At 42.6% G+C, this 576,716-nt stretch overlaps 4 protein-coding genes across 26 annotated transcripts; 3 read left to right on the plus strand and 1 right to left on the minus strand.

Annotated features, from left to right (window-relative positions):
• The first annotated feature begins 1,095 nt into the window (after positions 1 to 1,095).
• SDHAF4 (succinate dehydrogenase complex assembly factor 4) lies at positions 1,096 to 56,792 on the plus strand. 10 transcript variants are annotated; one of them, XR_015132569.1, is made up of 6 exons: positions 1,096 to 1,217; positions 25,560 to 25,709; positions 43,397 to 43,527; positions 45,095 to 45,329; positions 54,796 to 54,897; positions 55,260 to 56,792. XR_015132569.1 is itself a non-coding variant. In XM_086316764.1 (4 exons), exons 1-3 carry the CDS (start codon positions 1,154 to 1,156, stop codon positions 43,504 to 43,506), a joined length of 324 nt encoding a protein of 107 aa, XP_086172890.1. In that variant the 5' UTR covers positions 1,096 to 1,153; the 3' UTR covers positions 43,507 to 43,527; positions 45,095 to 49,140. The 10 variants fall into 10 exon arrangements, 5 of the variants coding, with proteins under 5 accessions (XP_086172890.1, XP_086172891.1, XP_086172889.1 ...); XR_015132571.1 differs by having other exon boundaries at positions 45,098 to 45,329; XR_015132568.1 differs by having other exon boundaries at positions 54,796 to 56,792.
• A 45,581-nt stretch (positions 56,793 to 102,373) lies between these two features.
• On the plus strand, positions 102,374 to 292,201 carry SMAP1 (small ArfGAP 1). 13 transcript variants are annotated; one of them, XM_086316778.1, is made up of 12 exons: positions 102,374 to 102,726; positions 172,975 to 173,108; positions 185,601 to 185,721; positions 191,791 to 191,876; positions 203,129 to 203,204; positions 212,233 to 212,313; positions 218,464 to 218,544; positions 260,734 to 260,824; positions 280,885 to 281,012; positions 287,625 to 287,796; positions 288,663 to 288,967; positions 291,262 to 292,201. In XM_086316778.1, the coding sequence occupies exons 3-12, from the start codon at positions 185,650 to 185,652 to the stop codon at positions 291,403 to 291,405; spliced, it is 1,236 nt and encodes a 411-aa protein (XP_086172904.1). In that variant the 5' UTR covers positions 102,374 to 102,726; positions 172,975 to 173,108; positions 185,601 to 185,649; the 3' UTR covers positions 291,406 to 292,201. The 13 variants fall into 13 exon arrangements, with proteins under 13 accessions (XP_086172904.1, XP_086172896.1, XP_086172895.1 ...); XM_086316770.1 differs by lacking the exons at positions 185,601 to 185,721; positions 203,129 to 203,204 and adding exons at positions 208,938 to 209,027; positions 211,594 to 211,663; XM_086316774.1 differs by lacking the exons at positions 102,374 to 102,726; positions 203,129 to 203,204 and adding exons at positions 208,938 to 209,027; positions 211,594 to 211,663 and having other exon boundaries at positions 172,973 to 173,108.
• On the minus strand, positions 287,792 to 391,420 carry B3GAT2 (beta-1,3-glucuronyltransferase 2). Of its 2 annotated transcripts, XM_086316784.1 has the most exons (5): positions 390,242 to 391,420; positions 354,539 to 354,683; positions 292,698 to 292,846; positions 292,528 to 292,608; positions 287,792 to 287,913 (listed from the first exon to the last, which is right to left on the minus strand). In XM_086316784.1, the coding sequence occupies exons 1-5, from the start codon at positions 390,839 to 390,841 to the stop codon at positions 287,818 to 287,820; spliced, it is 1,071 nt and encodes a 356-aa protein (XP_086172910.1). In that variant the 5' UTR covers positions 390,842 to 391,420; the 3' UTR covers positions 287,792 to 287,817. The 2 variants fall into 2 exon arrangements, with proteins under 2 accessions (XP_086172910.1, XP_086172909.1); XM_086316783.1 differs by lacking the exon at positions 287,792 to 287,913 and having other exon boundaries at positions 292,202 to 292,608.
• A 102,813-nt stretch (positions 391,421 to 494,233) lies between these two features.
• Positions 494,234 to 494,924, plus strand: LOC147365572 (anaphase-promoting complex subunit 15). The gene has a single exon (XM_086316786.1). The coding sequence runs from the start codon at positions 494,268 to 494,270 to the stop codon at positions 494,631 to 494,633; it is 366 nt and encodes a 121-aa protein (XP_086172912.1). The 5' UTR covers positions 494,234 to 494,267; the 3' UTR covers positions 494,634 to 494,924.
• Positions 494,925 to 576,716: the final 81,792 nt, after the last annotated feature.

Genomic DNA, 576,716 nt, shown 5'->3' on the forward strand with positions numbered 1-576,716 from the left:
TGGGCCCAAGAGCAAGCCAAAAACTTTGCTAAAAAAAAAAAAAAAATCAAAGGGACTCCACTGTAATTCTGTTTAGACTTCCACAGGTCCCATGAAGCCTCCTGCCCTGCCATACATTCTGCGAACGTCACTGGAACTGCTGGACCAGGAACGCAGATGCACAGTTCTACCTCCCTGCGGGCACCCCACTCCAGTACTCTTGTCTGGAAAATCCCATGGACGGAGGGGCCTGGTGGGCTGCAGTCCATGGGGTCGCTAGGAGTCGGACACGACTGAGCGACTTCCCTTTCACTTTTCACTTTCATGCATTGGAGAAGGAAATGGCAACCCACTCCAGTGTTCTTGCCTGGAGAATCCCAGGGAAGGGGGAGCCTTGTGGGCTGCCGTCTATAGGGTCGAACAGAGTCGGACACGACTGAAGCGACTTAGCAGCAGCAGCAGCTGGACCAGATGAGAGCCTTCTGCTCGGTGCTGCACTCAAACTGCATCTTCCAGTCCACCCGGAAAGTGGGTGCGAGTTCACTGAACAAGCAGACATGTAAAAAAGAGAGAGAACTGAGGGGAAAGAAACCTATTGCACGAGCTAAAGAGTAGCACTTGCCCGATCTTTGTGGCCTGGACCAGCGAGCTCCCAAGAGACCTTCACCTTCAAGTTGAGGCGAAGCAAATGGATTAAGATGAACAAACGAAGGCATGCCTCCGTTTGAGGGGATCCACCTTCACCCACGATTTGAGGTTTTCATCAACATGGGGTTCAGGGTAGTTTGGGTTGTTCTTCAAGAGAAGGCTGAGCTGTTCCACTTTTTCTTGCAGACCGCCCAGTGCCGGAGCGCGGATTTCTGGGGTGGCGTCGGGTCGGGCGCGCTTGGCCCCACGTTAGCTTTTGGAGAAGGGAATGGCAATGCACTCCAGTATTCTTGCCTGGAGAATTCCATGGACGGAGAAGCCTGGCAAGCTGCAGTTCACGGGGTTGCAACGAGTCGGTCACGACTGAATGACTGCAGAGAGGCCAGCTCCGCGCCGGAGAGAGCCCCGCCCCCTCAGGCCCCGCCCCCGTACCGCAGGCCCCGCCCCAGTCGCGGGGCGGGCCGGGACGACGCGACCCGCGAACACCTCAGGGCAGGCAGTTGCGGACGCCGCGGGAGCGGACGCCATGGCTGCGTTAGGACTCGCTTCGTTGCTGGGCCGCGTCCCGGCTACAGCGTGGAGAGCGGCAAGTAAGGCGCCCCGGCCTGGGGCCGAGGTCGCGGGCAGGGTCGCGAAGGCCCAAGCACCGAGAGAAACGCGTCCGGCCGGGCGGCGGTGTGCTGCCGTCTCTGGGGCCCTCGGGACCGCAGAGCCTCCCTGGCCATCGGACTCGTGCGCGGGCAGGTCCTTCCCGCCCGGGCTCAGATGGAACCCGAGCGGCACGGTCACAAGTCCCGCCCGGCCGCAGGCCTGCTTTCCGCCGGCCGCCGCTCTGGCCACCAAGGCGGAGCGGAAGTTCCGGGTCCTGGAGGGCGCGCTAGTGCGCGTGCACGGTGCGAAAAGTGGGCCCTGAGGCAGTGCACGCGTCGTGTACCTAGGGTATTTACATTGGAAAGGATTTATGGCAGTTTGCAGTACAAAATACGGAAAAGCACTGAATTTTGGAAAAGTAGGCCAAGGCAAATAAGTATAATAAAAATTAGATGAAGCCAGGAGACTATTAAAGTATGCATGCTTTCAGTAAAAAAGACATTTTTTTTTAAAGCCTTTTTTGTTGGAAATTTTTCTCGATATATGTTACAACCTTAACCCACAGAATATTCTAAGCATAGTTTTAATTTAGGACATCCTGGAGAAGTTGAAAGTTGAAAACAGTTCCAGCCGGCATCCTAAAGGGCCCAAGATGTTTGTTTTCATACATATATATATATAGTTTGTTTTCATTTATATATAGCTTGTTTTCATTTCTTTCATCATTTCTCCCCCAGACATACTGCTTTTTGTTTTGTATTTTTTTCAGACTAAACTTTTTACTCTGTATTGGTGTGTAGCGTATTAACAATGCTGTGGTAATGTCAGGTGAGCAGGAAAGGGACCCAGCCATACATGTACATGTATCCAGTCTCTCTCCAACCACCTGCTCCTGCCCCATCCAGGCTAGCACATAACATTAAATAGAGTTCGATGGGCTATACAATGGGTCTTTGGTTATCCATTTTGAATATAGTAATGTGTACATGACCCAGACATACCACTTGTTGATTGTAAAAATTGTAAATGGTCCGGAAATGAATAATATGGAAAGTAAAATCCCCCTTGCTATACAAACCTCAAAGTAATAACTGTATACAATTTTGCTCTGTGTTTATTCAACATCCCTTTTTCACTGAGGTTAAAAGCTCAACAATGAAATGTTTCATATCAAAAACTTATACAACATATATGAGTTAAGAAGCAAAGCCAACATTTATGAACCCATTCTCCAGTTTAAGAAATAGAATGTTTCCATTGCCAAGCTGTGTGCTGCTTCCTGATGCAGTTGTGTAACTTTATAGAAATGACTTCATGCCTTTTGTATTTGTTTTACCATTTTTTCAAACAACATTGTTCTGAAATCCATCCATATTGTTATGTGATGTTGTAATTAGTAAATGGTGAAAATGTATCATACCTTTAGGGGGTTTCCCAGGTGGCTCAGTGGTAAAGAATCCACCTGCCAAACAGGAGATGTGGGTTCCATCCTTGGGTGGGGGAAATCCCCAGGAGAAGGACATGGCAGCGCACTCTAGTATTTTTGCCTGGGAGATCCCATGGACAGAGGAGCCTGGCAGTCCCTGGGGTCACAAGAGAGTCGGACACAACTTAGCAATTAAACACACACACATCATACTTTTTTCCTTTCCCCCTCTCAGTGGACATTGTGTAATTCGGGAAGCACCAGATTTGGCTGCCACACATCTGTGGGTGCGCTTGCACAAGAGGTTGAATTCCTGGAATGTATGGTAAAGACCTGTTCAGTTTTACAATGTGATGCCAAATCATAAAGGCATTTTTCATTCCTACTGGCAATTAATACTTCTGCCAGCAGTATATCAGAGTTTCTATTGCTCCAAATACTTGCCAACATCTGATAGCATCAGAAAATTTAATTTTTGTCTGTGTGTAGGGTGTTGAAATAGTATTTCATTATGATTTTGCATTTCTCTGGTTAGAGAAATGAAACATCTTTTCAAAAGTTTTTTTTTATTTTTCTGGTGAAATATATCTTCATTTTATTGGGATTGTTTGTCTTTCTTATCTATATTCTTTACATATATTTGACCTCTATGCCTTTTTTAAGTTGCGTAAGTGTGGCAAATAGCTCTGTTTGAGGATGGCAGGAATGACAAGTGCTTACTGAACTGAGAAGGCATCTTGAGACTGAAAAAGCGAGGCAGGGAGGTTCATATAATCAGTGGGTCAGTTTATCATAGGGTGACTTATAGGCTGGGATCAGGCAGACAGCCATCAGGAACCATTAGCAACTGTACTTCACACTGCCAAGGGGCCAGTGGGACAGTTTTATAGTTAACCTAGGGTGTGAAGGTATGTGGGCTTCCCTGGTAGCTCAGCTGGTAAAGAACCCGCTTGCAATGCAGGGGACCCTGGTTCAATTCATGGGTTGGGAAATTTCCCTGGAAAAGGGATAGGCTACCCACTTGAGTAGTAACCCACTTGGGCCTCCCTGGTGGCTCAGATAGTAAAAAATCTGCCCACAATGTGGGAGACCTGGGTTTGATTTCTGGGTTGGGAAGATCTGAAGAAGGGGATGGCTACCCACTCCAGTAGTCTTGCCTGGAGAATCCCTATGGACAGAGGAGCCATGGGGTCAGAAAGAGGACACGACTGAGCAATTAAGCACAGCACAGCAGCATATGAAGGTAGAAGGTGTTGTGGTGGCTGGGAATATGTCAGCTAAGGTTTTCATCCTTGTTTAAGGGGACTAACAGTTTAGAGGTTACCTGATCCTAATGATTATTTAACAGTATCTATTAACTGCTGAGCCCTTGACAACAGAGAGCAGTTTACCCCATACAGTCCTGGGTAGGGTCGGCGGAAAGACTGGAGGAACTATGTAGCCCAAGATGATGTCACTTAAGATATCAGCTGTATAAGCTAGGTTGTGAGCTGTTTTTGTCACTCTTATGGTGTCTTTCTAAAAAAATTATCTTCAGAGCTTCCCTAGTGCTCAGTGGTGAAGAATTAGCCTGCCAGTGCAGGAGACACAGGTTCGATCCCTGGTCCAGGAAGATCCCAAATGCTATAGAGCAGCTAAGCCTGTGCACCACAGCTTTTGAGCCTGTGCCCAAGGGCCAGTGAACTCAACCACTGAGCCCATGTGCCACAATTGTTGAAGCCCATGCACCCTGTGCTCACCAACAGGAGAAGGCTCTGCAGTGATACGCCTCTGCACCACAACTAAAGAGTAGCCCCTACTTGCTGCAACTAGACAAAAGCCCAAATAGCAAGAAGACCCAGCGCAGCCAAAAATAAAATTTAAAATAAAATTATCTTCAGCAGAAGATAGAATAAAATTATGAATCCGATTGTACAATTACAGAGCTTCAAAGGAAAGGTATCTTTTGGTAAACAAATTTATAATGCTATCTTCTTGTCTTGATACTTTTGTTTATTATCAGTGCTTTGTAGTCTTCTGAAAGAAAGCCTTCCCAACCCTAAGGTCATAAAGATATTCTCTCTCCTATATTTTCTCCTTAAAGGTCTATAGTTTAGCTTTTTTGTATTGAACTCTTTATTCCAGGAATTTATTTTCATGCATGGCGTGAAGCAGGAAACTGATTTCACTTTTTTCTCCTGTCAGTAACCAGTGTCTGTTATGTTGGACTTCCCCCCACCCCCCGATGAAATGCAGCTGTCTTACATATGCATGGACACCTGGGTTTATTTCTTGGCTCTCTTTTCCGTGTCATTGATCTGTTTGTTCCTGTGATGTAATACCTATCTTAATATCCATACTTTTGTAACAACTCTTAATATTTAGTAGGGTAAGTCCTTTCATGTTGTTTTTCAGAAGTGTCTTGGCTATTCTTGGATATCTGCTTGCATATAAAATTCTTTTTAAAAAGTTTCTGCTGGAATTTGGTTACAACTGCTCAGTATTTTCTAAGATTATTATTTTCTAATTGCTGCTTATGTATGGAAACGCAGTTGACTTTACTGATTTTGTATCTGGTAACCTGGGTAAATTACTTTATTAATTTCAATAATTTATTTGCAGATTTTGGTGGGGTGGTGCTGGGTAGACACAAATATTGCCTGCAAATAATGAAAATCTATTTCTCCCTTTCCAATCTTTATATCTTTTTATTTTCTCTTGTTTTTCTGTTCTTGGTTAGGTTTTTCAGTACATACACTGTTGACTAGAAGTGGTGATAGGCATACTTATCTTGTTCATAATTATAAAGGGAATATGTTCATATTTTAACATGCAACATTAGCTGTAGATGTGCCCTTTATTAGGTTAATGAAGTTTCTTGCCAGTTTCTAGAAGGATTGGGGTTTTGTTTATTTGTTTATGTAGTTATCTGTTTTTTTAAGACAAAAGAAATCTTGAAAAATTCACTTTTCTTCATCTTGTTTTTAATTCATTTTTCTTGTTTAATACAATGGGTTGGTGAATTACAGATTTTTCTGTGCTAATTAACTCGGATTCCTAGAAAATATTCAGATGTATCCGGATGATTATGTTACTATAATATTGGGTGTGGTGTGCTGATATTGTGTTCAAAAACTGCCCTGTAGTTTTCTTCTCTTAAAATTTCCTTTGCTGGTTTTGAAATTAAAGTTATTCTAGCCTGTTACAATGAATTCAAGAGTATTTTAGTCCTTTTCTTTAAGATTGAAATAAGCCATTCCTTGAGTGTTTGTTACAGTTTACATGGAAAACTATCTGGACCTGCCCTTTGGTGTGAGGTAGGATTTTAAATCTGGAAAGACTCTGATGCTGGGAGGAATTGGGGGCAGGAGGAGAAGGGGGACGACAGAGGATGAGATGGCTGGATGGCGTCACTGACTCGATGGACGTGAGTCTGAGTGAACTCCGGGAGTTGGTGATGGACAGGGAGGCCTAGCGTGCTGTGATTCATGGGGTCGCAAAGAGTCGGACACGACTGAATGACTGAACTGAACTGAACTGAAGATTTTAAATTACTAGTTTAATTTCTGTAATGATTATTGTGGTTTTTTTTTTATCAGATTTTCTCTTCTTAATTAAGTTTTGATGAATTTTCCTGGGAAAGTGTTCATTTTGTATACTTTAAATATATAGGCATAAAGTTCTAACTTTTGCTCTATGTGGGCTATGTGAGCTTCCCAGGTGGCGCTTTTGGTTAACAGATTTGTAATGTTATCTTCTTGTTTTGATACTTTTGTTTATTATCAGTAGTCTTCTGTAAGAAAGCCTTCCCAACCCTAAGGTTATAAAGATATTCTCCTATATTTTCTCCTTAAAGGTCTATCAGTAGATGCACAGTTTTCTAATGCCTTTTTCCATGACTACAATACCACCTGTTTTATACTCAGTTCAGTTCACTTGCTCAGTCATGTCTGACTCTCTGCGACTCCATGAATCGCAGCACGCCAGGCCTCCCTGTCCATCACCAACTCCCGGCGTTCACCCAGACTCAGGTCCATCAAGTCAGTGATGCCATCCAGCCATCTCATCCTCTGTCGTCCCCTTTTCCTCCTGCCCCCAATCCCTCCCAGCATCAGAGTCTTTTCCAATGAGTCAACTCTTCGCATGAGGTGGCCACAGTACTGGAGTTTCAGCTTTAACCTCATTCCTTCCAAAGAAATCCCAGGGCTGATCTCCTTCAGAATGGACTGGTTGGATCTCCTTGCAGTCCAAGGGACTCTCAAGAGTCTTCTCCAACACCACAGTTCAAAAGCATCAATTCTTCGGCGCTCAGCCTTCTTCACAGTCCAACTCTCACATCCATACATGACCACAGGAAAACCATAGCCTTGACTAGACGAAACTTTGTTGGCAAAGTAATGTCTCTGCTTTTGAATATGCTATCTAGGTTGGTCATAACTTTCCTTCCAAGGAGTAAGCATCTTTTAATTTCATAGCTGCAGTCACCATCTGCAGTGATTTTGGAGCCCCCAAAACTAAAATCTGACACTGTTTCCACTGTTTCCCCATCTATTTCCCATGAAGTGATGGGGCGGATGCCATGATCTTCGTTTTCTGAATGTTGAGCTTTAAGACAACTTTTTCACTCTCCACTTTCACTTTCATCAAGAGGCTTTTGAGTTCCTCTTCACTTTCTGCCATAAGGGTGGTATCATCTGCATATCTGACGTTACTGATATTTCTCCGGGCAATCTTGACTCCAGCTTGTGCTTCTTCCAATCCAGTGTTTCTCATGATGTACTCTGCATACAAGTTAAATAAGCAGGGTGACAATATACAGCCTTGACATACTCCTTTCCCTATTTGGAACCAGTCTGTTGTTCCATGTTCGGTTCTAACTGTTGCTTCCTGACCTGTATACAAATTTCTCAAGAGGCAGGTCAGGTGGTCTGGTATTCCCATCTCTTTCAGGATTTTCCACAGTTTATTGTGATCCACACAGTCAAAGGCTTTGGCATAGTCAATAAAGCAGAAATAGATGTTTTTCTAGAACTCTCTTGCTTTTTCCATGATCCAGCGGATGTTGGCAATTTGATCTCTGGTTCCTCTGCCTTTTCTAAAACCAGCTTGAACATCTGGAAGTTCACGGTTCACATATTGCTGAAGCCTGGCTTGGAGAATTTTGAGCATTACTTTACTAGCATGTGAGATGAGTGCAATTGTGTGGTAGTTTGAGCATTCTTTGGCATTGCCTTTCTTTGGGATTGGAATGAAAACTGACCTTTTCCAGTCCTGTGGCCACTTCTGAGTTTTCCAAGTTTGCTGGCATATTGAGTGCAGCACTTTCACAGCATCATCTTTCAGGATTTGGAATAGCTCAACTGGAATTCCATCACCTCCACTAACTTTGTTCGTAGTGATGCTTTCTAAGGCCCACATGACTTCACATTCCAGGATGTCTGGCTCTAGGTCAGTGATCACACCATCATGATTATCCGGGTCATGAAGATCTGTTTTGTACAGGTCTTCTGTGTATTCTTGTCATCTCTTCTTAATATCTTCTGCTTCTGTTAGGTCCATACCATTTCTGTCCTTTATCGAGCCCATCTTTGCATGAAATGTTCCCTTGGTATCTCTCATTTTCTTGAAGAGATCTCTAGTCTTTCCCATTCTGTTGTTTTCCTCTATTTTTTTGCATTGATTGCTGAGGAAGGCTTTCTTATCTCTTCTTGCTATTGTTTGGAACTCTGCATTCGGATGCTTATATCTTTCCTTTTCTCCTTTGCTTTTTGCTTCTCTTCTGTTCACAGCTATTTGTAAGGCCTCCCCAGACAGCCATTTTGCTTTTTTGCATTTCTTTTCCATGGGGATGGTCTTGATCCCTGTCTCCTGTACAATGTCACGAACCTCATTCCATAGTTCATCATGCACTCTATCTATCAGATATAGGCCCTTAAATCTATTTCTCACTTCCACTGTATAATCATAAGGGATTTGATTTAGGTCATACCTGAATGGTCTAGTGGTTTTCCCTACTTTCTTCAATATCAGTCTGAATTTGGCAATAAGGAGTTCATGGTCTGAGCCACAGTCAGCTCCCTGTCTTGTTTTTGCTGACTGTATAGAGCTTCTCCATCTTTGGCTGCAAAGAATATAATCAGTCTGATTTCAGTGTTGACCATCTGGTGATGTCCATGTATAGAGTCTTCTCTTGTGTTGTTGGAAGAGGGTGTTATGACCAGTGCATTTTCTTAGCAAAACTCTATTAGTCTTTGCCTTGCTTCATTCCGTATTCCAAGGCCAAATTTGCCTGTTACTCCCAGGTGTCTCTTGACTTCCTGCTTTTGCATTCCAGTCCCCTATAATGAAAAGGACATCTTTTTTGGGTGTTAGTTCTAAAAGGTCTTGTAGGTCTTCATAGAACTGTTCAACTTCAGCTTCTTCAGCGTCACTGGTTGAGGCATAGACTTGGATTACTGTGATATTGAATGGTTTGCCTTGGAAACGAACAGAGATCATTCTGTCATTTTTGAGATTGCATCCAAGTACTGCATTTCGGACTCTTTTGTTGACCATGATGGCTACTCCATTTCTTCTGATGGATTCCTGCCTGCAGTAGTAGATATAATGGTCATCTGAGTTAAAGTCACCCATTCCAGTCCATTTTAGTTCGCTGATTCCTAGAATGTCGACATTCACTCTTGCCATCTCTTGTTTGACCACTTCCAATTTGCCTTTATTCATAGACCTGACATTCCAGGTTCCTATGCAGTATTGCTCTTTACAGCATCGGACCTTGCTTCTATTGCCCGTCACATCCAAATTGTTTTTGCTTTGGCTCCATCCCTTCATTCTTTCTGGAATTATTTCTCCACTGATCTCCAGTAGCATATTGGGCACCTACTGACCTGGGGAGTTCCTCTTTCAGTATCCTATCATTTTGCCTTTTCATACTGTTCATGGGGTTCTCAAGGCAAGAATACTGAAGTGGTTTGCCATTCCCTTCTCCAGTGGACCATATTCTGTCAGATCTCTCCACCATGACCTTCCCATCTTGGGTTGCCCCACAGGCATGGCTTAGTTTCATTGAGTTAGACAAAGCTGTGGTCATAGTGTGATTAGATTGACTAGTTTTCTGTGAGTATGGTTTCAGTGTGTCTGCCCTCTGATGCCCTCTCACAACACCTACCGTCTTACTTGGGTTTCTCTTACCTTGGGCGTGGGGTATCTCTTCACGGCTGCTCCAGCAAAGCACAGCCGCTGCTCCTAACCTTGACGAGGGGTATCTCCTCACCACCGCCCTTACTGACCTTCAATGTGGGGTAGCTCCTCTAGGCCCTCCTGTGCCCGCGCAGCCACGGCTCCTTGGGCGTGGGGTATAGTTTGGCTTTTTTGTATTTAACTCTTTATTCTACCAGGAATAAAGTCGCCTGCAGCGCAGGAGACTTCAGAGACTCAAGTTTGATTCCTGGGTTGGGAAGATCTCTTGGAGAAGGGCATGGCAACCCACACCAGCATTCTTGCCTGGAATATCCAACAGATAACACTGGAATCATGATAATTCTCTTATATATAAACAGTATAAGACTAGATTTTGGTGAATTTTTATTTTGAAGTCTGATAGTATATACCTTTTAACTGGAGAGGTCAATCCATTTGCAATCACTATAAGTCACCTACATCTAAATATTTAGGTTGTGAACTTTCAAAGATGTGAATGTGTGTTCCATCCGCGTTGGGTGAGATTGAAATTGCAGCTTGCCCTGCATCTATTGCTGATGATTCTTCAGCTCTACCATCTTCCACCTCCTCTCCTTCCTCCAGTTAGTAACTCTTGCCTTTCACTTGATGCCAGCCCTTGTATGACAGTTGTTGAGCTGTCATACTATACTTTTCAAGGTATTGTACCATAAGATTAAAAATGTTTTATTTTTGTGTTTGTTTTTTATGTATTATTTTTGTGAGAAGTTTTATAAACTTATAGTACAGTACTATATAGCCCACTGTGATAGTTGGGTGAAAACTGAAAGTTGCTCAGTTGTGTCCAACTCTTTGCGACCCCATGGACTATACAGCCCCATGAAATTCTCCATTGGGTAGCCTTTCTCTTCTCCAGGGGATCTTCCCAACCTAGCGATTGAACCCAGGTCTCCCACATTGCAGGCGGATTCTTTACCAGCTGGGCCACAGAGGAAGCCCAAGAATACTGGAGTGGATAGCCTATCCCTTCTCCAGGGGATGTTCCCGACCCAGGAATCAAACTGGGGGCTTCTGCATTCCAGGTGGATTCTTTACCAACTGAGCTACCTTTAACAAGGGAAGACTAATTTTGTTGGACTTACAAACAAGTAGGACTTAACAGACGTTCTCGGACTGGAACTTTGGTATGTAGGGGACTTACTGTATGTTGTGCTTAGTCACTGAGTCATGTCAGTGTGTTCAACTCTTTGCAACCTCATGGACTAGCCCACCAGGCTCCTCTGTCCATGGGGATTCCTCAGGCAAGAATACTGGAGTAGGTTGCCATGCCCTCCTCCAGGAGATCTTCCCAACTCAGGGATTGAACCCAGGTCTCCCACACTGTGGGTGGATTCTTTACCATCTGAGCCACCTGGGAGGCCCAAGAATACTAGAGTGGGTAGCCTATCCCTTCTCCTGGGGATCTTCCCAACCCAGGAATCATGTCTTGCATTGCAGGTGGATTCTTTACCAGCTGATCTCTGTTGGACTTACGAACAAGTAGGACTTACCAACACTCTCAGACTGGAACTCTTTTGTATATAGGGGACTTACTGTATATTAACTGATAAAATTGACCTTATTTCTGCCATCTCATTCTTTGTACCTTCTATTTGTCATACTTTCAATTAAATGTTTTCTTCTTTCATTTTTTTCCTCTGTGATTTCAAAGATACACATTGCTTTTTATCGGTTACTCTTGAAATCTGAATGCATGCTTGAGGAAGTTGAAGTTAATTAATATCTTCATGTTCCTCCTAAACAGTACAAAGCTTAGAAACACTTTGAATTTATTCACCCTCCTACTCTGTTGTTCAGCCTTTTAGGGGTGTGTGTGTGTGTCTGTATGTTTTCTTGTGTATATGTTAGGGTAGAATTGTGTAGTAACACAAATCAACATATTACATTTTTATATAGTCAATGTTTAAAACTTCTATTTTTCTCTTTTTATCTCACACTTTACTTCTTGAATCAGTTTCTTACAGTACATTGTTTAGAAGTTCCCTTTGGTAATAGTCTTGTGATAAAGTTTCTCAGTGCTTTTTTTTTTAAGCATGTATTTTATTTTTAATCTGAAAATATGGTTTATTTCTCTCGTTCTTGCAAGGTTGTTTCAATAAACGTATCATTGTCTCACAGCTCTATCTCTTCTGGCTTTCTTTATAGCTATTGGGAGGTCCTCTTGTCTAATGTTTGTTCCTTTATTAGTAATCTCTCCTTTACCTAGCTACTTTTTATATCTTCCTTTGATGTTGGCTTCTTCATCGTACTTATTTAATTTTTCTTTTTACTTGCTGCTCTCTGTGTTTCCTACATCTGAAGATTCCTGTCTGTTGGACGTCTCCTGGTCTTTTCATTATTTCCTTCTGGAACTATGATTAAACAAACATTTGTTAGCCCTCATTTTATCCTCCAAGTATTTTAACATCACTTGTGTTATTTTTGTCTCCTTGTTGCTATGCTTTTTTCTGTATAATTTCTTCAGAACTTTATTCTGGGCCACTAAGTCTTTTCAGCTGTATCTATTCTGCTATTTAGGCCTTTTATTGAACTTTAAATTTGTGGTTGTTGGGGGTTGGGGTTTTTTTGTTTGTTTGTTTGTTTAATTATTGGCCTAGTGAATTCACAGTCTCTTACTCATTTTTCTCTTTGGCTCCATTTTTATTTCCTTAAATGTATTACTTATTTTAATTTTGATTTCAGTGTATAGATATTTATGGTCCTAGCTCTGTTGTTTGTTGATTTGGCATGTAACAGCTTGTTTCCTTGAATGTTTTATTGGTATTCCCTCTTTGAGACTTCCATAAGACGTGAATTGAAAAACTATTTGTCCTCAGAGGATTTGCTTCTGCCATGTGTGTGAAAGCACTTCAACTTCAGACTTTAATCTACTTTATAGAAAGATGCTCCCCTAAGGGTCTTTGAACCTTGCACATAGTGTGTAATCTGACATAAACACAGATATGGTCAACCAGTGGCTTCAAAATATCAAGAGGGGCTCCCTTTTTAACATCGTTACACAGAACAAAGGTGTTCATTAACTAGAATTTGTCTTCTAGTCCCTTGCTCTTTGGACCAGCAACGGGAGCATCACCTTGGAACTTGTTAAAATGCAGACTCTTAGGTCATACCAAACCTATTAAGAATCTGCATTTTAAGAAGATCTTCCCCAGGTAGTTATATGCACGTTTAAAAATCTTCCAAATCACTCTCTTTACTCAGTGCATGACCCTTCCTGGGTTCTGGCCTCTAGTAGGCTTTTTATTTTGCTTGGGTTCAAACAACTGTGCTCTCCCAGCTGTCCTGAGACCTCTGTACACTAAACTCTAGGGGAGAAAGACCCAGGTTATATACCAGCTTAACTCTTTATCTTACAGGAATGCTTTGATACTCTTAATCATTATTTCCTTTCTTAACATTTCTTTCTCGGATTTAGGAATGTTTTTTTGTGTGTATGTGTATACACACACACACACACACACACACACACACACACACATATATATATATATATATATTTTTTTTTTAACCTTTTTGGATGATTTTGGCTGTAGGGTTTGGGCATCTCTATCAAATTGCTAGAACAGAAGTTTTGAAAAGTAATTTTTATTTTTTAGTGACAATTTACTCTTTCCCTTTGCTTTTATTAGTTCTCTTAGAAAGTCATCTTCTTGCCTGTAATGTTCTTATAGACACAATTGTAAATAGGCTTTGGATAAGGCCAAAGCATCCCTTGAAAAAGAAGATGTGAGCTTTATGATGAATTTCCTCATTTCTGTAAAGGAGCCGAGTGTCCTGTCTAATCATGTACTGTGCAAAAATTAGAGAAGTTCTTTTCCTCTGCATTTTGTCACACGTCTACCTGATACAAAAATGGTTCTGTTTATGGTTCCGTGTCTGAGAGCACCTTGAGAAATCTGATCTTTTGGCTTTTCCTTGTAACCCTTACAGGCGGGTCACTGCACTGTCCACATTACAGTCTAAGGGAATGGAAAAAGAAATCCAGGGCAATTGATTTGTTGCAAAATTGAGGTGGCCTAAAATTTGCACATGTTTTTCCTAACCCAGCCCACTGGCCACAACTTGGACGTGTGGCTGCTTGGCTACAGGGAAGGCTGGGATATGTGATCCCTAAGTGAGTGGCCTGTTGCTCAGCTTGATCACAGACAGTGGGAGTGGGCATTCTGGAACTCATTGGAAGGGTAGAAAGCAGCTCGGCTGCTGGACACACTGCACAGTCTCTACCACATCTGCCCAGTGTCACTTTTCCAGAAAATGATCATGTTCATGCTAAACAGAATTATTATAAATCGCAATTATACTCATACAAATAAGTTGACATTTTTTCCAGCTCCTAACACAGTGCCTGGCACATTGGCACCTAAGGCATAATATTACTTTTATTGTTTACTGTCGTATATCTGCATCATTTAAGAAGCAAAATTTTAGCTTCAGATTTTGTCTGTGTTATACTTGATAGCCAGGGATTTTGTGCCATTTTTATTTTTGCATAAATGCTTCTGAATTTATAGAAAATTTGAAACATACCATACACTTACCAACGGAGAAGGCAATGGCACCCCACTCCAGTACTCTTGCCTGGAAAATCCCATGGATGGAGGAGCCTGGTAGGCTGTAGTCCATGGGGTCGCTAAGAGTCGGACACGACTGAGTGACTTCCCTTTCACTTTTCACTTTCATGCATTGGAGAAGGACACTCCAGTGTTCTTGCCTGGAGAATCCCAGGGACGAGGAAGCCTGGTGGGCTTCCGTCTATGGGGCCACACAGAGTCGGACACGACTGAAGCGATTCAGCAGCAGCAGCAGCAGCATACACTTACCAAAAACAAGACCTGGAGCTGACTGTGGTTCAGTTCATGAGCTCCTTATTTCAAAGTGTGTTAAGTCAGTCAGTTGTGTCCAAATTTTTGTGACCCCATGAACTGTAGTACACCAGGCTCTTCTCTCCATGGAATTCTCCAGACAAGAATATTGGAGTAGGTTGCCATTTCCTTCCCTACCTTATTGAAAATTCAGGCTTCAATTGAAGAAAGTAGGGAAAATCACTAGACCATTCAGGTGACCTAAATAAAATCCTTATGCTTATACAGTGGAGGTGACAATTAGGCTCAAGAGATTAGATGTTGAGGTAGACCCATTGCCTTCAGAACTATGGACAGAGGTCTGTAACATTGTAGAGGAGGCAGTGAACAAAACCATCCCAAGAAAAAGAAATGCAGGAAGGCAAAATGGTTGTCTGAGGAGGCTTTACAAATAGCTGCAGAAAGGAGAAGTGAAAGGCAAGGGAAAGATACATCCAACAGAATGCACAGTTCCAGAGAACAGCAAGGAGAGATAAGAAGGCATTCTTCAGTGAATAATTCAAAGAAATAGAGGAAAACCATAGAATGGGAAAGACTAGAGATCTATTCAGGAAAATTAGAGATACCAAGGGAACATTTCTTACAAGGATGGAAGTGATATAAGAAATGGTAAAGAACTATTAATAACAGAAGCAGAAGAGATTAAGAAGTGATGGAAAGAATACACAGAAGAACTATATAAGAAAATTATTAATGACCCAGATAACCATATGGTAGAGTCACTCACCTAGAGCCAGGCATTCTGCAGTGAAATCAAGCGGGCCTTAGGAAGCATCACTACAAACAAGCTAATGGAGGTGACACAATTCCAGCTGAGGTATTTAAAATCCTAAAACATGATGCTGTAAACGTGCTGCACTAAATATGCCAGCAAATTTGGAAAACTCAGTAGTGGCCACGGGACTGGCAAAGATCAGTTTTCATTCCAGTCCCAGAGAAGGGCAATGCCAAAGAATGCTCAAACTACCATATGTTTGCTCTGATTTCACATGCTAGCAAGGTAATGCTCAAAATCCTTCAAGTTAAGCTTCAGCAGTACATAAACCAAGAATTTCCAGATGTATAAGCTGGGTTTTGAAGAAGCAGAGGAACCACAGATCAAATTGCCAACATTCGTTAAATCATGGAAAAAGCAAGGGAGTTCCAGAAAAACATCTACTTATACTTCATTGACTACACTAAAGCCTGTAACTCGATCACAACAAACTGTGAGAAATTCTCTAGCTTGTTTATGTACGTGTACACATTATACATGTGAGATATCTCTAATTCTAAAAGGTATTATTAGAATTGGAGTTACAAAGAGCTCTATTTAAAAAAAAAAAAAAAAAGAATTCCTAGTACTACCAGACTGAAAACCACAATCACAGAAAACTAACCAATCTAATCATGTGGACCACAGCCTTGTCTAACTCAATGAAACTATGAGCCATGCCGTGTAGGGCCACCCAGGACAGATAGGTCATGGTGGAGAGTTCTGACAAAATGTGGTCCACTGAACAAGGAAATGGCAAACCACTTCAGTATTCCTGCCTTGAGAATCCCATCCATGAACAGTATGAAAGGCAAAAAGATAGGACACTGAAAGATGAACTCCCCAGGTTGGTAGGTGCCCAATATGCTTCTGGAGATCAGTGGAGAAGTAACTCCAGAAAGAATGAAGAGATGGAGCCAAAGCAAAGACAACGCCTGGTTGTGGATGTGACTGGTGATGGAAGCAAGATCCAATGCTGTAAAAAGTAATATTGCATAGGAACCTGGAATCAAGGCATAGGTCCATGAATCAAGGCAAATTGGAAGTGGTCAAACAGGAGATGGCAAGAGTGAACATTAACATTTTAGGAATCAGCGGACTAAAATGGGCTGGAATGGGTGAATTTAACTCAGATGACCTGAGTTAAATTATATCTACTATTGTGGGCAAGAATCCTGTAAAAGAAATGGAGTAGCCATCATAGTCAACAAAAGAGTGCGAAGTGCAGTACTTGAACACAATCTCAAAAGCGACAGAATGATCTTGGTTCTTTTCCAAGGCAAACCATTCAATAGCATGGTAATCCAAGTCTATGCCCTAACCAGTAATATGAAGAAGATGAACAGTTCTATAAGGACCTACAAGACCTACTAGAACTAACAAACACCCAAAAAAGGTGTCCTTTTCATTATAGGAGACGGAATGCAAAAGTAGGAAGTTAAGAAACATCTGGAGTAACAGGCAAGTTTGGCCTTGGAGTACAGAGTGAAGCAGGACAAAGACTAATAGAGTTCTGCCAAGAGAATGCACTGGTCGTAGCAAACACCCTCTTCCAACAACACAAGAGAAGACTCTACACATATACACCACCAGATGGTCAATACTGAAATCAGACTGATTATATTCTTTGCAGCCAAAGGTGGAGAAGCTCTATACAGTCAGCAAAAACACAACCGGGAGCTGACTGTGGCTCAGATCATGAACTCCTTATTGCCAAAATCAGACTGAAATTGAAGAAAGTGGGGGAAACCACTAGACCACTCAGGTATGACCTAAATCAAATCCCTTACAATTATACAGTGGAAGTAAGAAATAGATTTAAGGGACTAAATCTGACAGACACAGTGCCTGATGAACTGTGGACAGAGGTTCATGACCTTGTACAGGAGACAAGGATCAAGACCATCACCAAGAAAAAGAAATGCAAAAAAGCAAAATGGCTGTCTGAGGAGGCCTTAAAAATACCTGTGAAAAGAAGAGAAGCCAAAAGCAAAGGAGAAAAGGAAAGATATGCCCATCTGAATGCAGAGTTCCAAAGAATACCAAGGAGAGATAAGAAAGCCTTCCTCATTGAGGATAATGTTTGCTGTGGGTTTGTCATATATAGCTTTTATTATGTTGAGGTATGTTCCTTCTATTCCTGCTATCTGGAGAGTTTTTTATCATAAATGGGTGTTGAATTTTGTCAAAGGCTTTCTCTGCATCTATTGAGATAATCATATGGTTTTTATTTTTCAATTTGTTAATGTGGTGTATTACATTGATTGATTTGTGGATATTGAAGAATCCTTGCATCCCTGGGATAAAGCCCACTTGGTCATGTTGTATGATCTTTTTAATGTGTTGTTGGATTCTGATTGCTAGAATTTTGTTAAGGATTTTTGCATCTATGTTCATCAGTGATATTGGCCTGTTTCACAGCAGGATCCTCTATGACCCACCTCCCAGAATATTGGAAATAAAAGCAAAAATAAACAAATTGGACCTAATTAACCTTAAAAGCTTCTGCACATCAAAGGAAACTATTAGCAAGGTGAAAAGACAGCCTTCAGAATGGGAGAAAATAATAGCAAATGAAACAACTGACAACTAATCTCAAAAATATACAAGCAACTCCTACAGCTCAACTCCAGAAAAATAAATGACCCAATCAAAAAATGGGCCAAAGAACTAAATAGACATTTCTCCAAAGAAGACATACAGATGGTTAACAAACACATGAAAAGATGCTCAACATCACTCATCATCAGAGAAATGCAAATAAAAACCACTATGAGGTACCATTTCACGCCAGTCAGAATGGCTGCAATCCAAAAGTCTACAAATAATAAATGCTGGAGAGGGTGTGGAGAAAAGGGAACCCTCTTACACTGTTGGTGGGAATGCAGACTAGTACAGCCACTATGGAGAACAGTGTGGAGATTCCTTAAAAAACTGGAAATAGAACTGCCTTATGATCCAGCAGTCCCACTGCTGAGCATACACACTGAGGAAACCAGAAGGGAAAGAGACACGTGTACCCCAATGTTCATCGCAGCACTGTTTATAATAGCCAGGACATGGAAGCAACCTAGATGTCCATCAGCAGATGAATGGATAAGAAAGCAGTGGTACATATACACAATGGAGTATTACTCAGCCATTAAAAAGAAAACATTTGAATCAGTTCTAATGAGGTGGATGAAACTGGAGCCTATTATACAGAGTGAAGTAAGCCAGAAGGAAAAACACCAATACAGTATAATAACGCATATATATGGAATTTAGAAAGATGGTAACAATAACCCTGTGTACAAGACAGCAAAAGAGACATTGATGTATAGAACAGTCCTATGGACTCTATGGGAGAGGGAGAGGGTGGGAAGATTTGGGAGAATGGCATTGAAACATGTAAAATATCATGTATGAAACGAGATGCCAGTCCAGGTTTGATGCACGATACTGGATGCTTGGGGCTAGTGCACTGGGACGACCCAGAGGGATGGTATGGGGAGGGAGGAGGGTTCAGGATGGGGAACACATGTATACCTGTGGCGGATTCATTTTGATAGTTGGCAAAACTAATACAATTATGTAAAGTTTAAAAATAAAAAAAGAAAGCCTTCCTCAGCGATCAATGCAGAGAAATAGAGGAAAACAATAGAATGGGAAACACTAGAGATCTCTCCAAAAAAAATGTGAGATACCAAGGGAGCATTTCATGCAAAGATGGGCTCGATAAAGATTAGAAATGGTATGGACCTAACAGAAGCAGAAGATATTAAGAAGAAGTGGCAAGAATACACAGAAGACCTATACAAAAAAGATCTTCATGACCCAGATAATCATGATGGTGTGATTACTCACCTAGAGCCAGACATCCTGGAATGCGAAGTCAAGTGGGCCTTACAAAGCTGGTGGAGGTGAAGGAATTCCAGTGGAGCTATTTTAAATCCTAAAAGATGATGCTGTGGAAGTGCTACACTCAATAACCAGCAAATTTGGAAAACTCAGCAGTGGCCACAGGACTGGAAAAGGTCAGTTTTCATTCCAAAGAAAGGCAATGCCAAAGAATGCTCAAACTACTGCACAGTTTCACTCATCTCACATGCTAGTAAAGTAATGCTCAAAATTCTCCAAGCCAGGTTTCAGCAATACATGAGTCATGAACTTCCAGATGTTCAAGCTGGTTTTAGAAAAGGCAGAGGAACCAGAGATCAAATTGCTAACATCCATTGGATCATCAAAAAAGCAAGAGAGTTCCAGAACACTTCTGCTTTATTGACTGTGCCAATGCCTTTGACTGTGTGGATCACCACAAACTGGAAAATTCTGAAAGAGATGGGAATACCAGACCATCTAACCTGCCTCTTGAGAAATCTGTATGCAGGTCAGGCAGCAACAGTTAAAACTGGACCTAGAAAACAGACTGGTTCCAAATAGGAAAAGGAGTATCTCAGAGCTGTATATTGTCAGCCTGTTTATTTAACTTCTCTGCAGAGTACATCATGAGAAACGCTGGGCTGAATGAAACAGAAGCTGGAATCAATATTGCCAGGAGAAATATCAATAACCTCAGATATGCAGATGACACCACCCTTATGGCAGAAAGTGAAGAAGAACTAAAGAGCCTCTTGATGAAAGTGAAAGAGGAGAGTGAAAAAGTTGGCTTAAAGCTCAGCATTCAGAAAACTAAGATCACGGCATCTGGTCTGTTACTCATGGCAAATAGATGGGGAAACAGCAGACTGTTTTTAGGGGCTCCAATATCACTGCATATGGTAACTGCAGCCATGAAATTAAAAGACACTCCTTTAAAGAAAAGTTACAACCAATCTAGACAACATATTAAAAAGCAGAGACATTGCTTTCCAACAAAGGTCCATCTAGTCACGGCTATGGTTTTTCCAATAGTCATGTATGGATGTGAGAGTTGGAATATAAAGAGAACTGAGCACCAAAGAATTGATGCTTTTGAACTGTGGTGTTGGAGAAGACTCTTGAGAGTCCCTTGGACTGCAGGAAGATCCAACTAGTCCATTCTTAAGGAAATCAGTTCTTAATATTCATTGGAAGGACTGATGCTGAAGCTGAAACTCCAATATTTTGGCCACTTGATACGAAGAGCTGATTGATTTGAAAAGACCATGATGCTGGGAAAGACTGAAAGCAGGAGGAGAAGGGTACAACAGAGGATGAGGTGGTTGGATAGCACCACCAACTCAATGGACATGAGTTTGAGTAAACACCGGGCGTTGGTGATGGACAAGGAGGCCTGGCGTGCTACAGTCCATGGGGTGGCAAAGAGTCCGACAAGACTGAGCAACTGAACTCAACTGAGTACTGCCAGTCCATCATAACTGTCTCTTCAGAGAGCAATATGCAGGTAAAGAAGCAATAGTTAGAACCAGACATGCAACAATGGACTAGTTCAAAATCAAGAGTGAAGTACATCAAGGCTGTATATTGTCACTCTACTTATTTAACTTATATGCCAGTTACATCATGCAAAATGCTGGATTGAATAATAAGTCATAAGCTGGAATCAAGGTTGCTGGGAGAAATGTAAACAACCTCAGATATGCAGATAATACCTTTCTAATGGTAGGAAGTGAAGAGAAACTAAAGAGCCTCTTGATGAGGGTGAAAGAGGAGAGTGAAAAAGCTGGCTTAAAACTCAGCATTCAAAAAAAAAGATCATAGCATCCAGTCCCATCATTTCATAGCAAATAGATGAAGAAAAAGTGGAAACAGTGACATTTTATTTTCTTGGGTTCCATGATCACTGTAGACGGTGACTGCAGGCACAAAATTAAAGGCACTTACTCCTTGGAAGAAGAGCTGTGACAAACCTGGACAGCATATTAAAAAGTGGAGACGTCACTTTGCCAACAAAGGCGTGTGTAGTCAAAGTTATGGTTTTCCATTAGTCATGATAGATGTGAGAGTTGGACCATAAAGAAGGCTGAGCTCCAAAGAATTAGTGCTTGCAAATTGTGGTGCTGGAGGACTCTTGAGAGTTTCTTGGCCTGCAAGAAGATCAAACCAGTCCATCCTAAAAGAAATCAACCCTGAATATTCATTGGAAGGACTGATGCACTTCTGTGTCTGAAGGTGTATTCTTGATGTTTCCACAGATAGAGATGTATTCCACGTCCACCTACCCCTCCACCATCTTATTCTCACTATATTTATTTTCTTACTCGTTGAATTTTATGGGCCCTTTCATTGAGGAAGAAGACTAATTTTAATTTGCATTACAGTTGGTCATTCAGAGAGTCAGCAATGTTGTCAGTCACTGAGATCCATGCAGTGGATATGCAGAGTGTATTATTTTGAAATTGTTAATGTAGTTTGTGATGTTAACTTTTTGTAATCTTGCAAACAAGTCATGTAAATTCCAAATTGGCTGTGGAAGGTATATACGTATACACAAACAGACACACACACACATACATACATACATACAAATAGTTTTATGTGTGTATATTTGCGTGTGTGTGTATATATATATGTATATATATATAATTTTTTAAAGCAGGGGTAGGATAATGTAGTGATTGTTAGAAAATGAATAAAATATATGTAATGAAAGAAAATTCTAATTATTTGTAATACTACCAGGAGCTTCTAGATAATTCTATAATAATAATAGATACAATTTGTCACTATGCTAGGTGCTTTTAATGAATTGCCCTATTTAGTCATCTCATGAGATAGGTACTATTATCTTCAATTTAGAGAGGGAAGAAATGGATTTTAAAAGGGAAAATAACTTGACAAGGATCAAACAACTAGTAAGCAGTTAGTTTCCTATTACTGGTATAATGAAATACCACACACTCAGTGGCTTAAAAACCCTTAACAGTTCTGGAGGTGAGGAATCTGAAATGGGCCTCTCTGTGTGGAAACCAAGGTGATAGGGTTGTGTTTCTTCTGGAAGCTCCTGGGGAGAATCCGTTTCCTCCCTCTTCCAACTCCCAGAGGCTGCCCAATTTCCTTGTCTTGGTGGCCCTTTCCTTCATCATTGGAGTCAGCAACATCTTCAGGTCTGTCTCCTACTGCCCCCTCTCTGGTTCTCTTTTCTAATTCTCTCTTCCCCTTTTAAGGACCCTTGTGATTAAAGTAGACCCACTCAGATCGTTCAGGACAGTCTCCCTAGATCAGGGTCATCTGATTAGCAATCTCAATTCCATTTGCTACCTAATTCTCCCAGCATCTGACCTAACCCACACAAAGATTCTGAATATTAGGTTCTCACCCTATTTCAGGGCCACTGAAGTGCTGCCACAGTGGTGTGACTGGAACTAGTACCCACCTCTGTCTCTAAAGCCATTCCTTCACAGACTTGAAACCCTGCCTGCCCCGCCCCACCCCCCCCCCGCCCCCGCCATCCCAGAGGTTGTTTTTCAGAGTGGTTTTGCCCTCATTGAAGATTTATCTCAATAAGGGTTGGATAACTTCCATAATACTGAAAACTTTTGTTGTTGTGGTTCAGTCGCTCAGTTGTGTCCATCTCTTTACAATCCATGGACTGCAGCACACCAGGCCTCCCTGTCCATTACCAACTCCCGGAGTTTACTCAAACTCATGTCCATTGAGTCGGTGATGCCATCCAACCATCTCATCCTCTGTCGTCCCCTTCTCCAGCCCCCAGTCTGTCCCAGCATCAGGGTCTTTTCCAATGAGTCACTTCCTCCCATCAGGTGGCCAAACTGTTGGACCTTCAGCTTCAGCATCAGTCCTTCCAATGAATATTCTGAAAACTTACCTTTCTCATTGTAACATAGAAAGTGATCACATTTATACATTGCAGGTGCCCAGTGGGTTGCTTGGTGGTAAACAATCTACCTGCCAATGCAGGAGACATGGGTTTTATCCCTGAGTTGGGAAGACCCCCTGGAGAAGGGAATGGCAACCCATTCCAGTATTCTTGCCTGGAGAATCCCATAGACATAGGAGCCTGGCAGACTCCACTCTATGGGTCGCAAGAGTCAGACATGACTTAATGACTAAAGCAACAGCAACAACAGGTGCCTGGTACATTTAAAAATGTTTAATTTACAGAAAAAGAGGACCATTATTAGAATTTAAGAGTCCTAAATACAATTCCTTGTGACATCTTGAAATTTAAATACTAAGTATTATCATTTAAAAGTTCAAAACCTCGAATAGCCAAAGCGATCTTGAGAAAGAAGAATGGAACTGGAGGAATCAACCTACCTGACTTCAGGCTCTACTACAAAGCCACAGTTATCAAGACAGTATGGTACTGGCACAAAGACAGAAATATTGATCAATGGAATAAAATAGAAAGCCCAGAGATAAATCCACGCACATATGGACACCTTATCTTTGACAAAGGAGGCAAGAATATACAATGGATTAAAGACAATCTCTTTAACAAGTGGTGCTGGGAAATCTGGTCAACCACTTGTAAAAGAATGAAACTGGACCACTTTCTAACACCATACACAAAAATAAACTCAAAATGGATTAAAGATCTAAACGTAAGACCAGAAACTATAAAACTCCTAGAGGAGAACATAGGCAAAACACTCTCCGACATACATCACAGCAGGATCCTCTATGACCCACCTCCCAGAATATTGGAAATAAAAGCAAAAATAAACAAATGGGACCTAATTAACCTTAAAAGCTTCTGCACATCAAAGGAAACTATTAGCAAGGTGAAAAGACAGCCTTCAGAATGGGAGAAAATAATAGCAAATGAAGCAACCGACAAACAACTAATCTCAAAAATATACAAGCAACTCCTACAGCTCAACTCCAGAAAAATAAACGACCCAATTAAAAAATGGGCCAAAGAACTAAATAGACATTTCTCCAAAGAAGACATACAGATGGCTAACAAACACATGAAAAGATGCTCAACATCACTCATTATCAGAGAAATGCAAATCAAAACCACTATGAGGTACCATTTCACACCAGTCAGAATGGCTGCGATCCAAAAGTCTACAAATAATAAATGCTGGAGAGGGTGTGGAGAAAAGGGAACCCTCTTACACTGTTGGTGGGAATGCAAACCAGTACAGCCACTATGGAGAACAGTGTGGAGATTCCTTAAAAAACTGGAAATAGAACTGCCTTATGATCCAGCAATCCCACTGCTGGGCATACACACTGAGGAAACCAGAAGGGAAAGAGACATGTGTACCCCAATGTTCATCGCAGCACTGTTTATAATAGCCAGGACATGGAAGCAACCTAGATGCCCATCAGCAGATGAATGGATAAGAAAGCTGTGGTACATATACACAATGGAGTATTACTCAGCCATTAAAAAGAATACATTTGAATCAGTTCTAATGAGGTGGATGAAACTGGAGCCTATTATACAGAGTGAAGTAAGCCAGAAGGAAAAACATAAATACAGTATACTAACGCATATATATAGAATTTAGAAAGATGGTAACAATAACTCTGTATACGAGACAGCAAAAGAGACACTGATGTATAGAACAGTCTTATGGACTCTGTGGGAGAGGGAGAGGGTGGGAAGATTTGGGAGAATGGCATTGAAACATGTAAAATATCATGTAGGAAACGAGTTGCCAGTCCAGGTTCGATGCACGATGCTGGATGCTTGGGGCTGGTGCACTGGACGGCCCAGAGGGATGGTATGGGGAGGGAGGAGGGTTTGGGATGGGGAACACATGTATACCTGTGGCGGATTCATTTTGATATTTGGCAAAACTAATACAATTATGTAAAGTTTAAAAATAAAATTAGAAAAAAAAAAAAAAGTTCCTACTACTTAGTTACTCTTAGTGACCTGATTCTTGGTATTTTGGGCATTGTTTCAAATAGGAATCAAAATAGTTTTTACAATTTTGATAGTGATTAGCTTATTTCACAGCTCTTCTTTTCAAATTGATAGCATCGGTTGCCTCCAAAGAAGGAAACTGGCTGTCTGAAAGACAGGGGCAAAAGGAAGAATTGTCACTATATTTCCTTTTGTATTTTTAAATTTTGATAAATGTGAATGTATAAGGTTAAAACAAGTAATTAAAAGTATTAAATTTTGGAGTAGAATAAATGAACAGCTTCTGTTTTTTCACTGTCTTCCCTCTGCCAGGATCACCCCTTCTGTGTAATTCTTTGAGGAAAATAAGTTCTCAAGGAGGAAAACCTGAACCTAGCAAACAACCTCTTAAGAAGCCAAAGTTACCAGAAGGTCGTTTTGATGCGCCAGAAGATTCCAGTTTAGAGAAGGAACCACTGACAAGTGAGTATAGTTAAACTCCTCTCAATTTTTGAGGTCTCAAAGAAAGTGTTTCTGTTACTGAGAAAAAAATTAAAGACACATATTACTGTTTATAATTCTTCATTAGCAGTAATAAAGAATATTTCAACAATGAATAAAATTGCTGTATTGACCATCAATATGTATGGGTTTTAAAAAGAGTTTTACAGGCCCTTGGCAGTGATTGATTATGTTTGCTCATGTATTCAATTCCATTATTCACATGAAAAACTATGTGAATTAAGATCTACTTTGATGCAAATAACAGAAACCTATTTAAACAGCCTTAACAGAAGGTAGGGTGTGTTGTTAGTAAGGTGCAGGGAACAGGTTAGGCTCAAGGGCAGTAGTGCTGCTGGCCGTTGAAGGAAGACTGGGACCTCAGGGCTAAGCACTGTGGAAACCAGATAGTCTCCCTCCTCTTGTCTCTGGTGGTACTGAGCTGTTTTCTGTCTCCATACTCCCTTCTGAGTCCACTGGGCAGAAGGTAACTGCTCCCAGCAGCTACTCAGTTCAAGAGAATAACCAAACTGAGAATACAGTTTTAGTCTTCATTTCAAATTTCTTAAGAAGAAAGCTCACTGGCCCAGCTTGCATCTGGTGTCCACAGCTAAGTCAACCAGGGGCCTGGGTCACAGATGAAAGAGGTTGTTCTCACTGTAACCATGTGATTTGGGGAAAGAAGGGGAAGTTTGCAGAATAAAGAGGTTTTCTAGAAAGAAACGGAGAAGGCAATGACACCCAACTCCAGTACTCTTGCCTGGAAAATCCCATGGACGGAGGAGCCTGGAAGGCTGCAGTCCATGGGGTCGCTGAGGTTTGGACACGACTGAGCGACTTCACTTTCACTTTTCACTTTCATGCGTTGGAGAAGGAGATGGCAACCCACTCCAGTGTTCTTGCCTGGAGAATCCCAGGGATGGGGGAGCCTGGTAGGTTGCCGTCTATGGGGTCGCACAGAGTCGGACATGACTGATGCGACTTAGCAGCAGCAGCAGCAGCTAGAGAGGAAGGATGATAGACCAAACATTATTTTGTATTCAGTATGTACAAATTTTGGCTCATGTCTTAAACCTCTGGTTTTTTTAAAGTACTGCTTTGTTTTCATGCTGTACCCTTTTGTACCTTTGAATTGTGGAAAATGTGCAAATATTAGCTATTCAAAAAGTAGTATTTCATACAGCATAAATGTAAACATGCCACTTCTTAACTTTGGCAAGGTTGCCCTGCTTGTGTGATTTTTCCAGTTTCATGAGTGGTAACCCATCTATATAGTGAAGCATCCTAGGTGAGAATATACCAATGGAGGATACAGGGACCTGTGTCTGGAATTCTTTCTAGAATGTAAAACTTTGGGGTTTTGCTCACTCATGAAATATTTCAGTTATGTCACTGTACCAAGCACAGTCTTATAAGGAGATCAACCAGCCAAGATGATGGAGACTTCTAAACCTTCAGAAACTTCTTTGAAGGTTTTGCTGCTAAGTCGTTTCAGTCGTGTCCGACTCTTTGCGACCCCGTAGATGGCAGACCACCAGACTCCCCCATCCCTGGGATTCTCCAGGCAATAACACTGCAGTGGGTTGCCATTTCCTTCTTCAATGTATGAAAGTGAAAAGTGAAAGTGAAGTCACTCAGTCATGTCCGACTCCTAGCGACCTCATGGACTGCAGCCTTCCAGGCTCCTCTGTCCATGGGATTTTCCAGGAAAGAGTACTGGAGTGAGGTGCCATTGCCTTCTCCATTGAAGGTTTTAGCTAAGCACAAAAATCTGAGAGGAACGATTTCCTTACAGTGTCTCACACAAAAGCAGCAGTCTCAGAAATAGACCCTCACATATATACTTAAGTAATTCTTGACAAGTGTGCTGAGACCATTCAGTGGTGAAAAGAACAGTCTTTTCAACAAGCAGTACTTTGAAAACTGGATATCCACATGCAAAAGAATGAAATCCTTACCTTATACCATATTCAAAAACTAACTGTAAGTATATTAAAGACCTAAACTTAAGAGGCAAAACTGTAAAACTCTTAGAAGAAAATTGGAGAAAATCTTTATGTCCTTGGATTTGACAATGATTTCGTGCATGTGACAACAAAAGGACAACCAAGAAACAAAAATACATGAATAAGACATCATTAAAATTAAGAAATTTTGTTTATCCAAGAACATTATCAAGAAAGTGAAAAAAATAACCTATGGAATGGGGGAAAATATTTGTAAATCATATATCTGAAAAGAATTAATATCCAGAATACAAAAAAATTACAACTCAACAACGAAAACAACCCAATTCAAAAATGGGCAAACAACTCGAATAGACATTTCTTCAAGGAAGATATACAAATGACTGACATAGGTTTGAAAAGATGCTTAACATCACTAATCATTAAGGAAATACAAATCAAAACTACGGCGACACACCATTTCACACTATCTCTGTAGTTTAAGAAAAACTAGAAAATAATAACTGATGGTGACAAGTGTGGAGAAATTGGAACCACACGTTTCTGGTAGGAATGTAAAATGGTACAACTGCTATGGAAAACAGTTTTGCAACTTCCCGAAAAGTAAAATACAGAACTACCATGTGACCTTGCAATTTTACTCCTAGATATAAATCCAAAATAATTAAAAACAGAGACTTAAACAGATATCCGCACATCCATGCTATATTCACAATAGCCAAAAGATAGAAACAACTTAGACGTCCATCAATGAATAGATGAACAAAGTGTGTTCTGTACACGTAGTGAAGTACTGTTCAGTCCCAAAAAGGAACGGCATTTTGATATATGCCACAACATGGGTGGACCTTGAAACATTGTGCTTAGTGAAACAAGACAGACACAGAAGGACAGATATTATATGATTTCACTTATACTAGGTACCCAGAGTATGCAAATTCATAAATTCAGAAGGTAGATTAGAAGTCATCAAGGTTTAGAGGGAAGGGGGAATGGAAAGTTTATTTAGTGGGTACATAGTTTATACTGGGAATGATGAAAAGTTTGGACCATAGTGTTATGGTTATACAGCATTGTGAATATTTAATGTCACTAAATTGTACCCTTATAAATGGTTAAATATATATTAGATATAAAGAAGAAAGCGTATTTCAACAGTTAATCATCTGTCTGACATTGCTAGACATTCATCTTAATTTTTGAGTTATTAAAGTTTACGTTGAAAATACATTACCAAATCCAGCAGATGCTTTGCAGTCTTCATTTTATCTGAACTGTCTACAACCTTTGACAATAACAACTACTACTTACGGAAATCTTCTGTTTTGGTTTTGGTTATGCTGTCTTTAGTTTCTCATTCTACTTCTTTAAACATTTCTTCCTGGTCTCTTTTTTAAACTCCTCTGTATCTGCTCAACTCCCAAATGTATGTATTTGCCAGATCTTTGTCCTGAGCCCTCTAAACATTCCTAAAAGAGCTCATATCTTCCTGAGATTATCTGAAGTATCATGTGTGTTGATGATGATTACACATTTATACCTTTAGTCACACCTCCCTCCTGAGCTGCTCCACCTACAATTGCAACGTCTTTGTTTGCATATTCCAGATATATTTCAAATTAATACATCTAAAACTGAACTCATCCTCTTCTCAGTGTTCCCTTCCACCAGTCCTGCTCCAGTCCTCTTCCTTCTGGATTCCCATTATACCCCATCAACTCAGTCACCAACCCTGAAATCTGGGGATAATCCTTCACTCCTGCCTCTTCCTGTGGCCTGGATCCAATCCCTAACCAAGTCTTTTTGGTTCTACTTTCTTAACATCTCTTAAATTCACCTCCTCTTTTCCATTCTATTGTCGTTCAATCCCCAAGTCGTGTCCCAGTCTCTGCGACCCCATGGACTGCAGCATGCCAGACATCCCTGTCCTTCACTATCTCCCAGAGTTTGCTCAGTTTCATGTCCATCGAGTCCGTGATGCTATCTAACCATCTCATCCTCTGCCACCCTTCTCCTTGTGCCTTCAGTCTTTCCCACCATCAGGGTTCTTTTCCAGTGAGTCGACTTTCTCATTGGGTGGCTGAAGTATTGGAGCTTCAGCTTCAGCATCAGTCCTTCCAATGAATATTCAGGGTTGTTTTCTTTTAGGACTGACTGGTTTTATCTCCTTGGAGTCCAAGGAGTCCATCTTATTAATAAAGCCTAAATTCTGGCTGTCTCTAGTTCTTTAGGTCTCCTAACAAGTCTGTCTTCTTCCTTGTTGTCTTCTTTCTAATCTAGTCTCACAGCCTCTAGTACATACTTTATGGCTAGCCACCTGTCTGATGCAAAGGTGAATAAGGAAAGGAAAATGAAATATGTAGATTACTATGAACAGGACACTTTGTGGTAACCGACATGAGAGATACACAGAAAAAGGTCAAAGAGAAGTAGACAAAAGAGGGAACATTTGAGCTGAGGTTTAAAGGAACAGTGAAACTGTGATAAGTAGATGGGAGTTGTGGGGGAATGTTTCCAATAAAGAGAAAAAGGAATGCTTAGAAAGAAAGGACTGGGAACATGACACATGAAAGAAGTAGCCAGTGCATAAACTGTATAGTGGATTAATAGAAAATAAAGCTGGAAAAGTAGATTCGGTTCAGATCTGAGAGGACTTGAAGTAAATGGGCTTCTTGCAGTGGACAGTAAGGAATACACTGAATGTTACTGGATGGAGATTGTTTTAATCATCTTCTTAAAGTATAATCTGCATATAATAATATTTACCCATTTTAAGTGAAACAGTTCATTAAATATTAACATGATTACAGTCGTGTAACCAACACAAAGAATAACACAGTTCCACCCCTCAAAGACTCCTAAGCCTGTTTATACTCAGTCCCATTCTCACATCCCCCTGGAAACCTTTGACCTCTATCACTAGTTTTGCCTTCTTTTTTTTAGAATTTTAGCCAGATAGTCTTTTGTGTCTGCCTTCTTTCATTTAATATGACTGGGGGTGGTATTCTGTTTTTGGAATACTAATTCAGCTTTCTGTGCAGGTTAGGCTGGAGCCATGAGAGTTAGAAAACAGAGATGAGTTTAAAATCTATTGCTTTCATCTAGAATGAGACTCAGAACATGATTTGGAGTTGATTTTGGACACCCAGCCTCCAGAACTGTAAGAAAATTAATTTCTATTTCTTTAAACCACCCAGTTTCTGGTATTTTGTTATGGCAGCCCAGGCTGCACTCAGGCACCAGTGAGTCCCAGAGATACAGGAGAGAAAAAGCTTCCACTTGAGAGGCTTTCAAAGGAAGTCAAAGCGAGGAGTTCTTTTAGAAAACAGAATAATGAGGGGGAAGGACAGTTTATTTACAGTGAAGATAGAATTTTAAAATAAATGAATATTTGAAAATTTTCAAGGTAAATTCTGTATCTCCTTTCTTTTGCTTAGAGAGGGACTGCAGGATTTGGGTGATGATTTAGTTTTCTAAAGAGACGTACTTTGGGGAGGTTGATTGAGGTGATGGAGTAAAAGGACATGGAGCTGAACTTCCCTCACAAACACATCAAAAATACAACTACATATGGAACAGTTTTCACTGGAGACTGGCAGAAAGACTGGTATAATCAAGGCTGTAAGAAAGATCCACATATAATTGGGTTGGAAGGAAAGAAAAGTGATCAACTCAGGACCCATGCCCTTGGGAGAGGACTCAGAGGAAATGGGAGAGTACATGATGGAGACAAACTCTAGGGACTGAGCTGTGAGAACCACAGATTGGGTGCTCCTGTCCTGGCATCTTACACAGTGGAAGCAAGCCCCCTTGGCTGGTTGGATGGTGACTGGGACTAACAGGAAGGTGGTGGGATACCTGGACTCTGCTTATGAGGAGGGTGCATGCTGGCTTAACCCAGAGGCAGGACAGAGAGAGTTCTGCTCCAGCAGCTGCCAGCTTTCCTGTGACTGCCTCAGTGTGCACCCCAACCCAAGACAAGCCAACTCTCTGGCCCCATTCATACCATGTCATGGTGTGGCCCTGAATCTGGCAGCCACAGCCAGAAAGAAGATTCAGCCATAGGATACAGAGGTGATCCAGTCCCAGCGTGGCTGACACAAGTTGACAACCTGGGCAGACCCCATTTGCTTTAACACTTCCCACTCTGGGACAAGGAGAGAGGAAAAGACACACTTAAAGGGAACAGAAGCAGCTCATGCCTGACTTTTGGGCTTCAGCTCCAGCAACCTGGGGTCATACGTCACCCCCAATAGGGCAGTGACAGCCACCTAGCTGTGGCAAGGGGAGTCCCATCCCACACCTGGCTCCAACTCTAGCCCCTCTACCACCAGGCCCACCTTCTGCCAAGGAGATAGCTATCCGCACAGCCAGAGGAAAGACGTGACCTGAATCCATGTCAGATTCAGCTCTCCCACCAAAGGCATTCAGCACACACAGTCTGTATAGGGACACTCCCACATAAGAGCACCACTTTGGACAAAATGTTTGATCTAAATTCCTCAAGATAGAGAAAGTTAAGCAAAATGAAAATGCAGAGGAATTTCTCTCAATAGAGCAGTAGGAAACCCCTGAAAAGAAACTAGTGGAATAAATAATTGACTAAATAAATTCAAAGCATTTGTTATAAATATGTTAACTGAATTAGGGGAAAGAATATATCTGCATAGCAATATTTTTAATTAGGAACTAGAGAATATAAAAAAACTCCCATCAGAAATGAAGAATTCTTTAGCTGAAGTAAAAAAACACACTGAAAGGAGTGAGTAGCTGGCTGAGTGACACAGAAGAATGCATATGTGATCTGGAAGATAGAATAATGGACATCACCCAATCAGAACAGCAAAAAGGCAAATTTTTAAAAATGAAAACAATCCAGGAAATCTTTGGGGTAACATATGAGGGGGTTAGAAGGAGAAGAGAGAAAGAGGAGATGAAAAATGTATTTGAGGAAATTATAAATGAAAAATTTCACAGTCTGAAGAAGAAAACAGGTACTGGAAGAGAGTCCCAAGAAGATGAATCCAAACAAATGCTCTCCAAGACATACCATAAATAAAATGGCAAATGTTGAAGAGAGAATTCTGAAGGATGCAAAGGAAAAATTATCATATACAAGGGAATCCCTATAAATCTACACCTAATTTCTCTGCAGAAACTTTACAGACCAGAAGGGAGCAGGAGATATATTCAAAATCCCAAAAGGGAAAACCCATAACCCATGATACTCTTCCCAGCAAGATTATCATTAAAATAGAGGAGTGATGAAGAGCATCTCAGATAAGCAAAAACAGAATTCATCATTACTAAATTCACCCTAAAAGAAATGCTGAAGGGACTTCTCTAAATGGAAAAGCAGTAAATTATAGGGAAGGGGAAATCCTGCTATAAAAGGCAAATGTATAAAAGTCAGGACTAAGGATCACCACTTAAGTAAGTGTGCACACACTCAATCTTCTCCAATTCTTTGTGACCCCATAGACTGTAGCCCACCAGGATCAGGATCATCTGTTCATGGGATTTTTTTTTTTCAGGCAAAAATACTGAACTGGATTGTGATTTCTTTCTCCAGGGGATCTCCCTGACCCAGGGATCAAACCTGCATCTCGTGCATTTCCTGCATTAGCAGGTGGATGGATTCTTTACCGCTGAACCACCAGGGAAGCCTCATATCTATCAATAATTACTTTAAATGTCAAAGGACTAAATAATCTAAAGACATAGTGTGGCTAATTTGATTAAAAATGAGATCCTTCTATATGCTGCCTACAAGAGACTCACTTCAGAACTAAAGACACAGACTTAATGTGAAAGAATTGAAACAGTTATTTCATGCAAATAAAAATGATAAGAAAGCAGGGGTAGAAATACTCAGATAAAGTAGACTTTAAACAAAGACTGTAACAGCAGATGAAGAACGGCATTATAATAATGACAAAGGGGTCAATTTAATAAGAGGATATTATCATTAACATATTTACTGCTGATACAGGAACACCTAAACATATAAAGCAAATATTAACAGACAAAAAGGGAGAAATTGATAATAACAATAACAGTAGGGTACTTTAACACCATATTTACATTAATGGGCAAATCATCCAGATGGAAAATTAGTAGGGAAACACTGATCTTAAATAATACAACAGACCTCTTGGACTTAATGGATATGTATAAGACATCACATACAAAAACAAAAGAATACATTCTTTTCAAGTGCACATGAAACATTCTCCAGGATAGAACACATGCTAGGCCATAAAAGAAGTCCCAGCAAGTATGAAAGTATAGGAATTATATCAAACGTTTTTTTCTGACCATAGCAGTACAAAACTAAAAATTCATTACAGAAAGAAAAATGGGTAAAGAGCAAATACTTAGACACTAAACAGCATGCTATTAAAAAACCAGTGGGTCAATGAAGAAATCAAAGAGGAAATGAAAAAATACCTCAAAACCAAAGAAAATGAAAATGCAACACTCCAAAATCTATGGGATACAGCAAAAGCAGTTCTAAGAAGGAAGTTTATAGCAATACAGGCATTCCTCAAGAAAGAAGAAAACAACCTAACCTACCACCTAAAAGAATTAGGAAAAGAGGAACAAACAAAGCCCGAAGTCAGCAATAGGGAGAAAGTAAACGTTCAGTTCAGTCACTCGGTCATGTCCGACTCTTTGCGACCCCATGAATCACAGCACGCCAGGCCTCGCTCTCCATCACCAACTCCCGAAGTTCACTCAGACTCACATCCATCACGTCGGTGATACCATCCAGCCATCTCATCCTCTGTCATCCCCTTTTCCTCCTGCCTTCAATCCCTCCCAGCATCAGAGTCTTTTCCAATGAATCAACTCTTCCCATCATGTAGCCAAAGTACTGGAGTTTCAGCTTTAGCATCATTCCTTCCAAAAAACACCCAGGACTGATCTCCTTTAGAATAGACTGGTTGGATCTCCTTGCAGTCCAAGGGACTCTCAAGAGTCTTCTCCAACACCACAGTTCAAAAGCATCAATTCTTCGGCGCTCAGCTTTCTTCACAGTCCAACTCTCACATCCATACATGACTACTGGAAAAACTGTAGCCTTGACTAGATGGACCTTTGTTGGCAAAGTAATGTCTCTGCTTTTGAATATGCTATCTATGTTGGTCATAACTTTCCTCCCAAGGAGTAAGTGTCTTAATTTCATGGCTGCAATCACAATCTGCAGTGATTTTGGAGCCCAAAAAAATAAAGTCTGACACTGTTTCCACTGTTTCCTGATCTATTTCCCATGAAGTGATGGGACCAGATGCCATGATCTTCATTTTCTGAATGTTGAGCTTTAAGCCAACTTTTTCACTCTCCTCTTTCACTTTGATCAAGATGCTTTTAGTTCCTCTTCACTTTCTGCCATAAGGGTGGTGTCATCGGCATATCTGAGGTGATTGATATTTCTCCCGGCAATCTTGATTCCAGCTTGTGCTTCTTCCAGTCCAGCGTTTCTCATGATGTACTCTGCATATAAGGTAAATAAGCAGGGTGACAATATACAGCCTTGATGTACTCCTTTTCCTATTTGGAACCAGTCTGTTGTTCCATGTCCAGTTCTAACTGTTGCTTCCTGACCTGCATATAGGTTTCTCAAGAGGTAGGTCAGGTGGTCTGGTCTTCCCATCTCTTTCCGAATTTTCCACACTTTATTGTGATCTACACAGTCAAAGGCTTTGGCATAGTCAATAAAGCCGAAATAGATGTTTTTCTGGAACTCTCTTGCTTTTTCGATGATCCAGGGGATATTGGCAATTTGATCTCTGGTTCCTCTGCCTTTTCTAAAACCAGCTTGAACATCTGGAAGTTCACGGTTAACATATTGCTGAACCGTGGCTTGGAGAATTTTGAGCATTACTTTACTAGCGTGTGAGATGAGTGCAATTGTGTGGTAGTTTGAGCATTCTTTGGCATTGCCTTTCTTTGGGATTGGAATGAAAACTGACCTTTTCCAGTCCTGTGGCCACTTCTGAGTTTTCCAAATTTGCTGGCATATTGAGTGCAGCACTTTCACAGCATCATCTTTCAGGATTTGAAATAGCTGAACTGGAATTCCATCACTTCCACTAACTTTGTTCGTAGTGATGCTTTCTAAGGCCCACTTGACTTCACATTCCAGGATGTCTGGCTCTAGGTGAGTGATCACACCATCGTGATTATCTGGGTCATGAAGCTCTTTTTTGTACAGTTCTTCTGTGTATTCCTACCACCTCTTCTTAATATCTTCTGCTTCTGTTAGGTCCATACCATTTCTGTCCTTTATCGAGCCCATCTTTGCATGAAATGTTCCCTTGGTATCTCTCATTTTCTTGAAGAGATCTCTAGTCTTTCCCATTCTCTTGTTTTCCTCTATTTTTTTGCATTGATCGCTGAGGAAGGCTTTCTTATCTCTTCTTGCTATTCTTTGGAGCTCTGCATTCAGATGCTTATATCTTTCCTTTTCTCCTTTGCTTTTCACTTCTCTTCTTTTCACAGCTATTTGTAAGGCCTCCCCAGACAGCCATTTTGCTTTTTTGCATTTCTTTTCCATTGGGTTGTCTTGATCCCTGTCTCCTGTACAGTGTCACGAACCTCCGTCCATAGTTTATCAGGCACTCTATCAGATCTAGTCCCTTAAATCTATTTCTCACTTCTACTGTATAATCATAAGGGATTTGATTTAGGTCATACCTGAATGGTCTAGTGGTTTTCCCTAGTTTTCTTCAATTTAAGTATGAATTTGGGAAAAGGAGTTCATGATCTGAGCCACAGTCAGCTCCTGGCCTTGTTTTTGCTGACTGTATAGAGCTTCTCCATTTTTGGCTGCAAAGAATATAATCAATATGATTTTATTGATTGACCATCTGCTGATGTCCATGTGTAGAGTCTTCTCTTGTGTTGTTGGAAGAGGGTGTTTGCTATGACCAGTGCATTTTCTTAGCAAAATTCTATTAGCCTTTGCCCTGCTTCTTGTATATTCCAAGGCCAAATTTGCCTGTTACTCCAGGTGTTTCTTGACTTCCTGCTTTTGCATTCCAGTCCCCTATAATGAAAAGGACATCTTTTTTGGGTGTTAGTTCTAAAAGGTCTTGTAGGTCTTCACAGAACCGTTCAACTTCAGCTTCTTCAGTGTTACTGGTTGGGGCATAGACTTGGATTACTGTGATATTGAATGGTTTGCCTTGGAAATGAACAGAGATCATTCTGTCGTTTTTGAGATTGCATCTAAGCACTGCATTTCAGACTTGTTGTTGACCATGATGGCTACTCCATTTCTCCTAAGGGATTCCTCCCCGCAGTAGTAGATATAATGATCATCTGAGTTAAATTCACCCATTCCAGTCCATTTTAGTTCACTGATTCCTAAAATGTTGATATTCACTCTTGCCATCTCCTGTTTGACCACTTCCAATTTGCCTTGATTCATGGACCTAACATTCCAGGTTCCTATGCAATATTGCTCTTTACAGCATCAGACCTTGCTTCCATCACCAGTTACATCCACAACTGGGTATTGTTTTTGCTTTGGCTCCATCCCTTCATTCTTTCCGGAGTTATTCCTCCAGTGCTCTCCAGTAGCATATTGGGCATCTACTGACCTGGGGAGTTCCTCTTTCAGTATCCTATCATTTTGCCTTTTCATAGTGTTCATGGGGTTCTCAAGGCAAGAATACTGAAGTGGTTTGCCATTCCCTTCTCCAGTGGACCACATTCTGTCAGACCTCTCCACCATGACCCGCCTGTCTTGGGTGGCCCCACAGGGCATGGCTTAGTTTCATTGAGTTAGACAAGGCTGTGGTCCATGTGACCAGATTGGCTAGTTTTTCTAGTTTCAGTGTGCCTGCCCTCTGATGCCCTCTCACAACACCTACTGTCTTACTTGGGTTTCTCTTACTTGGACGTGGGATATCTCTTCACAGCTGCTCCAGCAAAGCGCAGCCGCTGCTCCTTACCTTGTACCAGTGGTAACTCCTCACTGCTGCCCCTCCTGACCTTGAACGTGGAGTAGTTCCTCTCGGCACTCCTGTGCCTGCACAGCCACCACTCCTTGGACGTGGGGCTGCTCCTCTTGGCCGCTGCCCCTGGCCTCAGGCGTTGGGTAGCTCCTCCCAGCCGTCACCCCTAACCTTGGATGGACGTCGGGTAGCTCCTCTCGGCTGCTACTGTGCAGTCACAGCCTGGCACTCGCCCACCACCCCAACCTCGGATGTGGGGTAGCTCCTCTCGGCCATGCTTCTGTGAGGTCCGTCGCAGCCAGCGTGCTTCTGCCACGCGGTCCTGCTAAGTAAAGATTATTTCCCTCTAAGTAAAGAGTCAGTTTAGTTCAGTTCAGTTCAGTCACTCAGTCGTGTCCGACTCTTTGCGACCCCATGAATTGCAGCACTCCAGGCCTCCCTCTCCATCACCAACTCCCAGAGTTCACTCAGACTCACGTCCATCAAGTCGGTGATGCCATCCAGCCATCTCATCCTCTGTCGTCCCCTTTTCCTCCTGCCCTCAATCCCTCCCAGTATCAGAGTCTTTTCCAATGAGTCAACTCTTCCCATCACATAGCCAAAGTACTGGAGTTTCAGCTTTACCATCATTCCTTCCCAAAGAACACCCAGGACTGATCTTTAGGATGGACTGGTTGGATCTCCTTGCAGTCCAAGGGACTCTCAAGAGTCTTCTCCAACACCACAGTTCAAAAACATCAATTCTTCAGTGCTCAGCTTTCTTCACAGTCCAACTCTCACATCCATACATGACTACTGGAAAAAACATAGCTTTGACTAGATGGACCTTTGTTGGCAAAGTAATGTCTCTGGCTTTTTAATATGCTATCTAGGTTGGTCATAACTTTCCTTCCTAGGAGTTAAGCGTCTTTTAATTTCATGGCTGCAGTCACCATCTGCAGTGATTTTGGAGCCCAGAAAAATAAAGTCTGACACTGTTTCCACTGTTTCCCCATCTATTTCCCATGAAGTGATGGGACCAGATGCCATGATCTTCGTTTTCTGAATGTTGAGCTTTAAGCCAACTTTTTCACTCTCCACTTTCACTTTCATCAAGAGGCTTTTGAGTTCCTCTTCACTTTCTGCCATAAGGGTGGTATCATCTGCATACCTGAGGTTATTGATATTTCTCCTGGCAATCTTGATTCCAGCTTGTGCTTCTTCCAGTCCAGCGTTTCTCATGATGTACTCTGCATAGAAGTTAAATAAGCAGGGTGACAATATACAGCCTTGACATACTCCTTTTCCTATTTGGAACCAGTCTGTTGTTCCTTGTCCAGTTCTAACTGTTGTTTCCTGACCTGCATATAGGTTTCTCAAGAGGCAGGTCAGGTGGTCTGGTATTCCCATTTCTTTCCAAATTTTCCACACTTTATTGTGATCCACACAGTCAAAGGCTTTAGAGGGAAATAAATAGAGAGCAACAATAACAGTAGAAAAGATCAGTGAAACCAAGAGCTGGCTCTTTGGCAAAATGAACAAAACTGGTAAAGTTTAGTCAGGATCACCAAGAAAAAAAGAAGACCCAAATAAATGAAAGGAGAAATAACAATGAAAATCACAGAAATACAAAAGAATCACAAATAGTTATATGCCAATGAATTGGACAACGTAGAAGAAATACATTTCTAGAAACATACAACCTGTCAAGACTGAAACAAGAAGACTTACACAACTTGGACAGACCAGTCGTTAGTATTGAAATTGAATCTGTAATTTTAAAACTCCCAGCAAACAAAAATCCAGGACTGGCCAGTTTCAAAGGAGAATTCTACCAAACATGTAAATAACAGCTAGCACCTAACCTTCTCAAAGTATTCCAAAAAAGTGAAAATGTCACAACACTCTCAAATTCATTCTGCAAGACCACCAGTAATGACCCTGGTATCAAAACCACACAGAGACACTACAACAAAAGGAAGTTACAGGTCAGAATCTTTGATAAATACAGATTCTAAAATCCTCAACAAAATATTAGCAAACTGAATCCAAAGATAAAAGGATTATATACAATGATCAATTTGAATTTATTTCAGAGACACAAGGATTGTTCAGTATTTACAAATCAATTAATGTAGTAGTGTACATTAACAAAAGAAAGGATAAAAACCACCTGATTATCTCAATAGATTCAGAAAAACCTTTGAAAAAAATTATCATTCATTATAAAACTCTTCATCTAAGTGGGTATATAGAGGGAACATATCTCAACATGATAAAGGCCACTTATGACAAATTCAAAGCTAACATCATATTCAACAGTAAAAGCTGAAAGCCTTTCTTTTAATTCAGGAACAAGACAGGGATGCCCACTCTTGCCACCTATTTAGCATCATATTGGAAGTTCTAGCCACAGCAGTAGAACAAGGAAGATAAATATGTATGCAAGTGTGAAAGAAGTAAAAGTGTCACTATTTGCAGATGTATGATACTGTACATAGGAAACCCTAAAGTCTCAATCCAGAAACTACTAGAACTAATAAATTCTGTAAAGTTACAGAATATGATTAATATACAGAAGTATGTTTCTTTTACATACACTAATAAACTATCATAAAGATACACCTAATAAACTATCACATAATAAATATACACAAACTATCATAAACATGAAGCTTAAAAAACAACTTCTTTAAAATCACATCAAAAAGAATAAAACACCTAGGAATAAACTTAAAGGTGAAAAACATGCTCTGAAAACTGAGACAGTGATGAAGGAAATTGAAGATGATGGAAGAAGTGGGAGGATATCCTGTGCTCTTGAATTGAAAGAAAGCATACTGTTAAAATGGTCATACTACCCAGAGCAATCTGCAGATTAAAGGCAATCTCTATCAAAATAACCATGCCATTTTTCCCAGAACTAGAATAAATAATCCATACATTCATATAGAACCACAAAAGACCCCCCAATTGCCAAAATAATCCAGAGGAAGAACAGATCTGGAAAGATCAAGCTCCCAGACTTCAGACTGTACTACAAAACCATAGTAATGGAAACAGCCTAGTACTGGCACAAAAACAGACACATAGACTAATGAAACAGAATAGAGAGCCCAGAAAGAACCCATGCATCTATGGCCAATCAGTCTACAACAAAAGAGGCAAGAATATACAATGGGAAAAGAAAGTTGTGTTGGGAAAACTGGACAGCTTCATAAGAAAGATTGGACATTTCCTCACACTACATACAGAAACACTCAGTGGATTAAGTATATACATGTAAGACCTGAAACCATAAAGAGAACATAGACATAACACTCTGTGACATAAATTGTAGCAGTATTTTTTTGAATCTGTCTCCTAAGCAAAAGAGAGAAAAGCAGAAATAAACAGATGGGACCTAATTAAACTTAAAAACTTTTGGATAGTGAAAGAAACCATGGATAAAATGAAAAGACAACCTGTGAAATAAGAGAAAATACTTGCAAACAATTTGACCAACACAGGGTTAATATCCAAATATATAAACAGCTCATACAACTCCATATTAAAAAAAAAATAACCCAATCAAAAAATGGGCAGAAGATGGGAATAGACATTTTTCCAAAGAAGACATAGAGGTGGCCAGTAGGCACATGGAAAAAAATGCTCAACATCACTAATTATTAGAGAAATGCAAATCAAAACTACAATGAGGTATCGGCTCACAGTGGTCAGAATGACCATCATCAAAAAGTCATCAAATAATAAATACTAGAGAGGGTGTGGAGAAAAGGAAACTTTCATACACTGTTGGTGGGAATGTAAATTGGTTCATACAATATGGAAAATATTATAGAGTTAACTCAAAAAACTGAAAATAGAACTACCATATGACCCAGCGATTCTACCAGCGTGTATATATCCAAAGAAAATGAAAACACTAATTTGAAGGCACAGATTGCACCCCAGTGTTCATAGCATTATTTACAATAGCCGAGATACAGAAACAACCTAAATGACCAACAGATTAGTGGGTAAAGAAGATGTGGTGTATACACGTACACACACACACACACACACACACACACAGAGGAATATTACCCAGCCATTAAAAAGAATGAAATCTGCTATTTGAAATGGACCTCAAGAATATTCTGCTTAGTGAAAAAAGAGAAAGAGAAATACTTGCTTTTCATCTCTTATATGTGGAGCCTAAAAAATAAGAACGGGGTATATAGCAAAACAGTAACAGACTAACAGGTATAGGAAACTAAACTAGTGGTTACTACTAGGGAGAGGGAAGTGGGGAAGCCAAGATAGGGGTATGGGATTAAGAGATATAGACTACTATCTTTAGGACTTCCCTGGTTGTACAGTGGTTAAGAATTTGCCTGCCAGTGCAGGAGACAGGAATTTCATCCCTAGTCTGGGAAGATTCCAGATACCACAGGGCAACTTAAGCCAGTGCAAGGACACAATTACTGCGCCTGCACTCCACAACTACTGAAGCCTACATGCTCCAGAGTCTTTGGGCTTCAGTTCCTGAGCCCACACGCTGCAACTGTCAAAGCTCTCACACTCTGGAGCCCATGTGCCACAACTAGAGAGTCCATGCACCTCAATGAAAGGTCCCCCGTGACGCAGGGAAGATCCTGTGTGCCACAGCTAAGACCCAGTGCAGTCAAATACATAAATATTCATTATGTAAATACCTTTGGAAAAAGAACTGGGTGGTTCTAGCGGCTGATTCCTCTCCTGTTCTCCCCATGTACAGTCAGTACAGTGTGTGTGTCAAGAGCAAGACTGCAGCCAGAATGTGTGAATTGAAACTCACTTTCACCACTTGGTAGCTGTGTAACCTTGAGCTCCTCATCTGTAGAGTGGAGATAATAATTGTTCCTGTCCCAAAGGATTATTATGAGCATTAATTAATATGTATAAAGTCCTCAGAATTGAGCATGAACTCAAAATGAACATTCCTATTATGAACACCCAGTGTTAACAGTAATAGCAGCTGTTAGGCACATGCAGGAGACCTGGGTTTCATCCCTGGTCGGGGAAGATCCCCTGAAGGAGGGCATGGCAACCCACTCCAGTATTCTTGCCTGGAGAATCCCATGTACAGAGGAGCCTGTTAGGCTGTGGTCCATGGGGTCACAGAGTCAGAGATGACTGAGTGACTAAGCACATGCACATAAATGGCAGTTTCAGGTAACCAGTTGCTGAAGCCAAAACTGTATGATGAGGAAAATTAACACTCATAGCTAGAATTAATTGAGCATTCTTATGTACCTGGCACTGTGCCAGACCCTTTACATGCATTTCTTTTTTTATTTCTCGAGATAACAAGGCAGGTATGATTGTCCCCAGTTCACTTATAAGAAAAAATAAGGCATTGAGTGAAAGTAATGTTCAAAGTAATCTTGTTTTGCAGCCTTTCAAACCCTGTGGATTTGAAGTCTGTATTCTCTCTGCCCCTTTCCTCCTGTTCTAATCCAGCCAGCCCCCAGATGAGAGCCTGAGAGGGGTCTGAGAATTCTAAGTCATTAATGCAAGTAATAAAGTTGACTGAATATGAAGATTGTATCCTAAAGTGATCTCTCAGGCTGGGAAGAAGCACGTCTAGAGCGTGTTTAAGGACTGCATAGTAGTAGCTTCATCAGTAGCATCCAGCCTCGTTAACTGTCAGCTCAGCACCCTCATCTGCAGAATTGACGATAATGCTTTTCCCACCTCCATTAACTGCCTTTTTTTAAACTTATTATTTCTTCAGAATTTCCTGATGATATTAATCCTGTTACAAAAGAGAAAGGTGGACCCAGAGGCCCAGAACCTACCCGATACGGAGATTGGGAACGAAAAGGACGCTGTATTGATTTTTAAGCCACATGTTGTTTAACTACAGTATCTTTTTCTGATAGTGTACATCTGAATTAACTTTTGTTTGATTATTGTCTTTCTGTACATCATTTAAGTCTCCTAATTTCTATAATGTGTTTTAAAATATATGTGATAGCTTTGAAAGAAAATATGCTGCTATAAATTAGGAAAGAGGAAATATTTTTATATTAGCACATTAATTTTAATTTAAATGTTTTGGGGTATTTAAGGGATGATTAGAGCTGCAAACTTTCATTTCACCATGTTTCAATTTAAGTTAATCAGTTGTTTATAAGATACAAGTGTAAATAAAACTTAAAAAAAATTTTGTTGCCATGTTCTAAATAATTGTGACTTTTTCAATGTGAGTTAAGTAGTGCATTACAGTTTGGTAAGGCCACAGTAACAATAGAAAATCTTTAACTCTGGAGCCAATTACTTGGGTTCAAATCCCAGCTCTACTGCTTACTAGCTTATGTAACTTTGGGTAAGTTATTTAACTTCTCTGTGCTTTGGAATCCTTATGTGTCAATTGGAGATAATACTAGTTCTACCTCGTAGGACAGTTGAGCTTAAATGAGTGAGTACGTGTGAACCACTTGGAGCAGTGCACAGCACATACCTCTCAGTGAGTTAGTGATCCTTACATCATAAATGTATTTTCCCAGGTCTCTAGGCTGCCTGGGGGGAAAGATTTAAAAACTGACATTTGAAATACTTGAGTTGAAATTGTTTTTAATGAATATAACATATAAAAGACTGTTAGTTAGATATTAGTGATTATTTGCATGGATGAACTGAGCTGAAATGTAGTTTATGTTAAACATAAAGTTCAGGCTAATATGAGAAAAGCCGGGGATGAAATGGGCCAGCTTAATCAGTTGTGAGCATTCAAAAGCTCCTGCCCTGTGGCCTTTGGATAACTGGGTCGGGAAAAGTCAAGTCTAGTTTACACAGCTGGGCTGAAGGAAGAATGGGAACCGCTGAGCCCCTGTAAGGTGTCCTCTGCTCTCCTCTGGCCTCACTCAGCCACCTGGACTGGACCTTCAGCCCCCAGTCTACATTTAAATAAGTTGGGAAGGAAAGTTTGCAGAGCATGTAGAATGCAGTAGGCTGGTGATTATGTGATATGAGTTGTAAGTGCAGTATCATCTGAGAAGATTATAGGAAGGCTTATTTAAGGGAATAAACTTTTTTTGGGGGGGGGGAGGAATACACTTTTTAAAAAGGGTATCCTACTTCAAACCAACCAGTGTGGTAACTGGGGTTAGTTATTCAGTCTTTATATCAGTTATCTCTCTCAGTCAGCATTTGTTCTTCTAATTACAGTTACTGTGTCTGCTGCGAAGTAGTAACCACATTTCTTTAAAAATATTCTATAATATAGTCAACCTCCAGTGAATTTTTGCTACTTTTAACATTCCAGAAATATCATTTTCAATTAGTTCATTAATATTATTTTGTACCATATAGTTCCACACTAATCATCATATGTGATACACAAAAGACAATTATATACTTCAAAAACAAATGTAAAATATGTTGCAATGAAGTGTATTAAAATAATAGACTCCTTAACCTCCATTAACAGTAGCATGTTCCAGGATAGTTATCATATATTAGAGGTAAAATCTGGTGACATAAAAACATTTATAGTCTGTGTCCACCAAACATTCATGAAAGAACCTGAAGACTCACAGAAGATGATGTGGTGGCAATGGAAGAGTGTTACTCAGATCTGCGGGAAGCAGAGTTGACGGAGGACCCCAGCTGCTGCCCCCTGGACCCACCACTGTGTTCTTGATGAAGCCACACGTCCCCTACCAGTGAGTGAGTGTGGTGGGGCTGTGGTGAATGAGTGTTTCAGCCTGACCCCCAAAGACTCCCCACGAGCCTTGCAGATTTTTCTTATGGCTGTGCTGCTGAGTGAGACTCTTCCCTCCCAACCCTTCTTTCCCTCTCTCCCCCCTTCACAGGTGTCAGACTCAGCCTTCTCCTTCCATTTATAGCTCACAAATGTCGCCCCAGTAAATCTCTCTCATGTTTAATCCCATCTTAGCATCTGTTTCTCAGAGAACTCAAACTAAACATGGATAATTATAAAAGAACAACTTCCAGACAGGTTTTCAGAAAATGTCATTAAAGTTTGTGGCTTTTTCTAGTATAATTATAATTTGAACACTAATTTTACATTGGAGATTTCTGGGAAACTGTAGGTTGAGCATTGGTGTACAAAGCTCCGTAGTTTGAGTCTTGTATCTAGTAGGTGTTTTGGTGGAATTTAATCATGTCCAGCATTTTTTTCTTACTTCGATGTCAGATGTTATAACCCACCATAAGCCAAAATACAATATTATCAGCTATTAAACTATTAAACCTACTATTACCTCTTCCAACAGTACAAAGGATGACTCTACACATGGACATCACCAGATGGTCAGTACCAAAATCAAATCCATTATATTCTTTGCAGCTGAAGATGGAGAAGCTCTATACAGTCAGCAAAAACAAGACCTGGAGCTGACTATGGCTCAGATCATGAGGCCCTTATTGCCAAATTCAGACCTAAATTGAAGAAAGTAGGGAAAACCACCAGAGCATTCACATATGACCTAAATCCCTTATTACACGTGGAGGTGATGAATAAATTCAAGGGATTAGATCTGGTAGACAGAATGTCTAAAGAAGGACAAAGTTTCGTAACATTGTACAGGAGGAAGAGACTAAAACCATCCCCAAGAAAAAAAATGCAAGAAGGCAAAGTGCTTGTCTGAGGAGGCCTTATAACATAGCTGAGAAAAGAAGTGGAAGGCAAAGAAGAAAGGGAAAGATACACCCAACTGAATGCAGAGTTCTAGAAAATAGCAAGGAGAGGTAAGAAAGCCTTAAGTGAACAATGTACAGATGAAGGAAGTAATAGAATAGAAAGACTATAGAGATATCTTCAAGGAAATGAGAGATACCAAGGGAACATTTCATGCAAAGATGGGCTCGATAAAGGCCAAAAATGGTGTGGACCTAACAGAAGTGGAAGATATTAAGAAGAGGTGGCAAGAATACACAGAAGAACTGTACAAAAATGGTCTTAATGACCCAGATAACCATGATGGTGTGATCACTCACCTAGAGCCAGACATCCCTGGAGTGTGAAGTCAAGTGGGCTTCAGGAAGCATTACTACAAATAAAGCTAGTGAGGTGACAGAACTCCAGCTGAGCTATTTAAAATCCTAAAAGATGATGCTGTGAAAGTGCTGCTCTCAATATGCCAGCAAATTTGGAAAACTCAGCAGTATTCAGGACTGGAAAAGTTCAGTTTTAATTCCAGTCCCAAAAAAAGGCAATGCCAAAGAATGTTCAAACTACTGCAATTGCACTTATTGTACAAACTGTACAGTTGTGTGTATTTGACATGCTAGCAAGATAATGCTCAAAATCCTTCAAGCTAAGGTTCAACAGTATCTGAACTGAGAACTTCAGATGTACAAGCTGGAGTTAGAAAAGGCAGAGAAGCCAGATATCAAATTGCCGGTATCTGATGGATCATAGAAGAAGCAAGGGAATTCCAAAAACCATCTGCTTCATTGACTACACTAAAGCCTTTGACTGTGTGGATCACAACAAACTGGAAAATAGGAATACCAGATAGGAATACCAGACCACCTTACCTGTCTCCTGAGAAGCTTGTATGCAGGTCAAGAAGCAACAGAACCAGACATGGAACAATGGACTGGTTCCAAATTGGGAAAGGAGTAAGTCAAGGCTGTGTATTGTCACCCTGTTTATTCAACTTATATGCAGAGTACATCATGCGAAATGCCAGGCTGGATGAATCACAAGCTGGAATCAAAATTTCTGGGAGAAATATCAACAACCTCAGATATGCAGATGATATCACTCTAATGACAGAAAGTGAAGAGGAACTAAAGTGCCTCTTGATGAGAGTGAAAGAGGAGAGTGAAAAGGCTCGCTTAAAATCAGCATTCAAAAAACTAAGATCATAGCACCCAGTTCCATCACTTCATGGCAAATAGATGAGGAAAAAGTGGAAACAGTAGCAGATTTTATTTTCTTGGGCTGCAAAATCACTAAGGACAGTGACTGCAGCCACAAAATTAAAAGATGCTTACTCTTTGGAAGAAAAGCTGTGGCAAGCCTAGACAGTGTATTAAAAAGCAGGGACGTCACTTTGCCAACAAAGGTCTGTATAGTCAAACCTGTGGTTTTCCTAGTAATCTTGTACGGATGTGAGAGTTGGACCATAAAGAATTTGAGTGGTGAAGAATATATGCTTTTGAACTGTGGCTGAAGAAGACTCTTGAGAGTCCCTTGGACAGGAGGGAGATCAAACCAGTCAATCCTAAAGGAAATCCACCCTGAATATTCATTGGAAGGACTGATGCTGAAGCTCCAATACTTTGGCTACTGATGCAAAGAACTGACTCATTGGAAAAGACCCTGATGCTGGGAAAGATTGAAGGAGGGAGAAGAAGGCAATGACAGAGGATGAGATGGTTGGATGGCATCACCCGACTCAATGGACATGAGTTTGAGTAAACTCAAGAGTTGGTGATGGACAGAGAACCCAGGAGTGCTGCAGTCCATGGGTTTGCAAAGAGTCGGACACTACTGAGCGACTGAACAACAACAAAAAGACATGTATAGTGTCCTCAAGCCATCCCTGGCCCAAGAAGAGCTTTCTTGGTGGGCATCCCCCTTAGAGTCACTGGACCCAAAGCTGCCAGGACTGGCTGCTCAGTGAATTATAAGAATTATTGAATGACCTGTGAATATTAAGTATTTGTGATTTGTGTTTGATATCAGTTCTGGTCCTCTGGGTACTTTGTTCTGCATGTCCCTCCTCAGATGCTTCAGTTGTAAGATCTCTTTCTGACACTCCATCTGCCTCTGGGGTTTGGTTCTCACAGATGCTGTTTGTGCCTCTCCCCATCCTGCTCCTTCTCTCTGCTGGAAGAGCAATACCATAGATTCTCTCTAAGCTAACCTCTCTCTGTCATCACCCGAATCTGGGGAAAGAAAAATGCAGGCTTCTCTACTCTTGGGGCTTCCCTCATAACTCAGTTGGTAAAGAATCAGCCTGCGATGCAGGAGACCCTGGTTCAATTCCTGGGTGGGGAAGATCAGCTGGAGAAGGAATAGGCTACGCACTCCAGTATTCTCAGGCTTCCCTTGTGGCTCAGCTGGTAAAGAATCCACTTGCAATGCGGGAGACCTGGGTTCAATCCCTGGGTCTCTACTGGTGAGGGGTTTTAGATAAAGATGATAGAATCTACTCTATGTCAATGGTTATTAACCTTTTCAGTCTTAAGGCCCTTTTATACTCTAAAATCTTTTACAGTCCGTACATGGTGTAGGACACCAATGAACTGTTGTTTATGTGTGTTATATCTGTCAATATGTGCTATATTAGGAATGAAAGATGAGGAGTATTTAAAATATTTAATTCATTTTAAAATAACCTAATAATAAGCCCATCACAAGTAAACATAAAATAACATCTTTTTGAAAAGCAACTAAGGTAAAATAACTTCCTGAAACAAAAAAAAATTAAGTGATATTGTGTTCTATGTTTATTGTTCTCTTTAATGTCTAATAAAAGGCAGCCGTATCATCTCGTATCATCTATTGGGATAATGTTTTAATTGTGGTGTAAGGAAGAAAATATGTCTTTATACAGACATGTAAATAGAAAAGAGAGTGTCTCACAGACCCCCTGAAAGGGTCTCAGGGTCCCCCAGGGTCCTTGGACCACACACTTCCAAGAACTGCTGAGCTGACGTACATTAAAAGTGTGTTAGTTGCTTAGTCATGTCTGATTCTTTGCCACCCCATGGACTGTAGCCCGCCTGGTTGCTCTGTCCATGGAATTCTCCAGGCAAGGATACTGGAGTGGGTGGCCATTCCCATCTCCAGGGGTCCTTCCTGACCCAGGGATCAAACCCGGGTCTCCTGCATTGCAGGCAGATTCTTTACTGTCCAAGCCACTCACCAGGGAAACCAGACTTAAGTCACAGGGCAAGTGCCAAATACAGGCTCCTTAGAAAGGCGAGCAGAACAGGTGGAGCTTCCAAGACCAAATCTCAGAGCTCCAGAGAGCGCTGACGTGCAGGGAACTGCGGCCTGAAATGCGGCCGCCCATCACCACCACCGGCCCCAGGACCGCTGAGGCTGCGGCTCACCACGCCGGCAAAATGAAGTCCAGGGCCGTTCTTTCTCCTCCTCTCCTCTCTGCTGTGGGCGGGTCCTGAAGGTGGAGGTCTGCACCCTGGGCGGGGGCGTGGGGGGGGGGCGGGGCGCGCCCTGTACTGTTCAGGGTGAGTAAGGCAGGGATGCAGTCTGGGGAGCCATCTGCAGAGATCGTGCTCCAGAGGATTTTGACAGACACAGACACTACCTGTCCACCACTGGCATCAGAGAAAGCTATCTGAAAAGCAGTTTCACTGGGGCATACTACGTGTTAGTGTAATATATATGAAATATATAGGCATGTAGAAGGTTTAGTAATCCCTCAAACATGGCTTCCCACATGGCGCTAGCAGTAAAGAACCTGCTTCCTAGTGCAGGAGACCTAAGACATGTGGGTTCAATCCCTGGGTGGGGAAGATCCCCTGGAGGAGGAAATGGCAACCTACTCCAGTATTCTTGCCTGGAGAATCCCACCGACAGAGGAGCCTACAGCCCATAGGGTCGCAAAGGACACGCCTGAAGCGACTTAGCACACACACAAACATGTTACATGGCTATTCCTGCTCATTTGAAGAACGTTTCCGTAAGAGCAGTGTAAAAATAAAGTTTAAATAATCCCTAAAAGGTGTTAAATGTCTGTTCCTGCTAATTTGAAGAGTCCTTCCGTAAAGATTGGACATCGGAGCCTATGATTTATTTGTATGCCTTTTACACAGCCTTAGTTATAATAAATATGAAAAATTAGTTACATGAAAATGGGTTAAAATTTAGCAGCCTGTATTCTTTTAAAATACCACTTAGGTATATTTAGGCCCTGTGTTCCTAACCTAGTTGTAGGAAGTGAAATCTTGTCTGAAGGCTTGAGTCCACAGTCCTGTTAGCAGTTGCTGGTGGAAGGAGTCAAGGACACACTGAGAAGCAGTTTGCTGCTGGTGCAGGTGCGGGAAGGACATGGACATCAAAGGAGCATTTTAGAAGCCAATTACAAGGGAATGTTGGAGGCTGAAAATACGCACAGGGGAAAACTAGGAAAGCGTCTCTGCAGGCTTGCCTCTAAGTAGCACCTTTGGAAAAACCTGAATTTATAAACTGACATGTTAAAGACTGTGGCCTGTAACCACTGTCTTAAACCACTGTGTGTTCCCTAGCACAGGGGGTCTCAGTGTTCAAACTGGCATCTACAACTTCAGAGTTATATAACATTTGGCTTCTGTGGTTTACCAGAAGAGGTTTATATTTTGTTTCATTCCTAAGTCAATGACTCGGGTAAATCCTTTTATTTTTAAAAAAGCTTACATAAGATTTTATTTTTGACATTTTCTAATTTGCATTCTGCTGGTCAGAAGTCTCAGAACTTTTGAGTGGGTGGCCCCATATCAAGTCTGAGCCCTGGATTATATGAGTCATGGCCCTGCCATTGTCCATATCTACATTCCGAATGCTCCAGCAGGGCAAAACCTCCAGATCTTGTTATTTCACGGTTTATGTTGATAAGCTCATGCTGACTAGAACGCCCCCTACCTTCCTCTACCGTCGTGTCTTGTCATCCTCTTGTCCTTTGTAGAATGGGGCTAGGCATAAACAAATTGTGAAATGCCCTTCTCTACTACGAAAACCTGTCAGACCCTAATGCTTCCCCAGCCCGTTAGCCCTGACAGCCTGTGACTCCGCCAGCAGCTCCTCGTCGCAGAGCCCTGCCTTCACGCACGCATGTGCTATGCTGCTTCTGGTGACTTGGCCCTGGTCCTCCAGGCCAGTGTTCTGGGGGGTTTTTCTGTTCTGTAGGAGTTGTTGTTCAGTTGGTCAATTCTGTCTGACTCTGCTACCCCATGGACGCCAGGCTTCCTTGTCCTTCACTATCCTGGGGTTTGCTCAAACTTGTATACATTGAGTCGATTATGCCATCCAACCATCTCATCCTCTGTCACCTCCTTCTCCTTCCCTCAGCCTTTCCCAGCATCAGGGTCTTTTCCAGTGAGTCAGCTCTTTGTGTCAGGTGGCCAAAATATTGGAGCTTCAGCTTTGGTATCAGTCCTTCCAAAGAATATTCAGGGTTGATTGCCTTTAGGATGGACTGGTTTAATCTCCTTACTGTCCAAGGGATTCTCACGTCTTCTCCAACACCAGAGTTTGAAAGCATCAATTCTTCGGTGCTCAGCCTTCTTTATGGTCCAACTGTCACGTCCGTACATGACTACTAGAAAACTCCGTAGGGGTTAGAATTCCCCAAACTGCGTTTTTACTGAGGGTTCTGAGTGCAGGTTAAGTTCTGCCATTTAGGTGCTCTTAGTGGGATTTGAACGGGGGCTTGCGGGGGCTGCGGTCCTGCTTGACTGTTGTGGCCCCCGGCACAGGCGGAGACTGGCTCTGCCCATGGCGCAGGTCAGCATCCAGTCACCAGCCCTGCGGGGCCCAGAGGCATGCCATGGTGACACCTGTGACTCCTGAGGGCTGGTCAGCGGCTGTGGTAGTGTCCTCTTGTCCTGACCAGTTCGGATAGAGAAGTGAGTTCCACTTCCCTCGCTGCGATGGGGCGAGTGTCGCCCCTGCCAGAAGCCACTCTAGAGACCTTTTCCTTGAAGTTATTCCTAGAAGCTTAGTCTAGTCACTGCCCAACCAGCGCTTCCAGAAATGCAGTCGGCACTTGAATACCCTTCTGTTTAGAATAGCTGGAGAGATCTGTTTTCTCTGATGAACCTTGCATGTCCAGTATTTACATGGAGACCGTCGTTGTCAGCTTTGTTCCTAGACTTCTCGCCCCTTTTCTGTGTGTAGTCTGCAGCTCTCTCCAGATACTTGACCACCCACATGGCAGTCCTTCCGCAGCTGACTAACAGGATTTCCAGAAAGACAGAAAGAAACAGAGAAGAGGAAGAGAGAAACAGAGTAGAAATTATTAAAGAATTAATACAAGACTATTTAGTAGAATCAGAGGATCCACTGCCAGACTAAAGAAGCCCACCAGCAGTGATTCCATGAAATTACAGACAATCAAGAATAAAGAGAACATCAAAAAGCTTCCAAAAAAGAGACATTTTTAAATGTCACATAGAAAAAAAAAAAAAAAGGTATCGAGCTTTCCAACAGAACACAGAAAAATAATAAAGCAATCTGATACAAATTTTGAGGGTAAATTTTTTTAAAATTTAGAATTAAATGCAGCCAATATAGCCTGCCTATCGAGTGTAAGCATAGAACATACAAAATCAAGTAGGGGAATAGAATATAAACATTTTCACACAGTAAATCCTAGGGAAAAAGAAACAACTTTAGTCCCATGCACTTCATCTTAGAAAACTACTGATACCTGTGCCTTAGCAGAAAAAGGGCATAACTGAACCAAACAAAACAACAACCAAACGTGGATCCAGGAAGCAAGAGCGTCAACACAGGGAAGTTCCAGGACTGCTCCAGAGGAAAGTGAAGTGGGAAGCATGTGGAAGGGGACCCAGGACAGGCAGGTGAAAGTGGTAGTCTGTCATTTAACACGCTTGAGCATTCAGTCAGTTCAGCTCAGTCGTGTCCGACTCTTTGCGACCCCCTGAATCGCAGCATGCCAGGCCTCCCTGTCCATCACCAACTCCTGGAGTTCACTCAAACTCATGTCCACTGAGTCAGTGAAGCCATCCAGCCATCTCATCCTCTGTCATCCCCTTCTACTCCTGCCTTCAATCTTTCCCAGCATCAGGGTCTTTTCAGATGAGTCAGTTCTTCACATCAGGTGGCCAAAGTAATGGAGTTTCAACTTCAGCATCAGTCCTTCCAATGAATAGTAAGGACTGATCTGCTTTAGAATGGACTGGTTGGATCTCCTTGCAGTCCAAGGGACTCTCAAGAGTCTTCTCCAACACCACAGTTGAAAAGCATTGATTCTTCAGAACTCAGCTTTCTTTATAGTCCAGCTCTCACATCCATAGCATATTAAAAAGCAGAGACATTACCTTGCCAACAAAGGTCCGTCTAGTTGAGGCTATAGTTTTTCCAGTAGTCCTGTATGGATGTGAGATTTGGACTGTGAAGAAAGCTGAGCACCGAAGAATTGATGCTTTTGAACTGTGGTGTTGGAGAAGACTCTTGAGATTCCCTCGGACTGCAAGGAGATCCAACCAGTCCATTCTAAAGGAGATCAGTCCTGGGTGTTCATTGGAAGGAATGATGCTAAAGCTGAAACTCCAGTACTTTGGCCACCTCATGCGAAGAGTTGACTCATTGGAAAAGACTCTGATGCTGGGAGGGATTGGGGGCAAGAGGAGAAGGGGACGACAGAGGATGAGATGGCTGGATGGCATCACTGACTCGATGGACGTGAGTCTGAGTGAACTCCGGGAGTTGGTGATGGACAGGGAGGCCTGGCGTGCTGCAATTCATGGGGTTGCAAAGAGTTGGACATGACTGAGCGACTGATCTGATCTGATCTGATACATATTAACACATATATATGGAATCTTGGAAAATGGTACTGATTTACCTATTTGCAAGGCAGGAACAGAGGTACAGAGAGAAGGGACTTGTGGACACAGCAGGATAAGGAGAGGGTGGAATGAATTAGAGTAACATTTGACATATATACACTGCTGCTGCTGCAAAGTTTTGTCAGTTGTGTCTCTCTGTGCGACCCCATAGATGGCAGCCCACCAGGCTCCTCTGTCCCAGGGATTCTCCAGGCAAGAACACTGGAGTGAGTTGCCATTTCCTTCTCCAGTGCATGAAAGTGAAAAGTGAAAGTGAAGTCGCTTAGTCGTGTCCAACTCTTTGCGACCCCATGGACTGTAGCCCACCAGGCTCCTCTGTCCGTGGTATTTCCCAGGCAAGAGTACTGGAGCGGGGTGCCATTACTTTCTCCAATATATACACATCCATGTGTAAAATCGCTAGCTGGTGGAAAGCTGCTGTATAACACGGGGAACTCATCTGGCTGCTCTGTGATGACCTGGAGGGGTGGGATTGGGGTGGCGGGAGGGAGGCTCCAGCGGGAGGGGATATGTGTCAACATAGAGCTGATTCACACTGTTGTGCAGCAGAAGCCAACACAACATTGTAAAGCAGTTGCACTGCAATTAAAAAATTTTTTTAAATAATTTACACAGGTTCGTTGTGGAAATTTAGAAAACACAGTATAAAGAAGAAAACAAAAATCATCCATAAAACCTCTGTACTTACTTAACCTTTGATGTTCTTCAATAATCCAAGTATGTATACATGCTTTTTATATGTTATCCTAACAATTTCATAGTGAAAATGATGTTTCACTGTTTTAATCTTCACTTTTTTAGTCACAAGTGATGTTAAACACTCTTCTCTAATCAGCTTTTGTCGTCTTCTGTTAATTGCTTTTTCTTGTCTTTTGCTCATTCTCTATTGGTTATTGGTCTTTTGTTATCAATTTGTACGAAACTTTTGCTTTTCCCTTGTAGTCTTTGTGTTGAAGTTTTTATTATTTTTGTGGGGTCAGATTTTTTTTTTTTTTTCTCTCTCTGTATAACTTGGCCTCTGTGACCTTAATTACTGGATCCCTTCCCACGTTCCTTGGTGGTTCCTGCCCGTGATGAAGTCTTAAGTTCTGGGTCCTTCCTGGTCTGGCCGTTGACATCTGTTGCGGTCCTTCCTTCCCGGTCAAGCCCCACACACAGGCTTTTCAGCACCTCCACAAGAAAGCGGATCAACAACCTTCCGCCCGAAGTGCCGTCTTCCTCACTGTCTGCCCAGAGAGCACCTAGTGAACTATGCCTCACGTCCTAGACTAACTTTCCCGTGTTATTCCCACAGTCAACTACTGCAGACATACTAAATTGTTTTAGAGTCAATTTTAATTCTTTGTCTTCCACTAGTCTGTGGACTCCCTGTCTCGTACCCGGGTTTATTTGTCAGCTTTGTACCCCCATTTGCAGCATGGTGCTGGTCATTTAGTAAACACTCAGCAGGTGTTGGCTCAGTGTTGACCCCTTCATTATTCATACCGGGCAGAACTTCAGTGGCCCCAAGACTCCCTCTCCCATCAGTAGGATGTCCATAAGTAGCATGAGAAAGCCGTTCCGTTGATTAGGCTACGTTATATGGCAATGATGATGGAATAGTCCTTCTGGTGGTCAAGTTACCTTTGTAAGAATCCACTGCAGCCAGCCAGGGGAGGAGTCTCCTGCTGGCTTTGAAGTAAGACCCTCTGTTGTGAGAGTGCAGTTGGCTGGGCCCCGAAGGCAGCTTTCAAGAGGTGAACGTGGTCCCCAGTCCTACAACCACAAGACTCTGAATCCCACGGACCACCTGAATGAAGTTGGAAGCAGGTTCTGAGCCTCAGATGGAATCCCAGCTCCAGCTGACGCCTGGATTTTAGCATGGTGAGACCCGAGCAGAAGACCCAACGCCCCAGAACCCAGACTCTGGACCCAGGGAAGCTGTAGATTATGTTTGCTGTTTCAGCAGCAACAGGAAGCTGGTCACAGTGTTCAAGCTGGTGTTACTAGGGCATCAGCCTCGAACCTCGGCACCAAGGACTCGGCTGGTTTTAAGACATTGCATTTTGGGTAACTGGATCCTTGTTTTCATTAGTTGTACAAGAGAATTGCTCTCAGACATACTCTGCTACGCTGTTGCTGCATCTCAGAAGAAACGAAGCCCTGCTACCTGCAGGCCTTCTTCCCTGGGATGCTTCCCCAGGGACCGACAGCTAAGCTTAATTCCTGCTCTGGGGCTCCTTCCTGCTGCGTTCCGTCAGCCTGTGGTACCGCTCTGGTTACCTCACAGTGAGCCTGCTCCCCTGGACGGATCCTGTGAGTGAGCTCTACCTCTCTTTATTGTGACATTTTTGTGTGCCATGTTGGTCTGCTGCACTGAGCTTCCCGCAGCAGCCTACAGCCTGGTCTCACTGGCTGCCCAGAAGATAAGACTGTTCCTTCTCACAGTGTTCCCTGTAATAGGTTTCCTAGCCCGGGATGGTTTTCTAGAATCGGGCCAGTTGCCTCCCTCAGGCGAGATACAATAGTTAATCCTAAATCAACTTTAAATTGCTATAAAGATACCCCCCAAATTCTTTTACGAATGTATTTATTAAAGAGTAATGCACTTTTTTCCTGAAAACATCCAAAAATACTAAAAGGCTTGGAATTTTCTCAGGTTTCTAACGTCAGTATGAGACAGGTTAGCAAAAAGTTCCGCTTGAGTTGCATGGCGTGGGATGAGAACAAGTGGGCAGCGGTTAAGGAAGGCGAAGAGGGGCAGGCGGGGCCTGTGTGCAGCCTAAGGAGAGAGGGAGGGCTAGGAGGGTTTGGCCCAGAGATAGGCTTGGTCTCAGCGTGTCTGAGGCCCGTCCCGGCCTGAGGGCAGTTGCTCTAAGGGTGCAGACTGCGCCTCAGCACTGCCCTCATTCTCAGCAAACGGGCGGTGACCCTCAGGCTGTGTAAGGCCTCAGGCCCTTACATAGGCCCACTGTTAAAAACCATTAAACTTACCCCACTTTTTAGAACAGTCACATTCACTTAAACTACCAGTGTTATTTGCATTTACGTAAACTACCAGTGTTATTTGCATTTAACCTTTATTGAGGAAACCTAAAAAGAATGACTAGAAATGGGAGTCAGCTCCAGCCAAATTACAAAACTCTTTACCATATTCAGATGGTCTCCAAAATTTAGAGTACCTGAACTGTGAGAGGCAAGGATGGTTTCAGAAAGAATCCTGCTGACGTTCTCAGATGCTGTGCTGAAGCAAAGCTCCACCTCTGGCTGCAAGCAGCTCGGCTCAGCTGAGGGCCAGTGCAGGGCTGAGGTGCCCCGGACGGCCTGCTAGGCCCTCCACCCACCCACCGCCCCACCGCAGGCCGGCGAGCAGGCCTTGTCACCCCTCTCAGGTTGAGTCACTAAAAAGATGCTTAGGCATGAAATGTCATAGCTATTTCAGTCAGTGAGATACAAGACAGTTCCCATTTTTCTTCAAAATTAGAGTTGCAGATAAATCTTGCCGGACATACCCAGAACTATTTCAAGACCTCCATATCATGGTTTAAGTCCTCTGGGAAAACTTTCTTTTCTCCACACTTTTCCAACTATGCTCTCTGACACTCCTCACATCAGTCACCTCCCAAAAGCCCTCCAGATCCTCACTTGTTTTAAGTTAAAGGTGTTGCTCATTAGAAGGCATTAATGACCTCTGACACATCCTTTGCCGCTGGGCATTAAGCAGTGCCCTCAACAAAGGTCCGTCTGGTCAAGGCTATGGTTTTTCCTGTGGTCATGTATGGATGTGAGAGTTAGACTGTGAAGAAAGCTGAGCGCGGAAGAATTGATGCTTTAGAACTGTGGTGTTGGAGAAGACTCTTGAGAGTCCCTTGGACTGCAAGGAGATCCAACCAGTCCATTCTGAAGGAGATCAGCCCTGGGATTTCTTTGGAAGGAATGATGCTATAGCGGAAACTCCAGTACTTTGGCCACCTCATGTGAAGAGTTGACTCATTGGAAAAGACTCTGATGCTGGGAGGGATTGGGGGCAGGAGGAGAAGGGGACAACAGAGGATGAGATGGCTGGATGGCATCACTGACTCGATAGACGTGAGTCTGTGTGAACTCCAGGAGTTGGTGATGCACAGGGAGCCCTGGTGTGCTGCAATTCATGGGGTCACAAAGAGTCGGACACGACTGAGCAACTGAACTGAACTGAACTGTGCAAAGAGACCAGACATGTCATCTTTGTTATTACTGCTTACACTCTTATTATGGAAAGTTGCAAAATATACAGAAAGTAGAAAGAGTAACATAATGTGTCCCCCGTGTAGCAATTACCCAAGTTTAACAGTTGTTGGTATTCATCTGAGTTATTAATTTTGTTTCATTACCCCTAACACTTCTCTCCTCTAAGATACTCTACAGCCAAAAACTTCAGACTGAATGTCTCATTTTCAAATAGAGGAGTTAAGCAAGTTTCAGAGGATTTCAGAGAATGGCCCCTGGCCGAGTGGCCAGTCTAGCAGGGGCGTGACACCTGGGGGTGTCCACATGAAGGAGGCACTAGCCCAGAGCTAGGATGTTGAAGTCAAGGGATTTGTAAAATACATCTTTTCTGAGAAAGAACTAATCTTGACTGCAAACCAAAAAAAAGTCTTGTTCTTTTAAGGTTTCACCTTAAGTATAAGAAGATTGTGCCTATATTCACTTCAAGGTATTTATTTTAGATGTAAAATACTCATAATGACATTGGGTTAAACATCCTGTTGCAAATATGATGACAGCCTATTGGGTCTCAGTTATTCAGTTCTATTGCTTGCTTTTAGAGACCAGAAATGGGGATTTCACAAATTTTAGAAAATACATTAAAAAGTTTAATCATCTTTCACATTAAGGAAAATTATTATTGATTCAGTTCTCTTTGATTACATAGTATGTTTCCATTTCTTTTCCTTTGAGAAAGTGGCATTTAGACTCATAGCAGCTGTTTTATTCCTTAAGCGAATCTCTATTTTCAAATATTCAATACCTCGGACAGCCCCCGTGTACCTTTCCATGTACATGTAACCCAGGTGAAGGCTTCCTTCTTGCCCTGGCGTGTTTGGGAGAGGGGATGTGTCCCTCTGTCCTGTGTGATAGTCCTCAGTGCAGAGGGGTCCTGCCTGCTGTGGCTCACAGCCCGTCTACGCCTCCCGCCCCACCACCTCTGTTGGGATGCTGAAGATGCAGCCAGGCTCGAGGAGAGTGGCTGGAAAGACCGTGCTTCCTGCGGGGCGGAGTCCCTTCCCTCTGGGGCTCATGCAGCCCCTTCTGAGGGTGCAGGGCGACTGAGGCTGCGTTTGGGGGCAGCACATGGCAGGGAGCAGCCCCACACTAACATGACAGTTGTTCAGGAAAAAGCCACTGCACTTTGTTCTTAGGTTCAGTTCAGTTCAGTCACTCAGTCGTGCCCGACTCTTTGCGACCCCATGGACTGCAGCATGCCATCACCAACTCCCGGAGCTTGCTCAAACTCATGTCCATCAAGTCAGTGATGCCATCCAACTGTCTCATCCTCTGTTGTCCCCTTCTCCTCCGGCCCTCAATCTTTCCCAGAATCAGGGTCTTTCCCAATAAGTCAGTTCTTAGCATCAGGTGGCCAAAGTATTGGAGTTTCAACTTCAGCATCAGTCCTTAGGTTAGTGGTTTCCTTTAATTATGATGGCCTCACCAGTCTAGTAAGGAGAGGCAAATATTGTGTTTTTAAGATGTTTCACATCTCTCTTACTTTCCCAGGGAAGTAAGTAGCTGTTACGTTCAGGCTTTTGGAGGGGCACTAACCCAGACTTGCCTCTGAAGGAGACGGGAGGAGGGTCAGGCTACAGCTTCAGCTTTCCCCTACCCCAAGCAGCAGCCGGTGGAAACACCCCTGGGGTGGGGATAGAGTGAGGATACTTGGGGCTAAAGGCCAAGTCCACAGCCTCGAAAACTGCACTTGTTTCCTGGGGTCACCACAATGAAGCAGCACAAACCAGCTTAAGCAATAGGAGTGTGTGCTCTCATAGCTCTAGATGCTGGAAGCCTAAAGTGCAGGAGTCCGTCCGAGACCCACAGGGGACACGCCTTCCTTGTCTCTTCCTGGCTTTTGAAGGGACACTGGCCGTCCTTGGTGGCCCGTCCTCTGTGGCCCGTCCTCTGCATGCTCACTACTCCAGGGTCTCCCGCCACAGTCACACAGCTTTCTCACGGTGTGTCTCTGGGTTCACATGGCATCTTCTTATAAGGACAGCAGTCATGCTGGATTAGGGGCCCACCCTCCTCATCTTAACAAATTATGCTTTTTCCAAATAAGGTCATATTCTGAGGTTCCAGGGGTTAGAGCCTCAACATATCGTGTCCGGGGAAATACATTTCACCCTGTAACAGGGCACAAGAGACCTTTACTGAGCCTGGTGTGAAGGAGGCCACCACCAGCCTTTGAATAGACCCAGGGAGTTTTCGGAATGCTAACAGCTCTCAGCATCAGCCAACCAGCAGCCAGAGGCTCTCCGACTCTCTCAACTGTACACACTTACAGACACTTACACTACCTCCGGGAGGGGAAGGAGCCTGCCCACTGCACCCACCCCCAAACAGTAGGACTGCGCTTTCATTTCCCTGGGCGGGAGGCAGACATGGGGACACAGCCCCTGAGTGCCGGGGGTAGGTCAGAGGACCAATCTTGACACCTGTGTTCTCAGCACTCCCTTAGCTGTCCCCTCCTCCCGCCTCCTGCCTTTTCTCACGCGGTGCCTCATTTTTTTCACTCACCCTCCACAGATGCTGGTGTTTTACGTTAGGATACTCTCCTTTCATTCTGCCATTCAAAACTTGTATGGCTTCTATACACATGGGCAAAAAAAAAGTCAAAACTGCCACCTCCTGCTGGTCAACAGTCTTAGTAACAACATGTTGCGGTGACAGTTTTTCTTTACTACATCCTATATAAAATGTGTAGGAAGAACACATTCCCCTACCAGACCCTATAGGCAGCAGGGAAGGGATGGAAAAACGTGCATCGCCTCAGTCAGTCCCCAGGGGCCAAGAATAGGGGAGCCTGAATTTTTTTCTTCCAGTTATATAAAAATCAAAGAAATGCCCCATTTCTGCTCAAATTCATTTGAGATATCACCACCCTGATTTTTCCTTAGTTTAAAAACTAAAATCCATCTGCAGTTTTTTTAAATCACATAAATAGCAACCTCCCACTCAGAGAGAAAATGGAAACCTCTGTACACTCTTCTGTAATCAGAGCATCTTCACCCAGTCACAAAGAGGGGGGAAATTCAAGAAATAAAGTACAACAGGCAAACTATTTATAAAACCATAAAAAATTATGTAAAAGCATTTGTTAAATTTGATAATACAACTAATTATCGATAAAAATTGTTAAACCACTTGATTTATTGAATAACTTTCAAAAACTCTCCTTTAAGACAATGAGAAGGCAGGTCTGCAGGAAACTGTCCTGTACCCTCCCTTAGTAGAAAACCATTAAGATGGTTTTAGCCATCTGAATGCAGGATCATGTTACAAATAGGAAGTCAATTTATTTTATATTTATAATTTTTTATATAAATAAAGTGACTCATTCCCCTGAAGCTTTATCAGCCATAACCTATAGGAAAGGATGTGGGGAAGGTAATGGCAACCCACTCCAGTATCCTTGCCTGGAGAGGAGCCTGGTGGGCTACAGTCTATGGGGTTGCACAGAGTTGGACCCAACTGAGCGACTAATTAACAACTGCTGCTGCTTGGGGAGTAAGTTACAGGGCTGAGACCCATCACCAAAAAAGGGCAGTAAAACAGAGGGTGTTGCAGACTTGGTAGGAGAAGGCGATGGCACCCCACTCCAGTACACTTGCCTGGAAAATCCCATGGTCGGAGGAGTCTGGTGGGCTGCAGTGCATGGGGTCGCACAGAGTCGGACACCACTGAAGTGGCTTAGCAGCAGCAGCAGACTTGGTCACCTCCCTCCCTTAGTAAAGAACTCTTTCTCTTTAGTCAGTAAAGAATTGTATCGTATCCAATTAGTCATCAAACAAACAAATGACTCTCATCTCTTCCTGTCCCTTCCCATGGATTATTGCAGTCATTTTCTTTATTTTCGCCCTGAGTCTTTCGTTTTAGAGTCACAGACTCCCTACTTAAAATCTCTTTTCCTTGCTCCGCTCAATACTTAAAAATTCGTCTCCACTGTCTTCTACACAGCACTGCCCATTAACCTTCCAAAATTTGCTTGGTATCGTTTCTCTGTTGCCAAAGGATAAAGGATGAAGGCCACACTTACTTGCCTCAACCATGGGGCTCCACCCAACCTCTCAGCCTGACCTCTACTTACTTGTAACAGAGTGGGCGCTTCTGCTACCTGCATCCCTGACTTCCCTGCAGCAGCCTGTTACTCTCTTGGCCCATCCGCGTCTTCCCTGTCCTGCTCCCAGAATGATCTGCTCTTGTAGGGAGTTCATCACACACAGCTTCCACAAGCTACTCGTAATTGCCGGTTATCCTGAAGTTAGAGGATGTCTTTGTCTTTGGATTGTAAGCTTCACAAGGGCAGGGACCCTGACTAAGTGTTTCTATGCCTCTCTTCATAGTACCTGAAACAATGCTTTGTCCGGAATGGCAAAACCAGTAAACTTTCGTGGATTGAAAAAAGCAACATAAAGATGGAAAGAGGCAAGTGAGAACAGGCCAGTGCCCGGATCGTGTTCTTGCAGAGCTGAGAGCAGTGTCTTGAGTTCAGTGTCGCAGGGAGAACCAGGGTAGGGCAGATGGCGTCTCTGAGGAGTGAAACTGTGGGTTTGGGGAAGGATGCGGGTGAAGGTAAGTGCTTACCTTGGGGTCGTGGCTGAGGTTCTGACCGCAGACTATAGATCTGCAAAGAGCTTGATGATCTCCAGGTGCAGCCACGTCACAGAGGGGCGGAGCCCAGGGAGGACCGGGCTGACCTGCTGCTCAGAAGCTCCTCCCACCCCGCCCCATGGCCGCTCTTCACTAAGTGTCAGCTGTCCCTAGTTTAGAAAGGCAGGTTTCCAGTCTGAATTTGTTTTACTGGAGGAGTCTGTGGTAAATGTTCATGTAATACTTTCCTCCACACTCAGCCATTTCGAGACTAACATAGGCTGTAGATGAAACTGATAGTCGAGCCCATAGACGTCTTCTTAACTTAAAAGCGAGTTGCTGCCTCCACGTCAAGATTCTAAGGAAGCCTGTTTGCTTTCTTAACTTCTTGGGGGGAAAAAATGAAAGAATTAGTAGCTCAGTTGTCTCCGACTCCATGGCCAGCCTCCTCTATCTATGGGATTCTCCAGGCAAGAATACTGGAGTGGGTGGCCATTCCCTTCTCCAGGTGATCTTCCTGACCCAAGGGATCAAACCCAGGTCTCCTGCATTGCAGACAGATTCTTTACCATGAGCCACTGGGGAAGCCCCTTACAATCATAAAGTGTGTGTGTGAAAGTCGTTCAGTCGTGTCCACCTCTTTGTGACCCCATGGTCTATATGGTCCATGGAATTCTCCTGGGCCAGAATACGGGAGTGGGTAGCCTTTCGCTTTTCCGGGGGATCTTCCCAACCCAGGGACTGAACCCAGGTCTCCCACATTGCAGGCGGATTCTTTACCAACTGAGCCACCAGGGAACCCCTACAATCATAAAAGAGCCCAGTAAAAATGTATGCACATTGGTCCAGCAATTCCACCTTTATTTAAGCTGTACTTATGATTAGGATTACAGTATTGTTATAATAGCAAAAGACTAAATATAATCCCCCACCCCCAGTCATCATCAGGACTGATGAATCAGCTGTGGTGCAGAACACTGTGGCCCTGGAAGACGAGGCCCTGCTGAGTGACAGCCTCCAGGGTATGTTGTTCAGTGAAAAGCGCAGGACACAGGACAGTAGGTGCAGCTCGCTGGCCCCTGTCTGGGCCTGTGTTGGGGGAGGGGCTGTCTATCATTCTGCTCAAGGGGACTTCATGTTAAAAAAAATTGTTTTCAAGTGTTGAAATAGGGTAAGAAAATTAAAATAGGCTAAGAAAGTATATAGGCATACCCATACATAAGAAGGCATAGACCTTCTTACCCTATTTGAATTTTCTCTATATGTATGTATTACCTTTTCAATTAAAAAGAGCTCATTTTAAAAGGCTCAAAAGATAAAAATCCCTTTTGGAACCAAAATTGTATTATATCATTATTATGCATTACACTGTTCAGTAGAGAAACTTCAAGAATCCGCTGTGAATCGAGGTATGAATGTCAGAAAATGATTGTTCATGTGTTTGGAGACTTAGGTACTGCTTCGTATTTTAATTTTGTCGCCAGAGGTTTGCATCAGAATGTGCCATAGAGTAAGTCTGCTTATTTCTTTCCAGGATGAAGTGAAGAATCTACAAAGGCTGGCTCCTTGAAGCCTGTGGGTAAGTTTTAGAGGCACGCCCCTCTCCAATGCAGAGAAGGCGTCAGTCAGGGTGAAATAGAAGGTCCCTTGCTGTTTGTGTCAGGCTTTCAGCTTCCTTTCCCTGTTACCTTGAGCAAATCAGGTCTCCTGCAATCTAACTTTCTTCCTACATAAGGGGGAGTTACTTCTGCCACACTGGTCTCCAGGTGGGTCACAGGGAGCCAGTGAGGGATGGAAATCACATCTAAGGGATTGTTTATCATTTCACTACTCAGCATGTGCAAGTCACATTGCAAACATCCCCCAGAAGAGTAGCCTGACACTCAGCCGTCAGCTTCCTGGAGTTTTCTGAGAAGACAGCCACTGTGAACCCACTGGCTCAGAACATGCGGGGACAGCTCTGCTCACTAATATGTGTAAACTGAAACCTCGCTGACAGGAGGTGACTTCAGAATGAAAGCGAAGTGAAAGTGAAAGTGTAGTGGCTCGGTTGTGCCCAACTGTTTGCAACCCCATGGACTGTAGCCCCCCCAGGCTCCTTCGTCCATGGGATTCTCCAGGCAAGAATATGAGAGGGGCAGTTTCCATTCCCTTCTCCAGGGGATCTTCCCAACCCAGAGATCGAACCTGGGTCTCCCACATTGCAGGCAGGTTCGTTAATTATCTGAGCCTCCAGGGAAGCTGACTTCAGGGTGGTGGGGCAGAAACGCTAAAATTGGAGGAAACAAAATACCCAGAAACAAAACCCCAGTGATTCAGTCCTGGCAGCAAACTTCCCACAGCATCTTGCTTTGGGGAAACTGTCGTCTCAAAGGTGGGTAAAGATGAATAGGGATGAGAAGACAGTTTTAATAACTCAGAACCCAGATTAACAGTTGGGAAGGCCCTTTCCACATTTGAGCCCAAAGGAAAGGAATGAAGGGAATTTTTCCTCCATCAGGTAAAGAATGCAGGTGGATAGGGGCCTCACTCCGAGGTAGGAGGGACACGTGTGTGCCTTCTGGGCAGTCTGCAGGTGCACTCACACAGACATCTGAGCCTCCAAACCTGAGCCAAAGCTATTATGCATTATGGAGGTGTTAGTATTGCAAAAGGCATTGCTTAATAATTCAGCACATGCATTAAGAAGGGTTTAAAAGTCATTTATTGGAAAGAAAAATGTATAGTCAATCCACTTTCAATCGGCAATTTTATTACATTTTAATAAATAAATAAAAATTTATTTTGTAAATTTTCAGGACTTCAAACATTAAATGTAAATGAGTGTAAATTTATTACATATAATAAATGATAGCCAAAGGTTATCATTTGTCTTTTTTATATTTTCTTGTATATCCAGTTTAATATTTTTATGAGGCAACTTGCATCATAAATCATAAGACATTTCTTAATTATTTCTTACCTCTGTGACTTTTCTCATTACTCTGCTGTTCCCATAACAGATTTTCCTCAGCAACAAGAAATTAGGGGTTTAAAAAGAAATGTTACTTGTGTGATGCAGGCTCAGGAAGACTTATTAGAAAAGAAACTTGTGTTAAGGAGAAAGTGGGGCCGGGATATTATTGGCCGACGAGCTTAATATTCACCGCAGGATGATGCATGCTTAAAAAAACCAAGAGGAAAAATAAAGCCTCCATTTATGGAAATAAAGCGCTTGGCGCACAGGAAAGCAGTCATTCTATTTCTGTGGATCAAACCACAACCAAGATAGAGTTCAGTCTGGGGAAACACAGACGGTGAGGGATACGAGAGTGGACCCCCGCCCCCAGAACAGGAGTCTGTGCACAGCCTTGGGAGGAAGCACTGGAGGCCGTGGGAGGACTGGCCTGGGGCAGAGAAACAAGAGGATGCAGGACGCTGGGCAAAGAGCACCAGGTGGGGGAGGTGTGAACGCGGGTTACGTCTGTCCACAGAACTAGGGTCCCTTTTCAGAAATCGGAGAGAGGCACGTGATGGAGGGAATTATCTAAAACTAGGTTCCAGCAAACAGAGCTCTCTGAAAATGGAAAGTAGCCACTTCCCACCCCGGAGATGCAGGATGAATGACATCGACAGGGGCACTTGGAGCAACACTGTCTGATGGAACCTCCGGCAGTACAGCAATGTGGGCTTAAACACCAGTCACAGCCTGAAAGCTGAGAGTTACGTTTCATCTGATGGGAATGTGTAGGACTTCAAGCCTGGGAAACAGCATCTCAAGTAACCCTTAGAGAACTGCTCCCAGGAGCCAAAGGGAGAAGCCAAGTTACATATAAGTTTTGCAACAAAGGGCAGGTAGTCTGAACATCGGAAGATTATTGTCAATTAAAGGCAGCCAGGTATCTCAAGATAAGGAATTCAACACTTTCCTACATATCAGAACAGGTAAGAGTCTGGGCTTACTGCAATCATTACTTTCGTGTGTATCTCAGCCATCCTGGGCCAGTATCCTGTTTTTCCACATCCAGAGCTTCCTTGGGCTCCTGGTGAGGTGTGGCTGCCGTCTGATGACTGTCAGATCACATCTGTTCTCCTTCCTGAGTGTCGGTAGGACTCGCCGGCTCACACTAGAGAGCTGGGATCACTGATGACCATGACATCCTTGTTTACTAATCTGGTGGGAAATGCTCATTTCTCAGAAATCTCCTCGATCCGTCCTGCTGTGACTGGTGCCTCTGCCACGTGGGAAGAGAGCTCTTGAAATCATACTGGTGTGACTGAGAAACCGACTAATTTTAAGTGATTTTAATATGAACAGTCCTGTGAGGGTAATGCAGGCAGATAGCCTGGAAGAAGTCCCTGCACTGAGCCGGAGTGTGAACTAAACCACCCTTAACAGCTCTGTTCTCACCTCCTGATGCCCCTCACCCCCGGCCTCCACTAACACTAAGCTGCCAGTGTGTCCTTGACCCCATGGTGCTAGGTCACATTTGAAGGTTTTCCCTGCAGGATGCCCTTGTCCAGCGAGTTTCATTTTCCTCACCCTCTCTCACATTCTCAATGATTCTTCTTCCATAAAACTTTCCCCCCATACCCCCAACACCATGTCTTTTGTGTCTGGGACATGTGTCTCTCAGTGACAGCCTCATGCTGTATTCCAGCTGGTTGTTGCCACCTCCGCTGACCCCCTTGCTAGAGACGCTTAAGGGAAGGGTGGCACCTTGGGCTTCCATAGTGGGGCCGCTGACCAGAGATGCTGCGTGAATGTGTCTGATAATCTACCTAAACACGTATGTATAAAATGATGCCCAGAAATCTCCATGTAAGGGAGGATGTTGCAACTTATCAATTACAGGTAAGGATGAAGAAGTCAAGGTTTTGAAATAATTTGTCCAATAAAGAACAGACTGGTGATTGCCAAGGGGAGGAAGTTGGAAGAGGGATGGAGTGGGAGGTTGGGATTAGCGGCTGCAAACTACTGTATATAGAGTAGATACATGACACGGTCCTGTTGTATAGCACAGGGAAGCATAGTCAATATCCTGTAATAAACCAGAGTGGAAAAGAATATTTCAAAAAGGATATACATATACATATATATATATGTATCTATATACATGTATATGTATATATGTGAGTAAGTGATAGTCACCCAGTCGTGTCCGACTATTTGTGACCCCATGGACTGTAGTCCTCCATGCTCTTCCTCTGTTCATGGGATTCTCCAGGCAAGAGTACTGGAGTGGGGTGCCATTGCCTTCTCCAATGTATATATATATATATATATATATAACCAAATCACTTTGCTGTATAGCAGAAATTAATACAACATTGTAAATCAACTACACTTCAAAAAATACTGATAAAATGATTTGTCCAATATCACGCAAAAAAAAAATTGGCACTTGATCTTTTTTCAAATATGTATCTATTTAAATTGATTGGTGATTGCTTTACAATATTGGTTTTTTTTTCTGTCACGCATCGGCATGAATTAACCGTAGGTGCACACATGTCTCCTCATGATCATGTTTTAACTCTCATCTCACTGGCTCATTCCTGAACCTCACTATGTCAGATTAAATACAGTTGCTTTGAAAGAATTTTAATTAAAGTTCTTGGCCACAGGGGATCTCAAGAGAGTTCCTGCCTTTTAGCAGTGAGATCCAAAAAGGCTAAATAAATTTCTCAAGTTTATTCAACTATGAAGTGTCATCAGTCAGTCAGTTCAGTCGCTCAGTCGTGTCCAACTCTTTGCGACCCCATGAATCTCAGCATGCCAGGCCTCCCTGTTCATCACCAACTCCCGGAGTTCACTCAGACTCACGTCCATCGAGTCGGTGATGCCATCCAGCCATCTCATCCTCTGTCGTCCCCTTCTCCTCCTGCCCCCAATCCCTCCCAGCATCAGAGTCTTTTCCAATGAGTCAACTCTTCGCATGAGGTGGCCAAAGTACTGGAGTTTCAGCTTTAACCTCATTCCTTCCAAACAAATCCCAGGGCTGATCTCCTTCAGAATGGACTGGTTGGATCTCCTTGCAGTCCAAGGGACTCTCAAGAGTCTTCTCCAACACCACACTTCAAAAGCATCGATTCTTCAGCGCTCAGCCTTCTTCACAGTCCAACTCTCACATCCATACATGACCACAGGAAAAACCAAGCCTTGACTAGATGGAACTTTGTTGGCAAAATAATGTCTCTGCTTTTGAATATGCTATCTAGGTTGGTCATAACTTTCCTTCTAAGGAGTAAGCGTCTTTTAATTTCATGGCTGCAGTCACCATCTGCAGTGATTTTGGAACCCCAAAAAATAAAGTCTGACACTGTTTCCACTGTTTTCCCATCTATTTCCCATGAAGTGATGGGACCGGATGCCATGAAGTGTCATAGTTGGCCTTAAAACCAGATCTCCTATTTATTAAGAATGCATGTCTTGGGACATCCCTGGTGGCCCAGTGGCTAAGACTCTGAGCTCCTAATGCAGAAGCCCTGGGTTCAATTCCTGATCAGGGAACTAGATCCCGTATGCAGCAACTGGGACACAGTATAGCCAAATAAATTTAAAAAATAAAAAATTTAAAGAAAAGAATGCATGTCTCTGATGTATCAATGTTAGCTGTTATTTTAAAATTAAATGTGTTCACATTTTCCTGATTCCAAAATAATACGTGTTTTTTATAGAAACATTGGAAAATACAGAAAAAATGGAAAAGAGAGTGATGATCATCCATAATTTCCAAATGCAAAGGTTCAATTATTCATCCATTCCATCAATGTCGGCTAGCAAAGACCCTGGGAACACAGTTGAAGTTGAAATAAATTGAACTTATCTCTCATTGCAGTGAGGAGGGATGAACACCATGGAGACTCACAGGGTCTCTCAATAAGAGAGTGTTAGAATTATTATCGAGTTTGTGCCTTGGTTGAGTGATGGAGGGAAGGTTTAAGGAAGAGGAGAAGAAATTTTGGTCTAGACTGGTTCCTGTCAGAAAACAAAACAGTTGTGTGACTGGGAATCTCAAGTCTTATCTCTAAGGAGGGCAGACAAGGGGATGAAGCTGTCACTTACAGAGAAGCAGTCACTCATTTTGTCCAAGAGAGGATACACTTTGAGGTAACTCACTGGCCTTGCTTTTGTCTGTCCTTAGACAAAACTATAAATTGGCCTTGCTTACCCCATTTTATCGTGGTCTCAGACCTACCTTGCCTGAGGCCAGTGTGCTCTAAGATGCTTTGTGTTTCATTAGAATATAGCATGGCCCAGCCATGTCAGGTATTCAGAAAATGAGGATCATGGCGTCCGGTCCCATCACTTCATGGCAAATAGCTGGGGAAAAAGTTGCAACAGCAACAGACTTTATTTTCTTGGGCTCCAAAATCACTATAAATGGTGACTGCAGCCACAAAATTAAAAGACACTTTCTCCTTGGAAGAAAAGCTATGACAAACCTAGACAGCAAAGACATCACTTTGCCGACATAGGTTCATATAGTCAAAGCTGTGGTTTTTCAACCAGTCATGCATGGATGTGAGTGTTGGGCTATAAAGAAGGCTGAGTGCCAAAGAATTGGTGCTTTCAAATTGTGGTGCTGGAGAAGATTCTTAAGAGTCCCTTGGACTGCAAGAAAATCAAACCAGTCAGTCCGATAGGAAATCAACCCTGAATATTCACTGAAGGATTGATGCTGAAATTGAAGCTCCAAATTTTGTGTCTACCTGATGCAAAGTGCCAACTCATTGGAAAAGATCGTGATGCTGGGAAAGATTGAAGGCAGGAGGAGAAGGAGGCGACAGAGGATGAGATGGTTGGATGACATCACTGACTCAATGGACATGAGTTTGAGCAGAATCCAGGAGATGGTGAAGGACAGGGAGGCCTGGTGTCTTGCAGTCCTTGGGGTCACAAAGAGTTGACACAACTTAGCGACTGAACAGAACAACAACAACCATACTTCTTTCTTGTCTTTCTTCTTCTTGTCTTTCTTCTCAATTCAGTTCTTCATTCAGTAAATACTGACTGAACTTCTTCTTGTCTTTCTTCTCAATTCAGTTCTTCATTCAGTAAATACTGACTGAACACTTAGCTATAACCCAGGCAAACAAGTCAGCACATAGAGAATAGAGGCTGGTGGATGTTCTCCTGGGGTTTATATTCTAACATGGGATTTAAGTAAGCAAACAAACAAACATCAAAGCAAGGCAGGTCGTGCTGACCTTCAGGGTCAAATGTTAGGAAGAAACCTGCAGCCCAGGAAGAAGGCCCCGTGGCAGAGGTTCTGTTTGCGGGGAAGCCTGCTTTTGAGCAGCTCTGAGCAGAAATCTGAATGAAGTGAGGGAGCAAACCCTGAAAGGTCTGAGCCAGGAGAATTCCAAGCATTCGAACAGCAAGTCCCCAGTGGGGAGAGTGGGCTTGGTACATTTGAAGAAGAGCCAGGGGGCCCGTGGTGGCAGAGGGATGAGTCTGTCATGGGAAGAAGGTCCCAATGAGGGGCCGAGAAGGAGGTCAGATCACGTGGGCCTTTGTGAGCAAGGACAGGCTCTTGGGTGCTGTTCTAAGTGTGATGACTCACTGGAGAGCTCTGAGCGGGCCGTGGACGTGACCTTGCTCACATGTTTAGAGGGTCATTCTTGTTGCTGATAAGGAAGATTATCCATGGAAGAGTAGTGGGGGCGGGGCATGATGTCAGCTAGGAGACCCTTAGTCAATAAAATACAACCGCTGGGTCCCAGTGAGCGGTGACACACCCGTACCAGGAGGCACGTGTTACACGTAGCAGCTGAGCACCTGAACTGTGGCTCGGGTGGGCTTCAAGAGTAAAATACACGTGGGATCTAGGAGACCGCTGAAACATGTTGTAAAATTATGTTTTACATGTTTTGTAATTTTCGTAGTTATTACACACCGAAGTGATAAAAATTTGCATATATGTGGTTAAAATACATCATTGTAATTGGTTTCACTTTTTTAATGTGTTAATATGTATTACAAAATTACAAAAAGTTTCCTATTTTGTATTTTTATTTTTTATCTTTTAAATTTTGATTGGAGTATGGTTGATTTGCAATGTTGTGTTAGTCTGCTGTACAGCAAAGTGAAACATTATATAATACATACACATATATCCACTCATTTTTAGATTATTTTCCCATATAGATCATTACAGAGTATTGGGTAGAGTTCCCTGTGTTATAAAGTAGATCCTTGTTGTTTATTTTATGTATAGTAGCACCTGTATATCAGTCCCAATCTCCCAATTTATCCCTCTCCCCTTTCTCCCCACCCCAAAACCATAAGATTCTTTTTCTACATTGGTGATCACTTGCTTCTTTTAATCTGACTGCTAGAAAAATTGAGAAATATGGCTGTGGCTTGCATTATCTTTCGGTTGGACAGCACTGGTCTAGAGTGAGTGGGTGAAGATGCTGAGGTGATGGTGGGTGAAGGTCTGACAGGTGATGTATTCCCAAGGTAGTGTTGGCGTTGTTTGCTGATGGATCTGAAAGAAAGGAGTCGAGGATGAATCCACCTGGAGCATCTGGGTGCCCGGAGGTGCCATTTACCCAATGAGGGACTGTGGGAGCAGGCGCAGGTTTGCTCAGACCGTTGTCAGGTCCTGGAGGGTATGAGTCTGGGCTGGAGTGAGTGCAAAGAAAGGCTGGGAGGTGAGAAGGAGGGCGCAGTGATGAAAGGATGCCCTTGAGCTCTCAGCAGAGAAGTCTGAGGCACCCGTGGGCACAGGGAGGCTGAGAGGCTGCGATCTGGAGCCCCGTGGGGAGGCTGCTTAGACGCCTGGCCCTTCTGCTGGCAGCGGGGCGGATGAGGGTCACTGCGTGTCACAGGTGTGCAGGGAGCTGGTGGGGTGCGGGCGTCTGCAAGTTCCCTCCAGACGGATTTCACGTTGTCTGTGAAACGGGAAACAAGCCATCTGCTGAGAGCTAACCTGGGAGACGGCACTGAAAGCATGAGAAGCAGTCACCTCGAAGAGCGGGAGAGAGGTAGTCTGAGGTTCCAGCTCCTGATCACTGTCACGCTCTCCAGAACTAGTCCCTCCACAAAGCGCAGAGGTCCCAGCATCCTCCCAAGACCCTGGCCGCTGGGGTCTTTGCTCTCCTCTCTCCGGTGGTCTTTTCCTCCACTTACCCCGTGATACCCCAGACCCTAGAGACTCCGGATCACTATGGAAATGAGGACTGCACTGCCACAGTTTCCATCTCAAGCCCCTCGCTTTCCAGCTGCCACCTTCCAACTTCAGCTTATTAACTGCTGTGGCCCCAGCCCAGCCGCCCGCCACCCTGGCCCCTCCGCCCTCTCACTGGCCCCACCCCACTCCTGTGTCAGGCCCCACCTTTCATTTAATTTCTCTTCTTTTCTTTCATTATACAATACAAGCTGCAATTTCTCTCATATTGATAAACACCACTTTTATCCTCCTTCTACTACAACGATTTCTCTCTTTCCCTGTGTAGGAAAAAAAAAAAAAAAAACTTAAAAGAACTGCCTGTGTTCACTGTGGCCAAGTCATTTGGTCCCATTTTTCTCTGGAAACTTCTCTACTCAGCCTTCCCTCACCACCCACTCTAATTCCACACTGCAACCTCTAATGACTTATTCTTCACTCTACCAGGGGTTTCATCTTATTTCATCCTTTTCTTTCCTTGACTTCCAAGACATTCGGGTTTTCTGCTTCTCTTCTCTCACTGGCTGCTCCTTCTGAACATCAAAGACTTCAGACCTTGAACTTCCCTTTTTAACTTCCACTCACTCCCTCAGTGACAGGATTCAGCCTCGTGGCATTAAATGCTTCAGACTCCCAGACTTTGTCTTTGACCCAGGTCTGTCTCCCGAAAGCCAAGCTTCTGTATAACTTCCCATTCCACATCCCAGCTGGAGTGTCTAATTTCATCTCAGACATGGCATGTCCCAGTCTTCTGGGACATCAGCAGCTCTGTCTTCCCAGTTGTTCAAGCCAGAAGCCCGAACAACCTGGAAGTCATCCTTGAGCGCTCGCAGTCTCATACCTTGCATCCAGCATGAGACCTGGCCATCTCTCATGCTGCAGGCCACCCCCAGGTCTTCCCTGACTGCTCTAGACCACATGCTCTTTCATACCTCGTGCCCTGCTGGTCTGTGATAAGCCCTGAGCGCGTGGGGGAGAACAGGGGTGTAAGAGAACATGGAGAAGCTTTATGAACAAAAGGAAATAAAAGTGGGAAAGAGGAAAGCGACCTCTGTGGAGGACTGCTAGGAGCTCGGCCCGGCTGTAGCCCAGGAGGAGGCTGGAGAAACGCGCGGGGGCCAGATCCCCGGAGGCTTTCCCTACTAACAAGGCAGCGTGAACTGCATCTTGCTGGCAACGAGGGTCTTCAAAAAGTCTTCAGTAGGGGAAACAGAAGCAGATGCATGTTGGAAAGACTGCTCTGAAGGCACGATGGGGGATAAGGACCCCAGGACACACCCCTGGAAGACAGGCGTGGGCACAAAGGAGAACCGCTGCCGAGCTGAGGAGCGGGAAGAGCGGGACGGGAGGAAGACAGGACCAGAGGAGCAGAGACAGGGAAGACCAAGGCAAGGAGTTGGGAAAGCGCAGCATCTCTTCCATCTGGGGCAGCACGGACCCTAGAGAAGGGGAGTCGAGGGCAGTTTGGTTCCTGCCATGGGGGTGTTTGGATGGTGGACAGGGCAGGAGCCGAAAGCACAAAGGAGGAACCTGGAGTTTCTGCCAGGCAGACTGTTCCAGGTCCAGGGACTCCTGGGTGAAGGCAGCCAGGATGCTGGGTATCTTGAGTCAGTGCAGACTTGGGCTGAGATGTGAGCTGAGGAGTCATTTGGACACACACCCTTTTGTCCTGGAACTGCTCAGCAGTAGTTCCTCCTGAGGGAGAAGGAAAAACATCACTCCCGGGGTGGCGGGCAGGGTTGGGGGTGTGGAACTTGTGGATGGAAGGAGCCCCAGGGGCGGTCAGAAGGGCTGGGGGGAATATGAGAGCAAAGGGAGGCTGGTACCCCGGAAACTAGGAAAGGGCTCTCCTGAAGGGGAGTGGTCATAAAGCAAGGCAAGAGTTGTCTCCACCAGCCCAGCTGCGTAACAAACACCATGGACTTGGGACTTTGACAGCAGACAGCTGGTTCCCACAGTGCTGGAGGCTGCGAGGGCCAAGATCAAGCTGCCGGCAGACTCAGTTCCCAGGAACATACCTCTTACTCTCCTGTAAGTAAGACCTCTTACTTCCAGACGTTCTTGATCCATCCTCACACGGCAGAGATGGAGACAGAAACACAGAAGAAGCACAGGTGAGATCTGGTCTCTCTTCAGCTTTTTTTTTTTCTTTAAAAAAAACTTTTTTTTTTTGGCTGCACTGGCTCTTGGTTGCAGCACGTGATGGCGCGGTCTGTGTCGGGGCTGGAAAAGAATTTCCAGACAGAATATTTCAGAAAGGAGTGAATTTATTAAGAACAAAGAGCAGAGATAGTGTGGGTGCTTCACGCACAGTGGCTGACCTCCTGGAGACCAGGGAGAGTTGATGGTGCCCTGGGAGAGCAGCAGGCTGACTCGAGTGCCTTGTTCCAAGGCCATGGATGTGAAACCTGGCACCTGAGACCCTGGTCTGGGACTTCATGTGTGGAGTCCAGTTTCTTGACCGCTAGACCACCGGGGGAATCCTCCCTCCCCGCTCTGCTCTTCTCTTTATTGATTTATTCACTCACGGACTGATTTTTGGCTGCACCGGGCCTTCATTGCTGCATTGCTCTGGTCGCCACGAGTGGGGACTGTTCTCCAGTTGTGCTGTGTGGCATCCTCACTGTGGGGGCTTCTCTTCTTGCAGAGCACAAGCTCCAGAGCACGGGCTTCAGTGGCTGTGGCTCTCAGGCTTAGTCGCCCTGTGGCATGTGGGATCTTCACAGACCAGGGATCAAACCTGTGTCCCCTGCACTGGCAGGCAGATTCTTAACCACTGGACCACCAGGGAAGTCCTCTCTTGTGCTTCCACTAATCCCGTCATCGCAACCCAATTACCTCCCAAAGGGCCCACCTCTGAACACTGTCCCACTGGAGGTTCCAATTCAAACATATGAATTTGGGGTAGACAACGTTCAGTCCCTCAGAAGAGTTAAAGGGGTTTTCAGAAGTCGGGAAGCATTGGTGGCCTTGGTCAGAACAAACTTTGGTGAAGTTGTGAGTGTAGAAATCTGATGGCAGAGCAAGGCAAACATTGGAAAGTGCAAGACCACAATCTCAGTCCAGCGCTCCAGAATCTGCTGCGAGAGAAGGAAAAAGATGAGTGTGCTTTTCTCTAGATGGACAGGTCTGAGCTGCTCACAGGCATCTAGGAGGTGTCAGTAAAGAAAAATGTGGTCACTTACAAGTTCTGGAGAGAAAGCAGGCTAGTGGAGCAAGGTCCTTCGGGTAGCAGGAGAGGATGCACACAGAGGAAGAAGACCTAGCTGGACAAAAAAGCAAGGTTGCCTCTGCTGGAGTTAGAGGGAGGGAAGAAGGCGGGGCCAGAGATGGTAAACCCGTAGGTATGAGCAGGGCCAGCTCTGGGTGTGTGACTGTGCCCTAGCTGCGCTCAGCCCCACCAGGGGTCTAGGCTTGCCCACTTGCACATTCTTGATAATGTTCTGTTTGAACTTTTTTGTTTATCTGTTTTATCTTGTATGTGGAGTCCAACAGAACCAAGAGGCATGCCCATGAACAGGGAACATATACCTGATGGCCATGTGCTCACACCCAATTTCAAGCCCACAGACACGACAGTCAGTGGGGAGCCCATGGCTATGCATGAAAACATATCAGGGAGCTGTGAGAATATTTCAGAGTTCAGAATTTCTGGGTTTGAAAACCACTGTGACCCTGCCAGGCAAATGTCTGTTAAATTTCCGTGGTTTATATTTACATTTAAAATTAAATTCAGACAACACAGAACTGATTTGTAAGAAGAGTTACAATGTTTTAGAAAAATTGTCCCACAAAAATCACCAGCTCTAGATGTAGTAAAATTTATATTTCAAAATAATTTGTCAGAAATGTATCTCACTGTTGTCATAGCCTATAAAATACTCTTAAGAGCTAATAGTTGCATCAGCAGAAAGATTCTTCTCAAAATGAAAAAATACCAAAAACTATTTCCAATTTTCCTTTTGAAAAGAGCAACGGATGTTACTTTCAATTAATATAATTGAAAATAAAGTTGTTGAAAGTAAATATTGTACCAGCCTAATTAAAGAACTTGTAGATAAATGAGCCAAAATAATCTTGTGATTAGAATGTCACATTAGCAAAATACTGTAATACTGTATTATATACAATTATGATACCAAAGATGTTATTTTTTGCAATTTGTAAGTTTATGTTCTATTCGAGCTTGCTCAGTCGCCCATTTATGTTCAACTCTTTGCAACCCCATGGCTGTAGCCCGGCAGACCCCTCTGTTCATGGGATTTCCCAGGCAAGAATACTGGAGTAGTTTGCCATTTCCGACTCCAGGGGATCTTCTCTACCAGGGAATGGAACCCACGGCTCCTGCATTGGCAGGTGAATTCGTTACCACTGTGCCACCGGGGAAGCCATGGGAAGTTTTATTCACCTGTCACTATTGCTTCTCATATATGTTGTTAATATACAGTATTTTTATTTTAATACACACTTGTTAATATACAATTAATACAATCTTTTTGAAGGAAAAAGCTTTATGTTTTAGTCCCTGTAGCTGCATTTGTTTTCTTAATTCTAAAATTAGGGTCCCTGCATTTTCATTTTGCATTGAACCCTGCAAAACATGTGAACCTGGACCTGGCTATAAGGGTGGGATGATGAGGGGATCCAGGCCTCATACACTCAGTTTCTCTTCTTCTTCCTGAAAAGTTGGAGGCAAGGAAAATGGGGGTTGTAGGGGGTGGATGCAAGGTGGAGTCTGAGTGTGTGCCCTGAGGGAGTGAAGCAAGGTGGCATCTGAGTGTGTGCCCCTGGGGGAGTTTTAAAGGTTTAAATTGTCATATGTGGGATCAGTGAGGGAATGGAGCACTGTGTCCAAGGGCTTGAAAATACTTTCAATGTGGTGACTTCTATAAGCTTTCTTTCTCTTTTTATTACTAAACTATAATATATTATTTATTTTATGACCAGCCATAAAGAAAATTACCTTGGGAATTATCTATTTCTGCCAAAATATTTGCTAGGCTTAATACCATGCTATGAAAGTGGAATACAATTAGCTTGACTGGATATGAAATCAGTGGTGTGCTGAAGTCTTAGCTGCTGTGGATGAAAGAATCAACATGAAAGAGTGGTGTAAACTGTAAAGCCTTCCAGGTGCTACAGTCATCACATTTAATTTTAGTAAACAATCTCAGTTCAGTTCAGCCGCTCAGCTGTGTCCGACTCTTTGCAACCCTATGAATCGCAGCACGCCAGGCCTCCCTGTCCATCACCATCTCCCGGAGTTCACTCAAACTCACATCCATCAAGTCGGTGATGCCATCCAGCCATCTCATCCTCTGTCATCCCCTTCTCCTCCTGCCCCCAATTCCTCCTAGCATCAGGGTCTTTCCAATGAGTCAACTCTTCGCATGAGGTGTCCAAAGTATTGGAGTTTCAGCTTTAGCATCATTCCTTCCAATGAACACCCAGGACTGATCTCCTTCAGAATGGACTGGTTGGATCTCCTTGCAGTCCAAGGGACTTGCAAGAGTCTTCTCCAACACCACAGTTCAAAAGCATTTTTGAACATTGGCACTCAGCTTTCTGCACAGTACAACTTTCACATCCATACATGACCACTGGAAAAACCATGGCCTTGACTAGATGGACTTTTGTTGGCAAAGTAATGTCTCTGCTTTTGAATATGCTATCTAGGTTGGTCATAACTTTCCTTCCAAGGAGTAAGTGTCTTTTAATTTCATGGCTGCAGTCACCATCTGGAGTGATTTTGGAGCCCAGAAAAACAAAGTCTGACACTGTTTCCACTGTTTCCCCATCTATTTCCCATGCAGTGATGGGACCAGATGCCATGATCTCCATTTTCTAAATTTTGAGCTTTAAGCCAACTTTTTCACTCTCCTCTTTCACTTTCATCAAGACGCTTTTAGTTCCTCTTCACTTTCTGCCATAAGGGTGGTGTCATCTGCATATCTGAGGTTATTGATATTTCTCCCGGCAATCTTGACTCCAGCTTCTGCTTCTTCCAGCCCAGCGTTTCTCATGATGTACTGTGCATATAAGGTAAATAAGCAGGGTGACAATATACAGCCTTGACGTACTCCTTTCCCTATTTGGAACCAGTCTGTTGTTCCATGTCCAGTTCTAACTGTTGCTTCCTGCACATAGGTTTCTCAAGAGGCAGGTCAGGTGGTCTGGTATTCCCATCTCTTTCAGAATTGTCCACAGTTTATTGTGATCCACACAGTCAAAGGCTTTGGCATAGTCAATAAAGCAGAAATAGATGTTTTCCTGGAACTCTCTTGCTTTTTCCGTGATCCAGTGGATGTTGGCAATTTGATCTCTGGTTCCTCTGCCTTTTCTAAAACCAGCTTGAACATCTGGAAGTTCACGGTTCATGTATTGCTGAAGCCTGGCTTGGAGAATTTTGAGCATTACTTTACTAGCATGTGAGATGAGTGCAATTGTGCGGTAGTTTGAGCATTCTTTGGCATTGCCTTTCTTTGGGATTGGGATGAAAACTGACCTTTTCCAGTCCTGTGGCCACTGCTGAGTTTTCCAAATTTTCTGCCATATTGAGTGCAGCACTTTTACAGCATCATCTTTCAGGATTTGAAATAGCTCAACTGGAATTCCATCACGTCCACTGGCTTTATTCATAGTGATGCTTTCTAAGGCCCACTTGACTTCACATTCCAGGATGTCTGGCTCTAGGTGAGTGATCACACCATCATGATTATCTGGGTCGTGAAGATCTTTTTTGTACAGTTCTTCTGTGTATACTTGCCACCTCTTCTTAATATCTTCTGCTTCTGTTAGGTTTATACCATTTCTGTCCTTTATTGAGCCCATCTTTGCATGAAATGTTCCCTTGGTATCTCTCATTTTCTTGAAGAGATCTCTAGTCTTTCCCATTCTATTGTTTTCCTCTATTTCTTTGCATTGATCACTGAGGAAGGCTTTCGTATCTCTTCTTGCTGTTCTTTGGAACTCTGCATTCAGATGCTTATGTCTTTCCTTTTCTCCTTTACTTTTCTCTTCTCTTCTTTTCACAGCTATTTGTAAGGCCTCCTCAGCCAGCCATTTTACTTTTTTGCATTTCTTTCCATGGGGATAGTCTTGATCCCTGTCTCCTGTACAATGTCACGAACCTCCATTCATAGTTCATCAGGCACTCTGTCTATCCAATCTAGTCCCTTAAATCTATTTCTCACTTCCACTGTATAATCATAATACATTTGATTTAGCTCATACCTGAATGTTCTAGTGGTTTTCCCTACCTTCTTCAATTTCAGTGTATATTTGGCAATAAGGAGTTCATGATCTGGGCCACAGTCAGCTCCCAGTCTTGTTTTTGCTGAGTATATAGAGCTTCTCCATCTTTGGCTGCAAAGAATATAATCAATTTGATTTCAGTGTTGACCATCTGGTGATGTCCATGTGTAGAGTCTCCTCTTGTGTTGTTGGAAGAGGTTTCTCTTACCTTGGATGAGGGGTATCTCCTCTTGACCCTCCTGCGCCTGCACAGCCCTCACTCCTTGGACGTTGGGCTTCTCCGCTTGAGTAAACAATCTATGAAATGTGAATTGTAAAAAGTGTTTTTGTATAAAAAAGTAGAATATTCCAAAACATAAAATTGTTATATGTTGTTCGTTGAAAATTCAAAAATATTGTCACATAGATAAACAGATTACCCAGAAGTCCTTCTTTCAAAGTCAACTACTGTTATCATTTTGAAAATTTTTACAGATATTTTGTTATAAATGAATTAGAATGTAATTCTGATCCCATAGTTACACATTATATAAATTCTTCATAAAAATATTTTAATATTTATATGATGGCCCACTGTGTTGCTTTGTCATACAAATACATCCATTTACCCAATGTTGGGCATTTAGGTTGAAATCAGATTGATTATATTCTTTGCAGCCAAAGATGGAGAAGCTCTATACAGTCAGCAAAAACATGACTGGGAGCTGACTGTGGCCCAGATCATGAGCTCCTTATTGCCAAATACACACTGAAATTGAAGAAAGTAAGGAAAACCACTAGACCATTCAGGTATGACCTAAATCAAATCCCTTATTATTATACAGTGGAAGGGACAAATAGATTTAAGGGATTAGATCTGATAGACAGAGTGCTTGATGAACTATGGGCGGATTGTACAGGAGGCAGTGATCAAGACCATCCCCAAGAAAAAGAAATGCAAAATGGTTCTCTGTGGAGGCTATACAAATAGCTGAGAAAAGAAGAGAAGGGAAAGGTAAAGGAGAAAAGAAAAGATATACCCATTTGAATGCAGAGTTCCAAGGAATAGCAAGGAGAGATAAGAAAGCCTTCCTCATTGATCAATGCAAAGAAAAGGAGGAAAACAATAGAATGAGAAAGACTAGAGATCTCTTCAAGAAAATGAGAGATACCAAAGGAACATTTCATGCAAAGATGGGCACAATAAAGGACAGAAATGGTATGGACCTAACAGAAGCAGAAGAGATTAAGAAGAGGTGGCAAGAATACTAGAAGAACTATACAAAAAAAGAGCTTCATGACCCAGATAACCACAATGGTGGGATCACTTACTTAGAGCCAGATATCTTGGAATGTGAAGTCAAGTGGGCCTTAGGAAGCATCACTATGAACAAAGCTAGTGGAAGTGATGGAATTCTAGTTGAGCTCTTTCGAGTCCTAAAAGATGATGCTATGAGAGTGTTGCAGTCGATATGCCAGCAAATTTGGAAAACTCAGCAGTGGCCACAGGACTGGAAAAGGTCAGTTTTCATTCGAATCCTAAGGAAGGGCAATGCCAAAGAATGTTCAAATTACTGCACAATTGTATTCATCTAACACTCTCTAGCAAAGTAATGCTCAAAATTCTCCAACTGAGGCTTCAACAGTACATGAACTGAGAACTTCCAAGTGTTCAAGCTGAATTTAGAAAAGGAAGAGGAACCAGATGTCAAATTTCCAACATCTGCTGGATCATAGAGAAAGTAACAGAGTTCTAGAAAAACATCTACTTCTGCTTTATTGACTACTCCAAAGCCTTTGATTGTGCGAATCACAACAAACTGTGGAAAATTCTTCAAGAGATGGGAATACCACAACACCTTACCTGCCTCCTGAGAAATCGGTATGCAGGTCAAAAAGCAACAGAATCAGACATGGAACAACAGACTGGTTCCAAATCGGGAAAGGAGTACATCAAGGCTGTATATGGTCACCCTGCTTAGTTAGCTTATATGCAGAGTACATATGTGAAATGGTGGGCTGCGTGAAGCACAAACTGGAGTCAAGATTGCTGAAAGAAATATCAATAAACTCAGATATGCAGATGACACCACCCTTATGGCAGAAAGTGAAGTAGAACTAAAGAGACTCTTGATGAAAGTGAAAGAGAAGAGTGAAAAACCTGGCTTAAAATTTAACATTCTATGAACAACCCAAATAAAAGCACTGAAATTGAACCTGTGATAAAAAATCTCCCAGAAAACAAAAGCCCAGGACCAGATGGCTTCACAGGAGAATTCTATCAAACGTTTAGAGAAGCACTAATGCCTATCCTTCTAAAACTCTTTCAAAAAATTGCAGAGGAAGGAACACTTCCAAACTCATTCTACAAGGCCACCATCACCCCGATACCAAAACCAAAGACAACATGAAAAAAGAAAACTACAGGCCAATATCACTGATGAACACACATGCAAAATCCTCAATAAAATTTTAGCAAACAGAATTCAGCAACACATCTAAATGCTCATACACCATGATCAAGTTGGGTTTATTCCAGGGATGCAAGGATTCTTCAATATATGCAAATCAATGTGATATACCATATTAACAAGTTGAAAGATAAAAACCATATGATAATCTCAATAGATGCCGAAAAAGCCTTTGACAAAACTCAGCACCCATTTATGATTAAAACTCTTAAAAAACAGGCATAGAAGGAATCTACCTCAAATAGTAAAGGCCATATATGATAACCCCACAGCAAACATTATTCTCAATGGTGAAAAACTGAAAGCATTCCCCCTAAGATCAGGAACAAGACACGGGTGTCTAATTTCCCTACTATTACTCAGCATAGTTCTGGAAGTCCTAGCTACAGTAATCAGAGAAGAAAAAGAAATAAAAGGAATCCAGACTGGAAAAGAAGAAGTAAAGCTCTCCCTGTTTGCAGATGACACGATACTGTACATAAAAAACCCTAAATATAGTGTTAGAAAATTACTAGAGCTAATCATTGAATTTAGCAAAGTCTCAGGATACAAAATCAATACACAGAAATCACTTGCATTTTTATATACTAACAATGAAAAATCAGAAAGAGAAATTAAGGAATCAATCCCATTCACCATTGCAACAAAAAGAATAAAACATCTAGGAATAAACTTATGTAAGGAGACAAAAGAACTGTACACAGAAAATTATAAGACACTGATGAAAGAAATCAAAGATGACATAAACAGGTGGAGAGGTATTCCATGTTCCTGAGTAGGAAGAATCAATATTGTGAAAATGACTATACTACCAAATGCAATCTACAGATTCAATGAGATCCCTATCAAATTACCAATGACATTTTTCACAGAACTAGAACAAAAAATTTCACAATTCATATGGAAACACAAAAGACCCAGAATAGCCAAAGCAGTCCTGAGAAAGAAGAGTGGAGCTGGAGGAATCCACATTCCTGACTTCAGATTATACTACAAAGCTACGGTCATCAAGACTGTATGGTACTGGCACAAAAACAGATATATAGACCAATGGAGCAAGATAGAAAACCCAGAAATAAACCCATGCACCTATGGGTACCTTATTTTTGACAAAGGAGGCAAGAATATACAATAGGGAAAAGACAGACTCTTCAATAAATGGTGCTGGAGAAACTGGACAGCTCCATGTAAAAGAATAAAATTACAACACTTCCTAACACCAAACACAAAGATAAACTCAAAATGGATTAAAGACTTAAATGTAAGACCAGAAACTATAAAACTCTAGAGGAAAACATAGGCAAAACACTCGATGATAAGTCAAAGCAAGATCCTCTATGATTCATCTCCTAGAGTAACAGAAATAAAAACAAAAGTAAACAAGTGGGACCTGATTAAACTTAAAAGTTTTGCACAGCAAAGGGAACTATAAGCAACGTGAAAAGACAACCCTCAGAATGAGAGAAAATAATAGCAAATGAAACAACTGAAAAAGGGTTAATTTCCAAAATATACAAGCAGCTTGTACAACTCAATACCACAAAAACAAAACAACTCAATCAAAAAGTGGGGAAAAGACCTAAACAGACATTTCTCCAAAGAAGACATATAGATGGCTAACAAGTACATGAAAAGATGCTCAACATCCCTCATTATTAGAGAAAGCAAATCAAAACTACAATAAGATATCATCTCACACCAGTCAGAATGGCCATCATCAAATAGTCTACAAACAATAGATGCTGGAGAGGGTGTGGAGAGAAGGGAACCCTCTTACACTGTTGGTGGGAGTGTAAACTGATACAGCCACTAAGGAAGATGTATGTGGAATCCTTAAAAAATTAGGAATAAAACCACCATATGACCCAGCAATCCCATTCCTAGGCATATATCCTGAGGAAATCAAAATTGAAAGAGACACATGTATCCCATTGTTCATTGCAGCACTATTTACAATAGCTAGAACATGGAAGCAAATTAGATGTCCATCGAAAATGGATGGTTAAAGAAGTTGTGGTACATATACACAGTGGGATATTACTCAGCCACAAAACGGAATGCCTTTGAATCAGTTCTAATGAGGTGGATGAACCTAGAGCCTATTACACAGTGTGAAGTGAGTCAGAAATAGAAAGATAAATATCATATTCTAATGCATATATAGGGAATCTAGAAAAATGGTACTGAAGAATTTACAGGGTGGCAATGGAGAAACAGACATACAGTATAGACTTATGGACATGGGGAAAGGGAGGAGAGGGTGAGATGTACGGAAAGAGTAACATGGAGACTCACATTACCATATGTAAAATAGATTAGATCAGTCGCTCAGTCGTGTCCGACTCTTTGCGACCCGATGAATCACAGCACGCCAGGCTCCCTGTCCATCACCAACTCCCGGAGTTCACTCAGACTCATGTCCATTGAGTCAGTGATGCCATCCAGCCATCTCATCCTCTGTCATCCCTTTCTCCTCTTGCCCCCAATCGCTCCCAGCATCAGAGTCTTTTCCAATGAGTCAATTCTTCGCATGAGGTGGCCAAAGTACTGGAGTTTCAGCTTTAGCATCATTCCTTCCAAAGAAATCCCAGGGCTCATCTCCTTCAGAATGGACTGGCTGGATCTCCTTGCAGTCCAAGGGACTCTCAAGAGTCTTCTCCAACACAACAGTTCAAAAGCATCAATTCTTCAGTGCTCAGCCTTCTTCACAGTCCAACTCTCACATCCATACATGACCACAGGAAAAACCATAGCCTTGACTAGACGAACCTTTGTTGGCAAAGTAATGTCTCTGCTTTTGGATATGCTATCTAGGTTGGTCATAACTTTCCTTCCAAGGAGTAAGCGTCTTTTAATTTCATGGCTGCAGTCACCATCTGCAGTGATTTTGGAGCCCAGAAAAAGAAAGTCTGACACTGTTTCCGCTGTTTTCCCATCTATTTCCCATGAAATGATGGGACCGGATGCGATGATCTTCGTTTTCTGAATGTTGAGCTTTAAGCCAACTTTTTCACTCTCCTCTTTCACTTTCATCAAGAGGCTTTTTAGTTCCTCTTCACTTTCTGCCATAAGGGTGGTATCATCTGCATATCTGAGGTTATTGATATTTCTCCCAGCAATCTTGATTCCAGCTTGTGTTTCTTCCAGTCCAGCGTTTCTCATGATGTACTCTGCATAGAAGTTAAATAAACAGGGTGACAATATACAGCCTTGACGTACTCCTTTTCCTATTTGGAACCAGTCTGTTGTTCCATGTCCAGTTCTAACTGTTGCTTCCTGACATGCATACAGATTTCTCAAGAGGCAGATCAGGTGGCCTGGTATTCTCATCTCTTTCAGAATTTTCCACAGTTTCTTGTGATCCACACAGTCAAAGGCTTTGGCATAGTCAATAAAGCAGAAATAGATGTTTTTCTGGAACTCTTGCTTTTTCCATGATCCAGCGGATGTTGGCAATTTGATCTCTGGTTCCTCTACCTTTTCTAAAACCAGCTTGAACATCAGGAAGTTCACGGTTCACCTATTGCTAAAGCCTGGCTTGGAGAATTTTGAGCATTATTTTACTAGCATGTGAGATGAGTGCAATTGTGCGGTAGTTTGAGCATTCTTTGGCATTGCCTTTCTTTGGGATTGGAATGAACTGACCTTTTCCAGTCCTGTGGCCACTGCTGAGTTTTCCAAATTTTATGCCATATTGAGTGCAGCACTTTCACAGCATCATCTTTCAGGATTTGGAATAGCTCAACTGGAATTCCATCACCTCCACTAGCTTTGTTCCTAGTGATGCTTTCTAAGGCCCACTTGACTTCACCTTCCAGGATGTCTGGCTCTAGGTCAGTGATCACACCATCGTGATTATTTGGGTCGTGAAGATCTTTTTTCTGCAGTTCTTCTGTGTATTCTTGCCATCTCTTCTTAATATCTTCTGCTTCTGTTAGGTCCATACCATTTCTGTCCTTTATCGAGCCCATCTTTGCATGAAATGTTCCTTTGGTATCTCTGATTTTCTTGAAGAGATCTCTAGTCTTTCCCATTCTATTGTTTTCCTCTATTTCTTTGCATTGATCACTGAGGAAGGCTTTCTTATCTCTTCTTGCTATTCTTTGGAACTCTGCATTCAGATGTTTATATCTTTCCTTTCCTCCTTTGCTTTTCACTTCTCTTCTTTTCATAACTATTTGTAAGGCTTCCCCAGACAGCCATTTTGCTTTTTTGCATTTCTTTTCCATGGCCAATAGGAATTTGCTGTGTGGCTCAGGAAACTCAAACAGGAACTCTGTATCAACCTAGAGGGGTGAGATGGGGTGGAAGATGGGAGGGAGGTTTAAGAGGGAGGGGATATATGTATAACTCTGGCTGATTCATGTTGAGATTTGACAGGAAGCAGTAAAATTCGGTAAATCAATTATCCTTCAATTAAAAAATAAATAAGATTTTTTAAAACGTCAACATTCAAAAAATGAAGATCATGGCATCTGGTCCCTTCACTTCATGGCAAATAGATGGGAAACAATGGAAACAGTGAGAGACTTTATTTTCAGGCCTCCAAAGTCACTACACATGATGACTGCAGCCATGAAATTAAAAGACGCTTGCTCCTTGGAAGAAAAGCTAGGACCAACCTAGACAGCATATTAAAAAGCTGAGACATTATTTTGCCAACAAAGGTCCGTCTAGACAAAGCTATTGTTTTTCCAGTAGTCATGTATGGATGTGAGAGTTGGGCTATAAAGAAGGCTGAACACTGAAGAATTGATGCTTTTTAACTGTGGTGTTGGAGATGACTCTTGAGAGTCCCTTGGACTGCAAGGAGATCCAACCAGTCCATTCCTAAAGGAAATCAGTCCTGAATATTCATTGGAAGAACTGATGCTGAAGCTGAAACTCCAATACTCTGGCTACCCGATGTGAAGACCTGATTCGTTTGAAAAGACCCTGATGCTGGGAAAGATTGAAGGCGGGAGGAGAAGGGGATGACACAGGATGAAATGTTTGGATGACATCACCGACAAGATGGACATGAGTTTGAGCAAGCTCCAGGAGTTGGTGATGGACAGGGAAGCCTGGTGTGTTGCAGTCCACGGGGTCACAAAGAGTCAGACATGACTGAGCGGCTGAACTGAACTGAACCTGAAGATTCCTCACTGAATTTCATTCCAGTTAAAATGTTTCTAAAATTATCTAAGTATAATCATCTTCCACTTCTCTGCTTGTTCCTCCTTTTCCCCTACTTTCTAACAAACAAACCAAAGGTGAGTCACTGACCTATTTGAATCTTTGTTACTAAGACCACTGTGCATAAAATATATATATATATATATATATATATATATATATATATATATATTATTAGAAGGTGAAAAAATACTAAGACCAGCCTCACAGGAAATTACCTTTATGAACTTATTTTCTGGTAAACAGCCTCACAATTGAAATGCCTGAGAATTTCTTAGCAGGGAAGAAAGGTGAAGATTCAGGTATTGCATGAGGGATGAATTAATCACTGCAGGAGAGAACACAGGCTGGAAATGGGTTGAGGATCCCTGACTCTCTGTCACCTCCAAATTATTTAAGTGTAAATAGGTCATCTGAAAGCACATTTAGATTTTCCCAAATGACCACTGTAACTCAGAATATTTTGCTCCCTCTCTGTTCAATTCAATCTAACCATACTTGTTGTTCCAGAATATGTTTCTGAGGTCAGAAGACTTGTAAGAGTTAAACCCTTTGCAGATGCCTTGCTTGTATTTGGGATTCATTTACTCCCAGAACAGGATCTGGCTGATTAGAGCCTCAGATATGTCTGAAGAAAATTCTATGTTACGTGCATCACTGAGATGCCTGCTGCCTCTCTAGGAGGCTATGTGAAAATAGCTTGTGGAGTAATCTTATTTTTGTCTTTTTGTTACCATGAGTTTTCCACAAGAGCTGGCCTTTTCTAAAATGAGGCTGACTAACCATTTACAGGACTAATTGGTATTGTAGGTTGATTGGAATAGTATCTATTTTTATTTTAAAAAGCACATACCGAGAAGCACTTGTTTGGTGGCTTGCTTGTCAAATGAGTTCCCCCCGCCACGGTGCTGTGTGGGAATGTGAGTCTTTATCCCTGCTGGAGATGGGGCCACTGTAACCAGCATCACTCAAGTACATAACCCGACACAAGTTTACAAGTTAGGGCAAGAGAGGACAGGACCCCTGAACCTGAATCTGCCATAGCTGACCTCTGTACCCTGCCACTGGAGTAAATCTCCAAGACAGAGCTCTGGGTGAAGTAGAAAAGAAAAGCTTTAGTGCTTTGCCTGGCAAAGAGGGACACATTGGGTGAATGCCCTCGAAACTGTGTGTCCCCCACCTGGAGGCAGGTAGTGAAGAGTTCCGAGAGGGCACGATCAGCTCGTGGACGTCCTTCTGAGGGCTGGCGGTGAGGTAGGTGGGAGTCAGCATCAGCAGCCTTCTGGCTCCAACCTGCCTGGGGTCTGCAAGCTTTGGGCAGCATACCTCGTTAATTGTGGACTTTTCCCACCTGGAGGGCTTTTCAGTCTCTGCAAAACATCTCAAAGCTGTTGTTGTGTGAGTCCTTTGATAGAGACCTGTGACCCTGCCCCCAGGCTGCACTGTTGTTTCCTACTGTTTCTCCCTTGTCTCCTTATCCCCTCCCTTCACTGATTCACACTGCCCATTGATTCAGTCTGCCCACTGGAAGTCAGGGAAGGTCCTGGAGGCTGAAGGAAGGCTGTTTCCCGTGATTACAGGACCGGGGCCTCAGAAGGGCCTTGTGCCGAGGGCCCTGCTTGGTGTCAACCCTGACCTCTTGTTCTCACACACGTGTCTTCATTACTTTCTCAAGTCAGAGGCTAGGACTAAAACCCATTCGCCAGGCCTTTCCTTTGAGGGGTGATCACCATGAAGGCCAAAGTCATCTACGGAGGCTTCATGGGGAAACTGAGATTGGAATTAGATGTGGCTGTTGCTGTAGGACTGTTGAGGGGATGGGAGGGAATAAAACGAACAAACCTGTCACAATCGGATGAGCCTGAAAGATGGGTGGAATCAGCTAGACGAGAAGCCTGGGACGTGGAGAAGGAGCCTCCAGCAGAGGCTGCTTAGAGAAGCACTGGTAGGTTGTGACCGCTGTTGATCCCCACGGGACCCTCCCCAGCACCCTCGCTTTCAGGTAGACACAGATTTCCTCCCGTCTCTTCTCCCACCTTGACTCTTGAATTTGGACATGGAATCTGATTTGGTCAGTAGGATATCAGCCAACATGACCTTAGTGTATTGGGATTTGTTCTTCGGAATTCAGCCTTTGCCGTGTGACAGAGAAAACCCGTGAGGAGAGAGACCTGACTGGCCCAGTCACCTCAGCCACCCTGAAGGAGGAAACAGACAGAACAGGCTCCATCTTGAAAGCAGGACTCCATCTTGGGCCGGACTGTGGACTTTGAGCTCTATGCCCAGTATCTATGGAAATGACATATCAACTGGAAAACCAGGCTCCCAGTAAAGAATATCCTAATTATCTGTGTAACCGAATTGAATCATACATTCTATTATGCTTATTGGGGTATGACCACAGGCCTATTGATAATTGTCCACTGTCAACTACCTAGGCTTAAGGCATATGAATCACGGGTTCTTTTCCTTTGTTCAGACTAGTTTCCAGGAATTTGGGGAGGTGGGTTTGGGCACATACACTTAGGGTATATAAGGTTTTCACAAAAACTGTTCAGGGTCGTTGGCTAAGAGGAGACTCTGCCTTGGGCCCACTGGTGTAATAAACTGCACTCCACTATCTGCATTGTCCTTCTGAGTGAGTTTGTTTCCCAGAACGCATGGCTACAACAACCGCAGCTGAGCCACCAGATGGGTCAGCGAGGCCAGCCTGCACCAGCCACCCAAGCTAGGGCATTCTGGATGGTCACAGGGGCATGGGGGACCGGACATGACACTTCGGAACCAGCCAGCTGAGACCAAGTGGGTGCTGCCCCAAGGGCTTGTGAGCAGTCAGGTGGCGGCTGTTCTAAGGTACTAAATTTGGGGGTGATTTCTTACACAAAAAGTTAGGTGAGTAAGGTGAAAGATTATGTCTCTGGCTGCTCTTTCTTGGTCACCTGTGTGGGTTCATCATGCTTGGTTTGTTGGTTGGTTTTAGTCGCTAAGTCGTGTCTGACTCCTGCGACCCCATGGACTGTAGCCTACCAGGCTCCTCTGTCCATGGGGATTCTCCAGGCAAGAATACTGGAGTGGGTTGCCATTCCCTTCTCCATGCTTAGCTTTAAAAAAAAAAAAAAAAATATATATATATATATATATATATATATATTTATCTGTTTATTTGGCTGTGCCAGGCCTTAACTGAGGCATGTGGAATCTGCAGTCTTTGCAGCGGGTTCTTTCAGTTGAGGCATGGGGATGTTTAGTCGCCACATTTGAACTCATAGCTGCAGCGTGTGGGATCTAGTTCCCTGGCCAGGGATGGCACCCAGGCCTCCTGCACTGGGAGTGTGGAGTCTTAGCCATTGGGCTGCCAGGGAAGTCCCCATGATCATGCTTGTTGTCGTCGTTGCTAAGTCGTGTCTGACTCTCCACGACCCCATGGACTGTAGCCCACCAGGCCTCTTTGTCCATGGGATTTTCTAGGCAAGAATACTGGAGTGGGTTGCCATTTCCTGCTGCAGGGGATCTTCCCCACCCAGGGATGGATCCTGCGTTTGCTGCACTGGCAGGAGGATTCCTTACTGCTGAGCCACCAGGGAATCGTGCTTAGCTTGATAGTCAATAACCATTGATGATTTTTAAGTCTCAATCCCAGGTCCTCTTTGTTTTCAGTCAGCTCTCCCTCATCACTGCTTTCATCCAGGTCCACAGCTTTTTAAATGCAGTATTGAGCCATGAGTTTGTACCTCCAGTTCAGCCCTCCCCCACCAAGCTCCTGGCTCAGATGTCCACCTCCTGCCTGACACCTCCAATTGGATATTTCACAGGCTCTCAGGCTCAAGATTATCTAAAACATACTCCTGCTTTGGTGTTCACTCAAGGAATACCATGACTGCAGCTGCACAAGGCCGAAATCTCACTCACGGTTCCCCCTTACCCCAGCTTTGAGACAGAACTGATAATTTAAAGTTGTATATATTTACGGGTCCAACTACATGGTTTGCTATATATATATATGTGCACACATACATTGTGAAATGTGTACCATAATCTAGCTAACTACCATGTCCCTCACCTCACAAAGTTCCAATTTCTTTCCTCTTTTCTTTCTTTTTGTGCTGATGGCATTTAAGATTTATCCTCTTAGCAAATTCCAAATAGACAACACAATATCGTCAGCTGCAATCTCACTGTTGCGTGTTACATCCCCGGAACATAACTTCAGGGTCATCCCTGACCCCTCCTTCTCCCCACTTGCCTCTGTTGCCCATTACTAGGTCTTGTTGCTTTTGCCTTCTCAGCACGTCTTAAGCCCACACACTTGTGACCATCTCCACAGCCACCACTCCAGTCCATTCTTCATTATCCCACTCAGACCCCGACTAAGGATGCCTGACTGCCCTCCCTGCATCCAGTCTGTTCCCTGCCCTGCTGCCAGGAATGGCTGTTTCTCAGACATAAGTCTGATCATGTCCGTCCTGAGTTTGAAGCACTCCACTAACTTCCTATAACTCTTGGGATAGAGATCAAAGTAACAGTTGTGGCTGGAAAGGATGTGTAAGTTCGAGGCCCTCCTGAGAGGGCCAGTGATGAGTAATCTGTCTGCTAACGCAGGAGACACGGTTTGATCCTTGAGCCAAGAAGACCCCACTTGCCGTGGAAACACTAGGTCTTTGTGCCACGACTATCGAGCCTGTGCCCCAGAGCCCAGGCGCCACGACTTCGGAGCCCACATCTCACAAGTACTGAAGCCCACATGTCTTACAGCCTGAGCTCCACAGCAGGAGAAGCCTCCACAACGAGGAGCCCACGCCTCACAAGAGAGGAACCCCCACTCGTCACAGCCAGGCTTCCCTTGGTGCAGTAAGGAAGACCCGGCACAGCCAGATAAATAAATAAAATATGCTTAAACAAATGGCTATAATATCTCATATTCCCCTCAGCTATAGAGTACTACTTGCTTCACAACCTACTTAATATTTGGTATTGTCAAGTCGTTTTAATTTTATTCATTCTGGTGGGTGAGTGGTTATCTCACTGTGGTTTTCACATACACTCCCATAATGACTAGTAATGTTGAAGACTTTTTCATGTGCTTATTAGTCATTCATGTACCTTCTTTTTGACGTGTCTCAAGTCTTTTGCCATTTTTATTGGGTCGTTTGTCTTTTTACTATTGATTGCAGGAGTTTCTTATATATTCTCTCAATAAGTTCTATTTATGGTGCCTTACAAATATTTTCTCCAAATCTACTGCTTGCCTCTTTATCTTCTTTTTTAAAATATATTTTTAGGGAATTTTCTGGAGGTCCAGTGGAGAATCCCATGGACAGAGGAGCCTGGTAGGCTGCAGTCCATGGAGTCGCTAAAAGTTGGACACGACTGAGTGTCTTCACTTTCACTTTTCACTTTCATGCACTGGAGAAGGAAATGGCAACCCACTCCAGTGTTCTTGCCTGGATAATCCTAGGGACAGAGGAGCCTGGTGGGCTGCCGTCTATGGGGTTGCACAGAGTTGGACACGACTGAAGTGACTTAGCAGCAGCCAGTAGTTAGGACTTTGCACTCTCACTGCCGAGGGCCTGGGTTCAATCCCTGATTGAGGAACTAAGATCCTCCAAGCCCTTCAACACAACCAAAAACATATGTATATGTATATATTCATATATGTTAGTATATATATTTCAAATTTTACATTTCCCCTAGCCACCTTTTTTGAAATATAACTTGACACACAATGTTTCCCTTAAACATTGTGTAAATTTAACATGTACAGTGCCTTTTCACTTTCTTAATGGTATCTTTTGAAGAGCAGAAGTTCTAAATTTTAATAAACTCAGATTTTCAATATTTTTTCTTTTATGACCAGTGCATCTCATGTCCTAAGAAATCTCTGCCTATCCTAAGGTGGTAAAGGATAAATAATATTTTAAAGACAATTAAAAATAAACCTATGCCTATTTCCTTTCCCTTTGTCCTAAAAAATGATGCTACTTCTAGTTTAAAATTACTGAGATAATATGAACCATTTTGGTAAAAAGGTCAAGAATGAGAATTACAGAAAATTTCATGTATAAAATGTTTCATCCCACCAAGGTTACCAAGCTCAGAGGCCTGGCAGAAGAGGAATAGGCTCCTCTGATGACTAGGCAAAGAGGCTGAGTTCTTCAAGGACACACCCCCTCCATTTCCACCAAATGGTACACGGCTCATTATCAATAATTTTGGTGCTCCATATAAATCAGTTCTAGTTTGACTTTTTATATCTAAGATGAAACCAGTCAATCCTAAAGGAAATCAACCCTGAATATTCACTGGAAGGACTGATGCTGAAGCTGAATCTCCAATACTTTGGCCACCTGATGCAAAGAACTGACTCCTTGGAAAACACCCTGATGCTGGGAAAGATTGAAGGCAGGAGGAGAAGGGGGCGGCAGAGGATGAGGCAGTTAGATAGCATCACCGACTCAATGGACGTGAATCTGAGCAAAGTCCAGGAGAGAGTGAAGGACGAAGAAGCCTGGCATGGTGCAGTCCATGGGGTCACAAAGAGTCAGACACGGCTGAGCGACTGAACAACAACAATAAAAACAAAATAGGAATGAATTCGCAGTCTTATTGGGGCAGGCAAGGAACCCACAGGAAGGTTACAGAGTCAGTCTCCAGAAAGGACAGGTGTTCAGCTGTGAGGATGCAGGGAGCAGGATCAAATAGGTGCACAGACCTCCACAGGGATGAGCCATGCTGTCTCTATTTTTGGGTTACTCCTCTCATACTCAACTTCCAAGAGGACAGTGTCTAAATGACCTAATTCGGTTACATGCCCCTGGAGGTACAGGGACCTTGGGTGACAGCCCCTTCTTCATAACTGGATTCAACAGATGAAGGGGGTGATTTCCCCCAGGGAAAATCTGGGGTGTTTCTCCTGGCAGAGGTGGGGCTGGATTCTCGGAGGACAAAGTCAGTAAATGCCCAGTATACTCGAAAAAATGGCAGAACACACAGGCTTTGCCTTGTGTCTGTGTCTCTTACTTACGGTGACATAGCCTTTAGTCAATAATCTTTGAGTCTTCCCTCAAATAACTGGCCTGACTGAGTTGTATCACATCATTGCCCAGGCTACCTGTGTGAAAGCAGAAAATTTGACTACAGAAGAGCTTTGCTGTTGTTGTGATTGTTTTAAGTCTTGAAATTGACCACGCATTTCTGATTACTCAAGATTTTTGTAAGTTGTTGTTCACTTGCTCAGTCATGTCCAACTCTTTGCGGTCCCATGGACTGCAGCACACCAGGCTTCTTTACCCTTCATCATCTCCTGGAGTTTGCTCAAAATTATGTCCATTGAGTTGATGATGCCATCCAACCATCTCATCCCCTTTTCTTGCTGCCTTCAATCTTTCCCAGCATCAGGGTCTTTTCCAATGTACCAGCTCTTCACATTAGGTGGCCAAAGTATTGGAGCTTTGGCTTCAGCATCAGTCCTTCCAACGAATATTCAGGGTTAATTTCCTTTAGGATGGACTGGTTTGATCTCCTTGCTGTCCAAGGGACTCTCAGTGAAGAGTCTTCTCCAACACCACAATTTGAAAGCATCAGTTCTTCAGCACTCAGCCTTCTTTATGGTCCAATCACACCCATACATAGCCACTGGAAAAACCATAGCTTTGACTATACAGACCTTTGTTGGTAAAATAATGTCTCTGCTTTTTAATATGCTGTCTATGTTGGTCATAGCTTTTCTTCCAAGGAGCAAGTGTCTTTTAATTTCACGGCTGCAGTCACTATCTGCAGTGATTCTGGAGTCCAAAAAAATAAAGTCTGTCACTGTTTCCATTGTTTCCCCATCTATTTGCCATGAAGTGATTGGACCAGATGCCATGATCTTAGTTTTTTGAATGTTGAGTTTTAAAGCCAGCTTTTTCACTCTCCTCTTTCACTTTCATCAAGAGGCTTTTTAGTTCCTCTTCACTTTCTGCCATAAGGGTGGTATCATCTTCATATCTGAGGTTATTGATATTTCTCTCAGCAATCTTGATTCCAGCTTGTGATTCATCCAGCCCAAAATTTCACATAGTGTACTCTGCTAGAAGTTAAATAAGCAGGGTGACAGCCTTGATATACTCCTTTCCCAGTTTTGAATCAGTCCATTGTTTCATATTAGGTTCTAAGTTGACATGCAGAAACTCTGTAAAATGTAATATTAAGTGGAGAAAGGATAAAAGACTCAATAGAATATAACATGATCCAGACCAGAAATGAATTAGGGCAAATATAGACATATTTTTGTGTATTACATTCCCCCTTTTTACTTTATTTTTTGAAATTTATATTTAAAAATTTTATTTTATTAATATATTAGAATATAACTCATTAACAATGTTGTTTCAGTTTCACATGTACAGCAAAGTGATTCAGTTATACATGCATCTATCCTTTTTCAAATTCTTTTCCCATTTAGGTTGTTACATAATATTGAGCAGTGTTCCCTGCGCTATATAGTAGGTCCTTGTTAGTTATCCATTTTAAATATGGAACTGTGTACTGTCATTCTCAAGCTCTCTAGCTAGCCCTACCCCAGATTCCATTCTTTCAAAGTTACTTAAAAAGTTATGTTTCTCCACCTTCTGGTTACCAAAGGAGAAAATTAGAAGGGATAAATTAGGAGTTTGGGATTAACATATACAAACTATCATATATAAAATAGATGACCAACAAGGATCTACTGTATAGCACAGGGAACTATACTCAGTATCTTATAATAACCTATAAGGGAAAAGAATTTGAAGAAGAATATGCATATAACTGAATCACTTTGCTATACAGCTGAAAGCAAGGCAACATTGAAAATCAACTATACTTCAATTTTAAAGAAAGACTTTGGAAATTTATATTTCCCTACATTGAAGAGTGCGATGCTGTGGGCTCTTGAGATACTTGCTCAAACCCACACATTCAGGAGGCAAGTGGGGGCCAAGCATCTGGAAGTCACACACCTTTAACACAGAGCACATGGTGCTCACCATCGGGTCCACGTGTCCCTAAAGGTCAGTGGAGAGTGAGTGCCCCACACCAGGTCGGTTGACTACAGGAAGCTCAAAGACGCTGATGGAACTGGCGTAAGGCTGAAAACGAAACAAAAACAAAATCTGGGTTTCTGCTCTTTGCGGTGGTTTGTCTTGTGTATGTTTACATATCGCTGAGTATGTGTGTGTGCTCCTCTGGCTTCAGAGCACTTGGCTTCTCTTTATTTTTTGTCATTGCTGGATCTAACTTGTTCTATACGGTTTTCCATCCTGAGCGGTAGCACAGCTTATGAAAAGAGCAGGGTCTGGATGCCAAAAAATGCACACAAGTCAGTCATGCTACTAAATATCTAGACAACTTTCAACAAAGTGCTCCACCTCTCTGAGTCCCGGTTTCTGCACTGGGCAGCAAGAATTTCAATTGTCCTTCTAGGTACACAGTCCACTTGCACTGCTTGTCCCCCTGGTATTAGGAGGGGTCATGCACTTGCTCTGGCCAGTGGGTTGAGACTGGGAGCAGGTGTGCGTCCCTAGGGAGAAGCCTTCAGACAGCTGTTGTTGTCATTGTTTAGTCACTCAGTTGCATCTGACTCTTTGCGACCCCATGGACTGTACCCAACAGGCTCCTCTATCCATGGGATTTTCCAGGCAAGAATACTTGAGTGGGTTACCATTTCCTTCTCCAGGAGATCTTCCCAATCCAGGGATCAGACTCGCATCTCCTGCATTGGCAGGCAGATTCTTTACTGCTGAGCCACCAGGGAAGCCTTATGACAGTTGTCATCTTGCCTTTTCCCTGAAAGATGACAGAGTCCTCTGGTCCTTGAGTGTGGAGCAGAGTCCCTACCAAGCCAATGCACAAGCCTATAGCATCACCATTCTGTTTGACATCATTAGGATTTAGGGGTTTGTTACTCAGCATGAATTAGCCCATCCTGGCTGCCATTTTCTTTCATGAATAGTGAGTTCAGTAGAATTTACCTCTGAGGTTGTTGTGGGGACTGTCAACACCCAATGGTTCCATCTGCTCTTACCCTTGTTCTCACGGCTCTCAGCAGACATGCCGCCTCCACCCTCCAGCCCCTCTTGTCCACGTCACTCCTCCGACTCACCTCCCCACCCTCCCATTGTCTCTCTTTTACGGTGTCCTCTGTGGAACCCTGGCTCCATTGTGTTCAGATTCTCTAAATTGTTTCTCATCTTTTTCTCCCCAACTGGAAACAGAATTTCAGAGCCTAAAGGGACCTCCCTTCTCTAAGAATCTGCAGAAACAAACCGTCAACCTCACTCCCAGCCACGAGCATCAATAGACATCTATAGACACCATGACATCCTAGACTCATCAGTACCAGTTCCTGCTCCTCCTTGGGAGCTGCCATCAGACCTGTCTTCTTTAGTTGTCAGCATCCATTTCCTAAGGACTCCTGACTGCCTCTCTTCCTGGGGAGCCCGTGGTCACTGGGCTGCTCTACCTGACCTCTCCCATGCAGTTCAGATACCTCCTTCCCTGTCCTCCCCTCTCCCATCCACGCTTCAGGTAAGCTCTGCTTCCTACCCATGAACCTACATCTTCTTTTTCTTCTAACCACCTCCACCTCTTCCTCAACATTTTATCTAAATCACAATCACAGGCCCTTGGGCGCCTCAGCAGATGATTCCTCTTCCCTTGTTCCTGGCTAGGGGCCAGTCATGCAGGAAAACAGTGCATAGTACGGACCCGTGACTACATGCTGTGTGTGTTGCCTAAAACTAAATGACTTTTCCAGAACAGCTAGCATTGCTGTTCACTCTTCTAGTCCATGGAGTTGCAAAGAGTTGGATACAACTGAGCAACTGATCACGCATGCTTACTTCTCAGAAATCCCTCCTTGAAAGGTCTCTCTTCTCTTCCTGGCCACATGTCACCTTTCTCTGTCCACTCATTTGGCTGGCAACCCCCATAGTTTTGTCTTCGGGATTTTCTATATGTTTTCCTCCAGGGAATCTCACCCACCCTATGGCTCCTATGACCATTTAAATGCAGAGGACTCCCAGTGACCAGCACCAGATTCTCTCTAGACAAGAGCTCTAGGAGTAGCTATGTGGTGTCCCATTAGACCTGGGGACACCTTATACTGAACATGCCCTGAAACAAACACCGTTTCTCCTCCGACTCCAAATCTGTGCTGTCCCTTCTATTTTGATCTGGCTTAATGGCATCACCGTTTACCTGTCTCCCGATTTGGAAACCTCCCTGTTGTTCTCACCTCCTTCCTCTCAACCCCTGCATACAGTCAGCTGCTAAATCTTGCTGCTTCTAATTTTAAAACATCATTTGATTCTGTCTCTCCCAAACCCTATGCTACTGGCTTAAAATAGGCTCTCAACATATCTTCTCTGGACTGTTTTTATAAGCTGTCTGTAGTCTGTTCTCCTGATAAATTTCCGCCTATCCCGTTCTCCAGCTTGCTGCTGTAGTTACAGAAAACAAAGCTAATCAGGTCTTTTCTCCGTGTAAAGGTTTCTGGCGGCTCTCTATGCCCAAAGGGAAAAATTCCAACTATGTAGTTTGGCTACAAAGCTCTTAACCTCCTGGTCCTTCTTCTTCTTCCTGATTCCTTTCCTCTGTTCATCTTCTTCATGCACATGCTGGTTTCTGCCCTCCCAGGCCCATTGCTTCTAGCACGACCATGCATTTTGAGAAGTCTGTACATATCTTGTTTCAAACTGTTCTGTTTGCTCCTCTCTCACCCTATTCACTTGAAAGCTTCCGACATCTGTTATAACCAAGTTTAAGCATCACATACTAGGTGAAGCCTTACCCAGTTCTTCCAATTCTTATATTGCTGTTCTGTTCCTTTGGCTCCCAGAGCACTATGTATTTGCTGCAGACTCTACAATGTGTCTCTTCATCTTTCTATTAATATGTTTGTCTCTCACCCTGGATAGACCGTAAGTTTCAGATTATTGGAGAACTGAATAGAAGTTGTTGAATACATGTTGATGAGTGAACACAGTGTTGTTTTTGGTACCAGTCTCTTCTGTTCTTCTTACTACATCTGTAACAGACAATCAACTTGAACTTAGGTTCTTAATACCTCCGGGCTGACCAGCTGGAGCCAGGCTATTCAGTCGTGTAGCCACCAGTGGCCACTAAACCCTTGAAGTTCTGCTAGTACAAGGTGAAATAAGCTGTAAGTGTAGAATACACACTGGATTTAAAAGACAATATCAAAAAGAGAATGTAAAAATGTCTCACTAATAACTTTTAAAATTATTCACATGTTGAAATGATAATATTTTGGATACACTGGATTAAATCAAATGCACTATTAAAATTAATTTCACCTGTTCCTTTATTTTTAAATGTGGTTACTATAACATTTAAAAGTACACATGTGGCATACATTAAATGTAGATGTTGCTGTGACCCTTCGACCCATTACGTAGATGATCTCTTGGTGGTGAGCCTGTGTTCTGTTTTTTGTTTTTTTCTTTCCGAATCCTTGCAGTGGAGGAATCTTTTCTGGCGGGGATAGGGAGACACTAAAAGATGATATTTGTTAACTGATTACTGCTGGACCAACTTCCCCAAAGCATCCCCTTACACTTGTTCCCCGTGCTACTCTCCTAGTGAAGAGTCTACAGGTTTTCTATCATCAGCTACTACATCTAGGCCAGATTGCTTTGTCTGGTGTCACCAGCCTTCTTCAATCCTGTTGCACTTGACTTATCCAGCCTCATCTCTCACTTGTGCTAAGTAGCATCCTTGTCCCTCTGTCTGTTTTCCAAGCTACTTCAAGTCTTTGTTTCTATGCCTGCGGCTCTTGCATAGAATCTCCCTCCCTGGCCCCTCTAAATCAAGCTAGCCTTAAAGATAATGGCTCCTAGTTCTGTCTCCCACATGACTTTTTTTCCGGCTTATTAGCACTTACTTTAATGTCCTCCTAGTTATTTGTAAGAGTCATGCAGTTTAAGCTGTAATTAGTTCATTTACTCAACATCTGCACTGCCATCACCATTCAGTTTGATTCCAAAAACATTTTCTTCTGTACCAAGAATGGGGCTAGGTGAGCCTGGGGTTGGGGGTCACGTTTCTGCAGGGCATGGGCTAGGAACTGGCCCGATAACGCACAGATTCCTGCCCAGTGCCCTTCCTAGCATTCGTCCCACCACAGGCCTGAGCCATATTTGTTCTGATTCCTTAGGTTCCATGTTAGAAATTGCTAGTATGCCACACCACACCAAAACATTCAGACTCCTTCACCCAGGGTTCAAAGTCCACGGGCCTGGCTTGCAAGCTCTGGGCTCTGAGGAAATGTCTTCGTTCCCTATTCTTGTGCATTAAAAGTGATTGTGAAACAGCTTCTCCTTAAAGCGACCCGGCCCAGGGCCCTTCGTTCCTGGACCCCAGTCCTTCTCGCCCTTACGGGAGGGAGGCCTTACTCTGGTACTGAATCTCAGCTCCTGGATGGAGCAGTGGGGCCAAATCCTCTCACTCCTCCAGGCCACATGGCCCTTCTGTAGGACGTGTGTGTTAGTGTGTTAGTCGCTCAGTCGTGTCCGACTCCTTGCGACCCCATGGACTGTAGCCCGCCAGGCTCCTCTGTCCACGGAATTCTCCTGGCAAGAAGACTGGAATGGGTAGCCTTTCCCTTCTCCAGGGGATCTTCCCAGCCCAGGGATCAAACCTGTGTCTCTTGCATTGCAAGAAGATTCTTTACCGTCTTAGCCACCTGGGAAGCTAGGATGTCCCCATGTGTAGGATGCGGACAACACTATTCAGGGCTGTGTTAAGGACTGGATGACTTAATAGCTCAAGGCGCACAGTGGCCACCAACCGACGTCGGCCTTTAATAACACATGTCACAACCCCTACAATAGAACAGGCAGTTTTGCCTATTAGGTCCCATACGGGCCTCCAGCTTCAAGCCCAGTGTCTGTTTCCAACTTGCCGGTGAAGAAACGTTGAATGAATGACAGAATCCGCCCAGTTACGATTACTTCTGCCTTTCCAATGTCGTGCCGCAGGTGCAAAGGCAAAGAAGCACACGGAAAGGTCGTCCTTTACAGGGTCAGACTCGAGGTCCCCAGCGACGATAGCGTCTGCAGAGAGCGCGGAAGTCCACAAGCGCGTAAGGCGCGGCACCTTGCCGGAACCACCTGGGCGCCGGGCGCGAGCGGAAGCGCCCAGCGGTCCACTTTCGCGTAAGGCGCGGCACCTTCCCGGAACTACCTGTGCGCTAGACCGGAGCGGAAGGGCCCCGCGGGCTGGGTTCGTGGGAGGCCTGGCGCATGCGCGGCGCGTCAGCGTCCGTTCCTTCCGGCGGCGCCGCCCGGAAGCCTTGGCCCCGGCCCCTCCCCCTCACCGGCTCGGCGGTGCGTGCGGGGCCGGCCCGGCGAGGAGGCGGGACACGTCGGCCCTGCCGCCGCCGCCGCCGCCGCCGCCCCTCCTCCTGCTCCAGCCGCCGCGGCCGCCGTTTCCCGGCTGAGTCCGAGCGGCCCCGGTGGCCCCCGGCGCGTCCAGCTGCGCGGCCCCTCGCCCGTCCCGCCCGGCTGCTGCCCGCGTCCACCCCGCCGCGATGGCGACGCGCTCGTGCCGGGAGAAGGCGCAGAAGCTGAACGAGCAGCACCAGCTCATCCTGTCCAAGCTGCTGAGGGAGGAGGACAACAAATACTGCGCCGACTGCGAGGCCAAAGGTAGCGCGGCGCGACCCTCGGGTCGGGGCTCCGGGGTCCCCTGCTCCCGCCGGGCCGGCGCGGGCCGCCTGGCAGGTGCCGCGGCGGGTGGGGCGGCCGGGCGGGCCGCGTTCTCCGCCCGGGCGCTGCGGGGCTGGGCGGCCGGGGCAGCCTCTGGCCGGCGACCGGGAGGATTGACTGTGCGCCGGTCCTCGGGGCAGTCCTCGAGTGGTCCTCCCGGCGGTCCTCCCGGCACTCCTCGCCCGGGGCGCGCTCAGCGAGGCAGCTGGGGAAGGGCTTGAGGCTGGGCGTTCGTGCTGTGCTCCAGCCTGGATTTTGGCCCGAATGAGAAGGGGTTTCGTTAACGTGAGTCTTCTTGGACTCGGGGCTGCTTCTGTTGCTGAAGGTTTTAACTCAATTCTCTCCGACCGGCTAGTCCAGGGGAGTCTGTATGTGGACCCTGGTCTGTGTGCCTCTTGAACGTCGAAGGGGTGTTCTTGAGATCCAGACATGAGAGGAACCTAATTTTAGTTTGTTCAGTTGGAGGGCTTCTGCTTCAGCCTTTGAAATAGACACTCTATTTTTAGCCTATATGTTTCGGCTTTGGAGAACTGATGTATATTTAATGTCTTATAAGTAATCTCACGGGAAACACGTTTCAGAGTTTTTTTTTTTTTTAAACAAACCCCTCATACGGCTAAAAATGAAACCCGGCTTATTTGTGAATTGGTGTCCCTGGTGAGAGACCGAGGGTTCTCCGGAGCCGCATTCAGTCTCTGGGAAGGTAATTGAAGATTTCTGCACTGTTTGACCTCGACTTTTCCTGAAGCTTTCCTGTTCTTCCTCAACGCTGTGTAAATGAGTCACGCCTCAGTGGGCAGGTGATACTTGACAAGACTCAGCCACACGCCATTGGCAGGTTCCTTTACTACCCTGACGGTCCTCGGCTACTGGGAGGTCGTGTGACTGGACTGGAAGTTTATGAAGCACTTTTCAATATCATAGTAAAGTCACTTGGGGCCAATCTTTCAGGCAGTGAGTTGCACACGCCTGATTATTGCACTAATATTTACCTGATATGGGTTACGTGTGTGATTTTTGGAGAATGAATTCCTTTCTGTATTGAGGCTCTATTACTCATCACTACACTAGTGAAATACTGGAAAATGGGCCTTTAAAAGGCCAGTATTTGAGTTTATATTGTATGTATTCTGAGTAATGAATCAATCACATAGTTAGATGCTAGGAAGTATTAGATCTGTTCATTAGAGATTGAATAACAATTTTAGCAGTTCCCTTTCTTTATTTATAGAAACTATTCAAAAATAATTTTTGTTCAGATTTCTTTCTGCCAAAAGGTACTTTGTAAAATCAGATTTTCACTAATGCTTCTTAAAATAATTTATAGGTTTAGAGAAAGCCATTGTTTACCACATGTTGACATTTGCGTTTATAGTTTTTGAGGTGGGAGAAGGATATAATCAGGTACTTCTCACATTAGGACAAAACTTTTACTTTTTCTGATGTGAGAAATAGGGAGCATTAGTATTCCTCACATGTTGGATTGCCACTGAGGTCAGTAGATATGTATTGAATGGATGTCTTTTTTATTTTGGTTTTGTTTGGTCTTGTGTGTGTGGTTTTGTTTTTGAGAACTGGAGGAAGTGAAACAGAAGAGAGTACCGAGAGCTCAAGGATGTGGTTGGTGTGAAGGGCATGAGCCACAGTCAGGATTTAGAAAGGTCAGCGCTTTTTCCTGATGCTACTGAATCTAGGATAGTGTTAAGACGATCTTCTAAATTATTTCATTGTTTCATCTTGGTCCTTCAAGGGGAAAAAAAAAAAGCAAATAGTTCAAAGCACTTACTGGTTGAATGAAACTTGATTTCATAGTTGTAATAATTGAAAAAAATTGACACAGTAAGGCAGTTGCTATGATTAAATATATTTTGTAAAGTTTTTGAGTCTTTGGTATGATCTAGAAATCTTGGTTTATTTCTTGATTTTGGATTTATTATGTATACCAGATGTCAGGGCTTCTCACGTGGTGCTAGTGGTAAAAAACTAGCCTGCCAGTGTAGGGAGACATAAGAGACCTGGGTTCAATTCCTGGGTCAGAAGGATCCTGCTGGCGGAGGGCTTGGCAACCCATTCCAGTATTCTTGTTTGGAGAAGCCCATGGACAGAGACACTTGGCGGGCTACAGTCCATAGGGTTGCAAAGAGTCAGACACGACTGAAACGATTTGGCACGCACGCGTGTGTGCCAATTGACATAGTAAATGTAGGTAGTGAAATTCTGATTGTACTTTTTTTCAAAATTGGAGGATAAAATTGTTTTATTTAATTGCTATTGTTGCTAAGTTGTGTCCACTTCTTCTGTGATCCCATGGACTGTAGTCCACCAGGCTCCTCTGTCCATGGGGTTTCCCAGGCAAGAAGACTGGAGTGGGTTGCCATTTCCTTCTGCACGGCATCTTCCCAACTGTGGGGTGGAACCCATGTCTCCTGCAATGGCAGGCAGATTCTTTACCACTGAGCCACCAGGGAAGCCCCTGGAAGATAATTGCTTTACAATTAAATATACTTTTAAAAGACATGCTAAAGGTCTTATTTTTACAGCTCAGTTATTATAAGTGGTTCCATACTGTATATGTGTATTGATGTTTTTTTTTTTTTCTTCACTGCCTAATAAACTGCATCAAACTTTTCATGTATTTTGAAGCTATTTCCTAGTTAACTTAATTTTCTTTCTTAAAAATTATGCTTCCCCCATGCGTCTTTGTACCAGAACTAGACTTTAGGGCTAGAGATTTCCCTCTTCTATTGCCTTATACCAACTGGCAGAAGTTTGTCCCTTGGATTTTGACGTTTTCTTACTGGGTCACCGGTGTGTGCTTCCTGATTTTGATAGTATTTGGGAAGGGAGGAAGGAGCAAAGGATGGCATAGGTGCCAGTTTCCTGCTCTTGGTCCTACTCTTAGCAAGTCTGTTGAGCGACCGGAGAGTAAGAGCAAGCAGATGGTGCCGCCCTTCCTCTCTCAGGCCTTGGTGGGCTCTCCGCAGGACTTTGAAAGCAGTTCTGTCGGTGACTAGTTGGCGGCACTTCACAGAGCAGGGAGGATTTAGAGCCCCTTGCTGACTTAAAGTGTACTCTTCACTGTTTGAAGTATTTATCATCTGCAGTAAATATTAGCTGTCACTCTGAGCATGTATAGGTTGGCATGAAAAATGCATCTCTTGCCTTGTAAGTTTTGGGGTGGTTGGAATCAGAAGATGCTTGAACCCTAGAGACTGCCTGGTATGGAGAGGTATGCTCTCTTGACCCAGATCAAACACTCATTTCTTCACACTCTTGACTTGAGGACACACTGCTAAGTGCTGTATCGGATTCGAGCACTAAACTTGCTGCAAGACCCTAAAGGAGCTTGTTTGGTGGGGGCTGCATTTTTGCACATGAGTCCTTTCAGCACATGCAGCATTTCAGAACAGTGCACTCAGGACACTGTTGGAACAGTGTGAGCCGCGCCTCGCTGGCCACTTACTGTGGACTGCTGCTCGCCTTGCACCTAGCTTGTGTCCCTTGATTGTCTTCACAGCGCCTAGAGTGCTGTCTCAGGGCCTTTGCACATGCTCTTTTCTTTTGCCCAGGAAGCTGACAATTTTTATCTGGTCAGTTTACCTATCTTCCAGTTTCTGCTTAAGTGTCTCTTCAAGGGAATTGATTCTCTCTGATCTTCCCAGGTTAGATTAGGCTTCCATTTATACATGTGAGACGCACTTTGAGTTTTTTATTACACTCACCACAGTTGTAATTAAACATTATTTGGGTAATTATTGGGAAATCGGGGATTGGATTGTAGCTCTGAGACGGAAGGGACCTTGTCTGTCTTGTTTTGCCTTGTAGCCCCAGTCCTGGGCGCAGCAGGTGAGATGCAGCTCAGCAGATACCTTTGAAAGGGCGGATGTGAAAGCACAGAGCTGAGGACAGGCGGCAGATATGTGGATGAGCGTACACCTTTCGGCCTGCGGGTAAACTTTGTTGGCGAAGTAATATCTCTGCTTTTGAATATGCTGTCTTAAAGCACGATCAGACTTGGCAGTGACTGGTCAGAGGAGGAACTGGAGTGGCGAGAGCCAGCCACCTGGTCACTTGCTTATAATAGTGGTCCCGGCCAGAATGTAAGAGGACGTGAACTGTCCTAAGGTGAATGTATTGTAAGTCAGTGGATAGGACAGGAAACAGAAACACTGGAGCCATCATGATACCTGTTAAGAAGTAGACCCCCTACAACACTGTCGAAAGGGCTGGAGGAGCCGAGGTCAGGGAGTCTCTCCTGGCCTTCTGATTTCAAGGCCACATACCACTGCCTCTGCCACCACTGCCGCGGCTGCATCTCTCCCTTCAGCTGATTGGACAGCCAGGCTGCTGTGGCCAGTCAGTGCCTATTGGGCATATTTGTCGGCTGTCCTAACTGTGGAAAGACGGCAGCTGCCAAGCCTGTGCCATCCACATCCGACACTGCAGACCTAACTTAGGTCCAGTCCTCTCCCAACAAGGGAGCCTAGGCTTTCTGACCTCTTCACAAATTAGAAGAGTGAAATGGAGCTGTGAGACCCAGTCCTAGAGGCCACTACAGGCAGCTGAGGGTGGTGAACATTTTTCATTAACTGTTACTTTAAAATAGGTTTATATAGGAACCCTGAAATAGCAAAGTAATTCTTACTAAAAAGTACAATTCACCTTTAGGAACTGGTGTTTATAATGATGTTAATACTTGTAGGATAAATTTATGTAAACAGAAGTCTGTGATTATAATTTCTCTAAGTTCAGGTCAGTTCAGTTGTGTCCGACTCTTTGCTACCCCATGGACTGCAGCACGCCAGGTCTCCCGGTCCGTCACCAACTCCCGGAGTTTACTCAGACTCATGTCCATTGAGTTGGTAATGCCATCCAGCCATCTCATCCTCTGCGGTCCTCTTCTCTTCCCGCCCTCACTCTTTCCCAGCATCAGGGTCTTTTCCAGTGAGTCAGTTCTTCGCATCAGGTGGCCAAAGTATTGGAGTTTCAGCCTCAGCATCAGTCCTTCCAACGAGTGTTCAGGGTTGATTTCCTTAAGGATTGGCTGGTTGGATCTCCTTGCAGTCCAAGGGACTCTCAAGAGTTTTCTCCAACACCACAGTTCAAAAGCGTCAATTGTTCGACGCTCAGATTTCTTTATTGCCCAACTCTCACATCCATACATGATTACTGGAAAAACAAAAGCTTTGACTAGATGGACCTTTGTTGGCAAAGTAATATCTCTGCTTTTTAACATGCTGTCTAGCTTTTCTTCCAAGAAGCAAGCCACCTTTTAATTTCATGGCTGCAGTCACCATCTGCAGTGATTTTGGAGCCCCCAAAAATAAAGTCTGTCTCAGTTTGTATTGAAGTGATGGAACCGGATGCCATGATCTTAGTTTTCTGAATGTTGAGTTTTAAGCCAACTTTTTCACTCTCCTCTTTCACGTTCATCAAGAGGCTCTTTAGTTCTTCTTTGCTTTCTGCCATAAGGGTGGTGTCATCTGCATATCTGAGGTTATTGATATTTCTCCTAGCAATCTTGATTCCAGCTTGTGCTTCTTCCAGCCCAGCGTTTCTCATGATGTACTCTTCACAGAAGTTAAATAAGCAGAGTGACAATATACAGCTTTGATGTATTCCTTTCCCAATTTGGAACCAGTCTGTTGTTCCATATCCAGTTTTAACTGTTGCTTCCTGACCTGCATACAGATTTCTTAGGAGGCAGATCAGGTGATTTGGTATTCCTGTCTCTTTCAGAATTTTCCACAGTTTGTTGTGATCCACACAGTCAAAGGCTTGGCATAGTCAGTAAAGCAGAAATAGATGTTTTTCTGGAACTCTCTTGCTTTTTTGATGATCCAGCGGATGTTGGCAATTTGATCTCTGGTTCCTCTGCCTTTTATAAATCTAGGTTGAACATATGGAAGTTCATGGTTCACGTACGGGCTCGGAGACTTTTGAGCATTACTTTGCTAGCATGTGGGATGAGTGCAATTAGTGGTCGGGACATAGACTTGGGTTACTGTGATATTGAATGGTTTACCTTAGAAACGAACAGAGATCATTCTGTTGTTTTTGAGATTGCATCCAAGTACTGCATTTTGGACTCTTTTGTTGACTATGATGGCTACTCCATTTCTTCTAAGGGATTCCTGCCCGCAGTAGTAGATATAATGGTCATCTGAGTTAAATTCACCCATTCCGGTCCATTTTAGTTTGCTGATTCCTAAAATGTTGACGTTCACTCTTGCCATCTCCTGTTTGACCACTTCCAATTTGCCTTGATTCATGGGCCTAACATTCCAGGTTCCTATGCAATATTGCTCTCTACAGCATTGGACTTTGCTTCCATCACTAGTCACATCTACAGCTGGGTGTTCTTTTTGCTTTGGCTCCATCCCTTCATTCTTTCTGGAGTTACGTCTCCACTCTTCCATGTTGGAGAAGTAGCACATTGGGCTCCTACTGACCTGGGGAGTTCATCTTTCAGTCTCCTATAATTTTGCCTTTTCATACTGTCCATGTGGTTCTCAAGGCAAGAATACTGAAGTGGTTTGCCATTCCCTTCTCCAGTGGACCACGTTTTGTCAGAACTCTCCACCATGACTGGTCCATCTTGGGTGGCCCTACACGGCATGGTTCATAGTTTCATTGAGTTAGACGAGGCTCTGGTCCGTGTTACCAGATTGAGTAGTTTTCTGTGATTGTGGTTTTCATTCTGTCTGCCCTCTGATGGAGAGGGATAAGAGGCTCATGGAAGCTTCCTGATGGGAGAGACTGACTGAGGGGGAATCTGGGTCTTGTTCTGATGGGCGGGGCCATGCTCAGTAAATCTTTAATCCCATTTTCTGTTGATGATCCGGGCTGTTTTCCCTCCCTATATATTTGATCTGAGTCCAGTAATGGTGCAGGTAATGAGGATAACAGTGGAAACGGTGTCAGACTTTATTTTTGGGGGCTCCAAAATCACTGCAGATGGTGACTGCAGCCATGAAATTAAAAGACGCTTACTCCTTGGAAGGAAAGTTATGACTAACCTAGATAGCATATTCAAAAGCAGAGACATTACTTTGCCAACAAAGGTCTGTCTAGTCAAGGCTATGGTTTTTCCTGTGGTCATGTATGGATGTGAGAGTTGGACTGTGAAGAAGGCTGAGTGCCGAAGAATTGATGCTTTTGAACTGTGGTGTTGGAGAAGACTCTTGAGAGTCCCTTGGACTACAAGGAGATCCAGCTAGTCCATTCTAAAGGAGTTCAGCCCTGGGTGTTCTTTGGAAGGAATGATGCTAAAGCTGAAACTCCAGTACTTTGGCCACCTGATGTGAAGAGTTGACTCATTGGAAAAGACTCTGATGCTGGGAGGGATTGGGGGCAAGAGGAGAAGGGGACGACAGAGGATGAGATGGCTGGATGGTATCACTGACTTGGTGGACATGAGTTTGAGTGAACTCCGGGAGTTGGTGATGGACAGGAAGGCCTGGTGTACTGCGATTCATGGGGTTGCAAAGAGTTGGACACAACTGAGCGAGTGAACGGAACTGAATGAGGATAATGGGGACCTCTTTCAAAAGGGGGTCTGCTGCATTCAGTGCCCCCGACCCTGCAGCAGCCACCGCTGACCCATGCGTCTGCCAGAGACTTTGGACCCTCATGGGCAAGTCTGGGTCAGTCTCCTGTGGGGTCACTGCTCCTTTCTCTTGGGTCCTGGTGCACATAAGGTTCTGTTTGTTTCTTCCAAGAGTATTGTTTCCCAGTCCTGTGTAAGCTCTGGCGGCTCTATGGTGGGGTTAATGGCGACCTTCTCCAAGAGGGCTTATGCCATACCCAGGTCTGCTGCACCCAGAGAAGAGACCTATCAATCTCAAGTTTCTCTCAGAATGTTAAACTTCAGTCTGATGCTCTGTTCCCAGAATTCTGTGGATTCTCAGGTTTCCCCTTTTGATTATGTATAGAGTTCTGACACTGGAGCTGGTATGGAAAACATGCGTCTCTCTGACTCATCAGTTTATAACTTTGGCTGCATGTGGTCCCCTGCTTTTTTTCTCCCAGTTCATCGTCTTTGTCTTTCTTTTTTTAAAGATTGAAATGTTCATCCTGCTGCTGCTGCTAAGTCACTTCAGTCGTGTCCAACTCTGTGTGACCCCATAGACGGCAGCCCACCAGGCTCCGGCAGCCCACCAGGCTCCCACATCCCTGAAATTCTCCAGGCAAGAACACTGGAGTGGATTGTCATTTTCTTCTCTAATGCATGAAAGTGAAAAGTGAAAGTGAAGTTGCTGAGTTGAATCTGACTCTTAGCGACCCCATGTACTGCAGCCTACCAGGCTCTTCTGTCCATGGGATTTTCCAGGCAAGAGTACTGGAGTAGGGTGCCATAAAACCATAATTCAAAAAGATGCATATATCTCGGTGTTCATTGTAGCACTGTTTACAGTCAGGACATGAAAGCAACCTATCCATCAACAGATTAATGGATAAAGAAATTGGGGTACATATACACAATGGAATATTACTTGGCCATAAAAAGAAACAAATTTGAGTCTGTTGAATTGAGGTGGATGAACCTAGAGCCTGTTATACAGTATAAAGTAAGTCAGAAAGAGAAAAACAAATATCATATATTAATGCACATACATGGAATCTAGAAAAATGGTACTGATCAACATATATCCAGGGCAAGAATAGAGACACAGATGTAGAGAACTGGCCTGTCAATGCTGGGGAGAAGGAGAGGGTGGGATGGACTGAGACAGCAGCACTGACATATATACATTACCATCTGTGATGTAGATTGCTAGTGGGGAGCTGCTGTGCAACACAGGGAGCTCGGCACGCTGCTCTGTGACGATTTAGAGGGGTGGAAAGTGGGGAGGAGGGCTCCAGAGGGAGGGGATATATGTAAACTTATGGCTGATTCACGTTGTTGTGTGGTGGAAACAAACACAGCTTTATAAAGCAGTTATCCAGTTAAAAAGAACTGATTCGCTTATAAACAAGTGAAATATGTTAGGAACGATACATCATTTATGTTGAATGAGTGTCTAAACATCAGTATTTTGTAGCCTCAAAAATAAATCAATAATTAAAAAATAGTTACTATAAAGTATAGGCTTTCATGACTTGATTTCAGTACTTAAGTGAATTTGTATCTTAATTCTTGCTGTATAAGATGTGTATATAGCCCTTACTGACCTTTATGGACTCCAACCCATTCTCTCTGAAGGCAAAGTCAAATAATTGACGTTGTAATTCTGTACATTGTAAACTCAAGCCTTTTCCTTGCTGCTGCTGCTGCTATTACCAGTCTGTTCCCTGGATAGAATCAACTCATTTTTCTCTTCTCAATAGAGGAAGATCAAAGAAACTTGGAAACCGTTTTGTTTCAGTTGCAATTATTATCAAAAGTGTTGACTGTGTTACATGCTGACCACTGTAAAAAGTTGATTTAACAAACATATAATTTTTGTTGGTTAGTCAGTATTTTCTGGGCACTGCAAAGGTCAAGTATCATGTCAGGTACTGTCAAATGTGCTAAAAAAGTTCTGGATGTGGTCCATAAAGTAGTTAGGGATCTCAGTAGATAAGAAACAATGATCAGTTAAATTGTAATCTATGTGTAGATTATAGGTTCATTAGAAATTTAGTATTGGGAAAATTCATTGTAATTTGGTGAAGGTAAAACTGTAAGGTTGAAAATTCAAACAAACAAAAAACTAAGGTTCAGTTTAGTTCAGTAGCTCAGTCATGTCCGACTCTTTGTGACCTCATGAATCGCAGCACGCCAGGCCTTCCTGTCCATCACCAACTCCCGGAGTTCACTCAGACTCACGTCCATCGAGTCAGTGATGCCATCCAGTCATCTCATCCTCTGTCGTCCCCTTCTCCTCCTGCCCCCAATCCCTCCCAGCATCAGAGTCTTTTCCAATGAGTCAGCTCTTGGCATCAGGTGGCCAAAATACTGGAGTTTCAGCTTTAGCATCATTTCTTCCAGAGAAATCCCAGGGCTTATCTCTTTCAGAATGGACTGGTTGGATCTCCTTGCAGTCCAAGGGACTCTCAAGAGTCTTCTCCAACACCACAGTTCAAAAGCATCAATTCTTCGGCACTCAGCCTTCTTCACAGTCCAACTCTCACATCCATACATGACCACAGGAAAAACCATAGCCTTGACTAGACAGACCTTTGTTGGCAAATTAATGTCTCTGCTTTTGAATATGCTATCTAGGTTGGTCATAACTTTCCTTCCAAGGAGTAAGCGTCTTTTAATTTCATGGCTGCAGTCACCATCTGCAGTGATTTTGGAGCCCCAAAAAATGAAGTCTGACACTGTTTTCACTGTTTCCCCATCTATTTCCCATGAAGTGATGGGACCAGATGCCATGATCTTCGTTTTCTGAATGTTGAGCTTTAAGCCAACTTTTTCACTCTCCACTTTCACTTTTATCAAGAGGCTTTTTAGTTCCTCTTCACTTTCTGGCATAAGGGTGGTGTCATCTGCATATCTGAGGTTATTGATATTTCTCCTGGCAATCTTGATTCCAGCTTGTGTTTCTTCCAGTCCAGCATTTCTCATGATGTACTCTGCATAGAAGTTAAATAAGCAGGGTGACAATATACAGCCTTGATGTATTCCTTTTTCTATTTGGAACCAGTCTGTTGTTCCATGTCCAGTTCTAACTGTTGCTTCCTGACCTGCATACAGATTCCTCAAGAGGCAGGTCAGGTGGTCTGGTATTCCCATCTCTTTCAGAATTTTCCACAGTTTCTTGTGATCCACACAGTCAAAGGCTTTGGCATAGTCAATAAAGCAGAAATAGATGTTTTTCTGGAACTCTCTTGCTTTGTCCATGATCCAGTGGATGCTGGCAATTTGATCTCTAGTTCCTGTGCCTTCTCTCAAACCAGCTTGAACATCAGGAAGTTCATGGTTCACGTATTGCTGAAGCCTGGCTTGGAGAATTTTGAGCATTACTTTGAGCGACTTCACTTTACTAGCATGTGAGATGAGTGCAATTGTGCGGTAGTTTGAGCATTCTTTGGCATTGCCTTTCTTTGGGATTGGAATGAAAACTGACCTTTTCCAGTGCTCTGGCCACTGCTGAGTTTTCCAAATTTGCTGGCGTATTGATAGATACACAAATTATATAGTGCTTCATTCTTGCCAGCCACTGGTGGCAAGTATTTATCAAATATTTATCAAGTATTTATCAAATATTTTACACATATTAACATATAATTAGTCCTCAATGTAATCTTTTGAGGTTGGTAATACAAGTGAAGGAAACTGAGGCACACAGAACTTAAGTAACTTCCCAATGTTGCCCAGTTGGGAAATGGTAGAGCCAGAAATTTTTTCATGAAAAAATTTTTTGATGGCTACCATATATTTCAGGCACTTTTCTGGGAGCTGGGAATTAATCGAGGAACAGGAAGATGAAGTCTACATTAAAGGATTTGCTGGTCTGTTGGAAGCAGGATTGATTCCAGAGTTGGCCCCTGAGTGGCATCCGGGGGCTTGGATGTGGAAGGGTCTCATCACCCTAAGTCATGTCGGTCACTGTGCCTAAACTCATTGTGCATATAGTATGGTTTCTTCTGGACACCTCTTTTTCTTCTGGGAGTCTGGAGATTGCATATGGGCTAGGCAAGCTCGCAGGTAAAAGCCCTAGGCACGGAATCTCTGAAGAGCTTCCCTGGCTGGCAGCATTTCACACCCACTGTCTGAACTCACTGTGGAGAAGTTTGTTGAGTGCAGCCCCGCTGGAAGAGGCCTTCTGCACACCTGTGCCTGATTTCTCCCGGATTTCGCGTTTCGTACCTTTTCCTTTTGCCAGTACGCTTGGTATCCTTCTGCTGTAAGAAATCGTAGCCGTGAGTACACATGTACGTTGAGTCCTCTTAGTGAAGTAGCACACTTGCGGGTAGACTTGGGGACCTTACAGCATTGTTTGATAGTGTGTGTTTTCCTCCAGTATATTGGCAGACCCGACTTCCCTGGTGGCTCAGTGCTTTGGAATCCCCCTGACAAGCAGGAGACTCAGGTTGACTCCCTGGGTCAGGAAGATTCCTCTGGAGGAGGATAAGGCAACCCCCTCCAGTATTCTTGCCTGCAAAATCCTGTGGACAGAGGAACCTGGGGGGCTACAGTCCTTGGGGTCGCAGAGGGTCAGACACAGCTTAGCAACTAAACAACGACAGTATCAGCAGACAATATCAGCAGACCACGTCAGTGTTTCAGCATATCTCAGCTATCTCTAGAACCCAGCCTAGGAGTATTGGCCAGAGGAGCAGGTATAAGCATTAGAGGAAATTCCCAGCTTTACTGGATGAGATGGAGTTGGGAATCTGGACCATAGAGTCAAGATTTTGAACCCAGGAGATTTAGCTCCAGAGTGTGTGTTGCTAGCTGCATGTTACATGCTTGAAAGAAAATACATGCTTTTGTAGTTGAAATTTGTGATAGAAGAGATTATTTTGAGGGAAGAGATTATCACCTTCAAGCTGACATAAGGGCTTCCCTGGTGGCTCAGTTGATAAAGAATCTGCCTGCAGTGCAGGAGACTCTGGTTCAATCCCTGGTTTGGGAAGATCCCCTGGAGAAGGAAATGGCAACCCACTCCAGTAACCTGGGAAGTTCCATGGACAGAGGAGCGGGCTACAGTCCATGGGTTTGCAAACAGCCGATGAACACAACTTAGCAAATAAAGCACCACCACCACCACCAGACGTAAGGTCTTCGTCAGAGAGGTTATTGCTAAATGTATTCAAGTGTGGACAGAGTCTTTGTTTTACTTTATCTCTTTGCTTTTAATAGCATAACCAGCCTAACTTCAAAATACCAATTTCAACAAAACAGAATTTTTTTTTCTGATGACTAAACTTTATTCTATGAATTGATCGAATCAACAGAGAAGTCCTTAAGTGTTTTTGTTTGGAAGGGGGGTCTTCCGTATAACTTATTTGTTTCTGTTTCTGCAGTTACATCCTTAGGTCAGGTACTGATTATCTCCCTGTACCATAGAATTAGCACGGTAGAATTGGAAAGCAGTGTCCTTGGGTAAGTTAGTAAAGCCAGGTGTGAGTCTAAGCTTTGCTTCTAGACTCTGCTAGAAGGGACAAGCAGGGACAACTGCTTGGTGACCAGTTGTCCCTGTCCTTGTTGAGCCTCACTGCAAAGATTTATTTCATCTCCCTCATGGTCTGTGCTGGTTCCTGAATTCCCTGCCTCTTGTTGCTTCTATGCTAGTATTTACTATTATTGTTAATTAAAAACCTCTGTTATTGAGGGTCTATAATTATTATTGAGGGTATAAAATATTTGGGGGTCTTACTGAACTTTGAATCATGATCAGACCTTTGTATTTTTTAAAGACTTCACTGATGACTTACGTCTTGCTGAGCAAATTTACGTGTCACTGTTTTTAATTAGCTTCAAGGCATATCATGTAGCTAACAGGAATATTCTTTACTGGTTGAGAAGTCTTCCATGTGAAACCTTTTCATTTTACTGCTTTCTTGGAGTAGAGTAAAATTAAAGAAATCCCCACCTCTTCCAGTCAACTACTAAAGCCAAGATATGGGTTCAGTCATCATTTTAAAGAGGAGACCTGTAGGTGCATTTTCAGTTAGTCATGTACATTTATCAGTGGCAGTATTTTTTGCCTAAGATGTTACATGGAGTTTTGTTAACTGCGAATGGCGTTTACCTATAATATCATATAGAAATGACTTTTTGAAAGTATTTTGCTTAAGACAAAATAAGAGCTTACATGAGATGCTATTGGAAATTTGTGCTGGTTTCATGTTCATATGCATTTCGAGTGGTAAATGTAAGGACTTTGAGGGTCCAAAGGGGAGATAATTATAATCTTGCTAGTAATCCTCCATTCTTTTCACTCCCCGCTCCACAACAACTTTTGGTCTTCATTTTCTGAGATCCAAGTGGTTGCTTCTAAGAGTCATTGATGACAGATCCTCAGATGTTTCCCACTGATCTTTTTTAAAGAGTGTGTTTCAAGTGATCATCTTGAATACAAACTTAAAAAGAAAATCAAAGGAATTTTTAAAATTTTGTAACAAATCATATTTAGGATAGCTTTATCTTCCAGTGTAAGAAAATTTACAAAAAATTATGATTTATTCTGGACTTAAAAAAAATTGAAGTATAGTTGGTTTATAATGTGTTTCAGGTGTGCAGCATAGTAAATCAGTTATAAATTTTTTCAGGTTATTTTCCTTTATAGATTATTATAAGATGTTGAATATAATTCCATGTGATATACAGTAAATCCTTGTTGCTTATCTGTTTTATGTAGAGTAGTCTGTGTCTGTTAATCCCATACTCCTAATTTGTCCCTCCCCTCACCTTTGATAACCATTTATTTGTTTTCTCTGTCTTTGAGTCTGGACCACCAGGAAATTCTCAGTGTGTTAGTTTTTAGATTCCCCATATAAATGTTATCATATACTTGGTCTTGTCTGATTTACTTCACTAAGTGTAGTATTTTCTAGGTCCAACCATTCATTCTTGTTTTGGCTGGGTAACATTCAACTCTGTGTGTGTGTGTGTGTGTGTGTGTGTGTGCACGCACTCGCGTGTGCGTGTGCGCACGCATATAGTCTAGACTTTTGGTAGTAGTTCATTCAGTTCTACTTGTGAAAGGTGCTTTTGGTGTAGGGTGGTGATAGTGCGTTCTGCCAAAAAGCTAGCAGAAGTATATTTACTGAAGTGAAATGATCATCACTAGTATATCAATTTCCTATTGCTGATACTAGAAATCATCACAAACCTAGTGACTTAAAACAACACAAATGTATCATCTTATATTGGAGGTTGGTGTCCAAAATGAGTCTTACTGAGCTAAAATCAAATGTGTTCCTTTGGGAGACTCTAGACAGAAACTGTTTTCCAACTTAAGAGCTCACCTGGGATGCGTGCTTCTTGGCCACTTCCTCCATCTTCATGGTGCTGTCTTCAGATCTCTCGCTCTCTGCTTACGTCACTGCCATGATTATGTTGAGTGTACCTAGATAATTCAAAAGAACACCATCTCAGTGCCCTTAATTATATCTGCAAAGTTTCTTTTGCCATGGAAGGTAACGTATTTACAGATCTAGATACTGGATGTCTATGGAGTCATTGTTCTGCTTACTACAAGTGGATTTGTGATAAAAAGTTATATATTGAACCTAGATTTTTATAATAGGTACTGCTTGGGATATGCTTAAGAGGGCAAAGGATGGTGAAAGTGAAAGTTGCTCAGTCGTGTCCAACTCTTTGCGACCCGATGGAATTCTCCTGGCTAGAACACTGGAGTGGGTAGCCTTTCCTTTCTTCATGGGATCGTCCCAACCCAGGGATCGAACCCAGGTCACCCACACTGCAGGCGGATTCTTTACCAGCTGAGTTACAAGGGAACCCCATAGGAAGGTGAAGGGAATACAGTTTAAATTAGACATTCTCGCAGAAATTATTTTTAAAATCTCTGAAGCACTCGAGTAATTTAACAGTTGCAACGTGACCATTTATGTAGAAAATCCTTAAAAATTTATTTTTAAAAAGTATTAGAACCAGTAATTGAGTTTATCAAGGTGATTGTAGAAAAATTAACTATCTCTATATACCATCAACAAACAGTTGGAAGTTGAAATAAAAATTACCATTTGCAATTTATAAAATCTGAAAACGTAGTGATAAATGTAACAAAATAAATGCAAGACTTGTATGCTGAAAACTACCAAAGACTGGGAGAAATTAAAGAATACCTAAAGAAATGGAGAGACATACCATGTTCATGGATTAGAAGACACAGTGTTTTTAAGATGTCAGTTCTCTCCAAATTAACCTGTAGGTTCAACATGATTGCAGTCAGAATCTCAGAAGGCTGTTTTTGGTGGAAATCGACAAGTTGACTCTAAAATTTATAAAGAAATGTGGAGGAGACTCCCAAATCCGAATAATTTTGAAAAAGAACGTTCAGTTTTTTATATGAACTGACTTCAACAGCTACTGTTATCAAGACAGTGTGGTGTTGGTCTAAGGACAGACATAGATTGATGGAACACATAATTAAAAAAAATAGACTTACATATACAGGTCAGCTGTTTTTAACAGAAGTGCCAAGGTAATTCAGTAGGGAAAGGGTAGTCTTTTAAACAACAACAGAATGTATCTCGACCTTTAACTCATACTAGGCATGAAAATGTACTTGAAAGGAATAATAAAATTAAACAAGCTAAAACTATAAAAAACTGATCTTTTCCAGTCCTCTGACCACTGCTGAATTTTCTAAATTCGCTGGCATATTGAGTGCAACACTCTCACAGCATCATCTTTTAGGATTTGAAATAGCTCAACTGGAATTCCATCACCTGCACTAGCTTTGTTTGTAGTGATGCTTCCTAAGGCCCACGTGATTTAGCACTCTAGGATAGTCTGGCTCTAGGTGAGTGATCCAGAGAAGGCAATGGCACCCCACTCCAGTACTCTTGCCTGGAAAATCCCGTGGATGGCGGAGCCTGGTAGGCTGCAGTCCATGGGGTCGCTAAGAGTCGGACATGACTGAGTGACTTCACTTTCACTTTTCACTTTCATGCATTGGAGAAGGAAATGGCAACCCACTCCAGTGTTCTTGCCTGGAGAATCCCAGGGACGGGGGAGCCTGGAGGGCTGCCGTCTATGGGGTTGCACAGAGTCAGACACGACTGAAGCGACTTAGCAGCAGCAGCAGCAGGTGAGTGATCACACCATCGTGATTATCTGGGTCATAAAGATCTTTTTTGTACAGTTCTTCTGTATATGCTTGCCACCTCTTCTTAATATCTTCTGCTTTTGTTAGGACCAAACCATTTCTGTCCTTTATTGCGCCCATCTTTGCATGAAAGGTTCCCTTGGTATCTGTAATATTCTTGAAGAGATCTCTGTCTTTGCCATTTTATTGTTTTCCTCTATTTCTTCGCCCTGATCACTGAGGAAGGCTTTCTTATTTCTTCTTGCTATTCTTTGGAATTTTGCATTCAGATGGGTATGTCTTTGCTTTCTCCTTTCCCTTTTGCTTCTCTTCTTTTCTCAGCTATTGTAAGGCCTCCTTGGACAGCCATTTTGCCTTTTTGCATTTCCTCTTGGGGATGGTTTTGATGACTCCTCCTGTACAATGTTGCTAAATTCAGCACTCACCACAGGACTGGAAAAGGTCAATTTTCACTCCAGTTCCAAAGAAAGGCAGTGCCAGGGAATGTTCAAACTACTGCATAGTTGCACTCATCTCAAACGCTAACAAAGTAATCCTCAAAATTCCCCAAGCTAGGCCTCAACAGTATGTAAACCGAGAACTTCCAGATATTCAAGCTGGGTTTAGAAAAGGCAGAGGAACCAGAGATCAAATTGCCAACATCTTTTGGATCATAGAAAAAAAGCAAGAAGCAAGAGAATTCCAGAAAAACATCTACTTCTGCTTCATTGACTATGCTAAAGCCTTTCACTGTGGATCACCACAAACTGTGGAAAATTCTTCAAGAGATGGGAATACCAGACTACCTGACCTGCTTCTTGAGAAATCTGTGTGCAGGTCAAGAAGCAATAGTTAGAACTGGACATGGAAGGGAGTATGTCAAGGCTGTATATTGTCACCTTGCTTATTTAACTTCTGTGCAGTGTACATAATGGTAAATGCCAGGCTAGATGAAGCACAAGCTGGAATGAAGACTGCCGGAAGAAATAGCAATAATCTCAGATACTCAGATGATACCACCCTTATGGCAGAAAGCAAAGAACTAAAGTACCTCTTAATGAAAGTGAAAGAGGAGAGTGAAAAAGCTGGCTTAAAAATCAACATTCAAAAAACTAAGATCATGGCATCACTTGGTGGCAAATAGATGGGGAAACAATGGAAACATTGACAGAGTTTATTTTCTTGGGCTCCAAAATCACTGTGGATGGTGACTGCAGCCATGAGATTCAAAGACACTTGCTCCTTTGGAAAAAAGCTATGACAAACCTAGACAGCATATTAAGAAGCAGAGATATCACTTTGCCGACAAAGATCAGTGTAGTCAAAGCTATGGTTTTTCCAGGAGTCATGTAGGGATGTGAGAGCTGGACCATAGAGAAGGCTGAGTGCCAAAGAATTGATGCATTCCAATGGTGATGCTGGACAACGCTCTTCAGAGTCCCTTGGATGCAGGAAGATCAAACCAGGCAATTCTAAAGCAAATCAACCCTGAATATTCATTGGAAGGACTGTTGCTGAGGCTGCAACACTTCTGCCACCTGATGCAAAGAGCTGACTTAGAAAAGACCCTGATGCTGGGAAAGATTGAGGGCAGGAAGAGAAACAGGAGACTGAGGATAGGATTATTGGATGGCATCACTGACTCAATGGACATGAGTTGGAGCAAACTCCAGGAGATAGTAAAAGACAGGGGAGCATGGCATGCTGCAATTCATGGAGTTGCAAAGAGTTGGACAGGTCTTAGCAACTGAACAGCAATGTTGAGCAAGAAATTGAGGATATAAACAATCAAGAAACAGAATTTGGCCCCAGGTAGCTGAGGTGCATATGAAAGGATTGAATTCAGTGAGCCCAGAGATGGACCTAACAGAAGCAGAAGATATCAGGAAGAGGTGGCAAGTATACACAGAACTGTACAAAAAAGATCTTCATGTCCCAGATAATCACGATGGTGTAATCACTACCTAGAGCCAGACATCCTGGAATGTGAAGTCAAGTGGGCCTTAGAAAGCATCACTACGAACAAAGCTAGTGGAGGTGATGAAATTCCAGTTGAGCTATTTCAAATCCTGAAAGATGATGCTGTGAAAGTGCTGCACTCAATATGCCAGCAAATTTGGAAAACTCAGCAGTGGCCACAGGACTGGAAAAGGTCAGTTTTCATTCCAATCCCAGAGAAAGGCAATGCCAAAGAATGCTCAAACTACTGCACAATTGCACTCATCTCACATGCTAGTAATGCTATGCTATGCTATGCTAAGTCACTTCAGTCGTGTCTGACTCTGTGCAACCCCATAGACGGTAGCCTACCAGACTCCCCCGTCCCTGGGATTCTCCAGGCAAGAACACTGGAGTGGGTTGCCATTTCCTTCTCCAATGCATGAAAGTGAAAAGTGAAAGTGAAGTCGCCTAGTCGTGTCTGACTCTTAGCGACCCCATGGACTGCAGCCTACCAGGCTCCTCCATCCATGGGATTTTCCAGGCAATACTACTGGAGTGGGGTGCCATTGCCTTCTCCGACATGCTAGTAAAGTAATGCTCAAAATTCTCCAAGCCAGGCTTCAGCAATATGTGAACCCTGAACTTCCTGATGTTCAGGCTGGTTTGAGAAAAGGCAGAGGAACCAGAGATCAAATTGCCAACATCCGCTGGATCATGGAAAAAGCAAGAGAATTCCAGAAAAACATCTATTTCTGCTTTATTGACTATGCCAAAGCTTTTGACTGTGTGGATCACAATAAACTGTGGAAAATTCTGAAAGAGATGGGAATACCAGACCACCTGACCTGCCTCTTGAGGAATCTGTATGCAGGTCAGGAAGCAACAGTTAGAACTGGACATGGAACAACAGACTGGTTCCAAATAGGAAAAGGAGTACATCAAGGCTGTATATTGTCACCCTGCTTATTTAACTTCTATGCAGAGTACATCATGAGAAACGCTGGACTGGAAGAAACACAAGCTGAAATCAAGATTGCTGGGAGAAATATCAATAACCTCAGATATGCAGATGACACCACCCTTATGGCAGAAAGTGAAGAGGAACTCAAAAGCCTCTTGATGAAAGTGAAAGTGGAGAGTGAAAAAGTTGGCTTAAAGAGATCATGGCATCCGGTCCCATCACTTCATGGGAAATAGATGGGGAAACAGTGTCAGACTTTTTTCTGGGCTCCAAAATCACTGCAGATGGTGACTGCAGCCATGAAATTAAAAGACGCTTACTCCTTGGAAGGAAAGTTATGACCAACCTAGATAGCATGTTGAAAAGCAGAGACATTACTTTGCCAACAAAGTCCGTGTAGTGAAGGCTATGGTTTTTCCTGTGGTCATGTATGGATGTGAGAGTTGGACTGTGAAGAAGGCTGAGCACTGAAGAATTGATGCTTTTGAACTGTGGTGTTGGAGAAGACTCTTGAGAGTCCCTTGGACTGCAAGGAGATCCAACCAGTCCATTCTGAAGGAGATCAGCCCTGGGATTTCTTTGGAAGGAATGATACTGAAGCTGAAACTCCCGTACTTTGGCCACCTCATGCGAAGAGTTGACTCATTGGAAAAGACTCTGATGCTGGGAGGGATTGGGGGCCGGAGGAGAAGGGGACGACAGAGGATGAGATGGCTGGATGGCATCACCGACTCGATGGCCGTGAGTCTGAGTGAACTCCAGGAGTTGGTGAACTCAGGGAGGCCTGGCGTGCTGCAATTCATGGGGTCGCAAAGAGTCAGACACGACTGAGTGACTGAACTGAACTGATACATGGAAGAATGCTAAATTCCTTAGCTTGATATCTGGTTTTCCTTACTTATCAGTAATCTTTGATATTCAGACTGCCTGCCCCCTTTGTTTCAAACTTGTGTGTACTATAGCCTTGTGTATACAGAAACTGTATACACAACTGGATAGCTGGGTGTATATAGAAACTGTTCCCAGGAGACAGGAGAGGGAGTCAGGCTGTAGCTTCCTCAGAACAGTTTCTCAGGGCTACTGAGATGTTATCTCCTGGGCTCAGAGTCCTTAACATTCCCACCAAATAAAATAAATCTCTACTTTCAGGTTGTCATTAATTTTTTTAGTTGATGGTGACATGGATTCCTTTTCTATTTTAATTAAATTACTATTTTTATATGCAAAGGTCACTAGTCTATTGCTGCTATTCTTTGCCCAATATTATCAGTTTAAAATAAATGTTTTTTTTCCTGTGAAATGGTGCTCAACTCTTGTACAGAGGCCGTTTTCCCTCATTAATTAATGAAAATTAGTTGTTATTTGAAATTTGTTTTTTTAGTGGAGACAGTGATTTCACTTCCATAGATAAGCCAAGGCTATCTGGTGCTTCCCTTTCTTTGGGCTTTTATCTCTTGTCTCCTTGTCTCCCTGATTTTAAGTGTTCTTAACTGATTTGTCAAGATATGCCTGAAAGCAACAGAAATCTGGTTTTTACCTAAAATAAATGTTTTGCTAGTTTCCAAAAAATAGTTGAGAGGACTTCCACATTGTGGTCTGGCTTCAAGACTGAAAGGAGCTTCAGGTCTCCACTCCATCCAAACAAGACGAAAAAAGCTGAGCAAGCTGAACAATCAGCAGATCTTATTAGATCTGTCAGAGAAATGAGGTCATAGGGCAACTGCAGTCCCCCAAATTGCAGAGATAGGTGAATATAGAGAATCACAAGTTCCATCATAATTCTTGGAACCAGAACTGGACTGGGAAAACCCAAACTGTTACTGATGAGTTGCTGGAGGACTCCAGGGGGACTCAGTAAATGGGGAGGGTCAGATATGTTCGTGAGTTTTACCTCTAGAAACTCAACACAGTAAATATGGGAGAAGAGCTCCTAGTGCTTCTGGCTGGAGAAGAGGAGGGACTGTTTAGACATACACCACAGCGCTCTGTTCTTTACAGCAAGGTAGAGCCTGGGGAAGAACTATTTAAATACAGATTAACTGACCTGGGGGAAAAGAAGCACCTCTCGGGGCTGGCCCCAGGCCACGCGATGACAGGACCGGGAGGAGAAGAGAGATTTGGGGCTAAAGTAGGGCTCCAAGGGGCTTCCCTGGTGGCTCAGACGGTGAAGAATCCGCCTGCAATGTGGGAGACCTAGGTTCCATGCCTGGGTTGGGAAGATCCCCTGGAAGAGAGCATGGAAACCCTCTCCAGTTTTCTTGCCTGGGAAATCCCATGGACAGAGGCGCCTGGTGGGCTGCAATCCATGGGGTCACAAAGAGTCTGACATGACTGAGTGACTAAGCACAGAGCTGGGCGACAGAAATTCCTAACTCTAGCCATCTCTGGAAATCCAGTGCCTGCCTAGTCTAGCTAGCCGTCCTCTCCCCTTGAAGGAAGGGTGGCAGAGACTGAAAGTATTTTGGTGAAGTTCCCAGTACAGAGGCAGAGACTCCCTGGAGAGCTGAGACCTAATCACAGGGCCATGGAACGCCCCCTTCCCCAGTTACTAAGGCCTCTCTACAGCCGTTTCTTTTACCCAGCACAGCATGTCTAGCCATCAAGAAAAAATTGCAAGGCACATTAACAGGCAAAAAACATCATTGAAGTTCTTAAAATTTCATAGTGAAAACTGTTACCAGATATTTGAGGTATGGTGAAAGTCTGCAGCCCATAGCCTGTGAGAGATAAATGTAATTGGAAAAACATGTAAAAATAGCTTCATACGTTTAAATGAATGTGTAAAACACATGTGTATATATTAGTGAGTATATAACAGGTGAAGTTCCTATATGTTCAAATTGAATAAAGCAAATCACGTCAGGTTCTTTGAGTTTGAGTGTTTGTAGAGGGAGAGTATCAGTCCCAAACAGTGCTTACTGTTGTTATGTCACAGCTAAAGAAACAGACCTTCAGGCTAGTACCACTCAGCTGAGCTTTAATCTTAGGTGAAAGTCCCTCAGTCGTGTCCGACTCTTGTGACCCCATGGTCTGTAATCCGCCAGGCTCCTCTCTAGTCCATGGAATTTTCCAGGCAAGAATACTGGAGTGGTTGCCATTTCCTGCTGCGGGGGGGTCTTCCTACCCAGGGATTGAAGCTGCATCTCCAATGTCTCCTGCATTGGCAGGTGGCTTCTTTACCACTGGAGCCACCTGGGAAGCCTCATCTTTATGGCAGACCTTGAATATTCATATTCAAGTTACTTTTAGAATTCACATGAAGTGAGGAGCATTATGCTGATTAGAGACATTTCATATTTGAATGTGTTCCCTGAAAATATTTAAAGTGGAGAGTGTAATTATTCTTTATGTTAAGCCTGGGTTTAGTATCTCTTTACTAAGTTTAATGAGGAAAAAGTTGGGAGGGGGGCTCTTCTAAGTTAAAAGGCATGTCAGAGACAACACGGTGAATGGTCCTTGAGAGGATGCTTTTTTTGAAAAAGTCCTTTAAAAAAATTTTTTTTTTGGAAGCACAGTTGTGGGAAGTAAAATAGGTAGCATTAGACGACATTGAGAACTTACTGTTAATTTGGTAGGTGTGGTAATTGTGATTATGGAGGGAAAATTCATAGTTTTTAAAGCTTCATTATGTTTTTAGGAGTGATGTCTTTTTGCCTGAAATTACTTTTAAGACACTTCAGCACACAAAAGATAAAAATATGGCAAAAAACTACCAATTGTTGAATCTGGGCATTGGGTATGTGGTTATTATTCACTGTGCTACTCTCTGTATTTAGAAAATTTTGATAATGAAAGTTAGGAAAAAAATTCTAGTTTTTGTATCTAAGAAGTAAATAAGCTATCAGCAAATAAGGAGGCTTATCTGGACTTAAAAAATGTTTAGTTCACTTTGATCTGCATTTTTTCCCCCTTCAGTTAGAAGACTATATTGTTAACTAGTTTTGACTGACAGTATGTATCTGGACATTTATGTAATCTCATACTGAATGTGTAGTTTTCAACATATATCATCTGTTCTGAACATACTTAGAGGTTGTGTAAACATACCGGGAGAACAAAAGAAGTTAAAAAAAACTTCAAATAAATTATTATTACAAAGACAGAGTGATTAAGGAATAAGTAAATTAGCTGTTGCCTCCTCATGGTAGACCCTAGTCATTTTTGGATGCTGGATCAGAAACAGGATTATCATGCAGCTGTTTAAGTACTGACTCAGCTGTTGTTAATAAAGCATCTGAAAAGGTAATAATGAGTGTGGTACTAATTTTACTTCTTCCTCATCCTATTTTTTTAAGAACATAGTAAAAAGAACTGCGGCAAACCGTGAAAGTGCACCAGAACCTCTAATACTGCTTCCTAAGTTGTATTTTATCCAAGGGTACCTGAAGGTGAAGGTGAAGTCGCTCACTCGTGTCCGACTCTTTGTGACCCCGTGGACTGTAGCCTACCAGGCTTCTACGTCCATGGGATTTTCCAGGCAAGAATACTGGAGTGGGTTACCATTTCCTTCTCCAGGGGATCTTCCCGACCCAGGGATCGAACCCGGGTCTCCTGCATTGGAGGCAGATGCTTTAACCTCTGAGCCACCAGGGAAGCCCAAGGGTACCTGAAGAAGTGTTCATGTCACATGTGTTTTCCAAGCACCCATTGTGTGTTAGGCACAGCTGCTGATTGTCATAGAGATTGAAGTTGTGTAAGGCACTAATGAATCCTGACCAGGGCTTTCTGTATTTAAGACTTTCCATAGTAGGGGATAGAAAAGGACTAGCGTTAATTTAAGCAAAATAGCATTTTTTTTTTTTTAAATCAGAAGAGGCGGGAGGCTTGCACAGCCAGTTCTTGGATCTGCCGCAGGGCTCAGTTTCTGAACCTCTCCACTTCTGTTTGTGCTTACTCCTCTGCCAGTCTCAGCCAGTCTCCTGCTCTAGTTATTGACTGTAAGGGGATGGCTCCCCCTGGCACCTACCTTCAGAACTCCACACTGGTCTGTCCCCCTGCATGTGCAGTTCATTCACTGGCTCCAAGCTGACATGTCTTAACTTAATTCATCTTTCTCCTCCCCAGGCCTGCTCTTCGAACAGTCTTCCCCATCTTGCTGTGCCCTTGTGCTCAGTCCCAGAACTTTGGAGTTGTCCCCGCAATAGCTAAAATAGTCTTCCAGCTTTATTCTTGCCTCTATGGTCTGTTCTAACCCAGCTGCCAGAATGATCTATTTAAAAAGTCAAGTTAGGTAGTTAGATCCTGTCATGGCTATACTTGAAACCCTCCATTATTTTTGCCTGTCAGAGTAAAAACCAAAGCACTTATGGCGGTCCATGCCGCCCACTCAGGCTCTGAACATACTAACCAGCCTCTGCCCTGGTGCCTTTTCTCTCTTTGGAATGTTCTTCCTCCAGGTGTGCATGTGGGCCTGGCCTCCACACCTTGGTTAGATTAGGTCTTCATTCAGTATGTACTTAATTTTGTTTAATAGTTGTCTTCCTTTCTAGAATGTAGAAGTCAGGCATTTTTTGTCTTTCTTATTCACTGCCTAGGATACTTCCTGGCGCATAAGTGTTTGGTAAGTATTTGTTGAGTGAGTAAGGAACCGAGCAAGGGGAGGCACGTGCTCGGCTTGAGAATGCTGTATCTGCCAGTTTAAGACATTATTTATGAAACGGTACGAGCAGCATCTGCAAAGCTAATTTGTCTCAGTGGTCTTGGAGGTATTTCATGCAGTATCTTAAGTGTTTGATGAAGATCACTGTGATTTTGGTGATTCTTTTTTATGGAAAATAAGGCCTCACCCAATATCTGTCTTTCTTTTTTTAGCTTATGTAAAACTTTGTTTAGTCAGGTTTGTAAAAGCCACTGGCTTTGAATACTGGAATCACATATTATTTTTGTATGTTTTAGGTTGTTTTAGTAGAGCTTCAGCACTGCAAATAGAACGCTCTAGGTGTGTTGGCAAAAATGCTTTAACACAGGAAATTAGGTCCTTGTGAAAGACCTGGGAGGGGCGGGAAAGTCAGTCCCAGATCACAGCAGAACTGATGCACCAGGGAGCTTCACGCCCAAAGGCTGTCCTTGGGCTGTTGAGTGTCAGAAAACAAGCAGCTAGCTGTGATCCTGGGATTAGAAAGCTGCAGCTACCCTCCTACACGTACCAGCTGGTACTGGAGTGTGGGGTCTTCCCGTCATCCGTGAAAACTGGTACTTCTCACCCAGGACTCGACTGGAGACCAGACATTCTACCATCTGGTTTTCTTGCAGAAAAACAGTGAGAAAGGCAGGAAGATAGTCTCCACCTCACTTTGGCTTTCAGGTATTGATTGCATAAGTGAAAGTTGCTCAGTTGTCTGACTCTTTGTGACCCCACGGACTATACAGTCCATGGAATTCTCCAGGCCAGAATACTGGGTAGCCTTTCCTTTCTCCAGGGGATCTTCCCAACCCAGGGGTCAAACCCAGGTCTCCCGCATAGCAGGTGGATTCTTTACCATCTGAGCCACCAGGAAATCCCAAGAATACTGGAGTGGGTAGCCTCTTCCTTCTCCAGAGGATCTTCCTGACCCAGGAATCGAACCGGGGTCTCCTGCATTGCAGATGGAGTCTTTACCAAGTGAGCTATTGATTGCATGAGTGCATCTAATTGCTAGAAACTCATTTTCATTCAAAAGGCTAACTGCAAAGGAATCTGAGAAATAAAGCTTTTTTAGCTCTCTGTCCTCTGGCACACCACAAGTTGGGTCGAGTGGCCGTGGTGTAAGCACGTCAATACTGTCTCCATGGCTTCTGTTTCAGCTGGTCTCAGAGTGAGCAGCGCACCCACAGCCTGACCTGGGAAAACGAGCCCAGCCTGGCAGACAGCTTAGCGCCTTGCCTTCGCTCTCTGTGTCCCTGGGCCCGGGGCCTGGGGCCTGGGGCCTGGCTGTCCTCACACGCTCTCCCCTCCTCCCCACTCTCCTCACCTGATCCATCGGCCTGCGCCTCGGCAGCTCTCGGGCTGGCTTCCTGAAGGTGGTGTCTCTTTGAGTCATCATCCGGGAGTCCGGGGCTGTGTCCCGCTGTGGGGGTTTAGTTGTGGAGGCAGCAGGCTGTGGGGCCAGTAGTGGGCTCTTCTCCACAGCCAGGAGGGGGCAGGCTCACCAGGAGGGAAGTGTGGTGTGTAGGTGATATTTTTTAACGCATGACCCAGGGGAGCGTTAGATAGCAGACAGAGAGGTGGTTCGCTGTGGACGGAAGAAGAATCAGGAAGACTGTGGAGCAGTTGATGAGGAGGGAGACTGAAAGGGTCTGAAGTGGGAGCGACAGCAGGTGAAGTCTTTGGCGGAGGGTGAGGACAGCGGGGTATTGAAGGAGGTTGAAGAGTGTTCTCTGCACAGCATACTGGCTAATAGTACTTTATAGTAGTTTAAAAAGTATTTTAAACTAAGCTGGCTCCTCACTGAGGAGTGTTTGCTTTCTAACTCTCGTGGTTTCAGAGTCTTGCTGTCAGAGCTCTTGGCGCACACTCTTACTTGCTGAGGGTGGATCTCTGTGGAAGGCGGGCAGGGCTGGCTTGCTTCCCCCGTGGGCACCCAGCCTGTCGCTGAGGAGCCTGTTCATGAAAAGTTTCATTAAATGGAGGTGGTGCAAATGTATCACACTTTCCTACTGCGCTTTTCAACACTCATTAAATTGAACATGTTAAATATGCTGTTGGTCATTACTAGGCTTTTATGATTTGCTCCTTCATTTAGGGGTGGGATTGTCTATCATTGTCACAGGTTTCTCATGACCAGTTGTTGAGTCCTTCCAGGCAATATTCATTCCTCAGAGTTCCGTGCAAGCCACACTGTTCACCCCTAAATGCTCTAAGTCCATATGTAAGTGATAGGTAAGCACTTTGCACAGATTTTCAGTCTCTCATCTACATTTTTTTGTAACTAAAATTATAGAAAGTTTAGCGATAGAAGAGTCCTTTCAGGTATCTGGTCTAATCTCCTATTAGAGATTGATTAACTAATTAATAGATTAAATGCTTTGCATCAACCTGTTAACAGGGAGAGGATATGACAGTGAACCAGTTTCTACTTTGTGAGGCCGGAGTAGCAGATGGTCTTCTGGACAGCTGGAATGTGTTAGTCACCCTTGACATTTACATAAGGTATCACTCAGATTTTCAGCTTTTTCATTCTCTTCAAATTCAGCTGTTGTACATAATGAGAAGGGAGATAAATTCTGGGTTTTTATGCTTAAACAAATTATATCCGTGTAATGGCAGAATATTAAGAAAAAATTAGTAAAATGAGGAATGATTGCATATTATATATTTACTCAACAAGTTTATTTGAACATAGATTTGGCAATAGCAGTAATGCAGACATGCTTTAAAACTTGGAGTGCTGTTTGTTGTATTAAAAGCACATGTTATCTCATGGAATCTGTCAAGAATAGTTTAAAAGGGAGGTAGTTGTAAATATTGAATCTCTTTCTGCTTGAGAGGAATTTTGCATAGAGAAAGTACTAGAATATTTATAAAAATGTAAACAAAAGAGGACTTCCCTGGTGGAACAGTGGATAAGAATCCCCCCGCAAGTGCAGGGGACACAGTTCGATCTCTGGTCCGGGAAGATTCCCTTAGGCCACAGCTGCTGAGCCCGTTTGCTGCAGCTGCTGAAGCCCAGGGCCTGGGACCTGTGCTCACAACAGGAGAGGCCCCTGCTCTGCACCACCAGAGAAAGCCTGCACGCAGCGACGAAGACCTAGCCCAGCCAAAAATAAATAAAATAAAATCAAGGAAAGCGGTAACACACTTGCTCAAACTTCTGAACTTTTAAGCTGAGTTTCTGAATGATGCTCAGTCACCTGAACAAAGTGAGAAATAGGGTTGACAAGGCTTAAACTTTAGGACAGTCTGATGAAGCAAGTATTTAAAATTAAGCTTCATTTTCTCCTTTTATCTTATACTGTCCTGATGACCAGTGGAGCCTTAAATGACTATCACAGTTTAACTTCTTTGTCAAAGTACATTAGCATTTGAAAAACGTCATGGGAATGCTGTATTTGTAGATTTTTTAGTTCTCTAAGAATCTTCTTAGTTTTTTAGTGTCTATGATATTTTGAGTTCATTTACAATTTATTCTTCTAAGGGATTCTTGCCCACAGTAGTAGATATAATGGTCATCTGAATTAAATTCACCCTTTCCAGTCCATTTTTGTTCACTGATTCCTAAAATGTCGATGTTCACTCTTGCCATCTCCTGTTTGACCACTTCCAGTTTGCCTTGATTCATGCACCTAACATTTCCACGTTCCTATGCAGTATTGCTCTTTACAGCATCGGACTTTGCTTCCATCACCAGTCACATCCACAACTGGATGTTGTTTTTGCTTTGGCTCTGTCTCTTCATTCTTTCTGGAGTTACTTCTCCACTGATCTCCAGTAGCATATTGGACACCTACCAGCCTGGGGAGTTCATCTTTCAGTGTCCTATCTTTTTGCCTTTTCATACTGCTCATGGGGTTCTCTAGGCAAGAATACTGAGGTGGTTTGCCATTCCCTCTCCAGTGGATCAAGTTTTGTCAGAACTCTCCACCATGACCTGTTCGTCTTGGGTGGCCCTACAGGGCATGGCTCATAGTTTCATTGAGTTAGATAAGACTGTGGTCCATGTGCTCAGATTGGTTAGTTTTCTGTGATTGTGGTTTTCAGTCTGTCTGCCCTCAGATGGAGAAGGGTAAGAGGCTTCTGGAAGCTTCCTGATGGGAGAGACTGACTGAGGGGGAAACTGGTCTTGTTCTGATGGGCGGGGCCAGGCTCAGTAAATCTTTAATCCAATTTTCTGTTGATGGATGGGGCTGTGTTCCCTCCCTGTTGTTTGACCTGAGACCAGACTGTGGTGGTGGTGATCTTCTTCACAAGGTCCCACGCGTGCACTGCTGCACTCAGTGCCCGCAAGCCTGCAGCAGGCCACCGCAATCCACATCTCTGCCAGAGGCTCCTGGACACCGACAGGCAAGCCTGGCTCAGTCTCTTGAGGGGTCACTGCTCCTTTCTCCTGGGTCCTGGTGTGCACACAAGGTTTTGTTTGTGCCCTCCAAGAATCTGTTTCCCTAGTCCTGTGTAAGTTCTATAATCAAATCCTTCGAAGGAGGACTGGCCTCCAAAGTAACAAATAGCTGAGAAAAGAAGAGAAGCTAAAGGCAAAGGAGAAAAGGAAAGATATATCCATTTGAATGCAGTTCTAAAGAATAGCAAGGAGAGATAAAGAAAGCCTTCCTCAGAGATCAGGGCAAAGAAATAGAGGAAAACAATAGAATGGGAAAGACTAGAAATCTCTTCAAGAAAATTAGAGATACCAAGGGAACATTTCATGCAAAGATGGGCACAATAAAGGACAGAAATGGGAGGGACCTAACAGAAGCAGAAGAGATGACAAGAATACACAGAACTATTTTAAAAAGATCTTAATGACCTAGATTACCATGATGGTGTGATCACTCACCTAGAGCCAGACATCCTGGAATGCAAACCATTGGGATTTAGGAAGCATCACTACAAACAAAGCTAGTGGGTGTGATGGAACTCCAGTTGAGCTATTTCAAATCCTAAAAGATGATGCTGTAAAAGTGCTGCACTCAATATGCCAGCAAATTTGGAAAACTCAGTAGTGGCCACAAGACTGGAAAAGGTCAGTTTTCATTCCAATCCCAAAGAAGGCCAATGCCAAAGAATGTTCAAACTACCACACAATTATACTCATCTCACATGCTAGCAAAGTAATGCTCAAAATTCTCCAAGCCAGGCTTTAACAGTATGTGAACTGTGAACTTCCAGGTGTTCAAGCTGGTTTTACAAAAGGCAGGGGAACCAGAGATCGATTACATTGCCAACATCTGTTGGATCATCGCAAAAGCAAGAGAGTTCCAGAAAAACATCTACTACTGCTTTATTGATAATGCTAAAGCTTTTAACTGTGTAGATCACAACAAACTGTGGAAAATTCATCACGAGATGGGAATACCAGACCACCTGACCTGTATGCAGGTCAAGAAGCAACAATTAGAACCCAGGCATGGAACAACAGACTGGTTCTGAATTGGCAAAGGAGTAGGTCAAGGCAGTATATTGTCACCTTGCTTATTTAACTTCTATGCAGAGTACATCATGCAGAATTCTGGGCTGGATGAAGTGCAAGCTGGGATCAGGATTGCCAGGAGAAATATTAATAACCTCAGTTATGTAGATGTTACCACCCTTATCAGATCAGATCAGATCAGATCAGTTGCTCAGTCGTGTCTGACTCTTTGCGACCCCATGAATCACAGCACGCCAGGCTTCCCTGCCCATCACCAACTCCTGGAGTGCACTCAGACTCACGTCCATTGAGTCAGTGATGCCATCCAGCCATCTCATCCTCTGTCGTCCCCTTCTCCTCCTGCCCCCATTCCCTCCCAGCATCAGTCTTTTCCAATGAGTCAACTCTTCACATCAGGTGGCTAAAGTACTGGAGTTTCAGCTGTAGCATCATTCCTTCCAAAGAAATCCCAGGGCTGATCTCCTTCAGAATGGACTGGTTGGATCTCCTTGCAGTCCAAGAGACTCTCAAGAGTCTTCTCCAACACCACAGTTCAAAAGCATCAATTCTTCGGCGCTCAGCCGCCTTCACAGTCCAACTCTCACATCCATACATGACCAGAGGAAAAACCATAGCCTTGACTAGACGAACCTTTGTTGGCAAAGTAATGTCTCTGCTTTTCAGTATGCTATCTAGGTTGGTCATAACTTTCCTTCCAAGGAGTAAGCGTCTTTTAATTTCATGGCTGCAGTCACCATCTGTAGTGATTTTGGAGCCCAGAAAAATAAAGTCTGACACTGTTTCCACTGTTTCCCCATCTATTTCCCATGAAGTGGTGGGACCGGATGCCATGATCTTCGTTTTCTGAATGTTGAGCTTTAAGCCAACTTTTCACTCTCCACTTTCACTTTCATCAAGAGGCTCTTTAGTTCTTCTCTTTCTGCCATAAGGGTGGTGTCATCTGCATATCTGAGGTTATTGATATTTCTCCCAGCAATCTTGATTCCAGCTTGTGTTTCTTCCACCCTTATGGCAGAAAGCAAAGAGGAACTAAAGAGCCTCTTGATGAAGGTGAAAGAGGAGAGTGAAAAAGTTGACTTAAAACTCAGCATTCAGAAAACTAAGATCATGGCATCCGGTCCCACCACTTCATGGTAAATAGATGGGGAAACAGTGGAAACAGTGTCAGACTTTATTTTTCTGGGCTCCAAAATCACTACAGATGGTGACTGCAGCCATGAAATTAAGATGCTTGCTCCGTAAAAGAAAAGCTATGACCAAGCTAGGCAGCATATTAAAAAGCAGCGACATTACTTTGCTGACAAAGGTATGTCTAGTCAAAGCTATGGTTTTTCCAGTAGTCATGTATGGATGTGAAAGTTGGACTATAAAGAAAGCTGAGCACTGAAGAATTGATGCTTTTAAACTGTGGTGTTGGAAAAGACTCTTGAGAGTCCCTTGGACTGCAGGGAGATCCAGCCAGTCCATCCTAAAGGAAATCAGTCCTGAATATTCATTGGAAGTACTGATGTTGAAGCTGAAACTCCACTACTTTGGCCACCTGATGTGAAGAACTGACTCATTGGAAAAGACCGTGATTTGGGAAAGACTGAAGGCGGACGGAGAAGGGGATAACAGAAGATGAGATGGTGGAATGACATCATCAACTCAATGGACATGAGTTTGAGTAAGCTCCGGGTTTGGTGGTCGACAGGGAAGCCTGGCGTGCTGCAGTCCATGGGGTCACAAACAGTTGGATATGACTGAGCAACTGAACTGAACATATTTATTCCCTTTTCCTAAGTTTAATAAAAATATAATAAAAATAACGTAGTTATGTATTTCCTAACTTTTGGTCTGCCTTTACCCTTGAGAGGCATCCTAGTTCCTTAGCTCAGAGCATGGGCTCTCCATTGAAATCAGCTGTCTCATTGTTATCTCTGGGGTTTGTTTTCTCTTCTTTTCCTTCTTCCCTCTCTCCCTCCCTTTCCTCCCCCTCCCCTGTTTCTTCCTTGTGGTGGGTGTTTAAACTTTTAAGCCTCAGTGTCACCACATGTCAAAGGGTGATGCCTGAGTCAGGGAGTTGTGAGGATTAAGTGAGCTTGTGAAGTGTTCTGTACAAACTAAGGACTTGAAAATTATGTCAGGTCTTTTTGTTTTTTAGCACTCAGTCATTTTTACAACTTTGAAGGAAGCATTTGTGAATTGTGTTTTGTCTGGTAAACAGTGATATTGAGCACAGCCTGGGACTACCTCCACTCAAGAATACTTTTTGGAAGGCTCAGGAAAAGAAGGTAGTGATGTTTCTTTCTAGGTTTTACCCTTTGTCTGCTGGTCTCCTAGAGCGGGCGTAGGACAGGAGCTCTCCCTGCCCTGTCCTGCAGGAGCCTCCACTCTAAGGGGATTGGCAGACCCTGAGCACAGAGAGTCCCTTGGACTGCAAGGAGATCCAGCCAGTCCATCCTAAAGGAAACCAACACTGAGTGTTCATTGGAAGGACTGATGTTGAAACTGAAGCTCCAATACTTTGGCCACCTGATGCGAAGAGCTGACTCACTGGAAAAGACCCTGATGCTGGGAAAGATTGAAGGCAGGAGGAAGGGGGACGACAGAGGACGAGATGTTGGATGGCATCACCTACTCAGTGGACATGAGTTTGGGTAAACTCTGGGAGTTGGTGAACAGGGAATCCTGGCGTGCTGCGGTCCATGGGGGCGCAGACATTTGGACACAGCGACTGAACAGCAGCAAGAAGCATCACAGAGCAGAGGGCCTGCCTCAGGGAGCCAGGAAGGGAGAGTAGAGCAGAGCAGAGCAGGGAGGGGAGCACTGTCAGTCTGGGGAGGGAGAGGCGTCTGGGGAGGGAGAGGCGTCTAGGGAGGGGGTCGGGGTCGGCAGGGGTGCTGATGCCCTGGGCCTCCTCTGCCCCGGGAGGCCTGCCCTGCGGGGAGGCCTGCCCTGCGGGGGTGCCTGAGGCTGTGGCACTGGCCTGCATGCTCAGGGAGGAGGTTGGGGCGGGGAGCCCCAGAGGGGCTTCAGGAGGGCAGTGATCGAGGCACTGGGGCAGCACGGGGCTGCAGAGGGCGTTTGGACCTGGGGCGGGAAGGCTGTTCCTCCAGCTCTGGGAGGGAGCCTGAAGCCGACCCGCTGCCCTGTGGGCCTCGCCTGGTCGTCCAGGGGTGCCTGGGCCTTCTCAGCGCCTTTGCTGAGTCCGTTGCTGGTCTCGTTTTTTGTGTCAGGTTTACTTTTGGATCAAATGCTTTGTTTTCACATGGATTCTGACAACTTTAGGAGGAGAATTATTTACAACTTATTTTGCAACCTGTGGGATAACGTTAATACAGGTGTAAATGGCCTTGAAACTAAGGCTTGGTTGCCATTTTATTTGCCAGGGTTTTTTTGTTACGTTTGAGGAGTTTCAGTTAACTGATAAACTGATGACATTGACAGAAACTTTTCTGGGGAGACCTGTTTATTTTTGAAAAATATACATTTTTTTTTAACACATTTTTACTCTTACTCCAAGGAGTGCTATTGCTTCTCTGGAAGTGAATATACCAAGTGTCTTTGAGTTCAATACATGTGGACATTGAAATTGGCATTGTGTGGTATTTGTGGCATCTCTCTGCCCTCTGCTGGTGAAAATGTACTGTTGCGCTGAACTCTGTGGCTTCAGTCACATTATTATTTATTTCTTTGAATGAAATAATACCCTATATCAAGAGTGGCCAGAAAAAACTCACATTTGGGGACAAACATCTTTATTGTTTGGAGGGACTCTGCTCTCCTTATGGAAGTCGGGTGCAATGAATTATTCTGCTTCAAAGGCCTGTAGTGCTGTGGGTGAGAAATAGACCTCCTCTGTCCACAATACTGATGATTATGTTTTTTGTCATTTAATTGCTTTACTTCGGCTGTGCTGATTCTTCACTGCTGTTTGGGCTTTCCCCTGTTGTGGCGAGCGGGGGCTGCTCTGTGTGGTGCGGGCCTCCCAGTGCAGAGCGCAGAGGCCCGGCCCAGCCGGCAGCGGCTGCGGCGCGGGCTCAGTGGTCGTGGTGTTCGGGATCTTCCCAGACCAGGGACTGGACTGGTGTCCCCTGCACTGGCAGGCAGATTCTTTACTGCTGAGCTGACAGGGAAGCTCTGATGATTATTTTTATATTGCTTGTGTTTGTATTCTTTTCTGAACTTTTCTGCCAGCTCCAGATCTGCTTTGTCCAGTGTGGTGGCCACTAGTGAGTGACCAAGTGAAGTCGCTCAGTCGTGTCTGACTCTTTGCAACCCCATGGACTGTAGCCTACCGTGCTCCTCCACCCATGGGATTTTCCAGGCAAGAGTACTGGAGTGGATTGCCATTTCCTTCTCCACCACTAGCCATATGCTATTTAATTGAACTTAAATATTCAGTTCCTTAGTCTTACTGACTGCATATCAAGGCCCTAAAGCCACATGTAATGCTGATAGCTACTGTGTTGGACAATGAAGATTAAAGAATGTTTTTGTATTGCAGAAAGTTCAATTGACAGTGCTGTTCTGATTTTTAAATTTTAAATAACAAGGATTGTCATTTTCATGAAGTCTTTGTTCTTACATTTACAATGAATTTCTTTCCTTGGGATATACCCTTTTAACATGAAAACAGTTTATCAGGGAAGAATCCCAGTTAATTGAGGGAATATGTTTAGGAGGATTTTAGTTTATTAAGTTTTTTTTTTTTTGTACCCTGTAATTACTGCACTTTTATTACCAAATGATTACTGTGCAGTTTCCTCAATGTAGAACATTGAGCATTTCTAGTGTTTTGTCTGTTTTAAAGATTGCTGCTGCTGCTAAGTCACTAAAGTCGTGTCCGACTCTGTGCGACCCCATAGACGGCAGCCCACCAGGCTCCCCCATCCCTGGGATTCTCCAGGCAAGAACACTGGAGTGGGTTGCCATTTCCTTCTCCAATGCAGGAAAGTGAAAAGTGAAAGTGAAGTCGCTCAGTTGTGTCTGACTCTTAGCGACCCCATGGACTGCAGCCTACTTAGGCTCCTCCATCCATGGGATTTTCCAGGCAAGAGTACTGGAGTGGGGTGCCATTGCCTTCTCCAAGTTAGGTTAAAAATACTGGTCATATTTTCTCTGTGGCATTTAATTGAGATGATAGCTTCTTTTCCCATAAAAGCTGTAAATTAGAGCACATGTAGAGAAACTAAGGCTTTGTGACAGTGTGAATCATGCTTAATATATGTTTTATTAAGGAGTGAAGTTTTATGGTGTGTGTGTCCCATAGTTTGTGTAATCAGTCACACTTTGAAAGGACCTTTAGGCTGTTTCTGGTTTTGACTCTTACAGATAATGCTGTACATTTGTGTAAGGTTTCATTTCTCTGGCGGGTGCTCAGTAGTGCAGTTGGTGAGTTGTATGGTTATTGCATGTTTGGCTCATTGCAAAACTGGCAGACTTTTCCAAAATGGCTGTGTTATGTAATATTTGTACCAGCAGTGTGTGAGTGATCCTCATCTCCACAGCTGTGACAGCATATGGCATTGCTGCTTTTTGTTTTTTTAATCTTAGCCATTCTGTTCGGTGTGTAGCGATGGTGACAGTGGTACTGGTTTGTGTTTCCCTCATGGCTGATGATGTTGAACAGCTTTTCACGTGCTTATTTGCCACGTGTGTATCCTCTTCAGTGATCTGTTCATGTCTTTCATTTTCTAATTTAATATTTTTTTTTTTTTACTGTTGACTTTTTAAAAATAGACTTTTTAGAATAGTTTTAGGTTCACAGCAAAACTGAGTAGAAGATAAAGATTTTTCCATATGCTTGAAGAAGTGGTTGGCAAGAGGTCAGATGAGGCAAAACTTCGTAGCCCAATTTGTTCAACTTTTGAAGTGTTGGTTTGTTTGGTTGTTTTGAACGTCATCATGGAGGAGAATTGGGTCCATTCTGTTGAGCAATGCCGGCTGCAGACTTCACAGTTTTCAGTGTATCTCGTTGGTTTGCTGAGCATACTTCTCAGATGTAATGATTTCTCTGGTATTCAGAAAGCTATGGTGTATCAGATGGGCAGCAGTCGCCCAGACAGTGGCCATGACCTTTCTTTGGTGCAAGTTTGGCTTGAGAAGTGCTCTGGGGCTTCGTCTCAGTCCAACCACTGAGCTCGTTGTCGTTGGTTGTTGTATAAAATCCACTTTTTGTTGCCCATCACAGTCTGATCGAGAAATGGCTCATTGTTGTTGCATAGAATAAGAGAAGAGGACACTTTAGGACAACTGTTTTTTGGGTTTGTGGTCAGCTCGTTGAGGCACCCGCTTATCGAGGTTTTGCACCTTTACAATTTGCTTCAAAAGCTGAATGACCGTAGAATGGTAGGCATCGAGTTCCTCGGCAGCTTCTCGTGTGGTTGTAAGAGAATCAGATTCGGTAAGCTTGTCAGTTGGTTGTTGTCAGCTTTTGATGGGCGGCCACTGCGCCCATCTTCAAGGTTCTTGTCTCCTTTACAGAACCAGCACTGCTCTGTACGTTCTTTAGCGGTTCCTGGGCCAGATGCGTCGTTGAAGTTGCAAGTTGTCTCTGCTGCTTTACAACCCATTTTGAACTCGAATAAGAAAATCACTTGAATTTGTTTATTGACTAACATTATTTCTCTAAGTCTAAAATAAATATAAAATACACAGCAAGTAATAAGTCATTAGCAAAAAACATAAAGCGAGAAATGCGCATTAAAGTGTATATAACATAACTACATTTATTTAAGAATATATTCCAATATATTGTGACAATCAAGTGACATAGTTCAACAGTGAAAAACCTCGATTACTTTTGCACAACCTAATAAATATTTCTAAAATTTCAATTTATGGTTGTTGTTGGAATGTAGAAATAAAATAGTTTTTTTTCCCCCATATTTATCTTATATCCCACATCCTTGCTAAACCTCACATACTTGTTTTAGTAGCTTTTTATAGGTTCTGTTAGATCTTCTATCTAGATGATTGTCATCCTCAAGTAAAGACAGTTTTTACTTCCTCTGTAATTTTGTTGCCTTAATTTTCCTTTTTAGAACCTTCAGTATAATAGAAATGGAGAGAATGAACTTGCTTATCTTATTCATGATGTTACATTAAATGTGAGAGTGTTCAGACTTTCACCCCTAAGAATGATATTAGCTTTTCATTTTTCATAGATGTTTTTAATCAAGTTGAGGAAATTTCCTTCTTGCCTAGTTTGCTGAGGTTTTTTAAAAAATCAGAAATGAATGTTAGATTTTATCATGTGCTTTTTCTGCACTTTGAGATCATAATAGTTTTTTCTTTTATATTTATTTAACAGAAGTATATTGATTTTACTATAATTATAGTAAACCATAAACTAGTAAATTATAAATCACTGATTTTACATGTTAACCTAACCTTATATTTCTGGGCCCCATCACTCTTGGTCTTGATCTGTTATCTTTTTCATGTATTCCAGAATTTTAATTGATAAAGTTTTGTTGAGAATTTTTGCAAATATTCATGCAGAGTGTTTATCTGCAAGTTTCATTTATTCTGATGCCCTCTGCTTTTGCTGTCAGGGTTATGTTGGCTTCATAGAATCAATTGGGAAATAGTACCCCTTCACCCACTTTTCCCCAGTTTCCTGAAGAGTTTACATAGAATTTGTATCATGCTTTAACTATTTGGTAGATTTCCCTAGTGAAGCTCTCTGGTTCTGGAACTTTTTGCGGTTGGTTGTGGTTGCTGTTGGAAGATTTTCAACTGTTGATCAATTTCCTTGGTAAATAGAGCTATTCAAATTATCTTTTCCTAGAGAAAGAGCTCATTTATGTCTTTCAAGGAATTGGTGAAGTTAATAGCATACAGTTGCTCACAATAGGCCTTTGTTTCTAATACCTGTAAGATCTGTAGTTAACATCACCTCCCTCATTGCTGATATTGGTCATTAGTGTTTTCTCTTATTTCTAATTAGTTTCTCTAGAGGTTTATTAATTTTATTAATATCCTCAAATAATCATCTTTGCTTTCTTTGCTTTTCTTTGTTGTTTTTCTGTTTTCCATTTCACTGATTTCTGTCCTAATCTTTATGTCACTCTTGTTTTTGAAAGATACTTAGCCAGGAAAAGTTGTGGGAAGTATTTTACTTGCAGTACTTTTCAGAGGCTTCACTGTCTTCTAGTTTGCATTGCCTCAGATTAGAAATCTGTCCTCATTGTATTTGTTTCTTTGTACATATTTTTTTTAATTTAAATTTATTTATTTTAATTAGAGGCTAATTACTTTACAGTATTGTATTGGTTTTGCCATACATCAACATGTATCCGCCACGGGTGTACACATGTTCCCAATCCTGAACCCCCCTCGCACCTCTCTCCCCATACCATCCCTCTGGGTCATCCCAGTGCACCAGCCCCAAGCATCCTGTATCCTGCATCGAACCTGGACTGGCGATTCATTTCTTATATGATATTATACATGTTTCAATGACATTCTCCCAAATCATCCCCGCCCCCCCCCCCCCCACCTCCCACAGAGTCCTAAAGATTGTTCTATACATCTGTGTCTCTTTTGCTGTCTCTCATACAGGGTTATTACCATCTTTCTAAATTCCATATATATGCATTAGTATACTGTATTGGTGTTTTTCTTTCTGGCTTAATTCACTCTGTATAATCGGCTCCAGTTTCATCCACCTCATTAGAACTGATTCCAATGTATTCTTTTTAATGGCTGAGTAATACTCCATTGTGTATATGTACCACAGCCTTCTTATCCATTCATCTGCTGATGGACATCTAGGTTGCTTCCATGTCCCGGCTATTGTAAACAGTGCTGCGATGAACATTGAGGTTCACATGTCTCTTTCAGTTCTGGTTTCCTCAGTGTGTATGCCCAGCAGTGGGATTGCTGGGTCGTATGGCAGTTCTATTTCCAGTTTTTTAAGGAATCTCCACACTGTTCTCCATAGTGGCTGTACTAGTTTGCATTCCCACCAACAGTGTAAGAGGGTTCCCTTTTCTCCACACCCTCTCCAGCATTTATTGCTTGTAGACTTTTGGGTCGCAGCTATTCTGACTGGTGTGAAAGTACCTCATAGTGGTTTTGATTTGCATTTCTCTGATAATGAGTGATGTTGAGCATCTTTTCATGTGTTTGTTAGCCATGTTTCATGTGTTTGTATGTCTTCTTTGGAGAAATGTCTATTTAGTTCTTTGGTCCATTTTTTGATTGGGTCGTTTATTTTTCTGGAATCGAGCTGTAGGAGTTGCTTGTGTATTTTTGAGATTAGTTGTTTGTCAGTTGCTTCATTTGCTATTATTTTCTCCCATTCTGAAGGCTATCTTTTCACCTTGCTTATAGTTTCTTTTGTTGTGTAGCTCTTAATTTTAATTAGATCCCATTTGTTTATTTTTGCTTTTATTTCCAGTATTCTGGGAGGTGGGTCATAGAGGATCCTGCTGTGATTTATGTCGGAGAGTGTTTTGCCTATGTTCTTTTCTTAAGAGTTTTATGGTTTCTGGTCTTACATTTATATCTTTAATCCATTTTGAGTTTATTTTTGTGTATGGTGTTAGAAAGTGTTCTAGTTTCATTCTTTTACAAGTGGTTGACCAGTTTTCCCAGCACCACTTGTTAAAGAGATTGTCTTTTCTCCATTGTATATTCTTGCATCCTTTGTCAAAAATAAGGTGTCCATATGTGCATGGATTTATCTCTGGGCTTTCTATTTTGTTCCATTGATCTATATTTCTGTCTTTGTCCCAGTACCATACTGTCTTGATGACTGTGGCTTTGTAGTAGAGCCTGAAGTCAGGCAGGTTGATTCCTCCAGTTCCATTCTTCTTTCTCAAGATTGCTTTGGCTATTCGAGGTTTTTTGTATTTCCATACAAATTGTGAAATTATTTGTTCTAGCTCTGTGAAGAATACCATTGGTAGCTTGATAGGGATTGCATTGAATCTATAGATTGCTTTGGGTAGTATACTCATTTTCACTATATTGATTCTTCTGATCCATGAACATGGTATATTTCTCCATCTATTAGTGTCCTCTTTGATTTCTTTCACCAGTGTTTTATAGTTTTCTATATATAGGTCTTTAGTTTCTTTAGGTAGATACATTCCTAAGTATTTTATTCTTTTCATTGCAATGGTGAATGGGATTATTTCCTTAATTTCTCTTTCTATTTTCTCATTATTAGTGTATAGGAATGCAAGGGATTTCTGTGTGTTGATTTTATATCCTGCAACTTTACTATATTCATTGATCAGCTCTAGTAATTTTCAGGTGGAGTCTTTAGGGTTTTCTATGTAGAGGATCATGTCATCTGCAAACAGTGAGAGTTTTACTTCTTCTTTTCCAATTTGGATTCCTTTTATTTCTTTTTCTGCTCTGATTGCTGTGGCCAAAACTTCCAAAACTGTGTTGAATAGTAGTGGTGAAAGTGGGCACCCTTGTCTTGTTCCTGACTTTAGGGGAAATGCTTTCATTTTTCACTATTGAGGATAATGTTTGCTGTGGGTTTGTCATATATAGCTTTTATTATGTTGAGATATGTTCCTTCTGTTCCTGCTTTCTGGAGAGTTTTTATCATAAATGGATGTTGAATTTTGTCAAAGGCTTTCTCTGCATCTATTGAGATAATCATATGGCTTTTATTTTTCAATTTGTTAATGTGGTGTATTACATTGATTGATTGTGGATATTGAAGAATCCTTGCATCCCTGGGATCTTTTTAATGTGTTGTTGGATTTTGATTGCTAGAATTTTGTTAAGGATTTTTGCATCTATGTTCATCAGTGATATTGGCCTGTAGTTTTCTTTTTTTGTAGCATCTTTGTTCGGTTTTGGTATTAGGGTGATGGTGGCCTCATAGAATGAGTTTGGAAGTTTACCTTCCTCTGCAATTTTCTGGAAGAGTTTGAGTAGGATAGGTGTTAGCTCTTTTCTAAATTTTTGGTAGAATTCAGCTGTGAAGCTGTCTGGACCTGGGCTTTTGTTTGCTGGAAGATTTCTGATTACGCTTTCAATTTCCATGCTTGTGATGGGTCTGTTAAGATTTTCTATTTCTTCCTGGTTGAGTTTTGGCAAGTTGTACTTTTCTAAGACTTTGTCCATTTCTTCCACGTTGTCCATTTTATCGGCATATAATTGCTGATAGTAGTCTTATGATCCTTTGTATTTCTGTGTTGTTTGTTGTGATCTCTCCATTTTCATTTCTAATTTTATTGATTTGGTTTTTCTCCCTTTGTTTCTTGATGAGTCTGGCTAATGGTTTGTCGATTTTATTTATCTTTTCAAAGAACCAGCTTTTGGCTTTGTTGATTTTTGCTATGGTCTCCTTTGTTTCTTTTGCATTTATTTCTGCCCTAATTTTTAAGATTTCTTTCCTTCTATTAACCCTGGGGTTCTTCATTTCTTCCTTTTCTAGTTGCTTTAAGTGTAGAGTTAGGTTATTTATTTGACTTTTTTCTTGTTTCTTGAGGTATGCCTGTATTGCTATGAACTTTCTCCTTAGCACTGCTTTTACAGTGTCCCACAGGTTTTGGGTTGTTGTGTTTTCATTTTCATTCATTTCTATGTATATTTTGATTTCTTTTTTGATTTTTTTCTGTGATTTGTTGGTTATTCAGCAGCGTGTCGTTCAGCCTCCATATGTTGAAATTTTTAATAGTTTTTCTCCTGTAATTGAGATCTAATCTTACTGCATTGTGGTCAAAAAAGATGCTTGGAATGATTTCATTTTTTTTGAATTTACTAAGGCTAGATTTATGGCCCAGGATGTGATCTATCTTGGAGAAGGTTCCGTGTGCTCTTGAGAGAAAAAGGTGAAATGTCCAATAGATATCAATTAGGTCTAACTGGTCTATTGTATCATTTAAAGTTGTGTTTCTTTGTTAATTTTCTGTTTAGTTGATCTATCCATAGGTGTGAGTGGGGTATTAAAGTCTCCCACTATTATTGTGTTTTTGCTAATTTCCCCTTTCATACTTGTTAGCATTTGTCTTACGTATTGCGGCGCTCCTGTGTTGGGTGCATATATATATATAATTGTTATATCTTCTTCTTGGATTGATCCTTTGATCATTACGTAGTGTCCTTCTTTGTCTCTTTTCACAGCCTTTGTTTTAAAGTCTATTTTATCTGATATGAGTATTGCTACTCCTGCTTTCTTTTGATCTCTATTTGCATGGAATATCTTTTTCCAGCCCTTCACTTTCAGTCTGTATGTGTCCCCTGTTTTGAGGTGGGTCTCTTGTAGACAACATATGTAGGGGTCTTGTTTTTGTATCTGTTCAGCCAGTCTTTGTCTTTTGGTTGGGGCATTCAGCCAATTTATGTTTAAGGTAATTATTGATAAGTATGATCCCATTGCCATTTACTTTATTGTTTTGGGTTCGAGTTTATATACTGTTTTTGTGTCTCCTGTCTAGAGAATATCCTTTAGCATTTGTTGGAGAGCTGGTTTGGTGGTGCTGAATTCTCTCAGCTTTTGCTTGTCTGTAAAGCTTTTGATTTCTCCCTCATATTTGAATGAGATCCTTGCTGGGTACAGTAATCTGGGCTGTAGATTATTTTCTTTCATCACTTTAAGTATATCTTGCCATTCCCTCCTGGCTTGAAGAGTTTCTATTGAACGATCAGCTGTTATCCTTCTGGGAATCCCCTTGTGTGTTATTTGTTGTTTTTCCCTTGCTGCTTTTAATATTTGTTCTTTGTTCTTGATCTTTGTTAACTTGATTAATATGTGTCTTGGGTTGTTTCACCTTGGGTTTATCCTGTTTGGGACTCTCTGGGTTTCTTGGACTTGGGTGATTATTTCCTTCCCCATTTTAGGGAAGTTTTCAACTATTATCTCCTCAAGTATTTTCTCATGGTCTTTCTTTTTGTTGTCTTCTTCTGGGACTCCTATGATTCAAATGTTGGGGCGTTTAGTATTGTCCTGGAGGTCTCTGAGATTGTCCTCATTTCTTTTAATTCATTTTTCTTTTTTCCTCTCTGATTCATTTATTTCTACCATTCTATCTTCTACTTCACTAATCCTGTCTTCTGGCTCCGTTATTCTACTATTTGTTGCCTCCAGAGTGTTTTTGATGTCATTTATTTCATTATTCAATATATATTGACTCTTTTTTATTTCTTCTAGGTCCTTGTTAAACCTTTCTTGCATCTTCTCAATCCTTGTCTCCAGGCTATTTATCTGTGATTCCATTTTGATTTCAAAATTTTGGATCATTTTCACTATCATTATTCAGAATTCTTTATCAGGTAGATTCCCTATCTCTTCCTCTTTTATTTGGTTTGGTGGGCATTTATCCTATTCCTTTACCTGCTGGGTATTCCTCTGTCTCTTCATCTTGTTTATATTGCTGATTTTGGGGTGGCCTTTCTGTATTCTGGCAGTTGGTGGAGTTCTCTTTATTATGGAGTTTCCTCACTGTGGGTAGGGTTGTATCGGTGACTTGTCAAGGTTTCTTGGTTAGGGAAGCTTGTGTCGGTGTTCTCGTGGGTGGAGCTGGATTTCTTTTCTCTGGAGTGCAATGAAGTGTCTAGTAATGAGTTATGAGATGTCAGTGGTTTTGGAGTAACTTTGGGCAGCCTGTATATTGAAGCTCAGGGCTGTGTTCCTGTGTTGCTGGAGAATTTGTGTGGTATGTCTTGCTCTGGAACTTGTTGGCCCTTGGGTGGTGCTTGGTTTAAGTGTAGGTATGGAGGCGTTTGATGAGGTCCTGGCGATTAATGGAGTCAGGAGTTCTCTGATGGTCTCAGGATTTGGACTTAAGCCTCCTGCTTCTGGTTTTCAGTCTTATTTTTACAGTAGTCTCAAGACTTCTCCCTCTATACAGCACCGTTGATAAAACATGTAGGTTAAAGATGAAAAGTTTCTCCACAGTGAGGGACACCCAGAGAGGTTCACAGAGTTACATGGAGAAGAGAAGAGGGAGAAGGGAGTTAGAGGTGACCCGAATGAGATGAGGTGGAATCAAAAGAGGAGAGAGCAAGCTAGCCAGTAATCACTTCCTTATGTGTGCTCCACAGTCTGGACCACTCAAGAGATGTTCATGGAGTTATACAGAGAAGAGAAGAGGGAAGAAGGAGACAGAGGTGGCCAGGAGGATAAAAGTGGGGAATGAAAAGGAGAGAGACAGATCCAGCCAGTAATCAGTTCCCTGAGTGTTCTCCATCATCTGGAATACCCAGAGATTCAGAGAGTTGGGTAGAGAAGAGAAGGGGGAGGGAGGAGACAGAGGCGACCTGGTGGAGAAAAAGGAGAGTCCAAAGAGGGAGAGAGCAGTCAAGCCAGTAATCTCTCTCCCAAGTATAAATGGGTACTGAAGATTGGGTTCTTAAAGGTACAAAATTGATAACAAATACCAAAAAGCAAAGAATTAAAATTCTAGAGTAGAGGTTGGATTTTCAAAAATACAATATTAAAGAAAAGAAGAAGAAAAAAACAGAGACAAAATTATTAAAATATATATATATGAAGTTTGATTTAAAGTCTTTTTTTTTTTGAAAAGTAATAGGTTATAAAAATGAAAATTAAAGGAGTAATAGAGGACTTAAAAATTAAAAAAAGTTAAAAAAGAAAGAAAAAAAAGAAAAGAATGATCGTAAAAATGGTAAAAATGTATCTAGGACTTTCTCTGGTGGTGTTGTGGGCAGTGTGGGGTCAGTTCATTTTTGGATAGTTCCTTGGTCCGGCTTATATTTTTCGAGATCTATAGGCCCCTTCCTATGTAGTCGGTACTAACTACAGGGTTTGAATCTGTTGCACCTGTCACTTCCAAGGCGGTTACCTCGGTTTTAGCTTCTTCTGTTTGCTGGTCTCTTCAGTGTCTGATTTCCGCCCTGATACTTTTGTTTTAGGCTCACTTGTTCAGTCGCGCTGTGGGGAGGGAGGGACACTGCCAACAAATAATACTGGCGTGTGCTCGTAGTGTCTCAGCCACACTGGGCCTGCCCCCGCTCACGGTCCACACTGCTCAGCCTCTAGGTTGGTCTGCCGGTAACCGTCCGAGGCCGGCCCTGAGCTGCACGCACCTCCCGGGTCTGAGCCTCTCAGGTTCAGGCACTCGGGTAGTCCTCAGAGGCGCAGACTCTGTTGGGCCTGCGTTTTGTGCCCTTCCCAGCTTCGAGCAGCTCAGATGATGAGGTGTTTGGCGAGCACGGTCACTGCGACTTATCGCCTCTCCCATCCCTGCTGCTCAGTTTTCTGGGGGTACAACTGGCACACCTTCTCAGGTGGATGACTGTCCAGAACCCCAAGAAGTCTTAGTAAGCAAAGAAGCCTGTTTGCAGTTGGGTAGATAATGTCTCTCTGGGGCCGCGATAGCCCCCTTCCGGCTTTGGCTGCCTGTCACCCGAGGGGGATGGTCTGCAGCCGCCTAGTTCTGTTCCTCCCTTTGTTCTGTGCGCGGGCCTGGCAGTGCCTTAGGGCTTTTCCCGTGGTAGCTATCCCACAGTCTGGTTTGCTAGCTCAAATTAGTTCACTCTGATTACCCTCGGGGGCATTCAGGCCCCTGGTTTGCTAGCCCAAATTAGTGCACTCTGATTACCCTCGGGGGCATTTAGGCCCGATCCTTACTCTAAGCAATGCAGCCCGCGCCTCCCTGCCCAGCCCCGCTTGCTAGTGGCGGGCGCAGGTGTCTGCGCTGCTTCTCCGCTGGGTGGGTTACTGTTGGGCTTAATCTGTGGGTTTTAATTATTTACTTTTTTTTCCTGCCTATTGTGTTGCCCTCTGTGCTTCCAAGGCTGGGCACAGACTCGGCAGTGAGAGTGTTTCCTGGTGTTTGGAAACTTCTCTCTTTTTAAGACTCCCTTCCTGGTACGGAGCTCTGTCCCTACCTCTTTTGTCTCTTTTTTGTCTTTTATATTTTTCCTGCCTCCTTTCCAAGACAATGGGCTGCTTTTCTGGGTGCCTGATGTCCTCTGCTGGCATTCCGAACTTGTTTTGTGGAATTTACTCAGCGTTTAAATGTTCTTTTGATGAATTTGTGGGGGAGAAAGTGGTCTCCCCATCCTATTCCTCCGCCATCTTAGGACCGCCTCTACATAATGTATTTTTTTCCCTCCCCTGCTTTTAAGATTTTTCTTTTCGTTCCTAGTTTTAAGCAATTATACTGTGATGTACCTTTGAATGACTTTTTTAAAAGTTTCTTGTGTTTGAGGTTCTTTGAGGTTCTTAGTTCTGCACATTTATAGTTTTCACAAAATTTGAGCATATTTCTTCAGTCGTTTCTTTAATCTTTTAAAATTTTTCCTGTTAACTTCCTTTCTTAATTCAGGAATTCTGATTTAATTAGGGGTACTGCCCTGGTGGTCCAGTTATTAGCAATCTACCTTGCAGTGCAGGGGACACAGGTTTGATCCCTGGTTGGGGAACTAAGATCCCATGTGCCCCAGAGCAGCTAAGCCTGCACCACAGCTACTGAGCAGGCGCGCCACAGCTGGTGCAACTGTAGCTGTGTGTGTGTACATGAATATATATTTCTCTCCCTATCCAGTTCCATGCCTCTACTTAATTTGTTCATTTTTTTCTGTAACTTCTTGGATGTATGGAAATCATGGGTAATAATGATGTTTTTAATGTCTTTGCCTACTAATCCTGTCATTATGTAATCTTGGGGTCAGTTTCAACTGATTGACTTTTCTCCTGTCTGTAGATAGTATTTTCCTGCTTCTTAGCCTGCCTAATAATTTTTTATTGAATGCTAGATTCTGTGAATTTTGCTTGTTGATTCTGAATTCAGTTATTTGGAAATAGTCAGTCCTTTCAGATCTTGCTTTTATTGTTTTTTTAGGAGAAGCTGGCCTGGAGAATCCCAGGGATGGGGGAGCCTGGTAGGCTGCCATCTATGGCGTTGCACAGAGTTGGACACGACTGAAGCGACTTAGCAGCAGCAGCAGAGTAGCATTTACTCTAGAGTTAGTTTTTCTGATGGATGAGGCAAGATTCTTCTGAGTTCCACGTCTGATGCTCCATGAGTGTTGAGGTCTTTGGTCTGGTGGCTGGGCACAGACTCGATTCCTGTTTTGAGCTTTACGGTTATTCCCTCTGTCTTGTTGCCCCTAGTTGTTCTGGGGTGTTCTTCCTCTGCCCTCTGGTTTCCTCATGTTTGTGCATTAATAGTGCTTGGCTGCATACTTGAAGGTGGCCTTTCACAGACCTAGGGTGTCCTCTGTGTGCATCCCTCCACTTCTGTTTTCTGCCGTGGAAAGTTTGGTAACCTTGGTCTCTGGCTCCTAGCTCCATCATCTCCACAGGGAGACCCCCGGGCGGCTTCTGGGTTGGTTTTCCATCCGCCGTGGCGTGGCGGGGACTCTCCCCAGGCGGGACGCTCTTGGTCCTCAGTCTCTCGGTTCCCAGTCTCTTCAGGAAAGTTGTCTTACATAGTTTGTCTGGATTTTAAGGTTTTTTAAAAATCAGTAGGGTAAATTCAGTGGCCATTCCTTCATGTTGGCTAGAAATGGAACTCTGTGTAGTACTTTAGTAGAAAAGGGGCAGGGAAAGAAAATTACTTTTAAAAACTTTAGTTTCTTTTTACTGAAACTTTAACTTTCCCTAGGAGAAGGCAGTGGCACCCCACACCAGTACTCTTGCCTGGAAAATCCCATGGATGGAGGAGCCTGGTAGGCTGCAGTCCATGGGGTTGCTGAGGGTCGGACACGACTGAGCAACTTCACTTTCACTTTTCACTTTCATGCATTGGAGAAGGAAATGGCAACTCACTCCAGTGTTCTTACCTGGAGAATCCCAGGGACAGGGGAGCCTGGTGGGCTGCTGTCTCTGGGGTCGCACAGAGTCGGACACGACTGAAGTGACTTAGCAGCAGCAGCAGCAGGCTTCTTGGAGAGAATAGTTGTACTGAGTTTATTCAAAGCATTTGTTTTCATGTAAGACTTAGAGCTGCTGGCACAACACTGGAGGAGATGGCAGAACGACTGCTGTCGAAGCTGCCCTGCAGCCCCAGGGTTCATTGCAGCCCGGCCTTGCTGACTGGCGATGCCACAGAGCGATCCGCCCACCCAATCCTTGTCCCCTGCAGGCTGACTGAACGTGTAGAGGAAGTCCCCTATGATAAGCTCTTCAGATATAAATGTGATGTTATGTTGCTGACTGCTGATAACACAGATTTTTGTCAAGTCAAATTAAAACATGATTATACTCTACAGCATATTATTATATATTTCATATTTCACAGATCATCTCATTCTATTTTGTACTATTGAAAACATCTGTGTACGTAATTAGAGCATGCAGTTCTCAAACGGGTACAGACTTTGGCTTAGTCTTTGCATTGATTCTTCACGCTAAAAATGCAGACAAGACTCATATGTTCCACGGTGATATTTGTTGAAATCTTGATACATCAATGTTTCATTGGTTTATTACTGATACCAGACATTAAGTGGGCTTAATCAGCCATCTCCATTATTTGTGAACTTGAAAGACAAGAAGGTAGTTGAACTTCATAGCTAACTCTGATTATCATGTTAGCCAACAGTTTCTGCTTTCCCCATATCAAGGCTTTTGGTTTAATATGTAAAATAATATGTGAAAAATATAAAGACACTATTAAAATTCATTTTTTCACTTAATGTTGAAAGTTGGTGTTAATTGAGCTGGTATCAAAAGAAGGTGGAGAAAAAGCATTTTTTGTTCCTGTGTAGTTAACAGGTAATAATAGCAAACTGAATAATTGAGTATTCATTATGCCTCTTCTTAAGCTATGGTTTCATTCATTTCACTGGCCTGTTCGTAACTGTTCAGTGAGTCCTTGCTGCTGACAGCGTAGCATCACATTTAGGAGCCCAGACTCTGCAGTGCCCTCGGCTGTATTTTCACTGTTGCTCTCATCCTTTGTGTTTTGTTAGATGCTGTTGACCAAAGCTCCCGTGTGCCTTCACTCTCCTTTCGTGTGGTTTTTAATCCTATTGGAATTGTGCCAGGGCCTTTGTGCTTTCTGTTTTCTCTATCCGGAACGCTTTTTGCCAGGTATCTGCTTGTCTCCTTGTCTTGGGGCTGTGCTGAAATGCCACCTCATCAGTGTTGTGTTCCCTACCACTTGTATTGAAAATAGCATCCTGTCTTTTTTCTAAGTGCTTGCTGTTCTCCGTACTTGCTTATTTTTTTATTCCTCCATAACCTTTATCATAAGCTGACATCCTAAACATTTTCTGACTTATTTCTGTCTCTCTCTTGCTTCACTGGAACATGCAGTGTATGAAGGCAGGGACTTTCATCTGTTCTGTTTTCCTACTGGATTCCTACCATCTAGAAAGTTTTGGGCACGTAATAAGCATTCAGCACATTTTTGATGACAGTGAGTTAATGAGTGAGTGACTGAACGATTAACCATCTGAGTCTCTGCTCACCTGAGTCTCATCCATCTTCCCAGGCCCACTCCAGGTTACACTCATGGCACATTCATGAAGCCTTCTCCAACTGTTACTGCTCATCTGATCTTTTACTCCTTTGAACTTGTGGCATTTTCATATTGGTATAAGAGAGAATTTTTTAATAGATATAATTGCATGTGATTGGTGTAGGCTCTAGGATGGTAAGATTTGATCACTTGAAATGTTTAAGGGGTGACAAGATGGCCTTGTCCGTAAAGGCGGCTGAAGGTGATATGTGCCAGGTGCTGTAATTTCAGGGGACCCTACAGGATGTGGGTGAAATTGCCCTGTGTAGCAGTTTTGGAAACTGGTGTTTGGAGGGGCCGTCTTACTTGCCTGTAGTTCTGTACCGTACTGTCCTGGCAGTTCAGATGCAGATCTTTCTGCAGCAGAGCCGTGAGGTTGCCTTAGTCAGTGACTGCTCCGGGACCCTGGCCCACTGCAGTGGCGTGCGGTGTGGCGGTTTGGCCTGTTTACCAAGGAATGAAGGCCGGGATGGTGAGGAGCAGCAGCGCTTGGTTAGGGCGAGAGAAAACTTAAGCAGTTTTGGATAATGGTGCAGTTAGAAACACCCAAAGGGAAACAGAGGCACCGAGATTCTGATTCTGTTCAGATCTTGGCCTGGTGTTAGGTCAAGATTTTGGCAACAGCGTTGGTGGATCTTATTTTGATTTCTTTTAAGAAACGTTTATTGTTGGGGTTTATTGCTTTAGTTTTTGTCTTAATATGATCCAAATGATCTTACTTTAAAATTAAAATGAAAAATCTTAACCTTTAGGCCAGTCTTCAGAGGGTAATACCTAGCATGTTTAATTGGGTTATAAATTAATGAAGAATTAATACTTACCAAGATCTGACTGTGTGTCAGATACTGTGTGTCATGCAGAGTATCCCTCACTTGATGTTTCCTGCCTATTCCCGTTCACCATCTATTTTCAGCACCTTTTCACTGATAGGGTAGCCAAAGCAGTGCACTGCTACTTTGTTTGCTTTTCTGTGCACTTAAGTATTTTCGTAACTAAAATTAAAAAAAAATTGTATAACCCTGTTTTTATTTAATGCTTTTGTATTAATAGACAAAGGGGAAAAGTTTGCCATACTGCCAGATGGCGCCCACTGTTAATTAAGATGCCCACACCGTCCTCTGAATTATTTTATGTTGGGAGTATTGTTAGAATTTTGGCATGAATGAATAATAATAATGGACTGTAGATTTCAGGAATGAGAGAAAAAATGGAATAGTTGAGTTGCTACTGTATAGGTATAGGGTATATTCAGTAGATCAGGGTTCAATATGGGCTTCCCTGGTGGCTCAGACAGTAAAGAATCTGCCTGCAAAAAAAAAAAAAAAGAATCTGCCTGCAAAAAAAAAAAAAAAGAATCTGCCTGCAATGTGGGACACCCAAGTTTGGTCCTTGGGTCACGAAGATCCTCTGGAGAAGGAGAAGGGAATGGCAGCCCTCTCCAGTGTTCTTGCTTGGAGGATTCCATGGACAGAGCAGCCTGCAGTTCATGGGGTCGCAAAGAGTTGGACACGACTGAGCAACTGGAGTGAAGAGAATATTCAGTATAGTTTCTAGAGTTTAATTATTGGGAATTAGAATAATATTAGAATAAAACTGATGATTAGGAATCTAACTGTGTATTTTACCAGATATATTTGTCTTTCCTTGTTCTGGGTTTTCCTGTGATCTTAGCAGTAGTTGGCTTTTATTGGCTGCTTTTGACATTAATGGTTTCTTTTGTTATAAGTTAAGTTTTGATAACAGAGTAAATTTAGTTGTACTGGAATTTAGATTTACTAGATATTGTTAATTTTTATCACATTAACATGCAACATTTTGAGCTTGATTTTAATTTGACAAAATGAGTAAACCATCTCTGAACGTGTCCATTTTTAGCCATTCTCTAGAATTTTTTGAAATTATCTATGACAGAGCATATGATTTATTATTTTGATAACAAAAGCATGTTGAACTTAAATTAGTAATACCAAATAAAAATTTATATTAAACATTTTTTAAGTTAAAAGGAATGATAGTGAGTTTTTTCCCCTGGTTTTATTGTGGAACAGTTGGCATACACTGCTGTGTGAGTATAAGTTGTGCAGCATGATGATTTGTCTTACAGACATTGAGCAGTGATTACCACAGTAAGTTTTGTTAACATCCATCGTCTCATGCAGATAAAAGTGAATGTGCGTGGAGGTGTGCTTGTTGTACCTTGTGGTGGGAACTCTTACTCTACTCTTCAGCAGCGTTCCCGTCATACAGCACTGTTAACTGTCATTGTCATGTTGTACACACACCTCTAGTGCTTTCTGTCTTACAGCTAAACGCTTCAGTCTTTTGACCACCTTCATCTGTTTGTGTTGTTTATTGGGAAAGAAGAAGCTATATGACTTGCCACTTGCTGATTTTCACAGAGCAGATTTTGTAAGAGAAATGACTAAAGCAGAGTATTTTATTATTGCTCCCTCCTCTCCACAAACTCTCTTTCTAGTATTTCTGCCTTTTTCTTGGTCAGTGCTACTAGGGAAAATCAATATATACAGTCTTCTCCTATTTCAGTTTAAATTTCTTTGTTCAGTGATAAGCTGGGGATATTGGTGTGGCTCAGATGGTAAAGAATTTGCCTGCAATGCAGAAGACCCCGCTTCAATCCGTGGGTTGGAAGATCCCCCTGGAGAAGAGAGTGGCAGCCCACTCCGGTATTCTTGCCTGGGGAATTCCATGGACAGAGGAGCCTGGTGGGCTATAGTCCTTGGGGTCACAGAGAGTCAGACATGACTGGAAGACTAACACTTTCAGCCTTACTTCACTTTTAAGCTTGTAGGGAAGTTGCCCATAGGCCCAGATTAACCTTGTATTTCTGATAAGTCTGATCCATTTTTCTTAATGATTTGTTTTTTCACAAGGCCTTTGAGTTAGAGAATTTTTAAATTTTGTCTCTGCTGTGAAATATGTATCTAAATCTTTTTGTGGTTTTCAGAGAGTTTATGCTGAAAGAAAGATTAGAAGTAACTTAACTAGAAGCTAAAACTCAAAATGTAATAATTAAGTGGTTAGGAGAAGTCTTAAAAATATTTTGTTGTTAATGGAAATGAATCTAGCAAAAGATGGGGCTAGGGAAATAGGTGAAGCTGAAGTGCCTTGCTAGGTAATGTTTAGGGGAATTAAACTTTGTCTGCTGGGTTCATAAATCTGAGAGGCAGTGTTTGGGGTTAGGAAGCTGTTTCTGAGGATGTTGTACAATGTAGCCCTCTGGGTAGTGCTTGGTGAGCTCCTGAACAGGGGCGGAGGTACAGTTGAGATGAGGTTAAAGTCGCGGGTTTGAAAAATAACTGTGACTAAAATGGGGAGTTCCCTGGTGTCTTAGTGGCTAGGATTCTGGGCTTTCACTGCTGTGGCCTCAGTGTAGTCCTGGTTGGGAAAAACTCTGCAAGTTGTGCAACGCAGCCAACAAAAATAAAACAGCAGCAACAGAAAAACTAAAATGATCAAAACTTTTGTTTGATTGAATGGTGATGGAGGCTGAAAGCGAGGAGTAAGAATGACGTGTTTCTGAAGTCATCAGGTGGATAGTGTTGCCGCCAGCTGACTTGGCAGAGTCAGGAGGAGCGGAGGGACAGGGGCCAGACGTGGGAGAGGGGGCTCCGTGGAGAGACCAACTCCGTCTTGGACATGGCACTGTGGTAGCCTGGTTGGTTATTAAGAATCTGATGCTTAGAGAAGAGATTGGTGTTAGAGATACACCACATTTCTTCCTTTATGAAAAGGACTTTCTTAGGTTTCTTATCTTGAGAAGTGTCTAATAAATAATGTGTACCTTTAGTGTGCTTTTTCTCCTTAAATAGGTTATTTTGTATCATATAGTCATTGAAATAGCATGATTTAAGGAAATTGAAGATTCTGAAGCCAAAATCATGGCCTGTATCAATAGTAAATGAAATGAGCCAGGAAGGGTGTTTGTAGTGATCATTTGAATATGGGAGATGGTGGTATTTTTATTTTCAGAGAAGAAACTTAGGTTCAGAGAAGTTGTATAAATACAGGGATACATTTTTTCTAAATTTTTTTTACTACAGTTGTCTATTGAGTGGTCATGCATAAATTTCTGTTTCATTTATTCATTTCTACAAGTGAAAGCATATGATGAAACAAGGGCAACTATTGATGTAGTACTCTCCATCATCTTTTATCTAGTCTCCAAATGTTAACATTTTACCACATTTGCTCCTTTTTTTCCTACATAAACAGACATGTTATATTTTTTATGAACTATGTGAGAATAAGTTATAAACAAAACGCTTCTATACCCCTAGCTTCAGTGTTTACTTTCTAAAAACAAGGAATTTTTTAAAGTCATAAATTATCAAAATCAGGAAATTATTATTGATATAATTCTGTCACCTATCCCATAGGCCTTACTCAGATCTCATCGATTGTCCCAGTAATATCAGGGGTGAATTTTCCATTTGTCAGGATTGACAGATACAAATACAGGAAAATGTCACATAATTAAGGAAACCTTTGGGTTGAAATCAGAGTGTTTGCAAACACAGCCAGCTTTCCTAAGATAATGACCTATGTGAGTATGTTTGTCTGCTCTGTATCCTGCAGTTATCTTTTTTGGAAAGAGTAGGGGGTAGATTACCATTTTGTTTTTGCCTTGTAACTACCCCTTCCAGTGCCTAATGGAAAAACAGTGCATTTCCAAAACATTCTTTGGTGGAATCCTTTCATTAATTTTCTTACCTAGCTTTATCTTTTTCTGTCTTGTCTTTCATATTTACTAGGCATGTGCTGGGCACTACAATAAAATGCTGAATATAAATACACACACACACACAGATTGTGCTTGATTCATTCCTAGAGACTGTTGTTGTTCAGTCACTCAGTTGTGTCCGACTCTTTGCGACCCCATGGACTGCAGCACGCTAGGTTTCCCTGCCCTTCATCTCCCAGACTTTGCTCAAACTCATGTCCATTGACTCCGTGATGCCATCCAGCCATCTCATCCTCTGTTGTCCCCTTCTCCCACCTTCAGTCTTTCCCAGCATTGGAGTTTTCCAATGAGACAGCTTTTCACATCAGGTGGCCAAAGTGTTGGAGCTTCAGCTTCAGCATCAGTCCTTCCGGTGAATATTCAGGGTTGATTTCCTTTGGGATGGACTGGTTGGATCTCCTTGCAGTCCAAGGAACTCTCAAGAGTCTTCTACAACACCACAGTTCAAAAGCGTCAATTCTTCAATGCTCAGCCTTCTTTATGGTCCAGCTCTCGCATCCCTACATGCCTACTGGAAAAACCATAGCCTTGATTACAAGAACCTTTGTTGGCAAAGTGATGTCTCTGCTTTTAACCATTTTATAGTACATGTTTTATTACTGTATTTGATGTAGGGATGTAAAAGTGGCCCTTCATAGACAGTGTTAAAAACAAACACAAAAGCCTCCTTGGCGTGTCTTAGGCACGCCTTCAGCACTTTTGAAATGTGCGGCGGGGTGGGCCTTCAACTGGGGGAGCGTGCTGTCCTCCTCAGTCCTGTGGCCCGTGGCCCCCTCGCCGCCATCGCGGGCCCAGGTGTCTGCAGGGTTTGTTCCCCTGCCTCCTTCCGGTCTCTGGTCAAGCACACCGTCTCCTGACCAAGTGACAGTGACGTGCCTGGCCATTTCCCCCAGTCCTCCCGGTCCACTTCTGCTTTGTTTTTCTCTCTAATGTCTGCTGCCCCTGGCACACTGTTCCTCTCACATGTTAGTTCGCTGTGTAGTACTTTCCACTGGCGTGTAGACTCCCAAGAGGGCAGGAGTTCACCGGTTTTGTTCACCACTGACTCCTCAGAGCCTTGCACAGTAGTGCCTTGAGATGGTCAGCACTCCACAAATGCTTGTTGGGTAAATGCATGTACTGCTATTCTGAGTGTAAGAGACTTAAAAAAAATTCTGAGGGAATTATTTAAATATTGCAACTTAAGTGCCATCTTTCTGAATAGAAAAGTTTTAAAATTTCTTTATTCTAGAGATTTTCTTTCAAAAGCTTTGTTTTCTGTTACGTTATTGGTTTGGGTCTATATAAGAGTCTTACCAAATTAAGATTCTGAACAGTGATGACTGCAGTGTGTTAAAGATCAGTTATTTTTTTGAAAAATAAAACTATACACCCTCCTCTTTTTTTTTTTTTTTTTTTTACTATTTACTGTCAGTCTTATTTCAGACAAATTTTAGGAGAAAAAATAAATTACCTAAGACAGAATATTGCTGTGAGTTCATTTTTAAGTGACTACAATTGCTTGGCGTGTATTAATGCTTTATATTCTAGTCTCCTGGAAATGATTGATTAAAATACCACACAGAACCTTTCTTCTAATCAGCATTGTAATGACTCTTTCAGTTTTGGAAAGTTGTGCAGAAATTCTGTCAGATGTTATCACTACCTGTCATGTTGTAACATTCCTGATGCCACTTTGCAGAGAAATGTAAATGTGAGGTAGATCAACTGTAGACAAGTAGGTCATACCAAAGAATGTTACTTTCATATTAAAAAAAGAAGGGTATTTAAAAAAACATTTTATTTCCTTCCTAGTAAAACATTGGGAGAAGGCAGTGGCACCCCACTCCAGTACTCTTGCCTGGAAAATCCCATGGATGGAGGAGCCTGGTAGGCTGCAGTCCATGGGGTCGCTAGAGTCAGACACGACTGAGCGACTTCACTTTCACTTTTCACTTTCATGCATTGGAGAAGGAAATGGCAACCCACTCCAGTGTTCTTGCCTGGAGAATCCCAGGGGCGGGGGAGCCCGGTGGGCTGCCGACACGACTGAAGCGACTTAGCAGCAGCAGCAGCAGTAAAACATTGTATGTTAAAATATTTCGTATTTTAAAAAATAAACTAAAAAGGAAAACCTAGAGCAGAACGTTCTTTGACATAAATCACAGCAGTATTTTTCAGATCTCTCTCCTAAAGTAAAGGAAATAAAGGCAAAAACAAATGGGACCTAATTAAACTTAAAAGCTTTTGCACAGCAGAGGAAACCATCAACAAAATGAAAAGACAGCCTACAGAATGGGAAAAGATATTTGCAAATGATACAGCCAATAAAATATTAATATCCAATATATGTAAACAATTCATACAACTCAACATCAGAAAAACAAGCAACCCAATTAAACTGAATAGTCATTTTTCTAAAGAAGAAATGCAGATGGCAAACAGGCACGTGAAAAAATGCTCAAGGTTGCTAATCGTGAGAGAAACACATATCAAAACCACAGTGAGAGATCACCCCACACCTGTCAGAATGGTCATCAACTAAAAGAATGCAAATAACAAATGTTGGCAAGGATATTGAGAAAAGGAAACCCTTGGTGAGAATGTAAATTGGTGCAGCCACTATGAAAAACTACAAAATGGAAGTGTCTTAAACAACTAAAAACAGAACTGCCGTATGACCCAGCAATTCTCCTCTTGGGTTGTGCGTGTTTAGTCACTTTAGTCGTGTCCAACTCTCTGCGACCCTGTGGACCGTGGCCTGCCAGGCTCCTCCGTCCATGGGATTCTCCAGCCAAGAACACTGGAGTGGGTTGCCATCTCCTTCTCCAGGGACTCTTGGGTTATATATATATAAAAAGACAAAAACCACTAATTCAAAACCTTGATGTCATAGCAACATTATTTACATTTGCAGAGCTGTGGAAGCAACCTGAGTGCCCAGTAACAGTTGATTGGATTAAGATGATGTGGTGTATTTATACAATGGAACATTACTCAGACATAAAAAAGAATAAAATAATACCACTTGCAGCAGCATGGATGATTTGGAGGGTATTATGCTAAGTGATGGAGAAGGCACTGGCGACCCACTCCAGTACTCTTGCCTGGAGAATCCCATGGACGGAGGAGCCTGGTAGGCTGCAGTCCATGGGGTCGCTAAGAGTCGGACACGACTGAGCGACTTCACTTTCACTTTCATGCACTGGAGAAGGAAATGGCAGCCACTCCAGTGTTCTTGTCTGGAGAATCCCAGGGACGGGGGAGCCTGGTGGGCTGCCATCTATGGGGTCACACAGAGTTGGACATGACTGAAGTGACTTAGCAGCAGCAGCAGTAGCATGCTAAGTGAAAGAGGTCTGACAGAGAAAGACAAATACTGTATAATGTCACTTATATGTGGAATCTAAGAAATACAACAAACTAGTGAATATAATAATAAAGAAGCAAATGTACAGGTAAAGAGAATGAGCTGGTGTTTCCCAGTGGAAATGGGGAGAGGCACAATAGGGGAAGGGGAATTGGAGTCAAAAGTATTAGGTATGAGATGAACTACATGGAGATAGTGGAGGACAGAGGAGCCTGGTGAGCTGCAGTCCATGGAGTCACAAAGAGTCAGGCATGACTTAGCGACTGAAGGACAAACAAAAGAGCTTCAAGAATGTATTGTACAGCATGGGGAATATAGCCAGCATTTTGTAATAACTGTAAATGGAGTAAATGGAGTGTAGCCTTTAAAAATTACATAAAAATAATTTTTTAAAAAGTGAACTAAATGTTTTGTTGAGTATGTTTTCTGGAAGAAACTGGAACTTTGAAATAACTGCTGTTGAAATAGTAATGATGGAGCATCTGTGTACACTTTTGGGTTTAATTATGAAACCATCTAAATGGGAGCTGGGTCCATGTCTTCTTGGCCAGCGTTTCTGTGTCTCTGACAGGACTCCACATCATCCACTCCACACATGCACTGAGATCATCCTCTAGCACTTGGCAGTTTCAGCTCACTAGTTCTGCTACTGGCTGTCATGCTTTCTTTTCTGGTAAAGAAAAAGCAGTAAAAGGAACACATGATATTTCATTCTCATATTTAAAGAAATGTATAAAAAATTTTAAAGCAGCTTTGGTGAGATATAATTTACATGTTGTAAAGTTCATTTATTTTAAGTATGTAATTCAGTGATTTTTAATGTGTTGGCAGACTTCTGCAACTGTCAGTGCTATAAAATTTCAGGACACTTCTGTCATTTCAGAAAGATCCCTCATGCCTATTTGCAGTCCCCCTGGCCCCTTACTCATTGTTTTGCAAGTTAGTAGTTTGGTTTTTACTGTGGAAAACATGTCTTCATGAAGCAGCAAAAGGTAGTTGATGCTCTGGGGTGAAGAGCTGAGGGCTTCACGGTGGTGCAGGGGAAAGGGCTCTTTGCTTGTTTTGGTTTGGTCCCGGCTGTGTTTGGTGTGAGTGCTTCCTTTCGGGGCCCCTTTACTGCTGGGCATGTCCCCCCTTCCCCAGGAGCCCACTGCCCTGGTGCTGCCCTGTGAGCCACCTTCCCGCCCCAGAGGGTTCTGCCCCCTGCCTCGCCTCTGCTCCCCCTTGATCAAAATTCTCTGTCCATTGCAGTTTCCTTCTTCAGCAAATAAAACCAAACCAAATCCAGTTCTTACTGCCTGTAAGCTTAGGTATAATGAGGAAAGAAATGAACTTATAATAATATGGGAAGGATTGATACTTCTGGAGAGGTGAAGAGATTATTTGCATCTTTAAATCTGTATTACTAGCTTCAACAGTAAATGACTTAGCATTTCAACCGGTGACAGTGGAGAGTAAAACCAGGCATCCAGTGGAAAGGAATTTTGTTTCAAAGGGTGGAATTATTGTGGTAGGAGATGCAGAGTATTCACAAGTGTGTTCTGGAATCTGCTCATGGAATAGTCTTAGCTCGCTCTCTCCTCTGATTGCTAGATTTTTTTTTGTTTGTTTGTTTGTTTGTTTTTTTTTGATTCTACATTTCTCAGTCCCCAAAATACAGTGTGGGAATATTATCTACTTCCTATGGCATCTCGTCCCATCACTTCAAGGCAAATAGATGGGGAAAAAATGGAAACAGTGACAAACTTTATTTTCTTGGGCTCCAGAATCACTGTGGACCATAACTGCAGCCATGAAATTAAAAGATGCTTGCTCCTTGGAAGAAAACCTAGACAGTGTATTAGCAGAGAAATTGCTTTACTGACAAAGGTCCGTCTAGTCAAAGCCATGGTTTTTCCAGGAGTCATGTATGGATGTGAGAGTTGGACGATAAGGAAGGCTGAGTGCCAAAGAATTGATGCTTTCTAACTGTGGTGCTGAAGAAAACTCTTGAGAGTCCCTTGGGCAGCAAGGAGATCCAACCCGTCAATCCTAAAGGAAATCAACCCCGGATATTCATTGGAACTGATGCTGAAGCTGAAGCTCTAGTACTTTGGCCACCTGATGCAGAGTCAACTCATTGGAGAAGACCCTGATGCTGGTAAAGATTGAAGGCAGCAGGAGAAGGGTTGAGATGAGATGGTTGGATGGCATCACTGCCTCGATGGAAATGAGTCTGAGCAAGCTCTGGGAGATAGTGAAGGACAGGGAAGCCTGGTGTGCAGGAAGCATGGGATTGCAAAGAGTTGAACACGACTGAGAGACTGAACAACAGCAACATTTATTAGGATTAAATCAGGCATTGTTTCTGGAATAGAATGAATAATGTTTTGCATATTCAGTAAGATGCTAGTTTCCTGTTAAATACTTCCTTGTGTGTTTGGCAGCAGTAACTCAGGTGACTCAAGTTCTTAGGTGTCATTTGTAAGCTAGACACTGTCTGCAGTTTTATAGCACACAAAGATCAATAAAATGAAGTCCCTGTGCTCAAAGAGATCACTGTGTCACAGAAGAGATAGCTGAAGCGATTAACTGTAAATCACTGTGATAAATGTTATTAAAAAAGTGTTGGGGGAATTGGAGGAGGCTTTATGGAAGGATTAAGTCTTGAAAGAAATTTTTTATTTATAAAAAAGATTCAAAGAGATTTTTCTGTTTGCTAGTCTCTGATGGTAATCAGAAATTTGAGAAGTTTCTTTTCAGAAGAGCATATGATTTCATCTTATTTCTCAAATACTGCGATATCTACAAGGCAAGTATAATGAATTTTCAGTAAAATTCCTGTTCTTTTTAAAAATATATGTATGTTTTTACATTATTTGGATACCAAATGATTTATCATTCAACAAACCTCATTTTTCCCAGTTTCTACAGGGTTTCTTTTCTTAAAACTGTATTTTTTGGGCTCCAAAATCACTGCAGATGGTGATTGCAGCCATGAAATGAAAAGATGCTTACTCCTTGGAAGGAAAATTATGACCAACCTGGATGGCATATTCAAAAGCAGAGACGTTACTTTGCCAACAAAGGTCCGTCTAGTCAAGGCTATGGTTTTTCCAGTAGTCCTGTATGGATGTGAGAGTTGGACTGTGAAGAAAGCTGAGTGCCGAAGAATTGATGCTTTTGAAGTGTGGTGTTGGAGAAGACTCTTGAGAGTCGCTTGGACTGCAGGGAGGTCCAACCAGTCCATTCTGAAGGAGACCAGTCCTGGGTGTTCTTTGGAAGGAATGATGCTGAAGCTGAAACTCCAGTACTTTGGCCACCTGATGCAAAGAGTTGACTCACTGGAAAAGACTCTGATGCTGGGAGGGGTTGAGGGCAGGAGGAGAAGGGGACAACAGAGGATGAGATGGCTGGATAGCATCACCGACTCGATGAACGTGAGTTTGAGTGAACTCCGGGAGTTGGTGATGGACAGGGAGGCCTGGCGTGCTGCAATTCATGGGGTCACAAAGAGTCGGACACAACTGAGCAACTGAACTGAACTGAAAGCTAGTAGTCACTTCTGTCATACAAATGTTAGGTGCATATGTATTACAACTGAAAAAAATTAAATCCGTAGTTAAATAAAGAAACTTAGTGGTAATCAGGTGCTGCGGTATTGTTTGTTGGCCATAGCTTTACAGCACAGGTGAAACTCTTCAAGGTGCATGGGGCACTGTGCATTTTACCAGAAGGCACCTTGTCTTTATACCTTGTCCAGACCACACCTCGGAGAAGGCAATGGCACCCCATTCCAGTATTCTTGCCTGGAAAATCCCATGGACAGAAGAGCCTGGTAGGCTGCAGTCCATGGGGTCGCTAAGAGTCGGACACGACTGAGTGACTTCACTTTCACTTTCTGCTTTCATGCATTGGAGAAGGAAATGGCAACCCACTCCAGTGTTCTTGCCTGGAGAATCCCATGGACGGAGAAGCCTGGTAGGCTGCAGTCCATGGGATCGCAGAGTTGGACATGACTGAAGCAACTTAGCAGCAGCAGCAGCAGCAGCAGCAGACCATTGTAATCGGACTTCTGTTTCAGTGACCACCTCAAATGCAGCTGTCTCTGCGAAGCCTGTGCTGATAGACCTGGCCTTTATTCATCTTTTCCTCTTTGCTTTTCCCTTTCCTTTTCCTACATCATTTGCACATACACTGTAACTGTTGAATGACTTACACTTACATTTACACTAAAGTGCAAGCTCTTTGATGGAGGAATCTGTGTTTTGTTTCCTTCATTTAATACCTTGGTAAAGTAGACAGTACATATTTGGTGATTTAAATTGAATCTAGAAAACTAAGGTTCCATCAAAATGTACTTTATTATTCTTAAATACCTCTTTTACAGTTTTGGCTCTGAAATGAGGAATAAATCTTTAGCATGTTCTGATTCCTGCTGCCAATGTGCACATATAATGTGTACAATGAATTAGATCGATTACAAGCTTAGCTGCTATAACTCAGTCAGTTCAGTCGCTCAGTCATGTCCGACTCTTTGCGACCCCATGGACTGCAGCACACCACGCCTCTCTGTCCATCACCAGCTCCTGAATTCACCCAAAGTCATGTTCATCGAGTCGGTGATGCCATCCAGCCATCTTGTCCTCTGTTGTGAACAGCATGAAAAGGCTGTAACTGAAAGGCACTCAGGTACTCTGACTTCAGCAGGATAGAAGTTTGTTTCCTCAGGTTAGTATGGAGATGAACTACTATTGAGGGTTTTGTCCTCTTCACCATGAAGTTTTCATATCTGGATCCAAGGCAGCAGCTTCCCTTCTCACCATTTTCTCAGCTCATGGGAAAGGGGAAGAGGCCCGAGACACACAGGCCCAGTCTGGGCCAGTTTTCCCATGGGTAATGGCAAAACACATCGTTTCAGTTCACATTCCGTTGGCCACACTTGCTACAGAGGAGACTGAGAAATGTATTCTCTATCAATGTAGCCTTGTTTGTAGGTAAAACTTAGGGGCTTTTTCTTTTTTTTTTTAAAGGAAGAATGGCAAAAGGATATTAAAAAGAACAGTTTCTGCCTCACAGGTTTTGCTTTTGTTTCTGCTTTTAAATAAATCATGGGTTGCTTCGGGTATTAAAGGACTTGTGTTTGACCAAGTCATCAGACTTAGCTGATATTTTACTGTGCTGCCTGCTCGCTTACTCTGCTGCCCCTTACTCTAGGTGACGCAGGCCACACAGTGCCTCCTGGTGAGAGCTGTGCCATTCACTTCAGTAGATGTGACTAGTCACAAATGGAGAAACAGCAGGTATCTGTTGTGGTGTCTTGTCTGAGACAAGCTATCGTGGGCTATAGACATTTATAAGAAGGAGAATGGAGGTGTGGGGTCGTAAGGAAAGGCTTCATGGAGAATATGGGACTCTGGAGGCCTTGAAGATGAGGTAGGACTTGTGTGGTCACAAGCAGAACATTCTAGGCAAGGGAGGTGGTGTGCAGGAAAGTTTCAAGACTGGGTAACTGAGGTGTATTCAAGGGAAAGCAGTGAGTCTCTTCTGCTTTCTGACTAACCGATTGGCTTCCTGAATGTGTAAGTAAGTTGGAGCAGTGCAAAATAAAGTTGGATCCAGATTATAGATATGTTAAAGATGTGGAGCTGGGGACTGAAAGGGAGGAAGGGTTTAACAGGATAATAGAATTCAAAATGGGTAAATGCCTCCCCCACCTGGTAATGGAATTCGGAAGGAACAGTTCTTTGTCTTTCCCTGCCTTCCAGCCGTGAGGTTACCCGTGCCTTCTCAGTTAACACATCTGCCCTAGCCCCATTCTTCTTGACTTCTCGGAAAGTTTTGACACGTCGACTATCTTTTTTTTTAAACGCAGTCCTTCTCTGGTTTTTCACTGCTTTTCTTTTTTTAAACTTCTTATTGGAGTATGGTTAATTTGCCATGTTGTATTAGTTTCAGGTGCAGTAAAATGAGTCAGTTACAGTCGCTAAGTTGTGTCTGGCTCTTTGCGACCCCATGCGCTGTAGCACACCAGACTTCCTGGAGTTTGCTCACGTCCATTGATTGGGTAATGCCATCCAACCAATACGTACATCCACTCTCTTTTAGATTCTTTTCCTGTGTAGGTCATTACAGAGTAGTGGCCCGTATTCCCTATGCTGTATAGTAGGTCCTTGCTTATCTGCTTTATGTACATGGTGTGTATGTGTCAAGTTGCCACCCCCTGCCCATAACCATAAGTTTGTTTTCCACATCCGTGACTCTGCTTTGTTTTGTAAATAAGTTCATTTGTATCATTTTTCTACATTCTGCAAAAGTGATATCATATGATATTTGTCTTTCTCTAACTCCTATAGGTCCGTCCATGTTGGTGCAAATGACATTATTTGATTCTTTTTATGGCTAAGTAATATTCCTCCGTATATATGTAACACATCTTTTTTTATCTATTCCTCTGTTGATGGATATTTAGGTTGCTTCCTTCTCCCAGCTGTTGTAAATAGTGCTGCAGTGAACAGTGGGGTATCTTTTTGAATTGTTGTTTCCTTTGGATATGCCCAAGAGTGGGATTGCTGGGTCATACGGTAGTTCTGTTTTTATCTATTTTTAGTTTCTTGAGGAACCTCCATACTGCTCTTTATAATGGTTGTACCAATTTTACATTCCCACCAGCAACGTAGGATGGTTCCCTTTTCTCCACAGCCTCTGCAGCATTTATTGTTTGTAGACTTTTTGATGATAACCATTCTGACTGGTATGAAGTGGTATCTCATTGTAGTTTTGATTAGTATTTCTCTAATAATGAGCAATATTAGCCATCTGTATGTCTCAAAGAAAGACTCTTAAAGCAGCCAAGGAGAAAAGGATGGTCGCCTGCAGAGGAACCCTCACTTGTTCAGTTGCTCAGTCGTGTCTGACTCTACGATCCCATGGATTGCAGCATGCCAGGCTTCCCTTTAAGCCTTCACCGTCTCTTGGAGTTTGAAACAAACTCTGTAGGCCAGGAGAGTGGAATGACATTCTCAGAACACTGAAAGAGAAAAACTGTCGGTCAGGACTGCTCTACCCAGGAAAGTTACCCTTCAAATATGAAGGAGAAATGCAGGCTTTCCCAGACAGGGAAAAGCTGAGGGAGTTTATGACCAGCAGACCTGCCTTATAAGAGATGTTGGAGTGAACTCTTCTACCTGAAATGGAAACGCAAATGTACACAAAACTTTGAGTAAGGTGGCAAATATAAAATTGTGACTATATCAGAATAGTTTGTCAAACCATTATAGCATAAAGCTTAAAGGAAAAGAAAGCAGTAAAAATAACTATAGCTTCTTCAGTTTAGTAACAGAATCACAAGATGAAAAGACACAAGATAAAGCATAAAATGGGAAGAGGAAAGGGACAGAACACATGTGAGCAAATGCAGATCCTCTCAGCAAGAAAAAGGACTGTTTTATCTATGAGACATTTTATACAAAAAGTAGTCTGGATCTTGCTGTTGTCCCTGTGGCCTGTGAATGGCAGCACTGGTGTCTCGGGTTGCTTGTCAGGTTGCAGAGTCGCAGGCACTGTCCGGGGCCACCAGATTCCATTGTGTCCCCCACGACATGCACGCGCCTTAGAGTTTGAGAGACACTGATCTGAAACTGACGCTGCAGTTCTTTAACTTTTCTTGTTTTGAAACTTAGCTGCTGAAATAATTAGACCCTCCAGCTGTTCATCTATTTGTGTTTGCCTGTATCTGTCTTTTTGTTTACCTTAGATTTTTACGTAGACTTCAGAGGAGACTGTCCTGTTATGTATGAGTGATGGAGAGTAGCCGGGGGAGGCAGCTATGGCTGGAGGGGTCACCAAAGTCACCCAGAGCAGGCGGCATGTGACGGAGCGAGCCTGGCACCTCACAGCCTGCAGGAAGCATTAGGGGCAGAGGTGGCAACATGTGCAAAAGCAGGGAAGGCCAGGTGCACTTGGACGAGGACTGAGGTCTTCTCCGTGGGGGCTGGGGTCGGCCCCTCCGTTGTCGCGTTTATATGGCTCCTCTGTCAGCTCCTGAAAGGTCCCCAATTCCCTGACACCCTGCCCTCTGCTCTGCCAGACTCCCTGACCACCCTCACCTTCTTCAGCCTTTGCTGAGACGTGTCTTGGCGTACTCTGTGTCAGTGGCTCCGGCCAGCGTTTAAGCTTTGTTTCAAGATTGGCCCCCTCTGTGAGACCTGCTTGCCTTCCCATAGCCTTGTCTCCTTGCCCCTGAAGAATGCCGGAGCATGTAGCCCCTGAAGGATGCCGGAGCGTGTAGCCCCTTCTCCACGGAATCTTCCCGACCCAGGGATCGAACCTGGATTTCCTGTGTTGCCGGCAGATTCTTTACCCTCTGAGCCACCAGAGAAGCCTTTATATATATCACCTTGTGCTAAAATTGATTACAAATGTCCCATTTAACCACGTTGATATGTTACGTGCAGTCTGTTCATTTTCATTGTTGTATAATTTTCTGTGGTATGGAGATAATCGTACTGGTGAACATTTAAGTTGTCAATCTTTTCAGAAATCATGCTACTGTAAATACTCTGGTTACGCAGCTTCTTGAGTATATGTATGAGTTTCTTTGTAGTGTTTTTCAGCCTTGCTTGACTCCGGTCCAGAGAAACAGCATTTTATAATGTGACCTGATTTTTGTGTGTATGTGTGTCTGTACATATATATGTATATTACTGATTTTTTAAAGGTTTTAACAAAGTTATATTTACTCTTCATCTGATGCACTTACACCATTTTCCTTCTAAAAATAAATTCTGGTTGAGATTAAATTAATGAGTTGTGACCTACTGTTTAAAATATTGCTAAAGGGTGTGTTGTGTATGTGTGAATTTCTCTGTGTACATAGACATGTCATATTGTTTAAAATAAACATGCATAAATTGAGAAACATATGTGTAAGCACATGTGTTTATGTTTTGTGTGTTTATGAGTAGATTGTTGGTTGGAAGGGTTTATTCATCTGACTAGATTTGACCAATTTAAAAAAAAATGGTTGCATCTATTTAAATTGGTATCGTCTCCTGACTGTGAGAACTTAGCCTTTTATCATTGTGTCAGTGGTCTTTTAAAGCATTTAGTTGGCACAGAATTGGTAAGTAGTCATTGAATTTGTTGTTGTTCAGTCGCTAAGTTGTGTCCGACTCTTTGTGACCCAGTGGACTGTAGCCCTCCAGGCTCCTCTGTCCATGAGGATTTCCAGTCAAAAAGACTGGAGTGGGTTGCCATTTCCTTCTCTGGGGGTATCTTCCCAACCCAGGAATTGAGCCTGCACCTCCTGCATTGGCAGGTGGATTCTTCACCACTAAGCCACTGGGGAAGCTTGTTTGGTGAATGAAAAGAAGGATTTCATTTTGATAATTGAATGACTGCCATGTTAAGCAACTACTATTTTATCAAGGCAATTTTAGGTAAATTTACAGGGCTAATTTTATAGAGTGCATGTTCCGTTTATAACTTTGGTTAGACTTTTAAAGTATTTTTAGGGGTTCTTGATTATATTGTTCAGTTATGATAGTTTATGTTCTAAAGAAAGATTCATTGACAAAATTACATTATTATTTCAATATGTAAAAAATGATTGGGGCTAAAGTTTCCCATAAATGATAACCAGGTTTGTTTTTTTTTTCTTTCTTGTAGGAATCAATAAAATGGTTTTTATAGCCTTAAATTAATAAGATTTAAATACCATCTAACATTTAATTATATCTAGCTTTTGCTCAATAGTAATATAGCCTTTTTTTCATATTACTGCTAGCATTATTCTTGCATAAGGCTTTTATGCATTTGAATCCCTTTCTTTTGTTGTTATAAAAATGCACCACTGTATTGGGTACTGCAGTTTTGTACCTGCATAGAGAGTCGCATCGTATTATGCAAGTTCTTTCAGTCATAGCATCCACATTAGGAAATCGTGCTAAAGGTTTCCATTTGTATTTGGCTGAAATTCTGGCAGATTATTCACAGGGAAATCATTCTGTTTTCACAAAAATGAAGCCCTTCTTGGAGTCTGTTGAAGATTTCTATTTTCTCATCATGCTCTGGACCCACTGCCTTTATAGGAGTTACTTTTGAGGAAAGTTAAGATACAGTTGTTTTACAGACCAATATAGGAACTTCTCTAGAGGGAAAAAAGTGTCATATTTTGATCATCAGGATTTCTTAACATGGCAGTAACTTGCGTTAAGTAGTGCTTTAAAACTTTAAAAATATTTTCCGTACACATCTCACCTAAGTATTGAGGGCAACCATTCTAACTCCTTTGAACAGATGAGAACCTTACAGCTCTGTTACTAGGTCCAGTGTAATCTGTGCAGCTCAGAAGTGGCTGAGCACATGGACAGTAGTGGTCTTTTGACTGCTAACTTATTTTGACACGGTTGGTAGTCGAATAGAGTCTTAAATAGAGCATGTCCCAGATGTTTGTCTGTTTATAGGTGTCATTTCTCAAATTTAAAAGCAAGATATTTTGACATAAATTGTATACACATAACCTCTCCCCTAAGGAATTTTTGGAGAATGTGTTTAGTGTTAACTACATTAAAATTTTTAGCCTTGGTGTTATTTTGTAGATTCTCATCTTTAGATAAAAAGTATGTACTTAAACAGAAAAAAACCCTAAATTTTTTAAAAAGCTTGATTTTTATTAATATCTCTTACTGTATTTTTCATAATCAAGTCATTTAGAGAAATCTTATATATGAGCTTCTGAATATTTGATATAATTTCCAGATATTACTTTTATTTTCCATTTTACTTTAATTGTACGAGCAGTATGTGAAGATAATCATAAGAAGATTTAAAATTATCAAGAAGTAGTACAGAGGTACAGCTAGTAGTACTAGAAGAATAGTACAGCTAAGGCTTGTATCTTACATATTTAGGTGAGTTTCTCTATGGTGTTTGAATCAGTTTTTTGACCCAAAGACTTAACATTTTGTAACACACCTCAGTTCATCTGTAACTTCTTAATCTCAGGGTTATATCTGGGATTTATTCATGTTGATAAAAGACTTCTTGAGGCAGTCCTTTTTTAGTCTTATAATTATTAATGGTATTAATTGATAAAAATGTTCCCCTCCTCAAGGTGTTGATTACAAAGTAGAAGTTATTGTAGTTTTAAAGGGCATTTCCCCCCAGTTACCAGTGAGAGAGTACATATTTTTATGTGTTTGTTGGCCATACATTTCTTTTTCTGTGAATTACCCATTTGTGTCTTTTTTGTCCATTTTTCTATTTAGGTTCATTGTCTGTTTTTTGTTTTTTTTTTTTTTTTTTTTACTAATTTCTGTTTCATTTTAAAAAACCTCTTTGATTTTTACTTGTTGGTGGTCTTTTAAACAATACCCTAAACATTTAATAAAGGACTTACCTTTACTGTGGGCTGTTACTACTCCTGAATCAAATATGCTAGTGAAAAAACTGTTCACATAAAGTAGTTTTAAATTCTTAGATTTTGGGGGAAGTTCCTAGGAAGGCAAAATTAGTAAACTCCTTAAAGTTCTTGAAGGTTGAAGGTTGATTTATAGCCTTTTAGCACAACCAACAGAGAAGGCAACGGCACCCCACTCCAGTACTCTTGCCTGGAAAATCCCATGGATGGAGGAGCCTGGTGGGCTGCAGTCCATGGGGTCGCTAATCGGACACGACTGAGCGACTTCCCTTTCATTTTTCACTTTCCTGCATTGGAGAAGGAAATGGCAACCCACTCCAGTGTCCTTGCCTGGAGAATCCCAGGGACAGGGGAGCCTGGTGGGCTGCCGTCTATGGGGTCGCACAGAGTCGGACACGACTGAAGCGACTTAGCAGCAGCAGTAGCAGCACAACCAAGACAAGTCTTCTTAGCAAGCTGCTGCTGTGCCATTTGAAAATTGGAGCCCGTGAATTCTGTAGCCCTTCGTTATGATTGTGTAAAGAACCAGAATGCTTCTTATATGCTGTTATGATATTTTTTTAGTTTTTAATGCTAGCTTTTCTTTGTTTCTTCTCTGTAATCAGGTCCTCGATGGGCTTCCTGGAATATTGGTGTGTTTATTTGCATCAGATGTGCTGGCATCCATAGGAATCTTGGGGTTCATATATCCAGGGTCAAGTCAGTCAACCTAGACCAATGGACACCAGAACAGATCCAGGTAAACATTACCCTACAGAGAAATTATTTAAAATAGATTTAAGAGCTTTACTCCTTCTTGCATCTAAGGATTAACAGCGTACAGTAGTATATTGAAATATGGTGTATGCCACAAATAAAATTTGAGCGTTGACTCGGACTGTCAGTTCACAGATGTTTATTTTTCTTGGTTCTGTAGTAAAGTCAGTTTTTAATGTAGTTTTCTAAAATGTTGATTTTGAAGTATTTAAAAAAAAAATTCTTTTCCTGTGCTGATGAGATTTCGGGTATAATTCCGTAGTCTGTTTTGCTTTGCAGTCAGTAGAGGGCGCCTGAGTAAAGACGAAGAGCAGACCGCCTGTCTGCAGCGCGAAGGGGAAGGAACGGCTTCCTTCTGTGCAGGAGTGGGTGTTCTCCACTCTCAGACAAGTCACAGGAGCTGGAAGACAGCCCATTTAGCCAGTGTTCTTCTCGTGACTGGGCTTGTTTGGAGCGGTTCAGTTTTTTAGAGATAAATTTATACTTTTAAGGACTTGCCATTTTTCCAGTGACAGTATTAAATTTTCAAAATCATACTTTCTAATCCTTTAGGTTAATTGCTAATGTAAAAATGATTATTTCTACTGGTTATATTTATAGTTCACAGTGAAATTGCATGTCTTTTTCTTATGCCCTTTTCAAATTACTTATAGTCAGTATGAAACATAAATATACAAGTGTATGTAGTTGAACCTCAGGGATACACACATATACCTCACAATCATAAAATAAATATAACACACAAATTGACATGGATATGTGAAGTAAGGGTAGAAAGAATAGAATGCTGGGAGAGAGTGATCATTAAAAAAATGTATATAGACTTGGTTAAAGAAAGTACAGCTTCTATACTGAAGACATTTATACCAAAGTAAATACTAGATGTAGCAAAAATTTAAATATTAAAAAACTAAACCTCAAAAATACTCCAAGGAAAAAAATAGAATAGAGATCTTCAGGCCATAAAGTCAAGCATAATTAATTAGTCTTAGGTTAGTTTTTTAACTTTTTGTTGGCTAGAATATAAAAGGAAATATGAAACTGTCTTTTCAAGATCCTTGAGAAAATTTACTTAAGGAAGCAGAGCTTTTTGAACATTTCATTTTAAGGCAGTTTTCTTAGTAACATCTCTGTAGTAACTATGGTTACAGATTTTCATGAGATTGTTTCTTAAGTTGTCATCAAGAGAACATGAAGTGTAGCTTGAAAATGTCACTTGAGTTTGTAATGGTTGTGAAGATGCAGAACACTCAAGACCAAATGTGTTGCCTTTTTAATGGTTCATTTCAAACCAAGGAGAAAACATGGAATCCCTAGACACTTAAATTCTCCAGAAATATTATTTTTTTCAACTAGGCTGTTGAAAGGAGCTGAGTAGCAGGTTCTTTGAGGTGGACAGCTGTTCTTTTCTAGTAGTTTAGGGCATAACTTCCCAACCAGAGCACTGTAGTTTACTGGTTTTCTGGGGGATATGTTATAAAGCAAGATACTGTTTACTAAATATGTAAGGATCTTGAAAGCAATTACTAAGTAGTGTACAGTCTTTGAAGTTATATTTGAACACTTATTTGTATGTCAGCTTCTTCAAATAAGAATTACTGTTTTTGAATGCCAGACTTTTGACGAGTGCTTCTCATAGGGACGTGCTGTGTCTTCATAAGCCTCGGGGCGCCTCCTGCAGTTGAGGAGGGTGAGGTTAGAGTGCATGCCTGCGAAGTCAAGTTGAGAAGACAGTGAGGCTCACTTTAAAGAAAAGAAGGGTGGGTCAGCCTAGTCACAAGAACAGGTGAGCCCGCTGGTATTCTTGTGTGGGCCTTGTCAGTGCTTGCAGGCAGAGCCAGAGTTGTTCTTTAAAATCAGTTCTGGACTGCTGTGTGCTGAAAAAGAAAGTGGTTGGCAAAGACCCCGAGGCTCCATACTGAGGAGCGCAAGCTTTGTTTTAAGGCAGCTGGTTCCTGAGAGGCCATAGAACAAGGTGACTGAGAAGGCTTTCTGTGGAGTCAGACTCCGGGTAGCGTGGGGCAGTCCTGGCAGGGCGCCTTGCCTCAGGTGCCGCAGTGCCTGTGTCTGAGGGCAGGCCGTCCCAGTGCCCTCTGGCGGGGCTGTGCAGTAATATGGGTGATACGGGCAAAACGTTTATAACACTGGTAGGCTCACTGGGTATTGAAGCATAGTTGATTTATGGTATTGTGCTCTTTTCAGACTGGCACATCTTGAACACTCCCGTCATGCTGGCTTGTCAGTTACTAGTAGGATTAGTCTGTTTTGTTCGCTGTGCAAGATCCTCAATATTGCTGCTTGGAGGATCTTTCCAGTCTCTTTTTTTTCCTTTGGCCGCTGCCCTATGGCCTATGGGATCTTAATCCAACTTTGGCTTTTTTTTTTTTTTTAATTAAAAAAAAAAGTATATAAAAAATGAGGTATAATTATGGAGCAAATACAGATAAAAGTGAGTTTTATGTACCTCGGGAAAGGTCTATACAGTCGTTCACCTGTGTCCTTGGGGACTGGTCCAGGACCCCTTCACATATTGAAATCTGTGGATTCTCAGGTCCTTTACCTAAAATGGTGGAGTTCGAGGATCTGATATTATATATCCATCATATATGTAGTGTCTGTGGGAGTCAGTTTTTAGGGCATCTGTCATAGCTGTGTTAGAATTGCTGTATGCTTACTTTTAAAAGAAAATAATTTATCTACCAAAACTTAGTGTGGAAATAGTTATTCACCTTAAATTATAATAATAAATTGTTTTGAATGGTGGTTCATAGATGAAATGTCTTTGATCTTGGGTTTATTTTTGGGTACTTCTCAAATTTTTGGAAAGGATCAATGTGTTATAAAATAAAAGCCATCGTATTTATAAAGTATTCTTTTTAGTTTTGTACTGGTTCATTAATCCCAAGTCTTGATTACCTTTTCCCCTCATTATTTAAAAATTCTTAATTATTCATTTTTCATTGTCTGTATTGAAGGAATTAAAATGAAGAATACACTAAACAGCAAGGCCCTAGTATAACACTATACTCAATATCCTGTAAGAAACCACAATGGAAAAGAATATGAAAAAGAATGTGTGTGTGTGTGTGTGTGTGTGTGTGTGTGTGTAACTGAGTCACTCACTTTGCTGTGTACCAGAAAATAACACTGTAAATCAACTGTACTTTCATTAAAAAATACAATTAAAAAAAAAGAAATGAGGATTAGAAAAGAATAAAGTTTCTTGGCTCACTTTGTAGAGAGTTGTGTAAATTGTGCTGCCTAATAAAACATCCCTAGTGAGACTTTGTCTGCATTGGAAAGTATACTCCATGCATTTGGTGTTTTTATTGGTAACTTTAGACCACTTTTCATGGTAACTTTTGGACCACTTTTCGTGGTAACTTTTGGTAACATTTTTCATACTTTATAATCTGTAAGTGTTTTAGTAATATTCTCTCACAAGTTCTTTGTTTCGGACTTACTGGTGACGTTTGTTGATAAGGTGTCAGTACTTGGCATTTTGCAGGGTGGAACACCAAGCACACACGACTGCAGTGTATTCATTTATCAAATACGTCCAGTCTTCTTAGGCTCGGTACGCTTGCCTTCAGCGTTCTGTAGGCACTTTCCTTCCGTGTCTTTATACCTTGCCCCTTTGTGCTATGGCTTTGACCACACTTTGGCCCAGAGGGAGAGGTCTTTGAACTGAGCTCTCCTCACATCATTGTTTACTCTTGCATCAGAAGAACAGAGGCTTTCCTCGCTCTCGCTTTCTGTCCATCCTCCTCTAGCCATCTCTGCTCTGACTTGAGCAGCTGGCTCTATTATTCTAGGCGCAGAGTGGGGGAAGGTACTGGTGCTAGTTGCTCTGCCTTTGTTTCCATTCTCAGCTTCCTTTCTGCTTTTCTACCTAATTAAAGAAGTTATATTCATTGGAGGCATCTTTAAATGCTTTCCTCCTCTTTGAAATCTGCTGTCTTGCCCCCTGCCTCCACAAAAGTTTGCTTTGTACCCTTTGACCCTCGACAGACAGCCCTCAACCCCACGATGCTGGTTCACTCACTTGTTCACCTGTGAGCGTTCACCGACTGTTCACAGTGCCAGCCACTGTCCTCCAGGGGCAGCCCTGACCTTCTTGCAGCAGCTGGATTTCTTGAGCAGCGTCTCTCCCTGCTGTCTCACTCCTCTACCCGACTGGCCTCTGCTGACTCGTCTTTACTCCGCCCCTCTGTTGGCTCTGTGCTCATAAAGAGCGCAGTTAACGCTCGTGGCCATGTCCATGCCACCCACGTGGTCCCTGCTTCCCTGACACTCCTCACTGCCTTCTTGAAGCTTTTTCTGTGTAAGAGAATCTACAGTTACTATCCCTCATCCTCTGTTTTGTTTCATTATTTAGTCGCTGTGTTTTTCTCTTTTTTTAAAACTTTTTTTCTGCTTTTCCCTCCTTTTGGAGACTTTATGCAGTTTTGCCTTCAGCCTTTTTGCTCGTTTGTCTTGCTCCAAGGGAAAACTCAGTTACTCTCATGGGTTCAGTTGTTATTTTTCTGTGCACATGATTTTCCCCTCTTTCTAGTAGTGACCTCTTTAAAGTATCAGTTCTTTTAGATTTTCTGTTTGAAACCTTTGGTATTCATGAATTTATCACACCTTAAGAAACCTTGGATATCCTTCAGTTCAGCTTCAGTTCAGTCGCTCAGTTGTGTCCCACTCTTTGTGACCCCATGGACTGCAGCACACCAGGCCTCCCCCTCCACCACCAACTCCCAGAGCCTGCTCAAACTCATGTCCATTGAGTCGGTGATGCCATCCAGCAATCTCCGCCTCTGTCGTTCCCTTCTCCTGACTTCAGTCTTTCTCAGCATCAGGGTCTTTTTCAATGTGAATATCCTTAGCGTGGTAATTGGTAATTTTTCCAAGTATGTTTGGTGAGGCTGGAGTTAGCCCGATAGGTTGATTCCATGGCACTGGAATTTCAGCATGGCTGTACATCATCTATTCATATTTGTGTTTCAAGAACTCTTGTGAAATAATTAAAAATCTTGTTGCTTTGTGAAAAATGCTTTTCATAAAACAAAGAAAGCCAGCTGCTAATACTATGATAGACTTTAAGAGAAAGGAATAGATACAACCAGGCATGGAGTTTTTTTTTGCTAGATAACATGATACATTTGAGTAGAATACAGAGCAGAATATCATTAACCGTTGTTCTTTAACACTATCAATGAAGCCTAGGTGTTTTATACAGAAACAGGAAAAAAGGATTTATTAAACTGTTTCAGTGTTTCAATATGGGAAACTTTGGCCACAGTCATAGGAGTTAATGTGTACACTTAGAAATGTTAAGATTGGTAGGTGTCTGTTTACCTGCCGCGTGATACATCTAAAATGCAAACGGTCATCTGGTTGTCTGGACTGGCTTTCTTTCCTGTGCCTTTGTTTCCCATCAGTTCTTAGTTTTTTCATTGCTTCTGTTGCTTTCCATTTGTTGTCCTTTTCTCCCTGTGTTCCTTTATACTTGTAAAGTTCCAAAAATATAGCCGCCATAGGAATTCTGACTTAAGCTAGTGTGTATGGGGTTCCAAGGTGATACATGCTGAAACTAGAAGGCAGTACTTTTCAGAGTTCAGACTGTTCCAAACTGAAAAGAATCGCCTTTGGAGAACAGTGAGCTCGCCATCACTGGGCCGGATGTGCACTTGGAGATGTAGGTGGGGTTCAAGCCTTGGATGGCAGGTGAGGAGCAGTTTCAGTGACTGAAGTCTCTTCCATTTTGGGGATTCTTGGGTGGTATGCTCAAATCTTCTTTGGTTGCCACAGCAGTTCAAAATCACGATAACAGATGTGATTCAACTTTTTCCAAGAGTCAAATTCTACCCTAAAGGATAAGACTTTTCTGAAATCTCCAATAATTCAAAAGAATATGACAGGATTCTTGGGTTAAGTCAAAAAGACAGGTTCTAAAAATGTTTTGGATAAACTTTTTTGCTCTTCTTATTTTCTTTCATAAGGAGAAAATCACCAGCTAAATGCATAGAGATTTCTCTGATAACCTTGTCATTCCCAAAGAAACCTACAGTAAGGTAACTTGTGCAGCCTTTAGTTTAATTTATGTCATAACATTAACCTGCTTGTCTTCATTTAAATTTTTGGTTTTTCTTAGAAAAGGATTTTCCCTAAGGAAGCGAAAATCGTGGATTTCTGTTGATCTTCATCAGTAAGCTTTACTGTGTTCTGTCAGCTCAGCTTGCATTCCTAATCTGGCCAAATCAGAGAGAATAGGCAAAAGGGGCTTGATAGTTACTTTAACTACTTCTTTGAAGCTGGAACGACAACTGAAACGACAGGCACTTCTCATGTTGTGGTCATGTTGTGTGCATCTGCAGTGGTAAAATAGGTGTGTACACGATTTCAGAGGTGGGACGTGATAGAGGCTAGGGTGGAAGTGGCTGAGCACACTGAGGAGGTTTTCTCTTCTTCGACTTTCTGACATAGTATGTTTTGGATGAAGTTATAATAAATTTTATTCCTTGAAAGCGTATTGATTTTGTGAAATAAAATGACTTGCAGTTGATGAAACCAGTCTGCTCTGAGCTCCCTCTTCAGTCTTTAATAAAATGGAAACCTGAAACTAGAGTATTGTGGACAGCTGAACCTTAAGTTTCACTTGAATCATGAGGTTGTACAGGTTGGTTTTACTGGGACAGAATCCAAGAATGTATCAGATCAATACAGGCCCTTTCTCTGGGCCTGGTCTTAGCTGTTAGTGAGTAATTAAATTGTCAGTTCATTGCAAAAAAAATGACATTATGACACCACTTTAAGTCTTCAGATGCAGGTGAAATCAGTTATTACGTTTTCCTGGGAGCTCTGCAGGGGAGAAAGATGCATTAAATAAGACATTATTAACACTAATTGTACCTGTTTTTCTTTTTTTTTTTTTTTTAGTAAGGCTATCAGAAAATGTAAAACCCTGTAACTGGCTCATTTCCTGTTTCTCAGTGGTGATTAGATGTCTTGTTTGCCTGGAGCCACTGCAGCTCTCTTTTGCTAGATGGTTGCGTGATCTGTCTTTTTTAGTACTTCAATGTTTGACCTGTCTCTGTCTTGAAACATAGGAGATTTCTTTTAGACAGGAAATGCCTGCATGTGATATGTTCTTTTAGCATGTAGTTTCAAAGTTTTTATTTCAGTGACATTCAAAATTTTTTTTTATTCCAGTAACTTTTTAAAAATGAAGTTTTTAGTATCCTGTTTCCTTGTTTGAGTTTCCTGTTTCATTGACCCTCTTACCTGTATTTAGGTCTTCATTGCCTGACACTAATATTTGTCACTTTCTCTTAGATACTTTTCATTACTTTTTACTTCCATTAAGTTTTCTTTTTTTCTTCTTTTGCCTGTCCAGAGTTCTACCATTACTTGCTGTGTTTATTTGTTTTGATCTTCTATTTAATTTGATATCCAGTTTTGAATTTTTAAAAAACTTCTAATTCTTTCCTGAGTTATTGTTTTAATTCTGTGTGTTTCTGATTTCTGATTTAGTTGCTCTTTAATAACATCATGTGTCTTTGGACTCATTTATATGTTCTTTGTTATCTTGTATTTATGGCTTTCAGTTTGTTCTGATTAGTAGTCTGTGGCTTTGATCTGTTTTCTGGGCATGTTTGTTCTTGTGTGGCTTCACTGTTAGAGACACTGTTCCACATCTTTTTTTTTTTTTTTTAACTTTACAATATTGTATTGGTTTTGCCATATATCAAAATGAATCTGCCGCAGGTATACATGTGTTCCCCATCCTGAACCCTCCTCCCTCCTCCCTCCCCATACCATCCCTCTGGGTCGTCCCAGTGCACCAGCCCCAAGCATCCTCTTCTGACAACTTTGTATGAGATTTGACCTTGATTATTTTCTGTTGATCATTTTTATGTGACATTGGTTTTTCATTACCTTTAAAAGGCATTAATATTCAAAATAGCTTTTCTAACTACACAGACCTGTCTCTTCAGTTGTTTTCAGGTGTTTAAAACATAAAGCCACTTGTTTTCTCCCACTTTTTTCTGAACCTTCTGTTCCTTTATCTCCATGATTCCTGTCCTTCTCCATTTTGAATCATTTCCCAGGAGTTTCTGCTCAATGTGGGGCCCTGTCCTGACGGAGATTTGGTGGTTCTTGTGGGGTCTCTCCGCATTCCCAGCTTCTTGCGCTTCCTTGCTGTTGGGGTGGGTGAAATCCCTCAGCTTCATGTGCCATCTTCCTCTTGGTTCACAGTAATTTCCAGTTGGTACGTCTCCACTGTCTTAGTCTTCTGTTCTCAGACCCACTCAACGCCTCATTAGGTGTTGTGGGCGTATCTGCTGGTCATTATGCCTCATCCCTACCTAATGGCGTCTTGGGATTTGTGGGTTTCTTCCATTACTACCATGCCAGAGAGTGCTCAAACTACCGCACAGTTGCACTCATCTCACACGCTAGTAAAGTAATGCTTAAAATTCTCCAAGCCAGGCTGCAGCAATACGTGAAACATGAACTTCCAGATATTCAAGCTGGTTTTAGAAAAGGCAGAGGAACCGGAGATCAAATTGCCAACATCCACTGGGTCATCAAAAAAGCAAGACAGTTCCAGAAAAACATCGATTTCTGCTTTATTGACTATGCCAAAGCCTTTGACTGTGTGGATCGCAATAAACTGTGGAAAATTCTGAAAGAGATGGGAATACCAGACCACCTGACCTGCCTCTTGAGAAACCTATATGCAGGTCAGGAAGCAACAGTCAGAACTGGACATGGAACAACAGACTCGTTCCAAATAGGAAAAGGAGTACATCAAGGCTGTATATTGTCACCCTGCTTATTTACCTTATATGCAGAGTACATCATGAGAAATGCTGGGCTGGAGGAAGCACAGCCTGGAATCAAGATTGCCGGGAGAAATATCAATAACCTCAGATATGCAGATGACACCACCCTTATGGCAGAAAGTGAAGAAGAACTAAAAAGCCTCTTGATGAAAGTGAAAGAGGAGAGTGAAAAAGTTGGCTTAAAGCTCAAAATTTAGAAAATGGAGATCATGGCATCTGGTCCCATCACTGCATGGGAAATAGATGGGGAAACAGTGGAAACAGTGTCAGACTTTGTTTTTCTGGGCTCCAAAATCACTCCAGATGGTGACTGCAGCCATGAAATTAAAAGACACTTACTCCTTGGAAGGAAAGTTATGACCAACCTAGATAGCATATTCAAAAGCAGAGACATTACTTTGCCAACAAAGGTCCATCTAGTCAAGGCTATGGTTTTTCCAGTGGTCACGTATGGATGTGAAAGTTGGACTGTGAAGAAAGCTGAGTGCCGAAGAATTGATGCTTTTGAATTGTGGTGTTGGAGAAGACTCTCGAGAGTCCCTTGGACTGCAAGGAGATCCAACCAGTCCATCCTAAAGGAGATCAGTCCTGGGTGTTCATTGATAGGACTGATGTTGAAGCTGAAACTCCAATACTTTGGCCACCTGATGTGAAGTGCTGACTCATTTCAAAAGACCCTGATGCTGGGAAAGATTGAGGGCAGGAGGAGAAGGGGATGACAGAGGATGAGATGGCTGGATGGCATCACCGACTCAATGGACATGGGTGGGTGGACTCCTGATAGACAGGGAGGCCTGGCATGTTGCGTTTCATGGGGTCACAAAGAGTCAGACATGACTGTGACTGAACTGAACTGAACTCCATTACTACATTTCACTGTAAATATTGTGCGTGGGTTTTGGTTTCTTTAATCTAGTACTTCTTTCTGTGTTTTTGGTTTTTTGCTAAGGAGCTTCTTGCATCTTCAAAAACCAACAGTGCTGTTACAGCATCCCCATGACAAGCAATATTTAGTAGAGTAAAATTGTCATTAAAACAGTTAATTTGAAGCACTCCATGATTTAACCACATTTCACCTGTGTGTATTAGAACATTGTTTAACCTCTCAAAATTTTGTGTTTTGCTGTGTTTAGTTGCTCAGTCGTGTCTGACTCTTTGCGACCCTGTACATAGTAGCCTGCCAGGCTCCTTTGTCCATGGGGATTCTCTGGACAAGAATACTGGAGTGGGTTGCTATGCCCTCTTCTAGGGGATCTTCCCAACCAGGGATTGAACCCAGGTCTCCTGCATTGCAGGCAGATTCTTTACCGTCTGAGTTGTGGAGAATCCCAAGAATACTGGAATAGGTATCCTATCCCTTCTCCAGGAGATCTTTCTGACCCAGGAATTGAACCAGGGTCTCCTGCATTGCAGGCAGATTCTTTACCAGCTGTGCTACCAGGGAAGCCCCTCAAGGTTTTGACCCTTAGATAAATTTCTATAGTGTTGTATAGAATCAGACACATAATAAGCTTTCAGTACACAATTCTTGGTACATACTTATTCAAGAGATCCCAGGTCAAGCAACTTTTTTTCTTATTTTATGGGAGGAGTGCTCATTATAGCTCCATCAAGCTGATGAAATGTCTCAAACTGTGGCCTCATGTACATACTGAACTTTTTAAGTTGACTGAGATTCAACTTACACTGACTTCTTGCCAGGGTCATGATATGATCTGTGTCCTCAGAAGCAGAGCGAGGTGGCAGCACATTGCTGGGTTTATCTTTTACCTGCAGGTGCAGAGGGAAATAAATATGACACTGTCTATAACAACATGTGATCTGTGAAATTCAGTGGAGGGTTTGCATTTTAAACAATCCATTGGAGGAAATTTTTTAAAAAACCCTTTTTTTGAATTTGAATGTGCAAGATTGTGATTTTTCTGTTGATTTTCTTCATTGTTTTTGAGGTTAAACTTTCAACAATATCAGTAATAGAATTTCCTTTTCCTTGTGACTGGCTGTAGTTCTTGCATCAAAGCAGTGAACAAAATGGTGAGATGTTACTTAGTGGAAGTCACTCCTTGATCCCGTTAATTCTGTGCTGGCTACTCTAGGTGGACTGAGAGTATAGCCAAAGGAATCGCAGGCTACCTGAAGATAAGGACATATATCCCAGAGTGGGTGCTCACGCAGGGCAGGAATTTGTTGGGGGGCAGTGAATGAATCCACTTAATTCATTATCTGGGAACACGATTGTTTTGTTTGTTTCGTCACACACAGCAGTTCAGAGTTGCTGCTTGGTGTGACTGGAGAGTGCCTGAGACCAGCAGGTGTGGTGGAAGTCCTGGCCTGGTACTCTGTAGGCTTGGGCTTAGGGTTAGGCTTGCTGGCTCAGAGATCCTCAGCACGCAGAGCATCTTCAGCATGTTCCTTAGGAGTGGCTCCTTTTTTCTGTTTTAAAAAAGTATTACCAGTATCCAGTGATATCGCAAGTTCTAAACATGTCTTTTATTTATTAAAAAAAATTTTTTTTAATTTAAATTTATTTATTTTAATTGGAGGCTAATTACTTTACAATATTGTATTGGTTTTGCCATACATTAACACGAATCTGCCACGGGTGTACACGTGTTGCCCATCCTGAACCCCCCTCCCAACTCCCTCCCTGTACCATCCATCCCTCTGGGTCGTCCCAGGGCACCAGCCCTGAGCAACCAGTATCATGCATTGAACCTGGACTGGCGATTTGCTAAACATGTCTTTTAAATGTCTCATTACTGTTTTTGACATTGACCTTTGTTTATCGGTTTCTAAAAGCATACAACAGTGTGCAGAGGGACTTCTAGGCAGGAAGACAGAAAAGTATGTTGTGTTTGAGAAGGTGAAGTAGAAGAGACTGGTGCGGTTATAGGGGCAGAGGTGAAAGTTGCAGGCTGGGGCTGGTTTGGCCTTGGTCCTGTGAGGGGTGGCTTATGGAGGGACAGCCTCGGGAGCTTGTAACGAGGTCTAAGTTGAAGAGCAGTGTCTAATATCATTTTCTTCTAAGAACGTAAGTCCTTACATGTTCCTGCAGTGGCCTCGGCAGTGGGTGACTGAATCTTGAGCTAAAGCAGTGGTGACAAGGTTGATTCCGGGTAAACGTGCACAGACATGAAAGCGAGAGTCCCTAGTCTTCTGATAGAAGAGGCGAGAGTCCAGATGCCGCCTGCTGGGCCTGAACACCTAGGACCGGAGTAGTGGTTTATTCCTGGACTTCAGGTGGTGTGAATTGCAGAGTAAGCGGAGATGATAAAAGACTGTCATATGAAACTTTTCCAGTTTTGTCACAACAGTGTTTAATTTTACTGCTTAAAAGAAAAGGAATTCATTTTCTGAATTTGTTAGTAGCCAGCCAGTGCTGCAACATATGAATCGTGATCTGAGAAGATCTAGAAATTGTGAAAATTAAGAAAACTGGTACCTCTGATTCCACATCATCATTTAACAATTTTAAGTTTTAAATATGTGTGGTTTACTTACTTTGTTCTTAAAAACAAAGAAACAGAAAGAGATCAGCTCTCCATAAATACAATTTCATGAAAACTGAAGGAATGGACTCTGTATTAAATATTTCCAAAGAGTTCCTGAGACCAAAACTGGTGGCCCTTCTTTTCCAGCAGCTGGAACCCCAAAGATCTTGAAACCAGTCCTGAAAAGCTTGCTTCTATGCAGGAAATCCTGGTGGCTTTTGAGAGGAAGATAGAAAACTATTCTGGAAAATTGCAAGTGGTAGTAGAGGTGAGTCACGGACATGAAGAATCACCAGGGACTGCAAGGGCTCACTTGCTTTGTTTAATTATGAGGTTTAATAAAATATATATATATGTATGTTCAGCTAGGGAAATTTGGAATTTTTAGTCTTTGTGTTCTAAATATGAATAGAAAATAATAGAGCAAGTAATGTTCCCTCTCCCACACAGAACCAAACACGTTGAAATCCTAAGCAAAAACAAGTAATTTGAAATTTCACTGATACCATCTTAAGCAACAGTCATGAAAGTATTGATCCTGGGAAAACATGTGGTAAATAAACGCTGTGTTTATGTTCTGAATGTACTTTGAGTGTCAGACGTTCTTGGGTGGGGTTTTTAAACGTGTTCATTGTACTCACTGAACGTCTGTGATGGCTGTTCTCTTGGTGGAGGTGGAGCGCCCAGTGAGGGCGAGCTCCTTGCTCTGCGGGTGCCCTGGCTGAGTGCCCTCCGGATAAGACCTTATCTGGGGTCAGTGCAGGACTGCTGCGGCCCCTCACGGTTTTGTTGTGTTGGGGAGCGGCGAGCAGGTGGGCCTGGTGTAAAGGTCTGAGGCACACACGTGTGAGCGAGTGCTCCCTCCTCTCTGCATCCACAGCCACCCGGCTTCCCGCTGTCTGTTCAGTCCAGTTGCTCGGCTGCATCCGACTCTGCGACCCATGGACTGCCGCACGCCAGGCTGTTTCCCTCTTATCAGATCAGATCAGATCAGTCGCTCAGTCGTGTCCGACTCTTTGCGACCCCATGAATTGCAGCACGCCAGGCCTCCCTGTCCATCACCAACTCCCGGAGTTCACTCAGACTCACGTCCATCGAGTCAGTGATGCCATCCAGCCATCTCATCCTCTGTCGTCCCCTTCTCCTCTTGCCCCCAGTCCCTCCCAGCATCAGTCTTTTCCAATGAGTCAACTCTTCGCATGAGGTGGCCAAAGTACTGGAGTTTCAGCTTTAGCATCATTCCTTCCAAAGAACACCCAGGGCTGGTCTCCTTCAGAATGGACTGGTTGGATCTCCTTGCAGTCCAAGGGACTCTCGAGAGTCTTCTCCAACACCATAGGAAGAACCTTAGTTTTCAGTTTCTTATATATTCTTCCTGAAGTATTTTATATCATTTAACCTTTTTACTTCCAGATTTAACATAGATGTGTAGCATCCTTCCATTACACAGTAATGTTTAAGATTCTGTTGATTATTTTAATGTTTTGCATTTGTGGCATTGGGAATTTGGAAGATCTAATTGCCACGTTGTAAACTAATCATTTGCAACAAAGCTATTAGTAATTTCAGTCCTTTATTTTGTTGCTGTTATTCTGTTTTCCACTTACTCCATTTTTAAAAAATAGCCAGTAAACCCCAAAGGACAAGTCAGTACACACTTAAAAATTTATGAAAACTACACAAAAAGCTTCCTGAGTGGACTTTGACTTTAAAGGGTTGTTGCCTGGGTACTTCTCAGGATCTGAGGGAGAAAATGCAGGGAACATTCCAGGGACAGATAGGGAAAAGGGAGCATGCACAGGATGAAGCAGTGGGGAGGCCCATGAGCTCTAGCTCTTAAACACAGACCCTGGTCCTGGGCTGGACTAGGCGGGTCTTCCCCACCCCGGAATCGAACGGGGTCTGCTGCATTGCAGGCATGTTCTTGACCAGCTGAGCTATTGGGGAAGCCCCTAGCTTTAGCTGGGCTTGGACAAATAGGAGCTGTGTCCTGGAGTAGTCATATCCCTTTGTTGAACTCCACAAAGAGCTCTGCTTTTCAGGATTTTGGAAGACTAAAGGAAAGAAAAAGTTTGATGAGTTTTATTCTCAGGAGAATATATCATTGAGTTGGAACTTCAGTGGCCTGTCGTTTATCTTGCCTTTTATGTTTATTTCCTGATACTGACCATGACGATGTAAACTTGGGCACACTTTGTTCCTGTTGCCTTTTATCTTAGCATTTATTTCACAGCCCCTTTTTCAGTAAAACTGTCTTTGTGTGCTACTTCATGTTTTTCCACTGGAGATGCTCCATTGATGTGAAAAACATATACAGTAGTGTTACACAAAAATAAAAATTTCCTACTACGTTGGTTTGGTTACTTATTGATACTGTCTTTTAAAAAGTCTATTCCCACTTTTTTTGGTGTGTTTTTTTGTATGTTTACTAAATTACACAAATCTAATTAAATGCCAATTAAAACTTGACAACCTAAATTTTCTTTAGTCTCTGTAAAATGTTAAAAATATCTTTTAGAATATTAGTTTTATTGTTTTTTTTACTGCAAAACTAAGGCTGGGTGATATAATATTGTCTACTTAGAAAGTTTCAGGAATAGAAATATATCATCTTCATTAGATTGTCTTGATAGTATATTAGCCTGTAGATGCTTTTCAGCATTTTGATTCAAATAGTATTTTAAAAAATTGAATCTCAAATGATATGTGAGCCTTTGGTCAGATGTTGTAATATGTATTGGATTGTGTGGAGAAGCTAAAATCACACAGATTATAGATTGATGAAAAATACTTATAATAGTGGGTTTTGCTATTCTTAACTGAGTTTTATTATACCATTTCCAGGTGAAGTCTTCCTCTGCAGTTATAATGGTAATAATTATGATTTTGGATGAAGGTGGTTTATCAAAAAGTACAGTATAAAATTTATCTTTCTAGGACCATATGATATATAAAAGGAGGACAGATTGAGTTTAACTGGCATAGTAAATAACATTAATTTTTAAATATGCCCTACCTAAATGGCATTTATCATAACTTCAGAGTATACATTTCACTTATCCTTTAATACATTAATATATTTTTCTTAAAGTAAAAATGAATGTTGACTTTGTATTTCATATAGTCTTACAATGATTTCTTTGTCAAGAATATCAATACATTTGTGGTTACTGGATGCTTGACTTGTTTTTTTAAAATCTAATTTTGAGATGAGCTGTAGTTTGCTGTTTAAATATCTATTTTAAAATATTTTTAAAGCTCTGTAACTGATTCCTTGAATTACGCAGTAGGGAACCTCTTTGGCCTTGTTTCCTCATCAGTAAAATGAAAACTGAGCCTCTAAAGCAGAGAGCCTGGTATTCTTAAGCCTTGCATGATTTAGTTCCCTGTTCCACTGGCTGCAGCCTGGGGTGTCTAGACAGCTGATGGCTGATGTGGGTTCTGTCAGAAGTTAAATGCTTCTGGAAAGTCTTAGACCTGTCACTTAACATTTTGCAGTTTCAGTTTCCTTTCCTGCCAAATTAGGGTAGTAATATCTAGATTAGGATTTTAAAAAATTTTAAATGGCATATATATAAGCAATTTATATATTGTAATATGTATTCAATTTATATATTATACAATATGTATAATTTATAATAATACATATATTTATATATGTTAATAAGGTATTGAGGCTAATGCTTGCTACTATAGCTGTTAGGCTGTTTCATTATTTCCTTCTGCTGATTACCAGAGTTTACTCTTTAAGGCCAGTGGAATAAATTTTAATGTGTATAGTAGGGCCCTAACCCATAGTGTCTTGAAACTTTGAGGACAGCTAGTTTGTACTGCACTCTCATCACCTCCTGAGATTGCCTCCTGTGTTTAACCATCTCCAGTGACTGAACCAGTTTCATCTCCGCTAATCCTTACATCACAGACTTTCCTCCCACCCTACTCTGTTCTACTTTTCAGAAACTTAGAAATTATCTGAGCTTACTAGTGCCTTCCCTCTTCTTTTACAGTGATCTCTCTGTATCTGTGATGTTATTGAATCCTTATTTCCCCCAGGCCCAGCTAACACACACACACACACGCTGTGCACGCACGCATGCACACCAGCATCAAGTCACTTTTCAGCAGTGGTCTCCTCTAGGAAAGGCTCTTTATATTCATATCACTCTTGCTTTCAGATTTTTATAACTCTTTTTTTCCTTCCTGTCTAATTGTGATAGATAGCATCCCTAGAACAAAATTAAATAATTCGCTATAGTGTACACTCATGCTGTGTGCCGTGTGCTTAGTTGCTCAGTTGTGTCCGACTCCTTGCGGCCACATAGATTGTAGCCTGCCGGACTCCTCTGTGCACGGGATTCTCCAGGCAGGAATACTGGAGTGGGTTGCCATGCCCTCCTCCAGGGGATCTTCCCAACCCAGGGATTAAACCCAGGTCTCCCTCAGTGCTGGAGAACTGTTTACCATCTGAGCCACCAGAGAAGCCCAGGAGTACTGGAGTGGATATCCTATCCCTTCTTCAGCGAATCTTACTGACCTAGGAGTTGAACCAGGGTCTCCTGCATTGAAGGTGGATTCTTTACCAAGTGAGGTACCCGGGAAGCCCAATGTAGACTTATGTCTTGTGCGTCACTTTGGTCGTATCTGACTCTTTGTGACCCCATGGATTATAGCCTGCCAGGCTCTTCTGTCCATGGTATTCTCCAGACAGGAATACTAGAGTGGGTTGCCATGCCCTTCTCCAGGGCGTCTTCCCGACCTAGGGATGGAACCTACCTCTTGTGTCTCCTGCATTGGCAGGCGGGTTCTTTACCACTAGCACCACCTGGGAAGCCCCACACTTACACCTATTCCTAATTATTTTTTATTTTACCAAAATAAAATGTTAATGACTTATATTAGATAAAGAGAATATGTATAATATTTGCATAAAATCTATAGAGTCATATTTATTGAATGTAGGATTGTATCACTGGTTGTAAGAAGCACTTACATTTTATTAGACTAATTAGGAAAAATAGGTTAACAAGACTAGGTCAATTGTAAGATGCATTTTTACTCCATGAATACTATAATATGAAGAAAAATGTAACTTTGGATCAATGAGATACGACATGTATAGCAGATACTGTTTTTAGTCTTACTAAATTTTTTGTTAAAATTTTTATGTACTCTTGTTCCCGTGTTAGAAACTTTGTTTTCTTATTTTTGTAGTTTCTGTGAGCTGTATCTTTTTGTTTCATTGCAGATATTATGCAACCTTTTCTTGGTCTCCTTCTTTCCAGGTGTTTTACATTGCTATATGTAAAATAGGTAGCCAATGGGAATCTCCTCTATGACTGCAGGGAGCTCAAACTGGTGCTCTGTTACAACCTAGGGGAGTGGGATGGGGTGGGAGGTGGGAGGGAGGTTCAAAAGGGAGGGGACATATGTATACCTATGGCTGATTCATGTTGATGTATGGCAGAAACCATCACAATATTGCAAAGTAATTATCCTCCAATTAAAAATAAATAAATTTAAAAAAATACATTGCAAAATAAGAAAGAAAATAATCACTTAACCAGTTTAATTATCTTATGTCTCCTTAGCAGTGGTTCTTGCTCTTGGGATTGATAGATTTTTTAGGGAGAGTCCTATGAGCTCATGAACTTGTATGTGAAATTTAACCATTAGGCAGTTTTTTTGGTAGGGAAAGGAGAATCCAAAGCTTTTAGCAGAATCTTCAAGAAGCTAATAACCCTTAAAGAAGTTAGTAATCTTAAAAGAAGTGAATCCACTTCTGTAGAGTTCCAGGACACCAGCATTTCTCTCGCTGCTTTCCATGTGGTCTGGAATGTAAATTATGAAAACTTCAGAGTATTTTGAAGCTCAAGACAAAGAAAATTTGATGTTGAGTTTTTGGGCTTAGAAATGGCAGTGTTGTTCAAGTGATAACATTTAAAACATCAATCATACCATAAACTGCCAGGGAACCCACTTTAAGGAAGTATAAGTATAAAAAAAGGTGGTATTGTAGTCATGGAAAAAGGCATTAGAAAATGGTGGATCTACATATATTAAAGAAATATGAATGGTTAAAACTATGCTTCTGTTTTGAATTTGAGTAATTTCATGGTTATGATTTAAATTATTATTATTTTTTTAATTTTATTTTATTTTTAAACTTTACATAATTGTATTAGTTTTGCCAGATATCAAAATGAATCAGAATATATGTTGGAAATGATAAATATCTGGTATTTGTATATATGCATATGTATGTATATGTATGTGTATAGGAATTACTTTTTAATGTTTATATGAGTAATGAAAATATTTGATTTTTTTTTTATTACAGTGCATGCAAGATATGGGAAATACTAAAGCAAGACTACTATATGAAGCCAATCTTCCAGAGAACTTTCGAAGACCACAGACAGATCAGTATCCTTTAACATTGCTTTATTTTGGGTTTTAAAAGAATCAGCTCATTTTTTTTTTCCTTCATTTTTATAGTTTATATTTTAACTTTGTATTTAGGAACATGTGAATTTTATCATACTGTTCATAAAAAATAGAGATTGATTTGCCCTGACCTGTGCTTTATATGTGGTAAGTTTTTAACTCTGTTGCTGCTGTGCTGTGCTCAGTCGTGTCCGACTTTTTGTGACTCCATGGGCTGTATCGCACCAGGCTCCTCTGTCCATGGGAGTCTCCAGGCAAGAGTACTCAAGTGGGTTGCCATGTCTCCTCCAGGGGATCTTCCTGACTCAGGGGTTGAACTTGTGTCTCTGATGTCTCCTGCATTGGCAGGTGGGTTCTTTACCACCTCGCCACCTGTTTTTTAATAGGAATCTGGTAATATGATTTACATAGTATTTTTATATAATTAAGTATAAAATATTATATCCTATTCTTGATTGATATCCAGCTCTTGATTGGAACATATAGGTTATCACTTTAGATTGGTATTAGAGATTTGATTTATGAACATCTTAAGTATTTTTGTTTAAGCAAATCATTTCCAGAGGGGTTTCCTGAGATCACCTTCATGTGAAGCAGTGGATGAGACGAGTCCCATACTGAGTAGACGTGGGTGGTGACAGGGGTGTGGGCTCGGGTCCCTGACGACCTTCTCTGGGTCACAGGCTGCATGCCCACAGCTCTGTCTGCATCCACGTCTTCCCTCACTAATGAGTAGGGTATTTCTTCACGGCATTTTAGTCAGAATATTTTCACATGTTAAAGAGAAATCATTTGATTTTATAGGATTTCCCAGACTCATATTGAAGTCTGAGAAACAGCTCATCAGAGTAAGACTATCTAATAAGACTGTCCGCCTGCAATGCAGAAGACCTGGGTTTGATCCCTGGGTTGGGAAGATCCCCTGGAGAAGGGAATGGGTACCCACTCTAGTATCCTTGCCTGGAGAGTTCCATGAACAGAGGAGCCTGGCAGGCTACAGTCCATGACATCTCAGAGTCAGACACAACTGAGCCCACACATACACACGTAATTTTATCCAAGGATGATTTTTGTGATTTTTGGCAATATAATGTAGTTTATTAAAGATCAGCTGTGTGCTCCCCATGTACTAGAACAATTTGTGTGATCATACAATGAAAAAAGTTCTTTCTCACAGAGATACAGGCCATTATATATATATATATATTTTTTTTTTTTTTTTTTCATATTTGTGTAGAAACCTGTTGAGGTATATTCCAGAAGTTAGTGTTTGGCCTTTTCTGTTTCTGCTTCTCCTGCCTCCTTCCCACACATTTAGCAGTCTGATATCCCAGGTTATTTTTGTTATAACAAGATCCTAGGGTAAGAGTGGGTGGTGTATTTCAGGCATAAAAATTGTGTGAGCAGAAGTACGAAGGTGTGAGGACACTTGACATTTTAAAGTTCCGATGTAATAACATCTAAGTTTTGTGGGGCAAGTGGCAAAGGCAGCTCATTATTATTCCAGATTGTGAAAGGTTTTCAATGGCATCTAGAACTGCCTATAAATGGAATATAGAGCAGTGCTTCATTTAATTGACCCAAAGGATTGAAGGGCTTGCAATGCTGTGAGGCAGGAGAAACATTAGAAACGTCACCTTCTATCACGTGGAAGAGGGGTTGGAGGAGGTTGTGGAGTCAGCGGGGTCATGCAGAATCCTAGTGCAGCCCTGAAATGAGCAGTGATGAAGGTACTACTTATGTAGTGGGGTTCAGAGTGGGCAGGAGGGAGCTGGGGAGACTGGAAAGGAGTTGAGGAGCCAGGGACATTGGGAGTAGGTTAACATTGGCTCGCCTTCTGCAGAAGATACTGAGATGACCCTACGTTTTCTAGCTTGGCTAAGGTTCTGTGAGTGAGGTAGACTTACTCATCGGGGGAAGGAATTCAGTACCAGATGAAGGTTCAAAGGTTACAGGTGGAAGACGGTGAGACACTGCTTGGGCAGGATGAAGGGTCTGTGGGACACGCGTGGAGATGCCCGTCTGGAAGCTGGAGACGGGAGTCTGGACTCTGGAAGAGCAGAGGGTGCAGTGTAGACTGGAGAGCCCCTTCGTGTGTAGGTGATGGAAGAATGCTTGGGTGAGCTATGTTACCTGGGGCAGTGCCTCTGCTCTTTCTGAGGGTTTTATTCAGAATCCTGGAAATGCTTTTTCCTTCTCCTCTGGAAGTGAGGGCATGGGACTGAACCCTGAGGAAGAGAGCATGGTGGAAGAATCCCACAGAGCAGACAATCTATGTTCCATGTGGTGGTTACCACTGCTTGCTAGTTGTATTAATTTATTCCTTTTTCTGCTCTTCACCCCAAGTCTAAGTTGACATATAAAATGCCTCAAATTGAAGAAACTCCCTTTTCTGGATGGAAGTTTTACTGTGTGTCTATGTGTTGGGTGGTGGGGAAGGGGAGATTGGCTTGGTTTAAATTTGTTTTTTTGGACTTTCCTTGAATACCAGGTGATAAATTACTTGACAGTCTTGAAATTTGGAGTAGTACCCTTTATGTGGTATTTGGTGGATGAATGTAGCGTCAAGGTATCTCACTGATCACCATAATTGACAAAGGCCTGAAGGTGTGCAGGCAAAGATGGGACTCTGGCATCTGCTTACACTGCCCCTTTCTGGGCACCATGTGGTACACGTTGGTAGGAATACTATTTCTTAAGTAATTACCGTCCATTTTATGGTAAACCTAATAGAAGTAAAGAATTAATGGGATGGTGCTGTCCCGGTGGCTCAGTCAGTAAAGAATCTACCTGCAGTGCGAGGAGACTGCTGCAGTGCAGGAGACCTGCATTTGATCCCTAGTTCGAGAAGATCCCCTGGAGAAGGAAATGGCAACCCTCTCCAGTTTTTGTGCCTGAAGAATCCCATAGACAGGAGCCTGGCAGGCTACAGTCCCCAGTCTCAAGAGTCGGACACGACTTATCGACTACACTACCAACACAGTGAGATGGTGAGTTTTTTTTCTGGTATTTTTTGTTGATATGTCCTTAGATATTTGATCCTTATCTAAATATTTCAGGAGAGATTTTTATCATGGATTGATCGGTATCTGATACTAGTAAGTCCTTGACCTTCGACACAGTGAAGGTACAGTGTTGGAAACAACTGCAGTAGCTTTCCTGCTCAGTGAGGGTTTGCTGTGGGCCAAGCCCTGAGTTTGGCACTTTATATACGGTATCTTTTTTAATTTTGGAAACAACTGAGAACATATTTTTATTCTTGGTAAGTGAGCGGGTGGGATGCTCAAAGAGGCTGTTAAGAAACTTTCCAAAGCCTCAAGACTTTCTCTCCTGTATAAGGACACTTGAATATTACTTAATGATGCTGGTCTGAGTAAAACCACTGTTGTCACATTTGAGCCGGCTTTTAAAAATAGGCTTGTAGTTTGGGATTCTTTGCAACTAAGATCATAAGGTCTAGGTGAAGATTGCAACTTTTGCATACCTGGTATGATTCAGGTCAGGCTCTTGGATTATGTGTTTCTTTGCTACTGTTAGTTCAAGCAGGTGTATTTGATTTTTCAAGCTAAATGTTACTTGTAAAATGTTTGAAGATTATGGTCATATTCATATGAGGTGCTTACCCCTTGCTGTTTCAGTTCAGTTCAGTCGCTCAGTTGTATCTGACTCTTTGCAACCCCATGGAAGGCAACATGCCAGGCCTCTTTGTCCATCACCAGCTCCCAGAGTCTACTCAAACTCATGTCCATTGAGTTGGTGATGCTATCCAACCACTTCATCCTCTGTCATCCCCTTCTCCTCCCACCTTCAATATTTCCCAGCATCAAGGTCTTTTCCAATGTCAGTTCTTCGCATCAAGTGGCCAAAGTATAGGAGTTTCAGCTTCAGCATCAGTCCTTCCAATGAATATTCAGGGTTGATTTCCTTTAGGATGGACTGGTTGGATCTCCTTTCAGTCCAAGGGGCTCTCAAGAGTCTTCTCCAACACCACAGTTCAGAAGCATCAATTCTTTGGCACTCAGCTTTCTTTATGGTCCAGTGCTCACATCCATACATGACCACTGGAAAAACCATAGCCTTGACTGGATGGACCTTTGTTGTTAGCAAAGTCTTGCTGTTTACAAAAAGATAATCTAAGGTTGTCAGAAGCTTAAAGAGGGATTTTGTCTAGACAAACTTGAGATAGATGATTCCTAATGATAACACCATAAGATGACATCTCTTGGATCATGAGACAAGCTTTTGTATCTAATGTAATACTGTAGTCTTAAAAAATTTTTTTTCTCTATACTTATTACAACTACATTGCTTTTATCACTTCTTTTAATTATGAAACACTGTGATTTGGAGCTTGTAATATGGAAGCTAGTTAAAGAAAACAAGTCCCCTTTTCTCTATTTCATGGATCATTCTAAAGCTCAGTGCTGTTTGAAAAGCCTAACATCTTTGCACTTTTACTGATTTAAATATAGTTGTCTCAAGGAATCAATCTCAAAAATATACAAGCAGCGCATGTAGCTCAACACCAGAAAAATAAATGACCCAATCAAAAAATGGGCCAAAGAACTAAACAGACATGTCTCCAAAGAAGACATACAGATGGCTGACAAACACATGAAAAGATGCTCAACATCACTCATTATCAGAGAAATGCAAATCAAAACCACAATGAGGTACCATCTCATGCTGGTCAGAATGGCTGCTATCAAAAAGTCTACAAACAATAAATGCTGGAGAGGGTGTGGAGAAAAGGGAACCCTCTTACACTGTTGGTGGGAATGCAAACTAGTACAGCCACTATGGAGAACAGTGTGGAGATTCCTTCAAAAACTGGAAATAGAACTGCCTTATGACCCAGCAATCCCACTGCTGAGCATAGGGAAAGGGAAGTTGCTCAGTCGTGTCTGACTCTTTGCGACCCCCTGGACTGCAGCCTACCAGGCTCCTCCGTCCATGGGATTTTCCAGGCAAGAGTACTGGAGTGGGGTGCCATTTCCTTCTCCAATGCATGAAAGTGAAAAGTGAAAGGGAAGTTGCTCAGTCATGTCTGACTCTTCGCCACCCTATGGACTGCAGCCTACCAGGCTCCTCTGTCCGTGGGATTTTCCAGGCAAGAGTACTGGAGTGGGGTGCCATGGCTTCTCTGATTGCTGGGCATAACACACCAAGGAAATCAGAATTGAAAGAGACACGTGTACCCCAATGTTCGTCGCAGCACTGTTTATAATAGCCAGGACATGGAAGCAACCTAGATGTCCATCAGCAGACGAATGGATAAGAAAGCTGTGATACATACACAGAATGGAATACTACTCAGCATTAAAAAGAATGTAATTGAGTCAGTTCTAGTGAGGTGGTTGAAACTGGAGCCTATTATACAAAGTGAGGTGAGTCAGAAAGAAAAACACCAATACAGTATATTAACACGTATATATGGAATTTAGAAAGATGATAACAATGACCCTAAACACGAGACAGCAAAAGAGACACAGATATAAAGAACAGACTTTTGGACTCTGTGGGAGAAGCCTAGGGTGGGATGATCTGAGAGAATAGCATTGAAACATGTATATTATCATATGTGAAACAGATCGCCAGTGCAGGTTCGATGCAAGAAACCGGTGCATTGGGACAACCGGAGAGGTGGGATGGGGAGGGAGGGGGGGTTTGAGATGGGACACACGTGTACACCTGTGGCTGATTCATGTCTGTGGATGGCAAAAACCACCACAATAGTGTAATTAGCCTCCAATTAATTGAAATTAATTAAAAAAATAAAATTTAGGATTAAGGAAAATATAGTTGTCTCATCCCTAGAAGCAAGTAGAACCAAACTGAGTGAAACTGGCATAGTAGGGGACGTGACTGTGCTCATAACAAGATTCGTCCCTGTGAGCTTTACCGTTTACAAAAGTCAGGCAGAAGCTGCTGTCAAAGCGTAATTTCTCATGTGGCATGTGGGTAATTCTAGGTGGCGTGTGCAGGTGCATGACAAGCAATAAAGTTTTACATTAAGCTTTTCGTTATTAGGATATTTTGTCTTAATCTAAAAACATTAATTACCTCAGTTCCATGAGATCCAGTGTGCACCAGAGCTAATCAGCAGTGCGTCTCCTTGGAGCTTTTGAAAATTTTGCTGCTGTCAGTGGCGTGTTGCTGAAACTGGAAGATTTTGTTCTTGGGAGTAGATATTACTTTAATTGTCTTTTAAATAGCATCTTTAAAGAAAGGAAGAAATCTTAAGATAGAAATAAATACTTGTGGGGGAGGGCAAAAAAAAAAAAGAAATAAATACTTGTGGGAGAGGGCAAAAAAAAAAAAAAAGAAATAAATACTTGTGGAAAGATAGAACACACAGTGCTGTGACCATTTCTCTGGACTTGTCTGGTGCCGTCTGTCCGTGTTGAGGGTTTTGACAGTGAAGTGTGCTGTGCTGAATGGTTTGTGACTGTGGCAAGGAGGATCTTCTGGGGTGTTTAGTTGTTTGTTTACTAAATCCCAGATCAGCCCCCTAGGCTTACATTGTCAGTAATAATATTGCTTACCTTGATCTGAAAGTGCTACTGTTTGGTTTCTTTTTGTGGGAAAAAGAGGTGTCCTCTTGGTCTCTGTCAGTTTAAGTAAGTCCTTTGGTCTCAGATGGCACCTGGAGGCTGGAAAATGAAGATCAGTACTCCCCAGTCTCCAGATTTATTGGTTCTTTAGTGGCTACTTCTCATTCGCTTGTCTATTTAAAGCTGATGATAGGCAAGCCCTCCTAGTATTGATGATGCAGCAGTTGTCTGTTTCCTTCTCACCGTGGGCCTTGTGTTTAAAGACCTGTCAGAGCACGGTGGTTGATGATAAGAGCTGTGTGTCAGACAGCAGTCACTTGGTGCCACCCCCTGTCCTGAGGTCTTTCCACACCTGAGCATGTTTAATTCTTCCTGTGATCTTGGGAGGTGAGTCTTGGTATCATCTCTGTTTTAAAGGTGAGGAAGCTGAGACAAGTTACACAAGAATACAAGCTAACTTCACTTATTGCATGCTTACAGTTTGTTAGGAACTGCGCTGGGTGCTTTATATATATTATCCCCAATACTGTCAACAACTTTGTGAGATGGAGAATTCTTGCCGTTTTCACTTAGCTAGGTATGAAGAGATCAAGCTTCAAGGTCACAATAACTGCCAGTTAAGTAGCAAGAACTGCTGGTACCAGAAATGAGGATATATGTTGGAGACCATCCTCTTTGAGAATTAGTACTATGGTCAGCATATAATGCAAAATTATTGTCAGATTTCTCTTGAAAATCCCTCACATTTGCTACAGTGCCAGTTTGCAGACACAGAGCCTATATAAATCCAGTCAAGGTGTCCTTAGCTCACTAGCATTGGAAAAGAATTGAGAATCCGTGACTGCAGGCCCAGGAGCCAATTCCTGACTCTAAAAAAGTTTTATTAGAACATAGCCCTCAGTTCAGTTCAGTTCAGTCTCTCAGTCATGTCCGACTCTTTGCGACCCCATGAATCGCAGCGCACCAGGCCTCCCTGTCCATCACCAACTGTTGGAATTCACTCAAACTCATGTCCGTCGAGTCGGTGATGCCATCCGTCCATCTCATCCTCTGTTGTCCCCTTTTCCTCCTGCCCCCAACCCCTCCCAGCTTCAGAGTCTTAGCCTTACCTATTCATTTATCAGTTTTCTGTGGCTACATTGGAGCTAAAAATGCAGAAGTGAGTAATTGCAGCATAGAACAGCTGTCCCACGAAACCTAAAATATGTGCTATTTGGCCCTTTAAGAAAAAGTTTGCTGACCCCTGGAATAAATCACTGCTTCTTTAGGTGAATGAACAGTTAAGGGTTGGATTGCTTTTGAGACCTTGTACAAAAATACACAAGAACCGCGTCATACATTCTTGGTCTAAGAGGCATGTAGGACCTAAGAGCCCCCGAGGATGTGGCATGTTCCCTGAACCGCAGTGCTTACTCGGGTGACTCCCCTGGAGTTTTGAAAGTTCACTTGGTGGTGTGCTTTGTTTGCATTTTATGAAGTAGTGTTTTATGTTTAATTGTGAGGACTAGCCTAGTGCTTTGTCCTGCCTTAAGGATTTAATTTTTATTTTTTTATGTCCTTGACAAACAGATCAACTGTCATCTGATGTAGTTTTTTTTTTTTTTTTATGAATTATTTCTTTTTTTTTTAATTTTATTTTATTTTTAAACTTTACATAATTGTATTAGTTTTGCCAAATATCAAAATGAATCCATCACAGGTATACATGTGCTCCCCATCCTGAACCCTCCTCCCTCCTCCCTCCCCATACCATCCCTCTGGGTCGTCCCAGTGCACCAACCCCAAGCATCCAGTATCGTGCGTTGAACCAGGACTGGCATCTCGTTTCTTAAAATCGCTTACTGCTTAGAAAATTTCAGAGGTTTTTTAAAATCATAAACAGAAGTGAAACTCAGCTATATTTGAATTACTTACTTAAAATACACTAAGTAGAAATTAAGATATCATGTGTATCTGTTATTTCTGAAAATTCACATATTTCATCAGATATTAGTATTGTTTTTTACTCTAAAAGATTATATACTTAAAAGTTTGCCTTTTTCAAATTCAGTATTTCCAAAACTATTATAGTTTTCAATTAATTTTGGTTTTACAATGGTGGTTAAATAATTTTCGATACTGTTCTTAATGAATTTTCTCTCTAATATCAGGGTTTTCTTTGGTCATAAACAGTGATCTTTCCTTTAAGTGTTTCCTTATAACCACTTCATAAATGAGAGTATTATAATCTTTTCAAGCTTTAATATGTAGTAGATTTTAAATAATATCCAAAATAGACTGCTGTTTCTGTCATTAAGGAGGAAAAACATAAGTGTTACTCTCCTCTCAGGTGTTTAAATATAAAAATTATACTCTAAGAATTTAGACTTTAGTTAAGAAAGGCTGTATACATACTATGTAATATGTATATCTGGAAGTAAATATAATTGCTGTTTTAAAAATATTATAGAATTTTTAAAAGCAGTAAACATATTTCACCCGGCTTCCCAGGCAGCGCGAGTGGTAAAGAACCCGCGTGTCAGTGCAGGAGGCATAAGAGATGACGCAGGTTCCATCTCTGGGTTGGGAAGATCCCCTGGAGGCAGGCATGACAACCCACTCCACTACTCTTGCCTGGAGAGCCCCATGGACAGAAGAGCCTGGCGGGCTACGGTCCATAGGGTTGCTAAAAAGTTGGACATGACTGAGCGACTAAGCAGTAAGAGCGTTAACTTGCCTGTTTTGCAGCCTGGCGGGCTACGGTCCATGGGGTTGCAAAGAGTTGGAAACAACTGAAGCGACTTAGCATGCACTTGGCACAAACGTATTTCATTTCATCCACTGTGAAAATGACATCAATCTAAGTAAATTCTTCTCTCTCCTGTTGTGGCAGTAAATAGTTGTCTTGACAGTAAAAGTTGCTCATATATCCACATTCATCCAAAGGGCCGGCTTTTTTGATTGTTTTCATTTTATCCTCTTAGAAAAACAGAAAATGCAATATTGAACATGGATTTAAAATCATGTGCGAACTTAGCATTTAGCTTATTTATATGTGAAATAGTTGGAATAAAGCAACGTTATTGTGTTTATGAAAATCTTGGGGTGTTATGGTAATTTTTTGGTACTGACTGCCAAAATGTTCACATATCTAACTAATGAGCCTTCTGACAGCTCTGGGGCCTTTGACTTGAAAGGGTCTTCAAGGCTACCACATTTGACCTTCTCTAGATAAAAAGGCATTTATTATCATTAGCAGAAATTAAATGACTAATTCACAAATGAATTTGTGGTGACCAGTAGCATCTGAAAAGGTGGATGCTAGACGTGCCTGGTTTCCAGTTATCACAATACTCCCTCTCTTGTACTGTAGAATACCAGAGAACTCCTTAAACTCTGTGCCTGGCTTTAGTTGTAAACATAAAAGACCTCTATAGGTTAAGAGGAGAAAAAGAGGCAATGTGAAGTGCCTTTCATATACACAGTTGATAGAGATCTGTCTTTAAAAATGGCTTTCAGTTATTCCGCTTGCTTGATAAATTGAACATTTAGTTTTCCTGTCTTACTTGCCTTCCCTGGCCCTTTGAGAGCTCTCTCTCAATGCCCACTGCATAGTGGTCTGTCAATTCTTGCTACTACCTGTGGCCTCAACTGTCAGTTTAAAGAGCTTTGTTAACTTCCAATAAGGAACAATTGACTGAAAATGTACTGTTTTACTGCTTCAGATTGCTTTTCTTTGAACAGAAGGCTGTCTTAACCTGGGGATCCACCGAGAGTCTGTATTTCAGTGTAGCTCATTTCCTTTGTAGTTCTGTGTATTTTATTTTATGCATTTAAAAGCACTATCTCAGAAAGGAGTCAAAGGGGTTCATGGTACTAAAAAATAAAAAAGTTCAGAGTCCTTGATGGAAGAAGTCCCATTTTAGTGGAACATGGTAAAACAGTGGTCGGTTGACTGGTAAGAGAAGTCATCTATATCAGCTGACCCAAAGCTCCTGAATCCCACTAGAAGTGATTCACCCATCAACAGATAAGGCTGGTCCACTCAACTTCAGAAAATTAAATAGTACTGACATTGGTTTTAGCTTCTTGACTTTTCCATTTCTAGAAAGCTTTGCAGGAAAAAATTGGTCACCATTCTTCTGATCCTCACTGATACAGTTAGAGGCAGCCGTGTGTGGCGGGAAAGGACATAAGTGTTGAAATCACAGTTGTCTACTCTTTCCAAGTTGCTGATTCTTCCTCTGTGATATGGAAATTATAATATGCACACAACTGCGTGGAGGAAAGACTAAAGGAAAACTGTGGATAGCGCACCAGCACGGCATCTGGTATGCTGTGGTTACCACATGAGTGTTAGTTTCTTTATTTAAACTGAAAGTCCAAAATGAACCTTACTTTAGTGTAGGGGCGGGGGTAAAAGGCTGCAGATTTTGGTGGAACTGAGAAATACGATGACTTTTCTGTTTAGAATTCAGCTGAGTGGTTTTGTTGAATCGGGAAGATTCCCTGAACGAGATAGATTCTTTGGCAGAAAGAAAAGTAGGTTAACAGAATTTAGTTGCGGAAATAGTGTGTGAGGAAAGTACAGACTGGGGAGTAGGAGTATTAAATGTAGAGTCTGGGCTTTGTGGAGTAAATAAAGGGGAGTGTACATGTCACTGAACTCATGCTTTTCCTTAAGTTATCTGTTTTCAGAGCAGTGGAATTTTTCATCAGAGATAAATATGAAAAGAAGAAATACTACGACAAAAATGCTATAGCTATTACAAATGTAAGTAAAATCTTCATCTCTATCACCAGTTGATATTTGATGAATGTATTTTGAAATTTTAACATGTGATATGGCTTGACTTATTTATTGTAAAAATGTCCTGGTTACATACTTTAAAAATTTGGACATTGGGAGTTTTTGTCACGTAGTGAGCTTTCACAAAGCAGAACTCTTGATTCAGAAAGGAGCATATTCTTAAGTAAGCGTCTAATAACTGCTTAAATGGCATTTAAGTTAATTTATGAAATCTGTGTAAAGATACTAATTGAAAAATTGAGGAGAGAAAATTATTTTATTGGTTTGTGGAAATGAAAAGGCAAATCTGTCTTCTTCTAAGGGCATTGGTGGATCTGACCAGATATGTTTATTAAAACACAGCTTTTTTTTTTTTTTTTTTTCTTTTCCTGAACAGCTTTATCTCACTTTGGTCCAAAATAGAAAACACAATTGTTTGCACTGTATTTGCAAACAGTCAACAGGAAGTCTTGCATTAATTATTCTGATGAAATCATGGTGCTGCTCCTGTTTATCTGTACTTACCACAGCACCTTCCCAGGTGGTGCTAGTGGTAAGGAAGCTGCCTGCCAGTGCAGGAGGCATAAGAGACCAGGATCTCTGGGTGGGGAAGATCCCCTGGAGAGGGGCATGGCCACGCATTGCAGTGTTCTTGCCTGGAGAGCCCCCGTGGACAGAGTAGCCTGGTGGGCCACAGTCCGGAGTTGCAAATAGTCGGACAGCACTGAAGTGACTTAGCCTGCGTGAATCGCAGCACCAGATGGTCTTACTGGGAAAGTGCTTTGAAGCTTGAGTGCCTGAGGAGCAGGTGCTAATAGATAAAGCCTCTTTAACGTGAGGTGTTCAGTATCAGACAAGCTTTTGTTGACCTTGTTCCTACATAAAATGAGTCTGAAAACGTAGCCTTTTGATTGGTTATTATCAAGCATTTGTTCCCTAATAGTTGAGACCTTGCTGTAGTGATCAAATATGTTTTATTACTGTTTCTTTTTAAGTTTCTTTTTCTGATACATTTTCTTATCCCAGTTAAATACCATTTAAGGCTAGTTGTCCCTATTGTTGCAGTCCTTTTTTGGGGGGAGAGGGTCTTTGATTCCTAGATTAATCATAAAGCTATAGGCCATTAATTTTGTGGGTAAGTCATCTGTCAGGCAGTTTAGAGACTAATTTCATCTCATTTTGCAAATTGATTTTCCTTTTTGGTACATGTAGAGAAGCAATATACTAAAAAATTCAATCAAATATGTATATTTTGGATTAGAGGTACCCTTGATAGAGATTGGGCTGCATTTCTGGTGGATATAGAAAAGGAAATCCTTTGAAAGATAGGTAAAAATGGACAAAATAGAGATGTTGATAATGTCCATGTAATTAACTTTACCTCTAGCATTGTGGGGGAAACAAAGGACAAACTCTAAAATGTAAGTAATATATTTTCATTTGAAATTTTAAGAACTCATTTTAGAATCCAGGGTATGTAGGGGTTTTGGTGGCTGTCTTAGAATTCTACGACAGGTATGCAGAATAAACCTGCCCTCCCTGGTGTTCTTTCATGGATGAGTGATAGGGGACATTTGAAGAACTTTGAGTACAGAAAATTGTCTTGGGTACTTCCCTGGCGGTCCAGTTGTTAAGATTCTTTGTTCTCAGTGCAGTGGGCACAGATTTGATCCCAAGTTGCTGACCTAAGATTCCACATGCCACACATGGCCTGGCTGAAGCCATAAATAAGAAAGATTACAGTAAAAAAAAAAAGAAACCTGTCCTGTCGTCTGCCCTTCACTCCTCGTAACCAGTGGTGCATCACAGCTGGCAATATTGATGAGTTCTTAGGCAATTTAGGTCTGTTTTTTTTTTTGAATAACAGGTTTTTTAAAAGATTTTTTTTTAAGACCATTTTTTATGTAGACCATTTTTTAAATCTTTGTTGAATTTATTACAGTACTGCTTCTGTTTTATGTTCTGGGTTTTTTTTTTTTTTTTGGCCCTGTGGTGTGCAGGATCTTATCTCCCTGACCGAGGATCAAACCCGAACCCTCTGCATTGGAAAGCAAAGTCTTAACCGCTGGATCACCAGGGAAATCCCTTTAGCAGGTCTTGAGTAGATGAGGTTGAGTTTTCACATATTGTTTGCTCTTTTCCAGCAGCAGCTCTTTTAATTTTGTGGCTGCAGTGATTTTGGAGCCCTAGAAATTAAAATCTGTCACTGTTTCCACGTTTCTCCTTCTATTTGCCATGAAGTGATGCCGTGATCTTTGTTTTTTAAATGTTGCGTTTTAAGCCAGCTTTTTCACTCTCCTCTTTCACCTTCATCAAGAGGCTCTTTAGTTCCTCTTCACTTTCTGTCATTAGAGTGGTGTTATCTGCATATCTGAGGTTGTTATTTCTCCCAGCAATCTTGATTCCAGGTTGTAACTCCTCTAGCTGCATATCAGTTAAATAAGCAGGGTGGTAACATACAGCCTTGTCATACTCCTTTCTCAATTTTGAACCAGTCAGTTGTTCATGTGAGGTTCTAACTGTTGCTTCTTAACCCACATACAGGTTTCTCAGGAGACAGGTAAGATGATCTGGTATTCCCATCTCTTGAAGAATTTTCTACAGTTATGGTCCACACAGTCAAAGGCTTTAATGCAGTCAGTGAAACAGAAGTAAATGTTTTTCTGGAATTCCCTTGCTTTCTCTGTGATCCACCAGATATTGGCAATTTGATCTCTGGTCCCTCTGCCTTTTCTAAACCCAGCCTGTATATCTAGGAGTTTTGGATTCAAGTACTGCTGGAACCTAGCTTGAGGGATTTTGAGCATAACCGTACTGGAAGGGGAAGTGAGCGCAGTTGTCTAGTAGTGTGAACATTGTTTAGCACTGCCCTTCTTTGGGCATGCAGGCTGACTTTTCCAGTCCCATGGTGACTGCTGGGTTTCTCAAGTGTATTGACATTGACTGCAGTACTTCAACAACGTCATCTTTTAGGATTTGAAATAGCCCAGCTGCAATCCATCACCTTCACTAGCTTGATTGGTAGTAACGCTTCCTAAGGCCCCTTTGACTTCACACTCCAGGATTTCTGGCTCTAGGTGAGTGACCACACCACTCTGGTTGTCCGGGTCATTAAGACTTTTTTTGTACAGTTCTTCTGTGTATTCTTGCCACCTCTTCTTTATCTCTTTTGCCTCTGTTAGGTCTTTCCATTTCTTTCGTTTATCATGGCCCATCCTTACATGAAATGTTCCTTTGATATCTCGAATTTTCTTGAAGAGATCCCTAGTCTTTCCCATTCTGTTGTTTTCCTCTATTTCTTTGTATTGTTCATTGAAGAAGGCTTATCTCTCCTTGCTGTTCTCTGGAACTCTGCATTCAGTTGGGTGTATCTTTCCCTTTCTCCCTTGCTTTTTGCTTCTCTTATTTCCTCAGTTATTTGTAAAACCTCCTCAGACAACCACTTTGCCTTCTTGAGTTTGAAGTATTAAAATTGAGTATTATATAAAAGTTTAAAAACAGCAAAATTCTAACTTACGTTGTTATATGTATGTATGTTATATGTGTTTACACACATGTTTGTATGAAGACTAGAATTTAGTCCAATGAAAGTGAAATTAATCCATTATTTCAACTTTGAAATTGTTGTGGAAATAACGTTTCTGAATTGTGTTGTAATAAAAATGAGTTAGCATTTTTAATTTTATTAAACTGACTCATTAGAAAAGACTCTATTGCTGGGAAAGATTGAGGGCAGGAGGAGAAGGGGACAACGGAGGATGAGATGGTTGGATGGCACCACCAACTCAGTGGACATGAGTTTGATTGAGCAAGCTCCAGAAGATGGTGAAGGACAGGGAAGCCTGGTGTGCTGCAGTCCATGGGGTCACAGAGTTAGACCTGACTTAGCAACTGAGCAGCAACCACTGTTTACAATTAACTGATGATTATACAGTTCATTAAGATAAATGAGCAATAATTTTAAAACTGTATGCATTGCAATCCATTTTAGATATCCTTCCAGATAGGAATGAAAAACTTAGATGATAAATTATCGAGTGGTGACTTAAGATTACTGTTAAATATGCAGGTTCAAGATGGAGTTGTTGTTACTTCTTTTTTGTTACAGTTTTAGTTTCTTCTGTGCAATAGGAATGGTCATGGTGTCTGCTTTTTATGGTACTCTTAGGAGAGTTAAACAAGGTGTTGCCTGTGGTGTTTTCTGTAGCAGTCTGTGTTACTGAGTGCTTTATATGTAGGAGCCGCTGTGAGGCTCGTGTTGGGGGAGGAGGAGACCTGTAGGAGCAGAGAGTCCAGGCACAGTGGCTTCAGCACAAGGGCACAGTGTTTGAGGTTTGTTGGGTTAATATCGCCACGTTTTAGTCAGCCCTTTTAAGTTATGGGCTTCCAGGTGACTGATGTGGTGATTAATGGATTTCTGTTTGAAATTGCTCCAGAATTCTGCATTTCTTAGTGCCTTATCCAGTGATTTTAAAGTTAGTAAATTAAAATTCAGGCTGCTTCTGTGTATTTGGTGACTCTGGGTACTTAAGTTTGTCAGTCTTTTAACTCCCCTACTGACGAGTTTAATTGGTGATTTCTTTTATATGATTTATTTATTAGTTCAGTAAATGTATTTATATCTGACACAGCCATGGAAGGTAATTTACTTTGGAAACTATATTTTTTAGATGATTTCTCAACTCCTGAAGAACCTAAGCCTCACAGGATACTGAAAGATCATGAGACAGTCATTTGAGAACTGCTGTGGTTAAAATCTCCACTTAAAATATATAGTCAAAAATCTCTAGAACTGGTTTAAGGCATGTATTACAGTTAATCCATAAGGTCCTTGTCAGTTGTTTTGGAGCAGCAGATTTTCATTTAGATTGAAGGCAGGAGGAGGTAGGGGATGACAGAGGATGACATAGATAGCATCACTGAGTCAGCAACTTGAATTTGAGCAACTGTGGGAGGTGGTGGAGGACAGAGGAGACTGGCGTGCTGCCGTCCGCGAGGCTGCAGAGAGCGGGACAGGACTTCGGGACTGAGTAGCAGTGACAGCAGCAGCAGCAAAATCCTCAAGGAGATGACGTGGCCATTTCTTGGAAAGACAAAGCGAGCAATTTGCCTTATGCCCTTCAAATAATCATCCTGGCATTTTTATAACACTCGGTATCTTTTCAGTGTGTATTTGTTCACTTTTTGCTGGAACATGGCAGTTGGAAACCTGTTTTCCAACTGCCCCATTGGTTTTCCTTTTGTAGTAGGTGGGTTTGTACACTTGGATTGCTTGGGGAGTTTCTTTGCATACAGTTCACTTTGGTGGTGGCCTTGAGAAGACCTTCTGGGCTTAAGAATAGTTGAAGGAAGGGTGATAGCTCATTTATTCCTGAAGGAGGTCATAGATGGGGCAGAGAGAAGGGTGGGGAATAGAGGGACAGTCAGACACGACAACCACATTTCCCAACACCTATTCCCAGTGCCATTTTCTAGGTCAGAGTCTTGTTTTCTCTCTGTAAAAGTACTGGAATGTAGTGAAATGAAATTATCATCTAGTTACCAAATATATTCTGAATTTCACAGTGAGTGTAGATAACTTTCATGAGAGTTCAGAGAAGAGAGTGAGTAAGCCAGAGCCCTTTCTGAGGACAGTGGCAGCTACTGATGTAAGCCTCCTTTTGTGTTTGTCTCTGAGACACTCTTGTCCTGTTTTCCTCAACTAAAACATTTATTGAGACCTGTTGAATGCCAGATGTTGAAGATGGTGAACAAAGTAGGAACGACGTCCGTCTCAGAGAACTTCAGTTGCACAAAGAACACCCATAAGTAACGGCATCGTCACTGGACACATGTGCCAGTGTTTGCAGGAGTGCAGCATCCTGGCGGGTGCAAATGGGAGGACCAGGGGCGCGTCCGGGAAGGGGCAGGGCGGGGGTCCCCTAGAGGTACGCAGGCTTCCAGCAGAGGGAGCAGCAAAGCAGCGATCCCTGGCGGCCCGAGCAGCAGACTGGAGAGCTGGCTCCCAGGGAGTCAAGTGCGCCTAGACAGGTGGTGACCGGGTTGGGGGGAGGGGGCAGGCAGGGCACCTTGCAGTCTAGTTAAGGGGTTTGGACTCTGGCCTTGTAGAACATGTGTGAATGCATAGTTTATGGATGAGCGGGACTGGAGGACTAATCCAGATGGCAGGTGGTGGTTTTCTGCTTGGGTGCTTAGTGGAGGGGGTGGGCAGTGCTCCTGAGAGTTTGGAAAAGAACACGAGAGCACCTGGTTTTTCTTGCCTCTGTATTTTTTTCTTTCTTCCTCCCGCCTGTCCTTTGGATTCTCCCCTATCCATCTCTCTGTCTGTTGTGTCTCTTGCTTCTAGCTGTAGACTCTAGGTCTTCATTCCTTGCTTGCATAATGGAGCTTACCCTGCTCGTCACTCATTGCTCCTGTGTGGCCACAACCACAGTTGGCATGTAGACCCTTCCCCTCCCCCCATCAGGTGCCTTGTGCCCCCTTGCTTCCCACGCCTGTCCCAGGTAGCCCTTGGTCTGCTCTTTGTCACTGTAGACTATATTCGTCACTGCTGAAGTTTCAAACGTGTAAATGGTATCATACATTGTTTGTTCTTTGGTGTCTGGCCTCTTTCAGCATGTTTTTGAGACTCATCCCTGTTTTCGTGTTTCCTGTCGGACTTATTGGCAGATGGTAGTTTGATTTATGGGTACACAACTGTTCACATTCACCTGTGAATTTTCCTATTGACTTTTCAGATGTCTTTCCTGTTGAACGAGGATCTCTGTGTTTTTTCTTAATTGGAACATAGTATTAATGCTTTACTTTGGTGTTAACATGCTTTGTTAAAAGACTGATATTTACTAAATAGTTATATATTGCTCCATCTGACTTTTCAGTTCAGTTCAGTGTCAGTTGCTCAGTCGTGTCTGACTCCTCGCTACCCCATGGACTGCAGCACACCAGGCCTCCCTGTCCACCACCAGTTCTCGGAGCTTGCTGAAACTCGCGTCCATCAAGTTGGTGATGCCATCCAACCATCTTATCCTCTGTTGTCCCCTTTACCTCCTGCCTACAATCTTTCCCAACATCAGGGTTTTTTCCAGTGAGTCAGTTCTTTGCATCAGGTGGCCAAAGTATTGGAGTTTCAGCTTTGGCATCAGTCCTTCCAACTCACACATCCATACGTGACTACTGGAAAAACCATAGCTTTGACTAGACGGACATTTGTCGGCAAAGAGTTATCTCTGCTTTTTAATATGCTGTCTAGGTTGGTCATAGCATTTCTTCCAAGGAGCAAGTAACTTTTAATTTCACGGCTGCAGTCACCATCTGCAGTGATTTTGGAGCCAAAGAAAATAAAGTCTGTCACTGTTTCCACTGTTTCCCCATCTCTTTGTATGAAGTAATGGGACTGGATGCCACGATCTTAGTTTTCTGAATGTTGAGTTTTAAGCCAACTTTTTCACTCTCCTCTTTCATGTTCATTAAGAGGCTCTTTAGTTCCTCTTTGCTTTCTGTCATAAGGGTGGTGTTATCTCTGTATTTCTCCTGGCAATCTTGATTCCACTTGGAATCAAGATTCTGTGAACAGTGAACATCTGAATTTTAAAAGTGGCAAAATCAGTTTATCATCCTCTCAGGAGGCGAAAGAATACTTCTACAGTGAATTATCTTGAATTAGTAACACTCAACATATTAAATGCCTTTATTTATTTGTTATATTTTTATGTTCAGCTTTTACATAAATTTGGGCAGAAAGGTCTTTATACCATCTTAAGTGATTTTATGTGCTTTTTCTAATCTCTTGTTTTCTGCATATCTCTAGCAGGGAAATGTCCAGTGAAATAAATTAGTTTTGCAGCTGGTCTTTAAGGCACAGTTTGTCTTGTTAAATATTTTCTTCTATGTGCAATTTCAGTTAGTTGTCATCGAATGGCTAGTTTGTATACTTTTAACAGAGCTAACAGTGTGCCCGGGAAGACCCGTAAAGATAATGGGCTTGGGTTGTGACTCAGAATTGCAGCCATAACTAACTCAGTAACAAGCAGATTGAAGGAGAACTTACCATCTCACATTGTTATTTTGACATTGCATAATGACTCTCTGTAATAGCACCTTTTATTTTTAAAGATTCCTCATAGGCACTGTTGATATGATAGAGCAATATAGAGATGTCAGTTTAACAGCTCCAAAGATCTACTACACATTTTGTAAACGTATTTCAGTTATATTTTGGCAGTAAAGAGAGCAGGAAGATAATGCTTCCATTAAAGTGATCAACTATTCTTGTAGGAATTGGGTAAGATGAGTGAAAAGGCTTTTAGATGAAATTATCTCTGTATAAATTGCTTTTGCATATGTAACTGCCTTTGCATATGTAACTGTCTCACAGAGCTTTGGGGCAATTCAGCCGGTGCAGCCCTGGGGGTGGTGTTTGTGGACACGAGCTCCAAGAAGGAAGTGTACGTATGGCTTTTCAGTAAGCCTGCTGCTTAGCTGTTACACTGCGTTAATTCAGTCTTTTCACTCCCAGCCTTCTTTCTGTTTTCTTACACAGTTGATTAAAACTTTCGTTAACTTTTGCTGTTTCAGCTCTGTGTTATTTTCCATTCTTAAAGCAATTATGGTCAGTGGGAACAAGATCTCAATTTGTGCTGTCCAGCCACTTGGAACAGCGTGTCAGCGTGAGCGCTCCAGCAGTAACACTGATGGAAAGAGAGCCGCCAGACACACTCAGTTGTTTCTCAGATACTTTGGGCATGATCTTGTCTGAGTGCATTTTAAATTTTATGTTAGAGTGAAATGCATTTTAAATCATACACTTTTCTGTAATAAATGCTTTTATCTGCAGAAATTCCACATGGAAGTACTTGAAAAGCAACACTCTTCTTGATGCATTATTTTCCTTTAACATATTTCTAAGTGCTTCTGTAGCTCAGAAATGCATGAGTGTTTGTTTCTTTCCTGTGCCTATAATTCTGATTACTTTCTTTTTGTTTTTTCCTCCTGACTTCCCACCTGCATTCCACAGATTGCCTCCTCTGATGCTCCTCTTCAGCCTTTGGTATCCTCTCCTTCTCTACAAGCTGCTGTTGAGAAAAACAAATTGGAGGTATGGTGGTGTTCTAGCCAGCTGTGTCCATACGCTCGGTGTGAACGTGCCATCATTTATGCTGTATTAGTTGTTTATTATGGATGCTGTAATAGTTGTTTATGCTTTGAATGGTCTCCAGTATTAAATACATTAAATACAACAATTTTAGGACCGCTTTCCTATGCTGCAGGTAGGATTAAAGAGCTTTAATCTGTATTTAATTTCAGAATGACTAATTTATCGGTACCATAGATTTATCTCAGCATTTAATAAGCAATTATTTTTTCGCTGTTGTTTCTGCTACCACCTTAGGCTTAAAGGAACTGTTCTATAATTGCTCTTGAATTCTTTGATTTACTAGGAAGAGATTTTGGTTAAAATTTTTCTGTCTATGATTCTATTGTTATAAACTCTTGAACGTTCATGTCATTTTGTTTTTTAAGCCATAGTAACTATCGTATGGATACAGTGTATGCGTAGAGTCATCATTGTAGAGAGTGATAATTGTTGAGATGTGTGTGGGGTAGGAGTGATTACGGAGCGTGGTGCTATACCGTTATGGACTTTTAAAGTCATCCCTATAAATAGTTGAAGGTTTTAATTTTTTTGACTCTTTTATCTTTTTTTGTTGTTATAATGACCATGGTGAATTTGAGACATCCTTTATCTCACACTTTGTCTGTGTCTCCTCATTGCTAAATGGTGTACTTGACATGTGAGATACAAAGACAGATAAGGTGTATCCTTTGCCGGGGAGATGCTTCCATCGAACAGAGGAAAATGGGGAACCTTACGGGGGTTTCTGGCGCAGCCGAATGGGGGCCGTGATTGCTGAGCCCTCACAGAGCCGCTCTGGCCCAGGGCGCTCATTCTTCCTGGACGTTCCCTGTGAGGACTGGGGTGCAGTCCAGACAGAGAAAGTGTCCTGTGAAGAAAGCCTGCGGGCAGAGCAGGATGAGTGGGGTTTGTGGCAGAAGGCAGGCATGTGGCTGGTGGGGAAGCGGAGGGGCGCCTTCCTGGGAGCCTGTTGGCGCGTCTGGGCTCTGACCCTAGGCCCTGGCTCCGCAGCGCCTTCCACGGGTAGAAGGAGCGTCCGGAACCGGTTTTCTCCTCCGGACTGTCTGTGCCACCATCTCCGGAGAGTGAACTTTGTGCTGCTGGATGTAGAAGAGGCCCGAGGACTTGTTGCTCTGGCTCAGGCGTGAAATGATGGGAGCGTGTGCTGAACTGGAGGCAGAGGGAGTGGAAGGAAGAGTGGTCTTCAAAGACCCAGAGAAGGTTGGGTCTGTGAGGTGTATGATGAGTGAGTCGTGGAGGTGCTCTGGGGACCTTGATGACTCCTGGCTGCAGGCCTGAGCATCTCAGCAGATGATGCGCTCTCCAGGGAGAAGGGATCCAGGCTGAGGAGGCGGAGCAGCTTTGAGGTGAGAATAGGGATGGGGCGGACTTAAGAGTTGGGTGTGTTGAATGTGAGGTGACTGAACACCTGTGAGGGGTCTGGTGGGAGGTTGGAGACACAGGTCTGGAGGCCGAGGAGAGGTCCCAGGTGGAGGAGTGCAGAGGCAGTCCGCGTATACTGTGTTGAGTGGTGACATGAGAGTGGAGAGCTGGGCACACTGGAACCTCACAGCACAGCAAGGGGGTCCCGAGGAGACAGTGAGGGGTGGTTTGGAGCATGAAGGGCGTGGTTGGAGCTGGAGAGACTTGGGTGGTCAGAGGGTTGTAGGTGTCAGGGGTCAGGAGCAGAGAGGAAGCCCTGCAGGAGGTGGAGGTGGCCTCAAGGGCGTGAAAGGTGGCTGCGGTGCCTGTTCAGAGGGTGGAAGCCCTCAGGTCACGTGTCTGCTGTGCGGGGCTGGCCACCAGGTCCTGGAAAGCGGGGTCTTACCCGGCCTAGTGGCGTCGTCTTGCCTGACAGCATTTAGACACCATTTAGACAGCGTTTAAGGGCACTCCGTCAAAAGGTTTATTCATGCTTTTTTTTTTCTTACCCTCTTAAAATTTCTAATTTTATGTAGTTTTATAATGTGTATAATAGAGTACTATATGTGCTTTATTAATAAATACATACATATATTGAGTATGTTTGCTCACAACATTTGAGACAGAAGTGCATAATAAAAAGTTTTAGAGACCATATCTTTAATGAACCCAAGATCTACTTTTCTTTGCCTTATAGGACTTGAACATTTTTTCCTGTTCTCTTTTGCAGAAGGTCTCCTATTTCACTATATCATTTGGCTATGTAATAACCAAATTTCAGGAACTACTGTTTTGAAATATCAAACACTGCTGTGTTTTATTCTTGCTGAGAAAATAGTTTAAAACAACTTAGGTTCTCACAGTACTCTTTGGTCTTTCTTTCAGCAGCTTTTGATTCTAAAGATGGGTGTTATCTGTAGGTAAAACTATATGGCCTGTGTTTAGAGCCCATGGTTTTTTTTTGTTTTTTTTTTTTTTGAGAAAACATAGAAAATGAAAGTTTAACAATGCTCACTAAACGTTAGGGTCCTAGAAAGGTCTGCTACTGGTGCATCTTAGCTATTTATAAGATTTTGAATATTGCTTGTTTCATAGAGTGGTTGAAACTAATCTCTTCAGACTGCGTTTATCTACCTTTTCTAGCAGCTCTGGTTTTGAGGTATTCCCAGGAGAAAGAGAGAGAGATTTGTCTCTCAGAAAGGACTTACAGAAAATTTTGAGGTTTCTGTTCATCCTACTAAGAGCCAAAGAAGAAATAGCAACTGCCTTAACAAATCAGAAGCGTTGATACTAAAGATATATTTCCTCCAACCTAAAAAAATATATATATTTCACCATTCCCTTAGGAAACTTGTATCTTAAATAGATCAGTCACCTGATGAGTTGCCTGCCTTTAAGTTCCTTACTTTTGTCTCCTTTCTTTATTATTAAAATTTTTTTTTCTTGTATTTATACTTTTTATTTTGAGGTATAGCCTGTTAACAACCAATGTTGTGATAGTTCTAGGTGAACAGAGAAGGGCCTCAGCCCTACATATACTATATGTATCCATTCTCCCCTCAACTCCCTTCTCATCCAGGCTGCAGCATAACACGGAGCAGAGTTCCCTGTGCCATACAGTAGGGCCCTGTTGGTTGTCCATTTTAAATATAGCAGTGAGTACACATCCATCCCAGACGCCCTAACTATCCTTTCCCCGTCCTCCCTCTGCCAGCAGCCATAAATTCGTTCTCCAGCCTGTGAGTCTGTTTCTGTTTTGTAAGTTCATTTGTGTCATTTCCTTTTAGATTCCCCGTATAAAGGATGTCATATAATATTTTTCCTTCTCTAACTTACTTTACTCAGAATGGCACTGTCTAGGTCCATCCATGTTGCTGCAAATGGCTGTTTCATTCTTCTTAATGGCCGAGTAATATTCCATTGTATGTGCGCACCGCGTCGTCTTTATCCATTCCTCTGTTGGTGGACATTAAGGTTGCTTCCATGTCTTGGCTATTTTAAACAGTGCTGCAGTGAACATTGGGGCACATGTATCTTTTTGGATCATGTTTTTCTCTGCATATATGCTGAGAAGCGGGATTGCAGGGTCATATGGTCACTCTATTTTTAGTTTTTTAAGGAATCTCCACACTGTTCTCTATAGTGACTATACCACTTTCCATCCTCATCAACAGTATAGGATTCCTTTCTCTCCACACCCTCTCCAGCTTTTATTGTTTGTGGGTATTTTGATGATGGCCATTTTGGCTAGAACCCATGTTTTTAATGTGACTTCAAGGCCCATGTCATAAAATTGTTGCTTACAGCCATATTTTGACAACTGAAATTCCAGTGTTTAAGACATCAAATTGTGCTCTCCCTTGGTTAAACACAGCTAGCTGGTTTAATTTGGGCTTCCCTTGTGGCTCAGCTGATAAAGAATCTGCCTGCAAAGCGGGAGACCTGGGTTCAGTCCCTGGGTTGGGAAGATCCTTTGGAGAAAGGAAGGGCTAGGGAAAGATTTACTGAGCGTGGCCCTGCTCATCAGAACAAGACCCAGTTTCTCCCACAGTCAGTCTCTCCCATCAAGAAGCTTCCGTAAGGCTTTTATCCTTATCTGTCAGAGGGCAGACCAGATGAAAACCACAATCACAGAAAACTAATGAAACTCATCACATGGACCACAGCCACATGAGCCATGCCATGTTCTGACAAAACGTGGTCCACTGGAGAAGGGAATGGCGAACCACTTTGGTATTTTTGCCTTGAGAACCCCATGAACAATATGAAAAGGCAGAAACCCTAAAGGAAACCAGTCCTGAATATTCATTAGAAGGACTGATGTTGAAGCTGAATCTCCAGTACTTTGGCCACCTGATGTGAAGAACTGACTCATTTGAAAAGACTCCAATGCTGGGAAAGATGGAAGGCAGGAGGAGAAGGGGATGACAGAGGACTAGATGGTTGGATGGCATCACTGACTCAATGGACATGGGTTTGAGTAAGCTCCAGGAGTTGGTGATGGACAAGGAGGCCTGGCGTGCTGCAGTCCATAGGGTCGTAAAGAGTTGGACATGACTGAGCGACTGAACTGAACTGGTTTAATTTATTTTTGGTGATTTCAGATGTACCCACCAGTCATAGTGATTAGAAAGACGGGCTTCTTCCCCATCTCATGACAGTGACATCCTTGAGAAATAACTAAGAGCTTTGAAGGGCTGCAGGACCATCCACCTCCAGCATATTAGTGAGGATGTCCAGTTATGTTGCTTTCCTCCCTAAACTTGACTGGTGTCTGGAAAACATTTCATGACATCTGAAGGACTTCTGCACATCCTGTTTATTTTTCACTTACACTGTGGCGGTGATATTCCTTACCTCGGAAGGCTTTTATGCAGGTCTCGGTGAGTCACATGGTGTCTAGCCCTTGAGAAGGGCTCAGGAGGTGCCCGCTGTCCCCTTGGGGAGGACAGTGTGGGGGAAGCAGAGCCCACTGGACGACAGCGAGCATGGAGGCTTTGCAGCCCTCAGCCCTGCTGCGATCGGCTGTGTGTGTCACCTTCCTGAGAGTTTGTTTCTGCATTTGTAAAATGACAATGAGGACTTTCTTCCGACATTATTATAAACATTGACTTAGACAGTAAGGTGCTTATCACAGTGCCTGGCCCATAGGAGCTTTAATTTTATCTCTACCATTTTGGCTTAGGAATTGCTGGTGTTGACTTTCCCAATTTACAAATAGTAAAGATTCTTCCCTTGAGAGAGGTGGTGTCAAGCACCATTTTTAAAGGCATAGGTGCAGATGCAACACTTAGGCATTTTCACCAAGTTTCATGTGTTTATTTTCCTGCCTTTTCTAGGTTCAGCAGTTTATCCTTTCGTCTTTGCTGCCAGGGACTAAGGTCTAGATCAGCACTCAGTTGCATTATCATCAGATTGTAAATTTCTAGGTATCTCTTCCCTCCATATGCCTTACAAATGCTCGTTGTTTAATCTACTTCATTTTCCTTTTCCCACCTGTTTATAGCCCTTAAGTTTTTATCATTATATCTTATTTCATCCTTCTTGAAAATGCAAATTGTGAACTTTATAATATCATTATAGTTTACTTTGACTGGGTTGTATCATATATGCAAACCAGTCAGCTCGTTCTGGTCCCCAAGCACTATCTTCAACGTTATTTTCAAGAGAAAATAATCGTATTTGTCCTTTAAAAATACCACAACACTATGGTGATTGAAAAAAAAATTAAAGTGATTTTACACTTTGCTTCTCATGTTTACATGTTGTACTCTGCCTTCATCTGGTTGATAAAGAATTCTCTTCTATGAGTTAGTTTTTATTTTCTTTGTATTCAAATTTCAACTTCTTGGTTGCTGTTAGGAAACCTAACTTTATGTAAAGATGCAATGAGAATTTATTGAATAGAAATTGCATTTGTTTTAAACAAATTTTGAAATATCAAAGAAGTTCTAAATTGTCTCACTGCTGTCTTAATTTTTTAAGGAAAGTTATTCTTTATTGTGTTATTAACGTACTTGATGACAGTATGAATTTGCTGTGCTTTCTTTCATGTCTCAGTATCACTGAATATTGTCATCATTGAAATTTGTACTCTCTTCAAATGACTCCAACTAATAAAATAAAAATGTATGAAGAGCTGACATTTTTAAAAAAGTGAACTTATCAAAACTTTCGGCTGTGTTTTAGAAAGAAAAGGAAAAAAAAAAGGAAGAGAAAAAGAAAGAAAAGGAGCCAGAAAAGCCTACAAAACCTCTTACAACTGAAAAGGTAATCTCTTGCTGTTTTTTAATCCACGCAGGCTACAACCTTCTCTGTATAGTTATATATGGATGATTTGGAGATACTCATGATATGCAATGTCATTCTTTGAACCAGTATTTGTGGAGTGTGTCCTGTATCTGTCTGGTCCTGTATGACTTGTAATCCGGTGCATATGTGTGGGTGTAGATTCCTGTGAGTTTCTCGAGGGCAAGTATTATTCCTGATGTAAAGAGTGGTGGTTTTAGCTTTCTTGCACAGTCTGACTTCACAGTCAGCACAGTTGAGAGAGTGCAGAGGGCCCTGCAGAGGCCTTCGGAAGACACTCCACACTGAGTGTAGCACTTGAGTGGACTGACGTGTAGGTAGGATGGAGGTTGTGAGGAGTGTGTCCTGTGGAGAGAACACCTTAAGGACGTAACCGAAAGTAAAGACAGGGTTTATTTAGAAAAAGAGTGAGCAGTAGAGTGAAGAAAGATCTATGTCTGTGGGAAGGTCGTGGGAAAGAGACCAGAATGGTAGATTGAGCTCAAATTGTAGAGGACTTTAAGGTCCACATTGATCCTTTTTGAAGGACAGGCTGTGGATTCTTTTGGATGTTCTTTTGCAGTGATGAGCAGGAGAGCTGTGATCAGGCCTACTATCTTGCTACACTACTGTAGCAAGATACGATGGATGTCTGTAAAGGACTTGGTTAAATAGTCATGGTGGCTTGGCTCTCAGTGCATTTCCTCACACAATGATGGAGCACAGAAAGAGAATTATTACTAAAGAGAGCGTGTCCTTGATTTTAATTGTTGCAGTGTGAATAGTCGACTTTATGAAGGCATAAATTACACAGTACAAACTGCTTCCATTTGAAGTGTAACTGGCTCTTTTTCCATCATGTTTATTAGAATAGCCTATTCCTTCAGAAAGTTATAAGCATGCCTTCAGCTTTAAGACGTGCTGCTAAGAATCCCAAGGCTGGTCAGAACTTTATGGAGCACCCACACCTGTCCACCATCTGCGCCTTCACCTGCGCCTTCACCTCCCTCCTAGTGGGTGTCCCCTTAACCCCCGGCCCCACCAGTACCAGGCCAACCTGTCTGTTGCCCCCTGAACACACTTCCCATCTCTTCCCTGAACTGCCTGGCCAAGGCTGTCCTTTGCTCTCCCCCAACTTCCCTAGACCTCCTCCTTGTCCGTGAAGGCCCTCTAACTGCCCCAAGTAGATGCACTTTCTCCCTTCCTCAGAATTCCGGGGACATTGTCATACATTTGATTGTATTATTTCCTCTCTCATATGATTCTTTAATTATACTGTTAGATCAGTTTCTTTGCCCAACAGGGGATGCATCTAGGTTTTGTTTTAGTCAGATGTTAAATATTATAAAACTTTTTATAAGGAGTGATTAAGTTAGTAATTATAACCCCAGTTACTTAAATTGCTTCAGTTCTCCTCGGGAAACTTTTCTCTTCAGCGTGCATCAGTAAGAAGCTGTAAGTGAAATCTCTTTGACAGTTTTCTCTTTGATTGCAAAGGAATTTAAAAATCACCAGAAGGTTTTATCTTTTGTTTTCAAAAGTTAGAAATATCAAAGAGTTTATATAATGCCTTACTGTTGTACTTGGCAAGATTTAAAATTTAACCTCTTTTAAAACATGTATTTTTTTCTCTTAAAAAAAATTTTGCCCTGAGAATACAGTGAGCATTCGATGTCATGACCTCATGTATTTCACTGCCTTATGTGTAAGTGCTTGCCTTCCATTGCCCGCTGAGGGAAGGGGCCGCCAGTGACCTGTGAGCAGTCTCTGGATTGCGGGTGTGAGAAGAGCACTTCAGAGGTGGGCACGCGGAGGAGCCGGCACTTTTCTGTTACCTTCAGTGTTAGGTTTTACTAAACCCAGTTCACACCTCGTCTGTTACTCTTGCTCACCCTGCAGAGTTCAGGACTCCTGCTGCTGCTAGTGGGAACCTTGCTGAAGGAATAATCACCCACAGGGAGAAACCTCAGTTCCTGTCAAACTTTCGTGGTCAGGATAGTACAAGCTGCATGAGAAGGGAGAGACCAGTGCATTTACAAGTCTGCACAGTGGGGAGACAGAGCAGTGGCGCCAGTGAGCTCTCCTCTTTCGCACTAGCCGTTTCTCTGTGCCTTGTCTCTGAGCTGAGGTGGTCAGGGAGCTTGTATAGTCTTGTTGTTGTTTAGTCACTAAGTCGTGTCCGACTCTGCAAGCCCATGGACTATAGCTCACCAGGCCCATGGGATTTCCCAGGCCAAGAATACTAAAGTGGGTTGCTATTTACTTCTCCAGGTGATCTTCCCAACCCAGGGATTGAACCCACGTCTCCTGCATTGACAGGTGGATTCTTTACCACTGAGCCCCCATGGAAACCCCCGTGTATAATCTACAGAGGAGAAATTAGTAGTAATAGTGAAAATTATATCAGTAGTAGTCAGAATATCATCCTCATTAATAAGAAGGGGTTGGCTTTATTGGCTATCTGTTATCTGCCAGGAACTGGGCAGGTGTAGTTTGCATGTGCACTTACAAGTGTGAAGTGACCAGCCTTGTATTCACCACCTGGTCAGGAAACAGGACGTGGCCGGCTCCCCAGAAGCTGCCACCGTAACACCTCCTGGTTCAGTCACCTCTCTTCTCCCCAGAGATAATCGTTTCCTTGCATTTAGAAATAGATTTATCTTCTCTGAGTGTGTATGTAAATAATAGAAATCATATTTAGAAAATACTGTTTTTCCTGTATTTTTTGAACATACAAATGATAGCACGAATATTCTTTTGTTTTGCTTTTTTTTTCCAGTCAGCATTTTTTTGGTATATAGTTGTCTGCTTCCTTAGTTAATTGTTGTGTAGTATTTCATCGTATTTTTGTTTCTTTCTTTATCCATTCGATTGGTAAACACTGGGATTATATCCAGGCTTTAGCTCTTAATAAGCAGTGCTGCTGTGAGCGCTTTTGTACGTGCCTCTAGGTGTGTACTTCTTCAGGATGTATTTACGAGTGGACTTGTTTGGTCATAAAGTGTGAACACTGTTGTGCATACTCAGTTGCTAAGTCATGTCACACAGCCCCGCATCATGTACACCAAATGCCAAATGTATTCTGGTGACCCTGCGTTCTTTCAACATTTGGTATTATCAGAAATATTGTTTAAAGTCTGATGAGTGTATAGTGATATCTCATTGTATTTTAAGTGTCCATTTTGTATATTACGAACAAAGCTCAGGGCCTTTTCACATGTTTATAGCCCATTTGGAGCCCCCCTTTGGAGCTCTGATTCAGATCTTTTACCTCTTTTTAAATTGGATTGCTTACTTTTCCCTCTTTGCCTTTTTTTTTCCTAAATACAGTTTCTCTTTATTTTTTTTAATTGCCTATTTTTTTCTTTTTTAAAATTTATTTTAATTGGAGGCTAATTACAATATTGCGGTTTTAACAATCAACACACACGCATACATGTCGAAGAAACTGGTCCTTTTCCAGTTACATGTTTGCAAATGTCTTATTTCTGTGGTTTTATTGCTCTTTTTATTTCTGGTTTGTGAATCAGTGATAGAAGGCATCCTTGTCTTATTCCTGACCTCAGAGGGAAGGCTTTCAGCTCTTCACCTGTGTGTGTTCTCTTTACTCCTTGCAAAGACCAGTTGTTGTTGGAGGTGGAGGAACCAAGAATCAGAGAGAATATATGAACTGGCTAATGTAATCTAGTTTAGTTAGATAATTTATGGAGCTTGGAAAAATAGGATTTCATTTCTTTTATAAGGCAGAGCAGACTAAGCTCCATCTTGTACATCTTCATGCGTTTGAAAGAGTGATGCTTGATAGGGTTTATTTTTCCAGAATACCTCTTCTAAGTCCACTTATTTCTACACATAATTAAAGCCATTAACATGGACTTGACATGCAGCAGTGAGTTAATAAACAGTTACTTGGAAGTGTGCTAATTGGGGATCAGAAGGAACCTTGCTACCTAGTCCCAATCTCTTACTTTATACAGGAGCAGACTAAAACCTAGAAGGACATCAAGCCACTGAAAAGTGACTTGCTCAGTGCTAACAGTTGTTAGCAGTTGAGGGGGTTTGCTGGGGTCCAGCCCCGGCTGATCCAGGGTATTCAAAGGGGAGACGGTGTCGGTGACTATTTAAATATTCATCAAAGATATAAAGAGTGATAGAATGAGGATAGCTCAGTAGGAAAATTCATTGGAGAAAAAAGGCTGAGTAGCTTGGTTTACGCGGGAGACCAATAAAACTTCAAGACAAGAAGCTTGCACCACTTACGTAGGCTGCAGGCGTCCGTCCGTTCTCCCAAAGGAGAGGAGACACTGAGGCCTCCCCGGTTGGATCTTAGAACCCCAGGCATAATTAGTAAGTATGGCAGGTTCCACGCTCCAGATGGAGACTCAGCCAGAGTTTGAGAGAGAGAGAGACATGGGGAGACCAGTATTTCGAGGAACTGATCCCAATTCTTTATTTTCCAGAGTCTGTTTTTATACACTGAGATGTTATACAAAAGTCACGTGGGGACAGCAGTCCTGACTTTTATCAAAGTCAGGTGCTTCATACAAATGTATACAGAGGTCTTAGGGGTGTTACATCATTTCTGGCCAGGGGGACCTGCTGACAATTTATGACCCTCTCCTTGTGACAGTGGTCAGTCATCCAGAACACTTTTTTCTCCAAGGGTGATTATTCTTAAAACAGACGCCACCCAAATAAAGTTACATTCCTATAGGGTGAGGGTGTAGTGGGTTTTAGTTAAGGAAAGAATTTACTTAGTCTAAGGTCTAATGTGATTTATATCAAAGGTTAATACTTATTTCTTCTATATATTCATTAATGTGTGTAAGGGCAGGGGATGTGGAGACTTAGCAACAAACATTGGCTCAACAAATGAAAAACCCTTCACCAATACAATTTCTAATCAGCCCACTATACTTATACTAATGGTTTTCTAACTTTTCTAAGGAACCTGTTTTTAGAAGGTTTAAAGCATCTCGTGCCTCTCATGGTTGGGAGGCTGTGAGCAATCACATGTAGCCAGACAAGCCTGTCAGGCAGGCTAGAGAACCTTCAGAGGAGTTTGTAGGTTGAAACACTCCTATCACGCCCAGGAATTATTATTAACTGGAGCTCTAAGTTACCTCCTTCTCCGAAAGAGGTGGTGGGGGACAGCCCCCTGTAAAGTCAGAGATGTAGGGGAGAGCACAAAGTAGTAAAGTAGGCAGGCTCTGGTTATGGGGGTAGATGCTCGAGAATTTCCAGGGGGACTCCTGAGGCTCGATCCCACCTTTGTGTATGTCGAGCCTCCTTCCTCATGACCTTTGCCATGGGCAGAGTGCCTCACGCTGGCCCCCAACAGGGGTTGAACCCAGGTTTTCTTTCGATTTAAGTCCCAGGTCGTTTGTGTGTGTGTGGGTGCTTTGATTTGACATATGTGCCCTCAGGTACTGCAATTTTTTGTTCTGTTGTACATTCTACATCATTTTATAATGAACAGTCCAGGGTTCTCTAAAAAAGAATGGTGTTTATATATAACCCCATCCCATATTGTCTTCTAACTAGTGGATTCATAATTTTTATTGATTTCCTACCTTAGGGACTTCTTCCTTCCGTAAATACACTTGTTTTCCCTGAGCAACCTACTACTTTTGTTTAAATCGTATTTTGTACTTAGGTCTCCCTGAGGCTTATGTTACTGTGTTGTATAAGCATCTGTTACTAATAGGGTTAGCTGGAGCCAGCTCACTTTCTTTTCTGGGGAGCAGAAGGTAAAACCTAAACATTTACTGAATCAACTGATTAATAGGGCAGATGTTTTTGACATTTACATAGATGTCTGTCTGTTGTGCTTTAGATATTCTGCTGGAAAATAGTGTATATATTTGACTTTTTCTAAAATATTCTGTCCTATGTTTGACATTTCTAATTCAGTTCGTTTAGATTTATCTACTAGACTGTCTCCCAAGTAGCTGGTGATCTATAAATATGTTTATGTAGATGAGAAGTACTCTATTAAAGGAATGTACATGAGTTCTCTTTCAGTTTAAATAAGCAGATCTTGATTTCTCCTTTGGGAGGTTCTAAGTTTTATAGTTTTTCTTAAAGATGTACATATCAAAACATGAAAAATGGACAGATAGTTCTTGGGATGGGGGAATTAAATCCTCCAGTACTCTTGCCTGGAAAATCCCACGGACGGAGGAGCCTGGTAGGCTACAGTCCATGGGGTTGCTAAGAGTCGGACACAACTGAGCGACTTCACTTTCACCTTTCATGCATTGGAGAAGGAAATGGCAACCCACTCCAGTGTTCTTGCCTGGAGAATCCCAGGGACGGGGGAGCCTGGTGGGCTACCGTCTCTGGGGTCACACAGAGTTGGACACGACTGAAGTGACTTAGCATAGCATAGCATAGCATAAAGTAGTTTAAAGTAATAACCACAGTAGTGGTTCTGGTTTTATTGCTGTTTATTATAATGTAGTTTATTATTGATAGAATTTATGTGTTAAGTTCTGAAACTTTTAAATTGTATGTTAAGAAAACTTTAGGGATCAGCAAATGTTTTTCTGTAGAGAATCAGATACTAAATCTTTTAGGCCATAAGGTATCTTTCACAACTGTTCAACTCTTCCTTTGTAGTACACAGGCAGTATATGTGAATGTGTTCCAGTAAATGTTATTTACAGAAGCAGGTGGCCATGTTTGTTGAGACTTGGTTGCAGCAGGAGAAGCAGGGTCAGGAGGAGAGTCAGGTTCAAGCCCGTGGTCTGGGTTCAGTCAGTTAACTGGGCAAAGTCAGTTAATTGCCTGGATCTCCTTTTTCCTCTTTTATTAATAAGCTTTGCCTTGATGATCTCTAGTGATCCCTATGGTAATTAATAGTTCTAAATTTAGAATTACTTATTAAATCTATTGAACATAGGGACAGGTTCCTAAAATCATCTTGACTATATCCTTAAAGATGGCTTTCACAGCTCCAGAGTTGGTTTTTAGTCCGTGAATTCTCTTTATTATTTCAACTGATTTCTCATCCACCTTAGTTGCTATTTTGTTTCAATGAGCTATTCTTCCTGTTAAACGACATTCTAATTTAGGAAAAAAGTATTCAGTTCTTCCTAATGCTAGCTACTTCTGCATTTATATAGAACATGTATTTGTGTGTGTATGTATGTGTGTGTATATCTGTGTGTGTCTGAATATATTATATTTCAGAAAACATGGCTTACTTTAAGGTATTAGGTATTTCTGTTTAGATGCCTGTTGTACAAGTGTAAATGCATCATTGGTTTTATATGCAATGAGTATCTTAACAGAAAAATTTAGATTATTACATCAAAGTAAAGAATTTTATATTTTCATGGACCTTCTTAAGGTCTTTCTGAGATAATTACAGTGAGTTTAGTACATAATTATTCACCTTTCTTGGAATATTTTTATGTTTTTATGAATTAAAAAATTTTCATATTCAAACATTTATTAAATATTACATATTCTGTGTAGGAAAAAATAAAATGTATAGATAAGCAAAACATTAAAAAGGTACATAACTTCTCATAATCCCTCTACATAGTGATAACTGTCTTAAACCTTTTGTGGCATAGCTTTCTCTGCTTGTGTGCATGAGTATTCTTTTTTTTCATCTTAAGCATTTTAAAAATTAATTTTTTGGCGTATAGTTGCTTTACAGTGTTGTGTTAATTTCTCCTGTACAGCAAAGTGAATCAGCTATGTGTATACATATGTGCCCTCTTCTTTGGATTTCCTTCTTCCCATTTAGGTCAGCACAGAACATTGAGTAGAATTCCCTGTGCTGCACAGTAGGTGCTCATTAGTTGTCTGTTTTATATATGATAGGGTATATATGTCAGTCCTAATGTGTGTGTACTGTTACCAATCTCTTGTATGTGTCTTGGTGAAATACTTTAAAGTGATTGCTGTGACTGGCAATCACTTGCCTGTGGTCCCCCAAGCATGTGTTACAATTTTTAATGCAAAATTTAAAAAGTGTGTTTTTTTTTTTTTGCGTGTGTGCAGATTCTTGCCACTAACTGCTTGACGTTTATGAGAGAAAATCAACTTACCACATATATTAATGTTAAATAGTATTTTAATCTTTTAAGAAGATGATGTAGATGAGTAGTGATTTTTTTTTTTAAGTAGTTGGGGAAAAAACAGAAACAACCAGCAGAGTTGTCTTTATGAACAAACTTTTATGTTAATAAAACTTAAAAAATACAATAAGTGGTCTGACCTTTCAATATAAGCAGAAAGTAAAATTGCAAAGCTCCTGAGCTTGAGATTTCAGTACAGCCATGTAAAAGTAAGCAACCAGTTGTATGTCAGTCACATACCTCTGCAGTTTCAGTTTCAGTTCAGTTGCTCAGTCGTGTCCGACTCTTTGCGACCCCATGAATCGCAGCACGATAGCTCTTAGTCACGCATTAAACTGGAATTCAGTGGCTCACTGCCAGCTGCTGCATTAGTAGGCTCTGCTGTTTAACAGTCGGGCAGAGATGCTCGCACAGCCACCAGGTTCTCAGTGCCATTGAAGCTAGATAAACATTGCTCATGATGTGTGTGTGCACTTGAGAATCACATATTTCCAACAGTTAATGCTTTTGTGGGTGTGGAGACATATGGTCTAGGTAGTAATAAGTAAGCATGGCAGATGTCTTTACAGTGCATTTTTTTTTTATAAGTGGAATTGGAAGGTTCTTTGTATTTTCCACAAATCATTTCATTTTCAGCTTAAAACCTGATATTGGAGATTAGTTTGATAACAATCTTTTGTTTGTAGATTTAAAAAAATAGATTCAGCATAATTGTGCATTAGGCTTAGAAAGCATTTTGGTCCTGCTTTTCTGTGGTCCAGGTTTTATTAGAGTCTATATTGTTAGTTGCTGTTGACAACTTTCTTTCTTTAGCTATTAGGTTTCTCTTTTTTAGTAAATCTTTACTCTCTGAAAAAGAAAAGATCACTACTGCTACTCCTAAGTCAAAAGAAATCATATTCCTGTCCAGTAAATTTATAGCGTTTTTCATTCTTTAACCAAGATACAGGGTAGATAGAAACGTTATGGATTTTTAATAGCATCTCCCTTCTACCTCTCCAGAGTCCCCAAACCATGTCTACTTTTAAGAAGTTAGAAAATAACCAAAAAGAAAAAGTAATATCATCACAGATTTAACCACTTAGAAAAATTATCGCTAACATTTTGATGTTCATCCTTCCATATTATTTCCCATGGAAATGGGTGTATCCACATGGGATCGGACTGCTCTGCTCCTCTGTCATATAACGATATGTCTTGAGTATCCTTTCTTGTTGATAAATATGTGTATGCTTCTCTGTCTTTAGTAACATTCCCTTGAGTGGGAATGAAACACTCCTCTGACTATAGAAAGATTTGTTTTAAAATTTATCTCTTGAATAATGAAAATATGCACACATAATCTGTGTACAACTGTGTGATAGCTTATTAGGATAAGTTTTTAAAACTGGATTTGCTAAGCCAAAGGATACAGACTTTTTAAAAAGTCTTTTGAAAAATATTAAACTACTAGAAGGTAAAGAAGGTAGAGCCTGGGCTTGGTAAGAAGACTTGACTTCCATTCTCTGCTGTTTACTAAATATTTGATCACTCTGAACCTCAGTTTCCTCATATGTAAATCTGTTAGTTTAATGGGCATTTTTTTCTACCTACCCTGTGGCAAGCATCACCTTAAACACTAGGAGTCGTGTGGTGGAGGCATGTCTGTGTCTTGCAGGATGTCTGCCAGCATCCTGCCAGTCCTGGCAATCAGAAATGTCTTCAGATGTTGCTGAATGTCCCGGAGGACAAGATTGCTCATCACTAGAGAATCAATGATTCAGATTCCAGGTCCCTGAAACTGGTCTCAGTGGAAGAAAGAAAGCAGTCTGGTACACACCTCGATGGAGAGTGCAAGTGAGGCTTTTGGATATAGACACAAATCTTTTTCTTAGCAGTTTTACTCGGATGCTGGAAGGAAGTAATATGGTTATGTATATGAAAGAAAAAGGTTATAATAGTGCCATTAAGTGGGAGGTAGACATAAGATAATTTGAAATCCAAACCAGCATTTTCTTTACTCGAAGATTCCCAGAGTCAAGTTTATCTTTTAAAATCACACATCTTTTCATCTAATTCCCATGTGATTTGAATCATTTGCATTTTGGGTAGAGCGGACAAATTAGTAGATGAGGGGCAGTATGGGGGGTGGGGAGTGGGAGGTGCAGATTGTTGCTGTAAGACAGGCGCAAGGGTATATATTGTACAACACAAAATATATTACAAACAAAATTATGAGGAAAGTAACCTTTAAAATTTTTAAAAATTGAAAAAAGAATCACCTTCATTTTGGAGGTAAAAACAGAACAGGTTGTTAGGATAAAAATTGGATTAGATACATGGTCTTGGGCCCCTGACAGCATTTAGCCCTGAGGCCATAAGCTTTGTTGTTACTCCCCTTCTGGAGTATCACTTTTGTGGTACTTATAATTATTTGTCTAGATTACTGCATTTATTTCTGAGCATTGCTGTGCCAGAAAGACTGGGTGCCAGGAAGAAAGATTCCAACTTCTTCAGAGCTTCATGGAGGCCTGACCGTTGGGAAAAGTTGAGAGAGAACCAGGCATCGCTGCGTGCAGACTGCAGGACAGGTACCTGAGCCATCCGAGGTGTGCCCCTGTCTGTGCCCATGTTCCGTCTCAGGCAGTCCCTCCCCTACCCGCACACACACGTTCCAGGGGAGCCCAGCGGGTGCTGGCCCCTGAACGTGCCGGGCTTGTTTTCCTCTCAACTTTCTGACTTCTTCTGCACCTGTGCTGTGACTAGGTCCATGCCTCCTCTTAAATCTTTTCTCATTGTGATAATAATATCAGCCTCATTTTTAAAATAGCCATTTCCCCCCTATTATAAAAACCATGGAAAATACAAGAAAAAAAGTACAAAGGAAAACCTGTTGTCTCACTGTATAGAGTCTCACCACTTTTAACATTTTAGTTTTTACTTTCAGTTCTTTTGAAAATTTTTATAGAATTTTAAAAGAATACTTTAAGTACTTTATATCTCACATTCATTAGGGTGATTGCTGTCAAAAAAAATTGCCAGAAAATAGCAAGTGGTTGGTGAGGATGTGGAGAAATTGGAAACCTGTGCATTGTTGGTGGGAATGTAAAATAGTGTGGCCATAGTGAAAGAAGGCAATGGCACCCCACTCCAGTACTCTTGCCTGGAAAATCCCATGGATGGAGGAGCCTGGTGGGCTACAGTCCATGGGGTCGCTAAGAGTCGGACATGCCTGAGCAACTTCACTTTCACTTCTCGCTTTCATGCATTGGAGAAGGCAGTGGCAACCCACTCCAGTGTTCTTGTCTGGAGAATCCCAGGGACAGGGGAGCCTGGTGGGCTGCCGTCTATGGGGTCGCACAGAGTCGGACACGACTGAAGCGACTTAGCAGCAGGAGCAGCAGCAGTGAAAAGCAGTGTGGTAATTCTTCAAAGAAACTTGGAATTGCCGTTTGATCTAGCAGTTCCACTTCTGGGTATATACCCAAAAGAATTGAAAACAAGGACTCAAACAGAATTCGTACATCCATGTTCATAGCAACATTATTCATAATAGCCAGAAGTAGAAACCACTTAAATGTCCATTAGTGGATAAATGGATAAACAAAATGTGATATGTATGTGCAATGGAATATTATTCAGCCTATAAAGGAAGAAAATTCCGATACTGGCTACAGCATGGGTGCTCCTTGAGGACATTATACGAAGTGAAATGGAGACGAAAGGACAAATACTGTGCGATGCTACTTGTAGGTGCCTCCCGTGAGTCCCTGGAAGAGTCAGATTCACAGAGATGGCCGGTAGAATGCACGGTGGAGGGTGGGTAAGGGCAGTGGTGGTTTCGTGTGCAGAGAGTGTCAGTTGTGCAGGATAAAAAGAGCTCTGGAGGAGGATGGCTGTGGCGGTTGCACAGCTGTGTGAATGTACTTAATGCCACTGAACTCTGTGCTTAGAAATGGTTATTACTGCAGTTTAAAAGTTAACAAATGAAACTCCAAAGGTACTTTGTAAATATATACAGTTTTACCTTTATAACTCTATTTTAATGATTCTGTAGTAAATTTTATATTGTCATGTTTTTCTTTTGAATACATAATCAGACTCATCAGTTGTGGCGTTTATTTTGGCTGCCTTTTAGATAACTAGGATGTGAACCGAGAACTTCCAGATGTTCAAGCTAGATTTAGAAAATGCAGAGGAACTAGAGATCAAACTGCCAGAATCTGTTGGATCATAGAGAATTCCACAAAACATCGACTTCTGCTTTATTGCCTATGCTAAAGTCTTTAACTGTGTGGATTACAACAAACTGTCAGAAATACTTAGAGATGGGAATGCCAGACCACCTGACCTGCCTCCTGAGAAACTTGTATGCAGGTCAGGAAGCAATAGTTAGAACCAGACATGAAGCAATGGACTGGTTGCAAACTGGAAAAGAAGTATGTCAATGCTGTATATTATCTTATTAAACTTACATGCAGGGTATATCATGCGAAATGCTGGGCTGGATGAAGCACAAGGTGGAATCAAGATTGCCGGGAGAAATATCAATAACCTCAGATATGCAGATGATACCACTCTTATTCCAAAAGTGAAGAGGAACTAAAGAGCCTTTTGATGAAAGTGAAAGAGAAGAGTGAAAAAGCTGGCTTAAAACTCAACATCCAAAAAACTAAGGTTATGGCATCTGGTCCCATCACTTACGGCAAATAGATGGGGAAACAAAGGAAAGAGTGACAGACTTTATTTTCTTGGGCTCCAAAATCACTCAGATGGTGATTGCAGCCGTGAAATTAAAAGACACTTGCTCTTTGGAAGAAAAGCTGCTAACAAAGGTCCATCTAGTCAGAGCTGTGGTTTTTCCAGTGGTCATGTATGGATGTGAGAGTTGGACTATAAAGAAAGCTGAGCTCAGAAGAACTGATGCTTTTGAACTGTGGTGTTGGAGAAGACTCTTGAGAGTCCCTTGGACTGCAAGGAGATCCAACCAGTCCATTCTGAAGGAGATCAGTCCTGACTATTCATTGGAAGAACTGATGCTGAAGCTGGAACTTCAGTAGTTTGCCTTCCTTATACAAAGAGCTGACTCTTTAGAAAAGAGTCTGATGCTGAGAAAGATTGAAGGCAGGAGGAGAAAGGGATGACAAGATGAGATGGTTGGATGGCATCACTGAGTTAGTGGACATGAGTTTGAGCAAACTCCAGGAGGTGGTGATGGACAGGGAGGCCTGGATGCTGCAGTCCATGGGGTGAAAAAGAGTTGGACACGAGTGAGTGACTGACCAACAACATATGTAGAGTTACAACTTTTTCCTTTGTAATCACAGTGTTCCAAAAATTATTTTCAAATGTGGTATTTCAACTCTGACGACAAGGCACAGCTGCTGTCCCTGTGTGGTGCTGTGCCTCCCTCTGCGTGTGCAGAGGGTGACAAGGCACCCAGAGGATCCAGGGACAGGTCCGCCTGTCCACCAGGTAGCGACCACCCGCCTGTCACTAGACATGAATAAGGGCATGTCTCCTTCCCGTGGCCTGTGCCATCCGTACCAGTTAGAGTAATGGTAGACTGAAAATAAGCCAGGCTTAGGCTGCACAGGTATACTGTAGCCTGTGTTGTTGAAATGAATACGTCTAGTGCTCTCAGTGGCTTTGCCCTAGCAGCCGTTCGTAACGCTGTTAACAGATCGCTCAGAAGGACTAAAGCTTCATGTTATGTTTCCTTCATTAAATTTCTAAATGTAAAAATTTGATAGATCATTTTTTACCTTTTATTTTCCTATTACATCTCCTACCCACCTCCCACCCCCCCAAAAAAGAATAAACTGGTGGGGAAGGACTTAAACTTGTAGTGCCCTGGATATGTTAACACGTGCTTTCCCTAGTAGTTACTTGCTTTCTAAGAATTTTTTCTGAATACACAAAAACTCCAAGAAAAGTTTCATGAGCAGAAAGTTAAAAATGGTGCTGTGAGGACAGGGTGCCCCTCACGCACGCGTGTGTGCGGAGGCTGACACAGGCCCCCAGAGGCTCCAGGGGAGTCCGCCTGTCCGCCAGGCAGCAGCCTCCCGCCAGTCACGAGGTGGCATCCGTGCTGTTTCTTTTGAGTTCCCAATATGCACTGCAGGGCCGGCTCTGGCCCGGTGAGTGCATGGTTGTCTCTGCTTTGCCGCCTCCTACAGAGGGCTGCCCGCTGTCTTTCTGAGGCCCCTTGCCTGGGCTTGCAGCCTCCTGCTGCCATCCTGGCTGTATTATTAGCTACTGCTGCATTTCACTTTCTTAGCTGTGAATTTTAGAAATAGACAGGCACTGTCTTTTCTGATAGCCGTGGTAAGCACCCTTGAGGCATTGCTCCAGAAGTATCCAGAAGAGTTTGTGTGTGGATCGTGACAGCAAGTTTCATCACTGACCCGTGGGTGTGGACATCCCTGGAGTTCATGTGCTGAACTAAAATGTCTTTAACTGAAGTATCACATCCCTTCGTGTGCTGCAGACACACGAAGCCGAGAATGAAGAGCGTCGGTGAGACCGCTGTGCAGCCTCCACGCGGGGACTCCCCGGGCCTTTCATTCTGGACGCTTTTCCTCTGAGCTTCAGAGACTGCACAGCTTTGCTTGGATGTTGTTAGAGTCTTCCCCCTGTATCTTAACATCTGTGGCCTCAGCTCACCTGAATGCAGCTCCGAGTATATGACCTGACTTCTGAACCCCCAGCAACATGCAGCCTTCCTCTCTTGACTGCGTAAAGTGCGCCGTAGAACCAGTGGGCGTTGCTGTGTCAGCTACTGTGATATTCTGTGTGATTTAAGTGTAAGGCCGATAAAAGTGACCTTAAGAGGAATTTGGCCTGATGGTTTGGTTGCCTTTGAGTAGATTAAATGCTACAGTTGTTGGATATCTAAGGGAGAGATGCATCAAAAGATTTCTGGGAGGAAGTATTTGGATTGAATGTAACAACTTTTAGGATGCTCCTGAAGGGTTGGAAGGAACATAAAAGTGATGGAGACTGAGTGTACCTTCCAGAATCTTAAAATTCAGAAAGAGCAAGTGATTAGAAAGGGGATGTATGAAAAAAATAGCTTTAGCATAGGCTGATACAAGGCAGCTGGAGAGGTGCAGAGGACGGAGGCTTAGGGAAGTAGGAGAGCACGTGGGGGTTGTGAAGAGAATTCATGGAGGTGCTTCCCTTTGGCAGGAGCTTTGAAGATGTCAGGGAGCCCTGGATGCAGGAAGACAGGCGCGCAAGCAGGTGGTTGACACTGGGGGCATGGTTTGGCAGTAACGCCCAGTGCAGTTTGCCTGGAGTGTAGCACAGGGAGGGGCTCATACAGCAGAAACTGTATCGAGAGAACCTGACGTTTCCTGATAAACCCTTGATAGCTAGTTTCAGCCCAGGAAGTACACTGACGTGAGCACTGGTTTAGTCAGATGAGCCCTGGGTGCAGGAGGAGGAGGGGAGGGGAAGCTGTAACCCGTGGACCAGCCCCGGACAGAGGAGCCCTGACGTAGCCTGCTGGCTGGAGAGTATTGTTACCTGCTTCCTGAGGAAAGATGATTTAAAGACGTTTTAGTTTTAATACGTTTTACTTTGCTTTTAACAGTTAGCCTTGTCAAACTGCAAGGGGCTCTTGTCTCAGATTCACTCATTTATTCACTCACTAAGCAAGTATTTATTAAGCAATTACTGTATATACAGTACTAGGGATACAATAGTAAAACGGAAACTCTTGCCTTCCTGTGAGAATTATTTCGTATATAGAATTTTTCTAATAAAATGTCTTAGTGTGATGTTTGTGCTGTGTTTGAGGTTTATGTTAGCTAAAAGCTTAAAGTGACATTATGATGCCAGATCTATTTTGTCTCCTAAAAGATATTTAAACTGATCATTAGACTTTAAACTTATTGCTCTGGTAAAGAGTTTAACATCCTAGTCATTTGATTTTAATGATGAACATGCATCTGTTTATTTTTCAAGGAATTTTAACAAATATCTCTTTCAGATATTTGTCTGATACTTTACAGACATTGCATTGACTATAACAGATCCTCCCAGTTCCATCTCTCCCTCCAGTGAATAGATGGGTGTTAGTAACGATCCCAGAAGCAGGGGTTCTAACGTGGTTCTGCCCTCCACCGCAGTCGCTGAGACTCAGGAGACCCAGGGAGGCCCCACGTGCTGTGTGTTAGCACACAGACCCCGACGGAGGTGGAGTGCAGGAGGAGGGTGTGGCATTCTGTCGAAGCCAAACTTCTGTGAGTCTTCTGAGTGGAGACTAGTCCAGGGTCCCTACTCTTTCTTGCTGATGGGTAGAAGGGGAAGCTGTCCTCTCTTCATAACTGATTTGAAAGCATCTGGGGGAAAATCCACTTTTCCCCAGAAGTGGTTTCTGCTGGTCTTCTGATCTCTGGAGTCGTATCAGGGGCCCAAGATGCAGAAAGCCGCACTGACAGCAGAGTAGGGTTTGTTCAGATGCCAAGCTGGCGAGTGGGGGGCAAGCCTTGGGGCCTCTCCTGCTTGGCTTTTTAGTCGGGGGTGTTTGTAAAGGGGGTGGATCAGGGAGGCTGGGATTAACATCATCGTGTGACTTCCTGGAAACCCAGTGATTCCTTATTCTCATCAAATATCCTTTAAAGGATTCATCTTTCCAGTCATACATCATGCGCTGTTTTTTCCCCCGGGTTTGTTAGTTCGCCTCAAACTGCAGATCAGATTGATATATTTAAGTTTCTTAGTCTGGCAAGTCCTCTTTCACCTCTGTTTTTCTTGTGATTTACGTGTGGGAGAAACGGGGTCTTTTCCCTCCCACAGTGTGCGTTTTGCTGATCAGCCTCCGTCCTCTGCCAGTCCTTTGTCTTTGGCATTTCTTATATATGTGGGTAGTTTTGATTAACTGGTAATTCATGTAGGAGAGGCGACTTAATTTTTTCCTTTAACTTGCCGGTTTTCAAGATAGCGAGTTAATTCATTAGCATCCTCTGGTTGTGTCCAGTTAGGGTTGCAGGGGTTGGGGGGGTCCTCACAATATATTCATGAATTTAAACATATGTATTGGGTTGCCCCAAAAGTCCATTTGGGTTATTTTTGTAACATCTATGGAAAAACCTGAATGAACTTTTTAGCCAGGCCAAGAAGTATGTTTCTGTCTATTGCAGTCGTTAGCTTTTGATGGAAAACCTCTTCCAGTTGGTCCCTGTGTCTTTTCTGTGATACAGCTCTAGTCGTATGGTAATTTCCTTGAGACTTGGGCTGGTAGTTGTTTTAAGCTCCTCTTATACATTGCCTGCTCCAGACCTGTGTCCATTTTACTAGGGAGCCCTGGTGCCTTTTAATGGAAAAGGGTTAGGGTTAGGGTTAGTTGCCAAGTCATGTCTGACTCTTTTGCGACCACATGGACTGTAGCCTGCCAGGCTCCTCTGTCCCTGGGATTTCCCAGGCAAGAATACTGGAGTGGGTTGCCATTTCCTTTGCCAGGGGATCTTCCCAACGCAGGGATTGAACCTGTGTCTCCTGCATTGGGAGGTGGATTCTTTACCACTAAGCCACCTGGGAAGCCCATTTTTATATATGCTAGTACATAAAAAATGGGGAGGGTACACGCAGATCACGTTTACAGTGGAAGTCTATTGCTATGGCTTTCACATTATCACTTTGATTTGTGAACAAAATAGTGGGGAGGTTATAATAGGAGTTCCCTCTAGGACTTGGTGTCCAGAGCATGGTCTTGGCAGTGGGGGTAGGATTCTGAGGGGGAGTCTGTTTCAGACCTGCTTCCCTCAGTCGTCTTTCCTCTTTCCTGTTTCCCTAACCTTTCAGAGGAGGAGGAGGAGGAGGAGGTGGGCTGGAGGACACGGATCTGTAGTCATAGACAACTGTCACGGAGGTGTTGGCATCCTTAGACTGCAGTGGAATGTTTACCAATATGTGTAATCATGGTAGTCTTTTTATTCCAGTTTGTGGGAAAACCATGCTAATATTTTCCAGTTGTTAAATTTTCTACCATGTGATTTTTTAAAATAACAGCTTTATTGAGATACACTTCACATATTGTAAAGTTCACCCATTAACATGTACGGTCCAGAGGTTTTTAGTGTATTTTTAGAGTTGTACAATCATCACCAGTGTCGTTTTAGAACATTTTCATCTCCCTCAAAAGAAACGCCATAGGCATTAGTAGTCCCCCGTTCCCCCCATGGCAACCACTGGCCTTTCTGTCTGAATTTGCCTGCTCTTGACGTGCATGTCAGTGGTGGCTTCCTGGGTACTGTTTTGTGGATGGCTGCTTTCACTTAGCATAATGGCTTTAAGATTCACCCGTATCATATACCTTATTCTTTTCTTGCAATATGTTTTTGTTGTTGTTGCAGTTATAGAGCAAATACATAGTCATTCTGTCATCAACAAAATTATGAGTTGTCAGAATTTTTTTCAAGTTCCATGTTTTAATGATGCAAGAGTAAGAAGAGCCAGAAGCAGCTATTAATAGGGAGGTATTTTAAATCTGGAGTCAGTATATACAAACCAAGTATGTTCTGTGTTCACACATATTTCATTCAGAGAATTTTGTCTAGTTCAGGTCTACGTACTATCAAAACCAGAAACATGGAATATAGTTTTGAGTTTTTTATTTCAATACATTTTGAAAATTTTAATGTAGTTTCTTACTCTCCCTTTATTCTTCTTGACTGTCAACATAAAATGGCTTGAAAATATAAAAAAATTTAAAAGAGTTGCTTAGACCTAGGTGTTAAATAGTGAGAACTGTTTATCCTGATAAAGTGTTAAGTGAAAGTGTTAGTATCCTGATAAACTGAGGGTTAAATTGACCGCTGATGGGAGTGTTTGTGATGCGGTTTTTATTGGCACAGAACGTGTTGAAGCTGCATCAGAACAGTATTACTATGTCTAAGGTTTAGAACCAGGGCACCATATGCATTGTTGTTGTTGTTCGGTTGCCAGGTCTTGTCTGACTCTTTGCTGCCCCGTGGACCACAGCACGGCAGGCCTCCCTGTCCCTCACCATCTCCCGGGTTCTGCCCACTGCATCGGTGATGCCATCCAGCCATCTGTCACCCTCTTCTCCTTCTGCCTTTGATCTTTCAAACAGCGTACACTGTTCCTTACGACTAAATTCTCCTTGTAAGAAAGGTGTGTCCTGAGCTGGCCGCCACATACCTCTGTGAGAGGAGGTTTGGGAAGGCTTGGCCCCGTTCAGCCAGTGGACTGGAGTCAGAAGCCTCGTGGATCTGTGTTCCTCCCACCGGGCTCTGCGGGGCAGTGGCTTCACCTTCTCTCTCTGCTTCACCTTTCTGTTTGCTTTCTTTCCACAAAGAGGTCTAGTTCAGTACTGGGCTCTTTAGGTTTTCAGATTTAGTGTTTTATCATATATTTGAGGCTGATAGGATGTGATGGGGGACTGAATGTTACGATATGAGTAGAAACATAAAAACTGATTTTAGGAATATCTTACTGTGACTAAGGGAACTTGAGCTAAAATACACACCAAATAGTGTGTGTATTATCTATTGGATTTATCGACAGATATTTATAGATTTTCATATCGTGTTTCTATATAGTAAAATGTATAGAAATAGTCATGATTGGTCTGAGGCTTTGTAAAGAGGAGGAAAGGAGGAAAAACTGTGGATTTAATGGTGAAAAGTATGATATGTCTTGGGCCAGAGACCAGAGACAAATTGGAAAAAGTTTTATATTTTTTAAGATAGTTTTGAGCCAGTGAGAGAATTTCCACCTAGGACAGTCTAGCAGATATTTGTGTGTGTGTGTGTGTGTGTGTATGTGTGTTTTCCAACTTAATTATACAGAGTGAGTTAGTTTACTTTCTCATAAATAAGCATTATTTAGAAGCCTGCTCTTCACCACTATGGAAGAATCCTTCAATAGTATTAAAATCTCCAGATTCCTCTTCATTTTAAATAGGCTGAACAGTCACACGCAGGTGAGCTAATCAATACAGCCAGTTACTGTAGTTTAAGGGAGTGATTAAGTTTTCAGGTGGTGGTGGTGGTGTTCAGCCCTTCAGTCGTGGCTGACTCTTTGCCACCCCACGGACTGCAGTACGCCAGGCTTCCCTGTCCATCACCAACACCCGGAACTTCCTCAAACTCATGTCCACTGAGTCGGTGATGGCATCCAACCATCTCATCCTCTGTCGCCCCCTTTTCTTCCTGCCCAGCATCAGGATCTTTCTCAGTGAGTCAGCTCTTTGCATTAGGTGGCCAGAGTAGTACTTGTAAAGAATCCACCTGTCAGAGCAGAAGATGGGGGTTTGATCCCTGGGTCAAGAAGATCCCTGGAGGAGGAAATGGCAACCCACTCCAGTGTTCTTGCCTGGAGAGTCCCATGGACAGAGGAGCCTGTCAGGCTCTAGTCCGTGGGGTCTCAGAGTTGGATGTGACTGAGCACGCATGCATGTTTTAAGGGCGTTGACTACTAGCTGCTGAATTGAATTCTCAGAGAATCCCAGTTCGACTTGTCCATCCTGTCCTCAGTACAGCACAGTGTCACAGAGCATCACTCCAGGCAACCCTGGAATTGCTGTCAGCACTCTCTCCCCATCTTTTTCAAGATGTTCAGTTTCTTAAAGGGACAATTTAGCAGAATTTGAGAAAAAGCTTTTGAAGTTATATTGAGTATATATCTATCTGAAAGCAATGTTTTGTAATTTCTTAAAGTTTTCATTTTAAAAGTTAGGTCTTTAACTTCTTAATCTTTTTATTGAAGTATCACCTAGACATCTTACGTTTATAGCTTAGTGAGTGAGTGCAAGTCTGTCCGCTGCGCATATCACAGACAGACCCCTGTGGCATCTCTGCACTCGCCTGGCCCTCTCACCCAACCCCTTCTGAAGGTAATCACTACACAGATTTCTCTCATTTCAGATAAGTTTTGCTTGCTTTTGAATTTCATGTGAATGAAATCAGATACTTTTTCCAGATCTGGTTTTGTTGCCAAAGCAAACTTGGGTCCACTTGCCCACACGCAGTTAAAACCAATCAGGGTGTGGTGAAGGAAAGTGCGGCGCTTTTTGCAAGCCCCAAGGAAGGAGTCCAGGGGCAACTATCGCTCCAAAGCCCTGGACTCCTGGTGGGTTTCAGGGACACACTTCTAAAGACCAGGTGAGGGGGTGGTTGCAGGTCTGTGATCTGTGCTCAGCTCACGCACAGTTCTCTGGTTGCTTGATGGTGAGGTAACAGGGTGGTGTCACGGGATTAACGTCATCGTGCTTTAGACTCTAGTAAGTCTGGGGGCTACGTGCTCATGGTCATCAAGTTAATACATGTTTTCAATTATCAGTTCCTGAGCCGGGCTTTTGTGACTCAGGGAAGGCCTGGGAGACTTCAGCTTCTCCATGCACAAGAAGCAGGCAGGGGACATAGGGGAAGGTCTGTCTCAGGAAGGCCTCGTGAGGTCCTGCTTTGCTACAGGTTACTGCTTGTCGTCATGTCTGTGAAAGTCGTCCATGTTGTTGTGTGTTCTTTTTTTATTGCTAGGAATTATTCTGTTGTCCATGTGCCAGACTTAGGTTTTCCATTCTGCTGGTGGTTGGGTGACACGAGTAGTTTTTAATTTAGGACTTTGATGAGTGAAGCTGCTGTGAACATTCTTGTGCATTCCTTTTCATAAACCTAGACATAGCTTATGGGGTACACACCAAAGGGGAGATGCTGGGTCTGAGGGTTTATGTTCAGCTTTATAGTCTTTGTGCCAAAGAGTTTTCCAAAGTGATTGTACCAGTTTATATTCTCTTCAGTATTGCATGATAGTTACAGTTGCTTTATGGTTTTCTCCAAAACTTAGTAGTGTCACTTAAAAAGAAGAATCTGGTATGTGTATGCTGCTGCTGCTGCTAAGTCGCTTCAGTCGTGTCCGACTCTGTGTGACCCCATAGACAGCAGCCCACCAGGCTCCCCCGTCCCTGAGATTCTCCAGGCAAGAACACTGGAGTGGGTTGCCATTTCCTTCTCCAATGCATGAAAGTGAAAAGTGAAAGTGAAGTCGCTCAGTCGTGTCTGACTCTAGCGACCCCATGGATTGCAGCCTACCAGGCTCCTCTGTCCACGGGATTTTCCAGGCAAGAGTACTGGCGTGGGGTGCCATTGCCTTCTCCGTGGTACGTGTGTGGAAACTAGGATTTTTGTTGGGTGGTGCTAATTAACTGTCTAGAATGTCCTGGCAGTTGAGAGGTTACCTTTAAAAGAGTAAATAATTTAATCAGCTTGAAACAATTTTGAGTACTGCATGAAAGTTCTTTCAGCCAAGATGGTTTGTGCTCGTCTTACTGTTTTACCTAGTTTAAAAAAGAAAGAATTGAGTGACTGGAATAAGAATTATTGTCTTACAGAAAGCAGTAGCAAGATGATAGTAACCTTATTTTGTTAGTTAAATAACTACATGCTAAAAAACCCTCAGTCCTAGAAGAAAAAGGAACCAGCCAAAGCTGTAATGGCGTCTTAATTCTTACTCATTGTTAAAGTAACTAGGATGATACAGAGTGTGTAAGTTGAGGCATAAAACCAGATTTCAGGTTCAGTTATTGGCTTACAGGAAATTGGAAACTTTTTTTTTCTTGATGAAATTTCTAAAATGTTTTTGCAATCGTTTAAACCTTTATTGCAAGTGAGGCAATAAAAAGGGAAGAAATCCAATTACTTTGTGTGCAGAGCTTTCATTTCCTAGTTAATGAAGGAAAGGAAAACTCTGGTCAGTAAGAGCATGTATGCATTACAGTCCCTCACAGTAAATTAAAATTTCCTTAAATAGGAAATAAGAGAAATATTTCCTCAGTAAATGCTTTGATGAAAGGTAGTCTTCCTGGGTTAAAGCCTGTGCTTAAGAACCTTGCAGCCAAATGCAAGGATCGACAGTTAGATTTGATGGGTAATTGCGGGTAATAGAAACGGTCCGTGCTTTCTGGTGCTTAACTCTGCAGGGCATTGTTCTGAGCCTTCAGCATGCATTATTTTATTTCATAGTCCTCACAGCAGCTCTGTGAGCTCGACACCCTTCTTGTCCTCATTTACTGCTGAGAGCCTGGAGATGCACCTCTGGTGACTTATTCCTGGTCACACAGCTATTGAGTAGTCAAGCTGAGATCTGAGTCTGAACTTCCTGCCTTCAGAGTGTTTGCTCTTAACTGGGGCCTCTCAGTGTGTTACTTTTACAGCCGAAAGTGGAGGAAGAAGGGGGAGAAAGGTCAGGGGATTCACTGAGTGTCTGCTAAGTGCAGCATTTTATGGGTGCCGGACAATTCTCACACAAACCCTGCATTGTCATCATACGGTCATTACACTAGGAGAAACAAAAGATTCAGAGTGAAACTTCCCTAGAGTCCCACAGTAATCAAGCAGGTCTTTCTAAAAAGGAGGTCACTGATAGGGAGTTACTGTCTTCTACTGAACGTGTGCTGTGAATTAATTGAAACAACTGCTAATACCCATCAGGAGATAGCAAGTTGTTTGTGTCTTAGGTCCATAGTTTCTAATACGAATGTTTCTGGAATGTATCAGCATTTCATCTCTGGTAGGTAATAGCAACATGGTACCCTGAAAAGAACATGAACTTTGGTGTCAGAAAGACCTCAGTGTTTATGATTAAAATTTAATTTTAAAATAGTAGCTAAAAGAATGTATAAGCATATTTGGATGGGCCACTTACCTGTCCAATCATGAGGATAGACAAATTATTCAGCAGATGCGTAAGGAATGCCTGCTCTGTAACAGACATGGGTGTAGGGTCTTGGGGTCGGCAGTGAACAACTCAGACAAAAATCCCTGTCCTTTAGAGCTTACAGTCGAGTCAAGTGTGTTTAGTTGTGATTTGCTCTTGGGAAACTGATCATCTTGATACAGTCTTGTTCTTGTTCTGGCAGCCCCGTGGGTCAGGGGCCAGTCTACCCGAGAGAGGTCGTTTCCATCAGCCTCCAGGGACAAGGCATTAGGTTCCGTCTGTGCTAGCTTTCTCCAGAACCGTCACTCCATGTCTGTCTTTGCACAGGTGTCCTCAGTGCATTACGTATTTATTGAACATCTGTTATGTGATGAACCCTGTTCTAGCACTGGGGCTGTAAAGATGACATCAGAAAAAAGCAAGTACCCACTGGGAGCTTGTAGTCTGGAGAAGGATGAGGAGCAGAGGAAGAAGAGAGGAGGAAACCTGTCTCTGCTGGGGGTGTCTCCCCGAGCCTACCCTCTGCTCTCTGCTTCCCTGGAAGCTAGTCAGACCCTACAAGCAGGGGCATGAGGCTCACTGTGCAAGTCCTTAACTTCTGTCCTTCCCTCTTCCTGACCCGTGCTGATCCTCAAGTCTTCCTTGGGAGGGAGGGTAGGGGGAAGACATATGTGTGTGTGTCTGGCTCATCTTTAGATTCACTTGATCTTTTCACGCTGCTTCCCTGTCATCCTGCTTTTCTGGTAGGTTTTATTTTATTTTATTTTTTGCCTTGCATACTAGCCATTGTATGTAGGAGGTTCTTAGGGAAAAATCTTCACTCTCTGGTCACTGCAGTTGAGCCCCCATAATATGAAAGGATTCCGTGCAGATAATGTAGTTGGAAAACAGCTCTCATGTGCAGGTCACGGTTGCACAAGGATTTGATCAGAGAAAGCGAGGTACAGTCAAAGGGGAGACCATTCCCGAAGACGGGCCCCAGGGTGGAAAGCCGCACGGCGTGCCCCGACTCAGCTGCTCGGTCCTGGACTGTCTGCGTGCTGCGCGACCCACTCAGCCTGGCCCGCGGGGCCCAAACCCGGCTGGCCGCCCTGACCCGCACCCTCCGCTGAGCAGCCTCTGCCTGCCGCCTGCTCTTGTGTCCGGGTCGTGACTGCAGGTCTCAGTGGGCCTTGATGTCACCTCACTGTCCAGCTGCTCTTGCCTCCTTCCTGGCTGTTCGCGTTCTGGTTTTCCAGAGTTATTTCACATTTTCTCTCCCCTGTAAACAGACTCCGTGTCCCGCTTCAGTGGTGTCTCTGTTTCCCGTGGACTGAGGAGCGGGTGGCCCTCCCATTCCCCCTCGGCCCAACTGCCCGGCCTGCCCTCCTCTCCTGAGGGGAAGGCCGCTCCATGGACTGGGACTGTGCCTGCTGCAGGGATGCTTTCCTTCCCAGGTCCTGCTGCCTCATCTTCCACCCGGCTTCCCTGGTTTTTCCCTCTCTACTGTATCTTATTATCTCCAACTATGATCACCTCCAGCTACCACTTTTTTTGAAAGGGTCATCTGATCCTTTTTACTACTTTCTTTTTTGAGGTTTCCCCCCCACTGCATTCGACTCACATTTCCGTCTGCACCTCTGTCCTGACGGTCTCCCCGGATCAAGGTTGCCAGTTACCTCCTTGTTGCCAAGTCCCATGGAGTTTTCTGCTTGCTGAGTTCTCATCAGTTTTCTGTATAGATGACCGCTCGCTCTTCCTGACCACATGCTCTTGTTTTGGTGTCCACAAGCCCCTTTCTCCTGGTTGTATTCTCACTTCTTTCCTGTTCTTCCTCAGTATCCTCTGTTGGCTCCAGCTCATCTCCAGACCCTGAGAAGTGAGTCCCCAGGTACCTGCTGGCTCCCTCCTCTGTTCCCTCCGCCAGCCCTGCAGCTCTGTCCGTCCCGTGTGCACAGACGGGCTCCTTGGGCCGTATCTGGGCTCGGCCAGGGTTCTCTGGTCAGTGTGCCTCTTGTCACGGCCGTGTACCAGAGGTGTGGCTCCTCTGCCTGCTGCTTCCCCCGTGTCAAGATGCCACCTTACTCCAAGGCTCACTGAGTTGCTTAAGGCAAAAGTCAGAGTTGACCCAGTGCCCCTGCGCCTTCGACTCTTCTTTCCACCAGTGAATCCCAGCGGCTGCCTCTGTCCATCCTTGCTTTTCCCATCCCATGCTGGCCACCGCACTCTGTCCCCAGGCCTCTGTAGTAGCTTCTGAATGCACTCCCTTTCCCCCCCGAGTGCTCCCCCTTCCCCTCTGAGCACGCCCCTTTTCCCCCCAAGCGCTCCCCCTTCCCCCCCAAGAGCACCCCCTTTCCCCCCAAGCACGCCCCCTTTCCCCCGCAAGCGTGCCCCCTTTCCCTCCGAGTGCATGCCCTTTTCCTCTGAACTGTCTTTTTGAAGATAAATGGGATCATGTCCCATGTCTTCCTGTCATGCACAGAATGGTATCAGCTCCTCGGGCCTTGCCCTCTGCGGTCCCCACACACGTCTCATATCCGATCTCCCCTCCCGTCCTCACTCTGCCTCAGCCACCCCCTGCTGTGTCCCCAGAATGGCCTGTTTCCACCTTACCCTGCCTGGGATGCTTTCCCACATCTCCTGGGTGCTGCCTTCCGGTCATTCAGTTTACTTTAAACACCACCTTAGACACAGGCCTACCCTGAGCACCTAATTCAAAGTATTCAGAGGTCTCTAGTCATTCTTGACTGTGATGCCCTATTTTAACTTACCCCCTGACACCTATGCAAGAGAATTCCAGAAGAATGTCTACTTCTGCTTCATTGACTACGCTAAAGCTTTTGACTGTGTGGATCACAACAAACTGTGGAAAATTCTTAAAGAGATGGGAATAACAGACCACCTTACCTGTTTCTTAAGGAACTTGTATTCAGGTCAAGAAGCAACAGTTAGAACTGGATGTGGAACAATAGACTAGTTGCAAATTGTGAAAAGAGTACGTCAAGGCTGTATATTGTCACCCTGCTTATTTAACTTCTATGCAGAGTACATCATGTGAAATGCCGGGCTGGATGAACCACAAGCTGGAATCAAGATTGCCAGGACAAATGTCAACAACCTCAGATTTGCAGGTGATACCACTGTAATGGCAGAAAGTGGAGAGGAACTAAAGAGGGTCTTGATGAGAGTGAAAAAGGAGAGTGAAAAAGCTGGCTTAAAACTCAGCATTCAAAAGTGAAGATCATGGTATCTGGTCCCATCACTTCATGGCAGATAGATGGGGAAAAGTGAGAACAGTAGCAGATGTTATTTTCTGGGCTTCAGAATCACTGTGGCTGGTGACTGCAGTCTTGAAATTAAAAGACGCTTGCTCCTTGGAAGAAAAGCTATGACCAACCTAGACAGCATATTAAAAAGCAGAGAAATCCCTTTACCAACAAAGGTCCATCTAGTCAGAGCTATGATTTTTCCAGTAGTCACGTACTGATGTGAGAGTTGGACTGTAAAGAAAGCTGAGTGCCAAAGAATTGATGCTTTTGAACTATGGTGTTGGAGAAGATGCTTGAGAGTCCCTTGGACTGCAAGATTCAACCAGTCCATCCTAAAGGAAATCAGTCCTGAATATTCATTGGAAGGACTGATGCTGAAGCTGAAGCTCCAGTACTTTGGCCACCTGATGGGAAGGGCTGACTAATTGGAAAAGACCTTAATGCTGGTAAAGATTGAATGTGGGAGGAGATGGGGACGACAGGTGAGACGGTTGGATGGCATCACCGACTCAATGAACATGAGTTTGAGCGAGCTCCGGGAGGTGGTGATGGACAGGGAGGTCTGGCGTGCTGTGGTCCTTCGGGGCACAAAGAGTCGGGCACAGCTTAGTGACTGAGCAGCAGCAGTGGCACTGAACACTGCCTGCTGCTTCATTTGTGGTGGTTTATTTGTTTCTCTCCTCTGTATCTCCTCCACACATCCCCACAATGCAGACTGTAGAGTGTCATTGCCTCAGACGTCGCTGAGCACCTATGCTGAGGCTTAATTATTGAGTGAACGGCTATTGGTAGAGCCAGCATTTGATGTAGAAATGGCCCTCTTTGTGATGGGCTGGCGGGGAGGCTGAGTGGGAAGTGGACACGGTGGTTCAGGGGAGTGGGGGAGCTGAGGGAAGAACGGCGCTGGGCCTTCAGACTAGAGCCAAGTTGCGCTCTCCACTGTCGGCCTTGCTTGTGGTGCAGACGGCTCCTTGTCACATCACTTGACTGCCCAGTGAGTGTTGGATGGACCAAGGCCTCAGAGGTGCTTGAACACATAACTGACCAGTGAGCCTGCAGGGAGCATGTAAACAGCGTCGTGTTCAGGATGCTTTTCCCTCCAACTGGTACTTTTAATTACCCACCATGGGGCACTCCTTGGGGTCGCAAAGAGTCGCACACGACTGAGCGACAGAACTGAACTGATGCTTTTAATTACCCACCACAGGGCAGTCTTTTTTAAAATAAGGGAAAAAGGTAAAACCACCTTTGTAATACTGCAAAGTATTTAGCCAGACTATAGAAGATATTTTTAAAAAGTAGTATCTGTAGCTATTATATTGAAGAGTTGCTAGTGAATGAATTGTTAATAAATTTGCAGTGCTAAGAGGGTTAGTTAATACGGTGCTAACAGCTAAACTAATTTGTCTTTAATAATCTTAGAATATTTACAGGGGCTTTGCCACTTTAAAAGGAGTTTTCCTGCACTCAGATTCTGGTGCACTGCTGGTAGGCTGTATGGAAATGTGTCATGAGGCCTTAGGGACACCCAGCTGTACATACACCCACCCAGGCTTTCTGTAGAGATGAGGTATTTAGGACCCGTGTTCGGTTTTATTTGCCCGAGGCTGGTAAGGACTCAAGCACCTAGGGACCGAGTGTGATGAGACGGTCTGGAAGCGATGCCCGGGCTCCTGGCCTGACGCCCGGCCAGTGGTGAGGTGCTGTTGGTCACGGGGACCTGGAGCGCACGGGGGTGTGCATGTGCAGCAGTGCAGGCGGCCATTGCTGTCGGTTACCCAGGCCTGCTGGGGATCCTTTGCAGCTTTCGTCTCAGTCTCTCCCTTTGGAACTGGAGCAGTAATTTTTCATACCCAATAATCTTTCATCGTTTGTTGGTAAAATACCTGATAACTTGTATGGTGTGTTTAGTTGCCTTGAAAGTTTTTCCTCGCATCCCTCCCGGTGTAGTGGCACTAAACCAAGGGCCCACATTTCTCTGGCAGAACCGTGAGCTAGGAGATTCAGGTTATCTATCTTTCCTCTGGTTTAAAAGAAGACATAAAGCTTGGAAGTGAAGTGTTGAAAGACAAGCATTGTGTTATTCTGAAGTAGCCACAGCCAGATGCCAAAGAGAGAGGATTTCCGTCATCTAGGAGAAAAGGAAACAGGCAGCTTGGGTTGGCAGGTGGGTGTGGGGAGCAGAGGGGAGAACTAATTATAGCAGCGTGTAGTAGGGCTGGATGACGTTAGGCATTGTAGCAGTGTGTAGTAGGGCGGGATGACGTTAGGCATTGTAGCAGCGTGTAGTAGGGCGGATGACATTAGGCATTGTAGCAGCGTGTAGTAGGGCGGGATGATGTTAGGCATTGTAGCAGCGTGTAGTAGGGCGGATGACATTAGGCATTGTAGCAGCGTGTAGTAGGGCGGAATGACGTTAGGCATTGTAGCAGCGTGTAGTAGGGCGGGATGACGTTAGTCGTTGTAGCACTGTGTGTAGTAGGGCGGGATGACGTTAGTCGTTGTAGCACTGTGTGTAGTAGGGCGGATGACGTTAGTCATTGTAGCAGCGTGTGTAGTAGGGTGGGATGACGTTAGTCACTGTAGCAGCGTGTAGTAGGGCGGATGACGTTAGTCACTGTAGCAGCGTGTAGTAGGGCGGATGACGTTAGTCACTGTAGCAGCGTGTAGTAGGGCGGATGACGTTAGTCACTGTAGCAGTGTGTGTAGTAGGGCGGATGACGTTAGTCATTGTAGCAGTGTGTAGTAGGGCAGGATGACGTTAGGCATTGTGGCAGCATGTAGTAGGGCGGATGACGTTAGTCATTGTGGCAGCGTGTAGTAGGGCGGGATGACGTTAGTCATTGTAGCAGTGTGTAGTAGGGCGGGATGACATTAGGCATTGTGGCAGTGTGTAGTAGGGCGGATGACGTTAGTCATTGTAGCAGTGTGTAGTAGGGCGGGATGACATTAGGCATTGTGGCAGTGTGTAGTAGGGCGGATGACGTTAGTCATTGTAGCAGTGTGTAGTAGGGCGGGATGACATTAGGCATTGTGGCAGTGTGTAGTAGGGCGGATGACGTTAGTCATTGTAGCAGTGTGTAGTAGGGCGGGATGACATTAGGCATTGTGGCAGTGTGTAGTAGGGCGGATGACGTTAGTCATTGTAGCAGTGTGTAGTAGGGCGGGATAACGTTAGTCATTGTAGCAGTGTGTAGTAGGGCGGGATGACATTAGGCATTGTGGCAGTGTGTAGTAGGGCAGGATGACATTAGTAACTTAGTGGCAAGAAGGCAGCTTGGCTCACTGTGTTTTGTCCAAAAGAGCAGTCTCCAAACCCTTAGGTGTAGAGGTGACTCTAAGATCTTATCACTAACTAATAAAAGTAAAAAAATTAGAACATGGCTTTACTGCATGTGAACTTAACAAATACCAGTTGTTAGTTGTGGTTGTGTTGGCTGTAGTAACGTGAAACTCTATCTTTGGTTGGATTTCTTAGCAGATTACTAGAATACTTTAACAAGAATTTGACATATTAAATATCAGATAATGTTATCTTGCTAATAATATGTAAAGTATCATTCTGAAAGTATCTATAGAATATGAGTTCTGTTCTTTGCTAACAGTGATTTCATTTTATTAATGGGTATTTTACTTTATTAAAACCAAGAACCTTAAATAGAGAAAGCCTACATCTGTGTTTGAGAACCGAGTGAATGGTTTCTGGTGCTGAATTTCCATTTCTGCTGTAGACTGAATGTATCATCTTAATGCAAACAGTGAAAGGATGCAAACCTCTGGGTTTCCTGTGAGTTAGTGATGAAGAAGAAGTGAAGTGAAGTCGCTCAGTCGTGTCTGACTCTTTGCAACTCCATGAACTGTAGCCTACCAGGCTCCTCCATCCCTGGGATTCTCCAGGCAGGAATACTGGAATGGGTTGCCATTAGTTAGTGATAAGTTGCTGTAATTTCTAGAGAGCTCACAGTCTGCCTGTGAAGGAAATCTTGAGACAGTACATGGTATCTGATAAAGGAGGCTGACGTTAGTGTCGTGCCACTGGAGCGTGGCTGGTGATCCTGTGTTCCCGCCTAGTACCTAGTGACATGAAGATACATAAAGCCAGCAACAAAGAGTCGAAAGAGTCAAGTTATAATTGTACCATTTAAATCTCAAATGTTTATAATGTATTTTCATTTTTATAGTTCACAAGGCAGTGCTGTAATAATTATCCTATTTTATCCTCTCTTGTTCATCCTCTGATTTTCTCCCTTTATGTAGTTCTGAGCTTCTGATTTCCATCATTTTCATTCATTGTAGAGAATTTCTTGCACGGCAAGTCTGCTGGCAACAAATTCCCTCAATCCTTGTTTGTCTGAGAAAGTCTTTACTTTTCAAGGATAATTTCTCAGGATAAAGAATTCTAAGTTTATGCGGTTTTTTCTTCCAACAGTTTAAATATTTGATATTTGAGTTGGGTGTCTTTCTTGCTTGCAAGGTTCCTAGGGAGCAGTTGGATGTAATTCTTCTCTTTGTTCTTTTTTAATAGGTTTTGTTTCCTCCCTCTGGCTTCTTTCAGGAGTTTTTCTCTGTGTTTGATTTTATGTGCTTTGAAAATGACGTGCCTCGGCATAGTTGTTTTTAGCGTGTATCTTGCTTGGTGTTCCCTGGCCTTCGTGGATCTGCAGTTGGATATCCAGCATTAATCTGGGGAAATTCTGTCAGTGTGGCTTCAGATGTCTCTCCCGCTCCTGTTTCCCTCTTTCTCCTCCTTCTGGTGGTCCCCAGTGTGTGCAGATTGCATCTCTTATAGTCGTCCCACTTGGATGTAGTCCCCTCCCCGCCCCAGTCTCTTTGACATTGGAAGTTTCTGTTGATGTACGCTTAAGCTCAGAGGTCCTTTCCTCAGTCGTGTTCAGTCTGCTGCTGCTAAGCCCATTAAAGGCATTCTTTATTTGTTACATGTTTTCAATCTGCCATTTTTGGGTTCTTAAAATTTCCATTTGTCTGCTTACATTACCTGTCTGTTCTTGGCATGCCATCTACTTTTTCCGTTAGAGCCCTTAGCATAGTAAATATAGTTGTTTTAAATTCAGTCTGATAATTCCTGCATCCCTGCTGTATCTGAGTCTGGGTCTGATGCTTAGTGTATGTTTTCAGACTGTGCTTTTTGCCTCTTTGTAGGCCTCATTTTTTCTGAGGCTGAATGCAATGTGATGTACTGGCCAAGGAACCCCAGTCAGCGGGCCTGTGGTAACAGGTGGGGGCTGTGGGGCGGGGCAGTGTTCTGGAGACTGTGGTTAGATCTCGTCTTTGGGCGAGGCTGCATCCCTGGGCTGTGCGCTGTGCAAGTGCCTCGGGTTCCCCATTGTAGGTGGGACAGGACGGCCAAGGGCACTGCAGTGGGGTGTTTCCCTTCCCTGGTGTCAGAGTGTTCCTGCAGCTTTCTCTCCCCCCAGTTAGGGAGGACACCTGCACACGGGAGACGCATTTCCTGCTTTCCGGTGCAAAGCGGAGGATCAGAGGGGTCAGGAGTCTTTATTCTCTCCCCCCTCACCCGCCACTGCTATTTCTCACGCAGCGTTGATTTAGAATAATCAGTATGTCATTGAGGCATATTTTGGGGTAGCCTGTCCTGGGCCCCAGCTCTACCCTGGTGCTGGTTTCAACTCTTGTGAGTTACGATTCTCTGTACTCCCCTATCTCTCCAGTTTGGGTGACGGTTGGGGAGACCCTGTGGTCTGCCCTGTGACTTGCTTTTAGTTCCTTGTAGTCCCGTGTCTGTTGTTGGAGTAGACCTATGTCCAGGGGCCAGCACTGTGGCACAGGGTCCTGAGTCGCAGCCTGTTGGGAACAGTGCACAGAAGCGGCTGCGCTGTTCTTGCTTCCCTTCTCGATACGCGCATATTCTGTGAGGAGGCTGAGAGGGGAGGGGACCATGGGAGGTCCTTGGCAGAGGCGAGAAAGGAGTTCTGGGTCTTTCTTGTGTCTAGAATCACACCCTTGCAGCCGTGTGCTTTGAGAGGTGACATCACAGCCCCGGGGTGTCAGGCCCGCCTCTCTGTGTGCCTTGTACTCATCGCACGAAGGGGCACGGGGTGGCATTCTGTGCCCCGGTGAAACATGGCCGTGAGGACCCACCCGAGGGGCCGCACGTGGCCTCTCCCGAGATCAGCCTGCATTCTCTTGTCCCGTTGTGTTTGCAGAATCACATTCAAAGAGAAGATGGTGAATTTCCAGATACAGCGTCTGAGTGTTAAGCCTGTGTGGGCTCTTGGTGGGCTGTGCAAGCTGTAGCTGCTCAGAAATGTTAGTGACCTGTTGACTGTTCCCACACAGCTGGAAAGGGTCCAGGCTGGGTTTGAGATGTGGGTGTTGGTTAATGCTTTCCTTTCCCTCCTTCCTTACCTTCCAAACCCTGGTGTCGAGGGCTGACGTTCAGCAGGTCGTGGTGATGGTAACCCAGTCCAGAAGCAGGGGGCTGGAGGCTTTGGCAACCAGGCCCCCAGGTGTGCGCAGGTGTGATGGCTGAGGGCTGGCCCCTTTCAGCGGGCCCCGTTTAATTGTCCTTTCTTTCCTACTTTTGCTGTAATCAGTAAGTGGTGAATTACAAAAAAAAAACTATCCTCTTTTCCCTTCCCTGCAAACCTCCAAACTACTGTGCATACAGGGATAAGAAATCGGTGTGGGTATTCCAAACTGGGTCCTTTTACGGGTGGAAGCTGATGTTGGACTCCCAGGCACTGAGTGGGGGTGTCCCAGGCAGCCAGGCCATAGGGCTGCCCGTCGCAGGACGGTCCTCAGACACGGCTGAGCCCTGCGCCAGGGCCCCCCCGCCGAGCTCTTCCTCCATCACCGCGCTGGGCCACACCGAACTGCAGTTAGGTCTGCGTCCGTTTCCTTCACTAGAATGAATTCTTTTTAAGCTTAGGAATCATGTTTTACTCATTTTTGTGTCTCTAATACTTACGATTCTGGCAGGAATTTCTAAAAGGTAGCTCCACAGCCACCACCAGCTGCCAGTTTTGAAGCACCTATTATGTACCAGCTCTGTGAAAAAGACTATGTTATTTTAATCCTCACAAAAACTCCGGCACAGTATTTTAAGGGAACTTACTTGCGTAGGTACTGGGTGTTTGTGCGGAGCAGTGAGAGCCGTGGCGGGCCTGGCGTGTGAAGCATGTAGGCCACTCTTTGAGATGCTGTCCAGACTGAGACCTAAGACAGGAGCCAGGAGTTTAGAGAGAGGCAGACGCCCAGAACTTTAGAAGGAAGATGTAAGTGGGCTATGAGTGCTTGTACCATTGAGCTTGGCATGAATTCTGTGCAGAATGTAAATGGAGTTTTCTTTTTAATTTGCTCCTTTCTTCAGAGTGTCAGCCACATTCACTAGTTACCTTAGATTACCTAAGAACAGCCTGTGTCAGCCTAAGCTTAGTGGTCGCAATTTTCAAATCTCCTTCTGGTCCAAATGTAGGCAGTGGGGCCTGGTAAACAGGTTCTGAGTGGACAGCTGTGCCCAGAGGAGCCCAGAGAGAGAAGTGAAGTCAGTGTCGATGGACCATGATTAATTCTGCAGTCTCAGTCTCAGATTTCATTCTCTTCACCGTTTTATTAACTGCATGTATCACTGTCACATTGTTCACATTTTCAAATGACAGGGCAACAGAGATTAGTTAGTTAAACTATTGCGTGACAGAATCAATTCCTCTGGAAATCTTAAACACAAAATACCAGCAGATTAGGTAATAATCAGTTCAGTTCAGTCGCTCAGTCGTGTCTGACTCTTTGTGACCCCATGGACTGCAGCACGCCAGGGTTCCCTGTCCATCACCAGCACCTAGACCTTGCTCAAACCCATGTCCATCGAGTTGGTGATGCCATCCAAACATCTCATCCTCTGTTGTCCCTTTCTACTCCTACCTTCAATTTTTCCCAGCATCAGGGTCTTTTCCAGTGAGTCAGTTCTTCCCATCAGGTGGCCAAAGTATTAGAGTTTCAACTTCAGCATCAGTCCTTCCAGTGAATATTCAGGACTGATTTCCCTTAGGATGGACTGGTTGGATCTCCTTGCAGTCCAAGGGATTCTCAAGAGTCTTCTGCAACACCACAGTTCAAAAACATCAATTTTTCGGCGATCAGCTTTCTTTATAGTCCAACTCTCACATCCATACGTGACTACTGGAAAAGCCATAGCTTTAACTAGATGGACCTTTGTTGGCAAAGTGATGTCTCTGCTTTTTAATATTCTGTCTAGGTTGGTCGTAGCTTTTCTTCCAAGGAGCAAGTGTCTTTTAATTTCATGGCTGCAATCACCATCTGCAGTGATTTTGGAGCCCCCAAAAATAAAACATCTCACTGTTTCCCCATCTGTTTCCCATGAAGTGATGGGACCAGATGCCATGATCTTGGTTTTTTGAATGTTGAGTTTTAAGCCAACTTTTGCACTCTTTTTGACTTCCATCAAGAGTATACTGCAGTCAGTATTGCTGACTAATGACTGTATCAACACCTATGACACCACCAGCAGAGCTTTGGCGATTTTATGTTTAGTTTGATTTCTCCAGACAGAACTTTTCCAAATCATTGAAACTAATTGAGATGCTGTTACTATACACATAGCAAATGTTGCTATATTACTGAAAACCATACACTGTCCACAATACCAGTCCTTACAAAAGTGAAAGTGTCTGTAGTCTTGGATTTAAAGGAGTGGCAACATTTCAGGTCTTCTTGGGTGGAAGAAAGTTGGCAGAGAGAAAGTCCACAACCAGGTATGGTGGTGAGTTCTAACAAAATGTTGTCCTCTGGAAATGGCAATGGTAAACCGCGTCAGTATTCTTGCTTGTTGGCGGTACAGAAGGACATGCGCTCTTCTCCTGCAAAAACTCCAGAGTTACAACTCGCTGCTGAGCAGCCATCGACAGGAGAATGTTGGATCCCACCAATAAAAGATACCCCACATCCAGGGGCAAAGGAGAAGCCCCAACAAGATGGTAGGAGGGGCAAAATCTCATTTAGAATCCAACCCCATACCGACCAGAGATACTCAGATAGCTCAAACAAAACCTTGTGCTCATCAGGAGAACCCTCAGAGACTGAGCCAGACCTGCCTTTGAGTGTTGGAGTGTCTCCTGCGGAGGTCCGGCTCAGCAGTGGCCTGCCGCAGGGGCTCTGGGTGCAGCAGACCTGGGTATGGCATAAGCCGTCTTGGAGGAGGTTGCCATTAACCCCACCATAGAGCTGCCAGAGCTTACACAGCTGGGAAAGAGTCTTGGAGGGCACAGACAGAACCTTGTGCCTACCAGGACCCAGGAGAAAGGAGCAGTGACCCCACAGGAGACTGACCCAGACTTGGAGAACAATACAATTCTGAAATGAATGAGCTGGACCCCAAAGTGCCCTGAATATAATGGCACAAAAGACGACCTCAGAGGATTATAGGTGGCAGAGAGCTGGGTGGGAAAAAGTGGTCTGCTGGGGCTACTGAGGGGTGTTCACTCTTCATTCCTCTGCTGAGTGGCAGTGTTGTGGAGAACAGGGATAAGTGAGTAGATGGGACAGGCTGCCTGAAGAAAACCTTTCTAATGTTTAGATTTTCTGCATGTAAAATGCGCTGTACCGTCGTGTCCACTGAATCCACAGTACCGGGGTTTTTACCAAGAGCAGCCCCATAGGTGAGATGTCCCAGCGATGCTTCCTGTGTCACATAGTGGCTTGAGTAAATGTTGTCTAAAGCTCTGTCTTGTTTTGAAATTTATATAAATTTTTGCTACTTATCCAGCTCAGGGAAGTTTTTTTGAGATTGTATTATAGTGTCCCTAGGCCGTGAGAGCCATTTACTAAAAGATGTCCATGTGAGTGGGGACACACAATCAAATATAGGTTACAATTCTAAATTGAACTCTAAAAATAAAATTTAAGAAAGAATATAAAATTCAGAAGCAGAGTACACTAAGTAATGACAGCCTTAATGTGAAAAAAATCTATAAAGAATGGTAAAGAAAAAAGAAAATTTAACAAGATTCTGAATAATAAAACAGTAAGATTGGGATAATAAGTAGCAGTCATGTGCAAGATTAATTCTCAGGTTGTATGTAATTTGATTGTGAAAGCACACACATACAAACATATGGTTATTTATCAGAATATAGTAGGAATGCCAGAGAGTGACTTGTATTAATTACTGATACCATGCCACTGAGGCGCTTTAATATGTGAACAACATGGATGACCCAGTCTGAATTCTGTTTCTGCTTTGGAGTATATGATGTCATACAATCCAACAGCTTGGAGTAGCTTACCATTCATAAATTTTTACTAAAAATTGAAGTAAAGCTTAAATCCCGCTGTTGGGATTTCGTAAGGCTCTGAGATGAGAGAGTATTCTGGGAACGGCCTGTTGTTGAGCAGCTTGTTAGGTAGGGAATGTTCAGGTTTCGGGCTATGGGGAGGTGGCAGGTTCGGGGCTGTCTTCCCGGGCGTTGGTCTGTCTGTGTCTCAGCCACACAGCCCTTGCCCAAGGTGGTGGTGGTCATCTTCTCCTTTAGCAGGGCTGTTCCTGTGCCTGGCACACCACCCCAGGAGTAGCTTTGCTTTTGCAACTCACCTGGAAAATTCATCTAGTTCCTAGCTCTCGTGGGTTGTTCAGGTCCTTGCACAGTACAGCCCCAAGTTTTCAGTTTCGCCTTTTGTCGCCTCCATACACTCGGCCTCCGGGTTAGGCGGGTAGGCCCGCTGTCTTTCCCATACTTGCTTTTCTTCCTCGGGTGCCTTTTAGTTCCTACTTTCATACGCCTTCCTGTCTTCCCTGCAGACCGCAAGGTAAATACCACTGCCTGTGTATCACTTTAAAATGAGAGTGTTAAACAGGGTGTGTTGTCTCATCTACCTGTGTGAGTCTGTGAATGTTAAAGGACACTGATTATAGACAGACTAGCTAAGGCATGATTGGAGATAATCATTTTTAAAGAAGAATTCTAATAATTACGTCTAGACCTTAAAAAGTTGTATAGCTTCCCTATTCTTATGTATTGACACTACTATTTACGTTAGTTGCTCAACCAAGCAGAGTGCATCGCCTTCCAGAGGCTGAGCTCTTGCTCCTGTTGTGTCGTAGGGTAGGAATGGTGGTGAGTGTAGGAGCTGGGAACCACGTGGTTTTGGCTCAGTTCCCTTCTATGGGGTGGTTTTATGAACTACACAAGATCAGCCGGGTGAGGCCTTTGTGAATACAGATTCCTCTGCTAATACAGATTTTAATCATTTGAATGAGACATTTGCTCAGTATGAATCTAAGGAAATTACATTTTATAAAATTGCTTTGTCTAAGTAAACCTGTGTTCTTGTTTATTACGAAAGTTTGTTTAATAAATTATAGATTGCCTACTTTTATTCTTTGACAGCCAGCTTCATTCTTCATTTATGAAAAGGCAAATTCATGTATGATATGCAGGAGAATTCAAAGTGGAACGCTTCTGTACATACTGCTTGATGTGTTTAAGCTGAGTGTGGAACATCGACAGGGAGACAGTTCATGAGGAAACTCGTGCTTGTCAAGCTCGTGACTTACTATTCTCACACTGTGTTCTTTGCCAGCCTCAAATTCTAACAAGACAATAGCATTTTTCTTCTTGCTGCCAAGTCGCTTCAGTCGTGTCTGACTCTGTGCGACCCCATAGACGGCAGCCCACCAGGCTTCCCTGTCCCTGGGATTCTCCAGGCAAGAACACTGGAGTGGGTTGCCATTTCCTTCCCATTTCCTTCTTAGGTCTTCTAAAATTTGGCTTTAAGAAACTATACTTTATATGGTAGCTGTATTCCACATATCTCAGTTTTATATCCCTGATGGTTTAGCAGGTAAAGAATCTGCCTCTAGTGCAGGAAACAAAGGAAACACGGGTTCAGTCCCTGGGGGAAAGATCCCCTGGAGGAGGAAATGGCAACCCACTCCAGTGTTCTTGCCTGAAAAGTCATGGACAGAGGAGCCTGGCAGGCTTCAGTCCATGGGGTTGCAAAGACAGACACGACCTGGTGACTAAACAATAACAACAAGCACGTGATACTTGTAGGTATAATACCCAGAGCATCACGGCCAGGGCTGTGACCCGGGCAGGCCTGTCCCGGGAGGATTGGACATCTGTGTGCTTGTGGCCGCTCACTCCCCAGTTCCCCAGACTGAAGCGTTTGTAGTAACACAGGTTGTCCAGTTAAAAAACAAAAACAGAGAAGGAAGGTATAGCAGTTTAAGTATTCAATTGAAAAGAATTGCTTATTTTGTTATTGTACACTGTGCTTTCTTTGAAATTATTTTGGTAATAAGCAGGGTGTGTCTTAAACCTGTGTTGGATGTTGAAAAAGAGAATGTGAAATGGATTATGTTAAATTTCTTAGAATTATATATAGTTACAGGCTGATAATTATGTGTTTGGTAAAATTATTAAAGAATTGATATCTATTACGTTAGGCTAGTTAGTAAAAAAAATACTCTGAGAGAGACAGTAGTGACCAAAAACAAGTAAGGGGAGATACATGTTCTTAGAAATTTGTGTATTTATATAGCTATCAAGCAACAAACTCATGTAACAATTAAGCTATTAATTCTTTAGGTAGTTGAAGAAATGATCTTGTAGGAGTGGTTTGAGAAATGAAAGAATGGTAGAATGAATGTTGTATTTTCTTGGCTTAACAGAGGTAGGTGGTATATTCAATGGAATATTATTCAGCCGTAAGAAGGAAGGAAGCCTCGCCGTTTATAACAATGTGGATGGACTGTGAGGGTATTATGTTCAGTAACGTTAAGTCAGAGAAAGACAGATACATATACCCTCACTTGTGTGTGGAATCTAAACAAACAAGGAAGCTCATGGACACAGGACAGATTGGAGGTTGCCAGAGGCAAGGGTATGGGTGAGAGTGGATGAAGTGTGCTGGGGGAGGGGGTTTACAAAGTATCAGCTTGTAGTTAGAGAGAAATATGACTCCAGGTTTTAAAAATTCTACTGCGGGTAAAATACCATTAAACAGCCATCATATGCCACAGAGAAACTGTTTGTGAAAGGATGAGTCAGTAGTGGCAGACTTCATCACTGTCTTATTTTAAGAAATTGCCACAACCGCTCCAGCTTTCAACAGCCACCACTTGGATCAGTCAGCAGTCAGCAGCGTGGAGGTGAGACCCTCCGCCTACAGTAAGATTACAACATGCTGAAGTTTCGTCAGCACAGTTTGTCAACTAAGTTGATGTCATATTCTACGTCCTCTGTTGTCATTCACTGATCTTCACAGCATCCTCACCAGAAGCAAATTCCACCCAAGAAACGGCTTTCTTTGCTCATCCGTAAGAAGCAACTCCTCCTCTGTGACGGTTTTACCCTGAGATTGTAGCAATGCAGTTACATCTTCAGGCTCCACTTCTAGTTTCAGTTCTTGTGCAGTTTCTGTCACATCTGCAGTTCCTTCCTTTATGAAGTCTTGAACCCTTCAAAGTCATCCATTGGGGTTGGCACCAGCTTCTTCCAGACTGCTGTTAATGTTGATATTTGGGCCTCTTATGAATCACGAATGTTCTTAATGGCGTCTAGAATGGCAAATCCTTTTCAAGTGGCTTTCAGATTCAACAGAGGCATCACCATCTATGAGATATTCTGTCATGCAGCCCGATTGTTCCACTTACAGGGCTCTGGCAGCATAGATTGAGCGTAATTTAAGGGCTCCAGGAGTTTTGAATGGTAAACGGGCATTCAGCTTTTAAGCCAACAGCTATATTAGCCCCTAACAGGAGAGCCAGCCTGTCGTTTGAAGCTTTCCAGCCAGGCAGTGACTTCTCGTCTTTAGCTGTGAAGTCTTTAGTTAGATGCATCTTCTGATTGAAGATCGTTTGATCTGCATTAAAATCTGTTGTTCAGAGTAGCCGCCTTCATGCATTGTCTTTGCAGCTCTGGGTAACTTGCTATAGCCGCCACGTCAGCACTTGCTGCTTCACCTCACACTTCTACATTATGGAGGCAACCTCTGTCCTCGACACCACACAAACCAGCCTCTGCTGGCTTCAGAGGGTTCTTCTGCAGCTTCTCTACCTTTGTCAGCTTTCTAAGGTTGAAGGGAGGTTAAGCTCTGCTCCAGTTAGACTTTGGGTTAAAGGAATGGTGTAGCTGGTTTGATCTTCTGTCCAGGCCACTAAAACTTTCTCTGTATCAACAATAAGACATGGTAAGTTTTCTTTTCTTTTTTTTTTTTTTTAAAGTTTTCTTATCATATATATGTTCACTGGAGTAACACTTTCTGTTTTACATTCACAACTTGGCTGTTTGGTACAGAAGCCCTACTCTTGACCTGTCTTGGCTTTTAATGTTCCTTCCTCACTGAGCTTAATCATTTCTAGCTTTTAATTTAAATGAGGGACGTGGGACTGTTCTTTCCTTGAGCACTTGGACACCCCTCTAGGGTTACTAACTGGCCTAGTTTCAGTCTTGCTGTGTTTCAGGGAACAGGGAGGCCCGAGGTGAGGGAGGGAATGGGCAGCCATCTATTTGTGGAGCAGTCAGGACACACGTTTATTGATTGCTGCCTTATGTGGGTGTGGTTCACCCCCAAACAGTTCCAGGGTAGCATCAGAGGTCGCTGATCACAGAGCACCATAACAGATATAATAGTGATGAAATGTTGGCAACACAGACGCACAGAGTGAGCAGATGCAGGAAAAGTGGTCCATGCAGGTTGCTGCAGACCTTCGGTTTATGAGCAGCGGCATGTCTGCAGGGCTCAGTAGAGCGAGTGCTGCCCGTGCGTCAGCTGGGTTCTGGTAGGGCCAGGGGTGCCCGCCTGTGCTGGCAGCCTGGGGAAGAGAGATGTGCTCTGCGCTTAGGCTCTGGGGCCCACCCGGCAGCACAGGGAGCAGGTACTGCTGTGAAGCGTGCAGCGTTCATGTAAAGGGTTTAGATGCTTAAGAACAAGTACATTAAGATTAAAGTTCTGTATTTACTGTCTTGGGGTCCTAATATGTCCAGTTTATCATTTCAAGTTGAATGATTGTGTTTACCAGTTTATGATAATAAACGCTCTAGGTTTATCATACTATACTTCATATGCTACATTATATTAACTTTATCAAAAGTATACCTAATTGAGGCTTAACAGTCTTGTTCAATTTATTTGAAAAAAAATAATAAATTTGATTATTTACTTTAAAGCTGCAGAAGAAAGAAGACCAGCAATTGGAACCTAAAAAAAGTACCAGCCCTAAAAAAGCTGCAGAGCCCACTGTTGATCTTTTAGGACTTGGTAAGTAAAAAAAAAACACGTCACCGTTAGAGCTATGAAACATCTGAGACCCTGACTTGCATTGACTAGCATGGCTTTATCGTCCATGTGCCAAAGGGACCTGTTAACTGAATTTGGACACGGTGTGGTTAGTTTGCTGTGTTCCCCCAAAAAGGGAAATCTTCATAAGGGAGCCGGCATCTGTCAGCAGTGCCTTCATGGAAATGCGAGTGCTGAGTTCCTAGGGAGAGGGGAGCTGCCAGAGCAGTCTCCAAGGCTTGGTGGGCCATGCTGCCTCAGCACTGCAATGAGGGGTAGATGCGTTTACTTCTACCCCTCTTCTCTTTATTTAGCTTTTTGTGGGGTTGGAGGGATCCCTTAGCAAAATAATTCTGGCATAGCCTTATTGTAAGGTGCTGTCTTAAAGTAAGCTTTTTTGGGGTTAACTGAAGCAACATGCCTTATACCTCGATCTAGTAGCTAGGTTCACGTTATGTGTGTGATGACAGTAAGAAGTGCTCAGTTTAATGTCATTTTTGTTCTCGGGGCTGACAGATGGATGTTGTCTGCCTGGCAGGTAGACAGGCTTCCATTCAAAGGGTGCTTGTATTGTCCTTATCTGCAATTGTCAGCTCTTCTTAAGTGCTTCTCCTCTTTGTTCTAAAGTAGCGTGATAAATAGTTATTTTTATCTGAGCCTTCTGCAGTAATTAATTTAGAAAAAAATCTGTTTAGTTTAGAGAAAGATTAATGGCTAAAGGAAAACAGTAAAAGATAGTTGAAGGATGGAGTTGAATTTCATGAAAGTTTTCTAAAGATTGATCTTTGTTCTTATTAAGAAGATTGTTTTCTGTTTTAAGAATTACAATTGAATGTTTTAGTCATTTCTTCGAAGTTGGTGTTTCATGCAAGTATACTCCCTATGGATAAAAATCTTCTGTGGTGGTGAAATTAGGAGGTATATATTAGAAATATAAAAAAATAACTATGATTTTATGAGCCCTGAAAATAGGGCTCAGTCCAGGCGCTTTAAATAGAATTATGTTGAATACAAGTTCTCTTAATTTATGTATTTTACTTCCTTTCCTCTAAATGAGAGAAAGGGGAAAAAAAGACTCATTACCAAAGTAAGAATAGATCCTACTAAGACTGCATGCATCTTTGTCTTCACGGCAGCATCTCCTCTCCAGTCTAGTGCCTCGTTTACCAGTTCATAACTTAGAAATGTTAGATGTTAGAAATGTTAGAACCCAGGCCTGACTCTTACCTTACAGACTCACTGACCCACAGCTCTCAAAAAGTGTCTGCTGGTATCCAGGCACCTAGACACTAAGCAGAGAGCTGTGAAGGAGAGCAGATGAGAATGCCTGACCTCTGGGAGCTTTCATTCTCTCTGGGGAAGCAGTGATAAAATAGTGAAGCAAACTGTGGTATGGGTCATGTCTGGTAAGTGCTGTAGCTGAAACAAAAAGGAGTGGTGGTGATTTTAAATAGGGCTACGGGTGCTGGGGGCTCCCTGAGGTCCCACTGGAGTGAGGACCTCAGGAAGTCGGGGCTCCCTGTCCGTGGGGGTGAGACAGGTGGGTGTGGTGGCCCCGCGGCAGCCTTGCCACCACATGAATGGGCCAGGATGCGTGAGACCTGGAGGGTGTGGGGCGACAGGGAGGTCCACTGCGACAGGACTTTGGCGTCTGCTTGGAGTGTCCTGGAAATGCATTGCAGGGATTCGAGCAAAGAAGCACCTCCTCTGACTTGAGTGTTTCAGGACTTCTTGTAGCTGCTGTGTTAAGAGTTGGGTGTAGTGAGGCGAGGCTGCCGTAGGGGCAGGGTGACCAGTAACACAGCTGGGGGGCTGTGGCTGAGGGGGGTGGTGGTGTGGGGAGTTGTAAGAAGTAGCCGGCTCTGGACTTGTTTTAAAGAAGGAGCCAATAGGGTTCGCTGACCACTGAGCAGCGTAGGATGTTTCCCTTTGGGAGTGACTTTGTAGAACAGGCAGCCTGCTCCCTTGGGACAAGCAGAGTTGCTCTCGTGAGGTCTCCAGCTGCTAAGCATGGTGGTGCGGAGGTGATCTGGGAGACAGGTGGTGGGCTTGGCCCCAGGCGTCCAGCTGTTGCCACGGTGATGCTGCGTGGTCCTGTCGCCTGGCACTTGACCTCTGACCTCAGAACACAGATCTGTCTTTGTGGACCGTCACTTGCTGTGCTTCCTGCTTTCCAGCTGGTCACAGTTGCAGAGCATGTCTCCTCTCAGTGTGTCCCTGTCCTCTACCGCCTGGTCTCACAGTCCCTGGGCCATGGGGGTTTCAGACTGTGGCTCCCCTCTTCTGGCGTCAGGCTCTGTGATGTCAGCCGTGGCTGGGTCTCATCGGGGCTCTGGGAGCCTGTTTCAGCAGTGGGAGAGCTTCAGGAAACTGTCCTGAGGGGAGAGCCAAGCTTTGCTCATGGTAGGAGCATGTGGGAGTGCTCGAAGGAGAGGGTGAGGACATATCTGGGGGGTTTGCTGCTGCCTGACGATTCTAGCTCTGTGCTGGAAGAGTTCTGGCAGTGGCCGGGCAGGTGACGGGGTCAGAAGGAGGGCTTAGGGGTCTTGCTAATGAAGTCACAGCAGCGGAAAGGCTGGTGCCTCACCCAGAGCACGCACAGCTCTGCTCCTGCCGGTCACCAGTCACCTAAGTTCTAGAAGAGATTGGCTTTGAGAGAGCAGTGCTCCTGAATGAGGACAGAGCAGCAGCCTCTCATGGGTAAGCGTGGCGCTCTGGTTCCCCGCAGGTGGCAGCACGTTGGGGCAGGGGCAGCAGGCGCATGCGGTCCACTTTATGGCCGAGTGGAAAAGACGGCAGGCCCAAGCGGGTGAGAGCAGAGACAGCCTTCACGTTACACGTTTGCAGGAAAAGCAGAGAAAAGCCCCACAGGGTTAGTGCAGTTACCCAGCCACAGAGGGCCAGGAATCCCAGGGTTCTGTGTGTATTCGGGGTCACATTTTAGTAGTCTCACACAGGATGATAGTCAAGGCAAGTTTTTAGAAATGTGAACTTCCCATTTAAATGGGCCCTTTAGCGAACCTTTTTGTTTCAGCCCAGTGGCTCGAGATAAACCCGTTTTCCTCAGCTCCCCTTTCCTGATCTACTCCCATTCCAAAGTCATAAAATACTCTGTGTGCTTTTTAGCAAGAGTCAGCAATGCTCTTCTGAAAGGGAATAACTGTTTTTGGCTTTGTGGGCCTTACAGCCTCTGGGGCAGCTGCTCCGCTCGCCCCTGTGGCGGGCATGTCGGTGTTGGCAAGAGTGTGGATGGTGAGGGGGGCTGGGCTCTGCTGGGCGTTAAAGATGGTTGGGAGGGGCCTTTATGCTCCTGGCTGTGCCTGCAAGAATGACTTCATGTTCAGATGTTAATTTGCACTGGAAGCTTGTGGACGCACAGTTTACTCCGCCTTACTGTCTGGTATTAGAAATGGGGTCCATACTTGGTTGTTACCTGCCCTCTACTCTTGGAAATGGCCAGGTCTTAGGGCCCCTCTTGGCGAGGGCCAGCCCGGCCGCTTGACTAGAGCATGTCCCTGCTGTCTGAGAGCAGAGCTGACACCAGCTCCCGCCGCCGCCGGGGTGCCGCTTGCCTGTGCTCTGCACGTGAGGCTCTCCCAGGACTGGGGGCCATGCTGTGCGCGTCTTCATGGCCGGCCTCTGCTGGTGATGACTTGGCTTTCGTGAGACGGAAGCTGACAGACTGCTTAGCAACTGGTTAGGACAGCCTCAGACTGCTTTTTCTAGAAGGTACCATCTGAGAGCAGTCTTCAGGGTGAGCACCCACTCCAGCCGTAAGGCGTGGCAGGCCTGTGGCTGCGGGGTGAAGCGTGGCCTGCTGGCTTCAGCTCGGCCTTCCCGCAGACTCCACTCCCCAGCAGGAGGCTTTACCACAGGCCTTCAGGCGCGTGGGTGCATGGGACTGTCGGGGACAGGCGCCTGGGGAGAGCTCACACAGAGGCGGGCTGGAGCTTGGTGATGAAAGCCTGGCTCAGGGTGTTTGTACTGCTTACATGGGCGTATTCTTCTGCTTGCTTACGTTCATCTAGGGACATTTCTGCCTGAACGTTTCATCAGCCTTGAGTTATTTTAAATACTGAACTACACAGAGACGTATTTAGATAGTGGGTTCCTCAGTTTTTTCTTAATTAAAAAGCTCAGAGGAACATACAGCTTTAGGCAAGTTTTAAAGTCTTCTTCATGCCTGTTTCAGGAAATAAAAGCATTAACTTGTCACAATAGCCAAAATCAGATGGGTTGGCAATGCTAGTGAAACATAGTTTCTACTATTATATATAACCTACTTAATTATCTAGTAATGTATGTCCCAGTTTTATATAATGAGAGAGGTGAATACACTGCCTTTTTTTCTGTAAATTTTTTTTGTGTTTGTAAGATTTCTGGACAGAAACAAACTAAAGAATAAAATACTTTCAGAAAGCACTCTAATTACCTTTAAAGCAGTAAATTCCTACAGAGAGATTTCTGTTTTTCAAAGGCCATTCACTGAAAAGTACCACAAGTTTGGGACTGGGCGGACTGGGCCACGGCTGGGCCCTGGCCTGAGAAATTGCGGGTGGGGGGTTAGTTGTGTGCGTCCTGCTGCTGTCCGGGCAGGGAGGAGGAGAGGAGGCTCTGTCTAGCACACGTGCCTGAAGTAATTTTATAGTCTGTTATGGTTCTGTGGAAAGCTCTTAGAGAGATGGGAATACCAGACCATCTTACCTGTCTCCTGAGAAACCTGTATGTGGGTCAGGAAGCAACAGTTAGAACCCTGTATGGCACAACTGACTGGCTCAAGATCGAGAAAGGCCTAAGACAGGGCTGTATGCTGTCACCCCGTTTGTTTAATCTATACACTGAGCACATCATGAGAAATGCTGGGCTGGATGAGTTACAAGCTGGAATCAAGGCAAGCGGGAGAAACCTGAACAACGTCAGGTATGGGGATGATACCACTCTAATGGCAGAAAGCGAAGAGGAACTAAAGAGCCTCTTGATGAGGGTGAAGGAGGAGAGTGAAAGACTGGCTTAAGACTAAATCTTAAAGAAACTTAAGATCATGGCATCCTCCCCCTACTGCCTGGCAAACAGAAGGGGAAAAGGTGGAAACAGTGACAGGTTTCCTCTTCTTGGCTCCAAAATCACTGCGGATGGTGACTGCAGCCATGAAGTCTGATGATGATTGCTTCTTGGCAGGAAAGCGATGACAAGCCTAAGCTTTGTGTTGAAAAGCAGAGACATCACTCTGCCAGCAAAGGTCTGTATAGTCAAGGCTGTGATCTTTCTGGTGGTCACGTATGGTTTTGAGAGCTGGACTATAAAGAAGGCAGAACACCAGAGAATTGGTGCCTTCGAACCGTGGTGCTGGAGAAGACTCCTGAAAGTCCCTTGGACAGCAAGGAGATCAGGCAGTCAATCTTAAGGGAGATCAACCCCAAATATCCACTGGAAGGACTGATGCTGAAGCTCCAGTATTTTGGTCAAATGATGCACACAGACTCATTGGAAAAGTCCCTGACGCTGGGAAAGATTGAGGGCAGGAGGAGAAGAGGATGAGATGGCTGGATGGCATCACCGATGCAGTGCACGTGAACTTGGGTAAACTCCAGGAGATGGTGAGGGACAGGGAGGCCTGGCGTGCTGCAGTCCATGGGGTCGCAGAGAGTCAGACATGACTGAGCAATTGAACAACAACAACAGTGGTTCTCAGATATGGTTAAAAATTAATAAAATCTTGCATTGTTTCTGCTCAGAAGAGTATGTTCAGTGAATGACTAAAGACTACTTCACCCTTTCCAAAAGGGGGCCTTGGCTGTCTGTGTGTGATCACACCTGTGGAAGGGGAGCAGACAGGTGTGTGCCTGTTTGCTGGGAGAGACCAGCTGTGCACCGTTGCTACCCACGGTCCTGAGTCTGAGGGGCAGCCACAGAGGGTGGCGACTGGGCCTGCTGGAGAGCCGGCAGCAGAGCCCGGGGGGAGGGCATCGCCTTCTCCAGACCCGGGCCCCAGGGACTGTGAGGCGCATGACAGCAGGGGCGATGTCTAGGCATTGATGGTGGGAATGCTGGCTGTGGGCGAGGCGCCTTCCAGTTGTTGGGCATCGGGGGCCTGAACGTGGCTGCAGGGGGACTTTTGACGAGTGTTGTGTGAGCGAGCAGTTTGGGGTCAGGAGTCGGCGCCCCTTCCTGCTTCCTGAGCCGTCACCCTTGGGCCCTGCCTGGTGGTCAGCACATGGGCAGTGAAGATCCCAGCCCCTGGCCTCAAGGCCACGTCCAGACGGTGGCTTCTTAGGAGGGAAAGCTGCTCCCAGAAAATGCCCCCAGCAGAGTTCTCGGGGTCCCCTGGGCAGGGGTCCTGGGGCCTCTCTCGGTGCAGGTGAGGCCGGGCAACAGCGTGCGGCCTCTGCCGTGCAGGCCAGCTCCGTTAGCGTGTCAACCGCTGCAACCCTTCGGGGGGCAAGGGGGGTGGGGCGTGTCTCACACACACACCTCTGACAGCCCTTCAGAGTAGGGAGTATGACACACACGCGCACACACACACACCTCAGGCCAGCTTTGTTAGTGTGTCAGCCTCTGCAGCCCTTCAGAGGGGGAACGTGTCTCACACACACACAGCCACACATAGACACACACCTCAGGCTGGCTTTGTTAGCGTGTCAGCCTCTGCAGCCCTTCAGAGGGGGAATGTGGCACACACACACAGACACACACCTTGTCCTTCCCATTTCCTTTTGTTTTAAAACATACAAGGACACAGAAGCTGACCGAAGTTGGCTTCCAAGGCCCAGCTTCTGGACGACAACTAGGTTCAAACCCAGATCTCCCTGAGTTCAGAGTCCAGTCTCAGCTTGTAGATGAACTGAAGCTAGATGCTTTTACTCCAGTAGTTAGATTGCCATCTCGTTACTTTAAGAAGCATGGAGATGGTGCCTGCTGTGTGCCAGGCACTGCTCTGAGTGTTTACAGATGGTGAAAACTTGGATCTTCACAGAAGCTCTGAGGTTGGTGAGCTACTGTTGGTTTCACTTTACCAGTGAAGAAACTGAGGCACGGAGGTTAAGTAAGTTGCTCAAAGGTGAGCAGTTGGTAGATTGCAGAGCCAGACCGGTATTCTCAACAGTTACAGTGTGTGGAGCTCTGAGAGGAAGTGAGATTCTGAGACTGCCAGGGGACCGTGTCATACCAGACAGACGTGGGACCCACTTGTCCGGGAGACAGATGCGGCGTGTCACAGGGGGCCTGGAGTTAGAGGCGGTGCCGGGACTGCGCGGGCTCTGGGGCCTTCACCCGGCGAGGGAACACAAGCACCGCTGCGTACTCGTCGTCCAGAGCGTGACTGAATGGGCAGTGTGACACACACCACAGCGATGTGCGCGGGGCAGGACGAGCGTGTCTGTAGGACCTCGGGGGATGCCGCCACACCAGGCGGATGCTGGGCAGAGCGCCGGCCGCAGGGCGAGCCGACCTGACTCACAGGAGGAGGAGCTCGGAACGGGAGGGACAGACGGAGCGGGAGGGTTCACACCGGCTGTGAGGCCTCTCGGTCAGTTGAGTGGGTTAGCATAAAGGCCACCTAGTTAGCAGTGTGTGCGTGCTAAGTCAGTTCAGTCGTGTCCAACTCTGTGTGCCCCCATGGACTGCAGCCTGCCAGGCTTCTCTGTCCATGGGATTCTCCAGGCAAGAAGACTGGAGTGGGTTGCCATGGCCTCCTCCAGAAGATCTTCCTGATCCAGGGATTGAGCCTGCATCTTTTATGTCTCCTGCATTGGCAGATGGGTTCTTACCACCACTGCCACCTGGGAAACCCTACTTAGCAGTAAGAAAAATTAACTGAAGATTAAAAATAAACAGCTTCATTTAACCCTCAGTCACCTTTTCTTAAGCTTTTGAGAACAATTTGAAGCCTGAAAATTAATATGCTTCAAATGAACATTTATGACTTGAGTTTACAAAGTAACACACATGGGAGTTTATTTCATTTCATAAAGCCAAGTGTGTTTAAATCCAGAGGAATTCCGAGTAACATTTTTAATAAAGGAAAAAGCTTTAAATGGTTTCTTGGGTAGAAAATAAAAAGGGTTCTTTGAGTAATATAAAGATTTATAAAGCTTCAAGGAGTTTTGCCATCAAGGAGAGTGTCTCACTATACCTCATGGAAGCAGCCTTCTTTAATCCGTTTCCACTTGGACTCGCTCCTCCCTAGGGTGATGCCTCAGTAGTTAGCAGTGAAGAATTAGAGTTGGCAGTTTTTGGTGTCCAAGGGTGTGCTCAAGGCTAAGTGTTCACACTCAGTCAGGAGCAGTAATGAGAAGCATAGCATCACTTACTTATCATGTTCTTATCTGCCTATGCCAGATTAGTGATATAAGAAGTCTCATAGAACTGTCGGAGAAGGCAATGGCACCCCACTGCAGTACTCTTGCCTGGAGAATCCCATGGACAGAGGAGCCTGGTGGGCTGCTGTCGATGGGGTCGCACAGAGTCGGATCTGACTGAAGCGACTTAGCATGCATGCATGGGTTGGAGAAGGAAATGGCAACCCACTCCAGTATTCTTGCCTGGAGAATCCCAGGGACGGAGGAGCCTGATGGGCTGCTGTCTATGAGGTCGCACAGAGTTAGACACGACTGAAGCGACTTAGCAGCAGCAGCAGCATATAACTCTGTGACTTTTTTTTTTCATTATTTGTGCAAATAGATTATGACCAGCTAATGCCACTGACATTCAGGTAAAGGATGAATTCAGTTAATATTTATTGAGCACAGGCGAGTTCATGGAACTCTGGTAAGTTCCAGAGAACGTGGCTCTGTGTATGTCTAGTAGTACAAGTTGCGGGGGGTGCATGCGCGTGCAATCTAGAAACGAGAAGACAGAACTGTTGCTCAGGTAAGAGTGGGACTGTGGAAGAGGCTGGCTGTGAAAGTGCAGTGTGAAACCTGGCATAATGCTAAAGTTCGCAATTTACACATTATTTTCCTCAATTCAGGCCTTATTTCTCTTCCTCGTCAGAGGCAGATGAGTTTTTCATGCCATGCAAAGTGACGTCAGGCAAAACCTCCTGTGTTCTAGGGTCTGTTTAGAGTGAGTGGCAGCTGGGAAAGACCAGTGACCCCCAGACAACTGGGTCCTTGGGCCTCCCCTTTATAAATTGTCCTGTGATTTAAAGCCCATCCGCATCCTTCTCAGAGGCCATCTCAGGGAGTTGCTCAGAGCAGAGCTGTGGGAGAGGGGAGTGGGGTCGGTGAGGAGGCTGCCTGAGATGTGAGCAGGCGTGTGCGTGTGTGTGCACATGCGTGAGCAGTACTGTGACTGCAGCAGTGCTCTGGGCCATGGGCAGAGTGTTGCTCGAGGATGCGGTTCTGATTTAGAGGGACAACTGCAACCTCACTGCCATGGTGGCCTGGAGAGAAGAAGCCAGGGAGGGATTTCAGCAGGGTGCAGATGCTGCGTGGAAGCCCGCGGGGTGTGGGGCTGCGGCGGGGAGACTGGGAGGAGTGGCAGGGGTCTCCATCACAGGGGCTGCAGGGTCTTCCGGGAAGATGTGGACTCAGAGGAGGTTTCCAGGGAGGAAGGATCAGCCAGGGTCAAACACGGTGTGGTTGAGTAGGATGGGAACCGAGAGGGGTTTGTAACCATACTGCCGGGACTTGCCACACTCCGAGTCATTGTTTTTTCTCCCAACAGAAGTAGGATCACCTGCCTGCCTGTCGTTTTGTTGCAGGAAGGGGGACCCCTTCCAGGACCCGAAACTGGGCTCTTGCCCAACACTTGGAAATGAATTGTCTGAGGAGACACATGTGCTGAAAAAGCAAGAGATTTTACTGGGAAAGGGCGCCCAGGTGGAGAGCAGGAGAGTAAGGGAACCCAGGAGAACTGCTCTGCCTCGTGGCTTCCTGTTTCGGGTTTTATGGTGCTGGGATTAGTCTCAGGGTTGTCTTTAGCCAATCATTCTGACTCAGGGCTTGTTCAGCCAAGATGGAAGCCAGAGAGGAGGATTCTGGGAGGTGGTCGGACAGGTGGTGTCTCCTTTTGACCTTTCCCGAACTCTTCCGGTTGGTGGAGGCTTATTAGTTGCGTGTTCCTTACCAGGACTAATGTTGTAAAACAGCTCATGCAAATGGCGACTATGGTGCCTGGCCAGGGTGGGCGGTTTCAGTCAGTGTGCTTACCCTAACAGTTTTACCCCATGGCTCCAGTCACCAAGAAACATCCTCCTAATGTGTGTTTGGAAAGCATTTCATCAGTCGTTTTTTGAGCATCTGCTTTGTGCCGGGCATCCGTTGAGGAGGCAGCCCCCATCTCTCTGAGAGGGCAGAGGGTGGACGGGGGTGCTCGACTGTGGGCACGGTGCCAGGAGAGCGTGCTCAGCATGTTCAGATGCCGGCACAGACCGAACACCGCGTCAGGAAGGCGCCTGCACTGGGGAGGAGTCGGGGGTCTGTCTGGCCCGCCATCCGGGCTGGAGTGGCTGCGGGGGTGGGGTGGGGAGAGGGCCTTGGTCTCGTGGGCTCAGCAGGAAGCGGGGACTGTGCCCAGCTGGGCAGCGAGGCCAGCTTCACCCTTCGTGCCCTCTTCTTGGGAGGCGCGACAGCTGCCTGGAGAGCTGGTTTAACCTGGGACAAGCGAGGGGCACTGCTTCTGTTTGGGGGAACCAGCAGAAGCTGCTCAGAAGGGTTAGAGCAGTGGAGTTATCCAGCTGTACCAGCAGAGGTGTGTTGAAATCCCAGTCTTCCTGTGTAAAACTCACTGGAGGTGATGTGAGGATTTAACTCAGACACTTCATATAAAGCATGATCAGAGTACCTGGCAATAGAACTTACAAATGTTAGTGTTAAAAATGTTATTAAAATCCAAAGTGTTATATTCTTATTTCCTTTTAGTTTATACACAATATCATTCAAAGGCACTTGGAATAGACCAAGAAGAAGGCACTAAAGATTGTTTTAAGTGCTTTGTTTACCGTTACTCACTTGGATTTTCGGTGTCAGATGAGTTCTGATATACCCAAGGTTAATAGACAGCTGCCTCGAGGGTTTCTCTTTGGTAGAAACGGCCTTCACAAGGTTGTCATATTTTTGTGCTGGGCAGACCTTCTGTTCATGTGAGCTGCAGCACTGATTTTTAACAACTTGCTTTCTTTAGCTCAAAACATTTAACCTTTCTTTTGAATTCTGGAATGTGTGCAGTATAAACCATCATCTACTAACATTAGTCTGAAATCTTAAGGTAAAGGAGAAAGAACAGTTACCCGCAAGCAGCTGATTGTAAACTTGATGCTGTGCCGTTGAGACTGGAATTTCTTCTCTTTTAGTGCGTTGTCCTGATTTCTTCTGTTTGCTCATTGCCTCTTCAAGGGGTCCTTCGTGCTTCATTATCATTCTTTATGATGTTGTCCCAGCTAAGTTTCTTCCATTTGCCTTGGGCTTTCCGTGTACTCCGTGCTCCTATTACATGTCTTGTCCACCAGCTGCTGTTTCTGCATGTTGATGGAGCAGCATTGCTCCTCCCCCAGCAGGGAGCCCAGTCCTGACACGCTGTTTGCACAGACGGCTTCTACACACACCTGTGCAGACACACACACACACACACACAGAGCTTCACACTAACACACGGTTTCTAGACATACGTGCACAAATACAGCTTCTACACACACACATGGCTTCTACACACATACATAGACAGCTTCTACACACACACACACACTGCTTTTACACACACATGCATGGCTTCTACACACACACACACACACGGCTTCTACACACACACACACTGCTTTTACGCACACATGGCTTCTACACACATACACACATGGCTTCTACACACACACACACGGCTTCTACACACACACACAGCTTCTACACACACATGGCTTCTACATACACACACACACGGCTTCTACACACATGGCTTCTACACACAGACACATGGCTTCTACACACACATGGCTTCTGCACACACACACGGCTTCTACACACACACGGCTTCTACACACACACATACACTGTGTTTGGCCCCCTCCTCCCTGGAAGGGGAGAGTTTTTCATTTGTCTGGGTGTGTGTGCACATATCTGTACAAAACAGATGTAACTGATGTGGATTTAATTATTTTTCTTAAATTGTACCGTTTTCCAGTATTTAAACCACTTAATTTGAATAAGACTCGTTCTTTCTAAATTTTAAAATATTTATCTGAAAAGCTTTTTTAACACCTTGATGTTCTGTGGCTTTTGTGGTCTCTGAGCTTTCCCTTAGCCAGCAGAGCCTGTGCTGCTGGTGGGCACTTGGGGAAGAGGCTGCGCTGGGCGGCAGGGCCGGTGGTGGGGCTGCCTATGTCCGCCTGTAGCCCAGCGCCCGCTGTGGCCACGCTGCCTGCTCCCGCTGTGCGCTGGGGAGGCGCCGGGCTCGGCGGAGGATGCCGCGGGGAGAGACAGCTCTGAGGCTGTGCTGTGCCGCACTTTCCGAGCTGGTCACCTCAGTGCTTCTCTTAACAGCACAGATAATTATCAACTAAAAGCTGGTTTCTGATTTTCAGAGTTTAGATGGTTTCTTTGTAGTTGTATACAGTTGTAACTACATGACTTCTGTGAAATGCAGCTTAAAAGAGCCTCACTGGTCTTGGGGTCCGAAGACTTGGTTCTAGTCCAAGTTTTGCTGCTTCACTAGAGAATTGACTCCAAGTCTTTAATCTCTGGGCCCTGCGTTTCTGAAACTGGAGGTAATGAAGGGGAGCCCTTCCCATGCTTTATACAGACAGAAGTGATAGCATGTGAATATTCTTTTAAAAAGTTTAGGGAACAGGTCATGTTTATAATGATGGTAATATAATTTTCAGTTGTCCTATTTAAATCCTGAAAATAAAAAATAGAAGTGTTTTTTAAAGGTTGAGCATCAAGTTTTAATCTTGAACATTTTCTCCAGTCCTCAAATTGTTACCATGAAAAGGAATGATAAACTTCAATTTTATCATTACCCTCTTGCCATGTAACAACGCTTTGTTACAAAATCTCCATCTTCTGTGCCTGAAAAAGCAACAGAAAACCCATACATTATATTATCTAAGTGATCTATTAAAAGATGAAATTTTAACCAACTTTATATCAGGGAACTATTAACAGAGGTACTTCAATCACATAGCTTCAAATATGGAGAAAAAACAGGTAAAAAACCAAGATCTTATCCTGTAGTAAAAAATAAAAGTTTTGAGGTGATTTGAGAATTCTTTGTAGACAATGTGTTTAGCAAGCCAAACATGGTAAGTCAAATTAACCATCATTGAAATCCAATGGGGAGATACGCTGGGATTTTGTTTGCTGATTTTCCAAGGTTGAGAAGTTTTCATTTAAGTTAAAAGGCTTTGTTTTTCAACAGTTCTATGAATGCTTGGCTTTTTAGTAACAAGGAGAATCGAGGGGGGTTTTACTCCATCATGTTAGAGGATCCTGTGGAGGGGAGACTTCAGGGGAGAGAGGAGAGGACAGCTGTGTTCCGTGCTGTCTGTGAGGTGGGACACGGGCCTGGGAGAGTTCTTCACCTTAGGTTTGTGGAGCTCAGAGAAGACCTTTCCCAGTCACTCGACACAGATATCAGTGTTGGCACAGAGACCACGGTCCCTAAGCAGACGCTTCCACTGCCTCATTCTAAAGGATCCCAGAGTCCCTTGGGCTCGCGTAAGTTGACTTTCATGGCAGCTTCACTCGCTGCCAGAGGTGATTACAAAGAAAGCCCCGCTTTGTTTTTTGTCTGGAATGCCTTTCTGAGATTTCCAAAGGCCAGTTTATATATAAAAGGCTTCCTTGGTGGCTCAGTGGTGAAGAATCTGCGTGCACTGCAGGAGACACAGGCTTGATTTCTGGGTCTGGAAGATCCCCTGGAGGGGGAAATGGCAACCCATTCTGTATTCTTGCCTGGGAAGTCCCATGGACATAGGGTCACAAAAGAGTTGGACGTGCCTGAGGACTGAGCACACACACGTACTTAATGGAAGGCGAGGATGCAGCTGTTCTCCAGTGCAGTAGTGGGAGCAGAAGGCATGTTGATGACTGTAGAGGAAGCGAGCCCTGCCCGCATTAGGGTCAGGACTGTGCATGGTACTGCTCTGGGTCTGCAGTGGTTCTGGTCTGGAAGCTACCTCCATGCCAGTGTTGGAGGATTGAAGCTGCAAGTTACCGTAGGTCCATGCAGTGTCATCAAATGCAGCCTGTCTGCCCCACCCACGTATACATAACACAATTTTATTTAAGAAAACTCTCATTGTATATACATTATTTTAAGCATATTTTTACTCATGCTTGCTGCTGCTGCTGCTAAGTTGCTTCAGTCGTGTCTGACTCTGTGCGACCCCATAGATGGCAGCCCACCAGGCTCCCCTGTCTCTGGGATTCTCCAGGCAAGAACACTGGAGTGGGTTGCCATTTCCTTCTCCAGTGCATGAAAGTAAAAAGTGAAAGTGAGGTTGCTCAGTCGTGTCTGACTCTTAGCGACCCCATGGACTGCAGCCCACCAGGCTCCTCTGTCCATGGGATTTTCCAGGCAAAAGTACTGGAGTGGGGTGCCACTGCCTTCTCCTTACTCATCCTTATAAGCATACAAAATGAATGATAGGGATTTTTTTATTGGGTATAATACACATTAAAATTTAACCATTTTAATCAGTTTTAAGTTTTCATGGCATTAAGTTCTTTCACATTTTTGTGTAGCCATCACTATCACATGTGGAAGGGAACTTTTATTTTTGTGTGGTTTGCATCTTTGGCAGGAATTTGTCACTTTTACAGTAAAAACTGAATTTAAGATTACAGTCTAAGACTTTGTTGTATCTCTGTGATACTGGACAAGTTTAACATTTTTTTGCCATCTGTAAATGAGGGTAGTTTTAGTACCTCTTTTATGGGCTTCCCTGGTGGCTCAGAGGTTGAAGCGTCCGCCTCCAATGCGGGAGACCTGGGTTCGATACCTGGGTCGGGAAGATCCCCTGGAGAAGGAAACGGTAACCCACTCCAGTATTCTTGCCTGGAGAATCCCATGGATGGAGAAGCCTGGTAGACTACAGTCCATGGGGTCGCAAAGAGGCGGACATGACTGAGCGACTTCACTTTCTTTCCTTCTTTCACTTCACAGCGTTATAATAAAGACTGGACAAGTGTATGTGTGTGTATTTGTATTTTTTCAGGCTTGGCACAAAGCAAACACTATACTGAGTGCTGACTCTTACTTTTATTAGTCACATATGTGACCCTAAGGCTGTGAAAGGTGAAATAAGACTTTGAAAACCAAATAAAGTGCCACATGTCATTTTATAGATTAGATAATGTATTACTAAGTACTGATCAGGGTTTAGACTTCAAAGTATAAAGAAATTAGTATCCTTAGTGGCATATAATGTACTGCTTCAAACAGATTTAAAATTTCTGAAGGATGTACAGTTTATAAAAGAATGAAAATAGATTATTTGCTTGTAGTAAATGAACGTCTTTGTTCTCACATATCACATCCTGAGCTTACTGGTGCTGTGTAAGTCAACTGACATGTTCTGTGGCAAAAAATCAGTTGACAGCATTTCTCCCGATTCACTGAAAATAATAATACTAATAATAATGTTAATAGTATTTTCTAACACTTAAAATTTTTTGAAATATAAATTTTTCCTGATTGTTACAGTGTTTGCTGTTACGTAAAACAGCAACAAATTTTAACTGAAAAACTGAGAGTAGTTATTTAGGCTCAACTTGTCGGGTTTTTCTTTTCTTCTTTTTTTTTCGCTTTTCTTCCTCTTGGTCATGGTTTGTTCTGGAGGACATGTGCTTCTGTTTGTGAGGTTAATTTGCTTGTGATGTGGTCGTGTTTCCTGCACTCGTAGTGCTTCCTTGTTGGTGTGGTAGAGTGAACGAGCCTGATGAGGTGGTTTCCCCGTCCTCCGCTCTGCAGCTTAGGAGTGCAGGCACCGCTGACACGGGCGGTGTTGCCACTTGAGTTTCGTTACTGAGTTGTGGATGCCGCAGGCAACGTGTTCTTTTGTTTGTGTTTTTAACCTAGGAAACCCTGTCTTTCTAAAGTACGTTACTTGTGGTTCATTCACCGCTCTGTCTGACGTGTACTCTCTGATGTGCTGCGCTGGTAGTGGGCTGAAAGACATGCAGTAGCTCTTTAAAGAGGTCTAATTTCAAAATGCATGTTGCCATTTTGAATGAGCTAGATATGGGGAATATACCGTCATGTGTAAATCGTGTTTGAATTTTACATCATGGTTGTGTGTTAGCTTAAAGTTCTGTATATTATAAATTAGTAGTAGTCTGTGCATCGTTTTATTGCTTGATCTTTAAATTGTCCATAGTGCTTGATAGAGATCTAACATGTGTAACACATAAACATGTATACGCTGAATATTTCTTTCTTATTGCTCTGATAATGTGATATCACTGAAAATGATTGAGAAATATTTCCAAACTAACCTTTCATGGTTTTCATACAGTTTTACAAATTAAGTAGTAAAGATTATTGTGACCCTTTATTCCTTGAAATTAATGATGAGTTGTTTCCCTGAAGCTTAAACGTGGAAACGGGGAAATAAAAGATACAAATTTCCATAGTTACACTTCAAGAAAGAGAAGAAATCTATGAGTTCCTGTGGGTTGTGATAGAAATACCCAGTATGTGGTAGAGCTTCCATTAAATTTGCCAGATATTTGAAGTCCTACTGTATGCAAGACGTCCATCCACCTCATTTTGAAGAGGTTTTAGAAGATACCTGTGTGCCTTTGAGACATGTATGGTTCATCAGAGAGATCAGATGAGATTGTTGTTGCTGTTCAGTTGCTCAGGCGTGTCCAACTCACTGTGACCCCATTGATTAAGGCACACTAGGCTTCCCTGGCCTTCACCATCTCCTGGAGCTTACTCAAACTCAAGTCCATCGAGTTGGTGATGCCATCCAACCGTCTTATCCTCTGTCGTCCCCTTCTCCTCCTGCCTTCAATCTTTCCCAGCGTCAGGGTCTTTTCCAAGGAGTCAGTTCTTTGCATCAGGTGGCCAAAGTATTGGAGTTTCAGCTTCAGCATCAGTCCTTCCAATGAATATTCAGGACTTATTTCCATTAGGATTCACTGGTTGGATCTCCTTGCTGCCCAAGGGACTCTCCACAATCTTCTCCAATACCACAGTTCAAAAGCATCCATTCTTCTGCACTCAGCTTTCTTTAGAGTCCAACTCTCACATCTGTACATGAATACTGGAAAAACCATAGCTTTGACTAGACCTACCTTTGTTGGCAAACTGACGTCTCTGCTTTTTAATATCCCGTCTAGGTTGGTCATAACTTTCCTTCCAAGGAGGAAGCGTCTTTTAATTTTGTGGCTGCAGTCACCATCTGCAGTGATTTTAGAGCCCAAGAAAATAAAGTCCATATCACTGTTTGCATTATTTCCCCGTCTATTGCCATGAAGTGATGGGACCAGATGCCATGATCTTAGGTTTTTGAATGTTGAGTTTTAAGCCAACTTTTTCACTCTCCTTTTTCACCTTCATCAAGAGGCTCTTTAGTTCCTCTTTATTTTCTGCCATAAGGGTGGTGTCATCTCTGTATTTGAGGCTATTGATATTTCTCCTGGCAGTCTTGATTCCAGCTTGTGCTTCATCCAGCCTGGCATTTCTCATTGTGTACCCTGCATAGAAGTTAAATAAGCAGGGTGACAGTATACAGCCTTGATGTACGCCTTTTCTCAATTTGGAACCAGTCCGCTGTTCCATGTCCAGTTCTAACTGTAGCTTCTTGACCTGCATACAGATTTCACAGGAGGCAGGTAAGGTCACCACCTTGGCACCGTTGGCAATTTGATCTCTGTTTCTCTGCCTTTTCTAAATCCAGCTTGAACATCATTAAGTTCTCGGTTCATGTACTGTTGAAGCCTGCTTGGGGAATTTTGAGCGTTACTTTGCTTGCATGTGAAATGAGTGCAATTGCACGGTAGTTTGAGCATTCTTTGGCATTGCCTTTCTTTGCGATTGAAATGAAAACTGACTTTTTCTAGTCCTATGGCCATTACTGAGTTTTCCACATTTGCTGGCATATTGAGTGCAGCACTTCAACAGCATCATCTCTTAGGATTTGAAATAGCTCAGGTGGAGTTCCATCACCTCCACTAGCTTTGTTTGTAGTGATGTTTCCAAAGTGACTTTGTACTCTAGGATATCTGGCTCTAGGTGAGTGATCACACCACCATGGTTTTCTGGGTCATTAAGATCTTTTTTGTACAGTTCTTCTATGTTTTCTTGCCACCTCTTCTTAATATCTTATGTTTCTGTTAGGTCCATATCATTTCTGTCCTTTTGTACTCATCTTTGCTTGAAATGTTACCTTGATATCTCTCATTTTCTTGAAGTGATCTCTAGTCTTTCCCATTCTGTTGTTTTCCTCAATCTCTTCGTTGTTCACTTAAGAAGCCTTTCTTATCTCCCCTTGCTGTTCAGTGGAACTCTGCATTCAGGTGGGTATATCTTTCTTTCTCGCCTTTGCCTTTCACTTCTCTTCTTTTCTTAGCTATTTGTACGGCCTTCTCGGACAGCCATTTTTCCTTTTTTCATTTCTTTTTCTTGGCCATGGTTTTGATCACCACCTCCTGTATAATATCATGAACCTCCATCCATAATTCTTCAGGCACTCTATCAGATCTAATCCCTTGACCACTGTATGATCATAAGGAATTTGATTTAGGTCATAGGTTAATGGCCTGGTGTTTTCCCCTAATTTCTTCAGTTTCAGTCTGAATTTGGCAATAAGGAGCTCATGATCTGAGCCACAGTCAGCTCCCGGTCTTGTTTTTGCTGACTGTAGTATAGAGCTTCTCCACCTTTGACCTCAAAAAATATAATCAATCTGATTTCGGTGTTGACCATCTGTTGATGTCCATGTGTAGGTACGTCTCTTGTGTTGTTGGAAGAAGTTGTTTGCTATGACCAGTGTGTTCTCTTGGCAAAACTCTGTTAGCCTTTGCCCTGCTTCATTTTGTACTCCAAGGCCAAATTTGCCTGTTACTCCAAGTATCTCTTGATTTTCTACTTTTGCATTCCAATCCCCTCTGATGGAAAGGACTTTTTTTTTCCAAAATGAGATTGGAAGCTGTTAAAGTAGAAGCTTGATTGGGATGTAAGTCCCCGGAGATGGGGTTGTGATATTCTAAGGTCTTCCTCGAGGTTGTACCTACAGAGGACTGAGCTGTGGCCGGGTCCCATTCCCTGAAACCCCGGTCTCACAGCTCTCTGCCCTGCATCCCACCTGAGCCCCTACTTCACACCTTGTAAGTTCTGGGCTGCCATGAGGAGGGGATATGGGAGCTGTGAGGGTGAGCAGGGGGCTGATCTGGGGCCATTGCTGAAGGTCACTATGTCTGAATAAAGAAAGGATTTATTTCAGTGTTTTGTGATACTTCCTACAGAATCAGTATGTAGGGTACATTTGTTTTCTTTCTATCCCTTATATAACTTTAAATTTTAACATTTCAGGAATTTAAAGTCATTAATATTTACTTCCAAGGTTAGGTAAACATGATATGAACTACTATTGGAAACACACATGCGTGCCTTTATGAAGAGGCAGCGTTTGCAGGAAGGTGGTGTCAAATCCCAGCTTAGCTGGTTCCCTCAAAAGTGGGTCTGTCTCATCCAGTCCTATATAGTTATGGGGATTAGATGAATTAATATATGTAAAGTACTCAGAACAGCACCTTACATGTAAGGAAGCATCAGGACACAGAATAGTGTGAATAGTGTAGTACCACTGGTGAAAAGGGGGTTTGCATACATACCTAGAAACCAGTGGGTAAAGACTGTTTCTTTGAGAACAAACAAAACTGAAAGTGGTTTCTTTGGGAAAGAGGGTATAGCCTGGGTAAGAGGTGGGCATATATATATATATTTGTTTGTTTTTTTTAAAGGAGGGTATATATATTTTGTTGTTAACATTCTGAACTTTTCTTTTAACTATATGTTAAGTTTTAGAATAATGCCATGTTCCAGGTACTTTTAAGACATTCTAGAACCTTTAGGACGAGACTCTGTGCTCTTTTCAGATGGGCCTGCCGAGGCGCCGGTGACCAATGGGAGTGCAGTCGTGGGGCCAGCCCTGAACGATGACCTGGACATCTTTGGACCGATGATCTCTAACCCCTTACCTGCAACTGTCATGCCTCCGGCTCAGGTATTGTGTGGGAGTGTGCTTTTACAGGATCACTATGTATTTCCTTCTTGGAAAGTTTCCATTTTGAATTGTTTCTGATTTGAAAGCCTCCTGATCTTTATTTAGGCCAGGAGTTGGCAAGCTAAGCCTGTAGCTTGTTTTTGCAGACAAAGTGTGATTGGAACACAGCCACTCCTTTTACTTAGGCATTGTTTGTGGCTGCTTTCCACGGCAGAAGCAAGTTGAGAATTTGCAGCTAGGTAGTAGTAGATACTCTGTGACCCACAAAGCCTAAGTAGTCATCCCCTGAAGTTTGTTGACTCTTACTTTTTAGACAGACAGAGTTTAGAATGAGTAAGTGGGGAAAGTCGAACTGTTTCAGCCTTGCCCGTGATCCACAGGGTACTTCCATAAGAGGTTTTGAACTGTGGGTATGTGAACATGTCCTAAAAGCCAGTTGTCTTTTTCTCCTGCTCCTGTCGATCCAGCTCTGGACAGTGTTTCCTTCTGTTTTGTAAATAAGTTCATTTGTGTTCATTGGTGCAGGAAAACCCAGAACAAGAAATTCTAGCAAACTCAATACTCATATTCTTTTTTTAATGAAGACAAACACATGATTTTTTAGCAAATGTTCCTTACTTTTTAATTTTTATGATTTTTTAAAAATTATTTAGAAGACAATATTAGTGATCAAGATTTTTTAAAAGTACCAATGATTAAGAAATTTTGACTTACCTTCTTAACATTACATGGAATTTCATGTTTTTTTCTTTTTTTTTTTTTTGCCTTTATTCTTTTTTTAAAAAAATTAAACTATAGTTGATTTACAATGCTGTGTTAGTTTCAGGTTTATGGCAGAGTGATTCAGTTATACATATATGTTGTTTTTCAGATTCCTTTTCCTTACAGGTTATTATAAAATATTCAATATCATTCCCCATGCTGTACAGTAGGTCCTAGATGTTATCTGTTTTATACATAGTAGTGTGTGTGTGTTAATCCCAAACTCCTAATTTATTCCTCCCCTTCTCTTTCCCTTTGGGTGACCGTAAGTTTGTTTTCTGTCTGTGAGCCTATATTTCTGTTTTGTAAATAAGTTTCTGTTTTGTAAATGAACTTCTTTCTTATAAGTTCATGTGGAATGAACTTATTCCACATATAAGTGGTGTCATATGGTACTTGTCTTTCTCTGTCTGACTTACTTCACCAGTGGCATTATTTCATTCTTTTTAAAGGCTGAGTAATATTCCATTGGGCCTCCCTGGTGGCTTGGAGAAGGAAATGGCAACCCACTCCAGTATTCTTGCCTGGAGAATCCCAGGGACGGGGGAGCCTGGTGGGCTGCCATCTGCGGGGTTGCACAGAGTCGGACACGACTGAAACGACTTAGCAGCAGCAGCAGCAGCAATATTCCATTGGGCCTCCTTGGTGGCTTGGTGGTAAAGAATCCACCTGCCAATGAATGAGACACGGGTTTGATCCCTGGGTCAGGAAGCTCCCCTGGAGAAGGAAATGGCAACCGACTCCAGTACTCTTGCCTGAGAAATACCATGGACAGGGGAACCTGGCAAGCCATAGTCCATGGGGTTGCAGAAGAGCTGGACATCATTTAACAACTAAACAACAACAAATACTCCATTGTATATACGTACCACATCTTTATCCATTCATCTGTTGATGGATGTGTAAGTTGCTTCCATGTCCTGGCTATTGTAAATAGTGCTGGGGTGCATGTATGTTTTCTAATTATGGTTTTCTCTGGATATATGCACAGGAGCGGGATTGCTGGATCATGTGGTAGTTCTATTTTTAGGTTTTAAAGGAGCCTCCGTACTGTTCTCCATAGTGGCTGCAATTTACATTCCTATTAACTGTGTAGATGATGGTGGTGGTTTAGTCACTAAGTCGTGTCCAACTCTTTGCAACCCTGTGGACTGTAGCTTGCTAGGCTCCTCTGTCCATGGGATTTCTCAGGCAAGAAACTGGAGTGCATTGCCATTGCCTTCTGCAGGGGGTCTTCCCAACCTAGAGGCTGAACCCGCCTCTCCTGCCTTTCAGGCAGATTCTTCACCACCGAGCCACCTGGGAAGCCCCAGCGGTGCAGAAGGGCTCCCTTTTCTTTGCACCCTCTCCAGCATGTATTGTTTGTAGGCTTTTTGATGATGACCATTTTGACTGGAGTGAGGTGATACTTCATTGTAGTTTTGATTTGCATTTCTCTTAATTAGTTATGTTGAGCATTTTTTCATGTGCTTTTTAGCCATCTGTATATCTTCTTTGTAGAAATGCCTATTTAGATCTTCTACCCATTATTTTTTAATTGGGTTGTTTTTTATATTGAGATGTTTGTATATTTGAAGATTTAATTCCTTGTCAATCACATCTTTTTTTTTAGAATTATAAATTGTTAAATACTTTAAATTTTTTTTTCAGCTTTATTGAAATGTAATTGAAAAGATTCCTACCACCAACTTAACTTATCCATCATCTTACAAATTTAATTTTGTTGAAAATCCCTAAAATCTACTCTCATCAAATTTCATTTATTCAGTACAGTATAATCACCTGTTATGCCTTAGATCCTCAGGGCTCATTGATCTTATGACTATAAATTTGTTCCCTTTTATTTCCCTTCCTCCTGCGCCACTGGCAACCACCATTCTTCTCTGTTTCTATGGGTTTGCCTTTCTTGTTTATTTTAAAGACTCCACATATAAATGATAACATGCAGTGTTGTCTTTAAGGTGAAATATGTAAACTTTCAGGAACATGGGTTACTTTTAAGCATACAGCTTAAGATTTAAAATTTTTCCCTTTCTGTAGAAAACGTGAGCCAAATGGGAATTGGACAGAAAGTATTACCAAGGAAGAACTCATGTCTTATTAAGACTAAAGACATATGTTTTTGTTACACATATTATCATTATGATAGTCATTGTATAATTAACCACTAGAATTGAGCGAATAGATTTCTTAGGACTCATTAGTTTAAGTGCAGCATTACTGTTAATTTTCAGAAACAATAGCTTTATTTTATGGCTTTGTCCCCTCTCCTCCCTCCCCCAGCAGAGGACAGGAGGAACTGAGTGTTGCTAGTACTGTTACAGTTAACGTTCACGACCTTGTGAATGTGTGCAGGTGAGGGGATGTGTGGTAGTGAAAAATCGTTTAACGCTAATACCGTAGCTGTGCAAGCGTGAAAAGTAGTTTCTTTTGGTCTAGCGTGCTCGGCGGGTAAGAGCTGCCTTGCCCCTCCCGGCCGAGGCCCCGTCCAGAGTTAGAGCAGGTGCAGGCTGGAGCAGGCTCCCTGTGCGGTGTGAGCCCAGCTGCAGGTGCGGCTCCCCTCTGCCCAGGGTGGGCAGCGTGAGCCCGGCCGCAGGCGCAGCTCCCTTCTGCCCGGGGTGGGCTGCATGACCCCGGCCGTGACGTGGCTCCTCTGTGGCCGGGGTGGGCAGCGTGAGCCCGGCCACAGGCGCAGCTCCCCTCTGCCTGGGGTGGGCGGCGTGAGTCTGGCTGTGGGCGCTGCTCCCCTCTGCCCGGGGTGGGCGGCGTGAGCCCGGCCACAGGCGCAGCTCCCCTCTGCCTGGGGTGGGCGGCGTGAGTCTGGCTGTGGGCGCTGCTCCCCTCTGCCCGGGGTGGGCGGCGTGAGTCCGGCTGTGGGCGCAGCTCCTCTCTGCCCGGGGTGAGCGGCGTGAGTCCGGCTGTGGGCGCCGCTCCCCTGTGCCCGGGGTGGGCAGAGTGAGCCCGGCCGTGACGCGGCTCCTCTGTGCCGGGGGTGAGCGGAGTGAGCCCTAGCCTTCAGGCTTAGGCTGTCTGCCTCTGTAGTTGGAGGAAACAGGGTGGGTTGTTAAAGCCACACCTAATTCTTTTTATGGAATACTGTTTTTGGACCAAAGTTATGCTCGTTTTATTGATTCCTCTAAAATAATTGTATACACAGAATCATCTTCCATTCAAACTACATGTGAAGACTAATCCAGACATGGTTTCAAAATGATGTCTTTAAAAATCCGGGGAGGGAGGGGTGAGTTCAAGCACATGTTTTATGCACAGGCTGTACGTAGTCTCCTAATTTGGTGGGTTCTGAACCCCATCTTCTTTCAGTCCCGATTTTCCGAGTATGGTACGAATTCTGGTCAGTTACCCTTATGTGAGTACGCGCTGGGCTGGATTCCCGACAGCTCTCCATTTGGCTGTGGGGTCTTCCCTGAGGGGCTGGGAGCCCTCAGCTGACCCAAGAGTCCACGTGTATTTCAGGTTGAGGGGAGTCATTCCAGTGTCCCCATAGGAGACATGTGGAACCCACCCCTCACCTGTCCTGTCTGTAATATACACGTCCCCACAGCATCTAGACCCAGGCACCGTGGTTTGGCTTGGCTCCAGATCCAAAGAGCCTTTGGCTGGAGTCCTGCGGCCTCCAGAAGTGCACGCTGACTGTCAGCCTTGTCCTCCTTTACCTTGGAGTGGTCGTGCCAGCTCGTGGAGCCCCTCAAGCAAACAGCAGTGGGAAGGCTTACTAGCCAGGCTGCTTGGTGCGGCTCTGCTTAGCCTGCATCCACACGGAGGCAGGCATTCATCAGAAGAAACATCTGTGTCTGGAGCAGGAGGCTGCTCTAGTGTGAGACGCAGTCGTGGCCTCCCCAGCACTTTGGGTGTTCTCATACGTGTGTACCCTCCTTGGGGAATAGACCTCAGGGTTTGGGGCAGGTTCTCAGATTTGAACAGAAACTAAGATGGAAGATCTAGTGGATTAGATTAGATTCATAAAAATACCATGATGTTGCTTTTGAAAAACAAAACTTTTTTTCCCCCCAAAGACAACAAAATCGGTCATGTGGGACCGTCTTGCAGTCTTGCTGTAGCTGTAGAAATGTTCTTTATTCTAAGGGATGCCCATTCCTTTGAAGCAGAAACAGAAACTAACAGAAACTAGGATGGAAGATCACTCAGGGAGGTGGTTGCTCTGTTATCTAGCAATGTGAACAGTTGACGCACCATTGTGCAGAGCGAGCCTTGTGGTCCCCAGGCTCAGCTGCGAGGCCGCTCCTCTCCCCAGGCCCCAGGGAGAGCGTGGGACGGTGGCGTGATAGTCTAGGGCCTGTGGGAGCTGTGAGGCCCGCGCTCTCAGCCCTGCCTTCTGCTGCTGCATTGGTGCTGCATGTGTATTTGATTCAAGCCCACTGTTACATTTGAATCCCATCATGTCTGATTTCTTACACATTTCAGATCTTTTGCAAAGATACATGGTTTTTTCCTATCTTAAAATTCTTGTTTAATTTGTTAATAATAGATTGAAAATACTGTTCTCTTTAAGTTAGCTATGAGCATGGATAGTAGTTTATTGGGAGGTTTTTTAGCGAAGACATTAAATGTTTGATTTTTTAAAAAAATCAAGCCAAATCATAGATATGATTTAACTTCTGTTTGCTGCTCACCTTATTTTATAATTTGAGAAGACGTATCCAGTTTTTACTAGCCTTCATAGATTTCTTTGAAACTCTTCATATCTAAGTCAATTCCTTATATACAAATGTGATTATTGTATAGATGATTAAAATGAGGTATCAGTTGTGGCTGTGTAATACTGTGTGTGTGTGTGCAAGATATAGGAGATTAAGTGAAAATTTTTGTTTTGTGTTAAATGTCCACATGTTTATTTGTATTTATTTGTACTTACCCCTGTCCATAGCAAGACTTCCCTGGTGGCTCAGACACTAAAGCGTCTGCCTACAATGCGGGAGACCTGGATTCGATCCCTGGGTCGGGAAGATCTCCTGGAGAAGGAAATGGCAACCCACTCCAGTACTCTTGCCTGGAAAATCCCATGGACAGAGGAGTCTGGTAGGCTACAGTCCATGGGGTCACTAAGAGTCGGACACGACTGAGTGACTTCACTTTACTTCACTTCTGTCCATAGCAGAATGCAAAGTGTCAGGGAGAGTGTAGGTGGTTGCACATTTGCTGTTCCTCATTTCTGGGTAGTCTGGAAACATTCTAATGTTGTGGTTAAAATGGATTAGATTAGGTTCATAAAAATATCATGATGTTGCTTTAGAAAAACAATACTTTTTTTTCCCCCCAGAGATGACAAAATCAGTCATTACAGGAATGTCCTGCAGTCTGCTATAGCTATAGAAATGTTCTTTTTTTTTTTTTTTTTTGAGTTGCGAGTTAAGTTTTATTTGGGGCAAAATGAGGACCACAGCCCGGGAGGCAGCATCTCAAATAGCTCTGAGAGACTGCTCCCTAGAAATGTTCTTTATTCTAAGGGATACCCATTCCTTTGAAGCAGTAGTTGCTGCAGGAGATGCCCAAACATCTCCCAGGAATCCTGGTCGTCGGGCAGCACCACATGCCTATTGTTGAAGCCGCTGTGGCCAGGATGTGATGGAAGTTCTGCATCAGAGGTTCTGTCTACTTCATTTACATTTTCAGGTTCAAAACAGGAGGTGTCAGCCCCTTATCCTGCTTGTTGGTCTTGCCTGGGCTCGGGAGTGATTCTCTTCAGTGTCACCGTTTTACCTTCTGCGTTTGTTTAGTTTCTAATTTCACAGCTTCATTTGGATGCCAAGGAATGGGTGAGCTCTGGTTTGTGATGTGGAATTCGACAGCCTGTTTTGGTATCTGTCTCAGGGGACGTCCTCTGCACCAGCAGCTGCCACTCTGTCTGCAGTGACATCTGGGGATCTGGATCTGTTCACTGAGCAAGCTGCAAAGTCAGAAGAGGTGGCCAAGAAGCAGCTCTCCAAAGACTCCATCTTGTCTCTGTATGGCGCCGGGGCCATCCAGCAGCAGGGTGCTCCTGGTAATTCATCGAAACCTGCCTTCAGTGCAGCCGTTGTAGTTTTAGAATGTCGATGTTTCTTCCTGTTTGTCCTGTGTAATGAGTGCTTCTGTTGTTGCAGTTTGCACAACTACAAAACTGACATGAAAGAAGCATTAGGAAATAGAAAGCATATACAGGATGCACAAAACTTTATTCATTTGAGATTAACAGCTTGGTGTCATATTACTTAATATTGTTTCACAAGCCTTACAGGAAATGGATTATCTTTGAAGAATTATTTAAGCTTGATTTGCATGAAGCTTATAACTGTACACTGTGGTATTTTTTCTATAAGTTAAGCAGTAAGTCTGAGATAACACATGAAATCAAAAGAACTCTGAGATTTTTTAAAAACATAATTATAAAGAAATACTAGCATGGTAAGATTTACTGTTTGCAGTTTTAATCTGTCATTTCCTCTGAAATAACAGGCTGCATTTCACATGTGAACTGAAATTATATGACATCCCAGCTGCCTCCATTAAAACCAGATGCCGTCAGCTCTGACTGTTTATCTGGTCGTGAGAGATGAGCGTGCAGAGCAGCAGCAGCCCCTGCTGTGTCGTCTGGTCTTCACAGTGGGCATGTTATGTGGCTGCTGCACAAGATTCATCCACTCTAATTTGCTCAGGCTCGTAGCTGATTTGTCTGCTTTCTGGAAGTAACCGGCCCTGAGGATGTAAGGTGTGAGCTGGCCTGAGCTGTAGGAGCAGCCAGACCGGAATTAAAGTTTTTGCCATGGGCAGTTTAGAGCTGGTCATCCTTTGTCTGTGCTCATTGAGGGCAGCAGTGTGCAATATCTCAGTTGTCTCATGCGTTTTCTTTGCTTGGTTCTTCTGCTGCAGGTGTGTTTATGGGACCCACGAATCTACCGTTTACCTCACAAGCACCGGCTGCGTTTCCAGGCTTCCCGTCCATGGGCGTGCCTGTACCCGCGGCGCCCGGCCTGGTGGGCAGCTCACTGGGGCCAAGCGCGGGCATGATGGTGGGCGTGCCAGTGCCCAATGGCTTCATGGGCAGCGCACAGACTGCTGTGATGCCGCTGGCGCAGGGCGTGGTCGGGCCCCCAGGGATGGTCGCTCACTTGGGCTCAGCCCAGGGGAAATTTGGCCTGCAGCCAGCTCCGCAGAGCCCATGGAACCTCCCCCAGGTAGGCACTACCCCCCAGCCTCTCCAGAGTCAGACCAGGTCTATCTGGTCAATGGGTTTGTTTGTTTTTAACTCGTAACAATCTGGCAGAAAGAATTGAGTAGGGAGAATGTTATAAAAGGTCAAAACTGTCTCAATAGATAGACAAATGAGCTGCCATTGCTCCTGTATTTAGAACATTCTGTAGAGAATGTTGCGTAGTTTTTCATTTCCGATTCCAGCACAGCTGTAACTGTTGAGTGTCCATATTTGTTTGTGTAACAGCTAGACATTATCTTGGGCATTTTTTGAAATTAGCGTGCCGAGCCTTAACCCAGCTCCCTGAGAGGGCGTTTATGTCAACAACTTAGACCAATTTATTTTCACTAATAATTTCAAGGGTTCTTGGTAACTTCCACAAATTAGGAAAAAAAAAACCCAGTCTTTCATTCTCACAGCACTATTTCTGAGAGATCTAGGCTGTTCTCCATGGCTACTGTGCATGGATGTATAAAGAATCTTTTTGTTTAAATGTGTTTGTAGAGTTGTATTTCTTATATTATAATCACATTTATGTTTAAAAAGAATACCCACTAGTTCAGGAATTCCCGTAAGATACAAGCAAATCCTTATTTGTGTCCTACATCTCATGTTTCGAGATCCCATTTCTGCCTGTTAGTTAAGAGCCAGGAGATGGCATTTTAGTGTTTCCTCTTTCAAATCCATTCTGACTTCTCTCTGGCTCCATAGACAGAGATCTCAGATGTAGGTTCATCTCCCACCCTTCTTTGTATGCTTCCTGTTTGATGTTCCTCTGGTATTTGGCTGCCCTTGATTTCTGTTCTCTGCAGCATTCAGAGAATAGGACTGTATATAGTGATTTTTAATTAACATTAGCAAAATCACTGTATAGCCCATGAATATTCCAAGTAATTTTTACTATCACTGTTTAAAGGAGTGTTTATATGACATTGATCTCTGCTGTCTGGGCATTTCAAAAATTGTAAGTACCAAATGTCAGTAAGAGCCTTTGTGTGGCCAGAATGCTGGTGCAGACCCTGCTCAGGTTAGAGTGGCCTCTGAACCCGGGTGGTGGGCCGGGGCTTCCCTGCATTATTTCCAGGTGTGCCGAAGGGGATGCTCTGCTCCAGCGCTCCCTGGCGGCATCTGCAGGCCATGGCAGGGGGGTTAAGACATCGTTTAGCACCTGGGAAGAAGTGACCTGCCCCTCCATGATGCTTCATTGGTGACGTGGTTAACATTACTGTCTTTGAGGAACTGTAGACAAATTAACTTTATTAATACAGTTCCACCCTGAGCACAGGTTTTGAATCCACTGTACTTTGTGGTAAATCTCCTTGCCTTTCCTTCACTCTGCATCCGTCTTAGAAGTGAGAAGGAGAAGGCTCAGGAGGCTTGAGCTGCCCTGGTGGTGCTAGTGGTAAAGAATCCACCTGCCAGTGCAGGAGACAGGGGTTCAGTCCCTGGGATGGGAAGATCCCTAGGAGGAGGGCATGGCAACCCACTCCAGTATTCCTGCCTGGAGAATCCTATGGAGAGAGGAGTCTAGTGGGCCACCGTCCATGGGGCCACAAAGAGTCAGACACGACTGAGCGCGGGAGGCTTATTATGTACACTTACGACTCCAGTCGTATGTGTACACACAAAAAGCACGTGAAACTCCAGTCTGGAAGAAAAGTACATGTAATCCTGCACCTTTTGTCATATAATGTAAATTAATTTTAGATACTTCCGTAGCAAAAGAAAAATAATGCTTTATGACTTTTTAATATTTAGAAAGTATATTGAGGTATTTAAGACTTGAGTAACAGGAGAACAGTTGCCATCATATACAATTCATAATTTTGGAGTATTTTACTTCTAAACATTTCCTTAGTCTTTAGTAGTTAAAGCACTCTCTTCTAGTGTAGTTGAAAGTTGGAGTAGTGTATTCAGATACGAATTCAAATATTGCCTTGGTACTTTTTTCACTTGTGGTTCATCTTTGGGGGACAAGAAATTGAGTCCAGAAAGTGAATAAATATAAACTGATTTGAGATTACTTGATGGGCAGGGCTAACGTGTGGAAGGAAATGGAGGCCAAGAGAAAGCATTGTGTGGTCGTCTGCTTTTACCCCAGGGCTTGGATTGCTTTTCACATGGATGAAAAGTACTTAGAATGGTTATTACACTTCCGAGTCTGACTGTGTCAGCTTCAGGTAAAGGCTGCCTCTGGGAAAACAGGCTGGCCATGAACAGTGTGCAGCGGCGGCTGAAGAAACAACGACTGAAGTGAAGGCTTTTCTGTGTTCGCAGGTGAACCAGCAGATGGCTGGCCTGAGCTTGGGTGGCGCGGCCTCGGCAGCGGGCTTCGGGCAGCCGCCCAGCACCTCGGCGGGGGCTGCAGGCTGGCCCGGGGGCTCGTCGGGGCAGACGCTCAGCACGCAGCTGTGGAAGTGAGCCCCCACCGGCATTCCTGCTCAGACACGCCCGGTTCCCCTGTCCATTCATGTACATACATGTTTTTTTCTTTTCCCCCATTTGTTCATATTAAGAGTTACCTGATTGACCGTGTTGGTCTGTACTGATTGAATTTGCTGTGGTGAAAAGCAGGTTGAGAAACCGTTCCATGTCGAGGGCAGCTTTGCTCACAATTCCCAGAATTTCACAGACACAGTCTCTGGGAAGCTGCTCAGTCAACATGCATAATCAGTTTCCCTCTCGATGAAATTATAGCTCTCATGTTTGCATATAAGGGAAGTAGTTATCATGTTAGTAATACCTCTAACAGTATGAGCCCCACCCCCAGATTAGCCAGTAATCCTGTAGGAAGGTACTGTATGATCAAATGTTTAATCATATAAATAGAATGAATGTCAATGTATCACCGAGCACTGTTTTCTAGTGTATCCAGACTCTTTTATGTCACATTCACCTCACTGTGCTGTTGTTATGATGTGCTTAACAGGGAACGTGGTTAGTGAAAGGAAGATAAACCTGGATGTTATGACATGACTTAGTTTAACACATGTTTGAAGAAGTCAGATTTTACCTGCCTTCCTTGGAAGTGGGGTCTTTTCCTATGTATACACAGTCCTAGCAAGAGACCTTTCTCCGCACTGGATCCAAACAGGGTAACTGAACAAGCCACTCGTCCTTGAGGTGTATCCAGGTTTATGACAGTGATTGTGTTTACATTTTATGGTGCCTAGTACTGACAAATGTCATATCCCTGTATTAAACAGATGAATCCATAGACCTTTTTTTGTGGGTTTTATTTCCTGTGACGTATACTGCCACCAACCTGACAAAAATTACTTCACGTTGCAAAGTCACAAATTGGGAACATATTGTTGACAAAATACTTGTCATCTGTTTCAAAAACCTGTTCAGTTCTAATCAATTATAAGGCCAAACAGGGGGAATACAAGTCAGATTCTCAGAGTGGTACCCTGCGTGCCCTCAGCTGTACTGTACAGAGACTGTCCAGGTCATAGGGGAACATGCAGAACAAATGGAGGCAGGAGCCGAGTCTGCGCCCGCCGCCCCCCACGCCCGAGGCACAGGGCAGCCCCGTCACACCTCAATCGTCACGGTGTCCAAGTGGTACTTGGGCTCGTTGGCGAGGTTCACCTTCTCCGTCCGAGTGTGCCACACGAGGACCTGGGGAGGAGACCTGGTGGGTAGGCATGCTCAGGCAGGCACACAGCAAGGGCAGGGGCGGGGGAAGGTGGCACAAGTGAAGGGAGTACCTTGGTGCAGTTATTTGCTTTTGGTTCCAGTTCTTCAACGGTCGTGATCTGCCTCAAAAAGTCAGATTCCTGCATCCCCGGCTGGGACCCACGGCGCTTGAATACAGCTTTGGGGTTGGACAAGATGACCTGAAGGCTTACAGCAAATCCTTTGTAAGAAAAGTTAAAAAAAAAGTTTAAGATACTGGTGTACTTAAAGAAAATATATATATATATATCTGGTCACGTCAGAAGTTGTTTTTTCAGTACATATTTTGAGCCAAGTCTTGGTTCACAGAGTTGAACCAGAGCGTTACCTGCGTGACAGTCTCAGAAGGACAGTCTGCCATTGCACCAGTCTGCTGCCCTGATCAGGGTCTGTGCCAGGGTTGCGGAGGGCCAACTGTAAAGTATGAAGTCTGCTCTGTTGATAAGATAGAGGGTGCAATTCATGGAGGTCGTCACACCTCCACTTTCACCCTGTGGGAATGACTGAGGCCTGAACGCAGCTGAAAACCACACAGACTGCCCGTCCCTGGGGGAGTCCCTACCCTACATGACCTCTGACACCTCCCTGTGTCCCTACCGAAGCCAGCACTGCTCTGATGGCCCTTGCGGTCAGAAGACTGACCAATACAATCAGGTCAGTTAGCTGGGAAATGAATACTCTGTAATAGTAATTTGCTGTAAGTTTTCAGTTTGATTCCATCTGAAGGGAGTTGGGGCTGTAAGTCAGTTCAGGGGAAGTCAGGCCATTTGATAAATTTGGTTTCTGTATTTCATTTTTCAGGGATACAAAGTAGTGTCAATTTCCTTAAATGGTTTGGCCTTAATGAAAAGTCATTACTATCTAATCTGTAGTTTAACAAACAGTATTAAAGGCTCAGCCGTTAAGTGTGCCACAAGGCATGTCTGCAAACAGCTGTCACAGACATCATGATTGTTAGATGTCTGTCGCCCGACCTCTGCTCCTCATGCCTAAGCTGACTGTAAAGCCAGGCACCTTCTACAGTTCGGAGGACCAATCTCCAGGAATGTTTTCTTAGCAAGTTTTTGCCCTTCCTTACATGAACTGGATTGATTTATGCTGCTTTTTTGCAAAAGGATAGTTAGCCAAGTATGAGATGACTGCAGTCAGCTGTGGGGGAGCTGTGGGAACACCCAGCGGCATCGTCTTAACCTCTGCAGGTGCCAGCCTGGCCTGACCCATGCTCCCAGCCCCGCTGCCTTTTGGGGAGACACCACTGTGCCACCTACAGACTCAGGCGGGTACAGAGGGCCTGAGTGGGGCAGAACAAGGAGATGATTGCAAATTACAGTCATCCCAGGACCAGCCTGGTGTATCCACCAGTCCCACAGGGACAGCGTGTCCTGGCAGAACGCGGAGTCAGCAGCCTCCATTTCCTGTGGGTCCCTGTGGCTGAGAACTGGCCCAGCCACTGAGCCTTTCTCGATTCTGAAACTCCATTTCCTCATCCACGAGAGGCGTGACACCCTCTCCCCTCATGTCTGATGTGAAATTAGGGAACAGGAAGACCCCACTAACTGCACAGCTCCGTTCAAAGGACCCTAAAGCACGTAACTGTAAATTCCATTGTAAATATTATTAATATGATGAGAGGAGGTGGCATAGGCCCCCTGCATTTCACCCCACTTTGATAACAAGTCTGAAGCCTTCCTCAGATGTGGCTCCAACAGCCATGGGTCCTCCAAGAGCCAAAGGTTCAAATTAACACAATAGAGTGACTTCTACTCGGTCAACTCAAGAGTAAGAGTTAAAAGGTTTCTGGTTTTCTAAATGTGTTTTCAGTAAGCTTCATCCTCTTTTCCTAATTCAACATCTGCCCTTCTCAAGCAGACTGAAGGTCCTGGTGTATTTCTCACATGGCTTCAAGGTACTGATTTTATTTCCTCATTCTCATTTAAAAAAAAAAAAAAAAACGGATCCCAATTGTACTGCAGTCACTGTGAAAGTTATATGATGCCACTTTGATCTGTTCCCCTTCATTTTCCCTTACTAACACATTCATCATCATGACCACTGGAGGATTCAGTGTTTTCTCGATTTCCTTAGCTCGGGAATATCCTGCAGGCTCTTAACAGCAGTTATGAGGCAGAGTCCACCCCTTAGGCAGAGGTGGCAGCCAGCGGGAAGCTACATGCTGCTTTGCTGCAAGGCCCTGTCCTGGCCCCACTGGAGTGTGGGGTGTGGGTTGGGGGGCAGTTCACACCCCTCCCCCCTTTGCCAGGCCTTGCTCAGTGAGGTCTCCAAAGGAAGTGATCACAGCAGCACCAGGAACCACTCAGTGATCAGGCCAAGCCCTGAGCATCGTCTCAACCTGCTGTGAACCTCAGAGTGAGGACCTACCCTCTGGGAGTTGAGCAAGCATCCTAAACATTGCTTCCAACAGTTTTTTTTCATTTCCAATTATCTATGCCTCAAGTATGTACCCTTTTTTTTTGTTAGTGAAATTGAAATGTTAGTTTTAAAAATGTTTTTCAGAAGCTTTTGAGACTCTAGGAGCCTTACAAAAATCATGGGAGTAGGACTCTCTATTCTGGTCAGTTGGGTAAAAAATGAAGTGCAAATGAACGCTGGTTGTTCCCTTTCACAGAGCAGGATCTCCTGGCTTCCACAGATGGAATAGGGCAGAGGGTCTGGTCCCTCCCAGTTAGAAGCTCAGGCTGGCCCAGCGTGTGTTCACCACCTACAGACATACGGCTAATGCCGCAAGGGCTGGGTTTTCTCTGTTGCCATACAAACCAGACAAAACATTTGGAAAAGTAGTTTCCAGACATTGGAAAAGAGGTGCACAGGACAGATCTCCAAGAAGAGAGACAATTGTGAGCCCCAGAGTCCTGCTTGAAGTGTGTTTCAAGGCCACACGCCGGGGAGGGAAACACACATAGCTCTGCTGCCTCTGAGCTGAGAAACAAAGCTGAGAACTCGGGGAGGACAAGACACCTGGAAGTCATGGGGCATCACCCTGGGGAGCGGGAGCATGGCTGTCTGCAGAGCACTCGCCCCCAGTCCCACTGGGTCTGCTCAGCAGATGCTGCTGAGACTCCCCGAGGCCAGGCCGGAAACACTGGAAAGAGGTGGGTCAGTCCCTGGAGGCCTCTCGGGGCTGGACTGGCCACATGCCCCACAGCCAGGGTGCAGCGGGTGAGAGCAGGGCACCCAGGAGAGTGCTCGCACGGCCGCTGGTCCACCGTGAGGCCAAAAAAGCGCTAAAAGGAAGCCTGGGCTGGTTTTGCCTACATACCTCAAGGTAAGCCTGGAAAAGAGGAATCTAAGTAACTTAATTGTATCCCAGAAAAAAAGCTAATAGTAAATTACTTATATAATCTACAAACACATAATTATATACACACCCATGTGTGTATAGTTACATATGGGTGTGTATTTTTTGTTTTTTTGTGTGTGCTCGGTCGTGTCCGACTCTTTGCAATCAAGTGGACTGTAGCCTACCAGGCTCCTCCGTCCATGTAATTTTCCAGGCGAGAATGCTGGAGTGAGGTGTCATTTCCTGATCCAGGGGATCTTCCTGACCCAGGGATTGAACCCAAGTCTCCGGCATTGCAGGCACCTGAGCCACCAGGGAAGCCCATGTGTGTGTATATATGTATGTAAAGTACTTATATATACATTTATTTTACTTTCATGTGTGTATGCATGTAAAATAAGTGTATATATAAATACAATCTATTATAAATAACTGAACACATATTTTTTTTCTAGTACCTAGCAACCAACTTGTAAATGCCTCAGATACAAAAATGACCAGATGAGCGAAGAAGCAGGAAATTATAATCCCATACTCAGTCAGCAGAAATGGCACAGACGATAGAAGTTAGAACAAGGGTATTAAAACATAAAAACAGTTAAGATGTTCAAAAAGGTAGGGGAAAGGTTAAACATGCTAAGTAGAACAAAGTGAGCTCACTCTGATGAAATACAATGTCTGAGATGAAAAATACACTAGGTGAGATTAATATAAGACACTGTAGAATAAAAAATAAATAATAGAAACCTGCCAAAGGAAACACAAAAGGAAAATCACCAACACACACACACACACACACACAAGTCATGGAAACAATGAAAGATGGGAGCAGGAGATAGAAAAAAATATATTTGAAAAACTAGCAACTGAAATGTTTCTAAATTTGAAAAAGGAAAGAATATTTAAGACTTAACACTGTCAACCAACTTGGCCTTAAATTTGTCACTTAGTAAATTCTGCTTAGTCTCAGTCCTGTCTGACTGCGACCCCAGGGGATCTTCCCAACCCAGGGGTCAAACTCAGGTCTCCCGCATTGCAGGTGGATTTTTTGCCAGCTGAGCCACCGGGAAGCCCAAGAATACTGAAGTGGGCAGCCTATATCCCTTCTCCAGTGGAACTTCCCCACCCAGGAACCAAACCAAGGTCTCCTTCATTGCAGGTGGATTCTTTACCAGCTGAGCCACCAGGGACTCCGCTCAACACAGCAGAATACATTTTCTTTTCAAGTGCACATGGGATGTTATTAAAATAGGCCTTAGTCTGGGCCATAAGTCTTAATTTAAAAGAATGCAAATTGCCCCAAATATTTCTCTAACCATAGTAAAATCAAAATAGAAATCAATAATATACAGATATCTGGAAAATCTCCCAAATATCTGGAAACTAAACCACATAATTCTAAATACAAATCAAAGAGAAAAAAAATGGGAAAAGAATGGTAAACTGAAAACAAAAACATCAAAATTTGTGAGATGCATCTAAAGCAGTATGTAGATGAAAAATTACTTTTAAAAGCACTAGAGACTTCCCTGGTGGTCTAGTGGCTAAGAATCTTCCTTGCAACGCAGAGGATGCAGATTCAGTCCTTGGTAGGGGAACTGAGATCCCACATGCCAAGAAACACCTAAGCCCGTGCACCACAACTAAAGAATCGTGCACCTCGACAAAGGACCCTGCATAACGCAACAAAGATTTCACAAGCCAAGATGATTCTGCACGCCGCAGCTACGACTCGAGCCGCCAAATAAGTAGTTTTTTTAAAGCAGTAAACGTGTAAAATCTTTTGTTGAAGTAACATTGGTTTATGATGTTATATTACCATAAGATCAGCAATCCTACTGCTGAGCATATACCTGGAGAAAACTATAATCTGAGGATATATATGCCTCCCCCCTCCCCTGTGTTTGTGTTCGTGCTTGGTTGCTCAGTTGTGTCCGACTCTGCAACCCCAGTGTTCAGAGCAGCACTATTTATAATAGCCAAGGCATGGAAGCAAGCTAAATGTCCACCAACAGAGGGATGGATAAGACAATGTGGTACATACATACAATGGTGTATTAGTCATACAGAGGAGGAGATAATGCCTTTTGCTGCAACATGGATGGACCTAGAGATTATCAGACTGAATCAAGCCAGACAGAGAAAGACAAATAACCATGATATCACCTCTGTGTGGAATGTAAAATATGATACAAATGGACTTATTTACAAAATGAAGATCTGACTCAGGGGCATAGAAAACCAACTTATGGTTACCAAAGGGGAAAGAGGGGAGATAAATTAGGGGTTTGGGATGAACATACATATACTCCTATATATAAAATACATAACCAACAAGGATCTACTGTATGGCCCAGGGAACTGTACTCAATATCTTGTAATAACTTATCCAGAAGAGAATGTAGAATGAAAATATGTATGTTTATAATGGAATCACTAGAAACATGTTTCATGTGTACAACATTGTATTTCAACTTCTGTACACACTACAGTGTGACCGACAAAAAGCTGACCGTCTTTACCCATTTGGTGTTCTGACTGCCTTCCTCTCTGGAACCACTACTCTGTTCTCTCTATCTGTGTGTTTCTTCCATTTGGTTCATTTGTGTATTTCTAGATTCCACACACATGAGTGACATCATACCATATTTAAATGTCTTTACCTGACTTACTTCACTTAGCATAATAACCCTCAAAGTCCATCCCATGTCACAAATGGCAGGATTTCATCTTTTTAAAAAAATTTTTAAATAACGGAGTCTATTGTGTGTATATACCACATCTTTATCCATTCATTCACCGAGGGGCGCTTGGGCTATTTTTATATTTTGGCTATTGTAAATAATACTGCCAAGAACACAGGGTTGTGTATGTTTCTTTGAATTAGTGTTTTTGTGCTCCTTGGATAAATATCCAGAAGTAGAATAGCTAGAAGTTAATTATTCTTACTGTTTTTTGGGGGTTTTTTTTTGTTTTGTTTTTTAGGAATCTCCATTCCGTTTTACATACCATAGTTGCTATGGTAGCTGTGCCAATTTACATTCCCACAAACAGTGTGGGAGTGTACCCTTTTCTCCATATGCTTTCCAACATTTGTTTTTCTTGCCCTTTTGGTGATAGCCATTCTAACAGGTGTGAGATGGTATCTCATTGTGCTTTTGATTTGCATTTCCCTAATAATTAGTGATGTTTAACATCTTTTTGTGTGCCTGTTGGTCACCTGTATGTCTACATATCTTCTGCCCAATTTTTAATCAGGATTGTTTTGTTGTTGTTGTTCTTGAGCTGTATGAGTTCTTCATGTATTTTGGATATTAGTGCCTTATCAGATATATGATTTACAGATATCATCTCCCATTTGGTAGGTTGTCTTTTCATTTTGTTGATGATTTCCTTTGCTGTGCAGAAGCTTTCTAGTTGAATATAGTCCCAATTGTTTATTTTTGCCTTTGTTTTCCCTACCTGAAGAAACACATCCAGTAAGATATTGCTAAGATCTATATTAAGAATATACTGCTAAGGTTGTGCCTAAGAGCTTTGTAGTTGCAGACCTTACATTCATGCCTTTAATCCATTTTAGGTTAATTTTGTATATGGTGTAAGATAATGGTCAAGTTTCACTCTTGCATGTCACTGTCTAGTTTTCCCAACATCATTTATTAAAGAAACTGTCCTTTCTCCATTTTATGTTCCTTGCTCCTTTGTTATGGGTTAATTGTCCATATACATGTGGATTTATTCCTGGGGCCTCAATTCCATTCCATTATCTATGTGTCTATTTTTCTGCCAATACTATGTTATTTTGATTACTGCACCTTTATAGTATAATTTGAAATCAGGGAGCATGATACCTCCAGTTTCATTCTTTGTCATTATTTATTTATTTATTTTGGCCATTTGGGCGTCTCTTGTGGATCCATATAAATTTTAGAACTTTTTGTTCTATCCATTTTCTGTGGAAAATGTCATTGGGATTTTGATAGGGATTACATTGAATCTGTAGATTGCTCCTTGTGATTTTAACAGTGTCAATTTTTCCAACCCATGAGCATACATTAACTCCATTTCTTTGCATCTTCTTCAGTTTCTTTCATCAGTGTCTTATAGCTTTCAGTATGCAGGTCTTTTACCTCCTTGGTTAAATTTATTCCAAGGTATTCTTTAAAATTATAAATGGCATTTCTTAATTTCTCTTTCTGATAATTCATTGTTAGTGTATAGAAACACAGCCGATTTCTGTATACTAATTTTGTACACTGAAACTTTACTGTATTCATTTATTACTTCTAATAGTTTTTTTTTTTTTTGATGGAGACTTTAGGGTTTTGTATATATAGCTATCATATCTTCTGTAAGTGACCATTTTACTTTTTCCTTTCCAATTTGTGTGCCCTTTATATCTTTTTCTTGACAGCTCTCGCTAGGACTTCTAATACTCTGTTAATAAGAGTGGTGAGAGTGGGCAACCTTGTCTTGTCCTGATCTTTGTGATAGCTTTCAGTTTTTCACAATTGAATATAATGTTAGCTGTGGGCTTGACATATATAGCCTTTATTATGTTATTTATGTTCCTTCTATACCCATTTTATTGAGAGTTTTTCTATGGGTGTTGAATTTTGTCAAATGCTTTTTTTGCATCTATTGATTATATATATATATATATATATATGTATGTATGTATGTATCTTTCATTTTGTTAAGGAGGTGTATCATGCTGATTGATTTGCAGATGTTGAACCGTTCTTGTATCCTTATAATAAATCCCACCTGATCATGATTTATGATCCTTTTAATGTAGTTAGTGTGCTAATACTTTGTTGAGATTTTTTGCATCTATGCTCATAAGATACTGGCCTGTAATTTTCATTTTTGTCTGTTTCTCTTTTTGGTTTGGGGAACAGGATAATGTTGACTTTATTATTAAGTTATGCAGCATTCCTTCCTCTTCAAGTTTCTTGGGAAAAATTTGAGAAGCACAGGTATTAAATCTTCTTGGAATTTTTGGTAGAATTCTCCTGTGAAGCCATTTGGTTCTGGAGTTTTGTTTTCTTGATGACGGTTCAATCTCCTTCCTAGTGATTGGCCTATTCATAGTTTCTGTGTCTTCATGATCCAGTCTTGGAAGGTTATATGATTCCAAGAATTCATCCATTTCTTCTAGGTCAACCAATGTGTTGACATACAGCTATTTATAGTATTCTCTTATAATACTTTTTATTTCTGTTGTATTCTTTGCAATTTCTTCTCTTTCATTCCTGAGTTTATTTATCTGAGCCTTTTCTCTTTTTTTTTAGTGAGTATAGCTAAAGGTTTGCTTTTTTTTTTTTTTTTTTTTTTACATTCTCAAAGAATCAGCTCTTAGTTTCCTTGATCTTGTCTATTGTCTTGAAAGTCTGTATTTCATTTATTTCCACTATGATCTTCACTGTCTCCTTATTTCTGCTCACTCTGGGCTTTATTTGTTCTTTTTCTAGTTCACTTAGGTATAAGGTTAAATTGTTTGAGTTTTTCTTGTTTCTTGAGACAGGTTTATATTGCTATAAAATTCCCTCCTATACTGTTTTACTGCATTCCATAGATTTTGGTACTTTCATCTTCATTTGTCTTCAGATATTTCAAAATTTCTCCCTTGCTTTCCTCATTGACCCAAGAGTTATTCAGTAGCATGTTCTGAAATCTCCACATATTTGTCATTTTTCCAGCTTTCTGCTTATAGTTGACTTCTAGTTTCATACCATTCTGATCAGAAAAGATGCTTGTTATGATTTCAGTATTCTTAATTGAGACTTGTTTTGTGTCCCAACATATGATCTCTCCTTGAGAATGTTCCATGTGCACGTGAGAAGAGTGTGCATTCTGCTACATTTGGATGGAATAGTGTGTATAAGTTTATAAAGTTTATCTGGTCTAATATTTCACTTAAGGCTGCTATTTCCTTGTTGACTTTTTGTCTGGATGATTTACCCACTGATGTAAGTGGAGTGTTAAAGCCTCCTACTATTATTGTGTTGGTGTCAGCAACACAATAATTTTTCAGTTCAGTTGCTCAGTCGTGTCCGACTTTTTGCGACCCCATGAATCACAGCACGCCAGGCCTCCCTGTCCATCACCAACTCCCGGAGTTCACTCAGACTCACGTCCATTGGGTCAGTGATGCCATCCAGCCATCTCATCCTCTGTCATCCCCTTCTCCTGCCCCCAATCCCTCCCAGCATCAGAGTCTTTTCCAATGAGTCAACTCTTTGCATGAGGTTGCCAAAGTACTGGAGTTTCAGCTTTAGCATCATTCCTTCCAAAGAAATCCCCGGGCTGATCTCCTTCAGAATGGACTGGTTGGATCTCCTTGCAGTCCAAGGGACTCTCAAGAGTCTTCTCTAACACCACAGTTCAAAAGCATCAATTTTTTGGCACTCAGGTTTCTTCACAGTCCAATTCTCACATCCATACATGACCACAGGAAAAACCATAGCCTTGACTAGACAGACCTTTATTGGCAAAGTAATGTCTCTGCTTTTCAATATGCTATCTAGGTTGGTCATAACTTTTCTTTCAAGATTATTTTATATTTTCTGGTACTTCTAGTTAGGATACACACACATATCCATTATGTTTTCTTGAATTGTTTCTTTTATCATTATATACTGTCCATCTTTGTCTCTTCTTGCCACTTTTGGCTTGAAGACTAGTTTAGCTGAGAGGGGAGTATGGCTACACCTGGTTTCTTTTGACTGATTTTGCTTTGAGTATTATCTTTCATTCCTTCACTTTGAGCCTGTGTTTGTCTTTAGAGCTGAGGTGAGTCTCTTGGAGACAGTATATACTTGGGTCTTATTTTTAATCCATCCAACCACTCTGTGTCTTTTGACTGGTGAATTCACTTCATTTGCATATAGGGTAATTAATGAATGAGGACTTAGTACTGCCATTTTAATCTTTTGTTTCTCATTGCTCTATAACTCCATGTTGCTTTCTCTTTATATTTGTCTGCCATTTTAGTTTGGTGGTTATCTAAGATGTTTTTCTCAGTTCCTCCTTTTTTATGTTTGTGCTTCTGCTCTACATTTATGTTTTGTGGTTACAATGAAAATTGTATGAAATGTCTCAAATGTAAAGTAATCCATTTTCTTCTATTTGCATCTTATCTTCATTTGCCTATACCATTCCATTCTTTTTCTCTTCCTCTTTTATGTTTTTGTTGTCTTAAACTGTGTGTTCAGTCACTAAGTCATGTCCGACTCTTTGCAACCCCATTGATTGCAGCATACCAGACTTCCCTGTCCTTCACTATCTCCCGGAGTTTGCTCAAATTCATGTCTGTTGAATCGGTGATGTTATTTAACCATCTCATCTTTTGCCTGCCCCCTTCTTTGGCCTTCAGTCTTTGCCAGTATCGGAATCTTTTCCAATGAGTTGGCACTTCACATCAGGTGGCCAAAGTATTAGAACTTCAGCATTAACAGCAGTCCTTCCAATGAATATTTATGGTTGATTTCCTTTAGGATTGACTGGTTTGATCTCCTTACTTTCCAAGGGACTCTCAAGAGTCTTGTCCATCATCATAGTTTGAAAGTATCAATTATTTGGTGCTCAGCCTTCTTGATGGTCCAACTCTCACATCCATACATGACTACTAGGAAAACCAATAGCTTTGACTCTAGAGACCTTTGTCAGCAAAGTGATGTCTCTGCTTTTTAATATGCTGTCTAGGTTGGTCATAACTTTCCTTGCAAGGAGCATCTTTTTAAATTTTATGGCTGTGGTCACTGTCCACAGTGATTTTGGAGCCCCCCAAAAGAAATTCTGTCACTGTTTTCACCTTTTCCCCTTTAATTACCATGAAGTTGTGGGAACAAATGCCATGATCTTAGTTTTTGAATGTTGAGTTTCAAGCCAACTCTTTCATTCTCCTCTTTCACTTTCATCAAGAGGCTCTTTACTTCCTCTTCACTTTATGCCATTAGAGTGGAGTCATCTGCATATCTAAGGTTCATGATATTCCTGGCAATCTTGATTCCAGCTTGTGATTCATCCTGGCATTTCGTATGATGTACTCTGCATACAAATTAAATAAACAGGGTGACAGTATACAGCCTTGTCATATTCCTTTCCCTATTCAGAACCAGTCAGTTGTTCCACATAAGGTTATAACTGTTGCTTCTTGACCTGTGTACAGGTTTCTCAGGAGGCACCTAATGAGCTGTGGTGTTCCCATCTCTTTAAGAATTTTAACAGTGTGTTGTGGTCCACACAGTGAAAGGCTTTAACATAGTCAATGAAGCAGAAGTAGATGTTTTTCTGGAATTCCCTTGCTTTCTCTATGATCCAGTTGTTGGCAATTTGATCTTTGTTTCCTCTGCCTTTCTAAATCCAGCTTGTACATCTGGAAGTTCTCAACTTAAGTACTGCTGAAACCTAGCTTGAAGGATTTTGAGCGAAAACTTACTATCATGCAAAATGAGTGCAATTGTACAGTAGTTTGAACATTCTTTGGCTTGCCCTTCTTTGGAATCGGGATGAAAACTGACCTTTTCCAGTCCTGTGGCCACTGCTGAGTTTTCCAAATTTGCTGACATATTGAGTCCAACACTTTAAAAGCATCATCCTTTAGGATTTGAAATAGCTTAGCTGAAATTCCATCACCTCCACTAGCTTTACTGGTAGTAATGCTTCTTAAGGTCCACTTGACTTCACACTCTAGGATGTCTGGCTCTAGGTGAGTGACCACACCATCGTCGTTATCTGGGTCATTAATACTTTTTTTGTACAGTTCTTCTGTGTTTTCTTGCTACTTCTTTTTAATCTCCTCTGCCTCTGTTAGGTCCTTGCCATTTCTGTGTTTTATTATGTCCATCTTTGCATGAAATGTTCCCTTGGTATTTCTAATTTTCTTAAAGAGCTCTCTAGTCTTTCCTATTCTTTTGTTTTCCTCTGGTTCTTTGCATTGTTCATTGAAGAAGGTCTTCTTATTCTCCTTGCTATTCTCTGGAACTTTGCACTCAGTTAGGTATATCTTTCCCTTTCTCCCTTGCATTTTGCATCTCTTCTTTCCTCAGCTATTTGTAAAGGCTCTTCATAAAACCACTTTGCCTTCTTGCATTTCTTTTTCTTTGGGATGGTTTTGGTCACTGTCTCCTGTACAGTGTTATGAACCTCTATCCATAGCTCTTCAGGCACTCTGTCTATCAGATCTAATCCCTTGAATCTGTTTCTCACTTCCACTGTATAATCATAAGGGATTTGATTTAGGCCATACCTGAATGGTCTAGTGGTTTTTCCTACTCTCTTCAATTTAAGTCTGAATTTTGCAATAAGGAGCTTTAGCTCTGAGCCACAGTCAGCTCTAGATCTTGTTTTTGCTTACCGTATAGAGCTTCTCCGTTCTCAGCTGCAAAGAATATAATCAGTCTGAATTCGGTATTGACCATTTGGTGATGTGCATGTGTAGAATCGTCTCTTGTGTTGTTGAAAGAGGGTGTTTGCTATGACCAGTGTGTTCTCTTGGCAAAACTCTGTTAGCTTTTGCCCTGCTTCATTTTGTACTCCAAGGCCAAACTTGCCTGTTACTCCAGGTATCTCTTGACTTCCTACTTTACACCCCAACCCCCTATGATGAAAAGGACACCTTTTTTTGGTGTTAGTTCTAGAAGGTCTTGGATGTTTTCATAGAACCATTTAACTTCAGATTCTTTGGCATCAGTGGTTGGGGGCACAGACTTGGATTACTATGTTGCTAAATGGTGTGCCTTAGAAATGAACTGAGATCATTCTGTCGTTTGAGACAGCACCCAAGTACTGCATTTCAAACTCTTGTTGACTATGTGGGCTACTCCATTTCTTTTAAGGGATTCTTGCCCACAGTAGTATATATAGCGGTTATCTGAATTTAATTGACCCATTCTCATCCATTTTAGTTCACTGATTCCTAAGATGTTGATGTTCACTCTTGCCATCTCCTGCTTGACCACATCCAATTTATCTTGATTCATGGACCTAACATTCCAGGTTTTTATGCAATATTGTTCTTTACAGCATCAGACTTCACTTTCACCACCAGACACATCCACAGCTGAGCATCATTTCTGCTTTGGTCCAGCAGCTTCATTCTTTCTGGGGCTATTAGTAATTGCCCTCCACTCTTCCCCAGTAGCATACTGTACCTGTCAACCTGGGGGACACATCTTCCAGTGTCATATCTTTTTGCCTTTTCATACTGTTCATGGTGTTCTCCTGGCAAGAATACTGGAATGATTTGCCATTCCCTCCTCCAGTGGACCGTGTTTTTCCAGAACTCTCCGCTATGACCTATCCATCTTGGGTGGCCCTCCATGGCATGGCTCATAGCTTCATTGAGTTATGCAAGCCCCTTCGCCAGGACAAGGCTGTGATCCACGAAGGGGTGTCCCAAATTATCCCTCTTAATATTGTGAGTTCCTTTCCACTGAGATAGTTACAGTTATTTTACAGTTTCTCCTCTATAATCTTTATGCTATATTTGTTTAACAACCTATCCTGATTCAGAAGTTGCAATTTTCTGATTCTATTTATTGCCATAGTCAAAAAGCTCCTTTTCAGCATGTCTTGTAAGGCATATCTAATTAGCATGAAGTCTCTCAGCTTTTTGTTTCTCTGGGAATTTCTTTACTTCTCCTTTGCTGGATAGAATTGGCTGCCAATTTTACTATCTTTCGATATTTTGAGTATGCCATTCCACTCTGTCCTGCCTTGTGGTTTCTCCTGAGAAATCTGCTGGTAGCCTACTGAGGGTTCCTTTGTAGGTGACCATCCTTTTTCCCCTGGCTGCCTTTAAAATTTCTTTTTGTCACTGACTTTGCACAGTTTTAATATAATGTGTCTCGGAGACAGTCTTTTTGCATTGAGGTAACTAAGTGTTCTCTTAGCTTTATAGGCTTGTATACCCCATTCCTTCTGAGGTTTGGGACATTCTCAGCTATTATTCCCTTAAAAAACTCTTTGCTCCCTTCTCCCTCTGGGATACCCATCACCATAACATTCCCCTTCCTAAAAGTGTAGGACAGTTCTCACAGAATTTCTTCATTTTTTTCTTTTTAGATCTTATTTCTGTTTCCTCTTCTACTTGTATCGTTTCTGCTCATGTCTCCAGGCTCACTAATTCTCTCTTCCATGCAGTCTGCTGTATTTCCAGTTCCTTCTAATGTGTTCTTTATCTCCTTTATTGAGTTCTTCAACTCCAGAATATTCATTTAGTTCTTTTTTTAGAGTTTCAGTCTCTCTGGTGAAGTGTTCTGTGTGTTAACTTTATTCCTTAGCTCAGTAAACTGCCTTTCTGAGTTTTTCTGGTAGCTCGCTGAATCTCTCCATGAAAACTATTTTGAATTCTCAGTCCATTAGACTGCAGTATTTTATGATTTTAATTTTGGTTTCTGGAGATCTGTTTTCTTTTTGTGAGGTTGTTACCATGCTTCTTAATGGTACTTGATAAGTTGTTCGTTTGTTGGCACATTTAAACTAGTGAACACCTTTCTTATTTAGGTAAAGCTTTTTGAAACTTGATTCCAACAATTTGACAGGTTAGAAATGAGAGGCCTTTCTTTGGTTTTTAGTAGGTGGCCCAAGTTTCTGGCCTCTCTCACCTTGGATTCCTCTGTATTTGAGAGTCGGCACTTCCCACCTCCGTTGCCTCTGCCAGAGCTGTCCCCAGACCCTTGTTGCTGCTGTGTCTCTGGGGTTGCTGGTTTCATGCTGTTGCCTTCATCGCTGCTGTCCCTTGCATCACAACTTGGGGCACTGATAACCCAGCAACTTGATGCTGCCTCCACTGCATCCAGGGTTGCCTGAGCCGCAGGCTCTACAGCAGTGAGGGGGTGATAGAGAGTTGGGAGCGGGGGAGTTGGGGCTGCAGAAGCCTTTGCCATGTAAGGGGTGGCTAGGGAGGTGCAGCTGCAGGCAGGGGACTAGAGTTGCAGATGCTGTGGAGGGATGCTGCCACTCCTGCCTGGTTTCCTGCAGCCAAGGGCCCTGCTGCACTGGGACTCCAGGTTCATGTACACTGATGTCCCTGCTGCTACTGGTTCTCTGGGGATGAAGGCTCACCTGCAGTGGTCAAAGGGTCAGGATCGTAGGCTCCACCTACCTCTAGATAAACAGGTGTCTGGGACTCTTTGGCATCCTGGTATGTTGGGCAGAGGAAACCTTGTTGAATTATGGATGTTTTATTGGTTGTAGACTGAGGGAGAGAAAGGGAGTGTGTCACACTCCCGTGATGCTGACACCAGGCACTAAAGATTTTTATTAGACAAGAAGATCTCAACTCAGTGACCTGACCACTGGTCTTTATGCACTAGAAAAAGAAGAGGAAATAAAATCCAAAGTGAATAGAAAAAAGGTACTAATAAATATGATCTGAAATTACTAAAACACAAGTATAAAACAACAAGGAAAATCAGTGAAATCAGAACCATGTCCTTTGAGGGGGGAACTCAGTAAAACTGATCAATATCTATTTTTACTTATCAAGAAAAAATAAGACAAATTATCAATGCCAAGAATGAGAGAGGAGTATCAATACAGATTCTACAAACATTAAAATGATACTGAGGGTATTATGAACAACTTTATGGAAGTAAATTTCACAGCTTAGATAAAAATGGGCAAATTCCTTGAAAGGCACAAGCCATCAAGCTCAGTCATGGAAAATAATCTGAATAGTCCTGAATCAATGAAAGAAGTTAAGTTTACAGTTAAAATCTTCTCACCAAAACAAAAAAAGCAAAAAAGACCTTCCAGGCCCAGACAACTTCATTGGTGATTTCTACCAAATGTTTAAGTAAGAAATAATACAAGTTTCCCAGAGAATGGAAAGGTGAGAATACTTTTCAAATCCCTGATGCCAGAGTCAAACAGAAACATTACAAGGAAACTACAGACTAGCAGCCCTCATGAACACAGACAGAGAAATTCTTAAAAGTTCTAACAAATTGAATCCAAAAACTTAATAGATAAACGGTCAGTTTTCATTCTAATCCCAAAGAAAGGCAATGCCAAAGAATATTCAAACTATCGTACAAATGTGCTCATTTTACATGCCAGTAAATGCTCAAAATCTTTCAAGCTAGGCTTCAACAGTACATAAACCAAGAATTTCCAGATGTACAAGCTGGATTTAGAAAAGGCAGAGGAACCAGAGATCAAATTGCCAATGTTTGCTGGATCATGGAGAAAGCAGGGGAGTTCTGGGAAAACATCTGCTTCATTAACTATGCAAAAGCTTTTGACTTTGTGGATCACAACAAATTGGAAAATTTTTACCTGTCTCCTGAGAAACTTGTATGCAGGTCAAAATTTAACAGAACTGGACATGAAACAACAGACTAGTTCAGAATTGAGAAAGGAGCAAGACCGTATATTGTCATCCTGCTTATTTAACTTATATTCAGAGTACATCATGTGAAATGCTGGCTGGATGACTCACAAGCTGGAATCAAGACTGCCAGGAGAAATATCAACAGCCTCAGATATGCAGGTGATACCACTATAATGGCAGAAAGCGAAGAGGAACTAAAAAGCTTTTTGGTGAGGGTAAAAAAGGAGAGTGAAAGAGCTAGCTTGAAGCCTAATGTTAAAAAAACTAAGATCATGGCATACAGTCCCATCACTTCATGGCAAATAGAAGAGGAAAAAACAGAAGCAGTGACATATTTTTTCTTGGGCCCCAAAATTACTGTGGATGGTGACTATAGGCATGAAATTAAAAGATACTTCTCCTTGAAAAGAAAAGCTATGACAAACCTAGACAGTATATTAAAAAGCAGAGACCCTCACTTTGCCAATGAAGGACTGTGTAGTCAAAGCTATGGTTTTTCTGGTAGTCATGTACGGATATGAGAGTTGAACCATAAAGAAGGCTGAGTGCCCAAGAATTTTATGCTTTCTAATTACGGTGCTGGAGAAGACTCTTGAGAGACCCCTGGACTGCAAGGAGATCAAACCAGTTAATCTTAAAGGAAATCAACCCTAGATATTCATTGGAAGGACTGTCACTGAAGCTGAAGCTCCAATACTTTGACCACTTGATACGAAGAGCCAAATCACTGGAAAAGACTCTGATGCTGGGAAAGATCAAAGGTCAAAGGAGAAAGGGGTGGCAGAGGATGAGATAGTTAGATAGCATCACCGAATCAATGGACATGAATTTGAACAATTTCTAGGAGATAATGGAGGACAGTGGAGCCTGGTGTGCTGTAGTCCATGAAATCACAGAGTCCAACATGACATAGCAATTGAACAACAACAAATCATGACCAAATGAGGCTTATTTCAAGACTGCAATGTTAGTTTTTTTTTTTTTTATGTTTTCTTTTCTTTTTTTTTTTTAAACTTTACATAATTGTATTAGTTTAGTTTAACCTTACATAGAATCAATCAATGTAACTCATCAAATTAAGAGACTAAAAAAAAAAATACATCTGATTATCTCAATAAGTGAAAAAAATGCACTTGACAAAATCTAACCTCTAATCATGATTTTAGAAAAGCCTCTCAGCAAAATAAAAATAGAAATGAATTTCCTCAACTTGATAAAGGGCATCTACAAAAAACCTACCACCAACATTATACCCAGTGGTGAAAGATTGGGTGTTAATTAAACCACTGAAGGTTGAATGAAGCAAGATGTCTGTTCATGACCTTTATTCAACAGTATCCCGAAGGTTCTAGTCTTTGCAATAAAGGAAAGAAAGAAAGAAAGTAGGAAAGAAGAAAGGAAGGAAAGGGCAGACAAACCGGAAAGGAAAATCAAATTCCAGCAAACATCTTCTTCCCCACTCAGGCATCGTTAATAGCCTCAATTGTGGACTTAGTCTCCCCAGCATATACTTGTCTCACCAGCACATTCTCTCTTTTCTAACTAAACATAATCTAATTTCAGCAGGGTTCCTACAAAATAAAACTGTTTCCAGTTCCCGAAAGATTGGTCTTGGCAACAATTTCTCTATTGTCTGGTCACAAGGTAGATACTATAAGTTTGTTTTTTTCTTGAACAGTTGCTGTGGTCAGTTGTCCTAGAACACTGGGCTTTTGGTGCACTTCTGCTGTTGCCAGTAGGTATCAGGTACTTTCAAAAGTCTCTCTCCCCGCTTTAAACAATAAGAAGAAGAAAAGATTCTAAGTTCTCACTTAAACTGAACACACACAAGAGTCTCAGAAAAATTGCCTGAGAAAGACAGATACATCCGACAACTCTTCTATCTGAGGTGGCTCACTCTTATCATAGATCTTCCCAGCAAATCTCACACTGCCTTCCGCAGTGCTGTGTGTGTGTGTGGGGGGGGGGGGGGGCAGGGGAGGGGGTGGAATCTTCCCTACTCTCCTTTTATTGAGATACAATTCATATACTGAAAATGACCTTTTTAAAGGATACAAATTCAGTGGGTTTGGTTCTGGGCACTTTTTTTTTTTTTGGTAAAGACTTTTCATAGTGTTTTTAAATCAGGAAGTGTAAATCTTCTAACTTTGTTCTTTTTCAAGATCGCTTTGGTTCTTGAGTCCCTTGCTTTCCCATATGAATTTTAAGATCACCATGTAAGTTTCTGCAAAAAAATGGCAGCCAAAATTTTGAGAAGAACTGCATTGACTGTATGAACTTTGGGAATAATGCCATTTTGGTAATATTAATAAATCTTCCCCATAACATTAAGTCTTCTAAATCCATGAACATAACATGTCTCTCCATTTAGTTTTTCATTGATTTCTCTCCATGATGTTTACAGTTTCCAGTATACAAATCTAATACTTCGTTTGTTTATTACTAAGTATTTTATTACTTCTGAGACTTTTATGAATGAAGTTGTTTTTAAATTTCATTTTCAGATTGTACAGTTGTACAGAAATACAACTGATACACATACATTGATCTTACATCCAGCAAACTTGATAAATTCATTTTAGACTATTGGTTGTGTGTGCACGTATGTGTGTATGCATGCACATGTGTGTATTTCTGAGGATTTACTGTGTAAGAGATTGTTTTATTATGTAAAAGATCTCCCTTTTTAACTTGGATGCCTTTTATTAATTTCTCTCACCTAATATTCCTGTAATTTATAGTTCAACGGTGTCAAGAGGGGTCATCCTTGTCCTGTTCTTGAACTGAGATGAAAAACTTGATTTTTCAACTCGAGTTGAATTTTTTTTTTATAAACACTATTTATCAAGTTGAGAAAGTTCCTTTCCATTCCTCAGTTATTGACCTTCTAGTGTTTTGATAATGAGAAAATGTTGAACTTTGTCACATCATTTTCCTGCATTTATTGATTTATGTGGCTTTTGTACCTTATTCTATTGACATAGTATATTACATTTATTGGCTTCTGCACATGAACTAATCTTACACTCCAAGGATAAATTCCACCTGGTCATGGTGTACAATTCTTCTTATATGTTGCTGGATTAACTCTACTAGTACTTTGTTTAGGAATTTTGCATCCATATTCATAAAGAATATTAATCTATAAGTTTTTTCCTTTGAGCTGCCTGGTTTTTGAATCAGGGTCTGAAGTGACTTAGCAACAGCAGCAGCAGCAGCACTGGCCTGATAGAATGACTTCAAATGTGTTCCTGCATTGTTTTTTTTGGAAGTGTTTGTGAAGGGTTTTTCTTAACTATTCTTTAAATGTTTAGTAGAATTTACCAGTGAAGCTGTCTAGAACTGAGGTTTTTTTCCTGTGAGAAGTTCTTATTGCTAACTTGATATGTCTTACAGGCTTATTCAGATTTTCTATTTCGAGTCAGATTTAATAGTCTTTCGGTGAATTTGCCCATATCATTAAGGTTATCTAATTTGTTGACATACAGCTTTTCATAGTTTTCTCTTATAATAAAAATAAAGTCTGTAAGGTTGGTAGTCATGTCCCTGTTTTCATCCCTGATTCTTGTAATACAACATTTCTCTTCTCTTTCCTGGGGCAGTCTAACTAAATATTTGTCAATTCTGTTGATGCTTTTCAAGAATAAATTTTGATTTTGTTGATACGCTCAGTTGCTTTTCTATTCTCTATATGTTATTTTTTTCTCTAATTCTATTTCCTTCCTGTTGCTTATTTGGGTTTTTCTTTGTGCTTCTGTTTATAGTTTCTTATGGTAAATGATTAAGCAATTGATTTGAGATCTTCTTTTTAATAGAGGCATTTGCATCTGTATGTTTCTACTAAGCACTGCTTGAGCTGTACTCCATAGATTTCACTATGTTTTCATTTTCATTCATCTCACAGTACTTTCCAAATTCCCTTGTGATTTCTTGGTTATTTATGAGTGTGCTGTTTAATTTCTACATACTTGTGAATTCTATAGACTCCTTCCTAGTATCAATTTCTAATTTCATTCCAGTGTGCCCCCAAGAAAATACTTTGTATACTTTCAATTATTTTAAATTTATTAAGACTTATTTTATGGCCTAAACTAATACTTATTTTATGGTCTATCCTAGAGAATGTCCAATTGCACATTTGAAAAGAATGCTGCAGTTGGGTGACGTGTTCTCTGGAGGTTGTAGGTCTCACTGGATTATAGTGCTTGTCAAGCGTTCTATCCCAACTGACCTTCCACCTAGTTATTACTGAAAGTGGGATATTGACGTTTACAACTATTACCGGTAAGTCTATTTCTCCCTTTATTTCCGTTGTTTTTGCTTTGTGTATTTTGGATCTGAAAGTCCTGCTCTCAATATGCCAGCAAATTTGGAAAACTCAGCAGTGGCCATAGGACTGGAAAAAGTCAGTTTTCATTCCAATCCCAAAGAAAGGCAATGCCAAAGAATGCTCAAACTACCACACAACTGAGCTCATCTCACACGCTAGTAAAGTAATGCTCAAAATTCTCCAAGCCAGGCTTCAGCAATACGTGAACTGTGAACTTCCTGATGTTCAAGCTGGTTTTAGAAAAGGCAGAGGAACCAGAGATCAAATTGCCAACATCCACTGGATCATGGAAAAAGCAAGAGAATTCCATAAAAACATCTATTTCTGCTTTATTGACTATGCCAAAGCCTTTGACTGTGTGGATCACAAGAAACTGTGGAAAATTCTGAAAGAGATGGGAATACCAGACCACCTGATCTGCCTCTTGAGAAATTTGTATGCAGGTCAGGAAGCAACAGTTAGAACTGGACATGGAACAACAGACTGGTTCCAAATAGGAAAAGGAGTATGTCAAGGCTGTATATCGTCACCCTGCTTATTTAACTTATATGCAGAGTACATCATGAGAAACGCTGGACTGGAAGAAGCACAAGCTGGAGTCAAGATTGCCAGGAGAAATATCAATAACCTCAGATATGCAGATGACACCACCCTTATGGCAGAAAGTGAAGAGGAACTAAAAAGCCTCTTGATGAAAGTGAAAGTGGAGAGTGAAAAAGTTGGCTTAAAGCTCAACATTCAGAAAACGAAGATCATGGCATCTGGTCCCATCACTTCATGGAAATAGATGGGGAAACAGTGGAAGTAGGGTCAGACTTTATTTTTTGGGGCTCCAAAATCACTACAGATGGTGACTGCAGCCATGAAATTAAAAGACGCTTACTCCTTGGAAGGAAAGTTATGTCCAACCTAGATAGCATATTGAAAAGCAGAGACATTACTTTGCCAACAAAGGTCCGCTAGTCAAGGCTATGGTTTTTCCTGTGGTCATGTAAGGATGTGAGAGCTGGACTGTGAAGAAGGCTGAGCACCGAAGAATTGACGCTTTTGAACTGTGGTGTTGGAGAAGACTCTTGAGAGTCCCTTGGACTGCAAGGAGATCCAACCAGTCTATTCTGAAGGAAGTCAGCCCTGGGATTTCTTTGGAGGGAATGATGCTAAAGCTGAAACTCCAGTACTTTGGCCACCTCATGCGAAGAGTTGACTCATTGGAAAAGACTCTGATGCTGGGAGGGATTGGAGGCAGGAGGAGAAGGGGACAACAGAGGATGAGATGGCTGGATGGCATCACCGACTTGATGGACATGAGTTTGAGTGAACTCCGGGAGTTTGTGATGGACAGGGAGGCCTGGCATGCTGTGATTCATGGGGTCGCAAAGAGTCTGACACGACTGAGCGACTGAACTGAACTGACACATTTATAACTGCTTTATCTTCTTGATTGACACTTTTATCATTATAAAACAACCTTTTTGTGTCTGGTAGCAACTTCTTTCTTAAAGTATATCTTGTCTGGTAGCCACTCCAGCTTTCTCTCTTTTGGTTCCTGTTTAGATATGTCTTTGCTTTCAACCTATTTGTATCTTTGAATCTAAAATACTTGCCTTGTATATAGCATTTAGTTATCATAATTTTAGATATCAAATATATCAGATTTTTCTATTTATTCTGCCCACCTGTTTTTTGATTGGATTGTTTAATCCATTCACATGTAATATTATGACTGATAAATTAAGATTTACATCTTCAAGTTTGCAGTTTGTCTTCTGTATGTCTAATGTATTTTTATTCCTCGATTTTTCCATTACCATCTTCTTTTGCATTAAACTGGTACTTCCCAGTGTATTATTTTGCTGTCATTCTTTTACAATAGTTTTTGGAGATGTTTACTTAGGAATTGGCCTGGGGATTGCAATTGGCATCTTAACCTCTAACAATTTAGTTCAGATTAATATAAACTTAATTTCATTAGTATACAAAAATTTTACTCCTACATATTTCCATTCTTTTTCCTCCTCCAACTGCATTCTTTTTCCTCCTCCTTTGTACTGTTATTGTCACACAAATTACATCCATGAACATTGTGTGCCTCTCAACCCAGATTTCTAATTATCATTTTAAGCAGTATTTTAAATCAGAGAAGGAAAAGAAAAGTTACAGTTAAAAGTTAGAGTAACTTATACTGGCGCTTTTACTTGTTCACATGGATTAGAGTTACAGCCGAGTGTCCTTTCATTTTGGCCTAAAGACTTCTTTTTAGTATTTCTTGCAGCACATATTTGCTAGCAGTACTTTTTCTCTTTTTTGGTATTTGTATGTTGGGAATATCTTAATTTCACTTTCATTTTTGAGGGGTAATTTTGGCAGGTATAGATTTCTTGTTTAACAGTTTTTTCCACCAATATTTTGAATATGTCAAACTACTGCCTTCCAGCTTTCATGGTTCCTGTGAGAAAACAGCGGTTAATCTTACTGAAGATCACTTATACATGATAGGTCACTTCTCTTTTGTTGCTTTCAAGATTCTCTTCATCACTGTCTTTCAGTTGTTTGATTATTGTATCTAGGTATGGATCTCTTTGAGTTTGTCCTACTAGGAGTCCATTAAGGCTTCTTGAATATGTAGATTAATGCTTTTCATACAAATTTGGGGAGACCATTTTTCTTTAAATGTTCCATGTAGTCCTTTCCTTCTCTTTTTCTGGGACTCACAGTACCTGTACAGTTGTACTTTTGATCCATAAGTCTCCTAGGCTCTCTGTTCATTTGTGTTCATCTTTTCTGTTCCTCAATCATCTCAATTGACGTATCTTTAGAGTTCACTGATTCTTTGGTCTGTTCAAATCTTCTTTGACCTTCCTAAGGAATTTTTCACTTCTGTTTTTGAACTTTTCAACTTAGCATTTCTACTTGGTTCCTTTCCATTTTTAAATTTAATTAATTTTATTTTTATCTCTTATATCCCATATTTGATGAGACAGCATTTTCATATTTTCCTTTAGTTATTCAGACATGGTTTCTCTTGGTTGACTGCTGCTGCTGCTAAGTCACTTCAGTCGTGTCCGACTCTGTGCGACCCCATAGACAGCAGCGCACCAGGCTCCCATTCCTGGGATTCTCCAGGCAAGACTATGGAGTGGGTTGCCATTTCCTTCTCCAGTGCATGAAAGTGAAAAGTGAAAGTGAAGTCGCTTAGTCGTGTCCAACTCTTCGCGACCCCATGGACTGTAGCCTACCAGGCTCCTCCGTCCATTGGATTTCCCAGACAAGAGTACTGGATATATTTAAAACAGCTTTGAGAAAGTCCCTGTCTAGTAAGTGCAGTGTCTGGACTTTCTCAAGGATGGTTTTTTTTTTTTTTTACTTGCATATTGGCTATGCTTGTTTCTTTGCATGTCTTGTAATTGCTAATTGAAAATTGAACATCTTAAACAATAGAATGTGACAACTCTGGACATCAGATATCCTCACCTCTCTAAAATATGTTGTTGTTACTCTTTGTTGATGTTATTGTTTGTGACTTTCTTGAACTAAAGTTTGTGTTCTTTGCTGTGTGTGGCCACTGAAATCTCTGCTCAATCAGCTTAGAAGCCAGTTAAATATTGGAAATATGTGTCCTTAAATTATTGGAACCAAAGAGGCTCTTAGTGTGCCAAGGGGCTCTGTGTGCAGCTTGGGCCTGTGTTCAACACTTAGCCAAGCAGTTTACACTCTGCTTTACCTTTCACCACTTCCTGCTTGCTCAGAGGTCTGATCAGCTGAAGAGGAGAACTCAAGGCCTTGAAATGTTTTCTTAAGCAGATGCACAGCTCTGGAAATGCATATAGATCTAAGCATACACATGGCCTTCTAGAATTCCAGTACTATGGAAGAGATTTTTAAACCCTCTTATGGAATAAAATATTCCTCTAACATTTTATTTTAAATGTTTTGCTTAGGTTAGTGCTTACCCCAGGGAGCTGTGATGGTTAACAATCAATATTTTTATTTCTGTTTTAGTTTATTTTGGTTTGGTTTTGGTTTTGTTATTGGGAATTTTTGTATTTGTTTTTTGATTTTGACAAAAAAAAAAATGCCCCTGAGGAAAAGGCCATTTGCTCTGGGTGAGCTCTGAGTGAGGTCAGAGGAAGACAAATTTTATGAACAGAATTTTCTAGAGAACTATTATGTCAAATAATGGCAATTTTCTTAGAGCAGAGCTTTGGATGTGTTTTTGTTTGTTCCTCCTAGTGAATGCTGGGATCAGTAGCTATTGATTTTTGCCTTTACTGTGGAGCTCTTGACTTTTCAAGGTTATCATGGCACTGGGGAGAATGGGTAGGAACAGGGAAAATTGAAACAGTTCAATACTCAGTGTTCTTACAAAGATAATAGCCATTTTTCTTGAATAAACACTCTCCAGATTAATGCACACCTTTGATTAATTTCCATATTACTAAAGAAGTTTATTTTGACAATTGTTGCAGTATTCTCATTGCTTCTATATAGGACAGGCTATTCAAAGATCTTTAATCTACCAATACCAAATATGTTACTGCCTTTATTTTTTCAAACCCCAAGTCCCATTATAATCCTTTGATGTGAATAAGCATGGAAGAAAAAGCTACAGTAACATGGAACATGAAGGCTAAAAATGAACAACTGCTGAGAAATAAAAAAATTCCTTAGACAAATGAAAATACAACATACCAAAACTTATAAGATGCAGCAAAAGAAGTTCTAAGAAGAAAGTTCACAGATATAAAGGCCTACCTCAAGAAATAAAAAGATCTCAATCTAACTTTATACCTCAAGAGAATTAAAAGAGAACATATAAAGCCAAAAGTTAGTAGATGAATGGAAATAACAAAGATCAAAGCAAAATCAATGAAATAGACTTTAAAGAAACCCCAGAAGAGACAAATTAAACTAAGATCTGGTTTTTTGAAAAGATAAAAAAAAAAAAAATTGACAAACCTTTACAGTTAGACTCATCAAGGGAAAAAAAAGAGAAAGGACTCAATAAATAAAATCAGAAATGATAGAGGAGATACTGTAAGTGATACCACAGAAATACAAAGGATTATAAGGGACTACCACAAATAAATATACACCAACAAATTGGACAACCTAGAAGAAATGGGTAAATTCCTAAAAACATACAATCTACTACAACTGAATTATGAAGAAATATAAAACCTGAACAGACCAGTTGCTAGTAGAAGATTGAATAGTAAACAAACCTCCCAACAAACAAAAGTCCAGGACCAGTTTCACTGGTGACTTCGAGCAAACATCTTCGAAGATTAATACCAATCTTTCTCAAACTCTTTTAAAAACTAGAAAAGGGACCACTTCCAAGCTTATTTTATGAGGGTTATGAGGCCAGGATTACCTTGATGGGCTCCCCAGGTGGTGCAGTGGTAAAGAATATGCCTGCCAATGCAGGAGATACAAAGATTCAGGCTCAATCCCTGGGTTGGGAAGATCCCTGGAGTAAGATATGGCAACCTGCTCCAGTATTCTTGCCTGGAAAATTCCATGGACAGAGGAGCCTGGCGGGCTACAGTCCATAGGTTCACAGAGAGACATGACTGAGCACACACACACACACACACACACATTACCCTGATACTATAACCAGACAAGGATACCACAAGGCAAGAAAATTATATGTAAATATTCCTGATGAACACAGATGCAAAAATCCTCAACAAAACATTAGCAAGTTGAATTCAACAATACATTAAAAAGTTTATACACCATAATCAAGTGGGATTTATTCCAAGGATGCAAGGATGTTTCAACATCTGAAAATCAACTGGATCCACCACATTAATAATATGAAAGATAAAGGGGCGATCCCAAAATGGTGGAGGAATAGGACTAGGAGACCACTTTCTCCCCCATAAATTCATCAAAAGATCATTTGAATGCTGAGAAACTTCCACAAAACAACTTCTGAACTCTGGCGGACACCAAGGACCCAGAAAGGCAGCCCATTCTCTTCCAAATGAGGTAGGACAAAATATAAAAGACAAAAAGAGAGACAAAAGAGTTAGGGATGGAGAGCCACCTTGGGGAAGGAGTCGTGAAGGAGGAGAAGTTTCCAGACAGCAGGAAACCTTCCCACCGGTGGGTCTGTGGGGAGTTTTAGAGTCTCAGAGGGCAACATACCTGGGAGGAAAAAGGGAAAAAAAACCCACAAATAGGTGCCTAACCACAACTCCCAGCAAATAAGTAGCCCAGACACTCGCATCCACCACCAGCGAGCTGGGGCTGGACAGGGAGGCGTGGGCTGCATCATCGGTCCTTAGGGTAAGAAGGTACCAGGTATTCAGGTACCAGGCCTGAATGCCCTGAGGGCGATCTGAGGGAGCTAACGTGAGACAGCAACCCAAACTGTGGGATAGCCAGAGAGGAAAAAAAAAAAAAAAAACACTTTCATGGGAAAGGCGCTAATGCGCAGCCTGGCCTGCTCACAGAACAAAGGACTAAGCGAATACCAAAGGAGAGCTAGCTGGCGGCAGACCAGCCCATCCCCCCACCAGAGGCAGGGAGGCCGGCGGGCGACAGCCAGAGCCAGAAGGCAAGGGGTAATCTCGGCCCCAGAGACAGCATCCTCCACCAAACTGTGAGCAGGCTCCCAGTTCCTAACCATGTCTTCCTGGGATCCTGGACGGTTGACATCTGTGAGGAGTGTCACAGGCAGAGATCAGCTCCCCAGAGGGGAGACACGGCACACCTGAGACGGTGCTCTCATGGCGTACCTGGAACTGAGTGGCTGGGACTGAGGAGGTGATTTAAGATACACGGCCCACCTGGAAGAGTGTGCTTGCCAAGCACCTGCTCACCTGAGCCGCTTGGACTTGGGAAGGGAACAAAGTGCACGCCCAACTGAGTAGGTGCCTTTGTGGAATACCCGAGAACCTGAACCTGAGCAGCTTAGACCTGGGAAGTGCACGAAAGGCAGGGCCCGCCTTGGACAGTACCCCTACAGAGCAGCCTGAAGCCGGAGCAGTTGTAGACTGGGAAAGCACACGTGCTGTGAGCTGGGGCAAACCCAGTGTGGTCCATACACTGTGAGCACTCCTCACACACGTCAGTGATATTTGTTTGCAGTGTTCCTCCCTCCCCACAGCGCAAGTGAACAAGTAAGCCTAAATAAGTGACCACCTTCATCCCCTTGTGTCAGGGCAGAAATTAGACAGTGAAGAGACTTGCAAACAGAGGAAGCCAAAATAAGCAAAGAAGAGGAAACTGCTCTGGAAGTGATGGATGCAACAGATTAAAACCCTGCAGTTAACATTGACTAAGCATTGGAGGGGCCTGTAGACCTTGGGAACAAGTAGAAGCCAGAACAAGGAACTATCTGGAGCTGAATTGACCCCACACTGCCCTCAACAGCTCCAGAGAAATTCCTAGATATATTCTTACTATTACCATATTTAAATTTTAAAAAATTTTAAGTTTATTACTCCTTTAATTTTCATTTTTATAACCTACATGCTGTGAAAGTGCTGCACTCAATATGCCAGCAAATTTGGAAAACTCAGCAGTGGCCATAGGACTGGAAAAGGTCAGTTTTCATTCCATCCCAAAGAAAGGCAATGCCAAAGAATACTCAAATACCGCACAATTGCACTCATCTCACATGCTAGTAAAGTAATGCTAAAAATTCTCCAAGCCAGGCTTCAGTAATACGTGAACTGTGAACTTCCTGATGTTCAAGCTGGTTTTAGAAAAGGCAGAGGAACCAGAGATCAAATTGTCAACATTCACTGGATCATGGACAAAGCAAGAGAGTTCCAGAAAAACATCTATTTCTGCTTTACTGACTATGCCAAAGCCTTTGACTGTGTGGATCACAAGAAACTGTGGAAAATTCTGAAAGAGATGGGAATACCAGACCACCTGATCTGCCTCTTGAGAAATTTGTATGCAGGTCAGGAAGCAACAGTTAGAACTGGACATGGAACAACAGACTGGTTCCAAATAGGAAAAGGAGTACGTCAAGGCTGTATATTGTAACCCTTTTTATTTAACTAATGTGCAGAGTACATCATGAGAAACGCTGGACTGGAAGAAACACAAGCTGGAATCAAGATTGCTGGGAGAAATATCAATAACCTCAGATATGCAGATGACACCACCCTTATGGCAGAAAGTGAAGAGGAACTAAAAAGCCTCTTGATGAAAGTGAAAGTGGAGAGTGAAAAAGTTGGCTTAAAGCTCAACATTCAGAAAACGAAGATCATGGCATCCGGTCCCATCACTTCATGGGAAATAGATGGGAAAACAGTGGAAACAGTGTCAGACTTTATTTTTCTGGGCTCCAAAATCACTACAGATGGTGACTGCAGCCACGAAATTAAAAGACGCTTACTCCTTGGAAGGAAAGTTATGACCAACCTAGAAAGCATATTGAAAAGCAGAGACATTACTTTGCCAACAAACGATCGTCTAGTCAAGGCTATGGTTTTTCCAGTGGTCATGTATGGATATGAGAGTTGGACTGTGAAGAAGGCTGAGCACCGAAGAATTGACGCTTTTGAACTGTGGTGTTGGAGAAGACTCTTAAGAGTCCCTTGGACTGCAAGGAGATCCAACCAGTCTATTCTGAAGGAGATCAGCCCTGGGATTTCTTTGGAAGGAATGATGCTAAAGCTGAAACTCCAGTACTTTGGCCACCTGATGTGAAGAGTTGACTCATTGGAAAAGACTCTGATGCTGGGAGGGATTGAGGGCAGGAGGAGAAGGGGACGACAGAGAATGAGATGGCTGGATGGCATCACCGACTCGATGGATGTGAGTCTGAGTGAACTCTGGGAGTTGGTGATGGACAGGGAGGCCTGGCGTGCTGTGATTCATGGGGTCGCAAAGAGTCGGACACGACTGAACAACTGATCTGATCTGATCTGATTACCTTGCAAGTTCAGTTCAGTTCAGTTCAGTTGCTCAGTTGTGTCCAACTCTTTGCGACCCCATGAATCACAGCACACCAGGCCTCCCTGTCCATCACCAACTCCCGGAGTTCACCCAGACTCACGTCCATCGAGTCGGTGATGCCATCCAGCCATCTCATCCTCTGTCGTCCCCTTCTCCTCCTGCCCCCAATCCCTCCCAGCATCAGAGTCTTTTCCAATGAGTCAACTCTTCGCATGAGGTGGCCAAAGTATTGGAGTTTCAGCTTTAGCATCAGTCCTTCCAAAGAACACCCAGGACTGATCTCCTTTAGGATGGACTGGTTGGATCTCTTTGCAGTCCAAGGGACTCTCAAGAGTCTTCTCCAACACCACAGTTCAAAAGCATCAATTCTTTGGTGCTCAGGTTTCTTCACAGTCCAATTCTCACATCCATACATGACTACTGGAAAAACCATAGCCTTGACTAGACAGACCTTTGTTGGCAAAGTAATGTCTCTGCTTTTGAATATGCTAAATTACCTTGCAAAAAAAGACCCTATTTTTTAATGCAAATTTCATATATATGTTTATAATTTTTGTGATTGATTTTGTTTTGTATTTTTAATATTGTATTTTTGAGAGTCTAATCTCTAGATTTTTAATCTTTGCTTTTTAGTATTTGTTATCAATTTTGTACCTTTAAGAATCTAATCTTCAGTACCCATTTTCACTTAGGGGTGTGATTACTGCCATGATTGGTCTCTCCCCTTCTGACTCCCCCTCTTCTCCTGGTCATCCTGTCTCCCTCCTCCCTCTTCTCTTCTCCATGTAACTCTGTGAACCTCTCTTGGTGTCCCTCACTGTGGAGAATGTTTTCACCATTAACCTAGATGTGTTATCATCTGTGCTATATGTATGGAGAAGTCTTGAGGCTATTTTAAGAATGAGACTGAAAACCAGAGGCAGGAGGCTTAAATCCAAAACTTGAGAACACCAGAAAACTCCTGACTCCAGGGAACATTAATAGAAAAAAGCTCATCCAAAAGCCTCCATACCTACACTGAAACTAGGCTCCACCAAAGAGCCAATAAGTTCCAGTGCAAGACATACCATGCTAATTCTCCAGCAAAGCAGAAACACAACCCTGAGCATTAAAATACAGGCTGCCCAAAGCCATGCCAAACCCACAGACACCCCAAAACTCACTACTAGACACTTCATTGCTCTCCAGAGAGAAGAGATCCAGCTCCACCCACCAGAACACAGACACAAGCTCCCCTAACCAGGAAACCTTGACAAGCCACTAGTCCAACCCCACCCACAGGGAGCAAGCTCCACAATAAAAAGGAACAACAAACTTCCAGCCTGCAGAAAGGGCACCCAAACACAGCAATCTAAGCAAAATGAAAAGGCAGAGAAATATTCAGCAGGTAAAAGAATATGATAAATGCCCACCAAACCAAACCAAAGAGGAGGAGATAGGGAATCTACCTTAAAAAGAATTCAGAATAATGATAGTAAAGATGGTCCAAAATGTTGAAAACAAAATGGAGTTACAAATAGACTAGAGACAATGATTGAGAAGATGCAAGAAATGGTTAACAAGGACCTAGAAGAAATAAAAGAGTCAATCAATAAGGAACAATGCAATAACTGAGATCAAAAGCACTCTGGAGGGGACCAACAGTAGAATAACTGAGGCAGAAGATAGGATAAGTGAGGTGGAAGATAGAATGGTGGAAATAAATGAAGCAGAGAGGAAAAAAGAAAAAAGAATTAAAAGAAATGAGGACAACCTCAGAGACCTCTGGGACAATGTCAAATGCCCCAACCTTCAAATCATAGGAGTCCCGGAAGAAGAAGACAAAAAGAAAGGGCATGAGAAAATACTTGAGGAGACAATAGTTGAAAACCTCCTTAAAATGGGGAAGGAAATAGCCATCCAAGTCCAAGAAACCCAGAGGGTCCCAAACAGGATAAACCCAACGTGAAACACCCCAAGACACATATTAATCAAATTAATGAAGATCAAACACAAAGAGCAAATATAAAAAGCAGCCAGGGAAAAACAACAAATAACACACAAGGGGATCCCCATAAGGATAAGAGCTGATCTTTCAATAGAAACTCTTCAGGCCAGAAGGGAATGGCAGGACATACTTAAAGTGATGAAAGACAAAAACCTACAACTCAGATTACTATACTCAGCAAGGATCTCATTCAAATATGAAGGAGAAATCTAAACATTACAGACAAGCAAAAGCTGAGAGAATTCAGCACCACCAAACCAGCTCTTCAACAAATGCTAATGGATCTTCTCTAGACAAGAAACACAGAAAAGAAAAGATTTATAAACTTGAACCCCAAACAACAAAGTAAATGGCAACGGGATCATGCTTATCAATAGTTACCTTAAGTGTAAATGGGTTGAATGCCCCAACCAAAAGACAAAGACTGGCTGAATGGATACAAAAACAAGACCCCTATATACACTGTCTACAAGAGACCCACCTCAAACCAAGGGACCCATACAGACTGAAAGTGAAGGGCTGGAAAACGATATTTCATGCAAATGGAGACCAAACGAAAGCAGGAGTAGCAATACTCATATCAGATAAAATAGACCTTGAAATAAAGGCTGTAAAAAGAGACAAAGAAGGACACTACATAATGATCAAATGATCAATCCAAGAAGAAGACATAACAATTATAAATATATATGCACCCAACATAAGGGCACTGCAATATGTAAGGCAAGTGCTAATAAGTATGAAAGGGGAAATTAACAGTAACACAATAATAGTAGGAGACTTTAATACCCCACTCACACCTATGGATAGATCAACCAAACAGAAAATTAGCAAGGAAACACAAACTTTAAAAGAGACAATTTCTTTAACAAGTGGTACTGTGAAAACTGGTCAACCACTTGTAAAAGAATGAAACTAGAACACTTTCTAACACCATACACAAAAATAAAATGGATTAAAGATCTAAATGTAAGACCAGAAACTATAAAACTCCTAGAGGAAAACATAGGCAAAACACTCTCTGACATAAATCACAGCAGGATCCTCTATGATCCCCTTCCCAGGGTAATGGAAATAAAAGCAAAAATAAACAAACAGGACCTAATTAAACTTAAAAGCCTTTGCACAACGAAGGAAACTATGAGCAAGGTGAAAAGACAGCCTTCGGGATGGGAGAAAATAATAGTAAATGAAGCAACTGACAAAGAATTAATCTCAAAAATACACAAGCAGCTCCTGCAGCTCAATTCCAAAAAAATAAACGACCCAATCAAAAAATGGGCCAAAGAACTAACAGACATTTCTCCAAAGAAGACATACAGATGGCTAACAAACATATGAAAAGATGCTCAACATCACTCAGTATCAGAGAAATGCAAATCAAAACCACAATGAGGTACCATCTCACACTGGTCGAATGGCTACTATCAAAAAGTCTACAAACAATAAATGCTGGAGAAGGTGCAGAGAAAAGGGAATCATCTTACACCATTGGTGGGTATGCAAACTAGTACAGCCACTATGGAGAACAGTGTCGAAATTCCTTAAAAAACTGGAAATAGAACTGCCATCTGCTGCTGCTGCTCTCCGACCCCATAGATGGCAGCCCACCAGGCTCCCATGCCTCTGGGATTCTCCAGGCAAGAACACCGGAATGGGTTGCCATTTCCTTCTCCAATGCATGAAAGTGAAAAGTGAAAGTGAAGTCGCTCAGTCGTGTCCGACTCTTAGCGACCCATAGACTGCAGCCTACCAGGCTCCTCTGTCCATGGGATTTTCCAGGCAAGAGTACTGGAGTGGGTCACCAGTGCCTTCTTCATATGACCCAGCAATCCCACTGCAGCACTGTTTACAATAGCCAGGACATGGAAGCAACCTAGATGTCCATTGGCAGATGAATGGATAAGAAAGCTGTGGCACATATACACAAAGAATATTACTCAGCTATTAAAAATTATGCATTTGAATCAGTTCTAATGAGGTGGATGAAACTGGAGCCTATTATATGAAGTGAGGTGAGTCAGAAAGAAAAACACCAATACAGTATATTAACGCATATGTATGGAATTTAGAAAGATGGTAACGATGACCCTATATGCAAGACAGCAAAAGAAACACAGATGTAAAGAAGAGACTTCTGGACTCTGTGGGAGAAGGTGATGGTGGGATGATTTGAGAGAATAGCATTGAAACATGTATATTACCATATGTGAAACAGATCACCAGTCCAAGGTTGATGCATGAGACAGGGTGCTCAGGGCTGGTGCACTGGGATGACCCTGAGGGATGGGATGGGGAGGGAGGTGGGAGGGGGGTTTCAGGATGGGGAACACATGTACACCCATGGCTGATTCATGTCAATGTATGGCAAAACCCACTACAATATTATAAAATAATTAGCCTCCAATTAAAATAAATAATTTAAAAAAATTTTAAAATTTGATACTTAAGTGGAAAACTAAAGAGAATAAACAACTTTCAAATGACTATATTTTTAAAATATAAACATAAAATGAAAGATAAAAATTATGATCATCTCAATAAATGCAGGGGAAAGCTTTTTAGACAAAAATTCAACATCCATTCATGATAAAAAAAAAAAAACTCTCAACAAAGTATACATAAAGTATACATAGAGAGAATGTACCTCAACATAATAAAGGGTATATATGACCAACCTAGACAGCATATTAAAAAGCAGAGACATTACTTTGTCAACAAAGTTCTGTCTAGTCAAGGCTATGGTTTTTCCAGTGGTCATGTATGGATGTGAGAATTGGACTATAAAGAAAGCTGAGTGCTGAAGAATTGATGCTTTTGAACTGTGGTGTTGGAGAAGACTCTTGAGAGTCCCTTGGACTGCAAGGAGATCCAACCAGTCCATTCTAAAGGAGATCAGTCCTGGGTGTTCATTGATAGGACTGATTTTGAAGCTGAAACTCCAATACTTTGGCCACCTGATGGGAAGAGCTGACTCATTTTAAAAGAGCCTGATGCTGGGAAAGATTGAGGGCAGGAGGAGAAGGGGATGACAGAGAATGAGATGGTTAGAGGGCATCACCGACTCAACGGACGTGGGTTTGGGTGGACTCCGGGAGTTGGTGATGGACAGGGAGGCCTGGCGCGCTGTGGTTCATGGGGTCACAAAGAGTCAGACACGACCGAGCGACTGAACTGAACTCAACTGAACTGATGACAAGCTCACAGCTAATATCATACTCAATGGTAAAAAGCTGAAAGTTTTCCTCTAAGATCAGGAATAAGGATACCACTTTTATTCAGTACAGTATTAGAAGTCCTAGTCAGATAAATCAGGCAAGGAAAAGAAAGAAAAGTCATGCAAATGACAAAGGAAGAAGTAAAACTGTCACTATTTGCAGATGACATGATATTATACATTGAATCCCTAAAGACACCACCAAAAATTGTTAGAATAAACAAATTCAATAAATCAAAGGATACAAAATCAATACACATAAATCTGTTGCATTTCTATATGTTAATAACAAACTATCATAAATAGAAATTAAGAAAACAATATCAGTTACAGTTGCATCAAAAAGAATAAAATATCTAGGGAGAAATTTAACCAAGAAGTTAGGGGGAGAGAGATAGATCAGGAGTTTGAGGTTAACATATACACACTGCTATGTATAAAGTAACCAACAAAGACCTATTGTACAGCACAAGGAACTCAATATTTTGTAATAACCTATAAAAGAAAAGACTCTGAAAACTAGATATATATGCATGTATAACTGAATCACTCTGCTGTACACCTGAAACTAACACAACACTGTAAATTGTAACACAACACTGTATTTAAATTAAAAAAAGAAACTTAGCCAAGAAGGTTAAATATCTGTATACTGAAAACCATGAGACATTCATGAAAGAAATGAGAACACAAATGGAAAGATATTTCATGCTTGTGAATTAGAAGCACTAATACTGTTAAAATTTCCATTCTACTCAAAGCAGTCTACAGTCAATACCATCCCTATCAAAATCCTAAAGGCATTTTTCTCAAAAACAGAAAAACAACCCTAAAATTTGTATAAGACCACACAAGACCCCAAGCAGCCAAAACAATCTTGAGAAAGAAGAACAAAGCAAGAGGCATTACACTCCCTGACTTCAAACTATATTATAAAGCTATAGTAACCAAAACAGTATGGTATTGGCATAAGCACAGACACACAAATTGTTGAAATAGATCAGAGAGCCCTCAAATAAATTCATATATATATATATATACACACACACATATATATATACACACACATATATATATAGTCAATTAATTTATGACAAGGAGCCAAAAATATACAAGGAGAAAAGGACAGTTTCTTACACAAATTGTGCTGGAAAAATGGACAGCCACATGCAAAAGAATGAAATTGGACCATTCTCTTATACACAAAAACTTAAGTCAAAATGGATTAAAGATTTTAACATGAGGCCTTAAACCATAAAACCCCTCGATGAAACTTTCCACATAGGTGGAAAGCTATCTGACATCAGTCTTGGCAGTGATAGTTTGCATCTGATACCAAAAGCCAAGGCAACAGAAGAGAAAAATAAACAAGTGGGATGACATCAAACCAAGAACCTTCTACACAGCAAAAGAAATCATTAGCAAAATGAAAACGCAAATCATATATCCTATACAGGGTTAATATGCAAAATATATAAAGAAACATAAAACTGAAAGCAAAAAACAAACAATCTCATTTTAAAAATATGCAGAGGATCTGAATAGACGTTTTCTCCAAAGAAGATATACAAAAAAGAACAGGTACATGAAAAGGTGCTCAAAATCACTCAACATCAGGGAAATGAAGATCAAAACCACAATGAGATACCATCTTACACCTGTTAGAATTTCTATTATCAGAAAGAAAAGAAATAACAAGTGATTGATGAGGATGTGGAGAAAAGGGAGTTATTGTGCACTGCTGCTGGGAATGTAAATGCTGCTGCAACCAGTATGGAAAATGTTATGAAGGTTCCTTAAAATTTTTTAAAGCAACTCCACTTCTTGGTATTTATCACAAGAAAATGTAAGCATTAATTCAAAAAGATTCATGCATCCCAATGTTCATAGCAGCACTATTTATAGCATTGAAGACACGGAAGACACCTAAGTGTTCACTGAGAGATGAGTGGATAAACAAGATGTGGTATAAAACGTGAATGTGAAGTCGCTCAGTCGTGTCCGACTCTTTGCGACCCCATGGACTGTAGCCTACCAGGCTCCTCTGTCCATGGGATTTTCCAGGCAATAGTACTGGAGTGGATTGCCATTTCCTTCTCCAAGGGATCTTCCCAACCCAGGTAGACAGACGCTTTACTGTCTGAACCACCAAGTACATACATATAATGGAATATTATTCAACCATTAAAAAGGAGGAAACTTGCTTTTTGCAACAACATGGATGGACTTTAAGGACATCATGCTTAATGTAATAAGTCTGGGAAATACAACATATGATCCCGTGATTCTCATATATGTGAATTCTAAAAAACAAAACCCAAAATCAAACTCATAGAAATGGGAACAGATTGTTGGTTCAGAGGTAGGGGGTAGAGGGTGGGCTTGATGGATAAAGGTGGTCAAAAGGTAGAAAATTCCAGTTACAAAATAAGTCTTGAGGATGTAATGTACAGCATGATGACTATAGTTAATACTGTATCATATATTTGAAAATTGCTAACAGAGTAGCACCTTAATCTTAAAAGTCCTCATCACAGAAGGAAAAAAAAAAAAACTATCTGTGGTGATAGATGTTAACTAGACTTATTGTTGTGGTCATTTTGCAATATATACAAATATCGAGTCTTTATGTTGTATACCTGATGGTAGTATAATGTCATATGTTAATTACATCTCTATTAAAAATGGAAAACTCTTACTTAAGTACTTTATTTCATAATCTTATTCCTTCTAGTCTTGACATCTTCAAACATTCAACTGAAAAGCAAATATGTTAACAATAGGGTTTCAAGAATCATTTTCACTAGACTTAAATCAGATTCAGAAAGCAAAAAGGACTAACAGGAATGTGTCCTTTATCTATTTACTATCATCTCTAAATTGCCACTGTTTCATGCAAATGTTCAACTACAGATTTTCATGGTTCTAAGACTGAATGCATGCATGGCTGTGTTCTTTAATGACCATGATAAAGATTCCTGCTTCTTAACAGGCAGACAGAACTATGATTTTCACATTTACTTCCACTTATACTTTAGGATGATTTTCTTCTAGCACAGAACAGGAATGAAAAAGCATGGCCTGCCTGTTAAATAGGTCTGTTAATCTGCTCCAGAATACTGACTGAAATTTAAGATTGCTCCAGGGTAAACCATTTTTTTTTTAAATTACTGTGTAGTTTTTAAAACTCCTCAAAAGCAGTTTAGCAGCCATTGTTCTTTGCAAAAAACATCAAACATGGTTTATTTCTAAGAAGTATTCTTTATTTAATCTATAAACAATTCATTTAAATCTCTACTCTGAAAACAGTAAACCATCATAGAAAACTAAATCTTCTGAGAAAGCAATCAGGATACTGAATAAGGATGGAAACCTTGATCCTCAGAGTAAAAGATAAATTCAGGAGGTTTAATTAACTGAATACTAAAAATATCCATGAATGATTTTCTAGTAAGTTGGTGGCAAGGAAGTAAGGCATACTAACATCAAAGATGTGTAGAGGGGAAAGTGGTTCTATTCGTTCAACAAAGGACAAGCAATATATAAGACAACTTATATGAGAAACTTAGAGATAAGAAAGGAGAGTGGTGATTATCAGGGACTGGGGAGGGGAGTGAGTGGGGGCAGTTATTTAATGTGTGGACAAAAAAATGTCACAGGCCATTTCAGTAAACAACAAATGCTTCAGCCATCAAGCCATCAGCTACTACAGCTGCCCTGATGACATGCACCCTGAGGGAGAAAAATAGGATACTGACCCAAACAGGGTACTGGCCCTTAATAGTTAAGGTGCATATCAAAGGAATGATTTCATTGAGACAAGACTTCTACACCTCCAAGGAGCGGTGGCTGCGTGGGCGCAGGAGGGCCTAGAGGAGCTATCCCACGTTGAGGTCAGGAAGGGCAGCAGTGAGGAGATACTCCTTGTCCAAGGTAGGAGCAATGGCTGCGCTTTGCTGGAGCAGCCGTGAAGAGATATCCCACGCCCAAGGTAAGAGAAACCCAAGTAAGACGGTAGGTGTTGCAAGAGGGCATCAGAGAGCAAACACACTGAAACCATACTCACAGAAAACTAGTCAATCTAATCACACTAGGACCACAGCCTTGTCTAACTCAATGAAAGTAAGCCATGCCCGTGGGGCAACCCAAGACGGGCGGGTCATGGTGGAGAGATCTGACAGAATGTGGTCCACTGGAGAAGGGGATGGCAAACCACTTCAGTATTCTTGCCTTGAGAACCCCATGAACAGTATGAAAAGGCAAAATTATAGGATACTGAAAGAGAAATTCCCCAGGTCAGTAGGTGCCCAATATGCTACTGGAGATCAGTGGAGAAATAACTCCAGAAAGAATGAAGGGATGGAGCCAAAGCAAAAGCAATACCCAGCTGTGGATGTGACTGGTGATAGAAGCAAGGTCTGATGCTGTAAAGAGCAATATTGCATAGGCACCTGGAATGTCAGGTCCATGAATCAAGGCAAATTGGAAGTGGTCAAACAAGAGATGGCAAGAGTGAATGTCGACGTTCTAGGAATCAGAGAACTGAAATGGACTGGAACGGGTGAATTTAACTCAGATGACCATTATATCTACTACTGCGGGCAGGAATCCCTAAGAAGAAATGGAGTAGCCATCACGGTCAACAAAAGAGTCCAAAATGCAGTGCTTGGATGCAACCTCAAAAACGACAGAATGATCTCTGTTCGTTTCCAAGGCAAACCATTCAGTATCACAATAATTCAAGTCTATGCCCCAACCAGTAACACTGAAGAAGCTGAAGTTGAATGGTTCTGTGAAGACCTACAAGACCTTTTAGAACTAACACCCAAAAAAGATGTCCTTTTCATTATAGGGGACTGGAATGCAAAAGTAGGAAGTCAAGAAACACCTGGAGTAACAGGCAATTTTGGCCTTGGAATACGGAATGAAGCAGAGCAAAGACTAATAGAGTTTTGCCAAGAAAATGCACTGGTCATAACAAACACCCTCTTCCAATGACACAAGAGAAGACCCTATACATGGACATCACCAGATAGTCAACACCAAAATCAGATTGATTATATTCTTTGCAGCCAAAGATGGAGAAGCTCTATACAGTCAGCAAAAACAAGACCAGGAGCTGACTGTGGCTCAGACCATGAACTCCTTATTGCCAAATTCAGACTTAAATTGAAGAAAGTAGGGAAAACCACTAGACCATTCAGGTATGACCTAAATCAAATCCCTTATGATTATACAGTGGAAGTGAGAAGTAGATTAAAGGGCCTAGATCTGATAGAGTGTGTGATGAACTATGGAATGAGGTTCGTGACATTGTACAGGAGACAGGGATCAAGACCATCCCCATGGAAAAGAAATGCAAAAAAGCAAAATGGCTGTCTGGGGAGGCCTTACAGATAGCTGTGAAGCAGAGAGAAGCGAAAAGCAAAGGAGAAAAGGAAAGATATAAACATCTGAATGCAGAGTTCCAAAGAATAGCAAGAAGAGATAAGAAAGCCTTCTTCAGCGATCAATGCAAAGAAATAGAGGAAAACAACAGAATGGGAAAGACTAGAGATCTCTTCAAGAAAATCAGAGATACCAAAGGAACATTTCATGCAAAGATGGGCTCGATAAAGGACAGAAATGGTATGGACCTAACAGAAGTAGAAGATATTAAGAAAAGATGGCAAGAATACACAGAAGAATTGTACAAAAAAGAGCTTCACAACCCAGATAATCACGATGGTGTGATCACTGACCTAGAGCCAGACATCCTGGAATGTGAAGTCAAGTGGGCCTTAGAAAGCATCACTATGAACAAAGCTAGTGGAGGTGATAGAATTCCAGTTGAGCTATTCCAAATCCTGAAAGATGATGCTGTGAAAGTGCTGCACTCAATATGCCAGGAAATTTGGAAAAGTCAGCAGTGGCCACAGCACTGGAAAAGGTCAGTTTTCATTCCATCCCAAAGAAAGGCAATGCCAAAGAATGCTCAAACTACTGCATTCATCTCACACGCTAGTAAAGTAATGCTAAAAATTCTCCAAGCCAGGCTTCAGCAATATGTGAACCGTGAACTTCCTGATGTTCAAGCTGGTTTTAGAAAAGGCAGAGGAACCAGAGATCAAATTGCCAACATCTGCTGAACCATGGAAACAGCAAGAGAGTTCTAGGAAAACATCTATTTCTGCTTTATTGACTATGCCAAAGCCTTTGACTGTGTGGATCACAACAAACTGTGGAAAATTCTGAAAGAGATGGGAATACCAGACCACCTGATCTGCCTCTTGAGAAATTTGTATGCAGGTCAGGAAACAACAGTTAGAACTGGACATGGAACAACAGACTGATTCCAAATAGGAAAAGGAGTACGTCAAGGCTGTATATTGTCACCCTGTTTATTTAACTTACATGCAGAGTACATCATGAGAAACGCTGGATTGGAAGAAGCACAAGCTGGAATCAAGATTGCTGGGAGAAATATCAACAACCTCAGATATGCAGATGACACCACCCTTATGGCAGAAAGTGAAGTGGAACTGAAAAGCCTCTTGATGAGGGTGAAAGTGGAGAGTGAGAAGGTTGGCTTGAAGCTCAACATTCAGAAAACGAAGATCATGGCATCCGGTCCCATCACTTCATGGGAAATAGATGGGGAAACAGTGGAAACAGTGTCAGACTTTATTTTTCTGGGCTCCAAAATCACTACAGATGGTGACTGCAGCCATGAAATTAAAAGACGCTTACTCCTTGGAAGGAAAGTTATGACCAACCTAGATAGCATATTCAAAAGCAGAGACATTACTTTGCCAACAAAGGTTCGTCTAGTCAAGGCTATGGTTTTTCCTGTGGTCATGTATGGATGTGAGAGTTGGACTGTGAAGAAGGCTGAGCACTGAAGAATTGATGTTTTTGAAATGTGGTGTTGGAGAAGACTCTTGAGAGTCCCTTGGACTGTAAGGAGATCCAACTAGTCCATTCTGAAGGAGATGAGCCCTGGGATTTCTTTGGAAGGAATGATGCTAAAGCTGAAACTCCAGTACTTTGGCCACCTCATGCGAAGAGTTGACTCATTGGAAAAGACTCTGATGCTGGGAGGGATTGGGGGCAAGAGGAGAAGGGGACGACAGAGGATGAGATGGCTGGATGGCATCACGGACTCGTTGGACGTGAGTCTCAGTGAACTCCGGGAGTTGATGGTGGACAGGGAGGCCTGGCATGCTGCGATTCATGGGGTCGCAAAGAGTCGGACATGACTGAGCGACTGATCTAATCTGATATAGAAAAGCATTAAATTCATTAAGTTGTGTTGTGACTAGCAGTAATCTTTTTTTTTTTTTTAAACTAAGGTCTTTTATTTATTTTGGTAATGCTGCATGGCATATGGGATCTTTGTTCCTTACCCAGGGATTGAATCCATGTCTCCTACAGTAGAAGCATGGAGTCCTAACCACCACACCATCAGGGAATTCCTAGAAGTAATCTTCTGATGCTTGTTGCTGTTGTTGTTCAGTCATTCAGTTGTGTCTGACTCTGCAACCCCATGGACTGCAGCACAACAGGTTTCCCTGTCCATCAGCAACTCCCAGAGCTTGCTCAAACCCATGTCCATTGAGTCGGTGATGCCATCCAACCATCTCATCCTCTGTTGTCCCCTTCTCCTCCCACCTTCAATCTTTCCTAGCATCAGGATCTTTTCCAGTGAGTCCATCTCGCATCAGGTGGCCCAAGTATTGGAGCTTCAGCTTCAGCATCAGTCCGTCCAGTGAATATTCAGGACTGATTTCCTTTAGGATTGGCTGGTTTGATCTCCTTGCACTCCAAGGGACTCTCAAAAGTCTTCTCCAGCACCACAGTTTGAAGACATCAATTCTTTGGCACTCAGCCTTTTTTATTGTCCAGCTCTCACATCCATACATGACTACTGGAAAAACCACAGTTTTGACTACATGGACCTTTGTAGGTAAAGTAATGTCTTTGCTTCTTAATATGCGGCCTAGGTTTGTCATTGCAATTCTTCCAAGGAGCACACATCTTTTAGTTTTATGGCTGCAGTCACCATCCACAGTGATTTTGGAGTCCAAGAAAATAAAGTCTGTCACTATTTCCATTGTTTCCCCATCTATTTGCCATGAAGTGATGGGACCGGATGCCATGGTCTTTGTTTTTTGAATGTTGAGTTTTAAGCCAGGTTTTTCACTCTCCTTTTTCACTTTCACCAAGAGGCTCTTTAACTCCCCTTCACTTTCTGCCATAAGGGTAGCATCATCTGCATATCTGAGGTTATTTGCATATTTGATGTTTGACTATGGGTTTTTTTATTTGTTTGTTTCAGGCATTTTCAAAAATGCTAATGTATCCTAGCTCCTCCCTAACATCTGGGATAGTCCCTCAGAGCTGTCTGAGAGGCTCTGGGCCAAAGTCCTTGGTAATATCTTCAAGTAAACCACAATTCTCAACTTTTAGGTTTTTTTTTTTTTTTTTCCCCTAGTCATCAAATGAGTCCAGAGTTTCAGCTTGTGAGAATAAGAAGTTCTGGAGATGCACAGTGGTGGACACTGCACAACAGTGTGAATGTACCTGACCCCTCTGTACACTTACTCATAGTTAAAATGGTAAATTATATGTGTATTATACCACAATTGAAAAAGCAGGTTAAACTTGCATTTCCAGTGAATATAGGCAGTCTTTATATTGTTAGTGCTTTTCAGTCGTCATAATTTTAAGAACGATTCTCCTGTGCTCAAAGTCTCTTCTTGCTTGGCCATTGGTAGTGTTTTCCATTTTATTAAGTGTTCTCAAACCTTAGTATGGTCATTTCAGGCAGCCCAGTGATAAAGAATCTGCCTGCCAATGCAGGGGGTGCAAGAACTACAGGTTCAATACCTGGGTCGGGAAGATCCTCTGGAGTAGAAAATTGGGACCTACTCCAGAATTCTTGCCTGGAAAATTCCATGGACAGAGGAGCCTGGCGGGCTACAGTCCATGGGGTCACAGAGAGTCAGACACAACTGAGTGGGCAGCACGCAGCAGCAAACCTTTTGTAGCATGGGGTTGTTGTTGAGTCACCCAGTTGTGTCTGACTTTCTGCGACCTCATGGACTGCAGCACACCAGGCCTCCCTGTCCCTCACCATCTCCCAAAGTTTCCCCAAGTTCATGTCCATTGCATCAGTGATGCCTTCCAGCCATCTCATCCTCTGAGGCCCTCTTCTGCCCTCATTCTTTCCCAGCATCAGGAACTTTTCCAATGAGTCAGCTGTTCGCATCAGAAACCCAAAATACTGGAGTTTCAATGTCAGCATCAGTCCTTCTAGTGAGTATTCAGGGTTGATTACCCTCAAGATTGACTGGTTTGATCTCCTTGCCGTCCAAGGGACTCTAAGGAGTCTGCTCCAGCATCACAGTTTTAAAACATCAATTCTTCAGCACTCCACCTTCTTTATGGTCCAGCTCTCACAAGTGTACCTGACCACCAGGAAGACCATAGCCTTGACTATACGGACCTTTGTTGGCAGAGTAATGTCTCTGCTTTTCAGCACACTGTCTAGGTTTGTCATAGCTTTTCTGCCATGAAGCAATTGTCTTCTGATTTCATGGCTGCAGTCACCATCCACAGTGATTTTAGAGCCCAAGAAGAAATCTGTCGCTACTTCCACCTTTCCCCCTTGGTGTCGCGAAGAGTCGGACACGACTGAGCGACTTCACTTTCACTTTTCACTTTCATGCATTGGAGAAGGAAATGGCAACCCGCTCCAGTGTTCTTGCCTGGAGAATCCCAGGGACGGGGGAGCCTGGTGGACTGCTGTCTATGGGGTAGCACAGAGTCGGACACGACTGAAGCGACTTAGCAGCAGTAGCAGCAATGGGGCCAGATGCTATGATCTTACTTTAATATTTAGTTTTAAACCAGCTCTTTCACTCTCCTCCTGTAACTCATCCAACCTGGTATTTCTCAAGATGTGCTCCGTGTAGAGGTTAAACAAATAGGGTGACAGCAGGCAGTCCTGTCACACTCCTTTCTCAATCTTGACTCAATCAGTTGTTCCTGCAGGGTTCTAACTGCTGTTTCTTGACCTGCACACAGGTTTCTCAGGAGACAGGTAAGATGGTCTTGTATTCCCATCTCTTTAAGTGCTTTCCACAGCTTATGATGATCCACACAGTTAGAGGCATTGACGTAGCTGCTGAAACAGAGGTAGAAGTTTTTCTGGAATTCCCTTACCTTCTCTTTGATCCAGCAAATGTTGGCAATTTGATCTCTGGTTCCTCTTCCTTTTCTAAACCCAGCTTGGACATCTAGAAGTTCTTGGTTCATGTAATGCTGAAGCCTAGCATGCAAGATTTTAGGCATGACCTTACTAGCATGGGAGATGGGTGCAATTGTCTGATGGTTAGCACATTCTTTAGTACTACCCTTCTTGGGATTTAGGATGAGGATTGACCTTTTCCAGTCCTGTGGTCACTGCTGGGTCTTCCAGATTTGATGACATATTGAATGCAACACTTTAAAAGCATCATCTTTTAGGATCTGAAATAGCTCAGCTGGAATTCCATCATCTCCACTAGCTTTACTGGTAGTAATGCTTCCTAAGGCCCATTTGACTGGACTGGATGCCATGATCTTAGATCTAATCCCTTGAATCTACTTGTCACTTCCACTGTATAATCGTAAGGGATTTGATTTAGGTCATACCTGAATGGTCTAGTGGTTTTCCCTACTTTCCTCAATGTAAGTCTGCATTTTGCAATAAGGCATTCATGATCTGAGCCACTGTCAGCTCCAGGTCTTGTTTTTGCTGACTGTATAGAGATTCTTCATCTTTGGCTACAAAGAATGCATTCAATTTGATTTCATTATTGACTCTTTGGTGATGTCCATGTGTAAAGTTGTTTCTTGTGTTGTTGAAAAGGGTATTTGCTATGACCAGTGCATTCTCTTGGCAGAATTCAGCTGGCCTTTGCCCTGTTTGGAGGGCATTTTGTTGCTTGGAGAATTTTGTTCTCCAAGGCCAAACTTGCCTGTTACTCCAGGTATCTCTTGACTTCCTACTTTTGCATTCTAATCCCCTATGGTGAATAGGACATCTTTTTTTGGTTTTAGTTCTAGGAGGTCTTCTTGATCTTCATAGAACTGGTCACCTTCTTCAGCATCGGTGGTAGGGGCACAGACTTGAAGTACTGTGATGTTGAATGGCTTGCCTTGAAAACGAACCAAGATCATACCATCATTTTTGAGACTGCACTCAAGTACTTCATTCTGGACTCTTGTTGACTATGAGGGCTACCCACTTCTAAGGGATTCTTGCCCACAGTAGTAGATATATAATATAATGTAATAGAGATTTATATATATATATATATATATAATTCAGATGAACATCATATTATAATTAAATTAAATATATAAAAATAAATTTATATATAAATATATAAATTAAATATATATAATATAAATTAAATTAAATATATATAATTAAATATATAATATAAATTATATATATAATTAATTAAATTCACCCATTCCCATCCATTTTAGTTCACTGATTACTAAGATTTTGATGTTTTCTCTTACCATCTCCTGCTTGACCATGTCCAATTTACCTTGATTCATGGAGCTAACATTCCAGGTTCCTATGCAGTGTTGTTCTTTGCAGTACTGGATTTTACTTTCATCACCAGGCACATCCACAACTGAGCATTGTTTCCATCTTTGGCACAGATGCTTCATTCTTTCTGGGGCTATTAGTTCTCCCCTGCTCTTCCCCAGTAGCATATTGGACAACTTCAGACTTGGGGGACTCATCCTTTGATGTCATATCTTTTTGCTCTTTTATCCAGTTTATGAGGGCCTCATGGCAAGTACACTGGGGTGGTTTGCCGTACCCTCCTCCAGTGGATCACGTTTTGTCAGAACTCTCCGCTGTGACTCATCCGTCTGGGTTGGCCCTACACAGCATGGCTCATAGCTTCATTGAGTTATGCAAGCTCCTTCTCCATAACAAGGCAGTGGTGAAGATAACCAAAGCATGGGGTTATCTTGCTGAAACTCCTAGAGTGACTCAGCAGGTGGCGCGGGAGGGGCCCAGCCTACAGACTGGACTAGAATGAACCAGAGGAAGGAACCTGAAGCTTCTGACCACCTACACCAGCCGTTCTGGTCTCTGGCTGAAGTTTATAATCACCTCAGGACCTAAAATAAATATATACACACCGCAACACCAGGCCCTTATCCAGAGTTTAATTGATCAATGATGGAACCCATTTCTGGGTACTTTTCCAAAGCTCTGTAGGTCATTTTTGATGTGTAGCCAGGCTGAGAACCACTAAGCAAGACTCTCCTTAGGGAGCTCTCTGCGGGTGCAGCTCAATATCCCCTCTTTAAAAAAATCTCACAAGAGATAATGGTGATATGGTCTCAGAAGGAATAAAAAGCTATAAAACTTATAATTTTGATAATCTTTAATCTAGAAAAGAAAGACAAATTAATATTCATGACTTCGGCAGACATTGCAGCTATTGACTGTCAGCGACAGTGCGAGGCCTGGAGAGGCAGGAGTGAACCTGTGTCCCTGGAGCCCTCTCCCCTGGCAAAGGGGGCGGGGTGGCGGGAGTCCCACTGGAGCGCCACCGTGAGGACAAGCGCGGAAGGGCAGGGCTCTGGGGAGCGCGTGGGATGTGCACCTGCTAAGGAAGGAAAATCTGGACAAACTTCCCCGGGAGAAAGTAATGCGGGGGAGAAGACGTGAGAAGACGGCGACATCCCATATTCTGCTCTGAGTGGTGTTACTAGCTTAGGCAACGCCGGGCGAATTTGCACCAAGGTGAGATTAGTGCAGAGAGTCTGGGGTGGAGGGAAAATCTGGCTGACCTTACTGCTTGAAGCCAGATTCAACGAGCAGCCCCGGGTTAGCTGGGCAGAGCGCCAGCCCTTAATTCTCATCATTCCTCCCAACGAACTGTTTGCCTCTTTAATAGATTCCATACGAAAATTACTTCTACGGATGTCCCCCTGGGGCGCTCCAGGGAAAGTCAAAGTAGTAAAATGGACATTTCTGCCCCACCTCCTGTAGCCTGATTAGAAAATCATCTTAACCTTCCCCAGGAGCCATGGTATTTGTACAGAAAACAGATGCTCCCTCTTTGCACCGGTGGGGGAGGAGGGGCAGCCACACAGAACACCCTGCAAATCTACACGTTACAACTGGCATTTGCTTTTGAAAGCGCAACTGCATTTTTGTTTGTTTAGTTTTTTCAGCTGGGAAACTGCAAGAGTGAGGGCGTATCTGCTCCTGAATTCTTAACTGATCTTTTTTTGGTTTGTTTTTCTCCTGTTGACCATTCTCTCTGGCGGGTATTTTCCCTAAAGTTGGGGCCAATGTTATCTCCACATGCCATCCTGCCCACTGAGCCAATTTGCTGAATGAAGAGGAGGGAGGTCCACCAGTCAGGGGGAGGAAAAACGTCCATCTAGACCCCCCAGCAAGGGCTTTGCATGGACTGCAGTATTGACCTTTCAGGCGGATGGACCTGAAACAGACACAGGGGTACAGACTCAAATGTTCACAGAACAGCAGGCCCTCAGCACATGTCTCTTCTCCCTTCAGCATCACTCCCAAGGCAGGTGGTCTGATCCCTAAACCACAGGTGAGGAAACCAAGAAACACAGCCTGCTATGCTCAAGGAGGGGCTGGAGTCAGCGCCTCACCCCCACGGCTGCCCACAGGGATGGGACCCCCACCATGGATGGTCCCACACCCCCCAGCTGAGTGCATCCTGCTTCCTGGTTACCAGTCATCTGAGTAGGTGGGTGTCTAAAGTTCTGTATCCCATGTTCTGTGTGTGAGGTCTGACTCTGGGAAGAACCCCACAGCCTCTGATTTGTGGATGAAGAAGACAGGCTCATATCCCTTGGCTGTAGGTGAGTGGGATGGGATTCAAAGCCCAGCATCAGGACCATCTCTGGACCTGAGTTTGAACCCTGGTTCCACCATCTAATCACTGCAGCCTTTGACAAGTTACTCAGCCTGTCTGGGCCTCCACTTCCTAATATTTAAATGAGGACAATAATACAAGCCTCGTGGGGCGAGGATTCAATGAGAAAGCACACAGAGCTCCTGAGGACACCTGCTGCCCATAAATGCTCAGCAAACTAATTACTAAGTCTGAGGACTTCCCTGCTATCAGGGAAAACATGGTTTTCAAAAGTCTTAGTCCTAAATGAAAGCTTGAGGGAAATCTTCAATTGAAATCTGAAATCATCAACTGAACTCTTGAGGGAAGTTACAATCTATAAATGCAGAACTGCTCTATTTGAAGTGGAATGGGCCCTGAAAACACTCTGCCCTCTTTCCTGCAGCTCCCTACCTCACCCCTCCCTCTTGCCCACCCCTCCCCCCTGCCCAGCCCCAGTGTGGATATCCCATCCCCAGCTACCGCCAGGAAGGGACCCTGGTTATGGCACACAGCTGCTCCTCACCCTGCTCGCCCACCTCACCCAGGCGAGGGTGGTCAGGCTGCCTGTGAAAAGTGCTGAACAAGCCCCCAGAGTCAGCAAATGTCTGGGGGTTTCTGGAATATACACCTAATTCTGGAAATCTCCAGCCACCACTCCTCAGTCCTGAGGTCAGGACTGGCCACTGCCGGGTCAGCCACGCTGCACTGACTCAGGGGCAGAGTCCCACGTCAGTCCCCAGATCCTGTACTGAAAGGTACTATGGGACACATCAAGCTGTTCTATGGAGAACATTCATTCAATAACTTTATCTGTTTCATAAAAATCACTCACAGACTGAAAACCAAACACAAATTACATATGGCTCCAAAGTGGCAACAAGGTCACTCTCCCCATTTTCTTGCAGAGTTTATACGCACAAAGTAAATAAAACCTTCGTCCACTGTGGCTCAGCTCATTTGGCTTTGATGATCATCTGATCTGGGCTGATACTACTGCATGTATGCGTGCTAAGTCTCTTCAGTCATGTCTGACTCTTTGCAACCCTATGGATCCCAGGCTCATTTGCCAATGGGATTCTCCAGGCAAGAATACTGGAGTGGATTGCTATGCCCTCCTCCCAGGGATCTTCCTGACCCTGGGATTGAACCTGTGTCTCTTATATCTACCTGCACTGGCAGGTGGGTTACCACCAGCGCCACCCGGGGAAGCCCTGATATTACTGCATTACCTACTAAAAAAGGGTCTGCCAAGTAAATTAACCCAGACCAGAGTCCTTGTCAACAGGTGTCAAGAAAAAGAAGGCGCTGTTCAACAGTTGCTTCCACTGAGCCCCCTGAAAGAGCTTCGGTGGGTCCACCTGTCATTCCCCATTCATTGTCAAGCAAACAGTCATCATTTATAATCACTTTTTTTAAAGGACTGCCTGCTGAGCTGGCCTTGGAGCAGAGACTCTGGAGGGGAGCGGTGGTTCTTATGACACCTCATTGGAAGTAGCCAAAGTGAGTCAGTCACTTGAAAGTAACTCCCTGACTTCAAAACAGAGCTAAAAACATTGTGAGGATAGCCCTGCTTTTAGGTACTAAGAACTAGCCAGTGGCCAGAGGCCTGAGGGGTGCGAATGAAAGCCTGAGGCACAAACCAGGAGAAGTAATCCCAGGTCTTGCTGGCTTGGCAGAGCAGGCTGGCCACTGACCAGCTGCTAAAGCCCACTGCCAGCCTCCCATGCATTCCTTCCAACCTATGGGTGAGTATCTTGGTTCTTGTGTCAGTAGTAATTGTTAAGTAGTTAGAAGAGGAAAAAGGAGTCCAAAATGGTGCTGGCTTAAAGACAAAGAAAGGGAAAAGCCCGCAAAAATGGAACAAAAGAAAACTTGCTGACGGAGTGGGAACTTCAGGGGAAACAAACACTCCCTCTTCTTGGCTAGCCTAATTTGCATAGGGCAGGCTCAGCAGGGAGGAGACAAATGAATAAAAGAAGGAAGCCAAGAAGATTGAGGCCTCTCACTTGGGGTTGGCCTGCCCTCCCGCCTTGAGGGTGTACTTTCCTTTGCTTGCTGAGTAAAACTCGGAGCTGTAACCAAGCTGTAACACTGGCCCACCATTTCAAATCTTTGCTGTGGCAAGACAGAACCGAGGAAATTACACTCCCTCAACATATCTGGGGCCATGACTCAGATGTAACCTGGCCAAAACAACCTTGGCTTGGCCCCTGCGAGGCGGAGGCCAAGCACAGCAGAAGCCCAACTTGGTGAAAGCTCATGTTGTGGAAGCCGAATGCAAAGGAAACCCAGTGCAGTGGAAGTGATAATAAATCCATCGTGCTGGAAACCAAGACAGCAAAAACAAACTCGGCAGAAAGCTCAGCCATTAAAAAGAATACATTTGAATCAGTTCTAATGAGGTGGATGAAACTGGAGCCTATTATACAGAGTGAAGTAAGCCAGAAGGAAAAACATAAATACAGTATACTAACGCATATATATGGAATTTAGAAAGATGGTAACAATAACCCGGTGTACGAGACAGCAAAAGAGACACTGATGTATAGAACAGTCTTATGGACTCTGTGGGAGAGGGAGAGGGTGGGAAGATTTGGGAGAATGGCATTGAAACATGTAAAATATCATGTAAGAAACGAGTTGCCAGTCCAGGTTCGATGCACGATACTGGATGCTTGGGGCTAGTGCACTGGGACGACCCAGAGGGATGGTATGGGGAGGGAGGAGGGAGGAGGGTTCAGGATGGGGAACACATGTATACCTGTGGCGGATTCATTTTGATATTTGGCAAAACTAATACAATTATGTAAAGTTTAAAAATAAAATAAAATTAGAGAGAGGAAAAAAAAAAGAAAGCTCACACAGCTCAGTCTCAGGTTCCAGAAGACCTCCGGTTAGGAGTTGGCTCCTACATTGATAAGTGTGGCTTTCTTGTCTTCTCCTGATCTTAGAGGACATTCTTTAAACTTTTCACTGTTGGCTGTATTTTTGTTGTATATGGGCTTCATTATATTGAGGTCCGTTCCTTCTATACCAACTTTTATGAGTTATTATCATAAATGAATGTTGAATTTGTCAAAAGCTTTTTCTGCATCTATTGCTATGATATGATTTTTATTCTTCAGCTTGTTAATCTGGTGTATTACATTGCTTGATTTGTGGATAGTGAGCCATCCTTGCATCCTTTGAATAAATCCCATCTGATCACGGTGTATTTTAATGTTTTATTGAATTCAGTTTGCTAATATTTTGTTGAGGACTTTTGCATCTATGTCCATTAGTAATGATGTCCTATAAATTTATTTTTGCTTTCTTTTCCCTTTCTTTTTTCTGTGGTGTCTATGATGTGTCTGGTATCAAAATGATGCTGGCCTCATAAAATGAGTTTGGAAGCATTCCTTTCTCTTTGTAATTTTGGAATAGTTTGAGAAGAATAGGCATTAACTCCTGTTTAAATTTTGATAAAAATCACCTATGATGCTGTTTGGTCCTGGACTTTTAGTTGTTAAGAGTTTTTAACTTACCGATTCCAGTTTATTAATGGTAATGCGGTCTGCTCATATTTTCTATTTCTTCCTTATTCAGTCTTGAGCGATTATACATTTTTAGGAATTTATCCATTTCTTCTATAATATATTGTCCATTTTATTGGAAACTTTTATAGTAATGACATATAGTAAAGACATTATATAGTAATGGCTTATAATCCTTTGTGTTTCTGTGGTGTTGGTTGTAATGTCTCCTCTTTCAGTCCTGATTTTATTTATTTGGATCCCCTCTTTTCCTCTTGCTGAGTCTGGCTAAAGCTTTAGCAATATATCTTTTCAAAGTACCATTCTTAGTTTCACTGATCTTTTCTTTTGTTTTTTCTTACTCTCTGTTTCATTTATTAGTGTCCTGATCTTTATGATTCATTCCTTTGACTACCTTCTGGTTTTGTTTTTCTTTTTCTAGTTCATTTAGATGTAATGTTAGATTGTTTATGTGAGATTTTTTCATGTTTCCTGAGGTGGGCCTTTATGCCTCTAATTTCCCTCTAAGAACTGCTTTTGCTGTGTCCCATAGATTTTGTTACTTTATGCTTCCATTTCATTTGTCTCTGGGTATTTTTTAAAACCTCCTCTGTAAGTTCTTCAAGACTCATCGGTTGTTTAGTAGTATGTTGTTTAGTCTCCAAGTATTTCGTTGTTTTTTTTTTTTTTTTGCATTATTTTTCCTGTATTTGATTTCTGTTTTCATACTGTTATGATCAGAAAATACATTTGATATCATTTCAACTTTCTTACATTTGTTGCAACTTTTTTTGTGTGATCTATCCTGGAAAATGTTCTATGTGCACTTGAAAAGAGTATATATTTTGGTGTTTTTTAATGAAATGTTCTGAATCTATTAATTTCATCTGCTCTAATGTGTCATTTAAAGCCAACTTTTCTTATTGATTTTCTGTCTAGATGATCTGTCCACTGATATAAGTAGGGCATTGAAGTCTCTATTATTAATATTGTAATGTATTGTATTATTTTCTCCCTTTGTGTTTGTTAATATTTGCTTTATGTATTTAGGTACTCCTATAATGGGTGCATATACATTAATAATTGTTATATCTTCTTGACGGGTTGATCCTTTTATCATTACATAATATTCTTCTTTGTCTCATTTCTTGTTTTTTAAAGTCTTTCATCTGATGTAAGTATTGCTATTCCCTGCTATTCAATTCCATTTATGTGGAATACCTTTTTCCATGACATCACATTCAGTTTTCATGTGTCTTTAGAGATGAGGTGAATGTCTTATAGGTAGCATATACATGGATTTTGTTTTTTTATCCATTCAGCTCCCCTATGTCCTTTGATTGGAACATTTAGTCTATTTAGTGTAATTATTTTGCATCTTTTTGTTTGTGTATTTCTTAACTACTTCTTATTGTGGATACAGATGATTTTATGCTTTTGTCTTTTAACCTTCCTACTAGCTTTTTAAGCAGCTGATTTATTGCTTTTACTATGTATTTGTTTTTACCAATGAGATTTTTTTCCTTCTCTAATTTTCATATTTTTAGTTGTGGTCTTTTCTCTTTGAAGTAGCCTATTTAACATATTTTGCAAAGCTGGTTGAAAGTGAAAGAAAGTGAAAGAAAAGAAAGTGAAAGTGGCTCAGTCGTGTCCAAGTCTTTGTGACCCCATGGACTATACAGTCCATGGAATTCTCCAGGCCAGAATACTGGAGTGGGTAGCCTTTCCCTTCTCCAGGGGATCTTCCCAACCCAGGGATCAAAACCAGGTCTCTTGCATTGCAGGTGGATTCTTTACCAGCTGAGCCACCAGGGAAGCCCAGTGGTACTGAATTCCTTTAACTTTTGCTTACCTTAAAATCCTTTCTCCTCAAATCTGAATACTAACCTTGCTAGGTAGAGTATTCTTAGGTAGAGTATTCCTGTTTTTTTTTACCCTTTTATCACTTTGAATATATCATGGCACTCTCTTCTGGCTGGCAAAGTTCCTGCCAAAAAGAAAGCTGATTGTCACATGGAAGTTGCCTTGTATGTGACTAGTTGCTTTTCTTTTGATGTTTTTAAGAGTCTCTCTTTAATAATTGCCACTTTAATTGTAACATTTTGGTGTGGACCTCATTGCGTTCATCTTTTTGGGGACACTCTGTGCTTCTTGGACCTGGATGTCGATATCCTTTCCCAGGTTAAGAAGGTTTTCAGCTACTTTTTTCTCCAAATAACTTACCTACCTCTTTCTCTCTCTCTTCTCCTTCTGGAACCCCTCTAATGTGGTTGTTAGTACACTTGATGTTGTCCCAGAGGTCTCTTAAACTACCATCATTTAAATTTTTTTTTTTTCTGTTCTGCTTGATTTCCACTACTCTGTCTTCCAGATCACTGAGCTGTTCCTCTATATTATCTAATCTACTGTTGATTCCTTCTAGTGTATTTTTTATTTCATTTATTGTATTCCTAAATTCTGATCCATTCTTCTTTATATTTTCTAGCTCTTTGTTGAAATTCTCACCATGTTCATTCATTCTTCTGAGTTTAATGAGCTTGTTTATAATTATCGCTTTGAATTCATTATCTCCACTTCGTTTAGTTCTCTTTCTGAGATTGTCCTGTTCTTTCATTTAGAACATATTCTTCCCTCTCCTTATTTTGCCCAATTTTGTTTATTTCTGTGTGTTAGGTGGGCTGGTTACGTTTCTTGATCTTGGGGAAGTGGCCTCATATAGGAGACGTCCTATGGGGCCCTGCAACCTGCTCTTCCCTGGTCTCCAGAGCTATATGCTCTAGGGGTGCCTCCTCTGTGGGCTGTGTGCCTTCTTCTTCTGTGGCTGGGCTGGCTCCTGTGAGTGTGATGGTGGGAGCCTGGACCCTGGCCTGGCTGGCTACAGGGATGTTCCTCTTGTGGGGCTGTGGGGCTGAAGGAGGGTGGGGTAACAATCTCACATGGCTGGCTCCACAATCCACGTGGGCCTTCAGGCTGGTGCTGGCCCAAGGACCCAGGTCCCCATGCAGCTGTCAGTTACATTTTTAATCAGTTTGTGGCAATCCAAGCGAGACCCAGGCCCCAATGCAGACCCCCAGTGCAACTATTACAACCTTTTTTAAAGCAGTGCTTCTCAGGCTTTCCTGGGTATGGCAGGGAAGTGGGTTTTCTGCTTCCTTCTCTCTAGGGATAGTGACTGTGTGTATCTGTCCCTTGAAAATGAGGTGGGAAGTATCATTTGTACAAGAACATCTAAAAGATCTTCCTCTTGTCCCACTAAGAATAAATGGATTATATGGAATCTAAACAAAGCTGTGGAATTTCAAGTTTTAGAATGAGAACAAACTGTCTCAAAGTCAGATCTTTATCTTATCAACCAAATCACTGTCACATAAAGATGTCCAAAAATATCAATAATTTGCCGAAAACTAGTTTGCAAAGCAAATTCATGTGTGAATAAAAGAATTTAGTGTTTCAAAAGTTGTTTTCTTTGAGACAGAAATTTTATTCCTATTTTAAAATAAGGGTAATTAATAAAAAATAAGCAAATCATTCATTTTTTATGATAGCTCTTATGCTTTGAAATATAATAAGGGGCTTAGAAAAATCCAACTATAAGTCATGTCATGGAGAAAAGTTTCCCAGAGATTTTGGCAGTGAAAGAGCATCAAATATCTTATCACTAGCCAGCCTAAATCACAAAACCCATGTGCCTTTCTTGAATTTTGGATATATCTATTTGTATCCAAATTCTGGAGGAAGCAATGCAAAACACTCAATGGGCTTACTGTTTACTGGATACTTGATCATCTACATAAAGTTCTTACAGCAAAATCCAGAAAGAGGTATCCATGTTATTTTCACCTTGAAGTTACCTTGCAGGGTGATGGGCAGAGATGCTCCTGGGAAGTTCAGGCAAGGCTCTGGGGACAATTAGGACCAGCTATCTGCTAGCTGGCTGTGTTAGCAGTCACACCCTTACTTAGAATCCAGCGACCTGGACTTTTGTTTGGACTTCCAAGGTAGGAAGCCAGGGAAAGGAGGAATTTATTAGAGAAGACCTGACTGGTCACTCACTCCCTCATTCTGCATGAGGAGGCCAAGTCCCAGAGAAGCACAAAACTTTTCCTAATAGTACCCAAGTCTTCTGCTCAAAGGGACACTTCTGAACAGAAGAAAAAAAAAAACCTTGATTCTCAAAAGACACGTTATAAGTCATAGTCAGTCATACTTTCAGAGCCACAAACTCAGACTGGATTGAGGAGATAACTCTTGAGGGGAAGGCGCCAAGATGGCGGAGAAGTAGGATGGGGAAAACACTTTCTCCCTAACAAATTCATCAAAAGAGCATTTAAACGTCGAGTAAATTCCACAAAACAACTTCTGAATGCCGGCAGAGGACATCAGGCACCCAGAAAAGCAACCCAACTCCTCGAAAGGAGGTAGGAAAAAATATTAAAGACAATAAAAGAGACAAAAGAGGGAGGGACGGAGTTCCGTCCCGGGAAGGGAGTCTTAAAAAGAGAGAAGTTTCCAAACACCAGGAAACCTTCTCACTGCCGAATCCGTGCCGAGCTCTGGAAGCACAGAGGACAACATAACAGGGAGAAAAAATAAATAAACAATTAAAACTCGCAGATTGCGAGCCCTACGGTAACTCCTCCAGCGGAGAAGCAGCGCAGACGCCTGCATCCGCCATCAGCAAGCAGGGGCTGGGCAGGGAGGCGCGGCGCGGGCTGCATCGCTGAGAGTAAGAATCTGGCCTGAATACCCTGAGCACTATCTGAGCGAAATAATTTGGGCTAGCAAACCAGACTGTGGGATATCTACCATGCGAAAAGCCAGCCCTAACCTAAGACACCGCCAACCCGCGCACGGAACAAAGGACTAAACAGAGGTAGCCGGCGGCAGACCTTCCCCCTCCGGTGACAGGCAGCCAGAGCCGGAAGGGGGCAATCGCAGCCCCAGAGAGACATTATCTATAAAACTGGCTTCTTTGCTAACTAAAACTTATTGGGGGTCTGGACGGTCAACATCTGCCTGAGAAGGTGTGCCGGTTTTACACCCAGATAACCAAGTGGCGGGGAGGCGATAAGTCGCAGCATTGGCGCTCGCCAAACACCTCATCACCTGAGCTGCTCGGACCTGGGAGGAGCACAAAACGCAGCCCCAACTGAGTCTGCGCCTCTGAGGACTACCTGAGTGCCTGAACCTGAGCGGCTTGGACCTGGGAGGTGCATGCAACCCAGGCCCAGCCTCGGATTGTTCCCGGCAGAACAACCTAGAGCCTGAGCAGTGTGGGCAGGGAGGCTACACGCGCCGTGAGCGGGGGCAGACCCAGTGTGGCTGAAGCACTGCGAGCGCACGCCAGTGTCATTTGTTTGCAGCATCCCTCCCTCCCTCCCCATAGCGCGACTGAACAAAGAGAAGAAATACAGCTCCACCCACCAGAACACCGACACAAGCTTCCCTAACCAGGAAACCTTGACAAGCCACCTCTACATACCCACACACAGCGAGGAAACGCCACAATATAAGAGAACTCCACAAACTGCCAGAATACAGAAAGGACTCCCAAACTCAGCAATTTAAACAAGATGAAGAGACAGAGGAATACCCAGCAGATAAAGGAACAGGATAAATACCCACCAAACCAAACAAAAGAGGAAGAGATAGGGAATCTACCTGATAAAGAATTCCAAATAATGATAGTGAAATTGATCCAAAATCTTGAAATTAAAATGGAATCACAGATAAATAGCCTGGAGACAAGGATTGAGAAGATGCAAGAAAGGTTTAACAAGGACCTAGAAGAAATAAAAAAGAGTCAATATATAATGAATAATGCAATAAATGAAATTAAAAACACTCTGGAGCCAACAAATAGTAGAATAACAGAGGCAGAAGATAGGATTAGTGAATTAGAAGATAGAATGGTAGAAATAAATGAATCAGAGAGGATAAAAGAAAAACGAATTAAAAGAAATGAGGACAATCTCAGAGACCTCCAGGACAATATTAAACGCTACAACATTCGAATCATAGGGGTTCCAGAAGAAGAAGACAAAAAGAAAGACCATGAGAAAATACTTGAGGAGATAATAGTTGAAAACTTCCCTAAAATGGGGAAGGAAATAATCACCCAAGTCCAAGAAACCCAGAGAGTCCCAAACAGGATAAACCCAAGGAGAAACACCCCAAGACACATATTAATCAAATTAACAAAGATCAAACACAAAGAACAAATATTAAAAGCAGCAAGGGAAAAACAACAAATAACACACAAGAGAATTCCCATAAGGATAACAGCTGATCTTTCAATAGAAACTCTTCAAGCCAGGAGGGAATGGTAAGACATACTTAAAATGATGAAAGAAAATAACCTACAGCCCAGATTATTGTACCCAGCAAGGATCTCATTCAAGTATGAAGGAGAAATCAAAAGCTTTTCAGACAAGCAAAAGCTGAGAGAATTCTGCACCACCAAACCAGCTCTCCAACAAATACTAAAGGATATTCTCTAGTCAGGAAACACAAAAATGGTGTATAAACTCAAACCCAAAACAATAAAGTAAATGGCAACGGGATCATACTTATTAGTAATTACCTTAAACGTAAATGGGTTGAATGCCCCAACCAAAAGACAAAGAGTGGCTGAATGGATACAAAAACAAGACCCCTACATATGTTGTCTACAAGAGACCCACCTCAAAACAGGGGACACATACAGACTGAAAGTGAAGGGCTGGAAAAAGATTTTCCATGCAAATTGGGACCAAAAGAAAGCAGGAGTCACAATACTCGTATCAGATAAATTAGACTTTAAAACAAAGGCTGTGAAAAGAGACAAAGAAGGTCACTACATAATGATCAAAGGATCAATCCAAGAAGAAGATATAACAATTATAAATATATATCCACCCAACATGGGAGCACCGCAGTATGTAAGACAAATCCTAACAAGTATGAAAGGAGAAATTAACAATAACACAATAATAGTGGGAGACTTTAATACCCCACTCACACTTATGGATAGATCAACTAAACAGAAAATTAACAATGGAAAAAAAAACAAAAACAAAAAAACATGTATCTATAAAGCTCACTAAAGCAAAGCACAGTAAAATGAGGTATGGCAATAAAAGGCGTTAAATTTATCAAATAAAAAAAAAAATAAAGTGCTGAAAAATTAAAGCTGTCAAAAAAAAAAAAAAACAAAGTAGGGGCAGTATTCTTTAACAATGACAATATCATAAAAAACAAAGAAAGGCTGTAAAAGTGTTCCAGATTAAAAGAGACTTTATCAACATGACAATGAAATGCAATATCTGATCCTGGACTAGATCTTGTACTAGAAGGAAAAAGTGCTAAAAAGGACACTGAGGGTCAGTTAACAGTATTAGAATACAGACAGTAGATTTAATAAAAGTATTTTATCCATGTTAAATTACTGAAGTTGACAACTGTACTATTACAGTTATTAACCGAATATCCCTATTCTTAGGAAATTCAGAAATATGTACTGAAGTATGTGGGATACTTCATGGGAATAAAAACCATGATATCTGCAGCAGGCCTTCCAAGAGTTTAGAAAAAAACTTTTTGGGTGGGGAGCAGACAAATAATAAAGAAATGGGGTGAAATGATAAGAACAAGTGAAAAATCTGGGCAGAGGTTATATGGATATTATTTGTATTATTTTTGGAACTTTTCTTTAAGCTTGACATTAAAAATTAAAAATGTGCAAAAAAAAAAAAAAGAAAGCACAGCAGAGACAAAAAAAAAAATATCAGCATACACAAAAGTAGAGAGATAGTATAATGAACCCCCATATTAAAAAAAAAAAAAAGAAAGGTGGGGGAGAGAGGAATAAATTAGTAATTTGGGAGTAACATATAAAAAAAAAAAAAAAAAAAAGGAGATAACTCTTTTGAGAATCCTTGAGACTTTCCAAATACAGCTGACCTGCCTCTCTGTCTGCCTTCAGGAAGATGCTTTGGTTGAGATGCCAGCTCAGCTCTGGGGCTGTAAGAGCTGGGGGATGAGGAGTAAGGCTTGGATTGGAAGAGCAATGGAGAGGTCAGGATGCAGGGAAAGGGTCTGGGAGAGGAGGATCAGGGAAGGGTCACAGACCATGACACATGGTCCCCAAATGTGTGCACTCAGGAAATGTGGAGTTAGGATGCCCTAGCTTGTCTTTTCCCGTGATTCAGGGCAGTGGAACAGCCATCCACAAGGCTTTCCTCAGCAGCTTTATACCTAGTCCCCTTCATGGTCTCACTCCCTCAAATTTATAGTACTGTCAGAATTAAAGTGATGAAGCCAGTCAGAACACAGCCTTCATCCCATCACAATTCCAAACGTAGTGATTCTGACTACAGCTGGGAAATAACACACAAAAGATTGACCAAGCCCAGGCTGACAGAGTTCTGTTTCAGACCTGAAGATGGATGAGATCAATTTTGAAGCAACTCTGCCTTCATCTTCTAGGTTATAGATGTCAGTGATTTTTTTTTTTTTTTTTTTTGCCTCTAAGTCTTATGTTTCAAACTGCATCCTTCTAGAGTAATCACAGGCATCATTTTATATAACCCCTAGAAAATGAGTCACTTTGTGATGAAGCAGCATTTTAGAATTTGTGGTCTACTGTAGGTTTTATTCAATTTAGTTGGTTGGTCTTCAACCAACGTCAAAGACAGTTTCATTTCAAAAACTTCAGAAGACAGTTATATTTAATGTTAATCCATGTTTGAACAACCAGTCATCCAATTTTATATTTTAGTTACTAAATGTATCAATAAGCCCTAAATGTATCAATAATCATTAAAATGATTGGCTTGCCTATACCATATGCCTGTTCCATTTACCAGTACACGGGATATGTTACACATGGGATATATTATATATATTATACATGGGATATATTATAACACATGTGATTATATGATAACCAGTACACATGTGATATATTATAACCAGCTGGACTTGTAGACAAAGCACAGAGAGGTACAGGCTGCAGAGCCTGTGAAGCCTGGGCCACGTCTGGCCCCCACCAGCTCTCCTCCCGCCAACCCACCCCCCTGGAAAAGGGATGGCTGATGGCTGTATGGACAGGTGACAAAATGGAATGAGCGTTTTCTAATCACTCCCAAAATTGATTTCTCCTTGAATTACCCAGAAAGCCTGCTTTGAGGGTTTAGTTAAATAGTTCATCGGCTGAACGTAATACAGTCTAGAGTTGAACCGAAGCAGTCTTTCAAAGCGGGCCTCCTCTGGTGCAGATATACACTGGAGAGACAGCGGGGACAGTCCTGCAGGAGCAAACCCCGCCATCCACATGCCTCACCTGCCATGTCGATGGCGAAAGGCCTGTCTGCTCTCCAGCCAGTGTACCATCCCACGACTTTGCCATTCTCCACCAGCGGACGTTCATAGCGCCGCCCACCGACGAGGCCCACCGGCCAGACTGAGACCTTGCGTGTCGTTCTCATCTACAAAAGCGGAAAGAGATGTGGTTGAGGGTTCCTTAGGGAAAAGACCCTGAGAGGAGGAAAGGAATGTGAGCCACAGAAGAAACAGGGGGAAAGGGGAGTGGAGATGTTCAAAAGGCGCAGGTTTCTGAACAGAGCCCTCCTGCTGGTAGACGGCTCCCTGATTCCCTGCTGGGGACCACTGTCCTGTGCCATCGTGGACTCAGTCAGGGGCTCAGGGCTGAGAGATAAAATGGGTCAGTGTCTGAACATCGCTCACCTCCTTGGAAGCTAAGTTGTGGCCATCAGATATTGTCTACTTGTCTCAAAGCTGAATCTGCAACAATACTCTGTACCTCCAGAAGTGAGGAGGCTGGCTGACCCCCAGGGAACCGCACGTCCAGTAACAGCAGGAGTTCCGCTCAGAGAAGTCACAGGGCTTGGCTGGCTCTGATTTTGCATCGTGACAGACACAGAGAGGTCTTGTCTGGGAACACTCATAATGGGATCCAGATCCAGAACAGACACCAGGCACCCTCCGGACTGACAGAAAGAAAAATGTACCCTAAAGTCACCTGCCTTTCAAAGGCAGTTTGGCCAAATTAGAGAGGCATGCCCCATGCCAGTGGCTGGAATCTCTGGTCCTCTCCAGGTACCCGCTCTTGTGCTTGGTGGGGCTCTGGTCAAAGACAGCCCTCAACCAGAAGTTATCTCCTAGATTTCTTTAAGGGGAAAGACGCAAAGTTCACAAAAATACAGTCCTCTTCTCAATTCACTCCACCTTCAGACCCATCTCCTTGCACACTGCAGAAAACGGAGACATTTCCATTTTTTCATTTGATATCTCAAACATGCCAAGCATACTGAAAAACCAAATTAAATCTAATACATGTTTTTCTTACAGTGACAAAATGGCCTTGTGTCTCACAAGGCACGAAAATAGTGCTGTGTCCTTTTTTTGATATTTCCTTAAAATGCCTGTGATTTTTCAGCTCCTAAACTTCTTTTTCCTGGAGCACTAAATGTTGAAATGTGGAAAGCTGGTAAGCAGACCCCATCTCAGACTTGGGTGGGTGTCCTCCTGACAACACATAGGCTGTGCCTGCATACAGCAAAGGCTGAAACATTCTTGATAAGGATGTAAGCACCATGTGATACCTGATATGTGAGTCATGTGTAGCAAGAGATCAGGATGAGCTGTGCTATGAAGAGGTACCTCACGGGCAAAGAGGCAGACAGACAGGAAAAGAATGGAAGGAGACAGGAAACAGGAAAAGAGAAATTTCCTTAAAGAGTAGAACACACGTAACTGGGAACACTCCTACAGGGGCTAGGAAACACGGCCAGACGGGTTCAATGCCTGGTTTTTCACTTTAAACAGGGCCATGAAAAACGTGAAGGATTTTGCCCACAGATTCCAGAATGGCCTAGGGTTCTGGGTAACAAGATGAAACACAGAAGTGACTCTTCACACTTCTGTGCCAGTTTCATGCTAGAACATGCAGGGTTTGTTTGCATGCTCCAAATTCCCGAGAGTAGCTCAGACCAAACATCTGTTCATATTTTATTTTTTCAGAGGATTGGGTGCTAAAGGAGAAGCAATGACTATTGAACACAGGTGATGTGGCAGGATTATATTTCCAAGCATGCTAAATTTTAAAATGTCAGTCATTTAAATACAGGCAGCACATCATATCCACAGTTGGTGGAGCCCACAGATGCTGAACCTGTGGATAGGGCGGGTCCAGGTTGGCACTTGAGCATCCTCAGATTTTGGTACCCGCAGTGGGTCCTGGAGCCAATCTCCCATGGGTACCTAGGGATGCCTGTAGTCTACAGCTTCAGAAAGATCCAGATGCTTTTGCCATGTATGCATGCCTCTGAGATTCAGTGTGGAATCCTGCATCACACAGCCTTGCAGTACAGGACCATTGCATTACAGAGTGTGCCAGGCATTTTACAGGAAAATAGCAGAGCTATTTACAGAGCATCTGCAGGTCACCCCAGGGACCCATCTTTGTTCTGCACCCTTTTCATTCCATCACTGCTCCTTAAGGAGTCCTTGGCAGCTACGTTCTTTTCTGAGGGGAGGGGGATGTAATGATGACTGTTTCTATTATAAGTAAAATTTTCCTATAACTAAAATAATTTCCAATATTTAAAAGCTTTCCCACTTTCTTAGCACAAAGCAGCAGCTATGTCACAGCACAATTCCAGGTGCCTGGTGTGAGCTCCAGTTTGAAATCGAGGAGTAAAGCGCTGGATGTTAAGAGAGTGAGGAAGCACTTTGCATATTAATAAGATTCACAACGTTAAGACCAGGTCTGGCCCCCAAAGGCATTTTTGTCCTCTTTATTCAACACCAGAGCCACACTCTATCACTTACTCCTCCCGCTGTGACTCCCAGTGAAATGGACAGGACTCCCAAGCAACCAGCCCAAATCATGAGCAGACCCAATGGCTGGAGGACCACAAGATGTGTTAGGTACATCTCCACACTCCTCCAGTCTAAATGCCTTCAAACTCCCCAGGGCAGGGGGTGCTGGTTTGTCTGCATCTCCTCCAGGAGAGCAGGGAGGCAAGGAACTGCCCTGACTCCACGTCTGGTGACTCTTACCAGCAACCAGCCCCTGTTTCTTTAAGCCAACTTTGTTCCTGCAGCTTTAAGCTACAAGGCTTTGGTCCCTGTCTGGGAGACAGCTAGCGGCCAGCTGCAGGACTGGAACACTTCAGATCACACATCCATTATCATCAGAATGCCCTTAGAGTGAAACTGAAAGTTAAACAAGTGTCTGTAGCTTCCTTTAAGACCTACTGGTAAGTGAAAGTTGTATTTATTTTTTTCCAAAGGGAAATGAGCAAAATCCTTGATCTTACGAAACATGAAATGCTATAGGCAACCTCAAGGAGTAGAATTACAATAAAGAATTTTGCATCCCATATCCTTCTTTTTAAACTAATAATTTCAGTGGCAAAAAAGCCACCCCAAATCCACAATAAAAAAATCACCCTCAGTGTAGCAGAATCCACATTTAGAACTAAAGACAGACAGGAAAGAGAGCTGCAAATATGATGAAGACACAGCAAGTGTGCACCTGGAGCCCAGGGTCCTTTCCAATATTGAGCATAAACACCCGGTATTTTCCAACAGAGAAGCTATGTTTATATGATCCAACACATCCATAAATTTTCTTTGGAACAAGTCTGAAAATTAGCATCATGTCTGTTTTCTTTGTTGCATCTGATTCACCATCCATTTCTTTCAACTAACAGTTCCTTGGCTCAGCTCTATTCACTCCACACCGTGTCCTTCACATAACTGGATATTGCCCGGGATCTTTTCTCTTTTTTTCCAGATAATTTTGATTTCCATACACAACCATTTACAGAACACGAACTTCTGAGGGGCACAAGCTAATTACTTAAAGGAGCTAAGAATTCTAGAAGCAGAAATGCCCCTAATGTTATATATTCAACCCTTCTCTTGTGTCACTGGGTAGAAGGTCTAGAAGACCACACGTCACATCTCTTCACACCTCCTGTATCTTTCCACTAAATATCAGTCACATACCTCATATGCGTCCAGTGCCAGTCCCTGAGTGAGGTAGATGAGGTCCGTGCCTATGAAGCCAACGTTCCGGGAAAGAAAAATCAGTAACACAATCAATTGCAAAACAAGTTACTTAAATCTGATGCTGATAATGGCTCTAAGGGGAGCAGATGGTGCTGTGAGGTTCATTTCCGAGACTCTGATCTGGTCTGGGACCCGCTGAGGCTTCCTCTGGGACATCGACCAGAGCTAAGCCCACAGCACGAGAAGACTGGCCACCATGGACACGAAGTCTAAGACTTTGCAGGAAGAAAGCAACTCAAGTGCTTCAGGCCGCAGACAGGAATGTTCCCCTGCCTTCCTTAATAAAATAGATCATTTCGGACAGTGGCTGCTGGGAGCCAGGTTTCCCACTGCTGGAGTGAGAACTTACAGATGGGAAAAGAGAAGACCAGCATGACCCAGGTGGCTGTGGATGAGAGCTGGAGATGTCAGTATGCACTCATGTTTAGCTTCATATAGAGAGGGTTATATATGGTTATAGTTTACTATAGAGACGGTTATAGATAGGGCTTCCCAGGTGGCTCAGTGGTGAAGAGTCCACCTGCCAAGCAGGATCCATGGGTCTGAAAGATCTGGAGAAGGAAATGGCAAGCCACTCCAGTACTCTTGGCTGGGAAATCCTATGGACAGAGGAGCCTGGCGGGCAACTGTCCATGGAATTGCAAAGAAGTCAGACCCAGCTTAGAGACTAAACAACAGCAATAGATAGACACGTGTGCACTCTGGTTAGTACACACGCAGTTCCTTGCTCTGTCAGCTGAGGGGCCTGGAAGCAGTGACCTCCCCAGCAGCACCGAGCCCACCTGGCTCCAGATCATGGTCCCTAACACCATGCTCTAATAAAGAGAACCAGAGCTACTTGGAGAAGCAGCTGACTCCAGGGCTGGGGCAGAAATATCCACGATGATCCTGGGCATCTTCAGAGCCAGAAAGCAAGGGAACATTAAAAAAGACAAAAACAAACAAAAAGTACACATTGATGGGGGCATATAAAAAGGCCCACAGGAGTCTACCAAATGGCCAAAGGTGGAACACTTTGATCAACAAAATTAGATTACAAACTACAAAATAAACACTAAACACAAATATAACTGAAGTATATAAACAAATGGTTGAATACATCAGCACATGGGGAATATACCAACTTCCCACGCAGAAGAACTGCAAATTCTGAATGTAGGTGGCCCTCCTCCCAGCCAAGGAGGTAGAGCTGACTCCCAGCTTCTTTGGTGTGGGCTGCATAGTAACTTCCTTTTAGAGAGATCAGTGTGGAAGAAACTTCACAGTGGAGAAACCTCAAGGATACCGTCCACAGTTTTAAGTCATGTGCCCTTGATATGCTGCAAATGGCACTGTCTCTCCATGGGCTTTTCTAATTTCTGTGGATCTTTCTAATAAGATAAACCAGGGCTCCTTGGAGAAATGGCCAATTCCAGCACAGAGATGGGAAATACAAAAGATGAGCCTAAATCATCCTGCAGTGCCAGAAAGTAAGGAAGGGTTTAAAAGGCAAAGATCCCACATGAACCCACATCTGTGAGGGTCTGTCTGAAGAACACAGCCAGCTGAAAGAGCTCCCAGTGACTAGAGAAGAAACAATGCAAAATAATGAGCTATACAAAAGTGTAGATAGCATGTACCCTTAACCTGATATTATGGAAATGACACTTTTCTTCCCCCAAATCCATAACCGTATTCTAATCATGAGGAAAACCTCAGAAACACTTCAGTGGAGTGGCATGCTACAATATACCTGACCAGTACTCCCCTAAAGTGTCAAAGTCATTAAAAACACGGCTTCCCTGGTGGCTGAGGTGGTAAAGAATCTGCCTGCACTGCAGGAGACCCAGGTCCAATTCTTGGGTCGGGAAGAACTCCTGGAGAAATGAATGGCTACCCACTCCAGTATTCCTGCCTGGAGAACTGCATGGACAGAGGAGCCTGGCGGGCTACAGTCCGTGTGGTTGCACAGAGTTAGACAGGACTGAGCAACTAACACTTTCAGTTACACTCCTCCAAACTGTCAAGGTCATCAAAACCAAGGAAAATCAGAGAAACTATCACAGCCAAAGAGGAACCTACAGAGACATGACTGAATGTAATGTGGTGCCCAGAAAAGGCTCCTGGAACAGGAAAAGGATACCTGGTAGATACTAAGGATATCTTAATAAAGAATAGACTGTAGCGAATTTGATCCATTCATTACAACACATGTAACACATGTAACATACTGATATATAACATTAGCAACAGGGGAAACTGGGTGTGTGATATGGAGGAACTCTCTCACATCTTCTCAGTTCTTCTGTAATTCCAAAACTGTGTTAAATATGAAGTCTGTTTTAAAATTTTCTTTCCAGAGCACCTGGAGTCACTACTCCTTCTCTATCCGGCCCTGATGCGTAGGGTATGATGTAGACTTATTCTCCAGCCTAGAGTCAAGTTCTCACTCACTTTTTCTGCCCTCAGTTACCGTGTAGACCAGAGATCACAGCGGAGCATTTGGCCACACATAGCCTGAGAGGAGAGTCTGGACTGGCCTGTACAGTGGTTTTGCGTTTTAAATGGAGACGTAGTAAAGCCCCAAGCTGTCTGGGCTCCTTGACGATCTGATGCACTGGGCTGGAGTCCTTTATAGTTACAGCAGCTAGATTGCAGCAGCACCAGGCTAGCCCTCCCTGCTCACCCCGGTCCCCCTCCACCCCCTACCACAGCCCCCAAAGCTGAACCTACATGTCTGTACTCACGGGGGACAGTCCTCCCTGCAAAGTGGGCACCTGGAAAACAGACCAGATGAGCCACAAGTACAGTAAATCCCTACATAAGAATGAGTTCCACTCTGAGAGCATGTTCGTAAGTCCAATTTGTTCCTCAGTTCAGTTCAGTTCAGTTCAGTCGCTCAGTCGTGTCCGACTCTTTGCGACCCCATGAATCACAGCACGCCAGGCCTGCCTGTCCATCACCAACTCCCAGAGTCCACCCAAACCCACGTCCATCGTGTCGGTGATACCATCCAACTATCTCATCCTCTGTCGTCCCCTTCTCCTCCTGCCCCCAATCCCTCCCAGCATCAGAGTCTTTTCCAATGAGTCAACTCTTCGCATGAGGTGGCCAAAGTACTGGAGTTTCAGCTTCAGCATCATTCCCTCCAAAGAAATCCCAGGGCTGATCTCCTTCAGAATGGACTGATTGGATGTCCTTGCAGTCCAAGGGACTCTCAAGAGTCTTCTCCAACACCATAGTTCAAAAGCATCAATTCTTCAGTGCTCAGCTTTCTTCACAGTCCAACTCTCACATCCATACATGACCATTGGAAAAAACATAGCCTTGACTAGACGGACCTTTATTGGCAAAGTAATGTCTCTGCTTTTGAATATGCTGTCTAGGTTGGTCATAACTTTCCTTCCAAGGAATAAGCGTCTTTTAATTTCATGGCTGCAATCACCATCTGCAGTGATTTTGGAGCCCCCCAAAATAAAGTCTGACATTGTTTCAACTGTTTCCCCATCTATTTCCCATGAAATGATGGGACCAGATGCCATGATCTTCGTTTTCTGAATGTTGAGCTTTAAGCCAACTTTTTCACTCTCCTCTTTCACTTTCATCAAGAGGCTCTTTAGTTCCTCTTCACTTTGTGCCATAAGGGTGGTGTCATCTGCATATCTGAGGTTATTGATATTTCTCCCGGCAATCTTGATTCCAGCTTGTGCTTCTTCCAGCCCAGCGTTTCTCATGATGTACTCTGCATATAAGTTAAATAAGCAGGCTGACAATATACAGCCTTGATGTACTCCTTTTCCTATTTGGAACCAGTCTGTTGTTCCATGTCCATTTCTGACTGTTGCTTCCTGACCTGCATATAGGCTTCTCAAGAGGCAGGTCAGGTGGTCTGGCATTCCCATCTCTTTCAGAATTTTCCACAGTTTGTTGTGATCCACACAGTCAAAGGCTTTGGCATAGTCAATAAAGCAGAAATAGATGTTTTTCTGGAACTCTCTTGCTTTTTCGATGATCCAGCGGATGTTGGCAATTTGATCTCTGGTTCCTCTGCCTTTTCGAAAACCAGCTTGAACATCTGGAAGTTCACGGTTCACGTATTGCTGAAGCCTGGCTTGGAGAATTTTGAGCATTACTTCACTAGCATGTGAGATGAATTCCTGAGTCCAACAAAGTTAGCTGTGGTATTCAACTAATAATCGTGTATATAATACTGTACTCTAGGAGACATATAATACTTTTTACACAAACAGATACAAAAAATAAAACACCTTTACAGTACAGTACGTTGAGAAGTATAGGGCCTGCAGGGGCTGGTATCAAGTGAACAGGTAAGAAGAGCGACTGACTGGGGGAGAGAGAGGAGGTGGGAGATGGTAGAGCTGAAGGGTCGTCAGCGATCGGAGATGGAGGGCAAGCTGCGGTTTCACTCACACCTGACACCGATGGCACAGGTTCCTTACTCGATTCAATTCTATCTACCCTCTTGAAAAAATGGCCTGGTACATCTGGGTAGTAGCTCCTTTTCTTCTCTTCATAGGTGACATCCTGGGCTTGAAATAAAGACACTGTACAATTTCAATGATGTGAACCTGCATTTTCATGTTCCATCACACAACTAAGTTCATGGTTCTGGTGTACGTTGTCATGTATGTGCATCCTGTACAAGTGGTTGTGCTTTTGTGTGGTTTCCTGTACAGTACTATCTAGAGTACAGTAGTACTCTAGAAGTACTAGAGTACTTCTAGTAGTATAAGTACTACTTGTAGTACTTATACTAGTACTCTACAAGTACATCTACTTTGTCATGTGTGTGCATCCTCTACAAGTGGTTTGCTTTTGTGTGCTTTCCTGTACAGTACTACCTAGACTACAGTAGCACTCTAGGAGTACTAGAGTACTTCTAGTACTATTAGTACTTCTACTAGTACTCTACAAGTACATCTGCTTGTAGAGGATGCACACACATGACAATGTACACCAGACACAAGAACTTAATTGTGTGATTGAACACGCAAATGCAGGTTCACATCATTGAAATTCACAATCGGAAGGTTTGTATGTAGGGGATTTACTGTACACAGGGAGGCAACACTGTTGCACAGATAAGAAAGAGGGCTGTTCCTATATATTTAATATGAAAAACAGTGTTATCAGTCAGTTAGTTCAGTCGCTCAGTTGTGTCTGACTCTGCCACCCCATGGACTGCAGCACACCAGGTTTCCCTGTCCATCACCAACCCCCGGAGCTTACTCAAACTCATGTCCATTGAGTCGGTGATGCCATCCAACCATCTCATCCTCTGTCGTCCCCTTCTCCTACCACCATCAGTCTTTCCCAGCATCAGGGTCTTTTCCAAAGAGTTAGTTCTTCACATCAGGTGGCCAAAGTATTACAGTTTCACCTGCAGCATCAGTCCTTCTAATGAATATTCAGGACTGATTTCCTTTAGGATTGACTGGTTTGATCTCCTTGCAGTCCAAGGGACTCGCAAGAGTCTTCTCCAACATCACAGTTCAAAAGCATCAATTGTTCAGCGTTCAGCTTTCTTAATGGTCCAACTCTCACATCCACACATGACTACTGGAAAAACCACAGCTTTGACTAGATGGACCTTTGTTGGCAAAGTAATGTCTCTGCTTTTTAACATGCTGTCTAGGTTAGTCATATCTTTTCTTCCCAGGAGCAAGTGTCTTTTAATTTCATGGCTGCAGTCATCATCTGCAGTGATTTTGGAGCCCAGAAAATAAAGTCAGTCACTGTTACCATTTTTTCCCCATCTACTTCCCATGAAATGATGGGACCTGATGCCATGATTTTCATTTTTTGAATGTTGAGTTTTAAGCCAACTTTTTCATTCCTCTCTTTCACTTTCATCAAGAGGCTCTTCAGTTCTTCTTCACTTTCTGCTATAAGGGTGATGTCATCTGCATATCTGAGATTATTGATATTTCTCCCAGCAATCTTGTTTCCAGCTTGTGCTTCATCCAGCTGAGCATTTCCCATGATGTACTCTGCACAGAAATTAAATAAGCAGGGTAACAATATACAGCCTTGATGTACTCCTTTCCCAATTTGGAACCAGTCCGTTGCTCCATGTCCAGCTCTAACTGTTGCATCTTGACTTGCATACAGATTTCTCAGGAGGCAGATGAGATGTTCTGGTATTCCCATCTCTTTGAGAATTTTCCAGAGTTTGTTGTGATCCACACAGTCAAAGGCTTTGGTGAAGTCAATAAAGCACAAGTAAATGTTTTTCTGGAATTCCCTTGCTTTTTCTATGATCCAACAGATGTTGGCAATTTGATCTCTGGTTCCTCTGCCTTTTCTAAATCCAGCTTGAACATCTGGAAATTCTCAGATCATGTACTGTTGAAACCTCACTTGGAGAATTTTGAGCAGTTCTTTGCTAGTATGTGAGATAAGGGCAATTGTACGGTAGTTTGATCATTCTCTGGCATTGTCTTTCTTTGGGATTGGAATGAAAACTGACCTTTGCTAGTCCTGTGGCCACTGCTGAGTTTTCCAAATTTGCTGGCATATTGAGTGCAGCACTTTCACAGCATCATCTTTTACGATTTGAAATAGCTCAAATGCAATTCCATCACCTCCACTAGCTTTGTTCATTATGATGCTTCATAAGATTCACTTGACTTCGCATTCCAGGATGTCTGGCTCTAGGTGAGTGATCACACCATCATGGTTATCTGGGTCATGAAGATCTTTTTTGTATAGTTCTTCTGTGTATTCTTGCCACTTCTTCTTAATCTCTTGTGCTTCTGTTAGGTCCATACCATTTCTTTCCTTTATTGTACCCATCTTTGCATGAAATGTTCCCTTGGTATCTCTAATTTTCTTGAAGAGATCTCTATAGTTTCCCATTCTAGTTTTCCTCTATTTCTTTGCATTGACCACTTAGGAAGGCTTTCATATATATATAAAAGACCCCATTAGAAACAATAACAACTATGAGAAATAATAGGTAAGGGATGTAATTACAAAAATTAGTAAATGAATATAAATCAGGCTGAAGTTTTAGTCCTTTAGTTTTAATACAAAAAAAAAAAAAAAGAGTACTGCTCAACACACAGCCAGCTACACTTAATTATGTCACTTGCTTGAGGGCACTTAACTGTGAGTCCTGGGAGGAGCTGGCTGAGCTCTGCTTATCACATATGAAGACACTGTGGTGTCAGTGTAAAGACAGACATGGAGGTAAATGGAAGAGATGACAGAATTCAGAAATAGCTCTTCCCACATATGCCTGGCTGACTTGTTTTCCCTAAGATGCCAAGACGACTCTGGGGAAAGGGATAGTCTTTAACACACTGTGCTGGAACAAAAGGACCTTCACGGTGAGGGAAGGGAGGGAACCATCTCCACCCCTGTATCTCACAATATTCATAAGGATTAACTCAATGGAATCATGGACATAAGCATGAAAACTTAAGCTATAGAACTTGTAGAGAAAATAGAAAAGAAACCTTTTGTGGAGGGGTGGGGTAAGGATAGATTTGGAGTTTGGGATTAGCAGATACAAATTAGTGTTTACACAACAAGATCCTACTGCCTAGCACAGGAAACTGTATTCCATATCCTGTGATAAGCCATAATGGAAAATAATATATATGTGTGTGTGTGTGTATATATATATATGTGCATAACTGAATCCCTTTGCTGTACAGCAGAAATTAATACAACATTGCAAATCAACTATACTTCAATAATACTAATTTTTTTAAAAAAGAAACTCTTTACAGAGGGGTAGGGGGAGGATGGATTGGGAATTTGGGATTACCAGATGCAAACTCTTATATACATAGGCAAAGATTCCTCAGAAAGGTCTTACAAATATGAACCCTAAACAATTCACAAATTGGATTTAATAAAAATTAAAAATTTTAACTCTCTGAAAGATATTGTTTACCAAATTTTAAAGTAAGTCACCAACTGGGAGAAAATATCCCAATACATGTATGTGACAGAGACTTGTGTTGAGAACACACAGAATTCTCACAGCTCAATAAAAAAGCCTAAAGCATAGCCACTACAGACGGTTTAAAAACTGGCCAAAGATTTGAACAGACATTTCATTCGAGAAACATGAATAATCAGTTAGCATACACCGTCAGTCATTATAGAAATAAAAGCTGCAGTAACATACTATGGCACCTCACTAGATGGCAAAAATTAAAGGACTGCCAACACCAAGTATCAGTGCAAATGTGGGGAAACAGTCCCTCAGATCAGATCAGTCGCTCAGTCGTGTCCGACTCTTTGTGACCCCATGAATCGCAGCACGCCAGGCCTCCCTGTCCATCACCAACTCCCGGAGTTCACTGAGACTCACGTCCATCGAGTCTGTGATGCCATCCAGCCATCTCATCCTCTGTCGTCCCCTTCTCCTCCTGCCCCAAATCCCTCCCAGCATCAGAGTCTATTCCAATGAGTCAACTCTTCGCATGAGGTGGCCAAAGTATTGGAGTTTCAGTACAGGAGTGTAAAAATGGTTTGGGAAACCCTTCGGCAGTTTCTTACCAAGTTAACAAATATCTTGATCCACTCATTCTATTTCTATGTATTTACTCCAGTACTCTTGCCTGGAAAATCCCATGGACGGAGGAGCCTGGTGGGCTGCAGTCCATGGGGTCGCTGAGGGTCAGACACGACTGAGCGACTTCATTTTCATGCATTGGAGGAGGAAATGGCAACCCACTCCAGTGTTCTTGCGGGGAGAATCCCAGGGAGGGGGGAGCCTGGTGGGCTGCCGTCTATGGGGTCGCACAGAGTCGGACACGACTGAAGTGACTTAGCAGCAACCCAAGGGAAATGAAAGCACCTGTCCACACGAAACTTGTACATTAATATCCACAGCAGTTTTACTCATAGCAGCCATAAGCTGGAAACGGCCCCAATACAGCTTTTAAACAGAAAAACAGATCGTGATGTATCCATACAATGGATACAGCATTACTACTCAGCAATGAAAGGCAATGAGCCACTGATATTCATAACAACATGAATGAATCACGAAAATACAATGGTGAGCAAAAGAGAGCAGACGAAGGCTGCATACTGTATCCTTTCTCGTCTATGAAGCTTTAGAATCGGCGGACTCATCTGTAGAGTCCGAAAGCAGATTAGGCCACCACACACAGCTGCCTGCAAACAGGTATGTCCGGTGGTGTGCACCAGCCTGTGGAAGGGGGTTAAAATGCGCCAAACTCTACTCTTAAAATGAGTGCATTTTATTGTCGGTAAATTACACCTCAATGAAGCTGGGGTTTTAAAAACAAAATCCATTTGGAGGTTTTAATACGAACTCATGATTAAAAGTCCTAGAACTATTAACACCCCAGCAGCAATAAACACACCTAACACCAAGATCTTGGTTTGTAAATACCATTCTACACTAAAGGGGACTAGGGCTCCTTGGAGAAGTGGCTGATTCCAGGTCCCGCACGGGGACAAAGTGTGACTTTAGGATGTTTTGCATCAAAGAGGCAAAGGAACTGCTCAATGACAGATGATAAAGACAGGCTGCTGGCCAAGCTGTAAACAATTCAAGCATCAGAATGAATGACACTGGCAGATTAAAACACACTGGGCGGGAGGCTGGTTAGAGACTAGCCGTCCTTTAAGAAGGATACCAGTGAACAAGTGCCGAAGGACACAAAGAGAAAAGCTCCACTGGGTGCCCCCAAAGCGTGGCAATAATAATTCAAGCAAGAATCGTCACTGGATGCTCAAACTCTTGGGTCAAAGTTTTCCGGAAAGAAGATACTCGCACCGCTTCAGAGTGTCCATCTATGGGGTACTTACAAATTATAAAAGAAAAATGTGCCTCTACCACAGAGAGACTTGGCGGTCACCCCCTTGACCAAGTGATCCAGTTTGGCCTCAGCATCCATAAGATGACCTGACTGCTGGTGCCACATAACAGGACACAGGAGAGGAGGGAATGTCGTATCTGTGGTATCCTTGCTAAAAAGGTTTAGCCTGAATGTACTTATGAGGAAACAGATGAGTGTCAGCAAGACCAACCAGTCACAGGGAATTTTTTTTTTGTCTGTGTGGACTTATCATAGCCAAATCTAGGACTATTTAAATTTCCGTTTTCCTCGGGGCTTCTAGAAGCCTTCACAGGTGGCACTAGTGGTAAAGAACCTGCCTGCCCATTGAAACATGTAAAATATCATGTATGAAACGAGATGCCAGTCCAGGTTCGATGCACGATACTGGATGCTTGGGGCTAGTGCACTGGGACGACCCAGAGGGATGGTATGGGGAGGGAGGAGGGAGGAGGGTTCAGGATGGGGAACACATGTATACCTGTGGTGGATTCATGTTGATATTTGGCAAAACTAATACAATTATGTAAAGTTTAAAAATTAAATAAAATTAAAAAAAAAAAAAAGAACCTGCCTGCCAACACAGGTAGATGTAAGAGAGTACCCTTACATCTCTTATGTAAGGGTTCGATCCCTGGGTGTGGAAGATCCCCTGGGGAAGGCAATGGCAACCCACTCCACTATTTTTGCCTGGAGAATCCCATGGACAGAAGAGCCTGTTGGGCTGCAGTCCACAGGGTCACAAAGAGTCCGACTCAACTGAAGCTACTTAGCACACATGCATGCCGGGCTTCCTGGAACGGACGCACTGGTGCAGAAAAGAAATCCAGCCTCAGGGTAGAATGCTACTGTGACAACACCGGGCAAGAGAACAGGGCCCTCCTCTGGAGGTGCGTGCCCCCCACAACCTGAGCCGTCCCCTCTCCTGCCAGCAAGGTTAAGAGATGTTCCTTCTAAAAACTCAAAATAAACCTTGTCTATTCCAGTACTCCTTGTATAGACCTATATACTTCAGTAAAATTGGATGCTTACTGAAAACATAAATATAATTAATTCATTGCCAACAACCCTGCTAATCCTTATTTGGATATCAAAAAGGAAAAGTGTATATAAAATCAAATGTATAAGATGTGGAAGCAACCTAAGTGCCCATCAACAGATGACTGGATAAAGATGTGGTACATAAACACAATGGAATACTACTCAACCAGAAAAAAGAGTGGAAACTTGCCATTTGCAGCAACATGGATGGGCTTGGAGGATACTCTCTTAAGTGAAATAAGTCAGACTGAGGAAGACAAATACTCTATGACATCACTTAAATGTAGAATCTAAGAAATACAACAAACTAACAGAAAAAGAAGCAGACCCACAGATACAGAGAACGAGCTAGTGGTTCCCAGTGGGGCGGGGGACGTGGGGGGCAGGATAGAGGTGAGGGGGTGGGAGGGTCTAAGACTGGCTACAGCACGTATGTACAGCATGGAGAATACAGCTATTTGTAATAACTGTAAATGGAGTAATTTAGTTTTGTAAATGCACTTTAAAAATTGTAATAAAAGTTTTTTAAAGGCATTAGTAACTGAAAAATGAAAAAAATCAAATATATTGTTAGGTTTACAGAAAACTTTCACAAATCAGCATGCTAATGTATTTCAATGTACTAAGTGGTTTCCCCCTTTGAAATCTGCTCTTTTTGCTTGCATTTCAAGAGTCCTGAGGTCTTTAATGGCAGACAACACCTCACTCACCTCTGCACTGTATGCCCAGTCTATAAAGGAAGTGTTTGTCCAACTGCACAGCTCACTTAGTTCAGGCACCTGGAGCGCCAACCCACACCTGATGGCTACGCTCAGTAGTCCACCAGCCTTTGCCTGTAACAGACAGACTTTGATACAAAGAAGCTAACCCACACTCAGGAAAAAGTTATAAACTAATACTGCAAACTGAAAGCATTAAAGAAATGAATACAGTCTCAGAATACATCTTATGGTGCTGTGTGCGTGCATGCATGCGCATGCGTGTGTGTGTGTGCAGGGTGGGGATTCTGGGGGCCATATACTGGATTTTTAAATCCCTTCCATCAGTCACTGCATGGGAGACGCAAAGTTCCCTATGGCTGTGCCCTTGGCTGTGCTCAACCTATTTTCCTGAACGAGCACTGACCCTAAAGACCTCTATTCTGGTTTCCTCAGTACTATGAGTATGTGAGGAAATTAAAATTCTTTCATTGTTTCTTAATTTTTCTATATAAAAACCAACTACCCATCTCCCATTTTTCTCAGAGAGAATAATTGGGAAAAGAGGTCCCCCAAACACTCAGATATTCTTAAAAGATGTTGTTAATGGCAACTCACTCCAGTATTCTTGCCTGGAGAATCCTGTGGACAGAGGAGCCTGGAGGGCTGCTGTCCATAGGGTAGCACAGAGTCGGACACGAATGAAGCGACTTAGCAGCAGCAGCAGCAGTTTCAGCATCAGGTTTAATATTCTGGGACATTAAAGAGCTCCCCTGTCACACATAGCAGTGTCTTAAAGTGAGTTCTAAGATAGACACACAATCCTCCTTTCCCCCTAGACAATGAGATGTAAACTTTCTTTTCACAGAAATGGAATATAATAAAATCCTGTCTGTCTTCTTACTCTTCAATCCTGTCCCTTTTCTATTCAACATCCTCTGGGTTTCTTTCCCAGGATTTAATTAACATCTAATGTTATTCCAGAAAGGGAACATAGAAACTTACAGAGATACACAGATACAAGAAAATTGAACAGAGGTGACTAATAACTAATAGCTTCCCTATATACCAGCAAATACCATGGAAAATAACATTGCTGTAGCAAGATCAAGTAACTAATGCTAGGCGTAAACTCACTGAGCAAAGAGCAGGAACAAAATGAAGAAAATCACAACCTTTACCAAGGGTCAGAAATGATGTGAAAGACAGCAGAGGCTGCGGCAGACACTGCTGGCTGCCTGCTCAATGCCTACTCTCTCCTCTTCCTTACTGGCTGAGCTTGCAGCCACTTACAGTCAGCAGGGACTGGTCTTCTCCACTCCCTTGCCAAACATGACTGAGGAGAGGGCGACCCTCTTCCAAGAGCAAGAATAAATCCTAACTTATCAGTGATTACTCTGAATGTTGGCAGTTCCAGTCAGCAGAAGGGCACTGGGGGCTGGGCTGCTTGTGGGCAAGGTTTTCCCACTCCTAGGGAATTCAGCACAGAGCCATGTCTGGATGTGATGGCTGGAACTGCAGCAGCCATGTCATAACTGGTAGGAAAAGAGCTGGAACACAAAGCTGACATTCTGAGCATGCAGAGAGATGGGGCCCTGGGCCCCTGATAACACCACTGAATCTCTAAGTCAGCCTGAACCCTGCCCTCCATCTGGACTTCCTGATATGGACTTACACGTTGGCTGTGTAAGTCAGTTCCTTCTCTGGTCCTTACAAACAACTGGGGAAATCCACCATGCGTGACTTTGAGTCGGGGAGGGCCAGGGGACATCCTCCTTGGGGAGTTAGTCCCAGAAGCTGGAGGTACTGGTCATCACTGTGCAAGATTCATATTCACTCAGACATAATTCACCAGAAAGTGGGAACTTTACCATGCTTTTGGCAAAGTCTTTGACAAAATGGTCTCTTAACAGCAGGTTTGGGATTATAATTTTTTTCACCAATTAATAAGGCACTAGAGTACTATGATGATCAATACAGCAAAGTACCTCATGACAAATTGTAATTTCCCAAATAAAGAGTATTTATGAGAATTTCAATTTTTAAAAAAGCTTCACAGTTAGAAGCAGTGGATTAGAGATGCATACTGAACTGAACTGAATAGCAATTAAAAATACATCTTTTTCTGTGTTACAACACAGAAAAATAGAAAAAAATATATTCCATAATGCCATTTAAAATACTGCACACAAAGCACTATATATAAAGACACATACAGAGGAAACAACCCACAGCACGTATCCTAGAATAGATGCCTGAAGATAAGGATAAAAGGAAATACACACAGGGCAGGGAGACACGTAGGAAGATGCTGATAGCAGGTCAGACCTGAGAAGTAAGATCAGCTCCACCTCTGTACCTGGAATCTAAGGAAAAGAAAAAAAATTGCTGATTCTCTTGGTAGAAAGCATATTCAGAATATGTGACAAATAAATAAAAGAGAAACACGGAGGGAAGTCTCTAATCTTACAGAAGCAATTAAGGACTCCTGGAAAATATTTACTTTATTTATTTGGCTATGTGGGATTTCTAGCTGAAGCATGTGAACTCAGTTGCAGCATGTAGGCGCTAGTTCCCTGACCAGGGATTGAACCCGAGCCCCCTGAACTGGAAGCCCCCTGAACTGGGAACAAGACTGGAACTGGTCCAGTCTTGGCCACTGGACCATCAGAGAAGTCCCCCAGAAAATATTAAAAAGGAAGATTATGATAAGACATTCCCTAGAATAGTAAGTAGACTCTTTGTAGCCTCAGTAAAAGGTTATTTTACAAAGTTATCATGACCAATCTTTACTTTGGTGGAAAGTAAAAATATAGGTGAGTCTTGAAAGGTAACCTAATTCAGAAAGTCTAAAACACAACAAAATACACAGGCTGTTTACTCACACAAGATTCACAGCAAGGGTTATTTAAATAGGGTTTTATTTACTGACTGTTAAGTCTTTAACTTGAGAGAAGAGTATTGGAAAAGCAAATGGATAAAGAAACAAGAAGCAACATTATGCTGTTTACAACTGATACACTTCAAACATAAGAAGAGATTCAGGATGAAATTGAAGGATGGAAAAAGGAATATCATGCAAAGAGTCTGCATATGATAGCTATTGTGGCTATACTCGTATCAGATAAAATAGCTTTCAAGACAAAGAGATTACCAGCAATAATGAGGGACAGTTCATAATGATGAAAGGGTCAGTTCATCAAGAAAAAAATAAATCTGAAGTTGTGGGCACCAAATAACATAGCTTCAAAATAGATGAAAGAAAAATAAATGTAAAAGGAGAAAGAAAAATTCACCATGAAAATCAGAAATGTTAACAAGAACATTAACTATCAGTAGGGATACAGAGAATTTAAATAGCGCTTGACAAACTGATGTGTATAAACTCTATGCCCAGCAACATCAGAGTAAACATTCTTTTAAGGCACACGTGGAACAAGCATGAAAACAGCTGTAGCTTGAATACAAAGCAAATCTCGATACATTCCAGTTGAGTGAAACTAGACTACGCTTTCAGACCACAAAGAATTGAACTAGAAATCAGAACCAAAGATTATAACAAACCTAAGTATTCAGAAATTAAGTAACATGCTTTGAATTATTTGTAAAAGTATAGAAACTATATGAAAAAATAAATCAGTGGAAACTAGAAAATATTTGAAATGTACAATATGAAAGCACAGCAGCAAAATTTGTGGGATGCAGTGCTTAGAGTGACGGGTGTAACTTTACGCAGACATTAGAAAAGGAGATAGAAAAATTAAAGATCTAAGCTTTCATTTCAGTACCTTTTTTTAAAAGAAGAAAAAATCAAAACCAAAGGAAGGAAGGAAATAAGAGAGCAAAATGAAACCAAAGCAACAAAAAACTTAACTAGAGATAGGCGAAAGAGAAAAAGCAGAGTGAAAAAGTGGATCCGTGAAGCCTCCCCTCCACATTCAAATCTGTTTCAGCACGAGTTAGCTGTGTGGCCTCAGGCCATAGGTAAGGCTCTCTGTGCTTCTTTCCACCCATTTAAATAGACATGGTAACATTTTAGTGGCATCTTATAGGGCTATGACTCTGGAGCGTAGGTGAGTACGTAGGTGAGGAGCATAGGGTGTAGCTATCACCATACTGCTCAGGGACAGAGTCTCCAGCCTTAGCCTGGACACTGGGACCCCTCAACAAAGAAATCCTTTGCTTACATGTTTAAGAAGCAAAAGACATTTAGTTTCTAGGAAAAACTGTACCAAGTAAATTTCACAAGTCCAGGCCTGGAATAAGGGATGCCCTTCCTTCTGTGTTTCAGGACAAGTTTCATCTCTGATGATGTTTGAGGTCAGCCTTGGATGTGAACATGAACAAGAATCAAGGCATTTAAAATCACATCTAGACAGACCTGGAGAAGCAACCAGTCGTTGGCAGCCCAGTCCAGTGTTCTTGCCTGGAAAATCCCATGGACAGAGGAGCCTGGCAGGCTACAATCCATGGAGTCACAGAGAGTTGGACACCACTTAGAGACTGAGCACCCACGTACCAGACAGGCCTCACCAGAAACCACTCTTCCATGGAAAACAACTCAGAAGACCTTGAATTATTTTATCTGTGTGTGTCCTCATGAAATGTGTAATACTTTGTGTGCTGTTTTTAAACATACATGAATGGCGTTACGGAATAGATTTTTTCCATCATTTTCTCTTTGCTGTACCATCATTTTCTCTCTGCTGTACCATATTTTTAAGATCTACTTATGTTGCTCTGTGCACCTAAAGTGTCTCTCAGTCCTGGATTTTTTAGCTCTACTAGTAGCATATGATAATATTTTTCAGAGATGGGACAGAAACCCAAACTAACTTATTAAAACCCCTAACAGGTAACATCAAAAAGAAAAAAATTATTAAGAATAAACCTAACCAAGGAAGCAAAATATTTATACACTGAAAACCATAAAACCCTGCTGAAAGAAATTAGAGAAGGCATAAAAAAATGAAATGATATTCTGTGTTCATGGGTTCAAAGACAATATTGTCAAGATACCAATACTACCCAAGGCAATATGCAAATTCAACACCATCCCTATCAAAACTCCAATGGTTTTTGCAGAAATAGAAAGATCCATCCTAAAATTCACATGGAATCTTAAGGGAACCCAAACAGTCCAAAAAAACCTTGAAAAAGAAAGTTGAAGGACCCACACTTCCTGATTTTAACACTTGCTAGAAATCAACAATAACTGAAACAGAATAGAACTGGCAAAAGACAAACATACTGACTAGCTGAGTAGAACAAAGAGCCTAGAAATAAATGGCCACGTATATATGGTCAAATGACCTTATACAAGGGTGTCAGGACCATCAACGAGGAAACGACAGTCCTTTCAGCAATGGTGCTGGGGAAAGCTAGATACCATATGCAAAAGATAATATGTAATACTGTGTACAAAAATTAAGGATGTTTGTTTCTTGGCAGGAAAGCTATGACACGCCTAGACAGCGTGTTGAAAAGCAGAGACATTACTCTGCTAACAAAGGTCCATATAGTCAAGGCTATGGTCTTCCCAGTAGTCACGTATGGATGTGAGAGCTGGACCATAAAGAAGGCTGAGCACTGAAGAACTGATGCCTTTGAACTGTGGAGCTGAAGACTCCTGAGAGTCCCTAGGACAGCAAGGAGATCAAACGAGTCAATCTTGAGGGAAATCAATCCTGAATACTCATTGGAAGGACTGATGCTGAAGTTGGAACTCCAGTATTTTGGTCATCTGATACAAACAGCTGACTCACTGAAAAGTCCTTGATGCTGGGAAAGACTGAGGGCAGAAGGAGAAGAGGGCATCAGAGGATGAGATGGCTGGATGGCATCAACGATGCAATGGACATGAACTTGGACAAATTTCAGGAAATGGTGAGGGACAGACTGGGCAGGCATGCTGCAGTCCATGGAGTCTCAAAGAGTTGGGACATGACTGGGCAACTGAATAACAACAACAAAATCAACATTAATCACCCAAACAAAACAGCTAAAATTATGCAACTGTTAGGGGAAAACCTCATGACATTGAATTTGTCAACAATCTCTTGGACAGGACACCAAAAGCACAGGCAACAAAAGAAAAAATAGATAAACTGAACTCCATCAAAATTTAAAACTTTGGGGCATCACAGGGCACTATCAATGAAATTTTAAAAAGCACGCTTCATGCTCAGGGCTGGTGCACTGGGATGACCCTGAGGGATGGGATGGGGAGGGAGGTGGGAGGGGGCTTCAGGATGGGGGACACATGTACACCCATGGCTGATTCATGTCAATGTATGGCAAACCCACTATAATACTGTAAAGTAATTAGCCTCCAATTAAAATAAATTGATTAAAAATAAAAAAGCACCCGTCAAAATGGGACAACATATTTGCAAATCACATATCTGATATAGACTACTATCCAGAATATATAAAGAACTTCTAAAACTCAACAAAAACAAAGAAAACCAAACCAAACAACCTAACTGAAAAATGGGCAAAGGACATGAACAGACAGTTCTTCAAAAAAGGTGTACAAATAGTATAAGCATAAGAAAAGATGGTCAGCATCACTAATTACTGCTGCTGCTGCTAAGTCGCTTCAGTCGTGTCCGACTCTGTGCGACCCCATAGACGGCAGCTCACCAGGCTCCCCCAACCCTGGGATTTTCCAGGCAAGAACACTGGAGCGGGTTGCCATTGCCTTCTCCAGTTGGAAATGCAAACCAAAACCACAAAGAGATACCGCCTCACAACCCTTAGATGGTTATTATAAACAATAAACAACAATAGCTGGAAAAACAGTCTGGCAGCTTCTCAGAATTTTGAGCACAGAAATACCATGTGACCCAGCAATTCCACTTCTGTATATGTACGCAGCAAAGAACTGAAAGCAGACACTCAAGCATACATTTGCATACCAACGTTCAAAGCAGCATTCACAGCAGCCCAAAGGACGAAACAACCCAGGATCCATTGGCGGTGGAATGCATAAACAAAACACAGTCTATACATATAGTGAAAGAGTTTTCAATCTTAAAGAAGAATGGAGTTTTGATACAACGTAGATCAACTTTGGAGATACTAAGTGAAGGAAGTGAGATAGAAAAGAACAAATGGTATATGATTCTCCCTTACACTAAGCACCTGAAATAGTGTAACTCATAGAGACAGAAAGTAGATTATAGGTTATGAAGGACTGGAGGAGGGAACAGACGGGAAGCCACTGTTTAAAGGGCACTGAGTTTCAGCTTGGATGAAGACAAAGTTCTGGAGATGGAGAGGGAGATGGTTGCACAGCAGAGTGGATACACTTAAATGCCCCTGAACTACACACTTAAAAATGGTTAAAGTGGTAAATTTCATGGAATATATATTTTACCAGAATACAAATTACAGTAAGTATACTCAATTTTTGTTTCTCCCCCGCAGCCCTTCACAAAGAGGGAAGAAAGACCTAACAAGAAGCAGAGAAGAGGCATTTATTTTTAAATCTCACTGGAATTTAACCCAAAGACAACAGGTTTTCAGAGGAAAACTGGACTGCTGTAAAACCCCAAATCATCACCTGGAGAAACCACAAACGTTGTCAGTCTGATTTTATCTTAATTTTTTGTGGGTGTTTTTAAAATTAATTTTTGTTGGAGTATAGTTGATTTACATGTTGTGCTAGTTACTGCTGTACAACAAAGGGGATCAGTTATACAGTTCTTTCTACATATACCCAGTCTTGTTTAGATTCTATTCCCGTATAGGCGTTACTGAGCACTGAATAGAGTTCCCTGTGCTATACAGTAGGTTCTCATTATGTTTTTGTTTTAACATCTTTTTTTAAAACCCCTCAACAGAGGGGAAAAGGCAAGGCGGGAACAGGTTTAAAAAAAATCACAAACCCTGTCTTTTCAGTATGTATAGCAGGGGTCACGGGCACGAAGCCAAGGGTCAGGGGATGAGGCCCAGCCCCAGCTCTGGGGAACGGGGAGGCGGGGGTGCCTGAGCATCCCAGCAAAGCAAGGCTGCAGCTCCCCGCAGAGAGATGTCCCAAGGACGTCTGCAGCACTTTCACCAGTGAGAACAGATGCAATGGAAGAACTTTCCAAAGTTACAAAAATATCCCCAAACTGTCACCCGACCTTTAAAAATGACACTGGCATTTTAGTCTTGCAATACCGAGTTTATCTAGATGATCACGTGTCCACACGTGGACCCTGGAGGCTGGCCGCTGGGACCACACAGCGGGGGCAGCCAGGGGCAGGTGGATCCTGTCTTCTGCCTCCTCTCCCCGCTCCTGGGACCAGACCCCAGGGAGAGCAGGTGTCCAGCCCGGCAGGGAAGCTGCCCTTCTGACCCACAGGTATCTCCCTCACCGAATCCTCACAGTTGGACACATCATCCCCAGACCCGCCGCCATACAGCTGACCCTCGTTTGTAAAAAGGGCGTTGTGGTTCCTAACTTCAGACACGTGATGAGAAGGAACCATCTCAACACCGAGAGGGGGCGCCCAGCACACAGAGAAGCATGAACACCCCTGCGAGGTTAAGGCCGGAGGGCTTGGGCTCAGCTGGGTGTGGAGCCCACAGTTTCCAGTTCCTAACTTCATGCTCCTCTCACCAGAACAACCGTTTTCAGACTGGGCGTGCCTGGGCCCTGGATGTCTATAAAGATTCTCATGGACCATGTGAGCACAGACAGCTTTAAGGGGACACATCTCAGCCTCTTGGCAACTCTCCATATGCTCCCCCGAACTGACCTCTTGGATGGAGTGGTCAGTCCTGCCTTTCATCTTGCTTTGTCCCAACTGCCCTGCTCCAGCTTCAGTAGCTTCAGTCGTGTCGGACTCTTTGCGACCCTATAGACTGTAGCCCACCAGGCTCCTCTGTCCATGGGATTCTCCAGGAGTGGGTTTCCATGCCCTCCTCCAGGGGATCTTCCCGACCTAGGGATCAAACCCACTTCTCTTACATCTCCTGCATTGCAAGAGGGTTCTTTACCACCAGTGCCAGCCGGGAAATCCCATATCCATCCCAGATCATATTAAATATATTGTCTCACTGTGATCAAACCTCCAAGACCAAACACAGATGATCAGAAATACTGCTGTCTTTATTAAGAAAGTTCCTCTCTCTAATGAGTGGGTAACCTCATCCTTTTAGAAGACAGAACCTTCCTAATTAGCTTTTTCAACAAAATTGAAGAACTAATGTTATCAATAGATTATTAAAATCATTTCTGCTAAGAGATCAACATAGTGTCTTTGGCTTAGAGCTCGCGGGTTCAAAAAATTGGAGAACACTGCGGGAAGAAAATGCTTTGCATCATAGTTATTTTATGGAAACAAGTGTGACCTAAAGGGAACCAAACTTATGCTAAACCTCATCTCTTTCCAGCAAAAAGTAATACTCTCGATGACACAGAGTATGCACCCTTAGCAACAAAATGCTTCATCTATGTCTGTAAGAAATCAAGTTCCAAGAAATGTAGCTTTTATACTTAATAGTTAATTATCCAACTTTGCAACATTTATGTTGTTTTGATAACTTGATTACTGCTACTAAATATACCGTTGAAAGTGAAAGTGTTAGTTGCTCAGTCGTGTCCGACTCTTTGTGACTCCATGGACTGTAGCCCGCCAGGCTCCTCTGTCCATGGAATTCTCCAGGCAAGAATATTGGAGTGGGTAGCCAGTCTCTTCAGGGGGTCTTCCCAACCCAGGGATCAAACCCGGGTCTCCCACATTACAGGCAGACTCTTTACCATCTGAACCATCAGGGAAGCATACTGTTAATTCAAACATAAACGTGTTTTTTAATTGAAGTAGGAGATCCAACCAGTCCATTCTGAAGATCAGCCCTGGGATTTCTTTGGAGCAAATGACGCTGAAGCTGAAACTCCAGCACTTTGGCCACCTCATGCGAAGAGTTGACTCATTGGAAAAGACTCTGATGCTGGGAGGGATTGGGGGCAGGAGGAGAAAGGGACGACAGAGGATGAGATGGCTGGATGGCATCACCGACTCAATGGACATGGGTTTGGGTGGACTCTGGGAGTTGGTGATGGACAGGGAGGCCTGGTGTGCTGCGATTCATGGGGTCGCAAAGAGTCGGACACGACTGAGCGACTGAACTGAACTGAACTGATAGTTGATTTACAACATTATACTAGTTTCAAGTGTACAACATAGTGATTCAATATGAAAAGTGATTCAATATGTAAATCACATGCTTTGCAACAATTTTACATGATTTTTAAAATGTAGTCATCAACTTGAAAATATCCTAGAAGGTATGCAGTTTTATCAAATTCTTTTAGGCGTTATATGAGCAGAAAATGCCAAGGACCCCTGGGGGTGGCCACACTTCAGGGTCTGTGGAGAAAGAACAGGGAGAGGAAAGAACTGTGTGCCTCCGCACAGCCCAGGGACTTGCGGATGGAAGGACACACGGACACACACACACACGTGCTTTCTCTCTCCCACTGCTGCCTCTTCCTCAAGACGGCAGGAAATGGGCTTTAAAATGCTTTTATTTATGAAAATGTAAGCAGTATTTTAGAAACAAGAAGGCGGTTCAGGGTGGACCTCCCAGTCGGTGCCAGGTGGCAGACGCCCCAGCGGTCCAGTCTAGGCTGGAGGGCCCAGGACGGGAGAGTCTGTCAGACTGGAGCCTCCCTGCTGCCTCGGCCAACTGGTGTGGGAGAGACCCATACGCTGAACCTTCCCATCCAGCAAGCGACCTTAAAAATCAAGCAATTGCTTCTAATCATGTGCTTTAACAGAGACAACCATAATTCCAAAAGATACACACACCCCGGTGTTCACAACAGCACTATTTACAACAGCCAAGACATGGAAACAACCAGGATGTCCATAGACAGAGGAATGGATAGTGAAGCTATGGTCCAGATATGCAGTGGGGTATTACTCAGCCACAAAAAGGGACAAAATGGTACCATTTGCAGAGACGTGGGCAGACCTCGAGACTGTCATACAGAGTGAAGTAGACCAGAAAGAGAAAAACATATCATATATTAATTCATATATGTGGAATCTAGGAAAATGGTTCAGAAGAGCCCACGTGCAAAGCAGAAATTGAGACCCAGACATAGAGAACAAACATACGGACAATAAAGGGGAGAGGGGGGCGGGATGAACCGGGAGACTGGGGTAGGTGTATACACACTACTTTATAAAACAGATTAACTAATGGGGACCTGCTCAGTGCTCTGTGGCGACCTAAATGGGAAGGAAATCAGTAAAGGGGGGTGCAGTATTTGTATATGTATAACTGATTCCCTTTGCTGAACAGCGGAAACTAACACAATGCAGTAAAGCACCTATATTCCGGTAAAAAAAAATTTAAAAAATAGATTCATTTCATTCCTACTAAGCTGCCCTCTTCTTTGTAACAGACTATCTCCTTGATTCATTCATTGGTGCTAGAAAGAATCTATTATGCGATGCATCTCAGGTCCACACCAGGGGCAAGGGCTGCGAAGGTTATAGACAGTCACACCCAAGAGCTGCAGGAAGCTGCATGTATGTCCTCCTCTGAGACCCATGCACCCAACCTGCAAGCTCTCACCCGGTCCCTAACCAGCTCCACACCCACGAAGAACACTGTGCTACCTCCTTCTAGCCTAAAACCTCCTTATGATGCTTTTTACTTTCTCACATCTTGCTTCCTCCAGGACTCCTTATAGACGCTCAGTTGTGTTCGACTCTTTGCGACCCCATGGACTAAGCCTACCAGGCTCCTCCCTCCATGGGATCCTCCAGGCAAGAGTACTGGAGTGGGTTGCCATTTCCTTCTCCGTGGGATCTTCCTGACCCAGGGATTGAACCCAGGTGTCCCGAATTCCAGGCAGATGCTTTAACCTCTGAGCCACCAGGGAAGCTCCTTATAGACAAGCCCTGTTTAACTTGTGTCTTTCTCATTGTCCTAACCCAGTGGTGTAATTCAAATCACCAATCTACCGGTTCCTCCTGGCATGGACTAATTTGGGAAAGTCCTGTACCTTTGCCCCATCCTCCTCTCCAGGCTTCCAGAAGCACAGTCTAGGTTTCAGGAGCAGAGGACTCAGAGGCATCTCCCCAAGCGAGACAGCGCAGCTCCCTGGAGGACCCATCACCTGGGCAGTCACTAGTAGAGAAGCAGGGAAAAGAACATTTATAACCCTCCTCTGTTCAGTATTTCTTGGAGCCATCGGAGGAGGCAGGCAAACCTCTCAGATGTCCCATGACCCCAGGTGATGAGGCTGGACTTGAACCTGGGGCCGTTTAAGCTGCAAGCTCCCACCTGAGCCCCTCACCAGCCTCCCACCTCTCATGTGTGAGAAGTAGGTCAGACACCGTGTGGGCTCGCAGTACCCCCCACACCCTCTCCTTGCTCTCAAGCATCCATGGGGATGCCTGGCTACAGACTAAGGTTCCTGGTTCTCTCTCCCCAGCTCTCCTTCTTTGCACTGAAAGCTCTCAGAGTCAGAGCAGGAGCCAATTTTTCTTCCAGTTACTACTTAGAAGGGCTCAGTATAACCCTAGTCACACGAACAAACTTCAAGGCGGTGGTCCGGCAATCTATGCTTCCAGAAATAGCTTCCTTTGGGGACGGACTCCCTTAGCTCCAACGTTTCCTACAATCCACTCCTTCATTCAGTAGGTATTGAATGAACACTTACAATATGCTGGGCACTAGAGACACAGCAGTGAACAGAAGAAACTACCTACCTTGACAGAGTTTAAATTCTAGTAGGAGAGCAGTGAACTTCAACACTGATGTTAGCTGCTAAGACGAATCACGACCATCTATATTAATGATTCCTTGGTACAACCAGATGTGCATTATATATCTACAATTTTTCTATTGATCTAGTATCTACCTTACCCAAGTTCTTCTTAAAAAATTAAAGATTAAAGATTTGCCTGCAGGGGGATCTAAAAAGCACACGTGAAAAAGTAAAGGCGTGCCCCTCACCCTGCTGTGTAGCACTTCCAAATTCACAGACGGGTTCAAACGCGGTTCCCTCTGCCCCCTCCCCTGCCAGACCCCCTCCATCCTTTAGATGTCAGCTTAAATGTCGCTTCCTCCACAGCCACAAGTACAACTCACGACTGCATCAGGGGCTTCTGCTGTACACGCCCAGGCACCTGTGCTTTTCTCAGCAGGCTCTGATATTAGCATACAGATTAGGTCCAGAGGCTTAAATGAAGAGGGCAGGGGTACTCTGTGTTCACAGGAGGGCTCCATCCTGCTGTAATTAACACAGAGTCTGGCACATAGGTGTGCAACTAACACTTGTTAAGTAGGAGAGAAGGATACTGATTTGTTCCTTTCAAACATCTTCTAAACATGGTCATGTTTAAGCTGAGCTGGGCACAAGGAATCTGGTGGAGTGATACACTATTGAGGATAATTTAGATCAGGGAGATCTCAGTGGAGAATGTTCGGTGTTTAGCATGTGCAACTTTCACTAGACAGATGAAGATGCAATTGACAAATACCTACCATGCAAACTGCAGTAAGGACAGTCTTAGATACTGTATGTAACTTGTTGCTGTTTGTTGTTTGGTAACCAAGTTGGGTCCGATTTTTTTGCAACCCCGTGGACTGTAGCCCACCAGGCTCCTCTGTCCATGGGATTCCCCAGGCAAGAATACTGGAGTGGGTTGCCATTTCCTTCTCCAGGGGATCTTTCCAACTCAGGGATTGAACCCACATCTCCTACAATGGCAGGTGGATTCTTTACCACTGAGCCACCAGGTACTGTCTCCACTGACAGAGGAGATGGACAGAGGGAGAAAAAAAACTACTGAGTTTTCAGTTATTTGGGGGAAAAGACCATATAATCTGACTTGGGGTAAGGAGCATGTCCACCCTTCCCTTAGCTCAGCCATCCTCAAGATTTTCCTAGCATGCAGAAATTCACAATTTACTAATTTTGTGTTTAATCCAGAGAAATTTCTAGTCCCAAAAGAACCAAACAGGACAATCAACAAACCTCCCACCCACAAGGGAGGAGGCAGGCGAGCCGGGTGGTGTGGCCAGCATAACCAGACCAATGGCTCCAACAAGCTCATCCTGTGCTCCAGGGGCAGCTGCCCCAGCGCCCCTCCGCCTGCCACCCATGTCAGCGTCAGCTCAGATTCGCTGAGGTCCCCAGCTCCTCTCCTCCACCCCGATGGTAAGGCACCCAGCCCACTGGAAACAATCCAGTATCACCCCCATTTCCATTCCATCCTGAAATGTATTCTTCCCTTCACTCTGTCCACTCTGACATGCTCAGCAGATTACCATTGCTGATGTATGTACATCAATCGAGGAAAAAAGTTAATGCTGCATTTTCTTGCAGAAATTAACTATTTAAAAAATTATTATTATTATTTTGGGTTGTGCCCCACAGCTTGTGGGATCTTAGCTCCCTGACCAAGAATCAAACCCACGCCCCCTGCATTGGAAGCATGGAGTCTTACTCACTGGACCACCAGGGGAGTTTCCCAGAAGTTAATTCTTACTTGTTCCCAGGAGTGGACAGTTCAAAAACATAAATGACTTCAGGTTATTATGCTTATTTAGCAGTTTTCAGCTGACTTGAAAAAAGAGTCTAAAAGTCAAATGGTCCCTTAGTGAAATAGTGAGGAGATGACGTTTTCATAAATCCAAGTTACATCAGGAAGAAAAGGGCAAGAGAGAAAATCACAAGTTGATACAGCCAAGAAGACAGACCTATACGTATAACTGAGTCACTCTGCTGTACCCCTGAAAGGAACACAACATTGTAAACCAACTCTGCCTCAATAAAGAATAAATTTAATAAAAGGAAGACAGATCTGCCCGAGTTCAAGTATGGCAGCAGCTAGAATAATATGAGAGACTTCTGCCGGTCAGAGGCTTTACTCATAGCCATGGATGACACACACCCATCGGATGGTACAGGTTAGTAAGATGGGCTGCACGGTACCCAGAGGGCAGGCTCCAGACCCGGTCAGGAGATCTTGTCTCAGACAGCTGCTTGACCCTTTAGGTGACTTCCTGCTATGGCAGCGCACCTATAAAATGGAGATACTGATTACACTGATCAGGGTTATGACCATCTTAGATTCAGGTTGCATTTTTAAAAATCCCTGTATTCATCAAAGAATGGTGTTCACACCTAAATATCAGCACTATAATGGGGGCCACTGGGGGCCATACTAGAACCTACCCAGCAGCTGTCATGATGATCAAATGAGTGAATCACGTAACACCCTAAATGTGGCCCTTGGGCCATAGTAAGTGCTCATTTTGCTTGTATCCATGATAAGGAGTATTTTACATGTTTATTTCCAAGTTGTACACAAAAATTACCTGGTAGGAACAATGGAGTATTTCAGTGTATTTCTATGAATTGGAAATCTATTGTAAACCTACCTACTTACCAGCCTACCTACTTACCAATGGATTGATATGACAGTTTTGTGTTTCAGGGGGAAAACTTGAGAACGATGTAAAACCTAAACTGCATGCTTCAACAGCACTACAAATCAAATACAAATAATGTTATCTTAATTTATGCAGACCAAGCAAATAGTTCATCAGAGTCCGGAAGGTCTGAGTAAACATATCTGAATATTATTAAATTCTGTCCTGAAAAACCCACTATTAGAGTAGCACCTGGAATAGTTAATAAATAAGGCTGTTGACTTTGGTTCTCCTATTCTGCTTTTGCAGCACGCCTTCAAAGCAATTACTATTCCATTACTGTTCACACAAGAGAAAATTTACTAGCCTGCAATTTAGAGGTAAGTGGGGTAGACAGAAGAAAGTGGAGTCACCCACCAGGATCCAAGAAGCTGTAGACAACAGTCTAAATGCTTAAAAGACACACATTCATTGCCACACACAATAACCCGGACTTGTCTTCATGTCTATTCATGAGAAAGAATAATCAGTGGAAAGCAGGTTGGAGGAAGAAGGAAGATGGAAAAAAGACAACAGGAAGAAGGGAGAAGGCCTTTGAAACCTGAGGAGTTATTTCTGATCCATTAAAATATCAAGATCCAGATGAAAACTGCTGGTGTCCAAGGAAAAACTCTGTCAAAAATGAGCCACAGTTCAAGTACCATACATCCAGGGAAAGTAAAGAAAATGTACAGATTTAACACTGATAGACTAGGAAAGCTGTCCATCCTTCTAGACATCCATTTCGCCAAATTCTCACATTTGATCAGACTCACAGCGTGACTATTAACATGCTCTTGGGAGGGAAGAAATAACACATGAGGGGCGTGTTTCGGGTAAAATCATCTTTGGATGGTGCTCTCTAAAAGCATCTTTGAGGTTTCTTCACTTCGAAAAGATAATCACTCTACACTAACTGTGTCAAGGGGAAATGGAAAGGGAGCTCTCCTGTCTCCTTCCGGGAAATACATTCGTAATCTATTATTTAGGGGAGAAAGTGCCAAACTCTGTAAATCTCAATATTCTTTGGATTATGGCTCCAATGAGCTGCACGTAAAGGGTGGAACGTGTAACTAAATTATCAGAAAAGGGCAGGGTAAACTCACCTCCCCCACTCCCAGCCCCTGCCCAGCACACAAACAGCTTAACTGCACTCAAGACAACATCCAAAGGACCTCTCTAGTTCACTACTTGCCAGAAACATCTTCCAAATGCAATCTCATTAACTGAGACCTTTCCTGAGCCTGTAACCGGTTTCGAAGTCAGCTTGTCTTCCAGCCTCATCTCATTAAACTGAAAGTTAAATTTTTAAAAGTTCTTTCCTTGCTTGGAAAGTGATACTTTTTAACTTTTTGTTTCAACTGGTTTCCCCAAGGTGGAAAGCAACTTCATCTGAAAAGCGGCCTCTTTAAACTCAAGAAACTCTGGAAGGTTTTCTAGCAGAGGACAGAAATCTGATCAATAGTGTTATTGAAAAAATGTGACCAGCTACAGTCCCATTTGTTTGTGGCTGTTGCTTCTGTGAAAGCCGGGCAAATCCTTAGCAAATAAGCTTTTCCGGAGAGCTAGATGGATGGGGTGTGCAGGTCGCAGGCAGCTAGGATTACCTGAGAGCCACAGTGCAAACTCCTATCAAGGCCACGAGAAGAGGCCACTGGGAACCAGATAACTCCAAGCACCTCCATCTCTGATGGGCAGCTCAGCTTTGGCCACAATTCACACAGCTTCCTTTGCAAATGGATTTTGGCTGTTAAATGTAGGGTTGTCTGATGCAAATATTTCTTTCCTGGCCGCACAGCTCAGTTGAAAGGGGAGCCTGAAAATTGGCTGGCTGGCTAGCTGGATGGGAGAAGAAAGCTCAATTCCAGCTAAGCTACCACGGAGGATTAATTGCTCCAGAGTGCCTGTTGTGCTTTAAATTTAATTTGGAAACCTTTCATCTTTTACTTTCCTTCATTGGCAGCCAATGCTTAGAGAGCTAATTTGTACCTGGTTCATTTTCCTCCTTTTATCTTATCTACGTTAACATCAACCATGGAAATGAGAAGCACCATGAATAAAAGATGAAGCTTGCCTCGGGACATTCTTTCCTGAGGTACTGTGAATTACTTAAAAACTAATTTGTGTGTGCACCATAGAAAGGGCTGAGATGTATGCCGGGCCCTCCAGCATCCCTGATCAGCATCTTCCCTTCCCCCAAGGAGTTATAGTGTTTAGATGTCTTAACTGGTCCTACCTTTTTGCCAAGACAGCAATGTCTAGACTGCAGTACATGTGAAATCATTAATCTAGGACTGGTGGAGGGTAGGACATCCCATTAATATACAAGACTAAGGATGCATAATTTCCCCTAATCTGACTTTTTAGAAAGTTCAATCTTGCTTGCCATGCAAATAAAAGAATGTGCTGTAATAAAGAAAACTTAATGTCTCAACATACATGCCTGGTGAACAGAGAGAGATGCCTTTTTTGGTTCAAAAACGTTATGTTGGGGGAGGGGTGGTGGGCGAGGAAGGGATTAGTACTAAAATTCCTGCCTGGGAGGAACCCCGAGAAGCTACAGGACTTAAATTCTAAGTGTATCATGCATATTATGCTTTAAAAAAAAATCCCTTCTGTTGTGTATTTAGTATACTTGGCACCTCTCCATAAATAAGAGACACACATGTTCGTAAGTTTATTTTGAATATTTCATTACTTCCAACCATACAAAACATTAGTATCTTAAAAGTTTAGCATTTTTTTTTCCCTATATAGTTTCCTCTCGGCTGACACTTTTTTTTTGTCCCCATCCTCTCCTCTTTATCTTCTCTTTTTCTTTTCCCCAATGGAGCAATGAAAAAACCTCTTGCTGTTTCATATCCACCACGAACAAGACTTCTTTCAGTTTGGGAAGCATCAATGAAAGACTGTGTTCTGGGCCATTTCTCTGGCCAACTCCTCCCTTCAGTCCAGCGCCTCACACCAGCGGGCTGGAAGGGGGGAGCAACTGAGACTCACTGCCCTTCACAGCCCATTCGCCTAAAAGGTTAATTAATAAAAATGTGCACTGTTTTGCTTACCCAAGACTACACATTTTCACAAGCAGAGCAACTTCCAAGTTGTATAAGAAGAAAAAAGACTTTGGGGGTTAAAATGACGGTATTCTGAAACATAAGGGTCTTGGCTTCAGAATACAAACCATGTCTTTTGGGGGCAAGAATATGCAGGCAGAATCATGATAAAACCCAACTTAAAAAATCAGCTGATATTTCGAATCTTGGATATAATGAAGACCATAATATACAATGACAAGCTAATTGATTTCTTCAGAATAAATACAGGAAGAAAGCCCTCCATCGTGAAAGCATGGAAGAGAGAGAGGAGAGCAATTACTGGTCCTTTTATTCAAGAAGCAAGAGAGGATGCACAGAAATGAAAGCAACAATTGCCCCCAAGAAATGGATTTTTAAAGCCACACAGGCAGAAAAATGAAGCTGGAGAGACACCGAATAGCTCTATCCTGAGGTTATGAAAGCCAAATTGAGATATTAGGATGAAAGCATGGGACGTTTGTGATTTCTGTGAAGAGTGTTTTAAGTCGCTTCAGTCCTGTCCGACTCCGTGCGATCCTGTGGACTGTAGCCCGCCAGGTTCCTCTGTCCATGGGATGCTCCAGGCAAAAATACTGGAGTGGGTTGCCATGCCCTCCTCCAGGGGATCTTCCTGGCCCAGGGATCAAATCCGCCTCTCTTATGCCTCCAGCATTGGCAGGCGGGATCTTTATCACTAGCACCACCGGGGGATGTCTAGACATACAGATCGACCAGTTTACTTAGGGAAAGGGAAGGGATGATGGAGTCTCAGAGTCAGGATGTCGGGGATTTGGGGAAGAGGAAGGCAACAGTCCCAAGGCATGTCAAAAAGTCCAAGGTCATTTCCCGCTATATTTGTGGAGGAGGAACAAGAAAACTGTCAAAACCAGGCAACTCAGCCTCATTTGCAGAACGCACACGCATGCGCACACACTCAGGCTGCAAAGCACCAGCCTCAGGGACGAACACCTGTTCCAACCCGGTGCCTGCTGGCTTTGTGCAGCTCTGGGCTCCAAGGGACACTGTGCCATCCCAGCACCAGCGGGCCAGGCTGCGCTGGGGACCTCATGGCGAGGACCAAGCAGCAATGGCCGGTGCAAAAGTGGCCAAAGAGGGGCCTCGAGAAGGGACAGGAGAAGGAACCCGGCAGTCCTGCTGATAACCTTGGGCTGTGAAAAAACAGAACCACAGGGCAGTCCCAAACTTAGTTGGCAGAGGGATTCCTCGAAAAGGAGGTCATCTTTAGAGTCAAGAAGGGCCTTTGTGGGGTACAGGGAGAGATGGTGGGGAAGAACTCCCTAGAAGTCAGTGTTTTCACTAGTAACCATTTCCAGCCCACCAAACTGTAACAGGGAAATGGGTGTCTGGCTGATTATTAGTCACCATCTTCAGCGTCCTCCTGATATGGCTCTAGACTCAGAATCACACCTGCGTGCACTGAAAAGGCCGTCAGAGACCACCTAGCCTGCCCCCAGGACGCAGAACCCCTCTCCTTGCAGCCCAGCCTCTCGGGGCTCCATCCTCAGGCCGGCCAGAGCCCAGTTTCTAGAAATCCTCCAGGAGCCTCACAGCTGCACCACCGCTTCAGCCCAATAGCGGGGCCGGTGAGTGAGTGAGTGAGTGAGTGAGTGAGTGAGTGAGTGAGTGTGTGTGTGTGTGTGTGTCTGTGTGTTGTGGGGGAAGGAGGGGGAAGCAAAGCTCCCGCCAGACTCTCTCCAGGAGACCCGGAGGTCCTCCCACCCTCCTCCAACCCCGGGGGATCAGCGAGAGCTGCGGCGCTGCGCCCGGAGTCCCGAGTGGACGCGCGGGGAAGGGCAGCCGTGGCAGGACCAGCCCGAGGGGTGTCCTCCCGCCCGCCCGGGCCTGCCGCTACCTCCTGGAAGAGCTCCAGACTGTAGGTGTTGTCGTCGTCGGCGAAGAAGAGCACGCCGGGCTGCGCGCGCTGGTGCCCGTGCCTCTGGCGCAGCCAGGCGAGGCCTGCGTTGCGCTGCTCGGTAGCGCGCGGCAGCCCGGGCCGCTTGTAGCGCCGGGGCGTGGGGACGTGCAGGTGAGTGCTGGGCAGCCCCGCGCGCGCCAGGAAGCGGCTCACCAGCTCGCTGCGCGCCGCCGCGTCCTCCACCAGGATCCAGTGCAGCTGCGCCACCTGGCGGAACGTGTTGGCCAGGCGGGTCAGCTCGGCCTTCTGCACCGGGCGGCTGTAGGTGGGCGTGATGGCATAGATGGTAGGCAGCGGCGGCTCCGGCGGCGGCGGCGGCGGCCGCGGCCACGATTCGTTGCGTGGCTCCCGGCCGCGCCCCGGGCCGCCCCGGCGTAGCGGGAGCCGGGCGCCCCCGCGGCCCCCGGAGTAGGGCGCGAAGTAGGGGCGCGGGGTGAGCGGGGGCGTGGGCCTGCGCGTGTCCACGTCGAGCATGATGATGACGATCAGGATCCAGGGCAGGAGGATGAAGAAGCGGCTGAACAGCACAGACTTCATGGTGCGCTCTCCCCCGACCTCTCCGACGCCCCGAGCGGGGCTGAGCCGGGGGACCCCAGCGCGCAGTTTGGACGGCGCTGGCGTCCGCGCTCAGGAAGCCGCGGCCGGCGCGCACTCCATGGGGCGGCGGGGCGCTGCGGGGGCGCGGAGCCGGGCGTGCGGGGTCCTCGCAGGTGGCGGGGAGCTCGGGCTTGTAGGGCGTGCAGGCAGGCGGGCTGGCGGGGAGGTCCCTACTCCGGGTAGTCGGCGGGAAGCGGGACTCGGTCCAGCCGCGCGCGCCTCCGGCCCCGGAGTTGTGCGGGGCGCGGGGAAGGTGGTGATCCAACCGCGCTCTTTCCGAAGCGTGGGAGCTAGGAGCCGTCCCGCGGCGCCGCAAGCAAAGGGACTCCAGCCGTGGGTCCCTGGTGCGCTCTCTGGGTGAGGAGACAGGCGTGGGAGACAGGCGACGAGCGCTCTCCTTCGTTACATCCCAGCCGAGGCGACGAGCACCGGAAGCGAAGCTTGGGATGTCTTGCGCCCAGCTCGGTTCGCGCGCCGCCGCGGAAGCCTGTGCCCGGGTCTCTTCGCTCAGCGCTGCTCTCCGTAGAACCTCTCCGGGCTCCGGCAGCAAGATCCCAAAGCCTGGAAAGAAAGAAAAAGCGAGGGGGCGGGGGCGCTGCAGACTCCAGCGTCGCCCCCAGCCCCCAGTCCTGTGGGGAGACAGCAGCGCTGCTACTGGCGGCGTGGGGCTGCGTGGGGAGGCGGGAAGGCGGCCGGGCGAGCCGACTCCGGAGGCGGCTGCCGCACCGCCGAGTGGGAGCGGGAGGAGGGTCCCCGTCGGGCGCCGCGGCCTCGGGGAGGGGCTGGATGCTCGCTCGCTCGCTCGCTCCCCCGACCTCCGCGCTTTTAGCTTTCTGAAATGCGGCAAGGTCTTTGGAGACCAGCCAGGAAAACACAGGCACGTGCCGAAAACGCGGGAGACTTCGGGTGGGGAGTGAGAGGAGAGGGGCGGCGGGAGAGGGCAAGGCGTAGGATACCTTCTCTGGCGCCCGGCGCGGGCTTTGTGTGCTGGGGGTGGACCGCACCGCGCAGACAAGAAGCGCTTTCCCCGAAAGGCAGAGATCATGGACATCCCCGAGGAACAGAGGGGTGCCCCTATGGGTGTTTGACTAGTCAGATGGCCCAGAAGAAAGGATCTATCCGAACCTTTGCTGCCTGGCTGCAGTTAGATCATTGAGGGATAATTCCTAAAACTCCAGCTGAGTTAGCAGGTTTAACTTATTTTCCTTCTGTACTCTGGGTCACAGTTCCTCACAGTCGGCTGCCACCGGAATGATTTCGTTTGACCCTCTCGGCGATCCTTTCGATGAGGCCTGGGAAGTAGAATCACCTTCATTTTCTGGATGAGGAAGCTGGAACTCAGAGTTGGCAATGATCTCGCCGAGGTCAGTGGCGATGGCCCAGCGGAAAGGAGACGTAGGTGCCCGGAGTCTAGCCGGTGGCTTCGGCCTGCAAAAGCCACTCTCGGCACAGCCCCCCGGCGGGCGGCCCTCCTGGCGGTAAACATGGTGCATTCGGAACCAAACGGAGTGTTCGGTGACATGTGGAACCATGACAGCGTCTGGAAGACGCGAGTAGACGCAGGCTCTTGGTTTGGGTGTTTGCTATCTAGCGGACCCGCTGGCTGAGCCTCTGGCTGCCTGCGATGGGGCAGATGAAAGCGGGATCGTGCTCCCTGGGCACGTGCAAGGGAGGTGCTCGCAGAGCGGCAGCAAAGACTTTCCCCAGCCTGTGATAAATAATTTCTGAGCCCATCTTCCCTCGCTGTCTGTCTTCCTCAGTCGTCTTCACAAATAAACCCCGGCGATCGCGCTCTGAGTGTCCGCACGGGGAATGAATGCTCTGGGACAGATGCTCGCGTGTCCAGCGGCTCTGAGGCTCCTGGTTTCTCAGCTCTGTCCTGGCTGCTCCAGCCTGGCTTCCGGTCTTGGCGCGTCCTGAATTTCCCTAATTTACAGCCCAGAGTCTGAAGCCCGAGAGTGAAATGTATAATAATAACCCCACACGCCGCCCTCACTAGGGATCACCTCTTCCACCTTCCAGTATCAGCTACTAGCTCATACTTTAAATCACAATTTAGATCAGTGCCTTCAAACATAGGAAACAATGAATCCTTCAGACTCCTTCCTATGGTCGCCGATAGCTTAGCGGGCAAGTCACGCCCCGGGGTGCGCCTGGGGAAGTCAGGGTCAGCATTTTGGGGGAGGCAAGGGAGGACGGTTGGGAAGGGTAATCGGTGGAGGCGTTTCTCGAAGCAGCACACACACCTGCCCACCCTGCAAAGATGACTGAAGTCTCTTTCATCCTGTTGGAATTTTTACATGTAGTTGAAGAGAAACGCCTCGTGTGTTACCTGAGTAAAACTGAAGTGGTCACAGAATTGAACTTAAAAGCATCACTAAACTTCATAAGTAGGGACCTTGGTTATTCCCTCTGAACCTTGAAACCTATTTCCTGATTGCTTCTTTTCCAGCAACCAGGACTGCTCAGAGAAGAAACACTTGCAAAATCATCACCTTTTGGAATTTATTTTGAGATTTTGACTGGGGCCCAGGATTCACAGATGTCGTATAACACAACCCTTAACCAGCACACAGGGGGTCTGTGCATCTTTTCTGTTACCCTTAGTCAGCATTTCCCCCAGGTGTACCTCACTCACTCATCTGCTGGGAACATGATGGTTCTTGGAGTAGACCCGGGTTTTATCCCCAGCTGGGTTGGTTGGGCAACTTTAGAAAGTCAATGAGCTTTTCAGAGTCTGTGTCCTCATCTGGAAAAAAATGGACTTAATAGAACACACTCCATCAAAATCTTGTAAGGATTAAATAGGATATGTTAGGTAAAGTATTTTGCAGAGCAGCTGGCAACATATAAGTAGTCAGTAAATGGTATTTAAATACAGGTTAACACTTTCTCAAAGGAATGTCTTACACCAGGGGATCTACATGATCATCATAACAATGCCTCAAAATAGGGCCCCACCTGAGGAGACAATAATGTGTGTGGTAGAGCCTTCTCCAATTGGTGTAGAGAGGGGAAGAAAGAGGAAGTGAACTCCCAGTACACGATGCCCCTATCACACAGTAAGAATGACATGATTCCAAGTGACATTTATCTCAAGTGAAAATGCCATTCAGTGACTCAAAAATGTGGACCTACATCTTTCATGATCAAATGTTGGCAAAGATACAAAGATATAAAAATGAAGAATGTCCATTTGAAGCCAAAAATCAGGATAGAATACTACTACGTGCAAAAATATATTATGCTTTAAAAATATTGAGAGAATTTATCAGGGCACCAGAATGGAAACAGCTTCTTTAAATGGAAGCATGAACAAAATATTTTTCTGAAGCATAATCACTGATAGCTATGGTACATTCCCATAATGTTTATGATACTCTTACATAAAACAGTTTAAACGTGATCTGTGGCTGCTAATGAAGGTTGGTAAAGTCACTAGAGTAATGAAAATAATTACCTAACTCAGAGCTTCTGTACAACCTCTTGGTGTTTATTTTCATCTAATCTCTCTAATTATTTGTGTAACAAAGTGAGCATTGCTTCATCTGTACTAATGAAGCCTTGGATCGTTGGCATCAGCTGCTGTGTTTCAGCATTCAGCTGTTGTTCTCAAGTAAACAAAGGTTAAAAAAAAACCTCATCTGGGGAGTTAACAAAAAACATATTTGCAGAATCACTAAACGTTTACATTTTGCTTTGATGAGTAATATGCAACTGTTACTTTGGCACCAGAAAGACTGCAACCCGATTAGAGCTCTGTATGGAGCTGATCCCATTTGACTTTTGAGCCTATGATACTGCTACTGTGAAAAATTAACCTTCACAAGAACATTTGGGTACATCCTTGATATTCTTAAGTGGGAAGGAGATCAAGAAAAAAAAATCTATATGCAATTAAATACTTGTCAATATCTGTATGATAATATAGGTATGCAAAGCAGATTGTAAAAGGAATCAACTAACTCGTGGGAGGAATAATGTAATGGGAATGTATTGATAATCAATACCCACCTCATGTGAACGTAAATATTTTCTGTTATGATATCAGATACAATTATGTGGAAGAACAATGTCAAAATAAATAATTTAGATAGTCCCAAATTCCAGGGATACATGACAATTTCATTGATAACTGTCAGAAAAATGATACCCAAACCACAAATTAAATGGCTCATTTGTTTTATTTTCATGTATCTGGATCCTTTCCAACCATCAATTTTGTCTTAGAATTGTTCTAAACTTTAATGCTTCCTTAAAATTTTAGATATTTGGAGCTATTATATACAAAATGTGACATTACAGGAGTTTGACAGTAAAACTCTATTTTTATAGGTTGGTTTGAAATCAAGTTTATTCAGTAAAAGTTTTCTTGAAAATTAGAAATTGGCAATTGAGCCTAACAATTTTATTGAAAAAAATTTCATTTAGTTTGAATAATAACTGAAGATAAAACATGCCAGTGTTCCTCCTTTTCTCTTTGTTAGTGAATTAGGATGCACACACACACAAAAATGCATAAAGGCATATTATCATCCTTTATATCTCTTCCCCTCACTATCTTAAATATTGGCATTTACATTAAAATATTAACTTGTTAGAAAAAGGACTTTACTGTAAAACTACGTAATCTACCTTTCATAGTTTTCATGAGAATCAAAGGAAATAATGTTGATAAAAGTATTTTAAACACTGTAGAGTCGTTTATACGTGTAAAATGGAAGAGAGACGTGAAACAAGATTGGCCGTGAGTTGATGCTGAAACTGGGATATTACACATGGGAGCTACTAATATTATTGGACCTACCTATGCATGTTCCAAATTTTCCATAATTAAAGGTTAAACTACGTTAGTGATTGTATATCACCATTTGTTTACCAAGATGGGACTGTTGGACCAGAAGCTGGGTGGGTAGTTTATTCTATATCACATGAATCAGTCTCTTAGTCCTGAGATTGGTCAGTCAGTTAAACAGTTATGTCCTATTTCAGGAGGCAATGGTGTGGGTGGAAGTTGTGGGGTGGGGACATCTAAATTAGGCCTTTACATAATGTGGGTAACAGTCATTTAATAATGGGCATTTCTATGGAAACAAACAAAGGTTAATGATTAGAATAAACTTAGTGTTTGAGTCCATTAAAGGACTCAGGGCAGTCAGTTGAGAACTTTTTAGATGTTGGGCTTGAAGCATCTTTATTTTACTTTTTAAAAAAAGATGTATTTATGTATTTAGGCTCTGGTGGGTCTTCATTGATGAGTACGGGCTGTCTCTAGTTGCAAAGAGTAGCAGCTTATCTTGGTTGTGGCGTGCGGGCCTTCACTGTGGTGGTTTCTCTTGTTGGGGAGCAGAGGCTCTAGGCTCGCAGGCTTCAGTCGTGCTGGCTTCCAGGCTCTAGCGCACGGGCTCAGAAGCTGTGGTGCAAGTGCTTAGTTCTGTGACGTGTGGGACCAGGGATTGAACTGGCCTCCCTTGCATTGCAAGGCGGATTCTTAGCCACTGGATCACCAGGGAAGCCCCTGAAGCATCTTTAGATGGTAGAATGAGAATAGGGAAGGGCAATCTAAATTTTTTTTTGTAGGTTGACCATATCTGGTGATGGCATCAGGTGATATCATGGTGAAATTTCTGAGTGGCCTACAGCAGGCATGAAGGCTGTATTCAATACATGATCAGTTTTGGTGATTTCTTTGAAATTTATATCAAGTCGTCCAGCTTCAGCTTGCAGGCTGATAAAGGGCAATTTTAGTTTACAGTGATGTCAAGTTAAGAAGGTGGGAGAAAACTTAGAAATATTAATTAATGACAAAATGCACAAAATGACAGGAACCAGAAACAAAGAGGAGAAAAGGCCCAGTTAGTGAAAATGGCTCTGTTCAACCAAGAGGGTGTGTTACAGCTTTTACTGAAACATAATTTTCCCCAGGGAATCGCCCCCATTTTTATCAAAGATAATTGAAGGAAGATGAATTCATTTGTAAAACAAGTCTACTCTAGTGAATCTTGGCTTCATCACGTGCCAAAAGAATAGTGATTTATCATATAGGCTCTTTTAAAGTCTGTTTTGCTGTAACTTTTAAAAAGGAATCTCAAAAAAGTGGCCAAGAGGGCCGAAGAAAAAGACCCTGAGCTCCTTCGAGGAGCTCAACAGAATTACAGCTGTCTACAGAGCAACTATCAGTGAAAAAGACTGAGACCTCCAGAAAAGATGTTCTACAACTAAAGACAGAAAGAAGGAACTACAGTGAGATAGGCAGGAGGGGCAGACTCTCAGTACAGTCAAGTCCCACACCCCCAGGTGGGTAACCCACAAACTGGAGAATAATTACATTGCAGAGGCTCTCCCTCAGGAATGAGAGTTCTGAGCCCCAGGTGGGGTTCTCCAGCCAGACGTTCAGCAGAAAGTGGGGGGTGGGTCCACAGAGCATTTGGCTTTGAAGACCAATAGAGCTTAGTTTTGGAAGACCCACAGGACTGGAGGAATTAGACTTCACTCTTCAATGCCATACACAGCATCTCACAGACAGTAGGACCCAGGACAAAAGAAGTAATTATTCAATAAGAGCCTGGGCCACACCTACCTGATGGTTCTGCAGAGTATCCTGAAGAGGTGGGGTGGTGGTGGGGCAGCTGTGGCTCACCCTAGGGACAAAGACATTGGTGGCAGACATACTGGAAACAGGCATACTATTGCAAGAACACTGCTGCTGGCGGCTGCCATCTTGGTGCATTATCATCAAGGCTAAGCCCTGCTCAAAAGCCTGTTAACTCCAGTGCTAGGAGGCTTGAGGGAAACAACTCTCTGGGCAGGGATACAGCTCCACCGATTAGCAGACAGGCACCTTAAAGACTTCTTGAGCCCACAGCCCCGAGACATGGCTCTACCCACCAGAGAGCTAGCACTCAGCTCCAAACACCAGAGGGCAGGCACCAGTCCCTGCTACCAGGAAGCCTGCATAATTTCTAGAACAGCTTCACCCACCAAATCTGTTGTTCAGTTGTTAAGTCATGTCTGATTCTGCCATCCTATGAATTATAGCTTGTCAGGCTTCCCTGTCCTTCACTATCTCCCAGAGTTTCTCAAACTCATGTCCATTGAGTCAGTGATGCCATCCAACCATCTCATCCTCTGTCATCCCCTTCATCTCCTACCCTCAGTCTTTCCCAGCATCAGGGTCTTTTCCAATGAGTCAGTTCTCTGCATTAGGTGGCCAAAGTATTGGGAGTTTCAGTTTCAGCATCAGTCCTTCCAATGAATATTCAGGATAGATTTCCTTTAGGATGGACTGGTTGGATCTCCTTGCAGTCCAGGGGACTCTCAAGAGTCTTCTCCAGCACCACAGTTCAAATACATCAATTCTTCAGCATTCAGTCTTCTTTATGGTCCAACTGGAAAAACCATACATGACTACTGGAAAAACCATAGCTTTGACTATACAGACCTTTGTTGGCAAAGTGATGTCTCTGCTTTTTAATATGTTGTCTGGGTTTGTCATAGCTTTTCTTCTGAGGAGCAAGCCTCTTTCATGGCTGTAGTCACCATGTGCAGTGATTTTGGAGTCCAAAAAAAAAAAAAAGTCTGTCACTGTTTCCATTGTTTCCCCATCTATATGCCATGACTGGATGGGACCAGATACCGTGATCTTAGTTTTCTGAATGTTGAGCTTTAAGCCAACTTTTTCAATCTCCTCTTTCACTTTCATCAAGAGGCTCTTTAGTTCTTCTTCACTTCTACCATAAGGGCAATGTCATCTGCATATCTGAAGTTGTTGATATTTCTCACAGCAATCTTGATTCCAGCTTGTGCTTCATCCAGCCCAGCATTTTGCATGACGTATTCTGCATAGAAGTTAAATAAGCAGGATGACAATATATAGCCTTTACGTACTCTTTTGCCAATTTGGAACCAGTCTGTTGCTCCATGTCCAGTTCTAACTGTTGCTTCTTGACCTGCATACAGATTTCTCAAGAGGCACACCAGGTGATCTGGTATTCCCGTCTCTTTCAGAATTTCCCACAGTTTGTTGTGATCCACACAGTCAAAGGCTTTGGTGTAGTCAATAAAGCAGAAGTAGATGTTTTTGTGGAACTCTCTTGCTTTTTTGACGATCCAACAGAGATTGGCAATTTGATTTCCAGTTCATCTGCCTTTTCTAAAACCAGCTTGAACGTCTGGAGTCATGGTTCATGTACTGTTGAAGCCTGACTTGGAGAATTTTGAGCCTTACTTTACTAGCATGTGAGATGAGTGCAGTAGTTTGAATATTCTTTGGCATTGCCTTTGTATGGGATTGGAATGAAAACTGACCTTTTCCAGGCCTGTGGCCACTGCTGAGCTTTCCAAATTTGCTGGCATATTGAGCACAACACTTGCACAGCATCATCTTTTAGGGTTTGAAATAGCTCAACTGGAATTCCATCACCTCCACTAGCTTTGTTCATAGTGATGCTCCTAAGGCCCACTTTGCATTCCAGGATGTCTGGCTCTAGGTGAGTGATCACACCATCATGGTTATCCGGGTTGTGAAGATCTTTTTTTGTATAGTTCTTCTGTGCATTCTTGCCACCTCTTCTTAATATCTTCTGCTTCTGTTAGGTCCATACCATTTCTGTTCGTTATTGAGCCCATCTTTGCATGAAATGTTCCCTTGGTATCTCTCATTTTCCTGAAGAGATCTCTAGTCTTTCCTATTCTATTGTTTTCCTCTATTTCTTTGCATTGATCGCTGAGGAAGGCTTTCTTATCTCTCTGTGCTATTCTTTGAAACTCTGCATTCAAATGGATATATCTTTCCTTTTCTCCTTTGGTTTAAGCTTCTCTTCTTTTCTCAGCTATTTGTAAGGCCTCCTCAGACAACCATTTTGCCTTTTCGCATTTCTTTTTCTTAGGGATGGTCTTGATCACTGCCTCCCGTACAATGTCACGAACCTCTGTCCATAGTTCATCAGGCACTCTGTCTATCAGATCTAATCCCTTGAATCTATTTTTCACTTCCACTGTATGATCGTAAGGGATTGGTCATACCTGAATGGTCTAGTGGTTCCCCTGCTTTCTTCAATTTAATTCTGAATTTTGCAATAAGGATTTCATGATCTGAGCTACAGTCAACTCCAGTTCTTGTTTTTGCTGACTGTATAGAGCTTCTCCATCTTCATCTGCAAAGAATATAATCCATCTGATTTTGGTATTGACCATCTGGTGACGTCTATGTGTAGAGTGTTCTCTTGTGTTGTTGGAAGAGGGTGTTTGTTATGACCAGTGTGTTCTCTTGGCAAAACTCTGTTAGCCTTTGCTCTGCTTCATTTTGTACTCCAAGGCCAAATTTGCCTGTTATTCCAGGTATCTCTTAACTTCCTACTTTTGCATTCCAGTCCCCTATTGTGAAAAGGACATCTTTTTTGGGTGCTAGTCTAGAAGGTCTTGTAGGTCTTCATAGAAGCGTTCAACTTCATCTTCTTTAGTATTACTGGTCAGGGCATAGATTTGGATTACTATGATATTGGATGGTTTGCCTTGGAAACGAACAGAGAGTATTCTGTCATTTTTGAGGTTGCATCCAAGTACTGCATTTCAGACTCTTTCATTTACTTTGATGGCTACTCCGTCTCCACAGTAGTAGATGTAATGGTTATCTGAGTTAAATTCACCCATTCCAGTCCATTTTAGTTCACTGATTCCTCAAATGTCAATGTTCACTCTTGCCAACTCCTGTTTGACCACTCCCAATTTACCTTGATTCATGGACCTACCATTCCAGGTTCCTATGTAATATTACTCTTTACAGCATTGGACTTTACTTTCATCACCAGCCACATCCACAACTGGGTGTTGTTTTTGCTTTTGCTCCATCTCTTCATTCTTTCTGGAGTTATTTCTCCACTGATCTCCCATAGCATTTTGGGCACCTACCAACCTAGGGAGTTCATCTTTCAGTGTCATATCTTTTTGCCTTTTAATACTGTTCATGGGGTTCTTAAGGCAAGAATACTGAAGTGGTTTGCCATTCCCTCTCCAGTGGACCATGTTTTGTCAGAACTCTGCAACATGACCCGTCCGTCTTGGGTGGCCCTACATGGCATGGCTCATAGTTTTATTGAGTTAGACAAGGCTGTGGTCCATGTGATCAGATTGGTTAGTTTTCTGTGATTGTGGTTTTCATTCTCTCTGCCCTCTGATGAATAAAGATAAGAGGCTTATGGAAGCTTCCTGATGGGAGAGACTGCCTGTGGGGGAAACTGGGTCTTATTCTGATGGGTAGGGCCATGCTCAGTAAATCTTTAATCCAATTTTCTATTGATGGGTGGGGCTGTGTTCCCTCCCTGTTGTTTGACCTGAGGCAAAACTATGGTGGAGGTGATGAAGATAATGGCGACCTCCTTCAAAACATCCCATGCACTCAGTGCCACACTCAGTGCCCCCGACCCTGCAGCAGGCCACCGCTGACCCCTGCCTGCTTCAGAGACTCCTGGACACTCATGGGCAAGTTTGAGTCAGTCTCTTGTTGGGTCACTGCCCCTTTCTTCTGTGTCTTGGTGCACACAAGGTTCTGTTTTTGCCCTTCAGGAGTCTGTTTCCCCAGTCCTGTGTAAGTTCTGGCAGCTCTATGGTGGGGTTAATGGCAACTTCCTCAAAGAGGGCTTATGCTATGCCCAGGTCTGCTACACTCAGAGTCCCTGCCCCTGCGGCTGGCCACTGCTGACCCATACCTTCACAGGAGACACTCAAACACAATTCTGGCTCAGTCTCTGTGGGGTCTCTGGGTCATGGTGGGCACAAGGTTTGTTTGAGCCCTCTGAGCATCTCTGGAAGGTAAAGGATTTGATTCTAAACACCGTTTTGCCCCTCCTACCATCTTGCTGGGGCTTCTCCTTTGCCCTTGGACGTGGGGTATCTTTTTTTGGTGGGATCCAACATTCTCCAGTCAATGGTTGTTCAGCAGTGAGTTGTAGTTTTGGAGTTCTCACAGGAGAAGATGAGCTCATGTCCTTCTACTCTGCTATCTTTCTGGGATAATAGAATAGTGGAAATCACTGCTGCTTAACAGAAAAATGAATGAAAAGAAATTAGCACAGTTTAAGAGACAACCCCCACCCCCACCCCCAGCCCAGGGACAAGATCAACACACTTAATATATTTATTACAGAGATCCCAAGAGGAGGTTGAGAGAGAGAGGAAAGACTTGAAAAAATAGTTGAAGAGATAGTAGCTGAAAACTTCACTAACTTAAGAAAGGAAGATTAATAAGATTAACCTGCAGAGGAACACACCAAGACACATTGTAATCAAAATGACAAAAATTAAAAATAAAGAAGGACTATTAAATGCAGCAAGAAAACACAACAAATAGACAAGAGAACTCCCACAAATATATCAACTGATTTTTTAGCAGAAACACTGCAGACCAGAAGGGATTGACATGATAAGTTTAAGGTGAAAGGGGGAAAAAAAAAAATACAAACAAGATTGCTCTACCTAGCAAGGATCTCATTCAGATTCATCAGAGAAATCAAAAGATTTACAGACAAGCAAAAGCTAAGAGTCCTGCACCACCACATGTTAAAGGAGCTTCTCTAGGCAAAAAGAAAAAGCCACAACTAGAATGTACAAAACTGGAAAAACTCACAGTAAAGGCAAACACACAGAAGGTAGAAAATCATCCAAATATAAAACTGGTAGGGAGGTTAAACGACAAAAGTTGTAAAAGCAACTTATCTACAATAAGCAGTTAAGGGATACACGCAAAATTAATATGTAAAATATGATACCAAAACAGTAATGTTGAGGGGAGGAGAGTACAACATAGGGTTTTGTTTTGTTTTTTTAATGCATTTGAAATGAACAGATTGGCAACTTAAAATAATCAAGTATAAATAGATAGATAGATAGATGGTGATATAAAAATCTCATAGTAACTGCAAACCCAAAATCTATAACTGATATACAGACAAAACTGTAAAAGAAATACAAACATAACATTAAAGACAGTCATCAAATCACAAGGGGAGAGGACAAAAGAAGAATAAAGGGAGGGAAAAGACCTGCAAAGAATGTCCAAAAATATTAATAAAATGGCAATTAGAACATACATATTGATAATTACCTTAAATGTAAATGGGTTAAATATATCAACCAAAAGACATAGAGTGGCTGGGTGGATACTATATTTAAATAAAATGAAGAACCTAGAAAAAATGAACAAATTTTTAGAAAGGTACAATCTCTGAAGACTGGATCAATAGGAAACAGAAAACACAAACAGACCAATCACAAGTAATGAAATTGAATCTGTGATTTAAAAACTCCCAACAACAAAAGTCCAGAACAAGATAGCCTCACTGGCAAATTCTATCAAACATTTAGAGAAGAGTAGTTAACACCTATCTTTGGAAACTATTCTAACAATTGCAGAGGAAGGAACACTTTAGAATTCATTCTGTAGGGCCACCATCACCCTGATAACAAGACAAAATAACTGCCAAAAGGAGAAAATCACATGCCATTACTACTGTTGAAGTTCACACAAATATCCTCAAAAAAATACTAGCAAATAGATTAAAAAGATCATATACAATGATCAAATGTTATTTATCCCAGGGATGCAAGGAGTTTTCAGTATCTGTGAATCAACTAGTGTGATACATCACATTAACAAATTGAAGAATAAAAACCAATGATCATCACAATAGATATAAAAAAGGCTTTTGATAAAACTCAACATCCATTTATGATAAAAGCTCTCCAGAAAAAGGGCATAGAGGGAGCCTATGCTGTGCTTTTCCTAGTCATTCACTGTGTCCAACTCTTTGTGACCCCATGGACTGCATGCCACCAGGCTCCTCTGTCCATGGGGATTCTCCAGGCAAGAATACTGGAGTGTGTTCTATGCCCTTCTCCAGGGAATCTTCCCAACCCAGGGATCAAACCCAGGTCTCCAGCATTGCAGGCAGATTCTTTACCAACTGGGCCACCAAGGAAGCCCAAGAATACTGGAATGGGTAGTCTATCCCTTCTCTAGGGGATCTTCCTGACCAGGAATCAAACCAGGTCTCCTGTTAGCTGAGCTAACAGGGAAACCCAGAGGGAGCCTACCTCAAAACAGTAAAGGCCATATATGACAAGCCCACAGCTAATATCATACTTGATGGTGAAAAGCTGAAAGCATTTGCTCTAAGATCAGGAGCAAGACAAAAATGTACACTTTTGCCAGTTTTATTCAATAAAGTTTCAGCAGTCTTAGCCACAGTGATCAGAGAAGGAAAAAGAAAAGAAAGTCATATAGGAAAAGAAGTAAAATCGTCACTGTTTGCAGATGATGTGATACTATGCCTAGAAATTCCTAAAGAGGCAAACTTGGAAGAAAAGCTATGATAAACCTAGACAGCATATTAAAAAGCAGAGACATCACTTTGCTGACAAAGATTCGTATAGTAAAAACTATGGTTTTTCCAGTTTAGTCATGTATAGATGTGAGACTTGGACCATAAAGAAAGCTGAATGCTGCAGAATTGATGCTTTTGAACTGTGATGCTGGAGAAGACCTTGAGAGTCCCTTGGACTGCTAGGAGATCAAACCAGTCAATCCTAAAGGAAATCAGCTCTGAATATTCATTTGAAGGACTGATGCTGATGCTGAAGCTCCAATACTTTGGCCACCTGATGTGAGAGCCAACTCATTGGAAAAGACCCTGATGCTGGGAAAGATTGAGGGTTGGAGGAGAAGGGGATGACAGAGGATGGGATAGTTGGATGGCATCACTGTCTCAATGGACATGAGTTTGAGTAAACTCCTGAAGATAATGCAGGACAGGGAAGCCTGATGTGCTGCAATTCATGGGGTTGCAAAGAGTCAGACATGACTGAGCGACTGAACAACAACAAAGTTGCAACCAGAAAACTACTAGAGCTCATTAATGAATTTAGTAAATTTCCAAAATTAATACGTAGAAATTAGTTGTATTTCTATATACTGACTATGAGAAAAGAAATTGTAGGAAAAAAAATCCCATTTAGTATCTCATCAAGAAGAATTAAATACCTAGGAATAAACCTAACTGAGGAGGCAAAAGACCTGTACTCTGAAAATTATAAGATGCTGATGAAAGCAGTTGAAGATGACACAAACAGATGCAAAGATGTACTATGTAATTGGATGGGAAGAGTCAATATTGTCTTCAAGTCTTCAATATTGTCAAAATTACTATACTCTCCAAAGAAATATACAGATACAATGCAGTCACTATCAGTTTACCAATTTTATTTTTCACAGAACTAGAAAAGATAATTTTACAATTTGTATGGGAACACAAAAGATGCAGAATAGCCAAAGCAATCTTGAGAAAGAAAAACGGAACCAGAGGAAACAGGCTCTTTGACTTCAGACTACACTGTAGAGCTAGAATAATCATAACAGTATGCTACTGGCACAAAAACAGAAATACAGATCAATGGAAGAGGATAGAAAGCCCAGAAATAAACCCATGCATCTATGATCAATTAATCTATGACAAAGAATGCAAGAATATACAATGGAGAAAAGGCAGCCTCTTTAATAAGTGGTGCTGGGAAAACTGGACAACTAGATATAAAAGAATGAAATTAGAACACTCCCTAACACACACATAAAAATAAACACAAAATGGATTAAAGACCTAAATGTAAGACTAGATTCTTTAAAACTCATACAGGAAAACATAGGACTGTCTTTGACATAGATATCAGCAAGATTTTTTTGGCTCCTTCTCCTATAGTAATAGACATAAAAGCAAAAATAAGTGAATGGGACCTAATTAAACTTAAGAGCTTTTCACTAAAAAGGAAACCATATACAGGATGAAAAGACCACCCTCAGAATGGGAGAAAATATTTGCAAATGAAGCAACTGACAAAGGATTAATCTCCAAAATATACAAAACAGTTCATACAGTTCATTGTAAAAACAACAACAACAACAACAACAAAACAAAGAACCTAATCAAAAAATGGGCAGAAGATATAAACAGATACTTCTCCAAAGAGCACATACAGATGGTCAAAAGACAGATGAAAATATGTTCAACATTGATAATTATGAGAGAAATGCAAATCAAAACTACAATCAAGTGTCACCTCACACCAGTCAGAATGGCCATCATCAAAACAATCTGCAAATAATGAATGCTGGACAGCATGTGGAGAAAAGGAAATCCTCTGACTCTGTTGGTGGGGATGCAAATTTATACAGCCACTGTAGAGAATAGTATGGAATTTGCTTTAAAAAACTAAAAACAGAGCTAGCATATGACTTTGCAATCCCTCTCCTTGGCATATATATACATAGAAAACCATAATTAAGAGAATACATGCACCCCAATGTTCACTGCAGCACTATTCACAATAGCCAATGCATGGAAGAAACCCAAGTGTCCATCAACAGAGGAATGGACAAAGGTGTGGTACATATATACAGTGGAATAGTTCTCAACCTTATAGAGGAATAAAATAATGCAATTTGCCACAACATAGACCTAGAAATTATCATACTAAGTGAAATAAGACAGAGAAAAATAAATACCATATGATAACACATATGTAGAATCTGAAAAAATGATACAAATGAACTTATTTACAGAACAGAAACTCACAGACATGAAAAAAAGAACTTATTTTTACCAAAGGGGAAAGGGATGTGGGGGAAGGGATAAATTAGGAGTTTGGGATTAGCAGACAGAGAATATTATGTATAAAAATAGATGACTGCTCCTGCACATGCTGCACACAGTGAGGTGTCGCTTGCTTCATTACTCACTTCAGACAGAGATCAAGCCCTGAGCCTTTGGAGTGGGAGCACTCATTCCAAGACCCTAGACCACCAGAGAACTCCTAACCCTAGGGAGTATCAAATAGTGAGAATTCCCACGTAGGAAGCCACTTGAATACAAGACCTGGCATCACCCAATCACCAGCAGCACCCTGTGCAGGATGCCTCATCCAAACAACAAACAAGGCAAAGATACAAACACAGTCATCAGCAGAATGGATTATCACCTCACTCAGCCCTGCCCATCAGAGGAAAAAAACAAAACAAAACAAAACTCCGCACATATCTCACCCTATTCGAAACTTACACAAACCACTGGAGCAACATTACGAGGGCAGAAACCAAAAGGAAGAAAGAATCAACCTTGAAGCCTGGGAAAAGGAGACTCAAACACAATAAGTTTAAAAAAAAAATTATGAAAAGGCAGAGAAGTACTGCACAAATGAAGGAACAAGCCAGAAACACACAAGTCCAAATGAAGAGGAAGTAGGCAAACTACCTGAAAAAGAATTTAGAATAATGATAGGAAAGATGATAAAAAACCTTGAAAATAGAATGGAGAAAATGCAAGAATCAACAAAGACCTCGAAGAATTAAAGAATAAATATACAGAGAAAAACAACATAATTAGTGAAATTAAAAATACTCTATAAGGAATCAATAGCAGAATATATGCAGCAGAACAGATCAGTGAGCTGGAATGTACATGGTAGAAATCACTGCTGAAGAGCAGAATAAATTAAAAAGAATGAAAAGAACTGAGGATAGTCTCAGAGACCTCTGGGACAATATCAAATGCACCAACATTTGAATCATAGGGGTCCCAGAAGAAGAAGAGAAAAATAAAATTTTTTTATTATGAAAAAATTTTTGAAGAGATTATAGTTTAAAATTTTCCTAATATGGAAAAGGAAATAGTCGATAAAGTCCAAGAGGTATGAAGAGTCCCATACAGGATAAACCCAAGGAGAAACACGCCAGGACACATACTAATAAAACTGAAAAAGATTAAACAGAAAGAAAGAATATTAAAAGCAGCAAGGGAAAAGAAACAAGTAACATACAAGGGAAACCCCCTAAGTTTAACAGCTGATCTTTCAGCAGAAACTCTGAAGGCCAGAAGGGAATGGCAGGATGTATTTAAGTATTGAAAGGGAAAAATCTACAACCAAGATTACTCTACTCGGCAAGGATCACATTCAAAACTGATGGAGAAATCAAAAGCTTTTCAGACAAGCAAAAGTTAAGAGAATTCAGTACCACCAAACCAGCTTTACAACAAATGTTAAAGGACTTATATAGTCAGGAAATACAAAAGAAGATAAAGATCTGTATAAACAAACCCCAAACAATTAAGAAAATGGCAAAGTAATATATATATTAACGATTACTTTAAATGTAAATAGTTTAAATGCTCCAACCAAAAGACACAGATTGGCTGAATGGACATAAAAATAAGACCCATATATATGCTGTCTACAAGAAACCCACTTCAGACCTTAAGATACATAGAGACTGAAAGTGATAAAATTGAAATCATATCAAGCATCTTTTCTGACCACAAGGCTATGAGATTAGATATCAATTGCAAGAAAAAAAAAAAAAACTGTAAAAAACACAAACACATGGGGATTAAACAATACATTTCTAAATAATGAACAGGTTACTGAAGAAATCCAAAGGGGGGGAAAAAAATCCTAGAAACAATTGACAATGAAAACACGACAACTCAAAACCTATGGGAGGCAGCAAAAGCAGTTCTAAGAGGGAAGATTATAGCAATAAAATCCTACCTCAAGAAACAAGAAAAACATCGAACAGACAACCTAACTTTACACCTAAAACAGCTGGAAAAAGAAGAACAAAAACCCCCCAAAATTTGTAGAAGGAAAAAAATCATAAAGGTCTGAGCAGAAATAAATGAAAAAGAAATGAAAGAAACAACAGTAAAGATTAATAAAACTAAAAGCTGGTTCTTTGAAAAGATGAACAAAATTGTCAAGCCTTTAGCCAGACTCATCAAGTAAAAAAGAGAGAAGAATCAAATCAGCAAAATTAGAAATGACAAAGAAGTTACAACAGACAATGCAGAAATACAAAGGATTATAAGAGACCATTATGAACAAGTATATGACAATATAATGGATAACCTGGAAGCCATGGACAGATTCTTAGAAAAGTTCAATCTTCCAAGACTGAACCAGGAAGAAATAGAAATTATGAACAACCCAATTACAAGCACTGAAATCAAAGCTGTGATCAAAAATCTCCCAAAAAACAAAAGCCCAGGACCAATGCCTTCACAGGTAAATTCTACCAAACATTTGGAGAAGAGCTAATGGCTATCCTTTTAAAATGCTTTCAAAAAATTACAGAGGAAGGAACATTTCTAAACCCATTCTATGATGCCACCATCACCCTGATATAAAAACCAGACAAAGACAACACAAAAAAAGAAAACTACAGGCCAATATCACTGATGAACATAGATGAAAAAACCTTCAACAAAATTTTAGCAAACAAAATTCAGCAACACATCAAAAAGCCCATACAGCATGATCAAGTTTAATTTATTCCAGGGATGCAAGGAATCTTCAATATAGACAAATCAATCAATGTGATACACCATATTAACAAATTGAAGGATAAAACCATATGATAATCTCAGATGGAGAAAAAAAACTTTGACAAAATTTAGCACCGGTTTATGGTTAAAATTCTTCAACTAATGGGCACAGAAGGAATCTACCTCAACATAGTAAAGGCCATATATGATAAGCCCACAGTAAACATTCTCAATGGTGAAAAAAATAAAGCATTCCCTATAAGATCAGGAACAAGACAAGGGTGTCCACTTTCACCACTATTATTCAACATAGTTTTAGAAGTCCTAGCTATAGCAATCAGAGAAGAAAAAGAAATAAAAGAAATGCAGATTGGAAAAGAAATAAAGCTCTCACTATTTGCAGATGACATGAAATAGCTGTCTGAGGAAGCCTTACAAATAGCCGTGAAAAGAAGAGAAGTGAAAGGCAATGGAGAAAAGGAAAGATATACCAATTTGAATGCAGAGTTCCAAAGAATAGCAAGGAGAGATAAGAAAGCCTTCCTCAGTAATCAATGCAAAGAAATAGAGGAAACATTAGAGTAGGAAAAACTAGAGATCTCTTCAAGAAAATCAGAGATACCAAGGGAACATTTCATGCAAAGATGGACTTAATACAGGAGAGAAATGGTATGGACCTAAGAGAAGAAGAAGATATTAAGAAGAGGTGGCAAGAATACACAGAAGAACTATACAAAAAAGATCTTCATGATCCAGATAATCATGATGGTGTGATCCTCACCTAGAGCCAGACATCCTGGAATGTGAAGTCAAGTGGGCCTTAGAAAGCATCACCATGAACAAAGCTAGTGGAGGTGATGGAATTCCAGTTGAGCTATTTAAAATCCTAAAAACTGATGCTGTGAAAGTGCTTCATTCAATATGTCAGCAAATTTGGAAAACTCAGCAGTGGCCACAGGACTGGAAAAGGTCAGTTTTCATTCCAATCCCAAAGAAAGGCAATGCCAAAGAATGCTCAAACTACTGCACAATTGCACTCATCTCATACGCTAGTAAAATAATGCTCAAAATTCTCCCAGCCAGGCTTCAGCAATATGTGAACTGTGAACTTTCAGATGTTCAAGCTGGTTTTAGAAGAGGCAGAGGAACCAGAGATCAAATTGCCAACATTTTGTGGGTCATCAAAAAAGCAAGAGAGTTCCACAAAAACATCTGTTTCTGCTTTATCGACTATATCAAAGTCTTTGACTGTATGGATCACAATAAACTGTGATATACCAGACCACCTGACCTGCCTCTTGAGAAATTTGTATGCATGTCAGGAAGCAACAGTTAGAACTGGACATGGAACAACAGACTGGTTCCAAATAGGAAAAGGAGCACGTTAAGGCTGTATATTGCCATCCTGCTTACTTAACTTCTGTGCAGAATACATCATGAAAAATACTGGGCTGGATGAAGCACAAGCTGGAATCAAGATTGCTGGGAGAAATATCAATAACCTCAGATATGCAGATGACACCACCCTTATGGCAGAAAGTGAAGAAGAACTAAAGAGCCTCTTGATGAAAGTGAAAGAGGAGAGTGAAAAAGTTGGCTTAAAGCTCAACATTCAGAAAACTAAGATCATGGCATCCAATCCCATCCCATCACGGCAAATAGATGGGGAAACAGTGGCTGACTTTAGTTTTCTGGTCTCCAAAATCACTGCAGATGCTGATTGCAGCCATGAAATTAAAAGACACTTACTCCTTGGAAGGAAATTTATGATGAACCCAGACAGCATATTAAAAAGCAGAGTCATTACTTTGTCAATAAAGGTCCATCTAGTCAAGGCTATGGTTTTTCCAGTAGTCATGTATGGATGTGAGAGTTAGAGTATAAAGAAAGCCGAGCACTGAAGAATTGATGCTTTTGAACTGTGGTGTTGGAGAAGATTCTTGAGAGTGCCTTGGACTGAAAGGAGATCCAAGCAGTCCATCCTCAAGGAAATCAGTCCTGGGTATTCATTGGAAGGACTGATGCTGAAGCTGAAACTCCAATATTTTAGCCACCTGATGCAAATAGCTGACTCATTTGAAAAGACCCTGACATTGGGAAAGGTTGAAGGCATGAGGAGAAGGGGATGACAGAGGATAAGATGGTTGGATGGCATCACCGACTCAATGGACATGAGTTTGAGTAAACTTCGGGAGTTGGTGATGGACAGGGAGGCTTGGTGTGCTGTGGTTCATGGGGTCGCAAAAACTTTGACACAACTGAGCGACTGAACTGAACTGAACTGATGCTACATGTAGAAAATCCTAAAGATAGTATCAGAAATTTACTAGAGCTGATAAGTGAATTTAAGAAAGTTGCAGGATACAAAATAATTACACAGAAATCACTTGCATTTCTATATACTGACAATGAAAAATAAGAAAGAGAAATTAAAGAATCAATCCTATTCACCATTGCAACAAAAAGAATTACATATCTAAGAATAAACCTACCTAAGGAGACAAAAGAACTGTATTCAGAAAATTATGAGACACTGATGAAAAAAATCAAAGATGACATAAACAGATGGAGAGATATTCCATGTTCCTGGGTAGGAAGAATCAATATTGTGAAAATAACTATACTACCAAATGCAGTCTACAGATTCAATGTGGTCCCTATCAAATTACCAATGATATTTTTCACAGAACTAGAACAAAAAGCTTCACAATTCATATGGAAACACAAAAGACCTTGAATAGCCAAAGTAGCCTTGAGAAAGAAGAATGGAGCTGGAGGAATCAATCTTCCTGACTTCAGATTATACTACAAAACTACAGTCATCAAGACAGTATGGTACTGGCACAAAAACAGAAATACAGATCACTGGAATAGGATAGAAATCTAGAAATATGGTTACCTTATTTTTGACAAAGAAGGCAAGAATATACAATGGGGGAAAGAGCCTCTTCAATAAGTGGTGCTTGGAAAACTTGACAGCCACATGTAAAAGACGGAAATTAGAATACTTCCTAACACCATACACAAACATAAGCTCGAAATTGATTAAAAACCTAAATGTAAGACCAGAAACTGTCTTACTGTTAGAGGAAAACATAGGCAGAACAGTCAATGACATAAATCAAAGCAGACCTGTATGATCCATCTCTTAGAGTAATGGAAATAAAAACAAAAGTAAACAAGTGGGATCTGATTAAACTCAAAAGCTTTTGCACAGCAAAGGAAACTATAGGCAAGGTGAAAAGACAACCCTCAGAATCGGAGAAAATAATAGCAAATGACACAACTGACAAAGGATTAGTTTCCAAAATATACAAGCAGCTCATACAACTCAATACCAGAAAAACAAATAACCCAGTCAAAAAGTGGAAAAAAGACCTAAACAGACATTTCTCCAAAGAAGACATACAGATGCCTAGCAAGCGCATGAAAATATGCTCAACATCTCTCATTATTAGAGAAATGCAAATCAAAACTACAGTGAGATATCACCTCAAACCAGTCAGAATGGCCATCATCAAAAAGTCTACAAACAATAAATGCTGGAGAGGGTGTGGAGAGAAGGAAACCCTCTTACACTGTTGGTGGGAGTGTAAATTGACCCAGCCACTGCGGAAGGCTGTATGGAGATCCTTAAAAAACTTGGAATAAAACCACCATATGACCCAGCAACCCCACTCCTGGGCATACACCCTGAGGAAACCAATATTGAAAAAGACACACATATGCCATTGTTCATTGCAGCACTATTTACAATAGCTAGAACATGGAAGCAACCTGGATGTCCATCAACAGATGAATGGATAAAGAAGTTGTGGTACATATACATAATGGAATATTACTCAGCCATAAAAAGGAAGCATTTACATCAGTTCTAATGAGGTGGATGAACCTAGAACCTATTATACAGAGTGAAATAAGTCAGAAAGAGAAAGATAAATATCGTATTCTAATGCATATATATGGAATCTATAAAAATGGTACTGAAGAATTTATTTACAGGGCATTAATGGAGCAGCTGTGAAGAGATACCCCACGTCCCAGGTAAGAGAAACCCAGGTAAGACGGTAGGTGTTGCGAGAGGGCATCAAAGGGCAGACACACTGAAACCATGATCACAGAAAACTAGCCAGTCTGATCACACGGACCCCAGCCTTGTCTAACTCAATGAAACTAAGCCATGCCGTGAGCCCACCCAAGAAGGACGGGTCATGGTGGAGAGGTCTGACAGAATGTGGTCCACTGGAGAAGGGAATGGCAAACCACTTCAGTATTCTTGCCTTAACAACCCCATGAACAGTATGAAAAGGTGAAATGATAGGATACTGAAAGAAGAACTCTCCAGGTTGGTAAGTGCCCAATATGCTACTGGAGATCAGTGGAGAAATAACTCCAGAAAGAATGAAAGGATGGAGCCAAAGCAAAAACAATACCAAGTTGTGGATGTGATTGGTGATAGAAGCAAAGTCCAATGCTGTAAAAAGCCATATAGTATAGGAACCTGGAATGTGAGGCCCATGAATGAAGGCAAATTGGAAGTGGTCAAATAGGAGATGGCAAGAGTGAACGTTGACATTCCAGGAATCAGCAAACTAAAATGGACTGGAATGGGTGAATTTAACTCAGATGACCATTATATGTACTACTGTGGGCAGGAATCCCTTAGAAGAAATGGAGTGGCCGTCGTAGTCAACAAAAGAGTCCAAAATGCAGTACTTGGATGCAACCTCAAAAATGACAGAATGATCTCTGTTTGTATCCAAGGCAAACCACTCAATATCATGGTAATCCAAGCCCATGCCCCAACCAGTAACACTGAAGAAGCTGAAGTTGAATGGTTCTGTGAAGACCTACAAGACCTTTTAGAACTAACACCCCAAAAAAGATGTCCTTTTCATTATAGGGGACTGGAATGCAAAAGTAGGAAGTCAGAAACACCTGGAGTAACATGCAAATTTGGCTTTGGAGTACAGAATGAAGCAGGGCAAAGACTAATAGAGTTTTGCCAAGAGAATACACTGGTCATAACAAACATCCTCTTCTGACAACACAAGAGATGACTCTACACATGGACATCACCAGATGGTCAACACTGAAATCAGATTGATTATATTCTTTGCAGCCAAAGACGGAGAAGCTCTATACAGTCAGCAAAAACAAGACCGGGGAGCTGACTGTGGCTCAGATCATGAACACCTTATTGCCAAATTCAGACTTAAATTGAAGAAAGTAGGGAAAACCAGTAGACCATTCAGGTATGACCTAAATCAAATCCCTTATGATTATACAGTGGAAGTGAGAAATAGATTTAAGGGACTAGATCTGATAGACAGAGTGCCTGATGAATTATGGACAGAGGTTCCTGACATTGTACAGGAGACAGGGATCAAGACCATCCCCATGGAAAAGAAATGCAAAAAAGCAAAATGGCTGTCTGAGGAGGCCTTACAAATAGCTGTGAAGTGAAGAGAAGTGAAAAGCAAAGGAGAAAAGGAAAGATATAAGCATCTGAATACAGAGTTCCAAAGAATAGCGAGGAGAGATAAGAAAGCCTTCTTCAGCGATCAATGCAAAGAAATAGAGGAAAACAACAGAATGGGAAAGACTAGAGATCTCTTCAAGAAAATTAGAGATACCAAGGGAACATTTCATGCAAAGATGGGCTTGATAAAGGACAGAAACTATATAGACCTAACAGAAGCAGAAGATATTAAGAAGAGATGGCAAGAATACACAGAAGAACTGTACAAAAAGATCTTCATGACCAAGATAATCATGATGGTGTGATCACTCATCTAGAACCAGACAACCTGGAATGTGAAATCAAGTGGGCCTTAGAAAGCATCACCATGAACAAAGCTAGTGGAGATGGAATTCCAGTTGAGCTATTCCAAATCCTGAAAGATGATGCCGTGAAAGTGCTGCAATCAATATGCCAGCAAATTTGGAAAACTCAGCAATGGCCACAGGACTGGAAAAGGTCAGTTTTCATTCCAATCCCGAAGAAAGGCAATGCCAAAGAATGCTCAAACTACCGCACAATTGCACTTATCTCACACACTAGTAAAATAATGCTCAAAATTCTCCAAGCCAGGCTTCAGCAATATGTGAACTGTGAACTTTCAGATGTTCAAGCTGGTTTTAGAAAAGGCAGAGGAACCAGGGATCAAATTGCCAACATTCGGTGGGTCATCAAAAAATCAAGAGAGTGCAAGATGGCGGAGGAGTAGGACAGGGAGAACACTTTCTCCCCCACAAATTCATCAAAAGAGCATTTAAACGTCGAGTAAATTCCACAAAACAACTTCTGAATGCCGGCAGAGGACATCAGGCACCCAGAAAAGCAACCCAACTCTTCGAAAGGAGGTAGGAAAAAATATTAAAAACAAACAAAAAAAAGAGACAAAAGAGGGAGGGACGGAGTTCCGTCCCGGGAAGGGAATCTTAAAAAGAGAGGTTTCCAAACATCAGGAAACCTTCTCACTGCCGAATCTGTGCCGAGCTTTGGAAGCACAGAGGGCAACATAACAGGGAGAAAAAATAAATAAACAATTTAAAACTCGCAGATTGCGAGCCCTACGGTAACTCCCCCAGCAGAGAAGCAGCGCAGACGCCTGCATCCGCCATTAGCAAACCGGGGCTGGGCGGGGAGGTGCGGCGTGGGCTGCATCGCTGAGAGTAAGAATCTGGCCTGAATACCCTGAGCGCTATCTGAGCGAAATAATTTGGGCTAGCAAACCAGACTGTGGGATACCTACCACGCGAAAAGCCAGCCCTAACCTAAGACCGCCAGGCCCGCGCACGGAACAAAGGACTGAACAGAGATAGCCGGCTGCAGACCTTCCCCCTCCGGTGACAGGCAGCCAGAGCCGGAAGGGGGCAATCGCAGCCCCAGAGAGACATTATCTATAAAATTGTAAGCAGGCTTATTTGCTAACTAAAACTTCTTGGGGGTCTGGACGGTCAACATCTGCCTGAGAAGGTGCGCCGGTTTTACATCCAGATAACCGAGTGGCGGGGAGGCGATAAGTCGCAGCATTGGCGCTCGCCTGGGAAGAGCAAATTGGCGCTCGGACCTGGGAAGAGCACAAAACGCAGGCCCAACTGAGTCTGCGCCTCTGAGGACTACCCGAGTGCCTGAACCTGAGCGGCTTGGACCTGGGAGGTGCATGCAGCCCAGGGCCAGCCTCGGATTGTTCCCGGCGGAACAACCTAGAGTCCGAGCAGTGTGGACAGGGAAGCTACACGCGCCGTGAGCGGGGGCAGACCCAGGGTGGCTGAGGCACTGCGAGCCCACGCCAGTGTTATTTGTTTGCAGCATCCCTCCCTCCATCCCCACAGTGCGACTGAACAAGTAAGCCTAAAAAAAAAAAAAAAAGTGTCCTCCACCGTGCCCTTTGAGTCAGGGCGGAAACCAGATACTGAAGAGACTAGCAAACAGAAGAAGATATAACAGAGGGAAACGCCTTGGAAGCTACAGGCAATAGATCAAAACCCTGTGGTTACTACGGACTACATAGGAAGGGGCCTATAGATCTTGAGAAATATAAATCTGACCAAGGAACTAGCCAAAAATGAACTGAACCCACAACACCCACAAAAAAAAAAACAAAAAAGTCCTAGATATATTTTTATTATTTTTACGATCATTCTTTTTTTTTTTTTTAACTAAAAAAAAAAAAAAAAAAATTTTAAGTCCTCTATTGTTCCTTTAATTTTCACTTTTATAACCTATTACTTTGCAAAAAAAAAAAAAAAGACCCTATTTTTTTCTTCTTCAGCAAACTTCATATATATATATTTTATAATTTTTTGACCTTGTTTTTTGTTTGTTTGTTTGTTTTTTGTTTTTTTCTTCTTTTCTTTAACATTGTATTTTTGAAATTCCAAACTCTACTCTAGATTTTTAATTTTCGCTTTTTGGTATATGTTACCAATTTTGTACCTATAGTTTTTTTTTATATAATTTCTGTGACTTTTTTTTTCTTTTTTTTTTCTTCTTCTCTGTTTCTTTCTCTTCTTTTATATAACATTGTATATCTGAAATTCCAAACTTTACTCTAGATTTTTAATTTATGCTTTTTGGTATTTGATATCAATTTTGTACCTGTATTTTCTTTATAATTTTTGTGACATTGTTCGTATTTGTTTGTTTGTTTTCTCTCTTTATTTTTCTTCTTTTTTTTTTTTTAACATTGTATTTTTGAAATTCCAAACTCTACTCTAGATTTTTAATTTTTGCTTTCTGGTATTAGTTATCAATTTTGTACCTGTACTTTCTTTATAATTTTCACGACCTTGTTTGTTTTTGTTTGTTCGTTTTTTCTCTCTTTCTTTTCCTTCTTCTTTTCTTTAACATCGTATTTTTGAAATTCCAAACTCTACTCTAGATTTTTAATTTTCGCTTTCTGGTATTAGTTATCAATTTTGTACCTGTACTTTCTTTATAATTTTCGCGACCTTGTTTGTTTTTGTTTGTTCGTTTTTTCTCTCTTTCTTTTCCTTCTTCTTTTCTTTAACATCGTATTTTTGAAATTCCAAACTCTACTCTAGATTTTTAATTTTTGCTTTTATGTATTTGTTACCAATTTTGTACCTTTAAGGACCCAATCTTCAGGACCCATTTTTCACTAGGGAGTGAGATTACTGGCTTGACTGCTCTCTCTCCCTTTGGACCCTCCTTTTTCTCCACCAGGTCGCCTGTGTCTCCTCCCTAACCCCTCTCTACTCTACCCAACTCTGTGAATTTCTGTGTGTTCCAGATGGTGGAGAACACTTAGGGAACTGATTACTGGCTGGATCTGTCTCCCTCCTTTTCATTCCCCCCTTTTATCCTTCTGGTCACCTCTGTTACCTTCCTCCTTCTTCTCTTCTCTGTATAACCCCGTGAACATCTCTGAGTGCTCCAGTTGCGGAGTGCACATAAGGAAGTGACTACTGGCTAGCCCACTCTCTCCACTATTGATTCACCTCATCTCATTTGGGTCACCTCTAACTCCCTCCTCCCTCTTCTCTTCTCCATGTAACCCTGTGAACCTCTCTGAGTGACCCTCACTGTAGAGAAACTTATCATCTTTAATGTAGATGTTTTATCAATGGTGCTGTATAGAAGGAGAAGTTTTGAAACTACTGTAAAAATAAGACCGATAATCGGAAGCAGGAGACTTAAGTCCAAACCCTGACTCCAGGGAACTCCTGACTCCAAGGAACATTCATTGACAGGAGCTCATCAAATGCCTCCATACCGACACTGAAACCAAGCACCACACAAGGGCCAATAAGTTCCAGGGCAAGACATACCAAGCAAATTCTCCAGCAACAAAGGAACACAGCCCTGAGCTTCAAGATACAGGCTGCCCAAAGTCACCCCAAAACTATAGACATCTCATAACTCATTACTGGACATTTCATTGCACTCCAGAGAGAAGAAATACAGCTCCACCCACCAGAACACCGACACAAGCTTCCCTAACCAGGAAACCTTGACAAGCCACCTGTACAAACCCACACACAGTGAGGAAACGCCATAATAAAGAGAACTCCACAAACTGCCAGAATACAGAAAGGACACCCCAAACTCAGCAATTTAAACAAGATGAAGAGACAGAGGAATACTCAGCAGATAAAGGAACAGGATAAATGCCCACCAAACCAAACAAAAGAGGAAGAGATAGGGAATCTACCTGATAAAGAATTCCGAATAATGATAGTGAAATTGATCCAAAATCTTGAAACTAAAATGGAATCACAGATAAATAGCCTGGAGACAAGGATTGAGAAGATGCAAGAAAGGTTTAACAAGGACCTAGAAGAAATAAAAAAGAGTCAATATATAATGAATAATGCAATAAGTGAAATTAAAAACACTCTGGAGGCAACAAATAGTAGAATAACAGAGGCAGAAGACAGGATTAGTGAATTAGAAGATAGAATGGTAGAAATAAATGAATCAGAGAGGATAAAAGAAAAACGAATTAAAAGAAATGAGGACAATCTCAGAGACCTCCAGGACAATATTAAACGCTACAACATTCGAATCATAGGGGTTCCAGAAGAAGAAGACAAAAAGAAAGACCATGAGAAAATACTTGAGGAGATAATAGTGGAAAACTTCCCTAAAATGGGGAAGGAAATAATCACCCAAGTCCAAGAAACCCAGAGAGTACCAAACAGGATAAACCCAAGGAGAAACACCCCAAGACACATATTAATCAAATTAACAAAGATCAAACACAAAGAACAAATATTAAAAGCAGCAAGGGAAAAACAACAAATAACACACAAGGGAATTCCCATAAGGATAACAGCTGATCTTTCAATAGAAACTCTTCAAGCCAGGAGGGAATGGCAAGACATACTTAAAATGATGAAAGAAAATAACCTACAGCCCAGATTATTGTACCCAGCAAGGATCTCATTCAAGTATGAAGGAGAAATCAAAAGCTTTTCAGACAAGCAAAAGCTGAGAGAATTCTGCACCACCAAACCAGCTCTCCAACAAATACTAAAGGATATTCTCTAGACAGGAAACACAAAAATGGTATATAAACTCGAACCCAAAACAATAAAGTAAATGGCAACAGGAACATACTTATCAGTAATTACCTTAAATGTAAATGGGTTGAATACCCCAACCAAAAGACAAAGACTGGCTGAATGGATACAAAAACAAGACCCCTACATATGTTGTCTACAAGAGACCCACCTCAAAACAGGGGACACATACAGACTGAAAGTGAAGGGCTGGAAAAAGATTTTCCATGCAAATAGGGACCAAAAGAAAGCAGGAGTAGCAATACTCATATCAGATAAAATAGACTTTAAAACAAAGGCTGTGAAAAGAGACAAAGAAGGTCACTACATAATGATCAAAGGATCAATCCAAGAAGAAGATATAACAATTATAAATATATATGCACCCAACACAGGAGCACCACAGTACGTAAGACAAATGCTAACAAGTATGAAAGGAGAAATTAACAATAACACAATAATAGTGGGAGACTTTAATACCCCACTTACACCTATGGATAGATCAACTAAACAGAAAATTAACAAGGAAACACAAACTTTAAATGATACAATAGACCAGTTAGACCTAATTGATATCTATAGGTCATTTCATCCCAAAACAATGAATTTCACCTTTTTCTCAAGCGCACATGGAACCTTCTCCAGGATAGATCACATCCTGGGCCATAAAGCTAGCCTTGGTAAATTCAAAAAAATAGAAATCATTCCAAGCATCTTTTCTGACCACAATGCAGTAAGATTAGATCTCAATTACAGGAGAAAAACTATTAAAAATTCCAACATATGGAGGCTGAACAACACGCTGCTGAATAACCAACAAATCACAGAAGAAATCAAAAAAGAAATTAAAATTTGCATAGAAACGAATGAAAATGAAAACACAACAACCCAAAACCTGTGGGACACGGTAAAAGCAGTCCTAAGGGGAAAGTTCATAGCAATACAGGCACACCTCAAGAAACAAGAAAAAAGTCAAATAAATAACCTAACTCTATACCTAAAGCAACTGGAAAAGGAAGAAATGAAGAACCCCAGGGTTAGTAGAAGGAAAGAAATCTTAAAAATTAGGGCAGAAATAAATGCAAAAGAAACAAAAGAGACCATAGCAAAAATCAACAATACCAAAAGCTGGTTCTTTGAAAGGATAAATAAAATTGACAAACCATTAGCCAGACTCATCAAGAAACAAAGGGAGAAAAATCAAATCAACAAAATTAGAAACGAAAATGGAGAGATCACAACAGACAACACAGAAATACAAAGGATCATAAGAGACTACTATCAACAATTATATGCCAATAAAATGGACAACGTGGAAGAAATGGACAAATTCTTAGAAAAGTACAACTTTCCAAAACTGGACCAGGAAGAAATAGAAAATCTTAACAGACCCATCACAAGCATGGAAATTGAAACTGTAATCAAAAATCTTCCAGCAAACAAAAGCCCCGGTCCAGACGGCTTCACAGCTGAATTCTACCAAAAATTTAGAGAAGAGCTAACACCTATCCTGCTCAAACTCTTCCAGAAAATTGCAGAGGAAGGTAAACTTCCAAACTCATTCTATGAGGCCACCATCACCCTAATACCAAAACCTGACAAAGATCCCACAAAAAAAGAAAACTACAGGCCAATATCACTGATGAACATAGATGCAAAAATCCTTAACAAAATTCTAGCAATCAGAATCCAACAACACATTAAAAAGATCATACACCATGATCAAGTGGGCTTTATCCCAGGGATGCAAGGATTCTTCAATATCCGCAAATCAATCAATGTAATACACCACATTAACAAATTGAAAAATAAAAACCATATGATTATCTCAATAGATGCAGAGAAAGCCTTTGACAAAATTCAACATCCATTTATGATAAAAACTCTCCAGAAAGCAGGAATAGAAGGAACATACCTCAACATAATAAAAGCTATATATGACAAACCCACTGCAAACATTATCCTCAATGGTGAAAAATTGAAAGCATTTCCTCTAAAGTCAGGAACAAGACAAGGGTGCCCACTTTCACCATTACTATTCAACATAGTTTTGGAAGTTTTGGCCACAGCAGTCAGAGCAGAAAAAGAAATAAAAGGAATCCAAATTGGAAAAGAAGAAGTAAAACTCTCACTATTTGCAGATGACATGATCCTCTACATAGAAAACCCTAAAGAGTCCACCAGAAAATTACTAGAAATAATCAATGACTACAGTAAAGTTGCAGGATATAAAATCAACACACAGAAATCCCTGGCATTCCTATACACTAATAATGAGAAAACAGAAAGAGAAATTAAGGAAACAATTCCATTCACCATTGCAACGGAAAGAATAAAATACTTAGGAATATATCTACCTAAAGAAACTAAAGACCTATATATAGAAAACTATAAAACACTGGTGAAAGAAATCAAAGAGGACACTAATAGATGGAGAAATATACCATGTTCATGGATTGGAAGAATCAATATAGTGAAAATGAGTATACTACCCAAAGCAATTTATAGATTCAACGCAATCCCTATCAAGCTACCAACAGTATTCTTCACAGAGCTAGACCAAATAATTTCACAATTTGTATGGAAATACAAAAAACCTCGAATAGCCAAAGCGATCTTGAGAAAGAAGAATGGAACTGGAGGAATCAACCTACCTGACTTCAGGCTCTACTACAAAGCCACAGTTATCAAGACAGTATGGTACTGGCACAAAGACAGAAATATTGATCAATGGAATAAAATAGAAAGCCCAGAGATAAATCCACGCACATATGGACACCTTATCTTCGACAAAGGAGGCAAGAATATACAATGGATTAAAGACAATCTCTTTAACAAGTGGTGCTGGGAAATCTGGTCAACCACTTGTAAAAGAATGAAACTGGACCACTTTCTAACACCATACACAAAAATAAACTCAAAATGGATTAAAGATCTAAACGTAAGACCAGAAACTATAAAACTCCTAGAGGAGAACATAGGCAAAACACTCTCTGACATACATCACAGCAGGATCCTCTATGACCCACCTCCCAGAATATTGGAAATAAAAGCAAAAATAAACAAATGGGACCTAATTAACCTTAAAAGCTTCTGCACATCAAAGGAAACTATTAGCAAGGTGAAAAGACAGCCTTCAGAATGGGAGAAAATAATAGCAAATGAAGCAACCGACAAACAACTAATCTCAAAAATATACAAGCAACTCCTACAGCTCAACTCCAGAAAAATAAATGACCCAATCAAAAAATGGGCCAAAGAACTAAATAGACATTTCTCCAAAAAAGACATACAGATGGCTAACAAACACATGAAAAGATGCTCAACATCACTCATTATCAGAGAAATGCAAATCAAAACCACTATGAGGTACCATTTCACACCAGTCAGAATGGCTGCGATCCAAAAGTCTACAAATAATAAATGCTGGAGAGGGTGTGGAGAAAAGGGAACCCTCTTACACTGTTGGTGGGAATGCAAACCAGTACAGCCACTATGGAGAACAGTGTGGAGATTCCTTAAAAAACTGGAAATAGAACTGCCTTATGATCCAGCAACCCCACTGCTGGGCATACATACTGAGGAAACCAGAAGGGAAAGAGACACGTGTACCCCAATGTTCATCGCAGCACTGTTTATAATAGCCAAGACATGGAAGCAACCTAGATGTCCATCAGCAGATGAATGGATAAGAAAGCTGTGGTACATATACACAATGGAGTATTACTCAGCCATTAAAAAGAATACATTTGAATCAGTTCTAATGAGGTGGATGAAACTGGAGCCTATTATACAGAGTGAAGTAAGCCAGAAGGAAAAACATAAATACAGTATACTAACGCACATATATGGAATTTAGAAAGATGGTAACAATTACCCGGTGTACGAGACAGCAAAAGAGACACTGATGTATAGAACAGTCTTATGGACTCTGTGGGAGAGGGAGAGGGTGGGAAGATTTGAGAGAATGGCAATGAAACATGTAAAATATCATGTAGGAAACGAGTTGCCAGTCCAGGTTCGATGCATGATGCTGGATGCTTGGGGCTGGTGCACTGGGACGGCCCAGAGGGATGGTATGGGGAGGGAGGAGGGAGGAGGGTTCGGGATGGGGAACACATGTATACCTGTGGCGGATTCATTTTGATATTTGGCAAAACTAATACAATTATGTAAAGTTTAAAAATAAAATAAAATTGGAAGAATAAAAAAAAAAAAATCAAGAGAGTTCCACAAAAACATCTATTTCTGCTTTATTGAGTATGTCAAAGCCTTTGACTGTGTGGATCACAATAAACTGTGGAAAACTCTGAAAGAGATGGGAATCCCAGACCACCTGATCTGCCTCTTGAGAAACTTATATTCAGATCAGGAAGCAATAGTTAGAACTGGACATGGAACAACAGACGGGTTCCAAATAGGAAAAGGAGTACGTCAAGGCTGTGTATTGTCACCCTGCTTATTTAACTTATATGCAGAGTACATCATGAGAAATGCTGGGCTGGAAGAAGCACAAGCTGGAATCAAGATTTCCGGGAGAAATATCAATAACCTCAGATATACAGATGACACCACCCTTATGGCAGAAAGTGAAGAGGAACTAAAAAGCCTCTTGATGAAAGTGAAAGAGGAGAGTGAAAATGCTGGCTTAAAGCTCAACATTCATAAAACTTAGATCATGGCATCTGGTCCCATCACGTCATGGGAAATAGATGGGGAATCAGTGGAAACAGTGTCAGACTTTATATTTTTGGGCTCCAAAATCACTGCAGATGGTGATTGCAGCCATGAAATTAAAAGACACTTATTCCTTGGAAGAAAAGTTATGACCAACCTAGATAGCATATTGAAAAGCAGAGACATTACTTTACCAAAAAAGGTCCATCTAGTCAAGGCTATGGTTTTTCCAGTGATCATGAATGGATGTGAGAGGTGGAATGTGAAGAAAGCTGAGCGCCGAAGAATTGATGCTTTTGAACTGTGGTGTTGGAGAAGACTCTTGAGAGGCCCTTGGACTGCAAAGAGATCCTAGCAGTCCATCCTAAAGGAGACCAGACCTGGGTGTTCATTGGAAGGACTGATGCTGAAGCTGAAACTCCAATAATTTGGCCACCTCGTGTGAAGAGTTCAGTCATTGGAAAAGATCCTGATGTTGGGAGGGATTGGGGGCAGGAGGAGAAGGGGACGACAGAGGACGAGATGGCTGGATGGCATCACCGACTCGATGGACATGAGTTTGAGTAAACTCTGGGAGTTGGTGATGGACAGGGAGGCCTGACATGCTGCTGTTCATGGGGTCGCAGAGTCAGACACGATTGAGCGACTGAACTTAATTGAATGGAGAAACAGACATAGAGAATAGACATATGGACATGGGGAGAGGGGAGAAGAGGGTGAGATATATGGAAAGAGTAACATGGAAACTTATATTACAATATGTAAAATAGGTAGCCAATGAGAATTTTCTGTATGTTTCAGGAAACTCAAACAGGGGCTGTGTATCAACCTAGAGGGGTGGGATGGGGAGGGAGATGGGAGGGAGGGTCAAAAGAGAGGGGATGTATGTATACCTATGGCTGATTCATGTTGAAGTTTGACAGAAGACAACAAAATTCTGTAAAGTTATTATCCTTCAATTAAAAAATAAATTAATTAAAAAAATAAATGGACAAGAACCTACTGTATAGCCCGAGAAAGTTTTGAATAACCTAAAAGGGAAAATAATCTAAAAATAATCTATCTATATATGTATATATATATATTCTTTTCAGATTCTTTTATATAAAATATTTTATATTTTAAATATTTTATATTATATATATATGACAAAATTACTGTGATGTCTCCTTGAAACTAATTCAACATTAGTTTCAACATATCTATCTACATATATATATAGCTAAATCTCTGTACTATATATTTGAAAATAACACAATATTATAAATAACTATACTTCAATTAAAAATAAAATGAGGAATTTCCTAGTTGTCCAATGGTTATGACTCCCTGCTTCCAGTGCAGGGAGTGTAGGTTCAATTTCTGGCCAGGGAACAAAGATAGCTGCATCTTGTGCATGACAGCCAAAACAATAAGAAAAAAACAAAATAAGAAATAGCTCTAACCAGTGCTGGTGCTATCACAGTTGAATGAGATCCCCCAAATGGCTGCTGCCAGCATCTCATTTCCTAGGGGTACTCCACATGCTTCCGGCCTCTGCAGGACTGTCTCCAAGGTCAGTAAGTGAGAATGACCCAGGCTCCTGTCAAACCATTGCGTCTGCGCTGGGACTTGGGGCATGTGAGCTTTTGCACATGCTCTTTAAGAGCACAGTCTGTTGCCTACTGTCCTTCTGCTCCCCCAAGCCCAAATCCTACGTGTTTTCAAAGCTGGACTTTCTGGGGGCTCATTCTGCATGTTGGGAGCCCCAGGCTCCTCACTCTCAGTAAGGATGTTGATGTTTGTGGTTTCCCTCCACTTGTGGGTTGCTGACCCAAAAAACTGTATCTGCACTCCTCCTGCCTGTCTTCTGGCTCCTCTGAACCTTTTCTTCTAGTGTTCAGGGAGTAGACAGTCGCTCTGTAAGTAGTTGCAGTTTTGGTGTTACCATGGAGAAGGTGAGTTCAGGGTCTTCCTACTCCATTGTCTTGATCCCCCACCAAGCAGAGCTGCATCTTTTTCGTTTTAACTGAGAGCAAATGAGATACTAGCTTTTTATCAGTATATTATTGAGCTCATTTAGAAAACTCATAAATAAATCCACTTCATCTGAGTCATCTTTGACCTTGCAACATAAAAAACTTTTCTCCCATAGATCTTCTGCAAATTCCTAAATATATCCATTTAGATTTTGTGCTAATCATTTTCATTTCTTGTTTCTCAGGCCTGGAACAACCAGTCACTTTATTTTAGGACAAAATTAGTCCTTTTTTTCCCTTTAACAGAAACAAGGCATTCATATCTCATGCCTTCCTCCCTCCCCCCATTTTTTAATTAAAAACACATACTACTTTCCTTTCACCTTTCTAGTTTCTAGTAGTTTCCTTTATATTTTTAATTGCCTATCATAATACTAGCATTCTATAGCAAATGAATACATTTTATGAATATATCATTTCATAATTTGTAGGTACATATTTTTCATAATACAAATTTTCCATGTGACAAAAGAGATATATATATCAGCAGACTCAAATATCCTTTGGCTCTGTAAAACTTAAGAAGTCAAGAATAGATAAACTTAGGTTTAGAAATTAGTGTTTCAGTATTTTCTGGTATTTGGAAAGGGCCTTGATATTCAATGAATATCCATCATTTAACTTAAGTTAGTGTAACTTTGAGGCTTTAAGATACCAAAAAAGGTTTTGAAATTATTTTTAACATATTTTATAAAAAATTATTATTGAGAAAGTTCATTTATATACTTTTATCCCATTTACATCCATTTAATTCATTTGTTTTTTTAGCAAACTGTGCTTGAATTGCTCATCAAAATTTCATGAGACATTAAGGAAAGCTATCCATCATCTTGAGTTACTTTTCTTGTAGACAAATCAGAAAAGTATGAAAAAACCCACACAGAAGCAAAAAATCTAAAAGTTGGAACATACGGCTCTTCTTAAACTTTTTTTTATTGCCTTGCTTGAAATACATTCATAATTTACTTTTTATTTTGTGTTTAAGTCTTACGTTGAATTTATAATTTCACAATCTTCAACATCTAATAGGGATAACATAAGCTTGTTTGATTAGTAAACCTAGGTAGAAAAATTTGCATGACTGCAGTATGTTTAATGAGGACAGATCTGAAGTCATGCCTATTTTTATTAAGCCAACAAACTTAAGCTGGCCTTTTAAAAAAATTTTATTGGTGTATAGTTGATTTACAATGTTTGTTAGTATCAGGTGTATAGCAAAGTGAATCAGTTATATGTACATATACTACTTTTTTTTTTAAAAGATTCTTTTCCCATATAGACCATTACCAAGTATTGAGTTCAGTTCCTGTGCTTTACAGTAGGTTCTCTGTGCTCCCAATTTATCCCTACCTCCCTTATTCTCTGGTAACCATAAGTTTGTTTTCTACATCTGTGACTCTACTTCTGTCTTGTAAATAAGTTCATTTGTACAGTTTTGGTTTTTTTTTAAGATTCAGCATATGAGATATCATATGATATTTGTCTTTCTGTGTCTGACTGACTTCAGTATGACAATCTTTGGCTCATCCATGTTGCTGCAAATGGCATTATTTGTTCTTTTTTATGGCTGAGTCATATTCCATTGTGTAAGCACACACACACTCATATGTATCACATCTTCTTTATTCTTTCTTCTGTTGATGGACATTGAGGTTGCTTCCATGTCTTGGCTATTGTAAATAGTGCTGCAATGAACATCGGGGTGTATGTATCTTTTTGAATTATGGTTTTCTCAGGATGTATGCCCAGTAGTGGGATTGCTAGGTCACATGATTGTTCTATTTTTAGCTTTTGAAGGAAATTCCATACTATTCTCCATAGTGGATGTACCAGCTTACATTTCCACCAACAGTGTAGGAGGGTACCCTTTTCTCTACACCCTCTCCAGCATTTATTGTTTATGGATTTTTTGATGATGGTCATTTTGACTGCTGTGAGTTGGTACCTCATTATAATTTTGACTTGCATTTCTCTAATAATTAGTGATGTTGAGCATTGTTTCATGTGTTTGTTGGCCATCTGCATGTCTTCATTGGAGAAATGTCTATTTGGACATTTTTTCTTAGGTTTGTTTGTTTTTGATGTTGAGCTGCATGAGTTGTTTGTATATTTTGGAGATTAATCTTGTCGGTAGTTTTGTTTGCAAATATTTTCTTCCATTCTGAGGACTGTCTTTTTATTTTGTTTATAGTTTCCTTTGCTGTGCAAAAGCTTTTAAGTTTAATTTGATCCTATTTGTTTATTCTTGTTTTTATCTTCATTACTCTAGAATGTGGTTTAGAAAAGATCTCACTGTGATTTCTGTCAAGGAGTGTTCTGCTTATGTTTTCCTGAGTTTCATAGTGTTCATTCTTACATTTAGGGCTTTATTCCATTTTGAGTTTATTTTTGACTAGGGTGAATCAACATGGTATATCTCTCCATCTGTTTATGTTGTCTTTGATTCCTTTCATCAGTATCTTTTAGTTTTCTGAGTACAGGTCTTTTGCCTCCATAGGTAGATTTATTCCTAGGTATTTTATTCTTTTTGTTGTGATGGTAAATGGGATTGTTTCTTTAATTTGTCTTTCTGATCTTTTGTTTTTAGTGTATAGGAGTGCAAGAGATTTTTGTGTGTTAATTTTGTATCCTATAATTTTACCAAACTCATTGATGAGCTCTAGTAGTTTTCAGTAGCATCTTTAGGGTTTTCTATGTGTAGTATCATGTCATCTGCAAACAGTGATAGTTTTACTTCCTCTCTTACAATTTGTATTACTTTAATTTTTTTCTCTGATTTCTGTGGCTAGGACTTCCAAAACTATATTGAATAATAGTGGTGAGAGTGTACATCTTTGTCTTACTACTGATTTTAGAGGAAATGCTTTCAGTTTTTCACCATTGAAAATGATGTTTGCTGTGGGTTTGTCATATATGGCCTCTATCATGTTGAAGTATATTCCCTGTATGCATACTTTCTGGAGAGCTTTTATCATAAAAGTGTGTTGAATTTTGTCAAAGGTTTTTCTGTGTCTGTTGAGATGATCATATGGGGTTTTCCCCTCAATTTCATAATATGGTGTATCACATTGATTTATTTGTATATATTGAAGAATCCTTGCATCCTTGGGATAAACCCTACTTGATGATGGTGTATAATCCTCTTGATGTACTCTTGGATTCTGTCTTCTAGGATTTTGTTGAGAATTTTTGCATCTAAGTTCAACAGTAATAATTGCCTGTCATTTTCTTTTTTTGGTGGATATTTTTGTCTAGTTTTGGTTGGTGGATTCATAGAATGAGCTCGGGAGTGTTCCTTCTTCTGCAATCTTTTGGAAGAATTTGAAAAGAATGAGTGTTAATCCTTATCTAAATGTTTGATAGAATTTGCCTGTGAAGCCATCTTTTCCTGGACTTTTGTTTGTTGGAAGATTATCAGTCACAGTTTCAATTTCATTACTTGTGATAGGTCTTTTATTTATTTTTTTTTTCCTGATTACATTTTTTATTTTATTTTATTTTTTAAACATGTTTTAATGCCATTCTCCCAAATCATTCCCCCCCTCCCTCTCCCACAGAGTTCAAAAGAATGTTCTATACATCTGTGTCTCTTTTGCTGTCTCGCATACAGGGTTGTCGTTACCATCTTTCTAAATTCCATATATATGCATTAGTATACTGTATTGGTGTTTTTCTTTCTGGCTTACTTCACTCTGTATAATAGGCTCCAGTTTCATCCACCTCATTAGAACTGATTCAAATGTATTCTTTTTAATGGCTGAGCAATATTCCATTGTGTATATGTACCACAGCTTTCTTACCCATTCATCTGCTGATGGACATCTAGGTTGCTTCCATGTCCTGGCTATTATAAACAGTGCTGCGATGAACAGTGGGGTACATGTGTCTCTTTCAATTCTGGTTTCCTCGGTGTGTATGCCCAGCAGTGGGATTGCTGGGTCATATGGCAGTTCTATTTCCAGTTTTTTAAGGAATCTCCACACTGTTCTCCATAGTGGCTACTTGTGATAGGTCTTTTAATATTTACTCTTTCTTCCTGGTTCAGTTTAGAGAAGATTGTATCTTTCTAAGAATTTGGCCATTGCTTCCATGTGTCCATTTTATTACGATACAGTTGCTTGTAGTAGTCTCTTATGATCCTTTACACTTCTGTGGTGTCAGTTTCAACTTCTCCTTTTTCATTTCTAATTTTGTTGATTTGAGTCCTCTTTTTTTCCCTCAATGAGCCTGGCCAAAGGTTTATCAAATTTATCTTCTCAGAGAACGAGCTTTTAGTTTCATTGATCTTTGTTATCATTTCTTTGTTTCTTTTTCATTCATTTCTGCTCTGACTTTATGATTTCTTTCCTTCTGCTAAATTTGGGCTTTGTTCTTCTTTCTCTTGTTGCTTTAGGCATAAGGTTGGGTTGTTTGAGATTTTTCTTAACTCTTGAGGTAAGATTATATTGATATAAACTTCCCTCTTAGAACTACTTTTTGCTGCATCCCAGAGGTTTTGGGTCATTGCATTTTCATTCTCATTTGTCTCTAGGTGTTTTTTATTTCCTCTTTGATTTCTTCCGCGACCCATTGGTATTTAGTAGTATATTGTTTAGCTTCCGTGTGTTTATGTTTCTTTCAGTTTCCCCCCTGTAATTGATGACTAATCCCATCGCGTTGTGGTCAGAAAAGATGCTGGATTACAATATCGATTTTCTTAAATTTATTGAGACTTGATCTGTGACCCAAGATGTGATCTATCTTGGAGAATGCTCCATGTTGCACTTGAGTAGAAAGTTTATTCTCCTGCTTTTGGATAGATTGTCCTATAAATATTAGTTAAGTCTATATGGTCTAATGTGCCATTTAAAGCTTGTATTTTCTTATTAAGTTTCTGTTTGGATGATTTGTCCACTGGTGTAAGTGGAGTGTTAAAGTGCCCCACTATAATTTTGTTACTGTTGATTTCCCCTTTTACGGCTGTTAGCATTTATCTTTTATACTGCTGCTGCTGCTTCTAAGTCGCTTCAGTTGTGTCCGACTCTGTGTGATCCCATAGACGGCAGCTCCCCCATCTCTGGGATTCTCCAGGCAAGAATACTGGAGTGGGTTGCCATTTCCTCCTCCAATTCATAAAAGTGAAAAGTGAAAATGAAGTCTCTCAGTAGTGTCCGACTCTTCATGACCCTGTGGACTGCGGCCTACCAGGCTCCTCCGCCCCTGGGGTTTTCCAGGCAAGAGTATTGGAGTGGGGTGCCATTGCCTTCTCTGATCTTTTGTATTGAGGTGCTTCTATGTTGGGTGCATAAAAAATTCAATTGTTATATTTTCTTTGTTGATTGATCCCTTAATCATTATGTAGTGTCCTTCCTTGTCTCTTGTAACAGTCTGTATTTTAAAGACTATTTTGTCTGATATGAGTATTACTACTCCAACTTCCTTTTGATTTCTATTTACATGAAATATCTTTCCCCATCCCCTCACTTTCAGTCTGTATGTGCTCCTATTTCTGAAGTGGGTCTCTTGTAGACAGCACATATAGGGGACTTGTTTTTGTATCCAAGCAGCCAACCTATGTGTTCTGGATGGAGCATTTAATCCATTTACATTTAAGGTATTATTGGTGTATATGTTCCTATTGCCATTTTCTTAATTGTTTTGGGAGGCCTGTTTTCTTCCCTTCTTCTCCTGTTCTCTTTTGTTTCTTGCCTGGAGAAGTTACTTTAGCAATTGTTGTAAAGGTGATTTGGTATTGCTAAATTCTCTTAGCTTTTGCTTGTCTGTAAAGCTTTAGATTTATCTGTGAAATCTGGGCGAAAGCCTCACTGGGTAGAGTATTCTTGGTTGTAGATTTTTCCCTTTCATCACTTTAAATATATCCTGCCACTCCCTTCTGGCCTGCAGAACTCCTGTTGAAAAATCAGCTGATAACCTTATGAAGATTCCCTTGTATGTTATTTATTGCTTTTCTCTTGTTGCATTTATTTATTTATTTTACTTATTATTTTTATGAATCTTGTTGCTTTTAATGTTTTGTCTTTGTATTTAATTTTTGTTAATCTGATTAATATTTGTTTCAGCATTTTCTTCCTTGGTTTATCCTGTATGGAAATCTCTATACTTCCTGGACCTGGCTGACTATTTCTTTTCCCATATTTGGGAAGTTTCTATGATCAACTTAACTATTTTCTCAGGCCCTTTCTCTTCTTCTTCTTCTTCTTCTGGGATCCCTATAATTTAAATGTTGGTTCATCTCATTTTGTCCCAGAAGTCTCTGAGACTGTCCTCATTTCTTTTCATTATTTTTCCTTTATTCTTTTCCATGCAGAGATTTACACCATTCTATCTTCCAAGTCATTTATCCATTCTTCTGCCTCAGTTATTTTGCTATTGCTTCCTTCTTTGCTGTTGATCCCTTCTATGTTTTGCTGTTCACAAACCAGTTGCTGCTCTCCCTTCTTAGACTCTGAGCTCCCCCTCTGTCCAGTCTAATTTCAACACTGGTGAGGGGCCTTCCCAGGGAGTGGGTATCTTTCCTTTTTTTGTAGCTCCCTCCCCAGGGCATAGACCTTATCCTGACTTATTTTTCTTTTCCCTTTTGTTACATAGAGGTTTTAGTTACCCTTTAGTTACATAGAGGTTTTCTTGTCTTTTTATACATCTGAGGTCTTCTGTCAGCATTCAGTAGCTGTTCCGTGTAAACCATTCCACTTGTAGATTTATTTTCAATGTTTCTGTGGAGGAAGGTGAGCTCTGCTTCCTACTCCTTTGCCATCTTGATCCCAACCTAAACTAGTCTTTATTGAAAATTATCCCAGACCACACGAACTTGAAAAACATTGGGATTTATTTCTATGCTTCTGAGATTTATATGAATACTTAATTTGTATAGCTCTTATTTTTCTTAGGGCTTCTCAGGTGGCTCAGTTGTTAAGAATCCACCTGCCAGGGCAGGAGCTACAGGAGATGTGGGGTCTATCCCTGGGTTGGGAAGATCCCCCAGAGGAGGAAATGGGAACCCGCTGCAGTAGTTTTGCCGGGATAATCCCCTGGAGACAGAAGCCTGACAAGCTATAGTCTATGGGGTTGCAAAGAGTTGGACAAGCCTGAGTGGCTGAACATGAACTCATGAGTTAGGTATAAACAGAGAAACACATTTACTAATTTATATAAGAGTTGATCCTCATCTTTGCCTTGTTTTTTTCCCTTTCAGTCTGATCTTCCCATAAGTAACAATAGGACATTTGTTTCGGATATGCATGCTGTGCCACCCTGTGGACTGTAGCCCACCAGCCTCCTCTGTCTGTGGGATTCTTCAGACAAGAATACTGGAGTGGGTTGCCCATGCCCTCCTCCAGGGGATCTTCCAGACTCAGGGATTGAACAGGTGTCTCTTATGTTTCTTGCATTGGCAGGCAGGTTCTTTAACACTAGCGCCACCTGAGAAGCCCCTTGTTTCAGATGGCAGCCCTCTAAAAAGTTGTTTTAGATATAAAAGTTCAAATCTTGTGATATATATCTATTTCAATGTCACTCCAGGCCAAGAAACCTTTTTATGGCTTAAAACCAATAAGACTTTCAATGGCTTCCCTATGGTCCCGTGAGCCAACCCCAAAGATGATGCAAAAGCTGCAGCCCTCTCAAGGTTCAGAGCTACTCCCACTGGCAGCCAAAACAAAGACTTTGGCAAAGCTCCCAGAGAACTCCTAACTGCAGTAGGATGCCAGCGGCCAATGGAGTGCAGCCACATTCTGCCCTGCCCATTCTTGGGGCCTCCACTCTGACTGTTGGCAAGTGCAAAGCCCATCAAGCTTTTAGTACATAAACACACATGGAGGAAAATGTCCCTGAGAGGGAAAGGATTAGTCGTCTCTGGGCACCCAAAACAAACTCACAAGAGTTGCAATGCAGAGAATTAATTATTTTTACAAATGTTTTTCTCCTGCCAATTTGGCCATGGAACAGAAAGGACAAGAAGAAAATTCTTCCCTCTTGATCAGTGCTAGAGACTCAGGAGAGCTGACTTTTTAAGAATTTTTATGTTCTGCCAGCTTTTGTCAGTTCTCCCAGGACCCCTCCCCACAATCCCTTGAGACAGTTAACATGGGGCATCCCAGGCTCTGAAGGCAACACCCTCATTGTCCAGAAACTGTGGGGAAGGCAAAATGTAGGGTCTCTGGCTGACCCTGAGAATTAAATAGGTGTAAAACTGATTGGAAAGAAACAAAGTTAACAGGAAAAGAGGGAAAAAACAAAGTTATGTGTAAGTTTTATGTGACATGGCAGCCCATGATGATCTCAAAGAAGTGGCAAAACGAAGCTTTTATACTAGCTTGAACAGAGAGGCTTATATGTGGGGATGATAACGGAAGATCCCAATTATTTTCCCAAGGTCTGTTTGTACAGATTTCCTCAACCTCAGCTCCTCATCTCTGGTAATAAGAATGTCTCCTTTCTACTGGTATAGGGAATACATCTTTCACAGGGGAGATTTATCTCCTTCTTTCAGGAAGAAAGGGGGCAGATTAGAGGGTCTCCCTTCTACCTGCCGGCTTTCAAGGGCCTTTAGATTGAAATAATCCTTATATAAGTGATATATTTTTAGGTGGCATATTTTGCCACCCTTTAGACTACTACACCAGAGTAACCAATAGTGGGTGATTTAAATAATAAAATTTATTTGTCATGATTCTGAAGGCTGGTGCCAGCATATTTGGTGTTTGGTGAGAGCCCTCTTCTGGGTTGCTGACTTCTGACTTCTCATTGTATCCTTGTAGGGCAGAAAGAGAGTAGGAGAGCTCTCTGGGGTCCCTTTCACGAGGATACTAATGCCACATTTTTTTTTTAGTTGAGGTATGATTGACATATACATTATATGTTTCAGATATACAACATAATGATTTAATATATGCATATATTGTGCAATGATAATGACAATAAGTTTAGTTAACATTTATCACCATATAAGTTACAATTTTTTTGTGTATGTGATGAGATCTTCTAAGATTTAAACTAATCCTGTTCTTGAGATCTCTACTCTTATGACCTGATTTCCTCCCAAAGATCTCACTAGTGAATACCATCACATTGGGAGGCTGGATTTCATCATATAAATTTTAGAGGGACACAAACATTTAGTACACTGCACAAGGTTAAAGAGGATTTTTAGCATCTTCTTAAGTAAGAAAATATCTCCTGTATGTTTTAAAGGTAAATTTTGTTCCTATAGGTAAAAACATGTTATATAAGCATGCCACCTCCCAAATATAAGAATTAAAATAATAGAACATTGTCAATGTTTCAAGTACAATTTCTTCTAAATATGGTGGCCCATTAGCTTGAATTAGTTGCCTCTATTTTCATAAAAAAGTGAATTTATGAGCCTGCAGTTGGACACCTGAAATGTCTACATTAGTTTCTGTTTTTGAAGTGCCAAAAACAATATGACTTGGCTTGGATGTGTATTCAGGGTTTTAAATGAAATATGAATCCTTTAAACACAATGAACAGGGGGTTTATGCTTTTATTCCTCTGCTCATCAGAAGTTTATAGCCTCAGTCTAGGAATTTACCCACACAGATTTAGTCCGAAAAGACGCTCATTAAAAGCTCTTGATTCTGAAGCAGAAATAGAATTAAGGGCTGCAAAGTTGAGTCCATTATTTTTCAAGGAAAGTGCTTAGAATTCTATTTAAATAGAATGCAATTAAGCCTGTGCAATTATTGTTCCCAAACTATCGTATAGTTGCTTAGAGTCTCTCTTTAACTAACTAAAAAAAAAAAAAAAAAAACCCTCAAATTCCAAATGAAATCCACATTCTGATATAATCTTCAATCACCTAGGTGTCAGGGCTGTTGCAGTCAAGGTGCTGTCACTCTGTAGCACTTGATTATTTAGAAAGTGGCAGTAATAAAACACAGAAACCTAAGTGTGGGGATGCTGTCTGCCAGCCCTGCTGGCCACAGAGTTTAGAAGTTACCTGAAACCCAGGTCAACCTTGCCAAGTGGGTGGCACATGGCACTCAGGATAAAGAACCGCTTCAGAGCAAGGGCTTCCCTAATAGCTCAGTTGCAAAGAATCCACCTGCAATGCAGGAAACCCTGGTTTGATTCCTGGCTTGGGAAGATCCTCTGGAGCAGGGATAGGCTACCCACTCCCGTATTCTTGGGCTTCCCTTGTGGCTCAGCTGGTAAAGGATCTGCCTGCAATGTGGGAGACCTGGGTTAGATTCCTGGGTTGGGAAGATTCTCCTGGAGAAGGGACAGGCTGCCCACTCCAGTAGTCTGGCCTGGAGAATTCCATGGACTATACAGTCAATGGAGTCACAAAGAGTCAGACATAACTGAGCAACTTTCACTTCATTTCCTTTCACTTCACTTCAGAGCAAGGAGACTTGAGTTGACATCCTGGATACCCATGCACTGGTTACCTACATGATGAATTTGACACCATCACTCACCTCCTGCTATTGCTCCTAAAACTAAGAGATGCTATGTAGGGATTATCACAAACCAGGTTCTGTTCAGTGCACTAAACATACTCCACACAACAACCCTACAAGGTCAGAACAGAGAGTGAGAAACTTTTTGAAAGTCATACAGCCAGTAAAAGTGGACTGAATTTTTACCCAATTCCTTTTTTTAATTCCACAGCTAACACTCTCTTTTAGATAGCTGTTCTCCACAGATGTAAAAAGGGTTGAATGGATAATAAGAATCTGTAAGTGTAAGTTTGCCTGGGATTTCTTTGGAAGGAATGATGCTAAAGCTGAAACTCCAGTACTTTGGCCACCTCATGCGAAGAGTTGACTCATTGGAAAAGACTCTGATGCTGGGAGGGATTGGGGGGCAGGAGGAGAAGGGGACGACAGAGGATGAGATGGCTGGATGGCATCACTGACTCGATGGACATGAGTTTGAGTGAACTCCGGGAGTTGGTGATGGACAGGGAGGCCTGGCGTGCTGCGATTCACGGGGTCGCAAAGAGTTGGACATGACTCAGCGACTGAACTGAATTGAACTGAAGTGTAAGTTATTTTAGCATTTAAAGTCTTTGTGATTGAGTTGATAGGTGTCAAACCCTTGGAACAATAACATAGTAATTGTTCTGTAAGTGTGGCTGCAGCTATGATATTGATGATAATAATCATCATGTAAGGTTCACTCTTGGCTTCTGAATATGCAGTGTCAGTGACAGAATCGATTACACACATTAAAAAAAATCAGTTATCAAGTGGTCATTGTTATACAAAAGCACAAGTTGGAGAGAGAAAGAGACCTGGGTTTGAGGTCAGATGATAAATTCAAGGTCAGATGATCAGGGTCCCAGTTTTGACCTCTTGCATTTTGTCACTCAAAACAAGAACTACCTGGGGGTCTTCATGAGGATTTTCAACTACATGTGAGATTCTATTTGTAACTGGAACAACAATTTAATAATGCCGGTCAATGTTTAGAGAAAGTAATCTCTTTGGGGCCTAAGGGTTTACTGATACTGCTTTCTCTTTGTTGCTGCCAGCAGAAGAAGGGGTATTTACACACTGTCTGTAACTCATGTAATGTGGCATACAAGGCTTGGGTTTAAAAAAATTAGTTCCTTTTTTCCAGTTTAACAAGGGCATTTGACTATTAGTGGACAACCTCCAGTAATACATATTTAAAATTCATTTAGCATGTTGTTTGTTGATACGGTGGAGTTCTTCAAATAATGCTTGTGCTTGATAAGAGCTGTGTGTTAGCTAGTGTTATTCATGCTACTTTTAGAGAAATTGACCAGGAGGGATGCTTTACACTGTTTTTGTCCTCCTTCAAAGACATATGTTGAAGCTAATCCCCAGCATGATACTATTTGGAGGTGGGACTTTGGGGAAGTGATTCAATTTGGATGACACATTAGGGGAAGAGCCCTCATGACGGGATGGTGCCCTTACCAGGGGATGAAGAACTAAGAGCTTGTTTCAACATGTGAGGATACAAGGAGAAGCCAGCTGTTCACAACCTGGAGAGAACTCAACCCTGACCATGCTGCACTTGATCTTAGACACTGAATCTCCATGACTGGGAGAATAAGTGTCTGTGGTTGGTAAGCCACTCATGTTACAGTACTTTGTTAGAGCAGTCCAAATGGACCAAGATAGAAGCAAATAATCCTGGCCAGCTCTGCCTGCTCCAGAGACTCTTGTGACGGTGACACTCGTGAATGTGCAAGACCCATCACACACGGTGATGGGTAATGAGCAACTGTGCGTTTTGGACACAAGTAATGAGGACAGTGCCTTTGTAGAAGTTTTGAACACTATGGACGGATGTTTATAAGTTATACAAGAGAAGCAGCCACAGGAGAGAGACAGTTCGGGTGTTGAAGAAAGGAGAAAACTGGAGAAAGAGTGGCCGAGGCTGTGCGTCCAGCAGGGTAGCCACTGGCCAGAACACATGGCCAGTGAGCACCTGGAATGCCCTCGTTTGGACGGAGACCTGCTGTCAGTGTAAAATGACGCATAGATTCACAGTCTTAGTGCAAAATCAGAATGTGAAATATCGCATTAATTATTATCTTGATGGTGGGTTGACGTGATCCTATTTTGGATGGACTGGAGTAAATAAAATATATTTTTAAAGTTAGTTTTACTTGTTCCTTTCTACTTTTTTAATTGTTTAGGAAATTTGAAATACATCCAGGATCCTAGAGATTATCATACTTGGTGAAGTAAATCAGACAGAACATGATATCATATGATATCATTTGTATGTGGAATCTTAACAAATGATACAAATGAACTTATTTACAAAACAGAAGTAGGCCAACAGAAATAGAAAACAAACTTATGTTTACCAAAGGGGAAAGGAGAGGAGGAATAAACTAGGAATTTGAGATTATTGGATACACACTGTATATATAAAAGAGAAACAAGGACCTACTGTGTAGCACAGGGAATGATACTCAGTATTTTGCAATAACCCTTATGGGAAAAGAGTCTGAAAAAGTATGTATATATATATGTATGTATATATATATACATATGCACACACACATAACACATATATACTTATATATAACAATCACTTTGCTGTACACCCCAAAACTAACACAACATTCTGAATCAACTCTACTTCAATAAAAAACAAACATCCACTGCTCACATTACGCTTCTATAGCATGGGGGGCAGCACTGGGCTAAAGAAAAGGGAATGTGGGAAGGGCACTGAACAGACTTGGGCGAGGGATGGAGTCACAGTCACAGTCCTGGACACACGCGGGTCCCAGGATCCACAGAGCCACGCACCCAGGTTTTAGGACAGCGCTTTCTTCTGCACCCCCAGTGCAGGCACCAGCAGGACTGCTGCCTACCTGCCTGGAGCTGGATGAAATCAGGTCATCAACTCTGGCCCATGAGTCAGAACTTCTGAATAATTCCTGAAACTTGAAATTAAATTCTTATGTTTGTCTCTCATTAACACCCCCCCACCCCCTTGCCCAAGGACTCTGTGAGTCATACTATACCCACTCAAAATAATTTTGAAAAGGCCCTCTAATAGCACAAGGAACTTGACTCAATATTCTATAATGGCCTATGTGGGAAAATAATCTAAAAAAAAAAGGAAAGAGTGGATATATGTATAACTGGGGCTTCCCAGATAGCTCAGTTGGTAAAGAGTCCACCCGAAATGCAGGAGACCCGGGTTTTGATTCCTGGGTCAGGAAGATCCACTGGAGAATGGATAGGCTAACTACTCCAGTATTCTTGGGCTTTCCTTGTGGCTCAGCTGGTAAAAAATCTGTCTGTAATGCGAGAGACCTGGGTTTGATCCCTGGGTTGGGAAGATCCCCTGGAGAAGGGAAAGGCTACCCACTCCAGTGTTCTGGCTTGGAGAATTCCAGGGGCTGTAAAGTCCATGGGGTCTCAAGAAGTTGGACATGACCGGGCGACTTTCACTTTCATGGATAACTGACTTGCTTTGCTGTATACCTGGAACTAATGCAACATTGTAAATCAACTGTATTTCAGTGAATTTTTTTTTTTAAAAAGCCTCTGTCCCCATGACCCAGCGCTGTGATGGCAATCAGCATGCCTGCTATGTATTTTTGTAGGTGGCCCTTAAATGTCTGTTCAGTGCTTGAATGAATATTTGGAAACCCTGAAACAATGAACTCAGCCACTATATCAATGCATTCTGTGAGTATTAGCAATGAAAGTCTTAAGTCCAAGCACTCATGAATGACCCAAGTTCCCAGGAGCACAATTGAACAGCTCCTGCTGCTTTGACTCCTGGCCTGCGAGGTTTCACAGAGGTTTACTGAAGGTGGTGGGGCCTTCCTCCATAGCGGGTATCCCTCCTGTCTTCCCCTAAAAAGGGGCTAATCTCTGCTGTTAGGCTTATGGATGAAATTTTGTCCATGTTATGGCTGCTGCTCCTGCTAAGTGGCTTCAGTCGTGTCCAACTCTGTGTGACCCCAGGCTCCCTGTCCCTGGGATTCTCCAGGCAAGAACACTGGAGGGGGTTGCCATTTCCTTCTCCAATGCATGAAAGTGAAAAGTGAAAACAAGTCACTCAGTTGTGTCCGACTCCTAGCGACCCCATGGACTGCAGCCCACCAGGCCCCTCCGTCCATGGGATTTTCTAGGCAAGAGTACTGGAGTGGGTTGCCATTGCCTTTGGCAAGGGATCCCCAAAATCTTGACCCCTGCCTACCTCAGTGATTACCAAGGGAACCCCACACACAGAAGCAACAGAATGAAAACACAAGTGTACTGCTGTCTGGACAACCACTGGTACTGCATAGCTGAGCTCTGATACACAGCTGGGTTGGGAGTTTTGAAAAGGGGCCTTCACCTCATCTGTGTAAACCTGGGGACCTTCAGGATAGGCATGGCCAAAGGGCACACTGGGAAAAAAGAGACCACCTATCTGTATTCCTAGAAAGCACGGTCACTTCCATCCTATATGCGTGCCCAAGAGAGCTAAGCTGATGTCTTACCTGACCTGCCTGGCTTCCTGGCCACCTAGATCCCCTCTGGAGGAAGGAAGAGAACTAGGAGAGGTGGGTGCAGCGCCTCAGGGTGCCCCTGAGGTTACAGGAGCCCTGCAAAGCTTGGGTCTCAGACCAATCAGATCACAGCTGCTCAGCCAGGGTCAGCTGGATCGAGAGCCAAGGCCCCGGCTGGCACAAGTGTGGATGAAGTTTCTCTTCTGGAACAAGTTAGGAGGCAAAATACAGCTGAAGGGATGTTGGTCGCCTCCCCAGGGTGCTCAGAAAAGAGCCTGGATCCAGCCCAGCCATGGGAGGCAGGTACCAGAAGCCAGCTCCTCCCAAGACTCCATGAGGGTCGCAATCATTTGGTTCCACTGGGTTTAATGGTTTCCTCACTTTTCCATTTGTCTTTCCCTCTCCCTCTCTCCCTGCTGCTTTTTACTTGTTTCCTTACAAATACACCTTTCTATACCTCAGAATTTACTGTGGCTTAGTGATGCCATTGTTTTAGTGATAGATTTTTATTTCTAAAAAAAAAACAAGGTTAATAAATAAAACATCCTTAAGCCTCAGTTTTATTTTTTGAAAAATAAACTGGTAGACTAGCTAAAATTTAAGCACCCATGAGGCTGCAAGTTCTATTTTTCCTTTAAAAGTATGCACATGGGCTATGAAAATCACATTTTTATGTATGCATTCAGAGGTAGATGTATTTATATTTTCTTTAGGAGTAGAACATAAATTTCTGGTCCTTTGTGAATGTTTAAAAATCGATCCTTTGACAACATTTTTAGGCTTCTTGTAAATAAACTATTCTTTAGCAACCAAAAAGAGAGAGAGAGAGAGAAAGAGAGAGAGAGAGAGAGAGAGAGAACCAGTTTGAGTAGTTATTATGTATCAGTCACTGTGGTAAGCACTTTAAATGTGTCTTATGTCATTGACGGGGCTTCCCAGATGGTGCAGTGGTAAAGAAGCTGCCTGCCATTGTAAGAGGTGCAAGAGACACTAGTTTGATCCCTTGGGTTGGGAAGATCCCCTGGAGTAGGAGAGGGCAGCCCACTCCAGTATTCTTGCCTGGAAACGTCCATGGACAGAGGATGCATAGGAGAGGGGGTTGCACAGAGCTGGGCACAGCTGAGAGACTGAGCACATGCACACATTAATTCTCAGAGTGACCCTACCTACTTTACAGATAGGGAAACTGAGGCCCTGAGAGGCCGTTGCACTGCAGATGGTGGAGCGGCCGCATGAGCACAGCCCGCCTGAATCCTGCACGTGATTTGAAACTCCTGCAGTGCTGCCTGTATCTCTCCAGTTCACGCTTCCTGCATCCGCATTGTCTTTTCAGTTCAGTTCAGTCGCTAACTTGTGTCTGACACTTTGTGACCCCATGGACTGCAGCATGCTAGGCCTCCCTGTCCATCGCCAACTCCCCGAGTTTACTCAATCTCATGTCCATTGAGTTGGTGATGTCATCCAGCCATCTCATCCTGTCTTTCCCTTCTCCTCCTGCCTTCAATCTTTCCCAACATCAGGGTCTTTTCCAGTGAGTCAGTTCTTCGCATCAGGGGGCCGAAGCATAGTCTAATTTTACTTTCTTCTTAAAAAGCTTGCTCCCTTTCTGTTTTCCTTCCTTGCTTTTGTCTTCAATTCTTTGTTTATTCCTCTGCTAAATTTACCTTCTCTTTATTGTCTTGTTTAACATTTTTCCTTCCTCCCACACTGTTACTTCTCTTGATTGTTTAAAGCAGCCTTTAATGGTCAGTGGGATAAATACAGAAGGGGTGACACAGGTGAAGCCGTACACCCAGCCCTCCCCCGGCTCCAGCAGTGGCCTCTCCTTCCCTCCATGGCGATGGTGCTCAGACGTGAGCATGCATCAGAAACAGCCAACCGCAGGGCTTGCTAGAGCACAGTGTCCAGAGTCCCCATGTCCAGAGCTCCTGATTCAGCAGGTCTGCCGTGGGGATTTGTGTTTCTCAGTAGTTCCCAAGTGATACAGCCACTGATCCAGGGTCCATGGTTCAGGTAGCATCGCTCCATGGGGTTCCCATTATGCTCAGAGAGCGCATGCTCTGTCGCTTCAGTCGTGTCTGATTCTTTGCCCACCAGGCTTCTCCGTCCACAGGATTCTCCAGGCAAGCATATTGGAGTGGGTTGCCATGCCCTCCTCCAGGGGATCTTTCTAAGTCAGGGACTGAACTTGTGTATCTTGTGTCTTCTGTATTGCAGGTGGATTCTTTACTGCTGAGCCACCAGGGAAGCCCCATGCTCAGAGGAATTTCCCTAAAATACCTCCAGCAAGTCTCACAAGACCCACAGGTGTTAATCTTTAATTTTATTTATTTATTTTTCTTTCTTATTTATTTATTTTAATTGGAGGCTAATTACTTTACAGTATTGTGGTGGTTTTTGCCATACATTCACATGAATCAGCCATGGGTGAGGTGTTAATGCACGGGTATCATTCTTAGATGATGGCTCTTGAAAGTCATCTCAGTTGTGTGTCTTAGAACCCGTGATCTCTAGTACCTAAACTCTTTGGTATCTGGACAAATTGGGCCCATGATGGCATGAACCAGAATGCAAAGTCACATGGGCAGGGGAAAGGTCAAACTTCCGTGTACAGACTCTGGTCTGACCTCAATGACCAGTTGGTTCTGGACCCAGGAGATATGGCAGAGAGTCAGCTCAGGAGTTACGATAGTGTTCCTGCCTCTCAGTGGCCTGGTTCCATGTTGGCCACTCTCTCCAATGGCAGAGCCATCATAGATAGTCTTGGTATATGGCTCCCTCATAGGAAACTGACTTAAGCAAGTGTTAAATCTGAATAACTAGCTCCGTTCTGCCTATGCTGGTTGGTTTTCTTAACTAATTAGGATTTAGTTCTGGGCCTCTGCAAACCTCAGAAGACCCAGGTATAAAGAAAAGGAGAAGTGAAGTCACTCAGTCGTGTCCGACTCTTTGCAACCCTGTGGACTGTAGCCCACCAGGCTCCTCCGTCCATGGGATTCTCCAGGCAAGAATACTGGAGTGGGTTGCCATTTCCTTCTCCAAAAGAAAAGGAGAGGAAGGTCTAATCCTGGGGCTCTGGCACTTGTAGGGAAGGTATTCGGGTTCCAGGAGGCATCCGAGTCTGGATTTTTCCAACCTTTTGGTAGCCTGCTGAAGGGTACAGCCCCTGAAGGTTGGACCAAGTCTCCAACTTGGGCATTTTCTCCTGGTGGGTATGTGGATCTTTTCCCAAGACCCTCGCACTGGTGGGCTGTGTCTGACTGCGTTCTGTTTGACCTGGTTGTTAAACCTCCCACCCAGCCTCAGGAAAGCCCATCAACTGTGGCTGAGGAACTGCTCCTCAGTTCACATGTGTCCACTACCTCCTCCTACTTTATTTTCTCTACAATCCTTGATAACATCTGTTGTTAATGTTCAAGAAGGTTATAGGATTCCCTGTGGTTGCCACATTAGAAGGATCTCAGTCCATAAAACTGCCCCCGCTTCCCACATCAGTTGCAAACTTGGGAGTCCAAGACCATCCTTAGATCCGATACTTCACAAGAAGGACCCACAGAACTCACTGAAAGTTAGACTCATGGTCCTGGTTTATCATATCTAAAGGATACAGATTAAAATCAACCAGGGAAGAAGCTCTTGGGGCAGAGCTTGGAAAGATCCAAGTTCAGAGTGTCCAACTGTCATCTCCTCATGGACAGCATCAGTTTCCTGGCGTTAGTGAGGGACACAGACATAGCGAACTGCCCACTAGGAAACTCACTGATGTCTTTGTGTCCAGAGTCCTTACAGGGGCTCAGCTGGCTATTCACCCACAAGGCTGACCTCAACCTCTAGTCCTCTGGGAGGTTGAGCTGATACCACTGACAAAAAGCCCCTGCCCTCTAAATCACATTGCTGGGGTGACTCAGAGCTTCCTGATAAACACAGTTTCATGAGGCAGGACATTCCAAGGGTTTAGAGATTACCTCCAGGGTCCAAGGGCAAAGGCCAAACATCTCCTTATGTACTTAGTCAATTAGTCGTGATGACTTTTTGTGACTCCATGGACTGTAGCCCACCAGGCTCTTCTTCCTTGGAATTCTCCAGGCAAGGGTACTAGAGTGGGTTGCCATCCCCTTCTCCAGGGGATCTTCCTGACCCAGGGATTGAATCCGGGTCTCCTGCACTGCAGATTCTTTACCCTCTGAGCCACCAGGGGCAGCCCAAAACATCTCCATGGACAAGGAGAAATCCTTTATTGACACAACTACTGAGACCAGTCTGGTTATGGTGTGCCACCCAGAGTGGCAGGGTTTGGAGAGGCAGGTCGCGTAGTTTGCACTCCATCCCATCCTATCCGAACCTCTGGAAGAAGCTGTATTAGTAAAACCCATCCCCACAAAGTCTCTGAACTTAACTGGCAGCATAGAGATACCGCCTCTCAAGGGGTATAATCTCAGACTTTCTATGAATCAACAGTTCTGCTGAGAGAAAGGATGTTTATGGCGATGGCCAAATGGATGCAGAGCTCACACAAACTGTGAAGCAAGCAGGCCACCTCCGAAGCTTTGCCTGGGTGGGGGGATCTCACCCAGGCACACTTCTAGCTCAGGCACACGAGTGCACACATTCTAATATACACATGAGGACAGAGTCTCACTGTCTTGTAGGGAGATACCTAATCTTTCAGATTTGTGCAACTAGCTGTTGCCAGCTACTTAGAACAAATAAACACTGTATGTGCCATTTAAAATCGAAAATGAACTCAACACCGTGTCACTGGAAGTGCTTGTTTGGGAAGATACACCACAGATTGAGGTTCTGACTAATTGGAACTCCAGGGAATTCAGCCAATCAGAAGCCACAATGCCCTGATTATGCCTTGGTCATCACACAGATGTCAGCTCTCAGAATTCAGTCACTAAAGGACAATGGTAATGAATATAGCACTAGATAAGCAACACGGGTCAACTAAAATGTGAATTAAACTAAAAAGAGCCCGTGGTTGGGACAAATACAGAAAAATAAGATTGTATATATCCCCAAATATCTGTATTTGGGAAAGAACTTGACAAGGACAAAATATATTATTAATATAAAGCTTGTTAAAATAATAAAAAAAAGAGAGAAATTTAGAAGACTATAAATTTCTCATATAAGATGCAAAGCCTCATTAACTCTTAAGTCTTTTCTTTTTTTAAGTAAGGACATGGTTAGGGTCAAATTTTCAAACAGAATGAAGAGTAGGAAATACATTTTCTTTGTCAAATTATTATTATTTTTTTTTATGTGGACCATTTTTAAAAAGTCGTTAGTGAATTTGCTACAATATTGTTTACTTTTTAGTATTTGTTTGTGTCTTTTGGCCCCAAGGCATGTTGGGTCTTAGCTCCCAGAGCAGGGATTGAACCTGAAACCCTTGCACTGGAAGCGGAAGGCTTAACCACCGGAGCATCAGGGAGTCCCAGAGGCTCCTTGTCGCTCCACGTTCATGTGGGCTCTCTGGCCACCAGCCTGTCCTCCCCTCTGTGCTGAGTTCTGGCCCCTCTGGCACTAGCATCTTTGAGTGTCATTCAAGTGCATACTTTCCCCACTGTAACCCACCTTTACAGCAGGCTGGGCCAACTGAGAGCTAGAGATGTGAACTGCACTGATGCTTCCTTCTTGTATTTGCTTTGGCCACACTGCCCTTTGCCCTGATGCAATCAGCCTAACAAGCAGAGAATTATTATAATTCTCTTTATTATTATTTATTTATTATAAGTGTATTTATAATATTATATTTATTGTTTAATATTATATTTATTATTATATTTATTATTTATTTATATATTATATTATTATTATTTATCTTTATTATAATTCTTGCCCATTTTCACCATCCGAACATCACTGAGAACCTAGTTCCTTACCTCCCAGTGCTCTCTCAGTGAAGACACATGAGAGAAATTTGTCTCTAGTCTCAGAGCTGGGAACGGTTGAGCTTCTCCAGATTCATTTTCCTCTAAAGGGCTGTGGCAGTGGCGATGCCCACATAAGACATTACTCTCAAGCTCAATGGTGTAAAATGATCATTTATGATGCTCAGGAAGTTTGCGAGCCAGGAAATCCGCCAGGGCACAGTGGGGTGTCTTGTCTCCACTCACCGTGTCTGGGGTCTCAGCTGGGTGTTGGAACCCTCTGTGAGCTCATCCCTTTGATGCTGGCTTTGGCTGCGACCTTGGTTGGTACTGTCGGCTGGAACCCTTGTATGTGGCTTCTCCCTGTGGCCTGGGATTCCGCACACGTGGTGGCTGGGTCCTTAGTGTGAGAGAATCCCTAGGGAGACAAAGAGATTGCTGGGAGGGGATGTATCGGCTTTAATGATCTAGCCACAGACACCCCATAGCATCACGTCTATTGCCTTACACGTGCTGAGGCAGCTGGCTAGAGAGTCATTCCCAGGCTCAAGAGGAGGGGAAGAGAGCCCGCCTCCTGACTGGGAGCGAGGAAATGCTGCTGTGACCATTTTGGGAAAGTTTGATGAGCCACAAGGACTCTGACGTGTGGTCCACTCTCTTTACTAAACCACTCAGAAGCCATAGAGGTAAATCTGTGGACAGGACATCATGTCTGCCTGATACACAGCCACCTCACTGCTGTCCATGAAAAATTCATCAGTGGATCTAAAAAAGAAACGGAAAATTTCATTTGTGCCAAATTGAGGAGTACAACCTGCATGGGGTGGGGCGGGGGGGCGGGGGGCTGTCAAAAGCTCTGAGAACTGCTTGTGCCCGTTAGAAGTCAAGACACGGTTAGACAAGTTTGTGAGACTAAATGATGTATTACTGATAGTTTACCCAATGCAGATCTAAACATCATCGTGGCCCCTCACAAGGTCAAGAAAGGACATTATCTGTTAAAGGAGTTGTCTTGTTGATGTTAGGAGAATATTGCTTTTTGTGGTTGATCAGGTATTCCTGGGGGCTTCCCTGGTAGCTCAGCTGGTAAAGAATCTGCCTGCAATGTAGGAGACCCCAGTTCGATTCCTGGGTCAGGAAGATCCCCAGGAGAAGGGATAGGCTACCCACTCCAGTATTCTTGGGTTTCCCTGGTGGCTCAGATGGTAAAGAATATGCCTGCAATGTGGGAGACCTGGGTTTGTTCTCTGGGTTGGGAAGATCCCCTGGAGGGGGGCATGGTAACCTACTCCAGCATTCTTGTCTGGAGATTCCCATGGACAGAGGAGCCTGGTGGGCTACAGTCCATGGAGTTGCAAAGAGTCAGATACAGCTGAGCGACTAAGCACAGCACACAGGTATTCCTGATGATGGGGAGGTTTGATCGAGGCATAATGCATATATATGATGCATGGTTAGGGGGAGAGGAGGCCACAGGGCAGTGAAGAATTTTTTATGTTTAGATATTTCTTGTGTTGACATAAAATATAAATTTTTATTTCACATGGCTTTTCTCTCCTTGTTTTCCTTTCCTCCTCATCAACTTTTATCTTGCAACATTTTATGCATCTTTCTGAATCACTGCAAATAATTTAGGGGGAAGACTAGATACAAATGAACTAAAATGGACCGGGCAGGGGGAGGAATTTCTCAGTACCAAATTAACTAGAAAATAAGAGCATGAAATTCAGGAATCAAATCCCAACAAATATTCTCTGTCATCTAAGCTTTAACCTTAACTTACATTGTTTTAGGATGGAAGCCCAGGAGAGTAATTCAACTTTTTCAATTTCTTAAGCCCTACAATGGAATGATTTTGATTTGTCACACTGGGGAATTATGTTAAATAGGTGAATTCATTTCCTAATTGTTCTGCAGTTTGGAAATATGAATCTCAAATGCTTCTGTGATACTTACATCATCTACTTAAAATGCTTTATATTGCACCACTTAAAAATAAAATATATTTTTTTCCTGAAAAGCTAAGAACTTATTAAGATTCCTGGCATTACTTTTTACAAAGAAGATAACACTATTTAATTTTTCAATGAAGCAATTATGTCATCTTCCTATCTTTTCCACTAACGATGAGATACTGTATAATTCTCCTGTGGTACAATTAACATTTTATTTGATGCATCTATATTAACAATTCCTTATCTATGAAAAGCCATGAGTTTTATTAAATATGTCATCTACCATATCAGTTTTGTTATAATCACGTTTCATTCTGCTTCATTTGCTTACTGCACTACTTCTGGGCTGCAAAACCAATTTTCTCTTCTGTACATAAATTGATTATTTCAATGAAGAGGTAGCCACTGTAACTATTAAATGCAAAATGTACCATAACAGATGCTGCAATTGCCAATTTGGACACACCTAAACTGGGAAGCTAACATGTGACTCTTCTGTGAAAGGCATTAATTTAACAGCTTTGTGATTGTTTCTCATGGACATTCTTCAAGGCATCTGGAAATTTACCACACCAGAATGCTGCAAAAAAGGCAAGTTAATGTTCTCAGTGCTTAGTCGCTCAGTCGTGTCCAACTTTTTGTGACCCCATGGACTGTAGCCCACCAGGCTCCTCTGTCCATGGGATTCTCCAGGCAAGAATACTGGAGTTGGTTGCCATGCCCTCCACCAAGGGATCTTCCCAACCCGGAGATTGTACCCAAGTCTCCCACACTGCAGGCAGATTCTTTACCGTCTGAGCCACTGCTGCTTCTGCTAAGTCACTTCAGTCTTGTCTGACTCTGTGTGACCCCATAGACGGCAGCCTACCAGGCTCCTCTGTCCATGGGATTTTCCAGGCAAGAGTACTGGAGAGGGGTGCCATTGCCTTCTCTGCTGTCTGAGCCACTAGGGAAGCCAAATAAGAGAGTCTCAGGTGGCTTGTAAATAACACACCACTCCACCTTCCCCTAGAGTGGGGAAAGGTGACCTCAAACCAGCCCACGAAAATTTATATGTGAAGCACTGAATCTTTCATGGCCTTAGCATAAAGATTAGAATTAATTACTTAAGGTTTTACTGACCTTTTGGGGTAAGTTGCAAGACAATTAAGTCTTTTACAAACAAAATCTGACAGCAGTCACGTGACTGTAATAACCAAGAGGACACATTCAGTCACTGTTCTCACCACAGACTTCCCACTCACTTTCCTGCCTTGTCGAGTCTGCCCCTGCCGCCTTGAGATGCCCTCCTCTGCCACCTTGTGCCCTCCTGTTGGAGTCCTAATCCGGGTTCCACGTCTGGATCCTGCGTGGACAATCGAGGGCTCGTCTCTGCTTCCTGTGTGGCAATCTCTCCTCCTGGGCACTCTTTGGCGACAGCGTGCATTGGCATGTTCTGCTCAGTACTTTATATGTGTTTGCCATTTTCTTGCAAACTCCTCCGAACTCCCCAACTTCCATGAGTTACTGGGGGCGGGGGGGGGGGGGTGTTTGTGTATTTTTGTCACTCCCACAGCACTGAGGCCAAGGCTCTGCACCTAGAAGGTGGTCAAAATTGTTGACCGGATTATACATCGCGGTTTGTACAACGTTCAAGTTGACGGGAAAACGTGTAACACCAAACCATCATGAGATGATGGCTAGATTAGCATTACTGCACTCGGGCGACTGGATCCAAGTTTGGTTCTGTAACATTACTGTCTGTGAGCCCACTGGGTCTGGCTGAATGTGCGTGCGTGTATGCGTGTGTGTGAGACACAGAGAGAGAGAGAGAGAGAGAGAGAGATACCATTAGGTACCATGTGGAGCCTCTTAACACTCATGCTTGCGCCTTCTAACTGCTCTTGTTTGGTCCTTATCAGTGGCCTTGAGAGTGGAGAGACTGCAGTGTGAAGGGCCCTCTCCTGCCTTCCAGGACTCTGCGTCCTCCCCTCCCCTCCTTGTACCTCCCCTTCTTGTACCTGCATACTCCTCTCCCCTGCCTTGCACCATTTAGGGTCTGAAAGGGACTTCAGACAGCCAGGATTCCCTCTGTCGCTCTCCAGAGCCCAACACTTCTTTAGCAGGGAGGGAATCTCAAATGATATTCTAAGTAATGGGATATTATAATGTTTCCTTCCCCTGACACTGGGAAAGATTGACGGCAGAAGGAGAAGAGGGTATCAGAGGATGAGATGGCTGGATGGCATCACTGATGCAATGGACATGAACTTGGGCAACCCCCAGGAGATGGTGAGGGCCAGGGAAGCCTGGCTTGCTGCATTTCATGGGGTCACAAAGAGTTGGACACGACTGGGTGACTGAACGACAACAACAAAGTAATAGGAATGGGATTCATTATTTGGAATTAATAATATTACTTTCTCAATATTCATAATATTCTTTGAAAAACTACTGAAGTGGATTTCCATACGTGGGTCTTATTATTTTGTACTTTGTACTGGTTGAGTTTCTGCTGGTTAGGTTTTTACCTTTGAGGCTCTTTTTAGACTGTATGAAAAGCAGACAAAATAGAATCTTCTCAATGAGAGTGTTTCACAGTGACAGAGGAAGGAGGAAGTTTGCCCAGTGGGCAGTCAGGCGCAGGTGCCTCTTTCTCGGGCTGTCTGATTTGCTAAGACTGGTGTCTCTGAGGGTTGGAACTGACTGGATTCAGGAGACACAAATCCCCTCTGTGAGACCCCACTCCCTACCCCTCACACTATGCTTCTGGGGCATGTTGATCTGTAAAGACTGTAGGAAAGTTTTGTCCTGTTTAATTTTCCTGTTGGAATCTCAAAGGCTGGGTTTTAGCTAGTTTTTATGGGTGCTTGCTACCTTGAGCTCTATTTGGTTTTCTATGAAACTGAAGAATTCTAGAGCAAATACTTGGTTTCTAAAGGGTTGAAGACAAAATTATAGTTTATACTTCCAAATATGAAGGTTTTTATAGCCTAACTTTTTGTGCCTACGTCACTTCTGGTTCCAGTTTAACTTTTTTTTTTTTTTTTACTTTTATCATATCTATGCTTTGGTTTTTAAAAACCTATCTGAATGTATTTTACTTGGTTGTATTACTTGAATTTTGTAAGTAGTCAAGTCTTTTCTGCTACAAGATGGTTATCATAAACAAATTTTAGAAAGCACATATATAATAGATTTGACATTTGAAGAACCACATGAAAATATTTTCAAGAGAGAATAAACTGATAAGATTTTGACTGATTCTAACTTGATAAAGAGGTAATTCTGGTCAAATGTACCCCAAGATTAAGTCAGAGGAAATCAGAAGACCCTTGTGATTCAACCATTGCTAAGAAACTTCTTGAAGTTACCATGCTGCTCTCTGACCCATCAGTGGAAAGTATTGAACATAATTGATTTTTTCCTAGGTGACTAAGGCTCTCACAGAGGATGTCACTGTGAATATCCATTTGAACTGGGCCACAGCTGGAGACCGTGGCCATTATCTTCATTACCCCTTCCACAGTTTGGTCTCAGGTCAAACAACAGGAGGGAACACAGCCCCTCCCATCAACAGAAAATTGGATTAAAGATTTACTGAGCACCCATCAGAACAAGACCCAGTTCCCCCCACCATCAGTCTCTCCCATCAGGAAGCTTCCATAAGCCTCTTATCCTTATCCACCAGAGGGCAGACAGAATGGAAACCACAATCACAGAAAACAAATCTAACTGATCACATGGACCACAGCCTTGTCTAACAATGAAACTATGAGCCATGCCATGTAGGGCCACCCAAGACAGACAGGTCATGGTGGAGAGTTCTGACAAAACGGTCCACTGGAGAACGACAAACCACTTCAGTATTCTTGTCTTGAGAACCCCATGGACAGCATGAAAAGGCAAAAAGATATGACACTGAAAGATGAACTCCCCAGGTCAGTAGGTGCCCAATTTGCTACTGGAGATCAATGGGGAAATAACTCCAGAAAGAATGAAAAGATGGAGCCAAAGCAAAAACAACACCCAGTTGTGGATGTGACTCGTGATGGAAGTAAACTCTGGGGCTGCAAAGAGCAATATTGCATAGGAACCTGGAATGTTAGGTCCATGAATCAAGGCAAATCGGAAGTGGTCAAATAGGAGATGGCAAGAGTGAACATCAATATTCTAGGATTCAGTGAACTAAAATGGACTGGAATGGGTGAATTTAATTCAGATGACCATTATATTTACTATTGTGGGCAAGAATCCCTTAGAAGAAATGGAGTAGCCCTCATAGTCAGGAAAAGAGTGTGAAATGCAGTACTTGGGTGCAATCTTAAAAATGACAGAATGATCTCTGTTCATTTCCAAGGCAAACCATTCAATATCACAGTAATCCAAGTCCATACCCCAACCAGTAATGCTGAAGAAGCTGAAGTTGAATAGTTCTATGACTACCTACAAGACCTTCTAAAACTAGTACCCCCAAAAAATGTCCTTTTCATCATAGGGGACTGGAATGCAAAAGTAGCAAGTCAAGAGATACCTGGAGTAACAGGCAAACTTGGCCTTGGAATACGGAATGAACCAGGGCAAAAGCTAACACAGTTTTGCCAAGAGAACGCACTGGTCATAGCAAACACCCTCTTCCAACAACACAAGAGAAGACTGTACACATGGACATCACCAGATGGTCAACACCAAAATCAGATTGATTATATTCTTTGCAGCTGAAGATGGAGAAGCTCTATACAGTCAGCAAAAACAAGACTGGGAGCTGACTGTGGCTCAGATCATGAACTCCTTATTGCCAAATTCAGACTTTAATTGAAGAAAGTAGTGAAAACCACTAGACCATTCAGGTATGACTAAATCAAATCCCTTAAGATTACACAGTGGAAGTGAGAAATAGATTCAAGGGATTAGATCTGATAGACAGAGCACCTGAAGAACTATGGACAGAGGTTCATGACATTGTACAGGAGGCAGGGATCAAGACCATCCCCAAGAAAAGGAAATGCAAAAAGGCAAAATGGTTGTCTGAGGAGGCCTTACAAATAGCTGAGAAAAGAAAACACATGAAAGACAAAGGAGAAAAGGAAAGATATTCCCATTTGAATGCAGAGTTCTAAAGAATAGCAAGGGGACAAAAAAAGCCTTCCTAAATAATTAATGCAAAGAAATGGAGGAAAACAATAGAACAGGAAAGACTAAGATCTCTTCAAGAAAATTAGGGATACCAAGGGAAAATTTCATGCAGAGATGGGCACAATAAAGGACAGAAATGGTATGGACCTAACAGAAGCAGAAGATATTAAGAAGAGATGGCAAGAATACACAGAAGAACTATACAAAGAAGATCTTCATGACCCAGATAACCACGATGGTGTAATCACTCACCTAGAGCCAGACATCTTGGAGTGCAAAGTTAAGTGGGTTTTAGGAAGCATTACTAAGAACAAGCTAGTGCAGGTGATGGAATTCCAGTTGAGCTATTTCAAATCCTGACAGATGATGCTGTGCAAGTGCTGCACTCAATGTGCCAGCAAATTTAGAAAACTCAGCAGTGGCCACAGGACTGGAAAAGGTCAGTTTGCATTCCAATCCCAAAGAAAGGCAATGCCAAAGAATGATCAAACTACCACACAACTGCACTCATCTCACATGCTACCAAAGTAATGTTCAAAACTCTCCAAGCCCGGCTTCAGTAGTATGTGAACCGAGAATTTCCAAATGCTCAAGCTGGATTTAGAAAAGCAGAGGAATCAGAGATCAAATTGCCAAAATCTGTTGGATCATATAAAAAGCAAGAGTTCCAGAAAAACATCTATTTCTGCTTTATTGACTACACCAAAGCCTTTGACTGTGTTGATCACAACAAACTGTGGAAAATTCTGAAAGAGATGGGAATACCAGACCACCTGACTTGCCTCCTGAGAAATCTGTATACAGGTCAAGTTAGAACTGGACATGGAACAACAGACTGGTTCCAAATTGGCAAAGGAGTACATCAAGGCTGCATATTATCACCCTGCTTATTTAACTTATATGTAGAGTACATCATGGGAAATGCTGGACTGAATGAATCACAAGCTGGAATCAAGATTGCTGGGAGAAACATCAATAACTTCAGATATGCAGATGACATTGCCCTTATGGTAGAAAGTGAAGAAGAACTAAAGAGCCTCTTGATGAAGGTGAAAGAGGAGAGTGAAAAAGTTGTCTTAAAACTCAACATTCAACAAACTAATATCATGGCATCCAATCCCATCACTTCATGGCAAACAGATGGGGAAACAATGGAAACAGTGACAGAGTTTATTTTATTGGACTTCAAAATCACTGCAGATGGTGACTGCAGCCATGAAATTAAAAGATGCTTGCTCCTTGAAAGAAAAGCTATGACCAACCTAGACAGCATATTGAAAAACAGAGACATTACTTTGCCGACAAAGGTCCATCTAGTTAAAGCTATGATTTTTCCAGTAGTCATGTGTGGATGTGAGTTGGACCATAAAGAAAGCCGAGAGCTGAAGAATTGATGCTTTTGAACTGTAGTGTTGGAGAAGACTCTTGAGAGTCCCTTGGACTTCAAGGAGATCCAACCAGTCCATCCTAAAGGAGATCAGCCCTGAATGTTCATTGGAAGGAGTGAAGCTGAAACTGCACTACTTTGGCCACTTGATGTGAAGAACTGACTCATTGAAAAAGACCCTGATGCTGGGGAAGATTGAAGGTGGGAGAAGAAGGGGACGGCAGAGGATGAGATGGTTGGATGGCATCACTGACTCGATGGACATGAGTTTGAGCAAGCTCTGGGAGTTGGTGATGGACCGGGAAGCCTGGTGTGCCGCAGTACGTGGGGTCACAAAGAATCGGACACAACTGAGCGATTGAACTGACTGACAATCAGAGTTGTCTACATGTTAAAAGATGAGGCTGAATTTCTACTGACCCAAGGACACATCATAAGTTGATTAAAAAAGCTTAAATTTCTTCTTTCAGTTTGTTTGTTAGCCACTCACTTCTTTTTCCTCATAGTGACTGATAGGAAATCAAATCCCCTCACCCCTCCATTGCAAGGAAAAACAGATATTTAATTAAAGACTTCCTTGTTGAGGTCACTTTGTTTGATTCATTGGTTATTTTGATTGAGACTATTATTCACTGGTTTGGGGCTGTTGGCGGTACCATTGGGGATGAGATCACACCTTCCTAAAGTGGAGTGGAAAACTTGGAATGGCTCTCTTATACTCAATTTGTCTATGGTAACTTGGTATTCAAATTAAGCAAATCATGTATTTTTGTGCAAAAGAGAATTTTTTTGCTTTTTTAGAAAAAGGACTCTTGTTGGCCAATGAACAGGATAATTAGATCCCAGTGAGGACAGCTGGTTTCTAATAAGGAAGGACATTTCAACTCAATAACTGGATGGAGATAAAAAGTCATCTCTGTCATGAGGTGGTTACCTGCCATTCTGAATGATGTTCCGTTCCCCCACACGTTGCAGTTTAAGTAAGAAGGTCTTCTGAGAGCTGAGGATGTTCTACAAGGTGGATTTGAACCCATCTCAGAATGCACTCTGAACTATCTTACGACGTGATTTAGCAAGTTTTAGTGTTTGGTTCCTCAGCCTTTTGGTGACCTTCAGCACTTCCTAGGGTTCAGAAAGCAGGCCATTAGATGGAGTGAGGGAGAGAGAGACGGAGAGAGATGAGGCATCTTTCACGTGAATGTGAGATTTCATGAGTGCACGACGCCTGGGGTTGAGCATCCCGAGGAGTGGGCACCACTGCGACAGACAGCAAAATGGAATCTCCAATTGTACAAATACCCTCGCTTAGGGAATTTTACGTACGTCTGCTATCAGCACTTGTCCGTTGTTTTTAAGTGAGGTGGTCGGTCAGTGTGGCCACAGGAGCAGTGGAAGGGCGCTCAGGAGAACCAAGGGGATGACACACTCAGGTCCTGAGGCAGGAGGCACACAGGACCGTGTGGCAGAGACACCGGGTGGTCAGGAAATGGATGACCAGGGTGGGGGGCACATTACCCTGGGACCTTTACTGAGGTTTCCTGAAGAAGGTCAAGGCAGGCAGAAAAAATAGGTTAGGAATGGCTAGTTTATTCAAACTTTGGTGGCTTTGGGCTATAGGGGTGTGTCTAGTTGCTTAGTACTTGCCCTGGGATGATGGAGACACAGGACTATTGCCTCGCAGGGCTCCTAGGGACATGGGCTTTGGGTTGCTTACTTTGCTTGTCAAAGGCCTGCTCCCAGCTGTACCCTTTCCTGTCTCTTAATGCTGGCTGCCCTGGGAGGGCAGACTCTCCCCAGCCACAGGGGTTCTTTAAGATGCAAAGACATCCTAATACACAGAAAGCTAAGAATAATACCATACAGCCTGGTAGGTCACTGCTGGGAGTTCAGTTCAGTTGCTCAGTTGTGTCTGACTTTTTGTGCCCCCATGGACTGCAGCACGCCAGGCCTCCCTGTCCATCACCAACTCCCAGAGCTTGCTCAAACTCATGTCCGTTGAGTCAGTGATGTCATCCAACCATCTCATCCTCTGTCATCCCCTTCTCCTCCCACCTTCAATCTTTCCCAGCATCAGGGTCTTTTTCAGTGAGTCAGTTCTTCACATCAGGTGGCCAAAGTATTGGAATTGCAGCTTCAGCATCAGTCCTTCCAATGAATATTCAGGACTGATATCCTTTAGGTTGGACTGGTTGGATCTCCTTGCAGTCCAAGGGACTCTCAAGAGTCTTCTCCAACACTACAGTTCAAAAGCATCAATTCTTCAGCACTCAGCTTTCTTTATGGTTCAATTCTCACATCCATACATGACTACTGGAAAAACCTGTGGCGGATTCATTTTGATATTTGGCAAAACTAATACAATTATGTAAAGATTAAAAATAAAATAAAATTAAAAAAACAAAAACAAAAACCCTAGCCTTGACTAGATGGACCTTTGTCGGCAAAGTAATGTCTCTGTTTTTCAATATGCTGTCTAGGTTGGTCATAGCTTTTCTTCCAAGGAGCAAGCATCTTTTAATTTCATGGCTGAACTCACCATCTGCAGTGATTTTGGAGCCCCCCAAAATAAAGTCTGTCATTGTTTCCCCATCTATTTGCCACGAAGTGATGGGGCCAGATGCCATGACCTTAGTTTTCTGAATGTTGAGTTTTAAGCCAACTTTCTCACTCTCCTCTTTCACCTTCATCAAGAGGCTCTTTAGTTCTTCTCTTTCTGCCATAAGGGTGGTATCATCTGCATATCTGAGGTTATTGGTATTTCTCCCAGCAATCTTGATTTCAGCTTGTGCTTCATCCAGCCCGGCATTTCCCATAATGTATTCTGCATATAAGTTAAATAGCAGGGTGACAATATACAGCCTTGACATACTCCTTTGCTGATTTGGAACTAGTCTGCTGTTCCATGTCCAGTTCTTAACACATATGACATTTTATTTTTATTTATTTTTTTAAATTTAATTTTATTTTTTAACTTTACAATATTGTATTGGTTTTGCCATATATCAAAATGAATCCGCCACAGGTATACATGTGTTCCCCATCCTGACGCCTCCTCCTTCCTCCCTCCATGTACCATCCCTCTGGGTCATCCCAGTGCTAACTGTTGCTTCTTGACCTGCATACAGATTTCTCAGGAGGTAGGTAAGGTGGTCTGATATTCCCATCTCTTAAAGAATTTTCCACAGTTTGTTGTGATCAACACAGTCAAAGGCTTTCGTGTAGTCAATAAAGCAGAAGTAGATGTTTTTCTGGAACTCTCTTGTTATTTCTATGATCCAATGGATGTTGTTGATTTGATCTCTGGCACTGCTGGGAAACACAGCAATATAAGGAGAGCAAAGTCTATAAGGACATCAAGCATAGATTCCCCAAAGCAGAGAACCACACATGTGTTGGGTGGATATCTTTCTTATTTATTCATTTTTGAATGTTTCATAACTTTTTATTGTTTCATAACTTTTTATTAAATCATTCACATTTAAAGTAAAAATACTCTTAGTTGAGGTTGATGGCTTAGTCATAATTGCTTTCTTTCTTTTAAAAATTTTTTGTTGGGTTATATTTGATTTACAATGTTGTGTTAATTTCAGCTGTATAGTAAGGTGATTTAGAGTGTTTTCTTTTACAAGTTATTACCAAATACTATTTTCTTGGTTTCCAAAATCACTGCAGATGGTGACTGTAGCCATGAAATTAAAAGACACTTGCTGCGTGGAAGAAAAGCTATGACAAACCTAGACAGCATATTCAAAAGTAGAGACATTACTTTGCCAACAAAGGTCCATCTAGTCAAGGCTATGGTTTTTCCAGTGGTCATGTATGGATGTGAGAGTTGGATTGGAAGAAAGCTGAGCGCCAAAGAATTGATGCTTTTGGACTGTGGTGTTGGAGAAGACTCTTGAGAGTTCCTTGGACTGCAAATAGGTCAAACCAATCAATCCAAAAGGAAATCAATCCTGAATACTCATTGGAAGGACTGATGCTGAAACTCCAATACTTTGGCCACCTGATGTGAAGAACTGACTCTTTGGAAAAGACCCTGATGCTGGGAAAGATTGAAGGTGGGAGAAGGGGATGACAGAGGATGAGATGGTTGGATGGCATCACTAACTCAATTGATATGAGTTTGAACAAGCTCTGGGAAATGTAGTCCATGGTGTCTCAAAGAGTCAGACATGACTGAGTGACTGAACAAAATATAGTAGGTCCTTGATGATTTTCTGTTTTATATATAGTACTATATATAAATTAATTCCAAATTCCCAATTTACCCCCCTCCCTCACTTTCCCCTTTGGTAACAATAAGTTTGTTTTCTATGTCTGTGAGTCTATTTCTGTTTTGTAAATAAGTTCACTTCTATCATATTTTAGATTCCACATATAAGTGACATCATATGGTATTTGTCTTTCTCTGTCTGACTTCACTTAGCATGATAAGATGTATGTCCATCCATGTTATTGCAAAGGGAATTATTTCATCCTTTTTACGGCTGAGTAATATTCCACTGTGTATATGCACCACGTTTTCCTTATCCATTCATCTGTTGATGGACATGTAGGTTGCTTCCACGTCATGGCTTCTGTAAACGGTGCTGCAGTAAACATGGGTGAGCGTGTATCTTTTCAGTGTAGAGTTTCCTCTGGATAGATGTGCAGATCTCTTTCTAGGGTGAGTTTGCCTGTATGTGCTGTCTGTGTCCTTAAGTCTCATCACCTCAGCTATAGTCTTCATTCCATAAAATGTTATTTATCCAAGCATAACATTCCTACTGATGATAAACACATTATTTATACAGTTTTCAAGATAAGTGGTACATATGTTGTAAGGGTATTATTGTTTCTTGCCTTTATAGAAAAATTAGGTTTGCTATACCTGAGGTAAGGTCTCTGAAAAGAAGGTTTACTACTGTTCTAATGTTTAAGGAAGAAGAAAATCTGCATGAAAGTATGCCTAAACATTTTGTAAATTCTATAGCTGACTACCTCTACGTCTGTGTTTGCAGCAAATTATCGAACCGGGCCAAAATTTTTTTCATAGTTTCCCTCCAAAAGGTGCTGCAATATTCACATTCCACCTGGACAGTAACGCGAGTAAGTAAGCACTGAAAAAAACACTGATTGATGCCTGGCACAATTTAATATTTTATTTTAAACCTTCACCTTCATAGAAAAAATGGATGTCATCTTTCGAGAATGTTTCTTTTCACTCATTTCCAGGTGTGTCATTTGAAAGGCCTTTGTGGGGGTTAAATGACAGACTTGAGCTGAGCTGGTGAATAATGTGTGTTCAATCAGAATGCATTCTTTGTTCACCAAATCCTCTGCCTTTGTTAAAGTTCTTTCTTCTGCCTGATAAGCTGTGTGCCCTACTTCCTTTTATAAAAGTGACTATTCTACCCAATCTGTTCGATATTTTCGTTTTAGGTAATGAAACGTTAATAATTGCAAAAAAAAAAAAAAGATCAGGTTCTCCCTTTATCTTCACCCACTGGGAAAACCTAATGGGATGAATGTACTGTGGCAACTTAGGAGATAGAGAAACAGTGAAGTTAGTTGACTCTGCTCAGATTTGGAGGTGGTTTTTGACAGCTTGCATTTTTTATGACAAACATCACTTGGATCGCTAAGACTCACTTTGGATTTTCCTGTTAGCTAATTCAGATGAAAGGAGAGAAATAACACTGTGTAAGCCACACAAAATAAATGGAAACCAAGAGAGTATTGTTGTGAAAAGAAATGACATTGAACTATATATATACCAAAGTCCCCATAAAAAATGAGGTCTCTGAGATATGTTATGATTATAAAGGAATTCAATTTGTTTAAAAAATGTATAGTGTCAACACTTAGACCTCTATCCAAACAAGACAGACAGATGGCCAGAAGACACATGAAAAGATGCTCAACATCACTGATTATTAGAGAAATGCAAATCAAAACTACCCAGAGGTATCACCTCATACTTGTCAGAATGGTCATCATCAAAATGTCTACAAACAACAAAAGCTGGAGAAGGAATGGAGAAAAGGGCACTCTCCTACACTGCTGGTGGGAATGTAAATGGGCAAAGCCACTATGAAGTGTGGAGGTTCCTTAAAAAGCTACAAACAGAGCCAACACGTGATCCAGCAACCCCACTCCCAGGTATATATCCAGAGAAAACCATAATTCAAAATGATACATGCACTCCAATGTTGCACTGGTATTCACAATAGTCAAGCCATGGAGACAACCTAAATAATAATTGACAGATGAACGGATGAAGAAGATGTGACACACACACACACATACTCATGCAATATTAGCCATAAAAAAGAATGAAATAATGCCATTTGTAGCAACATGGATGAAGTAGAGATTATAATACTAACTGAAATAAGCCAGACAGAGAAAGACAAATATCATACCATATCCTTATATGTGGAATCTAAAAAAATGATACAATGAATCTATGCAAAACAGAAACAGACCCACATACATAGAAAATAAACATATGGTTACCAAAGAGGAAAGGAGAGAGGCATAAATTAGGAGTTTGGAATTAACAGACAGACACACATTACTATATATAAAACAGATAACCAGCAAGGACCTACTATACACCCCAGGGAACTATACTCAGTGTTTTATAATAGCCTATAAGTTATATAATAGCCTATAATAGCCTATGTATATATGTATACACATATATATTCTTTTTCAGATTCTTTTCTGAACACATATATATGTATTCAGAACCTATATAGAATTCATGTATATTCTTTTTCTGAATACCTATATAAAAATAAATGTATTCATGCATATACATATATGTGTAAAAAAATTACGCCTCCAAAGTTGACTTTGCCGCTCTCAGAACTGTGGCAGTGTGGTCCAGAGAAGAGTGACTTTTAAGCCCGTACAAGAAGGTCATTATTCTGGCTCCCCACGCGCCCCCAGGCCACGTCCAGGCCTCAGTGTCCTCAGGCGTCAGTGATGCGGCTCCTTCTCCGGCACCAAGGACCCAGTGACTATGCTCCAATGGCCACAAACACTAGCTCTCTGCTCCTCTTCTGCCTAAGATGGGATGGCTCAAAGCGTGACAGCGAGAGCAGGAGAGAATTTGGTAACCGCCTCCTAGCCTGTCTCCCATTTACCTCACTTAACCATGTGGTGGCGCTAGTGGTCAAGAACCTGGCTGCCAACGCAGGAGATATGAGATGCGGGTTCAATCCCTGGGTCGAGAAGATCCCCTGGTGGAGGGTATGGCACCCTACTCCAGCATTCTTGCCTGAAACATTCCATGGATAGAGGAGCCTGGCAGGGTAGAGTCCATGGGGTCGCAAAGAGTCGGACACGACTGGGTGACTTAGCAATCAGCACCGACTGAAAACAGTTTCCTTTGAATACCGCACTTTACTTTTAAGTATGGGTTTGAGTTTTCAATACTTCCAGAATCCCTAGCGGAGAAGGCAATGGCACCCCACTCCAGTACTCTTGCCTGGAAAATCCCATGGATGGAGGAGCCTGATAGGCTACAGTCCATGAGGTCGCGAAGAGTCGGACACGACTGAGCGACTTCACTTTCATTTTTCACTTTCATGCATTGGAGAAGGAAATGGCAACCCACTCCAGTGTTCTTGCCTGGAAAATCCCAGGGATGGAGGAGCCTAGTGGGCTGCCGTCTGTGGGGTTGCACAGAGTCGGACACGACTGAAGCGACTTAGCAGCAGCGGCGGCAGGAGCGCAGAATCCCCAGAGTCACTTCTTGTGAATACAGCGATCAAGCTTGGGTCAATGTGTTTTGATCACATCACACACACACACACACACTTTCTCTCTCACACACACACACTCACACACGGGCATGTGTGAGCCCACACTCCTTTGTACGCACCGATTGACCGTAATGAGACAGATCCCTGTCTTAACATTTTGTCCGAAGGCTCTTCCAAGATTGTTTGAGCTCCCACAGCACCTCCTGTCTCCCCAGGGTGAGCAGGCCCAGGGGCCAGGGCTCACCAGCACAACCCAGGGAAGCACAACAGTGGTTTCTGGAAACAGACTCTTCTGTGGGCCACGTAGACACACTTGCACCTTGCTGCCTACCCCAGAAGGTTAAATGCGAGTCCCAAGAGAGAGAATCAGTAAGTTCATAGAAAGTGCTCCGACACTGTAGACATTTGTGAAGAGTGGACTGAGAAGGGCTTTTGAAGTCTCAGCTCCCTGCTGTAAACAGAGGTGAGCCCCAGAAAAGGATCAGGGATACCAGGGCAGTTGCCACGCTGATGACGGGAACACAGCCTTCACACTCGCTCTTTCCCAGCTGGAGCGGCCATGGCCCAGCAAGGGTGGGCGAGGGTGGGTCTCCCTGACTCATACACAGGTGTTCTCAAAGATGCTGTCACTAAATTTACTTATAAACAAATAGTATATATGCTAAGTTGCTTCACTTCCGTCCAACTCTTTGGGACTCTGTGGACTTTAGCCCACCAGGCTCCTCTGTCCATGGGATTCTCCAGACAAGAATACTGGAGGGGGTTGCCATTTCCTCCTCTAGGGGATCTTCCTGACCCAGGGGTTGAACCCATGTCTCTTGTGTCTCCTGTATTGGCAGGTGGGTTTTTTATCACTAGTGCCACCTGGGAAGACCCTAAACAAATAGAATAGCCCTTAATTTAAAAAAAAAAACTAGACCATAGTCTTAAAAAAAGAATATTGCCATGATCTTCTTACCTTCAGGGTCTGCATGCAATTCCTTTCGTGTTCTCAATAAATGCCCTCCCTTTAGATTTATTGAGATATAATTGGTATAAAAAGCTGCACATAATATAATTTGGTGAGTCTGGATGTATGTAGACCTCATATTACCATCACACAGGTGATAATCAAGTAACAAACATATCCATCACCTTCCAAAAGTTTTTTTGTCTCTGTACTTTCTTGTGGTAAGAGCACCACATCTGCAATGCACAGGGTCTATTTTTCTCCCTGCAGGGCCCGCAGTGCTCTTTGATCAATGCCTCCAGCCCAGCTCTGAGGTGCTTTCCTGATGTCGTCATCAGACTTCTGCTCTGGTGGAATGCAAGCGTTGCTGTTACCGTCTCGTGACAGGTCACATTTCCTTACACGGGCTTCACGGATTTGGACTAGTTGGGCTTTTCACTAAGTTACATCTTCAAATTCACTCCACACCTTTGTCTTGGCTGCCCTTCCCCATGGGTTCTTCTGTTCATACCACGTTTCTTTTCCGTGACATGGAAGTCGGCAAACACGTTTGCCATGGACAATGGTGAAATGTCACAATAATGAAGAAGCTTACATAAAAGGGAAATTGATGGATGCAGCAGCATGTTTTGTGATTAAAGCAAAACCAACTCAAGGCTGCCTAGCAATCTAACCTGATTAACTGTTTTCCGGATCCTGATATCGTGCAAAGTAATTGACAATGACAGGGACAAGGGGGAAAAACAGAGGCAGAGTTCGGTGTATCACTGGCAGATTGTTAACAAAACAAATTGCCCGTGTCTTCTAGAGTTTCCAGAGTTCTGGGAATAATTGTTTCTCTGGCCAAACTTACTTTTACAGACAATAAAATAGTTTGCAGTATCCAGAAAAACATTAAGCTGTTACTAAGAGCCAGTCAGCCAATCTGGACCACATGTCCGGATGAAAGGCCAGTTTTCTCGTATTTTGTACAGTTTCACCTACTAACATCATCATCATGAGCTCACAGATTATCCTGGAATTGTATTAATTCCATAGTTTTCAATGATGATGATGTTGATGTTAATAAAAATAAATCCAAATAGCTGGTAAAGGTAGTATTTATTAGGTGCCAATAAATCTAACAGGCATTCTTTTATATCTGTTAGATTTCTAATCCTCCCACTTGTATTCAGTAGAAATTACCTCCATTTTACATACGAGAAAGCAGGGAACTTCCCTGGGGGTCCAGTGGTTGAGAATCTGCCTTGCAATTCAGGGGACATGGGTTCGATCCTTGGTCAGGGAACTAAGACCCCACATGCTGTCCACATGCAGCAAGTAGAGAAGCCCCCACTCACAGCAGCCAGAGAAAAGCCCATGCAGCACGATGAAGACCTGACACAACCAAAATAAATACATTTATTTAAAAAAGAGAAAGCAGTCTCGGGTTGTTGAATACTTTGGACATAGTAGTAAGGATTGGCACAGGTTTGTCAGATCCTAAATCCCATGCTATTAATATTTCCACTCTGCTATGATCCCACTTTATTCTTATGGCATCTCCATAGATTCGAGAGCTATAAATATTTTTGCAGCATTTTGAAATTTATTTCCAATATTATTCTAACAGATTCAGGTAATGAACTCAGCACTGGTAAGCCAGTGAATTTCTTTTTTAAGACAGAGGCAGGGGAAAAAAAATACAGGCTCCAAAGACCTGGCCCTGTCACTGATCGGCCCCAAACTTTAGTTAAGTCACTAATTCCACAGAATCCCAGTTTTTGTGATTTTTAAAAAGCAATGTGCTATCAAGTGGGTTTGCAATGATTAAATGAGTAACAGGAACCAAGGAGTTTTTGCAAAGTTAAAAACCTTCTGCAAATGTGCATTATTAGTATTAAGCAGAAGACTGTTCAGTAGGTCAGAGCAAATCGTTAGTAAAATTGATCACGCCTTTGGGAGCCTAGGAGATGCTTCTAGCTGAGAGGAAAAGACACGGCTTAACACTCATTACACCCTCTTGTTCTCACTCCTAAGACATGGACACACTTGTTCTTTTAAACATCTTCAGCAGTTTCATCAGTGCCACCTGTAAAGCCTTTAGAGACCCTTCCCTGAGACAAAGGGTGTCAGGGAGTGAAGTCACGCTGGAGGGTGGGGTCCCAATTCAGCAGGGAGAGTCTGGGGGAGGTGGATAGCCTGGGACTGTGTGTGCGCAGTGGCTGGGGGTGCGGGGGCCCGAGACTCCTACACAATCGGTGCTGTTCATCGACTGATCCTGGCAGACAGACCCCGTGGAAACAGAAACGGAGGTGCTTCTGGAGCCCAGGCCCCCGGGGCGGGGGCCCTAGGGACACCCAGCAAAAATACCCAGAGGAGCCGAGCAAAGGTAGGGGGTTCAGGTGCCCAGGATGGACAACACTTTGGCCAAATGACAGCTTTTTTTTTTCTTTACAGAAATACAGAAATATGTTTCTAATCACTTTCAGAGGCACTGTTTTGGAGAAGGAGGAATAAAAACATTAGGTGGTGTGATCAGAGTTCTCTATGGAGTTGTTAATTCATATGACTCCAAAGACAGCCAAAACACAGAGCAAGGAACGGATTGCCTCAGCCATACTCATGAACCCAACACTCACCTTGCGCATCTTCGCACCGAGGCCTTCGGCTGGCCCTCAGGTGCTTGGGTCTCCCCACAGGTGTATCAGTCTCAGCAGGCTTTCCTCTTCTCACTGATCCCATGGCAGAAGGTGGGCTGCAGAGGAGGCGTCTCTTCAGCTATGCAGTCAATGGCCCTGTAGCTGTTTCCATTTGTCAGGGTGACATGCCAACGGGCTGCTGAATTATTGATACTCCTTTCCAAAGCGAGTTAACCAGACAGTTCAAAACAGGTGAGAAGGGGGTCAGTTCAGTTCAGTCGCTCAGTCGTGTCCGACTCTTTGTGACCCCATGAATCGTAGCATGCCAGGCCTCCCTGTCCATCACCAACTCCCAGAGTTCACTCAGACTCACGTTCATCGAGTCAGTGATGCCATCCAGCCATCTCATCCTCTGTCGTCCCCTTCTCCTCCTGCCTCCAATCCCTCCCAGCATCAGAGTCTTTTCCAATGAGTCAACTCTTCGCCTGAGGTGGCCAAAGTACTGGAGTTTCAGCTTTAGCATCATTCCTTCCAAAGAACACCCAGGGCTGATCTCCTTCAGAATGAACTGGTTGGATATCCTTGCAGTCCAAGGGACTCTCAAGAGTCTTCTCCAACACCACAGTTCAAAAGCATCAATTCTTCAGTGCTCAGCTTTCTTCACAGTCCAACTCTCACATCCATACATGACCACTGGAAAAACCATAGCCTTGACTAGATGGACCTTTGTTAGCAAAGTAACATCTCTGCTTTTCACTATGCTATCTAGGTTGGTCATAACTTTCCTTCCAAGGAGTAAGCGTCTTTTAATTTCATGGCTGCACTCACCATCTGCAGTGATTTTGGAGCCCCCCAAAATAAAGTCTGACACTGTTTCCACTGTTTCCCCATCTATTTCCATGAAGTGATGGGACCAGATGCCATGATCTTTGTCTTCTGAATGTTGAGCTTTAAGCCAACTTTTTCATTCTCCACTTTCACTTTCATCAAGAGGCTTTTTAGTTCCTCTTCACTTTCTGCCATAAGGGTGGTGTCATCTGCATATCTGAGGTTATTGATATTTCTCCCGGCAATCTTGATTCCAGCTTGTGCTTCTTCCAGCCCAGCGTTTCTCATGATGTACTCTGCATATAAGAAGGGGGTGGTCCATCTCAAATGAGGTTAACCCCGTCCATCCTGTGGACGGGAGGCTGGTGGCTGCCCCCAGCCAAGCCCAGTGTATTTATGTTGCTGCAGAGATAGGCTCTCAGGCCCCCAAAGGAAAGCACACAACGAACGACACGATTCGCCTATTTACAGAAGACGCAGATTGCTCTCCAAATAAGCCACATTTACTGGCCAATCCCCGCCCCCCCACATCCCCCCAGCAAAATGTGAGAAGCAATAGTCAGAGGGGGAGTGCCATCACAGTCTAAGAAATGCCAGGATAGCCTTGAATTACTTGGATTTTGACCTGAATTTGCCCTTCAGTCCTAAGGAGAAGGTGATCACTGGGAACACAGAGGCTCACCTCTGACTAAATTCCTGCTAATTTTCTACTGGGTGTTAGGATGCTAACAGTGAGTGTGAGGTCTGACAATGGGTTGATTTTACTGAGCAGTGTCTCGGAACATCGCAGACTTTCTCTTCCATATTCAGTGTCAGAAATTATGCTCTTTAGGGGGTACATTTATTGTTAGGCAGCGTGTAAACAGCTGCTTTATTTTAGAATAAAGAAGTGCCAGGAGGTACTTGTTTGGCAGCTGTGGGTGCTCAGGTTGGCAGTGCCATAAATAAATGCGCAAGTTTTATATTTCCATTCATTTGGATGGACCTTCTGTTCAAGGGCCTGCCAAGACGCATGCAAGGCCAGGATGGTGAAAGGATTGACTTTCATAAATTTTCAGCGTTCCACGTCGTTCCGCCTGTTACTTTTCACTCTTCAGGCCCAGAGAACTGTTACAAATACGGGTCTCCAGCGCCATCTAGTGGACAGGAAGTGGGGGGTGATGGCGCACAGACACCCGGTTCTAAAATGTGAAAGCAGGGTTCTGGGTGTGGCCCGGTCTTCCTATTCCTTTTGGAGTGTCTTGGCCATTCTCCGAGCAGGATGAAACCTGAGAAGGATGGCAGGAGCCCCTGCTGCAGCTTGGCTCCTTGGAAGGCCTGGGAGATGGGGCGGTGCATTGATCTGTGCGTTTGATCAGTGGAGAAATCAGTTATTAATCAACAAAGAACTATTGATTTCCCAGCCAGGAAGCAGTGTATCCGCTGTTCCTATTAACAGCCAGTGTGCTGGGAAGTTGCCCGAGAGCTTCTGTGCCCCAGGCTTCGGTCAGCAGGTCATTAAGGGTAGGGGATCCCGAGTCTCCAGAGTGATGACTGGGGGAGGCTGAGGCATTCTAAACAAAACACAGAATGAATTTGCATTCTGTAGTTCTAATGGGGCTGGTTATTCATTCTCTTTACATAAAAAAAGAAAGTGAAAACTGCATATTTATGGCATGTGGGTTCTCTTACTTAGCTAAAAATGGAATTACTATGATGAAGGGGAAAAAAACCAGTCATCAGCAGATATTTATCTAGTGCCTACCCAGGTCCGGATACTCCGCTAGGGAACAGACGATGCCATCCCTGCCCTTTCTTATTTATTAGTATTTAATACTCTGGGTTGGGTGATATAGACACCAGGGTGCCACCACTATTTTCAGTGTTTCTCTCATTTCGTATAAACATGTTTCAAAGGTATATTAAAATAGCATTATGGTGTGAGATATGTGTCTCTAAAGAGAAACAATAACCAAGCACATTCAGTTTTGCTGTCTCGTTTTTCCCCTACGTCTATCTTTCATGAGATTATCCTTACTGAGAACATGAAATGTTTGGGCCTGAAGGTTTCCTTGTGACAATTATCCTCTGAAACCAGTCTGGGGCCAATTATAGATAAATGACTATCTAGTCTGCAAGCTGTTGGACAAAGGCCAGTTCCCTAAACACTTGCTCACTAGGTCCATCGCCAAGGAAAAGAAGTTGGTGCTCAGGCTGCCTGGCTAGGTGAGCAGGATTTCACAGTCTGTTCTTTGGATACAGAAGCAGTTGTCCAGCCAACCTTCTCAGGGTTGACACCCATGTAGAATCTGGCAATTAAGGGAGGGCTGGATGAACAGTGTCAGGAGGAAAGTTACGGTGGTCTTTTAAAAAATAATGTCATGAATAGGAGTATAAAAAGTCAGGAATATGACTTACTTCTTGCTGAATTTGCAGAAGAAGTTGATAGACTTGTGTGCTCTGGACACTGAAGAAATAAGGATGAGATTCCTTGCATGTGAGGCTCTCCTTGTCAAGCAGTGAGGAGGAGGAACCACAGGTAGTTACAACGTGTTGTGAGGTAGGCTGGTGGCATGACCGTGGTGCTTTGAACGTGAACTTGGATATGTATCTGAATCAGCCAGTTAAACTACAGATTGTTTTGCTCTGTGGCCAGAGGTTCTGCCTCAGAAGGTCTGTGGTGGGTTCTGAGAATTTGCATTTCCAAAAAGTTTCCTGGTGATGCAATCCTGTCTGGGGACCGCTATTTAAGAGGCGGAGAAGCAGGAAATGCTTCAGGTTGTGGCATCTCTGCTGGGACGTGTGATCGGTGTTGGAAGTTTGGTTGATGGGGATGGTTCTGAGCAGCCAAGGCAGAGATGGTGTGAGAAAGCACACTGGGGGGTGGTCAACACTTCGGGGTCTCTAGGGCCCTGGGTACATGGCAAGTGGTTAGGAGTGAGGCCCAGGAGGCAGGCTGGCCAGTTCTGAAGGGTCTCGGGTGCTGGGTACAGAGCCTGGACTCTGAGCAGTGGAGCCATCATCGGGTCTTCAGGAAAGTGGCACGATTAGACTTGTTTCTTAGAAAGGAAATTGTCTACCATTTGAAGAGAGAACCAGAGGCAGGAGAAGCAACTAGAAAGCTGCTTCAGTGGTCCAGGATATGGACAGTAAGGGCCTTCACTGAGGTCAGGACTATTGGGGTGAAAAGGTAGCAGCAAATGAGAAAGGTCTGTGGGGCGGGGCAGAACCCATCATGATTAGAAACAGCTAGGACAGTGCTGCATTTAAGAGGTGGAGAAGGAGGAGCTGGGGATGGTTTGTAAGGCACCACTGGGGACCAGGTGTGGAAAAGCTTGGTGTGAGTGGAGATGCTGTAAGATAAAGAGCAGTATTTCAAGGAAAATGTTTTAATCCAATTTTGGAAAGATTAAACATGAAGCACTGCCAATAGAAGAGAGAGAAAGAAAATAAAAATGAATGAGTCTTGCCGGGGTCCTGCCCCGGTTGATCCAGGGTATTCGAAGCGGGGACGGCGTCGGCGAGGGTCAGGATACAATAGCTTCAATTAGATATTAATTAAAGATATAAATAGTAATAGAATAAGGATAGCTCAGTAGGAAAATTCAGTGGAGAAAAGAGGCTGAGTAGCTTGGTTTACGCGGGAGACCAATAAAACTTCAAGACAAGAAGTTTGCACCACTTACGTAGGCCACAGGTGTCCTTCCGTTCTCCCGAAGGAGAGGAGACACTGAGGCCTCCCTGGTTGGATCTTAGAAGCCCAGGCATAATTAGTAAGCATGGCGGGTTCCGCGCTCCAGATGGAGACTCAACCAGAGTGAGAGAGAGAGCGACATGGGGAGACCAGTATTTCGAGAGACTGATCCCAATTCTTTATTTTCCATGGTCTACTTTTATACACTGAGATGTTATGCAAAAGTCACGCGGGGTCAGCAGTCCTGACTTTTATCAAAGTCAGGTGCTTCATACAAATGTATACAGAGGTCTTAGGGGTGTTACATCATCTTCTGGCCAGGGGGGCCTGCTGACAATTTATCACCCTCTCCTTGTGACAACGGTCAGTCAACCAGGACACTTATTTCTCCAGGGGTGATTATTCTTAAAACAGACACCACCCAAATAAAGTTACATTCCTATAGGGTGAGGGTGTAGTGGGTTTTAGTTAAGGAAAGAATTTACTTAGCCTAAGGTCTAACATGATTAATATCAAAGGTTAATACTTATTTCTTCTATATATTCATTAATGTGTGAAGGGCAGGGGATGTGGAGACTTAGCAACAAACATTGGCTCAACAAATGAAAAAACCCTTCACCAATACAATTTCTAATCAGCCCATTATACTTATCCTAATAGTTTTCTAACTTTTCTAAGGAACCTGTTTTTAGAAGATTTAAAGCATTTCGTGCCTCTCACGGTTGGGAGGCTGTGAGCAATCACATGTGGCCGGACAAGCCTGTCAGGCAGGCTAGAGAACCTTCAGAGGAGTTTGTAGGTTGAAACACTCCTATCACGCCCAGGAATTATTATTAACTGGAGCTCTAGGTTAACCCCTTCTCCGAAAGAGGTGGTGGGGGACAGCCCCTCGTAAAGTCAGAGATGTAGGGGAGAGCACAAAGTAGTAAAGTAGGCAGGCTCTGGTTATGGGGGTAGATGCTCGAGGAGTTCCAGGGGGACTCCTGAGGCTCGATCCTGCCTTTGCATATGTCGAGCCTCCTTCCTCATGACCTTTGTCACGGGCGGAGTACCTCACTCTGGCCCCCAACAGAGTCTAACACAGTACCTGTGTTCAACTGAATGAAACTAACGCTTGGTGGCAAGACTGATATTTACATGCATGCTTTACATATTAAGCCATTGACATAACCCTCCCAAACTTCAGACTATACTACAAAGCTACACTAATCAAACCCGCATGATATTGGCACATAAACAGACATATGGGCCAATGGAATGGAACAGAGAGCCCAGAGATAAATCACACACCCATTGTCAATTAATCTTTGATAAAGTAGGCAAAAATATGCAGTGGAGAAAAGACAGTCTCCTCTCCAAGTGGTGTTCAGAAAGCTGGACAACTGCATATAAATCAATAAAGTTAGAATGCACCCTCACATCATACATAAAAATAAAGTCAAAATGGCTTAAAGACTTAAATATAAAACAAGACACCATAAAATTCCTGAGAGAACATACGCAAAGCATTCTCTGCCATAAATTGTACCAATATTTTCTTAGAGCAGTCTTCCAAAACAATAGAAATATAAGCAAAAATGAAAAAATGGGGCAAAATCAGGCTTACAAGCTTTTGTATAGCAAAGGAAACCATAAATAAAAAGACAAACTACAGACTGGGAGAAAATATTTGCTAACATGCAGTCAACAAGGGCTTAATTTCAAAATACAAAAATAGCTTCTACAAGTCAATGACAAAAAACAACCCAATCAAAAAATGGACAGAAGACCTACTAAGTAGACATTTCTCCAAAGAAGACAGGCAGATGGCCAAAAAGCACATGAGAAGTTGCTCAACATTACTGATTATTAGAGAAATGCAAAACAGAACTACAATGAGCTGTTACCTCATACCAGTCAGAATGGTCATCATCAAAGAGTCTACAAATAGTAAATAGTAACTCCTACACTGTTACTGGGAGTGCAAGTTGGTGCAGCCACTGTGGAGAACCATATGGAACTTCCTTAAAAAACTAAGAGCGGAGCTACCGTATGACTCGGCAAGCCTATCCTGGGCATGTAGGGATTATCATAGTAAGTGAAGTAACTCAGAAGGAGAAAGACAAATGACATCACTTATATGTAGAATCTAAAGCTACACAAACAAACATGCTTATAAAACAAAAACAGACTCACTATATAGAGATCAGACTTGTGGTTGCTGAGGGGGAGAGGAGTGGATGAGAGTTGGATTGGGAGGCTGGGATTAGTAGATGCAAGGTATTATAAACAGGATGGGTAAACAACACAGCTGTGCTGTATAGCACAGGGAACAGGATAAACTATATTTATCCTGTGATAAATCATGATGGAAAAGAGTTTGAAAAAGAATGCATATATATGTATGTATATATACGTGTATATGTATAACTGAATCACTTTGTTGTGTAGCAGAAATCAACACCACCTTGTAAATCAACTATACTTCAATTAAAAAGAAGAAGCTAATATTAAACCAAAGAAGATGGACTCCTGCTTTCCTTTTCCCTTTTATTTCAACAGACCTAGTGGAGGTCGGAAGTTCATGTAATCAGGGCTTCTTTAAAGAAATGACTCATCTTACTACTCACAGACTTACTACTTACAATATGCTTAAAATATGATTGGGGGGAATAGGCGAGGGCCTTTGAAATGATAATAAAGTTAGACTCTAACTACATATCCAATGAGTGATTTAGATAAAGGGGAGATTTCTAATTGAAATATTCATAGAAACTGCAAAATCTCCTCCTCCTGCTGCTTTATTAGCTGCCTTTATTCTTTGACACTCAACAGTCAGCTGTTTTACCCCCTCCTTTGTTCTTGTCCTTTGGCTTGTGTGTCTAAGCAGAAAATATCATTGGGACATAACCCAACTGTGTTCAGAAGCCCAGAAAATTCTAAGCAGCTAGAAAGCTGGAGGTCAGGTTGATGAGAGCAGAGCCTCTGCGTTCACAGTGCACAGGAATCACCTGGGGATCTTGTTAAAATGCAGATTCTGATTCTCTCTAGGGCCGACGCCCTGCATCTCTCCTGATGCTTCAGTGTTGCTGGTCTGTAGACCACACTGCCAGCAAGTGCCAGGGCACTGTCAGGCTGGTGTAAACGACTGGCTTTAGACTGAGATGGGCTTGAGGTGGAATATCGAGCCTGTCAGTTATTAGGCAGTTGACCTTGGACGGTCAACCCCACCTGGGCTTCCCAGATGGCTCAGTGGGAAAGAATGTGCCTGCAATGCAGGACACACAGGCAGACACAAGTTCGATTCCCAGGTCGGGAAGATCCCCTAGAGAAGGGCATGGCAATCCATTCCAGTATTCTTGCCTGGAGAATCCCATGGACAGAGAATCTGGTGGGCCACAGTCCATGAGGTTGCATGAAGTCACAACTGAAGCGACTTAGCAAGCATGCGTGACCTTGGATAAGTTATTTAACCTCAGTTGAGAGGTTTCTTCTGTAATAGTAGCATCTTACTTCAGGGTTGTCATTATCCACATGTTTGCCGGCATCTTTGAGAATGACTTTAATATACAAGTAAGAGTTTTCAGGGACTGTTTGGTATTAAAAACTAATATTTAAGTTAATTAGAGTTGTGAATTCAGAACTTTAGGAGCTTGGACCCAGGAGGCAGAGGCTGTGCTTTGAGTCTGAGCTGTACCACTTAGTAGCTCCATCCATGGACTACTGACCTGTCCTCATAGATAGCAACTCATTATTCAATCACTACCACAACCCTGTGTAGATGATATCATCACCACAGCTGGGTCTCAGTTTCCACACCTTTAAACTGGAATACTAACTGGGTGGTTGTGAGTTCATGTGTGAAAAGCACCCAGAGAATTCTTGGCATGTGAGAAAGCTTGCACAAGCTCTGTTCCTTAAGCCCTTGGGTTCAACTCATAAGTCTTAGCTTTCTGTTTATAAGCCCAGAAAGTTTAACAATTGTTTGTCAAATACCTAAATGTGGTGTTGCCCATGGATTAGGAGTTTCCCCCTTACTCCCGAGCCATGCTCCTACACAGGCAGGTGTCCAGTGATTTACTCAGTTCTGACACTATCTCCCTGGAGATAGCATCAAATCTCACAGGTTAAGGGTTCACTTTCACAGGATTGCTCACCCCCTTCAGATGCTAGTCAGAAGTCTGAGTTATCACCTTCTGACTAATAGATCAGAGGTTCCTATGAGCCCCTCCTTGGGTTTGATTGATTTGTTAGAGGAGCTCACAGAACTAAGAGAAATGTTTTACTTACTAGATTACCAGTGTAGTATAAAAAGATACAACCCAAGAACAGCCTGGGGCTTCCCTGGTAGCTCAGATGGTAAAGAATCTGCCTGCAATGTGGGAGACCCTGCTTTATTCCCTAGATCAGGACGATTCCCCTGGAGGAGGGCATGCCAACCCACTTCCGTATTCTTGCCTGGAGAATCCCCATGGACAGAGGAGCCTGGAGGGCTACAATCCACGGGGTTGCAAAGAATCAGACACAACTGAGCGACTAATCAAGAACAGCTGATGGAGGAGTACCACAGCAGAGGCACTGGCGTCCATGCCCTCCCCAGGAGAGCCACTCTTCACACGCTTACTGACCTGGTAGCTCTCCAAACCTCCTCCTCTTGTGCTTTTATGGAGGCTTTGTTACAGTCATGCGTGGGTGCTCAGTTGTGTCTGACTCTTTGTGACCCCGTGGACTGTAGCCCGCCAGGCTCCTCTTACCATGGGTTTTCCCAGGCAAGAATACTGGAGTGGGTTGCCATTTCCTTCTCCAGGGGATCTTCCCAACTCAGGGATTGAACCCACATCTCCTGCATTGGCAGGCGGATTCTTTACCACTGAGCTACCTAGAAAGCCAATGTTAAACAGGCAGGATTCATCAAATCATTCATGAGTAGTGAAGTTGCTCAGTCATGTGTGACTCTTTGCGATCCCATAGACTGTAGCCCACCAGGCTCCTCCGTCCATGGAATTTTCCAGACAAGAGTACTGGAGTGGGTTGCCATTTCCTTCTCCAGTGGATCTTCCTGACCCAGGGATCAAACCTGCGTCTCCCGCATTGCTGGTGGACACTTTACCCTCTGAGCCATGGGATGGCGGGGGTAGGGGTGAGGTGGGGTGGGGGTGGGGGTGGGGAGGAAGCCTATGTGCTAATTGAACTCAAGCACCTCTTTCCTTCCTCTTAGCTTCCCAGCTGGTGCTAGTGGTAAAGAACCTGACTGCCAGTGCAAGAGACATAAGAGATGCGAGTTCAATCCCTGGGTTGGGAAGATCCAGAGGAGGGCATGGCAACCCACTCCAGTGTTCTTGCCTGGAGAAGTCTGTGGCTAGAGGAGCCCAGAGGGCTACAGTCCATGGGGTCGCAAAGAGTCAGACACGATTGAAGCAACTTAGGATGCTCGCATGCCCCTTTCCTGGGAGGTCAAATGTAGGATAAAAAATTTAAACCCTCTAATCACATGGTTGGCTCCTCTGTTGACTAACCCCAGCCTTAGGAGACCTATGGACATTCCAAAAGTCACCTCATTAACATGAAAGATGATGCCTTTATACCAAACTTAGAAATGAAAACCAGATCAAATATATATGCTTCTTATTATAAACCTCAGCATCACAACAGCTTAATTTACTGTATATGCTCTCAATTGCATTTCTAAGTCCAGGATTTCTTATTTTCTTTAAGGAATTCATTTATCTATACAACAAACCATATCAAGCACCTAAATATATCTCATGAATCTAAAACATTAAGCTTATAAATATGGAGAGTCTTAAGCAGTGGTGTATCTGTGGGGGCTGGTAAGTGTAGTCTGCTCTGGGTACAGGCAACAAAGAGGTGCATTATCCATAGAGAATTAAAAACAATAATAAAACCAATAAAATGTTTATTAGCCTTCTTTTTATTGCCCCTGTGATGGCATGCTAACAGTAACTGTGATGAAACACCCCTCTGTGCTGGGCTGGACCACACCTACTCTCTGTGCCTCTTGGTGTATCTATCCTCATCTTAATTTCTCTCTAGTGTTCCCAAACTACTTAAAATCTTAGACAAATTCTCTTTTGCTTTTCAGTGGAAAATAAATCTAGTTTCCCTAGGCTTATGTATTGATTACTATGCCATTAAATATTATAAATAATTAAAATATCAGATATTCAGTAACTTTCCCCCTGAACATTGCTCAGAGTATTAATACCATAGTTCTGATTTATATCACCATTTATACAGTTACTTACAAAATTTCCCAGGATCTTATAAGGCTGACCCAATAGTGAAACACGTCATAGTAACAGAACAGTGTAGTGAGTTATGATTATAGAATCTTGGTGCAGACTGCCTGGCTTTGAAGCTTGGCTCTGCTGTTATTAACTGTGTGACCCTGGGCTGGTTATATAACCTCTCTGTTTTGTCTTTTATAAAACGGCGATACTAATAGCAAGTAGTTCTGGGCTTCCCTGGTAGCTCAGCTGGTAAAGAATCCACCTGCAATGCAGTAGACCTCAGTTTGATTCCTGGGTTGGGAAGATCCCCTGGAGAAGGGATAGGCTACCCCTAGTATTCTTGGGCTTCCCCTGTGGCTCAGCTAGTAAAGAATCTGCCTGCAGTGTGGGAGACCTGGGTTAGATCCCTGGGTCCGGAAGATCCCCTGGAGAAAGAAAAGGCTACCCATTCCAGTGTTCTCGAACACCACTGACTTTCACTTTCACTGCAAACTTGTTAGTATATGTTAAAAAGTGACTGATCTTTTAAATATGAGTTTATTTTTTGAATTCTCTTTTCATTTTATTGATTTATCTATTTTCAGACCAATACCATCCTGCCTGGATTTTTGTAGCTTGATATTAAGTCTTGAAATCAGGTTGTATGAATTCTCCAACGTCCTTTTTTGAAGCTGTTCTGGCTGTTCATTAGTGAAGGTATCTGGACCTGATGTTTTCATTGTAGGGAGGCTTTTGATTTTAAATTCAATTTCTTTAACAGATATTGGGCTATTCATGTTTTTTTAAAATTTTCTTATTGTGTCAGTTTTGGTAATTTGAATCTTTCTAATATTTTTTCCACTTAATATGGGTTGTCACATTTATTGTCATAAAACTTTTTACAACAATTCTCATCATCCTTTTGAAAAACATAGTTTTTGTAGTATTGACCTGAAATAGACTGCCAGATGTATCTCTAGTGAAGGTGTGTTTATCCAGGGATCAGCAGAGAACTGCAATTTGGGGTCTGCAACCATGTGAGCAGCCTACAAGTCACCCCTCACTCCTTCCACCCCCAGTAAGGGAAGGAGAAGATCTTTACAGAGGGGAAATGAAGCTGGGAGGGCTGCAAACAAAAAGTCCCCTGGCTATTCACGGCTGAGTCCTTGCCAGGAAAGACAAGAGTTTTTCTCCTTCCTGCTGGGCTCTGGGCTCTCTCCATCATCAGTTCAGTTCAGTTCAGTTCAGTTGCTCAGTCGTGTCCGACTCTTTGCGACCCCATGGACTGCAGCACGCCAGGCCTCCCTGTCCATAGCCAACTCCTGGAGTTTACTCAAACTCATGTCCATTGAATCCGTGATACCATCCAACCATCTCATCCTCTGTCGTCCCCTTCTCCTCCTGCCTTCAATCTTTCCCAGCATCAGGGTCTTTTCAGATGAGTCAGTTCTTTGCATCAGGTGGCCAAAGTATTGCAGTTTCAGTGTCAGCATCAGTCCTTCCAATGAACACCTAGGACTGATCTCCTTTAGGATGGGCTGGTTGTATCTCCTTGCAGTCCAAGGAACTCTCAAGAGTCTTCTCCAACACCACAGTTCAAAAGCATCAATTCTGCAACGCTTAGTTCAGTTCAGTTGCTCAGTCGTGTCCGACTCTTTGCAACCCCATGAACTGCAGCACGCCAGGCCTCCCTGTCCATCACCAACTCTGCTCAGCTTTCTTTCAACTCTCACATCCATACATGACTACTGGAAAAATTATAGCTTTGACTAGATGGACCTTTGTTGGCAAAGGAATGTTTCTGCTTTTTTTTTTTGGCTCACACTGTGTTTTAATTTTTTAAAATTGTTGTCAACATCTAAAAGTAATAAATTTCACAATAAAATGCAGATTTCTTGCTTTTTCTAGAAAACAGAAAGGTCGGGTAGCACTGGGGTGCCCCCTGGTGGTGTTTAGTCACGAGGCAGAGGAGCTGTTTGCAGGCGATTGCCCTGCAGCCTGGCTCATGTCATGCTTGGCCCTGGTAAGCTCTTTTTTTTTTTTTTTTTTTTTAAACTTTACAAAATTGTATTAGTTTTGCCAAATATCAAAATGAATCCGCCACAGGTATACATGTGTTCCCCATCCTGAACCCTCCTCCCTCCTCCCCATACCATCCCTCTGGGTTGTCCCAGTGCACTAGCCCCAAGCATCCAGTATCATGCATTGAACCTGGACTGGCAACTCATTTCATACATGATATTTTACATGTTTTAATGCCATTCTCCCAAATCTTCCCACCCTCTCCCTCTCCCACAGAGTCCATAAGACTGTTCTATACATCAGTGTCTCTTTTGCTGTCTCGTACACAGGGTTATTGTTACCATCTTTCTAAATTCCATATATATGCGTTAGTATACTGTATTGGTGTTTTTCTTTCTGGCTAATATGCTGTCTAGGTTGGTCATAACTTTTCTTCCAAGGAGCAAGCATCTTTTAATTTCATGGCTGCAGTCACCATCTGCAGTGATTTTGGAGCCCCCCAAAATAAAATCTGTCCTTGTTTCCCCATCTATTTGCCATGAAATGATGGGACCAGATGCCATGATCTTAGTTTTTTGAATGTTGAGCTTTATGCCAACTTTTTCACTCTCCTCTTTCACTGTCATCAAGAGGCTCTTTAGTTCTTCTTCACTTTCTGCCATCAGGGTAGTGTCATCTGCATATCTGAGGTTATTGCTATTTCTTCCAGCAATCTTGATTCCAGCTTGTGCTCCATCCAGCCCAGCGTTTCTCATGATGTACTCTGCATATAAGTTAAGCAGGGTAAGGATGCTTTCCTGATTTGGAACAAGAGCTCTCCCTGCTGGTTTCCCAGCTCTGTTTGTATGTGCTCAGTCGCTCAGTCCCAGCCTTTTACTCCATGGACAATAGTCCGTCAGGTTCCTTTGTCCATGGCAAGAATATTGGAGTGGGTTTCCATTTCTTCCTCCAGGGAATCTTCCCGACCCAGGGATCGAATATGTGTCTCTCATGTCTCCTGCATTGGCAGGCAAGCTCCTTACCACTAGTGCCACCTGGGACTCTATTTGAGGCTTGTATTACTAATTTTTTTTTTTTTAATAGTAGTTAGGCACCATTCTGCGTATTGGTAATTTGTGTTTTGTGTTTCCTTCTTCTTCTTGACTGACCTCACTAGGAATTTACAAATCTTGCTATCTTTAAGAAAACGAAACAACAAAACAAGGAACTCTGGTCTTCCCAAGTGGTGCTAGTGGTAGAATCTGCCTGTCAATGCAGGAGAAGCAAGAGATGCAGGTTTGATCCCTGGATCAGGAAGATCCTCTGGAGTAGGAAATGATAGCCCGCACTGCAGTATTCTTGCCTGGGAAATTCCATGGGCAGAGGAGCCTGGCGGACTCCAGTCCATGGGATCACAAAGAGTTGGACATGACTGAATGACTGAGCACACACAAGTTGAAAGGGAATCTAAAAAAGAGTGGATATATGTGTATTTATAGCTGATTCAGTTTGCTGTAGAGCAGAAACCAACACAACAGTGTAAAGCAAATATACTCCAACAAAAATTAGAAAGAGAACCAAGTTTCCCTTCGTCTATTTTCTCTATTACTTATCTACTTCATTGGTGTAGTAATGTCTATTTTATCCTTATTAATTTCCTTCCTTTTATTTACTTTGGGCTTACAGTGCATTTCTTTTCCTAGGTGTTTAAGTTGCAAGTTGAAATCATTGACTTTTAGGCATTTTGTGTTTCAAGTATAAGCAAATTAAACTATAAATTTCCCTCTCAGAACTGTTTTAGCTGCATTTCACACATTTTCATATGTTTTGTTTTAGTTTTTGTTCAGTTCAAAGCATTTCCTAATATGTACTGTGATTTCTTGGATCTGTGGGTCATTTAATAGCCTGTTTTCTGATTCTTGTGTTTCCTGTGGGCTCTTACTTTGCTTTCTGGGCAGTCTTCCTGTCTACTGTACTTCCAGTTACTTGTGCTTATATGAGATGAGTAGGGATGAGTGGGGGAAGCAGATGTAGGTGGTGAAAAAGTACAACCTTCCAGTTATGAAATGATTAAGTCCTGGGATGTAGTTCTCAGCATGATGACTAGTTAATGATATTGTATTTCATATTTGAAAGTGGCTGGGAGAGTGAATCTTGAAAGTACTCATCACAAGAAAAAGAGTTTTGTAACTACATATAGTGACAGCTGTTAATTGGATTTATTATGGTGATAATTTTGCAATATGTACAAATATCAAGTAGAAAAAGAACTCTATTGAACCCTAAAATAAAAGAAGGTGAGGAAAGGCTGTTGCTCTGAGGATAATTATTAAACTGATTAGTCGATCCAAGCGAAGTATTGTTGGCTAGATGTTGCTCTGTGATCTTCCTTACCAAAAACTTCTGGGGCTAACCTCCCAGTGAGAGGTAGAGAATATGTTCCTGGAGCCTCGATTGTAAATGTTTCTGGTTTCTAGGGCTGAAGACACCTGCATCTTTCTCTGAGAAGGTATTTCCATGGTCCATATTGTTGGCACACTGTTGGTCTCTAGTGTTATTTTTACTATGTGGTGAGACATGTTCTAATATGTTGAAGGGCCCAAGTCTTTACCTTCATTTCCTCAAGGGACAGAAATTCTGATCCGAGTCAAAGACAAAGTAGAGTCCCTAGCTGCCCCCTAGGACCGCCAGTGGGAGAGTGAGCTTCTGTGTCCAGCTGTGGATCCAGAGGCCAGAAGGCAGGATGCTCAGCCTCTGTGTCATATGGGCCCCTGGGCCTCTGTCATCTGAGAAGTCCAGGAAACAGTTCTCTGAGGGTGGTAGACTTGCTGGAGGGTTCTGCTATAAACACTTGTGAGAATTTCAACAGGATAGGAGCAGTGGGTCTCTGTCACCGTCTCTTCCTCTACATGACTGTCACGAGCAGGCTACCAACAACAGCCAAGAATGAGAGCTAACAGTTACTAGCCCTTTCTATGCACAGGGGCTGGGCTAAGTCATCCATATCTTACTTAAATCACACATAGCCCATAACTAAATCCTGTTGTTATCAGTCTCTTTACACTTAGAAATTCAGTGACTTGCCTCAGGTCTTATAAGGACCCCTTCAACAGACATGGGCTTTCCATATGCCGGGATAATCCCATGCACAGAGGAACCTGGTGGGCTACAGTCCATGGGTTCACAAAGAGGTGGACATGACAGCGACTGAGCATGCACTTACGCACACATTGCAGGTATGTTTGCATCCAATTTGTTTGTCTGTTCAGTTGCCAAGTTGTGTTCAACTCTTTGCAACCCCATGGACTGGAGTATGCCAGGCCTCACTGTCCCTCACCATCTCCCAGAGTTTGCCCAAGTTCTTGTTCATTGAAATGGTGATGCCATCCGACCATCTCATCCTCTGTTGTCCCCTTCTCCTTCTGCCTTCAATCTTTCCCAGCATCAGGGTCTTTTCTAATGAGCTGGCTCTTCGCATCAGGTAGCCACAGTATTGGAGCTTCAGCTTCAGCATCAGTCCTTCCAATGAATATTCAGGACTGATTTCCTTTAGGATGGACTGGTTGGATCTCCTTGCAGTTCAAGTGACTCTCAAGAGTCTTCTCCAGCACCACAGTTCAAAAGCATCAATTCTTTGGCATTCAGTCTTCCTTATGGTCCAGCTCTCACATCTGTACATGACTATTGGAAAGACCATAGAATACATAATTTGCACCCAATACAGTTCATCAAAAGGAAGAGACTTTCCTCCCCTTCCTAGGCATCTGGTCACTTTCTGTATTAGAGCCGACATTGGTTCTGGGGCAACTGGAACTCAGTATATTTTGAAAATATAGAATATTCAATAGAACAAGCATCATGATGATTGAAGAATCTTCTTCAGCTTGTGTGGCATCAGTTGCACTGCAAAATACAGGATGCAGAGAAACCCAGGGTTTTCCCCACCAGCTGCCAATTGATGGATGAAGAGCAGGCACATCTCCAAACTCGCTGCATGCTTATCTCAGAGTCCATCAGTTTGAATTTATTCCCTGAAGAGTAACTCCAGGCTTCAGAATTCATTCTTATTCTGGAGGGGAAATTTCCATATCCTGCATTAATAATCATAGAAATTCAGTAGCAATGTCACTAAGAACCCTTAGAAGATTATTCTGTTCTCTCATATAGAGACAAGTCGATAATGAACTGAAAAATAGGACCTTGGAAAATAAAAAATTGCAGCATAAATCTTGTCATTCAAACATTTTTGATATGATGACTCTAACGATGTATCTCCTAAACATTTATTATGATATTAAATAGACAAGAGAGATGCTGGTGAGGAAGAGCCAGTCTTTGTGTTCCAGTTTTCTCCTTTAACAGCGGACTCCAGAATGGAGGGCTGGCTTCATGGTGCCAGTGATTGCATCAGACCCCAAACTTCAATGGTCCCCAAACTTTAATGTTCTGCTGTCATCATCAGGAAATTTTTAATACTTTTATCCCTGAGCTTGTTTTTTGTCAGGTTGGTCTGGGCCCACCCACATGCAGTATTGATGATGCCCAGGAACATGGAATTCCAGGGAGCATGGAATTCAAGTACGTGGGGCGTTGGGAGTTGGAGGAGGACCTGGTATGCACAGGGCTGAGCACATGGAGATGCTGCCCATATGGAGATGGAGATGCTGCATTTCCGTGTGAGCCAGAACTTGCTTCAAGCCAAGAAGGGAGGCGCTAGCATTATAAATGTTACCATCCAGGGTTCTTGGCCTTCCCCAATAAACAGAAATTGATTAGAGGTCAGACAAGAAATTCAGGCAAGGGTCTTTTGGGACCTCTGCTACAGCAGGGAGGAGCAAGAACAAGCAACAGGTTCCATTACTTCCTTGCTCCCTTAGGTAGGGCAAGCTTGTTCCTTGCATGGGGTGAGGGTAGGGAGGTGTCCAGAGGTTGAGCCGGAGGGGTGGCTTATGTGTTTTGCCCACCGCGTAGGTGGTGGTGTGTCCAGGGGGCATGCTCAGTACGCTCGCTGCTTTTGTTCCTGACACCCTACATTTGCTCCAGGCTCCTCGAAAGTGGCAGGTGGCTTTCTTCCCTCTCTTTGTAGCTTTTGTCCAGAATTTGCCCTAACTGCATGTGCATGCAGTTGCTTTTGGTCCCATACAATTTCTTTTGCATTTGGTGTCTCAAGAAGAGGTGTGTCCAGGTGCAAGCACTGAGCAGAAGATCCCAAGGCGCAGACTTGTCTCATGAGTATGTGGATGACCAATAAACCCAAGCACATCCTTTTCCCCTCACGTCACTTCCTTATGTTAGCCAACCACTCACGGTGATACCAGTGACATTACGGAAAAGGAAAGATTGGGCAACCCACACTTCCTTTCCTTTCGGTGTCCTTACTCAACAGCCAGCTAAAGGTAGAGAGTGTTGGTAGAATATATGCATATTAAGAAGTGAAACAACACAGTTAACTTTTGTGTGGCATTTCCACTGTTTTGGTAAGAACAAAATACATATGCATGCATGAGCTACAAAATATGAGTTGTGTACTTTCAGTGATTCAGCATTTGAGTTAAATGCTTTTCTATTTGCATTTAAAAGGGCATCGTATGATATAAAGATAAATAGCAAAACATATGCCAGTAATTTAAAAAATTTAATTTTCTTTACTTACAGTGACATTACACAGCTTATATAAAACACCATGAAAAATCAAGAGAACATGCCGGAGGGAAAAGCTTTATGTTTTAGTACATTTCACGACACATTACCCGTGCTTTTTGAACAAGGGACCCTCATTTTCATTTTGCACTGGGCCCTGCCTGGATGAGCCCTCTCTGCAGCCTTCAGAAAATGGCCAGTTTCCTGTTCAGCTGGCCATTTTTACCTTTCTCTATTAGCTTGTCCCTGGCTCTCTATAGGTGGAGACTTGCACTGTGGCACTGGAAACATGAAAGTCTAATCACAAAGAACAAATCTGACTCCATATTGAATCTGTTTCTTTCTCTTTAACTTTTGCCTTTTATTGCTTTTGCTACAAGTTAAGAATATTGCCTACAGCCTGAAATATACAGGGTAGTCCATTCTGAAGGCTCTGACCTTTAAAAGTTATAACAGTTTCTCATTCATATAGAGATACAAAGTTGCAGAACAGAGACTGACCTTTGTCTTGGAAGTTTACAGAAACATCCTGAGCTAATCTATGTGGCCAGCCTAAGAACAAAGGATTCTTGTGCCAAGAAGTTTGCAACAACCAACCAGGGTCCTCCCTCACCTGACCCTTGAAAATGCTTTGCTGAAAAAGCGACTCTCAGAAGGGTTCCGGAGTTGGGGTTTTAAGGGGCAGAGTCCCTTGGACCGCAAGGAGATCCGACCAGTCCATCCTAAAGGAGATCAGTCCTGAGTGTTCATTGGAAGGACTGATGTTGAAGCTGAAACTCCAATACTTTGGCCACCTGATGTGAAGAGCTGATTCATTTGAAAAGACCCTGATGTTGGGAAAGATTGAAGGCAGGAGGAGAAGGGGATGACAGAGGATGACATGGTTGGATGGCATCACTGACTCAATGGACATGAGTTTGAGTAAACTCCAGGAGAAGGTGATGGACAGGGAGGCCTGGCATGCTGCAGTTCATGGGGACTTAACCACTGAACCTCTGTGGAAGTCCCAGAATCTCTTGTTCTTAATTCCCAAAACAGCGTTTTCAGCATTTCAGGATAAAGTATATTTTCTATGTTTCTTTTTCTATATACACTTTTAATGAGATTAGGGAAGTTCCCTTCTACTCCTAGTTTGGAAAAGGGGTTTATTTTTAATCTTTAATTTTTATCTTGTGAAAAATGAAATAACTGTATTTGCATCTTCTCCATTCTTTTTTCTTTTGCTCCACCACCCTTTATATGATAATATGTCTACCTTTATATAAAACACACATGCATTTTCCTATTGGATTTATATATTTAATTGCTATTTTTATCCATTTCTGTGAAAGATAAGGAGTTCAGTGTACCACTTTATCTCTCACTGTTCAGTTCTGTTCTTCCTAAATGTTATTAATTACATCATGGCCATATTGTCTATAGCATTTAGATTCTGTTCTTCAACTATAATGCCTACATTTGTTTTAGTTTGATTCCTAGAGTTAGAGTCAGGATTTACTGCTAGTCTGTCCTTTGTAGTTTTGTTATCCTCTTTTGCTTGGCTAAAAGATGTCCTCTAAAAATTTCTTCAAGAGATGTTCACGGCAGCAATATTCTCTGGGATAGTTTTCAGTTTATACTTGAATAAAATTTGCTGGGTATAAATTCTTAGGTCATATATCCTTTTCTTAGGTCCATATATTCTTTCTTTTTGGACTTTGGACTATTGTACTATTTTTTAGGGTCCCAGGTCAAAGGATTTTTTTTTCCTTTAGTAGATGAATGTTTTGCCTGGAGGTCCACATAACTCTTTCATTATTTCTGAAGTTCAATCACAGTTTCAGGAAATGTCACAGTGTTAATGGGTTTGTTTCATTTTTTTAATTCAAGGAACATGGCACAGCGTTTCAGGTGCAGGTTCAAATCTAGCTTTTGTTTTTGAAAAATGTCGTGAATTATATCTTTCCTGTTCTATTGTGTGTGGGCGTGCTAACTTGCTTCAGTTGTGTCTGACTCTTTTCAATCCCGTGGACTGTAGCCCTCCAGGCTTCTCTGTCCGTGGGATTCTCCAGGGGATCTTTTCCACCCAGGGATGGAACATGTGTTCCGTCCTGCATTGTCAGGTGGGTTCTTTACCACTTGCAACACCTAAGCCCCCTGTTCTATTATTTCAGTTAAATTTTGGTTTTGGTGGTGGTGGGCAAGAGATAGCTGTGTTAGATCTCCTTTTAAAATCTTTATCCCTGGTAGCTCAGATAGTAAAGAATATGCCTGCAATGTGGGGGACCTGGGTTTTATTTTTTATCAAATGGTGACACTAATAGAAAGTAGTTTCCTTATAAGGTGACTAAATAAATTATGGGCTTCCCTGGTAGCTCAGCTGGTAAAGAATCCACCTGCAATGCAGGAGACCCTGGTTTGATTCCTGGGTGGGGAAGATACCCTGGAGAAGGGATAGGCTACCCATTCCAGTATTCTTGGGATTCCCCAGGTGGCTCAGCTGGTAAAGAATCCTCCTGCAATGCAGGGGACCTGGGTTCGATCCCTGGGTTGGGAAGATTTGCTGGAGAAGGGAAAGGCTACTCACTCCAGTATTCTGGCCTGGAGAATTCCATGGACTATGGAATAGTCCATGGGGTTGCAAAGAGTCGGACATGACTGAGCAACTTTCACTTCATGTTTATTATTTTAGCTACTATTATTTTTGGCTCTTTATTATCATTTTACTTGTTGTGTTTCTCAGTCCTGTCTTCTGTGTCCCTTTTGCTGATTTTCCTGGTGTCTGTTATCTTTGGGACTGCTCTCAGTGTGGCCTTCACTTTGGTAATGATTTTGTTTTTCTTGTCTTTCCCAGATACTGCTACTCCTGGTGTCGTGTTTCCAGGCTTCATTGGAGTCCTGCCTCTACTCTGAGCTTCACTTTTATCCTGGCAGCTGCTTCTCAATACATTTATGAATTCATGTTGATATATTGGCTCACAACCTCATCTGTCTCATGGCGACATTTTCATGGTGCCGTACTTTGGGAGCTCTCCTTATGTTACAGCTTTATAAGTGTGCATTATTTTGATTTTGATTTCTCTCTTCCTGATTGATACTGGCAGCTGCAATCTCCTCTGCTGGGGTGTCACACCCCTGTCCTGTCTCACTGACTTGCTATGTCTTACACTTGCAGACCATTTATATGAGTGTTTACTCATTCCCGCCTTCTCTAATTTTCCCTTGTGCCGAATCAGGTCCAGGGAAGCTCCCGCCACTCTCACAGGCACACCCTTCCTGCTGACAGTGCCCATCAAATGGTACCACTTGACAAAATCATGCTTTCTGCTAGGCTTTGAGCTCTGTGGCCACGGCTCTCCTCTCTCAGCATCCTCCAGAACCCATCCTGACTCTCATGCATCTGACTGCTCTTCAACACTAGAGTTTCCGTGAAGATTGAATTTACATTTCTGACTTAGAGAACAAACTTATGGTTGCCTGGGGAGGAGAGGGGGAAGGGTGGAGAGAAGGGAGAGTTAAGGAGTTTGAGATTTGCATGTACACATTGCTATATTTAAAATGGATAACCAGCTAGGTCTTATTATGCAACAGAGGGAACTCTGGCCAATATTGTGTGGCAGCCTGGGTGGGAGGGGTGTTTGGGGGAGAGCAGGTACATGTACATGTATGGCTGAATCCCTCTGCTATCCATCTGAAACTATCACAGCATTGTTAACGGGCTATACCCCAATGTGTGTATATGCTTAGTTGCTCAGTTGTGTCCAACTCTTTCGAGTCTATGGGTCGAGTCTATGAGCCTGCCAGGCTCCTCGGTCCATGGGATTCTACAGGTGGGAATACTGGAGTGGGTTGCCATTGCCTTCTCTGGGGATCTTCCCGACCCAGGAATCGAACCCGGGTCTCCTGCACTGCAGGCAGACTTTTACTGACTGAGCTACGAGGCAAACTCTATACCCCAATGCAAAATAAAAAGTTTGAAAAAAGAATGTGCATTTCTGTCTCTTATCCTCCTTGTTGCTTCTACATGATAATTTAGAGAAGAACTGCTACCCTGACTTGGCTATTTAAAACTGTTTACAGACTTCTTATTTTGCTATTTTGCTATTGGATGGCCTCATCCTGGGCCCGTCTCCCACTCCACCCCACCTTCCAGGCTGGCCTTCATTGTTGTGGTTCAGGAAAGATGCACCCTCAGCCCCTTGCCACCTGGGTAGCCTATACTGCTTGCTGGATGAGGCTCTGAAGAGTGCCTGCGTGTATTAATCACTAACGACGGGCGGAACTTTGCCCTTTAAAAGAAAGGAAAATGTGTCAGTACTTTTAGTCACTCTTGAGAAATCTAATTAGATTTTGAAACTAGTCCTATGGGATCTGAAAGCTCTGTATTTTTATACTAACAACAGAAGAGTTTGCCACTGTCTCCTTGAGAAACGGCAAATCAATGTTCAATTCTGGGCTCACTTCATCTAGAAGCTCTTCAGGCATTTCCTGCTCTCAGGTATGACATTCTGGCTGCAAGACTCATAGTGGTTCTTTAGTAATTTTCTTATGTGAATGCACAGCAGTGGTTTCCTAAACTGAGACTAATACAATCAAGACTAGTTTTACTCTTTCTGTATATAACCAAAGTCTAAGTGAAAAAAGAAAGAAAAGGAGTGTTGCACAGGGGTGCTGTCAGCTCAGTGCTGTGGGAGGGACATGGCCAGGCTGATAGGACTGTAGTCCCTGTTTCTTTGTGCCTTGGTGGTCTGCATGTCTTAGAGGAGACAGGACAGGAAAGAGCCAGGGTGCCTCTTGCACATGGAGGAGGGCACGATGCCGCGATCTTAGGCTCTGGGGTCAGGGTGCCTGGCTTCTAGCCCTGACACAGCCAGCAATAAAAGTGTGATTTGGGAGTAAGTTCTTAATTCTTCTGTGGAGTAGAAATGGCAACCCGCTCCAATATTCTTGCCTGGGAAATTCCATGGGTGGAGGAGCCTGGTGGGCTACCTTCCATGGGATTGCAAAGAGTTGGACCACAGTTGAGTGACTGAGCACGCACACAACTCTTCTGTACCTTGCTTTCTTCTGCAAAAAAGGGAATAAAGATAATAATACTACCTCATCAGGTGTTCTGAGGAGTAAAGTAGGTAATGTACAAAAAGTGTCTGTCAAGTAATATGTAGTGCATACACAATGTTAATCTCATTACAGAGCAGGATGTTACTTTTTAATGAAACCCCAGTGGGAAGGGTCAGGTCTTGCTTGCGGCACACGGGTTCTCTAGTTGTGCTGCGTGGGTTCAGTAGCTGTAGCACGTGGGCTTAGTTGCCTCACGGCACGTGGGATCCCAGCTCCCCGACCAGAGATCAAACCCACATCCCCTGCATTGTATGGCAGATTCTTAGCCACTGGACCACCAAGGAAGTCCCCAGAAGGGTCGATTCTTGATACTGAGACCCTAGAGCTGACTGCAGGTGAGAGGACTTTCAGGGGCAGGCACGGCAGCTGCATATCATGTCCCCTGGCTGTGGTCAGGGCTCATCTCTCTACGCTGGCCAGTGTCTGGGGGCTCAGGCAGCTGCCACCCCAGCAGCAAAAAATGCAGCTGCACCATCACTGGCGTGACTCTTGTAGTTTATGCAGCACTTTGATGTGCACTTTCCTCTTTGCCGCTTTAACAACCCTGTGAGGATAGGTTGTCATTCCCACTTCATGAGACCTCAGCTAAATGACTCACCCATGGTTATGCCCCTGCAGAGATGCAGAAGCCATACTCAGACCCAAGTCTTGGCCGTGGAGGTATCTGGAGATTGGCCACAACAGTCTCTCAAACAGAATTTCCAGCAAGCTCCTCAAATCTCAGGCTCTGTAAGAATGACCAACAGGACCTTCAACATGTGGATTCCTAGACCCATAGCTGGAGATCTGAGGTCAGGAAGGGGCCTGAGAGCTTGCCAGCCTCTTAGAGCGAGGGATCTGTCAGCATCTTCCAGGCCCCATCTGAACTGAACTACATTTGGCTACCATTCCTTTAAAATGGGGTGATTAAGACAGACACAGTCAGTGCTTTTGGGGGACAATCCCCTGCCGCCATGTCACCAGGCTGGCACCCCCATCCTGCCTCTTATGTGGTTTTGCTTGCATGCAGCTTGTACATATCCCCTTATTTATCATCAGCACAGTCTGGGGAGACATCTGATTCTGTGCTTATGAAAGTTCTCTGTTTGACTGTGTCGGTTGCTTGGTCGTGTCCGACTCTTTGCAACCCCATAGGCTGTGGCCCACCAGGCTCCTCTGTCCATGGGATTCTCCAGGCAAGAATACTGGAGTAGGTTGCTGTTCCCTTCTCCAGGGGATCTTCCTGACCCAGGGATTGAACTTGGGTCTCCTGCATTGCAGGCGGATTGTTTACTGTCTGAGCCACCAGGGAAGCCCCGTATTCAACTGACCCAGTTGCATCAAAATTGCATCAAAGTCCTGTGGACTTAAAACAGGCCCAAGTGTGCTCACTTGTGACACTTGCCTTGCACAGCACCATCCTTTCTTCCCAGGCACAGCGCAGAATATTTCCCCACAGCATCTTGGGTGACAAATGCCATGACCATATGTTCAGTCCGTGACTTATTCCTTATCAAATGCTTTTGCTTATCTGTATTACTGGATTCTCAGATCGATCTGGTAAAGTGGAGAGAAGGATTAGTCATTTGTTTACAGAGAGGAGGCAGAGGCTGAGGGAAGCTTGACTGCTATTACCCAGCCGGTCCATGGAGGAGCAGGAAGCAGAGCCCTTTCCCTCTGGCTCCTGGTGCAGGGCTATTCTGGGGACATCAGTTGCAAAACAGACCAGGGAGCATCCATCAAAGTTGCAGAGACTGGAGCCTGCTGGACCTGAACTGGCTCCACACCATCAGCATGCAGCTTCCGTCTCCTTTCTGTAGTGGTACCAGTGGATGACCACTCTGCCCAGTCCTCAGAGCTATGTTCTGAGTATGGATGGTGGAAAGCTGAGTGCGTTGTAAGGTGAGAGCAGCAGGTTTGCCAGGCCCATTTAGCCTTGAGGAAATGAGCACTTTAAATTTGTCTATGGGATGGGCCTTACAGGGAAACACATGCATTTATGAAAAGAGACCCAGCCTGGCAGCTGAACATCTTTGAAGTCAACCAAGAAAACTCATCTCAAGAAGGACTACGGCTTCTAGCAGAGAGAGATGAAACATCAGGGTCTGTTCCTAGTGTTCTCTTCCTTAGCAGTTTTGATCTTTCTTTCCCAAAATAACAGTTAATAACTACCTGTATTGCTCTGAAGGTAAGTTAATTCCTTCTTGGCTCCACTTGATTATTTTTATTAGTGCACCTCTTTGTTTGAACACACAAGGCTGTGTGAATTGGTTAGCAACACACAGTTGTGAATGGGTAGATTCATTAGGGAATTAAAAGATTCGGTCCCAGGGCAAATGATGTCCAGAGCTGGGGGGAAGCCCTGTTCGAATATTTACTTTACCCACGCCCTCAACAGCAGCTGGGGATGGAGGGCATGTAAATCACCAGCTTCAGATGTGGCTTCACAGAGAACAAAGAAGTTTTATGAAAATCAATAGAGTGACTACAATTACCAAGTACATTACTTGAAAGATATTAGGAACCATAAATCAAACATGTCAGCTGGAAAATAATGATAGCTTTCTGTGTAAATGAGAAAGCACAATATCAGTTGAGGAAGTGGCCAGGTTCTCATTCTAAGGTTTCTTAGGAAAATATTAATAAAGTAGTTGCTGTTTGCTTTTTTTTTTTTTTCCATTACTTTTGAAGCGGTTGGTCACAGTCTAACAAAATATGCAATTCTGTAATCACTGACAGACAGTTGGAAGGGAGAAGAAATCCAGTCATGCTGAAAGGTTTGGCTGAAATTGTCTCCACTCGGGTAGCAGAGATAGGTCTGGCTGGGGAGCCTTACTCAACGCCGAGGGCACCCCGGCAGCTTGACAGAGCGCAGGCTGGGCCAGAGCTGCTGCAGGGCAAGTGCCTGATGTGCTAATTAACTTGGCTCTGGGGGTGGCAAGGTTGCAGAGTCTGTAGGAAACCTCTGGTCCAAGCGTCCTCATGATGAGTGCCCACAGCCCTCTTGCCTCTCCCAGGGACACCCCCATGCTCAGACCCTCGAGTCCCTCTCTCCCTTCCCTGTCTGGCCGGTTGGAATTTCTGGCTTGTGGTTGAGCCCCATTGCAACCATGTGGCAGAGTCTCAAGAATTTGAAGGTCGTCTTCTTTGAGGTGAGTCTCCTTAGGTTCTCCAGCTGTTCGTAAGCTTTCACGGTTTCCAGGCCCCCACTCCTGGAAGGCTGGCAGCCAGTGTGGAATATCGTCGTCAGCCTGACTTGTACAGAGTGCGGTGGGACTAGCAACTTTCTCATTCCTGGTATTTCATTTTGTGTGGATAATGAACAACTTCAGGGTCTAAAGCTATCTTATAATAACCTACAATAGAAAAGAATCTGAAAAAGAAGATATTTGTATATCTCACTTTGCTGTACAGCTGCAATTAACACATCATTGCAAAGCAACTCTATTTTGGGCCTACTGTACAGCACAGGGAGCCATATTAAATATCCTGAGATAAACTGTAATGAAAAAAATATAAAAAGAAGGTATATACGTGTATAACTGAGTCACTTTTCTATACAGTAGAAGTTAACACAGCATTGCAAATCAATTATACTTCACTAAAGAAAGAAATTACGAGAAAGAATTACAATGGAACTCTTGTCAAAAACAAGGAAGCAAGAAAGAAGTGCTTCCGGGTCGGCGCCGGCTGCCACCTCCCAGCGCGTCTAGGAGCCATGTCCACCTTGTTCCCCTCACTGTTCCCCCGTGTGACTGAGACACTGTGGTTTAATCTGGATCGACCCTGTGTGGAGGAGACAGAGCTGCAGCAGCAAGAACAGCAGCATCAGGCCTGGCTCCAGAGCATTGCAGAGAAAGACAACAACCTGGTACCTATTGGCAAGCCGGCCTCAGAGCACTATGACGACGAGGAAGAGGAAGATGAAGATGACGACGAGGACAGTGAAGAGGACTCAGAGGATGACGAGGACATGCAGGACATGGATGAGATGAATGACTACAATGAGTCACCTGATGACGGAGAGGTCAATGAGGTGGACATGGAAGGCAACGAACAGGATCAGGACCAGTGGATGATCTAGGTAGACAAGAAAGGGTGGTCTCAAGAAAGGGGGTCCAAGGACCGCCCTGGACCCCCTGCAGAACCAGCTGATCACCCACCCCCATGCCCCACCCCAGTGCCTGAATCCTCATCCTCGGGCACTTCCTCAGCTGCTGCCAGGACCTGATCTTCTTGGTCCCTCCCAGGCCATCAGTCTGCCCTTGAATCCCCCGGGCCTAAGCCCAGCCCCCTCCCTTCTAGCCAGCACGTCACCCATTGTTCGTCAGATTTAGTTTCTTTCTAACTTTCTTTAATAAAGACACAGGACTGATTCCCCCCCCCCCCCCCAAAAAAAAAAACAAGCAAGAAAACTTGGAGTGGGATCTTTAAATATTAAAAGAAAAAAAAAATCTTGCTAACCTAGATTTACATATTCAGCAAAATTTCCCTTTAAAAGTGAAAAGGGTAATTTAAAATTGCCTTTTGAAAGATATTTTTTCAAATAAAAAAATAAGACAATAACTATATTTCAATAAAAATTAAAAATCAAAGCCTACAAGTGATGACTGATGAAATGACACTGATTTTCTCAGTATTTGTTGAGGTCTCATATGTGTCAGGAATAGTGCTGGGCGCACATACATCTTCCTGGCAGAATTCTGCGGTATGAGAGAGCAGATGACACTAAATGTGGCTCGTTGGGAACTGGCATGAGAACGCGTGTGGCAGAGGGAATCCAGGGCTGGATTCAGACAGAGGAGCGGCGCCTCGGGCTGCGGTGGCAGTGGTGATGGGGTGATGGGCTTGAGGAGGACGGCGGGGCGGCTTCAGGGAAGACGCAGCGAGTCTGGCTGCTGGTGGGTGGTGGGAGGCAGGAGGCGGGGGACTAGCAGGCAGGAGAGAAAAGTGAACACCTCCGAGCACCTGGGCGTTGGGCATTGGGGGTCTGGCGATGGAGGTGGAAGGAGGGGGCTGAGGGGAGCCTGATGCTATCCTTGCCAGAGGCTTTGGGTTTTGCTCTGAGTGCAAAGGGAAAGCGCTGGGCACTCTGCTGACCAGGTGTGGGAACCTCCAGGGGAGCAGGGGTGGAGACCTGCCAGACCCCGGCACCTGCCCGGCAGGGATCACAGGATACCAAAGGCAGACTTGGGCCTGAGTGAGTGGCTGCCGAGGAGCCTCTGCACAGCTCTATATGGTAATACAGGTTGCTTTGGGTGCTGAGTCTGCTGGGCACATGAAAGGGTGTGACTGTCTCTAGGTCCATCCATGTGTCTGCAAATGGCACAATTTCATTCCTTTTTTTTTGGTCAGAGTTGTATTCCAGGGCTTCCCTGGTGGCTCAGCAGTAAAGAACTCACCTGCCAATGCAGGAGATGCTGAATCAATACCTGGGTGGATCTCTGGGGTCGGGAAGATCCCCTCGGGGAAGGAAATGGCAGCCCATTCCAGTATTCTTGCCTGGGAAATCCCGTGGACAGAGGAGCCTGGCAGGCTACAGTCCATGGGATCACAAAGAGATGAACATGATTTCGCTACTCAATAACAACAAGGACATTCAATTGCATATGTGGACCACATCGTCTTTGTTCACTCATCTGTTGATGGACACTTAGGTTGGACCTACAGACTGTCATACACAGTGAAGCCAGAAAGAGAAAAACAAATATTGTACATGAATGCATATATGTGGAGTTTAGAAAAATGGCACTGATGAATCTATTTGCAAGGCAGAAACAGAGACACAGATGTAGAGAACAATTATATGGATACCAAGGGGGGAAGTGGAGGTGGGAAAGACTGGGAGTTTGGGATTGACATATATACAGTGCTTGGTGTGAAACAGATAACCAGTGAGAACATATTGTACAGCACAGGGAACTCTGCTCAGTGCTCTTGGTGACAAAGAAGGGTACATGTACATGTGCAGCTGATTTACTTTGCCGTACAGCAGAAACTAACACAACATTGTAAAGCAACTAAACTCCAATAAAAAAATGAGAGGCATGGGCCCGCAGCTCTGTGGTCCTGGAGCCCTGTGGTTTTCTCCTCACAAGAGCTGCTAAGACGTGATATTTCTGGTCTACCTCCACCAGATAAAAGGCAAGTGGTAGAGACTGTGTCCACCCACATTCAAGGGATATCATCTATTTTGTTTGCCTTGCTTGTTGAAATAAATCAAAGGAGACATAAGCAATTTTGACCTGAATACAAGTCCTCATTCTTGCCTGTTTACAGCTCTGACTTGACTCTCTAGTGTAGCCTAATGCAGAAGGGAGGTGACATCTGAATTTCCTGGGCTGGAGGCTGGGAATTGGCAGTAGCGTCTCTCCATGAGAGTGTGTCATTGTCCAGCAGCAAGCAGTGGCCCAGGTGTAGGTGGGAAGAATGTTGAGGGTTTCTGGATGGCAGGGAAGGATCAGGGGAGCAAAGCAGTAGAGAATATTGATGAATGTGTGTGCTCAGTCAACCAGTCATGTCTGACTCTGCAGCTCATGGATTGTAGCCCGCCAGGCTCTTCTGTCCATGGGGATTCTCCAGGCAAGAATACTGGAGTGGGTTGCCATACTCTCCTCCAGGGGACCTTCCCAACCAGAGATCGAACCCAGGTCTCCCACATTGCAGGTGGATTCTTTACCATCTGAGCCACCAGGGAAGCCCAAGAATAATGGAGTGGGTAGCCTATCCCTTCTCCAGGCGAACTTCCTGACCCAGGAATTGAACCAGGGTCTCCTGCATTGCAGGCAGATTCCTTACCAGCTGAGCTACCCAGGAAGCCCAAAGCAAGGGTACTGGTTGAAAAAAACCAGGGCTGTAAAGACCTACTCACTTCCCAACCCCTGAAACTCGTGAATATTACTGTATATGTTGAAAGGTGTGGTTACATTAACAGTTTTGAAAGGAGATGCTTATCCTGGCTTATCCAGGTGGGCCCTGAGTGTCTTCACACATATCCTTTTAAGAGAGGGGTTGAGGAGACCTGAAACACACAGAGGGAGAAGGCAGTGTGGAGATGGAGGCTGAGACTGGAGTGATGTGACCACAAGCCAAGGAGGCCTGGCACCTCCTGACCATCAGCAAGGGGCTCTGAGTCATTCTGTCTCAGGTCCCTCAAGGGGGTGTGGCCCTGGGGTGCCTGGATTCAGACTGTTGCTTCCAGACCCACGAGAGAATAAGTTTCTGTCCTTAGCCTCCATCTTTGTGGTATTTTGTTGCAGTGGCAACAGGAATCTGATACCGTGAGACAGTGGTTAAAGTAGGGAGTGTGAAGCCTGGGTGAGGTAGAGGGGATGGTGCAGACAAGGAGATGTGCTCTAGTGGAGAAGATGGAGGTCTTAGTGGGCCCCGGGGTGAGGAGAGATGGTTGTAGTCGAGAAGCGTCTACATTTCAGGGAGGGAGCCCCGCAGCCTCGTGGTGGCAGTCCCTGTGGTCCTATTAGCGGAAGATGCTCTGAGATGCATGGGAGAAGGTAGAGGGAGTGAGTCCAGGGTTCTGACTGGGCGCGCATGCTCCCTGCAATAACTCAGGGTAATGGCAGGCTGTGAGGAAGGTGGAAGACAGTATCGGGCTCCAAAGTCCTCAGGGAATCAAGAGACAGTGAAGGGAGGTAGCAAGTCAGGGCGGGAGGATGGAGAGAGTTCCGGGTGGTAGAGCAGAAAGGCAGGCCCCTCAGAGGAAGCTCTGAAGAACCGTATTCAGGAGAGAAGAATCGTGGTCTGGCAGAGAGACTGGAGCAAAGAAAATGCCACTTGTGTTCTGAGCACAGGCATGTGGGATGTTGGAAAGAGAGCAGCTTGTTCTCAAGGGAGCTCCTGGGGCAGGGGACTGGACATAAAGGTGTAAAGGGCACATTCCTGGGTCTCTAAGCCTATTTCTTCTTTTTTGTCTTTCTGCCCGTTACCCTCCCCCTTGCTCACCATCTAGATTCATCCACCCTCCCTCTGGGAACTCCTTACTCAGACACAAGATTTCTCTGTCTTCTTTCCTTCTTCATCTAGTGACCCACTCTGCACAGGAATATGATTAGCCCATCAATACTTGTTCTTACTGATAATCTACACTGGTTCTAAGGATCCTGGCGTCTTTTCCTCAACCTTCCCAAACCATCCTTTTGAGAATTATTAATCTGAGAATCCAGTTGCAGTTTATCAGATGAATGTCTATGGTTTATAGAATTTCTAGTTTTGGCAACAATAAACAGTTTTTGCCCATCTTCAGGCATCGAGCTCAGGCGGGGGATCAGGGACCTCTGTGGGTCTTCCTGTGTTTGGGACATAGTTCATCAATACCCAAGATTTAAGCCCACTGAGAGAAGCTAGAAGCTGTCTAATAGTCTCCGTGCCTTTGTCAGGACCCCAGCTCCCATTAACAATGTCCTATCTTATTAGCAAAGGATAGCTTCCATTGACAGAGAAGACAAGAGCAGAGAGTTTTGGGAGCTGAAGTTTGGTGTCCAGTAGCAACACTCCATCACCCTAAATAAATAATTTCCACTTTCCTCCTGGAGCCTGGGTAATTAAATCTTTTAGTTTACAGTTGAAGTAAGCAATAGGAACTAGAACTAAAACCCAGATTCCCCCCTTCTAGTCTATACACTTGCTATTTTTGAGTTAAATTTTGCTAACGTGTTCTTTAATTGAACATATGTCCATCAAACACACTACAAGCATTTGGAACTTTGGGTCTTCAAAGCATTTTCCAATTCTTCCTTATTTAAGGGAATTTATTTAGGGACATCTTACCAATTTATCTCATGCTATGTAGAAAAAGCAAATGGCGATATTCAAAGATTGTGGAGAACAGTAAAGATGATGTGTTGGTATAGATTTTGGCATCACTGGCATTTTGACTAGATGGGGACAATGATACCAATATTTGAACTTACAAAGAACATTAATAGAATAGCCCCTTAGAACCCATTATTTGAAATTCAGCTTGAAATAAAAACACCCAAGTAAATACAGACATAATAATTTGTTATTTTATTCTGAAATCATGCACTTTTGGCAAGATGCTGCTGCTGCTGCTGCTGCTAAGCCGCTTCAGTCGTGTCCGACTCTGTGCGACCCCATAGAAGGCAGCCCACCAGGCTCCCCCGTCCCTGGGATTCTCCAGGCAAGAGTACTGGAGTGGGTTGCCATTTCTTTCTCCAATGCATGAAAGTGAAAAGTGAAAGTGAAGTTGCTCAGTCGTGTCTGACTCTTTGCGACCGCATGGACTGCAGCCTACCAGGCTCCTCTGCCCATGGGATTTTCCAGGCAAGAGTACTGGAGTGGGTTGCCATTGCCTCATAGTCATCCACAAAACACTTCCATTAGCAAATGGGAGTGAGAATGACTTTGTCAGCGGGTGTGTCCTGGGATTGATATAAAACGTGGACCAGTGACGAGTGATGGGGGCTGACAGAGATCCCAACACAGGTGTTTCCTTGCTACCTTTCACAGGAGGAGCCTCAGGTTCATCTGAGGCTGCTCCTTGTAGAGGGTCTGGAGATAGGTTCAGGAAGGTCAGATCCTGCTGGATGTTGTACATGGTTAGGTGGTGACTGCAGAGTCGGAGAAGAAGAGCTTCTTCCCACCCACACATAGGCTCAAATCCATCCCTTTTTTTCATCTATGGATAAAAAGTTCCATTATCATGGAATTTCATTCATTAATATTTATCTCTTATTCAAATGAAGGAAGAGAGCAGTGGATTAAATTATGAAACAAGCTGTGTTGGAACTTCCCGGGCAGTCCAGTGGCAAAGACTCTACACTGCTAATGCAGGGGTCCCTGGTTTGATCCCTCGTTGGGGAACTAGAACCTGCATGCTGCAACTACAGATCCCTCATGCTTCAATTAAGTTCAAAAATCTTGAGTGCCTCAACTAAGACACAGAGCAGCCAAATAAGTAAGTAAATGTGTGTGTGTGTTTATTTTTTTTAATTTTTTTGGTTTTATTTCATTATTTACTAAAGTTTTAAATATAATCACGTAAAAAAACAAACATTTCAGAAAGTGCAAAATATTAGAAAGCTAATCAGTGCTATTAATCTTTCCATGCAAGCAATCTCTCTTGCTGAGATAAGCAATACCAATTCTGCAGCTGGGAATATGTATAAAATGATACTCTACCAGAGTTTAAAAATAGGCTTGGTCAAGAGATTGCACATGATACAACTGAAGTAGTGCAAAAAATATACAACTGAATAAGGAATTTAAGTCAAACTTAGTACCCTGTGTAAGTGCATCCATGATACCAACACAGGGGGATACACAGGATATAAAGCTCTTTTCCAGTGTGTGTTTTTAAAAGAAATAAGCTGTGATTTCCATGGCAGGTGGAATTCCTACGAGCGGTGAGCTCTGTTGTGGGGAAGGAGGAGGCATGTGGCAAGGAGCTGAGGGCACCCTCCAGGAGCTGAAGGCACTCCCGGTTGACAGTCAACAAGACAAGGGCACCTCAGTCCCACAGCCACTAGGACTTCAGTTCTGCCAGTAATCTGAGGGAACTTGGCAGCAATTATTCCAAGTCTAGGTTCTAGATTATATGCCTAGCTGAAATCTTGATTTCAGCCTTAGGAGACCCTAAGCAGGGAACCCAACTAAATGGTTCCAGACTACTGACCCCTGGGAATGGCGAGATAATGTGCCTGTATTGTTGCAAGCAGCTAAATTTGTGGTAACTTACTACACAGCCATAGAAAAGGAACACAACTGTGCTCCAGGCATTCTCTGAAATCAATTGGGCTTTCCTTAGGTCCACTTAACAGTACTCTGAGACCACTAGATGGATGGGGCAGCCTCAAAGCAGGGCTCATCAACAGTGAGAAGCCAACGTGCCACTGAAAATTGGTGTGAAAAACCTAGAAAAAATTTAGCTGTCTTCCCTGGTGGCTCAGATGGTAAAGAATCTGCCTGCAGTGCGGGACACCTGGGTTCCATCCCTGGGTTGGCAAGATCCCCTGGAGGAGGGCATGGCCACCCACTCCAGTATTCTTGCCTGGAGAATCCCCATGGACAGAGGGGCCTGGAGGGCTACTGTCATGGGGACGCAAAGAGTCGGACATGACTGAGCGACTAAACACACAGCATAGAATAAGCATAGTGATCATGTGCAAGGACATTGGAGTCTGGACTCCCTCATCCTGCTATTTATTTGTGGGACGTTGGTTAAGTTACTAAAGCCCTTGTCTAAGTTGGGATACGAATATTTACCTTGTATACTTGTGTAGTTTTAGTGCAATGCAGTGTTTAGCACAGCGCCAGCATATAGTACTCTTGCCTGGAAAATCCCATGGATGGAGGAGCCTGGTAGGCTGCAGTCCATGGGGTCACGAAGAGTCAGACACGACTGAGCGACTTGACTTTCACTTTTCACTTTCATGCATTGAAGAAGGAAATGGCAACCCACTCCAATGTTCTTGCCTGGAGAATCCCAGGGACGGGGGAGCCTGGTTGTCTGCCATCTATGGGGTCACACAGAGTCGGACACGACTGAAGCGACTTAGCAGCAGCAGCAGCAGCAGCATATAGTAAATATTTAATAGTGGTCACTAATATTGTTCTAATTTAGAAGGAAAAGTGGTGGGGATTGTTAAAGGACTGTGCCAGCAAAAAGGACGAAAAAAAGCAAAGCACATCCAGGGCAAAATGCATCTATCAGCCAGCCTTTGCTGTGGGTCACCAGCTCTCACAGGTACTCAGCAACCAGATTTTATTCATGGGAAAACCTTCAAAGAGCCTGGAGATAGAGCGAATGAAAATAGATTGCATCCCTGGGTTACGTGTCAGCCGCCTGAGGTCTATTCAGATTCCGTTCCTGTTTTGAATTTAACTTTCTGTCTATCTGGCTGAACCCCAGGCCACTCAAAAGTGAAGCTGAAACTACCGGTGATGAAGAAACGGAAGGCACAGAAGGATGGGACGCGAGTCACAAGATGTGGCTTTCCAACCTGACCCCGCTGGCGGAGGAGGAACAAAAGCTTTGTTTCAGAGGCTCTGGGCATCACCTCTAACAGTGAGAGCCTGTCTCTCTATTCATACAGGAGTTCAGAAATGCAAGAGGAGAAGAGGAAGCAAAGACTTGGTACCTACAGTTTCCACCCTCCCCCCCCCCCCAAATTTAATAAGCCCAGTATACTCTGCTTTCCAAACACTGGAATAGGGAACAACAGGGTGAAGTCAAACACATTAATATTTGATGGCCATGTATTTCTCATAGAGTTGGTTATAAAATGGAAGATACTTGAATGTTTATGAATTTAGTGTTAATTTTAGCACTAAATTCATAAGCATATATATGAATTTAACATGAAATCATTAACATATAAAAATGTGTACAAATAGAATGTGTACAACTTTTTTTTTAATTAAAATATAATTGACTGACAATGTTGTGTTACTTTCAGGTGTATGGTAAAGTGATTCAGTTATCTCTTTCTCTCTCTCTCTCTCTCTCTCTATCTATATATACATGTGTATATATATATATATGTACCTTTTCAGATTCTTTTCCATTCTAGGCTATTACAACATGTTGAGTATAGTTCCCTATGTGATACAAAGGGTCTCTGTTATTTATCTGTTTTTTATATAGTAGTATGCATATGGGGTTTTTCCGGTGGCTCTGATGGTAAAGAATTTGCCTGCCAAGAGGGAAACCCAGGTTTGATCCCTGGGTTGGGAAGATGCCCTGGAGGAGGGCATGGCAACCACTCCAGTATTCTTGCCTGGAGACTCCTCATGGACAGAGGGGCCTGGTGGGCTACAGTCCATGGGGTCGCAAAGAGCCGGACATGACTAAGCAACTAAGCACAGCACAGCACAGCACAGAATGCATATGTTAATCACAGATTTCTAATTTACCCCTCCTTCTTTTCCCCTTTGGTAACGATGAGTTTGCTTTCTATGTCTGTGAGTGTTTTCTGTTTTGTGAACAAGTTCGCTTGTGTCATATTTTAGATCCCACAGCTAAGTGGCACCATACGGCACTTGTCTTTGTCTGAGTACTTCAGTAGTATGGTCATCTCCTGACTACTTCAGTAGTATGGTCATCTCCTGACTACTTCAGTAGTATGGTCATCTCCTGACTACTTCAGTAGTATGGTCATCTCCTGACTACTTCAGTAGTATGGTCATCTCTAGATCCACCCATACTGCTGCAAATGGTACAACGCTATTTTTTTTCTAATTTCTGAAAAGTCTCTAAGGTGCTGTCAACTTATTCTTTTCTAGCTTTCAAAGACATTCATTTTGTTTCAAGAGTGTCTACACTGTGGGTGATATCTATACGAATATTAAATATTAGTTTTCTCTAACATCACCAAACAGGAAAAAATATAACTTTTTTGTGGAAGATTTTCATCTTCCACAAAATCTTTATTACTTAGTGTCTCTCCTTAAAAACAAAATCACTAAGAACTGAGCGGCCCTCGAAGACTAGTTCTTATCCTATTCTTTTCTTATCTTACCCATGTCCTTCACTAGGACCGCACAGTACCGGCTGCTAAGTGTCTGTGGAAGGAATGAAATATTTCAGACTTAGTTGCCCAAGGAGGAGGGTGGACCGAGATGCAAAGTCCAGTGGCCAACTTCATGGGGTCTTGGCAAAGTCATGGCACCCAGGCTGTGGTTTCCTGGGCAGGGGTCTTGAAAAACAAGATGGCAGACCTGTTCCCTTCCAGCTCTGACATGCGGGGATTAATGAAGCTAGGAAAATTCCCCAAAGTAGGACAACCATGCTTTTCCTGATTATGCAAGAAAATAAATGCCATACAACAAGCAGGGCTTGTGCAGTGTGTGTGCATGTAGAGTGGGGCTTTCAGCTTGACTCCTGTATTTTTGACAACATCTGCCTCAGAGGTGCCAAAGAGCTTTGAAAAGTGCTGTATTTAAAAAAAAGGCTGTTTTCTTCTCCTTGAAAAAGTGACCTGTGATCTACTGGTCACTGATTTCGTGACTTCAGAGGACATTCCTTGGAGGTCACAGGCTTTTGTAGCAGAATGTGTTTGTGCATGCTTGCCTGCCATCACATCCACATTTGTGTTGTTATAATTATGATCAGGGGAATCATCTCCATTAAATTTCTGCAGTAACAATTCACTCACAGAGCCTTCCCCCCACCTCTGTTTTCCCCTGTTTTATGTCTGCTTTGTCCTCAGGTATCAAGCATAACAGGTTTCAAGAGCAAAGGAGGAATGTGAACGGTGACAGTGAAAGGAATCACTCTTTGAAAACTGATGTCAAGTGATAAAAATAAGCTCCTAAAAGACAGAGCACCTTTTGATACAGAGCAAGCTTTGATTCTGACAGGGCTGGCTCTTGCTGGAACCAGCAGAGAGATATGAAAGCCTTGGCTATTTCAATCCTTACCCACCTACCCCAGAAAATGCTGCTGGAATGAATTACCAGGCATTAACTCTGCTGAAGACGCCATCTGCTCAGAGATGCCCAGCATTGACCTGTTGGCTTCCTGATCCACACAGGTCTGGGTAGGATGCAGCTCCTAATACAGCCAGTTTTCCCCAAACCTCAGGCTCCAAGTTAGTTTCACAAAGAGCTTAGATAGCTAATGGGTGAGCCGGATTGCAGTGCATCCAGAAAATGAGGTCATGTGAGCCACCAGCCCTCCAGTTTCTCTTGGGTAATGAGCTACTGGGAAATGCATTGAAACGGTCCACTTTTAAGAAGACATTGACAAATACATAATCTTTTTTTTTTAACCACTGTGGCTTGTACCTGACTGTGGAAAAAGCTTTCCAAGTGAAAAATTATAAACCATGATGCAGTGAAACAGAACTGTCATTCTCGTGTTATGTGGAATCAGGTCACTGGGGAGACAGCCCAAGTTACTGCTCAGGCAAATGGTCTGAATGTGAAAGGGACTCAGAATCTTGAATGTTCCCGTCTCAGATCTTTGCCCACTGGATACATGGATTATTTGGGAGCCTTCTGTTTGCTGAGGGAGGGAGATGAGAATGATCCTTTTGAGAAACTCTGCAGTGGAGAAGAGGGATGAAAGCATTTGGGGAATGGGAACAGGAGACTTGAATGGGCCTTTTGTTCAACTCATCACCAACCCTGTCTCTTACTGGTTTCTTAATCTTTGTGCATCTCAGCATCCTTACCTCTAAGGATCCATCTCATAGAGTTTTGAAAATTGAAAAGATCATACATATATAAAAGTCTTTGAACACCCTTCCCTACAACCCTAAAGAGTAACAAGACAAATTGTGATACTATTAATACTGTAAAGTCATTTGTGCATGATCACATTTTTGTGTTGCTCAGCAAAAGATTCTTAAAAGATCATATCCAGATGCTGAAATCAGCACTCAGAGAGACTGTGTTGACATTAATAAATGCTCAGATTGAACCAAAACTTTTCCTTGCCTTTTTCCAAACTTCCAGGTGACTGAGTCTCCTTGTGGGGGCATTCTCTACATTCAGCGCTACTCAGGGCACATTCAAGCTTCTCCTTCATGTGTCCAGATTTTGGGCACTGAGATTGGAGATTTAGCAGGCAAATGTTCTCTTCAATCCCCGTTGATGAGTTAGTAGAAAACTGTTTCTGGCTTCTTAGGATTTCTCAGGATTCTAATAATTGTTCTTTATCTATAAAATCTGGTCTCACAAATCTTGTTTTCATTTTCCAAATTACATATTTCCAAGGTCTAATTTGGAACATTACACAAAAAATATATTTTTGGAAACAACAGCATAAAATATAATGCATTTTATTTTAATACACTCTTGAGCCAGGGAACCTTTGTGACATGCTTAGATCTCTGCAACCTAAGTTAAATTTCCTATGCTCCTGTTTTAGCAACTAAGTGTGGAAATTATGACTTGGAACATTGGATAAAATAAAAGTCCTGGCCATATTTTGAGAAAATTAATACTTGGATGATAGAAAACAAAACTACAACCATTTCAGAGGAAGGAAATTTACCATCTTTTAAAGATAATTCTCTTGAAGCTGGAATTTTATTTTTTCTTGCTAATAATTGAAAGCAGGTCTTATTATTTAAGAATAGAAAACAAGCACATACCATACCTATGCCTCCTTCACGGATCACAGCCTAGTTGTAGCAAAGGGGCTTGTGTAACTCAATGAAGCCATGAGCCATGCCGTGCAGGGCCACCCAAGATGGATGAGTCACAGTGAAGAGTTCTGACAAAATGTGGTCCCCTAGAAGAGGGAATGGCAAACTACTCCAGTATTCTTGCCATGAGAACCCCATGGACAGTATGAAGGGGAAGAAATATAAGAAACTGGAAGATGAGCACCCTCAGCTTGGATACCCACAGCTTGGGTGTGGCATCCAATATGCCGCAGCAGAAGAACAGAGGGCAGTTACTAACAGCTCCAGTAAGAACAAAGCTGCTGGGCCAAGAAGAAACAATGCCCAGTGGTGGATGCATCTGGTGGTGAAAGTAGAGTCTGACACTGTAAAGAACAATATTGCATAGAAACCTGGAATCTAGGTCCACGAATCAAGGTAAATTGGATGCGGTCAGGCAAGAGATGGCAAGACTGAATATCGACATCTTAGGAATCAATGAACTAAAATGAATGTGAATGGGTGAATTTAATTCAGAAGACCGTTATATCTACTACTGTGGGCAAGAATTCCTTAGAAGAAATGGAGTAGCTCTCATAGGCAACAAAAGAATCTGGGTTTTGAGATTGGGTGCAGTCTCAAGAATGACAGAATGATCTGTTTGTTTCCAAGGCAAACCACTCACTATCACAGTAATCCAAGTCTATGCCCCAACCGTGATGCCAGAGAAGCTGAAGTTGACTGCTTCTATGATGACCTACAACACCTTTTAGAACTAATACCAAAAAAGATGTCTTTTTCATCACAGGGCATGGAATGCAAAAATAGGAAGTCAAGAGATAACTGGATTAACAGGCAAGTTTGGCCTTGGAGTACAAAATGAAGCAGAGCAAAGGCTAACAGTTTTGTCAAGAGAACATGCTGATCATAGCAAACACCATTTTACAACAACCCAAGAGATGATTCTACAACGGACATCACCAGACTGATAAATAAAATCAGATTGATTATATTCTTTGCAGCTGAAGATGGAGAAGCTCTACACTGTCAGCAAAAACAAGACCTGAAACTCACTGTAGCTCAGATCTTGAGCTCCTTATTGCAAAATTCAGGCTTAAATTGAAGAAAGTAGGGAAAACCACTAGGCTATTCATGTATGACCTAAGTCAAAGCCCTTATGGTTATACTGCTGCTGCTGCTACTGCTGCTAAGTCACTTCAGTCGTGTCCAACTCTGTGCGACCCCATAGTGGGTGACAAATAAATTCAAGGGATTAAATCTGATAGAGTGTGAACCAGGGATGGAGGTTCTTAACATTGGACAGGAAGTGGTGACCAAAAGCATCCCCCAAGAAAAAGATGTGCAAGAAGGCAAAGTGGTTGTCTGAGGAGGCTTTACAAACAGCAGAGAAAAGAAGAGAAGTGAAAGGCAAAGGAAAAAGGGAAAGATATACCCAAATGAATGCAGAGTTCCAGAGAAGAGCAGGGAGAGATAAGAAGGCCTTCTTAAGTGAACAATGCAAAGAAATAGAGAAACACAAAGAGTGGGAAAGACTAGAGATCTCTTAAAAACTGAAAATATCAAGGGAACATTTCATGCAAGGATGGGCATGATAAAGGATAGAAATTGTAAGGACTTTACAGAAAAAAAAACAGAGATTAAGAAGAGGTGGCAAGAATACACAGAGGAACTATACAGAAAAGGTGGCCACTCACCTAGAGCCAGATATCTTGGAGTGTGAAATCAAGTGGGCATTAAGAAGCATCACTACAAACAAAGCTAGTGAAGGTGATGGAATTCCAGCTGAACCATTTAAAATCCTAAAAGATCATGCTGTGAAAGTGTTGCACTCAATATGCCAACAAATTTGGAGAACTCAGCAGTAATCACTGGACTGGAAAAGGTCAGTTTTCATTCCAATTCCAAAGAAGGGCAATGTCAAAGAATGTTCAAACTACCATACAATTGTGGTCATTTCACAGGATAAAGAGGTTATGCTCAAAATCCTTCAGGCTAGGCTTCAGCAGTATATGAACTGAGAACTTCCAGATGTACAAGCTGGGTTTTGAAGAGGTAGAGGAGCCAGAGATCAAATTTCAACATTTGTTGGATCATGGAGAAAGCAAGAGAACTCCAGAAAAACATCTACTTTTGCTTCATTGACTATGCTAAAGGCTTTGACTGTGTGGATGACAACAAACTGGAAAATTCTTGGAGATGGGAATACCAGACCACCTTACCTGCCTCCTGAGAAACTTATATACAGGTCAAGAAACAACAGTTAGAACTGGACATGAAACAAGGACCGGTTCAAAATTGGGAAAGGAGTATGACAAGGCTGTATATTGTCACCCTGCTTATTTAACTTATATGCAGAGTACATCATATGAAATGCTGGACTGAATGAATCACAAGCTGGAATCAAGATTGCCCAGAGAAATACCAGTAACCTCAGATATGCAGATGATACCACTCTAATAGTAAGAAGTGAAGAGGAACTTAAGAGTCTTTTGATGAGTGTGAAAGAAAAGAGTGAAAATGCTGGCTTAAAATTCAACATTCAAAAAACTAGGATCGAGGCATCCAGTCCCATTACGTGGCAAATAGGGGGGAAAAACACTGACAGATTTCATTTTCTTGGGCTCCAAAATCACTGTGGATAGTGACTGCAGCCATGAAATTAAAAGATGCTTGCTCCTTGGAAAGAAAGCTCTGACAAACTAGACAGCATATTAAAAAGCAGAGACATCACTTTACCAACAAAGTCTGCATAGTCAAAGTTAGTTTTTCCAGTAGTCATGTGTGGAGGTAAGAGTTGGACCACAGAGAAGGCTGAGTGCCAAAGAACTGATGCTTTTGAATTGTGGTGCTGAAGAAGACTCTTGAGAGTCCCTTGGACAGCAAGGAGATCAAACCAGTCAATCCTAAAGGAAATCAACCCTGAATATTCACTGGAAGGACTGATGCTGAAGTTGAAACTCCAATAATTTGACCACCTCAGAGGAAGAGATGACTCATTGGAAAAGACTCTGAGGTGGGAAAGATTGAAGGCAAAAGCAAAAGGGTGTGGCAGAGGATGAGATGATTAGACAGTATGACTGACTCAACGTACATGAATTTGAGCAAATTCCAGGAGGTAGTGGAGGACAAAGGAGCCTGGTGTGGTGCAGTGCATGAGGTTGCAAAGAGCTGGAAACAAGTTAGTGACTAAACAACAATAACAAAAATACCTATGTCACGAGCTTGAAAATAGATACTGGGAAAAAAGTTGTTTCTGCTTTATTACAGATTCTTACACTGGGTGTAATCAACATTCGTTTTATTGACACTTCAGAAATTTAATTACTTGCTGTAGTCACTCTCCAAAGAATAAGTGATTGGCCCCCTGTATTATTAAAATAGCTAATCCACATCCCAGCTTTGTCATCCTTTCCTTCCAATATGCTTGACAACATCTCTCCCCAAAGGCTCATTTGCATACTTGTGGTGTGTAAAATAAGGGGACTGGCAGAGAGAGCTATAATTGAGGGAAAATATTACTTTGCCCCCTCCTTTGGAAGGGCTTCATTTGAGTGTAATTTGCATTATTCTCTGGAATTATCCCCCACCACCCTCTGCGCCAGCTGGAATGTAGGAAGCCCTGCTTCCCAGTATGTGCACTGATGAATGCAGGTTTTTGGAAATGATCACAGCCTCAGATAATTAAAGGGAGTCTTTTGTCGGCCCCTGTGCTCATCTAGAAAGCAGAGCTCAGTCGTAACTTCCAGGACCCAAACGGCTCCTTATGACACTCACGAGCAGGTGCTACCTAGTCCCCAGGTCAGCAGCCCAGCTGAGTGTCAAATGAGAAATCTGAGTTAGGAGAGGATTCAGACCTTTTAGGACTGTGCTAAGGATGAAATAGATCTAGAGTTAGAACCACAGAACTGGAGGGAAACTTATAGATTATAAAGTCCTCATTTTAAACAAAAGCACCTAAGGCTCTAAGAAGTTAGGTGGCCTGCTCAAGGCCACAGAGAGGATGTCTAGTGTTGGTGACTTTTTTTTTTCATGTAAGGATTATCATTTCCTATCAGTATACTTAACTGACAAGATTCTGTGAAGGACAAAAAAGATTCTATTTAAAACCCATCCAACCAACCAACCAACCAACTGACCAACCAACAAACCAACCAACCTGCCTGAGGCCCCCTGTTTCTGTGTGTGTGTATGCTCTGTATACACCTCCATGTTCTCTTGTGTGCTTGCAGAGATAGGTTGGCGGTACAAAGAGGGAGGGGCTATGTCTAGGAATTTTCATGTGTACCATTAACATCATATAGGTTATTGAATTTCCTTCCAAGAGCACTACTTCTTAAGGATTAACAAACAACACGTAGGCATAGATAGCCAGCAAAATAACTCTTCAAATGATTTTGAGAACTTGTTTTGCAACTTCTGTTCATAGCTTTCATTCATGTGTAGGTATTATTCCCAATACTGCTAATATTATAGAGATGCTATAGAAATAAATCCAAAATGTTATTTGGATTTCTACAGCTCAGCAGTGTCTTAGGAGATAATATTAACAGATCAGCACTTAAAGTAATGATAACAATAATTGAATAAAATCAGTAAAAAGTATGCATCTGCACATAAGATGCCATGATCATGATATGATTTTTCACTTTTTCACATTTTGAGTTGTGTCCTGAAGCAACATGAAACAAACCTAAATTTGCTTTTTCTAGATATATTCTTTTTTTTCCCCCCAACTCCTCAGACCCCAAATGATCACAAAATATAATAATTGATAGACTTTTCCTGGAGTGTGCTCATTCGCTCAGTCATGTCTGACTCTTTGTGGCCCCATGGACTGTAGCTCACTAGGCTCCTCTGTACATGAAATTTTCCAAGAAAGAATACTGAAGGGGATTGCCGTTTCCTTCTCCAGGGGATCTTCCAGACCCAGGGATTGAACCCACATCTTTTGCATCTCCTGCATTGCTTTTTTGGATTGGACTGGATTCTTTACCACTAGCACCACCTGGGAAACCTTTCCAGGGGGAGCAGTTTTTAAAGATGTGTTAGTGTCCACAGAGGCATCATAATGACAGCAGCAGCCTACCCCTGTTCACCCCAGCTCTCTCACACCAGGGGTGTAGCTTCCTGCACTTGCTGCATCCCAAGGGCATCTGGTTCCTCTACACTGGTGCCAGCTTACTTGTTTTGGAGCCTTTATTTTTGTAACTCTAACAAACAGAATAATAATAAATTTGAATAATAAAATATCCAGTGCACACACTGAAGAAGTAACTGCTTAATTATTAGTCTTAAAATCATGTCCCTACTGTGAATCAATGATGAATAAACAAATTGCATTTGTACCTTGGTTTTCAAAAATCAGCTTTAATAAGTTGTTTTCTGAAAAAGCTGTTAAATACTCGACTGTTTCCCAAATACATTGTCTTGTTAAGTTAAAGCTACATACATATTTGCTGTCTCAAGTTAGAAAATCTTGAAATAGAGGTTTTTGGAGGGCGCTACATACACAAAATAATGTAGTAGAGTGTTTGTATGTATGTGTGCACGTGAATGCACATGTATGTGTGTATGTATTTGGGGAGTTTGATAGAGGAAAAATAAATAAGAAATGTAAAGCTGAGCACTGAAGAATTGATGCTTTTGAACTGTGGTGTTGGAGAAGACTCTTGAGAGTCCATTGGACTGCAAGGAGATCCAACCAGTCCATTCTGAAGATCAGCCCTGGGATCTGGAAGGAATGATGCTAAAGCTGAAACTCCAGTACTTTGGCCACCTCATGCGAAGAGTTGACTCATTGGAAAAGACTCTGATGCTGGGAGGGATTGGGGGCAGGAGGAGAAGGGGATGACAGAGGATGAGATGGTTGGATGGCATCACCGACTTGATGGACGTGAGTCTGAGTGAACTCCGGGAGTTGGTGATGGACAGGGAGGCCTGGCGTGCTGCAATTCTTGGGGTCGCAAAGAGTCGGACACGACTGAGCGACTGAACTGAACTGAATGTACACAAAGGCCAAAAACCTCCTTAATAAAATCATTTTAGTGAAAACGATGACTGTAAATACTTTGGTAAATATCATTGCTTAGGCATTTTCATTATTGAGGTTTCTTAACTGATGCAAAATCATAAATAATTTATATACTATGGAAGGTAAGCCTTAGGGAGAGAGAAGAATGCTTCTTTGTGTGTTTGTACGTGTATATGTATGTATGCGTGCATGTATGAGCATGTGTGTATGCATATATGTATGTATGCATGTGATATGCACACACATATGTATGCATATGTGTGTGTCTTGTATACATGTGTGCATGGGTAAATGCATTCATGCACGTGCACATGTGTATGTATATGTGTGTATTGTATATATGTGTGTACATGTATGTGTATCTCTATATGTTATGTGTCTATGTGTATGTATGTGTGTATATGTAACTTATTTTCTTTCACAGTAGCCTACATGGATAGGATAATTTAATCTGCTATATTCTTGTTGCAAAGTGATTAATTTATGAGTAAATCAATAAATCCAAAATAGTCTGTCTTGAACAGCTGTCTGAACAGATGGAAGAAATGAGAGAATACCCTGCTGGTGGTAGAGGGGCTGAAAGGGAGGAGAAAGAACAGAGAAGAGAGATAGGCTACCCCCGGGGGGGGGTTTAAACCTTGGAATTCTGTGATTCTTTCATCACCACCCTCTGTTTTGCCCAAATTAAAAAAAATACTTTAATGCTTATTTCCTTCTTTCTGAATTGATATATTTCTATGATAAGCTATTTTTTTACATTGTAAGTATAAAAGCATATCACAAGATAGTTTAAAGCTACATAAGATGTAGTTATTCAAGACATAGAAAGAACGCTTTGAATATTGATTCGCTCATTACCTTCACAGTTTCTCTGTGTTAGTTTAAAGAGGAACTGCTATTTCATGCTGCAGAGATGTCAGTGCAGGGGTGAGTTGATGATGATGAGGTATAATGTGTTGGCATACACTTCCAGTTTCTAGTTGGTGTAAATTTCCAGTTTCCAGTAAAATTGACTATGATGGGGTTGAAATTCTCGAGATACTTAGAATCACCCGACTCTGACTTAGTCAACAAGATGAAAACAAAGGTGGCTTAGAGGGTGGGGGAGGAAGTGCAGGGGAGCGGTAAAGCACACTTTGGTTTGAGAACTATGATGGAATATAAATTCACTTGTGGGATTTGGATTTATCTCAACTGTCAGAAAATACTGACCCCAGCTATTAGAAAGTATAATAGCAAGTCAATTTCCCCCAACTTTGTATCTTAATCTTTCCTATGACACGGTATTGTGATAAGTGAGACTTGAAAGGACTGAGTTTCTATGTCTGGTTTATTGTATATTTATTACATCTAAATAATTGGTGAAATGTGTTTCCTCTCCTCAGTTGAAACATACTAAATATTTTATGTATTCTACATCAGAAATGGAAGGTCCCACAGGAGTTCTATGAAAACAAATCCTGGATCATTTCCAAAAAGTGATAAAAACAACATTATGCAATCATTATAGTCATTTGTAAATATAAATATGATAAATGCAACAGCTGCTTGAGTGAACTTAGGATGGTTGCATTTTATTAATGAGGGAAACCATTCACTGCAGCACTTGGAATAATGTAAGCTCTGCTTGGTCGTGACCTGCTAATTGATCAGAAAATCTAAGTAGAGTAAATCTAAATACTATCTTCCTACACAATAATTTAAAAACCACTTACTTGCTTTCGATGTTGTCTCTGATTATTGACCTCAATACATAACAAGATATGGACTCATGAACATGACTTTCCATTAGCATAGTGTAAAGTGCCAGGGTTCACCCCAGACGTGAGTCTCTGAAGTGTATCTGGAAGCCGCAGCTGCTGGAATGCATTTACAAGTGATATCCTAACTAGTTTACAGCTTATGTTTGCAACTCTATATATTGGTATGAATACATCATTACTCATTGTTAGTATAGCAATTTTAGTATAATAGTTTGGCTAGATCTTTGTTATGATTCCTATCTCATAATATAACTTATAGAACATTGTAACAGTAAAAATTATAGATGGCATTTTAGAATAATTAAAATTGGTGGGATGTAGTAGGCAGGATTTTGTAGGGTTTTTGTTTGCGTGTTTGTTTTTTGAGCAGAGAAACGTTTGTTGTAGGGCCAAGCAAGAAGAATGGGTGGCTCATGCTCAAAAAACCTGAACTCAGGATTTTGTGCATTTTTGAAGACTTGAGAAAATATGGCCTTGCATCTATTCTTATGGAAAGCCAGCAAGCTGTACTGGTCCCCAGCCTGCAGTGCTGACAACTCCGGATGCTGGTCGTGCTGAGAACCAAGCTGACAGGTCTCACCACAGAGAAGAAGGCAGGCCGCCTGAGCATTTCCCCACTCGAGCAACTAGATTCTCTTTTTTGTTCCTCTAAGTCCAAAGTGGGACGCTGTCTTAGGTCCCCCATTCAGGCTCCATGTACTGAGGCACATGGTTGAAAAGTAGATTTGTCCTTGTTCTTTCCAGTCCAACCATGAGCAGCGGTGGCCTCTCTAGAATGGAGAAAGCCATAATGCTTTGCTGCTGCTGCTGCTGCTAAGTCCCTTCAGTTGTGTCCGACTCTGTTTGACCCCATAGACGGCAGCCCTTAGGAAGGGTCAATGGTTTTTCTTTGAGTGGGAAATTCTGATCATATTGAGAGAGTTAGCTTAGGCATGTTGACAAGGAGTCCAAGCCTAAAGCCCCTTTAAAGAGGAGGTGAATGATCTTTCTTTTTCACCTTCTTTTGCCTTAGACAAGTAGGCCTCATAGGCAGCAGTATCTCTTGTTCAAGGACATGCCTTTTTTTGAGCTCAGAGTGTATGTTATGGGAGAAGGTCTGGGTAAAACTTCCACAGCCTTGAGCTCTGGGTTAACCCACTCCTTCTGGTTGATCTCATGCTGATGTCATCCCAGGATGTATGTTACAGGAAGGGGTCTGGACGAAATTTTCACAGCCTTGAGGTATTTTTTTCCTATTCTCAGCAGCTAGAAGAAAAGTATATAACACCTTGCTTAAAATTAGCAAGGAGGGCAATCTTTTTACCCCCTTCTGAAGTCTACATCAGAAGCTTTTTTTTGGTCGCTATCACTTTAACAAAGTTTCTACTGCACAAAACTCTGAGTGACAGTCTGTCTTTGGTCCTGGAGTTAAATCTTCTTTGGAGACAACGAATCTGGCAGAACATCATAAATGTTCATCTATCAACACGTAGCATTTCTTTAGGAAGTGAACAGATGCTTTAATCATTGAACACAAGCAGGGTGTTCAGTTAAGTTCTGTTCAGTCGCTCAACTGTGTCCAACTCTTTGCAACCCCATGGACTGCAGCACGCCAGGCCTCCATGTCCACCACCAACTCCCGGAGTTTACTCAAACTCATGTCCATTGAATCAGTGATGCCACCCAACCATCTCATCCTCCATTGTCTCATCCTCCTGCCTTCAATATTTCCCAGCATCAGGGTCTTTTCCAATGTGTCAGTTCTTTGATCAGGTGGCCAAAGTACTGGAGTTTCAGCTTCAGCATCAGTCCTTCCAATAAATATTCGGGACTGATTTCCTTTAGGATGGTCTGTTTGGCTCTCCTTGCAGTCCAAGGGACTCTCAAGAGTCTTTTCCAACAACACAATTCAAAATTCTTGAAGAATTTCATCAATTCTTTGGCACTGAGCTTTCTTTATAATCCAACTTTCACATCCATACATGACTACTGGAAAAACCATAGTCTTGACTAGATGGACCTTTGTTGGCAAAGGAATGTCTCTGCTTTTTAATATGCTGTGTAGGTTGATCATAACTTTTCTTCCAAGGAGCAAGCGTTTTTTAATTTCATGGCTGCAGTCACTATCTTCAGTGATTTTGGACCACCCCCCCCCCAAAAAAAAAGTCTGTCACTGTTTCCCCATCTATTTGCCATGAAGTGATGGGACCACATACCATGGTCTTAGTTTTCTGAATGTTGAGCTTTAAGCCAACTTTTTCATCTTTCACTTTCATCAAGAGGCTCTTTAGTTCTTCTTTGCTTTCTGCCATAAGGGTGGTGTCATCTGCATATCTGAGGTTATTGATATTCTCCTGGCAACCTTGATTCCAGCTTATGCTTCTTCAAGCCCAGCATGTCACATGATGTACTCTGCGTATACATTAAATAAGCAGAGTGACAATATACAGCCTTGACGTACTTCTTTCCCAATTTGGAACCAGTCTATTGTTCCATGTCTTTTTCTAACTGTTGTTTCTTGACCTGCATACAGATTTCTCAGGAGGCAGGTCAGGTGGTCTGGTATTCCCATCTGTTTAAGAATTTTCCACAGTTTGTTGTGGTCCACACAGTAAAAGGCTTTGGTGTAGTCAATAAAGAAGAAGTAGATGTTTTTCTGGAACTCTCTTTCTTTCTCGATGATCCAGCAGATGTTGGCAATTTGATCTCTGGTTCCTCCACTTTTTCTAAATCCAGCTTGAACATCTGGAAGTTCATGGTTCATGTACTGTTGAAGCCTGGCTTGGAGAATTTTGAGCATTACTTTACTAGTGTGTGAGATGAGTACAATTGTGCAGTAGTTTGGGCATTCCTTGGCATTGCCTTTCTATGGGATTGGAATGAAAACTGACCTGTCCCATTCCTGTGGCCACTGCAGTTTTCCAAATTTGCTGGCATATTGTGTGCAGTACTTTCACAGCATCATCTTTCAGGATTTGGAATAGCTCAACTGGAATTCTATCACCTCCACTAGCTTTGTTCGTAGTGATGCTTCCTAAGGCCCCCTTGACTTCGCATACCAGTCTGGCTCTAGGTGAGTGATCATCCATCATGATTATCTGGGTAGTGAAGATCTTTTTTGTGTAGTTCTTCTGTGTATTCTTGCTACCTCTTCTTAATATCTTCTGCTTATGTTAGGTCCATACCATTTCTGTCCTTTATCTCACCTATTCTTGCATGAAATGTTCCCTTGATATTTCCAATTTTCTTGAAGAGATCTTAGTCTTTTCCATTCTATTGTTTCCCTCTATTTTTTTTGCACTGAAATAGAGGAGGGTGTATGGACATTTAATTAGAACTCTGTGTCCCTTCAAGGTTGAATTTTCTGCTCTAGTCATGTCAGCTCTGGACTCAGGGCTGGATATGAATCCTGTCCTGCACAGAAAGTGCTGAATGTGGCTCCCAATGTGCATATTCCTTTCTGAACCTTTTGATAAATCCTCCCAGTAATCTTATGTGATACATGCCACTGTGATCCCTGTGATAGATAAGAGGAAATTGAGGTCCAGAGAAGCAATGCAACTTACTGAAAGTCACACCAACAGTGAGAATTCAAGCCAGGTTTTGGCCCCAGGCTGTGGGCTTCCCTGCTAGCTTAACTGGTAAAGAATCTCCTTGAAATGTGGGAGACCTGGATTTAATCCCTGAGTTGGGAAGATTCCCTGGAGGAAGGCATGGCAACCCACTCCAGTATTCTTGCCTGGAGAATCCTCATGAACATAGGAGCCTGGCGGGCTACAGTCCATGGGGTCACAAAGAGTCGTACAGACTGAGTGACTAAGCACAGCACAGCACAGCACAGTCTGGCTCCCAGAGCTCAGATTCTTAATTTCTTCTCATGTCGTTCTCTTACTCATGTTTCCCTGATAAACTGCTAAGGTTAAAAAAAAGTCTTTAATCATGAGAAAGAACTAATGTCAACTCCACTCAACACTAAAATTGGAGGGTTATGAAAGGATATTCAGAATGTTGCAGAATCTTTTAAAGAATGCCACACCTCTTGTTTCCAGTGACATTGTCTACAGATGACACACTTGTGGTCATGCGATGCCTTTCCTGGTACTCCGACCAGGTTCAGGGTGCTCTGACCTAAACCGCCAGCCTGAAACAGTTCTCATCACAAGGAAATGGAGACGGGCTTCAGTGGGGTTGCAGGAGCCAGCGGTGGGGAAAGGCTGATCTCTCTGGCTCCCTCTTCCTTTCTTTTCAATTTATTTTATTGAAGTACAGTTGATTTTCAATGTTGTGTTCATTTCTGCTGTACAACAAATTTACTCCATTTTACATATGTTAATATGTACATTCTTTTTCATGTTCTTTTCCATTATGGTTTATACGGTGGGACCTTGTTGTTTATCTATCCTCTATGTAACAGTTTGCATCTGCTAATTCCAGTCTCCCAGTCCATCCCTCTTTCCCTTGCTCCTTGGCAACCATAAGTCTGTCCTCTGTGTCTGCATCCAGCCCCCTCTTCTGAACTTGTGTCTCTAATAAGATGACCAGCCTTGACCCAAAGAGAGTAACTGTAGTGGTTCTCTGCCTTCTAGGCACTCACAGTGGACATGGGGGTCATCTTTGAATATAATTTGTGAAAAGAATGAAAGAATGTTCTGAGGGAAAAGGCTAAGGCATTTAAAGCTTTTTTTAATTTTTAAAAAATTTTCTTTTATTTGTTTACAATTCAAGTTAGCTTCTGTGGGTTAAAAAGTCAAAAAGTATGAAAGAATGTTCATTTTTTCCTCCTCTCATCCTTGCCGTGATCTGCTTTTTTCCTACCTTCTTCTGCCTAGTCACTGCTGTAGTCGCAATATCAATTGCAATATCAATTCTTTCAGAGATTTCTATCTTTGAAATTTGTTGAAACTTCCAAGCAAATACTAACATTGGCTTGCCCATTTTTTACACAAAATGTGTCAGAGAAGACAAACCACTAAATTTCACTGTTTTCATCCAATAAATATGTAGCAGTTCTTCCCATAATGGTACATAGAGAACTCTCCTTTTAAAAATTAGATCTGTCTATTGACACAGCATCAAATATTCTTTCTATTGTATAGATATACCATAATTTCTTTCCTTCATTGATCCTCTACTAATGGCCATCTGGATTGTTTCTAATCTTTTGTATTACACACAATAATGAATGAATAACACTGTATGCACATAATTTTAGTGTTGTTCAAATATATTTGTAGGGTAGGTTCCCAAAAGCAGAGTTGCTGTGTCAAAGGCAATTCAATTTTATTTGGGTAGATATTGCCAAATTGTTAGGGGAAGCACGCTGATTGAAACCACCCACCCTGGTCAGGCACCATGGTAACCATTTGCATGAGTTGTTTTATGACAGGAGGTCCTGGTAAGGAGCAGGGAACTAATAAGCCTCCACCAACCAGAAGAGTTCAGGAAAGGTCAAAAGGAGACACCACCTGTCCGACCACCTCCCAGAATCCTTCTCTCTGGCATCCGTCTTGGCTGAACAAGGCGTGCACCACCAGGAAGGACTCTGAGTCAGAATGACTGGCTAAAGACAACCCGGAGACTAATCCCATCACCATAAAACCCGAGACTGCAAGCCATGTGACAGAGCAGTTCTCCTGGGTTCCCTTACCCTACTGCTCTCCACCCGGGTGCCCTTTCCCAATAAAATCTCTTGCTTTGCCAGCACATGTGTCTCCTTGGACAATTTATTTCCAAGTGTTAGGCAAGAGCCCAGTATCGGGCCCTGGAAGGGGTCCCCCTTCCTGGAACAAAATTGCTTTCCATAGAGAGTTTCTTCTCAATTTATTGGAGCTTTGTATTAGCTTTGTATGTTATATGGTTGTTGTTGTTCAGTCGCTAAGTCATATCTGACTCTTTGTAATCCCATGGACTGCAGCATGCCAGGCTTCCCTGTCCTTTACTATCTCCAGGAATTTGCTCAAATTCATGTCTATTGACTTGGTGATGCTATCTAACCATCTCATCCTCTTCCACCCTCTTCTTTTACCTTCAATCTTTCCCAGCATCAGAGTTTTCTCCAATGAGTAAGCTCTTTGCATTGGGTGGCCAAAGTATTGGAGCTTCAGCTTCAGTATCAGTTCTTAGAATGAATATACAGGATTGATTTCCCTTAGGATGGACTGGTCTGATCTCCTAGCAGTCCAAGGAACTCTCAAGAGTCTTCTCCAACACCACAACTTGAAAGCATCAATTCTTTGGTGCTCAGCCTTCTTTATGGTCCAATTTTCACATTCGTACATAACTACGGGAAAAACCATAGCTTTGTTATATCAGTGCAACTATTTCTCTCCACTTATTTCTTTTGTTATGCAGATGGGCTCCTTTTGGGTATGTATAGTAAAATGTATCAATCTTTTATTTCATGGCACTGTGGACTTCTTTTAATGTAAAGTTAAAAAGTGAAAAAATACCTGTGCAGAAGATGCAGAAAAATCATGAATTTTAATGTGCTCCAATGTGTATTATATTTTCCCCAAAGAAATTGATTTCTACACAACTTGCTTTGAAGTTGCCAAGAAGGTTAATGCCCCAGGCCCTGGCTACAAAGTAGGATTTAAGCCCTTGGAGTTAGAAAGCCAAGATATATTTATCATGGATCTTTGGAAGGTGCACCCATCTCCCTGGGAGTCATTCTGCCTTCTGGCTAAACTCTCAGCCAAATGTTCATTTTGGGGAGCAAAAGACACAGGAGGAAAAAATTAAGCAGCTTGGAGAGGAATCTGCCGGCAGAAATGGAATCCTATTTTCTTTAACAAAAACCTTTGTGAGAGGTTTGCAGTAGACTCATTTTATTGTTGAAAAGCCAAGATTCCTCTCCAGATAATAGTAATGCTATCTATGAAAAGTGCTTTGCATACATTGGAAGTTTAATGATCACCACTACTTTATGAGCTGGTTACCATAATAATTGTTATTCTGCAGTCATATGAGACAATAAACAAAGCTGAGCACAGAAGAATTGATGTTTTTGAACTGTGGTGTTGGAGAAGACTCTTGAGAGTCCCTTGGACTACAAGGAGATCCAACCAATCCATCCTAAAGGAGATCAGTCCTGGGTGTTCATTGGAAGGACTGATGTTGAAGCTGAAACTCCAATACTTTGGTCACCTGATGTGGAGACCTGACTCATTTGAAAAGACCCTGATGCTGGGAAAGATTGAGGGCAGGAGGAGAAGGGGATGACAGAGGATGAGATGGTTGGATGGCATCACCGACTCGATGGACATGGGTTTGGGGAAACTCCAGGAGTTGGTGATGGACAGGGAGGCCTGGCGTACTGTGGTCCATGGTCACAAAGAGTCAGACACGACTGAGCGACTGAACTGAACTGAAGACATATGAGGCTTAGAAATGTTGAGTAACTTACCCAAGTTCACAAAGGGAGTAAAGAGGGACAGGGCAGAGTGTCCAAATCAAATCTCAACTGATTCTAAAAACCAGGCTCTTAAGTACAGTCTTAGCTGCTTCTTTGATCGTGAAGAGACTTCCCTAATTTTGGAAGGCCAAGTTGCCTTTAACCACGGAGTCTAACTTTGAAGGGAACGTATGGATGATTCTGTTTCTACCACTGGTATCTGAGGCTTTTTCTTTACTGGTCTTCAAAAAGTGATAAAAATCGTGCTATGGAAGTTTCATATCCAAGTCAGAGTCACTTTAAGCTGTCACTTACTTTCTGACTCAATCTGTGGGGACGGTCACCATTGAATTTATCTTTATGTCCCTGGCATCCAGCACCAGGGGTGGGGGGAGGTGGGGAATGGTGTGTGTGGAATGAATGTCCAAATGCATGAGTTCTCCCCTCATTATCTCCCTACTTATCTAATGATTTGGGTTTTAATTTAATTTTTTGGGCTAATTAGTACATTTGCATGGTTCAAAACCCAAAAGACACGAGAGTATGCAGCGACATCCTCTGCTGTCCCCATTGCCTACTCCTGTGTTCCATCTACCTAGCTCCTCTCTCCACTGGCAGTCACGTTATTGGTTTCTTGCATCTTCTTCCATCAATTTAGCACATATTCAAGCAAAAATCAATAGAGATGCCTTTAACAGAATCTGGTTCTTGAAAACAGCATATTCATTATAAAGATGTAAGGCTTATTAAAAATTTCAACCACGTAGGAAAGTAGAAAGAAAAAAATTCTAATATCTAAACAATTCTTTAGAAAACTTGGAGGATGTTTTCTTCCACCTGATGGAATTATTAGGTCCCCTTTAACTACTCTGTACGTCTAGTCCAGGTATTCACAAGGACTGGCCAGGTTCCAGTGGACCTGCTCTTCACTGTGGCCGCTGTGGTGGGAGGCGTTTCTCATGGTGACGCAGAAGGAGGGGGCTTCCAGGGCTGTAGTCTCTTATTTTCTGACACAAACTGTGGCAGGAGAGGGATGTGGAAGACACTGTTAAGCATTATGCAGCAAGTCTTGACGGGCTCCTTTTGAAATGTCCATTCTCCCTGGCAGAAATCAAGTCCAGAAACACAGAGATCTGAACAGTTGTGTGCAGTTAGCCTGTCTGTTCCAACGAAAGAACACAGGGATGTATGTCTGCGTGTTGTGCTGATGGATCCCTGGTGTGCTGTGCACAAGAGCGGAAAAAAACAACACTGACCCGATGGCATCCCTAGTGTGTTTCTGCAAGCTCAGAGGTACCGCAAGCTTGGGACTTTGCTAGCGCTCTGATGGAGGGACTGGTAAGTTCTACCTCGCTCCTGGGTGAGTATGTTCGAACACTGGATGCAGTTACTCTGTGTGTGCATTTATACCTACACATACACACTTTTGGACTTCCCTGGTGGCTCAGACGGTAAAGCATCTGTCTACAATGCGGGAGACCTGGATTCGATCCCTGGGTCAGGAAGATCCCCTGGAGAAGGGAAATGGCAATCCACTCTAGTACTCTTGCCTGGAAAATCCCATGGACAGAGGAGCGTGGTAGGCTACAGTCCATGGGGTCGCAAAGAGTCAGACACGACTGAGCGACTTCACTTCATACAGACTTTCGAGGCATTTAACCTTTTCTGTGACAAGTAGACTTCGATCAGTTCCCAGTCATCACCTTTTTTGTTTATTGTTTTTAAGACTGGGATGAAAAACCTTTTCGTGTGTGGTTCAGATACGTGTTGGGATCGTGGGAAGGAAACCCAACTGTCGGTGACACCAGCCCAGTGTGGAGGGGCCAGGGAAGCGGCATCCCTTAAAGTCACGTCTGAGGATGGTGAAGTCCAGGCTGGGAACACCAGGAGTCACGGAGGCCTTCCCCGGGGTTCGGTCTGGGGAGTCTTCTCTTTAACTTTGAGCATCAATGGATTGAGATGAGTATGATTGGTGGAAAGGAGGAGAAGCGTCTTCCTTGCTGCAGCTCAGAGTGGAGGAATCGCGCAGGGGGTGCATCCCCAGCAGGAATATTTCAGGTGTTGTTTACACCCTCCTGACCACTGCCCCTGCTTGCCTCTGTGCCCCGTGATGGCCGCGTTTTCCTCCATCTGCCCCAGGAAACTCCCAGCGAGGGGGCCCCAGAGCCTCACCACATATCTGGCTCACTAAATATTTCTGGAATGAATACTGAATAAATTTGCACTAAATAAGAAATAGAGCAGTGAGGATGAAGTACCAGCGTTGCCCCAAGGACTTCACATAAATGATGGTCTTTCCAGTCCTTCCTCACTGCCCTTTATTACCTCCCTGTCCTTTGGTCCTTTGGGAGGACATCCTTCTGGGGCTTCTGGATTTACTGCCTTGAATGACTTTAGACTATTCTAATTACCTCTGGCAGATTAGTCTTCTAAGGAACAGATTTTATCAGGTTATGCCCCTGCACAAAAAGGGACCCTTTCCCTGGGAACCCCAGACCTTCTGTAATGTGTCAGTATCCTCCATACTGTTTGTGTGCCCACTCTATGCCAAACTCACATCCTGTAGTCTGGTTAGGCTGGACCACTTCCCTATTTTCCAAGCAAATCCCACACATTCCTATGTGCATGTCTGCTGCTGCCTGAATAGTTCAGTTCAGTTCAGTCACTCAGTCGTGTCCAACTTTTTGCGATCCCATGGACTGCAGCACGCCAGGCCTCCCTGTCCATCACTAACTCCCAGAGTTTACTCAGACTCATGTCCATTGAGTAGGTGATGCCATCCAACCATCTCATCCTCTGTCATCTCCTTCTCCTGCCTTCAGTCTTTCCCAGCATCAGGGACTTTTTCAGTGAGTCAGTTCTTCGCATCAGGTGGCCAAAGTATTGAGTTTCAGCTTCAGCATCAGTCCTTCCAATGAATATTCAGGACTGATCTTCTTTAGGACTGAACTGCCTACACATTCCTAGTGAAATCCTGGAGTATCTGCCACGTGAAATCTGTCAACCCGTCTGTGATGCGTCATCATAACCAGCTGTCCCCCAAGAAGGTGATCTTCTTCCTGTGTCTTACCTTCCTCTTTCAGACGTACCTCATTCTCCCCATCCTTGAACTGGACTTTTTGCTCACTTTTCCATCCCCTATAAACTTTTTTCCAACCCCCTTGGAGATCAGAATAACACAGCTTTTTGTTACTTGGAAATTCTGGTTCAGTATGTTTGGATTGGGCCTCCAGAACTTCTTGAAAAAATAAGTGTCCTGGATGATTCTTAACATCAGATGAATTTGGCAAACTTCTCTAGAGAGCTGAGCAAGACATCTCACACATATGAGCACTCAATACGTATGCATAAAGTATATTCAGTTCCCTGGGTATGAATCTTCTGCTGGATGCAGGGGCAGGCTGGACCATATGGACAAGAAAACATTGCCAGGTTTATGCTTGATGTTGAATGCCCAACAGTATTGTAGGAGAAGTTTAATGAGACCCTCAAGGAAGATGATAATCTGAATATGGGAACAATAATTCAATTTGGGGGCAAACATATCCCTTTGAGTGTGTAGCGTATGGGCATACTCATGAACAACCTTGCAGTTGCAAAGCATCGTATTTACAGTTTTGACCACTCAGAAATGTTCAAATAAAGTCGTTTACTTCCCCATGAGGAAGACTAATGGCAACAAGGGAAATCATGAAACTGTTTGTTTTCTAAAGGAAATTTCTGAGCTCTCCTTCACCAGCCTGTGTATATCCCACCACTCTATGTCCTTAAACACATAGCTTACAAAAAGAGAAGCAATTTACCACCCAGAACATCACCTAATGCTCTGTGGGGAAGAGTCAAAGACAAGTTGAGTTAGATGACCCACTGAACATGCTACACTTACCTTTGCTCTGTAGGGCTTCACCCATCCTTCCTTGAACACCCACTTTTTTTCCCCTTTAGGGTTTGTTTCTGTGTAGTAGGAGGCTGCACACTGCCTTCTATGCTGCATGTGGTCACTTCTACCTGCCCCCACCCACTGCCCAGCTTCTTTCTGGTCATTAAGTTCAAATTATTGTTAGAGGGACTCTGACAGGTCCATCTAATCCCTGTTTTTTTTGCTTTCCCCCTCTTTCTTTCTTCCTTGTTAATTTAGGAAGAATTTTCCCCTCCATTCTAGGTGGCTGGGCCACTTATAGCCTAATTACCCTTTACGTAGTATCTTTATGGTCTAAACATCTTGGCCAAGGTGCTGGGCTGTGTGGTTTAGAACATAGTCCTATTTCTGTGTGAAGTGGCAGGACCGGTGTCCTCAGCAAGAGCCAGTGGGTGGAAACAATCAGAAGGTGAAGGAGGTGAGGAGCATTCTGAGGCTTGGCTGCTGTGAGATGTCCGCCTGCGCTAGTCATAAATAATAACTTATTCTATAGTTGTAAGTGTAATTCAAAGGGCATCTTCTTGGCAAATATATTTCTCTGCTATTAATATATATATTGCTGTTGTTTAGTCCCTAAGTTGTTTCTGACTCTTTGCGACCCCGTGGACTGTAGCTCCCAGGCTCCTCTGTCCTTGGGATTTTGCAGGCAAGAATACTGGAGTGGGTTGCCATTCCCTTCTCCAGGGGATCTTCCCAACCCAGGGATCGAATCCAGGTCTCCTACATTGGCAGGCAGATTCTTTACTGCTGAGCCACCAGGGAAGCCCACTATATATTATGATAGCATTTAAAAATATATATTTTTTTAAATTGGAGGAAAATTGTTCTACAATGTTGTCATGGTTTCTGCTATACAACAGCACAAATCAGCCATAATTATACTTATATCACACTGTCTTGAGCCTTCCTCCCCTCCCCCATCCCACCCCTCTAGTTATGATGACATATATATATGTGTGTGTGTGTGTGTGTGTGTGTGTGTATAAAACCCATTCCAGTATTCTTGCCTGGAGAATCCCATGGATTGAGGAACCTGGCAGGCTGCAGCCCATGCGGTCACACAGAGTTGGACATGACTGAAGCAACTTAGTTTATATATATATACATATATATAATTTCTTTCTAGAAGACGCATGAGTCTTTAAAGTATTTAAAAATATTAGCTAAAAATAATGTTAACTAAATAACAGTATTCCAGGCTCGCTGGTACACAGAGACAGCAGGGCAGACCAGCAGGAAGTGTGCTGGGTTTTCCTGTTTGTTGCCTTTTCTCTTCCTTGTTCCTCCCTGACCTTTGCCCGTGATGGGCAGGGTGCTGATGGGCAGGATGCTCTCACATTGCCATTTGCGAGTTCCAGGTGGTAGAATGTGCGGGGCGTCAAGAAGTGCCCCTTGGCTTGGTGCTTCATAGACGGAGAGCGGGGCTGGCTGTGCGCAGTGCGGGGAGGCCCGGGCTGCTGTGAGCTGCCAGGGCAGCTGAGCGCCCTGGGCCGGGGCAGGCTCTCTTGGTTCTGCAGACCTTGTGGGGCCTCCAAGAGCCCGCCCCAGCCTCGACTTCATTCTCTATGATTTTCTCCGCACTCCCTCACTCCTGCAGGGCCACAGATGCTGCCTCAGTCTCGGCTACACGGGTCTGTGTGCAAAGCCCAGTCCTTTCATCATTTCTTAAAGAAGTCTCAGATTTTCAGCTACATTTTGGTAGCCCATCTGAGAATTCAGGAGTTGCAAGGAGGAGTCGAATCCAGGAACCCTCAGCCTTTCACCATCCTCCTGGCCTGCCTTCCCTTTCCTCTTTGGTACAATGGAGAGATACTTTCTTCTATGGTCTCGCATGGCCTTTCCACATCAGGCCCCCTTAAGCTGTGTATCAGTGTGTCTGCTTGTGAACTGGGGTAGTTTCACCTTAGAGGTGGGATTTGACTTCTGCTTCAACCTTCAGAGATTAATCAAACATTTCCTTCCAACTACGTCATCTCTAACTGATACTGAATGATAGGATAAACAAATGTTTAATAAGGATGAGGAAGAAACACAGGGATCATGGGATGTAATAGGATATAGAAGTCAGAAAAATGGGCAAGTGAGGAAAGGCAGCACCAGTGACCAGACTACTAAATGAGATAGTTGGTCATGACAGAGCAACATTAAAAACACTGGAAAGAAGGGCTCTGTTCCTTGTTCATCTCTCAGTTAATTCTGCAGACTAACTTGGGTCCCTTCTCATCTTTTCAACCTTCTCTGACCCTCTCCCTTCATCTCCTTTTGAAAACTGGAGTCATTTTGCCTAGATGACAATCTAAATGTGATATATCACATAATTTCCTATATTGCAATATGGATAAACTTTTATATTTCTAAGATGCGAGTGAGTGAATATGAACTCTGAAATGGGGCACAATTCAGGTATTAAAGAAGACTTATTCAGAGCTGCAAGTTGAACAAAAGCAGTAACCAATATCCAGCGTCAGCGAGAGGTATTAATGCGTCTCTGATGGTATTAAATACGTCCTTCTTCTGCGGGGAGCAGAGGAGATGGAGGTTCACAAACACTGAAACCACTTGATTGTCTGAGCACAGCCTTAGTATGCTTCTGTTTGTTACGATGGCGTGTGTCTTCCTTATCGTTAAATGTCCGCTCAGTTGTGTTGAAACCTGATGGAAGATTATCAGCCAAAACCTGGAAATCTAGAAAATACTTGTGAGTGGGGAGACCAACTTTGTCACAGATGGTGTGATCCTCAGTAAAAGAGTAAACCAGCCTCTGGTTGCTCCAGGTTTTTCATCTGTAAATTGATGAAATTACTGATGAAATTATCTTAGGGGGCAAATGAGATGTTGGGATGGTCAAATCCTAAGAACTTTTAATTTATGTTTTAAATTTAATTTTAATTTCATAATGAAGTTTAGTTGATTTACAATGGTGTGTTAGTCTCAGGCGTACATCAAAGTGATTCAGCTACACATATACATAAATATATATATTCAGTCTTTTTTAGATTCTTTTCCCACATAGATCATTACATAGCATTGAGTAGAGTTCCCTGTGCTATACAATAGGTCTTTGTTGGTTATCTATTTTATATATAATAGTGTGTGCATGGGCTTCCCTTGTGACTCACTTGATAAAGAATCTGCCTGCAATGCGGGAGACCTGGGTTCAATCCCAAGGGAAAGGCTACCTACTCCGGTATTCTGGCCTGGAGAATTCCATGAACTGTATAGTCCATGGGGTTGCAAAGAGTTTGACATGACTGAGAGACTTTCACTTTCACTTCACTTTTTACAGTGTGTGTATATGGGGTTTCCCTGGTAGCTCAGCTGGTAAATGATCTGCCTGCAAAGCAGGAGGCCCTGGTTTGATTCCTGGTTTGGGAAGTTCCCCTCAAGAAGGAATACTCCAGTATTCTTGGGCTTTCCTGGTGGCTCAGATGGCAAAGAATCTGCCTGCAGTGTGGGAGACCTGGGTTTGGTTCCTGGATTGGGAAGATCCCCTGGAGGAGGGCATGGCAACCCACTCCAGTATTCTTACCTGGAGTATCCCCATGGACAGAGGAGCCTGGCGGACTACAGTCCATGGAGTCACATAGAGTTGGACATGACTGAACAACTAAGCATAGCACAGTGCGTATATGTTAATTCCAAACTTTTAATTTATCCCTCCCTGGGGATTTTAATTTACAAAGATTTCCCTTCAAATATGGCCATACGGATAACAAAAAATCCTGAAAACCTATGATATAAATGGTAAATTCCTTCAAGCAGAGGTCAACTTGTACTACTTCAAGTTAATATATTGGGGCTTTAGTCATAAAATGTCCAAACAATTTTACAGTCATGGATTTGAAATCAAACAGAAAAGTTTTATAAATAAGAGGAACTAGATTTTCAGATTGTTGGTGAATGTTACAGTTTTTTTCTTTATTTCTCAGTTATCTCTTTACTCAACTTCTGCATTTCCATATGTAGCTTTCCTAGTCTTCTAGCCCTCAAGGCATCCTTTTTACCCTTTTAAAGAAACTGAGAACAATTGACTTTGGGGGCTATAGCTTCAGTGTTAAAGGGAACTGAGACTGGTTTCCTTTTGCCTTGGTAAAACCCAAATCTCAGATTCAATATACAGAGTTATCAATATAATCATACTAAAATTCTGGTTGTTGTTTTTTTTTTTAATAACCCTCTGATTATCCAAATAAAACCAGAAAATTAAAAAAAAATCTCAGATATAATGTTTTCAAAGAATAAATTCAGAACAGACATTTTCACTTGGATATAATTAACATGACACTTGCTCCTTGAAAGAAAAGCTATGACAACCTAGACAGCATATTAAAAAGCAGAGACATTCCTTTACCAACAAAGGCCCATCTAGTCAAAGCTATGGTTTTTCCAGTAGTCATGTATGGATGTGAGAATTGGACTATAAAGAAAACTAAGCACCAAAGAATTGATGCTTTTGAACTGTGGTGTTGGAGAAGACTCTTGAGAGTCCCTTGGACTGCAAGGAGATCCAACCAGTCCATCCTAAAGGAAATCAGTCCTGAATAGTCATTGGAAGGACTGATGCTGAAGCTGAAACTCCAACACTTTGGCCACCTGATGCAAAGAGCTGACTCATTGGAAAAGACCCTGATATTGGGAAAGACTGAGGGCAGAAGGAGAAGGGGACGGCAGAGGATGAGATGGTTGGAAGGCGTCACTGACTCAATGGATGTGAGTTTGAGTAAACTCCAGAAGCTAGTGATGGACACGGAGGCCTGGTGTGCTGCAGTCAATAGGGTTGCAAAGAGTCAGACATGACTGAGCAATTGTACTGAACTGATAATTAACGTTACTGTGTAGATTAAGTAAATGGCAAAAATGATTAATTTATTTTCATTGATTTATTTTCATTTATTTTCAAGTCTTCTAAGATGGTTACTGAGTGAGAATTGTGGAATTTGCTCCTGTTGAAAAAGAATGTACATAATCTACTTTTTATTATTCCAAACTGGATATGATAGCATATCTGGAAATAAACAATATGACACTGACCAGATGCTGGCAGCAAAATAGCATTTCAAGTATGTAAATATTAAACCACAGATTAGAAAATGATCTTGAATCTAGGTTTATTATCTTCTTATAAAAATTATGTAAAGGAATAAATTAGCATCTTATTTAAGTGGAAACCAAAGAGTTTCTGTAATACCTACCAAGACATAAGATTACAAAGAGAGGCATTTTCACTTAAGGACTTATTAGTTTGTTCTGTGGAAAGCAATCTTGGGTTGCCTTTCATCACAATTCAATTGGAGATATTCTTTAAACTAAAGTGAGTAACTCATTGCACTCATCCCACACGCTAGCAAAGTAATGCTCAAAATTCTCCAAGCTAGGCTTCAACAGTACATGAACTGTGAAATTCCAGATGTTCAAGCTGGATTTAGAAAAGGTGGAGGAACCAGAGATCAAATTGCCAACATCTGTGGGATCATAGAAAAAGCAAGAGAGTTCCAAAAAAACATCTACTTCTTCTTTATTGACTACACCAAAGCCTTTTACTGTGTGGATCACAACAAACTGTGGAAAATTCTTAAACAGATGGAAATACCAGACCACCTTACCTGCCTTCTGAGAAACCTGTATTCAGGTCAAGAAGCAACAGTTAGAACTGGACATGGAACAGCAGACTTGTTCCAAATCGGGAAGGGAGTACATCAAGGCTGTATATTGTTACCCTGGTTATTTAATGTATATGCAGAGTACATCATGGGAAATGCCAGGCTGGATGAAGCACAAGCTGGAGTCAAGATTGCCAGGAGAAATATCAATAACCTCAGATATGCAGATGACACCACCCTTATGGCAAAAAGTGAAGAAGAACTAAAGAGCCTCTTGATGAAAGTGAAAGGAGAGTGAAAAAGTTGGCTTAAAGCTCAACATTAAGAAAACTAAGATCATGGCATCTGGTCCCATCACTTCATGGCAAATAGAAGGGGAAATACTGGAAACAGTGTCAGACTTTATTTTCTTGGGCTCCAAAATCACTGCAGATGGTGACTGCCACCATGAAATTAAAAGATGCTGATTCCTTGGAAGAAAAGCTATGACCAACCTAGATAGCATGTTAAAAAGCAGAGACATTACTTTGTCAACAAAGGTCCATCTAGTCAAAGCTTTGGTTTTTCCAGTAGTCATGTATAGATGTGAGAGTTGGACTGTGAAGAAAGCTGAGCGCTGAAGATTTGATGCTTTTGAACTGTGGTTTTGGAGAAGACTCTTGAGAGTCCCTTGGACTGCAAGGAGATCAAACCAGTTAATCCTACAGGAAATCATTCCAGAATATTCATTGGAAGGACTGATGCTGCAGCTGAAGCTCCAATACTTTGGCCACCTAATGGGAAGAACTGACTCATTGGAAAAGACCCTGATGCTGGGAAAGTTTGAGGCAAGAGGAGAAGGGGACGACAGAGGATGAGATGGTTGGATGGCATCACTGACTTGACGGACATGAGTTTGAGCAAGCTTCAGGAGTTGGTGATGGACAGGGAGGCCTGGTGTCCTGCAGTCCATGGGATTGCAAAGAGTTGGATAGGCCTGAGAGACTGAACTGAACTGAAAGTGAGTTAAGGAAGTACGCAGGACAGTCTAAGAGCCACTGAGAAGCATTTACATGGTAGCATTTTATTAGGTCCTCTATGAAAATAATGAAACGTTCTCACCAAAATAGAAACGTTTGGGCTCTGACCCAAACTGGCTCCTTCATTATCTAACTCTTTATGAGGAGGGTAATGTATGCTCAGCGCGCTCGGTTCCTCCACAGACCACACAAAAGATAAAGTGTCAAATGACAGAGTAGCAGAGGAGTCAGGGTGTAGGGAAACCCGAACACCATCATTAAATCCAAAAATGCTATATATTTAAGTGAATATACCATGTATTTATTAAGTGAATATTATGTTTTTCTTCCAGCTCTTAAAGAGCTGAGACAAGGAGGGCTTAATATAGCAATAGTTAGACATGGAACTTGGGATGTGTATGGGCAATTATTTTTTTCTGATGATTTTCTATATATAAATATAAGCAAGATTTCTCATGAGCAAAATACACCAGGAACACACCATCTCCTATGGGAGAAAAGAATATTGCATCTGCACTATGAATTGAAGAAATAATGGGAAATTACTTTGCTATTTCCTCAACTCACTTATAAGGAACACATGATCCCTTTTTAGATGGGACCACAACCATAAGAGATGATCAGTCAGAGTGAGGTCAGTCAGAGAAAGACAGATATCATACTATATCGCTTGTATGTGGAGTCTAAAAGAACGATACAAATGAACTTATTTATAAAACAGAAACAGACTCACAGAGACGGAAAACTATGGTTACCAAAGGGGAATGGGGTAGGAGGCATGAATTAGGCATTTGGAATTAATAGACACACACTGCTGTTGTTGCTGCTAAGTCGCTTCAGTTGTGTCCGACTCTGTGCGACCCCATAGACAGCAGCCCACCAGGCTCCGTCGTCCCTGGGGTTCTCCGGGCAAGAACACTGGAGTGGGTTGCCATTGCCTTCTCCAATGCAGGAAAGTGAAAGTGAAAGTGAAGTTGCTCAGTCGTGACTGACTCTTAGCGACCCCATGGACTGCAGCCTACCAGGCTCCTCCGTCCATGGGATTTTCCAGGCAAGAGAACTGGAGCGGGTTGCCATTGCCTTCTCTGAGGCACACACTACTATATATAAAATAGATAAGCACACGGATCTCTGCTCAGTGTTATGCGCCAGCCTGGATGGGACACAATGAGTACACGTACGTGTATGGCTGAGTCTCTTTGCTGTTCACCTGAAACTACCACAACATTGTTAATCGACTATTCCCCAATACAAACTAAAAAGTTTAAAGTTAAAAACACCCAAGAACCTACTGTATAGCACAGGGAACTATACTCAATATTTTGTAATAACCTATAAAGGAGAAGTATCTGAAAAAGAGTATATATACACACACACACACATATTTATATATATAAAACTGAATCACTTAGGTGTACAACTGAAACAGCACTGTAAATTAACTATGCTTTGATAAAAATTTTGAAATATTAATTTTTTTAAAAAACCTGAATAAAGAGGAAAAGAAAGCTATAATTTGTGTTTCTATTGTGGTTGCTTGAGCATTACAAGTTAAATCTGCTTTAGTGTTTATGGGTGGAATTTCTCTGAATTATTGCTTGAGTAATGATAGAGTAGAAAAGCCTTAAGATTATCCAGGGCAAAACCCCTCTCCCATCTTCTTCCTCATATAATTTTTTTTTTTACTATATATATATATATTTTAATTTTATTTTATTTTTAAACTTTACAATATTGTATTAGTTTTGCCAAATATCAAAATGAATCCACCACGGGTATACCTGTGTTCCCCATCCTGAACCCTCCTCCCTCCTCCCTCCCCTCCCCTCCCTCTGGGTCGTCCCAGCACACCAGCCCCAAGCATCCAGTACCGTGCATTGAACCTGGACTGGCAACTCGTTTCATACATGATATTATACATGTTTCAATGCTATTCTCCCAAATCTCCCCACCCTCTCCCTCTCCCACAGAGTCCATAAGACTGATCTATACATCGGTGTCTCTTTTGCTGTCTCGTACACAGGGTTATTGTTACCATCTTTCTAAATTCCATATATATGCGTTAGTATACTGTATTGGTGTTTTTCTTTCTGGCTTACTTCACTCTGTATAGTAGGTTCCAGTTTCATCCATCTCATTAGAACTGATTCAAATGTATTCTTTTTAATGGCTGAGTAATACTCCATTGTGTATATGTACCATAGCTTTCTTATCCATTCATCTGCTGATGGGCATCTAGGTTGCTTCCATGTCCTGGCTATTATAAACAGTGCTGCGATGAACATTGGGGTACACGTGTCTCTTTCCCTTCTGGTTTCCTCAGTGTGTATGCTCAGCAGTGGGATTGCTGGATCATAAGGCAGTTCTATTTCCAGTTTTTTAAGGAATCTCCACACTGTTCTCCATAGTGGCTGTACTAGTTTGCATTCCCACCAACAGTGTAAGAGAGTTCCCTTTTCTCCACACCCTTTCCAGCATTTATAAAATTTTTTTACCAGACGCACCCACAAGGCTCAAAGGAATTAAAGGTGCTCAAGACTGCAGAGGTTGTCAGAAGCAGAGCTGAAAGTGGAAGCAGGGTCTACCCATTCTGAGGCCCCCGTTTTTGCCCCTCTGCTTCCTCCAGGTTCTGTGCCAAGCGCGCTTGTTCATTTCTAGCCCCTCCCAGCAAGTGCAAAGCCACTTCCAGAGGAGTTGTGTTTCCTTGTCTCTGGCGTGTGACGCCAGTAGTCATGTGGGATCATCGTGGGAATTCCTTGTGCAGACTTCTAGGGCTTTGCTCCTTTCTCCGCCCTAACCCATGCTTCTCAAACTCTCTGGTTACTAAAAAAAATTTTTTTTTAATTAAAGTATAGCTGATTTACAATATCATGTTAGCTTCAAATATACTGCAAAGTGTTCAGTTTTACATATTTATCCTCTTTTTCAGATTCTCTTCCCTTATAGGTTATTGCAAGATATTGAGTAGAGTTCCCTGTGCTATACAACAGGTGCTCATTGTGTATCAGTTTTGTAATCATGTGTATATGTTAATCCCAAACTCTAATTTATCTCTCCCCGCCTTTCCCTTTTGGTAACCATACCTTTGTTTTCTATGTTGGTGAGTCTATTTCTGTCTTGTAAAATAGTTGCTATTTTTAAAATTGCCAGTGTTATCGCCACATTGGTGAGTTCTCTGACATTTGAACTCATTTAGGCCCTCTTTATTGTGGCAAGGAGCTTGTCTCACGCACTTGGCTGCAGAGCAATGCCAACTTGCTGGAAAAGTCTCTGAATAATTACCTTCAACTTCTGTCCTTAATAAGTGCAGACCAGCCCTGATGCATGGCCCACACTCTGAGTACTCAGGTCTAAGAGAAGCCATTCTATCTATGAATGAGATATCCTGAAATAATGCAAGCAGAGCTCAAGAATCCTTTAATCCTCCAAGTTTCGCCCCCAACCCACTCCCACCCACACCCATACTCAGACAGCATTCATTTCTCCTTGAAAATGCAAGAGCCAGCCGTCAGGGGCCTGCTCTCTCTTCACGCTGCCAATCTCACGTCTAGATAAACTAACTTCTGTTAAATACCTTCCCTCGGGTTAAAGAAGAAAATGTGCCTCCTTAAATCCAGTTTTGTAGGCTGGTTGTCCCCTTGTTTCTTCGTTTATAAAGGACATAAATCAGCACCCTGTGTGTGGTGAGTACTCAGATGGTACCTGTTATAATAATAGAGACTAACACTCTCACCATTCCTCAGGAACCCGAGCCCATCAACAGTAGCCCTTTCCCCGTGACTTCAGTTGTCATGACTACAATCTCATACTTCTTATATCTGGTTTTCATGCTGCCCTACCCCCATCCTTTAGTTGGTACTCTATTAGAAATATTTAGGCTTCTTCTGCTTCCCTACCTCCCATTCATTCATTTTTTCTTCTCACATTCTTTAAAAAAATTATGTGTGATGAGGGAGGTGCACTGTGTTTGTTTACTCTGAACGTAGGTTTGGAAGGCAAGGAAGACTTTCTGGAGGAGGTGACGTCTAAGTTGAGGATGAGTGGGAGTTAGCCAGACTGAGGATAAAGGAGAATGCTCCAGATTGATGAAACAATGTGGAGTCTTCAAAGGCAGTTCTGCATGGGTGAGATGTGGAGTAGAGGAATGGAGAAGCCAAGGATGGTAAGAGAGAGGGCCTAGACAGGCAAGAAGGGCCCTGAGCAACAAAAACTGGACTTGAACCCAAGGACACTGAGCAGACAGACGCTGGGAGTACTGGCACAGAGGTACATTGTATAACTAAGATCATTTTGCTTCAAGAAGGAGCATCATGGAAAGTTTTAGGGCCAGTGAATGATTAGATTTCCCTTTTAGAAAAATCCCTGGATTAGCAGGAACACAGGAGGGTATAACATTGTGGAATTAAGAAGAAATTACTATTTTAAGGGAGTGTGCAGGTGACGTTTGTAAGTGTTAAGGTGTTATTTGGGATTGCAGTTCTAGATGATCCCTGTTTCAGAAGGGGAGATTAAAGGTCCAGAATTGAGGAGCCAGAGGGGGCCTGGGTCAAGGTGGGAGAGTGGCAATCCAGTAGTACCTCCACGTCCTGAGAGCAGGGCATTTTCCAGCGCTAGCTCAGCTGGTAAAGAATCTGCCTCAATGCAGGAGACCTGGTTTGATTCCTGGGTCAGGAAGATCCCCTGGAGAAGGGATAGGCTACCCACCCCAGTATTCTTAGGCTTCCCTGGTGGCTCAGCTGGTAAAGAATCCACCTGCAATGCGGGAGACCTGAGTTCTGTGTCTGGGTTGGGAAGATCCCCTGGAGGAGGGCATAGCATGGCAATGCACTCCAGTACTCTTGCCTGGAGAATCCCCACAGACAGAGGAGCCTGGCGGGGTACAGTCCATGGGGTTGCAAAGAGCTGGACACGACTGAGCAATTAAGCACACAGCATACATGCTGGCTACTGAAAGTGGATGGTGGAATCAAGTGCCGGGGCACCTGCCAGAGTCCCCTGGCTCTGTGGCTCAGTGTGGTACAGGAGGAGCCAGAGAAGACCCTGGAGGTTGACTTGGACTCTAGGGGGGTCTAACTCCAGGGAGAAACCAGATGTCCACAGGGTGGGGCTTCAGATGGCCCCTCTGGGATGAGGATAGGGGGTGACGTTTGGGAAATTCGCAGAGGCTTCATTCATCTCCACTCCAAAGGATCCTGGGGTCATGACTTCCTGTGCAGTCAAAGAGATGTGAGGAGTGCTAACCTTTTCAGAAGACTAGACACCCGGTTTCTTGTCACCAAAGATGAGTATCAAAGCTAAAGTTCCTATTGGAAATGAAGGCACTCAGGAGCGAGGGGGAAAAAGTAGCATCTGTGGAGGAGTGGAGAGAGTGAGGCTGAGGAATGAACTGGAAGCAGTGGAAATAGGCTGTTAAAAGGCAACAGGCAGTTTTGAGAAATTCAGATAAAGCTGAAATGCTGAACCAGGAGGAAAAGGAATATGGAGGGAATAAGGGGATTTTAAAATACCCCGTGCCGAGACTGGACGCTGGGCTTTGGAGGGAAGGCACAGGTCCAGCTTCATGTGCTCAAGAAAACCAGCATCTTCAGGGAGGTTTGGGCGTCTGGCATGATGACCTCTCAGGCATTAGCAGGAGCTTCAGCCGCTTCTCCTCCCCAGCGACCCAGTGGCTGGAATGAGATGAAACCTGTTTGGAGGCAGAGGATGTTGTTGCTTATGTCCAATAAATGGGGCTGGATTTCGGAGGTATTGATTTGTTCTCTATGGAAATCACCTTTACTTGGAGTCTTTGACCTGGGACCGCCTTGAACCATTCTAGAGATGTTTCTCGGACTCATTTGACTGTGTGGTGTGGGCTTGATTGTCCATAGCAGCACAACCCAGAGGATGAGAAAGGGGTCACTGTCCGCACTCTCTATCGTAAGAACAGAGGCGTGGTTGACAACAAGGAAGAGGAGATGAGGCTTAGCTCAACAGAGCCCTCTGAGGCTACGGGTTGCTTTTCATTGCTTTTTATATCTCTGACCTTTCTATGGGAACATCGTCACTGGGGCTGACGAATGTCTTAGCATTTTATCTAGTGCAGGTCTGCTGATAACAGATTTTCTGGTCTTCTTTGTCTGTATATATTTTAATTTTACATTCATTTGTGAAAGCTCTTCTTATGGTGTATAGAATTACAGGTTACCAGTCATTTCCTTTCAGCACTTAAATGCATTATTTCATTTGCTTCCAGCTTCTATTGACAATTCTAATGTTAAGAGCCAAACTGTCAGTGTAATCATTTTATCTCTCTCTTTTTATTTTTTCTTAAGCTAAGCAGTCTTTTCTCTCTGGCTGCTCTTAGGAATTTTCCCTTTGTCTTTGGCAGTTTTCTTATGGTGTATTGAACTTTTTTTTTTTTAATCCTTTTTGGAGTTTGTCGGACTTCTTGAGTTTTTGGCTTGTTGTTTTTAATCTGTTTTAGAACAATCTCTTAGCCATCACCTCCTCAAATACTGTTTTTAACACACTCTCTCTCTTCTCTACTAATGGGATTTGATTTATACCTATGTTAGAACTTCTCACTGCATCTCTTATGTCTCTTCCCTCTCTTCTGTATTTTTCATCTTTTTTGAGTTCCCGTAGTTGATGCTGAACAATTTCTTCTTACTTATTTACCAGCTACACAGATGTAGGAAGAATACTAATTCCTCCTACATCTGTGTCTGATCTTCTGCTAAATACATTAATTGAATGCTTTGTTTTGGTTTTTGTATTTTTCAGGCTAGAATTCTCAATTTGTTCTTTTTTGTATAGTTTTCAGAACTCCAAAAAATTGTCTTTTATCTCTCCCTTAATGTAAAACCCTAGTTATTTTAAAGTCTATGTCTGATAACAAAAATATTTGGCTGGAGCATCATGGGTGGAATATTGTTCTTTTGCAGGGGCGGGGCGGGGGGTGGTGGGTAGGTTGTTAATTACTTATAACCTTGTATACCTTGTTATTTACAAAAAATATTGACATATGCTATTCAAACAGAAAAGTCCATGTATAAGCATATAGCATGATAAATTTCCACAAACCAAGCATATTTATGTAACTTTCACCTATATTAAAAAAAAAATCATTACCAACACTCCAGAAGCCCTGTTTGAAACTTTCTAAAAACTATCTCTTCCTTCTCTTCTACTCCATCCACCCAAGCATAGGCATTACCCTGTCATGTCATGGAATGTGTGAGTTTTTGCCTGATTTTTGGACTTTATATCAATTGTATACAAGTTTTTCTGTTTTTTATTATGTTTGTGAGCTTCATCCATACTATTTCATGTAGCAGTTGTGGCTTTTTCATTTGCACTGTTACTTAGTATTATATTGTGTTTATATCATAGTTAATTTAGCATTCTACTATTTACAGATTTCACTTTGAGGTTTTAACGAGCAGTGTGGCTAAGAATATCCTTGGTGAACATATGTACTGCCTAGTTATTTTTGATGGAGTGCTAGGCATTGTATTAGCAAAACTGCAGAAGAATTTGACACTTAGGATGATGTTACCTTTTCCTAGAGGAAATTTAGATTTGCTTCTGCCTAGAACCACTCCAGTACTCTCGCCTGGAAAATCCCATGGACGGAGGAGCCTGGTGGGCTGCAGTCCATGTGGTCACTAAGAGTCGGACACGACTGAGGGACTTCACTTTCACTTTTCACTTCCATGCATTGGAGAAGGAAATGGCAACCCACTCCAATGTTCTTGCCTTGAGTATCCCAGGGACAGGGGAGCCTGGTGGGCTGCCATCTATGGGGTCGCACAGAGTTGGACACGACTGAAGTGACTTAGCAGTAGCAGTAGCAGAACAATTTTAAGAGATTCTAGTTTTAAATACACCAGCAACTTGGTATTTTAAAAATAGTTGAGCTCAAATATGTGTTTAATTATGAAAGTAATAAAACAATAAAACAAATGAGAAGGCACTTGGGAGGTATTCAGACTTTGACAATGGAGCTTTGCGAGAGCTTTGTACACAGGGGATTACTCACACTGTACTAAACCCCTCAGCGTGGCGCTCTCTAGTCAAAGGCTCAGACACTTCCCCTACCCTCCTGCCCACATGCTGTATTCAAATACATATCATCTCTTAGGAATATGTTATTCTTACTGTCCACCCCGTTTGAGTCACTGACTCAATGCTACGTATATTTAAAGCATGAAGTCACCCATTTATACATGTCTTGTAGGTCCATGTGCAGAAAGTAGCCTGTGTGTTAACATGTTCCCCTATTTCTCCTTCTCTACGTTCTTACATTGCCTGTAGCACAGCGTTCAGCATAAATTCTATGCTGTCCAGTTTTGCTCTCCGATTGTTTCCAGTGCACTAACTTTGTCGCCACAACTTGAAGGTGAGCTTCCTGGGCGAAAACGGCGCTCACCGCTTTGTGCTCCATGGTGCCGAGCACAGGCCTGGAGTGCAGTGGCACCTGGAAACTGTTGTTGGACACGATTAATACTGTATGAGAAATCAAAACCTTTAGGGCTGTTGACTCTGATTCATAAAGAAGAACAAATTTAGCCAAGCAGAAATCACCTCCTCTGCCTTCCAAAAGGCACCAATGAACATGTCTTGATCTCTTAGCAAAAGCAAGTATTATACCCAATTCTTGCTCCTAAAGAACTTGTAAATGGGGAGGAGGACAGTTGCTCATCAGAATGATGACTGTTGCAAAATAAGTAGCTTCCAGTATACTCATGATTGTAAAATGTCTTACAGTTTCCAGCTTCTTTCATGTTCATTATGAAAATGACTATATCTGGGGTGATATCACCATATAAACATTAGTGACAATATTGCATCTAAAAGATTCCTTAGTATGCTAGGTTTAGTGATGTTTTGCTTTTGAGGATACATACCCTTTAAATTCATACTATTATTTTAGGCAGAAAGCACCATGCTGTTATGCCATCATGTTCTTGTTTTTAGTCGCTCAGTCTGACTCTTTGTGACCCCATGGACTGTAGCCCACCAGGCTCCTCTGTCCATGGGATCTCCCAGGCAAGAATACTGGATTGGGTTGCCATTTCCTGCTCCAGGGGACTGAACCCACGTCTCCTGCTTGGAAGGTGGACTCTTTACTACGGAGCCAGCTGGGCACCATAGGACAGCACTCAGCCTCAGCCCCTCAAGGAGATTGTGCGCTCTCCAGAGGAGGTTAACAACTTCTCATTTATCAAACTGTAAAGGGAAGAGTTGTTTCTAGTTGTTCATAACATACAGCCGGACTAATAGAGCCTTAAATACATATGGGTTTATTTAATTATTCTTTATTTTATAATTATTATCATTTTTTGCTTCATGCAGGAAGTCCAGAGCAGGTGGTGGTTCTGAGACAAGTTATATCTGAGTTCACTTTGAAGTTCTCTTCATCTCCTACTTTGTGGTCCCTCAGTGGTTGCTGCAGATCCTGTCAACACATCTCTAACCCAGGTAAGAAGAAATAGGGGAAGGAGGCTGGGGTGGTCCCCGAATCAGGGAATCAGAGACTTGCTCAGACACTCCTGGAAGTCTGCTTTTATCACTTTGACTTGAACTGTGCCCAGGGTGAAATTTTTAGTGGCTTGGTAGTCAGAAAAGGTGAATTTGAGCTTTGCAGCACCAATACTCAAGGAAGAAAAGGAGCTAAGGTTGAAATGAATTTGAGTGAGCCAGCCTACGTTACTTTTCACAGCAGGGTTGTTGGAAAACTTTAGTTACCCCTCCAGTGCCAAGATCTACAGCAGATAGCAAACTATTGCAGGCTCTTGGTGAGAAAGATTATACCTGGAGATGGTTATCTGGGGAGGGAGTTACATGCATTTTCCAGTTGACTATGAAATCTGAAAGTGAAAGTAAACAGCTATGTCGGATAGCAAATAAATTTCAGGATTGACTAACTTCCATAAATGATCCTGGATTTCTGTGAGTAGAGTCACACATACAGTCATCCATTTAAATGATCTTTGAATCCGAGAGGGTGAGATGCTTGGCTTCACTTAGGTCCTTAATTAAGCATCCTGACACAAAGCACAGTCACTTCTGAGTGAGTCAGGCTGACCCTCAGCTGTGCATTTTCCTGTAACTTTGTAACAGAGCAGGACCCTTTGGGGCCCTCCCAGCCACACTACTCCCTGCTCTAGCTACCCGCTGAAGTACCCAGATAAAAGTATCTGATGCACGTCTTCCTGAGTTGTTTCACGGATGCTGAAACTCTCACCAAATGGAAGATGTTAACTACTTCATGACCATGAGAACATAGTCCCCAGACCTACTGGAGCCTGAGGATGATGAAGTTAGCCCCTGTGACACCATCTTCTTACCTCACCATCAACCAACCAGAGCGCTGTGCACTAGCTGATCACACACTTTGCGATCACACTCGTCCACCTGGCCTTTGAAAATGCTTCCCAGAAACCCACTGGGAGTTTGGGGTTTTGAGCACTAGCTGCCCTGGACTCCTTGCTTGGTGCCTGTAATGAACACTGCACTTTCCTTCACCACAACCCGGGGTCAGTGGGTTGACTTTACCACTTTTACCAACTCAAGTTTGGTTTAGCGACAACTTGGGGGTATCACCCCTGGGATTAATTCTTGGATGAAGAGGAAGATGTGGACTCTCAGATTTTGACATATCTGGAATTGGTTTTAAAAGGGAAGAGAAAAGCAGTTAAGTGGCTAGAGGAACTGGAACAATTATAAATGCCAGGCAATGTCCTTATAGAGCAATGAAGACAGTGTGGCAGGAAAGTGATAAATCTGATCAATTAAGAAAATTGGACTTGAATGGTCAGTGAGCACAGTGAAAAGTACGCAGTGGAGACATAAGAAATCCCCCCACCACTTACCACGGCCTCCTGGAAACTCTTTCACCGCAAAACAGGTAGAGTCAATAGATCCTGCAAAGGACAGTTGCCATTTGGCTACACAGTGGCCAAATACCCTTTGGACTGCAGCCTACCAGGCTCCTCCATCCATGGGGTTTTCCAGGCAAGAGTACTGGAGTGGGTTGCCATTGCTTTCTCCTTACATTCGGAAGGAGTCCTGAAATAGATGGGAGATGTGGGCCCTTCTTATTACCTGTGGGAGCCAGCACACTCGGCAGCAAGTAGACTGTGCTGAAAAGACTCACCAGTTGCTTTGTAAGAGCACGGATGATTCCTGAGGGAGAGTCCTGAGAAGTGGAGAAAGAGGTTGAGGCAGAGCCTGGAGCCCGGGGGGTCCATGAGCAGAGTCAGGGTGGCTGTCTGGGGAGCTCTGGGGGTGGGGTCCGGGCTACACCTCTCCCTACTTTGTTCCTTGCTTGCTCCTGGTTCTTTGGGCTCCTGTGGATTCTTCCCAAGCAGTGGGGTCAGTGGTGAAGCCCCAGGGCCACCAGAAAGATCTACTTCTCCTGGGTCCTGGGTTGCTTCTGCAGCAGACAGCTGACTGTGCAGGAAGGTTGCCAATTCCCTACTTCCTTTGTGCTCTTGAGGATTCATACACCCTTAAGTGTTTAAAAATCCATCCCTGTGGGATGTTCATTTTTACAAGCATTTAAAAGTGCTGCTTGGGACTTTGGAGTCACTCCTTTAAAAGGCAGGCTCCTTTGGGCTGTGCCTCAGTTGGCTGGGTTAACTGGTGGCAAAATACAGTGATTCTTTAGTGTGCTTTGAACTACCAGAAAGCTTATCCTTGCTGCCTGTAAAGTAGTAGTTTCTTCAGGCAAAAAAACTGAGTTCTTAAAAGTATAAAATGTGAAATTGTGTCTCCCTCCAGATTAGCCCCAGCTGGTGAGAATACATCCTGTTTATTTTTCATAAGTCTGAATAAGAATGAATCTTTGTACTTTTTTGTTTTTGGTATTCAATACCTGTTTTCTGATTAATTCAAGCTCAGATGTACGGGAAAAATGCACCAGGCCCAGTGCTGGCCACTTTTATGTATGATTTTCTCAACCCTCTCAGCAACCCTGAAAATTACACAGCGTCATCTTCACTTTGTAGATGGTGATCTGGCATTCAGATTATCCAAAAACCAAAATTAGCTCAAGGTCACCCAGCTAAGAAATAGTGGCAACGGGATGACACGCAGGTCAGTCTAATTCTAAGACTCATGTCTTTTCATTCATTTGCTTGCAGAAGTTCAGTGAGTACTTAGCCTGGGCCTGAGAGTAGCCTGAATGACAGGTCAGCATTTCTTCCCTCAAAGAGCTCCCTGACTGGTAGGGAACACAGACCCAACCACCGACACACCACACACAATCCAGTGTGAGTAACCCATGCGGGTGCATTGGGGTGGTGGGGGCCTAGAGGAGACGGCTGTCAAGGAGGGTCTCACTAGTGAGTGAATGTTACGCTGAGATGGGAACAGACTAGACGTTGGCCAGGTGGCTTCTCTGGTGGCTCAGTGGTAAAGAATCCACCTGCAATGCAGGAGACATAAGTTTGATCCCTTGGTTGGGAAGATCCCCTGGAGAAGGAAATGATAATCCACTCCAGTATTCTTGCCTGGGAAATCCCACAGACAGAGGAGGGTGGCAGGCTCCATGGGGTTGCAGGAGTTGGACACAACTTAGTGACTAAACCACCACCACGATGTGGGAAGGGAGAGAGGAGGATGGATCTACCTGTCAACTATTTACTTACCACTCATCTATCTGTTCAGAGAAGGCAATGGCACCCCACTCCAGTACTCTTGCCTGGAAAATCCCATGGACGGAGGAGGCTGGTAGGCTGCAGTCCATGGGGTCGCTGAGAGACACGACTGAGCGACTTCACTTTCACTTTTCACTTTCATGCATTGGGGAAGGAAATGGCAACCCACTCCCGTGTTCTTGCCTGGAGAATCCCAGGGACGGGGGAGCCTGGTGGGCTGCCGTCTCTGGGGTTGCACAGAGTCGGACACGACTGAAGTGACTTAGCAGCAGCAGCATCTATCTGTTATGGACTTAATGTGTCTCCCCTTTCACCCCCTCCCCTCCCATTCATATATTGAAGGCTTAACCTCACAGTGTGGCTGGATTTGCAGACAGGGCCTCTAAGACGATCATTAGGTCAAATGAGATGATAAGGGTGGGGCCCTGATCTACTCAGACTACCAGATTTGTAGCTAGATTTGTAGGGCCTCATGCTGCTGCTGCTGCTAAGTCGCTTCAGTCATGTCCGACTCTGTGTGACCCCAAAGACGGCAGGCCACCAAGCTCCCCCATCCCTGGGATTCTCCAGGCAAGAACACTGGAGTGGGTTGCCATTTCCTTCTCCAATGCAGGAAAGTGAAAAGTGAAAGTGAAGTCGCTCAGTCGTGTCTGATTCCTAGCAACCCCATGGACTGCAGCCTTCTAGGCTCCTCTGTCCATGGGGTTTTCCAGGCAAGAGTACTGGAGTGGGTTGCCATTGCCTTCTCTATTAGGGCCTCATAGATCATCTAAAAATAAAAAGATACAAATGAAGTTATCTACAAAACAGAAACACACCCACACACTTAGAAAATAAACTTACGGTTACCAAAGGGGAAATGGCGGGGAGGGATAAATCAGGAGTTTGGGCTAAAATACACAAACTATTACATGTAATATAGATAAACATTAAGGACCTACTGTATAGCACATGGAAGTATACTCAGTATTTTGTAATAACCTATAAGGGAAAATAATCTAAAGAATATACATAGAACCACTTTGCTGTACACTTGAAACTGACATTGTAAGTCAACTATTATTCAATAAAACTAAAATTAAAACATAAGTGGTCTCCTTTAACAGATGAGTGGGGTTCCCTGGTAGCTCAGTTGGTAAAGAATCCACTTGCAATGCAGGGGACCCGGGTTTGATTCCTGGGTCGGGAAGATCCCCTGGTGAAGGGATAGACTACCCAGACAGTATTCTTGGGCTTCCCTTGTGGCTCAGCTGGTAAACAATCCACCTGCAATGTGGGAGACCTGGGTTCAATTCCTGGGTTGGGAAGACTTCCTGGAGAAGGGAAAGGCTACCCACTCCAGTATTCTGGCCTGGAGAAGTCCATGGACAGTCCATGGGGTCACAAAGAGTCGGACATGACTGAGCAACTTTCACTTCACTTTAACAGATGAAGAGATTGAGGCCCAAGGTGTTAAACCATTGAAGTTGCTAGTGTTACTGACTGACAGACAACTAGAACCCATGTCTCCCTAACTCTTAACTCGCTGCTTTCCAGATCACATGTGACAAACCTTGGAAGAGAGCTTGCAAGTCCCACAATCCAAGGCACGCCTGTCTCCCCTGTAGAACGCAGCTTTCTCTCTGCAAAGCAGTTAGGAAAAGAAAAGACTTGGTGGGGAAATGACATTCCTTATGCTGAAATGCTTATGCTGAAGGCGCTTTTACGATATATACTTTTTATGACCCTTTACTTGTTTCTGAATTTAAAATCAGGGCATTTAAGTAAGGGATACTTGTGATTTTTACTTGTTTGCCTCCTATTAGTTTCTTTGAAAGCATTTTTTTTTTCAGTGTAGACAGTTGGTTTTTCTTCAAAAGATATTACCAATGTCTCTGACTTTTCTTAGTCTCATATATTTTAACAGTAGGAACTGGTCTTAGAAAACTTGGATTATTCATTTGCATTGCATGTGAAGTGCCATTTTATGTCAACCAGTTCTTTTAAAGAGTCTGTTTACTGTATATCTTTTAGTTCATGCATTATTTCCTAATTAGCAAGAGAAAAAGAAAATGAATTACAGCTGCCATAAAATCTGCTGAACTGACCACAAGCAACTCGATCTATAAACCTTTAATCAAAACCTCTTAACGATGCACAGGATTAGTTTAGGGGAAGGAAAAAAAAAATGATTGAACGATTGAAGGGACAGGAAACTCACATTCTAAGGATGCGATAGCTACCCCACCCCCGCACTCCCCCATTCCCCAGCCCCTTCCCCCACCGCCCACCTCACCGCCAACTTGTGTATCGTGGTGTGCACACATTTCCCCTCCTCTGGCCGACTGCAGCAGGCCTTGCAGTCACTTCCTCCTGACAAGTAGCAGCTAACATATCATGCAAAGAGGTATCATCAGGCATTACTAATTTTATAGGGATAAGTTAAATAAATAGACATAAAGCAACTGGAAGCAAGTGAAAAAGATGGTAGTTTGATAGGGAGTGTGTGTGTGTGTGTTAGTCACTCGGTCATATCTGACTCTTTGAGACACCCCCCCGCCCACCTTGAAGTAATGACCAGGGAGGTAACACTTGAGTTCCAGAGCGAGACACATTAAGGGGTGAAGAACTTCCCTGGACCGTGCAGGACCTTTGGTTACAGCTGAATGGATCTTTCAGAGCAGAGGGGGAGAGCACTCAGGGTGGGAAAGGGACAATTGACAAAGAAACACGAGAGCCCACGAGCCCCTCCTGACTCCTCTCAGAGGGTGGTCCCCAGCCCGGGAGCCCGTGCCGCCTGCACTTGTTCATGGTCTCCCACACCCCCAAGTGAGCAGCAGCTGTCTTCCCCGCTGGTCTTCACCTCCTGGCTCTGCTCCCGACTGACTGCATGATCCTGGCTGAGTGACTCAGTGGACACTGCGTCCTCAGTCTCCCCACCTGTAATAGGGGCATCTTAAGGGAATTCACCTCAGGACATTTGTGTGTGCAGGATCTCAGGCCTGATGTGCACACCAAAGCCTTAAGCGTCCCCAGATGGTTAACTGAGTTTCTTTAGAAAGGAGCCTTCCATCTGCCTAGGCGTAAAACACCCCACTGTGCTCTCAGCGCTGGGGTGCTGGTGACGGGTGGTGGGTGGGGCTCCAGATGGGACTCTAGACTTTACAGGGATTTCTGTACAGACTCTCAAAGAATCTGCCTTCCTACTTCCTTTTGTTACTGAGTCCAACCTTGTACTGCTTGCCACACAGCAGGCCGATAAATTGAGAGACAGCTGTTGGGTCAAGGAATAGTGACTTTATTCAGAAAGGCAGCAGATGAGAAGACGGTGGACTAGCGTCCTAAAGAGCCATCTTACCCAGGCCTGGATGCTGGATGTTCTTTGGCAAAACAAAGAGGGGTGAATTGAAGAGGCAAAGTAAAAAAAGGTGGTAAGTTGTTGCAAATATTTCCTGGTGCCAGCCAGATTCTAGAGTTGTTGTTGTAGCTGTTCAATCGCTAGGAGGTATCCAACTCTTTGGGACCCCATGGGCTGTAGCATGCCAGGCTTCCCTGTTCTTCACTATCTCCTAGAGTTTGCTTAAACTCACGTCTACTGAATCAGTGACGTTATCTAACCATCTCATCCTCTGCCTCCTCTTCTCCTCCTATCCTCAATCTCTCCCAGCATTAAGGTCTTTTCCAATGAGTCAGCTCTTTGCATCAGGTGGCCAAACTATCGGAGTTTCAGTTTCAGTATCAGTCCTTCCAATGAATATTCAGGGTTGATTTTCTTTAGGATTTATTGGTTTGCTCTCCTTGCTGTCCAAGGGACTTTTCAAGAGTCTTCTCCACCATCAAAAGCATCAATTCTTCAGCGCTCAGCCTTTTTTATGGTTCAATTCTCACATCTGTACAAGACTACTGGAAAAAAAAAAACCCATAGCTTTGACTATACAGACTTTGTCAGCAAAGTGATGTCTTTGTTTGCCATAGCTTTCAGTACACTTTTTCATAGCTTTCAATATGCTGCTTGCCATAGCTTTCCTTCCAAGGAGTCTTTTAATTTCATGGCTGAAGTCACTGTCTGCTGTGATTTTGGAACCCAAGAAAATAAAATTTGTCACTGTTTCCACTTTTTTCCCTTTTATTTGCTATAAAGTGATGGGACCAGATGCCATGATTTTAGTTTTTTGAATGCTGAGTTTTAAGCCAGCTTTTTCACTCTCCTCTTTCACCTTCAAGAGACTCTTTAGTTCCTCTTCATTTTCTGCTATTAGAGTGGTAGCATCTGCATATCTGAGGTTGTTGATATTTCTCCTGGAAGTCTTGATTCCAGCTTGTGAGACTTCCAGCCCAGCATTTCCCATGATGTACTCGCCATAGAAGTTAAATAACAGGGTAACAATTTACAGCCTTGTCATACTCCTTTCCCAACTTAGAACCAGTCAGTTGTTCCATATAAGGTTCTAACTGTTGCTTCTTGGCCTGTATACAGGTTTCTCAGGAGACAGGTAAAATGGTCTGTCATTCCCATCTTTTAAAGAATACTCTACAATTTGTTGTGATCCACACAGTCAAAGGCTTTAGCATAGTCAATGAAGCAGAAATAGATGTTTTCCTGGAATTCCTGTGCTTTCTGCATGATCCAACGAATGTTGGCAACTTGATCTCTGGATCCTCTGCCTTTTCTAAACTCAGCTTGTACATTTGGAAGTTCTTGGTTCATGTACTGCTGAAGCCTATCTTGAAGGATTTTGAGCATAACCTTACTAGCATGTGAAATGAGTGCAACCATATGGTAGTTTGAACATTCTTTGGCATTGCCATTCTTTGGCATTGCCATTCTTTGGCATTGGAATGAAAATTGACTTTTTCCAGTCCTGCGGCCACTGCTGAAATTCTAGATGAGGTGTGCCAATCTCTTACTTCCTGCAGCCATTCATAGGTGGGCCTGGTCAGGATGTTTCCTGTGGGCTAAATAAATGTATTTAGGTTAATACTCATTGCATGGGAGGCAGAGTTCCTCATTGCATGGGAGGCAGAGCTCCATTATGTTTACTTAAGCTATAGGCAACCTTCGTTTAGTGATTATCTTGTAGCAAAAACAATAGAATACAAAAGTTAAAGTAAAGGAAACAGATGTTTCTGTTTTAGCCTTTTTCAGCATTGTTTTAGCCTTTTTCAGTCTCACCAGACTGTCCCCCACTCTCTGACTCCCCTTATGCAGCAATGGAGACCCAACACAGGTTCAGAGGTTTACTTGTGGTCCAGGAACCAATGTAACCAATGGTGAGTGATGGAATGAGGTGGAAAACAACTCCAGGTTGTTTTAGAGTACACTTACCAGCTAGGACCCTATAGTAATCTGTGAGCTACTTGGCCAAGTAGCTTAGAGATTAGACCAAGAAATGAGTAAGTGTGAATGTGTAAGGAAGAGGGAAGTTTCAAATTATTTTAAGTGGAAGTTTAAAGACATGAGCATAAATTATCACAGTGAGGCTTCAGTTAAAAGTAATTAGATTGGGATCAACAGAGTATTATGTGGCTATGACTAACAAGCATCCTCTTCAGCTCTGGGCGGTAAGAAACACAGAGCCCACTGAATCAGACCTTTTATTGCACAGAGAGAAAGATGAGACAGAAAGAGGTTAGGGATGCCAACCTCTGAGCCATGTCTTAATCCCAGGAAGCGCACCAGACTGTGTCGACAGGCTGGCATGCTTTTACAGCGTCTCTGCTGCAGGACTGCTCCTCGTTACACATCTGATTCATTTCCAAGGATGACAGTGTGAACGCACTTTCAGGATGTTGACTGCTCAATAATTTATGTAAGGCTGTAGACACATTTCAGTACATTTAGGAAACAGATTTCCCTTCATTTTCTCCTATAGAATGCCCTCTAAACAATTTCTGGTCAATTAAAACCTTTTGTGATCAATGGTCTTGTCCTTCCCATATTTCATAATTTTCAGAAAATCTCTCCTAAAATGCAGTTCTCACCACACCATCATGTCTAAGGATTAGCTTTCTATTATTTTTTTCCCATATTGCAGATTCTGCCAAAGCCATTTCCTTTTGTCAACCGGAGCTCTAATATAATCTTTTCTCTTATAAAATATTGTGTCATCCATCATCATTAATGCCACCCATCTCCTCTTTATCATGTTTATGTCTTTCCTGTATACACAGTTCTTTGATATTTTGAGTCCTCCCTGCTACCACTTCCTTATTTTAACTATGCTTCTGTAATCTCAAGAATATAGTACTTTTTTGGGTTTTGTTTTTCTTTTAAAGAAATACCGCACAGGAATCAATCTTAATACATTGTTCCAGCTATGGCTTGTATAATAGACATTTCATTTTGGATTTTCCTCTTATCTCAGTGTGACTTTTTGTTTTATTCTTCCATTTTGCATTTGCCTGTAGACACATTCATGGCAAGTAAGTTCTGTTTTTCTTTCTTTTTTTCGTGTCATGAATATAAACAAAGTCAGTAAAGTTATTTCTTAGATTAATCATAGAATTTCAAGGTCAGAAAATGACAAATGTCATCCAGTCCAATAATCCACTGGAAGCTTAAATTTCCTCTCTGATGTTTATCAGCTGTGTTTGAATGACTGCTGTTTCCCAGGTGTGCTTCCTATATAGGAATCTGAATATTTAGAAATTTCTTCCTTACACTGGGTCAAACCTATATTGCACCAAATTACGTCCTTGCTCTTAAGTATGCGTTCTTTGATATAAACGTCTGGCCAACAGTGATGCTATTTGCACGTTTCCTTTTTCTTCCAGCTCTTGTAAAGGGCTCTTTTACCATCTCAGAAGTTCTCCTACTGCTCCTTCTTCTAATGACTATGGTTTTAATTTGCATCATTAAACATTATAACATGCTACTTTTCTAATTATAAAGGTTATAAAACTTAAATCAGATAAGAACAGAACTCTTTAAGTCGTATTTCCTGAAAGAAGTGATTTTATGGTGAGAATGAACTCAGGTTTGTGATGGAAGGACAGTACAGCCTCAGAAAAAGAGCCTAATTCTTCCCCCCAGACACTGCATTCGTGTGTTTTGGCGCTGTTTACAAGTTAGCACAGACTTAGCAGCTTCAATAGCACGGTTTTGTTCTTAGAGTTCTGCAGGTCAGCAGTCTGTTGTGGGTCTCTCTGGACTAAAGGCAGGATGTCCTTTCCAGAGGCTCGGGGTGGGGTCTCTGTCTTGCCTTTCTTGGGGGTCTCCACTCCTAGGCTGGCGACCCCTCTCTTCACCTTCGCAGCAGTAACTTCAGGGGTTTCCCAGATGGCTAAAGAACCCACCGCCTGTCAATGCAAGAGAAATAAAAAGAGGCAGGGGTTCGATCCCTGGGTGGGTAAGATCCCCTGGAGGAGGGCATGCCAAGGCACTCCAGTATACTTGCCTGGAGAATCCAATGAACAGAGGAGCCTGGAAGGCTATACAGTCCATGGGGGCGCAAAGAGTCAGACACGACTGAAGTGACTTAGCATGCACACATGCACGTGATTGACTTCAGCTGGATAATCCAGGCCAATGTCCCCGTCTCAAACTGAACTGCTTTGACCAAGTCCTTCTTGCCATGTAATGTAAGGTAGTCATAGGTTCTGAAGATTAGAGCAGGGCTTCTTTGGGGGCCACTATACTGACTGCTACAGACTCTGAGCCTGAAGCGTGGTGGTGATTGCCATCAGGGACATCCGGTGGTGCCTTGTACCTCTTTTTAATTCACTGAATGAATGGCTGTGAGTGTATTTACTGTTTAAAAGATACTACATTAAATATTATGAGAGATGCTATGAGAAATTGAAGTTGTGCTGTGTAAACCATCCCCAGTGGACACAAATCCTGCATACCTTCTCCAGTTTTCTTAATAATGCCTCTCCCTTGTCTCCTGCAGGGCTGGGCCCCACTTCTGGACTTGGGAGAGAAATCAGTGCAGGGAGTGGGGCTGGCCATCTCCCTGACACTGCACAGGATCTGAGCACCCACTGAGAGCTCAGGAGGGGAGAGAAAAGAGAAAAGGGAGATGGGAGATGGGACGGGGTGGACGAAGAATCTCCGCTCCTCTCTCCCGTGTGTGGACACCTACCTCCTGAGGCGCTCCTTCTGCTCGGCCGTCCTGGTGAAGACCCACGTGCTGAGTGAGCATGTATGTCCAGTGTCTCCTGCGTTTCCGCAGAGCCAGCTATGGAGCCATGGCGGTGCAGTTCGTGAGGGCCACTTTCCATCATGTTCTCCTTCCTTCTCCACTCACAGCCCTGGGTGGGGGCTACTCAAATAAATTGTTAGCAACATAATCCTCGCCTCAGGCTCTGCCTTCTAGAAGACCAGGACTGTGACGCCAGCTAATTCAGCCTTCTCAAAATATCAGAAATTAGAAATACAACCATTTCTAAATTCATGGATTTTTTTTTAATAAATAAAGACCTTAAAATAATGGTAAGAATTAATCATAAACTTCCCTGGAGGGCTTCCCCGATAGCTCAGCTGGTAAAGAATCTTCCTGCAATGCAGGAGACCTTGGTTCGATTTCTGGGTAGGGAAGATCTGCTGAAGAAGGGATAGGCTACCCACTCCAGTATTTTGGGGCTTCCCTTGTGGCTCAGCTGGTAAAGAATCTGCCCGCAATGCGGGAGATCTGGGTTCGATTCCTGCATTGAGATCTGGATTTGATCCCTGCCTTGGGAAGATCTCCTGGAGAAGGGAACGGCTACCCACTCCAGTATTCTTGCTTGGAGAATTCCATGGATAGAGGAGCATGGCAGGCTACAGTCCATGGGGTCACGAAGAGTCTGACATGACTGAGAGACTAACATAATACAGGAGTTAAACAGAGCTTTGCGGAGTAGGAGGGGGAGGGCAAGTTTTGAAAGAAACACTACAAACCTGCCTCTTTTCTGCAGACTTTGCTACACCAGAGCAATTCATCTGTTATCAATCGCTACTTAACCTTGGCTTTTTATGGAGGATGAAATCCTTTCATAATCCCTCCAGTTATTAAAAAAAAAAAGATTAAAAATTGCACTCACTTCTGCAGGCAGCATGCTTCTCTTGAGGTCCTTATTTTTGCAAACAATGAAAGAATTCTGAATTCGGAGTGAGGATTTGGGTCTTGGCTCTGACTTACTAGCTGGATGACACGGGTGAGCTGCCTTCTGGAGAGTAAGGCAACTAGGCTCAGGGAGAATTATTGAGTACAACGTAATACCAACATTTGGACTTTTTTTGTTGCTGTTGTTGAGTTGCTAGGTTGTGTCTGATTCTTTTGCAACCCCATGGACTGTAGCCAGCCAGGCTCCTCTGTCCATGGGATTCTCCAGGCAAGAATACTGGAGTGGGTTGCCATTTCCTTCCCCAGGGGATCCCTTCCCAGGGATCAAATCCGATCTCTTGAATCTTCTGCATTGGCTGGTGGATTCTTTGCCACTGAGCTGCCTGGGAAGCCCCTGGACTTTTTGGCTGGCATCAAATAAGCAGCTCTTATAAGGGTTCCCTTCCAAAGTCTGCCCTGGTGTCTGCAGACGCATCCACCCAGGCCTCCTTTGGCTGATGGCGTCCCAGTATCTCTCTGGGCCCTCAGGTGGTCTGTAGGGGCTCCAAGCAGGTTTCTGTGGCCTTTTCTCACAGGGTCCAGCAGGGTGCCTTATGAAGCAGGCATGTGGCAATGGTTGGTTTCTTTCTGGACACAATGACAACAATCACTCATGTGGCAAACACTGCATCGAGCTGAGGAATCTTTCAAGTTCTTGCTCTGTGTGCACACTGACCAGAGAGTGAAATCAATAAAAACTTGTTCTCTCTACACTGACTTTGATGTTCTTCTGTTCAGTTTTGAAGGTCCCTGGACGTCACCAAATGGGGAACCAGGGGTAGAACTCCAGAAAGATGCAGGTACGTGGTACCTGGTGGATGGTGGGCATTCTTTGTGTTTTCATGTTACACAAACTCTTCAGGGATGTTCCCGTTTAACTTTAAAAACATTGGTCTGTGAACAGAATGTGTACTTGCCGTGTTTTATTTCTCAAAAATAGCAGCTCAAGTTATATTAATCCTGGGTGATGTTTACTTTGGTTAAAGCATGCATCGTAAAGCGGACAAATTTCTCCTCATCAAAGTGGGATTGATAGATAGTTTTAAAAATAGTCAGATCAGCCTATCCTGCCCATCAAGCTGTAAAAATAGAAGCCAGATCTAGGCCTGACACATTCCAAAGATAGCCTTCAGTGTGATTAGCTAATACTCACAATGTTGCAGATCTCTTTAATATTAATGAGCCACTAATGTCAGTGTGAGAAACTGCACAAAGAGCATGGAAGCTTTTGAATATAATCACCCAGGCAGCAGTGATTTACATCGGGAGTTTTGCAGTAATTAGAGAAACCCTCATGAATAAGCATGGGCTACAGTACATCCATTTTACAGAATCCAGTGTGTGCATGTGACAAGGAGAAAGATAGATGACGTTCTAAATCAAGAGTTGTTCCTTCTCCCAGACTCGCTCTCTGGTCAGTGAGTTGAAAGCGTGTCTGCTACATCACGGGCACCCACCAGCTTCTCTGTGTCAGGTGCCCAGATGAGGTGAAACCCTCCAGCCTGGGCTCTGCATCCAGAATTGTCATTCCCAACCGTGAGGCGAGGAAGTACTCACAGGATACGTTTTTTTTTTTTTTGCTGCAGATGAAGCACCAGAGGTCTGAGGCTTATGGGGTAGAGTCCTCTTGGTTTCTGTCTGCAGACCTGGATCAGAAGAGCTTCAAGACGAGCTCTTCCTGGAGGAGCCTCAGCTCCTTGAGTGTTCCCAGGAATCCCGGAGGAGATGGGGGTAGGCACCTCTGAGAGCAGTCCTGTATGCCCACCGTACCCTGCTGTGCTGTCGTGTCATATTCATCTCTCTCTTGCTGGACTAAAAATGCCCAGTTGTTGCATGTTGATGTGCACTCTTCCTGCCTGAATTTTTAGTTTCTAGAACTTTTAAATTGTCTTTCTTAGGATAATGTGTAACGATGAAGATTACTTAAGCTCCTCTCCAGTGTTTCAAAGTGAGAGGTAGGTATACTGAGAACTTACAGGAAAAGAGAAATAACATTTGTCTAAAAATAAGGCACGGTAGCACTGCCACCGTTCCTCCAGTAAATGGAATCCTAAATCCAGTCGAGGACTTAACGTTGGCTCATATGAGACCGGGTCCAGACATATCAGAATAGTTATAATATTTTACTTACTTTTTTCATTATTATAAGTATCCTGTTTGTAAGTTTTATAATATATTGAAAAGTATTAAAAAAAATCACCATAATCTCACCATAAGATAACTGTGCTTATTTTCTGTTCTTTCAGACGTTTTCAGTGTTATATGTGAGCATCTGTATATACACACACATATTTTTATAAAAACATTATTTTACTTTACATATTGCTTTCAGATAATGTGTAAAACTGTGTAGAACAGTTTTTTGTAATGTGTAAAACCAGGAGTTGGTGATGCACAGGGAAGCCTGGTGTGCTGCAGTCCATGGGGTCACAAAGAGGCAGACACGACTGAGCGGCTGAACTGAACTGAAAACTGTGTAATATGTAAAACATATTGCTGTCTTTTTTCTCTTAACTTACTGTTGTCATCTTTCCTTGTGAATAAATATGTCTGTTTGTACATCATAATTTGGCATTATTAAATAGTATTCCATGATATAGTTGTAGAGTAATATATTTATTATCATATAATACATGTACTTATAAATTGATCAATTTTATGATATCTTAATTATAATTACACAATTTTGTGTATAAATAGTATAAAAATAAACAAATGAGACCTAATTAAACTTAGAAAGTTTTTGCACAGCAAAGGAAACCATAAACAAAGTGTAAAGACAACCTAGGGACTGAGCAGAAACATTTGTAAATGATGAAACTGACAAGGGATTAATTTCCAGAATATACAAGCAGCTCATATAACTCAATATAAAAAAATTCCAAACAACTCAGTCAAAAGCAGACAGAAGGGGCTTCCCTGGTGGTCTAGTGGTTAAGAATCCACCTGGCAATTCAGGAGACACAGATTGGATTCCTGATCAGGGAACTAAAATTGCACATGCCATGGAGCCAGTACTGAGCCCAAGTGCCCTGGAGCCCGAGTGTCCTGGAGCCCGAGTGTCCTGGAGCCCGTGTGCCCTGGAGCCCGTGTGCCCTGGAGCCCGAGTGCCCTGGAGCCCGTGTGCCCTGGAGCCCGAGTGCCACAACTAGAAAGTCCATGCATCACATTGGCAGATCCCGCGTGACTCAATGAGATCCCACGCGCTGCAACTGAGACCCAACCCAGCCAGATAAATGAACAAATAAATATTTTTTAAAAATGGGTAGAAGACCTGAATAGATATGTCTCCAAAGAAGGCATACAGATGGCCAAGAGGCACATGAAAAATGCTCAACATTGCTAATTATTAGAGAAATGAAAATCAAAACTATGATGAGCTATTACCTCACACCAGTCAGAAGGACATTATTTTAAAAATCCAGGAAAAAACAAATGCTGGAGAGGGTGTGGAAAAAAGGGAACCCTCCTACACTGTTGGTGAAAATGTAAATTGGTACAACTATGGAGAACAGTACAGAGTTTCCTTAAAAAGTTAAAAATAGAGTTACCATGTGGTCTAGCAATCCCACTCCTAGGCATAACCCCAGAGAAAACCATAATTTGAAAATATACATGCACCCCAATGTTCATGGGAGCTCTATTTATAATAGCCAGAACATGGAAGCAGCCTAAATGTTGTCAACAGGTGAATGGATAAGAAAGATGTGGGACATATATGCAATGGAATATTACTCAGCCATGAAAAGAATGAAATAATACCATTTGCAGCAACATGGATCAACCTAGAGATTATCATATTAACTGAAGTAAGTCAGACAGAGAAACATGGAAAGAGAAAGAAGCATGATATCACTTACATGCGGAATCTAAAAAAATGATATAAAGGAGCTTACTTACAAAATAGAAACTGACTCACAGACATAGAAACACTTACGGTTACCAAAGAGAGGGAAGTATCTTCCAGCTCCTGGCCCTGCGTGTTCTTCCTTTGTGGACAGAGCATCATACTGAGGAGTCTGATCTAAGGTTGGTGCCACGCCACGGCTGAAGGCAGCTCATCTTTCAGAGGGTGACCTCAGAGCTGGCCCTTCAGCCTTTCCTTGGAAAGTCATTTCTGGGCCCTTTTTGAGGCTGTGTACGGTCACCAGGGCCAAGGGCATGTGCCTTGCTGGGTGGTGCAGGAGGAGGGGAGACTGGGGTCTCCATCACCCTCCCTCTCGGGTCTGCTTTCTGCCCTTCCAGGCCTTTCTCTGTGCCCCAGGAGGCTGACCCTTTGGGATGGCATCACAGGGTTGGATTGAGGTGCTGGGGAAGGGCAGGGTGGGGAGTAGGAGCACATTGTTGGAGAGAAAGTAGAGAGGATGTGCAGGACCTGTTTTTATGCTGGACTTCCTGCTTTGGGACAATAGTTACCCAGGCCTGTGTGTTTCCTCCACACGATTCACAGCTGCTGCATCAGACCCCAGCTCACTGTCTCCTGGGGGCAGCAATAGCTCCTCTCAGTGTCTCCTGTAAGCTTGCCCCATGGTGTGTGCCCTGTTGTGTGGGTCCCCAACCCAAGTGGATGAGGTGTCATGTCAGCCCCTGGAGAGGGTGTTGGCTGAGGGTCTGAGGGCAGGACAGGCAAAACCACGTGTGTAATACACGTCTACCCCGGTAAGGGGAACCACTGACCCTTTCGGGATCCGGGGGTGTGCAAAGCAGTCAGCTTGCCACCAAGCGGCCAGTTGTCCTCTTTGAGGGATAAACCGTATTGGGGCTCAGATGTTGCTGGCAGGATGGGTAGTCGGAGGCGGAAGAAGGGCTGGGTGGAGTCTGTGACAGCATCCATGTGCCTCAGAGCTGGCTCCAGGGTAGCTGATGACAAAAACTGGCCCAGTCCTCTGTCTTCTCACTTACTGCCTCTTCGGTGGTGGCCCATCTCTGGTGAGTGTTACAGGTGACACCAGGATCTCCAGACCTTGTGCCCACTGCCCGATGGCTATCCCCAGGCCCCCTTCCTCAGGAAGGTAGTAAATATGGCCCTATTGGATAAGCAGATGTTAAAAGCAATTCTACATAAGGTAGCTCAAGAGACTATTACAAATAGAAGAATATCGGCTGATAAGTCTGATTGAAGTTGGGATTATTTAAGTTTTAGAAATCTCATACGTTTTATTCTTGGAAAGCACCACCAAGCTTATGTTAAAAGGGAGAGTGATGCCAAAAGAAAGAGAAGGACACAGAGAAATATGTCCTGGGTACTTCCTAGGCCTGAGTCCCATTCTAGCTGGACCCTGTGTCCACAGGCCTAGGGAAGGACAAGACAGACCAGGTACAAAGCCATCAGAGGGGGGTGATGGCAGGGAGGACGGTACGGCCTGAGTTTGAAGCAAAGAACTCTCAGGAGGAGCTGCCTCCTGGAAGCAAGGAGGATTAGCTCACTGTTCTAAGCCTCTCTTTCCACCAGCTGAAAGAGGAGCCTTCTGGGCTTTTAGAGTAAGAAAATTGGTTTGAGGACTACACCATCAGGGACCCCCTCTAAGGGCCTGCTGAAAAGGCAATGTTGGAGCAAACAACTTGCTGACTGTTGAGATTTGAATTTCAAATACAGGAACATCTTAAAGAAAAACAGTCTTGGAGCAACACAAATGGTTTGCAAACACTCAGAGACACAGGAGAAAGGGCAATAGAAGCCACAAGAGGCCAAATAATTTTGAGCAATGGTTAATAAAATCTGCTCTCTTTTTCTGCAGGCCTTTGTCCCTCTCCCACCCTCACCAAGTAACCAAAAGAAGCAGGAAGGTTAATTGAAACCATGGAAGAATTTCCACAAAACTGAGAAAGGATGTATATTGAACAAGATGCTCTGATTGAATCAACGATCTTCATCAGGGAAATATCCCTTAGGGAGAAAGGAATTTGTGATGTCTTGTGAAGGCAGGCAGTCAGTGGTATATATTTAATTTGTAAGTGTGAAAGGTGTATGATGTTAGCCATCTCCTAAGTGAGTCCTAAAGGCCCCATAAGGTGCCTGCACAGCGATTAGTCACCACACCTTTTCTCATCCAGCCATCTGCTAATAGGGAAAAACTTCACTTGTGTCTGGACAAAGAACCACGGGGGCATCCATCACTCTGTACACACGTCACATGGCCAGAAGCCACCAGGAGGTTAACTGTTTTCACAGACGGGAAAATGCAATTTTGTGAGCCACATCTGAGGAACCGAGTGAAATGAGCTGGAGGGCAGGCTTGAGGATAAATCTGAAACACGCAGGCGGATCACAGTTTTTCCATGCCTGTTTTCTTTGCATTTAATGTATCCCTACTGGTGACCCATGTTGGATTCCTGCATTTCAGGCTGCGGACATATAATTCTAGCAGTGGGAAATAAGGTTCTCGTGGTCCTATTATGGAAAGCCAAATTGCTTCATCCCCAGAAGCCAGAGGATTTCACTAGCCAGCACTGGGGAGCCTGCCTAAAGCTGTAATTTGCAATCTGAATCTCATTTCAAATCTCATCTAAAAAAATAGAGATTAATATATTGAAGAAACTCCCTGCCTCACTATCTAGCTTCCTCCTCAACTGTTTAGAATTCATGGGTAATGGATTTCTTGAAGAAAGTTAGTCGGAGCTAAATCGTCACTTCCTTCTATTTTTGCATATACTGACCGTGGTAAACAGGCTGTGCACCGCCATTGTGCATATTAGGAAACAATTCGTCACATTATCCAAAGGCATGAGCACCTTTTGCATTTCACCAGCTGAAGAAAACAATTTTGCCTTTTAATAAAAGTAAATAATTTGTGTGAATTCAGCCTCAAAATAGACTGGAAGGCGAGCCCTGTACCAGTAGGAGGCTGCACAGAGGGCTGTCTTTCCCAGGGATGGACAGAGCAAGGATGCAGTGAAGGCCACATAGATCCAGGCTTTGGCTCTGCTTGAGTGCACGCAGCCCTTCTGCAGCCAAGTAAGAAAGAGGCTGCGGTCCCTAGCTTCCCCACCATGACCAGCGCATGGAGGAGAAGGAAACAGACCAGGGAAATCCACAACTGAGAGTTGTGCTCCAAAGGCACCCACGGATCAGTGGAAACAGGGAGATTGCTAGACAGACACCCCTCCTTCCAGGGTGTAGCTCGGAAACCAAGGTACGGGGCCCCCTCTTAAAAGGAAAATGGTGAACAATACTGAAACCCTCTCTTGATTTCTGGAGCTCTTCATAAATGATAAGGATTGATCAAGCTGTGTTTTACCACTTACTGCTTCCTCATAGCTTCTGCTGAGAATAAAAGCTAAAAAGCTGAGAAATGATCACAAATTGGACTGAAGGATGTACCAGCTGCTGTTCAGCCCTGAGTTACTAAAGCCTGAGGGACATACCCTGGCTGAAGTGTGTGTGTGGGGTGCTGATATCATTTTGGGGGCTGGGTAGGTTTTTAAGGAAGAAGACAAGTTTATGAAATCAATAATAGGTGTGAAAGTGTACCATTATTCAGAATGAGAAATCACAAGGAATTATACATTTTTAAAAGTTGGAAACTATTTCCCTTCCTAAGGGCTGAAATTTCTCATTTCAGATACTGCACTAATCCTTTTCTATTTTGACCGCCACCAGAGAGATGCTGTCAGGACCAGCTACATGATTAGGAGGGCCCGGGGTAAAATGAAAAGTCTTGACTCCTTGGTTAAAAATTAAGGATTTCAAGATTGTAACAGCAGGGCATTAAACCCAGCATGGGGTGCTACTGCCTGCAGGACTCCGTGTGATCACACAGGCTGTGTGCCCTTCAAGCCCATTCTAACAACATCACAGGATACAGAAAAACAATGCAACTTTTAAAATTATAACAGACCTACGTCTACTATATGATTTCCCTACATATTTTGCTTCCAAACTCTTTCACTGCCACTTCATGTCATTACTGCTCTGCAATATCATTTTTTCATTTGTTCTTTAAAATTTTAAAAAATTGAAATGACTTACAGTGTTGTTTGGTTTCAGATGTATAGCAGAGATATATATCAGCTATTTTCCCCTCACAGGCTCTTAGGAAGTATAGTTCCCTGTGCTATACAGTATGTTCTTGTTGGTTATGTGTTTTATATATAGCAGTGCTGCTGCGGCTGCTAAGTTGCGTCAGTCGTGTCCGACTCTGTGCGACCCCATAGACGGCAGCCCACCAGGCTCCTCTGTCCCTGGGATTCTCTAGGCAAGAATACTGTGTATATGTTAATCCCAACCCCTAACTTATCCCTCCCTTCGCTTTCCCCTCTGGTAACCATACATTTGTTTTCTATGTCTGTGGGTATATTTCTGTTTTGTAAATAAATTCATTACTACTCAAAGCAATATATAAATTTCAGTGCAATCCCTATCAAATTTACCAATGGCATTTTTCACATAACTGGAATGAAAAATGTGAAGTTTGTATGGAGACACAAAAGATCCCAAATAGCCAAAGTAATCTTGAGAAAGAAAAACGAAGCTGGAGAAATCAGAACCCTTAACTTCAGACTGTACTACAAAGTTACAGTAATCAAAAAAGTATGGTACTGGCATGAAAACAGAAATATAGATCAATGGAACAGACCAGAAAGCCCAGAGATAAATCCACACTCCTATGGTCAGTTAATCTACAACAAAGCAGGTAAGAATATTCAATAGAGAAAAGACAGTCTCTTCAATAAGTGGTGCCGGGAAAACTGCATCATTCTCTTACATCATAAAGAAAAATTATTTCAAGATAAACTAAAGACCTAAAAGTAAGACTGGATACTATAAAACTCCTAAAGGAAACATAGGCAGAATGTTCTTTTATATAAATTGCATCAAGATCTTTTTGGATTTGTCTTCTTAAGTAACGGAAATAAAAGCAAAAATGGGACCTAATTTAACTTAAAAGCCTTTGCACAACAAAGGAAATGATAAACAAAATGAAAAGACAACCTACAGAATGGGAGAAAACATTTGCAAACTATGTGACTGACAAGGGATTAATCTGCAAAATATATAAACAGCTCATGCAGCTAAAAAAAAAAAATCTCAATCAAAAAATGAGCCAAAAATTTAAATGGACATTTCACCAAAGAAAGCATACAGGTGGCCATAAAGCCATTAATGAATGATGAAAAGATGCTCAGCATTACTCCTTATTCAGTTCAGTTCAGTCGCTTAGTTGTGTCTGACTCTTTGTGACCCCATGAATCGCAGCACACCAGGCCTCCCTGTCCAACACCAACTCCTGGAGTTCATTCAAACTCACATCCACTGAGTCGGTGATGCCATCCAGCCATCTCATCCTCTGTCGTCCCCTTCTCTTCCTGTCCCCAATCCCTCCCAGCATCAGAGTCTTTTCCAATGAGTCAACTCTTTGCATGAGGTGGCCAAGTACTGGAGTTTCAGCTTTAGCATCATTCCTTCCAAAGAATACCCAGGGCTGATATCCTTCAGAATGGACTGGTTAGATCTCCTTGCAGTCCAAGGGACTCTCAAGAGTCTTCTCCAACACCACAGTTCAAAAGCATCAAGAGAAATAAAATCAAAACTACAATGAGGGATCACCTCACACCAGTCAGAATGACCATCATCAGAAGTCTATAAATAAATGTTGGAGAGGATGTGAGGAAAAGGGAGCTTCTGTCCTTCATCAGAACAGCTGGAAGTAAAGTGAAAGTGACATCTCAAATGGAAAGATTCCCAAACTCAAGCTCCTCTGGGCTGGATGCCAAAGATACCCATGGGTACAAAATCAATAGGCAGGGGGACAATGAGATTGAGTTTGGGGTCGGGGGAGCCAGAGTGGAAAGGGACAGTATACAAAGTGGATCAGTGTTAAAATCTCTGAACTTTTGCAAAATTAATAATAACATTTGACATGGAACCCTGGAGAAGGAAATGGCAATCCACCCCAGTGTTCTTGCCTGGAAAATCCCATGGAAAGAGTAGCCTGGTGGGCGACAGTAAAAGAGTAGTGACTAAGCAGCAACAACAGCAGATGTGGAACGGACCCACGCAAGCTTCATCCTCATTAGCTTCTTAGTAAATCTACCTCTGAGAATAAACCTCACCGCATTGGCATCTGACAGTCTACCCAGTTGGAGCCTGGTACCATGCCAGTCACACAGCAGAGCTACAGAGCTGGCTGTGCCACAGGGGATAGTGGTGGCTGCTATCTTTGTTAGAGGGCAGACGACTTTGAAATCGCATGTGGCCAGGGCTGCTTTGCCTGTTGTGGGTTTAAGTGCTTGTGTCCACTTAAGTAACGAAGAAGACAGAAGGACTATATTTGTTGTGAATAAAATGGATGGAAAGAGGTCATCCACTTATTTGACGTCAGTGGCCACTCCTGAACAGATCACCTTTCTACTCCTAGAAAAGTTCTTACACAACTGTGATAAAAGCACTTCCTAGAAAACCAAATTTCTGTTCTGAAAAGAAGTATCTCAACCACTCCTCTAAAGGACTGGACTAAGTGAGGACTGCTCCTTGGAGAAGACCTAACTGGGCAGGGTGCACTGGCTCTGTGTCACTCAGACACCAGGGACCTGGCATCCCACGGGGCTGAGGAACAGCTGAGCTTCTCAAACGTGGGTTTTACAATCCAGGTTCAGGTTACAAACAGGATCACAGCCTGTAACACAAGGGAAGTGGCAGCAATGACACGCAGTAGTGTGAACTGTCTTTAGAGTCCATTTCAGTTCTCGTGACCTGGATGCCTGGGAAGTCGACAGTCCTCCCAGCTAGCAAGGCTGCAGCCCCACTTCATCCCCTCCTCCATACCACTCACCGCCTTTAAGACTGGGGGCCTATTCTTCTTCTTGAGCTTTCTTTGGTGGGCTCTGCCTGCTCCCAGCCCCCTACACCTCCCCACAGGGTGGTCTTCCTGCCCCTGGGGCTCTGGCGCCCTCTGTCCACCTCAGGGGTGTTCGAAGAGGATGCTCTCAGTAGCCCACATCTGTATCCTCATCCCCTCCTCACCTGCATGACCCACTGGCTTCTAAAACCTCAGCACGCCCAGGTCTTCCTTCTGTTATCACCACCCGCAGTCCTCCTAGTCACCCTTTTCAGAAGGCCTTGGTGTCACCTCTGACTCCTTGGACCTCCACTTCTGAGCTTTTCTCTCCTCTGCCCTTTGTTCCTCCATCTCCAATCATGTCATCTTAGTTTGCACCCTCATCATTGCTCCACTAATGAACAGACCCCCTAACTACTCTCCCTGCTTCAACCTCCATCTTTTCAGTCTATTTATTTTCATATAAAAATAACATCAAATTACCTTAATCTTTGGAAGATCTCCTCTAAGTACAGTTAGAAGATCACCCTCCGCAGATCAAGCACCTTCTGTGGCTCCCAACTGCTGGTCTTCATTAAGGACAATATGACAACATTTGGGGCTGCTGTAATATGACCTCAACGCATCTTTTGAGCATGAGGTCACGTAACCCTTCGTCACTCACCCTTCAGTTTAGTGGAGAGGAAGCAAAAGGTTATGTGCAGCACACAATCTCCATGTGATTAGCTGAGACCTGATCACATTTAGTATTTCCTCCAAAGCAGCAACAAACATTTTGCTGAGAGATTTAATGAGACAGAACAGGTAGCTGGGTTAATGACTGAGGAATGAACAAAAGCTCTGGGCCCATAACACACATGGATGTTCTTAAATGGGACAAACTGGATACAGAGGCTGTCCTTACCCAGGAAATGTAGAAAGGAGCTCAGTTGGTGCAGGCAGACTTTGCCAATGTCCCTCAGCATCATTCCCGGAACACCCAAATCTCATTGAAATTATTGTCAGTGGACTGACACATCCTGCCTTTGGAAATGCTGCATAATGCCTAACCTGACATGCTTTCCTTAGCTCTTCTATTATCTCTTTCTTTGCACTGATATTTTATGTCATCTTTTGTGGAAAGCTAATTTTAAGGCCGTTTTCTCCACATTACTTTTTTTCAGAAGGAGATTTCATCATTTGAGGCCATGAAAGGGAGTGAGGAAAATGCATTAGGCAAAACCAAGGCTAGCATATTAGGAAAAAGCGGTGCTGTGATAAAACACAGGCAGCAATCACTTTTGTTAAATTGTTTGTTTTTCTGTTAATTCATTGGAAGAAGAGGTATGATAAGACAGTATACATTCTTAAATACCCAAGTCCTATTTTCCTTTATCTGATGTATTTATATCAACCCCACATTTTGATAGCTTCAGGTGAACAGCAAATGGACTCAGCCATACATGTACACGTGTCCATTGTCCCGCAAATTCCCCCCTCATCCAGTCTGCTACGTAACATTGAGCAGAGTTCCGTGTACTATACTGTAGGTCTTTGTTGGTTATCCATTTTAAATATAGAGGTGTGTACATCTCCATCCCAAACTTCATAACTACCCTCTCTGCCCATCCTTCACCACAGCAGCTATAAGTTCATTCTCTAAATCTGTGCTTCTTTCTGTATTCCACACATAAAGGATGTTATATGATATTTCTCCTTCTCCGTGTGACTTGTTTCACCCAGTATGACAATCTGTAGGTCGATCCATGTTGCTGCAAATGGCACTATTTCGTTCTTTTTAATGACTGAGTAATATTCCATTGCATATATGTGCCATCTCTTCTTTATTCACACCTCTGTCAATGAAATTTCTTGTTTCTATGTCTTGGCTATTGTAAACAGTGCTGCAACGAACACTGGGGTGTATGTAGCCTTTCAGATCACGTTTTTCTCCAGATATATGCCCATGAATGGGATTGCAGGGTCATATGGTAGCTATATTCTTACTTTTTGAAGGAACCTCCATACTGTTCTCCATTGCAGCTGCACCAATTCATAGTCCTACCAATAATGTAGGGGAGTTCATGAACTTTACTTCTAACACACAAATGTGGAACTTACACACCTGTCCCCAGATCCCATCACACACACATTCACAGGCACACATATTCACACTATATTTGAAGGAATAAGATGAGTAAGACTGGCTTTTAAAGCTTATTTAAAATCTATTGATATATATTCTTAACTGACAAATGAATCCTTTTATCTTAATTATATTGGCTTTGAACAAAATTAAAAACAAAACAATGGATACATGTTAGAAATGAGGTGCATACAGTTTTAAATTTAGGAGAGGATATTTGGGTATAGTTTGTGTTAAATTGAATGGAAGAGATTTTATCACTCTGAAAAGCCATAGATATGTTTTTTTTTTAAATTAAAATATGCTGTGATTAATTGAATAAAATAAAGATCATTTTCAAAGTTTACAGATTTAATCACTTAAACATCTTAAAATACTTTCAAAGTTAAAACTAATATGTAATTATCTAGCCTTTTTAAGCAAAGAAAATTAGTTTGCCAACATTTAATTATGTTTCCTACTGACATTAGGAGTAAATTAAGAATTTACTTATTATTAAATTGGTTTTACAAATGGCTAAGTTGAGACAGAGAAATATCAAGTGAATTTCCCAGGGTTAGTGGAAATTGGAACCTGTGGATTTTAATTTATATCTGTATTCTTCTAATGATTGTTTAAGTATGTCTTCTCCTAAACAGATCAATTAATGGCATCAGTTGAGAGTTATGTTTCTCCTGACTTATAAAATATTAAGAGCAGAAATTAATACAGTTCTCATTCAAAGTAATAAAATATTTCAAAAATTTCTTGGGTATATATGAAATAAAAGTAGCTTTTGTGATAAGAATAGAGAATACTGTCTGGTATAAGGATAAATGAAATTTAAGGCAAACTTCGAGGGAAACCATGACCCATTCCTTCTGATCCCCCTGGGTCCCTGCACATTGTAAACTTTGCATCTTAGATTTAAATGTGAGGGTTTTATGGTTTCTGACGACTTGGCGAATCCTTTCTGTCTGTCTGCCTAACAATGTTTTGTGATATTGTTACTGTTTTTCAAGGACTTTATTTTAGAGAGCAGTTTTAAGTTTATAACAAAACTGAGAAGGAGGTACAGAGATTCTTCATATATCCTCTTCCTCTGAGACATGCATAGCCTCCCCATTATCAACATCACTCTCCAGATGGTGCATTTTTAACCAGGGACAAAGCTACCCTGACATGTTATAATCACCCAAAAGGCAAAGCTTTCCTTAGAGTTCACTCTTGGTGTTGTACATTTTATGAATTTCGACAAATGTATAATGACATATATCCATCATCATAGTACCAAATACAGAGTAGTTTCACTGCCCTGAAAATCCTCCGTGCTCTGCCTATTCATCTCTCCCCACTCCCCTATCTCTGCCCGCCTACATCTGGTAACCGCTGATCTTTTTACTGTCTCCATAGTTTTGCCTTTTCCAGACTGTTGCATAGTTGGAATCACATAGTATGTGGCCTTTTCAGGTGGGCTTCTTTCCCTTAGTCATATGCATTTAAGGTTCCTCTGTGTTCTGTAGTGGCTTGAATTCTGCCTCACTCTCTCTCTCTCTCTAGCACTGAATAACATTCATTGTCTGGATGTACCACAGTGGTGGTGGTGTTTAGTCACTCAGTCGTGTCCGACTCTTTACGACCCCATGGACTGCAGCACCCCAGGCTTCCCTTCCTTCACCATCTCCTGGAGCTAGCTCAAACTCACGTCCATTGAGTCAGTGATGCCCTCCAACCCTCTCATCCTCTGTCATCCCCTTCTCCTCCAGCCTTCAATCTTTCCCAGCATCAGGGTCTTCTTTTCTAATGAGTTGGCTCTTTGCATCAGGTGGCCAAAATATTGGAGCTTCTGTTTCAGCATCAGTCCTTCCAATGAGTATTCAGGATTGATTTTCTTTAGGATTGACTGAATGATCTCCTTGCAGTCCAAGGAACTCTCAAGAGTCTTCTCCAGCATAGCAATTCAAAAGCATCGATTCTTCAGTGTTCAGCCTTCTTTACGGTCCAGCTCTCACATCCATACATGACTCCTGGAAAACCAAAGCTTTGACTATATGGACCTTTGTTGGCAAAATAATGTCTCTGCTTTTTAATACTCTAGGTTTATCATAGCTTTTCTTCCAAGGAGCAAGCATCTTTTAAATTCGTGGCTGCAGTCACCGTCCACAGTGATTTTGGAGGTCAAGAAAACAGTCTGTCACTGTGTCACCATAGTGTACTTATTCCAGTTATTCACCTACTGAAGGACATCTTTTGGCTTCTTCCAACTTTTGGCAATTATGAATAAAGCTGCTATAAACATCCTCGTGCAGGCTTTTGTGTGGACATAAGTTTACTATTGTAAGAAACTGCCGTACTGTCTTCCAAAGTGGCTGTACCATTTTGGATTCCCACCAGCAATGATGAGGATTCCTGTTGCTCCAGATCCTCTCTAGCACTTCGTGCTGTGAATGCTCTGGATTTTGGTCACTTGTAGTCTGTACTAGTGTCTCATTTTTGCTTTAATTTGAATTTCTCCAACGACATGTGATGTGAAGCACCATTTTAGTGTTTTTGTACAACTTCTTGGGTCAGGTGTCTCTGTTAGGGTCTTTGGTTCATGTTTGAATTGAGCTTTTTGTTTTCTTTTTCTTGAGTTTTGAAAGTTTTTCTTTTAATATTTTGGATGACAGTCCCTTCTCAGATGCGTCTTTTGCAAATATTTTCTTCCACTCTGTGGTTTGTGTTTTTACTCTTTTGACAGGATCTTTTGCAGAGCAGAAGTTTTAATTTTAATGTAGTCCAGATTATCAATTATTTCTTTCACCAATCATGTCTTTGGTGTTGGGTACAGAAAAGCTATCACCGTACCCAAGGTCATCTAGGTGTTCTCCTGTTATCTTCTAGGAGTTATTATACTTTCATGTTTTACATTTAGGTCTAGGATCCACCTTGAGTTAATGTCTGTGAAGGGTGTAAAGTCTGTGCCTATATTTATTTTTCTTGCATGTGGATGTCCAGTTGTTCAGGCACCATTTGGTGTCTTATTTCTGCTCCATTGCATTGCCCTGGTTTCTTTGCCAAAGGGACAGTTGACTCTATTTGTAAAGGTCTCTTTCTGGCCTGTCTATTCTGTCCATTGCTTATTGTCTAGACTGTTACTGATACCACACTGTTTTGATTACTGTAGCTTTAGAGTAAGTTCTGAAGTCAGGTAGCATCATTCCTCTGCCCTTGCCCTTCTTCTTCAATATTGTGCTGGCTATCTTGGGTCTTCCCATGTTAACTTTAGAATTGATTTGTTGACATCCATAACACTAATTTCTGGGATTTTTCATGGGATTACCTTAACTCGTAGAGCAAGTTAGGAAACTGACACCTTGACAATATCAGGTCTGTTATCCATAACCATGGAATATCTTTCCATTTTTTTTAGTTCTTTGATTACAATTATCAATCTTGTTTTTTCATCTGGATTCTTGCGGTGTGCCTTAGCACATTTTGTCATGTTGCTAGAGGGTCTCCAGTTTTTCCATATTTCTTGCTTTCTGAACTTGGACAAGAGAAATAAGCTCTGGCCCATTCCTTGATATTTATGTGGAGGCAGATAATTTCTGGCTAAGCCAGAAGCTGAGTTTGTACTCTCAGAGCTCATTAGCAGGAAGGTGAGGAAATGTGGAAGCTGGTAAAGATTCTGAAACAAAAAATGGGGAGGGAAGCTGGACTAGGGAAGCAGGGACCAGGAGGCTGTGGACATTGCCTCAAGGCTAAGACTTTCAGAGCATCCAGGTAGAAACAATGCTTCTCTGAAAGACTTGTAGGCATGAGGTATGCACTGACTCCCCATCTTGCTTCGTAATCACCAAAAGATATCTGACAAGGTAAGGAGGTTGAGCGCATCTTATCCAGCTGAGATTTCTAACATATTCAAACTTTCAAATCCACAGAGCTTAGCTCACAAATGCAGAAAGTTTCAGGATGAATTAGCCTTGTATTTCGGAGAAGGCAATGGCACCCCACTCCAGGAGTCTTGCCTGGAAAATCCCATGGGCAGAGGAGCCTGGTAGGCGGCAGTCCACGGGGTCGCTAAGAGTCAGACCCGACTAAGCGACTTCACTTTCACTTTTCACTTTCATGCATTGGAGAAGGAAATGGCAACCCACTCCCGTGTTCTTGCCTGGAGAATCCCAGGGACGGGGGAGCCTGGTGGGCTGCCGTCTATGGGGTCGCACAGAGTCGGACACGACTGAAGTGACTTAGCAGCAGCAGAAGCCTTGTATTTTCACATTTTATTTTATATTTAAACTTCTAAGTAGAGCTGAGTAGAATTGGAAAGCTTTTGGATATTTAAGTACTTTTACTTTGGTGATACAATCAGGACAAAATGATGTCATTCTTTTGATGGTTGACATTAATAACACTGCTTCTGCTGTATGTAAATCTATGCTCTACGTGAATCATATCTCTTTTTGATGTGCTTTGTCAAAATCAAGATTATTTACCATAATAAATAGCTTATTATACAAAGCAAGAGGCTATCTTACAACATCCTCTTTCCTCGTTCTGTTTAACTCTGTCTTATAAGGTGGTAAGTGAAGTCGCTCAGTCGTGTCCAACTCTTTCCATAGAGCCCACAAGGCTCCTCCATCCATGGGATTTCCCAGGCAAGAATACTGGAGTGGGTTGCCATTTCCTTCTCCAGGGGGTCTTCCTGACCCAGGGATCAAATCTGGGTCTCCTGCACTGCAGGCAGACTCTTTACCATCTGAGCCACCAGGGAAGCCCCATAAGGTGGTAAGTATTTAAACAAAAATGCTTTAAATGCTTTTTTAAAAAAATAAGGTGGTAAGCATTTAAAAAAAATACAAACTTGGCAGTTTTAGAGAAGAGCCTCAGAAAAGAGATCTATTTCATGATTCTTTGCATAGACAGCACCTTGATTTTTAAAATAATTTTCTTTTCCTGAGTGGGGGTGGGGTCATGGCACAGTCTAATATAACATTAAATTGTGCAAATTCAGTCCACTAGAGTATCAAACTTTTAAGTGAGAAAGGAAACCTAAGTTTGTTTTCTGTGTCTGTGAGTCTGTTTCTGTTTTGTAAACACACTAATATATTTGAAATGGATATCTGTAAAGCACAGGGAGCTATACTCAATATTCTGTAAAAACTTAAATGGGAAAATAATTGGGAAAAGAATAGATACATGTGTATGCATAACTGAATCACTTTGCTCTACATCTGAAACTAAGACAACACTGTGTATTGTTGATTGTTTAGTTGCTAAATCGTGTCCAACTCTTTTGCAACCCCGTGGACTGTAGCTCGCCAGGCTCCTCTGTCCATGAGATTATCAAGGCAAAAATACCGGAGTGAATTGCCATTTCCTTCTCCAGGGTATCGTCCCAACCCAGGCAACGAATGAACCCATGTCTTCTGCTTGGCAGGCACATTCTTTATCGCTGAGCCACTTGGAAAGCCCTAAAGTCCAAAATAAAATGCAAATTGAAAAAAACAAATAGAACAAAAAGCAGAGCCCCGGTGGGATGAGGATTAAGGTGGGAGGAAGGTTCAAGAGGGAGGGCATATAATGTACACTTATGACTGATTCATGTTGATATTTGGCAGAAACCAACACAATTCTGTAAAGCAATTATCCTTCAATTAAAAAAATAAATAAAATTAAAAAAAAGAAACAAAACAAGCTCCTTGGTCTTTATCTGCATTCGTCTTCATTATCTCCCTGGAAACTCGGAAGGCAAGCCACTCTTGTTCACTCTCTCACGTTAAGTCAAGTCCCTTTGCCTCTTGGCACTAAACACAGCTGCGGTGACATACTTGTGAGACGAATGTCTAACTGCACCTCCAGACAAAAAGAACCCTGAGGGCAGGGGGAGGTCTGTTCTGCCTTCAGTTGTATCTCCAGCATCCAGCCCAGTGCCAGGCTCTTAGTAGGTACACAGTAAATATTTTTTGAGTGAATGAATGCATATTTTATCATTAAAAATTAAGATCATGGTATCCAGACCCATCACTTCATGGCAAATAGAAGGGGAAAAAGTGGAAGCAGTGACTTAAATAAGTGAAATAAGCAGTGACTTGAGTGACAGAAATAAGAAGTGACTTAAATAAGCAGTGAAATAAAAATAAGATTTAATTTTCTTGGGCTCCAAAATCACCGTGGATGGTGACTGCAGCCATGAAATTAAAAGACACTTGCTCCTTGGAAGGAAAGCTATGACAAAGCCAGCAAAAAGCAGAAACATCACTTTACTGACAAAGGTCCATAAAGTCAAAGCTATGGTTTTCTAGTAGTCATGTACAGATGTGAGAGTTGAGCCATAAAGAAGGCTGAGCACCAAAGAATTCATGCTTTTGAACTGCGGTGCTGGAGAAGAGTCTTGAGAGTCACTTGGACTGCAAGGAGATCAAACCAGTCCATCCTAAAGGAAATCAGTGCTGAATGACTGATGCTGGAGTGCTAATACTTTGGCCACCTCATGTGAAGAGCCGACTCATTGGAAAAGACCCTGATGCTGAGAAAGATTGAAGGCAAATGGAGAAGTGGGTGGCAGAGGATGAGATGGTTAGATAGCATCACCAACTCAATGGACATGAATTTGAGCAAATTCCTAGGGATAGTGAATAGAGGAGCCTGAAGTGCTTTAATTCATGGGGTTGCAAAGAATCCGACACGACTCAGCAACTGAACAACAACAACAGCAATGCATATATTATACAATGATGGTCTGGCTGTTCTGTGTGTGTGTGTGTGTGTGTGTGTGCGCGCGCGCGCGCACACGTGCTCAATTCCTCAGTGGCGTCTGACTCTTTGTGACCCCATGGATTGTAGCCCACCAGGCTCCTCTGTCCACGGAGTTTTCCAAACAAGAACACTGGAGGGGGTTTCCATTTCCCTCTTCAGGGGACCTTCTTGAACCAGGGATCGAACGCTCATCTCTCTGGCGTCTCCTACATTGGCAGGCAGATTCTTTACCACTGCCCACCTAGGAAGCCCTATACCAGGCAATAACTATTATAATGGGGAAAACTTATAACAGTCTTTAGAACTGGCACAAATGTAGGAAGAGCAGTAAGTTTCATGATAAACAGTTGTTGATTATCACACAGACTTCACAGTTGATTTGAGATCCCTTTTTGGAATCAGTTTGGCAAAGGCAGTGATTGTAAACTATTTCTTTCTTTTTATATATTAATTTGATTCTTTCTATGGTTTTTCTTCATTTTATTCTCTCTGTCCTCCAAAGTCTTTTATTTTGATTTTCTCCAAATGTAACTATATACTGCGTTCATGCAAATATATATATTTAAATTACTATTTTTTTTTAAACCAGACCAGTGGGTGATTAATTTTAAAAAAATTATTTATTTTAATTGGAGGCTAATTACAATATTGTAGTGGTTTTGGCCATACACTGACATGAATCAGCCATGGGTGTACATGTGTTCCCCATCCTGAACCCCACTCCTACCTCCCTTCCCATCCCATCCCTCTGGGTCATCCCAGTGCATCAGCCCTGAGCATCCTGTCTCATGCATTGAACCTGGACTGGTGATCTATTTCACATATAATAATATACATGTCTCAGTGCTATTCTCTCAAATCATCCCACCCTTGCCTTCTCCCAGAGAGTCCAAAAGACTGTTCTTTACATCTGTATCTCTTTTGGTGTCTCGCATACAGGGTCATTGTTACCATCTTTCTAAATTCCATATGAATACATTAGTATACTTTATTGGTGTTTTTCTTTCTGACTTACTTCAGTCTGTATAATAGGCTCCAGTTTCATCCACCTCATTAGAACTGATTCAAATGTATTCTTTTTAATGGCTGAGTAGTATTCCTTTGTGTATATGTGCCACAGCTTTCTTATCCATTCATCTGCTGATGGACATCTAGGTTGCTTCCATGTCCTGGCTATTATAAACAGTGCTGTGATGAACATTGGGGTACATGTGTCTCTTTCCCTTCTGGTTTCCTCAGTGTGTATGTCCAGCAGTGGGATTGCTGGGTCATAAGGCAGTTCTATTTCCAGTTTTTTAAGGAATTTCCACACTGTTCTCCATAGTGGCTGTACTAGTTTGCATTCCCACTAACATTGTAAGAGGGTGCCCTTTTCTCCACACCCTCTCCAGCATTTATTGTTTGTAGACTTTTGGATCGCAGCCATTCTGACCAGTGTGAGATGGTACCTCACTGTGGTTTTGATTTGCATTTCTCTGATAATGAGTGATGTTGAGCATCTTTTCATGTGTTTGTTAGCCATATGTATGTCTTCTTTTGGAGAAATGTCTGTTTAGTTCTTTGGCCCATTTTTTGATTGGGTCGTTTATTTTTCTGGAATTGAGCTGCAGGAGCTGCTTGTATATTTTTGAGATTAATTCTTTGTCAGTTGCTTCATTTGCTATTATTTTCTACCATTCTAAGTCTGTCTTTTCACCTTGCTTATAGTTTCCTTTGTTGTGCAAATGCTTTTAAGTTTAATTAGGTCCCATTTATTTTTGCTTTTATTTCCATTACTCTGGCAGGTGGGTCATAGAGGATCCTGCTGTGCTTTGTGTCAGAGAGTGTTTTGCCTATGTTCTCCTCTAGGAGTTTTATAGTTTTTGGTCTTATGTTTAGATCTTTAATCCATTTTGAGTTTATTTTTGTGTATGGTGTTAGAAAGTGTTCTAGTTTCATTCTTTTACAAGTGGTTGACCAGTTTTCCCATCACCACTTGTTAAAGAGGGTGTCTTTTCTTCATTGTATAGTCTTGCCTCCTTTGTCAAAGATAAGGTGTCCATAGGTGTGTGGATTTATCTCTGGGCTTTCTTGGGTGATTAATCTTAATCTCATTTTTGTTGGTTTGGTTTGGTCTGGTTTGAGTTTTTCTTTCTTTTGACCACTCAGTATCTTAGCTCCCTGAGCATCACAGTAAAAAGATGGATTTCTAACCACTAGACTGTCAGGGAACTCCCTTATGTTATGGATACCAAATTTCTGATGAACAAAATGGCAACAGAATCTCAGGGGGAAAATCTATTGTATATTCTTTTCTTGATTTGCATGAGTGCGTGCTAAGTCACTTCAGTCGTGTACAACCCTTTGTGACACTGTGGACTATATTCTGCCAGGCTCCTCTGTCCATGAGGATTCTCCAGGCAAGAATACTGGCTGGATACTGGATCCCCTCCTCCAGGGGATCATGCTAACCCAGGGATAGAACCCACATCTCTTATGTCTTCTGCATGAGAGGCGGCTTCTTTACCACTAGTGCCACCTGGAACGCCCTTTGATTTGCATATGAAAGTTTTCATTCTTCCAACATCTAAAATATTATAGGTACTGTATTTAATAATTTCACCCCTGCAAAACAATTTTAAGAGACATTTACAATTTCTTCTTGTCAATAAAATTTTGACAGCAGACAGAAGTCTGTCTGGTGAAGTAAGGCTTGATTGAGTACCTTCCCTTGACGGTGTTTAGGTTTGAATTTTGAAATTACTGTGCCATTTTGGTCCCCTTATCACTAAGAACCTACATAATTTTATTTTATAATGTTTTCTAATGAATTTCAAAATCTGGTTATATTTAAACAGAAATTTGGGAGCTTTAAGAAAGAAATGAACGCTGTCAAGATATAACCTGCCAGGCAGATGAAAGCCACATCCACTGCAACTGATCAGAAACATAACAGGACATTTTTAGGCCCAAGGATTTAGCCAAGATGATTATATAGTATGAGGAAGAAGAAATAAAAGAGAGTCAACAAAAGATATTT

Source organism: Bos grunniens, chromosome 9 (genome assembly GCF_055505025.1).
Source record: "Bos grunniens cultivar Pamir isolate PY7600 chromosome 9, Bosgru_T2T1.0, whole genome shotgun sequence".
NCBI lineage: Eukaryota > Metazoa > Chordata > Mammalia > Artiodactyla > Bovidae > Bos > Bos grunniens.

Coding starts and splice junctions, on each gene's coding strand:
- SDHAF4 (XM_086316764.1), top strand. CDS start 1,154: ATGGCTGCGTTAGGACTCGCTTCGTTGCTGGGCCGCGTCCCGGCTACA. Junction 1,218..25,559: donor TACAGCGTGGAGAGCGGCAA/GTAAGGCGCCCC, acceptor TCCCTCTGCCAG/GATCACCCCTTCTGTGTAAT. Junction 25,710..43,396: donor AGAGAAGGAACCACTGACAA/GTGAGTATAGTT, acceptor TTATTTCTTCAG/AATTTCCTGATGATATTAAT.
- SMAP1 (XM_086316770.1), top strand. CDS start 102,609: ATGGCGACGCGCTCGTGCCGGGAGAAGGCGCAGAAGCTGAACGAGCAG. Junction 102,727..172,974: donor CGCCGACTGCGAGGCCAAAG/GTAGCGCGGCGC, acceptor CTCTGTAATCAG/GTCCTCGATGGGCTTCCTGG. Junction 287,797..288,662: donor CCAGCAGCAGGGTGCTCCTG/GTAATTCATCGA, acceptor CTTCTGCTGCAG/GTGTGTTTATGGGACCCACG.
- B3GAT2 (XM_086316784.1), bottom strand. CDS start 390,841: ATGAAGTCTGTGCTGTTCAGCCGCTTCTTCATCCTCCTGCCCTGGATC. Junction 354,684..390,241: donor GTCTGGAGCTCTTCCAGGAG/GTAGCGGCAGGC, acceptor CCGCTTTTGTAG/ATGAGAACGACACGCAAGGT. Junction 292,847..354,538: donor TTTCGCCATCGACATGGCAG/GTGAGGCATGTG, acceptor TTTCTTACAAAG/GATTTGCTGTAAGCCTTCAG.
- LOC147365572 (XM_086316786.1), top strand. CDS start 494,268: ATGTCCACCTTGTTCCCCTCACTGTTCCCCCGTGTGACTGAGACACTG.